This window comes from Chiroxiphia lanceolata, chromosome 13 (genome assembly GCF_009829145.1).
Source record: "Chiroxiphia lanceolata isolate bChiLan1 chromosome 13, bChiLan1.pri, whole genome shotgun sequence".
Lineage (NCBI taxonomy): Eukaryota > Metazoa > Chordata > Aves > Passeriformes > Pipridae > Chiroxiphia > Chiroxiphia lanceolata.
Window position 1 is genome coordinate 5,300,851 of NC_045649.1, and position 576,716 is coordinate 5,877,566.

The 576,716-nt window shown below is 39.9% G+C and overlaps 1 protein-coding gene and 1 long non-coding RNA gene across 3 annotated transcripts; one reads left to right on the plus strand and one right to left on the minus strand.

Moving 5' to 3' along the window:
• The first annotated feature begins 8,016 nt into the window (after window positions 1-8,016).
• On the plus strand, window positions 8,017-454,190 carry CDH13 (cadherin 13). 2 transcript variants are annotated; one of them, XM_032701055.1, is made up of 14 exons: window positions 8,020-8,218; window positions 95,230-95,341; window positions 162,099-162,307; window positions 193,451-193,567; window positions 219,204-219,356; window positions 260,359-260,503; window positions 311,971-312,149; window positions 365,732-365,872; window positions 396,709-396,891; window positions 397,867-398,120; window positions 421,957-422,099; window positions 432,756-432,989; window positions 434,253-434,468; window positions 448,643-454,190. In XM_032701055.1, exons 1-14 carry the CDS (start codon window positions 8,174-8,176, stop codon window positions 448,648-448,650), a joined length of 2,139 nt encoding a protein of 712 aa, XP_032556946.1. In that variant the 5' UTR covers window positions 8,020-8,173; the 3' UTR covers window positions 448,651-454,190. The 2 variants fall into 2 exon arrangements, with proteins under 2 accessions (XP_032556945.1, XP_032556946.1); XM_032701054.1 differs by lacking the exon at window positions 448,643-454,190 and having other exon boundaries at window positions 8,017-8,218; window positions 434,253-434,491.
• A 7,704-nt stretch (window positions 454,191-461,894) lies between these two features.
• LOC116793312 lies at window positions 461,895-466,553 on the minus strand. The gene is made up of 3 exons (XR_004359448.1): window positions 465,557-466,553; window positions 464,642-464,735; window positions 461,895-461,993 (listed from the first exon to the last, which is right to left on the minus strand). It is a non-coding gene; the product is annotated as an uncharacterized LOC116793312 (long non-coding RNA).
• Between the last annotated feature and the right edge of the window lie 110,163 nt (window positions 466,554-576,716).

Consider the following 576,716-nt stretch of genomic DNA (forward strand, 5'->3'; position numbering starts at 1 on the left):
GAGGATCATTTCAATGTGCTCACTTGTAATTATCTGTAGAAGTACTTGAATACGCTGTTACAACAGCACGCTCAGCTAATTTAAAGAGAACTAATGACCTATTAAACCTGAACCCAGCTGGTTTTAGCTGCTCTTTGAGATGTTACTGTCTTAGGTCTCAAGTAATTGCATAGTTGTATAGTGCTACTTTTTATCCAACCTGATCACAGGCCTATTTAGGTTGATTAAAGTACCAGGTTATTTTCAGAGGTAAAAAACTCAAAAACCCCAGCTTTCTGGTTATTTAAAGAACATTCAATTTTCAAATGTTATTTTTTCATCCCCTGCATCACAAGGCCTTTTTTTTTACTCTTAAGACATTTCTAGATCTGCAGAGACAAATTTTCTCTAAGGCTACATAATATCAGACAGCTTTGTCATAAATGGTTTGATAGGTATAGAAAATTCCATGAGAAAGGGAAACCCAGAAAATTTGCCAATGCGATTCCTACTTTTCAAGACTGAGAAAACTTGTCATTTAAGAGAATATCATTCTTTTGAGTCAGCAAATCTGCCAGTGATAAGGAGATGTGCCCCAAAATCAATTTTTGAAGCCAAACATGTAAGACTAATCACTTTATTTCCATGGTTAACAGGTGCTGATACCAGAGGGAAAATACTAAATATGACACCCTTGAGAAGCATGTAAGATGTTTATCTGCGTAAAAACCGTGACAGTTGCATAGAGAAAAGGTTGTGAACGTAAATGGGGAAGGAAGAGTCTAGGGATGGAGGGTGAAATCTTGCTGCAGCTGAAATCTCTGGCAATTTGAGTTCAGTGGGACAAGGATATCCCTGAGCTCACCCTTAGCCTGGCCCCATTACAGAGCTCAGGCTGCCCAATCTTACAGGTCAGGTTGTAAATCACAGAATCCCAGAATGGTTTGGGTTGGTAGGAACCTGAAGGATTATCTTGTTCCAACCCCTTTCCATGTGCAGGGACACCTTCCACTAGACCAGGTTGCTCAGATGTGTCTTTTCGTTTTATGAAGGAGGTTTTGCTCAGGTCCCTTTTCCTACAACTGTGTCTTCCTGCAGGAGCAGCCCCCTGGTATCTGAGCCAGTTTTTAACCCAAGATGCTGCAGTTGCTGCCTTGCCCAGGTCAAAAACCATCACAATTCTGATGGAGGGCCTTGGAAACCACATTTTTATGATGATGGCATGTGAAATACAGAGCTGCACTGGCCAGGGCAGACACAGTAGCCGAAAATACCACAAAAGAGAGCAGTGCCCCACTCTCTTAACACATCCAGTGCAAGCAGCTGTGCCCAAAGTCAGGGTTTAACAGCTCTGGGCCAACGTGTCAGCTCAAGTCCTGTGCACAGAGATATTCAGAGACTGACACATTCTCCCTTTCTCTCTCTCTCCACTATTTTATTTCCCCTAAAATATACTTATGCTGTTCCTCTGTGAAAAGATGAAAGATTAAGCTGGCTTGTGGCTGGGTAAGAATGGTGAGATGTTCTACCCATCAGTAAGCTGTGTATTCACGGTAGAATATATTAAATGACCCTTATATCATAAGAAGGGATTTTTTAAAAAAATCCGTAACTGTGAGATTTAAGAGCATATCTCTCGCATTTGAATTTCCCTAGCTGATATTTGGTTGGGCTTTAGAAACTGTCACACAATAAAACCATTAAAATTCTGTGGTTAATTTATTCCTGCAGTATTAACTTTCCCATTACTCATGATGAATATCTTGAGTTTGGATATGTCTTAGAAGAACCACTGACAGTGATAACTTGCTTTTTCTCCCATTTCCTATGGAAATGTTATTTTTTTTTATACGTATAAAAGAGTAACTTTTCTAATAAACTTGCACAGTGAATTTTAAAGAATGACTTGGAGTTAGTATAGTTGCTACCAAAATAGGGAATGATAAGCTCTTTTGTGCATTTGTTTGGTTAATTATTTTGATTTGTATTTCTGGGCAGAATTCAATATAACCGAGCCTTGGAAAATACAGATCCCATTGCCAAAACAAATTTTCTCACTCCTATATCCATTCATTTCCTAGACAATAGGTGAGGTCAGAAGGGAAACAAGGAGTCATTCCCATAACACAGGCAAACCACTAATGAGCTGCCATGCATCATACTCTCCTCCAAGGAAGCTGTAATTGCTTCCAGGACACCTGTATTTAGGCCAGATACAATCATATGTAGGGGGGAGGGCAAAGGAGTAATGGTGTTAAAACAAGGAGGGGAATGGAAACAGATAGTTCAGCCAATGAAGAGTTGTTAAATTAAACTGGGCTTCAGCTTTGGGGTTGCACAATAGCAGAGGAAGCTCCCAGGTCCCCCAGGAAGACCAGAGATTCTTTCAATAGACGGAAAGGCCAGTGCCTGAGGCATTTGGCAATCAGGCCAATTTTCAGCTCTGTGTTTGACCACCTCTGTGATGTTAATCAGGTCCCTCTGCATCCTGAGCCTCAGTTTTCCTGCTTCTGTAAGATTGCAGGAAGGTTTTGCTATATCCCTGTGCACAAATATACCAGTGGGTGTGAGACACCTCTGTATTACTGAAAAGTTGGTAAATGGAAGACCAGAATTCAACTACCCGCCCATGGGGATGGGTGTGGGTTTGCAGGTGACTGAATTACTGGGAGTTTTGCAGTAGGGGCAAGCTCAGAGGACAAGCTCAATTGCTGTGATTCAGCTGAAAGGCACATGTTCATAACCGATACCAGAAATTACCTGCACTATTCCAGAAAACAATTAGATGCTGGAGGTCAGCTGAGGAGCAGGAGCTCCTTCCACAAAGGGGGCCAGTGGGAGAAAGGGAAGAAAAACAAACTCATTTCCATGAAGCACTTGCTGTGGAACATTCATCCCACTAGGCTCATTTCATTCCTTCCCCAGCTTAGTGCAGATGAAGGTAGAATTAAGGAACAGTTTGCTTCTGGTCCAAGTAAGGATTAGAAAAGTAGCTGTACAGCACTGCAAATTGTTACTCTGGAATGCTTTGAGGTACCTCAGTTTTAGAAGTTGAACATACATTTTGTTTATGCTTAAAGGTCTCAGCGATGCAAAAACATGCAAAAATAGGGTTTATCCCTTAAAGAACTGAAAAAAAATGGGTCTTGTGGTCATTATAACAGGGATTTTTATGCTTATTATTATTGTTATTAGTTAGAGGGAAAAGGGTGTGATGGCCTCTTAAGGATTTTTCCAAAATGTAACATTCCTGTTTGACTCACCAACTGTTTTTTAATCCTCTTCTGACAATGAAGCACACCCTGTTTCTTTTCACTGAAGTATCAGTTCTAGTTGCCTGTGACTTGCCTGTTAGCAAGTATGAAAACAAAACTCTTTTACCATCCTAGAGCTTGGGCTGGGACATAGGGGAACAGCAGACAAAGCATTCATCAGTCCTACAGGTTTTAGAAAAGGCTGAACTAATGCCAAACTTTCTGTTGCCAGTAAGTCCTTTGTGTAAGAAATACTGGTAGGAGTTTGAGGTTATTATGGAGGCCCTGGCTTAGGTACATAATGAAAAGCTGTGGGCTCAATTTCAAACTGCAAACCCCTTTTTTTGGTGTTTTTGTGAATCTTTCTTAAAGAAACTTCAGCTGTACCAACACTGAGAATCCCGACTCAAACCTGTTTTGGCTGAACTGCCAAGCAGAAAACCAGAGTGCCTGGAAACACACTTCCTAACTCCTCACTAAATCAGCTCTATTGCAGTCTTCTGAATATCTGTCCTCCACAATAAAACATTCTTGCAGCCAGTTGCTTCAGTTATTCCTGCTGGAGAACCTCAGGCAGGGAGAGGGGATTTCAGTCCTACTATGGATTCCACCTCTAGCCAGGTACATTTACTACAACTTCTTATCCTTGGAAAGTGGTGGTGGCTCTGCAGGGACAGCAAGAGGGTGATGTGCCAGACCTGATGGACACACCGGGTCAGGATTGATTTCTTCTGTTCTCTGGCCTTTCTTGGAGAGAACCCAGAAGGATTTCACAAAGCCCTAACCAGCATGGATTTTGCTAATCACAGAATATTCTGAGCTGGAAGGGACCCACAAGGATTATTGAGTCCAACTCCTAAGTGAATGCCCTGTGCAGGGATTGAATCCACAGCCTCGGTGTTATTAGCACCGTGTTCTAACAACAAGGATGATGTCAAATCACAGAATCGTTAAAGTTGGAAGAGACCTTCAAGACCACCTAGCCCAGTCATAAACCCAGCACCACCATAATCACCCTTAAAGCAATAAGTCAAGTGCAACACCTCCTGAACAGAAATATATTGCACCTAAACTTACTCTTTGCATTATTGTGCTTGACTGAATTTCTGTCTCACTACATACTTGGCCCATCTGCCCTCAAAGAAATTCAGCTCTACCTGTTCTTTAGGGACAGATGCTGATCTGATGAGGATTGAGTTGTTTCAGACTGCATTATTCTCCCACATCAGGGTGTGCTCTTTTTATGCCTTCTGTCCTAGAAATGCTCCACTCAAGCTTACATGACCCCAGTTGCTGCCCAGGGCTAAAACCTTTTTCCAGGCTTAAAGAAACTACAGCCTGGTGAAGCAGCCAGGACTGTACAGATTGCCAGTACTATGGCAAGGGAAATTAGTCCTTCTCTCTTGCATCCAGGTTTCTTATGTGACCCACTTTAATGGGAAATTAAACTTCTCTTGTTCTGATAGATTCATAGCAGCTGATCCTCAGCTTTTGCAAAATAGTCAGGGCAAATCTTCTGAAGGTCAAAAGGCATTTCTGGCAGCATACAGTTACTCCCTCATCTGCTAATAGGTCTATCTGTGACAACACCTTATGTGCTGTAGGTCATTAATACTGTTCACATTAGCTTCAGCTCAGCGTTGGCCTCTGTGGCCACAGAATGTCACGGAGAGGGAGTAGGCTGAGGTGTCAAGTTGTTCCAGATTTTATAAGTGAAAATGATGGCATCCTGCATCTAAAGACTGCAGAGCATGTTACACCCATCGGTTAATATGGGATTGGATCCAGAAAAGGTCTTGGCAGAAGTTTTCTTTGCTCACAGACCGAGACCCTCAGTCACTGCCTAAACTTACTACACACTTTGCATCAGCAAGGAAGAGAAGCACAGCTTGCCCTAAAAGGGAAGGTCTGGACCCCCTCCTCTAACCGTGCCCTAAATCCGAGACTGTTATTTCTGTTGCTGTTGCTCCATGACCCCACAACTTCACGTTTCATTTGTGTAGCAAAACTGCTTCAAGAGGGGGATTAGAGAGAGATCGCCCTCCGTCACCTGCTTCCTGTCTGGCTCCTCAGTGAGGTTGTGCAGAGTTTGAAACTCTTCCAGTCACCTGAGGCTGAGACAGACTGAGCAACCAACTATTAACTTCTAATTAATAACCTAACAGCTCTTCGTTAATAAGCTAATTAGCAGAGAAGACTCTGCTGCTCACTCCAGAAGACACAGCTGGGCTGGGAGCCCACCTGCAAGGGGCCAAACCCTTCTCCTGGGCCCCAGGAGCTGATTGTGGCAGCTGCCCACCTGTGCCCAGTTAACCCCAGTAACCCCCAGAGCACCCAGGGCTGTGATGGGCTGGAATTCGCCTCAGGTGAGCAAAGCCAAAGGGGCCATTTCCCAGCGTGGCCGGACCCTGTGGGTGAGGGCTGGAGGGGACGCAGCTGCCCTCACGCTGGTGCGCCATGTTGTGCCAGGGCTCGGCAGCAGCCTGGCAAGGGTTAACCTCTGGAAACTGCTAATTACCCCTCCAGGATTGGTTAATCACCCCTCCAGGGATCATTAATTATTCCTCTGGGGGACAAATAAGAGCAGTTGTGAGTAGAGACCACGGCAGGAGAGAGAGGCAGAGAGTTTGCGGAAGTGGAGAAAAAAGGTTAGTAAATCAGTTTTTTTTCAAAAATGCTATTTTTTTGTTGTTGTTGTTTTGTTTTGTAAGAAGGCTGTGATATGTGGCTTCTTTTGGCTGGGAGGACCGCTCACTGAGGCAGGTCCTGCCCTGTGCCTGGTTGTGCTGCCTGGTCCCTCAGTGGTGAGGAGGGATGCCATGGTGATAGGGATGGCTCTGTTCCTTGTGCCTGTGGGAGCATTAGGAACACCCCAAACTCCTTGTTTCCCCGTCTGCCCCCGAGGTGGGGTGGCCCCAATGGCCAGGCTGTGTCTTGTAGAGAAATTATTTGCTCTTGTTGGCTCAAACCTCATGTTGCTGCATGCATTATCTTGGAGTGAATCATCTGCCCCATGACTTGGCTTTTACTTTTTTAAAATGAGTCCCTTTCCTGTGGAACAGGATGCAGATATGCCTTTGTTTCTTTCAGCCACCACCTATTTCTGGTTGGTCTGGTAACTCACTCAGCTGTTTGGCCCCTGTTTGTGGGGTTAAGAGAGTGTCCAAATTCCAGTGCTCCCATATAAATGCTGTGCACATCGTGGTACAGCTGGTGTTGTTTTCTGTGGGGTGTGACCTATAATCCCCCCACAGCCTGGTTTATAAACTTCCTAGGTGATCCTCTTGAGACTGGGATTTACACTTGGTGAGGAGCTGGCTCCCTGAAGCAGCAGTGGGAGGTGGTCACTCACTTATTTTTAATCATAAAGAGCTCTAAATTTTTTCTTTTTTATCCTGCTAAGCTGGCTTTCTGCCTTAAAAAATGATGAAAAAGAAAGCAACCTACCTGCTTTATGTTTTTTGTCTAAGTGGTGAACCTTTTGTGGTTATATGGAACATTATTATTGCTACTGGTTGTTCCTGCTGGGTTTTGTTCGGCTTCTAATCCATCTTGAGAATTTATAGTCGTGTGTAATGGAGGCATTGGAACAGAGTTACTGCTGCATGTGAGGGCTTAAACTTGGAATGACAGTGTTTTCCCTCAGTTTTGGTCCAGTGGGTAGGTAAAGGAGGATGTAAGCTGTGAGCAGTAGACTAGCAGTGGTGTATCAAACAACATTATTCACAGCTGGAAGCTCCTGCTGACGCTGAGGAGCTCAAAGTGGTTGGCAGCTCCTTTGAATGCTTCTCCTGTAGTATCTGTCTACCTGCCTTTCCCTCCCCAGCTTTCTTCTCATCTCCACCAGCACAGCAGCCACCTGTGGTGGGGCAGAGCAGAGAGTGATGGCAGCTGGTTCTGCTGGATGAGCAAGCAAGGGAAAAAACATCAGTCATGAGAGCTGAGGAGACTTCTGATCCTTCTAAAAATGGGAGAAGGGTACTGCCAAGTAACTCTGGTGACTGCCAGAAGACAACTCAAAAAAAGGCTGGTGTGTTGTGATAATGGGGAGTGGCAAGAGAGGTGGAGTTGGAAATGCAGGCAGGAGAATCCATTCCTAATCTTTGGTCCATCTGCCTGAGTTGCTTGCTGGGTTGCAACATAGCCAATCCAGGGAAAGCAGGTCCTTGAGCCATCAGGTCCCTTGTTTCAAACTGGAGAAGTTTTTAGTAATTGAAGGGCGTGCACCCTCAAAACTTTGTCCCAGATTCAAGTTCACTGAATGAAAAAAGCCAGTTCTGCCATTACCTGGGCAGTTAATAAAATCTATTGCCTTATGATGGATTTTTTTCTGCAGGCTAGAATGGATCTGTCTTCATTATGGTTTGGGAGATTGAGGGGAAAACACAAAATATAATCTGTATTTCTACTGCACTGAAAAATTTCACTGTGTTCTCCTTCTAAGGCTTGGAAGTAGCCAAAACTGCAGCAGTCATTTTTTTGATTTATTGAAAACAAAGCATACCTTATTAACATTTTAATAAAGAGAATCTCTTTGCAGTGGTGCTCAGAGTTGCTCTTATTACTCTCAGTGCAATTCCATTTTCTGAAAGGGAAAATACCATCAAGATCTGTAAGGCATGATGTGTTAGACTGAAACTAAACACACAAATACACCAAAGCAAAATGCTTTCTAAAGGTGCTGTGTTTGTGAGAGGTGCTTGCCCAATATGTGTGATGCAAAATGGGGATGCTTTGTGAAGAAATCATCCTTGTAAAGCCATTGGTTCTGGTCATCAGACTCTATCCAATGCTTTAGTGATGATGCTGCTGATCTATTTGGGAAGTTGGCTGGCTCTCAAGGCAGAGTCTCTTCTCAAAGGCTGTTTCACAGTGAAAATATGCTCAGTGCAGCCGAGTGCATGAATGAAAAAGCCTCTGGTACCTTCTAGTCTGGCAAAATGCAGCACAAAACTCAACTTACTCTGTCTTTTCTGCTGTCCCAGGTAAGAAATGTGTGTTTTTTCCTTGCTTTCTTTCATCTTTCTGCTTTTGTGCATTTGGATTTGAAAGTATTTGTAATTCAGGTCTGATTTCTGAGTAATTATACATTGCTTGAATTACTGTTTAAAGATGCAGGATCTCTGCTCTAAGCCAGTTGCTAGGAATGTAGAATCTCGTAGTTCCTTGATTTACAATTACAACCAATTTGCCGTGTGATATATAGCATTTTTCCGTTTCCCTTCAGGAAAGGTGGTGGGGGGAATCTTTCAAGTGTCTCGGTTGCAGCTGCAGCAGCAATATTTTCTGTCATATCAAATGCTGCAACTTTGATTTGCCTCTTCCCTCTGTGGCTTTTGCCGGGTAGAAGGCTGTTACAGGCAGCTCACGTTATTTATTACCTTCTTTTTTTTTTTTTTTTTTTAAATAAAAGAAGAGGAGGGGGGAATATGGAGGAAAAATAAAATCAGACCTTGCAAGACGTTCCCTTCCCCGTACTCTCCTGATAGATGTGTAATACTCCGTTAGTGACTTGCTGTGTAGCCTCTCTCTTATTAAATGTAACAGATCCCCCTCTGCCAGAAAGCAGAGGAAAAAACACCCAGCCTTGAAAACACGGAGCTGCTGAAGCCCCGCTGCCGCTGCCCGTCAAAGCACGGGGACTCGCTGGGCTTTGACTTCCCAACACCTCCTGGCTGCTCTTTTCCTCTTGCCGCCGTTACAGGGCTCACTCTTTTGGAAGCTCAGAGGAGGTTTGGAAATCCTTTGTTGTCCAGCTTAAATGCATCCTTCCTTCTTTTGTCTCAGGAGCTCTGTAAACTCTTGCGTTTGGTGGTGGTGGTGCTGATATCCTGAGTAGGGATAAAAGTTAATTCCGTTTTGACTTGGAATCGAGTGGTTTTGTGTTAACCCTTAGGGGGTTGGGGGGTTTTCAGGTGTCAAACTAGGGCTTGGGACGCTGAGCCTGAGCCCTCGTGCCTGTGTAACTGCAATCTCCAGCAGGCATTTGGTCTGCTTCTCCAAAATAGGATGATAAGGCGAAAAATGGTGAGGGATCATCACTGGGAGAGCTTTATTGCCGAGAGGAGCCACACAGTGTGTAAGTAGGAGGCAGTGGGGTGAACTGAATGTGTGCATGCTGTGGATCAAGGCTGGGATATTTAGGTCCTGGTTTAACCTGATAAGGAGTAAACACGTGAACGTGGGTGGCTGCAGTTATGGGACAGCGGGAGACTCGGTGACTGGGGATTTGCTGTGAGCAAGCACAAAGGCATTTGGGTTGGGTTCGGGATAACAGCCCTGCTCCAGGGAGTGGAACAAATGAAAGCAGCTGCTTTGGGCCATGGATATGGTGCAGAGCAGCGTGTGCTGGTGACATACACTGGGTTCCTTGCAGGGCCACTCTGCCTGCCTGGGTTGGGGCTCTGTGGCTCTGGCTCAGGGCTGGCCCATGGGCAGCTCGCCAGCTCTGCTGGGACTGGCTGAGCTGCTGCTCCTGGGAGGGCTGGGGAGACCCAGAGGGCTCCTGGGAAGGAGAAGTTGTCCCAAGTGGGCAGGGATCCAGCCTGGGCAGGCAGCTGGGCTGGCAAAGCTGCCAGTGAGAAGCAACGTTCGGGGAGCAGAGGGGCTGGGGGAGAGGGCACACACAGTGCAAAGGTAACCTGTGGATATGCTGAACTGGTGCTCTCTCCTCTTGGCCTGGAGACCTCCCATCTGGTCTCCTTGGCTTTCTCTGGTTTTAGTGTTGGTGTGTTTTTTTTTTGTTTTTTTTTTTTGTGCAGCTTCTCTAGCACACCGCTGAATTAATCAGCTGGAGTTTGGATTTTCTTTAGCGGCCCCTTGTAGGGAAAGCAATGTGTATGTGACAGAACAGGACAGATTTTTAAGGCCTGTTAAACATAGCTGCATTTTTTTAACACTAATATCTACTTAAAATTTGACAAGGTGCAGACACCTGGTTCTGAGAACAGCTGTGCAGTATATTGATAACTTTCAGCCATGCTTCAGAGTTTCTTCCCTTGCTGGGCTGTGTTCTAATGTAACTCAGGGCTGAGCTTGTGGTGCTTTAGCTCTGCTTTAAGTGCTTCAACTGCACTCCACCTTCTTTATTAGCATATACAGCTCTATCTGGCAGCGTCTCTACCTTGTGACTTCATGCATCTCCAAGTTTACTTTATAGATCATGTCTAAGAGTTAATGAATTGGGGAATGAATCAGGCTATAATATGGAAGTATATGTAATTCTGCCTTCAGGTATAGGTTGAGTACTGGCAGGTTAAAGCATGAGTTGAGGTTGATGGCATGTGAGGGAGAGAAATGAGAATTACTGAGAGGCTGCTTGGCTCCTCTCGTTGACAAGCCACATGCACAACTTTCATGTGACAGGAAAAGTAAACAGAAGAATGTGAGAAACAACATATTAAACAAATGCAGCCATCTGGCTGTGTAGTGGTTGTAACACATTGGGGGTTCTTTTTCTGCAGGATTTCTTTTTTTCTCTCTTAGGAGTAGCAAGACTGTCTCATATAATACAGTGCCAGTGGAAACCAGAAAAGCTCAATTTTGATAACATTCTTTCTGAGCAGCAGCAGTCTAGTAATGCAATACTCTCTGTGGAGGAAGGAGATAGGAATAACTTAATGATAGCAAAATTTCCAATGTAGAAAAAAGTTTGAGGAAATTCTCACGTTGGTAAGAATATGATCTATAAAAGGCTTATTTTTTATCAGTAGATCATGTCTAAAATTAGTAGCTTTGGTTTTGTGTCTTCTTGGTCTGTATCTAATTCAACTGCATTTTTAAGTATAAAATTTGCCTTTTGAGGCATTAAAAGGATGAGGATGAGAAATTACTTTTTCATGTCAACAAAGTAGCCCATCAGTTATGTTTGTAAAAACTGTGGTAGAGATGGACAATAAATTATTCTTTCCTCTTGCAAAGATTTAGTCTACACTACTGCTACCAACTGTTTGTCCTTATTTCACCAAAAGGAAAACTGAGCAGTAGCTGGAGTAACTGAGGAAGATGTTTCAAGTAATCCTTTAGTTCAGACTCACCTTTAAAACTCCAAAGCATAACTATAATATACAGCTTTATTGATCTGAAGCTGACAATAAAAACGAAATGTACTCTGGTAGCTTATGCAGTTCCCTGTGCAGGGTACAGTAAGCAGTGAATACATACTCTGATGTGAGAGATTTAAAAATCTGTGTGTTTTACATTTTTCCCAAAGGATATTTTCTAAAGCCTATGTGCAAAATATTTGTTTTTAAAAAAGTGTTTCACAGCCTTTCTTTTGTATGTTACACATTTTGTGCAGGCACGAATCAAAGTAAAATTTGTAAATGAAGCTTACAAGAGGAAGAAACTCCACATTTTTGATAGTTGCAACCCATTGAAACGTGACAATTGGAAAACTGTATGGATTTTTCAAGCTTGTCGTTAAAATGAATAGAGAAAATTAGTCCTCGAACTCTCCCCTAATGCAGAGCCCACACTGCTGCATTCCTAAGCCTTTATTTTTTCGGATTTCTCCAGAAGAGGGCTCCATGCACAGCTTAAAAGGCAGCGCCCAGGTATTGAGAGCAAGAGAAATCTGTCAGCTTCAGGAAAAACAGAAACATCTTGTTCACACAGAGTCTGCTGGCATAACGTTAAAGACTATGCTCAGATTTTGATCAAGTATTTCCCTGTTCTATCAAGTTGCTGTAGGTCTTGTTTTTTTTAAGAGTTCTTATTATTTGGGAGTTCTAGAGAAGTCCTATGCTTCTTGTGCTACATAACGGTTCTAAAATTGCTTTAAAAATGTTAGAAAAACTCAATTCCCAATTACTATGTGTTATTATTTGTACTGAAAAGCATTTTGTGAGCAGGCTGACACTTGGTCCTCACAGTTCCAGGCCATCACTTTTGGTTCTGTTGCCAAAAATGATCTTCCATTTGCATGTCTCATTCAAAAGATGGTGTTTCCCAAAACACAGAACCATTCCAGCAGCTGGACTGTGCTATTTATCAAATATTACCTTGGAGGAAAGGTTGGCACCTACTGAGTTAGTGTGACTTTTTTGGCAGCAGCTCTACCTTGTAAAAATACCCTTCTGTAGAACCTGACTACAGTCCTTACTGTTAAGCAAGGAGGTTTGTTACAGTAGAAAAGTGGAAACTGGTCATGAAAATGCTCCTGGAGTTATGGTCTTACAGTTAAAACCTGCTCTGGGCACCCCCTGAGACTCAGCCTTTCAGCTTAAGATGTAACTCAGGCATTGTGTTGGGACCTGCTTTCTGTTTCTGATGATCAAAAAAGGTTGTTCTAGTACATGTGATATTTGTGCTGTGGTCCACTGGGATTTATTGATTTGAGTTTTAGTGACTTGAGAGCTAGGAAATCAGTATTCCTGAAAGCCATCTCCATGGAGCAGTGCAACAGGAACAGAGGTGGCAACAGTGGTGCCTCTTCAAGGAGACATCAAGTTCTGCCTGTCCTTTTCTTCCTGTTTGTTACTGGATAAGTAGGCTCTTCCCATTCCATTAACAGGTAAGAACAAGGTAGATAAGAGCTCTTAGTGTTCCACTCTTCCTGCGCTGCTGCTGGAGTCACATCTCGACCTTCAGCTGCTGGGTTGTACCAATGTGCTGCATTTTAGGATTTTGGCCTCAGATTTCAGAGTTCCTCCTTTTGGGAGGAGGGGGGGGGCTTCATTTGGGACTTGAAGCAGAAAGGTCAGGTTAGTGAGTTTAATTGTTTCATGGAAATAATTTCTTCATTCCATCTTCGATAGCTACAAGCACAAAATTCACTGGTGTTCTAACTAAAGCTTCATCTGTGCAGGCAACAAGACAAATCTCCCATGTCCACTGGGCAGGAGAGACAGAATGAGAGGGATTTATCATCCTTAGGAGACTAAGTGGGCTATAGCACTTCCCAGTTAACTCTGGATGATATCAGTGGGTTCTTGATTGTGGCCATATGGTTGCACTGTGCCCTGCCCTAATCAGCAGATGGATGGGACCAGCCCAGATGGGAGGCTGGATTTCCTGTCACTTCATGTGTCCTGCAGCAAGTAAAATGGCAGTGTACACAAATCAGTAGGATGTTAAATGCCAAAGAAGAGAGAAAAATAAGACTTGCTTTATTAACCACTGTTTTGTTATTCAGAGGTCTTGGAAATTTGCCCACTGCTTTTTATTTTTGTGTGTGTGATGTGGACTGTATTCTCTGTCAAATGGAAGGATCTAATTCTTTGAAAGCCTGACTGTTTTGTATGAGGGGAACTCATTCCACTGCTATCTTATCCAATATTCTACTGTTTTGCACCAATGGTTTTCTTGGCTAGAGAAAAAAGAAGGATTTTGAGATCTGGGTTGAGGGAGCTGGTTAAAGCAGTTCTATGAACAGACTACAATAAATATGAGCTCTTAAGAGTGGGGTGAATCTTTTCAGCACACAGTTGTTATCAGTATCTCTAACCACTTGGAAAAGCTGATTAATGTGTTTAAATAACTTCTGATATCTATGACTATCCTTGTATGGGTGTCTAATTTGGTGTTGCAATGAGCTTTGTTTTTAGAAAGCTGGACATCCCTTCAAGCTTTTGAAATATCTCAAAATCAGACACCCAACTGTCAGAAATGAATAAGTTATTATTGCCTAAGGTTCCTTAGACTCTGTTTGATAAAGGTTCTACTCCCCAAACTATCATTTAAAAAAGCCCAACAAACACTAATAATAGCTATCTATTTCAGTCTAAAGTCTTTTGTTCACTTGCTGTGAACAACTAATGCTTAATTCCTTATTAGTAATGGCAGTGTATATATTTCTAAAAGCTAATATTTAATTCCCGAGGACTTTGTAGGTGTATGTAATGAAGAGCAAATATTTCTTGTGTGTATGAAGGCTGTGTTAACAGTACAGAGAGGAAGTGGGTTTCTAAAAGTTTGAAGATGTTTTTGGCTTATGAGAAATCATGACAGATGGACCTTGTGGAACTTGTGTGTAAACCAGGTCTCCAAATGCTGAAAACCACAGGTTCTAGGCCATTAAGATGTCACAGCACTGTTTTGTGGCTGTACACAAAAATATATGTATACATATATCTTGAATTTAGGATAAGAGGTGCTCATTTACAAATATCTGTGCCTGTAAGCTGAGGTGACCTCAGCTGTTACTGAAGGTTCTTGGTGGTTACCCCCTGTTCCTCCCCTGAGCTGCGAAAAGTGTGAGAGCTCCTTACCTGCTCCAAGGCAGGGCTGACAAACTTGGCTGGAAACAGCCAAGGGAGTGCTGATTCCATACTTTAGTGGCTGTCTGCCACAGGGACAGCGAGACATCTGTGGCAGAGGCTGAAAGAGGATGAACAACTCAGGTTGCTTCAAATCAATCCTCAAAACTGTTGACACGCTGAGATTTGTTCAAATTGTTGTGGAGCAAAACAATCCAAACACTTTACAATGTACTTATCATGCTGATAATTGCCTCATCAACTTTATAAAATCTTAATCTATTTCTTTTCATTTGCTTGGCGTGACTTGGAATTTCTAGAAGGGTTGCTGTGCACGTTTTCTTTAGTCCTGGAGTCACAGGTAGGGGTTTTTGAACCCATAAGTGTAAAATATAAGCTGTCAGCTGTCCATGGGGTCACTGTATAAAGACAGAAGGTCTAAGCTGCTGTAAGTTCATCTGGACCCACTAGGGAGCTATCTCAGCACAAATTAGGAGTATGATCCATACTTGTATAGACAACATATAGCAAGGAAATGGGGATATCATGTAAAGTTGCCCCTTCCTTACCCTACTATAGTTTTCTTGATGTAAGATGGTCTTTGAAATGCCTAATTATGTTTTAAACATGAACCAGCTCTTGGTAACTGATTGGGAACGGAGAAAACTCTGGCAAAAGTGTTCCCAAGACCTCGCAAGGACTTTCCCATAGACCAACTTGTTTGCTTTGTGTTCCTCTGCTACCAAATAAGGTGTATTTATACATTTCCCCAGAGACAGCCCTGCGTTTTCCCTGAGGACCCACGTTTTATCAGGCAACAAACAGCTCTATCAAAATGTGGGAGCTGAGCATAACACTGCTCTGTAGCTGACAGAGGAGGAAATCCGGAGCATCTGGTGCTTTGCTCTCCAAGTGTAAGGAGATGGAATTAGCCATTAGAATTGGATGGGCATATCCTTCCCCATTAAACACATTGTTTCAGAGCTCTGTCAGAGGAAGCTGAGCAACTCCAACTATGTTATGCAGCAGGAATGGATATCTCAGCTGCAGGTTGGAGCTGTTCACTATGGTGAGATAACTGGCCAAATTAAAAGGCATTCAGCTTGACCTTCTGCCAACATAAGGAAATGGTCTTCCAAGTGCCAGGAAGTCCTGGGCATTATCTACCATCCTTATTCAGGTGAAATGTGAAATGAAAGTCTTGTGGGTAAAGATAAATGAGAATGAAATTACTATAGAGCAACACATAAATATCAAGTCTGATTTCTGGGCATCTGTATTAGCCTGCTACCTGAAGACTGTATTGTGCATGAGGCAAAGTGGTTTTATTGTTTTCCAAAATGTTTGTGTTCATAATTCATGGTCTGATTGAACTAACTGGACTCTGAACTCTATAAATCTTGATTTATGAATATCGATATTCCTGTCGATTTACTGATTGAGTCACAGCTCTGACCTGAACACTAGAGCAGTTAGGTGCATATTTGATCATCTGTCTTTGATACAGAATCATAAAATGGTTTGGGTTGGAGGGGACCTTAAAGATCATCCAGTTCCAACCTCCCTGCCATGTACAGGGACACTTCCCACTAGACCAGATTGCTCCAAGCCCCATTCAACCTGTCCTTGAACGCTCTCAATCCATTCTCCTCCCAGCCTGTATTTGTGCTTTGGGTTGCCCCAACCCACATGCAGGACCTTGCCCTTGCCCTTGTTGAATTGTGTGTGGTATGTGGTAATATCACTGCAGGAGTCATTCTGTGGGAGAAAGCTGTAGGGATGGTCAGTAAAGCCTGTCAGCAATGGGAAGCACACCTTCCTACACCCACATTCACTGCTTTTCAAGGCTGTGACATCTGCTTCTAGTTTTGGAATCACTCTCTTCTGATGCTTTTAACTGAAAGATCTCATTTAAAAACAATAAACAAGAATTCAACCTCCAGTTTTAAATGTCATCAATGCTTTTCCCTAATTGTTGATCCATGCAGTTTAGCTATAAATAGAGGAGTGTGGCATTCTGTGCAGTGAGGATATTACTTATTGTAATCTGATAAAAGAGCAGCTGATGAGTTTGGATACAAGCTGTTACCAGGAAGTAAGGTAAGGATGCTGGGAATAAATAGTTCTGCCTCTTGTGGAAATCACTTCTGGTGTTGCAGATCTCAACTTCAGTTTTCTGTGTTTGCAGCAGCAAAGCCCTGTTGCTCACACTAACATGGGAGCAGGTCTCCAGTGGATGTGGATTGATTGCATTGCCCTGCTCTGTGTTATCCAAGTGAAGGATGGGGAATGTCAATGCCAGGTGCATTCCTGCTGTGTACACACTGGAATGTTACAACTGCTTCTATTACTGTGGTATCTGAGCACCCTACACATGGTAATGAATTTATCCTTGCTTCCCTAAAATAACTGCTCAGTTGTGAGAGGAACATTATTCTGAAATGGGAGACAGCCTCCAACATCTGCCTGTTTCAATGACTCTGGGTCTGTTATCTTAGTTGAGTAATGGTGTCTGCTGCTGTCACTTTGGCTCCTGGTGTTGATTCAGTGGTGACACTTCACTGTACTCTGCAAAGATTAATTCTGATTGGAGGGAGCCCAGAATAAATCCAGTCTTCAGGCCAATCAGGAGCTGGTGTATTCTGTATTTTAATAATGCAGCTCAACTTTCAAAAGTATAATTAGTTATGATTTGCCAAAGAGCTGCTTATCTCTATACAACCAGTATGTGCAGAGAGGAAACTAAGAGAAAATATTTAGCTAATCATAACTGCATGGAGTTCTTTTAGGCAGAAGGAAGGGGAGTGTACTTGCTTATAACTGGTGTTTATATGATGGCTGCTGGCAGAATGATCAGCTGGAGCAGAGGAGGAGGATGAGGCTGGCAGAGCTGGTTACACTCATGGCCTTTGAGACCAAAACGACCTGGGGTAAAAGACAAGGCAATACACAACCAACCATGCCTCCAGTGCTTGGGTAGGGGAGAGCTGCTGGATATTTCCACTGCAATGGGAGGCATAATCTCAGTGGCAGAATATTTCCCCCACCATGTGTTCACTGGTAAAGGTTACAGCCTTCCTCCCTTCCCTCAGTTTGGAGGAGGCAGGGATACTAAAACTTGGGATCCCCTGGCAGGAGGTGAGCAGGTTCATGGCTGTCCCACTCTGATGCCCAGCTTCTGGTAATGTGATGTTGCTGACCTAAAGTGTCACTGTTAGTGAGATGCACCTAATGTTGGAATTCCTGGGAGGACTAGGGCACATGGATGGACCACTTGTTATGTGCCCAAAACATGAGAATCTGTAGACTTGTATGGACTACTGAAAACCAGTGTCTGACTTCATGGAACAGCTCCCTCTTCTTCCTGTGTGGATTTGTCCCTCTGAAACGAGGATTCAGTTTTCTTCTGCTTCCCAAGAAAACAATTCTCAAAGCTTTTGCTCCTTCAGGAATCAAAGGCACACAAGCACAGAACTTGTTTCCTGCCGTGCACGGGAGCTAAACATTGATTATGGGTAGCTGAAGGAGTTTGGGTAAAACAAACTGACTTGGTTGTCTGCAATAGCTCATGTTGAACCTGAAAAAAATTGTTTCTCCAACTTGTTCTTGACTTCTGATTTCTGCATGCTGTGTGTTTGTGGAGTCTAGCTGGGATACGTAGGAATAAAAAGCCATCATGCACAGCGTGAATGGTTCTCCCTGCCTTACCTCCAGGCTGCCTGGAAGCATCAGCATTCCTGTAATTTCCTTGTTCAAATTGCTTTTTCTCTTTTCTCTTCCATCTGCTTAAAATAATTCAGATAGTCTGAGTGCTTTTAGTTTTTATCTTCCAACTTTCTTCCAGAACTCCTGGTGTTGGGGAAAGGGTGAATAGTTTTTACTGCTGTGGTTTAACTTCTCTTAGATTGGCTTCAACAGGCACTATTGTAAAGTCCTTTGCTGTTCTTCTTCTTGGTACTTAGAGATATTTTGGTGATAGATGAAAGGATGATGGGGATTTTTTTCTGCACCATGAAGAGAACCAGACACACCGAAGGAGTTTCTTTCCTTAAACATGTTACATGGATACTGTTATTTTCACTGAGTAATGTGCAGATTCCCTACAGTTAGTACAGTGCTAAGCTCTAACTTTGAGCTAAGGTTGTAGGCAAATGCAACTATTAATACTCATGTACTGGCCCAAATCTTGTGCATTTCTTGGTATATTCATATTATCCTATTCCTTTCTCCCTCAGTCCCATATGCAGTCTAGTTCTAGCTGTGCATGTGGAAAAGAGAATTTAATTTATCTTCCCCACTAATGGTGTTAAGTTGGTGATCTTTGGAGCCAGAAGTGCTGGGACAGTTATTTGGTAATAAACCTGCTGACACAGCTGCTGAATTTCTTGTTCCTTTCCTTGGCTGACTGAAGAATACAAGAAAGAAGAGCAAACCTTAAAGCACAAAAATGGAAGGGAAAGCAAAACCAAAGGAAAAGGAAACCCAAAATGGTATTCAATGTGCTGTAACTTTTTGCAGCTGCCAAGATTTGGAAAGCAGCCTTTTATATTTGCGATACAGTTAACAGATGGAGCAGCATCCAGCCTATTTTTACCTGACTTCCACATCTTCTTTTACACACAATCTTGCTTGATAGCTCAGGCTGACACCCATACCCAGAGCTCTTGCTCATATCTGCATCCGAAGTTGTTGGCATCAGGAAATGCTAATACTGTTTCATACACATTTGTTGGTATCAACATCTGGTTTCTGAGAAGCAGGAAATTTAATCCTTTGTAGAACTCCAGGTCTGTTTCCAGCATTCATTAACTGTCCAACCACAGAGCTCTCCTCTCTCCTACATTTTGTGTTTTGCTGGGACTTTACTATCACTTGTTCTGTGTGTTGATGGACAACATTTATCTCTACTGTTTGACGTTTTTGTGTTTGTGATCATTAGATCCATTCTACTGATGCTTTGCGAAACTTGTTATCATACAAATGAAACAAAATTTAGGACGTGCCTTTCTCTAATTGCCTAGTTGGAATGGGAATGGAGAGAACAGAGGACAAACTGGGTGTAAGGAGTGAGGCCAAACCAGCCTTCATGGCAGGAGATCACACTGCAGTTTCTTTTGAACCTGTTTACACGTCACTTCTTTAACTCTGAGTCTATTTTGTGTGTGTCAGAAAGGTGACTTGCCACATGTCCCTCAGGCAACACAAGCAGGATTTTTAATGGCTTACTGAGTGTGTCCCAGAGGAAATGGGAAGGCAGGAAAGGGCCAGAGAACCTCAGAGTGGGAGGTACAACTCTGTTATGGCTTTCTAGCAATGAATATGAAGTAAGCCAGATACCAGAAAAAGCTGAGCAATGTCTGGCTGAAATGGGACAACTGTTATGAGGGATAAATGTTCCAAAGTTTTGTCAGGTACCATGTGACTTCCCCTCTCCTACTGTTTTTCCTAATAAATAATTTCAGACTTATGTCCTTTCTCTTATTTTCTGACAGCTCTCAGAGGCCAGCTGAAGAGCAGAGATCAAAGGGAAGAGAACCTGGTTTCAGGCACATTTGCAAACTGGCTGTTAGTTTTCTGCAGGGCCTTCCATGCTTAAAAAGGAAACAATCCTCCCCTGACAACTGAGCACACAACTCATGTACAATGGATCTGCTTCTGACACTGTATTTCTGGGGTGTTTGTATGACTCGTGATTCATCTGGCAGTGCTGGAGTTCAAGCACTGATAAAGGCAACACAGCAGAGAGCAAATACATTTGACCTTTCAAAACATTGAATAGAAAACAAAAATAGAAAAATAGTTACTTTGTAGCTTTTCTTTGTATATGTGTAATGACTAAGAGCAAACTAGCATTCTCATTTCTGCCTTGGGAGCCCTAGTAGCACAGACTTCTCATCCTGAGATCCACTGTGTTATACCTGCTGTTTGCAGGACAGTGTGTGAGTTGGCTTGACACTGGAGTAGAGGTACAAGCCAACTTTGATTTTTCCCAGTTCAGGGATTGGCCTGTAGTTCATGCCTGCTGCATCCCAAAATCTTTACTGTTTGGTGGGCTATGCTTGTATAATTGGCTGGTCTTGGCTTAGCTGCCTGATAGGCAGGAGTCCGTATTTCAAGTGTAAATTTTCACTGCAAGTGTCACTTTGAATCAACAGCACTGATACAGAAGGCTCAGGGACCTGTGGAAAGTTTCTGCCAAAATTCTCAGTTAGCTTGGATGCAGCCACCTCATAATAGTGCTGGGAGGAACTTTAAAAAGGGAGTAACTCTGTGGGTGCTCTGGGCACCCCTGTTCAGTCTGTGCTGCAGAGCTCAGTGTTGCTCGAACCCCCCCTGGGGACTTAAATAACAGTGAGGCTGAGTCAGGGCATGGCAAGCCTTGACTCTGCCACTCCCCGTGGCATGACTGCTCCTGGGGAGTGTGTGTAGTTCTGAATAAGGCTCCAAATATGATGGGAACTGAAGGTCCTCCCTCCTTTTCCTCATAAAACTGTGGCTGATTTGTGAGTGCATTCCTTTGCTTTACAAGCAGAGGAAGCACATGCAGTACATCTCTCCCAGCCTACAAGCTGGAGATGCACAGGGTGTGCAGAATTTCATGCCAGGTTATAGGGGTAGGAAACAGGCTTTGAATGATGTGATCAGGCTCAACTTTCATCTTCAGCCCCTTTGAGGAAGGGAGGGAAGGCTATGCAGCACCTGGGTAGGGCTCTGGTCTAGTATTGCTACAGCTATTTTTGGTATCTCTCAAACTACTTTGTAGGAGTGAACTGTAATTTGGATTTTTTTTGGATCTGAAATTTGGATGTTTTTGGTTTCTTAGCTGCGAGTGATTTATTTGTACTACCCTTGTGCAGCAGAAAGAAACATTTTTCCCTTCTCATTGCACTTTGTTATTCCTTAGTTCACTGCGCAGTCACCTACTGTGGCTATATGAATTTCATTAACAACAAATATTGAGCAATCTGGTTAAATAATGATCAATTTGTCTTTTAATTTGCCCCTTCTCCATATATTTGTTGTGAAGGGATAAACTATCTGATCACCTTCCCTAGCACTTGTAAAGAAACCTGTCTGGTTTTGCTCAGCGCTGTTTGCAAGGCCTCTTGCTGAAACAGGGCTGCTGGACTGGGGGGTGTGTATAGTGGTGGACCTAAAAAGAGAGGGAGAAAGTGTGATTGCAGTTTAATGGGTAGAGAGCATCCTTCAAGGAAGTGATTCCTTGGTGTTTAGTAAGCCTTTGCTGCAAAATATGTAATTAATCCCTGGATAAACAGCACTAGTGTATCAAACTTGCTGTCTTTTCCAGTCAAGGTTTTAACTGTTCCCTTCAAAGTTATGCTCCTTTTTGCTTATTTTTTTGGACAACTCTTCTGGCCCGAGGCATCTTATTTGTGTAACAGCCCAGATTTGGCTGGTCAAAAGTAGGGTGGAGAACTTAAAAAATAGCTGTGGCTTTGAGTGTCCTTAAGTTGAGGAGGGTTTTGAGCTTTGGTCTTCCCCTTGCCCATCCAGCTCTGTGGGGACTTTGATACTGGTGTTTTGTTGTTTGTTGTTTTTTTTTTTTTTTTTAACTTCTGTCTTCAGGCTGTGCTGCTTTGCTAAGAATAAGAATTATAAAGCAGTGCCCTTTCCCACCAGCCACATGCATAGAACTGACCTTTGGCTTGAATGCAAAGTTAGGTGTCAACCTTGTCTCATTACTAAATATAAATCATATTGACAAGGCTTCCAGGGGGCTGTGGCTGGGGAGAGGTTGGCAGTGAATGTTTGAATGGCAGGAGTAATTTCTGATCTTTGTACTCGGGACTGAAGGACATGCACCAAAACAGGCCCAGGAGGAGAGGGGCCTGTTGCCCTATTTCCATGTGGACACCCTCCCTTGAGCTCTACCTTGCCTTGCTGTGCTTGGCTAACGTGCCTGGGTGTCAGAGCCCACCCTTGGCACCAGGAAGTGGCTGCTGGTCCTGGTAGGGATAATGCTCTCACAGCACTTGGAGCTCTGCTTCTCTCTTAACAGCCTCATCCTTCGTGAGCATCTTGATTTCGAGTGTCTGTTGAAGCACTGTAAACAGATTTCCTTCGGCTCTGCAGCACTACATGCTGTGTTGCAATACATTCTGTCTACTTTAAAGCTGTTAGTGATTCATTAGTTTGCTGTTCCAAAAACCAATTCCAAAGGGATCACTCATCTCCCTAGAGCAGCGAAGGTATTTTCAAGCTGGCTACACGGTGCCATGGCAGTTTTTTGCCTGGTTGCAATCATGTGGCAGTGATACTGCCAAAGGCTGCCAGTGCAGTGGAGAATTGCACACAGATTCCATGGGTGGGAACTTGCAATATTATTAGACACGGCTAATAATAGTTCCTCTTGACTTCTGAAATGTCAGAGTGGTCTTGTGAGTAACTGCACTTTGCAAAGCTTTAACTTTTTGTTTGCCACCAGGAATAGTCCTTGACATGTTCAATGCTGCATTGCACTTGTGATACAGAAAAGAAATATATTGGAAATGAGGAGTCTTAATATATTTGTCTGTGAATTGACTGGTGTCAAGGTCTGAGTTGCAGCATCAGCCTGGGGATCCAGGACTATGCCCTGTGTGTGTGTACAAGATCTGGAAAGAGGAGCTTCTCCCATCTGGAGATTCCTGAGATCCAATGAGCATGCCTCTGCTTCAACTCCCCTGTCTGCAAAGGCCTTTGGAACCTGAGAGTGAGAACTCCAGTGTGCTATTAAAAAAGAAAATATACTAACATAAAGAAGTAACTGTTTTCTTTGAGAGGGTTCAGTTACTGTCTGACAGACTGTCCTGGAGTCAGATCTCCAGGGTTTCTGGAGTTTCTGTCTCCCAGACCAATTGCTCTAGAGCTGGGTTTTCTGGCAGGGAAGTCTTCTGATGTGCAGAGAACTTCAGAAGTTTTCAATTGTTTTATGAACAAGTGACACCAAAATATAAAAAAAAAATCCCTAAATGCTCTATGGAACTAAGTTAATACTCTGTCTTACACCAACCATTTATTTCCTTTTGCTATCTGGTGGATCCAGCAAGGTACCAGCTGTATGTCTCCATCTGCAGGATTTGCTGTGAGATTTTTATGGATTGCTGGAGGCCAGGCAATAAGGAATTTTGACATGTTGTTGGCTCCAGAGTAGCAGAAACTGATAAATAAAAAACTACAAGAAGTCAAAAGATGCTCTTATTTAGAAGAGTGAAAAATTAAGCCATGAGACTTTGCTCCTTTTGAGGCTATAACTACAAGCACAGCTCTGAGCAGATGAGCTGAGTTTCAAGAGATACCAGACACTTGTCCCTTGTGATTTGACTGAAGCTGGGGCACTTACCTCTTGCAAGTACAGAGCTGCATGGGAATTGCATGAAGCCAAACAGTGGAGAGCAATGCAAATGCAGGGACAGATGACCTGTATTCAAAGTGACCCTTCTCACTTGGCTTTTACAGCTGTTCATTGTAGTTACAAACACCTGGGTGTACCTTGTAAGGCAGAGTGGCATCGCTGGGGACTGTGATTAATGCGACACACAGAGGGACCTCACTTTCTGTATGATACTATAGCCCTAACTTTTATTTTCCTGACTTCTATGAGATGTTAGATTATAATCTCACTTAGAAGCAGGGGGAACCAAAGTACAAAGCAAGAAAGTAGCTTGTGCAAAGCCCCATAAGAAGTCTTTAACAAGCAATCACAGCTCAGGAGCCCCAAATTCTTCATCAGTACCTGTTGACCTTGGTACTGAAAACCCAGAGAAACAAGCCTTGTTGGGGGGTCTTGGAAAGAGTCATGCACTAGTTCTGTTTATTTGAACTAAAACTTTAATTACAGTAACTATTTTGTATCTTAATGAGCAATGCATCCCTCTACTTCTGCAGTGCATCCAGCTGCTGGCGTTTAGTCCTTGTCCTAAATATATATTGCAGACTCCTTGTGACAATGAAGATGTATTTTTAGTGTGCTGGGGGAATTGTGGTTAACAGAATGACTTCAACCCAAGGGGAAGCTTGACTGTTGTCATTTTGTTCTTGTTCAATAATCTGAAATACATCATCAGCATCAATGAGTTACTAAAAGAAAAATAATTTTAGAATCAATGGGGTTTTAAGAATATTTTCCTTTTTCCCCTGTCTAAGCTTCCTTTACTTTTTTTTCTGGAGTTCTGTCATTTTCCCTGCTTGGTAACTTAAATTAAATCTGGCTGGCGAGCATTTAAAGCAAGTTCTGTGCTTACAAATCTGGGAATAAAAGCAGAAAAGATTTATCTTGTAATAAGCTTTTATTCCTCCTGTATTTATTGTACCTCATCCCCTCTACCCTCTAAATCATGATAATCAGGCACTGAAAAACATATTTTATATGATGATCCATAGGAGTCCTGGCAGATGGACAACAGAATACTCTCAGCTGCTCTTTGCCATTGCTGGGGAAACTGCATCTTGCACAGACTCACAGAAGTCATCAGATTGTTCTCTATTTCAAGTTCATCCTTTGTCATGCTGATAAACCTTAATGGGCAGATGCATTTGGGGAATTTGGAAATGAATCTTAGATTTGCAGTGTCAAAGGACTGAGTAGCACTTGTGACAGTTGCCAGATCCCTGGTTTTGTCAGGCTTTAAACTTGTTGAAAGAATCAGGTTCCTCTTCTCTGCTTGTGCTGTCTGCAGTCAGCAGTGATCAAAGGAGAGAGTGGAGGTGGCCTACTAGGAATGCTTCTCTCCTCCTGCCTGAAAGAACAAATGACTACAGTTTTCTCCTTCATTGGAATAATGTGCTCATCCACCCACTTCTGAGCACAGTCAACAACTCTCAGTGAAATATTAGAGCAGGCACTAAACGCTTCTCAGGTGGCTCAAACTGCCACAGGAATCACTCTTTCCCATTGTTTGTGGGTTTGATCTGAGCTGGTCCAAGAGGAGAAAGTAAGAGAGGGGTTATCTGCAAAAGCTTCCCCACAGCACCAAGTTGGTGATCTTTGTGTAGAACCCTGTGCAGCCCAGAAGTATCATAGGACAATCTTTAGTGTCCCCAGTGAAATACTTGCTGAAGTCTCACATCAAACAACCTGCAGCTGGCTACTGCAAATGGATTTCTTTTTTTCCTTTATAATACTATTCAAACTAGAGGTTAAACCTAATAGCTAACAATGAGCTACTTGAATAATAATTCATCAAGCTCCTGCATGTGAAACACTTGGTAAGAAACAAAGCAATAATGGCCAATATAAGTGCTAAAATTTAAATGAAAATTTGAATTTATGGCAGCCATATGGCAGCTGTATTATATTTCCTTATATTAGTTCAATACTAGCTCTTTTTTAACTTGTAATTAAAATGCTGTGTTCCACCTAAAACATACAAGACCTTGAAAAAAAAATGCTTGATTTTTTTTTTTTTTTAAATTCTCATTTTGGCATTATGTTTGAGAGCAATACTTGTGATGTCACTTCTGAAAATCCAAGATGTATATCTGTCAAGTATCAATAATAGATAAGCATTTTGTTTGTTTTCTGCTGTTAATACATTTTGCTATTAGCAGAAGATAAAAATCAGATTTTCTTTCTCTGAGTCCTCAAATTCAGTTAAGCCAGGATTTTGTAAACAACCCCATGCTTTGGAAGAGGGTAAACCTCCCTGAGCTTTTAGGGAACATGGATATGTCTGACTGTCCTTGCTATTATCATAACTCTAATCATTGTAAGCTGCAAGGCCATTCAAAATATTATCTAAGCCCTGACAACACCCTCAGTGTTAGCACAATGCATTAAAAAAAAAATCTTCTGTGCAATCTGTCTCAAGGACAAACCACCTAATTAACAAACCTGCCTGAAAAACACACTCTTCCTTTTGTCTTTATTAAGACATAATGAATTGTAGAATTCAAATTTTTTTTTTTTTTTTTGAGTCAGAATGATCTGGAGAGAAGCTTTTCTTGGTAGAGAGTGAAGAAATGTGACTGCATTAGGTGCTGTAGTCAAGAGGATGCTGAGTGTCTAAGATACATGTTGTATGTGTTATCCATACATATGTGAAGGTGTGGATGAACGTATATGAGGGATCATACACACCACGCAGGTCAGGCCAAAGCAGAGGTAAGTTCTGTGTGTTTTGTCATGCTACAAATGCCTTTTTTCTCCCAAATGTAACACTTTGTAACTCATTATTCTCTTAACTTATAGTCACGCCTCAAGCTTGAAGCTTCTGAACTTTTGAGACTCACCTCAAGTTCCTCTAATTGAGTCTGAGATGTTCATACAAAACCCAGTCAGAACACAGCCAGGACTCTTAGTTTTAGAACCTGTGTGTGTTTTTGAACATGTTACTGGTATGAAAGCAAGAGCTCGAATAAGCTGTTCTGAAAAGCAAGGGTTTGAGTGTCTTTACAGCTTCAAAGTAACCCAGTCCAACTGTGTATGAGACTCATGGGGTTATGCTTGCTAAATTCTTACAATGAAAGCAGTGATAAAGCAACAGCAGCTGCAGCCCACAAATGTGCATGGAGTAGTTTGCAGGACTGGTCTATTAGGAGTACAAAAACTCCCCAGGGTTTTTGGCTTTTCCAATGTTGGGTTGTTATCCTCAGGAGTGTCATTCAGGACCACATGGATCCTTTCCTTCCTGTGCTGTTTTGGAGGGCTGGATCTGATAATTTTTAACCACAAGTGCTCCCTGCCTAAATATGCAGCCTTACAGGAGGAATTTCTGCTCTGGACAAGCATAACCAGTGTGAATTGCAGCCAAAAGGATTAGAGGCTCTATAAGCCATTGCAATTCTCACTTTAAGAGTCCAGAAATATTCGTTCATGAGAGAATACTGATGTGATGTTTAAAAAGAACCTGAGAGTAAAGTGTCAAAATATGTGCAGACCTTGGAGATACATCAGGTATAACTATATGCAGGGCAACTTAGAGCAGACCACAGAATGGTGTTTTTATTTTCCCCTGTGGTGTGATGTTATAGCAGAGAATGGTGTGTAAAGGGGAAAATGGAATGTGTTCCCTTTCTTTCTCTTGCTTTTAAGCACAGTGACATGTCCTAATTTAGACCTAATTTTCATTCCTGTAACATTACTTGTAATAACGTCTAAAGTCCTCAGAATTAATTTGACTGGAAAAATTCCAGAAGGACTTTCAATTTTTCTCATTAAAAACATTATAGATGTCTTAATTAGGCAGTGTTATTAATGGTAATACTACTCAATTTAGAACTACACACTTAAGACGTGGTTACCTCTAGCGTGATTAGTCAGAGGAGCTCTGCCACGCAAGGATGCACACCAGAATTTTGAACAGTTAAATATTTAGAGCCAGATGCTCAGCTGTGTAAATTGTGTGGCTACTGCAGCCTCAGTGGAGCTAGACTAATATACATTAACTGGGGATTTGGTATCTAAAGTTATAAACAATCCTTTCTGGCTCATCTCCCTCACTGTTTCTCCTTTTCCTTTCTAGTCTTAGTTTGTCTTTTCTCTCCATGGGAGAGTAAGTTGATGAAGTAACACACATGTGTGTTCTTGTCTCCAGCAGAAGCTCTTTAACTGCTGTAACTAAGCTGGAGCTACTCTGCACTTTCTCTCTTTCCCCATGTTGGCCCAGGGGGGATTTCCCTGACTTAAGTGAACCTACTCCTGATTTAGAACACAGCTCAAGGACCTTTCCCCAGTGCCTTCGACTCTAATGGGCTCTGTTACAAGCTCCAAGTTGTGATAATGTGCTTTGCTTGGTGAGGACCTGCTGCTGCCACATGGGAGGGTAGAATTAGGGGGACTGTTTTATTTGCTTGCCTAGACACAAGTTTACACAAACTTCTGAAGTACTCTGTGGACCAGTTAATGCCTGTATTTTCCTGTTAAGATGATTGAAAGGAGCTATTTAGATTTACTGTATTTGTGCCTGGCTTTATCACATAAGAGTGTGTGACAGGTTTCTCTGGCTGTTGCTCCTGTTTGATGTTCCTTATGTTTATTGTGATTCTGGATGGGACAGGCTGGTAGCCACGTGGGCTATTAGATTCTGCTCTGTGACTTCATTCGGGGAACTTCTACACAATAACACCAGTACTTTGATTATCATCAGGTTATAGGACTTCATTAAAAAAGCCACCCTCCAAGCCCCCTAAAATCCCACAACAAATGTTTCCAGCTTTTTTAATTATTTGGAAAGTGAGGTATCTAAATTAAATAGAACATAACACAGGAAAGTTTGGTATGTTCTGTTGTTCAGGGTTTAGATTCCAAGTGTTTTCAATGTGTAAAATGTTGCCTTAGCTGGGTATGAGCTCGTTTGTGTGGCAGAAAAAGCTGATTCTTCCATGAGCTGTGTGAAACCCAGATTTGTGTCACCCTGCAGGTAGTTTAGCCATGAAAGGAGCAGTCATCATGCATTCAGGTTCAGATGGACAGATGTGCAGGAGGCTGTTAAAGCAAAAGGCATCTGGATATATAATTGGTCTGTGGGATAGTACTGAAAACTCAAAATGGTACAGACATTTACATCTGTTCACTGATGTGTATAATGACGAGTTATTTGGGGTAGTGGGGTGTGAAGCCTAAAAGGAGCTTAATGGCTTTTCCTTTAATAAATCATTTGACTACAGCAATGTCATCTTTTATTAGCTTGTAATTTTGTAAAAGTTAAAATTGAGCATAATATAGCATATAATTCCAGGACATCTGGTAGCAATATCTAGTAGCAGCTGTTTAGTACCTGAAATATAAACAAAACATGATTTTATCCATAGTTGTTACAGTTAATTTTCCTGGAAGTACTAGTTTTGGAGTAGATGCACGAGGAAATAGATCTGTTCAGAAGAAAGAGCGAGTGAAAATCAAGATATTGTTCAAAACTTGAGCAAATAGAACAGGACCGCATAAAATGTGGACTAGGAACACTGTGTTGATAAAAAGATTTTGTTTTCTACTGAAGTGAAAGAAAAAACTTCAAAAGAAATCCTAAAATGAATTATGGTCCTTAACTACACTGTGCTTTGGTACTGAAGTGCATTCTATTAAAAGTTTATGATCTGTTATAATTGAGTTCATATTGTTTCGGGTTTTTTTTCACAACCTATTCCTGTAAGGGAAGTTATAATGTGTTGATGTGCATATAACTGCATTGCTGGTGCTTGAGCACTAGAAGGGAGGGGAAAAAAAACCCAACCCCACAAAGAAAGCAAAGTAAAAATGAGGTGACAGCAGTGTTTTTGTTTTTTTTTTTCCCCTTCTGCTTTTACTGTCTCACTGTATCTCGGGATTCCAAGGAAATGTGCGGGGTGTGTTGTCACATGGAGCAGAGAGGGCGACTGTGCCTCTGGGCTGCTGCAGTTTGTGCTGCACCTGAGACACCAACCAGGTGCCTGCTCTGAAGTTTCATGTTTCAGACTTGGTTTCTGTCCAGGGCATCAGATGTTTTTGCTCAAGATGATGATGTAGCACCAGTTGCATCTGCTGAGGCTCCCCTTGACACGGGGAGTTTAACCTGTGCTTCTGCCGGGGGCATTGCTCCTGCAGCGTGTGTCAGACCTCCCTGGCAATGGCAATGTGCTCGATGGTCCAACTGAACGTGCACACTCCAGTAGTTTTTCATGTGGTGTGTCTCTATTAGCTTCTCCTTCTAAATCTTGCTCTGTAAGAAGCAGAGATGTTAGCCAAGAAATCGGATTTTAGTGCTGCTGTAGCAGATTCTGGTCATTCTGGAGTCAAAAGTGGGATTTATGCAGAGGCAGAGTAAGATCTCAGAATACTACAGAGCATCAAAAGCTGTACATGTGGCACTAGTATCTTTCTCTTCCCTTTTGATGCTCCTTTCCAGGTATCTCTGGGGTGAGAATTCTGTTTGGGGCACTAATATTCCAGCAATCTATTTATCTAGTCAGGTTTAAACTGCCTGTACAGAACAATATCACTTCAGGGAGAGAATAATGTTAATATTTGACACCTGAATGGATTTTCTCACTCCGTATTTCTGATAAGGACCCCTGGTGAGTGCAAATGGTTAACTGTGATGCTGGGTGTCTGTTTTGCCTTTTCACTTCCTAGTAAGGACACAAGAGGACTCTTTTAGAACATGAGCACAATGATGTTTATTTCTGTCTTGGGGCATTGGTTTTCTTTTGATGTTTGCTTATTTCCAGCAGTGATTAAAAGTCACCCATCCAGCATCTTGATCTGTGCCTACCAGGAGTCTGTATATCTGTTGCAGAACAAATAGACCTGTGCCTTTGTGGTCACAATTTTTGGTCCATTCGAAGCACATTTAACTAGAAAAATTCCTAATTTTCTGTTGCAGTCAAATGACACTTTTAATGGATGATTCAAGTTCTTTACCTATAACTTCATTTTAAAAACATTATTCAGTGTGGATGTTCAAGTGTAAATAATTTATAATCATAACCACATGCTAGAGGATGTTAAATATCAGTAATTTTGTATTATAACTCATTAGGGATGACATTTGGGCTCCCAGTGGGCTGACTGTAAAACTCCCCTGGCCTTGGTAATGTCAGGATTTCACCATAAGTATTAACTAAAAAATAACATGGTGACGTTTCACTTCTTACTAAATCTAATTAATCTCTGTTAATTGCCTAATAATTTTGAATGTAATCTTATTCTGAAGGCTTGGAAGTGCACCAAACTTGTGACCTAGACCCTGTGGTTTTTAACTCCTCTATGAAACAGAGGTTTGTGTCTGTGCATACTTGGGGTACTTGTATTTCTAAGTGCTTGATTCTTGGCTTGATTGTGTGTACAGAGTATTCCCTTGCAACTAAACCCAAGATGTTGCTGTCTGGAATATGCTGCTCTTTCAAACAGCAAATGCAACAAATCCTCAGCAGGTTACAGCTTGAACAGGAGAGTTTTCAGTCTGTATTAACAAATTAGAGTTTTTAGGTTGCAAAGTCCTTTTTAATATCAAGTCCAGCCATTAACCCAGCACTAGACCATGTGCTTAAGTGTTCACCCACCTTCTGCACAAGCTGCTGTGCCATGGCCTGGCCGCCTGACCTGGCAGTGGTGCTCCTGGTCCCTGGGACTCTCCAGGGGCTTCTTTTTATGTGGATGGGGGGCCTTGGCCACAGATGGTCCCAGCCCTGTGGTCTGCAGGCTCCTGAAATTTCTCTCAGCATCCCTGGAGGTTCCCCTGGTTTGGGACACCCCCCTGTGCACTTTGCTATAATGTTCTCCTGCAGATTGTGCTGCCACTGGGGCTGCTCACCTTGGCAAATGAGGCTCCTTTCTTGGCAAAGAGGAGAGTGTGGACTTGAGTCATCTTTGGAGGGAGAACAAAATGGGGCATGAGTGAATGCTCTTGGCATTGGACAAGAAAATAAAGAGGATACAAAGCCATTACCTTGAAGCCATTACCTTGTCATGACAGATTGCCTGAATGGGAAGGAGAAGGTCACAATGAAAGGAAAAGATTAGGTCTTCAAATATCTCAAATAGAGGGAGCTTTATCCTACAGCTCTTGAGGTGCCATAAGCTGTTGTCATACGTGCTCAGGATTGCTCTAGCACCAGCCAACTATCCTGCTGCTGTCTGTCTGCTACTAAATTCTCTTCCTCTGCATGTGGAGATGGTTTCTGCTCTGTGTTAATTCCCAAATGGGCCAGGGTACTGTTAATGGGAACTAGCAGGGGTAGCACGAGAGTTTTACACAGAGCCAGCTGCCTCTAAATGTTTGCATGCTGTACAGACTTTGTGTTTATGCTCTTTGTGGTGGGTGTTGCAGACTATACTTGTGTCCAATGCTCCTTGTGTAAGGAATAGAGACCACAGGCACCTCTGGCACTCCTGGGTTCTGGAGCTGTGGATCTGAAAAGTGTGACTGACCTTTCCAGTTCCTTGTAGCCATAAAGCCATAAAAGGTAATAGTTGCTTTACCTTAGGTTATTTTATCTCAAACTGGTTAAGATGGCAAAGATTAATTTTATGTAGAGCATACATGCCAAGTGTAACCACACCAAGAACTTTTTTACAGCTGTTTTTCTAATCTGTTTTATCCAAAGCAAGCAGAAGACTTTAATTCACTTCATTTGGGAGAGCTTTGGTAAAGTTATTGTGGTACCTCTCTGTCAGAGAGAGAGAGAGAGACAGATTTTTGAGGCTTCAAGACTCCACTGGAGGAAGCCCTGAACAGTGTGGTCTGACTTTGAGGCTTTGAGCAAGGAGGTTGGACTAATTGACCTCCAGAGTCCTCTTCCAGCCTCAAGTATTCTGTGACTCTGTGGTGATCTCGTTATTTGTAATGCTCTTCTTGCCAAACGCTCTCTTTTCTCCGTGTGGACCTATTTATCTTAGAAACTGCAATTGGCTTGTGGTGCAACCGTAGCTTTTAAAAATGGGAAGAATAAAACTTATATATTGCAAGGGAAATGACTCCCTGGAACAACCACAGACTGAAAGTAGGTTTTTAATATCTGATAAACAGACGGAAAAATTTCTTATACTTTGAGTATTTCTGCTCATGTCTTTCATTCCCTGTAATTCATGCTGGCTTTTTGATGGAAAAACATAACTGCAACCTGAATAATTTCCCTGGTGCTGTTGGTAGCTTGTCATGATGCAGCTTACAGTTGATGGGCTTTGAATTTGGCTTTCTGTTCCCAGCAAACTAATACAGGTTTTCTACTTGACTGCATCTGTGCCTTAGTAAGTGGGCTGCTATTGTGGAGGACATTCTACTGTGCTTATACTTATGATATTTATTTTTTGGAAAAAAAGTTCTTTTGGTGTAGAAGTAACTATGAAACCAGTTCTAAACTTTGTGTAGAAAGTGAGTTGGACTTGAATTGTGCCTCTCTGTGTTCTCAAGAGATTCAACAACTTTGTTAAATAAAAGTTTTAATACCACTAAGTCAGATGTGGAAATCCTTATAATTCCAGCACTTGGTTATCTTGTTTCCTTGCATTGCAGCAGAATCTAGAGATTCTGTATCAGAGACTCAGTATATTGCTTATCTTTTTAAAACAGTTCTTTTACTCCTTGTTGAGAGGAAAAGGCAAGATACCGATGGGGAGAGCACAAAGCAAGTACTGTTAAGAGTGTAACTCAGCCTTTTCAGCAGCTTAGCAGCCCTTGATAGTTGCCTTTTGCTGCAAGCAAAAGTGAATTTTGAGGATATTTTGGTTGAATAACGTAGTGACTTGGTACAATTTTATTTTCAGACTTTTTTGGGCAGGGGGAGAGGCAACATGAATCTTCATTGGATACGGACACTTCTATGGCCCTTTACAGTCTCTGCTCCTATTTATTGAAATGCCAGCTCTCTCCTCTACCTGTGATGTGAACAGTGATGCAAATACTTTCTCCCCTGATGCCCCTCTGACCTGGGAGGAGCTACCTGCAACCCTTTACAAGACCACTCAACTGTTCCTCATTTAACTGTTCTCTAAAATTCTCCTCTGCTGCAATGAATCTGTAACTGCTCTGTGGAGTCACTGGCAAGGAACACAACTCAGTACAATCTTCCCCTCTTCTCTGAATTATTTGTTGTGTCCTGGGCTGGGTGCCTGGGGCATGTGATTTTTATTTTTTTTTTCTTCTGAATCTGTGTGTGGACAGGCCCTGACCTGGGCAATCCTGCCACTGTGTGTGTAAATAACAAACGTGGATGCAGATCCCAGAGAACTTGTTGAGGCATTTGATCCATCCGAGCGAGCTTAGTATGAAACATTCCTGGTATTGACCCTGCACCTGAATCTCTTGAATGTGCTGGTGACACTTGCTGTATAAATTCACAGGCAGGTTTCCCAACAGGGTTTTCTGTTTTGCTCCCAGCTGACACTCACCAATTAGTGAATAAAAGGCAGCTTGGAGGGTGAGATGGGAGGAGGAAATGCATTCACACCAAGCAGATTTCAGAGCCTAAGCTGGATACCTGGGCATTCCAATGGTAATGCAGCCTTTAGTAGGCAAATGAAAGCATCTGAATTAGGAACCTGCTTCTTTCTTCTGGCCATATCCTGAAGCTGTGTGCCTGGTTTTGACAAGTTTTGTAATGTGGATAATCTAAGCTACTGCTCATTTATTTGTCAAGGTCCTATGAGCATCAAGTGGGAAGACTGGGCTGTAACAGACCTCTAAATTCCTTCTCTGGGGACTTTAGTGTCTCCATCTAAATGCAAGCTGTGAAAGAGGGGATTAGTCTGTAGAGCAAGGCCCAGGAGACTGGTTATGCTGGATGTGAATGTTAACAGAAGCTCTCCACACTCTTTGTTTTGTTTCCCTTTCTATGAGAACTGGGCAAACACCTGATGGAAGGATTCAGTTAATGAATAGAGAAGAAGTAAGAGTCTCTCTAATTGGTTTGCAGGCCTCTGAACTGCCTGAGGAGAGACCTAGTGAGTGTAATTAAACTTTCTTCTCCTTGTAATCATTACAAAAATGCCCTGTGCATTTTTGTGATTTCACTAGGTAAGCTTCTGCAGTGTGTTTTTGTTGGACCCTGTGCCATCTCTTAGGGTGCAGATAAATAGGTTTTGATATAACATTTTAGTTCTGGTGCACAACTGAGACGTGAGGGTTGGTTTTGCCATTTGCATGTTATCCCATGGCACCTAAAGGCATGACCCTTTATTCTGTTGTATGACATGGGATGCATCTCTGGCTGATATACTGGAGGTCAGACTGCTTTAGTGCTGTCAGCCTGCATCAGCTTGCAACTTAAATGAACACAGGTCAAGTGACATCATATGAATAACTCATGTGGCAAAATGATGCAAAATTCCACAGCTTCTCTCCTGCAAGCTGCAGTCATTTATTAACAATTCAATCCAGATACGTTATTCAGATGCAACAATATGTTTTGTGAGGCAGGAAAGTGGAGACAACTGTTAGTTCTTTGCTGCAGAGTTTTTCTTACAAACCACAAGTCTGTGTCTCTTCAAAGGATAATTCTCCAGGAACAACAATGAAATCCTTCAGAATGTTCAGGTAGTCCTTGCTGGGAAGGAAGTGCTGAAATCCACAAACTGTGGGTGAGCTTGTAGAGGTCTGAATTTGTAGTATTATCCAAATTCAGCTTGGATGATCAGTTTAAATGTTTTTGATCAGTGCCATGATCAAGCAGCTTCTTGTTCTGAGGAGTGTTATTGTATCTGTGCAAAAAGGTGTTAAGTGAAACATCATCACCACTGTTAATGCAGTTGTGCCTCCACCACCCTTTTCTGAGTGAAAGAAGGACCAGCAATACACTTTAGAATCTGGCTTATGAGAGTCTTGATTTTCAGAATATTCTTTATTTAGACTAATTAAATTTTGCTATTCAAACGTCTGTTTCTCACCATACAAAGTGCAAGATTTGACTATTAGTCCAAAAAGCCTCTTCCACCTTCAGTCTCCATTGGGCTGCGTTACTCTAGTGAGATGTCTGTTCTAGCAGCAGACAGAAAACCAATGCTAACACCTGGAAAATAATGGGCTGGACCAAAGCCCCAGAACCCTTGGGATGTGAGTGTTGGCAGGTGCTGCAGGGAGCTTTGGTATCAGATGAAAACCTGTATCAGAAGGTATTTGCAAACAGAGGGAAAACACAGCATTTAAGGAACAGTGTAATGTATCATAATACTCTGTTGTCATGACAGGGGCTGTATTGCTCTCCTGAGAGCACTAAGAAGGTCCTGAGTTGATTCAATGTACATGAATTAATGTGACCACTTAGCAGGGTTTGACAGGTGAGCTACTTGTCTTCTCTGTGTTAATGGAGGATTCTTTTTTTTTTTTTCCCTAAAAGACAAAGGTTAACTATGTGACTGTTTTGGTACAATGGGAATGCAACAGCTTTTGCCTGTTTAATGCAGCAGTTAAGAAAACATCCCAGTCTGCTGTGTGGTTTGTCATAGAGGATGATGATAGCAATGTATTCAGGTACACAATAATGGTGAGACATAGCCACAAGCAGCACTTTCTGCTAAATGAACAAGAAAATTGCCAAGTAAAAAGGTGGTTCCAGTTATTCCATGCTTTTCTAGTCATTCCATGCTTGCAGAAACAGCTACCTGGGCCATGTGTACATGAACTGGACTTCAGACTTCAGGAGTGGTGATGGTGGTGCTTCCTCTACTGCACAGCCAGTTGCTAGATGAAAAAAAAATTAGTGATTATACAATCTATATACTGATTTATAGAATCTCTAGTCTTCTGCAGTGCTGGGAGAGCTCCCTGTCAGCCCTGTTACCCACAGGATGTAGCTCCTCAAGTTCTCAGGGTGTTGCAATCTTTGGACAATCTTATCTTGATTATTTCATTAGAAGAGGTTCTTGGGGAAAGGTGCTTTTTTAGAACTTGTCCTGTTATAAAGTGCTTCCTCTTCCCCTTATAACTCTTAGTGCCAAGCCAGAGGGACATTTGGACAAAGGTTGTCTGGATACTCAGGAACTGGTGTGAAAGATTAGACCATAGGAAAGAGGAGTGAGGAGAGGAGGGCATATATGCAATAAGAATATAATTGATGCAATAAAAATATCATTGATACAACAAAAAGGGGCTAATGCTGGAGTGAATAAAGACTCAGAGGCAGCTCTCAGTCAAGGGTTTATTCCAATGCTTCCTTTGCAATGGAGAGATGGATACCATGCCTTCTCTGATCATCCATCTCCCCAGCAGACGTGGTGACTGCTTGTTGCCCTGGACCAGCTCTGGGCACCAGAGTTCCAGGGGAGTTCTTGTGCTGAGTGCAGGGAGTAACCCCACCCCAGCAGAGCTGGGAGTCTGTGTCCCTGTGTCCCTGGGTGTGGTTTGCCTGGCTCTGGAGGAAACAATGTGGCATCTATTAACAAATGTTGACAAACCATGTGCTCCGCAAATCTTTTAACAGGCTTGCTTCCGATGCTCACAGTAGGAACACTCAGCTCTGCTGTGCTCTCACCAACAAGAACTTTAACAGACTTTTCCCCCCTGTCTAACTACTCATTTGACAATTTATCTCAATGGTTTCCTGGCATCTTTGCTCAGTTCTCGTGCCAAATCAAACCTGCTCAAACCTGGCTTTTGACCCTGCTGCCCCAAATCCAACATCTTGGAATGCCTGAGTGCTGGGTACCAGGTGGGAATGTCAGTGCATGCTACGGTGGGTCTGTGGCAGCCAAGCTGGTATCATTTTGCTTGGCATGGATGGAGAAGTAGGGGGGCATGGCAGCCAGGGAGGGCAGCTTGCTGTTTTCTGTTCTGCTTGCTTGGCTGAGATGGAGCAAGATGTTGCTGATATAAGCATCAGCTGGTTTAAAAACTGAAGTCTGAACAAAAAGTAAAATAATTAAAAAAAATCCAGACACTGCTCCCTGTTGTTACAGTTTTGAAATGTTTTCTTTAAAAGGTTTAAAGAGAAATTAAATTCTTGTACTTGCTTTTAATTAGCAGTTTCATTAAGCTGTCTTTGGAAGTTGATATAACCTGGTATAGGGTTTGTCCTAGGAATTAGATATGACTGTCTCTGGCATTTGCTTGCAGGCTCTGTTACCTTATATTCCCACATATCAAGATGTGGAATGTGATACTGAGCTCTCTTATAAATCACATTAAGCTCTAGCAAAGCACTGTTGAAGCTCTCTATAAGAGCTGGCTGTTACTGTTTTATAACCTTAACTGTAAAAACAAAAGATCTGGGATGTTGCCGTTACTGGGTTGGGTGACAGGGTAATAGTTGCTCTCAAATTAGTTGCCTATTTACAGTGTTTCCTACAGAAAGGTTTCTACAAATGGAGTCTCCTGGAAACATCCAGCTCTGACAATTGTGAACAGGAAAACGACAAATCTATTAGCTTTGGGGCTTGGATATGATAGAGAAGCAGGAATTATTCCAACCTTCCACATGATTCCAAATGCTTCCTCTTTTAGGCTGGGAGTATCCACAGGAGAATTATTTCTGAAGGAATTTGAGTATCTGTTGCAGTTCCTGGGTTTTACATGAAGCGTTACACACAACTGATGAATTATGATACAGATTCTAACAGATGTGATCAGCTGGAATCAGCACAGTGTAAGATTAGTCCTTATTTTTGTAATTAAATTTTGTAGAACCTGTCACTATAACGAGCTTAGTTTCTGTTTCTTCACTGTGTCTGTGCATGACACTGACCACTTGCTGCCTGTTCTCTGTAGTTTTGTCCTCTGAGAAATGTTTCAATGCAGCCAAGAATTCTTTTAATGAGAGAAAGGGAGTTCTGAGGACAGAGGAAGATCAGTGCTCATTCCCAAACTAATGTGACTGTTGAAAGCATTGACAGAAACAGTCTTTGATCTAGTTGTCTGAGAAGTTTTTTTCTTTTTCGGTGTTGAACATGTTAGTCTGACTTGTCTGTTCCTGGTTTAAGCAGTTTGTAGTCCATCCCATTATCTAATATTACTCCTTTAATGGCTTAATGCTTTATAGAAACCATAATTGATTTCTTCTTAAAACTTCATGTAGCTATTACCAAACTTTTCAACAACTTGGAGATATGTCTGTCGGGTTTTTTATATTTTAGCCTTAAATCTGAAGGACACTGTTAGAGGATTACAGCGAGAATAAATCTAGTTTTTAAATTGCAAACCTTTCTCTAGGAATCCATAAATATAATGTGCCATGTTAAATCCAGAAATTTGGAGTCTGTAGGGAGAGATGTTGAGCTCCTCTGCCTTTGCAGTGAGCTCTAGGAGCCAACTCCCAGTGGTGGGATAGGGAAGCAGGGTGTGGGAGGATCTGAGACATTCTTTCACCTGCTGCCTGCTCCAGGAAGGTCAGGCCTTTCCTATTTGCTGGCTTCCCAAATCCTCAGAATGAAATGCTGGGCAAATTGCCCCTTTTCAGTCACAGACATACTTATACTACCAAGGGAAAGCTGGGAGTAAGAACTGGGAGACTGTTTGCCTTGCTGCTTGTAGTAACTGTGGTGCTGTCCCAGCAGCTCAGGGGAGTTTACATCAGCTGTCCAGGGAAGTTGACTGTTAGTTCTCCTAATGTGGAGTACAAATTTAGATGAGAAGATTGATCTGGACCTGATGTCTTATGTAGGAAGAGTGTATAAAGCCAGAGATGAGTGTACATGACTTTGTGTAAATCCTGATCATCTCACAAGGGCAGCTTCAGGTGATGATGTTCAAGGACTGGTGAAAATAGGGAAACACCCACATGTGCAGAATCATCCCTCTGGTCTTCAGGATGCTACAGTGACTGTAAAAAAAAAAAACCAAACCAAAAAACCCAAAACAACAACAACCAAAAAACCCCAACAAAAAACAAAACAAAACAAAAAAATCTCCCAAACCCCAAACCTCAAAACAAACAAAAAACCAAAACAAAACCTGAAAATACTGATGCAGAGAGTTGAGATATTGGAACTCTGCATGCCTAAAAGTTGCCTGACTGAGCACAGAGAGGTAACACCCCAGCCCCAAATTACATGATGTTATGAGACCCTGCCTGAGCAGGGATTTTGGCTGGATGATCTTCAGTGGTCCCTTTTGACCTTAACCATTCTGGGAGTTTTATGCCCTATTTTAATCCTTTGGTTTTTAAAGCCACTGGTTGGAAGCTCTGTGTATGCTCACAAAAGGTTTATCTTATCCCAGAATCCATAAATGTGTTACTAGTTGTAGGTTAATATTTTGCTGACCATAATGAAGGGAGATGGCCAGAATGTGCTTGGATAAACTAAGCAAGTAATGAAAATATATGGAACATGCACGAGGATTATTTGACAAATAATTAAGAAGCTAAACATGAACCAAGTAAAAGAACTCTGTAACAAAGAGAATTCCTTAGCAGCCAGTCCATTAGAGACTTTATAAATAGGAAAATCAAATTCCCTTCCTTTGTGCAAGCAGGTGGGAGGAGCAGCTTGGGAATTCTGAAATAGAAAATCAGGGAGAAGAATTCTAGGATTTTAGATCTGTCCTCATGAGATAAATGAAGTGTTTAGGAAATGTTGGACCATGTTCTTTCTTTGCATGACTCACTAGCTCCATCTATGCTGGTGGAACTATTTATGTGAGGTAATGAAAAATGATCAGTTCATGGTATTTGGAACATTTTTGATTAAGGTTGCACTAGAAATTCAGTAGGGACTCTGAGGTTGTAAGACCAACACAGTTCAGCCTTACTTTGTTATTAAAAAAATAATAAATTCGAGATGAAGAAATTTGGCAAACTTATATGCTCTTGTTGAAAGAGAGGTTGAAAGCTGTCTCTGCTGCTTTCTCTTTTTCTGTTTTAATCTTCTGTTTTCTGAGAGAATAAGCCTGAGTTTTGCCCTTTTGTCTTTCCTTTCTTACTCTTTTGATGCTGCTATTTTCAGCCTACCCTGCTATATGCAGGTCACCTGGTTGTAGAGTGAAAAAAAGGCTTCTTTAGCATGAAAATGAAATTTTAATTTCTACTGTACAATGCAAGTGTTGTTCCTACACTGCATCCAATCCCAACACAGCTGAAGTGAAAGCACCATTGCTGTGAAATGACAGGAACTTCTTCCATTTGCTCAGCTATTGAATATAATTAAAGCAAGCTTCCTCCTTACTCCCCCAAAATTACAGAATTGAGGTACCTGAGGTGGTCATGTAGCAATTTAAGATACTTTAACATCTTTTAAGAGCTCAGCAATGCCATGAAATGTGGTTTTTCAGAACCAGCAGCAAAACACTGAGCACCTTCCACAGCAGGTTCTGACAGACCATGTCAGACCTTGCCCTGTGACTGTTTCTGACTCTCAGCAATGAGATCACTCAGGACACACACAGTGGGAGTTAATTTGGTGTATAGTTCCTAAAAAGACAAACTGAATTGCTAACAGTCTCCCTGTTGTCCCCAGTGCAGTGTGAATAATATTCTGTGCACAATGGTCGTATTGGCACCGGGTAGTTGTGCAAGATTTGAGGTTACACTGAACCAAACCAACTGTGGAGTTTTTATTTAGCTGCAGTCTCATAAATCATCAACCACTGTAAACTAACTTCTATTTTTGTTATTTTAAAAAAGTTTCAAAAGGAAAACTTGTCGTGTATTAACTTCAAAATAATTGAAAATACTAGAGATTGCTTGGGAAGGCTTTTCAGCTCATTTAATTAAAGCTCACCTTTCCCATGGAAGAGGAATTTGTAAAAGCAAGCTTGATTTAGCTAAGAATAACTCCTTGGTTATACCACCTATGACTTTTGAAGTGGCACAGCTTGTACTTTTTAATGGTCTGGACAATAAATTTGTATATATATGCACAGAACTTCCCAGGATTAGGCTTTTTAATAATTGCTTACGACTGAAGTAGTTGCCTGGCTCCTCTGCTGCTGCATTGGGGTGATTTGAATTGAAATGTTTTGTCCAAGTGCTTGCAAAATGTGACAGATTTCACAGCTCACAGGTCAGGAGCAGCAATGTTCCAGCTACGGGTAAGTCCCAGGGATGCCAATTTGAAGCTCCACAAAAACGAAGCAGAGTTGGACTAAATGAATGCTGAGTGGCCTATAGGATGAAGGAAAATACAGGATATTTGAGGGGCTCGAGTCCAAATCATACAGCCACACGTTGTGCTTTACTGTAGCCCATGCAAAGACAAGTTTGAGAGATTTGTTGTGCAAATAAAATGTCATTAAGTGTTGGCACTTCAAAGGCCTGTGCAGGCATTTGCCATATAATTGCCTGAAGAAACAGGCTGGTTTGGATGTTGAGCCTTTATTTGTATTTGGAGGATTAACAGACTGTTTATTTTACTACCCTTAGCCTTTTTTAAGTGCACTTAGGCTGTTTTTCCAACAGAGCTGAATTTATTCAATTCTAACTTCTTGACTGACAGAGAGAGAGGAGCATATCAACAAAATGTGCAGGACCTTGCTGCAAACTGCTCATTTCATTTGTGACCTTGTAACATGTAATGGGAACCAGTGGATTTGAATTAAAAAAAAATAAAATAAAATACAGATTATTACTGACATTACAGATATCTCAAGGAAAAAATGTACACAGATGAAGATAAAGATTAGAGCTGACAGAATAACTTTTTTTTCCCGTTAACTTTTTCATATCTTCAAAATATTCAGTGCATATAATTTATTTTCATTTTTGTTATCTTTCCAGCTTAGGTGACATGCTCAGCTTCCAGAGAAGTTAATGGAAATCTCTGTGTTGACTTCAGAGGACCTTTAGATCAGGCTCTAAATGACAAAGAATGAGCCCCAAATATTATGCATATTTATGAATTGAATGAAAATTTGCTAATGAAATGTTCACACACGCTTCATTCCGGGCTGGCTGTTCATTCCTCTCAAGAAGCCCGTAAGGGCCTTTCTTTTAACTTTCTGTTAAATGCTGACCGAAAAGTCAATGAGATTTTGCTGGAATGAGGCATTTGGGATTTGGTCAGTATTCATGTACACAAGTCTTTAATATTTATTGCTAAGGATTGCTGCTTACACGATGAACAGGCACTTTATGCATGGAGGAAAGATGTATAACTTCCAGCTTGATCACAGCCATGCTCTCCATTTCTGATGCCATAAACCCTGACCAGCCGTGACTTTGTTCCTCAGCAGGAACTCCAGGCTGTCCTTATTGCTTCCAACCTGCCAATTTTCCCTCCTTGAGTGAAAAGGAGACACTTGACTCTGTCAGTTTAACAACAGATTGGCTTATTTACACTAATGCAAAGCTCTTGCATGTGAGGATGAAGCACGAGGCAGCTGGTAGGAAATGCTAAATCCTTGCTCTCTAGGAGGCCAGATCTTCCAGGCTGAGCAGCTGCTGTCAGGGGATATCAATCATTGTGCCAAAATACCTTGACAGTGCCCCCTTGACTGTCTTTTGCAGAAGCAAAAAATTGGATTAGATATGACAAATATCCTATGGAAAGACCAGTGTCCCTTACCCTGTGCAAGTACAGATCTTTTGTCTGTATGATACATAGTCTGACAATGGACTATGAATTTTCCCCCTTTGCCTAATGTAGAAACAAATGGGCTTTTCCCCCTCTTGTCCTTCTAGAGTTACTCCCTGAATATTTAATCAAACTACTTTATATTTGCATCTTTCCACTTCTCTGACTTTGAGACTGTTTTGAACTGTCCCTTGGCATCAGCACTCGATTCCACCCTTCTCTCTGGTTTTATAGCCAACACTGCAAAAATGAATGTATATGTATTTCAGATATAAGATGCCTTACACAGGTGAGAAAGCATTTTCACACACTGCCTAATTGGGGCTGACTGGGATGGAGAAGGTTGGGTCTCGACCTTGCTATTGCCTGAGGTAGATTATGTCTAAATTATCAGTACCTGGCTGTGGAATTCTCTATTGCATTGGCAAATTACTTTTAAAAATAGAGATAAGCAATTGCTCTCAGCCACTGAGCTTTAGTTCCCTCTGTGCACACTCTTCATCACATCTGGACCACATACTGATGCTCTGCTAATTTGGACCCTCTTTAAAAGACAGGAAACATGATCTGTGCAATTTTGCTGAGGATTTGACTGCTGTGGTGAGGTTAAGAGGTAGAGCCACTTTGGCTTCATAGCAAGGCATTCACCTGAGAGATGGTGGCTATTAATTCTTTACTCTTCAATATGAATTTTCATTATATTAACTTAGTTAATTGGTTGGACGTGGTTCTTTGTCCTAGAGACTTCTCTCTGCCAATCTTAAACTAAATGCTTTCTTGCTAAAATTTGCACTGTTCCTTACTACTGACCTGAAGGAAAAGCCTCTTGGATTAGGCTTGTGAGACAGAATGGTTCTGTTTGAACAGCTCTTATTGAAACATGGCCAAAATTGTTCCATTCATAACCTCTTCTGCTGTTCCTTGCATGTGAATACTGGTGGTATTATTAACTTGTAGTTTTGTGCTTTCATCATGTGGACTGGTAGGGCAGAGACTTCTCTGATTGCTATAATTTAACAGGTTCCAGATAGATGAAGCAGCTGCTTGTTTATACATAAATCTGTACTTTCCCCAGTCATTAAGTGTGCAATTAAGAACGTGCTTTTGGAGAGGCTGGTGATACATTGATGCTTGAGCCTTTGGTACCCTCTGAACACCTCAGACTAGATGTCTATTGCCTGACAGGAGTGGATGTTTTGTTTGAACATAAACTGAAGGTGTTGCAAGTGGAACAGATTTCAGAAATGCAAAAAGTAACCGTAGCTCTCAAACAAGCCTTTTATTATCCTGTGGTCAAGGAAAAAAAAGCTCATGAGAAGAGAGGTTTTATAGCCTGATATCTTCCCATGTGCTGTTGCACTGGGCAGGTTCCCCCAACACAGACAGCAAGTTGGGGTTTGGGCCCAGGCAGATGTGTACTGTAGGAATTGTGGTTTATGCATGCAGAATAGTGACCCCTTTAGTGGGTACAGTCTTGTGGAAATCCCACTGCAATCCTGCAAGAAAATGTCAGAGGGAATGTGCCAAAAAGGGTAAACCTTAAAGTCATTCCTGCTGTAGTTAGAGAACAGCCAATGCATTGAAGCTTTTCTTTCTAGCCTTTGAAATGAACTTTGGGTAGGTTTATCCTCCAACCATGAGCATCTCACCTGAACTGAACTTCCAGAGTCTAGGAACAGCAGCAACAGAGTCTAACTGGGATCCACCTCTCCCTGGAAGGTGATAGAGCATCCTGATTGCCCTTCCCAGGGACTGAATGTAGTTACTTTCATATTTCCAACAACCTAGGAATGACTCTTGATCTGGCCACTGTCACACCTCTGCTCTGGTTTGGGCTCGTTATTAGGGTGGATATTCAGCAGTTATCAAACCATGACCAGCAGAACACAGAGTGAAGTTACACTTTGGTGATCTGCTGAATCTCTTACAAACAGAGGCAGAGCCATCCTCAGAAGGTTATCCCTGCCACTTCAACAGGCAACGTGGGACACCAGGGCATAATTTGTGAAATGATTAGTGTGAACAGCACCATATGACTTATGGCAAAGTCTTCATTATCTTGCTCGAAAATTACCTTCCTCTGATGTAGAAGGACAATGTTTCCCCGTGTAGTTTATAGCTCTCATAAACAACTTCTACCAACATTGCTGTTGTGTCCTGTCTCTCACCTTCTCCTCGTGCCTGTTTGTAACAGGTGATGTGGAACTCTTCCTGTAAGGCTTCAGTGTGGACTAAGTTGCAAAATCCCAGGGCACTGCAGTGAAAGTATCAATCTTCTGAGTCATCAGTGATGACAGATCCTGGGATTTTACAGTCACACAGGGTCACTTTTACTGACTTATTAATTCTAATTTAGCTGAGTTTTATTTGTTCTGGTCACTGTTATTCCAGGTGCTAATATTTCTTGGATGTGAAGGGAAATAAGAGCAAGAGCAGCCCTCCAGGCTTAGACTTATTAAAAATAGCAAAGGAGAAATTCAGAGAAATGTCTTTTTGACTTGGCTGTGCCTGTACTCAGTTTAGAGCAGTCAGGATTCCACATGCTTGTGGTACTCAGTAATTTAAAATGTAATGCAGTGTGTGAATGCATTGTAGTGCTTTTGAAAATCAAAACATACACCAACAGTCCTTTCTTTTTGGAGTATGAATAGATTGGAAATGTTCAGATGCGTCTTGAAAATGGTAGTGTAGTGACATTTTTTCTCTTTGGCTACATCTTCATTGGTACTCGTGTTTGCAGTTCCCCAGCTTGTTTCAAAACTTGTCAGAGAGTTGAGTCTAAAAAAAGTAGCTGAGATGATCCGTGTTGACATGAAGTTTCTGTTTGCACCCCTTTTGTTGTCATTATCTGCTTTTGTTCAGCAGATGCATTTGGAGCTGAGACAGGCTTTGAGTTTTCTCACTGTTGTGTCTGTCTCAAGTTTTCCTTCTGCTCCTCAGTTTTTATGGTCTCTTTGCCTCCCAGAGCCAGGGGATGACTTGTGCTGGTGCTGTTGGAATGTGTAAATTCCATTAGTGCAAATGGCATTTAGTGCTGTGAATTGGAAACATGGGTACTGGGGACAACAAACCTCTTTTTTTCTATGAGAAGGCACGGTGGCACCATTGCATAATTACATGGCATAGTCCTAAAATGGTATTCTGCAGGGTTTTGCTCCATGTCTTTTTTTTTTTCCCTAGAAAATACTGTGTCTTTGCAGAGTACTAAAATAAAAGGACAATGCAAAGCCCACAAAAAAGCAAATCACTGTCACCAAATGGTGACTTGCTTCTCAGAAGATGAACAAAGGGCTGTCATACTTTTTTCCTGTTTCAAGATACATTCTGGGATAAGTAAATAAGCCTCTCTGCCTCTTCTGGCAATGAAAACAAATGTAGCAACACTTTTTTTTTTTTTCCCCCCTCCCTAAACTCTTCCATTACCTCCTGAATGCCCATCCTTCTCTGCTCCAGGGTTATCTTCATGCGTTTTTTGAAGACAACTGCAGAGTGGCATTGAAACTTGAGAGCAGTAGAAGACAGGTGAATGAGGGTTCACCAGGGCATATTGAAAACAGAAAATGTTCCTCAGATGGTTCGGACTGGTCATCTGGAATTAAAGGATCTGTATTGTAACAAATTAGAAGCAATAATTAGAATGGACAACTAAAAAAAAAAAGCTTGTTCTTGACTGATCACTAGAGATTCAAAGAAAGATTCCAGCTTTGGAAAGATCAGAGATAATTTGGCGACTAAAATATTTGTGTGGAGAATAGAATAGATTATTTTAAACTGCATTCTGACTGCAACTTCTGCTGTACTGCCTGAATTTGTCTTGTTAAATTTCTGTAGGTGTTCATCCTATACAATCTTATTGCATCATCCATGCTTGATATAGCAATAAACAGAGCTGGCAGCACAACATCTTTTGTAAAACCATAAATATTTTTATCTGCCTGGGAATGGGAACATAGTTACAACTAGGACAGCAATGAATATTTTATTTACTCAACAGAAGTGATGTCAGGCTTAAACGGAGTCCTAATCTTCAATTTCTGTGTTCATGACACGTTTAACCTAAAGTTTTAAATAAAACGAGCATATTTTAGGTTCTTCTCATAATTGCTGGCAGTGGGAAGTGTAACTTCTCCCAAGATTCAGCAAAGAGCACTCGAGCATAAATTGTAAAGCTCAGGTCGAAGTACTTGTAACACGGGTTTTCATGGGAAATAATTTTCTTACGTAAATGTTTGAGGATTTAATGGTTTTGCTTTGGTGCTTTTTAAAGTTTTTTTTATTTCTGTTTTTTTTTTTTTTTTTCTTAAGCAATCAATAGCCAGCAGGAAAAGAATACTCAGAGCTTTAACTGAGCTGCTCTAATCTTTGAGCTGCTGGCTGCCTGGGAGGTGCCTGTCTGTACCTACATAAGATGTAGAGCTAAGGAATGTTTTTCTGACAAAACCTTAATCATATCAGCACATTCCCACAAAAGAGTTGTGTTTTAACAGCTGTAGATCATTCAAAAGGAAATTAAAACCTACTAGCAATTCTAATTGCCTGTTACATGACAGAAGTGAATGGTTGCTTAGATGAATATGGCACAGATGGAGGATCCCCATGACCTTCCCTGTGGATTCATTCAAAACATGTAGTCCAAAACATGTCTTCCCTGAATTTAGATATCATAGAAAAAATGCTAATATTGCTTGGCCAGCTGAGGAATTGGACCAAACTTGAGCCAAACTTGCTCCATCATTTTTCATGTTGGGAGCCAATCATTCACTGTCAGTAGGAACACTACTATATTTTGTTCCAGAAGCCTTGCTAATTATGTCTTGTAGAAGGATTTAAATGTGAGAGAAGTTTGATGCTGGTACCCCAGTAGGTATTGGGGCTGCATGTTCTCTTCAGATTTTAGTGTTTTCCTAAATGGGAATGCATGAAAATATTATGCCAGCAATGGACACAGCAGAGCATTATAATGTCATGGGAATGGATTAAAACTGAACATAAAATGTATTCCTATTCTCAGTGTCCAGTTAATATCAGTGTGATGGCATCAGCACATAATACCTGCTGTTGATTCAACTTCAATTTTATCTTACTGCTCTTCCTTGAAGAGAGGAACAGAGTGACTGCCTGGAGAGAAAATCAAGTAGAGAACCTGTCTGAATAGTTCAGCTTTTGTCTTTTTTTGAACATCAGTTTCAAATGGAAACAATAGCTCCAGGAGTGGTTCAACCATTACAAAATCTTAGTCCTGATTCAAAGGACAGGGAAATTAATATTGTGTTAAAATTGGTTTTGCTGAAGCTTTCATGTTGTTTAATAAGAAACTGTTGAAGTGGAATTTGTGTCCAGGGGATCTATGACATTTCACTGTTGTGAAGCTTCAGGTCATGGCTGAGAGTGCACAAGAATTCTTCTATTTCTAGAAAAGGACTTGTTCAGGTTTTTTTTTGTTTTGTACTTTTGTCATATGGCTGCTTAATCTGGTTTGCTGCCATGGCCATGATGTGGGAGAGAAATTTGTGAATAGTTCTTTTTCCTGACTGCAGTGGAGTGTCCAGAAGAGTCAGGGAAAGCTCATTAAAAATTCAGGAGTCCCTCTTCATGTTTACCATTCTAAAGTTAAGGTTGTATTTTTGGCATAGATTGTATCTCACTTAAAATAACACAAACAATAAATAATGTAGCATCAGTGAGGAACAATCTTAAACGAGAAACTTAAGCATCTTTCTGTGTTTCCTGATTTATACTTCATGAAACTTTGATTAATGTGGCTTTGTAACATCTAAGCAAATTCTCTGCATTCTATAGAAGGGTGAGAGTGGCTGTGGAGACCTAAGCAATTAATTTTCTTCACCAGGAGTTACTCTGGTTGCCCTTCAAACCTGGTACATCGAAAGGCACAATGCCCCTCACAGATCCGAGGAGAATCTCCTTGCTTTGCAGCGAGGAAATCCTCGCAGTGAATGCTGGATGTGATTTGAATGAACCAGGGTGTGATGGTGTCCTCTGCATGGCTCCTGAAAGAGTGACCTTCAGCTGCTCCTTTCTGTGGATCCGTGGAGGAATCATAATCTTAACGCTTCCTTTGATCTCCGGAATGTTTGCCTGTGGGAATAGAGCGGCCGATCGCTGCCCTGTGATATAATCTGTTCCATGTACCAGCCCTTTCAAAGGCTTTTTTTGTCATCTCTCGTGTAATAAGATGGTTATGAACATCTCAGAACACGAGTGAGAGGCAGTGAAAGGGGAGAAAAAGGAATATTAGGCTCTATGCAGTTTATAATTAAAATCCTAGGGAGCGATAGCTGTGGAGTGGGTAAAGAAACAGATCATAAAAGCAAGCAAACAAAAAAACTCTGCTTGATCCTGGAAAGCACAAAGCCAGGCTGTGTCACCTGCAAGGCTTCCTATTTCAAGTCACCTTATCACAGAGACAGCTTTCAGTCTAAGATGACAAACAGAAAGCCCAAAGGAGTTCTTTCCCCGTTCTGAGGGAGAGACAAGCCTTCCATGCAGATGCTTGGCACGTTTGAGCTCTGTCCCACGCTGAGCAGTTCTACAGTTTTATACCTCGCTGCTGTTTTATGATACTTCCAGGGGATTAACTTGACAGGGTGAAAAACAGCAAGATGTATATTTGAATAGAGATTAAAAATACAACACAGAGCATTCTATTCTCCTGTCAACAATTTCAAGGTGAAAAGACCGACAACATATCAAGTAATAAAAACCATTTTGCGGAGGTTAGCATAATGTAAGGAAAAAAAAGGGGGGGAGAGAATGAGGAAAAGAGTGAAACATCTTTGGTATGCTTCAAGCATTAGAGCTCTTAGCTGTGGTCTGAAGATCAATAAGGCAGAACATTCCTTTCATTAGATATTAATACTGTGTGAGCAGAAAGCATAGTAACTACTGGGATCATGTGGCTGCTGCTTGTACGTGCTTTTCCACTTTGTCAAGATGAGTTGAGTTAAAGTTTCACTTTGCCAGGTGTGAATAGTTAAAACTTTCAAGCCAATGATGAGAATTAGAGGGCTTTTCTCATAGCACCTTAGAAAAGAATAGAGAGTCTTGTTGTGACTTTCTTTTGTCCAAGCCAGCAGCTGAAACACTTCCTAATGTGGACTTGTGGGAGACTGACAGGGAGGTGTCAGAGATGTGGATGTGAAGGAGTTTGCATGGAGACAAACTTCCAAAACTAAATGACCCTGAGAGTTCCAGATTTTCATCCTGATGTCAAGTTGCTCTCTTGTTTAGATTTTTGGCTTTTTTGTAGACACTGAACCTTCATTTAAAGAACTCAAGGTCTGAGGCAGAATCCCATCTGCCTGTACTCACCAGCTGACTGAGGATGCTTGGAAACTCACTGGGATCTGTTTTTCTTCAGAATTATGTTGTGCTGCAAGTTTGAAGTAGATTAGAGCACGGCATAAAATCTGTATGTTCCTCTCCTTTTTAGATGTGCCTTTTCTGTGAGGTGAAGCTTTACACTCCCTATTATCTATTACCAACAACAAAACCAATCAAGATCCATATTTTCAGTAGAAATGAGAAACCTGACTTTTAAAAGAGAATAAAAATTCATGCTTTAATGCAGATATTAAAAAGTAGCTCAGTAATAATACACCAAAAAGAATATTATCTGTGGGACTACTGAAATCTAATATTGTAAAGATGTTTTTCTTTAGTCTCTTAATGGCAGTTAACACTGTTGTGCTGATGAAGTGGGTCACATCTGTAACTTAAACGTTGCAGTTCCATACCACTAATGAGAGTTCTTTGAATTGCATACAAGACCTTGTCTACAGCGGTCTGCAGCACTGCTTCTGTTACAAAAACACTTAAAAGGAGAGTTAAATCATTGTAAGTTAAAAGTCTGGCGTTCTTTTCCAAATTTGTATTAAGATGATTCTGTGCACAAAAAAAATTCATGGGCTTGACAGGTGCATTAAAGCTAAAACTTGTTTTCTAAGGCTACACAGCAAAAAAAAAAAAATCACATTGTTCCTCATGTTAGAGCTGTGAAACTAAGAGTCCATCACATGGTTTAGTAGCTCGGTTGCTTTACTGAGGTTGGTTTGAAGCCACACTGTTGCATGGATATTTTAAAGTGATAATAAAACCTGTGACCAGAGAATGAGAATTTCTATAAAGCATTTAATGATAAACTTGAACAAAAGCCTGAGGGTGGCATTGCACTAAACATGTGTTACTGGTCTTCCTGTGCAACTGTGTAAGCCCATAACAAAGCTCCAAAATGTTTCTGTCGCAGCAGAGTTAGGCTGATAATAAATACAAGAGGTAGGTTAATGTGGAATGACCTCTTAAATGACATCCTTTAATATGCTGTTCCTTAATTTGTTGTAGGCTACCCCAAAGCCCTTCCATTCAAACCTGGCATAATGCAGTGTTGCATGAGCAGCTGATCACTTCTCCAGCACAGGCAGTTATAAATCTTTTATGTTGTTTCCCCGTCTCTGCTGAACCCATCTTCTCGTGTTGCGAGTCATTCAAGGACTGATTAATTCATGTTTGCAATGCACTTGAAAGATTATCAAAGGGAAAGTGTGACAGAAGAAACAATTTTATTTTTACTCTAGAATGCTGGCAGAGCTTCTAAGCCATCGCTGTGCTGAGGCTTTGGTGCTGTTTGTTTTAAGCACAACACTTCAGTTGTCATCCCGTGTGCGTGCACCGAGTGCCTGCCTACTGCTTTCACACAGCTCTTCCCCCTGCAAATGAGATTCATCTGTGCTCCCCTACAGGAACAGGGACAGCAACAAACACCTCACCACAATGCTGATTTGATTTCTCTTTTTTTTTTTTTTCTGCTACAAACAGCTAAGAAGTTCAATCGACATTTTTATTTTAGTCATGGCCTCGAGGAGTTTTTGGAGGAGAATGAACTGTTGCAGTTGGTGACTTTGTGGTGTGTCCATAGACTTGAAATGGTGATTTCTGCCTCAGTCTTGTGATTGAAACACAGCTTATCTCTAAATCAATATTCAATGTCTTACTAAAGACTGCACCGATGGTCTAGCCACTACGTATCTTGGAAAGCTGGAGAGCAACCCACTTAAGCTGTGATCCTATTTCCAGTCAGGCATTTCTGGCTTGAAATTCTAGCCTGTAGATCTTGTTAAGATTACAGATTAGGGGCTTGCACCTAAGCAGAGTAGAGTTCAGGGGAGTATTTCCATTGAGTTTGACAAGCATAAAATCAGACCTGCTCAGAACATGAGAAATCACACTTGTAAATCTTTTGTAGATCAGTATCAATCATTCCTTATTTCTTGTGAATGTCTCCTCATTATTTCCATTGTCAAAACTTGAAGATTTTCGTTTTCAGCCCTCTTCTCTTGGGTTGTATCTTGACAAAACACATGTAATTTCATTAAATCTCTGTCATCCTCCTATTTCAGATAGAATAAAACCAGAGGGAGCTGAACGTTTTGCTACATTCAGTATGTAGTGTTGGGATGAAAGATCCCTGTAAACTCTTGTTTTTTGAATGTTGTACTTCTGTTTGTAAGCACAGTAAAACACTTCAGACTTGGGGGATAAAAGATGAGTGTGTTCTGAAGAACGATTTATCTTAAAACCCAAAAGCTGTAGATGATCTGTAAGTGCCACTAATGCGTTTGAAAGCCACTATTGTACTGATTATATCTAAAGAAAATTCTCGTTCCTCTCCAGTGACATCTGTTACCTGTTTTGAAGCTGTCATGTGAAAGTGTGTAAGTACACCAGGCAGACTTGTGGCAGGTTCTGCTTTTTAGTTGCAAGTGAATGCAAGAAATTCATAAATGTTGCTGTATCAGCTAGGAAGTGACTGCTGTCAGATATGCTGAGCAGATACACATCTCCAGCCCTTGGGAGGCACAGTCTGAAGTGTTCCCACACATTTGTGATTACTCTGAGTGTGTTAAGCCAAAATTTGCATCTAGAAATAACAGGAATTGCCAGTGTTAAGGACGAATATCATCCTCTGTCATCCCTCTTCACCTCTTTCACATTCAGACCTGCTCTTTCATTACTGAATAATTTTCCACTCCCTCCCTATCTCTTGAAAGATCAACAGATCAAAACTGACAACAATGGAGCAGAAGCCTTGCCTTTGGGAGGGTTTCTTCTTGTTTTATCCCTCCTTGCTTTCTCTCAATTCCTGGGTGTTTCCTATCCAGCTTCGGCTACTTTTGTAATCTCCAAAGTTCTCTGTGTTATCAGATCATTAAATAAAACCGGTGGGTAAAATTGATTTAAATACATGATAGTGCCATGCTGGTGGTCATGTGACACACTGAGTTGTTATTTTAACCCTTGATAATTCAATTCCATGCATGGCTCTGTCCAGTCAAACTGCACGAGCCAGGGCAATGCTAAAATCTGAGTCAAAAATCATAAAATGCCTGTCTGTCACTTGGCAGCACGATGGAGCTCCTCTGATGTACAGGGTTGACTTTGAAATACTACTGCTGTCCTTAACATCTGTATTTAGTGCAATTTAGAAATAGAAAGTGCGTTATTCCCTGTAAGTGCCCAAAAGTCCTGCAGAGGCAGCTCATGGTGAAGGAAGGTGATTGCTTTGCTGGAGTGGCACTTACACGTTCAGTAGGACAACAATGACAAACTTCACACTGGCTTGGAGTGCTCGAATGAGAATACAGAATTATACATTAATTCCACAACGTTATTCAGCTATGTAAACCTTTCTGAGAGCAGAAGCAATCAGTCCCCTCATTTCCAGGATGGAATCTGGTTAAAATCTCAGTTTCTCTGTTGTATGAGTTGTTTTAGATGACTTTCAGCCTGGCTTGGAATGAACATACATATTAATAGATGGATTTATCTTAAAATACTTCTATGAAATTTTAAAGTTCTGTGAAATGTGTCTACTGGTGTTGTAGCAAACTTTTTAGTTCTATCTTTTCATTCATTGTTGAAAATTAATGCATTGAGGCATTGAAGTGATGAGACACTCATGAACTGATGCAGAAATGAATAAAAAAGTAAAAAGGAGGATTCCTTCCCAAATCTTTTTTGACAGAGTTCTTTAACAGTTTTTTGTGTAGGTTTTCTCACTGACACTTTCTTAAAACACCGAAAAATGTGTGTTTTCTCAAAATTGGGAAGTCATTTACAACAATGATGAAGCCAGTGACTTCAGTCACTGATTGGCTCACAGTAGAAGACACCCAAGACCTATAACTCAAATATTTTAACCTTTCATAGCTACCACATTTCCAGCTTTCTGATTCAATGAAGAGAAAAAGTGATTTTCTTCTTAAAAAATGACTTTCAAAAGACGAAACGCTGACAGGCCCTACTCACTGTGGCTCATAATTTGTGATGCTTTGGAGGGATAAGTAGGTTTTGTGTGGAGAGTGTGGCCTGGCAGACTCCAGGGTGACTCCAAAACTTAGGGAACCTGTGGTGAGAACATTGCCAAGGGTTTGGCTGTGGCTCTCCTGACCCACCGGAGTGAGGGAAAGATGGATTCATCCAACTGCTCTGCTGGGTCTGTGAGAGCTGCTCCAAGGGGGTTTTCTCTCTGGCACTTGGGTGCTGGTACTTGGGTTCTTGGGTGACGTTATGAGAAATAAAAATATGGGTTTTTATAGGCGTATTGGGAAGTTGTAAGGTATTCAAGTCCCAGACTGGGACTGGGTATCAGGGACTTTTTTGGTTGGATAAGGGAAATATAAAAGTTCCTAGAAACTAGAATTTTTCGGGGCCATGTGAGAGTTTTTGTACACAGGGGTTTCTTCTCTCTCTGGGCTCAGAACAAAGGAAGAGCCATCATTTTTGACAGAGGATGCCCAGCAGCCAATCGAAAGAAAGGGAAAGCCCCTTTTCAGAGAAAAGAAACCTTTTTAGGCAAAAATGAATACATTAAATTTACCTGAAAAGGGTGAGGATTTTGTGAAACTAATTTAAACTGAAAGTGTCTTTTTCCTCGGAAACTTGGTGCGAGAAAGACCCTATGTACTGAATAAATTCTTCCTTGTTTCTTTGTTCCCTGAGTTTATGCCATCTTTCTAAATTTAAAAAGAGGGATATTTCCCACACTGTTAATGGTGGATCAAGCTCTGGTTTAGTTTCTGGAGTTGCCATGGACTGAGTACTTCAGTGTGACAATTTAGGATGCACAGAAACTCCCCAAACCTGTAAAGTTGTTTCGTAGTTCGCTGCACTAATTCCTGCTGATCTCTTGCAGCGGGCTGAGCCAAACAGATTCTCTGAAATTTCCAATCTATATTTGTACTTTATACTCACCTTGTTAAAAACACGAGTTAGAACTGATTGTGCTCTCCTTCATTGCTTGTTAATAACCCCAGATACCTCTGTGCTTTAAGCTTAATTCTCTCACTTCAAATATGCAACCCTGTTTAACCTCAACTCCGCTCTCAGTTGTTCCGGGTTCACAGCTGGTAGAAGTTGCTGCAGCTCTCCGCTGATACTGGAGCTGTGTTTGTTCACAACAGCCTCTCACTCCACCTCATAATTTACAATATTGCAGAACAGGGTTGAAACCAAAGCAAAAAGAAAGCAACTTTTAACAGGTGTCCTTCTAGGGAGCTCTTTGAAAGTAAATTTTTAAGAACGTAAAACATCCGAGGGGAAGGTGTGGGAGGTTCTTGGGCTTAAGGATAGGAAGAGGAGGGTATGGAGAGGAAGTGGGGGTTGGAGGTTTATTTTTGTGGGGAAGGAAGGTAAATACTTGAGCTTTTGTTGCTCAACACATAAAAATGTCTAGCACATAGCCTCCACCTCTTCAGAAATTCAAAACTAATTACATCTTCATTTGCATATCAAAGCAAATTACAACCTAATGAAACATTTGCCTGCCAAACATTTCTTTATCTTAATGAACAGAAAAAGAATACCTATTATAGCCTGATTAAAATGTCTTTGTACTTGTCCAACAGGTTACACTCTGTATATATAAAAATATTGTTTCACCATCTTGCTGGCAATGGGAACAAAACAGATTCTAATTTACAGCATAAATTTCATTGTTTGTATCCATAGATATAATAACTGATGGAGGAGAATGCTTTGGATTTACACTGGAAGTAGAAGAGAGGGAAACAGTTGAATTCTGAACAGATATTAATTATGCTATTTGGAGTCTTATAATGCTTAGAATTTGAGAAATTGGTGCTCTTAATTCATATATTACTACAAGCACATACCATGATTTTTTCCCCCCCCAACAATATTTATCTTGTGAAACTGGAGAGAACTCAGACATAAAATGAACCAATGCTAAAAGCTAGCCCTGTAGGGAGAAATTTCTTTAACCTGTGTTACAATGAATTTATGTAATACACAAAGGTTACTGCAACTTTGGCTATAAATACAGTGCCATAAATCTGCTTTACTGTGAGTACATGTATTGGGTGGAATATGTTTTATTTACTTAATTTAAAAGTCTACACACTGCAGCTGTTTTGGATTATTCTCACTACTCTTTAGTAATTAACCAAAAGCTGAAATAAATTTGCTGAACAGAACTGTTCTTAATACAAATGTTAAATCATTTTTCCCCAAGTGTAATTGTACCTGAATAGATGCAACTGTAACATGAGCCATAAAAGGAGATAAAGCAGCAACATAATGTACAATTTCCTACTGCATAATGGTAACTGAATAACACATGCTCCAGGAAGAAAAGTAATTTAAACTGTATTACAACAAATGTCATATTTTAAAATGGAAACTATCCATCATGTGTTGAGAGAAAGCGTTGCTGAAATACAATAATTCTAAGGAATGTACTTAAAAATCCTTTCAGGAGTCCATTTCAAATAAATTGATGGACTTAATTCCAGGACATCATAATAAATGGTAAGGGACAGATACATGTATGTCCCCTCCTCACCGTGGGCAAGGCTAATGATTGCAAACTTGGTGGACAGCAACCGTGTGAAATAATCAAGAGTGATTCCTGTTCTATACAAGGTAAAGCCTTCGTTTTAGGAAATGATTAGTGCATTTATAAATCACTTTGGTAAAAAGTCCTAATATTAAATTCAGATTTTTATTCCAGTGGGTGTTAGATTGATGGCAGCACAGTAAGTTTTTAACACTGAAAGCCAAAACATAGAAAGTGATAGTGGAAAACATATATTTAGGCTTAGTAGTGTTTTTCCAAACCTAGGAAGTGTGCTTAAGATTGATTACATGACATGCTCATGCCAATGGAAAATGGTGATTCCTTACAGAATTTCCCTAAAACAAGTAAAAACTGTAATGCCAATTCAGTTGCTGTGATCAAGAATCTTCTCTTGTAGGATGGGAAGGCACAAAAATATGTCCAGCTAATAAAATGAAATGAGATCTGGAGCTCACTCTGGAGGAGAAAGACGTTAATGGAGGAGGGAAGAAGTAGTTTGCTATAATATGGCAAGTGCTGTTTTCAGCATCTTTCTTTGTTGTATGGAGTCCTTGCTCCCTTACTCCCTGTCTGGATGGATATCTAGAACACAGCCTGTAATTTGGAACTAAATGTATTTAAAAAGAAAGTCTACCCTCAATCTCTCAGCTGGCTCCCATCAACATTTTGCCCTTCGCTTCAGTGGCTTTGAGTTTTGCTGTTTTTCTGGAAGCTGTTTCCTATTTTGTTACACTGCTTGAGATATTTTTAATAGGGGCTTCTTAATACTGCTTAAGAAATATTTGATATAGCCAGTTTGAGTCCATTCAAGCACTCGGAAGAAAGTGCAGGGGAAAAGGTTCTGGAAACTGCCAGTATTTGGAAGATGAAGGAGGTGTGTGATTCCTGCTCTTGTGCTCTGATGAACTTTATGCTTTGGTCCAGAGAAGAATGTAAGGAGAAAGTATTTGACCTTTAAACTGTCAGCAGTGTTTTAGCAGACAGAATGCAGGCTGGAGTATTTCAATGGGGTGTGAAATATTTCTTTAATCTCTAAACCCTGAAAAGAGAGAAATTGAAGTCTACACTGTCCTGCACAGATTAAAAACAAGACTTCTATAAATGCAGATTATATTTTTTTGTTGTTGTTCTTGAAAGGTGCTGGAAGAGGGTTTTGTCTTTGGGCATTACCTGTGCCACAAGGAATTTAACAAGTTTCCTGACCTGCAGCTCACTTAATTATTTTTATTCAAAGAGCTGGAGAGTGCAGCTGTAGCCTTCAGAGATACACACCCAACCCCATTATGGGCTGAAATTTGCTGTATCCTTCCTGGGGTTTAGCTTTACCAAACAGCAGAGATTATTTGTTGAGGTGGTTGTTAGCAACACCAATGAAATGCATCAACGTGCCATGACTCAGTAGGAAAAAACTCGTGTTTAAAACAAGGCTGAACAAAACTTGAGAAATGCAAGGGATAGGAAGAAACCACAGTTTGGATGAGATGATTGCAAGAGTATGGAATCTTATTTTTCCTGTGTGAAGTTTTGAAGAAGAAAGAGTTTTTGATTAGAACTGAGTACTGTGTCTTTGGCTCACTATCCCATATTTTTTGGCAGATGACTGCCAGAGCCTGGAACTTTGTTCTTCAACTACCTGTGTGTAATACATAAGGACTAGAGATAGAATTACATCTCACATGAGAACCAGACTATATAGTTCTAAAATGATTATTTTAAAATTCATACGCCTTGTAATATCTTTATATATGTTTAAATCTGTCTATTGATTGCTATAGAGTGTAGAAAAAAGTGTAAAGTGTTGTTTATGCCCAACGGTATTGAGGAGATCAAAGTTTCATCCTTCTTTCCTTAGTGTGGAGATAGTAGGTGTGAATTAGCAATTACAGCCTTCACATACCTGACCTCCCAAGCTTAACAATTAGCATCTATTATCTGTCTCTGTTCTCCTGGAGGGTGTTTGCAGAAGGGAGGGCAGGTTTGCTGTTCTAATTACAGTGGTGAGCAGCCCTGATGTAATGGGAATGATTTAGGAGAGATGTAACCAAGTGAGAGGTGAGACCAGTTCTGTGGAGACAGTCCTGGAATCACTCGCCACAGACTGAAGAGCTTTTTTTGAAATGGTCCCTTTTGAGTTTATTGAGGTGACAGCCCGAGTTTATTTGGGCTGTTACTTGTGACAGCAATGAAATGTGTCTCGTCTGATCCAGACTTGCTCTGTCAGCCTCAGCAGGCCATCGAGATCTGTGTCCCTGTTTTCCTTCCTCCATTCTCTTTGAAACAAAGTGTCAAACTTTCTTCCCGGCTGCAATGAAGTATTATGAGAATAAATTCATAAATTGAGAAGACTCGTGGGTTCTGCAGTGATTTGGTTTATGTGGAAAAAGAAAGATCTGGATAGAAAACTAGATGATGCTGATCATTTGAGATTATTAATAATGTTTTATGGAGACAGATGCTCTGGTTGGAACTATAGAATGTGACCCTTTTTTTCCAGCGTTGTTTCTTGCCCTACCTGTGCTGATACTTGAAATGCATTTCTCTAAATAAATTTAATCCCATTTATTGTAAAGTAACTTACTTTTGCTAATAAGGTAAAAGCAAACAAAATTGATCTCAAATGTAAGAATGGAAGCTAAAAATACGTACAAAAATTCCCGAGCTTGAATTTTGGGAGTGAAGATAAATTTTCACCTTACAAAGGGGGATGAGATTATCTACGTGGAGCGCTGCATATCCAGGAAATTCATATTCACACTTCCACTGTGTCCCAAGTCAGCATTTAATGCTCCATCAGGCAGTATTTTTAAGAACAAAAGCCTTTTGCACACGGGGCTCCATGAATCTGATACCCAGTAGCACATGGAGGTAGATAAGAGCATCCACTCCCTGCTGTGATCTGGAGCTGCCTTTGCAGAAATTGGCTCTGCTGGTGTAATCTCTCTGCTGTGACAAGGTGGGGAAAAATCTTCCCTCTGTGCTCCCAAAGCTGAGGATCTCCTTATGCTGATGGCTTTTCTCTGTGTTTGTCTTTGAGTCCAAACAGGAAGGCTCACTTTTCTCCAAGCAGGAAAGATGATTATTTGATGAAAAAGAAACTGTGGCTTTATTGAGGATAGAATGATGTAATCTCCAGGGTGCCTCTGTCCAGTCAGACTTTTCTGTTTGAGAGAGCAGAGCTCCTCAGCCTCATCACAGCAGAAATGAATACCAGATTATCTGTGGGGAATGGAAATTTGGGGCAGGTTTACAGAACTGTTGAGATGCCTGACAGGCAGTGATTTGAAACGAGCCACACCAAATAAAGTGATTTGTCTCTCACGTGCAAATTTTTCAAACACGTGGAATGTGAGTGAGTACTTGGGTGTTTGTACAATTCATTTTGAGTACGTTAATGGAATGCAGGAGTGTTTTACAGCACATAATGGCAGAAGGCTGAAGATCATTATGACATGTGGTTGCTATTTCTAGTCTGTCTTTAGGTAATTATAGTCTTTTGGACTAACTCTTATGTGCAACATGCCAAACCCCGTATTTGTATATTCTATTTTTCAGGTATTTGTATGACTTAGTCACAGATGACTTGATAAATAGAAGTTGTAGTTACTTATTATTATGTGTAGTTCCTGGAGGAGAGAAGCACCTCTAAACCCAACTCCTTTAATCTTTCATGACTACACGGTGGCCTCTGGTTTTTTTACTTTAAGAAATAATAACTGGAGTATATTTGTAACTAGTTTGGAATACTAATCAACAGTTGTTTCCTTATTTTATTTCTTCACAATTGATAATTGAATAATTAGCAACTGCTTGATTTCTTGAGTTTTGAGTTACTTAACCAATGAAACAACATTTTTTTTCCACTGTAAAGACCGGGTCATAAGTTTGATTTTTATTCTTATTTTTAAATCCCTTCTGGCTACTTCTGTTAATCTATATGGGAAACCTTTATGAATTCCAATATTTCCTTTTCCAGGTGCAGTATATCTTAGAGCTAATTTTCCTAGATGAAGTGAAGCCTGATATTCCACCTTTCAACAGGTGCTCTTAAGGGTGCTTTAGCTCATTGTCTCTGTGTGTTATTGGCACGGCCTCCAAGTGCTAATCTTGAGAGTCTTCATATCTTCCTTTTGAGTAGCACATTTTGCTGAAGTGGGAGATCCAGCTCTGCTTGTTTAGTCTTCAGCATAACTGAGATCCCTCAAACCAGAGCAAAGCAGAATAACTTCCATGGAATTCCTGGACGCTACTTCATTGTTTGACCCGTAGCAGTTGCTTTACTTGGAGGCAGCGGATGAGATTTCACAGAACTACAAAGAAACCACCACACTTCTTTTCACTATCAGTAAATATTTGGCATCCATTTGGTCTGCAGGTGGTGTGTGGTGGAGGTCAACTGCTGTCTACCGTGGCAGGTGACTGTCTTTGCAGTTCCAGCCATGTTGCACTGCTCTGTTTTCCCTGCTTACACAAGGTTAGGGAAAACTTCTTCAGTGCCAAATTCAGGACACATCTAGTGTCAGCAAAATTGGCCTCAAGTACTCTGACTGATTAGGAAGGACTGAAAACCAGTGCAAAGTGCTTTGTTTATCAAATGAGTCTTTTTCTGCTCCTATTTGCATGCACATAGCTGTAAAATGTCATAATTCAAGTGGCAATTAAGGCAGCATGTGCAAACTGGGCGATTCTGCATGCAGCTGGCCAGTTGTGCTTGCACAATTACCCAAATTACAAATGCAATCACAAAGCCTAGAAATGCTCCTCAGCAGTGTGAAAATTGGCTCTATTTTGTGTCACAGGATGACTTCTGGAAAAAGCTGTAGGAAACTTGAGGTTGTGGATTTTTTGTCATGGTCAGGAGGTTATTTGGTAGCGAGGGTGTCATTTAAAATTGTGAGCTACTGGTGTCTTGTGTGTTTTTGAACAGACTGAGACAGAGTTATAGATCAAAACTCTCCTTTCATGGGGCAGCTTGTTTCTTCTTGTGTTATCATCCCATACAGTACTCCATCAACATTTTAATGAAATGAGTAAGGTGGGATATGTATTGAACAAGTGAATTAATCTTTAACCCACTCCCTACTGATTCTGAATAGTCATGCATGTAATTTTATTTATCTTCTGAAGTTGGGAAAGACCACACTCTAAATGGGAGCATCTTGTGTGTCTTGTAGAATTGCTACCTCAGAGTACCTGAGCTGGAGATTAGGACTGAAACTGAAGACTCTGGAACAGGGCTTTTACAACAACCACAATATGAAAAAACTGTATTTTCTACATCAACATAGCATTACATTTTTCCATGTCAGTCAAAAACAAGTGTATCCCTAAATGTTCCAAGCCCATAATAAGACACCAGAAGAATGGGAAAGGGCCTTTAGGAGGTCAGATACTCTGTAGAGCAGCATGCAAAGAAGTTCTGGGAAATTGGAGATTCTCCAAGGCAGAAAGGTGGCCAGAAGGAGCCTTATAGAGCTGGTGCTTGTGGCAAGAAGTGTAACTGAGAGCTCAAGAACACTGTCAGAAAGTATTTAGTATAGAAGCAGTTGCTCACCTTGCTCTTCCAACAAAAAATAATTGAGCTTTGTAGTATTAGAAAGGATGTTTTTTTCTGGTAATGAACTAGTCACAATTCAGCAATTTTCAGTTGTGAAGATACGAAATTTATAATTAAACTTTAGTGTTACAAATTACTCATCTCTATCCCTGGTTCCCTTACAGGAACAATGGAAAAATGCAGAGAACTGTAACACATAAAACCGAGTGAATAATCAGCTCCTTCTCTTCCATTAAAACTCAATTGAAATATTTTGCAGGGATAAGCAAACACAAAATAATGAGTTTTAAAATGATCCTGTCTAAACAGGCGGATCTTGAGATGAAAAGCAAATCCTTGTTGATGCAGAAGGGCTGCAGGCTGTTGGTAGGATGGGTAAGGAGATGAGAGCAGCTGCACTGCAGGGGACAAACCATGAGACAAGAACTGTGTGTGTAGGGCTGGGTGTCACAACCAGTGCAGGGGGAGGAAACAAACCACTGGAATTTTCTCTCTGGGGCAAAACCTCCTCAGAATCAATGAACATCTCCTGGGGGAAGCACATCCCGACTCAGAGACGCACAGCTTTAGGAATTATCAGCTTTGGGCATCTCGGCCAAAATTAATTGTCTGAAATGATCACTGGTGTGTGCACTAACAGAGCCCTCCCTGACTGACTGCAGAGGCTCCCACTGCTAATGAAGACAGAAGGCCTTGCAGTTTGCAGGCAGCAGTGCATGTCTTCCTGAGCTGCTCTGGAGTGCTAAATGTAATCTCTGAGATCTGGGACAGAGGCAAAATGTCCCTCAAGGATACAGCACTCGCTTTGCTGGACACATTTATATATATATATATAGGTCATCCTAACATTCAGGGAAAGGAAATCAAGCCAACTAAAGACTTATTTCTTTTCAAAGTTCTTAGAATTGATTCGCATTTAGAGAAATTCTCCTTCAGCTCTGCCTCAGATGTCGGTTTTAATAATTCTTCTGTGCTTGGACACACAGTTGCTACTTTAAAGCATTTGTAATCCAAATAGTCCTGACTGAGTAGTAGATCTGTGTTTCAATAATAAAAAAAAATTCTATGTGGGAAACTAAGGAATGGGAAGACGGGATATCTTGGCCTTGGGGGTTGTAAATAGCCATAAACTCTTCCCTTCCTGTCAATTTTCTCTTTTCTTAGCACTCCAGCTTCATACCTTGACCTTTTACAAACATTCAAATCTTACCCAAAGACTCCTTTATGTTTTATTCTATAACAAGAATATATTACTATATATTATATGTCATAATAGATATATATTACATTTTAAAATTATTTGGGCAAATCCAGGGGCTTAAGTGTAAAAAAAGACAGGGCAACAAATAGCTTTTTGGGAAAACGGCCTCATGATAAAGTCAGAAATATGAACCTTACATATTATAACTCCAAGGAGTGGAGAAAATTGGAATGAACATCAATAAAAAAACCCATGATATCTGAAGAGATTAGTTTATTCATCAAAAGGCTGATTTGAACCCATCAGCCTGATGTGCACAAGGACAATGTCTACCCCAACCACAGTTCCTCGAGCAAGAGTAGCTCAGTAGATTGATTGCCTCTAAGTGTTATCTACTGTTCATAGAAGGCAAATTGCTCTTTCTCATTCTTTTTTGGCACCAGATTTAACCTTGTTCCGCCTAAAATATGATTCCTTAATGCATGCAATTTTAAAGTATTTGGGCTAACTATGAAGGCTAAAAATGTATATTGGTGGTAAATGTGATTATAAAAGGTTCTTTAATAGACTCTAAATGGTACCTTGTTATGACCCCAAACAGACTCCAACTTGGGAATGTGGGGCTGGGACTCTGCAGCTCTTACTCCTGACTCTCCTGCCCTGATTTGTGAGCCCCTTCAGTAACTCTGCTGCCTCTGATGTCCCAGAACCTGCCCATGATTATTTCATCCAACCACTTAAGCAATTCCAGGCTTTTTGGAATGGTAGAACAGGCAGTGGGCTGGATCCTGGTCAATCCGTTCCCTGGACCCAACCCCTTCCACACCTGGAAACAGCTGATACAAGAGGAGACCTGGTGCTGCTCCTAAAGCCACAGTCTGACTCCCACGTGCTGGGGTGGCCACCACAGACCTTCTGCACTCATTTGTTGGGTCAAGCAACAAGAGAGAGAGGATTCTCTTAGTGATTTATCACTCTAAGACCAGCATCTGTTCTTTCTTCTTTAGTAGGTTATTCAGTTTACAGCAATTTAAACACAACCTAAAAAGTCATATGGCTTTATTCCTTAAGCTAGAACTTTTTTGGTCGTTTCAGTGACCTGAGCAGTTCCCTCAGCAGAACAGCTATTTTCAAAACACAATGGTTTGCCAAATTATCACATTTCTGGCAAGACCTTTGTCACTGACTAATAATACTGACACTGCTTCCTGCTCGCCATTTTGTCACCCTTCCACATGAAATATTATACTTTTATGTAGTTGAATCTCATTTTTTACTCCTGATAATTAATTGTTGAACTGCAAAATGTGTATATTCTGTACTGAATAGCAGGATCCTCTTGTATTTATGTATGTGTATATTGCTTTGATTTTCTGTTTTCCTCTGAAAAAACATGAACAACTTTCCCTCCCACCCAACTAAAACTTTCTTGTGTTCCCCAAAAGATAGAGTTGTGCTGCAGGCTCCCTGTGGCAGGGACCCTTTCACATGTCTTTATTTTAAATTTGAGTTGAAATTAATGCAAAAGTATAAATAACTGGATATTTTATGCGACAGCATAAGTAACTTTGGATCCCTATAGAAGATGGAACAAAAAATGACAAAGTAATGAGAATGTTTTGATGAAAATATTCTCTTCCCCTTTGGAACCAACCAGCAGTAACGAGGAACGGCTTCCACTATTAATGAGGAACGTTGGCTTTACCGTCTCCTATTGCAACTTCAGCACTACTTAAATTTGGAGGGGAAAGGTTTTCATTTACTGTTTCTGAGTGCCAATACACAAATCAAGTGGTTAGACAAGCCTGGAGAAAAGCACATCCAATTCTGGAGACAAAGAGGGCTGAGCGGGGCCGTGCAGGCACTTTGTTACGGTGTCGTCTGACACCGCTCCCGTGTTGCCTCTGAAATGCCAGGCTGTGTGTGAAGGCAGATAAAACAATTTGTTCCTGTGAAAGTAGCTTGGCTCAGTCCTTCAGCGATGCTGACAGTGAACTGTTCGCTTTCCAATTCGGTGGAATTCTGCCCAGTTAGAGAATTACTTTCAAAGTTGTTTTAATGAACTCTTTAGCAATCACCAGTGCAAGAGAAATGTCCCCTGTTCCTTATGCTCTGGAGAAGCAGAAAGATTAAATGGGCAGAGCCTCTTCTTCCCAGACATGCGTTAATTCTGTCTCCTACCTCTTTGCTTTGCCCATTCTCTCTTATGTCTCTTCCTTAGGCAGGTTGTTTGTGACAGAAGGAGGTTGTACCTAATGGGTAGCTGGGTGTCAATATTGTCCTGTCACCCCTAGGACTGAAGTTTGGGCCGTCCTTTGGACTTCTGTTTTGCCTTCTACCTCTTCAACACCCTAAAAACCTTTGGCCCTTTCTCACCCCAGTGGGGACAAACCATGAGGGTGATTAGTCTCTCCTACTGTGGCCTTCTTGCTTTCTGGTGTGACGGGAATGAACTGTTCCTTGTGCCTGCCCTGAATCTCCCTGTATCTGGAGCAGGCACCTTCACAGCAAAAAAACCCCAAAACAACCAAACCCACAACTCTAACTCTCCCCCTCTGCTCTGCTGCTTGCTTCTCTTTCTTCCAGTTCCTGTGTTCCCTTTTGATTGGTCAGGGATATCTTTTCCCCTGTTAAACGGGATGTTTCCAGATCAAAACCTCCCAGTGAGGTCTGAACCCTGAGCAGCAGCAGTTCATTCATACACATTATGAATGAATAAACAACCTCTGGGACCAACCTTTTACCAAGTCTGATCAATTCTTACGTCAAATGCCACTCAGCAAATGGGATTCTGATTCTGTTGTGGATGCATGATAATTATTTCCATACTTCCTGCTATTGTGTGGCATAAAGTTGATTCTCTTACGTAAAATTTCAACCAATGCAAATTTATCTGATATTTCAAGTAACAAAATTGTGCCTTTGCAGCCTGTGATTCCAGAGCAGTGATGTTTAAAGTCACAGGTCGTAGTGTAACTGGGTACAGATGCCCACCATAAGTGTTGCAGGAGGAATGGCGGCTTTTAGCCTTTGAGTAAACTGAAAGTATGAACTGTTTATTTTAAGCAAGGCTCCAGCCTTTTGAGATGAGCCACTGGCATTTCTGCCCAGCCCCAGCACACAGACAGAATTAGTTGTATTGTCTTGAACGGTAAGGAAAACATTTTCAGATTTAAAGGATAAATGGTTATGTGCCGCAGTAATCAGTTGTTGCAAACGTTTTCCTAAATCAACCTGATTAATGATTACATTCTGATGGGTTCTATTTGGACACAAATCTGGATGTTATGATTTTGGCAGCAAGCAAAGACCTCGTGTTTTGACTGCTTGGTTGGGTTCAGAAATCAATGTTCCCTTTTGATCAGTTCCCGTAAACAGCTGACTTTGCTTTCTAACTGCCTGAACTAAAGATGCAAAGCAACTTATTACTTTATCTGGTCCAGATATGAAAAAAGACTAGAGCTGAGAGTCACATCTGTAGGAGAGTAAGTCTCTCTAGGCCTACAGACAGTTTTTTAGGGGACTGCTAATCTTGGAGAGGTTTTTGCCGTTTTACCTGAATATTCTCCTGAATGAGCTTATCCAGACTCCAGTCAAAAATAGTTGGAAGAATAAATATTTATATGCATAGTGGACATTGCAGGCTGGCAAACTGCTTTTCCATACTCATGCAATTCAGGTGGAGTCCCCTGAGGGCTGGGGAGTTGATGAAGCAAAAACAAAATGTAAAACAACCTTCTGAATATCTTTACTACTAAGCAGGACAGTTTTCTGTTCTGGTTCATGAGTCAGAATGATGCATGTTTGTAAATCCAGCAGAATGAAGTGTAGGTGTTCTGGGTTTAATGGTTTGATTTTTTTTTTTTTAAATATTTTTTTTTTTAACCTCTTGATGTTTCTCTGCTCCAGAGCTGGTGTCACAGAAAAGGTTGGGTTTTACTTATTTTTGTGTATTATTTTCATTCATCTTTCTGTAATTTAATCTTTTCAATGGTTTCTTCTGCACTGCAGCTTAGTACCTTTAGCTACCCGATGTTCATCAAAATTTCATGTTACCTCCTTATCTTTTCCCTTTTATTGCCCAGATGAATCACAGCAGATGAGCATCCAAATTTGGTTAGAGATTGATTTCCTGTGAATCTCTTCAAGAATTTGGATTGATTCGGAGGAATATGGGCAACTAAATTACCGGTTTCTCAACCAAAAATAAATTGCATCTCCTATGTATTTACACTTCAGTTATTACTGAACGCTCCCATTCCACCAGTTTTCCAGCAGTGACTTTATCTTGACTATGTTGCAGTTGGAAGTAAAACATTTAAGAAACTAGTTGAATTTCATTATGACTGTTTTCAGTAAATAAGGAAAATATATACCTTTTAAAAGCAGCTGAAAACAGTTCTGTGGCTGCAATAAGAACTGAGGAATCGGATTTCCCTCAATAAAAGATGGTGGCTCTTATCAATGACAGGAGCAGTTGGGTCAGATTATAAGTATATTCATACCTATAGAAAGACAACCAGATTCTCATAAATGCCCCCTCTTTGAGTGCTTCATTACATACATCTTATTTTAGGCTTTGGCTGCCTGTGTACCTAACCTAGTTTTCCTGGTTATTTTAATAGTCAACGAAGAAAGTTAGGTATTTTTTGGACTTTACTTAATCTTTACCTTATATTTAATCATAAAATAGATCTGAATATTCAACTTAAAGAAACATCTCACTTTCCACAGATCAGAAGACTAACAATGTGTAAATCACATCTGGGGATGTGAGCTAGTGGACAAGTGCTGGATCATGGAATATCAAAGAGGTGCTTATGTTGGTTCAATACTGAGATCCAGCACACACTGGAAACCAGGAGTGCTTTCCAGGAAGACTCTGCATGGTTTCATCCTGAACCTCTGCTGAGTTTTACCACAGTGATTTATCTGTACAGTTGAATCACTTCCCCACTGTGCAAGACTGAGCTCTGTTTCAGGAACACAGCTTGGATATCAGCGTTACACCAAAGACCTTCTTGATAAAGTTCAGGCCATATTTCAATGGAAACGTTTGTTTTTGAAAATAGGAGATTATTATTTCTGTGGAGAACTAGCTCTTGGATGCTCCCACTTAAGTCTTTATCCATGAGGAATAGGATGTTTATAGATTAGAGATAATGAATTTTCACTAGCAGTTTTTTCTATGCTGATTCAAGAAACAAACCCTTCCTTCAGCCCTCCCTGAAGGAAAAATTAAATATTTCAACTAAAAGCCTGATTTGGTTTTCACAGGTGACTGCTGACTATTCTTATCTTGGTACAGTTCTTTTTCAGCATATTTTATTCTTCTTCAGACATATTGCAGTTAGGTTAAACTCTCTAATGAACTATTCAGCTGTGTATGAGAGCACAGCTGTTAATCCAGAATTTTTTAGTCATTAATCAGGAGTATTTCTGTTACATAAACGTGACTATAAGGTGTAGCCAGCTCCATGAATCAAAGTGACCTGTACAAATGTGCTCCTCAGCATTTGGAAGTATGGGCAAAACCACAAACATAACTTCCACTCACCTTGTACACGTGGAGAATTTCACCTTCAAAAGCAATCTCTGAATGGGCTTTTTAAACACTTTTTTTTTCTGAGAAAATTAGATGGTGCGTGTTTGAAACTATCTACCCCTCAGTGTAAGTCAAAGTTAAGCCTACCTGCATTAACAAATATATTTCTTTTTTATTCTCTCTATTTTCCCCTTTTTTTTTTCTTCTTTTTAACTTATACCATTATCTACTACACCAGGGAGTAAAAATAAGTTAAGTAAAAGGAAATCATGGTTAAAATCAAAACTCAAGAATTAACTCTCACTTCAGGGGGGAAATTATTGAGCACAATGCAAAACACATTTTAGCGAACAAAATAATGAGAGACTTACTTATGAAAAATACAATCATTTTACAAAACCTTGTATACAGTGAGTAATAATCAGTTCTCCATAATATTAACCAGAAGGAGCACTTAAATTTTTTGACATCCCTAATCACGGAGCCTGGGGAGAGCTAGAGAACATTTGCATTAAATTACTCCTCATTTTCCCAGCCACGTCTGCCCCTTCCATAGGTTTTGCTGCCAGTATTTGTGAAGTTGGCAGAAGCTTACAGATTTCATAGCTCAGATTGTTGTCCCCTGCCAGGAATATCGGGGTGAGGTGCGTTAGATGCTGCATGACAATGAAGGGTTGAGGGAAATCCCGCTGCTTTTCGTGTGTGGCGCCCGGGTGGCATCGTTCGTGTGGGATTCCTGAGCAGATCCTCGTGCGCATCGCTCCTGCTGGCCCGTGTTTCTGCCAGAGCTCAGCTGAGCTCTTGTAGGAAGGAGCTGAGCCTACAATTTCCACAGCAGCAGTGGCAGGAGGGCTGGAGTAGTTCTGTGCTGCCTTTCCTTGGGTTATCCTGCAGGGAAAGCTGCCTGACCTGTGCTGCCACTTGCTGTTGTGGCCTCGTATTCCCTTCCCTGGGTTGTGTTGTTTGGGCTCCTGCCTTAGGAGTGACAAGTGGGCTGTTTCAGAAGTGTTCATTCCTGGCCTGATTCTGCTTTCACGTAATGCTTTCCAGCACAACAGAAGTTGTGCCAGTTGAGCTGTATCAGCAGAACATCTCTCCCCCGGGGCAGATCAGCCCTGTAGGATTACACTACTTTTATGCAAGCACTGTCTATTGAAAGCAGGTTCATCTGAACCACATGGAGTAGAAACCAACGTAGCTAGTGTTGAAAACCCAGATAATTTGGGGGAATAAGCTATAGCTGTAGAAATGTGTTAACACAAGGGCAATTGTGATAGGACAAGGGGAAATAGCTTTTAGTTAGATTGGATATTCCAAAGAAATTCTTGAGGCCCTGGCACAGGTTTCCCAGAGAAGCTGTGGCTGCCCCATCCCTGGAAGTGTCCAAGGCCGGGTTGGATGGGGCTTGGAGCAACCTGGGCTAGTGGAAGGTGTCCCTGCCCATGGCAGGGGGTGGAATGAGATGAGCTTTAAGGTCCCTTCCAACCCAAACCAGTCTGAGATTCTATGAGGATTTATGAGCTTGACTCATTTAGAGTTGATTATAAAAAAAAAATCCCAGTGTCTTTAGGGAAATGAAGTGGCTGCTTTTGAAAATCAGAAGTAAATATGCCCAAGAACTGTGTAGCAAACACGAAAAGCAATTCAGCTACAGGTGTGTACATTTAAAAAAGTACCTGTGAGGCTGATAATCAAGGTTTGTTTTGTTGGCCTTGATGCTACAAGCTGGGGAACCTTTCCCTGCTTATTGCATTATCAGAAGTGATGTGTGTTTCTTCCCAGAAGTGATGACACCCTTAGGAAAAAGGCAGGTCTAGAGCATCTGAGCTGGGATTTCTGAGAGGGAGTGAAACAACATTTCAATTAAGTGGATTGGATTAACGCTGACTGGGAAGTGGAACTGATATTCTGAGGGAAAGGAAAATACTTCCAGAAAATGGTTGAATATTTCCCCAGTAAAAATTACTATAGAACTTAAATGCCAAAGCAAACAAACAAGCAGACCTCTGGAATTGTCTAAATGCTGTATTATCTCATTACTGAAACAGTGTATTTTGATATTAAATATTAAATACTTTGGCATTATGTAACTCAATATCATGCAGGTCAAAACATTAATTTCTTTTGGCATTGCTGAAATCAGGTTTAAGAGGAAATAAATGCCCTTGAACTGTTTTATTCTTGGTAGAACTGCCTTTTCTTACAAAAAGCTGCTGTGTTGAAAACTAACTGGTCAGCTCTGTGTTTCAGCAAGAATCAACTCATTTGGGTATTACTGGCTCTCTCCCAAGCAGCTTCTGCTACCAGACTTGGATTTCTATTTTCTGATCTGCAGAGTGGGTAAAAGTTAGTTTTTTGGCAAGGATATGTTCCTGAATTGAGCAAAAAGAAATAATGATAAATATCATCTGCTGTGGGCTCTATTTATTACTTCCTCTGTTGATATAACTTAATGTGCTATGGGTTAAAATTGTTAAAATTAAGATTATCCTTGTTAAAATGCACCAAATGGCTAAATTATCATATGGACTTCTTTTGAGTTATTGTGGGCCACCACCTTTAGCCCCACACCATGGAAAGTCTCTGTGGGCTGGGGGAGGGAAGTCACCTTTCCAGTCAGTGGGAAGAAGGTGTTAATATTTTAGCAGTTGCTGGAAGGTTCTTCCACTACTCTGTGGCACTGGCTCTGCTCCATATTTAGGGTTTCCATCTCATGAGGATTCTGACCTAATACTTTTACATCCCTTGCTGAAACTAAGTCCCTAAGTAGGCTATTTCCATGAGAAACACCATCATCTTGTCCTTGGTGCACACAACTAAAGTCATTGAACCAGAAGGAAGAATTACTCCAGGGAAAGCAGTTTGGACCTGGGTGATCGTTTTGTTTCTCTTTGCCTTTACATCTGTGTCACCTTAAGCACTGTAGAACTCTAAGAAGATTTATAATTGCTTCTTTGGAAACAGTCCCAGTGATTGTCTCACTATAACGTTACAGGGGTTCCAGAGCAGTCCTGGAAACCACGAGCTTTATACGCCACGGAGGACTTGAGTCTATTGAAGAGCCCCCTGTGTAGAGATTTTAGGGGAGGGAAATTAAAAATGCAGCCTGAAACCTGGGTTTCCAGCTGTAACACTGCAGTGATTTGCCACAGAGTTGGCAAAAGCAACAGGACTTCTGAGAACTCCTTCTCTTGCTGTATCCTTCTCATTTATCACAGCCCTTCAAGGAGTTCCTCTTTAGCAGAACCCCATTCCCACCTGGCTATTATGTCTTCTTATTGTGCTCATGAATCCAACGTGAAGAAGCGCTGCTGGATGGGATTCTCTTCTGAAAGGCTGGGAAAGCTGCCTCAGGAGTAAAATTACCGGGTCTGATAAATGTTTTTCATCCACTTTTCCTGTCTGCTCTCACTAAAGACACGGGTGGTGCAATGGGATCACTGCTGTGCCCCACGGGTGGGACTGAGATCTCTGCTGGCAAAGGCAGCCCTTCCCTTTCACCGGTGGCTTTTGTTTGCCACACAGGTAGAATTTGTATGGAAATGGGCTCGTGAAAGTGAGCTAGGAAAAGGGAACCCCTTTACTGGGAGAAATCCTGGATTAGTGAACAAGCCTGGCTAAAGCATCTTGGGAAGAAGCCTAGGAGCACAAAAGGAATGGATCTGTTTGCTGGTTGCTATTTAATGTATGTGCTCTCTCTGTGTCGTCTCTGGGAGTGGCTGTGTGGGTGGATGTGCTCTGAGTGGAGAAGAAAGCTTTGGATAACTCAGTATCTTCCTAATGTGATTGCTGTGCCTGTCCAGGGCATGTTTTTAAGGCAGTGAGGAAAGGAGTAAGGAAGTTATAATCAATTTATATTGATACAAAGCATTTTCATAACACAGTGTTGAAAAGACTTAGTTGGAAAGGTGGGTCAATTGAGAAGAAAATGTGCAGAACTGAAGTAAAGAAGGCTAAAGAAGCTTCTCAGTGTTTGGTTTTTCTTTTTCTTTTTTCTTTTTTTTTTTTTTTTTAATTAAACCCTCTAGATGAAAAACTTCTGTATTCTTTATAGATGTGAAAAATACTGCCTGTGGAGCTGCTGGTAGTTCATTATTCAATTTAATACAGTACCCTGTTTCAAAGACTGTTCTTGCAAATGATTATTCTCTGCTTCTGTCAGCCTGTCCTCACACTTGGAGGACCCTTACTGAGCCAAGTCATTTAAAAGCCAAAAACTCAGTAAGTGTGTTGGTTTTTCTTAACACTGACTATAGTAGCAAACACATCTGGTATCTTTGCTTTGTTCCTTAAGTGATCTGGTTTATTTTTGGATTGATTACTATCGTGGTGTTAGTGCATGGAAAAAAGTAGAGACTTTCTCTCAGACCCTGTTTCTAAGGCTTTGAATATGAACTGAGAGGACTGGGGCAGAAAAAAGCTTAGGAAACTTTTCAGAAGGAAATTGTTGGATGTAAATGTGCTGGCAACGGGAAGAATTCTTAGGGCTCTTAAGTGTGACCTGATCCAAGGAGAGATTTCCAGTAATGTTACTAGACATTGGATCAAGTTGGATATGGTCAGTGGGGCTTTGGCATAAGCAACCTGAAAAAGAAGATAATTTCAAGGACTAATATTACCTGGATCACTGGCGTAAACCTCCTAGATGTAAAACCATCAATTAGATCATCTAATTCTCCTACTTTGCATCCTCTCTGGCTCTTATAAAGTTGTACCAAAAATATTAAACCTGTTCCATAATGAAATAGGCATTTTGAAGCATCTACTGTTGATTTAGGGAGTAGATAAGTAAAAAGAAGAGCAAAGAGGAAAAGGAAGGACACAAAACAATGTCACTGAGTCAATGAAGTTTTCAAAGTCTCAGAGAAAGAACAGGGTAATACAATCTGTGCTGTAGGCTCTGTCTGGCTGAGGTGAAACATGAAGAAACATTTGCTATAGAAAAGGAATATTCATATGAGTATTAAAAATAATATATATTTGATAGTCTTTTCAGTGCATCTTCTATGACTCATTTTAAGATACTCTGCCTTTTTTTCTGCCTATATTATTTTTTCTATTGTCAGGTCCCACAATATTTTATCCTTTTCTATCCATTTATTCTTTTCTCTTTCTGTGTAGGAGGTACTGTAAAGCCTTTCTTTGATTGTGCATTGATGTAAAATTGAACAGTGTATGTTATGGATGTACTGCTGTCCCCTGGCAAACACTGACAGATGTTGGAATACTTATTACTCTCACTTCATGATCTTATAAATGTGATCTCTTTTTATTATGAGGACATGTTTCATTACTTATCTGATCCAAACCCCATTACAGCTTCTGGACAGATTCCTATTGATTTCCATAAGTTTTGGAACATTCCTTAAGATCTTTCAATTCAAAAGCAGCTTGTGGCAGTGTAGAAAAGGGAAGATCAGAGGGACCTTGGCAGCTTTCTCCCTGTATTCCCTCAGAGTGTCTCTCCCTTCCCAGAGTCAAGTCACAGCCTCCTTTGCTGCTCCTGCCATCCACAAGTGCTTTCCTGTAGCTCTCTGCCTCATTGATTCTCCATCTGTTTTAATCTGATCATCTTTCTGGTGACCTCTGTTCACATCTGGTGTAAATATGCTACTATTCAAAGTGTTTTTTCCTCTGTCAGTCACCATTTCAGGGAATGATTTATTGTAGCAGGAGCCGTGCTCTCCGTGCTGTGCAAAGGGATTCTGCCTCGAGGTTTTCTCGTGTCTTGCTTGACTGAGGCTGGGAAGCACGAGGCAATGTGCTGCCAGGAGGCTTGACTGATAACCTGTCCCCCCAAATTAGGGGGTAAATAAAGGAGATGGGGATCAGACAGGCAGGGAAGGCAGCTGTTAGACACATTTCCTCAAAGTTGTGAAGGACCCAAGCCAAACCTTAGGGATGTCAGTCAGGAGTCTGCCAACCACTCTGAAAGACATCTGAAAACAAATGCTGGAGGTTTAACCCATTTGTCTGAGTTAGAGGACAGTGCCTTAATTACAAGACACTTCTCCTTTTGCCCTTAAAAAACCAGTATACTTCATATAGATGGAGCCACCACATTACTACCTAATAGCAATTTATATTCTGAGGTTGTACAGATTTTTTTCTCTTTTTTCAACACTAGATTAAGAGGGGAAGGAATTGTGAGAGAATTGCTGTTTGAAAAGGAATTTGAATACAGACCAGGTGGTTAATTTGCCCACATTAGTTAGGATGTTTAACAAGGGAGGGTGCAGTCTGCAGTCAAGTCTCTGGAAGAACATCTCTATTGCTATTTAGCATCGCTGCACAGCTTTGCATTTTTGCCCACATTCCTTTATGCTGTAGCCTTTTTTTTTTTTCCCCCCAAAACACCAGGCAAAGAAAATAGCATATGGATGAGAAGTGGGATATCTGAACAGCTCCGTGTGTCTGTTCCATGAATTGGTACAGAAGAAAAGGATGCATCATCATGCTTTGATAACAAGCAAATCAGGAGCAATTACTTTCCCCTTTCAGAGAAAAGGGGATCACTTACAGTACTTCAAAATAAGATTTTTTTTTTTTCCCCTGGAGAATAATAATCATTCTCTCTGTAAGCTGAGACACTATCATTGCTTTCAGTCTCACTGAGCGTGGTGTGTGAATTCATCTCTGCACTCAGGAGAGAGATTGCTGCTGTTGAATTGGAGAAGCTGTGGTGATGTCACTTCTTAGATATCACTGACTCCTGATCCAGTTGGATCAGATTTTGATCTTTGTAACACATCCTCTATTCTGAAGGAGAACATGAGTAGAACAGATTGTTTTCCATAAGGTTTTGGCAACTACAAAACATTTGTGAAGTGATAATGCAATGATTGCTCATGTCTGAATGAAATTCTACAAGGAAAGCACTTTATTTCCTAGCAGAAACTCATGGTAAATAGATATATATCTTGTATCAGAAATCACAGGTGGGGGAAGAAACCATATTGCTATTGTGCAATAAATGTCATGTCAAATAATGCAGATTGAAATTAAGAAGCAAAGACAAATGTAAATATCAATCTGTTAAAACTATTCTTCTCCATGAGTGGCTTTATTTGCATTTATTTACTATTTTCCAATGGGATTTAAAAAACTTCAACAGTTTCGTGACAAGGCTTATTTCTTTAATACTTGAAGAGGCTGCATGAAGAAAGCACGTTATACTGATTATAAACACTAATACATTATTAATGAAACAAAACCAGCTAATTCATTAGCCAGTGTTAATACTTGCAACAGGAAAAGCTAATGCCTGGTTTCTTAGTAGCACTTCTGGGTGTGTTTTCTGTCACTTGGCTTTGCCGCAACACAGAAATATGCTGGAATAGCTTCTTAGGCTGAAGTTACCAGGGCCTCTTTCCATGGCTTTCCCTCAGTTAGGTGTGATATCCCTCCTGGCCCGGCTGCTCCAGCTCCTTGCCCTGCTGTCCCCTGCAGTGCTGTCCCTGCAGTTTGTCCTGGCCCCAGTCAGTGGAGGCACAGCCCAGCTGTGACACTGCAACTGGACATTTGTGTCCTGGAAGCACAAACACTCTACGATTTTCTTCAAGCCTCAATTTCCCCCAATCAATCTCTTTTAATCAATCTTTTAAGATGCTCCTGAGCTGCTGAAAGGCTGTCTGAGTTTACCACCTTGCTCAGTCCCATTGCCCTCTACCTGTTGCTATTATACCAGAGCCATAGAGGGATAGCATTACACTGCCTTCTACTATGCCTATCAGAATTACAGGAATCACCAAAGCAGCTGTAAACCCCGTGCTAAGAGGGAGCTAACGATGGAAAAAATGCTCATAATGCCTGTCTTTGGGTGTCAGTCCTATAGCAGTTGTTGTCTGTGAGGCACAATAGAACATCTGGAAGCCAGAGCCCTTCCATTCAGGTAGCTGGAATTGCATTAGCTGCTCTGGCATAAAGAACAGGATTAGAATGACAGACCTCCCCACTGAAATATTTGCTTCTGAATAAACTTGTCAAATGCAACAAGGAGTGTCATGGCAAAACTTTCCTGCCTCTGCTGTGAGAAGAGCCGCTGTTTATAGGCTGACAAGAGGGCTGTGTTTAATTGAGCTGCATTTTGCTGCCGTCTGCTGTAGGCAGATACAATGAGAGGGGACAAAGGGCGAGTTCAATTCATTGCTATCAAGCTTCCTTTCTTCTAGGAGCAGGTAACAGCAAAATAATTCCTGCAGGTTTAAAACGGGTGCGTGGCAGCAAGAATGGGGGAAACGAGAAACTGCTGCAATAGCTTCACATTAATTTATGCTCAAGTGATTCACCATTCTTAATGGCACAACAGGGGACCCTAAATATAAAGGGGAATACAAACTAAGGAAGATAATGGAGAAGGAAGGCAACCTCCAATACCTTTAGAGTTCCTGCATTATTCCTGTTTGCCAGAATCCACTCTGGTGAGCGTTCACTTCAGCATAATGAAAGGGTAGCTTACAGCATGGCTTTGTAGAAACTAGGTCAGGTAAATTGGAGTTGCTATTGTAGCTTTATGTGCTCTTCAACTGTAGTTCTAAAATTCAAATAAAACATTTTAAAAGGGTACCTTTCATTAGTATCCATCACAAAGCTATCATGTCATTCAGGACATTAAATCCAGACAACACAGGTCTGGTTTGCAGCACTTTAGGAAGTTATGCAGATAGTTTTGTTGATACTTGAACTACTTCAAAACTCATTTCTGATTTGGAAATGCCTGTCTTCTCCCAGTGTTTATTTCCTTGTTTGTTTTAGATTATGCTGGAAGAAAAAAGTAATACCAGTTTCACAACCTTAGTTGGGGGGTTGGAAAAGCATCTCCACAGCTGGGCAGTGCCTGGGGCTGCCTTGCTCAGAAAGCTGCAGTTTGGGCACCAAAAACAAACCTGTTGCATTTATCCAACTTTCTTTCTGGGCTCAAGTTTCATCCCCCTTCTCGAGTTGTTCAACCTGTGCTGAGAAGTCTCACTAATGTCTTGCCTTGTTGCTTTGTGCCACCTTGGTTTGTCTACAGAATGCTCTTCTCAACTAATGAAGGTGTTATTTGCCACTATAATGATTTTAAACACTGGCAAAATCAACCAGAAACTAGTGCTTCAGTGAGCCAGTGGAGTCATACAGGCAAGGAAATGTTTTATTTTAACTTCTTTTTAACACTTTCTGAAGAATTTTACTTTTCCTCCTCCCTGAGAAATGGGAATATGTTTTAGATTCTGTCCTCTCCAGTCGATGTAATTTAGTTTTGAAAGATTAAGCTCTCTTTTTTTGTGTCAGTTTAGAGTGATTTGGGTTCCTTGGTGAGGCCTGTGGCCATCAAGGCTGCAACTTGGGTGCCTCATTCATGGGCCCCGTTCTCCTGCACCACAGAAACCCATCCAGAGTGATCCTTGGGATGGAGACCCTGTCACACATCAAGAGAGACAAAATTCCTGCCTTCCAGGCCATTAAACAGCAGTTGAAGTATAATGTTGAGCTGATGGGAATGAATTCCTACAATATGGCTCGTAAACCAAAAATGAAACACTCTGTTTTGGGAGTCTTTTAACTGCTCATTTTGTTCAAAAATGCTAAAACAAAATGATTCAACACTTCCAGAATGTGGTTTTTTTCCTGTACACTTCTAAATTTAAAACATGTTTTGTTGGTTTTTACGGTTCCAATGTACTCCCATAAAGCAGTGATATTACCCAGGGGAGGGGGAAAAAAAATCACATTTCAATTTTTTTTGTAGAATATTTTATTTAAGTTATGCATAACAGATGACAACAAATGTCATTAATATTAACAGAATGGGATAGTTCTATTTAATTTCTGCTTTGTGAAGTCTTATTCTCCATGCTTGACTCTGGGGGAAAAAACAGCTTAATATAATTTCTGTTCCTAATTTACTGTTTGCTGGTCTCAGATGGTCTTCTGCTCTCCCATTGCAGTGCTTTAATAGTGACCTGCCTTAAAGATATGGACTTTTATTGTTTGTTCCCAAGGCTTTTCACAGGTAGAAAGGTAGATATCAATTATTCAGTAGGAATTTTCTCCCAAGACTTTCCCTTGGATCTTACCCAAAGACAAACCTCCTCACACACTGATTTTCTTACATCATTTACCCTTAAGCCTAGAAAAGGGTGTCTACCAATGAGTTAACTAAGCTAATAATTCCTAGCTCTTCAAACTTAATATATCAGTGTGCTGGACTCCAGCATGAGTTAGGATTGTTATGGAGGCAAACGTTATAAATTATGTTGGTCTGGTCATAATCTGGCAGCTCCAGGGCCATTTCCAGTGGAACCTTGAGCTAAATATTGTTGTGTCTTTGTATGAAAACCTCTCTGAAGACACTGCCTACAAGCACACAAACCACCTGTGTTTTTTACAGCTGACACCTGAACACTCCTTGGAGTGAAATGGATGCTCTTCATCGTAGCTCCGAAGGGAATCCAGGCACATGTGCCCCTCTCAAGTGTCTGATAATCCTGGCAGCCTCTGGGATGGAGGATAAGGAAGCAGGAGAACCCAAACCTAGGACATAGAAGCCAGCTAATGACAAATTGCTAAATGGAAAGGCCTAGAGATTAAATAAAAATAAACAGGATGGGATTCTGGCTCTGGCACAGATGAGACTTTCCTGAGGGGTTAGGCTGGATTTTGCCCTTGTTGGTTGATGGAATTCTCCATCCTCTAAGCTGACTAGAGCAAGATATGTAGAAAGAGCAATTAGTTCTTCTCCCTCACCCGCTTTTAACAGTTTTTGGTAAGCATGGAAACAATATGAACTATGTTAGTGAAACAAATTAGATGCCAAGAAACACTGATGTGCTTATGTTGGATAGAAAAGCACAGAGCCTGAGAGGTCTGTGAGCTGGTGGGGGGTGAATATGGAACCACCACACGCACAACACTTTGTGCAACATCATCTGTGAGCTTCCAGAGCACACAAGACAATTTTGCCAGGTCCTCCCCCTCATTTCTCCAAGTCCCTTCTCTGTTGTGTTGTGCTTCCCCCTGGGCCAATTGACTTTTGCTGATTTTTTTCCTCTAGTTTTTTACCAGTTGATTAGAAAAAACCAGAACCAATCTGCAAGTGCCTTCTTATCTCACTATGTGAGAATAAACTATAGCAGCAGGTCCTTGCTTTTTAGGAACTTTTCTACCAGTAGATATCTACTACCCTGTCTACTGGGCCTATTTTTCTGGATTTCACTTGGGTTTTTTAAATAAAGTTGAAAAAAATGGGTGATTTCCCTCACATCTGATCAAACAATTTCTCACTCTCCATCTGCTACGTATAATATTGTTCCTCTTGCTATTTGACACTTATTTCTGTGGCCAATGGGTACAATGAGGGCTTGCAATTTTCTTGTTGGCAGAAGCAGAGATGACCCTCTCATTTGCATTATGGCTTTGTTTTTCCAAGTTTCTTTTGTCTCTTACAATGCAGATCACTCGTTCAAATTAGAATTTTAAAATTATCCCCTGGGTGGATTTGAAATCTACCATCACAGACAAGCACCTTTCCAGAGCTTTATTCTTCAATCTTGTGTATTAATCCTGATATGTGAACTTACTGGAATGACTTCTGACTGACTGGTTGCAGGTCACCATGTATAAAAATAATTCTTCTGGAACCTGTGGATGGTTTGCTTGTTGCTTCTTCAGTAACTGAAAATTGGGCTTCATTATCATTTTTAAAGGTCATAATGCCTGGATGCTGGCCATAAATACCCACCTACAAATACATCTATTTAGCCTAATTAGAAAAAGAAAGAATTTGGAGTATCAACGTTTCAAATTTTACATTTTGTAGATATTTCTTCCTTCTGTCCTCTGAAGAAAGTCACTCTTCCTTTAGGGTTGAGAAACACATGTAAGAGCAATATGTAAGGAAGTTATCAGTGGATTATAGATACAGGAAATTAAAATTGAGAATTCATCTAAGTTATATCTGTATGGTAACAGCTCAGGTAACAATCTGTGCTTTAACATACCATTTGAAAACTTAGTTCTTCTGGCCAGCAGTGGAAAAACTCTACTAGTAGTCTATTGCTTCATTAAAATCTATGTAAAATAGCTCAGAAGTAGAAAAAACCAGATATTTGACAGATATTTCTTCTCTCATAAATCATTGCATTAGAGACTCTTCCACCAGATAAATCTGTGGCCTTGAACTCTATTGTTGGGTTGTCTGTATTTAACAGGGTAACTTAAAAACATTTTTTTACTAAAAAAATTGCAATATCTCTTGCATTAAACCCCTGACACTTCTCCTTGGCACATTCCACTCTGTAGACTCGTGGTGTTTTCCTACTGCAGAGAAGCAGAATTAAAGGAGGAAAGCTCTGGATGTCAGCACAGAAGATTTGTTAGGAGACTACCATCAGTATTTTTTCAATGATATGCAGGAAGAGAGTGATACAAGAAAATAAGAATACAAAGCAGGTCCAGCACCTGAGAAGCTTTGATGCTTTTGGCATCATCCTATTTCTTGTACTCCGAAAATGGTCACTGCTGGTGCCTCAAACAGGCAATATTTGTCAGCATTTATAACGTGATTCTTACTCAGGATTTCAAATCTCCAGAACACTGAGGTAAATCCCAGAGCCTCCCTGCTCTGTGTGTTAATTGTCTTGTTTTCATTTGCAGATGGGGGAACGTGGGGAGGTTAAATGCTTTGCCTGAGTTGATCCCTTGGTATGGATTAGAAAGGAGGAAGGGAAATCCTCATCACAGCAGTTGAGAACATTGGGACTAACCTACAGGTCTAGGACTGAAACCTGGAGCCTACTTTTACCTTTGACACTAAAATGGCAGCACAGAACAAGTGAAATATAGGTGAAAGCATTCACAAATTAAAATGAGGCTCCAAATGACCCAATTTGCTCTGCCTTCTGGTTTGATTTTGGCTCAGTTCCTAATCTAGTTTCTCACAAGAGAAACTCCTCCTGTGAATAGCTTCTTCTTAATAATAGAATATTACTTTACTGATTAATATTTGTTGGACACTTAGTCTAATTACGGTTTCTCACAGCTACTTTAATTACTATAATACCAGCTTTAACTTAAGCAAAATATTCCAGAGGAGTTTTAGCGACACTTTGCAACTGAACATGGCAGCTGACTATTGGGAGACAGGGAACCACACTCCTTCCTGAAGCCAGGACACGTGTTTTTGAACGATAAGATACGTCAGTATTTTTGTTTCTGAATCAAAAGATGTAAATACCAAGGATTTCCAGGAGCTGGGAACTCTGAAAGCTCAGCCTGGGGAATTGCTGCAGTGAACACGATTAACTGGATAAAGGGGAGCTCCGTGTAGTACAATCGAGGATGTCAGTGTTTACTCACTAATTGAAATTGGAGAGGCACAATTAAAAGCCTGTGATTAGTAAGGCATGCCAATATCTTTAAGGACCAGCTCTCATCTTTTCAAACGTGCAGAGGAGCACTGGGTTGTTTTTTCGTGGTGAGAAATTATCCCATTTCTCCTGCGTCGCTTGTGCTGAAAAGCGAAAAAAGTGAAATAGGAAGACAAGTCTTTGGAAGAAATTGGTCACTCATTTTTTCTTCCCAGGTTATTTTAAACTCCGGGTTAGGTCACATTCATATTTACTGAATACCTCAGTGGGAAGTACAAATTTGCTTGGTAGTAAATATGAACATATTGGCAGAGTACTAATGAAGGAGATCAGGCAAGAAAAAAGTGGAGGATTCACTAATAACGTGACCCGTCACCTCTAGTTCTCAGTTCCCCATTTAACAACTCCAGTGCCATTTTCAAATGTCACACCTTAATTTCCTCCCTTTTATAGAAAAATGCTTAAAAGCAAAGGATGTTCTTTACCACTGAGAACAACAACTCCATTAATCAGTTTTAAAAAAACCAACAAAAACCAGGTTTCTGCTTAACAATCAGGAATGATGTCCCCGAAGTCCAACCTGAATTTCCTACTTCATGTACTTAATATTTACCAGGAACTTGAACCAGAAGCTGTTGAGTTCTGTATATACACAGCAGAGAACTTGAGTGCTTGTTTGATAAGATGTCTGATAAGACAAATGTTGTGGGAATAAATCCTTCTCATTTTTTCGTGGACTTGAGCTTCATTAAGATTTTGTTCTCCTCCTTTGGAATTGTTTATTTCACTTCAGGGAAGTGGGTAGTTTCTGAAATGCTCTTGCTTTGTAGGATGTAGGAAGACATGGGAATTTGATTATGGAAAAAGGCTCTCTTACAATATTTAAAACAGAAAAATTAGGTTTCTGCTTTTGCATAATGCCGATTTAGTTTGGAGTGTAATGCTTTCTGCTTTCACCCTTGCAAGCTGATTCTTATTTAGGAGATGAAAGATTGTGCAAAATATAATATTCTTGTATAATTTAAACTGCCTGATAATGTGCTATAGCCTCCCAGAATTCAGTCCCAAGCATGAGGCATTGATTTAAAAAAGGCATTTAAATAATTTAAAATTGTTCAGTGTTGGGCATGATCAGCACCCCAATCATTTTCAAATAAAAGTACCTCTAAAAAATTGAAGCAGTTGAATAATTTTAAATTGCTTTATACTGTGCAAGCACAGAACCCCAATCACTTCTAGGATGAAGCACTTGAAAAAAAAAATTGAAGTGCTCCAGTAAATTTAAATTGCCCTATACAAAGAAAAGGGCCTTTAAATTATTGGATACTTGATTTTTTTTCTTAAAATTTTCTAATTTTTATGTACTACTCAAACAGCTTTACTTTATCAAAATGAACAAAAAAAATCTGATTGTATAAACTTGCAAAATATTAACCTCTGTTACATATAGTAATGGTAGGATATTTCACAGTCAAACATCATATATCCTGGTGTAGGAATTCTCAGTACTTTCATTATTATATTTAGCTCAGACAAAATAAAAATAAAATATAACCCTGTAGAGAAAATATTTTAAGCACTAGAATTCTTTAACCTGTCTCTCTGACAAAAAACATACCTCTTAAGACCTCCCAAATCTGAGTTATATTTGTGTTTTTTACCTGGCCAGTCTAGACAAAAGCAAACCCATGTCCTTAAGTGCTTTCTGTCCATAAATTTTCAACAACAGTGTGATAATATTGATATTTAGATGTAGATATAGGTTGCCAAAGCAAGATCCAAGGCAGAGATTCACATTTTTTTCACGACCTCTCATGTGTTTTATGTTTATTGTTTGTGTCTGTTGCCTGTGGAACGTTGCATGTAAGAGATGATAGGTCTGGTAAATACAGATAATTATGGAACTAATGAATGTACTGGAAGTGCTGTCTGCAATGTTAAAGGGGGAGGCTACAGAGGTTTCCTGACCACTGCAGGAACTTGACTTGTTTTAAACTACGGATTTCAAAAGCAAATTATAGTTTATTGTAGAGGTTCCATGATGGAGTTTGTGGGATACAACTGTACCTCTGTCCTCATACCTCAGAACTGACAGCTCTTCCTTCACCTAAGGGAAAAAAATCAGTATGTTCTCGTGGGTACAGATAATTTTCTCTGATGGTTGTTTCTACAACAAACAAAAAAAATCCCCTGGAATATTTAGTAATTAACACCCAATATTTCCCAGAAACACCATTCCTTGATGGTTGAAAGGAAGTTTTCCTGTAAGGAAGGAAGGAATAGTTATTCAACAGGGTGTTACTAAACATTCTTCAGTACTCCTGAGATCTCATTCCCAACAGGGCAGGATTTTCTTTGACTCCCAAAGACACGTGGGGTCAATAACTGTGTCTTCTGCACAAAAGGTTTCATTCAGCTCTTAAATGGCAAGCAATTAGAAGAGAAAGGGTTAGAGACCAGGCTCTTGGTTTCATATTATTTATGTTCAATTAACTTACCAGACTGGTTGTTTTGTTTTTTTCCTTCCTGCTTTGGCTACTAAGTGTTGATCTTTAATAGTTATCATGTTCCTAACATTAATGGGTTTTATTTCTTTGGAAAGGTCATGCTTGATGTAATGTCACTGTTAACATGAGGGAGCCTGTAAGCTTTAGACGTTTTGCTTTATTGTGATGTGCTCAAAAATGTTGAACTACTCGCTGCCTTTCCCTTGGGCTTTTATTCCACTAAAATCAGAAGAGTCAGTACAAGTTCTTTTAAATTTTTGACTGTGTTTTTGCAGTTCGTTGAAAGCACTCCTCAACTAGCAGCTGGCACTGCTAAAAAGACCTGGGTCTTTCTTTTAATGCTTTTCTATTTGTTTCTAGATGACTCTAAGAGCTTGAAAATTGCTACCCCTTTAAACAGATGCACGAGCCCTTGGCCAGTAAAATGAGCAGTGATGCAACAACTTGGGTCATATCAGCTAAATGAATTAAAGTTATATCTGATTACCAGCCTACTACTAATAAGGTACAGTTACTGCTCTTTAGGAAAAGAAAGTAAAATCACTTAAAATCAACATTGAACAAGATTTCTAAGCTCAGTTCCCTCTCTTATAGGTGTATATAATGTGCAAAACATAACAATATTTTAACCTCTTAGTTAGCTAAAAAGGTATGTATTGTATTTATTTTACATCCTGAAGTTACTTATGTCCCTGAATTTTACTAGCTGGAATGAAAACCGGCATATCCATCTTTATTTCCTGAAGTTAGTCAGCAGGACAAAAAGAATCAGCACTGCAGGTGTGTCACAGGGGTTTTGGCCTGGTTTTCTGAGCTGGTATGAGCTTTATTCTCTTATTGCTTAACCTTATTTTCCACAATTCCCTCTCATAACGCTTGAAAACCACTGGACAGTTTCAGAGTTGGGAGATTGAGCTGAAAGCATCAAGTTCACAGGATTTTCATGAGCACGAGAAACAGATGAGAAGATGTACAGGCCTTGTCCTTCCCAAAAGAGAGCTCACCTCTGAGCTTAGTTGTTTTAAACAGAAATCAATAGGAAGCCAGCCTTCCCAACTATTTATGTAAATACTGTCATTCTGCTATTGCTCTGTTGTAAAGGAAAATAACCACGTGACGTGTGATAACTTTGTGCAACATATTTTTTCATGGCTTGTTCTACAGAGCAGATTGTCCTCTTCCTGTTAAAGTCAAATAAAAGCATGTCAAAACTGGGAGACAGCTTTGCACTGGGCTTTTTGCCTTGCCTCACTTTCTCAGTTTTTATAATGAGTCTTTGGCTGTTATGATTTTTTTTTTTCCTCCAATAACCTCGCTGGAATCAAAGAGATTTTACTTGAAAGTATTAATTTTTAAAAAATCTTACATTTGTGAGTTTTTAAGAGGAGGTCAGAAAATGTTCAACAAATGGGTTTTTGAAGTTGAAAATCAGATATTTTCTCTTTTCCTTCTACTTTTATGAGTTCTGAGGGTTGATTCTTGATTTTTCCAGTGTTTCAAGGTGATAACACTGCTATGTGTTTAATCCTCAAACTCGTGCTATTCTTGGAAAGATTGTTTTCAGCAGGCTCATTTTCGCTTTTAGCCAAAGACAGATGTTCAGTGTTACACCAGGTTCAGTTTTGTGGAGCAGTAATAATTGCTTTATGCTCCAACTTTGTGGAACATAAAGAAAACAATAGGTGGAAGGTTGCATTTTTTTTTTATAACGATCACACTGTTGGGAAATTAAACATGTATCATGTTCCTTATAGTTTCCAGCCATCCTATCCAAAACCCCGCTATCTGCTGTAAGAAATATGATTTTAATTTTTTTCTCTAACAGCTTTTGCCACATCAGTGTTTCCCTGTGTGGAATAATGACTTTGCCCCATGCAACTGCACGTGAAAGGGTTATAAATATCTAGGAGGAATTTTTAATTTATTTCCTTGTCTGATAACCAGAGATCCATATTTTCATTCATCTAAGTGCTTCGTGAAATCATTACTGCCGGAAAATAGGATGAACCTGTTTATTTCATTAGGCAATATATAACTAAAATGTTTGTTATAAGCAGATCTTCGAGCAGGTTATTGCTGTGAGGCAGTTTAGGCTTCAGTAATTCCCCACCTTGCAGTAAAACCAGTTCAGAACTCTGACTTTCAATGTTTCTTCTTTATGCCTCTTTCACTGGTACAGGAGTGCTGCTGAATGGCTCATTTGCATTATTCTGTGCCCTGTAAAATGAATTTATTATGCAGCTTCTCTAAATAGGCTAACCAGTTGTAATCTCATTCCAGTGGTGTATGGGTTTCAGCAAAACATGATTACTTCTTTCATAATGTCTAAAAATCAACAAAAACTAACCTTGGAGCCCAACCCGTCCTTTTACTCCAGTGTGGTGTGTTAGATGGTGCCATTAATCACCATGGGGAGCTATTTACTTGCTAAATAGTTGAGTAATTTAAAATATTACTTACTTTGAGCGCAGGTAACACGCTTTGGCCTCTGTTATTAATCATTAAAATACTTAATGGACCAGGATGATATTTATTCCCTGGATTACAAAAATCTGAACAACGTTCATCATCACCTACATTGATGGAACAGCAGGTTGATCCTGCACTCTGAGCCATGTGAGTACAACTTCTCTTGAGCTGGAAGCTCAGATTTAGGGGCAGATCCTTTGTCTCACCTCATGATCTGTAAGGAGAGGGAAGGTTAAGCTTGGGTTTTGTGCTGTGAGATCTCTGCCTGTTGTGAGCAGAGCTGGTTCCCAGCTGGTCAAAGGGCACAGATTTAGCAATGCATGAATATTTATTATTTAGCAATGCATTTATATTTCATAAAGATTAATCCTGACTCTGTTTGCAGAAGCTGCTTAACGTTGTTATAGGTAAATGGTGGCAGTACCTCTGTCCATGTCAAATTTTTCAACTCTTTGTGTGCTGGTTAATTTTAGAATGATTTTGAGCATCAGCACGATGAGACTTAAAAAGAAAAACAGAATTTCAGGAAGCATTAGACAACATATTTTGGGCTTAAGGAAACATAAGAATCGCTTACCAGACCCTGGAGAATATTTATCTGGAATTCTTTGTGTATTTTGCACAGGTGTGAACTTAAGCAGGCACACTGAAAGGCTATTGAGATGATCACAGAGATGGATCCATATAGGAGAAACTGGAAAGAGCTTGGTTTGTCTGGCCTGACAAATGGAAGATTTAGAGAGGACAGAGGTTAATTAAGTTATGAAATGAGACTTGTGAGAGAATAAATGGCTATAAATTGACCATGAACAAATTTATTCTGGAAGTTATGAAATGACCATCAGAATAAAGGTCGGGAATTAGGGAATGTAGGAAGAATTATTTAAGATCGGGATCAAGAGATCCAGACAGGAGTCTGTGAGTTGTGCCTGCTTGTGACACCAGAGGTGGTTCATTCCAGGCCTGTGTAAGGGCTTCACAGAACCTTTAGGGCTGGAAGGGATCTCTGGGGACCATCCAGTCCAACCCCTCTGCCCAGGCAGGGTCATCCAGAGCAGGTGACCCAGGAACGTGCCCAGGTGGCTTTGGAACGTCTTCAGGGTTTCCTTGGAGTTCCCAAGTTTTTCCTGGGGTTGTGAGTCAAGTGAGCTCCAAGCCAGCTCAGGTTCTGAAGCGTGGAAAATGTGATGGTAAGAGTTTATTAAAAAGCTGAATTTTTGGGTGCAGTCCCAGGGCAGGTTGTGGTGCAGACTGGGGGGTCTCACACCCAGCCGTGTTTCTCCAGCTCCACTGTCCCGTGGGTACCGGGTGTCACACCTGGGACTGTGACTGGGCTCAGGGAGCAGATGTAAGTGGAGAAGAGCAGAAAAAGGGACTGGTTTCCAGTCATGTGGGTGCTGGGGAGAGAGGACTCATCCCAGCTGTGGCTTCAAACAGGGATGTTGTCAAAGTGCTCCTGTGCTTTCTGGCGCATTTCTCATTTTCTCCGCCCTGAGCAGAGTGGACTCTGAGGCACTTTGGGCTCTAAACAGACCCTGGAGTCATATCTTAACACACTGATAGTGCCTCTTCCAGAGATCTGGAATTTCAGAGGACAAGTGGCTGTTCAGACATCACCACTGGCAAATTGCTTCTTGAATAACTTAACGAGATTCCCGGTGTCGTGGAAGAGGCACATTTTTTCCTGACTGTGTGATAAAATCCTTATAATAAACATAGATTCCCCAGGAAAGTGCTCATAAAGAGGAAGTTCCTGTGGTAGGTAGTCTCACAAAAGAGTTTGTCACATTTTGTTTGCAGTTAATGGATGCCTGGTGCAGTCACCCAGCTTAGTGACAGGAGAACTGAATTCATGTGAGACAATAAAGTCATTCTAATTTGCATTTTCATAGCCCACTCTTCAGTACTCCAAGTGTGACTCTGCCTTTTAGGACAGAGCTGTGCAGGAAATGGATAGGTAGGCCCTTTAAAAGAATATTTATCATCCTTGAAGAATCTTAGTGCCAAATCTTAATAGCATTTCTTACAAAAATGACTGGAATTCACTATCAGATATAGAGGTAGAGCTGTAGAGATTGTAAATAGGGTTTTTTTTTTTTAACTTCTCTCCTGATAAAGAGAGGTTAAAGCCTGAAACAGTGAAAACTTCCCTCCAAAATGAAAATATTGAATAAAAAAAAATACCCCAGATTGTAACACTCTAGAAATCAAATTAATTCAAAAGAGCTGTGTGTTTTAATTCATTTAGTCACTTTCAGAGATAAATAATTCAACATACCTTTATGTAAAGTTAAAATACCTTTGTTATTTATGCCAATCAGAGGATAAGTTGTTCAGGTTTTTGAGTTGTTTTTTTTTTTACTGTTTTAGTTGATGTTAAAAAATACAGAAGACAAGGAGAACTTCATGTCCAACCTGTGTGTGATCTGATGAAACACTTGCCTTAGGACCTGCTGACACTCTAATTGAAGTCTACATAATGCAGAATTAGAACCTTCCTTAGAGCAGTGCTCTCTTTATTCTGCTTAAATCTCCCTCTGTTAACTTCATTTAAATGACTCCCTCACTTAAATCTAGAGTAAAAACCAAAAATCAATTAATAGTTCTTACTGACTTCATCATATCTGTGCCTGTGATGCTCATCACTTGTTTTTCTTTGATGGCTTCCTCCCTATCCATTTTTGGGAGGGTCTAATGTTGCAGCACCTGAAGATGGAGATGATTTTAAAATTAAAAGATCTTGATCTGCATGATAAAAATGTTTTGCCACATGCAATTCAATTCAGTGTTGGCAGTTCTCATTATTCTGATTGCTTTTCTCTCTCTCTGCTGTTCTCAGCTTCAAGGATCACCGTATTTTATATGAAAATCTGAAGTTTTCATATGCAAAACCCCAAATTTCGAGTTCTCGTCTTTCCAGAGAAAAACTCGGAAGCATAAATTTTCAATACCCACTTCCAAGTAAATGAGTCACATGAATAAAAAAGAACCCCCAAAAATCACACTTCAAAAAATCCCACCCCACCTACAACTCCAAACAAAAAAAAATCACAACTAAAAAACTTCCTAATTTCTTAGGAAGTGATTCAAAATTTTTGAATTTTGAGGTTATTACTCTTATTAAAAATGAGTGTGATTTCTGTTTTAGCTCTTCCTTTGTGCTGGTTTCTGTTGGTTTGTTTTCATTTCAGATTACTCTTCTGAAGCCAAAGGCAGACTGTGATCCTACAGAATATTGCCCTACGAAATGAGATTTGTTTGCATTTATTGTGTGTAAAATTCCAGTCTGGGCAGATGGCTTTCCCAGGTGTCTGCACCATTTACATCTCTAATTAAATAAAGCCTTGCACAAGGATGAATTTCACACCCTAAGAATGTGTGTGAAATGCAAATTAATATTCTGAAGCCTGTGTTTTTGTGATAGGTGATCTCCTGCAGGTAGGGCTGATGAAGATATGAGAGTGTTTACAGTAAAAGGTGAGAAAATTCATTTTCAGGGCGAGGACGTGGCCAGTCAAACCTGAAACTGTGCAACTCGAAAAGGACATAAACATTCTGAAATTCTTTGAAAGGTTGTTTCAGAGACTGACTTTGTCACCAGCAGAGGAGGCAGAAGAACCCTGGGTTTTGACACGTCGTGATACCCAGAGGTACTTTAACATCAGGGACTTTATTAATTTCCTCTGCAGTGTGGTAGAAAATTGCTGTCCTTTTTTTGCTTTCCAGCCATATTCTGTGTGAGCAGCTTTCAGTGCAAATGGTGAGGTCACTAAAGGTCCACCAGCAGGCGTGTGCTGTTTTATTAAGTAAAAAAAAAAAAGGTGTTTCTTAGCTTGGTACCTCATCAGAAGTACAGTTCTCTCTCCGTGGCCAGACTAGGACAGGAGTTATCTGAACTAGTGACATTTCCTTAGGGTTGACTGGCAATAAATTCAGAAAGACAAATTGTCACGATATTAAAACTGAGTCCTTGCTCCGTAGGTTTCTGCAAAGCAGCAGGTTATGAAAAACTTTGATTTTCCTTGTCAGTGAACAGAGCATCTCTAGGTCTGAGTGGTCACAACTGTCTGGTTTGCTTTTCAGACTTCTAGCCCTTTAGATTTCCATGAGCAATTTGTTTGCTGCATAATTGGCATATTTGTTCAAGAATTTGGCTTTTTTCTTTGTAGCAGGTACTAATTGCCCAACGCTTACTCAACTCGATGTGTGAACAGTATTTATATATTCTGAGATCTACATGTGACATTTAAATATTATTTTCAGTGAATTTAGCTGAAGTTTTTCTTTAGACAGCTATCAGCCCATAAACCCTTTTATGATATCCAAAAATACAAAAACTACGTGGTGCTTAAATTCCAATGTATTCTACTTTGGACAAGTCTCTTTGCCTTCAACATATATCTGCTTGGCTTACTTTTTTCAAGATATTTTTAAAGACTTTTTTTCCCCAGCGTGAAGAACTTTAGCAGGAATTATTTTAATGAGATAGACATTTAGTTCAACAGAAGTTACTTCATGGGAAAAATAAATTAAAAGAATAATTGTCGTTTTCAACAGTAATTAATTAAAAACTCTCCATGTGATGACAAATTTAACATTTTGTCTGACATGTTGAGAAGAAGAAAGTGCCTGGAATTGCACAAGTGGAATAAAATGTTCTGTTTCACAGCAAGGCCAAGCCTGAGTCTTGTAATTATTTCAGAGGGAGTAAAGGTCATTTTCTATTTGCTGCATCTGTATTATGTGAAGCTTCTGTGCCAGGCTTACAGAAGTTAACTCGTGACCCATTTAGATTGCCCAGATTTCAAAGTCAACTTATCCCGTCACAAATCTGATAAAGTACACATATTCCCTTCTCTAAGTACTGACATAGATGATGTCCAAAGAGGCTTTTTATTTATAGCTCTGTAAGACAAGAGTTTCAGCTTTAAGAGTCCAGTAGCTGGGAGATCAGAACACGATTTCTCCTCTTGCTCGCTGTGTTAATCCTTTAGGGGAAGAGCTGTTTGGAGAGAAATTTCATATGGCTTGGACTATTTTTCAGGTGTGGACTCATTATGAAACTTTGCTTCAGTTGTTGCTTTGCATCTCGAGATTGGAAGAGTTTTCCTTCTGCTGTGATTGCACTTTGATGCACATTCATTCAGGAACACTGAGTCAGAAGGACAGGTACTTTAAAACTGCACCTGTGCACACTGAAGATATGTGCAGAAAGTGCATGTGTGCCTTTCTTCCCGTGCATGTGCCCATTTAAATGCATATAAGGCTGGGGGTTTTTGACAATCAGTAATCAAGTTTTACGAACAATTTTCTGGGCAGGCTCGAAATATGTCAGTTCACGTTTGCAGACATCTCATATGGGAAGACCGAAGGGGACATGTTCAATTCTCTATCCCTACAGAGTCCAAAATCTCCAATAAAATCACTATGTCAATGTCAATAAGTGGCTGAGGGATCAGGTGCTGTGTTTTTAAACCTTTTTAGAAGGGCAGCAGCAGTGGGAGCACACAGAAGGGAATAGCAGTCAAGTGTGTTGTACCTTGCTTGGTGTGCTTAAGTCTCTCTCCTTTCTTGGTTGATTCTTCCACGGGACAAACACAGAGCAGGCCAGGATGGAAGGCAAAGGTGTCCATCTGCTGCATTTGTCTTCTACCAGCTTAATTGCCATGAAATATTCTGCCTTTTTTCTTGCAGTCTGCTGGCACTTCTAGCCAAGCTTTTATAGCCAATGTCAGTGACATGAAACAAATGCTCCAGCAGTTGGTTTCCATAAGAACAACTAATGCAGAGCAGGTGGGATGTTGCTGCCTTTGGTTTTTATAAATGGGATCCCCCAGAACTTACAGAGAGTGTGAAGTGCATGAGAGGAGGGAGCAGATAATGTATCACTGAGTTTGCAAATGGACTGTGAGTGGTGGTGAAGAGGGAAACGTGCAGATATTAAAATTTCGCAGGACATCACTCTGGGATCAGGATCAAGATCAGCAGACGTAGATGACAATGGAGTAGAAGTAGGACTGAGTGATGCTGCTGGTGTGTTGGGAGAAGGGAGAGTGCAGTTTGTCACTTGAAGCAGAAAGGAGCCTTCAGCATTCACCAGTGTGGGATAGGGGAGAAATTGTCTTCACAGTTTTATTTGCAAAACTTTATTGTGTGTTGACGGTGTCTTGAGTAAATGGACCCATTTGTGCAGGGCCACCTGAATAAGAGCGAGTGTCACTCAGAACCCCCGTGTTCAACTGTTTCCTTCTTGGTTTCTACGTGCACCCTCTCTACTTGATTTGGCTTTGGCTGCCCAGCAAGCAGGAGATTGGCCATAATGGCTTGAGATCAGAGTACTCAGTACCCCACCTGAAAGTCAGGTTTCAAAAAACACCTTTGGAGGTTCTGAAGCAGAAAGTGCCTCTGAAAATGTAGTTACACATATTGAGGTTGGAAAATATGATTTGGCTTTTCCTGCTCTTAAACTCACCTCCTTTTGCCTCTCTCTTTAACCTTTTAAACTTTGCAGTAATTTTTTTTCTTGCTTCTTCTTCCTGGAGCGCTCTTACCTCCATGTTCTCGTGTAACCAGCTGCCAAGAAAAAATAATCCTTCAGGTTGTTTTCTCTCCTCAGAAGTAAAATGCTTCAGAGACTGAGATTAATATTGTACCTATTTCCAAGCAATTTTATTTTGCTTTTAAGCTTCCTCCTTTGTCAAGGTGTTCCTGTGGTGACAGAGAACTTTGGTGACCACATGCTAACAGTTTCACAAACTGTATTCAACTTTAACCTTCAGATCCACTGTGATGCACACATTTCTTTTTCAGTCTTCCCTTGGTGTAAACCAGCTTCTGATTATAGGGAAAATGGACAAATTGTGGTTTGGAGGGAAAGAAGAGAAAAGCAACAGTTTATATTTATTAGCAAAGAAGTTCTTTTATAAATGAAACTTCTGTAGGTGAAACTTTACCCTTGAATAAAGAATTTATTCTGTAACTTAGTGATCAAGTTCCTGAAACAGGTTTGGAGATCCTAATTTATCTCTTATTCAAATCAACTTGCATGTGCTTAATTTAAGCATATATTTAAGTCCAGCTGTATTCAGCTAAGCTCAGTACATGTGATTTTTAGGAGCAACATTAAATAGTTCAGGAAGATCAATAATATTCTTTATTGATATTCTGAACTGAACTTCACCTTGATAGCTCCTATTTTGTAATTTCCATGCCAGCTCACATATATAAAAGCAAAAACCTTACGTAAAAAATTGTTTAGCAAGATTTGAAAGGGAAGTGTGATGTGATGGATATTTTGTTTTATGAGTATGAAGCCCAATGTTTTGTTTTATGAGCACTGAGCCCAGACCCGGTATCGTTCCCAGAAGCCAACATGATGGATGAAGGAACGGATGCTCAAAGTCTATTTCTGTTTTTTTTCTCCCCCTCAGATTCTGCTGCTTGCATGGGCAGAAGATTTAGAATGTGTCCCTGGATTCCAGCAGAAGGTTTTTCATATTGAGAAGCCATTTGAATTCACAGAGGACCGGCTGGTTCTGAACCGTAAGTTATTTTCATATATTACTATTGTGCAAAAATCAGAATTGTTTATGTATGCATTTGATTCCTGCCATTTATCAGAGAGCTTTTTTTTTTATACTTAGGATTTTGAATGTTGCCATGATTCTGTCTGAGTTCCCCTGCATTAATCCTACAGACTTTACTCTGTTCCATGTATCAGAGATGACAAAATACGATATATAATAATTTAGGACTATATGAATATTATGAAAACTTAGAATACATAACTTTTTAAAAAACAAATTTACTTGAAAATCAGGACTTTCCTATCGACATTTCACTATTAAATAATCTCTGCAACTCAGGTTTAGAACTTTATATCTTAAAAGTTTCATTCATATCTGGAGCAAGTCCAAGTCTTTACATGAAATTCAGAGGAGGCTTGATGGAGCTTGGGATCATCAGTGACTGCAGAATGTTACTGTGTGTGTCACACAGCTGGGATATTCAGCAATATTTCCCCTGACCAAGTGCCACATCATAAAATCCAAGCTGGCACAAGGCACTCAAAGCATTAAACTGAGGAGCTTTAACTGCCTTTCAGTCCCGGTGTTGGTTCGTTCCAACACTTCAGTGTCACAACCTGTTCATTCCATCCTGGAGCTTTGGGACTTCAGCACTGTCAAACCAAGGCAGTGCCTTATCCAGTGGTGCATCCAGATGCCTTTAAAGACTTAAAGGCTGCCATTATCACTTCTCTCCACATATTGCTACTACATATTGATGTATTTTCACTGTTAGGCTCTAACAGGTGCTAAAATAAACCTTTAGGATGGCATTTTTTAGTCTCAGCATTTCAATGTTGCTCAGTCTGAGTTGCTTTTTCACGGGAGATTTAGATCATGAATAGCAATACTACTCAGAGATGTGAGATGCTTCTTCAGTTTAGAAAAGAGATTTCAAACTTCTAATTTCTTTGGGCAATTTTGTTGTCTTTGGAATTCTAATTTTTGAGGAGTTGCCAAACACATTCCTGCATGATTAAAAGTCAAAATCTTACAATATAAGAAGCACAGTAGATTTAATAAGCATGCAGGGTTAAAGACCTATGTAAAAAAAAAAAAAAAGGAATATTGATAAACTAGTTTTAAATTGAATAAAAATGGCCTTTGTTGTATACTTTATCTGCTTCAGGCTGTAGTGTGTCTGTCCAGATCTCCTGCTGACTGGGAGAGGATCACCTAAAGGATGAGTTGGTTCAGCCAAATTGACTGGACTGTTCTGTGGCGACCCAGCAATTTGCACTGGTATAACATGAGCACAATAATTAAGATGCCATCGGTAATGTGAGGAGGAGGGAAGAGCAGGAGGAGATTCACAAATGCCTGGAAACAATCTTTGGAATTAAATTATTTTAATAAGCAGACACTAAATTGGCCTAATGTGTGATGTTTGACAAAGGCAGCCCGTCAGCGCGTGATCCCCGTTAATTCAATCACTCGCAAGCCGTGTGTCCTTCATGCAACAGCATTAAACCTCAGCACAGTTTCTTCATTTTAGCTGTCAACAGAACTGATAATTTTAATTGTCTGTCTGAATACACTTTGCATGCTCTTGCATCTTTTTCTCCCCATTACCCGAGAGCGGGGTAATTCAGCGGTTGCATTGCGACGCGAGGCTTACCCGGGCTGTGTAAATTAATAGAGCAAATATGCAAAGCAGGCCCAGAGCACTGATTGTTTTTGTAGTCCTCAATAAGCCAAGGAGCTCTTAATTCTTTTCTGAAGTGCAATAAAACAGTCTTTTTCTTTTTTTTTTTTTTCTTTTTCAATTTAAACAAGGACCTACTGTACATTTCATTGCTGGCATCTCCCTCATAATTAAATATAGGTTATGGATGCTTCTTATGTATTTATTACTTCTACATATGGCAATGTTAATTATATTTTACATTTACTGGTGAGAAGAAGGAAGAGATGCCCAGACTGAGGATACAGAATTTTCTCTTATTTCTTGTTCTGATTTGTAGCAATTCTTATCAAAGCCTGTAAGCTGGCCATAAAAAGTCCAGTTGTGTGTGCATATCCCCCTTCCAATTAGTTTCACTGGAATTTAGTTGCTATTAGTTTTTCTCTCATTGTAGTCAGGCTGAACTGGCTTTTTAATTCTTATTTATTTATGTACCCTTGCATCTCATTTAACAGCAACCTCCAGACTTGGTTCATTTCATGCACCCATTCTTTTTCATTTATTTTTTTCTAATTTTGACCTTAATCTTTTCCTCCTCAGACCCCTTTATCTCCTTATAACTTGTGCTTTCTATGATCACAAACAAAATCAGGCATTAGTCATCTACTTTTGGCCTGCTAAATTTTTTTCTCTGAGTGCAGTTTTCTTAAACCAGATGTTCCTTTGATGTAGTGGGAGAGGACCCATAGACTTGTTTTCTGGAAGTAGGAGAGGGTCTGTCCACATAATTATTGTTTTAGCAAGCAATTGTGTGACTGTTTTTGTCTCCCCTAGAGCTTTTTTTTGTTTACACCTAGGACCATGTCTGCCATCAAACAGAGAAGATCATCAAGATGGCTACATTCTTGATGAAGTGCTAATTGACAGCATTTAATTACAGGTTTTACAGCTGTCAGAAACACTTGTGGCCACGAAATGCTTCTCCATCAGGAAGCTTGTCTGTGGCGAGGCTGGCAGGTCACTGGTAGTGACAGGGCTCTGTCGTGCTGGGCTGATAGAAAGTTCCTAATCAGACTCATCAAATGTGGAAATGTAATTGTGCTACATTAATCACGTTTATACTTAACATGCATCGCTCTTGGCTTTTGGGGGTATTTTTAATTGACAATGAATCAAATAGTACACTTGAAAAATGGAGGCAATTAACATAAAGCACGAGGTGATGTGTTGTGCATATTGAACGGGGGAGTACATTGCCAGTGCTTTAAATGTCAAAACAAAGGAAGTTTTGACCCTTACTTGAGAAGCTTTAATTTGGATGTTAATTAATGCCTGACCTCTTCTGTCTCTTACGTGAGGGATTGCGTGTTCAGAGCTTGGGCTGCTTCAGGATCTGTCTGCACTTGTGTACTGTTTTTTGTTCTGTGGATTTTAACAGAGACTTTTCTATTCAAGTTGTTGTTTACCCATATGATGTGAAATGTGTTAGACTGCTCATTAGTGCTCAGAAGCAATTCTTCTGTTGTCTAGCAAAGCTGTGGCCTCCAAGATTTCCTTTGTCCCAAGTGACAAAATGCTGTGGAAAGATCAGAGAAGACCGTTCCTACAACCACAGTGCCGTGTGTACGTGGATCACAGCCCTGATCACACATCAAAACATTCCTTGTTGATTCTGAGACGATGCCATGTGAGATCCAGGATTTATCACATCCACTCTTCCCACTGATTCCATGCCATTTGACTGCACAGATGGCCTCTTCCCATGGCTCTTCCATGCTCCCAACAGCTCTGCAGTTGCTCCCTTGCTCGTTCTGCTCCGTGCAGAGCGTGTCATCACACGCACTTCACTCATCTCCCCCGCTTCCCTTTTCCCTCGGCTCGCAGAGAGCCAAGGTGGAGGCCCAACCCAGCCCTCTGCAACACCCCAAACCCTCTGTGGAGCTTTGACACGAGCCTTAGATGCCAGTGTTAACTCCTCGTGCTGAATATTGCAGGCTTTGGGTAATTGGAACTGCAGGTTGTAGTTTTTAGCTTGTATAAAAAGACATGTTCAAGCGAGGTAAGATTTTAAGCTTAGTAATTTCTTGCAGGGAAAACTGTCTAGACTTCTGGGTAACAGCTAGATAACTGGATTTTTCACCTATCCAGGTGTACTTGTCTGCAGCGTGTCCTTGTTGAAACAAGCTGGCTGTTCCAAATAAAGAAGGCTTTAAAGCATTTTGAATTTTACGAACATCTTAAAATTACTTTCCATTCACATAAATCACTCGCTGTGTTAAGAATGTACTTCAGAAAATGCTGAAAAATGACTTGGTTCCTGTTCCTTGGCATGTGGTAACAGATTCTGTAGAAAGGCATCTCAACCTTCCTACCCAGATAGAGCTTGTTATACTCTAAAATATATCTTAATAGGCTCACATACATATATAGAATTTGAATACCAGAGCTTCAGTTCTGACACATGGGTACATGATTAAGGCCAGGCATCTGGGACTCTGTTATTCTACGTGGACAGAAATATTGCTCAGGATTTGAAGCCACATATCCTAATCACGCTATTCCCATGTTATTAAAATTCCAGGAAATATCTGGGGATATGCAAAATGGTTGAAAAATGGTAAGTTTTAAAGTGGGAGATTGAGAACTCTACAACATGTTCCTGGAGGCAGAGTGAGGAAGATCCTTTTGCACTGAAATACCTAAGGCATCACCCTTCAGTTGAAGTTTGATGCAGAACTCTTACATGGAGGGAGAAAATTGTCTGCATGTGCATTGCAAATACACATTGTGACTAAATAATATAGAATGTCTCAGATGTGTCTCTGAATAGATGTAAGCAGATTGCTGGTGCAACATAACCATGTCATATCATCTGTTAAACTGCTCTCACACATGATTAAAGCAAAAAAAAAATAGGAGAAATGATTGTTGGGTTCCAGGTGGTCAGACAGTTCCCTTCCAAACGGTGCATGTCAGCTTATTAACAGGACCCAGGGGGGAATGAGTCAAAAATAGACTGTTTGATTTTTATGCATATATATATTTAATTAAGCTAGTTTTTTTAAAGATAGAACTTTAGACTGAGCAGAGTGAAAGAATTATTTAGTCTCTGAAGAGTATCTTCAGGACTAGGTCAGAATCTCTCAGGGATGCAGTCACTCTTGGAGAGTAACAGAGGGAAAGGGATATGTTTTGGTGAAACCTCCTCTTGACATTATAATTCCAAGGTGGAGGAAATGAAAATCTAAACTTAAAGTGTCTTGTCAGTTTTGCTGAGAAAAGCCACACAACCCTGTTTAAAAACCAAACCAAACAAATCCACAAATGAAAAGTGAGCGAGAATCCCTGCAGCGACAGCGAATGCTCTTGTAACGGGCTGGTCTGGATTCAGGAAGATAAAAAGTAGCAGATTACTTGGTTTGAGATTTAATTTGTTTCTGGAGCCCTTCCAAGAGCCATAATGTTTCACAGCTAATACTTTTTGAAATACTTGTGGGCTTTGGGTGGCTGAGACAGGCCAGCTGTTCTCCTGATAACCCAAATCGATGGCCAACTGCTCAGGATTAGCAGGTTGGGGCTCTCACTCAGCACGGTGCAAACCTCGTATTAATAATGTCCCCAGGTGCTTCAGGGGACACTTCTCTGTTCATTTCCAGTTGGCAATTTCAGAACAACAAAAAATCAGATTAACTGAGCTGTTCCTTCTGAGCTGATCACCAGCACAGACCATGATGCAGTTCCTTTTCTGCAGGTGTAGAAACACGTTGGAAGGTCAAATCTGTCTTTCAGGAAAAGGTAGGTGGCTTCACTTGGGGCAAACCCCACAAGAAAATATTCTGACGTCGCTTATGGTTGACAAAAATTTAACAGGGTTGTCTTTCTGTGGCAATATGACTTGTGGTTACAGTTCAGAGCTGGGTCAGCCTGAAGGGGCTGCAGAACCAGCCCAACTTTGTCAGGGAAAAAACGTCCATATCTGACAAACAGATGCAGCACAAATTACCACGTGCCGGGACCTTAATGCATTTCTGTAACACATTGCTTGGGATTTTCACAGACTGCATTTCTGACAGAACTCTTAATTTGAGGATCTTAGGAAAGCACCATTCAAAAGAATCATGGCCAGCTAACCTTTTCCATTACATTTCAAAGTGCAGGGTGGACATTTAGCGAGAATTAATGGGAGTATGGGAGGTTAAATCTTCCTTTAAACATAGAATCTCATTTAACTTAATGATATCTTAAAGGATGCAAGTGTTCTTGAAAATAATCGTAGATGTAGTTCACAATTAATTCTGAGCTTTTAGGATTTCTCTCTGCTAATCCAAATCAAATTACAACTTTTTAAATGTAATTATGATCATGCTTCAATTTGCAGTTTTTCTTTCCCTTTGCTTATTTAAATCAGTCTTTTTTCAGACAGAGCACTCTGTCTGCTTTAATGGTCACATCTCCTTTTTCATAGCTTTCTTGTGGCATGGGATTTCTCAGCCTTGCCTTGAGAATAAGTAACACTAGCTATAAATTCATGCAGTCTTTCAGAAATTTCTCAGATTGAGTGATTTTTCTAGCTGGAAGTTAATGCCTCTGATTTTGCCTTATACCTCTGTTCAGCTTATCCACCTGAACTTTTTCCTCTAGAGAAGGGGAAAAAATAACTTTTAATGACTTGATTCTGAAAACCCTGGTCAGTTTGGAATGACTTGGTGCATATTTGTGCCTTGGACCTGCTGCTTCTTGGGCAGACAAGTGAATCTGTAGATAGTGGAGTAAGTGCATGTCATGTTCTGGAATATGTGAATATCAACTAAAACGTTTGTGCTGCGTTCTTTTAGTCCCTGCAACAAATATCAACCCAGACAAAAGGTAGGATTTGCTAAAATAAGAATCCCTTCCTGAAAAGGATTATCTTCAACAAAATTTGAAATTCCTTTATCAAAGAATTCTCTTTAAACAAGGTACAACTAAAACTTGGAGCCCTGGGAAGGCCTAAAATATTCCTGTAGTGATGTGGGATGTTGCTTTTTAGAGAGGAGCTCCACTTACAATACTCACTTTGATGTGTTTACTTTCTTTGGAAAAAAAATTAATAAATAACCTGGTGCAACCTTCTTCTCTCAGCTGTGGAGAGAACTGGAGCAGAACTGAGGGGCCTTTAATGAGGCAGCAAAAGAGAGGCAATGCTGGAACAGCTCACAGGCAGTCGACAGCAAAAGAGAAATTCCTCCCTGAAGTTTGTAGCCAGCATTGGTAAATCTTTGACACTTTCGAACCACTTGCTGGCAGTACCAGAGCTCAAATACAGGTTAGACTGCAGTAACTGATAATCTGTTCTGCTGCCAGGGAGTCAGCCTTGTTTTACTGAAGGTAAAACTTATCAACAGTGATGTGGAACTTGGGTTTATGTGTAAAGTGAGTTGTCCTGTCTTGCAGTCTTTGCCAAAATACTGTAAAGCAGGTTGTAAAAAATGGGTGCATTTTTTACTTTGCTTATATTACATTCTATAATGACAATATATCTGTATTCTCTACTAACTATCCCGATAAGAAATGTTGGTGGTGTGAATTCATTCAGGCACATGGGGTTTGTTTACCTTCCTGTGTGTGGCAGTGAACCAGCAGCAACACAAAATGTGCTCTGGTCTGCTAAAAACCCAAATTGCCTGGTTGCAAGTAGGACCCCTGCCTGCTTTATTTAGCTGGAATTTAAATTACAGTGCCAGCTCTCAACATTTACAATAAAACAGTAGGGAGGCAACTATAATTTGACCTTTATAAAACATTAACACCAACCTATATAAAAACATAACTTCAACTTTAATGAATAAATACAGTGGGAGGCAGAATTCCAGAAATTACAAAAACGGTGTACTTATAATATTTTTACTTTTGGAAAAAGCATAAAAATATGCTGGTGTGAACACCAAAATGATGTTGGTGTGTTTGGTTCCCTGCATCCCTCTTCTGGTGGGGAATTGACCCTGGGCCAAGTGCTCCTTTCTCCTGTTGAGAGCCAGGGAAGGAGGAGGTGAGACTGAAAGCAGGAAAGGAGCAGGACAGTCTGTGCCGGTGTTGGGTGGCAACGTTGGTGCCACAGCACTGGTGACAGTGCTGGCTCCCAGCTGTACAAGAGCCATAAATGGCCACAAATCCAAACGTGTTTTGGGTTAATTCTGGCTAAAGTAGTCCCTGAGAAGTGGTGTGGCAGCCTACAGCCTTTTGTAGTTCTGTCATCATGGAAAGATGATTAATAGTGTGCTCCAGGTCTTCTGTTGTAGGTAATATAATATATAATAGGCATAGCTAATAAATTTTACCCTTTTTTTGTGAAACTGCATTGAAGTTGTAAACATAAGGATACTTTAAATGAGTTGGTTTTTATGTCCCATAATAAAAAGAAAATTTGGAGATGTCTGAATGCCAAGGTTATAAGTGGCTTTTATGTGACCTGAAATACTTATCCCAACTCTATAATTCCTTAACTTTACAGCTGATGGGATGTTTCAAAACACATTATATTACTGATATTTACACAGCAGCTGTTAGTAAGGTGCACCTATTTCTGTGATGCATAATAGTCCTGGAGACCAGGCAGGTGTGACAGAAGCATAAGGGGGTTTCTTTAATTTCTCTGAGTGTGTTTGGGTTCCAAGGTGACGCTGGAGGCAAACAAATGATCTGGAGGGCAGGAAGGTAGCTGTTAAGTGCTGTGGTCAGGAGCTTCCCAGGGATTCACTGTGGCTGAAAGAAAGGCCACGAGCTTAGTTGCCTAAGATTTGGTGTTTGGTTGTCCAGTTATGATTTTTCTGGTTTTGGTTTGTAACTTTTTTTTTTTTTTTTTTTTTTTTTTTTTGTTTGGTCTGGGTATTTTGTTTGTTGGTTGCTTGGTGGTTTCTTTGTATCTATTTTTAATCAAGGCTCTTCTAGTTAGAATTGGTATTCAGCCTGGCTTGTGTTTATGGAGGAGCCACTCAAGTGTGTCATAGAAAAAAGCAGGAAATAGTGATTTTATAATATTTTTCTAGAGCAATGAAAGCTTTATTGTGGGAGTTATACAGTGTAATTTGCAACCAAAGAACTCATTTCATTTAAATTTTTAAAAGTTATGTTTGTGGCACAGGAAATCGTCTAAAATTATCTTTAATAACAGAGTGGATGAGTTCACTCTTCCGATTAATAAGAAAATGCAACTCTCAAAATGTTCTGTAAGATTTGGTATTTCTTCTGAGAAATCAGTCAGATCTCATCTGCAGGTAGGCAGAAGTTTTTTGGCATAAGAGAATAGCAGCTCCTGCCAATTGTAAATCAAAATAAGAAACTGTATTTAAAATGAGATTATTACTTCTGGCACTTTACTTTTATTCTTTGAGCCACTGTCTTTAATAGCTTCTCCAATAAAGTTAGGAGAAATTGAAATATAGAAGCTTTAACACTCACATAATAAATCTATTAATCCTAATGCTTCTGAAAACATTAGGCATTGACTACTTACTGCTGGTTTTATAAGTCAGCATCATTTCCCAGAACTGTGTGATGGTAACTACAGTTAGCACTGGTAATTAATTGAAATGAAATTACCTGTGTGATGAACGAGGGCTGAACACATTTGACTTAACTCTTTCTGGCACCGTAGCTTTGCTTTAGATCCTGATTTAGCAAAGTATTTAAGTTCCTTCCACACTCCACAGAACTCTGAGTTTACTTCAGTGCACCACAGGCCTAAACTCCATTAACTTCAGCACCACTATTTGCTTAGGCAGAATGTGCTTTGGGAAAGGCTGAGCTGTGAGGGGGCTGTTCCCTATGCAGCCATGCAAAAGCAAAGCTATAGGAGCTTCCCAGCACATGAGTTTTCTGTGCTGAACCAGATGATTTGGAGTGATTATGCTCAGAACCATAAATACAGCAAGAAGTTCATTTTTCACGGGTGAGCGCTGTTCCTGCTCAAATTGGGTTTTTCTGCATAAATCTGTGCCAGAACTCTCATTCTTCCCATCTGCAAGTGCTGCTGGGTTTTAAGTAACTGAGCAAACAAATCTAGATTAGTTTTTTTTCATGTTCTCTCGATAACTTCTCAAATATAATGATCTCTGGGTGGGGATGAGCACTGAAAATAAGGGCAGGGGGCTGGTGCTGCACCCTCCCTGCCTGTGGTTAAGTAGGAGAGAGCCTCAGGAAACTGGGCTCCTGCTGAGGATGGCTGGGAGGGGCCAGCCCTTGCTAGAACAGCTGGCACTGCCCCCATGACAACTGACAGATGTAATAGTTTAATAAAGATACCGATATTTGTTGAGTAAGATTAAAGACCAAACTTAATGTAGCCAGATTGGAAATGTTGGGTTATGGGTAAAGGTCATGAAAGGGCTCTCTGTGTAGCTTTAGTGGTCTCTAAAGCCAGGGCTAGAACACAGGCTTGCTGCTAGAGCTGGGGGTTTAGAAAACCCACAGTCAGCCTTAGTTTGCCCTCTGTGAAAGTGTCTATGAATTTAACAAAGCCAGTTTAATTAAGTAGAGTTTAATTGCCATTCTCCTGTGTGTAAAATATACATTAATTTTCCTTGAAGAAAAAGAGAGAAATATGATTGACTATTTTGCTCTGAAGGTTCCAAGGGTTTGGTAGAAAACTCTTGTGGTGTACTCATGAGATCTTACAGGAGTGATGAGAAGTGCTGAAAGCTGATCTGTGAATGCCATTTGTAGCTGACTTCATGCTCTTCTGTTTTACCTTTGGAAAGTAAAATCCATTTCAGATTAACTTTGACAGGGAGGTGTTGAGGTGTGTGAGTCAGCACTTCCTCAGGTGTTGTTGCCAGCATGTTGGGAAGACAAGGAATTGTGATGGATATTATCAATAACAGTGTTAACCTGAAAGGAGAATTGGCAAACTGAGTTAAGAAACACTTTCCTGCCTTGTCCTGGCACACTTCAGAAAAAACTAAATTATAAGTTGTTATCAGTGTACAAAAGTGAAATTTATCTTGAGATTTAGGAACTTTTTTCCCCCTCTACTCCCCTTTTGCAAAATAACCCTGCTGCTCTTGCTTTTCCTGTGTTAGAGTTTCCATTTTAAAATCTGGAAAAGTTGTGGGGTTTTTTTTGTCTGAAAAGCCTGTTTGGTAGGAGTCAGTACAGCATGAGTGAAGCAATGAGGGATTTTAATTCTTTTTATTCAAAATCGTGGAGCTATATTTAACAAGCCTTTCTAATAATCATCCCACTATACTGAATTATGTATTGATTCTTTTCCTACAGTAGCTTCATTACAGAATTCCAGAAGGAAAATGGGCTTTTAGATGTTAACCTGAAACTCTTCACAATTTTGAGTATTGTATCACAGATAATTCTGTGAGGACCTAATCATACATTGTTTGATTTCAATGAAACAACTCTCACTGACTTCACTGAGAGCTGGCTGAGACTTGGGCTGAACTATTGCCTTTCTGTTGGAAGTAAAATAAGCATTTGGATTTAATTTTCAACTCTTTCATGATACATTTGGCTCTGCTGTGCACGTGCTCCTGCTACATCATGGGATTGTTTAGGTTAGAGAAACTCTCTGAGATCATCGAGTCCAACCATTTTCCCAGCGCTAAATCATGTCTCCAAGTGCCACATCTACACAGCTTTTAAATCCCACCAGGGATGGTGACTCCACCACTGCCCTGAGAATCCAGTTTCAGTGAAGCAATTTCCCTTATAGCCAACACAAACCACCCCTGCTGCAACTTGAGGCCGTTTCCTCTTGTCCTGTTAATTGTTGCTTTGGAGGAGAGATCGATCCCCACCTGTCTACAACCTCCTTGCAGGTATTTGTAGAGAGCAATAAGGTCTCCCCTGAGCTTCCTTTTCTCCAGGAAAAACATCCTTGGCTGCTCCTCACCAGGCTTGAGCTCCAGACCCTTCCCAGCTCCGTTGCCCTTTGGCCACGCTCCAGCACCTCAATGTCTTGTAGTTCCCACGATGTGGAGGGGGCTGTGAACCCCCACTGGAGCTTTCAGGGAGACACCTGTAGAAGAGACTTAGAAATTAAAACTTAGTTACGCTTTTTAAATCATCAGTTTAGTTGAGGGGGCTCTCGCAGGTGCCGTGTGTTCCAGATGAGGAGTGTGGGAGCTGGGTTTGTGGCTCTGGTTGCACGGGCTCCTTTGGCTCAAGTTCCAGGGGTTAACAGCCCTGGGGCGTGCAGGGGTCTCACCTCATTGATTTTTAGTGGTTGCTGCTACAGAAAGTTAAGGGTGCCATTTAAGAGAGACAAACCACCGTATTAAAATTAATGCCTTTGATTTGCTTCGAATCATCCGTAATCCACGTGGACCTGTCATAATTTATACCTTGCTTGGCTACAGCGATAAGTCTAAAACTGTCACATAATCTGCATCAACACTTGTGCACGAGAGAAATGGCACATCCTGCCTGCTGCAGTAGGTGTCAGGGTATTTATCTCTCACTGCCTTGAAGGTTGGCCTCAGCTTAATTGGTGTTTCTCGTTATTTATATTGCTAGGAAAAATAGGATTAAATACCAGGAGAGAAAGATAACAGAGGTTTTGCTTCATAAGATAAATAAAAATCAATTTCTGTTTGTTTCCAAACATGATAAATGTGGTTGGGTTTTTTCAGTCTCCCCTGCTGCCCCCAAAGTCTTGAGGGTCTCCTGAGGATATTCTTAATAGGATGAAGTGGCCTTTGAAAGGCAATTAGCAAGATTCCCATGAACTGGGCTGTGTGTGGGCCACGTTCAAACCCCTCCTGATTAATGCTCATCCTAATTCCATTTCTTGGGATTTATTTACTCATTTCACATACAATGTATTTAGTTCCTTCAACTCTGCTCTGTGGTTTGAAAGCATCCTGCTGCCTTTTGAGTTCATGTACAGCTGCACTTCTGCCTGTTGCTCTAGTGTGAGCAGAAAACAGCTCCATAAGGGATATACAGCAGTGGAAAGGGAGCTTAGATAACAATCAATAAGTCTGATAATACCAATAATTAATACTGTAATGATGCTTAGGAGAAAGGGGATCAGCGAGGAAGACACTGGGCTTTTTAGGATGAAATTCAGCACCTTGTGTCAACTCTCCTGATTTTGTTTGGAGGGATCATGTTTCCTGGGAGCTGTGGAACTTGCACTGGAACAAAGCTCAGGGGACAGCTCTGTTCTCCTAACACAGGCCTTGTGTGCTACACCCACTAAAATGATTTTTATTTCTTTATTTTTAAACATCCTTCCGATGAAAGAAATTCCACAATTTGTCCCTTCTTGCCAAATCTCCTTCCATGGCCGCATTTTAAGAATTCCGGGAAAAGCCAGGATCCTCTTAAGTGTCTCCCAGCAGATACTATTCCAGTATGCCTAATTAATATTGTGCCTTTAGTACTGTAACTCCTCTGCTCAGGAAGACTCTACCTCCAGGAGGCTTTTGAGCTCATTTGATGTGCTTCAACACCTTTTGTGAGCTGCACTTTTATTTCTTTTATGTTTATTTCAGTCTTTGGGAATTAGTGCAGCTGGGAAAGCGAGGTCTCTGCCACCCACTTGCTTCCTTGTGCTCAAACACTCCAGCACCAGCCCACCTACAGCCCAGAAATAACAAACAAACGGCTCTGACCAGAAGGTCTCAGCAATCAGCATGTCCCTCTTGTTCTAAAATTAAATGAGATGCAGAACCTGCCTCGAAACAGTCTGTTTGAAGGGAGGTCCATTATTGAAACTGCATCCAATTTACACCACACACAGCAGCATCCTGTAGCTGGTAAATAGTTCTAACTGCCAAAAGTAATATGACTTCTGAGGCAGGGAATGTCTTCCTCCATCTATTTTCAGTGAGTGAGAATCTTAGTGGACCACTGTTGGAAATAAATGGAGATTAGTAAGTTTTCCTGGCTTTACAGTACTTCATAAAATGTTGAAAATATTAAAATAATTCAATATGTTCTTGAAAGCTAAACATGAATACGGCACTGGAGGCTTGGGACTCTCGAGTTGGGATGTCTCTCAGGGTTGTTTGGGGTGCTTTGTCCTGTGCACAGGCTGCTGCTACCAGGCTGACAACCTAATGCTGAAGGGACCTTTACACCCAGATGGTCATTTTAAACCCATTGTGCTAAACTAGTGATGGGTCACATCTGAACTGGAGGGAGTTGCTGTCAGCACCTGCTGACTTATTCCTTCATGGGCTCCCTCGGGACCTTTGCAGTGTTTTCTACCTGGAATTGTTTTTATTTAGCTGGTTTCACTGCATATTGATCTTTAGCTGTCAGCTACTTTACAGGCAGCACAGTGTGTTTATTGTGAGGATGGGAAACAGGAATTTACAAAGTCCTGTCCCTGTTGCTCCTTAATGAGCTACAGCTGCATTTCTGGTGGTAAAGGGAACGTGCCTGGGACTGCTGGATGGCACTGACACCAGTGGGCACTGATCTGCCTGTATCCATATATTAAATTCTCTGCAGGTGGCTGCAAACAAACTGTTTGCTGTGTGTGATCCCTGACCCGTGCATGCTCTAAAAGCAGGGCTGAGAGTTTGCAGTTAGGCTGCCACAGGGTAGCACAAAGAGAAAATAGAAGGAGTTGGACCAAATGGCAATATGGGGTTGGGCGTAGCTCTTGACAGCATTTGCCAGATGCAGTAGCTTTCCATGGAGGGAAAATTTAAGAGCAGCAAGAGCTGGGAAAAAAAATGCTTAAGACTGTCAGAAATGCACATGGTTATGAAGTTAAGACCCTAGAAAAATCAGTGCTTTTCCTTGGCCTTGCTTATTGCACTACGTACATAAGTACTTCCAGTGAAATCACTGAGACTGCTGGCAAACTTATGCAAGCACTTATGAGGAAAACATATGCTTCTGTGGAATGCTGACTGGGAGTTTAGCTAATGATCTATTCAGCTCTGGGTGCCATCCACAGATCACGAAACATTTACTTCCAATAATTAACTGTTTTGTAGTTTGGGGGTTTTTATTTCTTGTTTCTTTTTGTTCTTTTTTAATCCTACTCAGGCTTATTGACAAACATGGCTTTCTACTCTGCTCTTGGAGAAAGTTGCAGCTGCAAAGGTCCCTTGAGTTATGCCAATCATTTGCAGATGTTCTTCTGAAAGCGAAAATTAAATAGATTTTCTTGATGCCAATAAATTAAAGAGAAATGTTAAATAGGCTCTTATCTCTAAAAACTGCGTGCTTTGGTCACAATGCATCAAATACTGCTAATATAATGATGACCTTTTAAAAGAAAACACATTATGCTGTAGCTGTCTTTGTATTATAACTGTGGAATGCTGGTATGCAAAAGTCAAGTTATTAAACAGTGGGAGAAATGGAGTGAAAATAATCTATTTTGCTTTCATCTGATATTGCAGTTCTGATAGGAACAACCTTCTCTTTTTGCCCCTGTATTAAGTCATACTCTTCTTGAAATTATAAAACAGAGAGATCAAATACACAGCAACATTTTGCAACATCAGATCCTACTGAGTTTTGAGGAGTTGGATCAAAATCCCAGTTGTTCAATAGCAAAAGTGAGCAGAACTGCAGAGGAAGATAAGCAGGGTCCACACTCATCATGGTCAGAGCATTAAGAAATGAGGAAAAAATATCAGTCTAGAGACCAGGCACTTGCTCAGAACCAAGACTTCCATTTCCCTCCCAGCAGCCTCAGGTTTCATGTGGGCAGTCATTTGAGCAAAGATCCTCCAAAGGTATTAAAGTACTTTTGCTGATTCGTGCCCAGATATTCACAACAGAAATGTGGAATCCGAACCTTTTTTGCAATTGTGTTCTCTGATTGATTAAACTCATATTTGCAAGTTAATAAATACCTGCAGGTGCTGAATCCGTTCTAGTTGCATTCCAGATATTTGCTGGAGAAGTGGGACTTAATTCCTAGGGCTGTTGTTCTGATGCCTTTTCTACCACTTAATTCACTTGGAAAATATTTTTTTTTTTAGCTTTTCTCATCTGTGCAGAATAAAAGAGGAAACTTCCTTTTATTTGGCTGGCTCCCAGTGGGGTGGGCTCAGACAAACAGAACTAGTCTAAAACATCTGTGAGCTTTAAGAAGCTGTTTTTAAGAGAAGAAGACTTGGCTTCTTGGCACGGTGATGACATAACTGAGCTACTTTGATGGGAGGGATATAAGATTTCACGTTTGATATGGCTGCTTCCCCAAACACTAATTTTGAGGTTTGATCCCAGGGAAGCTCAGTGCTGGGTTAGACTGGCTGATGATTTAATTCGGCACATTTGGAAAGTGGTGGTGACTTCCCAAGCTTTGATTTGTGTCTGGTGGAATGCCCTGTGCAGAGCCAGCAAGGAGGAGGCCTTGCTCTCCCTGAGGGCACCAGGGCTTTCACTGCCAAGTTGTTGGCAAGTGGCTGGGAGGCAGCGCAGGGACCGTGAGACTGTGCTGTGTTTGCACAGGGAGTTAAATAAACATCTCACGCTGTTATAATTTTCTGGTTTTCCCACTGTATAAACAGCTGCTGGTTGCTTGTCAATCAGCTTCTACTTTGGTGCTGCTAATTACAGAGAGAATCGTTAAAAACTGACTGAAAAAAGTTGCAAGGCTGATAGCAGAGAAGTCAAAAGGTTCTCAAATGTTGTGTTTATCTCCTCTCAAGATAAAGGTTTTTCAGAAGGCCTTTCAACCTGCAGGATCAAAGGGAGCATTTTGTTTGTAATGTGTACCCATCACTGCATACTTTAATTACCATTCTTGTTGCCTGTCTATTAACAAACCCCACCAGACTCTGCACAGGAAAACATTAATTTGGGAGTAACGGACAATGTTGTGTGAAACATATTGCTGGATATAACTTATTCAGTGCTTGAAGACTTAGACCAAAGTCATGCTTAGAATATTATGTGTTCTCCACTCCAACTGACAGTAATTAACAGCAGTGCTTTGCCACTGTAATCAGCAGGAGATGTTGAATTGCCTTCTTTGAAAGTTGGGCTCCTTTCTTGGGCTGCTCCCTCACAAAGGCTCCCAGTTTCTTTTCCACCTCATTGAGTCTGGAGGAGACTTCGTTTGAAACAAACCTACTCTGTTCTGCAGAGCCCTTTCATATTAACAGCCCTCAAACCTCCCAAGACTCCTGAGAGAACTCTTGCTTTTAACATTCAAATTAACCATCTCAGCACCATTTCGATCACCTTGGCCTGGCAGTTCTATGGATTCCATGGTAGGCTGTAGGGAGACCAAATTTACTACTTTTATTAGCAACATTTTAGGTCAAGGCTGTTGTTTGTGTGCCTGGTAGTTGATTTGAGCACATACCAGGCACGTCTGGCAGATTTGTAACGTGAGGATCAACAACATTGATGCTCTGAACAGTCAGAGCTGCTGTAGAGGAGCCTGGTAAGGAGGTTTAGCATGTGAGAGGCCTTACTGAAGAACAGGCCAACCTACCTTCCCTGGGCTGCAGTGTGTGCACAGCAGGTCCTGACCCGTGTAATGAATAAGTTTAAATGCTTGTAGTAATTTTTTCGAGCTGAACTCTATTTGTAAGGTTAAGGCTGCTCAGTTTGAATTAGCTACAGCACAGAACCAATGCAATGGACACAGTTAAACACTGTAATTCTTGGTCAATCAATAAGCTGAATATGCTGACAAAACTTGCTTGTTTAGTCATTGCAAATGGGCAAAGTTTAAGTTCCTCTTTCATGGGTTCTGCAGTTCTCAAGAGTCAATTTTTTTCCTGGAGAATTCTCTATCAATACACTGTATAAATTTGACACTATCAGTCTCTAAGCTGGTGTTTATTTTGGAGGGCTTGTAAACCACATCAACCGGGTTGGAAAAGACCTCTGGGATCATCAAGTCCAACCCTTGCTCCAACCCCGCCGTGGTTCCCAGCCCACGGCACTGATGCCACATCCAGTCTCATCTTAAACACCTCCAGGGATGGTGAATCCACCCCCTCCCTGGGCAGCTCATTCCGATGTCTGATTATTCTCTCTGTAAAAAATTTCTCCCTAATATCCAACCTAAACCCCCCCTGGCAGAGCTGAAGACCGTCTGCTGTGGCTGACTGCATTGTCTGCATCTGTGAGTTCTTTGTTAATTCAGGGCATACAGCTGTCTTCTGATCACGTGCTCTTAGAAACCTTAGCACAAGGTAAATTGCTATTTCTGTTTTCACACTTATTTTTATCAAAACCCACTATTTGGTGCACGTTTGCAAATCGATGAGTGAAAGGTTCGGGTTTGGGTTTTTTCTTTCCTTCCGAGACTCAGAAAAGCTCAATCAAGTTTCAAAATGTCCCTTTGCTTTACGGCTTCTGCGAGGTGTTTGCCATCTGTGGTAGCTCTGGGTGTCTGCAGGAGGGGAGACTCAAGGTCAGCAAAACTGAAGGCAAAGATTTTGTGAGGCTCTCCTGTCTAAATTGGCACTTTTATTTCCAAGCACAGAGGGAAGAACTGCTGACATTGTTGGAAGTCATGGAACACGTTACAACATTTCAAAGCCTCTGAGAATGTTTTCATCCATTTTTCTTTTATTTTGAGGAAATAGTAGCACTTATCTGTCAGGCTAAAACTGAGTTCTCTTCTAAAGGCTAATGTTGAGACTGCTGGCCATTTTGAGGGAGAAAAATTAGATTAAGTAGAGGCTCATAGATGTGTTTTTAGTCCACAGGGTTTTTTTCCTGTCAATACAGTCTCTCTTGTGCACCTGCTAAATTATTTCCTCATTTATCCTCATTCAAAGGGCTCAGTGAGTTACAGAAATTATTACTGTATATTAGGAAATTTAATTTTTATGTATACTGAGAATCGTTCAAGAATTACTTTCCTCTAACTATTAGAAGAATAAATTACTTTCCTCTGTTTTCCTCATGTATTGGGATCTTGATTGCCCTTATGAGGATCCTAAATTGTACATTTTTGAATTTCAGATCACAATACCTGTCCCTGCTTCTCCAGAGTTTGTGAACAGTATTGGCCTTAAAAAAACCAAAGCAACAAACTAACCCCCCCCCAAAACCAAACCAAACATCAACATTGAAGTTTTGTTGTAAAAAAAAAAATTCTGTAAATGATTCCTAAACTGTTTATTATTAGAGTCTGCAATTATTGAAGTTAATGTACCTTAATGGACTTAATATAGGCAGAAACATAAGGGGAGGTACAGTTAAAGTTGCCTGAGTGTTTTCATTCAACTTATTAGCTTTCTTAATTTCTCATATCTGAGGCATTTTTCCTAAGTTGTTGTCTGTATTTTTATTGAGTTTGCATTTTATTTTGCCTTGAAAAACAAACCTCAGCCAAAAAGAGCGAAACAGTTTTCAGCTCAAAAAAGGAAAACAGGTATTTTTATGTGCAGGAGAGAAAAAAAAAATGTCCATTTTCTTTCTGTAAAAACAAATCCTGTGCAGCTCACAGTTCAGCATGTGTAGGAGGACAGATGAAATTCGGGAATGCAGTATTACTCATTGTGAAGAAATGTTTTTATTTGGGTGAAAGCTGGTTTTGATTTGGCAGGGGTAGAGGACTTTGTTTAAATAAATAAAATAGCAGAATATGTGTGTTTATGGCTTGCTCTCTTGGGCTGTGTGAATGGAGCCTTTGGTACTTTTATAAGATGCAGGCTCAGGTAAAAGCAGCTTATTTTCTCTATATGTGGTATCATGTCATGTCTGCCCCAAAAGTGTGGGTTAAGTTCTTCTATTTCAATAAATGATGATTCCAAAGTCCTAAAAAAGTGCTGTATTAAATGAAGAGTAAATTCTTCCTTTAAATAAAAGTGCAAAAATGCCAAAGGTAAGTTTACATGAAAACTCAGCTTTTTTTTTCCCTGGCAAGAATGTTCTGTAATTGCAGAGTTGCATCCTATTTGTGAGTGGAACCTTCTTACTTATATTTTCTTTTGAAACCTCAGCAAAATTAGTCCATGAAATTAATTTATACCTTAGAAGCATTTTAGAAGGCTGTAGAAAGTGTTACCTTCTTGTTGCTGTGAAATCATTCTAAATAATTGTGCTAAATTGTATTAAAAACCTCTAGGATAGAGAAAACAGAGCATAAGGATAAAGGTCATATATATATATATATATAATTTCTCCTTTGTAGTTCAAGTGAGGCAATCTGACATTGCACAGTCCACTGAAAGGCATCTTTTGCAACAAAATAGTTGGAAGGTGTATAACATATTTTTTGGCTGTTTATTCCAAGTCATACTTGGAGTGTTAGTTTGTCTGCAGAGACTGTACCTCCTCCTGCTGATTCACCTGGGGAGGGGAGTGTGAGGTAATGAAAGGGAACTCTGCAAAATGTGCTAATTGAGGGACATTGTGGATCTATGGAATTGCTTTTGGAAAAGGTGCTGAATGTTCTGCTTCTGACTGGACCAGCGAGGGATCCACTGCTCTCACACACTGGCTTTCTTGGCATGCCTTTTTTCTGTTTGCTGAAATTTTTAATGATGGATCTTTTAGACTTTTACCTGGGTTACTGAGAAAGAAGGTGGATACACATCCGTGGGGTGACCTGCTTGGAATTCCAGCAGGAGAACAGATAGAGCAAGACCATGGAAGCACTGAGAAGCCAGGCTGGAATGTGATTCCTCTTTGAGGACTTTTCTTGATTAAAAAATTCTGTGTTAGAAACAGGGATCCTTCTGCCTATGTAGCATGTCAGCCACAGTGGTCAGGAATCAGAGCACAATCAAGATTAAGTAGAGGCTCATAGATGTGTTTTTAGTCTAGAGAGTTTTTTCCTGTCAATACAGTCTCTCTTATGCACCTGCAAAATTATTTCCTCATTTATCCTCCTTCAAAGGGCTCAGTGAGTTACAGAAATTATTACTGTATATTAGGAAATTTAATTTTTATGTATACTCAGAATCTTTCAAGATTTTCAGCCAAGAAGGACTGAGTTGAATGTACAAGTAAAACAAGGTGTAGAAGCAAAGCAACTAAGCTATGAGCTGGCTTATGGATCTTTGAGGAGTTTGGATTGCAACACAACTACCAAAGCAGAGGAACTCCTGCTGCATCATGCTCTGAACCAGATCTAGAAAGGAAGGTGATGCCAATGGTGTGCTCTTTGTTTCTGAAGGGAAAGCAGGAGTCAAAGGAACAATGTTGCCTGGAACACCCCACATCACTAGAGCAGTTATCAGGTTCTGGGGTGCTATCTCAGCAATTTTGGAACAGTTAAAAATAGTGATGGCTAAGTATTACAGAGTGAGCCCAAGCTAAAGAGAGATAGACGTGGCAGAGACGTGGGAATCTGGCCTTCATGGCACAGCAGGAATTGAAATGCCCCACTCTGGGAGAACTTCCCAGGGTCAGAATCCTCTTTTGCCATAGAAGGAAGAAAAGCAGCTGCAATGTGCAGTAACTGAACAGGGATTCTGGAGGAGGATGAAGACAAATGTTCTGTCACATCCCAAGCATTCAAATGACCATCCATCACAAACTTCCATCTGTCCTGTCTTCAGCTGGTCCATGAGATCAAACACTGACCTGTGTGGCAGAGAGAGCCCAGCAGCTCTGGAGTGCAGAATTATCAGGCTTGAGAAAGATGATCTCTTAAGAATGCCTGGCAAAATCATTCCAAGGCCAGTGCATGGATAAAGTGCAGTTATTAAAAGGCTGGAGTGATTCTCCAGGGTAAGCAAAGTTGTGAAACTTCTGTGGCAGAGATGGGAAGTATCCTATATTTCAGAGTAACAAAGGGCAGTAGTCAGCTTTCTGGAAGAAAGAGTTCAGCCTCAGCAAAGAGACATAAAGAATATGAAGGTTATTAAACAATGTGTGATGTGTGCAGCCCTTTGCAGATATGTCTTTGTAAAACATTGGAGGGAGGGGGAAGAGCAGCAGAACTAATCTGGAGAAACTGTAAAACTCAGAACCAAGCTCCTAAGTTTCAGATTGTTGTATCTTTGTTTTAACAGCAATTCTTACCTTATTTTTTCTCTTTAATTGCTGTTTCCAGTGTACACTTAAGGCAATTACATTCACAGATTTACTTTTTTATTTACAAAAAGAGTTTGAATATACACTGTGCATATTAAACAGTCACCACAGCACATTTTTGTCAAAACAGATGATTATGAACATTGTACAACATGTTTTTCAGCTCACTTGTGTTGGATTAGAGCTCAATATCTTTTCTCTTTATGTTTATTTTAAGATTCCTTCTTTAATCCCATTTCCATGGAATTAAAGATTTCCTTTCTTGCAGCTTTTTCCGGCTTCTCTGCCTGTCACCTTTGCAGCAGATCTGAACCACACTTTTAGTGTTTCTGCTTAGACTGACTCTTATTAGTTCAAAGCAGAGCTACATATTTTAAATTGATCAAGGGTTCTAAAGCAATTATAACAACTGCTTTTGGAGGACACAGTTGCAGTTTTCATTTTGGCATTATATGAAAGTGTAGGTTTCTTCAAAGCTGCAAATGTAAGCGAGTAAGAGGCAGCCGGTAATTATTTTCTAATAAACATAGGAAGTACATGAAAAACCTTCGGGGACATACACATTGCCTGCAGAGCAATTAATAAAAATCTCAGGAGGCTTAAAGGAAAATTCAGCCTGAGAATACATGTCCATTTGGCTGTGCATTTGAGTCCATTCCAAATTAACAGGTCTGTTGTGATCAAATTTGCTGTTTGTTTACAAACACCCCTTCGCTCGTTGTCGTTCAACAGACTTTAGAGAAAAAATTTTATGCTTTATCAGCTCCTAATTTCATTTATAAAATGCTTTCAACCTCAAATATCTGCTTCTTCTAGAGCCCAAATAATTAAAGGTTTTATTTCTTAATTCTCTCTCTTTTAACTTGTTTTGCTTGCAAACATTTGAGCACAGAAAAAACTTAATGAATCTCTGTTTAATACCAACTGGCAGAATTCATGTCCTCATGAACGATTTGTATTATGTATATTATTCCCTTTTCTCCTGTATTTTGCTAAATCAAAGGTGTTTATTGCCAACTGCAAGCAAAAGAGACACTCATGACCACTGGAGACCTTGAGAAAAGAGCAGAGAAACTATTTACTGTAAAAAAGCCACGCTCGTGGTTGCACTCAGGCTACAAGTGGTTTGTGTTTGCAAGGCTCAAAAGAGAGGGTGAAGCCAAAACTGGACCTGAGGGGGAGGGAGGCACAGGGAGTTTGTGTGAGCCGAGTAGTTTTGTCCAGGGCTGGTGAAAACCTGACAAGCTGCAAGGTTGGGACGTCAAAGTAGCACGTGCAGTGTGGTTTGCTGTTCTGTAAGGCAGAGATGGAGGTAATTGGATCAGGAGAAATGCATTCCAAGTGCAGGAAAAGACTAAGTGAAAGGAGCAAAAACATAAGCTCAAACTTCTGGAAAATTTAGCTTTCTCTTTGGGTGGAAGAGTAACAAGTTTGCGTGGAAGAATTTATTCCTGTGACATCCACAAATGCAGGCTCTCTACACTTTCTGAATGGAGAATTGCTATGAAGGCTCAAATCAGTTGGGCTTGTTGTTCCTGCCCAAGTACCAGACTCTGAGGGACTTGATAAAAGGAGTGAAAGATGCTAAAAATGCAGTGCATGTTCAGCCCCTGCTGCACCTAAAAGTTGTGGGTTTGGTATCATTGTGGTTTTGTCATTTAAATCCAACTCCTCCATGTTGCAGCTTGTCATATCTTCATATTAATGCTCTTTTGTCATCAGCCCCATTGTTTGTGGTAGGTGGTCTTCCCAGAGACTATACTGTATCCTTTATAAGATATTACATCTCAGACACTAAAGCTGTGATAAATCAGGAGAAGTTATAGTTTTTGGAGAGCTGCTGAATGTCTAGTGGTTCAGACACAAACTTCTCAGGTGCTCCTGGTTCTCTGCCTAATTTCTGCACCTGCCAACGTGGTGAGACTTTAGCCATTGGTACTGGGGAAATAAAGTGAATAAAAGAAGTGTACAAATGCTTACACTCACCCCACCTTTCACTAGAACTTATTTAGGATACCTAAGTGAGATGGGTCAGGACTCTAGGAAATGATTCTGTTATCAATGGAGAAAAATGGGAACCATCAGGGAGTGGTTTTAGCCTTCCTGACACAGACACAGTCACCTCTGGAGGTGACCCATCCATCCACTGACTGTGGAGACACCTTAAGTTCACTGAGCCCCTGTTGAGGTGTTTTATAAGCCTGAATTAAGTGGAAAAACGCTGCATTTCTGGGCGTTTTCCTTGTTTTTTTCAAGTCTCATGAGAAAAGTGGGTTCTCCCAGTGTTCCAAGCTGGATTGCACCAGTTTCTTAGAGGTATGAGCACAGCAACCAACTGCACCACTGGCTTGCGGCTGCTTTCTACTTGGCAGAAGGGACAGTGAAGGTTATTAAACACAGCTGCTGGAGCCTGATATAAACCCGTGTCTGCTGGAACACCATAAATCATGCTGCTCCAAGACAGTAAGAACTGCTGCTGTGGCCTACAACCAGCAAGCCTCCCTCATTTTCCCTTTTTAATGCAAACCATCCCATTAGGAAATACCTCCTAGTTTATCATGTTCTGAAGCTCTTGCGCCACGCCAAGCGTGCTGGTATGGAAATCATTGCAAGGGGCACACCAGCTCCTTTAATACTCCGCTTTCTGTCGTTGCTCTGGGATAACAGATAACAAGTTGAGGATTGCTGCACACTTTCTTTAGTTCTTGTGATGTTATTTTACTTTTACAAATAACTAGCCTTTTAAAATAAACTGATAAAAAGCCTGCTCTCTGCTGATACGGTGGTGGCAACTGCTGTTGCGCCGGGTGTTAGGTAGGGGAGAGCATTCTGTTACTAATGGTTTAAGTCATGACTGATGCTATGTGCCAACAACAGAGATACAGATTCAAATTTAAATAAACTACCCAGGCAGTGTTTTACAGGATGTGTTTCTTGTTGGCAATTTGTTGTTCCTGACAACCTCGGCTCCTCGGGCCGTTGTTCCGCCAGCCGCTGGGATTAGAACACACACAGCCTGAGCTTATAAATGTTTCAAAGCCACCACGATGGAACAGCAGAATTTTAAAATGCAATCAGATATTCTTTTGGAAGTGGTTAATGTGAAAGAAGCCAGATTTGGGGGGGTTTGATTTTATTTTTGATGCAGCATCAGTTTTAATACTTTAGTATGTTTTTCTTATGCTGCTCCTTGCAATCCAGCTGCTTCCCTTGGCTTCTAGAAATGAAAAAGCCAAGGCAAAGCCTGGAAAGCTACAGGAAGAAAAGCTTTTGGTGCTAGAAGTCTCTTCTGCTTCAGGTCCATAACAGAGTGCATTTTTGTGGAATTGATCTTTTTGAGACAGACACGCTCACAAAGCTTCTTCACAGCATCATTTCATTATTGGAGGTTTTCCTCTTGTCTGTGCTACAGAAGCATTTGGTATTTCTCACTGGACTTTATCTAATGACAAAGAAGCATGTTTTGAACTTTACAATGCTGGGGTTTGTCAGTCTGGTTTTTTATTTATTCTTTTTAATTAGAGCAATTCTTTATAACAAGATTAGCACACGGAACGTGGCTCTTTGAGATCTGCTCTTCTGGGGCCTTCACCTTTATCACACCTGAGCCTCAGAAGTTCCCCTGACAGCTGCTCACAAACTCCTTTGTAAAGTACAGCCTATTTCCTTATCTTCCCATGGTAAGGTTTCCCGTCTGTCCAGAGGCATTCAATTCCAGATCTCCAAATTAAAATCTGTTCTAAAGAAATAGATGACAGACTGGTGCTCTTTTGTCTCCTCTATCAGTTCGTGACATGAGATTAGGTAAAAGGTGTTTTTTATACAAAATGGGGTCTGCATTTCTTATCTTTGTTCATCCAAAATGTCAAAGTTAAATGTATCAGGCACGAATGTTTTGTGGTAGGAGAACAAACAGTTTATCAATCTGGTTATGATTTCATTAAATCCTTTGATCTTCCTGATGTTGCTGCTTACTTGAGTACCAAATATCATTGATGCAAAGTTTTTTGGTTTAGGAGTCAAATGTTCAGACTTGGTGTTTTGGAATAATAATGTGGCCTGTAGTTGTTTCATGATTATAGCTTTTGTTTACCCACATATTTGAAGCCATATAATTATAGAATTAGTAGTCCAAAGCATCATGGAACTAACACATTGTTAATGTGATTACTGCAAAATATCACAAATATGTGATATTTACCACCTTATTCAGTCCTTTTACTGTGGAGAAACTGCACATTCCAGTTGGCAGAAAAAACCCCCAAACCCTGCTCTTGTTAAGATAGTTTATGTGAAACATATGGCCCTGGGATGCAAACTCTAACGTTACTTATAAAGTCAGACTCTTATGTTAATTTGCTCTAATAGATTATTCAGAATCATGGTTTTTAAATATAATTATTAAGAATCTATTTCTTTTTATTTTGTCATTGAAATACTGTTTTGAAGCTCTCTCTCTCTCTCCCAAAAGAATCAGAATCAGAATGTCTCCTTTGAATATTTTTTGCTTTTTATTCAGCATTTTTAGTTCTGCCCATACAAAGGTTTAGGACAGAATTAGTCACTGCTTTAATTATTGTTTCCTTTCTATAGTCATGAACTCGTTTCACACACATCCTCCCCCACAAAACCACACCAAAACATGTTCTTTGTATGGCATATCTCTGGCTGCCATAAAGAGGTGGCATTTCACTGACTTACAACAACTGAAGCACTTGTCCTCTCATTTCAGAGGTCTTGGATAATTCTTACACAGGTTTTCATTAGTAATTGTGTTTCTAGGACTCTAATCCTGTTCCCCTGGAAAACATGGCAAAAGTCCAGTTAAATGCTTTGAAGTCCAGAATAAGGGGACTGCTCAAAATTGGGTAATAGGAACCTGCTGGTTGTGTTGTGGTTCTCTCAACGTGCTGTCTTGCACACAGTCATCTCTGACAAAGTGCAGTCAAAAAATGCAAGTTATTGTTTTCATAGTTATCACCTCAGATTCGATCTGTTCCAAGTCTCGTCGGGAAGATCCTTACACGGAATGAGGTTTCCTGTGCCTGTCGGTGCCAGGCTTTGGTAAAAACTCTGCGCTGTGACTTGGCAGCAGGTCCAACCTCGCTGCCCACGGGCTGTATCCCGTGTGGCTTGGGGTTGGAGCAGCCCCATGAAGCTGAGGAACAGCTGGACTTTTGGAGAGAGCACCGTGATATGCGCTGGGTTCAGAATTAACCTCCACTAAACCCAACCTGGGAGGGATCTATTCTTAGCCTTGCGTGAGCGCGGAATGTTTGGCGCTTCCTAAGCCAGAATTAACCGCTAAAACCCTCTATGAAGGGCTGGAGCAGGTGTTTGGAGATGAACAAAGAGCAAATTCCACAGCGTGAAACGAGCACCCCAGCCATGTTTAATTCTGCACCTTGAGGCTGCTGAACACTGGGAGCTTGGATGTAAATATCTACGGCACCGGAATTGCAATGAAATATGATTTATCCCTTGGACTTAAAAGGGAGGAATCTGTTACCTAACCGTGCTTTAATTCATTGCTGTCATTAGAGCAGAGCATAATATGCTTATTAGAGCTCAGGGAATCAATGACAGCGTTCAGCTTTTTTCCCCAGTACAGTAAGAGTTGTGAGCCTGTTCCATGCTCTTTATCTTTATGTACAGTATCTGACTCCTGCTTCTGCCTGAGATATCTTCTGTGTGGCTTTTGGTGATGAATGGAGGATTCCTGTACGACCTGCAGACCGGTGCTCTTTCTCACACACGTTTTGAAAGCCCTCTTGCTCTCACGGATTTTGTTTTATCTGGAAACACGGCGTCGGTCGCGCAATTCCGTGGCCTAACAACAGTAACATGAGATAAAGCCAAAGTTAGCTCAGCTTCCACATGGAGCTTCCTGAAGGGCTCCTTGCTTTTGTGTCTCAGTGCAGGGTTATGTTTCTGTGTGTGCTGAGCCCTGGCTGGAATAGTCACACTAATTAATTGCTCATAACAGAGAAGTATATTAGTCAATAAACACCTTTTGTGTGTAATTAAATGGTAAACTGAGGTGGAGGGATTTAGTAATCCTTAGGAATACCTGTGAATATACTGCAAATCAGTGTGTTTATTTCCTATTGGAGAGTGGAAAAAACAAAAGGACATTCTGTGTTCCACAAAGTAAAAATAATGAGGAAAAAGCTCGTTTTCTGTTGCCCTGGAGCACTTCTTGCTCAGTTGTTCCACTACTAAGAATTGGCTTGGTGTCCAAAGGCTTTTATACTTTAAAACCCAAGGGTTTTCCTCTCCCCACAAATGAACCAAAACACACACTCGTGTCTAGAAAGGGAAATGGGAAAGTTTCTGAATTTCTTGAACATTTCTTGATCATATTCTCTTAATGCACTGGGATCTTTCCTGGCAGATACAACTTGACCCTTAAAACTGTACAACAAAGTATCATTACCTACTTGTAGACTTCAGAGTTATCAAAAATGAATTTATTTGAGGCATTTAAACAAATCCAACACGCAGGAGTCTGAGAAAAGTCTTTTACCAAAGCTGTTTTCCACAGGTTTCAAACCACTTGTGTTAAAATCTCTGCCATAATTCCTACATTTAATGCAATATTCTGGAGGAAGAAGAAATAGTCTGTAACAGATTACAAAAAAAAGAAGGAAATAAAAAAAAAAGCCACCCAAACCCAACACAACAGGTTTATGGTAATTTATTTTCCTGCAGGTGGTACCTTACTGTTTAGATGTGATTCTGAGAAAATTTACGAATTCATGTAAGGCAAAAAAAAAATGTATTTTCTCCCCATCATTAGGCTCTCCTGTAAGAATGCCTTATTATAACTTTGGCAGCGCAGCGGGATTTATAATATTGAATACATTGTGTCAGCTCTCTTGTTTGCAGGAGGATAAAGTTCCATTATTCAGGGCTTTGCTTCAAATCCTTCCATTGTCGTGCAATTAAACACAGTCCTTTTTTTAGGACTAAACCTCATACTTCAAGAAAATGAGCTTTCAAGAGGAAGCACGTAGGGTTTCTGGCTCACAGGTAACACTGAGCTCCTGCTGGGAAACACATGAAGCTGGGGAGAACAGCACATGGCTGAGGAGCCAAGGTTAGACACAATCTCTGTTCCTTTGGGCTCTTTGTTCTCTGCCTTGGCCAAGGGCCACGTTCAGGTTGCAAAATGTCTGGATTGGAGGGATTTTTTTGTCTTCTTTCTGTATTTAATGATGGCACTAAGAACATGAGCGGGATTTTACGATGTAAATAACTGTCAGGGAGGTGAATCGTGCCAGGGAACCCAAGTTATTTATTTGGGCCTGGTGGAGATGTAAGGGGTAATTTTGAAGGGATACAGAGGAGTTGTAGGTCATGGTGTATTCTCTTTCTCTCTTCCTTACTGAGGGCACAAATAAATGTGGTGTGTGACTGTAGGGCTTCTGAGTACAGTCCCATGCCCCAGGAGGCCTGCAAGGATTGGGCAGTGTATAAAGAAGATATGGGGTAATTATTTGTATTATTCTAAAATGAAATTAGTCACCTCAAAGGCAAAATCTGTACGTTCACTGAAGTTTCTGGTTTGGTCTGATTTTTTTTTTTTTTACATCATCAGATTAAGTCAGAGGATAAATCTCAAACAGGACTGGTTCCTGTCTCAGAGCTGGAAAGTTTGGGGTTTTTTGTGTTCTTAGTCACTCAAACTGAAAACTGACAGTTCCATTTTTGATCTATTTGAATATTACTCTCCTTAGACAATGTGTGGTCTACAGGGATGTTGTTTCCTTGTTGATGTGGAATTTGCAATCTTAATTTTGTGGTTTTGTTAAGCAGACCTATGACTTGGTCCTCTGACATCCAGAGCATTGAATTTCTGTCAAATTCGAGGAATTTGAATTTTTGTAATACGTTTTTTAAATACTTACCCCTTCCTCGAGCTCCAAGAGCTCTTCTCTCCCACTTCCTTCCTTCTTGTAGGTTGAAAATAAGTTCAGAAATATTTCAGAACCCGGAAAAAGTTAAAATGTTCCATCTGACAAGTTCTTTGCCTAATGTAAGTCCCAGAACTCAGGCCTAAAGCCCATCTGTCACCACACAGAGCTAAAAACAAGCTTGGAAATAAGTGAATATCACAAACTTCATCATAATGAAGTTTTGGAGTGAAATGGGAAAAGAGCTGCTTCCTGTGTTGTGATTCTGATGTTATTTATTGTAATAGTGTTGTTCAATTTCAATTCACAGAAACTTTTTCTTTTATAGTATTTTAAAAGTATACCTTAGATATTGTATCAAGTGATATGACTGAATGCTGGAAAATTTAGTTCCTGCTATATAATATTGCCTTGATTTCATAACCTAAATTCCACTCATAGTTCAAAAATACGAAGGAACATATTGGTTTTCTTGAAGCAGGCAATTTGGTGAACTCTTTTTGTTGATTTTCTTCCACTAATGTTCTTGCTGCAAGGGAATTTTCCCAATTGGAGGGTTTACAGATTGCTAGGACAGTAATAAAACAGATGTTCTTATAGATTTCAAAAGCTCTCCAAATTAGACTTTCTCCTTACTCCATCCCTAATGTTTCAGCTCTGCTATGCTGGAGTTTGCAGTTATTTACAGCCCAAACTCCACTGCAGTTACAGGCTTCAGCCTAAAGCTTTCTAACCAGTAAAGTCTGTTGTTAACCAGCTTAGTGTATTATTTATAACCTGAACATCAGTTAAGATAAAGACTCCACTGTACTGTGCCCTCCTGCCTAGGAGGGTTTTCTGCCTAATTACGGAGTCAAGTGGATTTTGCAAACATGGAATGAGCCATAGGGCAGCTCTGTGTGTGCCCAGATGGTTCTGGGTCACTTATTTGTGAGCTACCACTGAGTTTGTCCCTGAATTCTGTGTTCAAACTTCTGCTAACCAAAGAGGAATAGATTTGGTTTCAAAAGGAACGAGATGGGAGTGTCACCACCCCTTTTTTCCTATTGCTGCTGCTGATTCTTCAGACCTAGAATAATAAAAAAAGTCACTAAATAATTCCTTTCTCTTTCTGAAAGCTGCCCTTTCCCCTGTGCTTGTTCAGAGTTATCAGAGCCCACCTTTTGTTTTCTCTTAGCCCAGCTTGATGTGTCTGGTTCTCTCAATCATTCCCTCAATCGATGTCTCTCTCCCCTTGATTATTTGGATTCCACTTCAGTGACTCGTCAGTGGTTTTGTGCAGGGCAGGGCAATACTCTGGAGGCCGTGGCAGCAGGGCTATAAAAGGCACCACTGCTGCTTTCCTGGGTCAGGAGAGAGATTCCATGGCCAAAACCACCTCTCTCTGTTTTGGTTGAACTCAGGGCACTGTTCCTTGCACCCCCAAACCACACTGAGCAGCTGTACCACGAGAGCATTTTATTTGCATTTATCCATCACCACACATGATGAATAAACGGAATTCTCCAAAAAATAAAGGCCTCCAGAAAACAAAGACCTCACCTAAATTCTACTTGGAATTTATGTAAGAAATCCCCTTTGACTTCAGAGGTTTTTCAGTCAAGCCCTTGCTGGAACATTTCAGATACTGTTGTCGAGTAATTGTTCTGTAAATTGTTGTCTTTCTCTTGAGTAATTGCTCTTTCATCCTGAATTATGATGCATATTTTGTGTCTTACATGTGAAAATATAAAAAATGACATGTACAGAAGTTACATCTATTTTTGACTTTTGTTTATGTTATTGAATATAATATAGTCAGAAAAATAAATTTACACTTTATCCTTGGGGAAGAAGTATTTCCAGGCAAATGATTATTTCAGGCCTCTTCAAAGATCAAAGACAAGGAAAGCGTTGAGAAAGAGTGAAGGCAATATTTTTTCCTCAAAATGTAGGTTTTGTTTTGAAAGGGAGGAGAAAGAAAAAGAATTTCTAAACTGTGATCCTAAAAGATATCATTAAGAGCAAGTTCATTAGTGACCTGCAGACATAGGGTTGATATTACTTTGATTTCTGTCAGATGTTTATTTGATACAACATCCACCCTTTTCTGCCAAAGCCTGTCTTGCAACAATTTGGTGGCCAACCTGATCCTAAAGAAAGCAGGATTTTGAATGATGTGATGGTGACCTAGTTAATACTGTTTATTGTCATGAATAGCTGATGAAATCCAACAGAAAATTGCAATGTATGTAGAGTTTGAAACAGAATAAGTAAAACAGAGCAATATCTCTGATGTGGAACTACCACATACTTTCTAAATACAGGGAAGCATAATATGGTTTGGAAAGTCAAGCTGTGGTTGCAGTATGCACAACAAACCAAACTAAGCATAGATTCACCTCTGTTTTCATAAATTAGTGGCTGTAAAAGAATGGGACAATAAAACTTGAAGGCCAGTTGGCTTGGAATGAGCTCTTAATCCATAATTTAATTTACCCAAACCCCCAAGCTGAGAAGTCCCTTTTTAGATTCTATTTAATGTTAAATGTGTGCTCAAGTGCCTCACTCGGTGTTAAATATTCAACTTTGACTCCAGAAGGATTATTAGTGTGCTTGTAAAATACAAGGGTTTGAGTGTTCTGTTAAATTGGGCAAATAACTCTTGGTCAGCTCGTAGAGGATCAGGTCCAAATTTGGCACTTCACTTGTTAAATATTATTTTTGCCAGTATTTCAGTGGGTACAAGACACCTCTCTCATTGCCTTCGGGACAGGTTTATGTTCCAACAAGTTTTCAGTTACTACTTCACTTTATGCAGGAAGATTATTCGGGTACAATGATTTGTTATCATTTTTCCCTGTTCCATTTATGAAGAAGTTTCTCGTGAAAAGTTGTTTTGCTTCATAGTTTATTTAAATGATCATTCTCTAGTTACATTTGTTACCTGTACAGAAATAAGGGGAAATAATTTAGCTTATAATTGCAGGATTCTCACACCCTGTGAAAACCCTAAACAAATTGTCTATTCTGAAGTGACCATGCTCTGATAGAGGAAATCCTCTTTTTACTTTAGGGTGAGATGTTCCTTTTCTTGTTTTCCTTGTGTGGCTTATTCAACTATGCAAATTTGATGGCAGGTTTAAAATTGCATGGCCTTTTCCAAAGAGAAGGGTTTGTGGTTTTTTTCCATGTGTCCTCACCAACACGACTTCCAAACCGGGTGGTTTTTGGTCCTTTTGCTTGACTCTGAAAACTGGGTTTTTTTAGACACTGAATTAACAAGAGGGGGTTTCCAGCCACCAGCATCCTTTCTCCATCACCCCAGTGGAAAGAACACTTCTCAGATATAATTCGTTTTGGTGCCATAATTGTTGTTCTCAATAAATAAAGTAATTTCAGAGTGACTAAGGAGGCATGTCATGCATCAAATACACCATGAATGCGCAGGGGATAATTATCTTAATTGTGTTATCCTTTATTTAGCTGGATGAATGGCAAGGGAGTGTGGGTTTAGTGGATGGGTTGGAGAACAACAGTATCATTTTCACTTAACTGGGTGTGCCTTTGTGTTTCTGGGGCCTCTGCTCTGACAATCAATACTCGTTATTTGCATGACAATAACGCAGAGATACCAGAGCACAGACCACACTTCCTTTGTGTTCCATGTAGAAGATCCCTTCCCAGATTAATTTAGAGCCCAAGTCTCCACTCATCAATTTCTGGGACTTTTTGTCATCCTGTTTTCAATTATCCATGAGGGCAAATACCCCCTTACAGCAGTGTAGATACTGGATACAGAAAAGTCATGGTAATAGACTGACAAAACCCAAATAAAATAGCAAACCCATGAATCTTGTTAATTGTGTTTTTCCTTTTGATTTTTATCTCTCTCTGATCCAGAAGCTCAGAAAATCTGTTATCTCAAAAGTATCATCTTTTTGAATCAGAATATAAAAGAAGCAGGGATATGCTGCTGTTGAATAACTTTAATATAACATTATATTGACTGGCTATTTTTAGCTAAAATATATTTTGGTGTCTGAGATACGAGATATGTAGTGCAGATAGCCTTGTTCAAGGGTGAAATTTAGCATTAAAATAAGAATCAGAGATGTGAAATCTTCCAATGGAGAATCAATAATCAATCAGTAACACTCCCTAATTAAGTGCCAAACAGTTCTCATCATTGGATAATGTGCTGTAAAACCATTCAGCCTGAGAACACTCTGCTCTCTCTTTCAAACTGTGACTGGTGGTATCAGAGCATTTTAAAAATGTATTAAAAAGCTGTTGGGGCAGTTGTTAGATTTTTCTGGAGAAGTAGAAAATTAACCTTAATATTTTCTAATATAATTAATTCCCTATTTGTATTTTCTCTATATCTTGCCTTTAATATAGAGAATTCTCTCTTTTAAAGTGATTTATGACACAAGCTTTTACTGAGTATGTTGGTATGAATTTGGAAAGCCTGATTAATGTCTTCCATTACATTGTGATGTCAACAAATGTTTCTGGTTTAGTAATTCACCTGCTCTGGAGGAAACTCAAAAATTATATATCCAGTGAGGACCCCTATGATCACTTATTTCTACATTCTATTTTTGTGGGTCAGGTGACTTCCCTGAACTGGTTTTTATTTGAACATAATGGGAAAATATCCAGCCCAGGATTTATCTGCAGCCTGTGACACACACACGGTGTGTTCATCTCCCTGATTGTTTGTCAGCTCCATTATTTTCCTTCAGTGCACACATTCTCTCACATTGAGACTAAACAAAGCACTTTAACACGCATATATTCTGATAATAAATGTTTTCTTATTAAAGCAGATATAAATTAAGCCTCCTGGTTTGTTCTGCTTCGGTTACGTTCTGTTAAAGGTGCTCAAGTCATAATTTTTTCATCACCAAATCAGCAGCAGACAAAGTTGAAAAATAGGAAGTGGGACATGTGTTCCTCTGCTGTTTGATCCCAGACAGACTTGTAAAATCATGTCAGATAAAATCAACATGTAAGCAAATAACCACAGTGACAGCTTTATGTCTGGCTTTTTGGAAAGGCAACTTTCACTTCCTGTTAATTTGGTTTAGAAGCAAATTCTCTCCTACAGCAGTGTCTCACCAGCTGACATCTGAATTAATGTCATTGTTTCCGTTCTACATCATCCTTCTGCAGGACACACAAATGCTTTCCATTGGCTTTTAAAAGCCAAATTTTCAGCCAAAATAAATGAGGATATGTCTATAGAAGTAGTAATAGACAGTGTTGTCCTGATTTACCTCAGCTGGCCCCAAATACAGCAGGCATGCTGCAGCCTTTTGTTTTCAAGCACAACTTCCCTGTTGAATTAAATGGAGACTTCTGCTAAAAAAAAAAATAAATAATCAATATCACAGAATACCCCACTGACATTATTTTAAGACACAAATGATTTTTAGTTGCAAATCTATATACCAAAATAGATTTCCTTTGCATTTTTTCCACTTACTCATAGCATTAGTGATGTTGGATTTGCATAAATGTGTCGGGGTCTGTCTCCAGCTCCAATTGCAAGAGTTAAAGCTGCAGTTTTGTAGCATCTTTGTTTTGTTTCTTGGTTGCTTAATAGAAAGATGTGGTAAAAACACAGTAATGATCGAATAATTTTAAAGGTTTTTCGGGTGTACTGTAAATTATTGGTTATTTTCAAAAACAATTTTAGGCCAGTTTCTTCTAAGCTACACTTAGCAAAGGGTGGAATAGTTCTGTGTCTACCTACACTGCACTTATTTTGAAAATCCAAAATTCATACAGATTTCATGTAGTTTGTATAGGACAAAACTGTTTTATACGTAATAGGTTAATGTGAAATAAACAGGATCAACTAATATTATATGCCATTTATTAGGGAAAAAAGAGGTTCTGAAATCCTGTGTAAACTTCCCTCCAGGAAGGGGAGTGAAGTTACACTCACACTGATTTATTCCAGCTGTAAATAGTCCAAAGGTTCTTCCAGAGTTCTCACTGGGAGTTCCTTGTACATAATACCAAGCAGAAACACACAGATTTCAAGAATCTGTTGGAAAGAAACCCTTGATCCTCAGTGTTGCATGTTTGGCTGGTGGGTCCAGTTAGACTGAGTTTCCCCTTGAATGTATTGCATCCAAATTCCAAGGACTCCTGAGGAAACACTCAGGAACGCGGGAACAACAAAAACACGAACAATTTTATTTTCCTTGAAGATATCTCTTTCTGTAGACAGATACCTCATCTGTTTGTTCCATCTGCTGCAAATCTGAGGTGATTTTGACTCTGATTCTTTGAGCTTCTCCTGTCGTGCATATTTTGCCAAGCAGGAACTCCCACCCCCAGGGACTGCCAGGCAGAGCTCACACAGAGCCCGAAAACCTCCTTTTCCTTTTCAGCTGAGTGACACTTACATGAAATATAATCTGTGACACCTTAATGACATAGATTCCCTTGCATTCTGATCATTCATTTCTTTTGAATAGAGGAAATTATATTTAAGAGCAGAAAAAGAGCCAGGGCTTTTTGTCAATCGTGGACCATTAGGAAACTTTGAAACAGCCAATTCGGTCTATGAAACTGTCTTTTTCAACATTTAAAATGAACCCAAAAATAATTTAAAGCACAAAACTGGCATTTGGAAAAAAAACAACCAACCAAACAACCCACCATGTTTATTTTTTCTGGGATTATAGGAACAGAGAAAAATACTTAAGATAGCCACTACTTGTACATGACATTAAGGATAATTTAATTTCCTCCCCCGTCAAATGGTGTTCTTTCAATGTCAAGTTTTCCAAACCTTTTCAAGTTTCTAAAATACCTAAAATAACTTTTATATTGTGATATTTTGTTGGCTTATGTATGTTAAAAAATCCTGTTAGTATGCTTCTTGTTGGTATTGTATTAGTTGAAGAAGACAATACTGTAATAGCCATTAATTCTGTCTCACATACTCATTTTCAATGCAAACACTAAATTCTAAACTTTATATTTACCATTTGCTGTTCCCAGTTCCACTTAATGCATTGTCTGTATCCCAGAACACATTCTGGAATTAAGTGGGACAAGGGAAACACAGCACAATAGAAATTGCAGGTTATTGCAATTTAAAGATATTCAGCGGTGAATGAATTTTAAAATCTGTCATTTGGCTACTAACAGCGGGAGAGAAAACTTGAAAAGGAATTGAGAAAAGGAAACTTCTAGCAAAGGTCTGGGGTGGGGGAAAGAGTTCCTAGTGCCAGAGAGAGGAAAAGTGGTGCAGGATGAGAGCAGCTCCAACTGCGGGGAAATGAGGCTTTGGAACAAACATTTTTGGAGGAGGTCAGAGAGATCTACCAGGAGACTGTCAGGAAAAGGCTAGAAAAGAGCAAAGGCTGTGTCCATGGGGTGAGATCACATCCATTACAGTGTGCAGAGGCACCAGAAAAATCTGCATGAATCCCGAATTTGATGAGGCAAAAATATCATCACATTATATGTGAAGACACTTATGGAGCTTAAAGACTCCTGTGTTTTTCACCTCCCTCTGGCTGTTCTGTCATCTGGATGGGCTTTGCTGGAGCTAAGGAATCAATTAGGAAAATGGGATCAACCAGAAGAAATCATTTACTAAGAGGGGATTTCTCTTTTTTTTTTTTTTCTTTTTTTTTTTCTTTTTCTCCCCACTGCAAAGTGAACCAGAACAATCCATGGTGCTAAATAATGCTGAGGTCAGAGTCTCCCTCTGGACAGAATGTTGTACTATTATGTTTATGTTCATAGTTAAGGGAGAATGAGTAAAAAACTGGTGACATGGAATTGGAGCTACACAAGGCAATGGTTTTGTGAGGTTTTTAGTACTGGAGATACACTTTAACATCTGCCAAGTAGGAGACAGGGACTGAAAACTCCTCATGAGCTGATGTTTGCTGTGCTATTTAATTCTCCAAGTCAAAAATACAGAGTTCCTAGATGAGGGACCCCTTTAGGGAACTTTGGCTGGGATGACTGGATGAAGAAGGAACAAGTGCTGGTTAAAACTCCATTTACAAAGGGTGAGCACCAGAAAACATGGCTTTACTTACAGATGATGTTTGCTACACTGTCAGAACAGGCCTGGGTTTGGGTGTAATGGCAGGAAATCAGTTTGAAAATGGCCTTGTTACAACACATAAGGTCTCTACAGTTTCCTTTAAGCCTCGTGTGAAATATTTTGAAGGCTCCAAAGCCTTATGTTTGGCTCAGACAACTGCCCAGCAGCTCAATAACTGGCTGTTATGGCTGCTGCAAAATACAGTGTTAACAGTGCTGACACCTACGTTGTGTTCAGTACCCTCTGGTGTGTCTTTGGCTGTATATGTATTTTCATTGTGCTTTAATCGTGGAGCCTCAGAGAGGAGTTGTTAGTCTAATCAGCTCTCCATACTTGTACAGCCTGATTAATGCCTGCCAGGGCAGCTTGTTTGTGTTATAGGACAGATCTTCCTGCTCTGATCTCAGTTGTGGTGTTTTTAGTGTTCCCTGGCTGGTGATAAAAAGGCCAACTGCTGAACAGCTGCCTTAACTGCTGTTCCTCACTGATGCTGCTTCAACAGGCTGTGACAGAGCTGCACAAGCTGCCATGGGGTCTGGGCTTCCTTCAGGGATGCAGGAAGGTCTGGAAGTCCTGATGGGTCCTCAGCCAAGGAGAGGCCATGTTAGACACAGGCTGTGGATGCTGGAGATACAACATTGCCATAGGCAACAATTTTCCTAATTTGCTCTTGATTCACTCGCAGTGGTGGGTTCCTCTTGTGTATCTTCTGATGTTGCAGCCAATTCCAAGAGAAATTTGTAATAGCAGATTGTATGGGGTTTTTTTTTCTGCATTTATGCAGGTTGGGGAATGTCCAGTCTGGTTGCACAAAGCTTTAAGGAAATTCAAGTTCTTCATGAAATCTATAACTCAGTCAACTCTACTGCACTGGCACTGGCTCATGCAGGCTGTGAGAAGGGGTTTGTCTGATGGAATCCGTGGCCATTCCACCTGTCCCTCCAGCAGCTGTCCTCTTGCCCAGCTCCTGTTATCCCTGTGGAGTTCCAAAGAGCAGATCCCACTATTCCACTCTCAGCTTGTAGGTTGTCCTGTGCCCTGCTACCTCTTCCCAAGGAACTTTCTGGATTTGGATAACGTGAGTCCCCAGGGAACATCAGAGAGAGTAAAGTAAGAGCTGCTCCTTGGATATTCCATGGTTCCCTTGGGAGCTATTCCTGATGTACAGCTCTTTTTGCAGGAGTACAGGTAAAGGCCGTGGTAACATCAAAGGGTTTTGAACATATGACCAGAAAACAAGCAAAGCCTTTGAAGCTTTTGTGCTGCTTTTGCTGTCTTTGTTTCAAATCTGTATGTTTTAATGGTACAGCTGCTGTTTAAAATTAATGGGAAAAGTATAACATCAGGCATCATCGAATCCATATTTATAGACTGTTTTTTATGGAAAACACTGCCAACTGCAGCATTGCATCACTGTGTCATCAGGTCTTAGTCAGGCTTGGAGCAAGGGGAAAGAATGTCTCCTGATATATAACAAATCTTTTGTCATTTGATTCCTGTGGATATAAAATCATTTCTTCATTGAAAAAGCCTTTAAACCAGGCTGGTTTGTGTTATGTCCATTATTTAGGACCTTACAGGATGAGCAGGGCAGAGAAAGTGCTCAGTGGACCTTTGAGAATAATTTTGTCATCGCCTCGGAGGGTGGGTCTGTACAGAATTTCTTGTGCCTATATTCTGCCTTCTGTTTTAAAAAGATCCTCAAGAGTCTGGCAGATATATCAGCAATTACCAGGATTTCAAAGATTAACTGCCCCAACACTCTGCCTTTCAGAAGAAATACTTTGCCTCAGCAAGTGTTGTCATTCGGGCGTGCCTTGGTTTAAATTTCAATAGCTCTAAAACACTGAGCTGCCCCTATTTTGTCTGATACAAATGTAGAAGGCTTTAAAGACTGGCCACTGGAGCAATCTCAGTTTAATAGAATACCTTCAATCCTCTTTCTGCTGAGCAGCGTGTGTTTTAGGATTGCAGCCCTGGGAGCCCTGCTTAGCAAACAGCGACTGGGGGAATGGCTTCGTTCGAGTCCTGACACGGCAACCTCAGCAACTTTGGTTTGGGGTTTTTTGAGCTGCAGGGTGGGATTCATTAGTGGTCCTCAAGCATTTCAAGTCCTTTCTGTGTTAATTTTTACAGATTTGTGGCCTAGGTTGCAGATCTCCTGCAGTACCATCAGAATGTTGCAGGACCTCAGCGTGGCTGTGCTGGATCTGTAATTAAAGGTCCACAGTAACCAAGATTTTCTTTAGAAGCCCACACATGCTACAGCTCTGCCTAACTTCACCTGAAGCTGTGGGACTTCTCTATGAAAGATGAAGAGTTAAATCAGTCTTTTCCCTCTAAGTTACTTGCATAGTTTTCTTTTAACTTGGTTCTACTCTGGAGGTTTTATAGGCCTGAGTGGAATGTGCTTGTGTTTTCTGAGCCAGAATCTAAGGGGGTTTAATGAGTTTGTTTGGAACAGTTGTTTTGGAATCCATTATGAAAGATAGTTTAAGTCTGAGGAAAACCTCAAAACATTGTCCCTGGCACTATTTAGTAGCCAAGAGTAGAAGACTAATACTAATACTAATATACGATACTACATGCAGATCCTTAAAACACTAGTTGTTCTACTCCTTAACATCAAGACATACTGTAAATGGTGGCTTTTTTCCCTTCTGGATGCTCATATGTTTATAAATCTGCTTTCTCAGTTATTTATATTTAAAGTTGTTATTGAAATGGGAAAAAAAAAAACGAGCAAAAAACAAAACCCCAAAGTATTTCCAGAGGAAATTTGCATTGAAATGAAAAAATTTGTTTGCAGTAACTTATAGATTTCTCCAATAAGGAATAAAACTGGAAAAGATACACCTTTATGAACAGACATACACTTGTATCTGCTCTTTAGACTAAGCTGGAGAAATTACATTTTACATTATTGTAAGCCTTGTGATTGACCATAGCAGAATGTCCTTTTAATTGTTACAGAATTTTTTGCATTAAGAAAATTACCTTTGTTTTTTCTTCATACTGAGATGCAAAATAATTTCAAGGCTTAATGAAAAAGGAAAGTCTGGGTGGATAGGGCCACTTTTGTTTGATAAAACAAAGCTTTCATGGAGTGAAACTTTAAACTTAAATATCTGTAGCAAGAATAATAATGTTAATACTTAGCATTATAATCTATTAGTAGTTATGTTCTTATTTACAGGCTTTTGTACTACTTTTTGGAGAACTTTGACACTTTATGCTATTCTCTACCAATATATTTTATGGAATAATTGCTTGAGGCAGAATGAAGTTAACTGTTCAAATATTTGATTCTGATTCCTTGCTTTGCTTTCTAACACACAGCCTTGCACTTGTTTCTCTTTAAAAGTTCCTAAAAGACAGAATTATTCTTCCTCCAAGGTTCTGAAAGTCAGACAGAGGGATTTACTTTTCCTAGCTGTACATTTTTGTAGGCAGAAGGAAGGCAGGAGCTGAAAATCCTTAACCTTCGTGTTCTTGGCGTTCAGAGAAGGATTTGCCTTGCAAAGGACGGGAGGGTTTGACCCCGAGGTTATTTCCTTGCCACACTTGGCAAAGCAGATGTTTGAATTTCTCTTTCCCTGCCTTTACCACGTGTCTGAGTTGCTCTCTCTGTGACTGTGCTGCAGTGCTGTGGGTGTATTTGCTGGGATTTCTGTCTTTGCGGGAGCTGTCCAGGCCTGAGGTCAGGCAGGGAGCAGCCAACAGTCCCCCCAGGTGACCTCTCTGCAGCTAAAGTGGAGAAACAGGAGTGCCAAGTCTGAATATGCACTGACACTTGAGGGAATTAAACCTTGAGAGGCCATGAAAAACCCTGTTTAGGGCCCATAGCTGGTTCTTGGAACTCTGTAGGGTCTGTGAGTGCTCAAGCCTGATAATATGATTCATTATGAGCTTCTGGTCTTATTCTTGTAAAGTACAAAACTCAGACTCAGTTTTCCTAATCCTGAAGTTTCTCTATTTTGTCTAAATTGACTCCCAGAGGTCTTTTCTTCTGGTGTCTTTAAACCATTATTCAGTGTATAAGGAACAGAAGGAAAGTTGCAGTGTCTTTTTAGACACTTTTAAAAACTGCTCTGAATAATTTATTGTTCAGTTGGGATAATACTTCAAGGAGAAAGCAGCCTTGGTGCTGCTGAAGAATTTCATGTGTGTGTGACCTCGATCGTAGCAGAATCAGTGGAACGATGCTATAACATGTAAAATGTGTTATTAACACATAAAATATCTTGTACTTTGTTCATAGTTTGTGATCAACTCAGGACATATCACGCAGTGCTGCGCAAAAGTGTGTGTTCCCTCTGCCTCACTGGGAAAGAATTAGACCTCAAAACTCTCCTTTGTTTTCCATTCCTTGGTATTTGCCAAGCTATCCCTCCTCTTCACACAAAATATTCCCTCAATAAAAGCAAGTGTGGCAGGCAGCAGTTCCCAAGGCAGCCTGCAGTGACCTTGCATGTCTCAGGGGGCTGGAGGCTGGAAGAGCCCATGAATTCACTTTCCACCATTCCTGGGAGGATAATCAGTGGGAAAGCCCACGGAGGAGGCTGATCCATTTTTGAAAGTATTGAAGTGCTGCTGTCTCAGTCCCTTTGGAGATGTCTGATGAGAGCTTTCCTTTCCCTTCCTTTTTTGTTGCAAAGATTGCCTTTTTCTGGGAGAACAGTGCTGTGGGTGGCTGACTTGCTGCTGGAACAGCAGGAATGTTGTGTCGAATGCTCCATGCCAAATAATCCTCTTACACTTTTCACAGTTATCATGATACTTGTTTCTGGTCCACGTGTGGTGAGCTGGTTTTGAATCCTGCTGTGTTAACACACACTTGTGCTGATGAGCCCAAGACCACGGTGCTTTGTGGGAATGTCTTCTCCAGCCACCACCATTTTTTGGTCACCTCAGCAGGTTTCAGGTATTACTGACAAAGCCTGAACTATCCACACAGAACAGTCAGCAAGGAAAGAAAGGTGCTAAACAAAAATAGACTATAATGTGCTGCTCACAATAATATAGAAAGAGGCTCTATTGAATGCAGGTTCAAGTTAACAACACTGTGTTGAAAGCAGCTGTCAAGTGTATAGAAAATATAGTCAGGCAGCCATCCTCTACAATTCCTTAGTGCATAACACACTGGAAAGCTCACAGTGCAAGAGCACAATAAATAACTGGAGCACAATAAATAACTAATTGAAGCTCAGAGGTTGGTTTGTTGTTATTGTTGTTGTTTTTTTTTTGTGTTTTGCTGCAGTTTTGTAGAATCTGTGCTAAAATTCCAAAGTGTTCACTTCTGGAAATTAACACAAGGGATTTTGTTTTATCGTGGTCCTTAACATCTGAATCGGGTCTGTTTCTTGGGTTTTATTGATCAACTTGATCAACTGTTCAAAGAGTTATGACATGGTGTGTTTTTAACTCCCTAAATTGACACAACAGCGTTCTTGGAGCATAAATATCTTTCAGCCTTATCTGAAGTCCCAGTTGCTTGCGTGCAACACTAATATTCAACTAGGACGGAGAAAAGAAGATCTCTGTGCTAAAAACAAACAGACAGAGGTTTTCAGAACTTCACGTGCTCTGAAGTTTGGCAGTTCTCAAAGGTACACAAGTAATTATGGTGAGTAAATACACAATGAGCCACTGGGTGTGCAGATATACCCCTGTACCTGTGACCGAGGGGAGCACGTGCACAGCTGCTTCAGCATTAATTACATATATTAGGACTTTACAGCAGATCTTATCAGTTGGCTCCAGTTTTTCCAGGGTGCCAGAGGAACTCTGGGAGAATCTGTGTTTTGTAAAAGTGTTCAGACTTTGCAATTTGGAATCAGAGCACACAACATGACTCGTATTTATGCATTCAGTGGTGGCTGGGTTAGAGTCATTGAAACCAGAGAGGCCAGATGTGACTGCCAGTCTTCCTGACCACAGATTCCTGGGAACATCACAAACTCTTCACTCAGAATTCATTAAATATTTGAGAAGCATTAGGGAAAAGTTTCAAGCGGATCCCACACTGTTAATATTTATTATAAAGGAGATATTTGCAGACACGCTCCACTGTTTGGCAGCATCTCTACTGAATAATTTTTGGGGGGCAAAATTATAGGAAACCACATAACTAATGGCAGAACAGAGAATAAGTAGTGTGAGCTTTAAAGATTGTACTTCTGAATGTTTTTGTAGAAGAGATTTCAAACCCAGCAAGATGGAAAAATGTTTCAGAAACTTATTGTGATTATTGATATTCTTAATGAAGTGGTTTATATATTATTCTAGAAGTGTGCTCAGTGCTCCACCAATGGGAATTCCACCTGCAATTCCCAACAAACTTAAAAAAACCCGTAGTTTAAAATCACACTCATCTAATATTGACAAGGTCTTTTTCAAAAAGGCTACTCAGCTAAATAAAGTGAGCAGAATCTGACTTGAAAAGCACTTATTGATAACGTATTCCTTCAGTGTTCTCTGCAAGAGCAGATGCTGATGTTGTGCAGCACCTTCCTGCAATCAAATGTGCACTGTGGGTGGGAGGTATTGTCAGGCTGGGGTGGCTGCTGACAACTGAGGGTTCATATCAACGTTTTGTCTTTAAATCACAAAGTATTTTTAAGCAAACATCGAATGAAATGGTTGCTTTTTCAGTGCTTATTCTTCCCATTTTACCCTGTTTTAGCCTTGCAGTGCTCTAAGAGGCCATAACAGAAAGAGAACCTGGTGGCAAAAATCTTTGTCCAACAGAAATTTCCAAATTTTGTAAAAAAAATAATTAAAAATCCCAAACAGAAGATTATTTTCTTTTAGATCTGGACAAGAATTCAAAGCTGTGAAACAACAATAGAAAGAAGTAGAAACATAGAAACATTACTGTTTCTACAGCAAAACAACCAACAGTTATAATGACAAAACATTTGCTTTGCATATTTACCAGATTGTAAATCTGGTATCCAATCTGATACCAGCATCAGTATTGGATATATTTATGAAAGCTCTATGTAGGACCCCAAAGAGCTTGTTGACATGAATTGAAGAGGAGAGTGAGATGAATCTGTACAATCAAAAAAGAGGGAAACAAAGCATTCTTTTATTCTGAATTTTCAAAGTAACCTAACATGCTTCTGTGAAATGTTTGTGCTTTGATATTAAAAGAAAATATGATTCTTGAGGTTGGTTTTTTTTTTCCCCAATTGTATTACAGAGGTTTAGGTAAGGCAAGTAAAGATATGTCACTTTAATAGTGTTATAGTAAAATGAAGATTTCCTTTACTGTGTTAAACCCAAACGTAAGATCTAAAAGTATTGATGCAGAAAAATCAATTCATTTAGTAAAAAAAAAAAGCATTATTTACTACTACCTTGCTAGGTTCTTTGTTTCTGATGGAAACAATTTGTTTTCCCCAATAACTGTCAGGAGTCGTCAGTTTATTTGGAAGGGAGTTTATTCAAGGACTCAAACCAACGGTGCTCTCAAATGAGAGGGAGTTGAGAGGTGGGAGAAAAACAAATCATTTTAATGCCATTCACAACAGGGCCTGACTAATCAGATTGTTGTTCATGGCTCCTTGCTGCTTGTAGGACAGAATAGTATAATTTAGTGAAATATTTGCACTACAATGCTTGCAAATTTGGGGAAATGGAATTTGGATTAAGCTGGGATTATTTTTGATCTTATCCCTCTCGGCTCTGTTTTTTTTTTTTTTTTGGTGAATGTGAGCAGTGCTGATGTATGTGCATAAAGAAAGTGGCTTATTTTCTTTGAAGTGTCAATAACATTGTCAAGCATTTATCTAAGTAAACACACAGCAGAATGATTAAGTCAGGGTGAAGCTGAATGCATGAGCTACAAATTAATTTTAGCATTGTTTATAATCTGTACACTGCACAAAAAATTCCGGAATGCCGAGCACAGGGGAAAAGTACCGAGCTGTGTAAAAAATGTCCAAATCTGAGGTGAGAAACCAGCTGCTATGTAGGGAGCTTTGGAAAGGAACCCTGTTTTGGGGGGGTGAAATCATTACCAAGGACATTTCCTTGCCCAGGGTTGTTGTGGCATTTTCATAGGACCCATATCCCAGTGGGGCCAGGGGAGAATGTCATCTGCTCCCGGGGTGTCTTGCACTGGCACTGAAATCTCTCTATGTATTGGGCATTACCAATGTTGAGTTGTGAAATGAAGAAAAGTGAGAAAGAAAAATGCTTTTGTGAAGGCTGGCATGTCACAGAATCCTGGAATCACAGGCTGGTTGGGGTTGGAAGGGACCTTAAAGCTCATCACATCCAACCCCCCGCCCTGGGCAGGGCTGCCGCTCGCTAGGTCGGGTTGCTCAGAGCAAACAGCCTGGCCTTGAACTATTCCAGGGATGGGGCATCCACAGCCCCTCTGGGCAACCTGTACCAGGGCCTCCCCACCCTCTGAGTAAAGAATGTCAGCACAGTTACATCTCAACAACAATATTTTCCAATTCCGGCCTAATCTAAACCTTCTGAGAGCAGTGAGAAACCCCTTTGCCTTTAGGGGTCCGAGCTCAGGTCCAGGAATCAGTTCTGCCAGAGGGCACAAATGAACTTGCAGCAGGCAAGGATGAGCATCCTCTTGAAATATTCCAGTGTACAGATAAAGGCAGACAAAAACTCTGTGTCCCAAATCTCTCTGAAGCAAGAAAGCAAACAAAAAAGCCAAAAAAGGGTTTGTGGCAGCAAAGAAGGTTTCCTAGAAGGGACATGGAGAAGCCACTAAACTACAGACTGTACTTAGAAAACCTTTTATAATGTCAACTCATTAATTACACAATAATTTTCTCTTTTAATCAAATAACTTATTAAGTTTGTATTAAACTTCCCCACGAGTTGTGTGTTAAAGATCCGAGTTGTGTTTGTGCACAGGGTGGGTGTTGCTATTTTGATACTGCTTGTTATTAAAAAAGAAAATGTCTCTAAAATATAAAGCATTTTAGTTTTATGTTTACACCATTTATTTAAAAACACACAGCAAAAGCAATTTACAAAAATAGAGGAAAAAAGTTAAATCACTTCTTCAAGGAGGCATCATCCTATATTTATAGTTTGGTAAACATAACATTAATCAGCTGGAAAATGTTCAGCAGAATATAAAACCATTCTGGGCTCTAGCTCAGAGAAATATATGTAGCAAAATATATCTAGCTGCTGTACTTCAAAAGGGAGTGCAAAGCTGCAGAACCTGTGGGAAAATCAATTTTCTGCGGCGTAAGTGGCTTGCACAAAATTTTGCAATGCACCATCTAGATTTTTTTTTATTTCTTTTTATTTTTTTAATTTAACTGATTGACTTCTGCTCCTCTAATAAGTATCTGGGCTCCAAAAGCGTTCAGGTGGATCCCGCAGGTACTGTTGAAATATTATTGAAATACTTGTTGGAAAATAAAAAATAAAAAGCTCGATGCTGCTGAAAGAAATCACCCAAAGTGCACCTTTCTTCCAGGTGGTCCCAGTGAGGTGGCTCAGTGGATAATGCCCTGGGTGACATCCCATGTTCCTGTGTCTGGTGTAGCAGAGAGATGACTTATTCCCAGCTCTGCAGCACCAGTGCTGCTCTTTGTACCGAAATATTATCAAATAGCTGTGATTTGATCAAATCTTCATTGAAGGCAACACACAGAACCTGCCTCTGTGTGTTCTGCTGAGAGCACTGACAAAATGTGTCCCCAGTACAGTTTTTCTGATTTTTTAAGAGCCATCCCTAGAGAATAAGCATGCTATATTCCCTCTTTGATGTGCTGCCCGGGGACTTCAAAGAAAAACTTCTACAAAATACATCCTCTTAAAAAAATGCTTTGTTTCTAAATCCCAGCTGCAATTCCTTCTGTAATTTCAGGTTGACTTTTTAGATTACATTAGATTTAATTTTAGATTACACTGCTCTTTCTTTGACTGCATTTTGTCTGTACCATTACAAAGGTGCATTTCTGGGGTAAACTTCCCTCCTGAAAGGAGCAGTGTGAGTGTAGTACATAATCTATCCTCATTTCACATGATGAGACTTTCATATTTGGATCTTTTTTTCAAGTGAGTGCCCCCTCCATCACTCTGGGGGAGAGAGGGATGTATTACAGTAAGTGCTGTGGCTTTACTGGCTTGCAAACACTGTTCAATCTTGTGAAGGCAGATCAGGCTCTCTAATGTAAAATGCATTACTTGCTAACATGGGGAGATTCTGTTATAATCGTTCTCTTCTGAAAAGTGATGGGGAAAAGTAAACTGTTAAAAGTTTGGCAGAATGGTGATTTGCCATTTTGAAACTTGCAGTGTTTTCTGTCCCTCTGTTTGCTCTGCCTGTCCCTCCTGATCTCTGTTTAACCTCAGGTCGTTGGCCCATCGATGTGAGGGTCACCGGGCACAAAGCAATGTTTTAATAATAAAGGTGCCAACATTGATTCACAGCACGGGTGGCTTCAGAGGTTTTGAGATGAAAATGTTGTGTGGCCTTCAGTAATGCTGATATTGACTGAATCACTCCTCACGTTCCCCCTTCCACTTGTGTTTGAAGTGGGTGCAGTGAAACCCGGAAACAAAACCCAAGGAGAGCGAAGAATGAGAACCCCTCAGCCTCATCTTGCATCAGGGGAATTCTAGTTTTGATCTGGTAGTGAACTGTCTCGGTGTCCCTAAGTTTCCCCACCTCTTTCTTTTGGTAAAAATTGACAGGGTCAGTGGTGAGGGCTTCCCCCTGTGCACACCCGTGAGCTCCGGATGCTGGAGGAGATTTGGGACTTGTGTCCAGGGCTGGCCTGCCGGGATGCCAAGATGCTTTAGCTAAAGTGATTAACAGCTCCTTAGGGCAGAGTTCTCCCTCCTGGGTGGAGGGAATGGCCTCATGAGCCAAGGTCTGCACCTACTGCTTGGAAGGACATTTCTTTGCCACCTGTTGGGCTCCAGTGCTGTGATCTGTTGTTTTCCTCCCTGAAGGGCTGGGTACAAATTTAAGGATGGCTTGAACAGCAACCAGCTGGGATTGTTAACAAAGCCCTACTGACTCAGACACCTTCATAAATAGCAGAAAACACAGAGGCAGTTAATGTCTAAACCCTCTCCTGCCTGTCTTATGTGTTTTGGTAATGGCTTTGGCACTGAGAATGACTGAAATAATGCCCCTGAAATGCCCATTGAAGCAAGATATGGCTGTGTCTACACTCGAGCTTTTGTCAGTATGGAAATGTCAGAAAACATTATATTCAGAGCACAAATTGCAAGTATAGAACTGACAAAGTAAATTTTGAACTGTGTACTCAAGTGTAATGTTTGAAACCAATTCCAAACTGGCAAGTTGCGACCAATCATGGAACAGAACCAGTGCTCCAAAAACCTGAGAGAGCCAATGTTGAAATCTGAATAATTGCAACTACATTTTCATAGTAATTTAAATGGGAGAAGCATTGGCAGAAATTCATGAATAATTTACATATAAGAATTTAGCAATCTGTGGTGAATAGAAAAATAAATGGCAAATCCCATAAATAAAGGATTGCTGTGAATTATTTGCTCTGCTCTGATGTTTGCTAAGAAGTTTCTTTTTTTTGAGGGGGGGCTTTCTTAAAATGCTGGATTTGGACTCCTGCTTCTCAGGTAAATGCTGTCTTAAAGCAACAGCAGAAATGTTCATATCTGCCAGGGAAAAAAAAACAAACAACAAACCACAGGAAAAAAATGGGAATCTGCAACATAGGCTGTTTTATGAAGGATACATATAAAGAGACCTTATTTTCCATGCAGCAGCTGCAATTGCAAAATCTGTAGCCTTAATGAGAAATGTTAGCTGATATATGTAATGATGAGTTATACACTGCAACAGTTTTTAATTAATTATGTATAAACCTTTAAGATTTATGGAGGAGGTAACATCTGAAAAGAGAAATCCCTAATTCCCTTCTGTGCCTGTGGGAACGTGATATTATTTTAATAAACAAGAAGTTAATTTACACATCACCAGCATTTGTTTCCACATAGAATGGATATTGGGTCTGTTTAAAAAAAAGTAATAGAGAAATAGTTTACCTGGTTTGCCTCACGCAGTACTTGAAACAAGATAAAGAGCACTAAATATTTTCACTGGCTGGAAGGTGGTGGTTTTTTAATGGGGTCCTGGTGATTTTGTATTTTTTGTAAATGCATAAATCTCTTTTTTTCAATACTGAAATTCTGTTTCTGATGTGACTCTCAAGCAGTATCACATGTTGGAGTAATGCCTCATAATTAACATTATGCATGTGTGAGAACAAGTGCTTTTTGGCCCAGAAATTTGTTTAAATTTGAAAATCTGAGGGATTTTTTGGGTATTTTTTTCCCCCCCTTGCTTAAATTAAAAAATGTTCTTAACATTAAATATTTTTTTTTTGTTTGACCTAGAATGAAAACTCATGTTTGAAATAATTGGTAGAGGCAGAATTAAAAAGCCCCCACGTGATCCTTTCACTAAAGTAGCTCTGGCAGCTCAGCACCAGGAGGACTCATTTTGGGTGCAGTTTTTCTGTCATGCAGAAACAACTCTCACCATTAATGAAATCTCCATCTGTCCCATGGCCTAAGAATTAAAGAACTTGCTCAAACGACCGGTAGCACTTTCCTTTGGAATATGTGCATTTCTTTTCCATTTGTCTCTCAAGCAGAATGTTGTAACACATTGCAGAATCTAATTGCTGCTTTTTGATTTTCCCTGCTGATGTCACTCCATGTTGTGCCATTTGGAGAACTGGTGTCTGCCCATTAAGAGCCTGGTCCATGATGTATAAATACTACCTAGCTGGGAATGGGAACGGAGCTGTGGTATTTGAAGCTTCTTTGGTGCATTTTATTCCACTCCTAATAACCATTAAATGCACCAGTTTGACTTTTAAAATATTAGTGTCTAGTTATTGTCCATATTCAGCACTTGGATGCTCATGTTGGTACTACTGAATTTCAAATATCCTTTTTTAATCCCAAATATCAATTTGAACATCCCTGTCTAACGTTTTCAACATTCTTTATATGTGCTTGCCCTTGAGATGAACTTTCTCAGGCAGCTTCTGTGGCTGTGCCTGATTCCTGTAGGTCATATTATGCATTTTGAACAGAAGAATTTTCAATATTTGTAGCCAAAACCTATTTCAGTGCAAATAAAAAAAATGATGGCTTCTGTACAGAGACAATGAAGTAAATTTAACATGATTCTGCACACCAAAAGCTGAGAGTGACAGTCTTTGTGACACCATCTACTGTCAGACGGTGCTTTTAGGTGGTAGTTAATTTTCTGAGCCTAGTTTGCAGGTGCTGATCAATGATCCTGGGAGTTCCAGGTTTTTTCCTAAGCAAGAGTTGATGCTTGTGTCAAAATGCTGCTCTTCTGGGGTGTGGGCATCTTCCCCCGGTGTACTGATGAGACTTCTGTACAGAGTAGTGCCCTGCAGACCTATGGGCAGTTGGCAGGTCCTGCACTGGCTCTGGAAAAACTTCTTCACAGAAAGGGTTGTAAAGCATGAACAACCTGCTCAGGGAAGTATTGGAGTCACCATCCCTGTTCAAAAAACTGTGTGGATATGGGACCTGAGGACATGGTTTGATGGTGAACAAAGTGGTGGTGCTGGGTTAAAAGTTGGAGTTGATGATCTTAAAGGTCGTTTCAAGCCTTACTGATTCCATGGTTTTATGGAACTGACTGGCTGTGTGAGCTCAAATGAGCAATTCACAGTTACAGAACCTGGAATCCCTGATATGTTAATACAGGTAAAAATTGGTTTATTTTCCATGGCTACCAAGTTTTCTAGATACATCTAAAGAAAAAGGAAGAGAAATGTACAGTCTCCTACTGGAACAGCAAGTGAACGTGATACTAAAATAATGTTTACTCCTCTGATGGCTTGGAAAGCTGGAGGAGGAATGTAGAATTGGGAAACAACTTTGGAAAGGTAACTGAGTTGAGCAGTACAATTCATTCTCAGTTGCTGTGTAGGAGTCTCTGTGGAAAGGAGAGTTGGTGGGACAGAGGTGAGCTGGAAATCATGGCAAGAGAAACCCTTCCTTGAAGGACTGAGCTCGTTCATCCTTGGTGCTGAGTGTACAAACAGCAGAAAGTCTTGTTCTTCAAAGACAGGCACAGTTGTGGGGAAGGTAAAGAGTCTGTATTTTGTTTCTTGGTTGCTTCTCAAGGCCAGGTAATCTACTTTCTTCTGCAAGGAAAGGTTCTCCTGGGTTGGGATGGGATACATCTGGGATAACTGTTCCATGTGTAGGAAAAGGCTGGCAGGGCTGTGCTGTTTGTGCCAGTTCAGCATCCAGCTCTCTGTCTGTAATTTACTCTTCTGTGAAAGCTTCCCTGGTAAAGAACATTCTCATTCCAGGCTTGTCTCTGGCAGAACTTCAAAACATTAATGGATATCTATCAGGGTTGTAACGAAATCTGGTTCTGTTCAGCTTTGAAAGGAAATTTTAATGAAGAGATTTGCAAAATAAAAGGTCTTGGAGGTGATGATTAAGAATCGCTTTCCAAAAATTACACAAGATGAAAAACTTTAAAGTATAATGGTAGCACTGCACCTATATCACTCTACATTTCAGTACAATAGCAGCCATTGCCTCTGCAATAATAAGTATCACCAGTTTCCAGACAGCAGGACTTTGTAATAACGGAGTATTTATGCAAAACACTGAGGGGAAAGAGAAGGGGAGGGAGGGAATGAAAGTTGTCTATCAGACTGAATACACAAAGCCTTTGGTACTTGAAAACTAATTTTTTTTTTAGTTAATATTCATTGATGCAAGTTCTAGCCTATTGTTAAACGATTCTAGTGAATAATTACATCCATCACTTTGAAATGTTTAAGACAAGTGTGGAGTTGTAAAACCAATCTTTCATATTGGAATCATCACCAAAGTTGGGTGGAGGGAACTGTGTTGACACTACAGTCTGATCATGTCCTCAGAGTCTGCAGGGCTCCCACAGCTGCCTCTGTGCATTGGATTTCTGTGAGTTATCTAATCACTCTCCATTCCTTGGGAACCACAAGAAAGTGTGTGGCATTTCTGTACTCTCATTTCCCTGGAATCTGTCAGCTTTCGAATGTGTGGATGAGTGAATGGCAACTGTTTATTCCAGAATAAAGCGTGGGCTAAAATGCAAACATACACCTCCAGAAGCACTGAGCTGAGTTTAATTAGCTGCAGAGTTCATTTAAACTTCAAACTCCCAAGTTATAAACTCACTTGTCAGCAGAGTTTATAACATATTTCTTGCTGGATGCGTGCTAGACAGGGGAGCTGAGGATATTATATTTGTTCCTAGATGATGAATTCTGATAACCTTTCTATTCCTAAATCTATAAATGTCTCACTTTCACTCTCTGGTATGGCATAATTATTTATTTACGCCTCGGTGCCTGGCTGGAACTACTACAAAGTCACTAAGCAGCCACGTGCAGAAATATATAACGTCGTGTCACTTGAAAACTTTTGGCAAATCAGGTTTACCAAATGAATTCTCTGTGTGTCACCATTGTAGCCATTAGCAAAGTGGAACAGGAATGAGGAATATCAGTGTTCAGAAGGATGGGGCTCTATTTGTCACAAGAGACTAATGCTTTGGAAGGGCACACGAGCTGGAAAAATGCACAGATTCAGTGGTTTCGGGGGTTTTGTGGTTTTTTTCCTCTTTTTAATGGCTTTATAACCAGAAGCAAAGTAAAGACTGACTGATTATTATCTCACCTCTTTAAGCTTCATAAGCATTATAATCGTTGCAGTTATTCTAATGTGAAAGGCAAGAGACATTTATTCAAACAGATGTGCTGAGGTTTGTGCATTCTAATGCTGCACAGTCAGGTGAGAGCGTAGGGAATCTGTATGACTAATCCTCAGTGCACTCAGCAGAGCATTTGCAATTAGTGGCACCTATACCCAGCCTAAGGAGAGAAAAAGGAAGATGAGAAATCATGTTTTTTAATTCTACTTGACTCGGAAAAATGAAAGTAGTAATTCAAAGAAAGAAATTGGGTGGATGTAGAGCTGCCACTGAACAACTGGCAAATTTTGTTGTGTTGGCAACTATGATGGTGGATGGAATTCACTTAGTTTTAGGGTTATTTATTAAATCTAAGAGATTATCTGGTAATAAAATTTTAGCTACATTACTGACCTGGTAATTAATCTACAGTTACTCTGTGGTAAGGCAGCATCTTGTCTGATCTGTGTCCAGTGCCATATGAAAATGAATATGACACACATCAGAAATAATATAAAAGTATATTACTGAAAAGAAATCTTATTCACCAGGGGTATTCTGGTGCCCTTAATCTCCACACTAAAGTTGTCCTGTTTTCGTTTTTCAGGTAATGCTTTTTCCTACCCAGTCCTTGTTGTGGGTGTTCATATCTGGGAAGTTGGCTCAGATGGCTTTTCACTGCACTCTTTTGTTGACTGTGGAGTTGAATATAAGAAAAAAAATTACTATTCATTGGTCACAGATTTTGTGTAAACCGTCAGTCATGGCCTGATCCGTGTTCCCGAGGCTGACAAAAAGTCTTGGAATCAAACACTGCACTGATCCCAATCTTAGCTTGTGGTTCCAGTGATGCAAAGTGCAGGTTGGTTGACAGCCAGACAACAGCAAATGGCACTCTGAAGTAGAGTGTATATTTGAAATACAGATCATATCAAGTGATTGGCACAACTTTGCATTGTCACTTGTTTCCTATACAATGCTGCTTGTTTAAACATGAGCACGTGTGGCAGTGCCACCCATTTAAATAGCAAACATGAATACCAGTGTCACCTGGATCATCAAATAATTACTATTGTGCTCTACGTGTTTTCTGTTGATTTTTTATTTGGTTGGGGTTTTTTTTTCACTGTTCCTTAGTTACTAAAAGAGGCAGAAACTTCAGTAGCCTGATAGTCTTTCCTTGGTTTATCTATGCAAACAAATTTCAGGTTGCTTATAAATGATCCTGACTGACAGAATATACTTTCCCTCAGGTCAATTCTTTTGTGGAAGATGCCAAAGCCTGCCTTTCTTTAAAGTATAAAAGCCTGTGTTTGATGTGAATAGAAACTGTTCTGGGAATGACTGTGCAGAGCAAGATTACATGGTGCAATTTTAATTACATTGTTCTCAGCAGTGCGACTTGTCTGATCTTAGTGTGAGAGTCAAAATTCAAACCAAGGTTATTTGGTTCTGCAACTGTTACTCAAGCACTGGTATTGTTGGAAATAGATGAGAATAAGTTTAGCAAGTTTAAAATCCAGCAGAGTTTTGAGAGGTGGCTTTCCTTGTTATTCTCAGGAGTTTTGTACTTTAGCAGGCTGCAATTAAGCATTTGATTTTTTTACATGGTTTATAGAATGATCTGTGTGTTGGAATTGGCTTGTTACTTGAGTGAAACAAAAGCTTAATTACCAGCTCATTTTATGAGAATTATGAGAAATTAAATGCAATTTAGATTTTGAAGGCATTCTGAAAAGCTGTTCATAAACTGTGTCTGATTTTTAGACTGAGGGCTGAAAAGGATTATAGGTCTGTTATTTAGGCTTTTATCAGATCTGTCTGGAGAAATCAGCTTTATACTGCTTCCTTGAATAAAAGGTTGAGGCAACTCGCTTGAGAGAACTTGGTAAAGCCACTAAGAGAAACTGTTATTTTTCTGTCAGATTTATTGATGGAGAAGACAAGAAACCAAAGATTTCCCCTGAAAATGGGAGGAACCTTGTTTAGGTTTTTCACAGGGAAAGTTGAACAATCCACAGAATAAATGGTTTGAGCAGATCTTCAGGCATGGCATTACTCATTCAGCAGCTGGCAAAATAGGCCAGCAACCTACAGGATCCATTTTGAAAGGAAAATATTGCACAGTGGATTTATTACTCACTCTCATTTCCTTTGCTGTATCGTAAATGATGCGTCACTCTCTATTTCTGAAACAAACTCCTACCACCAAGGGCTCTTTGGAGATCAGCTGCACACGGGAAAGCTTCATTCCTGGGGATGCCTTTTCAGAAAATATTGCTGTACATTGGGGGACGCTTCTATAATAATAATTATTATCGTTCCAGAAGAAGGGCAGCTGTGTGTAGATGCCCATGGTTTTGGGTTTTTTAACGTTTCCTGGCCAATAGTTTTGCTTCTTATTGGGGTGGTGAGGCAGCAGCGTGCTGAATCCCAGATTAGTTGTGACCTCCCACACGAGGTGAAAGCAGGACCCCAGGCTGAGGAGGTGGAGGCAATATTGCCTCGCACAGGATCTGTGGGGAACGTGCAAAAAGCACTTGGTAGTGATAGCTCATGTAATGAAAAGCTCCTGCACTTTGACTTCTTGTCTCCATGCACTGCTGGAGCAAGGCAGATATCTCAAGCAATATTTTTTCTCCCATCTCTGATAAAAGCAAGGGTATAAGGGTGGGAGCAGCTGCCATGGATTTGGTGTAGAACAAAAGATATTTTTTACAATGGTAATTTCTACTTCCAGCCTCAAATCACTGAGTTATTTGAACTTCCCACTGAAGGAGCAGACAAAGCATCTATTTCTCCAGTGAGGCCCCATATTTCATTTTTATCACTTATTTGCTTTTTCTACTAATGGCCAAACTTCAAGCTAATGTAAATTTTTGCATAACAGTAAACCTTCTGTTCGTCTAAGAATATATCATAATTTCTATTAGATTAACTTAAAACTCATGTAAAAATGACGTTAATTAAGTGTTGACAGAAGCTTGTGCCATTGAAAAAGGAAAACAATTTAAAAAAGGAAAAAAAGGAGTTATGACAGATCACATTAAGAAGTGACAGATCACTGTAATTATAACAAACTCATCTTGAAGACAAACAGTTTTAATTGTGAACTTGAGGAAAAATATCCCCATGACCTTTGACTAATTGTCTAGTTAATGGAAAACCCTTACTAAATAAATTTGTGGCTTTGGAGGCATTTGAAACACATCCTGGTGTAAATAAGGTACTTTCTGTGCTGGTTGCACTGCAGCTGTTTCCTGTGAGTGATTGCTTGTTGTTACTTTTTGACATCTGCTGATAGCATTTTATTTATATGGTTAAATCTCCCGGGACACTGTTTTTTCTCCTGGATGGAACCTCAGCTGATTAGTTTTCAATAAATTACACACATCGAGACGTTGGATTTCGTTCGCACTTAAGGCGACTGCTCGAAGTTCAGATGTGTGCTTGTGCAGAAGACAAGAAAACCCATGGTCAGTAGGGTACTGCTTCTTCCAGCTTTATTCAGCCAGCATTCAAAGGAAATTATCCATTATATCCCTCTGGGAATTCTTGGACAAACTGAGATTTTTGTCTAACCTCTCTCCACTATAGGGTACAAATAACTTCATATTGACAAACTTCTCACAGCAATCTGCAGAGCCACAGACATATTGAATGCATTTGAACGTCTTTGATTCTGTCTGCTTGTGTCTCAGACTCTCCCAGTGAAGATGTTGTAAGAATCTAAACTTAATTTCATCTCGTGCTCTCCTGGGGTTCTCGGCACAATGTTAGGGAAATCTGCTAAAATGGAATATTATCGATCATTTGCATTGCAGTGGGAAACCCTTTCTCTGTAACTAACAAAGTCAAAAAGAGTCTTTTCTAGATATTGCTGCTGGGTTTGGGGTCATTTGGGCTGCTCAGAATCGATGCAGCATTAACAGTGAAATGTCATATTCCTCCACAGGTGTGACAGCAGGTCCACAAATGTAGGATCAGTCTGTGTCCTCTGCATTTACAAAGAGGCTCCAGCTCCAGTTCAACTGAACTGTGTGTTGTGCTCAGAAGATCAATGGCTGTGATACAACATCTAAAGTTCTGATTTTTATATTTGTTCAGATGCACCCACTGACATCATATTTTTGTTGAAACCATAATTTTTCTCTAGGGTTTAGACCAGAAGCTGTAGCACTGCCGTGCCTTATAACACAGCCACTGACCCAGGAGATCAGTCAATAACACGCCTGTGTTGTAATGAATAAGTCAAGGAAACTTCCAACTGAGAGCAGCTCATTACAACTCCTTCCACCTGATTAGATTTTTGCCCTAAATAAGACAATAGGCAGCAAAATGATGTGTGAAGGTATCATGTAATGTGAGCTGGTGAAGTCTGCTGGGGGGAGGAGGGAACGCCTTCACTTTTGATTGAAGTGTTTGTATTTTCCTGTAATTTCAAGCAGCCAGAGACTGTGCTTTCAAGCAGCTGATGGAGCCCTGTTGGTAGAATAAATCTGCTGAAAAGCATGAGAAGCCATTGAGGGATCTTCCTTTCTAGGAGTAAGGAAGGAGGGAGTATGGTAGGGAAAGGCAAGAAGAAGCAGTGACATGTGAGGAAAAAGACAGGAATCCTCGAGTTTGGTGCTGATGGACCATCTTGCTCACATCATACTCTGTGCAAATACTCACTGGAATCCCAAACAGGAACCTCAAAGCTGCAGGGCAAAGACATTTGGCTTCAGAGTTGGGCTGATACAAGTTGTGCTGCTTCTGGTTTTGAGGTAGGGTTGTCCAGCTCCAGCTCAGGGTCCCTGCTGTGATACTGATTCCTGACAAGTGGTGCTGTGATGTGCCAGGAGAGGAGAGGCAGAGCTTGGTGAGATCTTAAAAGATGTTGAAGTGCAGTGTTGGATATAGAAGGTGAGGAGAGAGGCAGAGCAGAGAACTGGTGATGTAGTTTTTCAGAGGGCAGGGAGTCACTGGTTCTGGAGTCACATAACCACGACACAGAGGCAGAGGGAGCCTTCAGTCAGCCACCACTTATTGCTCAGCTGATCTGTGCTACACAATTTCAAGTTATTAACAATCTTCCAGCTCTTCAAGGGCTGTTGGTGGTAGAGAGGAGGTGCAGGAGACAGACCGATGTGATTCTTATGGTAAAAACATCACACTTTTTCACTGCAGTGGTTTCTGGGTGAAATCCTTTGTCTTTCTTCATCTCCAGGAAGCTTATCTCCTGTCTGTGCTATATCCTTGGGATGAATTTTGACAGCACAGAGAAGACTGTGACTATTAATAGGTACCATTTCTCCCGTGGAAAGGCTGTTCTCCAAAGGGCAGATATCCACACCCCAGTGCCCACAGGATGAACTGCTGGCCTAATTTCTGCATTGCAAGAGGACTCTGCACAAATCTGATCACCACACATAAATCACATGTGAATGTTTGCTAGTTTAGGTAATCAGTTTATTTTTGTAGATTTTATAGTGCAAGGGTGAAGTCTGTTGTTTAGTACTTATTCTTCCAAAGAAGTTGAATATAAATGTGTTTTTGTCTTAATTCTTTTTATGTTCTGATGAACATGTTGCTCATGTTTCCTCAGTTTTTGACTATCTGGATGCTAAATAAGGCATCATTGTAATTTACTTCAGGGGCACATAAAGAAATTATATAAACACAAGAAAATCATAAAAGTGCAGTGGGAGATAATAACCTACTGTTGCTCATTGGATTTCTCTAGCAATTCTACTGCAGAGCTAGAATTTAGCATTAAACTGTTTAAAAGCCTTCAAAAAAGGTTTTCATAAAATTCATTTCACTCATTTTATGAAGTGTTCAATAACATTTTTGTGCAAAGAAATATTTTAGTCAAGCTGGTACTTTTTCTAAGCCATAAATCCATTATTTATAGCGCACTTTTAGACATGAAATAATGACAACCTCATATCTTTAGGAGCAACCTGTCTGACTTAACTGTTGACAGCGTCTTGTCTCCCATTAGTCTGCCCCCAAAAGCATCACAGGGCAGCACTTTTCTCTTTCTATTCTTTTTCCTTCTGCTGTTCAGGTATTCTTGCAGGAAAACAGCAGAAACACAGTGGCTGTGGGCTCCCTGCCAAAACTTGTGTTCCAGAGGTGATTTGGAAGGCATCACAAAGGCAGGGAAAGAAGCTGTTTCTCCTGGTGGACAGTGTTGTTGGCTTGAAAGGCAGGGTTTCTTTTGTTGCTCAGCCCCTGTGCCGTTCACTGCTGTCACAGCAGCTCTCTTGTTCCTTGATGGGTTTAGGTTGTCCAGATGTGTTGGTTCCAGGCAGGTTTCATCCCCTCCACAGGATAATTCAGCTCTTGAAGGCTCACAGCACTTTGCATTTCTGCACTTTGTGTGGAGCTGCTGGGAGTCCCCGTGCCAGTCAGACAAGGAACACCCCATGGGGCCTGTTCCATCTCCCCCTCCCCTCCTGCTGCCTGCAGTCAGCAGCAGTGTTTGCTGCTAACAAGAGCTTCCTTAGGTCATGGTGCTTTATGAATTTTTATGCACAACAACAGCACTCAGAATCATTTCCGTTTGCTTCCACCATCACTTTTGTCTCTTTGTAGTTAATGAAGCTCAGCTTCGCCACTTTCTGTCCAGCTTCTCTTATTTTGCTAATGTCGTTGAGCAGGGAGGACTTTTGAGCAGAGCTGACAAATCCCTGCTGGGCTGGGAAGCTGAGTTGCCTTTGTGCAGCTGGAATGTACTTTTCTTGCATCTCTAGACCTCTCACAGATACAGCTTCTGACTTGTGGTTCCAATATGATCCAAAGTTATTCACAAAAAAGGATGAGAACAAATACACAGGATAATATTTGTCTGATGCTGTAATTCCCACTGATTTGAGCAAGGCTAGGTTATATTAACAGAAAGGTTCCTAATCTTCATTGATAGAGTAATTAAGTCTGTATTTTCAATGTGAAATTTCCTCACTGAGGAGCCATTTTGTTGCTAGTTATGATCAGCTAACAGAAAAATATGAATACCTGTACATAGAGACATACTGAGTAAGTTTTGGTGTGCTTATACATAAATATATATCTTTATTTATTCAGAATACTTTTGTAGCGGTTTCATCAGAGACAAGGTTACAGAGTCTGTATTTCTGTTCAAAACAAATTACACTTTTGAGAATTAAACTCAGGAAAAAAAAATTACTTTGGAAGAGGAATATACCAGGCTAATACACGCTTTTGAATACAAATCTATTTCAGCTTGTTTTCATTTTATAGTTTACAAGAAATGCAACTGCTAACCTTTGAATGTTTTAAAATGGTATTCTTTAAACATCTGTGGTTCTTTATCATAAATATCACAGTTGTGTACAAACCTCACATAGCTGGTTTATCATAACAGAGAGAATGGGATGCACTGAAATAGTGAATCCCAGGACCCTGAGTTTTCTTACTGAGATCTATAAAGGTTAATATTTCCAGCTTCTGTTTCCCATCATTACATTAATGGACTTGGGATCTTGCACAAGAAACCATTTTCCAGTAGGATTTTTTATGATAATAAGCTCAAAGTCAGTATTAAAGCCTTGGGATGTATGCAGGTATTACTAATAATGAATACTGATTGGTGGGCAGAAATATTCTGTACAATTCACATGTGAATGGGTATTTTTACCAGAAAGGAGTAAAAGTCTGACATAGGAGGTTGAGAAATGAACAGAGGGCGATGAGTGACACTCGTGCTGTTTTTCATTGGGAGCTGCTTGGCAGTATTTTCATTCTGCTTGCGTGGAGTTTTGGAGCCTGTCTCGTACCATGTGGCACATTAGGCACAATAAAGATGTTCATTTGGCAGCTGGAGCACGACTAGGAACATCCAAAGAGTCATATACGTGTCAACAACCGGAGAACTCCACCTCCACATAAATAGATATTAGATCACTCTTTTAATTGCCCATCGAATTCTTGTCGACGAGACACAATCACCAGTCATGTCTGGTGTAGCATCACTAATGTTTTAGTTTGGGACTAGAGCTGAACTGTTACTATTATTCATTTTTTGCACTTTTGTAGCTCCTTGAGTATCAAATATGACTCATTTTGTTGCAAGTTCTGTACAGACAGAGAGCAAACAAGTGGCCTTTGCTCTGAAGATTTTACAATCCCATTAAACTCCTTGAGCTCAAGCACAAAGTGAGTGTGCAGGAGCTCTCCATGAACCTTGGTAGAGTCCCTAGAGCGTGTGCTCTCCATCCAACTGACAGAGATTTTGGTAACTATTCTGGTTTTGGTGTCTGGGGATTGTTTAAACATAAATCTGAAAAGACCTTATTAGAAGAACTCTTTGTAACAGGATGTTTTATTTCTGAAAACAGCTATTCTATACCTTCTTGAAACCTGGCACTTTCTGTCATTTAGATCATTTTTCAGTGGAAGAACAGTGAGTTTCCCTGTGTGCTTGTTCGTCTTGTTTTCAGAAGTTCTCAGTCCCATGCCCAAATTTCCCTCAGTCTTGGGAGAGGGGGCAGTGCCCAGGACTCAGCTGGATGAATAAGCTGTGTAGTAAAATAGAGTGGATAGTTCACTGCATTTTTGTAGTTTTTCTTTTCTTGAATGAACCCCATAATTATAGGCCTAATGTAGACCTGAAAAGAGAGGGATATTAATTAAGGTCTAGAACTTTTATGTGTGGAAAAGACTTTAAGGTGTCACCTAGTTCATTCTCTTGGTTTGAAGCAGGATCAGGTGCTGCAAGTGGTGTTGAATGATTTTGGATTAAGCTGCTATTTGATTAAACTCATGTTAAAACCCTGTAATGGCAAATATTCAGCATATCCCCAGCACCTTCTTTTAATGGTTAGCTGGAAATCTTTCTTCAATATCCACCTGAAGCTTCCCACAACTGATATCCACACACTTCTGTCTAGTTTTGTGTTACACTGGTTAATACTAGGAGGAAATAAGGAGTAATTAATTAATGACACTTTATAGTGTGCATAGAGATTTGTACACAGGCTTTATGTACAAAGCAAGACTTTTTTCACCAGAGAATAAGAACTAAAAAGCCTATTTGCCCCATATTTAACAGGCTATGCTTTTTTTAGGGCATCAGTGATGTACAGGTTTGTTTAAGAGATAGATGTAGTGCTGCAGATGGAAATCTGAGTAAGCTGAGGAAGCTGGAACTCCTCAGATCTCTCCTGAGTGCCTGGCAGGGCAGGTAAGTGTGCTCAGTGCCAGGGTCAGCTCCTTTGGCTGTGCAGCTGCTACTGGAACCTGCTGTGGGCAGCTCAAGTACTGCAAATTTTGGTTATTTGCATCGGCTCCTCCCCAGAAGCCACATGAGTTTAAGGAAGCAAACATTCCCAGTGAGGGGCACTGTAAGAATGGCTGGGAATGCAATGCAATCTCATTCAGTATTCCCTAGTCAGCCCAGTCCAGGAGACAGCATCATTCTGATAAAGTTCCTAACTTCTGATTAGGGATTTTATCTAAGGCTACAGTTCTCTTTGACTCTCAAAACAATTGGCTTCCATTTCATCCCTGTTGGTCCTGAGGCCAAATAATCTCCAGTGTTCTCTGTCCTTGTGATCACTTCATCTTCCACCCACTCCTAATGTCACTCCTGCATATCAGTACTTCTCAGAGCCTTTTCATTTTCTTTCCTTCTCTTTGCTATTAACCTCATCAAATAGTCTTGTTTTTGTGGTAGGACTGGGAATTGAAAGCATCAATGGTTTTGGATGAGGTGCAGTAAGAGAACGGTTTTCCACTTTCAAGCAACTTTGCTTCTGCCCTTGTCGGAAGAAGTTGCAGGGTTTCATAAAACAAGATCAACAGATGAGCAAAATATAAAAGGTCTAAACCTGCTCAATTCCTAGTTCCAAGGGAATATAGATTCAAGTACTTCTGATTCCATGTGTCAGATCTGCATGTGGTCTTTGAACCTCTCCGGTGCACGCAGATGGCAGCGAGGCAGGAATCTCCAGGTTTGTGAACGTTGAGCAGCAAGGTGGGAGAAGTGAACTCCCAGCCAGGGTCCCCCTCCTTTTGAAGTACAACACAATGTGTCCTTTTCTTGAGAGGGACCTGTAGTGTTTGGCTGGGTGATGCTACAGCTCTGAACTGTGAGGTTTGGTTTTAAGGGATGACTTTATTATAGTTTTTTTCAGGTTTTTAAATTTTTTTTTCCAATTTTTACTCCTGACATAATTTCCCAGAGAGCGATGCCAAATGTTTCCAGTTGTAAGCTATTAATGTATTATTAATAGATTATTATTAGATACTAGCAGTTTTTGACTATGAGAAGTACATATTTATTCATAGACTCATAGAATGGTTTGGGTTGGAAGTGACCTTTAAGATCATGCAGTTCCAACCCCCTGCAGTGGGCAGGGATGCCACCAGTTCAACAAGTTGCTTTTCAAAAACCCTGCTTCATTTTATTTATTTATTTATTTAAATTATTATTATTATACGGTTTGGGGTTTTTTTCAAGAGAATAAAAGAATAAGTGAAAAGACTTGTAATTCATAAAGGCTGCGATCTATGGAGTGCATAGAGATATACAGTGTATGTATCTATCCAGTGATTACTATAGAGAATTTCAACTTCCCACATTTGTGGTGACAGGAAAATTTTGCTTTTTTGTTGGTTGATAGCTTTAGGAGATTGCAGTGAGTTTGTTAAAACACCTGTCATGTCACCAACATAAACTGAAACGGGTGGTTTTTCACCAGGGAGGCCTTGCTCACAGAGAGCCTTCCATCAAAATCCTGCTGCGAGCACGAGACATTTTCTGAGAGGAGTTCCCAGCCTTGGAGAGCAGTGTGGGCACCAGCACAGTCTGAGCACTCTAAAATTGTTTTAAACTGCTGCTGCTCCCAAATTCAGTGGCTTTTCCTCCCTGGTTCCGCTGCAGTGCGAGACTTTGCAAGCAGGAGTCTGCCACATGACAGCCCGAGATAGGTTTGTCTGGAGGGATTGGAGTATCTGAGGGGAAAGAGCTTTTTGTCTCTTTTTTATTTATAATCCCCCTTTGCTTTCAGCAAAATTCAATGAAATGGCAAATGAGCTGATGAAATTCTGGTTTGTGGTCCCACTGTGAATCCAAGGATAGCTCTCTTGCCCTCAAGTAAAGCAGAGGAAATGGGAGCAGTTTTTAGTTAAAAACACGTAATCGAGCTTAAACCTTGTGCAGCAGCAGATCCTTCAGGTGCTGGGGGAATTTTTATGCAAAGCCTGTGGTGACTATCACGGAGTTTGGACTGTCATTGGGAAGAGGACAGTCCAGTGTGAATTCACAGGGTCACAACTTTGTTCTTTCAAAATCCCTGCTCAGCTCCTGCTGCCCTGGTGGGTGTGTGGGGGCTGTGGGGTCTCTGTGAGGGAGGTCAGGGCTGTCCCCAGACGGCCCCGCAGCCGCCCCAGCGCCGGGCAGAGCTGAGCCCTCAGAGACACCGGAGCTGCTGTTGTGCTAGCAGTGGGAAACGGGAAAAATGGTACCTGGGAATAAGGAATGAGGGGGAAAGTGTGAGGTGTGAGCCCCAGGGAGAGGAGGATGAGGAGGAGGAAAAGGAGGAAGGGCTCCCGGTGTGGAGCAGGGATTCCAGGTAGCCCTGGAGGACCCCAGGCAGGAGCAGGTGGGTCTGTCCTGAGGGGACTCGGGCTGGAGCAGGGGAAGTGTGAGGAGGAGGGAGCCACAGAGAGGAGCCCTGAGGTACAAACTGTGACCCCCTGCTCCCCCTGTGTCTCCACTGCTCAGGGAGAGGAGGCTGAAGAGCCGGGAATGACGGAGTGACACTGAGCCTGGGGAAACCAGCCAGATGGGATGACAGGGTGGTTTTAGTTTTTTCTTGTTCTCACCACCCACATCTATTTTAATTGGCAATTAAATGAATTTTCTCCAAGTCAATTCTGGTTGGCCATTGATGCCCAAATAAGTGGCCTCCCTGTCTTTATCTTGACTCAGGGCCTTTTCCATCTCGTTTTCTCCCCAGTTCCGCTGAGCCTGGGCAGTGAGGGAGGGCTGGGTGATGGTCTGGGTGCAGCCAAGGCCAACCCTCCACTTTTGCTTCGGCAAATAGTGTCCCATGTCTCATTCTGTGCCTTGTCCTGAAGTTTGGATGTTTATTTGCATTGTTTAACTTTTTATTTAACCTTTCTCATCAATATTTGTCATAAAAACGAAGTTGTATTCAAATTCCAGGGCTAGCAATGGTTCTTTTTTCCTGTGGTGTTCTACACTGGGATTCAATCCCAGCGAATGCCCAGAAAGGAAGGATCTCCTCGAGGTCCTCTGGCAGCCCTGTCTTCAAGTTGGTATGTGCTTTAAGACCACTTAGGGAGATTTCATAGTCAGAAAGTGCTTAGGTATTGGCCAGGTTGTGAGAGACTCTGGGATTATTTTTCTTCCTTTAAAAATAATGACCCAATACAAGAAGTCTATACAGTGACTTTAAACAATTATACAAAGTGCTTTATATTCACTTAAAGTCCATTGTCATTGGTTTTTTGTAGTCTGTATCCCTGTCTGTAATCTTTTCTGAAAGTGTAATGTAGTTTTTAAAGAGGCAACAGAAATGAAAGGTAAAATCAAAATAGTGAGAGCACACAGGTGAGTGAAAAGTCTGCAGCAGCAGTAACTTGAGGAGCAGGTAGGGAACACAGAACAGATTGTCTGCAGAAAAACCTTTCACTTGCAAATATATTGTTCAGAGATGTCAAAATCTGAAAAGTTTACTTAGCAATTGCAAGTTTTTGGTGAAGATCTCTTAATCATGTATTTTATCCTGTGATTTGTGCAAAGTGAATCTACTGGACTCAGAGAAGGAATTTGAAGCAAAGTCTCAAACCTTTGTGCTTTGGGACATTTTTCTCTTTATGCCAGCTTTCCTAAATATTTTAAACCCTTCATGTAAAGTGAGACAGCATTATTGACAGCTACTGTTCAATTAAAATTATCCTTAGTTATACTGTTAGTGCAGCTCATATACTGTATGACAGTCCTGGCAGTTAGTAAGAAATGTTACAGTTTGGTTTTTCTACACTTTTACAGTAGACTGAGGTTGAATATTCTGCAAGTATTCAGTGCTAAGCATAAAGATGTACTCAATACCTGAAACCACTTTGCCAGGAGAGCCTTTAGAGATCCTGGGCTATGATGAGGAGGATAACAAGGTCTCTATTGCTGCTGTTCAAATTGTGAAGCTGGGTGTGCATTTGATTGATCACAAAAGGTTCATGTCCAGAGTGTTTTGTTTATCTCCTACATCCCCAGTTAGCCCGGTCAAAACCTCTCCATCCTCCTGAAAATGCATATTCATAAGATTTGTTTATGAATTAGAGTCACACAAATATAAAACTTGATAAGTTTTTCCCCTTAGATTGAGAGACATTTCTTCCCAAAATCTGAGAACAAGCCAATAACATCAAAACATTTGAGGGCTCTGTTCCGAAGTAGACGCTCATAATGTGCTTTTTATTATTTTCTTTTTTTCCCCCCAGTGAAATTTGATGACTGCAAGGGGAATAACCAGTTGAACTTCGAGGTTTCTAACCCAGACTTTAGGGTGGAAGGCGACGGGTCTTTGGTTGCACTAAAGAACCTCTCAGGAGCCGGCACAGCCTTGTTCGTCCGCGCTCGCTCCGAGCACGCCGAGGATACGGCGGAAATTTTCATCGCTGGAGCAAACGAAAAGCACGGTGCACTAAAGGTAAGAGAAACATAAAAGACAAAAAACAAGGACCAAGGAGATGCTGCTAAATATATACGTGTGCCACCTAGGATTGTAAGCAGTTTTAATCTGTTAGCAGAGATCAAAATCACTTTTCGATCCAGCTGTTGCTGTAAGAGTTCAGCGCTCGGTTTAATTCAAGATGCGAATTTTCCAGGTTTTCAAAGATGTGTTCCATCTTCAGGTGTAGATGCTAAATATTCCTACAGAATTGATTCAAATGACAGAGCCCAGGTACAAAATTGACTGGTTCTTCTGGTGCATGTTGTGCCAGGTAGCTACAATTTGGCCAAAGCTGAAAATGTAAAATCATAGTTTAAATGTATAATTTAGAATTTACAGAACCTTCACGTTCACTCCAAGTCTAGGTGTGTGGGAATGAATTCTATGCTGTGAAATTTAAATTTTCATATAGGTCTGCTTATCTGACATTGTTATGTGTTAAACTGTATAAACATCTACACAGATAACAACACATATTTACACTCTGTTTCTTTGTACTGCTGTTTTTTGTTCTGCTCTGTCCACTGTGTCTTTTCATTTCCTCTTCTGAATGTCAGTGTAAAACAAACCTCATGCTATGGGGCAAAAAGTGCTTCACAAATTGATTGAATTGTTTTCTTCACACCCAGGAAAGTAACAAAAGGAAAAGTGAGATAGCCTTCGCTTCTGTGTCTTGGCATTTAGGAGAGAGGTAGGAAGGGCAGTGGCTTACTAGAAAATTAAGCCTGGTACCTTTACAGACCTATAATTTCACAGAAGCATAAAGAAGCCACGATAAAAATGATTGATCTGTTGTGTTGATTTGGTATTTAGATGTTCTGTTGCCAGCATTCTCGTTATTTTTCCAACAATATGTTAGTATAACTGAAGTCTTCCACTAAAAAAAAAAAACAAATTAGCTTTAGGAGAAAGGTTGAAATAACTTCTGAAAGTCTGTGGCTGAGGAAAGGTTTTGCTCTGCACTTTAAGCAGCATGTGATGTGAATATAGATTGCAAGCAGGAGAGAAAGTACCAGAACATGGAACTGCAGAAGGCTGATCAGAACACTGAAATGGGATTTAATTTCATTTAAATATGCTGTTTCTTCACAAAATTAAATTTTAACACAGTCATGCTTGAGAGAGGCTCTTAGGTGGAAGAGCTGTGAGTTTAGGACCACAGACTGCCAAATTCTGAGTAGGAAAGCTATACTTGTAGGAACAAGCTGGGCACTTGGCTGTCCTGTGCCTCAGACTAGCAAGGTATGATCCTTCTGGTGTATTCACAAGAACATTTAAACGATTCTGTTTCCACCCTACGTTTTGAAATCTTAGGAGCAGTTTCGAAATCGGGATTCTCATTCTCCAGTTAGAAGTTACAGAAACCACAGAGAGGTTTGAGACATCTCTGACAGGAGATCTGGAGTTAAACTTCAAGGGATTGGTTTATGTGTGAAGATCTGACTCTCTGAGAATCATATTCTGAAGTTTAAATCTGATTTTCTCAGAGAAGCAGCCCTTCAATGTCTCTGAGGGGAGATATTCTATGGAAGTTATAAACTAGGGGAAATCGTGTCTCATGAGTAGGAGTTAAAAAATGTATATTTGCACAGACCATGACATAGCTTTGCCAGTGACCTTTATGTCCTGTTTGGGTTCTGGGTAGTCTCCCCTCAAAATGTTCCAGCAATATTAATTAATGCCTAGTGTTGAGATCTATCTGCAGACTGCATTTGAAAGCCAAGTCTGATTTGGCCCCACTCCTGGATTCTGTTCCAACCACTTTCTGTTGCTTCAGAGAGAGAAAACCAGCCTAAATCTGGCACATTCTGCCACTTGCCAGTCTTCCCTCACAGGTGACTCCTCAAAGTAGTATCACATCCTCTCTACCTGCATTTGTCACATTTTTAAGGATTTGATATTCAGCTCAGAAACAGTTGATTACCCTTTTAGGATGGTGATCCTTGGTGTCTGAAGTGTGACTGGGAGTTACATGATGCATTAACATGCCCTGGGAAACCCATCTAGTGAGGATCATCCCCTTCTTCAGGGGGGATTTTTGAGGCTGGTTGTCCTGCTCTGGCCTCAGCCAGCACTCTGTAGCTGTCAAACCAGTATTTTTTCCCCAACCTTTTCAGCTATTTGCCTGTTTTAAACACAACACAGACAGTGTTGTCTTTCTGTTTGTCATACTCAAGAAGGATATAAAGACTACAGCCTCCTATCTAAAGTGATTTTATGATAAATTTGAACTTAATCCTGTACTTTTACAGTCTAAATGTGTCAGCATGGAAACAGCAGAACTGCTCCATCTGTTTATGCAAGGAGCCTTGGCTAAGAAATGCTCAGATGGAGCCTTGGTAATTCAGCATATTTCTGTAGGGTTAAGATGAGCACATGCTAGAGCACTGCTTAGCATTCAGTACTTAGAGTACAGTACCTTGTCTAATTAGGGGATAAGTAGTTCTTAAGTATTTCCCCTCTGCCAGCAACTGCCATTTCTTTTCTGAAAGCATGTAACCTACATCTGTGAAATCCCATTGTTAATGTTTCTAATTGCAGATTCCCAACGTGTTTGGAAATGGCTCTCAACAATGATCTCCGATGTGCTGACTGGCAGTCTGAGCCTCGGAACAGAGCATAGTTCCTAAAACTTTCTGATTGCTACCAGCCATACTTTAGAGGAATATGGCAGTTATTTAGAGGTGCAATCTGGAGTGTGCAGAAAAGCTTTTGGTATTCTAAGGGTGAAGAGGTGTGGTTCTTTCCTACTAAAGATGGGGGAAGATTCCAGCTGGCCTCACTGATCAGTCCTATGTGATTAACTTACATTAACTTCGAGGCCATAGTATAATGAGTGGCTGTTAGAATAGCACTTACTGTTTAACTCCATTATTTGCATCTAAAGGACACATTTCCTTACTCTTCTGCATAAGCACAATAGATGTGCAGAGCCTGCAGCTTTCTAGCAAAGGGTGGCCATGACTGCAATATGGCAAGAGAGGTGGTTCCTCAGCATCATCAGCCAACTTGGCTGTTGCTCTCTGATCACACAGTGTTTTGCAGGGTCTGGTCACAGAACAACAAACACAACACTGCTGCTCTTCCTGATGTCTGGATGTTACTGCAAAATAACCTAAACCCCATGAATCTCTGTACCTACAGATATGCAGATATGCTACAGAGCAAAAATCTGTCCATCACATTCCAGTTAGATTGATTTCTGCAACCTGCTGGTTTACCCCTTCCTCCTATGATTTTGGCCAGATATACTTGTCTCTGTTGGTCTTGGCAGAAGAGAATATTCCCAAAAATCTACAGCCATATCTGAGGGGCATGCAGAGTGTGAGTGTAGAGAAGAGTAGCCCTGAGCCTGTGGAAGGTGTAACATTACTCTGTAATAGTTATGTGTGTTCACACTTGGACCCTCAGGCAATCAGAGTGCTCAGTGAAAGATGGGAAGTTCCCTTGCATTCCCCATGGAGTGGAGCTGGAGAGCTGGGAACATCTGTGCTCCTGCTCTGCTCTGCCCAGTGCTCACTGGATCCAGCCCCACACAGCCAGGACTGCAGTGCTTGGTGATATTAAAGAAATGTTTTGATTCACCCAGGATTCCCAAAATGAACTTTGGGTTCATTCTGAATAATTCATAGAATCGTTAAGCCTCAAATCCTGAATGGAAAAATAAATCACTCACAACCCTAGCTGGGAACAAACAGGCTGAGCCAATGACTGGCAGCAATATTTATTTATATTTTTGACTTCTGTCTTGTCCAGTCCTTGATCCCCACTTTATTTTATGGAAATAGGAGGACAACTGAAAGCTGGAAATTTCATCACATTTGGACATTTTTCCAGACATTGGTAGATTTATGTATTTATTAAAGGAGCCAGTTTTTGTGGAAGACAGAAAGTATAGCCAGCCTTTTGTAGAGCCTCATAATAAATGGGGAGTTCCAAAAGGTAGCAAGCTGGGAGTTGAACCGTGTCCTCTAAGGCTAAATAAAATGCTTGTCTGCTGGTCCTTCTCCCCCTCTGAAGTCTAATGCAGGTTTTAATGAACATACCCTTACTATACCAGGAGCTGAAAGAAAGCCTTGGGAAACAATCTGTCTCTGCCTTTTTCTGTGTGTTGGCAGGTTTTTTTTTTCCTTCTTTTTGCTTCCCCACAGCAGAGGGAGTTATTTAGGACCTTTATTTGTTACACCATTACAGACACAGGGTGAGGGTGGAGAGAAATGAGATATCAAGAGTCTGGCACCAAAGCAGATAAGAGGGCAGGCAGATATTTGGAAATTCCAGGCTGGTAGTAACTTCACTGTATGGTGCTCAGCAGTCTGCCATACAGAAGGATGAAATGATTAAATAGAAGCTGTCAAACCCTCAGGACAGTTTTTCAGGCACCAGATAGAAAAGGACTAGGAGAAAGAAAAGCAGAGATAAGAGTGAGGAGCACACCCCGAGACAGCATGTTGTAGACAGAGTTTAAAACCACCTCCAGCAGCAGCTCGGATTGAAGGAAATGGAGTTGCCCTCGTCCTGCTACTCTGTCCAGTGCACTTTGTACCAGCCAGGGGCTGGGCAGACAGGCTGCTGCTGCTTTTTCCCTTTGTCAAACCGTTGCTTTTCCCAACTGTGTTTATTGGAGCAGGGACAGGAGCATCAGCAGCCTGGCCAAAAACTTCCTGAGCCGCCTTGCAGCCCCACATTCTGATTCCTCCCGAGTTGCAGCCTGGATGGAGATGTTTGTGCGAGTCGCTCTCTGCCTGTGCCTCTGTTTCCTAAACTATCAAACAGAAATAATGAAACTAAGCTCCTTGGATTTAAATGTTAGCATTTCTTATTTGTGCCTTGCTCTCTGCTTTATCCCCAAAGGATGGAGATTGCAAATATTATGGATACGAGATAAAAAGCTCCCGGAGCCATAAATCCTACATGTGTGGCTTTCTGCCTTAGAACCGCTGATAACGGATCAATAATCTTATTATGAATCAGGATTCTCTCACGGAAAAAAAAAATATTCAGGCGTGGAAGTGTGAATAGTTGAGTTTAGTCATCTGGCAATCCAATAAGTTATTTGGAAAATAAGATCAAGAATCGGCCTCTCTGATATAGCAGGCAATCGTTCCCATTAACGTAGATTAGCATTTTTTCAGCTTAGAACAGAATTCCAAATAGGCTGAAAATGACTGTGCAAAGTCTGAAGATGGACTCCAATATGAGATATTGACAAACAGGCTCCAAGAGTTCCGTGTTATTAGATTTTGCATATAGCAGTTGCTGCAGAAAGCGCCGCGCCGCATAAATAAAATGCCATGTTTTGCATTTAATTTTGAGGCACAAAATAGAGTAAGTCACAGGGGTGCATCAATATCTACAACACAGTTATGAGTTATTATACTGATCAAAGCAGTGTACAGAATACCAGCTTCATAAAAGCCACAGAGAACTTTTGCCTTTGGATATGAAGGTGTCCTTCAGGCATATAAAGAAGGATTTTCTTACAGAACAAACAAAAGAAAAGTAATTTTATCACTTTTGTGTTCAGTTTGACAGGGAGTTTAACATCCTAACATTCTCCTAGACATTAAGTTATTAAGTTGTTATCACTCGTGTTACTTTTGTTATCTCACCGCAAACACATATTGACTTGGAATTTATGCATTAAAAGCTGAGGTACAAGTGATTTTAGAATTTAATACCTTTGTGTTGATGGTATTTTGGTAAATGACTTTTCCCTGCTTTAGCCATCCTTGAACAGATGCTATTTTTTTTAACTTTAAAATCTGCAATGCTACATTTCAGGTTTCACAGAACACATTTTAATTAATGTCAATGAAAGCAAGAACTTATTCTCATCAATTGACTATATTTTTATAAAAATCCTCCCTGCAGACCGCTTGCTGACAGGGAAACAACAAAGAGCTCCTTTTATATAAGAAATCTCCTTAACCACTCTTTTCCATAGAAATTCCAGTCACCTACTATCCCTTTTTATCCTCCAGCCGGATCCTGAACCTGCTGAAATGATGAGATTCCTGGAAGCAGGAGTTGTGTCTGGCAGTGCTATGTGGACAGGGCTCCCACACCCCTTTGCTGGGCAGTTTCTGGGTGACCCTGTGAGTCCCATGGCACGGCAATTCTGTTTTTCCATGTATTTCCATATATTTCCTCTTTTTGCTGAGCTCCACAGCCTCCCCTCTGTTGACAGGCTTGTGCTTCCTCAGGCCTGGGCTGAATTTATCCTTCCAGCTTAACACTGCAGATTCCCAGCACCAAAGAAACACAGGTTTCATATACAGTGGCTTTGGAGTTTGCTCTGACAAAGATCCATTTATCTGGGAATTATTATGGTGCCAAGAGATGTGGCAGTTGCCATAGCAACAATTACATATTGTGTTGAATGCCAGAGTAAATGCTATAAAGAACAGGGGCTACTGGTGGCTTTCATTAATTTAATGTTCCTTTTTTCGGACCAAGTGTGACTCGTGGGTTTATTCACTGGCTGTAAAAGTGCTTGGATCAAATGTGTGGGCTCACTTTGCTTCTCTTTCCCTCAGTGAGCAACTGCAGCATGTAAATGAGGAGTATTTGGTTATTTAAGGAGAGAAAAATGGTCTTATAGACTGGAAACGTGAATAATTGACTGTGAAACAAGGTGTTAACTTCTGTGAGCGTTCAGTGCTTTGCTCTCTGAGTAATCTACATTCACATTTTATGTGAACCAGGGATGTATTTATCCAGGAAAAGGGAATTCGTGCCCTTCAGCAGCAAGCAGAGCTTAGGCAAGTATCAGATATGTTTAGCAGTGATTCAGAGGTGAAATTAGATTAGTTTTGAAACAAACCTTGTTAATTATTTCAAATTATTTACAGAGTAATGTAAAGTGACAGGCAAAATTCTTTGTAATGAAAGCATTTTATTAAAAACAGCTAAAATCATAATTCCTTCCAGCCTTGAGCAGCATTTAGGCTGCTCCCTTAGTTCTCCCTCCTGCAACAGGTACTGTGCATAGAACATTTTCACTATTGCTTGGTGTGCCTCTGCTGTAAACTTAAGGTTTTCATAAAATCTCAGACCCAGATGCAGTTCTGGAATGCAACCAATTTTACTCAGTTTTCTTTGAAAACACACTCAGGTCTTATCCTCCATCCATAAGACCTAATGGCAAAGCTTCCATGAATCTCAATGAGAGCAATTATTTAAGGATTGCTGAAGAACTAAAATTCATCCTGGCACAGAAAGTCAAGAAAATACCTATTTACCTCTTTTCGAATTTCAATGGTAGATAAGTTGTGGAAAGACATTTTGAATTGAATGAACTTCTCTTTATGATCTATGACACTAACTGTCCTTTTATCCATTAAAAAAAAAAAATCCACGAAATTTTGTGGATTAGTGATAAACCATCGTGAACTTACACATCTTTTTTTTCAAGTTTTTATTGTTCTGAGTCCAGCCTGAAAATATTCTGGGAGAGACAAAACTATGCCAGTCCTATGCATTAATCTTCAGAGACTGATGGACTTGTGTGGCAATTTGTGCCACTGATGTGAGGAACATGTAAAGAAACCCTTGGTGAAAGGTTTAGATTTTTAATTTATTGTAGTAAATGAGGATATAAGTAGGAAAGCAACAGGCTAAGCATGATTTAGTAGGACATTAAGCAAGATCATAAAGAATAAGTAGATGTCTCTTAGGATATGTAATGTCTTTCATTTATAAAGCAGCTTTCATCCTGTAAGATCCCTAAAATGAAACTATTAAGTACACAGAGAGAGAATGTGTGTGTGCAGGTCTATATACATCTGTCAAAGAGAGGTATTTGTATAGATATCTTTATTTTTGATACTTATTTCATAATACTTTTACACCTCGGGATAGGAACAGAATCTTTTGGAATGAGGAATTTGGGAAAAGGACCTGGTGATTTTGATGTGATGCTAAAATTGCCATGACAGCCTTCATGTCCTCAAATCCATAAGGAAAAGGAGATGTTACAGACACCAGAAGTACATGTGAGATTTATGGTACAGAAGAAAAATTGTCCCTTTCCTCCAAGGTAGTTCTCTCCTCTGGAATGCAGGAATGATGCAGTCGGTGTATGACAACTACCCCAGTTCCACCTGTGAGGCCTCACATTTATTAGGGAACAGAGACAATTCCAAGAGGAAATCACACCAAGCAGTGTTCAAAACTAAGCTCAAGGTTCTTTTTTTGGTGTCAGAGACACAAAATATTGCTGTTTTTTCCCCACTATAAGCTTTTCCATCAGCTCACAGAAGCAGCGTGGAGTTGAGAAAGAGCCATGATAGGGGAAATTATTCACATAAAAAGATGATTCCCTGAGTAAGAGTTTAGTCATTTCTCTCCATCAGAGACCTCAATAATAATCCCTAATGATTGCCCCAATAGTTCCATGCTGATTTTCACAAACCTGAAGGAACATTTATTATGGTTATTATAGTAACACCTATCTGAGCACACATCTTAAGCATTTAATGGAGCATCACAGGATAAAAACCTACATTTGTCCTCCCCCAAGAATTGATTCTGCCACTGCAAGGACAGACGGCTCCTTTTGGACCTAAAATTCCTTATTTGTTGAGCATTACAATTTTGTTTCTTTTACCATTATTCCTTTGCATCTTATTTTGCAGCCAGTTTTTTTCGAGTACCTGGAATAATGTGGCAAGTTGAAGAATGACAGAGTTAAAGCTTAATATAATTTGGTGTCTCCATAATAAGCAACTCTACTAATGCTTACAGTCACCTAGGAGTTATTAATCATCCAGCTCCTCACTTATATCACACCAAATAAAACTGAATAACCTTTGCATTAAGCAGTTGATCCATATTAGAAAAGAATAGTTTTACTAGTTAGTTTATACAGTTTCTCCTTCTTACTGAGAAGGCCCCTGGGGTGGGGATTGCACAGGAGGAGAGTGGAGGGGCAGCAGGTTGATTTGAACTGGTCCTGCTATTCCAGGAACTGGTTGCTGCTGATAATTTTGGCACCAATAACATTCTTGAGTGCCCTTCATTACTGTTGAACTGGCAGGCTCTCAGTTGGCAAATGGTTTTGCTGTAGGCAAAGAGACACTGGGTTTGGCCCCCAGTTTCTTCCCAACCTCACCGTGGCTGTGGTTTGGTGCACAGCAGGAAACAAGAAGTTTCCTGGTGAGCAGGAATAGATATGCTGAAATATTTTTAGCATTTTCTCTGGTGACTGGCTTGAGTCGAGTTCTAACAACACAGAGTCATTCAGGCAGCAGCTGGGAGCAGACACACTTCAATTTACCTGCAGGTCAGCAAACATCCTGCTGGTTGGTGGTGTCCAATCCTTGTTGGACCGTTTGGCTGAAGTCCCAACTCAGCAGGAAAGTATCTCGAAATCATTTTGTCTTCTTTTTCTTTTCCATCTCTAGAATTACCTTGTGGTTCTGAGATAAATGAACCACAGAACTATTATGTGCAGGTTTTCAAGATAAGGAATGGACTATAATGCTTTTAAAATGAGAGCTAGATCTAGCTTTTGGTGAACCAGCCTTCCTGTGGACTAAGTTGTGTGATCTTAGGACAATACTGTAAATACTTCACTTGATTTAAAGACTCTCCAGTGGTACCAATCCCACTGGAGATCTACTGAATATTTTATGTGACCAAGCACCTTGTTCTACAGTTAATGTCAAGGCACTACGGATGAACTGGTTTGTTTTGTTTTGTTTCTTAGAAGTGATCAGTCATGTTCTAACATAACCTGTGTGTTCACAGGTGGAAGTTTAGAATCTGATTTGTGTGTGTGAACTCTGTCTTCAGATTACTCATTTCTCCTATCAGTATACATTTATAAATTACAGGATTTTATGGTGCTTTAAGGACTTTGCTAATAAGGAACATCACAGAGTTAAGCATTTGCATTCCAATTATCTTTTTTTAATTCGTCTAGAACCTATTTGGTGCTGTATGTTAACATGTTAAATAGTGATTTTTCTTTTTTTACAATACTGAGCACAGTTTTGCTTTATAAAGATTTATCCCTTAATCACCTGGAAGACAGGGGATAATACAAGTTTTTTTAAAATCAGGAAGACTGTAACAAACTTCTCAGATACTGACCTAGAGAAATTCTTTGTATATGGATTTCAAGGGTGTGATCCCATGAAGTACTGGGCTGTGCTAGGAGATGATTTTACATTTGCACTGATATCAATGTGCATTAGTATCACCTGACTTTTTTGACCAATCCCAAAAAGAAATTCTACTAAGAAATGTGTTCATGTTTGCACTGCTAATAGTTTAAAAGGCTGTGTCAGGATGCAGAGGGTTTCCTTGCAGCACAGTGGTGGGGGTGAAGCAGCACATCACCCCTATGGAATAGGGCACTTGAGTGCTCTCCCGAGTTGTATCATTTTATTTTGGATATTGTTGAACTCTCACTGACAAAAAACATCCACTGAATTCAAAATTCCTGATTGGCTGACAGATCCTGGGCATCGAAGTTTTCTCTCTGCACAGGAAGAATATTCTCATATCTGTGACTTTTTTCTTTTCCCTGGAGATGAAATAAAAATTCAGCTATTTCTGTTTGATGAGAGACTAATGACTGCTGAAAAACTGTGTTGGTGACACAACCCCTGGTGGCACCAGGTCACCCAGTGAATGTGCTCCAGTGTGACAGCATCTGGCAACAAGAATATTCAGACTAGATCTGTTCTTACTGGATCATCTTCTTGCTGCAAGCTAGAAACTCTTGCTGTAGATTAAGGTGATTATTAAACTAATATTCTGTGTTTGCTTTGGTAGATGTTAATCCTGCCAGCCCTTTGCAGCAGCATCACCTGCTAGAAATTAAACCAGACTGAATTCTTGATTTAGGAGTTGGGGATTTCTTTATTTGTTTTGGTGCTGTCTCAGTCAACAGTCCTGGACTCATTCATTTACTGTCATTGATTGCATCAAAACCTGAACCTTCGTGTTGAGAGGTTCATTGCAACTGTGCACATGTATTTCATCTCCAGCCATGTCTGTGAACATTAATTATATATTAGTGTGGAATATCTTACAAGAGAGACTTTAACACATGTTCTGCTCAGTGTTTACATTGTAGTTTTGTTTTGAGAAACATAATAAAGATATAGGTATAGGTTGGGGTTTTTTCAATAAAAAAGAGGAACAATATCTGACAATTTTTCAACAAAGTCATGTTCCTGCAACTTAATTAAAATAATAACCTTAAAATTGATACAGTTGGCTGTTCCATCCACTCTGTTTCAATAATGGCTGCAACTTGATACTGAGAAATTTTTATTTGTCCCTCTTTTGGTTTTCAGTGGATGTGAACTGTATCAGTAGCAGGTCAAGGGAAAAGCTGTCAGCTCTTCTGTGGATAGTTCAGGCTCTGTGTCCTTATCCCTCAGGGAGCTCAGCAGGGCAGCTTAAAGAACTTTCTGACTTTATCTGCAGATGACTTCATTTTCTCTGTGCTGCTGTACTGTGTCGTGTTACATGGTTTTCTCTCTTCTCCTCACTCCCAACAACCATCTTTTTGAAGCTGATATGGTCATGAAAGTCAGAAAAGTCTGTTCCCCTTCATATTGACCCTCAAATCAAGAATCCAGGAAGAGGGAGAGAATGTTAAAACTTCAGTTTAAAGGTTAAAGCTCAAAGGTAGGGAAGATTTGGCTCTGAATTTGCCTCACATCTATAAATCTCAAGTTCACTGCTGCCAAAGCTACATGGATGTGTGAGCTAAGACTTGGAGCTTTGAGTTACAAGGTTGATTTTAGGCAAGATTATTCACAAAACCATGTAATTAATCTGTCATAGGAAAACACAGAAAGCAGAGCACCAAATGCAATCCCCATTAAGGCAACAGGAGTCATTCCACCGACTTTAATGAGCTTTGAATCTACTCATAAATCTGCTGTGAGGAGTGTCCAAATCAAAATTTATTTGAGGGTGACCTTGATGTTAATTGTTAGTGCTCCCAAGTTGTTTAATCGCTGGGAAAACCAAATGCATTAGTGGGACCATCATATGGAATAGTCCCTTCTATTGGACACTATTAGCATCAAGTTGATATATGTAATATTAATTGTGCATAATGTTAGTGGGTAGTCACAGTCTGCCAGTTATATTTTGTGTCTATGAAACAGGGGGAAAAAAAATCTGTTCAGTTATTTTTAATGTCGCTTCTGCCTTCAGCTGAATCCCTGCAAAATTAATGCTTTTTTGATCAGGCAGCTCTTCAGAGGATCTCAGAAGTCTCACATTTATTCAGTGGCTTTTAATCCCAGATTTTGTGTACTGACTGTAATTACTTTAAAATTATATCTGAAATTTGTAAATAACGTAAAGCAGATTCTGTTCAGTCCTATGATGTTGATTAAATTTAACATCTGCCAGAAAAGTTCAATCATCTGTGTCCCAAATGGAAATGTTTCCATCTTTAACATGTCATATTTAATTCAATTAGAGGAAAAATATGGGAAGTATATTAGAAGTATAAAAGGGAAAGGGTTCCTTCAATTTTTGTCTACTAAACAGAAAAGTAGCTGGTTTACTTGAGGGAAATAATTACTGTAACTTCTAGAGGTATGAAAATATGGGATAGTTAGAGGGTTGAGAGGGGGAGAAATGATTGGGTTTGTTTAATGGCTTTCTGAATTCCTTGTCAGTGCTGGTAATTATTGTGTCTTTTCTTTTTGTTGGCACTCAGAGCATTAGGCTGCACTTAGGACCATTTCATTAATGGAAAATGTGTTTCTGAACAATTGTGAATTAGATAAGTGACTTGATTAAGACTCAGTCTTTAAAACTATAAAATGAGAAAATAGCCTGAATTAATCTTGACTTTAGACAACAGGAAGATAAGATTCTGGTTTCCAGTGCAAGAGTCTGTGTTTAGGGGAATGGAGAGAGCAAAACCATTCTGCATTTACATGATTTCTCCTTCATTTTGCTGTAGTATTATAGAAGCACTGAGAAAGATTGTGGCTTTAGAGCTTGTTCATACACGCGGTAAATCCAGTGTCTGCCCAAAGAGCTCCCAGAAAAGAACACAAGTTGGACAAAAGAAAAAGTGTTAATTCTGACAGTCTTCACTTTGATACCTCTCTGTCTCCAATTTCTGTGTGTGAAGTGGAGATACTCAATAAGTACATTAAAGGAGAGATATTCAGATGCAGGGTAACAGGGACCTTTCACCTTTTGCTGGCTGAGCCCTGGTGATTTTGAAATGAAGGCTGTTCCACTGGCTGGGTTGGTTGAACTCCATTCCAGGCCACCTGCTTGGTGAGTGTCAGCTCAGCTCAGCTCCAGGGGACACAGGCAGTGGCTTCCTGGGGCTCTTGCCATGGCCTGAGGTTTCCAGGTTGAGCTGATGGGCTTTGTTCCTCTCTGGAGAGCAAGAAGCAATCCAGCAGATCTGGGGATATCCCAGCAGATCTTTGCCTTCACTTTGTGCTCATCTCCAACAAATTTCCTCTGGCCTTTGGCACCCCATTATTATAATTATTATCTAGTCCAGGAAGACTGATTTGTAATCCCTTCTGATAACAGTGTGATTTACAAGCTGAGTTCTGTGGAAGTCATTTAGCAGATGTCTGTCTCTCTCTAGACACACATGGATGTGCTACAGAGATTTTGTGCCAACTAATGAGTATGAATGATATATTCTAAAATGCTTCTTCCATTTATTAAGCTTAATGTAATTTCTTAAAATATCTGAAAACAAACAAACGAAAAAGGGGGTTGGTTAAAAAGGTTTAACTTTTAACATGCTGTAACTTTTATCATGGGATGGCAACTAGCTTAATTCACTGTAATAATTCTCCTATAAAAAAATGGCATTACTAAGCATGTTTTTCCAGCAGAAATTTTCATTTTGATTCCCCATATTTCATATCTGACACTGTTCTAAATGAGAACAAGGCTTTCCAGTTGGTATTGATTTGCACGTCATTTTTTTCATTTCACTTTCCTATTCAAAAGAAATCAGTGCTGACAAGTCAATGAACTCCAGCTACAAATACAGAGATAAGCCACAGGATAGGTTTAGTACCTGCCTTGTTCTAATTATGGAAGGTTTTCCTTAGGTGACTGTTTCATGTTCACTACAGGGAAACTGGAATGCTCTGTTTTATAGTAACTGTCAACAAAGCAGACATCTGGAAAAGTGATATAAAGAAGGCTATTTATAGGAACCTTTAAGCAAGTCTAAATCAGTTTCCTCCAGTATATTTAAGTTTTTAATATTTACACATGGAATACAATTATTTCAAATGAAAGTACGCTGAGCCCTAAGGTTCTACACCTAGTGAAGATCCATAAACCCATGCTGCATTATATCTTCTATTTTTAAATTAACTTCTTGTATAAATTAATAGCTTTGGACAGAGTAGTAGAGATCAGAAATGCAGAACCAGCTCTCACAATTTTTTCACTGAGCTTGTTTGCAAATCTTTTGCCCCTGATACACTCTCAATGAATATATCTGGTATCTAAGAAGTTATTCCAGTTTCTGTTTTGCTGTTGTTTTACACACATAAATTGTTGAATCTCATCCAGTTGATCTTTTGGTTGATATCTCCTGCTGCTGGGAGTTATGAGCTGGTCAAATATGGTTCAGTGTTAGAAAAAAACCCCTTAAAATCCTGGGATCTATCTGGTATCCTCATGGGTAGATCTTTTTGCCTGTATGACTCGAAGCTGCTTCCAGAAAGGAAGAACTGTAAAACAGGGTAAAATGGAGCTCTACATTGCCTGATGCCAGTCTCTGTTGTACCTGAAGTACCTTTGGTGCTGGCAGAGGAGGAACAGGCTGTGGGACTCCTCTGTGGTGCAGATTTACTAGAAGGGAATTCTCCTCCAGGGAATTCTCCACCACCTGGGAATTTCCTGCCAGACCCTTTCTGCTCTACCAGCAGCGATACAGACAGTTAACCTAACCAGGAAATTTGGCCACTAAGGTCACTTGTGGACTTTTGGAATTAAAAACCTTGCTCTCTGAATGTTTTACAGGGGTAACAAGCCCATGAAGAAGTGGAGCGATGGTAGAGAGAGGAGCCTTGAATATCAGGGAGCTCGAGAAGCAAATTTCTGTGGTGACCTTAAAAGGCAGGGAACGGGCTGTTTCATACTTTCCACCATAGTTTCTCTGCTCAGGACAGGGTGGGGATGGTCCTGGCTTGCTGCCCAGGATTCCATGTGCACGCCCTGCCAGGCGTCGCTCTGGCAATGGCAATAAACTGCTGCCTCCGAGGAACACACGGCGGGTGTTTGGCCAACCACACAAGCGGCATAAACACAAGCTCCAAACTCCGCTTTCAAAGCTGTGCCTGCACAGTATGAGATGCCAGTCCTGCTTCCCTGTCACAGAATCACAGAGTGTTCTGAGTAGGAAGGGGCCCACAAGGATCAAAGTCCAACTCCCCTTCCTGCACAGGACACCCCAACAATCCCAACAGTCCCAACAATCCCACCGTGTCCCTGAAGCGTCGTCCAAACGCTCCTTGAGCTCTGAACACGATGTTGTTGGGCAAAGGCAAGGAGCAGTGGGTTCCTTGACTTCAGAGGGCTCGGGTTTTTCAGGAGGGTGCAGCAAATAAAGTCCCTTTTTCTCCCTCCTCCCCCCAGACAAACAGAACTCAAAACACAGCTAAGGAGAACCAGCAGCAATAATGTAATTCATTAAGGGTGCCAGGCTGAGAGGTTGAAGTGGGTATTTTTGAAATCTTTTCCCCAAATTATTATTCAGGTCTTGCAACTGGGTATGCATGGGGATAAATCTGATGAAGGATTCAGTTCTGTGTCATTTTGGTATCATTCATGTTTCCCTAACGGGAGAAAAATGTGAAATAACCAAAAGATTGTTCTTTATTTCAAGATTAAAGTTTCAAAAGCTTAAGATTTGAACTTTACTTAAATCTTTAGAAGAGGCATGAAAAGCTATTATGTAATCATACCTTTCATTTCAGCTACAGTTGGAAACAATACTATCAACATAGTATAAAAATATTGTTTTCATGTTGTTTCTATTTGTATTGCAAGGGCAAGTATCTCACAGGACTCCTAAATGTGCAGGCTCAAGAAGTTTGTGATTATTTAAGATAAGCTTCAGACAAGCCTGTGAAAACCCTGCTATTTGTTTTGTGGAAATGCTGATCTCCTCATGTTTTTGAAGTGTAGCCATGACAGACATGAGCAGAGTGTTCACTTAAAGTCTTTATTGTTTTTAAAGGTAATGATAGTTTCAGAGTATTTCTTGTATTTCCTTAAGAACTTTAAATGTCACCTCAAGGAACTGGAAATAGGTGGGAATTAAAATGAATTAAAAATTAATAACAGGAAGGAAACTTGTTTGTACAAATTTTCTAGGAGAGGAACTGAGAAGAGAGGTAAAGGCCACAGAAGTGGAGATGTGGAGGATAATAATGAGGCAAAAGTTGTGGCAGACAGAAAGGGTCATGAAGAGCCCTAAAATTAAAAATAAAAGAGAGGGGCTGAAGTAGCTAGATGGGAAATCAGAGCTCAAGGAAAAAAAAATAAAAAGAATGTAAAAAAATATCTATTCTTACAGGTTTCCTCAAATTGTTCATGCCCCATCCCTCTGCTTTATTTTCTCTTTGCAGCCTGTAGCAGGAGTCTCATAAAACTTCACTAAGATTATAATGCAATACCTTGGCACCAATCTCTCTTGTTTATGTGTCCATTAGTTCAAAGCCACAGACAGGCAATTTATTGGGTATGAAAAATGTCACCTATGGCACCTTCATTTGCATCTGAAAATTGATTTTTGTCACACTGGGATTTTAGGACAACCTTTTTTGGCAGCCAACATCGCCACAAAGCGTAATAAAAATAATTATGTGCCCACAGAAGCAGGTGAGATTCACAGTAAGTTTTTAAGTCTCCCCAGAATTGCAGTTGGCAAGGCATTATTGATGAGATTGGGATCCTTCCTGAGCATTAAATAGTGACACCTAAACTTAAAACATAACTTGGGATTGCCAGTAAAGTGTACAACAACATAATGGGGCTTGATTATGGTTAGTCAAAGCTTTCAGCACGATGGCAGAATATCACTCAGGGCAGTCGAACGATTGATGAACTAGATATTAAGATTTTTTTAAAAATTGATAATCACTGAGTTATGCAAGGTTTTCTTAAGAGAGTACTTCTAAACACCTTTTGAGGATCTTTTGAAACACGTCACCAGCTTAGCATTTTTGCTAAGTGTTAAGTTAATTCATTAATTTTCTGCTTTCTGATGTGTTTGGCTCTTGGAGTCTGCCAAGTTTTTGTCTCTCTACTGGTGAGATGGTTAACAGACACGGGAAGATGTCATTTCCATTGTGATACTGAAAAAAATCCTATTAATTATCAGTGTTAAGTTGTTCAAACACTTTCATTAGTTATTTTGGCAAAACAATTCCCCAGGGTGAGATATATTTATACAGCAAATTCCTCTAAAGCTGAACCAACCATAAATGGATTATGCAAACTTGTTTCCTTTCTTGTAGATAAATTGTTTTACAGCAGTGTTCATTATGAGAAAGTTCTTTGCCCACTGTAGTACTTTATCAGCACAAAATAATCTACAGCTTCACTTTCCATGGTAAAAAGGCACCATTCTTTAATATGAATCCAGCTTTTAATCTTAGCCCTGGATGTTGGTTCTTTTATTTATTTTTTTTCTGCCTTATTTAGAGCACAGGCAAAGGGTGGCAATTTATAAACTGATATTCCTTAAAGCAAGTGTCTGTATGCAGTTATGAAGGGAGCAATGTACTCTTGGAAATGGATGAGAATGGTCTGACTGAGATGTGTGTTAGAGATGGAGGCAGGCAGAAAAAGAAGGAATTTTTGGTGTTTAGGAAACGTGTACATTTTTATACAAACATGGAAAACATGCAGTGGAGAGATTTGGGATTCCTGAAGAGTTTGGTTTTGCTAAAATAAAGATTTATACCTTTGTTTTCTAATCAAATTCATATTTAGTGTTTGAATAGCTCATTAATAACCCCTTGGCACTGGAGTGGGTTCTGAGGGAAGTGCCCGGAGTGTGACACAGCTCCTGGCTGCTCTCATGGAGTGCCTTTGCTGGGATTTATGAGACACAGCATTCAACAGTAACCAAGAACTGCAGGGACATATTTCACACTCACTCAGGGCTGCCTCGACGAGCAGAAGGATTTGATCTTAATCATGGCTTAGTCATAGTCCACTCCAAACTAAGCCTGTTTTAAATCATGGGTGGCACAAATATTTTGCTCTGATGTCAGCCTTCAGCTGTCCTTTGGGACCCACTGGCATTTGTTCCTAGCAAAGATGCTGCTCCAAAAGGGAGCACCAGGAAAGTCAGTCACAGCCTCTCCTCAGCAGTGGAAGGAGATGTGTTTCTGTAAGCTATCACAAGTCTTGCTAAAAATCAGACCCAATCCTTTTATATTCCCTTGTAGAATGCAGAGAAAACTCAGATAATATTTTCTTCTTTGCCGATGGTTTTACTGTCCTTGCAGCCTGAGTCTAAATATTTATTGGGGGGAAAAAAAACCCCAAACCCATGGTTTTCTAACTTTCTCTTCATTGTTTTAGCAGTATTTCCTCCTCCAGGGTTTGTTTGGTTCAGTCTTCAGGACTTTGGCTGTATTTCGAATGTAGGCTTTATAGTTTGTAGAAGTGGCCTGGATCTCAGTCTGAGTATGCTCAGTAACATTGTTTTACCATATTTGGTTCTCTTCAACTGAAAGAGTCAGTCTCTGCCTCTAGAATCCTATATTTAGTTTCAAACCAATGATTTTGATTTTATAAGTTGTTGCATCCGATAGAGAGGAAGAAACATTGCTATCAGTGTAGAGACACTTAGGCAAACATGAGTGGTTCTTTTGCAAAGTTAAAAGAAGTAAAAATGTGTGAGTTTCCAAGTCCTTCATACTGATAAAATCAGCAGAAAAATGATTCTATTGTGTTTGCACATAATCTATGTTAAAATACCAGTGAATACTTTTTTCAGCCTTATTGAATGACACCAGGCTGTTACTATCAATATGAACACAAATACTTGCTTCTCTTTCTTTACTTGTTCAAAACTCTAAAAAAGAAAAGTAATAATCTAATTGGGTCCCCGTGACTTTTTTCTGACCTACCTATGTTTTAATCTGGAAAAATATTATTCCTTGGACAGTGCTAATCAACAGAAGAGGTTCCATTGCATGGAATCATTTCAATCAATGGAATTGTTTCAGTCCATAGCATGACTATTCCAAACCTCATTTCATCTTTTTAAAATTTCTTTTGTTTTTGTAATTTACGCCACTGCTTCTCCAATTGACACAGGCATTGCTTCCCCTGTCAAGTCATTCAGATCACAGAGATAACCTTTTTGTTTTCATCTTGTGCTGTAAATGTAATAAATCAAATCCTTGCCAAAAGCAAGGTCTGAATTTTATATCATGAAATTTGCATTTCATGCTCTGTTGCTTATTCACAGAAGCCCTCCAATCTGAGAAGACAAATATTACCACATGACTTGTGTAACTAATACAGACAAATGTTTCCAAGCAACTGCCTGAGCAATCTGAAGATCAAAAATTACTCATCTGAGAAACTTGCGTATAATGGGAGATAATGTATTTGTTCACAGATTTCAGGGTCTGTTAATGGACAGTTTGTAAACTGAGACAGGACCAAAAATGTATCAAATTATGAATGCTGCAATTTATTAACTTGCATTAGATGAGTTAAACAAAACAAAGCTATTTTAAGCAAAGAAACTGGTACAGCAATTTTACTCCACTGTGTGATGGTCAGGCAAAGAGCAACCAGAGCCTCGAGCACTGAGCTGAAGGGTTGGTTTTGGAGCAGAGCTCCCTTCAGACACCACAGGGAATGGTGTGAAGAAAGTTGAATAGCACAGAGTAGAATGAATTTTCTTCCATTCCTTGGAAGTTGTGAACTTTATTGTAGCAACACGCTGTGCATGATCTGACAGACACAATGGGCCTTTGGTCACATTTTGAGGCAGAACGTTTGTACCCGGCATGTGCAATGAGAACCGAAGTATTCATCTTACAGATTCATAAAGCCATTTAAATACCATCCAGTGGAGATTCTTCTGGGGCTGGCTGCATGATGGATAATTATGAGGAGTAGAGACATTTTGCTGATTTAGCTCAAGCTGTGAGAACTCAGGTTTTTGATTCTGGAATTGTCTTGTTTAAATTCCAATATGCCAGTAAAGGCAGCAGACATCACAGGCCTGGCTTTAATGACTTCAGTTACTTTGGGAGCAAGAAAATGTGTATAGATAAAAATAGAGCTCTTCTGACAGAACTGAACAGATATGAAATATGAACAAAGAGATAAAGTGGAAATAAAGGGTGGATAATATTCTGTTTTGGTCAGAGCCCAGGTTTTTGAATGCATTTGAATGTATCACTGCTTTCTCAGAAACACACTGGATTAGAAATCAAGAGGCCTGTGAAGTGTAAGTGTTAAAATAACACGATCCACTGAAGGTCTCTGGAAGCAATTATTAGAACAATACTGAACCTGTGTCTCCTCTGTCCCCTGTGGAGGCTTTGGCTGCTGGGCTGTCTGTCCCTGCTCAGTCACTCTACTGTAGTCAACAGGGAGCTATGGAGTGTTCCAACCCTGCTCTGACAGTTCTGAGACTATTATTTCTTTTTAATAATCTTGGATGCTGCTTCCCACTGTTCAGAAACACAGAGTAGGTAACACGTGGCCAGTGCTACAAAAACAAGTAGCAATGGAGTTGCCAAACTAATGCAGGGGAGTAAGTTTGGATCTGTCTTCTCTTGGCCATCAAACTCTAATAAAACCTATTTATTTGGTGCTTGTGTAGGTGGGGACTGTTCTCATCCCACAGAGATGCTCAGTTAAAGGTCAGCAGGTGTGAAGTAAGGAATATAAATATTTCCATGCTCCTATGGCTGCAGGTTGTTAGGGCAAAATGCTCCCATCCAAACATATGAATTTTAATGATATACAGTGGAGAACTATGGGTGTCACATTTCATGTATTGTAAAGCTGTGCTCGACTTGAGTTTCAGCAGAGAAAACAACTTCAAACCATTGTAAACTATACTCCTGCCATTTTAGGCTCTTTTCCCTGAAGTATGTGGCAATTAATATTGTTAGCAGCTTGATGCTACAGCTCATGAATCATTGATCTGTTCCAGTACAACAATTAATTTGCCTCTGATTCCTGACAGGTACAATCTTTGAATTTCCTGAAGTAGACTTAATTGCCAGCATGTGATTAAGGAGAAATGTGAGAATCCACCAAGATCTCTAAGCCTGTGTCTGGGTCCCATCCTGCATGTTTCACTTTTCTTTCAGAAATGTTCTGTGAAAAAAAAGCTGAGCTTTGATTTCCCACCCCAAAACAGATACAGCAAAACCAAACTAATGTTGCTGTTTCTAACTGTTGTATTTTACAGGATCTGTAGAATTTGATTCTAGAAGTCAAATTTGAGTTAATGACTGTGATTTCTTTACATATCTTGGTAGAAATACTTTTTAAAAAGTTGCTTTGTTGCAGGTGAATTTTTTGGTTAGAACCTCACCTGTGTTCTCTGTTCTTCAGCAGTACCACGTGGGTCTGAGACTGTCCAGACTAACGAAAGGTTTGGAAATAAGAGGCATTGTCCTGTGAATTTAATTAGGTAACTGTGGTGGGAACAAATAACACAGGGCATGTTCAGGTGTTGTATTTTCATCTCTGACAAATGCAGCTTAAGTTCAGTACAAACCCCAGTGGGTGGTGATGAGAAGCTGCCCACGAGAACCTCCAGCACTGTCTCTTTATTGTAGCACAGCACAGAGCTGAGCTGCTGCTGTCAGCCACGTACTGGCTGTTAATTTGTTTGTATTGAAGAGTAACACTACAGCCCAAATTGTGAAGTGGATTAATACACTGCAATTTCAGCTTTTTGGACTCAGTTAATGCCTGTTAATTAATTTGTTCCGAGGAGCCGGGCCGAGTGCTGAAGTGGATTAATGCACTACCATGGCAGCGCTTTCCACCAAATTCCAAACCCAGCTTGGTGATGAGGAGCTTTGCTGTAGCCTGGATCTAAGTGGGCATTTTGTCTTCATCACAGGCTAGTGCTTCATTTATCAGTCTGGCAGCTCCTGTGCAGGCCAGCACAGGCAATGCAGCTCTGCAGAGCACCCTGCATGCACAGTCAGGTCTGACAGAACATATCCCACCTGGTTTATTGTGCAGGTCTGTGGTCTAAACCAAGTGCATTCCTGCTTGGCAGTCTTAGGGAACATTATTTTTGCTGGGGGGTCAGTACAGCCCTGCTCTAATGGAAAGGAGGAGGGAAGTGGTGCAGGTGTGTGACTGCAGCACTACATTACATTTGAGTGCACCAGTTCTAATGGAAGTTACTGAAAGTCCCTCCCAGTTAAACTGTCCTTGAAAATAGAAACAGACTTCTCAGACTATTAATAAAAGGGGTCTTGTTTTGTTTTTCAGCATGAGGTAATGGGCAATTTGCCCCTAAGTGGGTCTCCTGTATGTAATTAGTGCTGTGCAAAAAGCAGAATTCAACTGGATGTGCCCAGCTAATGGACACTCACAGTTCAGGTTGTCCAAATGTACAGGGGAGGGTTGTAGGACATACAGTCAGTGTCTGCATTGTGATTTTTTAGGTGCGTTTTGTGAAATCTCAGGCCAAAAGCTGAATTTCTCATTCCCTCCTGAGGATTTGATAGCATGGGAAAATAAGATGTTTTTCTGGACAGTCAGGATTAGTGATAGATGGTGAGAGAAGGAAGAGATAATGTTTAATATGTGTATCTGTCCAACATGTCATGAATTCTCATTTTAAATAGAGACCTGCTTTTATTTAAAGTGACAAATAATGATGTGGAAGGTTTGGAAACCCTGTGTCTGCTGGGAGCTTAACTGGGCTTCTCTGTCTGCTGTCCCACTTCAGGAATTGCTGCTTCCAACATGCACACTGAATTTAAAAAGCCACTGTTGCCATTTAACAGAATTTATGCATTCCTTGGATTGGCTTGGGTGGCTGTGCATTGGTAAAATGGCAGGGGAGGGGAGGACAAGGTCCTGGAAATGTTACGGTGGGATTTCACAAGCTCCAGAGTGATCTCTGGCATATACAAATCTATTTGCTGTAGTAATTTAATGTATGTCATGTCAGCTCCCAGTGAGAAAGTCAGGGATTAAAATATGGCATTATGAGGAATTACTTACCTTGTCTTAAAGAGTTATTTAAAAAAAAAAGAAAGAAAGAAAGAAAGAAATGTAAATTTAAGATGGCTTCATTTTGGGTGAAGTTGTATCACCAATGTTCATGAGAAACAAATTCAAAATGAATGTTAAGGAATGAATATTTTTGAAAGAAAAATGGGACTTGTGGAATTACACTGAGCTGGAGCAAGAGAAAGTGAGTTGTTATTTGGGAATGTAGGAGGTGACAGGAAGAACAGAAGGATTGTGCAGAGTTTAGAAAAGAATTGCAAGGTAAATAATCAGTGTTTAGAATTAGAATTTACAAAGGCATGTAGTGATAGGACAAGAAATAATGACTTTAAGTTGAAAGAAAGTAGATTTCGAAGGGATATTAGGAAGAAATTCTTCCCTGTGAGGGTGGCCTGGCACAGGCTGCCCAGAGAAGCTGTGGCTGCCCCATCCCTGGAAGTGTCCAAGGCCAGGTTGGATGGGGCTTGGAGCAACCTGGGCTAGTGGAAGGTGTCCCTGCCCATGGCAGGGGGTGGAACTGGATGGGCTTTGAGGTCCCTTCCAACCCAAACCATTGTACGGTTCTATGGGATGAGGGGTTGTTTAGTTGAGGGAATGAAAAAGATGAAGGAATTGAGGGATAACAAGGAATACATGACAACAGAGCTTTTAGAGAATAGTTGGGGAGCAGGACTGAGAAGGCTTTAGTTGTACAAGCTTGGAGCTCATAGGAGGTAGGAAGCAGAGGGTTTATGCATCCATACAGACACAGCACTGGCACTGCAGCTGCCAGATCTATTAAACAGCATACATGACTTTATCATACTTATTTTGCTTTAGGGTATCATGGAATTGCCTTTGTGCAGCACTGTTAGAATTCAGTGAATTCCACAGCACTTGAATCCAGAACATGGCTATAAAATGTGTTGGTTTTCTGCTGTATACTTACAGCTGCCTGCCCTGCAGCAAGACACACAAAGCTGGCTTTCCAAGGTAAAACAACTTCTTCTATGAATAGCATTTCTTTTACATAAGAAATAAATTTTCTTTATTAGAAATTGTCTCTATATCCCAGAAGCGAAACAATGAACAGCTTGTTCCTTTCTCCTTGTGTTATTCCACATTTGGAGTTGTCAGTTGTGTGCTACTGACCTGCAGATTTTGTGGCTCTTTTAGAGGTTATTGCCCCAGCAAAAGGGTTCATCTTTGATTCATTTAACATGCCCTAGAACTGAGAGGTGTGTTCTGTGAGTAATGGTTCCTGCTGCTGGAGAGCGACTGGGCCATTCATTCAGATGTTTTCCCTCCTTGCTGGGGGTGAAGGGAAGCTCTTGACTTTTGAATTCCTCCAATATAAGTGGAGAAAGGAGTCCACTCAGTGGACTCAGCAGGAATATTGAGAGTAAAAAGTTAAGGCCTTGTGTCCATACTGTGAGATGTATTTTCCACGTGGCCTTGGTTAAAGCTCGAAAGGATCAGATTATTTTTGAAATATTTGAATTGCTTCAGAACTCCACTGTGCGTCCAGTGCTATTTTCAGGAGCAGGTTGGTATGGAACCCAATGGCAGATGCTGTCATTAAATGAGAAAAAAGCCCAAACCCACAAAGTCAAAACCTCCTGTTTTCCATGTAAATTTTTATTACAGGACAGTTTTCATAAGGCTTGTATGTGTTGGCAATTGCATCATCAAGTGCTTTCCTTATTTAAATTACGTTTTCTTAAGGATCTGAAGGTTTTGGGACATCTTGAAGAATTTTGCATTTCTCCTGGCATGCTGTATAAGCAGCCTGATTTTCTTTGCTTTGCAACAAATATAAGCACAGGAGAGATGGAGAAAAGGGTATTTTTACCAGTGATAAGTGATGTGCTGTTAGTGTATCCTGGTGAAGACAGAGGCATAAGGTCAGCAATTGTCTTTCTCCTTAAGCCTGTATTTCACTGAGTTTGACAGATGAGGCAGTCAGAGCATATTTGGTTGTTTGTGTATAAGGGACACCTCATTATATTTAATGAGCAGTGTGGAACCAATACGAGATTTCCTGTAAGAGGGGGTGACTCACATATGATTCAAAATGAAAATAACACTCTAAAGGACGACAAGAATAGTCTGAAATGTTAATTTAAAAAAGGGAATGGCTCTTGGTCATGTATTATTCTCAGTACAGGTAACTCCCATGGTTAATGTGTACAAAAGCAAAGTTAATGGCACTTTGTTATCATCTTAGAAAAACTTTTCCCTGACACAGAATAAGGCAGATGGGAAGATAAGTGAAACTTAAATAGAAAGAGGACTTTTCCATCACAAAAAGATACTGCTGAAGTTCAGGGCAATAATTGAATGAATCATTTCACAAAGCAAGGGTTCAGATGTGTCTCCACGACAGTTTCTGTCACCTATGTATAAAAAATACCCTAGAATATATTAGCATTAAAATAGTTCTGATTTACACATGACCAAGTGATTTGAACAGGAATAAATTTTTTTCCTAACATGTTCTTGACTCTAAAGATAACAGGAACCTCCATCCTAGAAAAATGCATCTGGCAGAGGGAGATGAAGGGCACCTGAGCAAAGCTGTGCTCTGAGATTCCCAAGGGGCTGTGCAGTTAATGGATGGATCAGCTGGGTACTGTAAGGTTGGGCCTCTCTGTTTATGCACCAATTATAATTGTAGAAACACCCAGTGTAATTAAATCAAGTTCCACCAGCAATTTCCATTACCCAGATGTTGTATCTGATTGTGCTTCATAAGCTTGGAAACTTATGTTCTCTGAAACACCCAATCCCTCTCAGCAAGCTGGATTTTCACTGGGTTTGTTCCTCCCAAGTATACAAAGTGATTCTTAAGGTGACATTTGCAGGCTTTGAGGACAGTATACTTTTGAGCAGATGTTTGTGTGAATGCCATTGACCTTTAAATTCCTTCAATTTATTCACTGAGTTAATTATTTGTTAGACAGTTGTTCATTAACTCATGAATAAAGTTCCAGCATCTTCCTTAGATTTTTGTATTACTACCAACACGAGAAAATACTTTCCTGTTTTGGCACATGTTTTAGAAATAATTTACTATTAATACTGCTGATAATAACAACATTCTGCTGATAGAAATAACAAACATAAAAGAACTAATTATTACAGTACATTTTGAAATTTCAGCTGAGAATTGTGTAAAATGACTTCTTAAGTTGATCTGTGTGCAGCTTTAATTGATCCAATATTATGTGGAGATGCTATTTTCTAGGAAGACTGACACACCTCTCATTACGACATCCTATTTCAACGAGCATCCAATTACTTTTACTTTTTGTATTTAGGACTGACCCTATTTTATACCATCAACTTTAGTCTATAAAACCAACTGAATGGCAAGAAACTCCAGGATTTTTCTGGTGCCCATGGTGGATTACTGATTGCCACTCCAGTGGTGCTTCCAACCCTTACTGTGACAAATCGATACGAGTATTCAGCCACCTCATTCCCATGACAGGTTCTAATGAAATTTTCTTTGTCAAGAATAATGGTTCCTGCTGCTGGAGAGTGACTGGGCCATTTATTCAAATATTCAAGCATTTGGACACTCCCAAGAACCCCTGGTGAAAAGAAAGAAAAACAAAAGAAAGAGGAGAGTTCTGAAGGGGTGCAGGGAAATTGCAACTTGCTTAGCACTGTAGCTGGGGCAGATTGGCATCTCTCAATAAAAATCTAAACTAAATACTGGAAAAATGAGGAGGCTATTTGTAATAAAGAGAGAATCAGGTTTTACTGCCAGTGAATCAGCACACTGGGTGCTGAACTTTTGTTGTGCCGGTTCCATGCCTAGAAAGGGAAATGAATGAAGTAAAAAATAGGGTGTAAAAGCTGATTCTGAAATGGTGGACAGTGAAATGTTAGTTCTGATCAGATGACCCACTGACCATGAAAAGGGCTCTGGAAATATAGTGATCACAGATGTGATATTGTAGTTAAATAGCACAAGTAAAGAAGCTGATAGGATTTCTCTCCTACCATTTTGGCTTAAAATACCCCAAAACAGTCAGAAAGATTTTTTTTTGGTACATTTTCTTATGTTGGTGTGTATTTATTATAATAATTTTAAATTTTGCTTGTGGATGGGTGTTTCTGGACACACACCTCATGTTTCTGTCCCTGGTACAAAGCAGAAGGTGTGGAAGAAGCAGATGGTGACTGTGGCCATCCTCTCTCTGGTTGCTGGTTGGACACCACCAACCAGGGAGGTTGCCTTTCCAAGCTCTCCAGATCCCTGGCACAAAAACACTTGTTTGGAATTGTGGTAACCACTGCAGGCTTTGATCAGCTGGTTCCTGCAAAGAGGATGGAAAGAAAACTCCTTTGTGGGTTTCTCTTGTGGCAAGGGCTAAAAGATGACTCCTGTAATAACACCAGCCTGGTACTGTAAGAAAATTTGAAGCAAAATCACCAACTCTATCTGGAGTAATTTCATATCCCTTGTGAGTTGCTTCTTCAAGAAATTCAATAGGTGAATTCAGTGAAAATTATTACATATACAATATATCCACCCATGAAGGAGAGTCTTGTCAGTGCTTTTACTGTTGAACCAGGTGCTAAGCTGACATAATTCCATGGGTTCTGTTTTATATACTGAACTGAGGATCAAACCATCAGTTGCAGCTGCTTGGCATTAAGCAAAATACTTTTTCTTCTCCCCTGTTCTTTACAAACAGGGAAATCATTATGATACCACAAACAACAGTGAATTATTGAAAGTGTTGGTGAAGTGCTCTTGACCTTTTCTTTTCCTCTGTTTACCTGCTTTCCACAGTGATGCTTTTGGCTACTCATTTAATCACTCATTGCTGTTAGACACCAGGGGATGATAAGACAGAGAGAAATCATCATGAAAAATCACTATTTAAAAGAAACACAGTGAGATTTGAAGAATAAACACACTCAGAGAAGAAGCACTCATGTTTCTCTGCCCAGTCTGTATAAGCTTTTTTCTCCATGCAACAGACTAATTGTGCTTAGAAACAAAAATAAACAAACAGATAATTCTATTTACTTTTTTTTTTTCCTGTTCCAAAGTTCTGCTGGGAAATCTGGACTTTAAGGCCTTAAGTCCACCCTGCTGCTTTCCTTTAGAACTTCACTTCTTTGTATTAATGACTTCAGTGTTGACTCATTGAATATAATTAGGACTTTTCTTACATTTGTAGACCTTTGGAGAAGTGTAAGGATAACCTGTCATAGGAAAGGGATGAACTAATTGCTTAGGGGTCTGTGACTACCAAAATTGGGAAATCTAGGTATTGAACCATCTGAAAACTCCCTTTTCCTCCTCAAACCAGCACAGGAAGAAACATGAAACAAAGTCATGGTGAATGGGGCTCAGAGCAGAGTGATCTGGTTGAATATGTCTTCAGCTCTGCCAGGAGAGGTTTAGGTTGGGTATCAGGAAGAAATTCTTTACAGAGAAGATAATCAGGCATTGGAATAGGCTGCCCAGGGAAGTGGTGGATTCTCTGTCCCTGGAGGTGTTTAAGATGAGACTGGATGTGGCATCACTGCCATGGTCTGGGAACCACGGTGGGGTTGGATCAAGGGTTGGACTTGATGATCTTGGAGGTCCTTTCCAACCTGGTTGATTCTGTGGTTCTGTGATTGCATGTCCCTGGTTATTGCAGGGAGCTTAGGCTAGGTGGTCTTCAAAGGCCTCTTCCAGCCCAAACCACTTCATGATACAAAGCTATGTAAATGTGAATGTCTGCCTCATTTGCCAGGAGCACATGCCTGGGAGTTCTCCCTGACACCTTCAGGAGCTGAAGGACAACCATGAAGGTGGGAGTGAGAGCTGTGAGCAGCTAAGCCTTGCTGCTGAGCTGCAGAACTGGTGTCTCCTTGTGGATGTGCTGATAGTCCCCCTTCCTGTCCTCAGAAGTGTCCCAGGCATGTGCCAGCCAATCTAGCTGCTGTGTTTACAGTGTAAGTGATTTTGAAAGCTCACTGCTCTGGGCATTTGCCTTTGGAACAGAATTCAGCTCTTTCCTTTTTAGTTGACACTTCAAATGTTTTTATCTTGAACTTTCTCATGAATTTTTATTAAGGAAAATTCTTTTGGGAGAGGAGTTGAAAGACAAAAATAGGGACCCGAGTGGCCTTCAGACTGAAAGATTAGAGAGAAGTGGCAAAGCCTTTGGGAGAGACGGGAACTCTGTCAGGGGGAGCCTCAAAAAGTTATGAAAATTGGCAATCTTGTGAGAAGGGATTCTCTGTGTGGTTCCCACTGCTCTTTGACTTTATCGTGACTAAAGCAAATGGGTGAAAACTTGAGTTTCCCTTGCTGCTGTTTGTTGTCAAATTTGAGAAGTGATGCTACAGCTGGTGGAGGTAGAGCAGAGTTTTGATGATGGGAGACTTGTTAGGGGGGAGGCACCGACACAGACGGCAGCAGGAGCAGCCTGTGCAGATCTTGGCTGATGGATCCACTTTGTGCCACCAAGAAAACTCATCCAGCTTTGGAGTTTTATAAAAATACAGCCTAGGGATGGTGCTTTTGTTATGTAATGAACTATCAGCTATTAAAACAAAAACGTGGATTCCAGAACTGACTGAGAAACTTCAATTTTGGGATTTTGTTCATTAAAAGATCAAAGTGTTATCTGTAGGATGTAACTGCCTTATTGGAATTAGACATTTAATTCAACCTGTGATTTTTTGGGGGTAAAATTGTCAAAACAACCTGAATGAATAGTAGTGATCGAAATCTTTTTCAGTTCCACAGTTCCCAATGCACTACAAATCTGTACTTCTGTTGCTTTTGTTGGGGTTTTGTTTGGTTGGTTTGGTTAGTTTGGGGCTTTTTGTTGGTTTATTTGTTTTGTGGGGGTTTCTTTGTGTTCTTTTTCTTTTTTTTTTTCCTTCCTAAAAAGGGGCCTAGATCAAGGGAAGAGCTCTGGGAGATGGGGAGAGGCTGTTTTTGACCTTGGTAGTGACTGTGCTTGGAGAAGAGAGTTGCAGAGACTGTAGGAGGAAGCAAAAAGAAAAAGAGGGTGGAGCTGGGAAGTTGCAGCTCCTGCAGAGAGAGCACTGAGAGGATCAGAAAGCAGAAGGGCAGAGGAAGCAAAGGTGTGCTGGACAAAGTTTTCCAGGGGCCAGAGGCCGCTGTGAAGGGTTCACTGTGGCTCATAAAAGCTGCCTGAAGCTCAGCTAGAAATAAATACTCCAGAAAATGCAGCAGGGAAAGCAAAGCCTGTGTTTAAACCACTTCCACTTTTGTTCTTTCTGATGATATTTTCTCTAAGGAGAAATTTTCTCTAAGGAGAAGAAAACCCCAACACAAAGCACCCCAACACCAATTAACCTGCTGGCTGATATTTTAAGTTACACCTGGGTTTTTAAAGTCTATTTTGAAGTTACAAGCTTTTGGTGTTTATTTAGAGTTCATTACCTGCTGACAGTGTCTGCAAATTCAGTGTCAGTTCTGTTAGATTGAAAGGCTGGACTGAGGAGCAAGTGAGTAGAGATCCAATTTAGGATGTGAAAATTATGTAAAGATATTTGAAGTGTGGCTTTTTACTGGTCTTGTTACAAGTATTTGAGGTAAGCCAGACCTTGCTTAAGATTTATGATTTCAGCAGTCATCAGGTTAGGATGGTAACACACTTTCTTAGCTTTGTAATTTGTCTACATGAAAAGAAAATGAATATGGGCTGTCTGCTGTCACTGTAATAAGTACAGTAACCTGACAGATTTAAATACCTGGTTTGATATGTTATCACTAATTGCTGGGGAAACATGTAACACAAAACTTAGAATGTGGTGGTTCACGTTGATTTTGCCTAAAGATGCAGTGGATGGGAATAACAACTGAATAGTGGATTGGAAGTTTTTGTAATTGCTCTTTTTCTTTTCTTTTAGGAAATCCTAAAACTAGAAGGCAACGCTGGAATTCCAAGACAAAAAAGGGCTATTTTGGCAACTCCAATATTAATTCCTGAAAATCAAAGACCACCATTCCCCAGACTAGTTGGGAAGGTAAGTCAACCTAGATCTGGATAGAATTCTGTTATTAAGTAATTGAGCTCCTTCTCTTAAGGCTTTGCAGTGCCTGTCACATTGATGGTAATATTCCAACAGCATTTGGAAATATCAAACTGAATCAGGAAGATTGTTTTTCTGTCTGTGTTGTGTAGACAAATGACAATGGCTTGTGCAGGCAGCTGGCAATAGTTTGTGCTCATGGCAGGCTTTCACAGGAAAGGGCTTTAATCAGAGGTGTGGTTTTAATGCAGCTGCTCTCTTCAGGAGGGTTTGCTGCCCACCTCTGTGTCTGGGTGCTGGGCTGGGGCTGAGATCTTGGCCAGGAGTGTTATGAAGAATATCCCACTGCATGGTATGGGATATCTTGTTTCCATCTCAACTCCTGGAAGGAGATCATAAGGTATTCATGTAAAAGCGTTTTTTTTTGTTTGTTCTTTACATTAGTTCATTGAGTTAATTTCTCATGGCCAAAGGCAAAATATATATCAGTAGATGTTTCAATATATATTAGTAGATGTTTCCATTTTTATTTTTAGTTGCTTGTAAATGTCTGACAAACAAGTAGAAAGTTTTTTTCTCATGTCTGCAGGTGATTAGACAGATGAGGGTCCTAACAGCCACCTTTCCAGAACTTCAGATATACAAAATAATAAAAAATAAACCACCAGTAATTGTTGAAATGGCCATGAAGGCATGAGAGGTTATAATTACATGAATATAGTTTTCATGTTGGCAGTTTTGACACAGGGACTGCTCTGCCTCCCTCAGACTTTAGTTGGTGTGTTAATGCCGTGGTGGCACACACAGAGGTGGAGTTTGTTCCTAACTCCCATTGTGTGATTGCTGGAGCCAAATACACAGCTCAAGGGCACGATTTTACTCTGCAATTGATGCCATTTAGTGATGCAATCATGTAATTAAGCCAACAGGCACCTAATCAGTTACTTAAATGATTAGGAAAATTTGTTTCCTTATCAGTAAAAAGAAAAAAATAATCTATGAGGATTTCATTTTTCTCCCCTCTCTCCATCAATAATTTATACTGGTTTCATAAATTTCCATAAGTTTTCCATTTTTTTAACATTTTTCTATACTTTCCAAAGCTATTTCTGAGTAGTGAAGGCCTCCCTCCACGTTTCAGTCTTTGGGAATCGACAATCAATAACTATCGTTGTGATAAATAGTTAATTTTTAAGACTTGTTCAATTTTAAAGTTGTCAGAGAATGGAAAAGGTTACTTATACCCAGCCCTCTTCCATCTCTTCTGCTCGTGAACACTGAATATTTGGATCTCAGGTAGCCTGAGTTGCTTTGTAGAAATGCCTTCCTTGTTTTTATTGGAAGTTTGGGATGATGGCTGTGGTGACTGAGGCTCCTGAAGCCCAATGAGCCCAGTCAGGTCCTGTTTGTGCTGAAATGTTCTCCTCACATCCTGTCAGCCTGATTTGTTGCCATTCCTGAAGTGCTACTGGGGGATCACAACAGGATGTGCAAAAAAAAGGAGTGGAAAAGCATCTGTCGGGCTGTTTTTCAAAGACCCTGAGAAAACCTGTCCTCCACTGATGTTTAAATTATAGGAGCTGCAAATGATCAGCACCTTGAAACGCTCTGAGCTGTCATAATTTTTACGATTCTTTACGGGATTCTTTTTTTTTTTTCCAGCATAGTTCTAATTTAGATATCAAGCTGAGTATTTTGGCTGCGGTTACTGCGAGTAGAAAAATAGATTGTAAACGTGTCGTGCGAGACAAAAAGTTTAGAGGTGTTTGAAAGAATGGAATTTTAGCTTGGACTGCAGTAATTTGCAACTGAATTCTGAACAAAGCATAAATAAAGAGCTTTGGAGCCTCAGAAACACCGATGGGAGGGAAGAGAGTTTGTTGTTCCCCAACTAAGAAATGCAGTTGGAGTCAATGCAAAAATGACATTAAAATAAAATAAAAGCAATTCTTTTATTCTTTTTTTTTTTTTGACTTGTCACGGATCTTCATAAGATGGGCTGTGAACTCTTCCTGAGTAGAATGAATGCCTGTATTAACCCAGATCACTTATTTCATGGACTTGTTTCATGGATCCTGCACAAAGTGTAGAAAAAGTTGATCATCTGTCTCACCTAAATTTAGGTGTTTTTGTTAAGTTTATGTAGCTTCATGAATTTGAAAAAAAACCCAAAACATTTATTTGTCCACTTCTGTAAGGCATGAGGAACACATTTCCTCTTCCAAAATATTTTGAGGCCTCCTCAGGGCACCCCTGATGCAACACAGGCTGATGAGCTGCAGCTTCTGCTGGGGATGGGTTTCTCTTGAGCTTCAGCTTTGCCACCTCTGGTCTGTTGTGATCCCTGCAGAGGGACATTGCAGATGGATTCAGGAGCTGTGCTTTCTGTGGTGTTTTGGGGAAGAGATAAAACATTCAGAGAATGGATAATTTGTGCATTGTAATAGAATTTCAAAAATGAGAAGGAACGTGAAGCTTTCCTGACTGAATGAACTATATTTCAGACAGGACTCGTTCTGTTTGGATGTTCACATGTCAGTTAAGTTTCCACTATGTTATTTTCCCTTTCTTTTGCCTGTTTTAGGGAATTACCAGTGCATTTTAGGCATCTGTCCTGACTGTCTCCTGCTTTCCACCCCATGCTATGTTGGCTGGAAATGCACAAGGTTGTTTGGAAGAGATTGCAGCAGCCAATAATTGGAATTCTTTTTAGCACTTAGTTGGGAGCAAGGCAGATGTGCAGAAATAGGAGAGAAGGGAGAGGACAATTAATTTTTATTTCACAATTCGGAAAAAAATACCACACACACTCAAAAAAAAGGGATTTTAGAGCACTTCATTCATTTGGTTATATGTATCAGGAAGGAGATACTGCACTGGACAAGTGGAAACATTGCTTTGTTTAAATCAATTACAAAAATTTGAATTAGCATTTAGCTTAACAAGGAAATACATGTGTAGAGGCTGTTCTCTGTGCTGTTCCTGCCTTTCCAGCAAACCCACCCAGGAATTGGATTATTGCCTTGCTATTTGCACACCCTTCATTAGGGGATCTCTTAATTAAATAACTACCATAGGCATGCTGTGTTTGGAGGTGGAAAAAAAATCTCACCTTTTAGCAGAATTCAAGATTTTGCACATCATCCTTCGTGCCTGAGGGAAAACAGTGAGATTAAAATATTTTAATACAATCCTGGTAATATGGGCCTTTGTGACCAGATGGCCCAGGCTACAACTCTTGGCTGTTATGGATGTGTTTTGTTGAGCTCTTGCTGATATAGCACAGGGATCTGATATTCAATTTTCAGTCTCTCTCCATATGTTACTTTTCTGGTTATGTGTCCACATCAAGCCAAATGAAATACAAACCAGTGGGATGCAGGATTAGCTTGGAATTGCAGTGACAGGTTCTTCACCACCAGGCCGTGGGAATGTTTTCTTTGACTTAAGAGTAGTGATTCTGTCCATCCACTTGAGGACAATCTCATCACCTTTAACTGTGGTGATGAACTGGATGATGGTACTTTGGAAGTTTAATCCTCACACTAAAGCAGAGATCAAGGAGCAGGAAGGTGACTGTGAAGGTGGCCAAAAAGTTGCAGCCCTTTTTCCACACATTAGGAAAGAAGGACACCTGCAAAGTGAGACTGTCCCTCTACAGGCTCAAAGGATTTGCTCTCATGCTGCTGATGGACATGTGATGACTCAAGGATTCTATTCTTTAATTTAAAGGAATTGTCCTTCATAAGAATGAGTGTTGTAATTCTTGGCATGCAAATTCTGGAAGCCATGAGCGGCCTGGTAAAAATTGGCAGGAATTTTTATGCTCAGTGAAGGTCAGAACACAGAAAGAGAGAAACACATGAGACTTTGAGGGAAACTGTTGAATAAAGAAAAAACAAAACTTTTTTTTTTGACAGTAAGTGAAAATGTTTTCTTAGTTATTTGTCTGTTTTGTCCTTCTGGAAGGAAGGGGTGTTCCTTCAGGTATTTTGGATCAGAATTGTATATGTCCTTCCTACCTCTGATCTGCACTCTCAACTGCAGTGAGGTGACAGGACTGACCCCAACAAAAGTTCAAGAGTAGACATGGTGCAGCCTAACAACAAGGATAGAAGTCTTTAAGATCTGTGAGGAAGTGGGTTTTTTGGATTTTTTTTTTTCCTCCTCTGAGCTGTGAATTTAAGGCAAAGAGAAAACACATCTTGTCTGTTAATGCAGCAGTCGAAAAAAAACCTGAAGAGGGGAGGAAGCTAAAGATAACTGGATGGAAAAGCTGCTGGAAGCTGACTATTTTCTGAGTGGCTATCTTAGTGAGACTATTTATATAGGATAAATTATATGCTTCCCAGAAGAGAATTGTTCTGGACTGAAGATGCAGCTGTAAAAAATGTCAAACTTCAGGCAAAAAATTGAAAGGAAGTGTCGAGAGAGATGATCGTGATCCATCAACCTGTGAAGAGAACTTGGAGAGAAGGTTTATAGATTAGAGGAGGACATGTGAAAGACCAGAGAGGAATGAGAACAGCAGTGAAATAAAAGCTGAATTAAGAAGTGCTTTGGTTCTACTGGAAAATTAGGCAGGAAGTGAGAGGATAAGGGAGAGAGAGTGTAAAGAGAAGTGGAGGAGGAAAGGAATTAGTAGCTAGGATGGGGGTCTAACCTGGAAGCTAATGGTGTGTGCTGGCACAGAAGGGAATGATGTGCAGAACATATTTGTACCCAAAATCCTTTCCAACCCCGAGAGAGAGATCTGTGGGACTGCTCACCAACTGCTCCCTTGGTAAAGTCTGAGTCCCAGTTCTTGGTCTAAATCTTTGTGTCTGTTACTAAAAATGATGTGGAAGCAGGAGAATGTGTTTCTCACAACAGAGCCAGACGTGGGGCTGAGGTCTGGGGGAAAAATCTGCTGGGTTTTGGAAAATTATTTTTTATGATCCATTTGTGTTTTTTTGAATCGTCGCCACATCAAATGGAATGATGGTGCTGTTCCAAAGAGGATGCTCAGAAAATAGGAGGTGGTATCAGCAGGACTTCTGACTTGTCCAAAAGGGAAGAATATTTCAGTGAGAGCTGAAGTGGTGCCATCAGGGAGGTGGGGAAACCATTGTCTCCTAGGAAGCATTGCAAGGTGAGGGACTTTTCCCAAAAGTAGATGGAATTACTCAGGAACAAGGAATTCAGGTTTCTTAAATCAGTCTGATGATGCATAAGGAGAGCACTCTGCTAAAGTGTGTCTGTTATTCCAGGCAGGAAAAGACACATCCACAGCTGAGGATGTCTAAACAAGTAGCAAACAAGGTAGAAAAGGTGGGAGGAGGGGGAAAAGGTGTTACACTTAGGGAATAAAGAGAGTATTAATAAAAGACAGCATTATAAATAAAGCTCTTACAAATCCAGCAAGAAAAAAAGGATTGGGATTAGAGAAAAATCAAGTTCTGGTACTAGTACAGTAAGATTGGGCAAAAATATATATGAGCTCAATTTGTTTGGCCCAGAACAGGCATTTTCTGTGAATCCAGAGTGAGTGTAAAAATCATTTGAACAGAAGGAATACACGGGTGTAATAACTAATGGATATAAATTTTGGCATAAGATTAAAAGAAAAGTTTTTGGTACCCAGAGAAGAGGAAATAATTTCCAACAGAAGTACTGAGGAGGGAACACAAAGTTTGAGAAATATATGATCACAGTTGCATGATAGAGCAGCTTCTGATCCCGACACAAGAGACACGTGGAGTTCTCCTGCAGCTCTGGTGCTCTGGAAAATGTGCAATATCCTGCTGAGCTGGGCCTGAGCTGGTGTTTGGAGGTGTCAGAGTTGAACACCTGATTAAATTCCTGGCTTGCATGGAGGAATGGCACACTTCTGACCTTCATGGAAAAACACCAACCTCCCCGAGCAACGAGTGTAATGAAAGGAGCAGCACTCCATTAAATTAAAGGGCTTTCAATGCAGGTACATGAATTATTAAGCTACAGCATATTAATTTTCATTAAAGGGTATGTATTTGATGTCCTAACAAAGCATTAAGTGAAAGCAGCGCTTCAGATTTTCTCTGAGAGGTCTCTCTTCAAACTTCCCTTTTTGAAAAATACTTATAATCTCATAAGCAGTTCCAAAAGAATACATTTGTTCTCTTTCAGTTGATACAATTTTAAGGGAAAACCTTGTTAAAATACACCCCTTTACTTAAGACCTTCAGAAGGATCTTGAGTAGCAGATGCCTTGGAAAACTGGAAAGCAATAAGAATTATAAGAATAATAATTGTTGTTAATAAGAATAAAAGAATTTTTAAACACTTCAGGAATACTTTCTAATCCAGTTACTATGGTTACAAGTTTGTTGGAGATAAAGCAGTTATATGGCAATGATGGAATTGAATTTTCTGACCAATATTGATATATCCAGTACCTAGTTTCCTGCTCCATAATAAATCATGCTAATGACCTTAAGGAGAGCAGCAAACAAGAGATTTTTATGCTCTAAAGCTGTTCAGTAAAGTACAAACAGTTTAACTTGTCACATTGTTTGTGTAAACTTTGATCTCAAAAGTTGATGTTCACAAACTTTGCTGCAGATGAAGGCTGAGGTGAAAAAAAGAGTCTGTCCCTGTCAATAAATTTCCTATTTACATTAACTAAGATGAAAAACTCAGACAAATAATTTTTCATTGGCACCTTAATGTAATTGTAGAGTCAAGTTTAAAATATTTGGGTTATTTTTAGACATAACAGCTATTTCATCTAATGATACCCAGTGTTAGATACCTTTGCATGGTGTTTTTCTTAAATGGTTGATTATGGTCATCTTGCAAAAGCAAAACTGAGACATCTCCCCAAAATTCCAGGTCTGTGTCAGCTTCCTCACCCTAAATAAACCCTGGGCCCATGGGCTGTGACTCTGTCCCTGCTGTTCCTATAAATGGAGAGTGCCTTTGACAGCAGCAGCCAAAAGCCCCTTCCAGGGCTGCAGAATAACAGAGGTACAAAACACAGAGGGGGAAAAAAAGATGCTATTAAAAAGACAGGAAGAGAAACACTGTAAGAGTGATTGAGAACACGTTATATTCCAATACTCAAACTGCAAAAGCTCACAAGGTTATTTTTTCTTCTTCCTAGAATACTAGGAAGCCAAATGGCAAAGACAAATGTTTTCTATTTAGCAAGGGCAAAAATTCCACAAGTAGCCACACATTATGTGATAAATCATTAACCTGACTAGACAAGCTACATAGGATTATGTTTAAAACACTTTAGTTGAGTACTGTAGAAAATACTACATTTTATTCTCTCTGTACTGTTCAAAGTAAGTTTGCCTTCAGTTCTGCCATTCTCCAACTCTGTGCTTTTCATGAAACTACACTGATTTTCTGGTTAACTTTCATCTCTACCATCTTCCAAGATGATTCCATATCCTGAGTCGACCAGTGGGAGGTTGTTTTTATCCACTTGACTTTTTTTTCTGTCCTGTTTTAATTCAGTTGTTTGGAATGCCCACTCAAGCTGTCCGGTTTCTAAAAGTTATTTTCTTGTTGAATGGATACTTTTGAGCAAAGACTTGGTCTCTGCATTCTTAGCAGAGCCAAGTTTGAACCTAATTCTGTAATCCTGGATTGGGAAAATGGGATGGTTGGTTCCAGCATTTCTGTTTGGTACCTTTAATTTGTGAATTTTTTTTTTCCTACAAATCTACTTATGGGGACACTTTATTTTAAAGTAGGATGAGAAATTCAACAGACTTACACAGTGTTACTTTGCAGAGTGCTGAGTTAATAGTAAGAAGATGACAGCTGCAGAATGTTGAACTCAGGGGAGAGAACATGAACACAGAGGTTCCTTTAAATCAATTAAGATATTTATTTGATAGCTCTGAACTGGTTCAGACTCCTTCAGATGTGACCTGTTTGTTATCTGAATACTAAACCTTCTCCACCCAATCGTTTTCCTGTCTCATTCCAAGTAATTCCTTTGGTTTCTTATTATACAGTCAGTTCTTAGCAAGTTTATGGTGTAATATAAAGCAATATCCAAATGAATGACATTTTAGGGACAAAATTAACTTATCTCTGCCAATTTGCAAACTAAATACTGTCATACTGTCAACCTTGGTGCCTCCATTAATGAAAGACTTTAATAAAGGCATTTTGCAGAGTGGTCTGGCAACAAATTTGATATTACCAGCTGTGGCTTGTTAAAGTGGTATCAAGAAAAGATGGTTGGCAGAGTATTTCCAGAAGGAAAAATTATATGTATGGTAATGGGTCATTTATAAGGTGGAGTAAATAGCTGTCACTTGGGAAACAATAGCAATTTTCTTCCTTCTGACTAACTGCTGGTTCTCTTCAATGATTAGTAACTAATTTTAACCTTTTTTCCTGTGTTTTGTTCTTGGTTTTATCATACACAGATGATTCTTGATTTTTTTTTTTCTCTTGCATGGCTCTGGAGAATCATCACAGCTTAAGTGGATAATGAGGACATCTTTTTTTTGCCTTACCTTCTTTAAAGACAAGCCAAAGTCTTTTATCACAGTTAATAATATGTCATTTGGAAGTAAATGTTGCTCTACTCTATTGACCTGTTTTTCTATCAGGGTCAAATATATAAAAATGTGAATTATTTCATTGTAATCAAATGATCCACTGTTGACCTAAAATTTCCAGCTAGAGAAAACCCTTTAATAAGCAATTTCCTTTGGCTTATCTTTTGAAAAGGAGACTCTAATTTGACCATTAACTTTCTTTAAATTCACTCACAAAGAGAAAAATCACTTTCTACCACTGAAACATCGCTTAGGAAAAGGCAAATGAAAAACTCAGACAATTGTACTTTTGGATCAACCTCCTTTTTTATCTTCTCTCATTAAATTATCAAGAGCGTTGATTTTTGGTTTGGTCATCGTGTTCTTTATGTTTTTGGAGGCTGTTGTGGAGTTGTGCTAATTATTGGAATTTCTATATTTGGAATAGAAATCCAGGAATTATGCCCTCTAAACTGGATTTATATATACAGGTGCATAAAAATGAGGACAGACTGATACACACCCATCCAGACTTTCAGGAACTCCCTCCTTGGTTGATGCTTGGACGAAGCTTCTCGTATATACATCAAGTTATATTTTATTCACTATGTTTTTAGGGAAAATTTTTTAAAGCACACTTGGAAAATAGGATTTTCATCAAGGTTCCAACTGCTTCAGAAGTTTCTCTTTTCATTCCTACAAAGCACGGGCGAAGCTATTAAGCTTTACATTTTCAATTGAGCCTCTGAATGGGTTTTGATAATAGAAATCTGTTCAACAATGAAGGCCAGAAATTGAAAGTAGTAGTGATCCCTATAATCCAATAACATGTGTTTTAATATATTAAAAAAAAAAAAAAAAAAGCAAGTGTGGGTGTAGCTGAGTGTGGCTACAACTTGAATTCAGGGGCTATATTAATTTAACAGAAATTCATGTTCCAGCCTGATTTACAATATGTTATAAGTATTTTCATGATAATTGAAGTGGTGAAAGCTCATTTCTACAAATAATAGTTTCCTGCAGCAGACCCAGGTCCTCTTGTCTGTGATAACACCTCGAGCACAATGACCCTAGATAATCCCACAGTGCCCTCAGCACCACTGGTGTTATTTTCTACTTCCTGACATTTCAAACTGGGATAAGAGGGAGCACATCCCGGAGCTCCAGCTGACCTGGCTGGAAAATAAATATCCATGAATATCCATGTGCAAAATGGAAACTCTTCCTCCCTTTCTCCACAGGTGTCAGTGGGTCTTTTCGCTTGCATTGCATTGGAGGAACTTCGTGTCTTGGGTTGGTTTTGGACAAATTTGGGTAAAACTGAGCAAAAGGCTGAAAATGGATCAGGGAGCATCATCACTTGAATGCTGGTTTTTTTTGGGAGATCAGACTAAGGAAGCAGGTGTTTGGCACAGCAGCTTTTCCTCAACAGATCCTTTTCTGCCTGACAAGGAAGCTCTCAAACGTTACTGGAGAAGCTGTTCCTGGTAGGGTTGGGATTTTGGTTAAATCAGTCATAAGCAGTGGGGAAATCATTAATTACGTAAAGGAAAAACTGTAAGGATCTGGATGAATGTCATACAATGAATTGAACAGTACAGAGCATGATGAAATGGTGTAAATAGGAAAACATAATGAATCAACTCTGTTACTAATGTGCTGTTTGGTGAAGCTGAATTTGCTAAGGGTCACTGGAACATGAAAATCAATTTCAATGAATAGAATTTATTATACATATTATTTCTTTAAAAAAGGTCATGTACTGAATTTTATTAATTTATTTTCTTTTGAGAATCCTAATTATTAGTTAATAAATTATATACTTTTTTTTAAAAAATAAACCTAATAGAAACAGTTTTGTTTCCACTGGAGGTTCAAAAAGAAGGTTCTTCAAAATCCCCAACCTCCCCTAATAAAGTGAAAGTCCTGTTGAAATGGAAGAGTAAACTCTAAACTACCACCAGTAAAAATTTTTTTCTCAAGTATTTTGGAAACCAACATGCCCTTCCAAGGGAGGCTGTGCCACTCTGCAGATGTTGTCAAAGAAGGAAGGGGACAGGAGTCTGAAGGAGCATCTCAAAATGAAGTGTCAAGGGGAATGGATTCAGAGCAAACCAGAAAAAATGAATATTATAAAACAGCGAAGACCAAGTTTGAAGAGAGCTCAAAGCAGGAATTTCTCAGCTCCTGACTGTGCCATGGAACTGCTTGTGGGCCTTGGCTTCACTTGCACTGGAATGTGGGTGTCACATACCTCTCATTCTTTTTAAAAAGCACCCTAGGAAGCCTTGGAAAACGTCAGGAACTACAACAGCCCACTAAATCCCATTCCTGCACCAGGAGATCAGGCAAAGCCAAGATGTAGCAGCCACTGGAATGGATAAACCTTTGAATGATCATGAAGTGAACGTCAATGTGGAGCTTTTGAAGGCAAATCATATCTCATAAATGTATAAAGATCCGTGGAGGACTCACAGGTGTGGATAAATCTGATCAATAAACCAAGAAACTTGGATTTCTCCACTGAGAGGAAATGACTCCTTCGGCTAAAAGAGATTGAAACATCAGCGTGGAAATAGATTTTCATAGGGAAGGTTTTACCAGGAGATGTTTTCAAGGGTCTTTACAGTGATTTGTGCTGTTTAACACAACAAAAATTATCTGGCAAAGGAGACAGTGAGGTGACAAGAGTTTGCAGATCATCCCAAACGAGTCTGACAAGGAATGAAAAGATTATGGTGTTGCAGAACGATTTAACAGCACCGAAGGATTGAGGCTGCTGATAATTTTTGTCAAGCATTGTGATATTCTTATAAATTGTCACAAGATGTAGAGGCCAAAGGGAAAGGGTGTCCTTCTTGCTGTTATGCCTGATGGTTTGGGCTCTGGTGTCGGTGCAGGATGGGACTGGTCACCATTAAAGGCAGAATACAGACGTGTCCTGGGTCTGACCCACGGCCACTCCCGTGTCATTTGCTGTGCATGGTTCACCCTTGAGTTGCTTGTTATTTTTACTGCTCTTTGTAAAGGAAACAAATTGAATAAATTTCAGGGGGGCTGCACAAATAGTTGCCTTGCAGATCTGTGTTCCCACAAAGCACCTCAAGTTTAAGTTCTCGTTCTTCTCAGTACAATTTATATCACCCAAATGTATCTGGAAAGCAGAGAGAAGGGGGGCAGGAATGTCTGATTCATTATTTGTCTTCAAATATTGCTTTATTATTTATACAGTCATTCTGCATTTCAAAAGCATATTGGCAATAGTAGAACTAAAAAGCTGTTTCTGAAAGCAGTGAGATTTAAGTTGCCAAGACCCAGGTTTTCACGGGAATTGAGGTGCCTCATTTCGTTCAGCCTGACAGTGTGTGTAGTCCACAGTTAGAACTAGGAGTTAAACATTTACTTCTTCTGGTATTTGTGATAATTTGGGCTCCTGTAGTGTAAAAGGAGGTACTATAATATCTGATTATTGAGCCACTCAGTCTTGCACTGATACAATCTCTGGAACAGACCCCCAAAAGCCTCTGGGGAAGCTCTGGGTGCTCCTGAATATTGTGGAATTACTAGAGCTGCTCAGAAAGAGGTCCCTTGTCTTTGGGTGACTTCTTTTGGAGACAAGTGCTGTCTTGTATCGTAAAGGGCTCCTGGCCTTTAATTTGGTTCCTTTCTGCTGTTCACACCTGTAATCAGGGCTGACAGACACACTGTTTACAGGTCAAATTGTCCTAATTTGTTAACTGTGCAGTTGCGTCTGGAGGCTGCGGGTCATTTGAACGTGGGCTTTTTAACAGGGTGATTTAAAGCTTCAGTTCTACCTCTTCCTTTCCTGGAGATGGGCTAAATTTTCTGATATAATTTCTCCTAATATTTCTTTTCTATAGATTTAGTTTACGACTGATATACCGTGTTGCCAATTGGAAATTCCTCAGACAGGCCAAAGTGACAGACCTGGAGAAAATCAGTCCTTACTGATGAGAGATCTCTTTTCTTGCCTATTGATTTCCCTGGCTGGAATTGAAATGAATGATTCATAGTTGAACTGACTTGACTGTTCTTTCTAAACATCAATTTCAAAATGATCTCTGCTCTTCAGATGAGCTGCTAATCCTGGGAATGTTTTACGAGCTTTCTGTATTCTAAACACAGTAAGTGTAGCCATAGAAACACACATATTAAGGGGATTTTAATTATTAATAACCTTAGTAGACTTTGTTAAATTATTTTGGTACCTCCACAATGTGGTGTTGACTAATTTTTTTTTTTTTAAAAATTCGTAATACCATTAAATACTTTTTTTTCTTCTGTTTGAGAATTGTGATCACATGCCTTTGGCCTTAATTTTTGGTGAGAGTTAAACAACAAAACGTGATTCTGGGGAAACTCACCTCCTTCATTAATCTAGGGGTTTCTTTTGCCTCATTAATTATTGCTACAGTTTTACCTGCATTTCCCTTAAATTAGAGGAGAGAATATATATTTTAGGTTTATTGCTGAATTCTTTCTGGGGATGGGTGTAGTCTTGTGCTTTCATCTTTATAGGTGTCAGCATATTATTGGAAGGATCCCCAAATATTTCAACTCTATTTTCATAGGAGACTCACTAATATTTTAGATAAATTCAATCCTTTTGCCTGAAAGTGCAATATGAAAGTTACTACATCGATATATAGTAAGTTTAAAACAGGTGCAGTGTTATAAGTAACATACTTAATATTTGCTGTAATTAGATGCTTTAGACTTACTATAACTGCAGTTTAATAGAGGGAGAGAGCAATTGGGTACCTCAGAAATATCTGGTAACTCTTTAATTTGTTCAAAATAATGGAACTAGGCTAATAATCTGTATAAACAGGTGAGTATGGATTGGACTATTTGTTGACACTGAGTTAAAGAAATGTCTATGACAACCAGGTACGTTTTGGATTCCCCCCTAAGTGATTATAGATTATCACTTAATAATGTCACTATCAGTAAGAAGTGGTTGTATGAAGTGGAAGCAGCCGGGAAATTAAATTATGTTTTCGGTTTTAGGTGTGTGTTCTCTTTACTCTTTATTAGCTGTAAGCCAGTGCCTTGTTATGGCTGTAAACCCAAGGCCTGGTTTTGAGCAAGGTGTAAAACCAAGGCCCAGAATAGCTGTGGCTGTTATTTGTGGCTAACAGTAGTTGCACAACAAAGCTGAGTCCACCACAGGTAGAGCAGTTACTGGCTGGATATTTATATTTTTGCCAGCTTAAAATGCCACTGGAGACCTGTGTTTCTGTTTGCCTTCTGTTTTAATCCCATCATTAGAGGATAGATTGTGTGTTTGTTGGGCAGAACAGCACAAAGCCCTGATGTGAATCCACCTCCAAGGCCCTGTTGTGCCGGACATCACCAGAGCACGGATTAATGTGGCTTTTTCTCCCAGAGTCTGATGTGTCTCAGAGTGGCAGGACCAGACTATGTCACATTCATTCCTACTAAACCCCTTTGAGCAGCTCTTTTTAAGACAGGTTTAAAATTGCTAAGGCTTGTCCTGGTAGATGGAACAGATCCTCCTCACCCCGAGCTCGTCTAGAAGCAAGACCCTGTTGCTGCAAGAGAGGGAATTTCTTTCTAATATTTAAAATAATTTATACAAATATCCCACTTTTTTTTTTTTGCTCTGGTTTATTCAGTGTGAAGACTTTTGCTTCTTGAATATCTTTATTCTTTTTTTCCTTCAGTTTCAACTAAAGTGTTAAAATGATTTTTTTTTCCACACTATTAGCTCCATTTACATTCTGCAAGACAAAGAACACACAGCCATTATCCACCAAACCTATGTACCTAACAGTTTAATAATTTAAAAGCTTAAACTTTCACAAAATCTTATTATTAGCTTTAAATAGTATTTTTTTCACATTGAGCAGTGTTATGGCAAGCAATTCTATGTGACTGGAAAGCATTTAATTTTGTCAGAGTTAGAAAAGGTAAAGCTGCTGCAGCCTGGGTGGTGTATTAATGGGTTCAATCTGGAGCTTCCTGTAAAGATCTTCTTGATCTTTGGGAATATTTCATATTTAAAAAGAGCATCTACATTTTCAACCCTCCAATAAATATTGGTTAAAACATCCAAAGATTGCCATGTGTAATCTTTAAGGCAGCCATTACTAGAGCTTTGATGAAATTATGAGGTTTTAGGTTTAATTTTTTTTATTGTTGGAGCCTTTTGCACAAGTGGGCATTGCTGATTGTGACAATCATTGCTTCATGTTGTTACATAGTAGATTTATTTGTTCACTAGTGAAACTTGAGGAAAAGATCTGTATTTATCGATGCACTTTGAAAACTGGGAAAATGAAGAATCTGCCTCACCTGGTATTTTTTGCTTGTGATGGTCAAGAAGACATTGGTTTGGCTGATTTCTTGCATAAGGCTTCTGAATCAAAGGGATTATTGAAAACTTTAAATACAGTGTAATTGGTCACTCATTCTGTGGATTATTTGTTATTTGTTCTCAAAGGGATATCAGTAAATCTTATTTATACTATTTATAATCTGTCAGAGCTAAAACCAAGCAGTTGTTCAGTTCTTGCTGATATTCTTGATATCATTTCAATCCCACATCAAACTGTATCTGTAGATAGACACCAGTCTTTGTCCACACACGCATATGTTAGTGCAGACAAATCTATACAAATATCTGTCTCAATAGGAGAAGAGACTAAAACAAAGACACCCTCAGCTTGGAACAAAGACAACTTTTGGCTTGCTGAGTCAGAGAATGTGGATGTTCTGCGTGGTTGAATTTTAAGGCTCAGCTTCTACTCTTTTGAGGAAGGAAATTCTAAAATCTACATGAATTATCACACTGAACCAGAGCGACTGTTTTCTGCATAAATTAAGTTTGGGTAATTGGTGTTGTTGCAAAATTGAATTAAATAGTTGTGCAAGTTCAGAATTAGGTTTACTGAGCCATCTTGACGTGAGGAAATATGAATAATATCTTATTGTCTGTGATTTTGTGGCAGAGAGCCCTCGTAAAGGCACAAACAGGGCAAGACCTGTTTACAGTCTACACACAGAACGAGTTCTTGGTGCTCACCAGTAGGAAGAACCTTCTGATTTCATGATACCCACCAGAAATTTGTGATTACACTCGATCCACTTGTGGGCTTTTAAAGCTTTATCAATAGTTTTAAATGCACACTCCAAAACCCCTCTGTATTTTTGTCAAGTACCTTGGAAAGAACAAATATTCCATGTTCTGGGTCTCTACGAACCCTTCAAGGTATTGTGTATTTATTGTGTTTTGTATCTTTAGATACAGCATCCTTACATTGAAAATTAGTTAGAAATAAAACTGCTATGAAATACATGGTAAAACCTCCAGTGAAATTATCAGGGATTATTAGAGATTCACCCTTCTTTTTTCTATATATTTAAGCAATGATTCTTCTTTATGAACTGGCTACTGGCTTTACACAAACCAGGCAGGAAGCAGACTGGTAGGTGCTGCATTTGTGGGTTTTTAAATCTCTTTTCAATGGTAGTATGAAAAGGTTTCTTACTAGTACAATAGCTTAATATAATATTTTTCAAATTGCCTATTTTTAGATTAAAGAAAGGCATTAATGCTGTAATTTAATCACTATAGACTGCTTTTGTTTCAAGTTAGAAGCAGTCAAATTTCTCAAGGTGTACTTAAAACTTTCTTTTGAGTATATAACCTTATCACTAGTTCCTACCAAGTAGTTTTTGTGTTAGATCTCCAAACAGAGCCAAGGCAAAGGGGACCTGATTAAACAGAACTTACAGGAGACTTTTCTATTGACTCACAGACTTGGAGTTGAGGATGGTCACAGTGTGTCCTGTGTTGTTGAATTGAAACTCTTTGCTAAAATGAACTTCAACATGTCCTACAGTAACACCAGGTAGTAAATGAAGGAGGAGAGAGGGGTGGGAAGTCAACCTGAAAGTGCATTCATGGAGATTTGGGTTTTAAACCTTGATATTCCTGTTGCAGGTTTAAGACTTGCTGTTTTCTTGTAGGTCTGTAAATTTAACAGAACAAAGTAGGGAGCCAAAAACATCCCCCAGAGGTATTTTTACAGCCATTTGTGTGACCATCCAGTGATCCAGGGAGGAAAATGGTCCAGGTTTGTGGTGTTAGTGGTGAGCTTGGATCTGGATGGTGCCTTTCCATGAGGATAAGTGGAATAAGACTTGGAGTCAGAACCTGGGAGTCAGTTGTCATGAGTCACTGCGTGTTTTCTGAGACGTGCTGACAATACAGGCTCCCTTCTCATTTCCCTCTCTGACTTAGCTTAAAACCTTTATTTGATCTGAAGTCAGGCTGAATATTATCCTTAGTGTAGGCAGGATTGTCCCCTCATTTTATACCTTTAAAGCCATCATTGTAGGTGGGTCAGGATAGAGCTGAACAGTGGTTTTGTGTTACAAATGAGGAGGAAAAATCTGACAAAGCTTCCCTCTGCCACCCTTGAATTCATTCTAATTCACCCCTGTTCAAGTTCTGTATTCACATATATCTGAGTTTCCAATGAATTCTATTTTGTCTATTTTTACAGCAGTGAATTAGAACTAAATAATAAGTAGAGTAACATTAATTATTCTTTTTTTTTCCCCTAAGGCTACTGCAGTTACAGGCGTGTAGGTAACATTGTTGAGCTGGTTTGTGATCATATTGTTAATTAAGGGGCCAATATGAGAAAACACAAATTATATTTACCATTCATGACTTTGTTACATTTCTGCCTATCATTTTTAATAAGTTGTAGCTACTTACAGCTGTTTTGAACTGACATCTGATAGTTAATCATCTTAGATGAAAAGTGAGGTGGACTCGTTAAAACCTCAAATGAGTTTAGAGAACCAAAGTTAAAATCCTTTATTTACAGCATGAAGTATCATAGGGCGCTGTTACTCATAAAAGTATTAAGTGCTTCATCAGATTAAAATGTTTAAAGTTTTAAATGTCCCAGATAAATGTCAGATGTTGTTGCCATCTGTCCTTGACAGAAGCACCAACATCTGCTGAGACGCAGACCTGTGACCTCTAGATAAGTTTCTATACACAGAAAAATATTTATCTTCCTCCTATGACCTTCCATGCACAAGACATGAGCCATGGATTTGTTTCCTAGGGAACTAGTGACTGAGGAAAATCTATAATTAGATCTGTGGGTTGCTTGCTACAAATGGGAATTGGGTGCTAAGCAGGTTCTTAAAGTGTCCAGAAGTATTAGATAGACTTCATGTAATGGAACCAAAGTTAGCAAAAGATACCCTTCGTCGTGATATTTCTTTTTTAATATCTTCAATTGAAAAATTAAATACTTTTGATAGAGTACTTATTCCTCTGTGTTAATTTTAATTGCAAAATATTTTCAAAAGTCAAGACTCGGCGGGTTACTAGTTAAAGCCAAAATAAAATTAGGCACAGTCTTCCAAAAAATTTCTTCAAATTAAACTGAGCCTTAATTTTCAAGAGGGGTTTTAGGTGAATCATTCTCATCAGCTCCATTTCTCTCACTTTACTACTCCTGTTCACCTCCTCAGGTTGGCTCTGCGACTTCAGTGTCTTATTCTGCAATTCCAATTACTCTGCCCAGCTGGAGGTTCCCACTTAATCCAGACCTTGATTTCTTTCTTTGCTGCTTGCACGGAGGATCTAAAGATAACTTTTGTAGCCAAATCCCGTGGGCAGTAAATGTGGCTGCAGGGAGAGGGGAGCAGCCAGGTTTTTGGTATTCCTTGGACAACGCAGGGCAGAGTTGTGCAGCCCTTCTCAGAGGGTTGGCTCAGCTGAAACGCTCCCCTGCTGCTGCCAGAGCTGGAGCTGAGTGCCCTGTGCTTGCTTGGATGCTGCAAGAGTGGCCTTGAGTAATGAATTAAGATTTTGATCTTATTCAGAAGAAACAGTACAGTGGAATACCTGGGGAAAGGTGCTGTAAATTGGGTCTGTTCTCTTTTCTCCCACTCCCTGTGCTTTCAGCTCCATGAGTGGTAAGAGCACATTGTGTATTCTGTCCCATGTCCTGATTTCTGCAATTACAGACCAATCCAAATAATCCATTTGTCTGTTTGTTTTTTAAGGGGATCTTTTGAGGTCTTCTTCATTTAATATTGTCAATCACAGTCAGATTTTTCCCAACTAAGCACAGCTTTTGAGCTGCTCCATCTGGCTGTCACTCAGAAGACAGTGGTCCTTGAATTCCTTCAATTAATAGGGTTTGCTAGTTAGTAGCTTAAGTGGTAATTAAAATATGGTGATTAAATGACTACTAAAAAGCCAAGTCAGCCAGTGAACTAACAAGACCTTCTGTGACAAGTAACGCTTCTAGGTCCTTTTCCTTTGAGATCACAAAAAACTGTAAACTCTGTGCTGTCAGTAGGAAGATGTTATTGTGTCCAGAATCCTGAGTTTGGAGAAATATGTTTGGAATAGACAATTAAGAACAAGGGAAGTGAAAATTATTGATAATGAATCTCCTTGCTCTTTATAAATCAAGAACACAGGGGAGCTGATAAACTACCTGCAACAAAAGATAATGCACATCTCAATGTGTTTATTGAATTCCTTTGCTCCCATCTATGAGCAGATGCTCACTGTTAGCTATTTATATGGGTTAAATCCTCACATTTAAACCCCTGCAACTGGTTCTTGGGGGGGAATTGTTGCATCTGTGTTCAGCTGCAATAATGAACCTCGGACTGAAGGGCCCCACCAGTGCACAGGGTGTACAAATTCAGTTAGTTTCCCTTGAACACCTGCACATCCTACTGCAAAGTTGAGCTGAATTTTGTAAACATTTATGCATAATTAGGATGAAAAGCCATTATGTTGAGGAGGTAGTTTTCTGGTTGAATATCAAATATCCCATTTGTGTTGATTATCCTAAAAAGACCTCAAAAATGGTGGAACAACTTCACCAGGTTTTAATGTGTTGTGTCATTTTCATACATTAAGATATGTTGTTGAAATATGGAATTTATTAACCTCGGCGAATTTCAGCCTTAAAGTTGGTTTTAGTTGGTAAAATGTTATATTTGCTCTGGTGCAATGAAATCATAGTTGGTATAGTACCTTTTATAGGATGTAGAGCCCAAGTCCAACAAAAATACTTCAATAAAGCCCCTGCTTTTCAAGCAGTGCAAGTTCTATTTCTTTTGTGTGTGTAAAGTTCTGAATGTGGTACCTGATAAGAATTCCTGCAGTTTTGTCTCCATTGCTTCAGGAGAGGAACATTTATACTGTTGCAGCCCCCAGTCAGTCTCGGAAACGTGCAGCAAAAATATGCTAAAGCTCTGTGCTTTGGTTCTCACAACATTGTTCCAAAATTTGCCACTTCCTGAAATGTTTTGCATGACAAAGCTCGTAGTTAAGATGCTAAAAAGTGTCCAGTGCTGGTACACCCAGCACTCAACACTTCAGATATTTTATACAGTTATTAAAAAAACTTCAATTTAGGGATGCACTGTTGCAATAAGACACGTGCTCCTGTTTTTTTTTTTTAATTCATAAGAATCTTAAGAGAACCAGTGCAAAAGAATGTAGTAGAAAGTAATTGTTAATCTTGCAATATGTTTTAACATATGTAATATGTTTTAAAATGTATGAGTGTATAAGAATAAATAACAAATAATCCACAGGAGCAAACACAGAATGTAAACTTAGTTAAGGGATTAATGACATTGTGTTTAAAGTTTTAAGTGATCTCATTGATTGAAAACATCATGCAGTAATTCAGCTGAATCAGTATCTTAAAGTGCAACATTCAGACATTTTCCAGTCATGTGTTTCTTAAAGTGCAACATTCAGACATTTTCCAGTCATGTGTTTCACTCAGTTAAAATTAAGTCTTGGGGATCTGAAATAGAAAATAGACCTTGAAAATTGAAAATAACCAAATTATGGCTTTCTTTACTGAGTTAAGTCTGTTGTCTATATACGTTTTTGTTTCTCTGAGAGATCTGTATATGTGCATTCTTATTGGGACTGGCAACAGCATCAAGCAAAATACTTGGAGTTGATGGCACAGAAACAATCTCTGCTCTAATAAATATAATTTCCCCCAGCTTTGGTTCCCCCAGAAACCAAACTCTTCACCTTAACTTTGTGTTCTGTTACCCTGGGAGGTTGGGCCACTGTTGTATGTTCAGATTGCTGGTTGACTTTCATTTTCCATTCTGTGTCCAAGGTTTCTGGAGTGCACAAATATTAGGATTTGAGTGAGTGACTGGCTGATTTCAGCTTTGCAGTGGAAGCACGTGGAGATGTTCACAGCTCTGAAAATCTTGCCTCATCCATAGACTGGAGATTGAAAACTGATCTGGAAATGTTTTGAAATTTAAGACTGACATTGCCTGAGTTGTTGTATTGCACAAACACCTTTAATTGCTGAAGTTTTGTTCTGCTGTTTACTTGAACTTTGGAAATATTGTTCATTCTTGTCTCCATCAGCTCAGCTGTTGTTTGAGATGACATCCTGAATGGGCACTTGTCCAGATGTGTTTTGGTTGATAATATAATGTAGCTGAGAGCCAGGCTGTTTATGTTTGTGAACATGAAAAAGTGTTACCTGAAAGGTATCCTGTCATATACAGAGTGTTGGGTTTATCCATAGTTATCATGAACAAAGGACAGAGTTGCTCAGAGAAGCTTTATAATTTCTGCTACCATGATGAGAATAAATCACCTGGATTTTCTTGGCTATCACCTGTATATGGAGTGAATCTGGAGAAAATCCTAATCAGAGAGAAAGCAAAGGTCAGGTTTAATTAATGGAGATAGAAGTAATCATTTTTCTTGATAAATTAATAAATTCAGCAGATCATATGAATTCCTTTCTAGCCCCAGGTCTGGCATGTTCAGCTTGCAGCACCCAAGCAGGTTCTGTTGGTTAATGCTTTTGAATAACGACGGGAGTATTTTGCATTTGTTTTGGTTGAAAGAGTATTTGAGTCAGTGTGGAGCAGATGGAGCCTCTGACTGTAAAGAGTGATTTTCAGTATGGCAGGACAGGAAGTGCCTGTTTAAATATTTATACAGTATCTAAACAATTGGTCTAAACCATTGTTTTGCTCTTGTGGAACTCAGTGATTAAAGGGAAAAAAATAGTTCGTCTTTAAATATTCCATGAATAAATTTGCCTCCTTGGAGGCATGGGGAAGTGGGAAACACCAAAACCAAACAACCCTACATAAAATAATAATAAAAATAAAAAAAACCCACCAGTGAGACACTCTAACACTCTGGAATGAAAAGAACCGGAGTGTGAACCAAATATTCCTGTCTGAGGGTGGGATTTGTTTTCTAATTAAAAAGTGAAACTAATATGATGCATCTTGAATTCACCTGGTGTCAAGAACTAAGAAATCATGGCAGTGGTTGAGGCAAAGACATTTTAAAGAATGAAACTGGTAAAGGAGGATGGTGCTGCTTAGGACGGATTTGCTGGGGTTGCAGAACTGTGAAGTTTCTCTCTGGGGGCACTGTGGGTTTTTTGTACTTCCATTTCTCTTCCTCTCTTGAGAACACTGATTTACTTTTGTGATAAACCCGTAACAACAGGGGGATCACATTGCAGAAATGAGTTTAGCTGCAAGGGATACATAATGTCAGCTGAAAAATAGCACTTGGGAAATATGTTTTGGCCATGGTTCAGCAAAAAGCAGCTCCTGTCACCTACGTAATGCTCTGTTTTCTTGAAAGTGTCTTTTAGCTGAGCAGAATCATAGAGTCTCTGCCTTTTTGGAAAATAAAAATGCTGCTCTGTCATGGTGTTATATCTGTGGCCCTGACAAGGCTGGTGTGGATCACTTCACTTCCCAGTACATTTATTCTCTGACATAACCTCGAGATGGGAAAAATGTGGGGAAGGGAGTGGCATCTAAGTCTACATCTGGGACTGTCCCCTGGGTCCTGGGTGAGGAAATAGCCTTCAGTAATCTGTATTATTGTGGGATGCTCAGCTGGCATCTCTTCTGTCTGTGCCATCTGCCCATGCAAAGTCAAGGCTGTTCTGAACTGTGAGATCAAAACAAGGGAAAATGAAACAGGTAGAAAGTGGGAACCTAAAGAGGGTATGACTGCCTTCTCCATATTCTCTGTGGGTGGGGGATAGGGTCTTGTGAAGCCTTAATGATCATCCCTAAGAATGAAGAGTCTTTCTATGCAACACTGTTGTGTGGTGCAGACATTTCCAGTTTTAGAGCCTGCACTGAAGTTCCTGAAGCTGTGAAAAAAAACCCCCGATGAAAATAACTGTTTCTTGTCGGGCCTTCAGGTAGCTGGAACTGTGGGATTTCATTTGTGCATTTCAGAAATGTAAAAAATGAAACCCCGAAGTGAACATTCCAGCAGTAATAATCTGGCCTTGTTTTATCTCAGCCAGGAAATGGGGAGAGCATTGTTCTGCAAAGGCATTGTGAACGAGGACATTTTCATGTGTTTATGCCAGTGTTCAGAATATCAGTCTTGCCAGAGGAGATGTCAGACGATCCTCCTGTTTTCTTCTTTGCTCTTGTTGAAGCACCAAACCATATGGCAAATTAAGCCTGATTTTTATTAAACTTTTCATTGTACTGAGCTTAGTGCGAACTGGGAAATGCACTTTCTTTGAACTACGCAGCCATTATATAAGCATCTTAATTAGGAGATGTTAATGGTCTCCCTTGTATTCCTGGGAGTTTGCAGCTCCCTCTTGTGGCTAATTAAGCGGTTTTAAGAATCTGAAAATTCCTTTTCGTGAGATGACAGCCATGCCGTGGCACACGGAGCAGCTCCTGGGCTGTGATAAAACATCGAGCACAAGGTGCTGTGCAATAGCTGGATGCACAGACATGTATATAACACAGATAAAAGAGAAAGGTCTGCACAGAGAATGTGACAGATCCCCGAAGCTTTAAAAAAGCTGAGTGGGCACATCCAGAACAATTCTGCTGGCTGGGAACTCTGTTGTTCCTGTACATTAGATGCTGCTCGCGTGGGGTTGAGGTATGGGATGTGTCAGAGCTCCAAGGAGTACAAATCTTTCAGGCACCACGTTGGGATGTCATGCAATCAAATTCAAGGTTAAGATCTTTGCTAGATTTGAAGTTGAGAAGAAATTTTCCTTCCAGTCAGGTTTTCAGGGCCCATTCTTATTCTTTCTTCTTATTATTTTTTCCTTATTCTACTTCTGCCTTTCTGTCTGGCAGATTTTTGATAAATTCCCTTGCAGTGCTCAACATTTGTTCTGCTTTATCTCTGTGGCTTCTTAGAACTGGGACATTGTGCCTATACTGCATCTTAAATTTGTCATAAACAGGTAATATTTGATGGCTCTGGTGGAAATGGCTGCAGTGGAAACATCTCTGAGTTAGATTTTTGTGCTGGCCTGGGGCTGATTTCAGACCTTTCAAACCACTGCTCCTGGGAAGGTGCACTTGGCTTGGAATAAGTCTCAGACATCAGGGCAGAAAACGATCAATTCATCTTTTTCCTAAAAAAGTGGGTAATGATCATGGCACTGCAAAATCTCGAGCACAGCTTTGTGTTGAGAAAAACAGATGGTTTTAGGCTTTATGTAAAAAAAATACCAGACTGACCAGCAGGTGACTTTTCAGTAGGAGACATTAGGTTTCAATCTCATCACAAAACCAGAAATCGCAAAGTGACTCTGCCCTTTTGTCACCTGCAGTGTTGGTTTGGCATCCCAGACTCACAAATGCACAAGGAAATTTCTTCCATTAGCGTTTCTGAGTGTTGGAAGGAGGAATTAAAAAAAAAAAAAAGTGAAACAGGTTTTTACTTTGAAATTTCTCCCATCCCCAAAGGGTTTGCGAATGGAAACTTTATCTCTGAAAATGCTGATTTCCTATTTCATAACTTGTGGCAATTTTTTTTCTCAATTAAAATAAAGGAATAATGATTATGGAGTTAAGTCAAAATCTCACTGCCCAGTAATCTGCAAACCAGTGTTGCTGAACCCACAGCAATAGGGCAGCAAACATTTATTTCCTCGGGGACATTATTAAACAACCTGCATATTTATCATCTCCAAATTGGAGCAGGTCCAGACTTCTAAGGCGACTTTCTCCCTTCCTTTTCCTGAGCTGTGATTCAGACCAGCATATAAATTTTTGATTTAACATTTCTGCAGAAATATTAGTGATCTGAAATTGCTGGAAAACAAAAGAACATGAAACAGCAGCGGGAAGGAACGAGTTGGCAAAATAGTCAGCCTTGAAGGGCAAGATTAATTGCTAATCCTTCAGATTCTGATGTACAAATACAAACTTGCAAAGCATGTAGCTTATAACCAACGTTGTGTGGCTGTGGAAGTTTGTAAATGCTGCTGTCACTAATGTGAGACTGACTTGAAATCGGATTTTTAGGGATTTTTTTTCCTATGGGAAATAAGGTGATGGTAACAAGGAGTTGTGTGTACATCTGTATGTACAAATTTGGGAAGTGGACTGATTCCAGCTGTGTGACTAAGCAGAGTTCTGGGCAGGATGCTCAGATATTTTCATGTGAAGTTTTTTTCCCTTAATTTAAAATCCTGGGATCCTGGGAGAGGAAGAGTATAAAAAGGAATAAAGGGGGAAAAAAACCGACCTGAAAATAGTGGTTTGTAGTGACTTCACAATGGCTAATAAAAAGGATGGACCAATTGGAAAATCTTTTTGATGGCTCTCTAATATGGTAAAGGTTGTTGTGAAATGTGTCCCATGGCAATCAGTACAATATATCTCCTTTCTTTTCTTTTTCTTTTTTTTTTTGTAAGTTTGTGCTGTTTTTATCAATTTAACTGAAAAATAACATTAAATAAAACAGTAAATTCTAGACACAGAGTGACCACAGTAGTGATGGAATAGTAGAAACTTTAAGTGGTTAAATAGAAGACACTCAATATAACATAGTAACTGGCTAAGAATATGAGTAGCTTTTACAGGATTTAGCACAAAACTGCACAGTGTTTTCTGCATGATTGAAATCCTATTTTATAGTTCCATTTTATTGGCAGGGAATACACCTCAGCATTAGGTAAAAGACTGAAATGACTGCAGTGCTTTTAGAATGATTTTCAAAGATGTTATATTATGGCTGTCACCTGTTTTCTGCCACGCAGGTCATCAGAAGTGAAGGGACAGAGGGAGCAAAATTTCGACTCTCTGGGAAGGGAGTGGATCAAGACCCAAAAGGGATTTTTAGGATCAATGAGATCACCGGGGATGTGTCTGTGACCCGAACCCTCGACAGAGAAGCCATTGCCAATTATGAGGTGAGTGCTCACAGCAATAACATCTCTGTCTCCGTGTCAGTGGTGTGTATTTTTTGTGTGTTTGCTCTTGAAAGATGTGCAGTTAAATTGAGGACTGAATTGCAGCTACTGTCCTAGAAAATTTCCAGAAGAAGCATTTGTCCTTTTGGAAGTGGTAAATGTGTTTATTTTCACATGCAGCTGAAAGCCTCCTCTGCTTTCTGAACGGAACTTCTGCCGTTTATCTTTAGCAGAAATGCTGCCTGAACATTGTGTGTGCGTTTGATTGGTGAATATGAAATTTTATATGGACAAAAGGACATCTTTTGGGAAAGCTGCCACTATGGTACTACAGGGTTATACTTCATTATTGTCAAACAGTCAATGGAATGTACTATGGAACTCCACTTTTAGTAATGGATATCTTTAATAGAGGTAAAGGAGATTCTGATAGTATGAAAACGTTAGCAGATACATTTCTGTCAGATGTACATCACCTACAAAGATTCCTTTCCTTGTCAATAAATGCTGTGTTTCTCTCCATTGAACCTCTAACAAATGAGCTCTGAGATCTGCAAAATTACTGCTCAAAAATGTCCTGAAATACTGTGAACAGAGGGTCTGCCAATTCATGTTCTCTATCTTACCCTGGAAATGTGCAGTCAGATAAACTGTGTCTGGCCACCTGGATACAGAGGAGCAGCAGAATTCCACATGGAATTGTGTCACAGCCTGGGGGACTGATCTCCAGTGCCTCTGGCAGCAGGAAGCACCTGGTGGGGCACTGGCTCTGGGGACAGCCCTGGCTGCTGTCCCTGACCTCTGCTGTTCTGCTGAGCTGTGATCAATACTTGTGCTCTCAGTGCTGTCCCTCCTCCTCTGGGAGAGTTTGCCAGTCAGATGACTAGTCATCCTTCCTCAAACAGCACTGCTAAAATTTACCATATGTTGGTTTTCAACACTTAAACATCCACTTCTTCTGTGGGTCTGCAGTGAAATGTATGTTAACCGCTCACACGGGGTTTATGGGAGATGCTGACGTCCTTCTTGCAGGGAAAACACTGCAGTTTCTCTTTTTAACACTGTGCCTTGTCTTCATTTACCAGCTGTTTCTTATTTTATCAGTAGCTTCCCACCTTAGTGTGTTTGGTAGAAAGTTTGAATATTTTTGTGCTGGAAAACCAGAGTAGACTTTTCAACTCAACGCATCAAAACACAAATGGCCCTGCTATCTGATCTGGCAAAAGACACACCTAAATTAAGACAAAACCTTTTCCCTGCAGGACCCTTTATGAAGCCACGTGAGTTATACACAAATAGTGTGTTGTAGCAGATTATCCAGAGCAATGTGGATGTGCAGCCTAACAGGCTGAAGTGCTTCCTAAGCTGTTCCCCAGCCTCTGCTCAGCAGGCTCCCGGCACCCTGCGGAGCAAAACCTAGTTGAAAAGTTGTGCAGGAGAACCCTCAGCTTGATGACTCTGTCTTTGAGTCCAGCCCATCGTTTTCCAATAAAGATGTGTTATGGCATCAGGGAGACAGCAGAATTTTCTCCCTGATTTCCTTGGTACTCTGGAAGATGAATAACCTGAGAAGTCCTTAACTTTCTCTCAGAAAGTGTTTTCTGGTTTTGTTTGAGCCCAGTATTGATGCTCTGAGAGAAAATTCAAAGCAAAAGGCAAACAAGGAAAGAATAGATCACTGTGAAAAAATGCAAGTTCTTTACAAGTCATCATGCTATCAAGGGTATAATCAGTGATGATTATAATATAAAATAACATATAAAAAGTATTTTATAAATACTATAAAAGGATGAAATCTGTTTGAGTCCTTCAGCTACACAAAGGGATGCTGTGCCTGAGCACTGATTTACTCCCTGTGCTTAATGCATATGTACTCAAGGGGTGAGAGTTTAAAAATGTTAACAAGGCATGAAATAGAGCTTTGGTGATCACAGAATTTCATAAAACTTTGCAGATTTTACCACCTCAAAATGTTTTACATTAGCTACAAATATTTAATCGATTATAAAAATTTGGGGTTTTATTCTTTGAATGTTTGAAATTCTGTTTTTTTGCTGCCTTCTTTCTCCTGAAGGAATGTTGGAAAACTTGTAGGAGTTTTTTGTGTATTCATTACTGGAGAAAAACTATTAAATTAGAGGAGTACTGGATTCCACAGAGATGATTGTCTGAGTTAATCCCTTCTTTCTGCAAGTGTTTTATTTCTAGTAAAAGCTGGAAAATATTTTGAAATAGAATGAAAAATTCTGTCTGAGGGTGAGGGCCTGCCATCTCTTTGGTGCTGCCCATTTGCACGACAGCTGTGTTTTCAGAGGAGTTTAAAATTTGTTTTTTAGCAAAAGAAACTCAAGCTGGCAAGAGGAATATGAGGCAGCTTGTATTAATGACACCCCCTTGAAATAGACTTATTTATGCAATTGGTTTATAAGTTTATTTTTTAGGAATTCAGTTAAATTGATCAAAAACGGACAAGGAAGTGAGATTTCACCAAAATATTAATGTTGGGGGGATTAGTTGCCAAAGCAGTTCTAACTTAATCACCTGCAAATTTGAAAATGTGATGGTCTCTACTGAGAAAATAAACCTGTGCCTGGGTGAGATAGCAAAGCTCCAAATGCCACCAGGGTGAGATGTAACGATTAGTAATCTTTGCTCTCGTGTGTGTGGAACTATGCTAATGCAATCCTGTTTACCAGCAGAAAAAGGGAGATGCTCCTGGTGTGTTCTTCCCTGTAATTTTGTGGTTTGTCTTCTTAAAGGTCAGAGAATGTCAGTCAGCCTCAGTTTTAAGTGAGAGCTGTTTCTGAAGAAGAGCAGGAGGATGCAGGGCCGATGTTGTGCCAGCCTGTTTTAGGAAAGTGTGTAGTAACTCATTTTCTTACTAAAGAGTTTTGATAAAGAGCATCCTGATAGGAATTCTCTGGGTCAGAGTACACCAGGGGATTTACATTGAATGGTTTTGCTTTGGGGCTTGCTACAGCCTGTTGGCAAAACCACCAAATGATGCTCTGAAGAAGGGGCTTAAGCAGGCTGTGGGCACGTTATTGAATTGCTTCTGGGTTGGGGAGATAAGAGGTAGCCTAGAGCCCCTGTTTAGTGGGAGCAAAAGGTGTTCAGTTGTACAAATGTGTTCTCAAGCATATTCGGTTTTCTCTCAAAATTTGAATAAATAAGGCTACTCAGAAATTTCAGACAATGGCAAATAATTTATTTATTTCCTATTGAAAACTGCAGATGTGTAAAAGTAGATGAAGGAACTTGGTGGGGAGACTTAAGATGGATTTTCTAGTCCAAATCAAGGAGGCACACACCACCCAAAAACTACCAATAATCTGTGCAATTCAGAGTTCACTTCAGACCCACAGTCCTTCCTGATTCCAGCAGGGAAGAAATATTGGTGACTTTTCAGTTCTGTCTTTGAGCAAAATAAATCAAGTGCTTGTATAAAGAGCTGTGATAACAGGGCTAAAGGATTCCAGTGAAGCTGGAAGGCTACTTGTGTTCAGTGTTGATAAAACACCAGTGAATTGGGAAACAAAGGGTCAAATAGAGGGCCAGTGAAAGTAGAGGTCTGAAAACCAGTGATTATGGGGTAGTCTGTTAATTAAAACCCATGAGCTCATTTTCAAGCCCTCACATTTGCCTAGATAATGTATTTGTAGGCAGAATGCTTTCATGCAGGTAAAAGCAGGAAGAGTTGCATAGATGGATTACCATGACCAAGGTGACAAAGTTGCTGAGTTAAACTACGTGTTCTTTACTCAGAGTTTGTTAGGTACAGAAGAATTGGGAACAATATTTCATTGAGTTTTTTCTGAGGTGCATGAGATTTTGGGTTAGGCATTCCTTGAGTACAGGACAAACCCAGTTCTGTAACCTCTTAAGCATCAGTGGCAAAGTGCCACTGGGAGGTTCCAATCTGAAGATTTTAAAGGGTGTTGCCATTGTTGATTGGCTTTTTCATAACTACTTGCCAAGTGTAAATATGTGTGGAAGAGAAATAATCCCAAAGTGATCCTCTGCAAGCATGAAAGGAAGCAGCTTGATAAAACTGTTCAGTGACAGTGTGCAAATTAGAGCTGTGACCAAATTTACCTAGGCAATTTGAACTGCTAATGAAGAGTTAGTTTTAATTATTTTTTAAGTAAAGAGCTTTATTTGCTTTAGAAAATACTTAACAAGCAGAGGTGTGAAATCGGCTCTCAGCTTTTTTTATAACGACGATCACACTTCTGTTAAAGGATGCCTTGCAACTGGTGGTGACAGACTGAGATATTTAGAAAACTTATGTTAACAGGGCTGAAAAAGCAAATTGGGAGTATGTAGTTCTGGGTGGTATTGTTTCTGTAAATTGGATGACAAGTAGGTTGAGAAGGGACCAGAGATTTCAGAGCCATCAACAGCCACCAGCTCTCAGTGTGAGCTGCCTCCCTTCAGGGTACACGTGACTGAGGGGGATGCTGCAGTCCTAATGGACTCTATTTCTGTGTTGAATTTGCAACAAATAATGGAAATGCTTCACAGTGAGGAGGAAAACTAGCTTGGTCAGGTGCTGAGGAGTGTTTTGTGAACAAGATTTGTAAGTGCTTTAATGCATTTTTGCAGATCCAGAAAGCGTTGCTGCAGCGAAGCCCCCGAAGGGAACAGCTGTAATTTATTGTGTGCAGAAGAACGAATTTGTCTTGTGTGTGAGCCTGGTTTAGTGCAGCCACATCCTTTCCACAATGATTTATCATACCCTGATACCGAATCCCTGCAATGTGCAGGGTGGAGATCTATGGACAGCACACAAACATGCTGCTCTTTCACAAGGAAAACTGTGGCCTTGCCTCTGACTTCAAGGCTGGTCTGAAATGTAATTTAGTCTTGGTTTTCTGCCCTGGCAGGTTGGTCTGAAGTGTCAGGGATCTGCTCTGTCCTGAGCTGAAACCTGATGGGGAATGTCAGACCTCAGTCATCTCCCACTGATATCCCCAAAAATGAAGGCACTCGTTCATGGGAGGAGGGATTAGGTCTTGTAGGGATGTAAATTTTAGTAAAATATGATTGGTTTAATTGCATCATTAATACACAGAGCAAACCTGTTAAAACACTGGTGCTCTCAAATTGCATCTGTTCCATCAAAAAAGTTTGCAGTAATGGCAGAGTGCAAAGTTTCAGGGAGGAATCCTGACTACTTAACGAGGGGAAAAGTAAGGAAGTATCACCAAAAAATAAAAAAAAGAGTTCTCTTGGAGCTATAAAATCTAATTATTAATGAGATAGAAAATTATTTATGTACATGAGATGCAGTGAAGAAGATCTCTGCATTTTGTGTTCCACATGTATGTGCAGAGAGGGCATGAGATGTATGTTTTTTCTTTATACTGCTGTGTTTACATATAAGTTCTTTAATGTGTTCACATGGTAGGGTACCAGGTAAATTCAGAGAGGGCTGTTTTGAATTAATTCTATATTTTGACTACAGAGAGAGAGAAATGAACACTGACTCAAAGAGCCATTAGTATTTTCTGGCAGCATTACTTGCACTTTAGTTCCCTCTACATGAACTTTTCAGTGAGAAGCTGACAAGATTTAGACACAGGGGGTGTTTTTTTAGGATGCCACAAACTGGAGTACACCAGGTATTGTTTCTTGAACATAATTAGTATTTCTTATTTTTTTTTTTCCCATTATACAAGATTGAGTATTAACAGATCAAACACCATCAAACCTGGAAGCAGAAACAAACCCAGCAGAAGGAAAGGTCCAGATCCTTCACTGAGATCTGTGTGGGCAGATTCCTGAATTCATGGGGAACTTTCTGCCATTGATTGTTTCCCAAGGTCAAAACCAAGGTGATCACTGTAACTGAGTGCATAAGTCTAACTTGGGAGCATATCAATTTTAAGTGGAGTCCCATTTCTTAGAACTACAATTTAAATAATTGCTTGCACAGCCAGGATATAAATGGGATTTCCAACTACTGGAAATATCTGTCTTTCTCCTGAGGTTGGTTTCTGGGATAAAAAGAAAACCTGACAGGAAATGAAGTTGAAATTCATGTTATTCTTATGTATATTCTCCCATTTTGTCTTGAGGGAATAAAATATTGTATATAAACTCTCCAATTTGCCATTTTAACTGGAAATAGTCCATTCAATTCATACTGTGTGTTATTCAATACATCTTAAGGTTATGAGATATCAGCAGGGTACTGTGATTCCTTTCAGAAGCCAGTAGCATCCTCATACCATTTATGTGGAAAACATGCAAAAGTCAACAGTTAGTTTTGTTGGCGGGCATTTGCTTTGCTCTTAGTTCCGACTGCCTGCGTGGCTTTGACGTTCCCGCTGTTCAGCAGCACTGTCATGTCATTTGTAGGAGGAGGAGAGCGAGGTTTTGTTCAAGGGAAAAATCAGAAAGGTTTGTTTAGAACCCATAACTGTCAAGACAAGGCAGTGGGCTCGGATTTCCATCCTGACAATAACGCAGACTCCAAACACCAGGCGAAATTAGTATGGTCTTAGGGAAGAGTGGGGAGTGGGAATACACAGCAGTAAGAATGAAAAAAAAAATTGAGTTTACTGACACGGTAGCAAATGACATGTTGCATCATGGGTGAACTCTGTAGTGTTAAAAAGAAAAAATGTAAGGAAATGCATGTTTTGTCACTACACTTCTGACTCGTATATCAAGCCAACACTAAGATTGGTTTAATTTTTGTAACAATCCATTAAAAAAACTACAGCTGCACATCATCCGACTGTTACATATGTGTAAATGTTCAGGTTGCTTTTCTGCTGTACTTTGATTAAATACCCAGAGATATGTCTAAAATACATGTCAGTGCATAAACACAAATGTGTGATCTCATAAACATTACCACATCCTCACAGATTTATATACAACTATCTCGTCTATTCCCCTCAAATCTCACTTGGAAACCTTCTTTCTGTGCTTGACAGCATGAAATCACTACCAAACTCTCATTATTTCTTAATTGCAGCGTTTCTGGGTTATTTATGGAGACTTGGATCTTAAGGATCCCACTCCCAGCATCTGGAATGTTGCCTGTCCCAAGAGTTTAAAACATGGCAGAGCCCTAAAACTTGCACGAGAGTTTTGAGTGATGTGTCGAGTTCCTCCTAACCTGGCTTCGGGGTGGGTTTCTTTGATCCACGCCACCTGAACTCTGGAATTCTTTTCGGCAGTTGTATATTTAATTCTTTAAAGTGAAAACACGACAGGACTCGGCAGGTGGAACTTTAGCAAAAAAACCCAATAACTAAGGAAACTCAAAAAAGGGAGAGTTGGCAACACTGCACGTTGTGAGCAGAGAATCTCCCTTTTTCTCTTTATTAGTCACTTGTGATAGAAACATTGCTGGAAACAGGTGATTCCTCTGTGTTTACATGTTTTCTTTCTTAAGATCCATTCATAAGAACAAGTGAGTGAGAGAGGTTTAGAGGATTGAAGTTATAAATATTTAGAGAGCACTGTGTGAAGAGATTTCCAATATGGAAATTTTACTTGGCATCATTTTATTAGCATGTAAATAATAAAAGTCTTGCTGTATTTGTCCTGGTTTATTCAGGTCATTACTAATTATTTCTTAATTAGATAAATTCCTTAAAATTAAGCTGTTTTTATGTGAGTGTGTTGATTCATTTTTTTTAGTAGCTCATTAATGAGAGATGTGACTTTAGTTTAGGAATTTTCATCAGATAATTTGCTCATCTCAGTTCATGTTAAACACCATATGTTTAGACTCACATGATGGATCCTCTTCTTTTGAGGTTTTTTTCCAGCTCTTCTGCAGAGCACAGAACAGGTCTCAGTAGGTAGAGACAAAGCTTATTTTGTGCAGGTGTGTGACTGCAAGTTTGCAAGGACAGTCACATTAATGGAATCCTGTTCCTTTGAGGTTTCCCCATAGGGACATTTCTTCTCTGAGAGCATTTCTATCATCTTCAAAACATTTTGTCTGAATTTGTTAGTCTGCTGGCAGCAGAAGCCAGGACTGGTAAATGTTCTGCTTCAAACTCTCCTGAAGTGCAGCTCTAAAACATAGAACTTCAAACATTCCAGTTGGGACTGAAGGCTTCTGAGTGGGAAAGAAGGGTAAAATATTGGAGAAGGTGCTATGGAGCCAGAAACCTTTCCTTGAACAGGTTATATGCATGGAGAAATATAAGCTTGGAGAAATATAAGCCTGGAGAAATACAAGATATTTCTACTAGTTTTTGTTGTTAACAAGTGTGATATGGTGTACCCTGCTCTGCAGTTGTGTTTGCAGCTTAAATTTGCAAACCAGAGCTGGTTCATCTTTGCAGAATTCTCCACAGCCTCTGCTCTTGACATTATTCTTTATATTTGTTTTACACGCTGGTAATTCAGATATCTGAATGCAATGCATTGAAAACACCTATTATCTATTTAAGGCTCTGCCATTGTAGATATCTCTTAAATATATTATGTATCCATAATACCCAGGTGATCTGTATTCATATACAGATTTTATTTGTGGATGGGAACAAATAAAGCAATGTATTGCTGTTATATTTCCGTCAGATTTAGAGGATTTAATAGAATTAAATAACAAGATTATGGTTTACTATTTAGGAATTACCAAGAGGGAGGAAAACTATGACAGTTTTAAACCACCAATTTTTCTTGTTGTCTAAAACAACCTGTAAAAAACTTCCATTTTTCCCTTGCTGCTAAGAAAACCTAGTGGAGAGGCCGGAAAACAGCTAAAGAAATTGTTCTAAAAATAACATATATTTTCTAAATGCTGTGAAACTTCATTGTATCTCATGTCTACCCCTCTAAAGAGGAAAGAAAACATTTGATATGGCAGAATACCCTCCTCTTGCCATTTTATATGAGCTTCTGGTTTCCCTGGGATCAGTTATCTCCCATGGGTACAGAGAGGATGAGTTTCACTCAACAACATTGGGATTCTTGGGTCTGAAGGCCTGAACCCAGCAACTGGAGTTCTTCCTCAGAGAGGGTTGCAATCCTTTACCTTGGTGAGAAAAATCAGGGTTTCCAGCAGAGACCTGGAGAAAAACCAGCAATTTTGGTACTTGCTGGGCCTGAGGCGTTCCTGAGTTCAAATCTTGGGATGTGCACGTCTGCTCTGTGCTCTTCAGGATACTCCCAGTGCCTCTGATCTTTGGGAATCGTGGATCTGCTGTACCCAAAACAACAATTAAAGCACAGTCTGATGTTTAGGGGCTGTAAGACCCAGCAAACCGGTTCTCCAAAGGTGTCACTTGTCAGTCAGCTCTGCAGAACACAGCCATGGCACCACAGGAGTGGGAGGCTGCAGCTGTATTTGTACCCTTTGCTACATTAATTGTGTGTTAATTTGAAAGGCACACTGCACTTTGTCAGGTTTTCAGTTGCAAAATTAACAGTCCCTATTAATTTTAAGGTGCTGAGCCATCTGATGATGCAGATCTTCAGTTCCTGTTTTAGGCCTGTTTGCAATTGATTTGTGCAATGCATTTGTTAAAGGGATGCTTGAAAGGGATGGAGGTGTTTGAGGACATGCATTTCATTTCCCTCCACTGCTTTCCCGGGAGCTTTGATCAATGCTGTGCTTTGCTGCCTCTGCCACCTGCTTTGAACTCGGAGGGGCAAGAGTATAAATAATTTCCCAGGTCGATTCCTGGCTGATCTACCAGGGCTGATATACCAAAAGCAAGTTGTCTCCTAAATTCTAGCAGTGGGATTAGTGAATTGATTAGTTGAATTCTGAACGAAAATTGCAATTAAAGGCAAAATTGTATCTCTTAGAAAAGTCATTTGACCAAAGTGTAGCAGTCAGATTACAGGCTTTTGACAAAGGTTTGCGTTAAGAATAAAAACTGTTTTCAATAACCCGTGGCTTTTTTTTTCTGTTTGTAAATCAAACTCTTAGATTAGTAGCAATTACCAAACCAAAAAGATGTGATATGTTTTTTGCAGTTTTTCAGCTTAAAGAGGAAATTCCATTGATTTTTGAAAATACTGAAGATGTGATTCAGAGAACATAATTACAAACAAATGCCATCAGTAGCATATAATGATTTTTTCCCAATAGATTCTGCTCAAAGTATTTATAATGACAATATGGGCAGTGTATATTCAATTGTAATTAGTATTTACAGTGTATTGATATGTACTTTGCTATAACAGACTCGGGACATACTTCAGGCCTGCACATTTGCATTTGTGAGTTAACCAGAAGCTTCCCTGATGACAGATAAAATGTCAAGAATTTTATGAGCATATTTATCCCTTAGACTGGCAATATTTTGCTGCCCTGTTATGAGGTTTGCCCCTTTCTTCCTTCCTTCCTTCTGTTTTGTCCTGGCTTTATTAGAATATTCATAAATGTCATAGAACCACATAATAAGCTGAGCTGGGAGGGACTCACAAGGATCACCCAGTCCAATCCTGCTCTTTCACAGGACACCCCAACAATCCCACCCTGTCTCTCAGAGAGTTGTCCAAGCACTTCTTGAGCTCTGGCAGCCTTGGGACCGTGACCACTGCCCTGGGGAGCCTGTTCAGTGCCCAACCACCCTCTGGGTGAAAAAACCCATGTCTTTCTGAACAAATTTCCATCTCCCTCATCCAACCTTCTCTGTGCATGTGATTGTCCGACGCTATTGGAAATGGCCACACAACACAACTTTTTGATCTCAGCAGGTCTTGAAAAATACACACATTTTCATCACCCCCTGAGCACCCAGAGCACACTCTAATCCCCACAGAAGTAGTTTTAGTGATTTAGGAAATGTTGCCCCTCATACAGCATCAGCAGTGACTCGACCTGCAGCGATGCTGAAGGATCCTTTGCTCCTGCTGATCCGGTCATTTTGGTCAAGCGAGAAGCAAACGTGCTGGGATGAGCTACTCGGGTTTAATTTTTGCTATTCAGCACCATAAATTATAGTATTTTGTGTTGAATGTAAAAGGTATGATTTGACCCAATTATGCATTCAGCTCCCAATCCCAAAACTTTTCAGAAGCATATAATTATGGCAAGTCATTTCCACCAGGGCAATTTTCCTTTATCTGTTCACAGGGAACACCAGGACATGTGTATGAAACTTATAAGCATCATTTTTAAACTGGACTTATTAAAGCTGCTTATTAATGAGAATGTTTTCCTTTTCATAGCACAAAACTTGTCCTATATGAGCAGCATAGAGAATTCACCAGCTTCTGTACAGGCTCTTTGCTTTACTCTAAACAGGAATGAAATGGAGGAGTCAGGATGGTAGGAAAGGAAGCCACAGGTTTGATACAATTTGGAGATGAAATGTATCACTTAAAAAATCCCCAAACCAGCAACCAAATCTCTCGGCATTTATATAACTCTACAGGCCACTGATTTTATTTAGTGTTAGATTGTTAGATGTAAGAACCTCTCAAAACAAGATTTAGCTCTTTAAAAGGTGTGGTGGATAATCTTCCAATTTTCTGTATTTTATAGGACTTTTTGTGTCATTTTTTTGCTGCAGATTTTTTAGGGTTAAATAAGGCAGGAAGTAAATGCTCATTTTACATCTGTGAAGCCACTGTTTCAGTCTCACTTGTCTGTTGTGTTAGACTTGGGTATAAGTTTTTTTCCTAACAGTTGTTAGGGAATTCAGAGGAGTTAAATAACCATTTTCCTCAAGGTGTCAGGATCAGTTTTCTTTCCTTATTTGTGCTGTCACCTTAATCTCACAGATTGGCTGCTGAAAGCTGAGTACCAGTGCACTTAGTAGTAGTAAATGTTGATTTAGCCTCTGACTGATGCCAAGTGGTGTAAGTCACACACACATTGCTCAGCACTGGTGAGGTTGGCAGTGAAGTGATGGGAGTTTTTGTCTTGATATCTCTCTTTGGGGCAGCATAATTGTGTCAGCAATCCAAAACAGAACTAAGACTAGTTGTTGTTTAACTGTTTCCCATTGAGACTATAATGCAATAATTTCAATAGGACTGTTCATGAGAAAGAGTTGGACTTCAAACACGTAAAAGGACAGAAAAAATAGAGTATTTGAATGAAAATCTACCAAAAAGAAACAATTCATTGCATTAAACGTGGTGCTTGCTAATAGATGTGATTTCTTTTTCTACACCTGTTATGGTGTTTTTTACAGTATAATCATTTTCATTGTTGACGAGAAATTGAGAAGAAAAACGAATGTAAAATTTGGGATTTAAAAAAACCAGGATGTACAAAATTTTTTAGAGCTTTTCTATATGGGAATGATTACAGAATGTACAGTGCAGTAAAGAATTTGGCTGGGTGCATTTGAAATCTGTGTGGCTCTGACAAGCACAGTTGTTCAGGACACTAAGTTCTGGTGTTATGTCTCAGATACACACAACACATGAGGTGCCAGGTCCAATTAACAGTCTGATGGTGGTAAATCCATTATCCTTGGAAAGAGAGTCCACCACCAGGAGACATTAATTCAATGTGACACCAACTGGGGTGTTTATATACAGCTAATTGCAATGTCAGACATTCAGCCTTAATTGAGTTTAATTGTGGCAAAATTGGAGTTAATTAAAACTTAATGGTATAGAGCACATCACGTTATTATAAACTCCTGGTACATCTTTCATATCCATATTATTGTTGTTGAAATGGTGCTTTTAATTACTGTGCCTTGTATTGGCACTTTGGAAATGGGCTGTCATTGTTTTCACATGGCTGAGAGTTGTTGTTCTGAGTAGGCATGGAGAGAAATGTGCTTATTTTTAAAAAGCTGGACAAACTTTAGGGTGGTTCATTATGTCCCACTGTAAATGTCACATGTGATGTTTCCCACCCCTTTACCAAGGGGGTTTGTGAAATAGGAGAAGAAAATTCTGGTTCACCTCAAGAGAAGGATACTATTTTGGGCATTGTCCATCATCCTTCTGTAAGGAAATCTCAGTTTCCTCATCTTTAGTGAATCCATATTTGTCTAATTGTTTTTTACCTCTGGGTGTTCTGTGAGCATCTCTGACGAATCCTCTGTCTGTCACTTCCTTCTGTCTCTGCACCCTTTGTTTGCTCCTGTTATATATTATATATATTCCAATTATACATTCAGTGACAGCTCCATCTCTACCCTGACCTCTCTCTTGATGAAGTTTTATATCAAAACCTTTCTCCTTGACATGTGCTCCTGGATGTCTTGCTGCCAATTCCGAATTAGTCCTTGCATCTTCCCTGTCAATAGAGACAACTCAACCCTCCTGCTGTCAATCAACCCAACACTGCGTTGATTTTCTTGCTTTCCTCCTGTACTTTTTCCTTCATGTGCTCGTTTAGAACTGTCCAAATATAACAACAGTCATGTGAAATGCTTGTTTCCAAGAAATATGGTTCCACGTACAAACCTGGTTAGTACAAGGCAGGTAAATGTTGTTCTAAATATACAGATGGACAAATAATGCTGCTGTGTTTGAACCAACTCTTTACATGGATAAAGTGATGCAGTAAAATTACTGATTTTCATCAGTTTTAAACAGGCTAATACTTGCTTCCATTATCTGTTGTGGGCCAGCAGTTTCCTCAGCCCTTGATTCTGTGAAGCTCAACAGCCTGGAAAAGGCAGAATGTTTCAGTAACAGACAGCACAGTCACTTCAGTCTATTCCAGTGAGAGGAAATCTGGCTCTGGAGCTGCCTAGCAGAATTTTTTTTTTTTCTTCTTAGATATTTTTCATTAATCTTTTTGCTAAAGTAAACTGTTGTCCCTGTGGAAATTAATTAACACGGTATCAGGAATTTTAACTTTCAGGAACTGCCAGTGAGATACATTACTGTTTCTTTAGACACTATCTCACAGCAGGGCAATAATCTAAAATAAGCAACAGGGAAAAAGAAAACCTGCAACAGATATATTTGCCAATTCTCCTAAAGCTGAGAATCCTTTCATTGCTTAACACTAAAAACTGACCCAAAGAAGTGAGCAAAGACTAAGGTAAAAAAAGTTTGTAAAAGTCCATTGCCATAGTTCAAAAAGTGCAGTGAGGTCCTTCCTGAGGCCTGAAGCAGGACAGGGTAGGTGGGGAGTAGATTTGTATCCAAATCTTTTTGTTTAATTTATCACAACCAGCAGATCTGGGTTTCTTTATTTAAAGGAATACGTTTTACTGAGTTGTAGGTGCATCTAATAAAAGACACCTTTTGTCCTTCTTGGGCTCCCAGTACCTTCTGTCTGTTCCATTGTAACAAAAGTAGGGCAGTTATACTTCCAATCTCCAGATGATGCTGGATCCAACATGTGGGGTAATGAAACAAATGACCTTCTTTGTAGAGTGAGTTGATGTCTACATGGTCATAGATATGTTTTTAAAAGCCTGTTACATTCATTACAACATTGGAGAACATTAATGTGACTTTGTACGCCAGGAATGGAAGTAGCTTTGAAAAGTAGGGCACAGTGGACCATCAAAAAATATAACATTGTGAACTAGCCCGGTCTGAAAAAGTGGAAATACCTGATAGTGCTTGCAGTGGAATTCTACTGTTCTAAACTAGCTGCATTAGCAGGTACTTATTTTTCTTCTTTCCCTTTGTTTTTTCCCCTTTCTCTTTGTTTTTTTCACCTCACCCTCAGAACAGCTCGATTACATACTTTTCATGGTTATGAAACAATTCTATAATTTTTTTGCAGAAAATTTTTTATGAGTGTAATTCCTTTGCAGTGCGATAGATATGAACATGCTCCTCATTTCTGTATTTTTCAGAATACTCATTTATTGCATTTCCTGGCTTTCACTTCTGCCCAAGTGTGATTGTTACCAGAATAGTTCCTTGCGAGGAGGAAACAAGAATGAAAGCAGATGGGATGTGAAACATTCTTAGCTGCTATGGGCTCAGAAAAAAAACCAAAAAAACCAAAAAAACCCAACTTAACAAAGTTTCATAAATTAAATCCCCAGCTCTTTGATGTTAAGATTAAACCAGGTGGTTGACAACAAGCTTGAAGTAATATCCAAACTGCCAATAAATCCCGTATGGGAAGTTCTTCAGTGAACTTCAAGAGAATGAGCCAATTTCTTGGCTCATGTCTGAGGAGCAGTGTGGTAGAAGAAGAGGTTGCTGAGAAGTTCCCATGTTTTCCCATCTGCTTCCTCCAAGCAGGGAAAGTTTCCCTTTTGCCACACTTTGGGTCTCCGTGAACTCCTGAAGCTTTTCAACTCCTCTGGCTCTTCCTTCCCTTCTCAGAAGATTTAACAGCAAAAGTTGGATGTGTTTAATGTGAACTTTGGTTTGACTTTGTTTCTCTCTCGTAGGAATTTGTTTTTTTAATTGGGTGGAAAGGCAATGGATTCTCTTACGGATCATTTCTGTCTCGAATTGTGAGAGGGACTAATAGTCTCGGTAACACGGAGCTTGGGGCTTGGGAAATAGTCTTTTTTTGCTCTTATTTGTCTGCTTTTTCAATTCTCATTTAGTTGTAGCCTCAGCCACAGCAAACCTCTCCTTGCAATCTTATGTATTATTATTATTATTCACTCAGAAGAAATGTACAGCAGCATGAAAACAAAATTGTCCTTTTGAAATGGATTGGGATTGCTTTTTTTTGTGTCCAACCCATTCCAAGCCCTTTATAAGATATTTAGTAATACAAATATTAATCCTCAAACTGAACTTAACTGCCTTTTTTCTTTTTTTTTTTTTTTTTTTTTATGTCCATGCTTCTCAAAGGAGAAGCAATTAAGGAGAGATGAAAGAATTTTCTGGAGTATACATTATGTTGTTCCTGCATAGTCATGTCAAGCCTGGCATTGGTTTTCTTTTGAATTCTACTGTCTTCTATGTGTCCAATTTTATTTTTAAAAAATGAAATACTTTCTGGGATCAAAGAGCCTTAGTTTTGATCCAAACAGCTTAAAAAAAGGTACTCAGGGAGTCATGAAGCAGGAACAGGCAGTAACTTACCTGAATGGTCTTTCCTCTTGTTGGTTAAATATTTACAGAAACCAAAAAAAGACCCAACTCTCTACCCTACCCAACAACCCCTCTCCCTCAAAAAAACCCCAAAACATGAAAAAAACCAAGCCAACCAAACAGCTTTTCTAATAGCCCATTTTTCCACCCTTGGGAAACTAAATTTTAATGTAGACGGATTTTAGATGATAGGTTGAAGTACATTTACCTCTTGAAAGTAGGAGGTTCTTTCTGCAGTTGTTTTCTGAGTGTCCTGACCTACAATCTCACCTCTGAATTAATACCATAATACCATTAATAGAAGGTGTCAAGGGAAACTGAACTGGGACATTTGTCCCACAGACAATTAATCTATTAATCTATTGCTGGCAATTGGTGTCAGAGAGGATGCAATGGTGCCTTCTTAAAGAAAAGTTTAAATGAAACCCCAGACTTTCCAAATTCACTGTCTGAAAAGTGATCCTGTTCAGGAAATTCATATAGGTTGTTGGTTTAATTAAGTTAATTCCAATTGATATATTGCAGCCAGGGATCAAAAGTCTGTGAAGATCCAGTTCAGCTCCTTCTTACAAACTTCAAAAAAATATTCTTCTTTATTGTGTCCTAAAGCAATCTGAGCAATTTCCTTAATAATTTATCGTAGTTATATTTCATAGAATTGAAACCCAATTTTGGCTTCAATTTCCGGCCAAAAAAATAAGTTTCAAAATTCCCGAATTTTCTCTAAAAGAGAGCTACTATCTGCACTGTTTTGCTTTTTATCCCCTACTATATGGGAACTGCAGATTTGTGTTTTATCTTTCCAGTGGAGCACTGCACTGGCAAGTCTCCTACTGAGGCCTCACATTTGTGTCTTGCCTGCAGCCCGTGAGGCAGTTGGGGACCGACGTCCCAACGTTTCAACCACGGCTGAAATCCCAGGTTATAACTTTGCAGCTTGTAAGAACACAGACTTTTGACAGTAATCAGCTTATTCTTTCAGCCTGGGGATTGCTTTTTTCGTTGTGTTCTTGGTTTGGAAGTCCTGGTGAGCTCTCTTTCTGTCTTAATCTATAATTTTATTTTTTTTTCGTCTTGAAAATAAACCGTACTGTGATATGAAATCACTTATTTAGTGTGTGTGTTAAGATCCATCTCAGCTAGTCTGAGCCTTTGCACCAAAGCTAACAGTTTTAAGCTCATTAAGTAACCTCATTAACACGCTGAGCCTTTGTTGAAGGCACACTGGATATCTTTTATTGGAAGGGAATTTGGTTCAAACCTAAATAAAGAGTGACTGAAGAAACTTCCACATGTTTGGGAAGGGGGGTTGTGCCTCAGGAAAAGAGAATCAGAGTTTAAAGTGTGGAAGAGTTTAATTTCAAATTTTACCTGACTTAAAATTATAAAATCTGTATTTACAGAATCTAGACTCAATTCTGCTGTTATGACTCTCTTAGCTGCCTAATATTTCTTTGTATTTTTGAGGGAAAACAACCTGGGAACATTCTGTGGGTTCTGCTTTTTCACTTTGTGCAGATGTACCAACCAGTTTGAAACCATTTGAACTCTCCCAGTTTGTCCAAGTGATTTTCTGCTTCATTTTCTTTTGAACAGTCATTTTATTGTTTTGGTGATGATCACTATTACATCCTTGCACTAAAAAGAATATACTAACCTATGTATGTATTTATATGAACATACACATATTTTAGAATGGAAATTAAATCTGAATTTGCAAAATAGTTGTATCGGTAAGGGTTTTAGTATACACCTCAACTTAAAACAAAACCCCTTTATTTGATGGGGTAAAACAAAATAAAGCCTTAATTATTTTCAAGATGGCTTCTATTCCACATCTTATCTCAAATTTAAGTCTGCTCTAAAGGTTCCTCAGTGCAGGACAGAATGAGAGAAGTCTGAGGAAGTTGGAATGACTCTGCACCAATCAAAAATGTGTTTATTTCTGTTCAAATTTGCTCACGTCAGCCAATTCTCACTCGATTTTCTGCTCCTATTATTGTTCTTCAGGCCATTAATTTGTTCAACCTCCCATCATTTCAAGTGAGAGGATCACAGAAGGTGATCATTCAGTGTTTCTGATTTTAACAAGTCAATGTATGCAGCTCTCCTACAGACCCTATTGACATTAGAGGATCTTGCAGGATCTGAGTGACCAAAGTCATCATTAGCTCATGAGGGTGATAATTCAGCCCTAATTAATTAGAGGTAAAATGCTGAATAACTTTCCATTGGAAAAGGCTTTTCTAAATGCCTTAGGAGCAACCGCAATGAGGTAAATCATGATTGTTGAACTCCTGAATTTTGTTATAACTAAGGGACAAGAGATTTAACAACCTGTAAGGAGATACATCCTCCTGCAAAAAAAAAAAAAAAAAAAAAAAAAAAAGAGGGATTCAATGGAACTGAAAAGGTGGTAGTCTTAGTTTTTTATTGTATTTCAATGAGTGGTAATTTAATGCTTTTTTAAAAAGAGATTCATCTTATGTTGTCTTTTCAAGATTAATTGACTCGTCCCAATTTGTGTGCTTTATGACTACAACTAATGTGCTGGCAAAAAATAACCTTATTAAAGCAGGAAATGCAAAATAGTCTTAAAATCTTGGGGTCAAGAGTAGCACTCTTCAGATGCTATGAATTTTTGTATTCAATTATTTGCTTATTCTTACCTAGGAGAAAATAATGTCTTTTAACAAACCGTGCTGTTACATTCTTCTTTAACAATCATCTGGAGTTACTTCACATACTTCACTTACTGATAAAGGTTAGAGGGGTCTGCCTGAGTGGAGAGGAAGGTGTGAAGCTTTAAGTTCTTTGTCTCTCGGAGCAACAGTGTGGTCCTGATGAAATAATGTCCTGCAGTGAGTGAAGCATCAGGGGGATGTGGCTGGTCCAGAACAGCAGTGGCACATCTTGTTGCTGTCACACCGACCTCTACACACTGTGGGAAATATCCCTACCTTTACATTTAGAAAGACAGCATAAACTTAACAAAGAAACAAGGAAGAATTTATTCAACATGTTGAGTCTTTCTCTCGCCGAGTTTCTGGGGAAAACGACCCTTTCGGTTTAAATTCCATACATTTTATAGTTTTCCAAAATCCCACCCTTTTCAGATAAGTTTTAATGCATTCATTTTTGCCTAAAAAGGTTTCTTTTCTCTGAAAAGGGGCCTTCCCCTTATCCCAATTGGCTACAAGCCATCCCCTGTCAAAGGTGATGGATCTTCCTTTGTTCTTAGCCCAAAGAGAAAAGGAACCTCGTGTACAAAATGGCCTTAAAAGATTTAATTTTTAAGAATTCTCTCATTTCCCCCATCCTGCCGAAAGAGACCCCCATACCCAAGTTCAGCTCCTGAAACCCAGACATCCCAGAACCTCAAGATACGCCCAAAAAAACCCACATTTTATCTCTCATAACAACCACAGTGACACAGAGATGAGAGATACACACAGGTGTATGTCATGCACATGTATGAGCTCCAAATTTCAGGTTCTAGCTTAATGGGAAGAAACACCTTTTATAATAAGGGCTGGATTTAACCGGCTCAACACCCTTTGTCGCTGGTTTAGCTCTCTGACAGCAGCTAAACAGGCATTTCACAGTTTAGAATGCTTTAATCAGGGAGCAGGGCTGGTGTATTGTGAACACTGAAGGAAACAATACATCCCTCAGCCTGTTTCCCTGCCTGTCAATCTGGCAACATATTTATTTCACAAAGGAAAGCAGCACCTTTTCATAATATATATTTCAAATATAACCGAGTACTGTCTCTTAGCAACAAGAACTCAGAACTGGTGATCCTGAGAGGAGCCATTGAATGGGGTGAGACACACATGGGCTGGAGAACCACAGGGCTTCAATTAGCAGGGAGCTCACAGAGGAAACAAAGGGTTCCTGATGGCTGATTTCTCTCAGTAATTGTTGGTACTTTTACTCTGGAGAGTAAAGGACCACTCGTTGCAAAATCCCAGTCTTCACTGGGAAAAGAAACCCACTCTTTTCCCTCTTACTGAATAGACTAAATCAACTTGAATTGCACACAAAAACATGTGGGATAAATGTGACCTGACTATAAAACAGATGCATTTTATGAATAGAACCTCAAGAAGTAATTACTCACAGCTTGTTTTAGAGACCTACTTTCTTCCACTCTGAAAAGAAAATGTGTGCATGTGTCATATTGTAACAATAGCTTTGAGTGCTACTGATAGGAAAGAACTTTAAAGATAGTTGAGCACTTTCTGACAAGTGGCATTTTCATAGACTCCTATTTTTACTCTGTGGCTAGTAAAGCAAAAGCAGTCTGGGGAAAAATAAGCCCTGAAAAAGATAATCTGGCCCAGCCTTACAGCTCTCACCACATAGAAATTTCCATCCTGGATCCAGATTTTACTCCTTTTGCTCTTTCTGAAGTGTTCCTTACTGTTTAAATATACACTTTTGACATCAGTGGTGTTCATCACAGCTCAGAATATACCAACCCTCTGCAAAGGGCTTCAGGAAATTAAATATTTGTCATATAAAATATCCTTCCCCGTGGGTTTTCTACAGAGCAGAAGGATGCACGAAATTATGTGAAATGGCTGTTTAGGTTAATTGACTTTTGCATGTCAAAAATGCCATGGGAGAGATGAGAAAAATCTCCAGTTCTCACCTTGAGAACCCTACCAGGTTCTCGTGGCTGCCTGTTCCTGTGGCAAGACAATAGAACTGATAACCTCATTAGACATATTGCCATGTTTTCAGTGGAGTTTAGTTTAGCAAATAGTGTAGCAAAATAATACCAAAGGAATAAGGGAGACTTCCCTTGGCTTTTATGGTCCTTGGATTATACTCTAAACATGTAATTCATAGGTGAGAGATGAATCCACGGAGAATTAATGTTAAGAAATGTGAATGTGGTTGTTCATCTTGAGTGTCATTTCCTTAATTCATGTCCAAAATCGTTAAAATACACAAAAATAGTTTTTGACTGAAAAATTGTTTAATGTCTTTCAAGTCAGTTTAAAGGGAGAAGTTCCCAGAATCAGTGAGTTACTGGTTTACTGTCAAATTTCTTGGGACTGTTGGGACAGACTTTTAGTTTTCTTGAGCTTATTTTGCTGAACATATGTATGTGCCTTTAATATTCATCCAGTTCATTGTAAATACCATCTATTACTATTTTGTAAATAATTGCTCTTCACTAATGGGATAATAATACTTGATGTGTTGGTTAATACGAGATAACAGAACCCATTTGTAATTAAATAACCCTGGTGAAGTGACAGCATTAAACAAGCAAAGGGGTCAACCACTAAGTATTAACAAGTAGAGCATTACACATTATAGTTATTATGGCAGTAATTATTGTTCAGTGATACATTCATAACATTAGAAGTGTATTCACAAAGGCATTCCTTATTGAAAAGTCACAGAATTAGTGCAGGCAATGAATGTCTGTTGTATAATGTTTTTTTAAAAAAAATAACAGTCCTTATTTTCTGCTCTTCTGTTCCATGTACTAAACTTGTGCTAAATGTTGCCACTGATTTAGTTTGTTGCAAGACACAAAGTGCTGCGTAACGTGTGCTTTGTTTATTTGTGCAAACCCTGCAATTACAGGGGGCAGCACCACGAAATATTAAGAGACTTGCCATCTGTTTGTGCAAAGATGTTAGGTGTGGCTGTAGTCAAGGCTGAGTGCTCTGGAGTAGGAGGGAAGTTTTTATATTTACATTCCATATGGTGCAAACAAAACATGGAAAACAGAGTACTTTCAGACTGCCCCTCCAAGGTGAAATCCTGACTGTCCTGCAGCCCAAGCCAGATTCCTCTCCTGCTCTCAGCGAGTGCAATTGTCAGTTTGTTGTCTCAGGTCTTAATTCTTCTTAATTTGAAAAGGAAAATATTTGCATTTTAGCTGCCATTAGCACCTTGGAAAAAATCTCTACATTTGCAGAATCCAGCAATTCCCATCAAAAAATTAGAAACTCACAACAACTGGCAATTTTGGTAAAAAAGACCAGAGGTGACTGGAGCAAAGACTCTGGAAGAGTCATAGGACACAGTGGCCAGAATGTGTTGAAAAATTGTCTGGTTTTTTTCTTCAAATGCAACATGAATTCTTCAAACATAACATGAATAAATAGGGTTCTTATTGATGACATGGAGAACAATATCACTTGGTGCTTTGCTGTTTCAACATCTCTCTGCCAAAGGGAAGAGAAAGGGCAGGAAGAGAGAACTTCACCAGCCTGGTTGTAAATCTTTGGGAAGGAACTGAAAGGAGTCTTTCTGTTATTGTGCTGCTATCATCCAATGCCTTTAATTGTTGTTTTGCTTTCATCATGTCTGGCCACATCACAGACATTTTTCTGGGTGAGTCAATCCCTAGATTTTGAGTGCTGTGCCAGCTTTGACTTCCCAAAGCCGGGGGTAATTCTTGGCTCTTTCAGCAACTGCTCATCTGTAAGACTGTTCCTCTTCCTTTGTAGATGGTTCCCTTTAGGCTGACCTGCCTTCAGTGCTTCCTGCAGGGATAAGGAAACACCTAAGTGAGGATCTATCAAGATCTAGGAAAACCTATCTATGGATTTTTCAAAGGGCTCGGTTGACAGAATCAAGGCTAACATTCCCTCTTCCCAGCTCAGACCGTGGCACAGTGTCCAGCCAGTACAGCATAAGTTGTTTCTGAAAGATTACTCCAAAATCAGGCTCAGAGATTGTATTTTAGTTTGACATAATAGCACTGTGATGCCTTTCTTGTAGTCACAAGGGTATTTTTAAATTCAGATTTCGAGCTTACTGGAGCAGGGCCTGTCTCTAACCCCATGGTTTAGTTTCCATGCTGCTCATCCCAGTAAGGATCCCGATTTATTCCTGCTATTACCATAATAGAAATAATAAGCAGCAATAAGGTGAAGTAATGTGAAAATAGAGAGCAGAGATTTTGGTCAGCAGTCTTTAAGAATGTTGTCTTTCACATTCTTAAATTCTGTGCTCACAGTTTACTGAAGGAATGAGGGCAATTTACATTTTAAAGCTTAGTTTACAAAATTGGCTTGGCTTATTAGAAAGTTATGGATGGGATTTTACAAATCTATCCCCTCTTATCTTACCCTGTGCACTGTTCATGTTTAATCTCTGCATACATAAACAGCATTCCCATTCCAATAATAGAGAAAACTGCCCTTAAACTCTTCACCACATAGGTACCCTCCAACAGTCTTATCCTGCAACTTGTGGAAGAGATATCACTGATTTTAGACTTATCTGTCAATGTCCATTACCAAGCAACCTACAAGATTGCAGCTGCAGACAAATCAGATTCATACCCACTTCATTTTTAAGCTGGGTAATTGAGAATTCCATTTAATCTGGGTGTTTACCACACCGACTTTTACATCTTCCTGAAGCTTCCATTCCCACCCAAGATTTACATGATGTGTTACCTGCTTTTCCTCTCACTCTTTTTTGTCAGCTAATGGCTATTCAGAATGCACATTTTGTGTGAAAAATTGTTCAATTATTATCTTTTTCTCCTGGACAGCTTGAAAAAGAGGAAGGCAAAATGAACATTAAAAGCTTGAATTCTGACTTGTTCACAGATAAAGCTCAATATTTAGATTTTTCTGTGGGCTGCTTTCATTCCAGCTTGTACAGGGAGGCATAAATTAAGCCCTCTCTACATAACAGCATATTTTCCATTCGAGTTTCATCTTCATGAAGGACAAACAACTTTATGTATGAGGGTTTTTTTTGCATACCTGCTGTTCAGACAGGATGCAAACATTTCACACCACGGGCTCGTCTTGTGAGGAAGCGAGGTCAGCAGTGGGCACCATCCAGACTGAATTGATTTGGAAGGTGCATCTGGTGATGAGTTGCACGAGGCTTTGCAGGGCACAGGTTGTGGTGCCAAGTAGGTGAAAGAGTGGAGTTGACCTGGGGGTGCCTCTTCGTTAGCTTTTGGTTTAGACTGGGAAGCAGCTTTGGAAATGAAGCCTCCGGTTCCCTCCTCTGCCTCTGGTTTGGTTCAGATTGTGCAGCAAGCTCAGGGATCATGATCTGGCCTCTGTTAGAATGAAAGCAAACTGAAAGACGTGCTTGGGAGCACACTTTTCACACTCCAGCTCATCAGCAGGGAACAGAGAGATGTGCAGAGGGCAGGTCTCGGGTCCTCATCCCTCACTTGGGCTCTGTGCATCTCCTGTTGGCCCATTCTGCTCCCGGAGCTCCTGCTGCCTGAACACAACCCCCTGTATCACACCACTGGGAATAATTGTTTGTTCTCTTATTAAAGACACACACTAGCTTGCAAGCATGGATTCCTTTCACATTATTAAGGGGTTCCATAAAATGCAATGAAATTCCCTTAGGTCTGCAAAACCCTGTGTGAAGTTTTTCTACAATTATGTGAGAACTGCAAAGGTGATGACAATCTGTGCAGTAATTCAGCTTTTTTTAAAAGTAATAAATAGGGCATTCATCTCTTCTGAGTTTCAGAAACAGCCTGTTTTCCAGAGAGAGATTTTGCTTCTGGTATTAAAAGGGTCATACTTTATCCAAAGCAGAAACTAAACATTTAATGTATTGCTGTTTATGTTCTTTTTATGTTTGTGAGTGTGAATATTTGTGTTGCTCTCCCTAATAGGAAGTCAAGAAAGTTGTTTGGGCATATGGGTTTCCTGTCAAATATACAAGACAAGTGATCATCAGAAAATAGGCTACAACAGAGTATAAAAATGAACAAAGAGTATGGATATGGATTTTTGTTATTCAGAAACCTTGCAATGTATGAAAATGATTTCACTGAAAGTCCAAGAGTCCTCCTTTCCTTCCCCTTGTCCGTTTTTCATTTCTTTGTTACATTGAGCTGGAGTAACTTGGGTGAATGTACTGGATTGAAGTTGGGGACTGAGAAGTTAAAAAGCTTGAAGAAATGTATTCTGTTTAATAATGGGATTAATTTCTCCACTTGCTGTTGACAACAGTGAGTAACAGGAGGCATTCTCCAGCTGTCATGAACTGTTTCAGCAACAGCATTTTTGCTGATTACAATGTAGTTCTCTAATTTTGGAATAATGGTGACAGAGGATATACGTGGTCTGAGTCACCTTTGATCTCTGCTGCTGTTACTGGTAGGAGTGTGAACTGCAACAGATAAAAAGCTTGTTCTGTCTGTACAAAGTTCTTTGACACTGGAGAGTCTTCAGAGTCATTTTAAATTCACATCCTCAAATGAAGTGCAAATGTTCAGCTGGTAAAAATCAATGCATGATGCCGTTGAATCCTAGGAATCAAAAGATAATATTATTACTGATTTTACAGTCTGGTGTGACTTCCCTGACTTATAACGCCAACATACAGGGTCCATGTCCTTTCTTGAACTGTCATCCCTTGTGTGCACTGACATCTCTGATCTTCATAAAAAATCACAGCTTCTCAAAACTTAGAAGGTTAAAAATTAAGGAACTGAGTGAAGAAGTAGGCATTGTTTCTTACAGTTGGTTCTTACTTTATTGTTAAAAATAAAGATGATGTTTTAGAGCCGAGTTTCCAACACGGGGTTTGCTCATGGGCTCTATGAAGCTTTAAGTGGTTCCATATGATGATCAATTGTTTAAGTAGCTTGCATTTCAACAGCACTTAAAACTTGTACTTGCATGATTGACACTAATGATTCTGAAAGAGACACTATAGTCTGTCAAGTGAGTAATTTGTTTTTTTAAAGAATTGCTTGAATACCTGTTTACTTGGTAGACTGTAACAGTGGGGGTGACACTGTGAAGATACAGCCAATAAATAAGATGGTTTCCTTTTTTTTCTAAAGTATTTGAAATACATGCCAACAAAATCTGTCATGATGACTGTGAGGGAATGGATATTCGTATTCCTGCAAAATTCTGTAAAGTCAAAGTCGTGTTTTTGGTCTAGATGCCTCCAGTTTTTAATAATCAAAATTATTAGCACCTTAAATACTGAAGTGAGATAAGCTTCAGTAAACCAGGGGATCATAGTATTATTGCTTATATCTTCTCTAATGCATTTATAGATAATATTTGTTTCGTTTCATGAACAGTTACTTCTTAACAAATTGTTGGCCAGATCTGAGAGCATGTGGAACTTGGAGTAGTTTAAGCAAGGGAGCATTTGTTAGTGTGGTTGATAACATCTTCCTTTATATTTGTTGCTCCACTTGGAACCAGATTAATCTAAATAACTCACAGTGGTCATCAGTGGGGAAACAGTCACATGTGGAGTAATCTGAGGAATTAGCAGAGACTCCTCTAGATTTACTTCCCATTCCTCATCTGCAGTGCTTTCCATGGAAGAAAACAAGCCCTATGAGATGGATTCCCATGACATTTGGTCCCCCACCCCTGTCCAGAGGGCTGAATGCAGTCCCCCAGGGCAGGGACCCACTCTCAGCATTCTCCAGACTTTTCCTTGCCCCTGGAGTCCCTCTGTGAGTGTGGTGTGGACCCGGTGTCTGCAAGCACTGGGTCTGTTCCACAGGGTTACTCTTGCAAGGTGTCTGCACAACAGAGTCTCTGCTGCTGGTAAAGGACCCTGTAGAACTGATAGGATTTCGTGTTGCTGCTCGATGTCAAGAGCAGAAGTGTGCTGGCAGCGTGAAGGACAGGATGGCTGAGGCTGGGAGAGGCTGGAGGGTGATGCAGAAGCATTGGCCTCACCTGCTCTCTCAGCACAACCTCCCTGGGTTTGCAGCCAAGGGTCTGCTCTTTGTAAAGTCATGTCTTAGATGATCTTTTCATTCTTTGGACACAAAAGGAGAAATAGACTGGGGGGCAGAGGATCACCTCAGCTTTTACCTTGTATTTTCATGACTTCTCTGCTTTAAATACAGCCCACAGGATTTTTATTCCTCCTCAAGCCTGTGCTGACCTTAACGGGAACTGTGCACACTCCTCAGTAACACCTTAAGACCCTTTGGAGTTTTTAGGTGAGGAGCTGCCTCTCATCCATGTGTTAAAATGTGCAGATGATCACACACTAAGGGCACAATTTACACTGTTCCCATAATTTACCTCTTGAATGGGATAAAGGAGAAGTTACATAAGGCCCTTACTAATACTTGGGATTAAGAATGTTGGATGCCTCTTAGACACAAACTGCAGGCTCTGCTCAACCTATGATGCATCAGGAAACCAGATTTTATGAGATTATAACAACTTCAAGCATCTGATGCTGGTTGAAGTTTTCAATTTCTGAATAGTAATCTTTTGGTTAATGTTCTTAGTGTATTAAATCTCCTTAATTCCAGAAACCTTTGATCTGTATATTTAATAAGACAGTGCTGTTGAAGTGCCAAATGCTTTTTTTGCACATTTTGAGGTTTCAGGGATCTGTTGAGAACACCAGAATGTCCTTTGTAGAAGATTATTTAGATCATAGTCTTTATTGACTGGTGAAAGTGTTTATCTTCACAACAAGAATACGCAGGAGCTTTAAAGTAGAATGAAGAAAAACACTGAAGTCTCCTTCCACTCCAAAGTCTCATTTGTTGAAAGAAAATGCATATTAATTAAAAATTTAGACACTTCATTTCTGTTGCAAGGCTCCTTGCAAAAGACAAATTATTTTATACATCTAGTATGTGTTAGAACTGACAGATGAGATTAATATGCTTCTTAAATTACCATTACCAAGGGTCAATTAATAAGTGAACTAACCTTGTGAAAGTCATTCTGAAAGACTAGTTACAGATCTGTAATAGTCCCTGTCAAATTGCATAGAATTGAGAAAATGAGAAAGCTGTCAGATAAATAGGATACCTGCTAATTGCATTCTGCATAAGGTAAATGAGCCTTTGTGGTTGTTGTTGGAAGGAATGAGAGATAAGTCTAAGAAATATTACCAATAATAATATAGAAATTTGGACTCAAATTTACTTGAGGGAACATGTATGTATATCTTGGTAACAGAAAAGTCAAAGAATAGGGGTGTGAAGGTTGAATGACCATTAGAGAATTATTTTTTAGTCCCTTGTATAGATAACCACCTTGGTAAATGCAAAATTCTCCTATTTTTTTTTTTTTTATTCTTTGATTATGATACACATTTTAGTTGGCCTCTCCATCTTTAGAGGTTAAGTTACTTGTACAAATTAAGATTTCATTATACTTGAAAGAAAAAACCTCTATATGCTGTGGGACTTGACAAAAAGGACCCCTGAAACAGGTTTCTCTCTGTGGGAAGGACTTTAAAAAATCCTAAGCTTCAAACCTTCAGGCTGCCCAAGTGTTGTATTAGTCACCAACCTTATTTCTTGTCATCAGTTTGGAAAACAGATATAAAGGCGAGATCACAGTAAAAAAGTTTGCATTCTTCCAGAAAATATGGAAGATTGAAGACACTTCCATCAACAAAACCACCCATAAACCATTTTTGGGTTACAGTTGGGTGTTCACAGCTGTGGGCAACTGCAAATAGGATTTTGCACTGCAGGTTCCAACCCAAGTCCATTTGTAGGTTACTGGGTTGTGTCTGTTAAATTATCCAGCTACTGAATAAATATTTTATACCAGTGTTAAATACCATGAAAAAGCCCAAAGTAGCTGTATGATGTGAACCTTGAACAAGCAGCAAGTCAAACACTTCTTGGTCCAGCAAACCCCAGGTTTACTGTGATGGCAGCAGTGGCTGATTCTGCACCTCTTTTCTAACAGTGTGAGTTTAAGAAATTTGGTGTTGATATGAGTGTTTATAAATTAATACTCATGTTGTTGGACAGGGTAACCACACCAATATACGCTGCCATGAAGCTTTGAGCTGGAAGTTGGATATTCCAGCCCTCTAAATGTTTATAAGGGAGGTTAAGTCAGGGTGTACCAGCCATGCCATGGATTGAAGGGATCAGTCAGCACAGCTGTTCAGCTCTGGACTAAGGCTGAAATATGTTCAATTACAGCATTTGATGGGTAATTTTAAAAGATAGATGTGGTTCTGAAAAGGAACCTGTTCAGAGAAAAGGTTAAAAAAAAAAAAGCTATTTCCATACATTTATTCATTCTGCTCTCTGTGATCTGCTGGGTAAAGCAGAATAAGAAGCAGAAAAATAAACTTAATGTCACTTTTCTTGTCTGTTGTCTCATTAGTAATAGGACAGTTTTCTAACATTAAAAATCCTGTATAGATCAAGATATTTTTGGTGAACAACTTCATTTTAGTTAAACTCTTACACAATATAATTTACCTGCTGTCAAACCCAGTTGGAGCGACATAGTTTGGTGTTATCTATTCCAGAACGTGTCAGGATTTGATGAGCTATGAATATTGTGTTTAGTAGTCTGCATTTTGATAAGATTTTTTCCAGCCTTCCACTGAACAGTCAGAGAATCCTTCTCCAAATATCTTTTTTCTGCAGGAATATGTCCCTGTTATACAATTTTGTTTCCTTGCTGAAGAGACAATCCACATACCTGCTTATTTTTTGACCTTTTAGTGAGAGATGAAGGTCTGATCACTTAAAATATGTTTCTTATATTTTCTGTGTTTCTGTGTTTCAAACTTCCCCTTTTTTTGAATTGTTCAGTATGAAGCTCATTTATCTTCTGATAAAAAGTAATTCTTTTTAAGTGGTGTCTGTAGTAAAATTAGGGCAGGTGAGTAAACTCAGTCCCCCTCACTGTCTCTCAGCTGCTCCATTTAATGGTGTTTGTAGGAGAACACAGAGTGCCATCTATTGAACATTTGTGTGAGCCAGCAGCCCTGGTGAGACACAATCATATGTATAAAATATTTAAATACAGAAAAACTATCAGCCTACAACAGATTTTAGTGTGTTTTCCTTCATTTCCTTCTTTGACATAAAATGAAACAATAATTCTTCTTTGCCTCCTTTAGGTTTGGGAAAATATTTGGAAATCTTTCTGCTTTCTTAAGTAGACTCAGTAATTTTAAGTTGGGGTTTTTTTTGCAGCTGATTTTACTTTCCTTATAGAATCATAGGATCATTGGGGTCACCGTGCCCACTAAACCATAGAACAAACTGCCATGTCCACTCATTTTTTGAACACTCTCAGGGATGGTGATTCCACCACTTCCCTGGGGAGCCTGTTCCAATGCCTGACCACCCTTTCTGTGTGGAAATTTTTCCTGATGTCCAACCCTGACCCTCTCCTGGTGCGAATTGAGGCCCTTTCCCCTTGTCGTATTGCCACTGCCTGGGAGAAGAGGCCCCTACCTCACTGCCCCCTCCTGTCAGGCAGCTGCAGAGAGCAATGAGGTCCCTCCTGAGCCTCCTTTTCCCCAGGCTGAACAACCCTGAAGGGATTTATCCCACATGAGAAACTTTATTATACCGGTTCATGCAACATATTTATTTCATTTGTGTCTTCAGTGAATTCACTGAATAATTTTTATATCAGTGATCATACTACAGTGATCTCTTTGTCCCTTCATATTCCTTCAGATCCTGCACTGCCTGCAAACGTGCCCTTTAGGGTTTAGCTCCACGGTTTTAGGTGCCTTTTGTAATTCCAGCTCCAGAGGATTTACTTGGTGTCACAACAACAAACCTTTGGTTCTACAAGACACCTCAGTTACAAACAGACCTGTTTTACTGATTTTGAGAGGCTCCATATGGTTGATGGATTGCTGCTGATTTCAGCTCAAAAATCAAAGTCTTGGGATCGATGGGGCCGAGTTTCTCTGTGTGTTTTGCATTGAGCTGGCGAGTCACTTAATGGTGATGGATTTATAAATAGGTTACTCCAAATAAAAGAAATTATCTTATGTTTGAACCAGCAATATATCGATGAAAAGTGACCTTGCCAAGTTGAAGGAGAAAACCATGTTTTGGTGATGTAGCAGGATGGAGTGAAGAAGAACTTTTATGCAATTTGCAACTAATTGTTGTTTTATTGAATGGTAAAGTCCAGTCATTGTGTGTCCCATGTCTGTCAACTTGAAATCAAGAAGGTGACAGGAACAATGGAATGGAGACCTAGTCACAGCCCACACCAGAATTTGGGGATTAAATACGAGGTGCTATTTTGTTTTCCTCTTTTTAGACAGAAATTTGTGCATTAAGACACTCTTTGTACTCACTGGGGCTACTGGCAATTATATTGGTAACAATGGTGACACTTCAAGCTATAATTAAATATATTTGATGTAAATCATACTATACTGTTAAAATACCTCCCTATTGCTTTAAAAAAGTTCAGATTTTAGTACACACAGGCCCATTATTTTTAGAAAAGATGTGTACTGTGATGTTAAGGCCCTTCATTGCCATAGTAAGCCTCAGGAGAGTGTAATGGAGTAAAACACCATGGCATTTTCCATTCCTCTGTGAGAGCAATGCCAGTTTGGAACTAAATACAAAGAGGTTGAAGAGTCTGTGCAAAAAGTCACCGTGATGTTTGGAGCATAAGCCTCAGAAGGTCTCTTCAAGGACTTCTTGTTCCAGGTCCTTTCAGGTTTAAAAGAATTGCTGCACTCACGTAGATTTTAACAGGTTAAAATGATGCAAGATTTCTCTTCCTTTGCATGTTTATTTCTGCAGTATGTTTAATTTTCCAGTCTTATTACAGTAAACCTGCTTGTTCAAAATTAGTTGCCTTTATTTAATTGCTCTTACTTTGTAACAGGGCATACCTTTATTTCTGTTCTGCCATTAATTCACTCCTGTATTCTGTTAGTGATTATCTCTGTGGGTTACAAAGATACTTTTCCTGTTTTTTTGAGTTACAGCTTTGCAATAGGAAAAGTAAAATGTTAATGCAACAGCTCTGGAAGTTATTCCTTTTATGATCATTTGGTTTGTGGACACATGAAAAGGGTCTTGCTGATTATTGTAATTCAAAAGGGTTTTTTTATTTGCAATTTTTGGTGCAAAGAGCATCTAATGAATTTTGTGACTGACTATTCAGGCTTTGTTTTTTACTGCAATAACTATGACTTTCCAATTCTCCCTTTGCTGCCAATCAGGTAATATAGGCTTTTTTTTTTTTTCCAGTTAATGCAGCTTGATGCAAGCAGTGAAAAAAATAGATGTTTCCAAAGTGTTTGCAAAATTTCTTTTGGTTGTATTTTTGGACTCAAAATAATTTCTGTTGTCATTGGTGAATAATAAAAGGGCTTGAAAAAGTTAAAAAACCACAACAAAACAAAAATGACAATTACGTTGTGAGTCTTGGAATCCAGAGAAATTGCTCCAATAAGGTTGTCATAGTTTGGAGTTTAGGAGAAGCATGAGGGAGAGAAAAGAGCAGTCTACTTTATCTCCAGAAACAAAATAGGTGTGGAAATGCACTATGGATAAAGTCCTGAAAGGTAGTGAGAAATCAGTAAATCAGATCTGTGTGGATTTGATCTGAGATCTGATTTTATGAAGATTCAGCACAGGAGTTGCTACTGGTTTATGCTGTAAAACATCAAGTGAGATCTCAGAATTAAGGGAAAGTGCTGGTGAGCTTATAGTTTACTGAGGAGGTGCCCTTCTAGCATGTTCAATGCAGTAAATTATGGTTGACTGAGGTATTTATAAATAAATCAGTCCAGTGAGGCGTCCTAGAACTGCTAATTATACCTTAAGATTAATAGTTTTAACAGGTAATGTTGCCACGAGAGCTGAAGACCACTGAAGCATTTCAGAAAGTTCCTGGGTGAAATGTAACCAATGGAAATAAAAGAACATGGAATAAATTCTGTCCTTTGCTGTGTCACTACATAACAGAGGCTTGTTGATCCTCAGAAGAGACTATTACTGTGTTAATTTACCTAATTTGAGACTCATTGACTAAATCTTTCTTTATTCACAATTAATGTAGAGAGATGGTCCAACATGTTAAGAGTGAGAAAGGTTCATTTTAGAGAGAGAAAAGGGGTAATTAGAAGCAACATATTTTTTTGGATCAGGCTGCCTTTGGCATATCTTTCCGCTATATTCATGTCTGCAAACTATTTTTCTACTATAATAGTGTGGAAAGCATTCAGATATTTCCTTTTATACATATATATATATGAAATATATATACTAAACTCTTGCACTGAAATGGAGAAACTGCTAAATGTGTGTGATCTGGGGGGTGCTAATCCTTTTAGCTGTTCTTAGCAGGAAGATCAGCTGTCTGAATTGTAGAAATATCTGCCACAGACATCCTTTTGGGAAAAAAAAAACCAACTGGGCATAATGTGAAATTCAGTAAAACTGATTGTAGACAAAATCAGCAAAACCTCATTTAGTTCAGAATAATGGGGCAAGACAAACAGGGCTTGGTTACCTTCAGTGCTTACGCATCATGACATGGAATGTGGGGTGGAATGAGAGCAAAGTGCTAACTCTGAATACTTCTGTGATGTATTTAACCCCTCAGATGTCAAAATTCAACCTTCATCATAGAACAGTTTACAGTCTCTCATGATGATGATGTTGAGGGTGGTCGATGATCTGAGGTGTGTAACCAAACACACAGCACGTAGCCAGTCGTGAAGGTGATGTTCCACAAACCTTTTATCCTCAGCATTGAAATGTGTCATTTTGGGCTTAGCAAACAGTCAGCAAAGTACAAAATGTTCAGTGGAGAGGAATATGTTGTGTTCCATGGCAGGTAGTTCAGGTCTGTGGTCGGACAGGCAGGTTCTGGTTGGTGATGAAGAGGCACCGGTTATGTGAGAGGCTGCCAGAGCTTGGGAAAGGAGTTGGGACAAGACTTAGCAGCAGAATAAAAATAAATCAATAAATGAGAAAGGGACTGTATGGGTACAGAAACAGGACACCTAAGAGTTTATCATCATGACATGTTACGTCTAGAAAAGGGGAATGACAGACACTTTGTGCCATAACCCAGCACTTCACAGCAGAGACTCTTGGTCATGGGAGTCTTGCAGCTCTGAAATTTGGGTGGGTTTCATTATACAAACCTTAGGATTTTCGGTATTTTTTTTTAGTAGGATCATCAAGATCCTATAAAGCAGAGAGAGACAAATAAATCTCGTTGACTTCTCTTTATCTGACTTCCAGAGTCTAACCTTTAAAAAAGTGAAGCTTAGAAAGGCTACAGAATTGTATCTTACAAGGGTGTGACTATATATAATACGGTGATATAATTTCAAATATGGAAGGGCAATTTATTTGCAGGATAAGCAAATCTTTCCAGGAACTCCAGTAGGAAAACCTTGCTTCCAAACTTTTCATTGACACTTCCATCCCAAGCACTCTTATTCTCTCCTTGGATGAGGCGCTCTGGCTGCAGCTCCACCACTCGAGCACTGACAGGATGGAGAGGATGAGCTGTCATCCCAGGAATGCTGACACAGCCAGGGACTTGGGCAGCAAGGCAGCAGGATGCTGTAAAGTCCAGCCTGCAAAGGCTTCTGTACAAGTGCTCTTGTAATTGCCTGTTTTGTTGCTTAAAAATAGGGAGACCTGGTTGGTTACATCTGTACTAGCCTGGTATAAGCTTGAGTGATCCTTGACTTCTGAGACCTTTCTCTACTCATTTGAAGGAACAGATATTTTAAGCAATAATAACAAAGCAAAATATATGTATGTGTGATATATACCTGACATTTACACTGACCTTTATTTCTTATGCCTAAATAAGTCAGCTTTCTTGTCACTGATGCATTTTAGATCTTGCATTTTTGTTCTTGGTCTGATTAGCTACGGGCTCTCTCTGACCCTGTTACTTCTGGAATCCTTCTGTGAGATGAAACTTGTTAAACTCTTGCCACTTCCTCCCCGTTTGGAGTTATTTTTGAGCAGTGAGAAGGGTGAGCAGTGTTGAACACTGCCAGGAGCTATTTAAAAGTGCAAAGCCATTTTTCAATTTTTCTTCTGTGAGTGTCTTTGTTGGTTTGGTGGTGCAGCACAGAGTCTAAAAATTGTGACACAGCTTATGTCTTAATCCTTTATTTCAGTCCTACTTTGTCTCTTTTTGATTTCTTTAATATTTTTCTAGTGATTAGACTTGATTGCTTTGGTGAGTCCTGATATCTTCTCTCTCTCCCCCACCCACCCCGCTCTCTTTTGAGGGGATCAACATGTGTTCTCTTGTGATATGGGAAGATTTTAATTAGTATTTGTATGATCATCCTTAATACTTTTGGTCTGTGTGAAGTACACATGCCTTCTTGAAGAGCTGTATTGCTCCACAGATTTGAGGGCTGTTCTTCTCATTTGTTCACTGAGGTTATTTTTGGAGTGGACATTCTCATTTCAGCTCACAGATAATATTTAACAGGAATATCCTTCAGAAGTATTTTAATTCAGTTTTTTTGTGGCTATCTGAGAGGCTCTTTGTGGCTTTCTGTTGTGAGGGTGCATAACATTATTTTCAGTTGTGGTTTTGTGTCCCTACAGCTGTAGAATAGTGTGTAATGGAGGGAAAAAAATGATACACTGAGAGGACAACCAGGTTTTCAAAGCTCTTTCAGAGGTGTTTTGCTTTTAATAGAATATATTATCCAGTCTCATAAGGCACTTTGAAAAATCATACTGTGCCCATGTTGGTAGCTTAATAACCTTTGTAAATCTAATTTTACATCACTTGCTCAGCAAGAGATAGAAATCAGTCTTGTATCCAGAGATCAAAAGCCCAGATTCAAGCTTGATTGAAATTTTGTCTGGTCTCCAGCTTTGGTGAAGTTATTTCATCTCTGTTTCTCCTCCCAGCCTTTGCCTGTCTTATTTATGTGGCTGATTCTCTTTGGGAACGCTCTGCTGTGTCGCATCAGCTGCTTCCACCAGTTCTGCCATCATCAACCACTTCTGATCAGTTTGAGCACCTCACACCTCCTTTATGCCCACCCCTAAAATGGGATTTGGTGCGTTTTGGAGGGTGCAGGAGGGTTTCACACTCACCCAGAGCCTGAGGGGAAGCTCTGCCAGGATGGCAGGACCTTGGGGCAGCCTCTGCCCACCCCCCCCTACCCTGTCCTGCTGCCCCAGCAGGGTTGGGTTTCCTGCACAGCTGTACAACACCAGGGCCTCCCTTTCTCTGCTCCAAATTCCTTTGTTCCCTGTGACTTTCCCATAACTAACCAGTTAAGCCCAGTTGCTAGATAAGAAAACAGTAAAATTAGAGTAATAAGTTGTGTATTTTTAGAGGAAACAGAACCTAATTTTTGAGAGGGATGCATTAACAAGGTAAAGCCTCTGGAAGATACTCATAGGAGTACTTAGAGTGGCTAATTAACACCTTCCCACCTCGGCTCTGACTCTGAAGGTGAGGTTAAATTCTCCCATTGTAGGTAATGGTGCCATTTTTGCTATCACCTCTGCATCATGCTGTGGTAATCAATACCCTGCCATCAAGTAGTCTGAGATGGAATCATTCTTACCTATGAGAGACAGTGGATTTTTGGTTTGTATCCTCTCCCTCTGTCTATTCTTGAGCCACATGAAAATTAGCTAATGTTTTATTCATATTCATAAATCAGGAAAATTTAATTGTAATTAGTTTCTGCTTGTCTGAATTGTTGTCTTCTCCGAGCTTTGTTAGGTAATTGCATAACATTTTTACTACAACCTTTCATTATAAAGAGATTTTCTTCACTGTTTTTTTACGAACAGGTGGCTTTATTTCTTTTTTCCTTACCACAAATTGCCTACATGAATGATCCTTAAGTCTGTCACCTTTCCTTACTGTCAATCCACACTTAAAAATTGGTGATACATAAACCTAACAAGTATCCTCAGTCATAATTCTGATCAAACTAGGAATAAATAAAGCCAGCACTGGTCTGTACCTATGGACAACAGTGCTCCTGTGAAGCTGGGGCTGAGGAACCTGTAGAAAAACCATCTGTTGAAACAACTGGAAGAATTCTGGGAGAAACATTCTTATCAGCAACAAATTGGAAATTAAAATAAGGAGGCAGGTAATGACTAAATAGCCTGCCTTAGACTTTGAAGATAATTAAGCATTAAAAGATATTCCAGATTTACTTATGAAAAACTTCAAATTTATGAGGTAATTTTATGTGGGCCATTGGCTGGCTGGCTGCAAAGTAAAAATAGACATTTATATGCAGAGAAGGAAGGTGGCTATCCAGAATCATTTCACCCAAAGCAATAAATGAATGAAAACAACTGTTCTGTGAAGAGAAACTTTTGAAATTACCTTAAGTAATGGTAAGAATGAGGCTGGTTATCTCTCCTGTAAATGTTATTGGTGACTGCAGAGTGGAAAGGACTCAAGACTGTGAAATAAAGCAGAGTGTTTAAAACAGGTTTGTGTAACTTGGAATAAGCTTTCTAAACTTCTGGTGATGTCATTATATTTGGGCTGATGGAAGATTCTGCTTTGGATGTGGTGAGAGAAATTGGATGGGGAGTCAAAAAAACCATTTTGAGAAGGGAGAGTATTAATTAAGAGTTAGTCAGACAGGCTAAAGTCTGTTCCTGCCTGCAGTTTTGGGGTTTATTCTGCTTTTCCCTGTTCCATTGGTGTGCTTAATTTTATCAGTGTTTCTCAGATATATAAGGGGCAATAGCCAAAGTCTGCTTTGTATCCTGTCATGGAGACTTGTGTTGTGAGGTTCAACCATTCTCCTAAAGCCTTGATTATCCTCTGTAGTTTGCAGGTACACTTGTGTCAAAAATGAAATTGGGATTTAGGCTCAAGAGTTCCTGAAAATATGATCGGTTTGGGTTATGATCAACAAAACTTCATCATTATCATAGGATGGTTTGGGTTGGAAGGCACCTTAAAGATCACTTAGTTTCAACCCCCTATGAACATAATTCCATAACTTTCAAGTTGAAACAGTGAAAACATAGCAGGGTTTCACTAAATAAAAAAGCTACAGAGCTCTGCAGGTCGTTTTTTTATTAATTTGTCCAAATCTCTCTTTATACTTAGCACTTGTCCTTGGAGCTCTGTTGTTATAGTCAGGTAGGAACTTACACTCTCTGAACATGTCATCACAATCTGTTGTTATCAGAAGAATTAATTGAGTCTCTTCCATACATCAGTCAAGTTTTGCATTAAAACCAGATAGGCTTTCCTGCCTTCTCTGTTGAAAGACTGAAATCTCCCTCTTCTGATAGTGAGGCCCCATCTAATTTTCCACTCGCTGCCTGCTCCAAGTGCCAATACTGTCTCTTACTTGAATGCTTTTCTCACTTGCATGTGTTGGGTGTTTGTAAATAACAATATATTTCTGTTATTTTGTGAGCAGTGGGACTTTATGGATTTTTTTTTTTTTAATATGTTTGTTTGTTTTGTGAGGAAGCAAGATAAAAGACAGCTTCTTTCACTAACTAGTCATATAAAGATAAATGGTCATAAGTTCAGTGCTGCAGGCTTTTATTTTGGAGACACTGCAGGAGAATGGGTTTAAAAAGAGCTGCTGAGTTAACCCATAATGCTAAGGGCAGGCCTGAAAGTTATTGTACAAAGATTAATAAAATAAAGTCCTCTGTCAGCTTAATAAAATGAGGCAGAGATCATGTAACTGTTCCTATGGACCTGTCAGGCCAAATTTTTTGGACAGTTGTTCTCAGATGCAGTGGACTTGGCAATGATAAAGTAAATCCCTTTCAGTCATTAATCAGAATCTCCTATTCTTTTCCTTAATCTCTTCTACTCTAGGAAAAATGTCTAAAACCTACTGTTAGATCAGCCTTTGCTTTAAACGACTTACAATTTTGATAAAGCAGCTGAAATAGATTTTTTTTTTTAAATTTAGCAAAGCCTTTGTTCTTTCCAGTGAACAGAATAGTCACTTGATATTGAGAGAGAGATTAAGAGCAAATTATCTTGAATTTGAAAATTAATTTGCTGAAATTTCACAGAGAAATATTGCTATTCTTTCACTTCCCAAAGCAATTAACAAAGTTTTGGTGAGTCAACATTTACCAAGAGAAAAGTGTCCAGCTGCAGAGTCCTCAGCATGGGAAAGACAGGGAGTTGTTGGTCCAGAGGAGGCCACAAAAATGATCAGAGGGCTGGAGCACCTCACAGGCTCAGAGAGTTGGGTGGTTCAGCCTGGAGGAGAGAAGGCAAAGGCACCAGGAAGACCTCAGAGTCCCTTCCAGAACCTAAAGGGGGGTTCCAAGAAAGCTGGGGACAAGCATTTTAGCAGGGCCTGTTGGGTAGGATGAGGGGGAACGGTTTTAAACTCAAAGAGGAGAGATTTACACTGGATGTAAGGAAAAGAAAATTACAATAAGGGTGGTAAAACACTGACATGGGTTGCCCCAAGAGGTGGTGGGTGTTCCATCCCTGGAAACATTCCAGGCCAGGTTGGAAGGGATTTGGAGCAACTTGTCCTAGTGGGAGGTGTCCTTGTCCTTGGTGGGAGGGTTGGACTGGATGATCCTTAAATGTCCCTTTCAACCCAAACTATTTTATGATTCATTTTGTCAACAGTTTCCAACTGTAGCTAAAACTTTATCTGACATTAATGTAGTTCAGAAATAAGACTATTTTTCTTCCTAGTCCCCATCAGATCATGTGCCATCAAAGATTCCTGCGATGACTTTGGAATACAGGGTTAAACAAGCCTGGAAGATAAAGGGGGGTGTGCCCTCATAAAAATTCAGCAGTGCCAATGCCATGGGAATTATTTATCTTCAAATCAGAGTATTTGTTAGCTTATATATATATATATATATATATATATATATGGAAATATATAAATATATATATAGGGAAATATATAAATATATATGTAAAGGATAAATAAGGCTTGTGAAAGGCTTGCAAGAACAATTTCCAGAGAAGTGAAAATAAGCAGGGAGTAGATGTTAAAATGGACTGTGACACTATTTACAACAGTGTATTTGAGTAGGTAGTTGACTTGTAACAAATACTCCTACTCACACCCAACACATTGAATTAAAAAAGTGGAAAGTATCTATAAGCAGAACAAAATACGGAGAGAGGTGATAATAAGCCATCCATTTTAATAAGGAATTAAAATTCTGACCTAATTCTTTCCCACTAGGATTTATCACTAAGTTATAAATAACTTACAGGTATAAGACATGGCAATGAAGAATAAATTAACAGTATAAACAAAATGCTCAGAGACTTCCAGCCCCTGCTGTTACCACTTTCTCAGGAAAGACTGGAAGAGAGTGATATTAACATTGGAGCTCAGGTTCATTTTCTGGCTGGCTTAACTCCATTAAAGAGCTGAGTCTGGGGATGGGGAGGGCAGGTGAGAATGATAGTGGTGCCTCTGACATGTTTATTGCTGTATTTTATTGATTTCTTGGTGAGGGCAGAGAACTGCAGGTACAGCACACAGCTGTAATCTCTTCTGTTGAAAAATCAAAATTGATCTTTTCTAATATTTAACAAGTTTTGGCTTGGTTTGCCCTAATAACAGACAAAGCTTTGGTGACCCATTGTGGTTTTCCCTTGCACCTGGTTTGGAGGGTGGAGATATACAGCAGGATCTTTCTCTCCAGCTTTTGGAAGCAGAGGAAGTCCAAACAAATCCTCAGCTGCAGATGTCAGCTTTCTGTTCAACAGGTGCTCTCTCACATTGGGATTGTGGGTGTTTGCAGTTTGCATGTCTTCTGCTTATAGGAGACTGCATGTGTTTTATCCTTCCATACCTTCCTAGAAATGCTGGAGAAGTGTCAAAATTGCCTGACTTAGTGCTCCATGCCACCATCACTGAGAAAATACATGTAATGTCTAATGAATTCTTGCAGGTTCGTGGTTTTGTTTTGTTTCCTGTTTGCTCGTTTGTTGTTAAAAAGCCTTTAAAATGAGCATTAGGAGATATGTCAGTTATTCCAGATAGTTCTACACGTGCGCACTGGAAATGGGATTGAAAATAAAGCAAAGAAACAAACTCTAACCAAATTTTCACACGATTAGTATCAAATTTGCAGAGGGTCTTTGTTTTCTTACACTCTGGTCTTTTCATTCTTTGGGTAATATGCCATTTTCAAGATATCATCTTAATTCAAATGTCCATCTGTCTTTGTTTCTTAGATTAGAAATCTGCTCTGAGCCCGCTCCAGCAGATTGAGCTGCAAGTGTCGCCCTGGGCAAGATCTGGTTCCAACAGCACTGATCTGAGCTGGTTTCTTCTTACTCTCAGCTCCCTGTGATGGTGAACTAATGAATTTACTCCTCTCTTTTCATTCCTACAGCTTGAAGTTGAGGTCACAGATCTGGGTGGGAAAACCATCGACGGCCCAGTGCGCTTGGATATTTCTGTCATTGACCAGAACGACAACAGGCCAATGTTCAAAGAGGGGCCTTATGTGGGGCATGTCATGGAGGGATCTCCCACAGGTGAGTCCATGGCAATCATAGCTCTATAAATAGTGCACAAATTGGCTTTTGAGAAATGTATTATTATCATATTGCACAATTTTTCTTGCTGATTTTGTGGCTCGGCGAATCCTTCCCCTGGACAAAGAAGTGGGACCAGCAAACCTTTAGAACAGCAAGTCCAAAAAACAAAGTCTCTGCTCTAAAAGTAAAAAAAAGAGGTTGGAAATAAAAGCTTTGATTTGGGTTCATTTTTTTTTTTTTTTTATGCATCTTTTGAATAAGCTAAGAAAACCCTTAGGATATGATTAAGGTTCAGACCAAATAGATGTAAAATTTCTGTTCAGAGTGGGAATTTCACCTTTTTTTCTGTAAGTTTAGCTACTGGAAGGATAATTTTTATTTGTTTATATAGCAGGAGTATAGTAAATACTAGAAATAAATTGAAAGCTTATTATGAATAAACTAATATTGTAGGGCAGATTGAAATACTGAACAATGTTGATAAACAGATGCTGTAAATGCAGATACAACGGTTGCAACAAAATAAAAAATGTACTTTGAGAATTAAAGTTAGCAATGAATTGTTCTGATTAAATTTACTGTTGATTTTATCTGATGATGAAATTCTATAAGAATAAGATATTGTTCCAAATTTCAATTTGGGTACAACCATCCTATTTAAAAACTCTTCCCACAGGCTGAATTAGTTTGGTTCGACTGTTGTTCTCAACTGTTGTGGGGTTTTGTTGAATTATTAACCAGCTTTTCACTTCCACTTGAGAGGAATCTCCAGTGCATTCTTAAGCAGTAATTGTATGATCAGATTATCTGCTGGTGTTAACCTGGCTCTTGGTGATAGAAATCTAAGCCAGAAGAAGGTCCTGTTAATGCCAGTGGAATGGCAGTGATTTCACTGAGATCAGAGTTGTGGGTTATATATTTGGATGTCTGTCTCTACACCACTGAACACAGGGCCTTATCCTCCTTATATACTTGAAGGTATGAGCATGAGCTTAAGGTTTTGGCCGATGGACTTATATTTTCAAATGAAAGCTGGAAACAAGTGTATTATATTTTCATGAATATTTAATATTCATTGAAGCTTAATGTGGTGACATCTGCTTTGCTTACTCTGAACAAGGATAGACAGTGCCTTTACTCCCATGTATTACATACCCATAGGACTAGAAGTTATTTGTCCTTATTTTATTATTTATGCAGTTTCTAGAAATCACATAACCTTCTGGTGAGTTTTGCTTTCCCCGTGTTTGAAAAGCTGCAGGTATTAAATGCATTGTGAGCTGCTCCTTCACCAGGTTAAAATTTTAAGGTGAATGTTTATTTACCTCACTTGTGACAAGTGTGCAATGAACACAGGAGAGGCTCAGGGAGCTGGGGTTGTTCAGCCTGGAGAAGAGGAGGCTCCGGGGAGACCTCCTCATTCTCTACAACTCCCTGACAGGAGGGGGGAGCCAGATGGGGGTTGGGCTCTTCTCCCAGTAGGACAAGAGGGCTGGGTCTTCAGCTGTGCCAGGGGAGGTTTAGGTTGGATATTAGGAAGAAATTTTTTACAGAGAGGGTAATCAGCCATTGGAATGGGCTGCCCAGGGAAGTGGTGGGTTCTCCATCCCTGGAGGTGTTTAAGATGAGACTGGATGTGCCACAGTCTGATAACCATGGCAGGGTTGGATCAAGAGTTGGACTTGATGATCTTGGCGGTTTTTTCCAACCAGGTTGATTCTATGATGTTATATTGATGATATTTTCACTCAAACAGGGAATGTGTTTCATATTTGAGAGTACAGCTGCAAGTGGAACACTAACTCTTTTCTATTGTAGGACTCCGGTACACATTCTTAATTTATTTCAGGTATTGATTGCTTCTTTGGAATTCAGAGGAAACTTCCCTAGACTGTCCCACTTCCACTTCCCTCCAGGTTTCATGATTAGCTCAAACACATTGCTCACAAATGCCACAGATTCCTTTGCACAGCCAGTCAATAGTTGTAGCACAGCGTGAGTGACTAATCAGATCGAGGGACCAACTTTATTACATTTTCACCCAAACAGCAACATCTTCTTGTCATGCCCACTTAGATACACATTCCTAGACCACTGAGCAGGGTGATGTAGTTCAGGAGATTCACATTCATTCCATATTCATATTTCAGGAAAAGAAAGTGGTGCCAAAGAGCTCAAACTCTGCAGCGGTTCAGCTTTAATCCTGCTGGTGGTACCTGAGCTCTGGCTGGGAGCTGGGAGCTCCTGAGAGTCTTTCAGTGGCCTCATCTCCCTCCATCAAAGCAGAAGTTTACAGCTCTTATGTACCACATGCACCCAAACAATAGTTAGTCTAATGTTTAGATTTGACTGCTAATTCCAGGCTATGGGGCAACATTGAACTGTCCCCTGCTGTATGTTCTTTCTTTTCTCAAATTCTATACCAAAATTCTCTTCTTTCCCATGGATTTTTTTTTTTATTTTAAACTGACAGTTCCCTGGTTTTGCTCATTTACAAACTATCCTTGATTTCCCACGTTGAAGTTTGTGGTTCTGATTCACTAGACACGTTTCTCAGTCCAAATTCCAGTGAATTCTTCTGTAGTTGCTTCCATCCATTTTCTTTCATTGCCCTTCCCTAGTGATCCATGTATCATTTAGCGTCTTGATTGTCTTCCCTGTTAGTCAAAGTTGAAAAATTTTTCTCAACTTTCTTTCTCTCATCTTATCCCCCTTCCCTCCAGGTGTTCATCACACTAAACTTCATAATCTCATTTTCCTGGTGTCAGGAACACCAGCGCTTGCAAAATTGCTTTGTTCACAAGTGAACCTGTAGAATCAGAATTGGCTGGAATCAGTCACAGCTCTCTGTGCAGATGGCATCCAGTCAGCCAAGATTTCACATTGTTTACATCTATTTTCCATAGTTCTTCACATTTTATGGCGTATTTCTCAAATTATTCACCAGGTTCTGCTGTCTGGCTGCTCCCAATCAATGGTTGCACTGCAGAGCTGGATAGAAATCTTTGTGTGCCTGTGTTTGTGTGTAAGATTCCTGATTCCTTCCTTTTGGATTACAATTGCATTGTTGTATTTTTTTTTTTTGAAGCTGGAAAAAGAAAAGGTTTTGCATTGTATGCATAACCTTGTTTCCATCACAGCCACCTTCATCTTCATTCAAGCTCTGAATCAAACCCTTTCACTAAAATAGTTCTGCTGAAAATGAAGGATGCTCAAAAAGGATTTGTCTCTTGATGTTCACCGGATCAAAGTGTAAATGTCCACTAAATGCAAATAGTTTTCATTTATTTTTATTTATTACATCTCTAATTGCTCTATGAGACTGAAGTCAGCTGTATATTCAGGAAAATAATAGCTGAGCCTGAACCAGTGACTATTTTTTAACTGACTGTAATGGGTTTTGTGTTAGCTCTACTGCTGATTTCTCATGGTTTTGTCTTGTAAGGTGTGACACAGTTTATCCCTATAGATCCCTGATCTATCCAGCTCAAGGTTTTAAGATCTGTGTCCTGTGTCTGACTCACCTCAGCACATTAATGAGAGAGACTGTAATCTTATGTATTCCATAGGCACAAACCCTTGGATGTCTCACTCTCTAGAGGTTGGGAAGTGAAGGCTGGTTAAATGAACTTGGCAGCCACCTCATTTAACTTGCTGCAGGCATTCAGCAGAAATTATTTTAAACACATTTGACATTATGTGACTTACAACAATATGCTGCAAACCCAGTGGGGTAAAACCTTAACTGCAGTGCTTAGGAAAATTGCTGGAGAAATTCATTTTAAAAAAGTAGCTTGTTTTCTGTGCTGCACAATAGCCTTGATACATTGAGTTCCAGCCATGGAGCCTGGACTGACACGTCTATAAATAATTGCTAGAAATAAAGGGACACTTGAAGGCATTTAGAGAGGAAGCAGAAGGAATTAAGAAGAATAGCCAAGAGTGTTCTTCAGTATCATAAAATAATTATTTGTAAAGATGGATAAAGCATGAGAATACAGAAAAGTCTTATACTTGGAAAAACAAGCCTGTTTAACATATCTTTTCCCTGGTCCTTCCCTACTGAAGATGGGGTGCCCAGTTTGGATACAACTCAACAAAGCAGTTTTCAAGTTCCTTTGCTTACAAATGTGTGCAGTTCTGGGCATACTTTAAAACTTGCTGATGGCAAACTTTCAGCAATCTTTTCCTGGGATTAATCATCTCCATTTCAGCAAAAATATACTCAGTGCCTTTTGTAATCTGGTCTGGAAATGTAACAGATCTGAACTAGGTAGAAACATCTGTAATGTCAATATTTAAATTGCCAAGCAGAAGCCAGGCTAATTATGCACAGCTGCTTGTATATCCCAGTAGGAATTTTTACTCATATCTGTGTGGAATAAAATACAGCTGCATATGAATATGTGTATTTTGTGGATGTAGAGATGTATATTTATATGTACATATAGCATATATATGATAGGCACATATTGCAGAGAGATGAGCATATGTAGGCACAATTACTTATCTGGTCCCTTAATAGGGTCCTGGTATGTTTTAGTTGCTGTGTATGTACATGATGGAAAGAAAAGCTATGGATTTACTAATAATGTATTGTATTATGGCAGATAAAGGTACACATGCACTCTAATCTGCCTGTGGGTTTTTTGAGGAATAACCCATTAAAGTATTATCCAGTAATTAACAGGTGTCCAGTACATTTTGAGAAAATTAAAATAATCTCATTTGTAGTAATTAGCAGTTCACTTCGAGTCTGTGATGGGAGTGTTGGAAACAGGACTCTACAGCCCACTCCAGGGTTCAATTAGTCTTGATTTTTGGCATAAAGAGGTTAAACTCAGAAAAGGCTCCAGATCAGCTCAGGTGCACAGGTCAGAATTACTGGTCTGTCTGTGAGGACTGGAAATGGTGAGTCACCCTCTTCAGTCCCAGACAGAAAATTCCCTTTGACTTCCTTCTAACTGCACAATGATTTGTGTGCTCTCTGTCCCTCCTGCTAAAATGAGCTTTATCTGCTTTTCTGTAGTTATACACTTGACATAGCAAAAATCAGTCTAATGGTCAGATCAGAGTTAATGCCTGATGTTAAAGGTTGTAAAAACACTATGGTCTCTCTCCCTTGGACAATTGATGTAATAAAGTGCTCATACTTCCATGCACAGAACAGTGGAAGCACTGGTGGTTTGTGCTTTTGGCTCTTTTTGCATTATAACCCAGGTTCATTAAATAAAAATAAGCATGTTTCTTAATTACAGTACAAATGAATTTTTTAAAAAACGCTGGAGTCCTTGGTGGGTACTGAAAACCAAGGGCTCAAATGAGTTTGTGTAATTCACTGTGTAATTGTTTGCAAAGGGAAATTTATGCACTAAAATAAATTTACCAGTGGCTTTTGCACCTGGGCTTTTGCACCTGTTTTACACATCTCCTTATGTCCTCTCAGAAAAGAGAAGGATGAGCTTTAAAACCCCAAGCAGTCTGGACACACGAGACAACCTCATCCATGTCATCTGTTAATTGAAAGATTCCACAGTGTTATATGGAAAAATGCCTGGCCCTGTGGCTGTGCAGAGGAGGAGGAGGAAGAGGAGGATGCCCTCTTGATAGGTTTTATTAGTGGTATAAAACCTCAGTTTATGTTTATACTCTTCTAAATCACCATTTCTGGCCGCTGCCTTCCCATCAGCTCCTTGCAGGCCCAGCAGCCCGTCAGGCTGAGTGGCCCTGCTCTGTCAGTGCACTGTCACCACAGAACACTGCATGGGGTTCATTCAGACCCTTTAAAGGGCATGAAAAGGGGGATAAACGCCCACAACTTGCAATCACGTGCCATACATTTATGGTGTGATCTGGGGACTGATGGCAGGAGAGGCAATAGCTGAAGCCCTTTCCCGCCCACCGTGTCCTCCCCCTCAGCTGGATGTAAATCCTGGGGTTGTGTTCCCAGGGCTTGGAACAGTGGGATATCGTTTCCTCTGGCAGCAATTCCGTGGTGTGGCTGCTGCTCCAAGTGCCAAATGAAAAAATCCTATAAAATGTCAGTGCAGGCAGGATTTGCCTTGGTGTGCAGTGCCAGGATCAGTCAACAGACACATCCATCCATCCTTTGTTATGGAAGAGATCCATGGCTGAGTGGAGAACTGACCGGTGCAGAGTGGCAGGATTATTTATTCTCTGGCAGGATAATTTGATTAATTTTCCCAATGTTATTTGATAGCTGTTATCAGGTAGATAGTGTATTTAAAAAGAAAAAGAGATAGAAAAGAGATGCTCTTTTTCAACTGTGGGTTCATATTTCCTTGGCTTTTTTCCCTCTTATTTCCCCCTTTATTTCAGGCACTCACAGTATCCCTTTTCCCACTATTAAATATAGTGCTTGAGGTTTAAATTGCAGTCTGTAATCCCGTGAAGTCAAAGGGTAGTTGCACATTACATTTGGAAGAGTGAAAGCAATTGCAATAGGAAAAGAAACCTTAGTGAGAATGACCCACTAGGAAAAAGCAAACAGAAGAAATAATGACAGGTAATCTAGTTTTACAGTATGAGAAGTTTGTGGGGTTTTATGGGAATATTCAAAATAGTTCACATGGCTTTCACACATTGAGCCCAACTTCTAGAAAATGAAACTCTAATTTCTTCGTTCAGATTATATCTTTTAAATACAGAAAATGTCACCTTTGCACACCACCATTCATTTCCACCCATAGTTGCGCTATTTCCATGTAATAGTTTTCTGTGGCTGTCCACTGAAAATAGATGGGAAATTACACTTATTTTTAGAAATCAAGCCCTCCTAGTGAGCACCACTAACATGCTCAGAAGTAAGGGATTTTTTTTTTTTTAAATGGCACATTTGTAGACAAAGAATATTCTAGTAAGGATGAAAAGCTTATTTTTGGGTTTCTCGCAGGAGGGGAAAATTTGCTGTCAGCTGGTGTGTGTGATGTGCAGAGAATGCATGAGTGAGTTAGAATCACACTTAGGGAATGTGACAGACAGGTCCAAGGTGAAAGCTCACAGTGGTGCCCAGTTCTTACTTCCCATCCATCTTCTGCTGATTGGAAACTCCCAGTAGAAACGTCTTTTAAATATGGATCTAAGAAAATATTAACAGATCCAGATTCAGGACAGTGATTTCTTTGGAATGCAGTTGTAGCTCATCTGATTTAAACATCCAGCAGTAAAATGTGTGGGACATCCTTTGGATGGAAACTATGGGACCTCAGTCTCATGTTTTCAGTTTTGTACAAGTGAACACTATGAAGACCAAAACAAACCTTGATTCCAAAGTGCAAGTAGAAAATAACTTAGATAAAACATTTTAACTGATTATTCCACAGTCCCCATTTATTATACTTACAAGCCAGTTTACAAATGGATAGTACCATGTGCTAAGAATTATGCTGGTGAGGATAGTGCATATTTTCTTGGATTGTTCTGTCCCAGTTCCACATCTGTTCATTAACAGTGTGCTTATACTGCTGTTCTGTTCTAAAAGGTAGTGTGGGTAAAACATCTTCTTAAGAGTAGCACAGTATTTGATAATTGTTCTAAGAAATAGAAATGTTATAAAAAATATGATTTTGTACAAAATAGCAATATTTGCCATGAAAACATTATGGCAGCACATCCAGCACCTCAGAGAAAAGAGGTGGGACATTCCTGGGAGAAATAGATCAGTTTCCTCTGTGGAATCTTGGAGAGGAAAGCAGAATATCATGTTTACTATAAAAGTAAAGAGCACAGTCTATTTTTAATATGATTTCATTTTCATCATCAAAAGCATTGTCAGGAAACTTGGCAGGGAAATTTATTTTTGACATGGTTTAGAAATTGAGAGACATCTCAAGACAAAGCTACCTTAATTAATGAAATAATTTATGACACACTGCAGGGCTTGTCTAAGGGGTCATATGATTACTCATTCAATTAATACATATTATAAATGTTCTTCCAGTCCACTCGAGGGTGTAATTTTATTAAGCACACAGGGAAACAGGATGTCTTGGCCTCATTGCTTTAGGCTTTGAAAGGGCCGAATATGCTTGATCTCACAGGGCAAGGTAAAAGATATGTTTTTTCACAGTTAGGTTTGGGGGGAAAAAAAACCCCCAAACCAAAACCAATCAAACAAAAAAAGCAACCAAAAACCCCCAACACTGCACATTCAGTTGGTCAAACCTCTTTTACTTTTCTCCACTGAAGATGTGTTATTTATTTCTCCAAGCTGTAATCTCTCATTTACAGTGACAACCAGCTCCTTTGGGCTTTGAAAATATTGCCAGACTCTCAGTGTGATTTTACAATCTGAATTTCATGATGTTTGATTAAAAAAAAAAATGTCTCTTGAACAGTCATTTTCTTTTACCATTGGCAGTTATAAATATAGCGTGTTTCTTTAAAGCAGTTTTAAATTTTTTAAGAGGTGTTATTTAAAAGTTTTTTTATCTGTCATTTCTTGCCATCAGCCCTGTGCTCCCGAGTATCTGAGAAGTTTGGAAGGCATCTGAAACACTGAAGTTAAAAGGAGTGTTAATGAAAGATCTCTTTGTGTTTTCCTGTTAAATGACAGTTCTTTGTGTTAGCTGAGATTGGCATGTTGTGAAATCAATGGATGTAGGAATGTCAACGAAATTCATGCAGGCTTGTTGTTGCTAAAAGCCCGTGTACTACAAATCCGAGTCTTTGGAGAGGAAACGTGCAACGATCCCTTTTTAGCACAGAAAAAAAAATCCTTCCTGTTACATCACCACCTCTTCCATTCAGAATGTGGAGATAATTTAGGCCCGGGTTTGTTGGTAAAATCCACACAGATTACAGAAGGGCATCAGCTGGATTCTGTACAGGACTTTTCTTTTAAAATTTAATTCACTCCCTTAATTTTCTTTTCTATTTTATTGCCTGAACCATTAATTAATGTCATTGATCTAGAGGTTTGAATACTTTAGCACCTGCAGCACCTTTGCTGGGAAGCTTCGTAGCTTAGGACTGCTTCCCAAAGCACTCTGTAAATTCTCTGATTCAGCACCTAAGGTAGCATTTTTTACTCTTCAAAAAGTTCTCCTCTGGGGCAGAGCACCAATTATAAAAATGCCATCACAGCAGTTGCATGATATTAAAATAAAACTTACACAGTAGCATATAATAGCAAATCAAACTATTAAACAATAGAGAGTTTTTTCCTGCATGCAAGAGTAGGTTCTTACTCCCCCAGGCTGTCCAAGTGCTACAGTCGAGGAATTGGGAACATTTACAGGATTGGGCTGGGATTGAGCAAGCCCTGGGATTGTAAAATCACAGGCTGGTTTGGGTTGGAAGGGACCTCAAAGCCCATCTCATTCCACTCCCTGCCATGGGCAGGGACAACTTCCACTAGCCCAGGATGCTCCAAGCCCCATCCAACCTGGCCTTGGACACTTCCAGGGATGGGGCAGCCACAGCTTCTCTGTGCCAGGACCTCTCCACCCTCACAGGGAGGAATTTCTTCCTGATATCCAATCTAAACCTCTCCTCCTTCAGTTTTAAACCATTGTCCCTCGTCCTGTTGCTTATACAAAAGGTCTTTATCCCTCCTTTTTATAAAGACTAAACCAGGATGAAGGTAAGAGGAGTGAGCATCCTACTGATGTGTTTCACCTGAACTTGCTTTGTATTCTTCCACTAAGAGACAACAATTCATTGTTTTAAGGCAGAAAAATGGTATTTAGGTACTTGGTATCTGGGATCAACATTCCACTCAGATACACTAACTCCAGTACCAGTAAATAAAACCGGTTTGGGGTTTTCATCTGACAAATTGTGCAATAATTTTATGAACAATTTGGAGGAATACTCAGACAAATCCTATTTGAGAGAAAGCTCATATCCTAAAGCCACTCCGAGAATTTCTGTTAATTAAAGAGTGGCCAGACACTGAATAAGAAATAACACTAAAATAATGTAGTTAAGTTAATGAAGGGAACTGAGATACTGAAATGCCTGTGGTGTGGCTGTGTGTAAATGGATTTTGCAGTGCCTGCCATCACTGCTGTACAATGACAGAAAAACAAATGTAGGTTTAGCAAGCAAAGTTTATAACAGATTTAACCAATATGCAGTGGGCAGGACTGTGACTGTTATGTCAGCTTTGTGTGCAGATGGGATGAGTCCCCAGATCTACTTGGCCAAAACTTGACACAGGAGCTCAGTTTCCAGCTGCAGCAGAGAAGGGCCAGAGCTCTGGAAAACAAAACCTATGGAGACACCTCAGCATTCTTTAACAGACAGTGTAATGGCTCATGAAATTGCATACATTACTGTTTGGACACACTTGCAAGCATTGTTTTGCAAACTTCTCTTTTTTTTTTTTTTTTTAATTTAAACAGTTTTGCCTTCTTGATTTTGAGCTGAACTCCGTCATAGTTTCCGTTCGCAAAAACCCACAGTACTCAAAATAATTATAAGACAAAAAGATAGACATGCCCCTTGGGCTTGTTGTAATCTTGCTTACTTGGCAGTTTCATTTGGGGAGGTTACACTCGGAGCAGCTGGGTGGATGCTGCAGGCTCAGTGGAAAAGAACTGGAGAATTGAAAATTTGATCGTATTTTTTTTAGACAGGGAAAAAAGTTAATAGTGTAGCTTTTCCAATTTCATATGTTGAAGGTTTGCCCTTGCTAGTTAAGATAATATAGTTTATCCATCCTTTGGGCTCTTATTTTCTCATTGCTACAGCTGTATCCAAGAAAGTCGAAATTATCAGCTTCAGGCTTCATTGCTATTGAATAAAGTTTTAACTCATTTTTCTTTTCTTTCCTTTTTTTTTTTAATATTTTTTTCTTCAAACCAAAGAATCCTTTTGGAAGCAAGCAAGCCTTTTGTTTTTTCCCCCTCTTGCTGGTTTCCAGATCACAATTTGTCTGTCAGTTCTTTAACAGGTACCTACTCAAACTGGAAAGTGTAACGGGAAGAGCATCAAGATTCTGGATGTTCTCCTTGATCATTATGTGGATTAAACCAGCAGTTCCAACACTACACTTTGGAAACCATTTCTCCAAGAACCCTCACTCAGAGTGGTTTGAATGTAGATGTCTCTACATTCAATAAATCAAATTTTCTGATAAAGGCAAGGGTTGTTTTCTCAGGCCTCACCCAGGCAGGGATGTTCCCCCACACAGGCTGGAGAGGGGAGATTGTTCATTCTCACCATGGCTCTATATTAGATATATTGTTCCATAAAAAGTGGTGTGATATTTACTCAGGGCTGGTATTACTTGGTGTGTCCTGAGGGTTTTAAACAGTGTGTGTTGGAGGAGAGGAAAAATATCTTCCTTAATGGATTTTAGCATTTTCATAAGCATGTCTGTGAGGATGGGCTGTGGTGATGCTGCTTAAACACTTCTAAATTTGCTTGGACTGCAGCTGCCAAAGAAATGAAAACATTAAAAAAGCATTAATTAAGAGAAACCGAATGAAGTAAAGATTTCTTTGTTATTGTAGCTTTTCTCTTGCAAATCTGCTGTACCTTAGCTGGGGGCTAGTCCCTCATAGGTCCAGGAATTACAACCTGTTGAATGCTAAGTAGGTGGTGTGGACCAATTTTAATGAGGATCTGTGGAGCAGACTCCTTATTACTGCAGCCAAAAGGAAAAAAAAGCAGGATATTTCATGGTTTGGTGCTCTGCCTAGGGACACCGAATTTACATATGGCCTAAAACTGCTGATCAGAGCTAATCTCCCTGATCATCATAGCTTGAAGAAAGGTTTAATATTCAGGATGTTCTGAAATATTTCTTTTTCCTAAACAAAAATAGACTGCATGAAAGTGGGCCACTGGCAAGCCGGGCCTGTGTGCTGCTGCCAAGAATTTTAATGGCCCGATGCTAAACAGGAGGACTTGTGCTCCAGCAAAAGTTTTTTTCTCAGACACTTGCTCAGTTTATTTTGTTTTCTTAAGTCTGCACTAAATCACATTTTTTCCCCAGACTGATCTGATGAGTCTTCTGAGTAAAACAGACAGTGGGACATGGCTGCTGGATGAGTCTTGACAGCAGACTTGTGATGGCCATGGGATGTCCTTAAATTCTCCTCTCCTTGACCCCTTTCCTGGTGGGCTGTGCCAATTTGCAGCTGAGAATGTCATCTCCCTTTCTATTGGTGCACGGAAACAAGGGGCACAAAGATTTTTGGGGTAGGGCATCCTCATTCTCCTCCTTTATTTTAAAGGTGTGCAAATTAATTTTACCAGCTTTTATCTTCCTTTCTTTACAATCCTGGGCCAAGGACGAGGTAATGTGCCAGCTGGGAATTGTGCTTGCTTTCCAGCTCTCCCTGCTGTATTCCCAAAATTCTTATCTGTGTCACATTCCCAAGAAAACCGGAACCAGTCCCTTTACTTCTAAATGACTTCCTGTAATTGGCAGGATTTAATCTGTGGATCCATTTAGATTCCATCTATAGATGCATTTACAGATCTCCTGCAGTCTTGGTACAACTTCTATCAATATGTGGCATTTGCTTTTATCCACTAGCTAAAAAACTAACATCTTTGATCTTTGCTTTATAGTACAAAGCGGGTGATAGTTTTAAGAAATAAAAATCCTGGACAAAAATTGCAACTGCAAAATTTTGCCCACTGAAAATAACTGCTCAAGGAAAGTAGACTGAAAAAAAAAAGTGTTATTTTTACTGATTTTTTTTCCTGGGGGCAATAAAAAGCAAAAAACTAAACAAATAAACGCTCCACTCTATGTCCACCCACCACTCTGTGCAGAGCCCATCACTGAAATGTTTGCAGTGACTGATAACGTGAGGAGAATTTGGGGGGGGGGTGTGTTTGCCCCATTCCAACCAGACTTGGATTTGTGGCTTCTTTCTGATCTCTCTGTGGTATCTTTTCTTCCCGTGGCTGTAGCAAATGTGGGATGCCTCATCCCTACCAGAGCAGCAGGTTTCCTCCCCTCCCTGCCCCTGCACTGCTTCTGTCGTGGTTCTGGTTGAGGAATAGTCACAAAGTGCTCCTGAGCTGGGAGGGCCCAGCTTGAACGTGGAGAAGTCAGGAATTGAAATAATTTTGCCTTACAGCACCATTGGCCTCTTCTGCATCACATATGCTGGGGATTCTCTCATGTGTTAAACTGTTTTTAACTGTGCTTCTGTTTAATTTATTTCTTAAAGGGTAGAAATTTGTTTTGGTTTTTTTTGGTTTTTTTTAAAAGACGTGTAAGGATTTTTTTCCAGGGGAGCATCTTGGATATATGAACTGGCTTTGATAGTCTCAGCTTGGATGTGATTTGTGACCTTGTTGGTAATATCTGTGACAGAGTTAGAATTTTATTGCCCATAAGCTTCCCAGCAATGAATATTTCTATGTGTTGGTAGGTGGCACTTTTTGAAATAGGTTCTTGCTCATGTAAACACATGTGCAATGTTTTTTGTTGCAAATCACCATTGGGAATTGTCCCATGAAAACTCCTCTGAGATGCTGGTTCCTAATTTTTCCTGAAGTTTGCTGAGCACTTTTGTGTCTTTACTTTTAAGCACATCACTTGAGCTTTTTAGGCCAGTCTGGGAGAACACTGACATATAGAAGTTGTTACTCCTACTTTTGACTTTTCCAGTTAATTTTCAAGAACATAAATTCTTGCTTACTAATTAATTTTTTTGCTTGGTTGGAAATGACTGCCACAGTTGGGAACTGCAAGTTGCTATGGAGATATTTTCTGCAGGTTTTAAAAGGTGAATGAGGATGTTGAGATATACTCATCACATACCTGAAGTGTGGATAGATATATTCACACCTTAATTCATAAATTCCCACTGTTTGGTTGAGATTTAATATTTATTATAGTTAAATAAAATGGCTCACATTTCCCATTTGGAATGTTCCTTTCAGAGCTGGACAAATAACTCTGCATTACCCACAGCTGGTTTTAAAATTATTATGAAACATGAAAGTTACCTCCTTATAGGTCAAACAAATTCATTTATTATTTGGGATGTTAGCAGAGATGGTTGGCAAAAAGTGCATCAGCTGTGTGTAGGTCTAATAAAAAGCAGGCAGGGAAATTTGGCCACACTGGAGCTTAGAGTAAATTTTCTGTTACTGAGAAAATATTGACTACTTTATACATAGATTTTATAGTGAAAATCTACATATTTGAGAACAAGCACTTGCTGGTGTTAACTGGAAAAATCACTCAGGGAGGAGTTTGCAAGTGAGGTCAGCCTGTGATGAGCTATTTAGAATAAATAACTGTAAAGGATGTGGAGACCCAGAATAATGGAGAAAGAAAGACCTGTGGAGGTTGGTTGATCCAGCCCCTCTCTCAAAGCATGGCCAACTTTATAGTCAAAATATTGCAAAAACTGTCATGGAAAGCCCCTTTGGGACATAGAAACAACTTAAACCAGATTTCTGCATAGTTTCTAAAGGGCAAACTTGGTTTCAGAGAGAATACAGCTTATTTAGGTGGAATAAAGGCCACACAAATCCAGACAAATCCACACAAATTCAAATTCTGAACAAATGTTTGGTTTGACCATATTCATGGGCTCCTTTTCTCGTAAAAGTTCATATTAAGAGTTTGCTCCAGTCAATAGAGGTGGGAGGCAGATGCTTTTTATTGATGAAATCTGTCCTTCTGCCACAGGTCACCGAAGGACTTGTACAATATCTAAACTAGAGCAGTTTCCTTTAAGGAGATTAAATGAGTTCCTACTCTGCAGCCATAACCTCCTCCCTTATGTTTTCAGACAAGTGCTGTTCAGTTGTTATTCATTGTTTCCAATTTTGTCATCTCGGAAATTCAGTGCACTGTCAGAAAACTCAAATATTGCCAAAATTTATAAGAGATAGCTGCACGTTAATTCATATTTTTTCTTATAAGTTTAGTTCTGCAAGCAAGAGAATACACCAGAATAAAAACTCACCACGTTCCAAAGTCACGGGGAAAAGCTTAAAAATACTGCCCTAATTAGCCCAAGAGACTGAAGAATTAAATTGATTTTCAGACTCCTGTTTATTAATTCATTTTAATCTCCTGGTTTTGAGGTCAGACCCTGGATACACAAAGCTGGGTGTTACTAAGATAAGGAACAGTACCTGGTGATCTCACTCCAAGCAAAGCTGAAAGCTGACGCTGTGTAAGGCTCAGTCAGGGAATTCCTGGGGTATATTCCTTATGTTCCTGAGGGAAATGCAAACAATCCAGGGGAAGCCTTTGAGATGCTGCAGTTTCTCTCTCGGTGCCTGAGAGTTCACCCATCAGGTTCAGCTGGCAGGGTGGGCAGCGGTGTTTGAAACAAGGGGTCACAGGGGGACCGAAAAGCTGCCTCAGGGCCTTCCCAGGAATGGAAAATGCCAGTGAGATGATGGAAGTTAATGGGATTGACACTGAAACCTCATTCTCTTCTTTGACACCCCCGCACATATACTGATTTTTTTTTTTTTGAAAATTGTGTATTTCAAAGCTGAAAGGAGTCAGTGTGTCGTATTGGCTTCAAATACGGTTTGCTGTTATGGATAACTTTGTGAACCCAGCAGTGAAAAGAAATATTTAACACTGTAGTCTTCGAGAGACTACTTTGAGATTAAACCCCTGCTTTACCCTTCCTATTTGTGTCTGAAAAGCACTGCTCAGTACAGAGGGGAAAAGAAAAAAAAAAAAAGCATTGTTTCTCTGTTATCAGTCGCGTTGCCCTGTGACCAGAATCCTAAACCTTTGAGATTTATTAACCAAAACACTTTGGAGAGAGCTCCAATGAAGAGCAGTCCCAAATCATTCAATAGTGGCAATAAAGGTGCATAGAAAAGGGATCATTCAGGGATGTTTAAGTAGTTCTAGTAGAATGTTCTGAGTTTTAAAAAGTTCATGTTATATTTTATTATATTAATATGTATTCATGAATCTCCCTCATGTCATGCAGTAACTTGTTGCAATATTGGAAGTCATGAAAGGCACAGTGTTCAGAATTCCTTAGTCCTACAATGATCAAGGCTACATTAATATTTACATTATGTAAATTATTTGTTAAATGCTGAATCATGTTGAACCTAGTGTTATCTTTATAATATTTATTACATAGAGCAGAATTTTACAGAAAGATACAAGGAATTCACAATTCTAATTATTGGAGAAAGATGTAATACTTTATCTGTGATATTATATGAGTTATTAGTGTTTTTTTTTAAATGGTTGTCAAAACCCAAATGGTCATGTTGGCACATATTGTCATAATAGAAACAATACTGAGATATAAAGGCTGCTTAGAGAAGTTTAGGGTTTATTTTTCTTTTAAAATGCTGTTCACTCCAAGGTGAAATACTGCTGCTGGTGAATTCACTGGGAGCTTTGCCACCAAACTCAAGACTCTTAAAGTTCATTCTTAAAAATATTTAAGGTATTGTGTCAAACTTCCTACCACAGTCAATATCCAAAGGAAAAAAAAAAGAGGCAAGAATTTAAACTGTGGAGGATGCTGGGACACACCTCTGCAACCATCTTCAAAGTATGGCAGGAAAACACACAGGGCTGGAAAGCCCGAGCATTGATGTGGTGCAGGAGGTGTGTGTTGTAGCTCGGTCCTCTACTTCCCTCTAGAGTCGGTGGGGAGAAATAGGTACCTTCAAAGGGTGATTAATCCTCCAGTGAACCGGTGTGACCATTGCAAACGGTGAAATGTCCAGTCCCAGGAAATAAATGTCACCCTGGGTAACCGAGTGTTTTAAGCTGGGTGTCAGCAGGCTGAAAACAGGCAACTGCTGAAGCCAAAGCAACGTTTGTCATGAAATTGGTGTTGACGTCTGTCATATGTTTATTTAGGAAGGGTAAACAATTGGGTGGTTACTCAGACTTTTAAATCACGTGTGACTGAATCACAGATACCCAATTCTCGTAATGATCACATTGTGCTACAGAGAAACAAAAAAACGGGAAGGAAAAGTTCAAATCCTCTCTATTTGCTCTCGATTCATCTTTGGTTTGCTCGTTTATTTACTTGTTTTGCTGTTGCTGGGAGCTGTGATCAGTCAGGACTGATGTGCTCCTGTGAGCACAACAGGAGGGTCTCAAATGGGCACCTTTGACGTGCTGAAACTTTGCACAATTTTTTATTCAATTTGAGGACAACGGCAGGTTTGTGAAGTTATAACATCCTTTTAAAATTTAACAGGGAAAATCGTCAGCGTTAGTTCAAATATGAGAAGCATTTCTACACACCTATGTATTTCTTTTAATTCTTATATTTCATTAAGATAAGTGATCTTGTGGTTGTCAATACTCCTTTCTTGGTTCACCAATGACAAAGCATTCTGTAGTTGTATTCACTAAGACTAAGTCTTACTTTAAGAAGATTAGATTTGGTTTTGACTTCATCATATTTCGCTTACTGTAAGCTTGTGTATGCTTTCAGTTTAAGTTTGGTTTTAGCAAATATCCTTTTACTTTAAATACAAAACTATGATAAAAGACATGATTGTTCATACCGTAAAAATCACCCAATCCTGTAGTGAAAAGATAGAAGTCAAAAGGAAGTTCTTCTTTCTATAAAAATACCCATATGTAAGTATCCCAAATGCAGTACAAATTGCTGAGCTTACTCCATTTTTTTAATTTTTATTTTTTTTTGCATTATACCTACATGATATATAGGGTAAAGGAATGTGAAATAAAATTAAGGGAAATGGTAAAGAGTAAGAAAGTAAGTGAAATATATAACCCAGCAATGAGATTCAGTTCCCAGATGATCACGTAGCTCCTATTTTTCTGGTCTGGGTGATGTGACATTCACTATATCTGTCCCTAGTAGAAATATTGCAGGATTACCAACCTTTTTTGTAGGACAGGTCTTGAGTTCTTTCCTGTGAGATAACTCTCTGTGTTCCTTCTGTTTTATACACCATGAAATTAGAAAGTTTAGAGCCTGTTCAGGTTTTTTGGCTTCTAATAATTAATCTCACAAAGTCTTTCTGCATGTTTTTTATTATCACAGCTTGAAAGAAAAGCTAGAATAAGGACACAATGAGGGTTGGTTGTTCAGTGTTGACTCTCTTCGTTCCGTGTGCCTGTGGCTTCATTTCCTTTGCTGCTCACATGGTTGCACATTGTGTTTTGTAAAACTCACCTTATTTACTGCAAAAGGCAGGGGATGTGAAGGGAAAGAGGGTGTACAGTGAATAAACCAGGCACTGAGAGCAGAATTAAAAGCACCCAACAAACCCACTTTTATTTTACTGCTAAACATTAGTTATTTTTACTGCTTAACGTTAACAACTATCACCTTAATAACACCAGTGGCACATTACTCATTTGTTTTAGGTTCAGCACAGAGTTCTTGGTTTTTACATACCTTTTTCTAAGATATTCACCACAGATGAGTTAATGACAGACTGGAAATGTAATTTAAGCTTAGCTAAGGCTATCTTCTCTATCTCCAATATCTTTTTATAAATAACAACTCTTTAGCAGTGCCACAATAAAAGCCCTCAGTAAGAACCAAGCTGATAGTACAATTAATTTATATTGAGTAAGATGCTTCCCCTTGTATGCTTGGTTATTTGGGAGTTCTACAAACTATTCTATAAAATTAGCTCTCCCCGTGTCTTCCAACAAGAAATCTCAAATAACCTTTAATGTGATACCTGTTGATTAATTCATTTTCATCCAGGCCTGTAACCCAGTGAAATATTGAAAGCAATGCTCCTTTTAACTCCCAGTGTCATTTGTAGGGCCATGATTCCCCAAGCAGCTTCCATTTTTTATAACACTGAAGAGACAAGAGAAGATCTAAAGAGATAAACATTTTGTATAACTCCAGAGAGATAAGCAAAGATCTAATGCTGGGGAATTGGAGAGGGATGAAGAAAGAGCCAGACTATGTCTTTGTTGGATGCTGGGTATTTGGGAATGATTCAGTAAAAATGGAAAAGCAGACAGATATAAAGTGGTATGGCTCTGCATGTGCTGCGTGCTGGGCTACTGCCTTAGAATAAAGATCATTTTGTTCAGGATGTTGGTGGTTATCAGGCTTAAATTCGGAAGTTCTTTGATAACTTTGCACTATCATTGCCAGAGTGTAAAAAATTTTAATTGGTAATCTGAGGGTAGATTGGCACTATTTCTGGGTATTTTCTTCTTTAAAAATTATGTTGCTAATGCTGTCCTTTATCCTCACAAGATTCTTAAAGTTCTCTGACTTAACAGTTGCCACTTAATCAGCTCTGCATGTCCTCTTAAATCTGCTTTGCAAAGGCTCTTCTTCAGATTCTACCAAGTCTAGGTCTGGAATAGAGGAGGATAGCTGTGGTATTAAACTTTCCAAAAAAACCCCAGGCCCCAAAGAAGTTATAGGGGATGGAAGAAATATCTGATCCTGTGGACAGGAGACACGAGATCACCCTGGCAAAGCCTTGTTCTGTCTGCAGCTCCAGCAGAGTCCTCTGCTGACATTTGGCCAGGGAAGTTCATTTTCAGCAAGGTGAGATGAAAGTGTTCTCCAGAAGGATGTTCTCGTCTGGGTTCTCCAGACAGAAAGACTTTCAGGTCCAAGGCACTTTAAGATCCAGGTTTTCTTTCTTAAAACTTTCCATGGCTATTAGTTTTGAAGGAAGTCTTGATAGTCTTTGGTGCTACTCCAGCACTGAATAACAGGAAAAGGACTGTTCTGTGTGAGGTTCCAGTTTCTGTCCCAAAATGGAATTTTAAACACAGTTTTGCAATGCTTGAGACTCTAATTTGAGGCTTTAATTCTGATTATTATTATCAGTGCCTTTGTTACTGTGCCAGGAAAAGTTTGTAGGTGAAAACTGCGTAGTCTAACATAGATTTGATTTTATGTTTTTCCCCTTCACTACTCAAGAGAAAGTGAACTTGTAGGCGTTGTCCTTGTTGTGTTTTGTGTTGTCTCAGGTGTTGTCATGACTGTTGTTGTTCCTGTTCTACCCAGGAAGCAGCAGTGTCACCCTCCCAGCCTTGTTACACACTGGGCTGTGACAACTGGTACACTTGGAAAAGTGCTTTTTTTGGAGTTGCCTTTGATGAGATTGCTCAGCTTTGAATGTGAATTTAATAGCAGACAACAAATCTTCCTACAAGTGCATTTTATGATGATATTATTATTATTTTGTCGATACTACTGTAATTTTTTATCCCTCAGTCACAAGGAAGAGCCAAAGAATAAAGGCAAATCCCAACACACACATTTCCTCCACTCACATATACATCAGACTTACCAGCAATGCTGACTCCTGAACAGACACCAGCCATCAAACACACGTTCCTTCTCATGAGAGGGGGAAAAATGATGGTTTATTGATTGTGGTTTTGTTTCAAAAGGGTGTGTGTAAGAGAACAGGAGTTTGCCAGCCCTGCTGGTCCCAGTTCACTCAGAAAATACGATTAGTGACAGAGTTACCACAGACTGATTTGAATGTCAAGTGAAAGGAAAAGCACTGCTATATATCTCCATCCAGCAGCCTGCCATATAAATCACATCTTATGAGTGCTCAGCTTTCTCTTAGAAGTAATTGCAGATGCATTTACATTTTGCATAGAAACAAATGGCCAATCTAATCTTGAGATCCACAAGAACTGGGACGAATCTGCTTCCCAGCCTGTGTCCCTTGTTAATCTTCCCTGCAGACAGGCAGCTTGGCAAAACAAGCCAGCAAATGTATCCCTCTGCTTGATTCGACCTAAAGCTGAAAGGCTTAATAGGATGAATATTTGAATTTAATTATACGTTATACCATGGAAATAATATTGCAGACATCTATTAAAAAAAAAAAAACCTGGTCCTTCATTTGGCTTATAAACTCTATCTATTAGGAATGCTGGAACATCAGTGTAAGCCAATATATTTCCTCAGCTGCCTCCCTAAACATTAAAGTGACATAAAATGCCCAATGATCTGGAACTCCTTTGCCTTGAGACCTCTGTTAACAAGACTTTCAGCTGTGGCATCGGATAAGAGAAGTTATTGGGAGCTCTCTTTTATGGAGTGGAATTATCAAATGACTGATTATAACTGACTGCTTCTTATTTCTTGCTTTTAATATGGTAACCCATCCTGGAATTATTTGTAAAATCAAAATACCAGGTTCTTTCACTGTGATGTGGACAAAGCTCCCATCAGAGACTGAATTCAAATCTGCTGCTACTAAATATCAGCAGGGGTTGATTTGACCATTTAAGGTAAATAAGAGTGCCATGTACCGAGAAAAATAAATTCAGGCTGCCTTTTAGGACTTCATAAGTAAGAATTATATATATATATAAATGCTTTTCTTTTTTAGCTTAACCATTGACTTGAACAGGAGCTGGATTAAGCCAACAAACCAGTTTGATGGTGGTTTTTAATAAGTATGTGCTCTGGAAAGCTACATTACAGCAGCCAGTCTGTAAAACATTGGGAGTTTTGAAGGCATCTTTCATTTAATTGAACTTTTAGGGGCTAAGAAAAAAATTACGTTATCAGTCTCTCTGTGTCCTCTTTTTACAACACTTTTACAGAAACGGTACCTTTTATAATCACAGAGCTCAATATGTGAACTCCAGGACTTCTACAAAGGGAATTTTTTCTCATTGGTTTCTCATGGCTTTGATGTGCTAATTTCTGTTAAGAATAGTTTAGGAATAATTAAGACATCTTCTGAAATAGAACCTCTTGAGAGGCTGGGAGACACCTATTAATGATATTCAAGAACTACTGAAGGTGACATCATTCCACTGTATTAAATATACTGAAAAACCAGAGTATTAAAAACTCGATCTGTTGTTTAATGCCTCACTTAAGCTATGAGAGAGAAATGAAAAGTAGTGAGAAACAAGAGGGACATCTATACATTTATGGTTATGGGATTGCCCTATACAAGTGTAGCCTTTTCTTTATTTCTGTGTCTCATGAACCCTTTTTTTCTTGATGGCAGCTGGTGAATTGTAGACAACTCACACCTCCTATAAGCTTTTAAGCTGTGGCATTTTTTGTGGATTTTTTTTTTTCATTAGTTTCTTGACTTTTTGGCATTACACTCCAGCAGCAAAAATGACAAGGGAAATCTCTTGCTAAATGTATCCAACAGATCCCCTGCTTCACTTGCAAATGACCATCCTTTGTAGAAAAAAAAAATATGTTGCACAGCTTGTAGCTAATAGAAGGCCCAAAAAGATAATGAGTTCTCTATTGCAGAACAGATGTATACTGCTCCTTTTATCATAAGGAATAGATTTACAAGAGAAAAAAAATTACAGTAACCCTTGAAGATTCACAGCTTTGCTGGCAGTCCTTGCTGTCTGTTGTTACATGAAAAAGGGCACTGTGGTAGCTGAGAGTCAAAAAGCAATTAAATAAAAGCTAAAAAGATACATACCAATGTCTAACAAAGACTACGAGTTGCTGGAGAGTAGGGGAAAAAATGGAAAAGGACTGAGAGGAGGAACTATTAAATGACAGAAAATATTGGCTGGTAGTTCCCTGCAAACTCATTAATTGGGGAGTAATTCAAACCATAGGCAATTGCCAAATGCTACAGTGGAGAACTTACAGAAAATATTATGATCATAACGAGCTTTTTTATCCAAGCAATACCACTCACTCCACAGCTACAGTGCCACAAGTGCCTGGAAACCACAGGATCACATTCCCTTCGGGAACAGTGCTCCAGGTCCTTGCTTGGAGCCCCTGTGGTCTCCACCAGCAGCCGGATCCATTGCTTTCCCATTTCTGATAGAAATGAGGTAGAAGAGTGGTCCATTCCGTGTTTGGAATGTTCTCCCAGCTCAGCCCAGCACAGAAGGGATTCCAAACCCTCTTTCCCCAAATGCCACCAGCAGCCCAACCACGGAGCAACTTTCGTTTGTATTCCTAAACACAGGAATTGCCAAAGTACAGCAGGAGCTGCCACTCATGACTGGGAGAGTGCACAGGTGTGGTTTGAAGGAAACACAACTAAAATATTTTGTCCTTATTTCCTATCCTATAGAAATGTTCCTGGTTCAATATCAGCAGCGAGTGAAAACAGTGAATAATTTTGCAGCTCTGCCACAGCATCGCTCTGTGCTTCCCTTCCAGGGCTCTGTAAATCAAGATGCAACCACAGCCATTAGGTCCAGCTCTCTAATGTGCCATTTTGGTGCTAAATTAGCAGTTATCTGAAGGACAGAAAAATTCAGAAGCAGTAGGGTGTAATCATTTCTTAATTACTTAGCATTTTGGCATGAAATTGTAGGTTGGACTTGGAACTACAGTTGGAAAATAAAGATAAATCACAAAATCATCTAGACTCATGAAAAACACCTTTAATAACAAGTAATGTCAGAGCTTTTTCCAGCTTTTCAGATTTAAGGAGATTGTTTCTGGATGTATGTTTATTTTGAAAGCTGTATTTCATCCACAGAGCTTAAATCAGTTTGGAGCACGTTTTATTTTTAATAGTACAATGACAATTTTCCACGGTTTGCATGATTTTGGATGTGAAATTACTTCTAAACTATTTCAGTTTAACATCATTCCTCCTGAGTCATGAGCTTAACATTCCTTAAATCAGTGTGGTCAAATAATAAAAAAAATTTAATGGATCTTTTTTGTATTGGTTTAGCAAGAGACAAAAACACCTCCTTTATGAGAGCGATGTTTCAGTTGTCATTTGAAGTCGTGTTCCAGCCTGTCCCTGTGGATTTCAGTGGCCCTTTGTGTGCTCTAAGCCACGTTTTTCCCCAGCTGCCTGTTGAACACAAGATATCTGTGACTCACTCAGCCAACTTTTGGACAATATTAATGTCTCTTGAATCAGCAACCTTGTCTAAACAACTTGTGTGTTCTTTGGGGAATTGCTTGTACAGGATAATCATTAGAAAGACCTGAAAGAGGTGGCAAACCTGGGCTGCACATATATTTTATTCAAGCTCAGAACTCCTGGCTGTGTTCAAAATAGTTAAAACTCTGCTGCCGTGTTTGCAGCAGCTGTGAGGGTGGAACTGGGTGGACTTCATTCCATGTGCTTGTGGGCTCTGGCTTTCTGAGCATGAAATACTTTCAGATTTCTTCTCTCTGAACCACCTTGAATTAAATATTCAGAACTTGATTCTGAGGATGTCCCAACAAACAAGTAGAACAGTATGAATTGAGCACAGTAATAAAATATGAACAGTGCACAAATGGCTGTGCTGTTTTCTGGGATTCATCTCCTATTGATTTTTTCTTATGCCTTTATCTTGTTTGGGCAGGATTAGGCAGGGATATGAACCCCTCATGTACAATAAGAGCTATTTTACTGTGTGAGCTTTGTGCTAAACCTTCATGCAGCATCCTTCCAGCTGAGGTACAGCTCACCTGCTGAAGCAGAACTTTGAAGAACAAATCCATGTTTAAGTCAAGTTATAAGAAGTAGCAGCAGACATCAGTCAGAGACAGTGGCCCTCTCCAGTTCTGGAGAATGGGAATTAAAAACTGTCAGCTGTCACAGTGGATAAAGGCGGAAATATCAAGTATTTTTGGAGTTGAAGATGCATATGTACCTTTATAGAATACATAATATAGGCAAAGATAAATTTTAAGTGCAGAATGACTGTTTATATAAAAAAGGGTAATTGTTTTTTTTGTCTCCCTTGTATTAACCTTGTTGAACTCTGGAGCATTTTTTCCTCCAGAATACCAGAATATGCCAAATGCTCTGAATCTCACCTTCATGGGTGGAATAGAATCCAGGTGTAGTTTCATTTCTTTACTCAGTATTCCTGCAGAAGCCAGCACTGGCTGGTTTTTGTAGACGTTTTGCCATCTGGAGGTTTGTGTGATTTCTGGCAGATGACTTTCCTGACTAACTGTACAGATGATATTTTGGTTTTGGCACAGCCTCTGCTGCCTTTCTATGTGATTGTGATATACCAAAAAAAAAATCAGACAGACTCAGCTGAAGGACCCTGCAGGGGCAGGAAGAGAGCTTTTATTCTGTTTAGGAGATCTATCTATGCAGCACACCTTCGTTAAGGCACAGGTTCCTTAATAAATCCCTCCTCTGGAGCTGTATGTGCAGATCTCCTTAAGGAACAGTCTAATCTTGCTCACAGTTTCAGGGGTTTGGTCCTTAAGTTTGGGGAGTATCCCTTTTTTTTTTTTTTTTTTTTTTTTTAATGTTTGGTTGGTTTTTTTTTCCTCAAATCAAACTCTCCAGCTGCTGGATTGCAAATGCAATTTCGTGGCTGCTTCTCTCGGGATCTGTAAACAGACAAAGTTCACTGATATCTAAATTATCAGCAAAATCTAAAACCTTGTCCTGCTGTTGAGTGACATCTTTTCATTACTTTTGAGAGGCTTTATAGCCTCAAATCCCGACAATTTGTTTTCCTGCAATTTTCTCATTTTCCCCGGAAGGCTCAGACCCTCCAGGGGGCTGAAGTGCATCCATTTGACTCTGTGGGAGGAAAGGAGCTCAGCTTTTCACCGAGGTTGCCTTTGCACCTCACAAGATTGACTTCCTTGTTGAGTGGGACAGAAATAGAGGGGATCCAGGAGGTGATTAGAGGGGATCAGGATGGTTGGTCTGGACACAGGAATCAAATTCAGTGAGGGTGGTGGTGTGAAGGTCAGGCTTTTTTAGGGTTTGGGTGAGGTACACCTGGCTCAGAGCAGAATTATTACAACACTAATTCCCCTGAATTCCAACTGAATAAAAAATTAGGTGTTATTTACTCTTGGGGACCACTCATTTCCTCCTCAAAGAGGTTTTAGGGCAGCAGATTAACTCCACTACCAAAGGGATTCTTGCTCTCCTTGACTTTAACAGCAATTTGGGTTATGGCATTAGATTGTGTGTTTAACTTTCCCATGGCTACAATTTGATTAAATTAATTCAGTTATTACTGAGCTGGGATGTAGCCAGTGTGCAAAACTAGACACGTGTCTCTCAGTCAAAGGGTTCCAGATCGTCCTCTGGCATTTCGAGATGACTGTCAGGGTTTTGCTGAGTTTGGGTTAGATGCTGTGCCAAGAGACATTCCTTCTTGGTGTTTTCCTGTGCTCTCTAATGATTTTCACAGTATTTATCAAATGAGTTGAGAGCTCTGCTTCTACAGCACTCAAACAGCAGAACTTTGTGGATGTGCATTAGGGGGCTGATACCATGTTCTTTAGGTCCCTCTCTGATTCAGCAGCTGTTATCCAGTGCAACACAGAATAACAACTGATATACTGAGTTCACTGGAAAAAAATATTGTCTTGACACTGATGTTTCCCTTCCTGTTTTTCTAGAGCTCTCTTAGTGACACTTCAACAACAATTTTAAGGCTGGATAAATGATTTAGGACTAAATGTGGTTGCTGCCTCCAGTCCTTAGGAGGGGAAAAAAAAAAGTAATTCTCAGTTATTGGATATATATTTTTTTATTATTTTTAACAATATAATTTTAGGTTGATATTTTGACAGCTGATTTACAGAAAGAATGAATAAATTACAGCCATTCCCACCTGCCATTCAGGAAATTTCTTTTTTAATGACATATATCCAGTTGATATGACAATAACACAAACGAATACATGCATGCAGTGCATTCAGGAATAAATTCTTCATCACATTTAGCCAGCTGCCAATCACATGGTTAGACAGAGAGTAAGAAGGGACAGTCATTTTGAGACTAATGTGCTAATTGTGATGGCAAAAGGCCGTGGATGGGGATGATGGCGAGGTGGAAATTTTGTCCATGTGTTGACCAGTGATAAATGTTTTAAAGAAGACACAGAGAGCCTGGGAAGGGCTGCAAAAACACCACGGGAAGTGTGATTTGAACTCTTGGAACAGGCTGCCCAGGGCAGTGGGGGGGTCACCGTCCCTGGAAGTGTCCCAAAGTGTCCCTCCAAGTGTCCCTGGATGTGGCACCTGAGGGTGTGATTTGGTGGTGACCCGATGGTGGTGCTGGGCTGATGGCTTGAGGTGATGATCCTGAAGGTCTTTTCCAACCATGGTGATTCTGTGTTTTGAGCTACTCGACTATTTGCTTCTTAATTAACAGCCTTGAACTCTGGGGTGGGTTTCACAACAAATTCTTGCAGCCTTTGAGAGGAAAACACAGATAGCACATATTTGGAAGAAAAAGGTTTTTTCCCCATTTCTAGGATAAAGGAAGCAACACTTCCTGATGTTGTGATCTTCTGCAACAACCCATAAAGCAAAAGAATTAAGGAAGTTCCATTCCCTAACGAAGATTTTGTCCAGCAGTGCAAGTTCTGCAATCAAATCAAAATTCAACAATACCTCAAATAAACTTGCAGTTGTATGAAATGCTGAAAAAGCTGCCAAAAATGCTTATTACTGCCAAAAAAATCCCACAAAACTGTGTTTTCAGATATTAGTCAGTGTGTGAACTGTTCAGAGCAAAGCATGAAACCAACACTTTCCCATTACTAACCTTTCTGTACAAATTTCCAGCTGGAATCTTGTAGCAGCAAAGAGATTTTCTACACCTCTCCCAAGGCTTGCTTTCAGTGCATTTGCATGAAGTTTGAGCAGTTAGGAAGTTTTAATAGGTGAATTTTTTTGTTATACAGTCATAACCTGTTTGCTGAAGATTTTATTATGAGAAAATTATTTTTCTCATTACTTTATATTTTAAAATGCTTTTTTCAGCATCTCTATAGTTCTCTGGTAAATATGCAAGGCAGGAAGATACTCACTTCGATTCTAAATAATTGGGATTTTATATTGTAATTCCATTTGTTTCTGCAAATATTTTAAAATTATGATTCACTGGGGATGAATTTCTACTAACCTGTTTTTTATTATCTCATTTCATACTACACCTTTTTAATATATTTTTAATGTGCTATTAGTCATTCCAATAACTCTTTCTCATTTTTCCCCATTGGCTTCCCGAGCTGCTTTAATACAAAACTATTTTCCTTCCTGTGGGTTCTTTTTTTTTGGGGGGGGGGGATAATTTTGAGGGGTTTGTGACCAGAACACCAGAAAAAAAAGTTAAAACCACAGAGGTTTAAAGGTAAAAAATCAACCTGAGTGAAGGTTTTCCAGTAGTGGCCCCTAATTAAAACTGAAAAAGGATATGGACTTTCCATCAGTGTTGTGTTCACTCTGCTGCTCTTGGATCAGGTGAGAGACACAAAGAGTGAGAGATGAACACGAACAAACCAAGGGTTTGGAAAAAAGGTCTTGAAACTCTCCTTAGGTGCTTAATTACACTTGACTGATACATAATTGTTCATGAGTTCTCTGCTCAGAGACAGGTATTCTATATATTTAGCAAACTTGCTAAAATCACTTAGGAAAAAGTAGCTGGAATCCCTGAAACATTCGAATTTTAGCTTTGATTTTGGAAGCTGTGGTGAGCACGGGCCTCATCTTCCACCACGTTATCTGACTGCTCTTCCAGTCAAACTAGACCTGCCAAAAGAAGGGGTTTCCCACACTTGGAGGCTTCTAATTTAGAAAAAGTAATGTACCATGAGCACTAGAGCAGTGATTGCATCATTAAATGCCCATGGCAAGGGGTTGCAACCAGATGATCTTTAAGGTCCCTTCCAACCCAAACCACCCTATGATTCTATGATTGTTTAGGTACTTAGTGTTATTTCAAACCACCAGTTAGTGACACCTAAGATGTTATCCTGAGCATCTCATTATTTTATTAAGAATGCAGTGCCTAGTGGGATTTTTTTTTTAATAAGAAAACATATTCTTAAAAAAAATATTTATATTGAAGTGCAAATGAGAAAATGGACTTCAAATCCACCTATGTTGTTTTCACTTAAAATTTGTCATTACCTTGATGTCTCAAGTCTCCAGCTGATCAGGAAATCTTTATAAAACCTTCATGGTTTCTTTCAGCTTGATGATAAGTTATGATACCCTTAATGTGTACTTGGTCACAGCTGGTATTTCTCCTGCTTAAGCCAAAGAAGTGGAGATAAGAAATACTCTGTGATCTTTAAAATGTGTGTACATTTACTTCATTTTGGTCTTGGGTTCTTCTGGTAAAGTAGGTGTTGGACTTGTGTCATACTTATGTATAAATTACTTATGCTTTCAGTGTGTTTATTTAACTTTTGAGTTGACTGTTGAAAGTACTCTAAAAAAATAACTTATTTGGTCTAAATGTTTTCCAGCCCATCATCTGTATGGTCCTTATATGGGTTGAGCATATTTTACAAATGGGGGATCATAACAAAAAAAAGAGGAAGATTATAACGTGTTTTGGGGTTTTTTTCAGGTGACATTGGATGTTTATCAGAGTTGCAAAGATCCTTCTGTTCCCATTTCAATGCTATATTTAGTTCAAACCTGTCCTTTTTGTTTCTGTTCTGTCTTGATTTGTCAGATAAGAGCTGCTCTGATCACAGAACTTTCCGGATTTCTACCTTTGTGGAGAAAAAAAAATTTGGCCAAACATCTTTAAATGTTGTGTTGTCTGTTTTTTAAGATTGAAATCCTTATTTTCTTTAGCTCCTTCCCTTAGGCAGGAGCTACATTGCTGTGATAAATTTTGTATGGCTTTTAACGCTAATCATTGTTGATTCATGGCAGAGACGAGCAAGTTGTAAAAGGATATCCATGAGGGTAATAAACAAAAGGTATTAAAAAGCATCATAAACAAATAAATACTTAAGCAGCTGCTTTTCAGCGCTCCATTAAATCTATTATAAATTAAAAATGTACTTGTATGCTTTGCCAAGTTCACACAAAGAAACCAGCTTCTTTTAAAAGATGGATGAACCCAGTCAGTCCATCTCTCGTGCTGTATCCGTCTGATTTCTGTGATGGATAAAAAGCAGAATTTCGGGTAGTTCAGGACATTGATAATTTATTTAGCATTTCACTTTTGCAATGAAATTTCTTTTGTTGTTATCATGTGTTTTAGGCAGTACCTTGTAAAGGTACTTGTCCTTTTTTAGGGTTCTGTTCCCAGTGGAGGACCCTGCTCTGACATGAATATCAAAGCTCTTGGTTCCATCACCCCATTCTTTGGCTCTTAGTTTGTACTGGTCAAAAGTTATACCAAAAACATAGACTGCTCTAAGTGAGTATGAGCTTCCCACAAGAAATATTAACTCTTTGCATATTTTGTGTTTGGATTTTATCTTTCTAATGAAAAAAAAAAAAAAGGGGACCATCCATGTGCTCTCAATGTGAAATGACTTCCCATGCAGAGTTACAAATGGAGGAAGAGTTCCAATTAACATCCTTTAATTTTTACACTTACTGCTCTCGGCCTTGATTCCTAGTCTTCCCTGTTACTGTAATTCCTTTGAAAACAGTGGTCCAAGGGTTAGAGAATATGTGTCTACACTTTGCCTGCTGATGTTTGTATTCAGTGTTTTCCACGGTCCCTCTTTTTTTCCCAAATTTAGAAGAATTTAAATGATACCATTGTAACATTTTTAATCGCAGACAGTCCTCGTGATGGAACTCTTGTTATGTTTATTTCAGTCTGTTTTCAAAGAATTGCTGTTGATTGACAATCTGTAGTCTTTTTGACAGAATGATTTCACCTTGTTTCAAGCACAATTTATTATATGCCGTTGAAATTATAGCTCTTAAGTTTATTTTAGAAGCCGACTTCTCGCCGTATGCTTTCAAGTTTGTGTAGTTTCTTTCTCCCATATGGCACTGAGGGTAAAATATTAGCTTTTTACATGAGAGGCAAACTGAAGTGCCCTCTGGCTGTGCTAATAAATCCTGGAGAGAACCCAGGACGAAGTATGTGACATTTAAATTGAGGCAAAACTTCCATTTACCATTTATATACCACCGAGTCACCTCTGGTGATTGCTGGACTAGTTGCATTAGGGACCTCAGTATAGGTGGATATACCTCCCTCCCCAGGAATTTGTGAATATTAGTTACCAGTGGCGTTTATATCAGTGTTGTATCATGCACAGGGTTACTGTTGGCACATTTTCTAGGCTGTTTTAGTGCACTGCTCCATAATAAGCTGCTGAATGTCTACCAATGGAAATGTGCTTGGCCCTGAGAGAGAAACCAATGTCAGGCACTCAGACGTGAGGATAGGAATTAAAAATGCACTTTTTACTGGTTTAGAGTGAAGCCAGGAGTGAGACTGTCTGCTCCTGGGAATAACTGGTGTTTGTGAGGGGATGTAGGCAGTGCCTCTGACAAGTAATACCTTCCTATTCCTCTCTATTTCCTTGCTCACTTTGCTTTTTCTTCCTTACTTTATTGATCTGATGTGCTTTTGTCTAAATTGATCCCTGAGGTTATAGATCAGCCCTTTAAAAAAATCTCCTTGATAAATGTGGAAACTGGGAATACCCTTTACAGCAAGCATTTGGTGAATTTGTCTACTTACAATGTGTTCAAAAGTCGTGGAGGCAGAGTATGGTTCTGATCTTCAAAATATCTCATTAAACCACGAGTGTGAACTGGTTTTGTAAAACCAGTACAAGACCTGCTCACCTGATGCTGGGCAACTCAGACAGCAAGGCAGAACTGTTGTCTTTATACCCGAAATTTAACATTTCAAGGCTTCATGGAGTAAATATTGATTATAGAACAGTGTATTAATTAGAGAAAGCTCAGTACTAGGAGATTCTGAAAGACTTTTTTTTTCAAAGACGGGATTAAATTTGACATTTCCAAAAAATATTTAGCAAGAATGATCATTTAAAAAAACAATCTTCGCTGCTCAAGCTCTATTAGCACATTAATATGGAATTTCTCTTCTGTTTTCCCTTAAATTATGGCTATTTTATGTACGTTTTAGATGAAGCCATTGCACCTACCAGAGATCCATTCCTATTACCAAGGCACTTGGCTTTACACTGACTGAAATATCTTTTTGTCTTCAACCAGCCTTTTAATAAACTTATGGATTCGTTCACAAACAAGGAGTTTTATGATTAATCAGCTTATCTCGCTAATGAACGTTTATTGCATTTAACTTGGTGCCACAGAGGCTGCCCAGGTTGGAGTGGTTTGGAGCCCAGACTTTCATCCTGTTGGCAAAGGATTTTTCCAGTGAGCTGTGGTTTTGCCACAGGCAATTTCTTCCTTCAAAAACTGTCCATAAATAAAATATTTGTTCACGCTTCTCTCCGAGTGAAGCGCAGAGGAAAATCTTTACTCACTTATGCAGAAAAGCGATATCTGCTGCGAAGAGTAAATCCTCATTTTCATATTTAATGAAGCCATAATCAATGGTAATGGCTGAAGATTGCATTAAAGAAAAATCTTAATGTTCCTCTCAGGGGAAAGCAATTTTACTGGAAACAAGCTAGTTAATCAGCCTCAGAAAAACTCTGGGTGTTTTATTATACAGGCAGGTTTTCCAAGGGTGGAAACATAACAAACACAGGAGTCGATTTTCATCTTCAGGAATTTCTCACGTGTGGCATTATGTAGATTTGCTCCCTCAAACAACCTGTACTAGTCCTCTTGTTTAAGTTTACAAACAAAAAAGGCTGACATTTGTAAAATATTTATTTCTGCCCTATAGTTTATATGATTTTCATGCAGGTGCAGTCAAATTTCCCCATGAAACGAGTCTTGCCAAAACAGCTGAGCAGAGCACAAAGAGCAGCAGCCAGCCATATATATATGTGTTATATATTTACATCAAAATTTAACTTCAGTGGTGATCTCATCAGAAAAGCCAGAGAGTTCTGTGCAGTGGGATCTCCTGTGCATCCCCAAATGTTCGCTGCAAAGGGGAGATGAAGCCCAACCTTTTGCAGGACTCTTAGGGAGAGAGAACTGCCTGGATCACAAGCCAGGCAGGAAGAGTCTTGCAGTCAAACACCCTCCTGCCTGGATTTGAGCTGCCAGTCCCACCTTCCCTGTGGCTCAAACACAGAATTATCTGATGTGAACCAGAAGAATCCAGGAATGATTTTACTGCTGAGATTCCACTGTAGGACTGAATGACCATGGAGGATATTTTGTGTGTCTTACAGCTGAAGGGCAGGATGTGTTTGGCTAAAGATTTCAGTATAAACCTCTTTTGTGCACAAGTAGCTGTGATTGTGATGGTCTAAGAGTGTGAGTAGCTTATGTTTGTAAGGGAAAATAATATTATTTATTTGTCCATCTACCTTTAGGGCACCAAGCCCTGTTGAAAGGTACCCTTGAAGTAAGAGATAAGTGCTCATATCTGTTTTCTTCAACTTTTTTTTTTAGTCAGTTAAAAAAAAAATAAATACTAGTTTTCTGGGGAGAAAATTGTTTTGTTTGCTTTGGAATTCAATGGGACTTTCAGTTCCTACAGATATTATAGAGGACTCTTAAGGTACAGGAGTTCTCTTGTCTAGGGTTCAGAGTTGTTTAGTGAACTTAACAGCCAAAAACTCCTCTCTAGAATAGTTAGCACTGTTACCACGAGGACAAGGAAGGTTTCAGTGGTATAAACCTTGAATGTTCATCTCCTTGCTCGTTGCTGGAAGACCTTCAGTATTACTTTGATGTGGCTGAAAATCGAGTCCATTTCTTCTGCTTTTGGAAGAAACACTGAATCAGCCTTTTCAGCTGATATGTTCAGAGTGAGCCTCATTTCTTATACATGTTTCTTGGAGCACTTTGCATTATGTATACATAAGGAGAATAGATTGTGTTACAGTTTGGTAATTAAAATGCAGCTGAAAGTCATTGATCTGAAAAAAAAAATCAGTACAGAGAAAAAGAAACATTGCTTATGGTTTCAAGGAGAAGCTGACAATAAAGCACAATCTGTAGGATGCTGTGGGACTGCCATGTTTCTAGCAAGGCTCAGACTATTTATAAATGCATTTGTAAATACATCAGTGGTCACTGCTGAGTGTTGTGGAGAAGTAAAAGAAAAGGAAAATCTGGATTTAATGTCAGCAAAAAGAGTTTATTGGAATTGCCTTTAAAAGGAAGTGTTAAGGTTTCCACATATGTAACCTGAAGAGAACAAGAAAGGAACCGAATAATGATATAGACTTGATGATCTAATTGGTTTTCTGTTGCTCTCATGTCTGTGATTCATTTTAAGAAGTCTTTTCAAGCTTCTGTAGTTGTGAAATAAATGGAACAAATTGGAAATGTGGAACATAAATAAATAATGATCTGCCCATCATGTTACTACTACTGCTGTCAGTAGTAGTAACATTTATTTAACAATTCTTCTCTATTAATAGGAATGTATGTGCAATAAAATTTTTCAGAGAAGTTGATCTTATGTCTGCACATCTGCTGAGCCAAACTCCATTCAGAGAAGGACTTACCCATTGCAGGAGAAGTGTCATTACCCTGGAAATATTCATGTGGACAGTACTTGGGAACCAGTTTGCTGGCTAATGTGGATTTAAATTTAGGACCTTAAAATTCTGTGGTTACTTAATATTTGAAGGAGGTTGAAACCTACCAAATAACAGCCTATATTTAAGGGCAGCAAAGATGATGATACTTTCATTTTATGTTGTTCTTGTGCTGATTTATTTTGATATCTGTATTTCCTTCTAAAACCTCTTGCCTACTCTCTCTGCGTAGGTTGTAAATAGCAAAATAAATATTATTCTTTTTAAGTAACTCTCCAACAGCCAAGTAAGAGACCACTAATGAGTTGTGCAGTATATCAAAGCTCAGTGGGCCATAAAGCAGCGTGACCCTGCACAGCCCTTGGACCGATCACCATCAAAATTATGCAAGGATAAATAATTTTGTCTTTCAGAATTGCCAGTAGTAGTTTTCCTAGACTGGTTTTTTAAGTTTCCCTGCTCATGTTTCCATTTATTTTTCTCTGTCTTGAGCATATTTCTGTCGACCCCTCTGGCTGCAGAGGAGGGCTCGGGCAGGAGAAGCGAAGCTCTCCCCCTGCCTGGTGCCAACCCTGCCCACTTCACCCACAGCCTTCCCGTGAGGGCGATGCTGCAGCTGCCAGAGGAGTGAATCTGAACAGCAGCTCTGTGTCAGCATCTTTTCCTGGGATGCTGCCATCCCGAGGATTCCTGAGGGACTCAGAGGTCACTCAGTTCACCTCAGCTCCAGGGCTCTTCAAACAGCCCTTTTGCTCACGATTCCCCCGGTGTCAGCGAGTAAATGATGTCTGGTGGGGATGAGGGAAGGACAAGAGCATGCCCTAAGTTATCTACTGGCAGGGGGTGTGATCCTTTAGGAATAGCCCAAACTGAACATCACAGCCCTGGGCAGGAGTCTGTCACTGGAGCCAGGTGGGTCAGAGCTTGGGAAAGCAGCACAAGTTGGAGAAGGAGCTTCCAGGGTTGTGCTTTACACACACTCAGGGTGGAACTAGTTGACCACCTTCCCTTTTCCTTAATTCCTGCTCCAAGTCCTTCCTTCTGTTCCATTAAGGACAGGAGGAAGCACAGAGATTGCCAAGGAGTCACAACTCCAGCCGGTCTGAAGAACATTTTGAGGTGGTTTGTTGTAAGCACGAGTATCCCCCTCTCGTGGAAGCTCTCACTCGCTGTATTCCAGAGGCATAAATCTGTTCCTGATTATGTGGATTCTGTTTAAAGGAAGGAATTAAGTAGTTTTGTCTTACGGCAGGATGCCAGGGATGTTTGTACTGCAAATCCTCATTTTGTGGGTTTAAAAAAAAAGTGTTTCATTACTGAGTGTAGAAGTTTTTATAGCGCCGTAGGGAATTCACTGATCAGGAAAACATTCCAAAATATCATAAAGGAAAATTAGACTTGTAGAAGATTATGCAAATGAAGCTGTTTTCTTACAGAGAGAGAGGAATCTTTAGATTTTCTTTTGTTCAGGTTTCGTATGTTTCCCTACATGGAACAAATTGGGGAAATCAGAATTTTTTTTCCTCTCTTTAAATTCCAGAGCTGCTTATTAGTGCAGTAATTCTGTAATTACTTCTCTGTTACTATGTTTGAGAATCGAAACGTTAAATGAAAAATTTGCTTATGATACTTTCTAAAGTGCCTCTGAACATAGACGTCAATAGCTTACATTTTGTAAATATTTATGGTTTTTTGCTTTAGACATTTGTATATTTTTCAAATATTCTAACTGAATAAACCTGGAAAACAATTAACATAACCAGTTTTGTACATTAGATTTGCCTCTTTTATTAACAGATATATTTATTGTAGTGTCACATTTCAGCTTCCAGGGATTTTAGTGAAATCAGGAGCAGAAATGATGTTTTGTGTCTCCTCTGTAATAATTGCGGTGTAGTTGTTAATTTTTCATTAATACTAATTACTTTTGATGCAGCAAAATGTGAACAACAGGAATGCTATATCCCCATAAATGTATGCTTCTAAAAAGCATATATTTTTAAATTCCCATAACTGACTGATCAGGTAAGAGTTAAGATTTTGACCAGCGCGTTTGGGTAAAGATAATATTGCTACTTCAGAAAACAAAAGCACAAGGACTTGAATTTCTCAGGAATTTGATGATTTGTGTAACTTCCCCTCTCTAAACTCGGGTCAGTGTGTCAATAGTGAACAGCTTGGATGCCTTCCTGGTAACCTGTGTGAAATTCCTGGCGTTCCCGGTGTTTTTCCCAAAGCCTGAGGGTCGTGCAGGCCATGGGGGCAATGACAGAGCACGAGAGGAGAGTTTGCAGCGTTCCCTTCCAACCCTTTGTCCATCACTGGCCAGTTCTGTTTTCTGTTATTGGCAGAACACTCGATAAATGAGTGCCTGGAATATGAAAAGCAGAGGAGGGAGCAGCTCCTCCGTAGGGCTGTGGGAGTTTATGGGATCAATTGGCTGTTGAGCATCTTGGAGGTGCACAGGGCACGTGGGAAGGACATTGGAAGCAGCCAAGAGGCCAAGCTTCCTATTTCATAAAGGTTTCTTCTGGAATTATTTGAGTCAAGCCAGTGGATAACTCAGCAGATGAAAATGTCAAGGAAAAGACCCCAATTCATTTGCACTGATATAAATCAAAAATAACTTCATTAAAATCTATTTATTAATATTTTTCCACATCTCTATTATCTCATATTACACCAAGTACGTGTGTATACAATACAGAAATTAACTCCCTTACATATTTAAATAGTACTATTCAAAATGAAATTGTATCAAAGAAAAATACACAGGCACTCATAATTATACATATATTAAAATATCTCTATCTCTCTTTGCTTCAGAGCAGCACATTTAAATAGATTTCAGCTTTAAGAATGTATGTACTGTCAGCTCTTAAAGCATTCATTTGCTTTTATGAGCCTGTAATGCTCCTGCACTATTATTCAAAGTGTCATCCCAGAATCATGAAGTCAAAACTTGCCAGAAATTACCACATATCCAGTATTGCAGTGTCTCCACACGCAGTAACTAGGACAGAAGATGAAATGAAAGTGCTTTATAAAGTTTGCCCAGAAAATTGAAAGTCATCATTTATACTCTGTTTCCATACAAGTGCCTTATAAATGGTTAACTAGTTTTCAATAAATCTTTCATAAATGTTTAATTGAGGGTCACTGGGTTGATTCTAATTATGGCTTATAAACATCTGTAGCGTGGTTAATTTATAATGCAATTTGTAGCCTCGCACATAGATCTCCCTGCTTTAGGAACAGGCACACAATCAGAGGATGAAAAATTCCCTTCACTGCTTTTTGCTAATTGCTTTCCAACTCCTGGACTTTGTAGCATTTCCTTTCAAATCCTGATGGAAAAACACCTTCGTGGCCTACACAGAACAGCTCAGAGGGGTTTTTTACCCACTGCCCAGACGTTGGAATATCAGGGAACAAAGCATTAGTTTAAAAAGAAGATTTTTGGGAATGAATTATAACAGCACACGCACATTGTGTTATTCATGATAGAACTTTTCTTCCTGTACACAGGAATGTTTTTTGTTTTGGAGCAGCAGGAAGTGTCTGTGTGTGGAGCTCCGGTGCTATACACAGTGGATTCCATAACTGTTCTGCCACAGAACATTTATCAATTTATTTCCTCCATGTAAATGTGATAAAACCCCTCTGAAATTAGCATAACTAGGTCATTCTGCAAGTGGGATGCAGCTGAGCGATATTATGAACCACTGTTAAGATTGTTAAATTGGAATAAAAACTTCAGTGGTGCTTTTCTACAGCTTCTACAACCTCTTAATTTTAGAAAACAAACAACTGATTTATGGACAAATCTAAGCAGAGAATGGCAGCACTTTTCATTTTATTTAGTGCAGAACCCAGGTGTGAATGGTGCTTCTAGCAAAACTCTCTCATTTCCCAGCCGAAGGAGGGAATTTTGGCTCACACTGGGTTTCAGGCAGCAGAGGGAACCTATTCCAGTTGGATGTAGGCACTTTAGTTATTCAGCCAGGCTTTGTGTTATATTTGTATGCAAACCATCAGAATAACCAGTCTGAAATTGTCATTTTTGCAGAGCAAATAAAACACTGGTCGGTAGGGCCACGGTATTTCATGGTACAGGAAACTGAAGTTTCAGGATTTCAAGTCAAACTTGGTCTCAAACCATGATTGTTCTGAGGACAGAAAATATCCCTGATATCTGAAATAGAGAAATTAATGTGTATTATTAAGTATATTCTAATTGAGCCAGGTATTTATGTATCTTTTAGTACAGGTGGAATTTAATTAAACAAGGAAAGTCTGAAAAATTCAGGAAATATATACAGAAGAAGTCACGTCTGACATCTTTGAGAACATCCTCCCCTTACCCCCAATTTTTTTCAGAGTGCTATTGGCACCTGCATTTCTGTGCTTTCGACAGCATAACTTATTTGTCACCAGTCGTGTAGTTCTAAAAGTCAACACTTGCATGAGTATACATGATTATTTTCTTTCAATTTTTAACCAATATTAGTATTCTGCCTCATTGCAGTGTAACTGAGAAACTTGTAAAATGTGCCATCTTTTATTTGCTTTAGCAAATTGCCCATTTGGTTTAATTTGTAGTTGCACTGTGTCAACAGATCTATTCAGTGTAAGGAAGATCATTATCAGATCTGGTTGTTATGGGCTTAGAAAGCACAATATGTTTAAGAGAATGCTGCTGGGATTGGTATCAATGAGTGAGTTCAGAAGTGGTGTGGAAGTGCCTGAAATGACAAACTATTCTCTCTTTAAAGTAGTATATTTGAATAAAATAGTGCATTTGAATAAAATAGTACATTTGAATAAAGTAGCACATTTGAATAAAAAGCACAGTGAACTCCTGGAGAAAAAGAGTTTGCAGCTCTTTAATATGTGTTTCTGGTAGTGTAATAAAATACAGAAAAACTTCATTTGACATTGGTACATGTCATTGGAACGCCTCTCTCCTCTCAGGCTTCCCAGATCTGTCATGAATCTATGATTTAAGCTACAATTTTTCAAATTTGACATGTAATCCATAGATACAAATCATTGTGGCTCATTTGTAACTGTCACAGGGGTTTTGCTGCAGATAAACAGACATGAAATAATTACAAAGATATCAAAGTTGATAAGTTTGGGGGATTTTTGTTTGTTTGCTTGGTTTTGTTTTTTTTTTTTCTTTAGTGGGGGTTAAGTTTGAGGGGGTTTTTGGAAGTTACTGGTCTTGCCAAAAGTCAAGGAATTTACAATATAGCTGTAGTAGGGGTCTTGTGGTCCTCAACTGTTGAGTTTATATAAATATCATATGTAATAAATATATTGATGATCTCATCCAGCCGAGAAGGGTATGGCAGTGTCAGGGAAGGACATCAGCAGAAATCTTGGAGACCAAAACTGTGACTCAGTGCTGACCTTGACTTGGCTGCCATGGAGATTTACAGCTCACATCCATAGAAAGTAGGGTTTCATATAAGTTAGTGGAAAAAACAAACAAATAAATCACAGGAACACAAGGGTCAGGAAGTAAAATATTTCTTGATTTTTCTAACAAGTTTTACATGGAAGAAATCCCCTCAGGCTCTCTGAGATTGCATCCTGGAGGTTGATTTCATTTGGAATTGTCATTCTTCCCCACACCTTGAACCAGGGCTCCACTCGAAATTATGAAAGAGCTGAGGCTTAGGGGAAGATTTATGGATGTATTTGACAAATGGTGTTTACAGGTTGCCTTTGAACTCTGTGGTACATTGCTATTGACATTTTTAACACTGGAAATTGTGAGGGCAAATGTCAACAGGGAACCCAAGGCAGGGCTCTCTCTGTCTGCTCCCAAGTCCTGTTTGCCTTTCAATTTATTTCTGACAGGGAAAGGTGAGGGGTGGAATGGACATTCACCTGTTATGGCTCCATCCAGTGCATCCTTTACACGGTCAGACCCACCTTGTCCCCAGAAAACATTATTTCGTTGAAGTTCTGAATTGAAAACTTGAATTTAAAGTGTGCTCAGATTGAGGGCTGTGGAATTTTACTTGGTGGAAAAGTAGAAGGGTGTCACCACTTGAAATCTATTCTTGGGTCTTTCTTCTTGAGATGATACAGCACTGAGTCATGTTTTCTGATGGTTTTGCACCTGAGAAAGAATATCTGCATATGTATAAATGTACTTGAGTCAGCCTGTGGCTTAATGACATTATATTTGCACAAAGCTCCACAAATCTTTGTGATCTCTAAGTATCCAATTGCTGACAGTGATATATCAGGAGCTGTTCTGTGCTTAATTATTAATTTTACATCGAGGAGTTCCATAGTCAATATTTAGATGCTTTATGACATACAGAACCTTTTCCATACTCATATTTTCTCTGCGGGGACATAATGTAGCCCTTTCAATACTAAATCAATTACACACAAAGTTAAAATAACTTGATTTATTGCTTAAGGTCCTTTCCCAACATGATGCATCAATTCTAAGGGAGTAAGAACAGTGATATCATGGTCTGCTGTTAATCCTTGGAGATCTGCAAGGGTCAAGGGTCAGTGCAGACTGGGAAGATGTGCAACCCAGAGCTCCCTGCAGCCCTAAGTAGTCATGAAGTGGAAAAGGGAAAGTGTTTTGGAGTGTGTGGTACTAGAACAGAAGTTCAGGAGAATCATTTTATTCTAACCCAGTTTTCCACATCTGTCATGATGGGCAGAATTAACAGGAGTGGCATCACATATTTTAAGTGCCCTGGAGTTTGACGTCTTCTCTGAGTTAGATCTCATCCAGTTAATCACTTCTAATGATGCTTCATCTCACTTGTCCTAAATTTTTAGATTAGAATGGGATGAACTTCATCCAAAATTGTCACTCCCTCTGCAGTGACTATTAAGAAACTTGAAAGACTTGACTATGAAATAATCTGAGCCTAAGGTGATTGTAACTGAGTGAAATCAATCACAGGATCACACTGTCTAACCCCAAATTTACTGATCTAAGTGACTTAATCAATTACTTAATCCAGGAAAGAATATCAAGACCCATTTGAAAACATACATCATACACTCCAAACTGTATTATTGTTAAATGTATGAATAGAGTTTTGAAACCTGTGATTTATATAAGATAGTTTCCAGGACCTGCTTTAAAATCACAGAGCATATTCTTTCAGCATCTGAATCCTTTATTAAATCAGCTGTAGTGGCTTTAAAATATAATTTAACCAAAAAGATCATTTGGAGTATGGCTGCAAGGATTTCTGTATGCAGATATTCAATCTCGAGATGGGGAAAGTGGCTGAAAAGCATTCCAACTTCTATTATTCTGGAATGCTATTAGGGAATGAGTTGTATGCCTTGATTTAAAGGCTGACCAATTCGAAGTGGAGGTTTCCAGAATGACTGACTGTGTTTATCCTCCCTCCCTGTGGACTCCTTAACAGTGGGAAGCTGTTGAACTTGGTTCAGAAGAATGTATGGGGGGAAAATGAACCCTTTTTCAGGGAAAGAATATCTTTTCAAGACATGCCTTATGATCCTCTATGAGAATTTGTTCAATACTAACTTGGAGACTTTAAAATATTCAAATATTCTACTTCTGTTTGTAGTTTTACCAGGCATTACTGCATCTTTGATATGAAAAGTGCAATTCTCTGGATGCAGAACAGGGAGAGTAGTTGCCAAATTTATTTATTGAGTGCAGCAGTGAATTCTTTATGAAATATTGCTTGGGCAGGATGAATTTTATTAACTTCAACAGGGCAGAGAGTGAGAGACCAACCAAATAATTTACCCAGTAGTTCATAGGCAGGAGGGGGGAGCAAGAAAAACAAAACTCACCTAAAAAGAACCTGTATTAAGATGGAAACACTTATCCCTCAGATAAAAACTCTCAGATGTTTAATAGATCAAATGGCTGGGACTTGACTACAAAATCAATACAAAGATGAAATAATACATTCGAATTAAGTGTGTGCTCTGGTTCCTCCAGATGAGGCTGGAAGGTATGTAAGACAATTTACCTCCTCATTAGGATGTCTGATTCTCCTTTCATCAGCACTACTTTTATAATATTGAAGCCCCCTTGGCTTCTGTGGGTTAATTTGGGATTGGTGCAGACGAGGAGAGTCACAGTGACAGAATCACGGATAACAGGGATGGGGGTTTCAATTCCATCCCCACTTTGTAGCATGAGATTAAAGCCCAACCAGCTCATATTAGTTAACAAGGCAAAGAATAAAGATGAGAACTTCCAAGGTGCAGTAACTGATGCAGTGTATGGAGGTGTATGATCATTATCCTGTGTCCATATGGAGAAAAACTGATACTTGTACAAGCTGCTGGCAGCAAGAAGGAAAAAGGCTCTAATGCAGGAGAGGCACAAAATAAAGGCACAGATCATCCTTTTGCTTTTCTCTTTCATTTCACATAAACTGAAGTGAGAAATTAGAGGTAAAAAGGGAATAAAAGCAATGTAATGCTGTGTATACCTCATACAGACCTTCAAGGTCATTTCTGTATTCCATAGCCTCACCCAATATAAATCTTTGCTTTAGAAGTGCTGGGCTGAATTAGATCAACAGAAATTCTGGCCCACTGTCTCAAAAAGCATTTCCAATCAGGGCAGATTGACCTAGCACTCAGAGATCTTATTAAAATGTAATATTACTACCTTTTAATCAGGAAGGATGCCAGGGTACCTTACTTGGACATAGAAGAATAGTGGAAAGTGATTTCTGTGAAATGATGACGTGGTTTTGATTAAAGCCCACTGAGGCAGGGGAGTGTAATTGCTGCCTTTCTTGTGAGATGTTTTTAAGCCAGTCAATTCCTTTACAAAAATAGATAATTTGAGGAATGAGATCTTCCATCTATGAGTGTGGCCCTGATCAAAGGATTACTGAAATCTGCAAAAACTTCACCTTCTTGGAAAAATCTCTCCTTTTTGCTGTTGTTCTGGAACAAGTTCTAATGCAGAGTATAGACACAGAGTAGTGTTTCTTATTAACCAGTTCTCACAGATTGTATTTTTAGTGTTTAAAAAAATTAGGCACTTGGTGTCAATACAGTCATCGTTTTTCTATTTTTTTTCATTTTGAAATAATTCGTTGCCGGAATGAAAGGAAAAATATTCTTTTCATTTTCATTCTCAAAGTCTTATTAGATTTGAATACACCACTGATTTAAAACTTATGTTTGGAGCTGACCTCTTTCATTCCCATGAGTTTTATTCAGATGGTTTCGCACTTACCTTAGAGACAGTTCTAGATAAAAAAGAAAATACTGGCAAACATCTCTGTGTTGGAGCTGCTGTTGGCATGGGATTTCTCCATTAAAAAAAAAAATATGATAGCAGTCCAGTGTTGCCTTGATTGTGTCTCAGCTCCAAGAGCTTCAAGTGCTGGTAGATCCCCAAATTCATGGCTTGGTGGGTTGCTGGGTGTGAACTGGGCTCCCAGTGATTGGCTGTGCTTTATTTAATAAGGGCTGAGAGAAGAGTCTGTGCTTGTTTTCCTTGCTATCCCTGTAAATACTCAAAATACTGACTCTGCTCAACAAGGTGAAAATGGCTTGGAAGAGAAAGATGACCAGTTCTCTCCCAGAAGTTCAGAATGCAAATAATTGACAATCCTTTTTTACTAACCTAAGTGAAGTCTCTGAAACCTCTATTTTCTTTTCTTCATTTGTCTTGATTAAGAATGCCTCCCCTGCTTAGAGGCTGGGAGAAACTGCATATTAACTTCTTTTTTGGAGGGAAAGTTAAATGATTAATCTAATTTTGTCGGGTTTATTTTCTGTCAGGAAGTTTAGGGGAAGCTTTCTACCACGTTCAAAAGGTAATTTCCCATGGGTGTTTCTAGATATGAAAATTACATCTGGCTTTATTTATTTGTATTACATTAAAAATTGCTGTCTATTGGCAATTTGCATTTCTCTGGCCAGAACTATACCACCCAGGTAAACAGGGAAGAGCAGAAGAGCGGGAAACTATTAAAGAAAATGTAAAGAAAAGCTCAAAAGAAAACATTTGGATTATAAAACAGAGATAAGTGAGGGATATACATTTTTAGTAAGCTCTCTGCTTGGCCCTTCTTGACTATAAAATTTGATCTGCATTTAAACAGCTTGTGCACGCCTGAGATCAAATTGGAATGATTGCAGGCAATTCCAATTTTCCATGGGAAGTGGGAGAACAGCACAGTGGACCACGTGAGGTGCAACGTCCCTGCCCAAGTGTTTCCCTGTCGAGCAGTTCAGACCAAAGGGCTCAGGGAAGGAGCAGGAATCATTCCGGGCAGGAAACGTCAACTCTCGGGCTTTTCACCTCTGGTGGTTGTAGAAAAGAGGAGGAAAGAGCCTCCCACTCCCCATGTCCCCAGTGCAGGGGTGTCCTGGAGTTTAGCTGGCAATGACCAACCTCCTCTTGGGATTTGGGCTGGTTTTCTGCGCTTGTCATACTCACAAGTCGTGTAGGGATTGTGGGAATTTCTCCACTGGAGGCTTTCAGAGAAGAAGCCAATATTCTGGTGTATTTTTTCGAGGATGGTCCTGCCTTGTTTTTACGGTGTTTTAATGTCTCATCTAGTCTTCATTTGCTGATTTTTCTGATTGATTTCTAGTGCTAGGCAAACTCCAGAGAGAGCACGGGTCCTTTGTGCTTCCTGAGTGTGCCTAGGGCTGAATCTTGCTCTTTGTATGTCGAATAGATATTCTTTCACACATAAATCACTGTTCTGTCATGTTCGCCTGCTGTGAGATGTTCAGTGCGTATCATCCTTTACATTAAAGCATTTACTTCAAGAGAATGGGTTATATTGCTTTATGAATTATGTTATCTGACATAGAAGATTATGTTATGAATTGGCACTTAGCATATTAGAACAGTGGGACTTTTTATAGCTTACGGTCATGATCCAAGAAGTAATTCATGCCTCTTCTTAATAAACTTCCCTGGTCAAAAGGGAAGCAGACATGAGAGTGGGACGTTTTTATGAGGGATTCAGAACTTAGGAAGAATCCTAGTGAAGAAAAAAAAAAATGTTTGGTGATTTGCTTAAATCTGCAGCCTGTTCATATCTGGAGGAAGGATATAATTCTTTTTCAGCTGCATCTCAATTGTCCTGAGTCCTCTTTCCCTAAACTTGCAATTCCCAGTCCATCTGGAGGGGCTAGAAGTGAACAAGTGGGATGAATTCCACAGGTCTGAGCAAGGCAGGCTGGTTTGCAGAAGGGGTAACAGTATACTGAATAGAACTGTGGGAACTGTTGAGGGGAAGGCAGAGTTGTAGTAGGACTATTTTTGCGAGGAGTTTCTTACACCAGCAGAGCTGTCTCTGCTCCTCTCCTCTTATATTTCCCTTATTTCTGTTTTCTGGATGTTTAGATTCACTAAACTTGGTTCAGGAACATATCACAGCACTTTCCTGGTGTTAAAAATTTTGTGTGTTAAAATACTAAACCCCTTTACTTTTTAAATGTGAAAAGTTAACATTTTTTACAAGTGTAGAAAATTTCCACCAATCAGCCCTGTTCCTCTCACAGAACAGCATTTAATAACTCTGTCACCCCAATTCAAGGTTGCTGTTGTTGCTCCGATATCTGTGTATGTTCAGATGAGGGGGAGTATTAATAAACAATACATTTGACACAGATTAAAAACAGCCTATTGCTTCCCCTGGATGGACTGACTATTTGGGAATAGTTTTTATTTTTGAGTTTGACTTTAGATACATGTTGAAAAGAAACTGGCACACTACAATAAGAAAGCCATCAGAGCAAGGTGACTTTTAGCATGTGTTTTTAGCTGCGTCTCTGTCAGTCAGTCCCTCAAGACTTTTAAACTCAGCACTGAGTTTCCACTAATTTTCTTATAGGGATAAAGTTCTCAGAAGGATTTCCTTGAATTCATACAAGTGCCACGAAAGTAAAAGAGGAGAAAAAGATCCTAATGGTGATTTTGTAAGGGAATGACTTACAAGAGATCATCTTGTCCGTGCAGGGGATGAGCTTTTGGACAGCAGATAGGAAATTAGAATTCATTGATTTTACTCCTCATGGAACTGCTTATTTCATGCTATCTGTAGTCTATCAGTCAAATACAAAGACTTCATGCTTTTGTTTGTTTGTTTGTGTTTTTATTGTTTGGGGTTTTGTTTTTGTTTTGTTTTTTTTTTGTAAAGAAAGACTGCACAGGGTCTAAAATGTAGGTCATCTCAATTGGGGGTCACAAGTCTTGTACAACACAAAATCTGTGACGGGGATTTTAGTGTTATGAAAGGATAAATAACATTTTTCATAATTCCTTGCATCTGCAAAAAGTAGAGCATAATTTCAGCATATATACGCTCCCACAAAATATCATAACCTGTTATGGGCTGATAATAATTTGTGTTTCCCACACAGTTTGGGAAACTTTGGTGGGGCTATGAATTTTCCATGTTTTCACCAAACAATTTTACCCCAAAGAAAGAAACCTTCATAACACTGGAGACAAAGCACAATATACCAAAGTAACATCCGTGTCACACAACTTCAACTAATGCAAGTTCATTTACTGACGTTTCCCACATCAGTGTCTGGCCTGGAGCAGCAGGTACCTGAAAGCTCTTGACAACATTTCCAGCAGTGACAGTGGCTGCAGGAGGGCTGGGGACAGTCCTGTATATAACTCATGTTCTGAGGAGTGAGTAATTCATTCTGCCAAAACAGCTGGGCTACTCATGAGAAAAAAGGTTAAATACCTGTATTGCCAAAGGTTGCCCTGCCCATACATCTTCACTGGCCTGTCAGAACCTTCAGCTGGGAATGTCCCATTATTCCTTACTCAATTTATGTGCTTCTGCCTGCATTAACTCTCTGCAGGTAGTAACAATTCTTGACAGTTCTTCATTTCTACTTAACATTACTGAAGCTTCTTTTGTGTACCAAGAGAAGTTTGTTTATTATTCATTCCCCAGTTGATAGTTCACCAGTGCATCCCTCCAGACCTGCTGGCTGCAGTACCTTGGCATTCCCAGGGTGCTGCTCAGTGAGGCCAGCTAAACTAGAGTTTAAAAAGAATTGGCCATACATGTAAATAGACACTGTGAAGAAGTCCCACAGGGTAGAATTATTGCTCCATACAAATATAAATATGCCAAAAGCCTGAACTCAATAACTCTTACTAAATATTTTCTCTGTTGAGCAAGGCCTTCAAGTTTTTAAGAACACACATAAGTTTAATAACCATAGTAGCAATTCAAATGTCCTTGACAGGAACCATAATAGACCTTCCTTCTTATATTTGTTTTGCTTCCCTGGAGCTTGTCTTAAAGTACAAAATGACAGTCAAACATCTAAGTTATGATGAGAACATAATCAGGAGGGTCCTCCTTTGCTCCGTTTTCTGAAGGTCGGGCTCTAGAGATACAGGTAATCCTCTTGATTTCTTCCTTCTTCATCTCATTTTTCATTCTTTGTTCTCCTTCTTGGGTTAAAATGTCTTTACTTTTGGAAACTATACCATTGTGCAAATGATTATTATCCATTTAGAGCTGTGAAAAAGGAGGAAATAAACCTCAGCAATGAAGTCATGTCAGTTTGGAAAATAGAACCTTCCCTTTCTGTGACACGTGTAGAAAACATTTAATGTACTGAACACAGAGTAGGGACACACAGAAAGAGTCAAAATAACATGAGAAAACTCCAGTGTGAAGTTTTTGAGCATTGCAGCTCTGATAAAGTTACAACTTATCAGTCCTTAAAATGGATAATATTTTAATATGAGTATTCAAATTCAGAGTCTTAAGGCTGTAGACTCAAGACATTCGTTCACATTTCATCAAGCTAGAAATAGGCCTCACTTCCACTGTGTTCCAGTTTTATTTGTAAATCTAGCAGCTGAGTATAGTAAATAAATAAAGGTTAGAAGTAATGTACTCTTGGCATATTGACAAAGAAAAAAAAAAGAAGAAAAAGTGAAAGAAAATAAAAAAGAACGAAAAAGAAAGGTTATTAAGAGGTTATTAACAAAATGCCAATGAGTTTTTCCCAAGAAACCATCTGCTCCAATCCCCACAAAACTGTGCATGTGCTGTGTTTGACTTCTTAATGCCTAAGGGGAGCTTTTTACCAATATTTCCAAGCCTATTTACGGGCCAAATGAGCGACCAACAGACTGATGGCTGAGCCTCTGGAGCAGTGGCCTGGCTGCTGGGGTCTGTGTCTGGTCAACGAGGAGCTCTGGGAGGGGCAAGTGGAGGTTCTGAGGGATTCTGGGAATAGTGAAACCGCTCAGGAAGCGTGACAAATAAACCCTGAATATTGAGATACACCAGGACGTGCCCACACCTGTAGTGAGGGAGTTGCCTCCCCGGTGTCCCTGCGTCATCGGCACCGCTGGGGAGCTGCTGATTTTGCAGGCATTCCTTCCTCAGCTTGATAAGTTGATATATATTGTTTAACATGATAATGCAGCAAGCTGTTGTTTTGTGGTTTGAAAGCCAGCTGCATTTGATTGATGCCAGGAATGGAGGGATTTGTAAAATGACATCGAATTAGATGTAGTCGGTTTATGGGTCTGGGGAAATGAATATTTTATGAAGAACAAAACTTTGTGATGAAGGAAGAATACTGAGGAAGTGTGCATCTTGAATGAAACTCTTTTGGACTGGTGCATGCTGTAGAGCTTTTCAAAATACACATTTGTGTCACTATATTTCTAGGAAGGACATCTCTATATAAACACTCTTTTGTGATGGTCCAACCCCAATTGTGTGGTCATTGTGTGTTCTCTCTGTAAATACCTCAACTAGAATAAGAAACTTCTTTCCTGAAAATATAGCTACTGGACTTCTCCCTGGTGTATATTTTAGCTGCTGGTTTAAATCTGATGTGATTTTTGAGGCATCAGCCACAAATATGGAAGCACATGGGTGATGTTTAAAGAGGTGTAGGTTCTGTATGTTCCCAAACAGACAGACTGTTAATATATTATGACATTCAAAGACAACCCCACGTTTTATGTGCATTCTTCCATCCATTGTGAGCACTTGTGAGAAAAGAATAACTTCTGCTTAAATGTAAATGACACTTTGATGGCAGCCAGAAACCAGTAGCTCAAAATTTTTGACAGAAGCAGCATCAAAAAAAAAAAAAAAAGTGGATCTAATTCTCTCCAGCCTTGTTCCTGGAGCTGGCATCTCTATGCAAAATGAATGTAAAACTCTTGAGTTGCTGGGATTTCTTATCTGTATGCACCAAAAGAATGATTGCATGGAACAAGATAATGTCTAGTGAGTTCAAAGGTTAAAGAACTGCAGCTGGCAAATCAGAATCAGATTCAGCCATTGTGTTGAGCCAGTTCTATGCCAGAGTAACCAGAGATTTGGGGATTTACATCCGATCTTAAAAGTTACATGTGCCTTCCACAGTCTTATCATCAGAAATATTTCAGTAGAACTATCTGGGACAAGGGTATAAAGAGGATTTCTACCTGAGCATACACTGTAATAAGTTTCTAAATCTCTCCTGAGCATCAGCTCATCTAATAGATGAATAATAATAGCAACCGGTACATTCATTTAAAATGTTGTCTGATGTACTTGAGTATGGCATCTTATTAAACTGCATTTTTCAGGAAAGCATTGTGTACTGAAACCTATTAAAATTTCACTTGACCTTGGGCACCCTCTAAGATCTCTTGAAGATTTGCCTTTATCCTTATTTATTTCACTGAAGTTCTGTGTTTAGAAGACCTTCATGAAGCACATTATCTGATATTACCACAAACAATCTTCTAAAAAACACGATAAAGGTCTAAAAAAATAACACGTGGTGTTGTACTTGTGAAAAGAGGGTGAATCTTCATTCCTCAAAATAGAAAGCTGCTCTTTTTTCTGTTTTCTTCTGAAACAGTCTCAAACAAAATAGGTGAAAATATCAGGGCTGGGATCATCTTGTAATACTGGAAAACATGGCATGGTATCCAGCAGTAAGCTTCTTTTGGAGCTGTCTGACCTTTAATCACTGGTGAATAAAACCAACATGCTGTCAGATCTCTGTTATTTTTCTCAAGGGGGTAACTCTGCCTGAAGTAGCAACGAAGCAAAACCTTTGAGAGTTTATAGTCAAGGTCACCCCAAGAAGAGACAACACTTTGTACTCTGGGAAGCACAACAAAAGAAAAAAAAAAGGCAGAAATGTATCTAAACAAGCCAGTTGTGTGTGTTTAACAGTGAACCAGGCATTTTTATATCAACCTGTAAATAAATCTGGGTTTGTTTTTATTTTTACCACGATATTTTGGTTTTTTTTTGATTTTTAACTTCAAGACCTTTGGAGAGAATACAAATTCACTGGTTTTCATTGTACATGAATGATACACATTCCAGTTACTGAGGCACTTCCAATCTGATGTCTTAGGCCTTGTCTGTATCAGAAGGCTTTAATCACTAGTAGTTATTTCTTCGGTTATTATCTCTGTGCAAAGCAGATAAAATGCTTATGACAGAATTTTACAGGCCGTGTCAGCCTCCAGTGTGCCTGTGTGAGGGAGAGGAAAGGACTTGACCCTGGGATGCAGGAGTACGTGTTCCACCAGCTAAGCACAGAATCAGCAGCAGCTCAGTCCTCTGTTAACTGTCATGTGGAAGCAGAAGGAGGTTTTTCCTCTGTCCAGCATTTAAGAACCTGTTCCCTTGTTGCGCTCCCCAGCAGAACTGTGTGCTGTAGGAATTCCATGTGAAAAAACCTTTCATCCCTGGAAGGACAGTGGGGTTACAGAGATGGGTGTTTCATTGAGACTGACACAATAAACCCATACATCAGTGCAAATTGAACTTAGAATAATGCAGACTTTAATAATTACAAAATCTCTTATTGACAGAAATGATGCCCAACAAATTTTGAAACTGCGAGACTTTACAGTGAAAATGGAGACTTTTCTCTTATTTCAGAATTTTCTTCATCATACCCATCCATAGACTTTCTGCCTGCAGAATTCAAAGGGAAAAGGTGCACCTGTAGTTCGTTTAGCAAATTGCAATTAACAAGGATGGTTTCCAAGCAGACATGGGGAGTTTATGTCAGAGTCACATGTCCTGCTGCAAACCAGAAGCACTGGGTCTGTTGGCTGAGCAGCAAGGAAGAATAATGAGAACACAAGTACAACCTAAATATCAGGTGGAACTACTTAGTGGTCTTGATGAGATAATTTAGGTATTGAACCCACCTGGCTCTCACAGGTGAAAGCAGCATCATTTCACCTGGTTTTTGTCCCCCTTTCCCTCAGGAACCACAGTGATGAGAATGACGGCGTTTGATGCTGACGATGCCAGCACGGACAATGCTCTGCTGAGGTACAACATCCTCAAACAGACCCCCACCAAACCCTCCCCAAACATGTTCTACATCGACCCAGAGAAGGGGGATATTGTTACAGTGGTGTCTCCTGTGCTGCTGGACCGGGAGGTGAGTGAAGGCTTTGCTATCACTGGGATCTTCTGGGATGTGAAAAGAGGGTCTCAGCCCTGTTGGAGTGGGGATTCAGATGCTTGACTTTGAGGAGTCTTTTAAGAGTGTTGTTGATTTCTTATTTGGGTGTAGGAAGTTGTATGTTTGCTGTTTGTAAATTTAATACTTGATGATTTCTTGATGTGCTGAATGGTGAGGGCAAAAATCTCAGGAATAAGCAGAATTCCACTCAAGAGTTGCCAACTGATTCTTTGGAAGTAAAAATCCTCCATACCTAATTGTGCATACAGCTTGCTCCGAGATTGCTGTGGTTTGGTGCTCTAAATCCTTTTCTAGAATTTTCTTTTTATGGGTGAATTTAATGGACTAATTAACTTGGTACCCCATGGTCAAAGAAAGAAAATACAAAGAGGAGTAGTAAAGAGACAGGTTGTCTGCATGTATTTTAAGGTGAATAATGCCAAAATCTATGTTTATTACAGATCATTAACATTAGGAGAGCAAAAATTGATAGCACAGAAAGCTTAGGTATGACCATTCAAAACTCAGAATATAATAAAATACACCTAATCTGCTAAGTGAAAGGTTTAGTTATCAGAATGTATGAGATCTGGGCACCAATACAGTGATGACCCTAAACAGCTACTCTATAAATCACCATTTTCTACAATTAAGTAGCCCTGGGTGCTCTTAGACTCCTGGAGACAACCAAATTCTTTTCTTATAGGCTGTATGTGCTGTCACTGAACTTGTCCTCTGGGTTGGTTAGATTCATGACTGTCCAATGTTCTCAATATTCAACCTGTTATTTCTCATTTTAAGCAGAGAAAATGTTGCCTGTACCACTTCCCTTTATCAGTGGGTAGTTTTTTCTACAGGCTTTTCCAACAGCAAATATTTATTTATAAATCAGGCATAGATTCCAGACACTCAGTGCAGTAAAACTAAGGTCTGGGCCTGTAGATCTGTGTTTTTAGCTTTAAAGGGATTCCAGTTTTTTTCATATTTGGGTGTCTGGCCACAGAATCATGCCTAAGTTAAGGTTTATACAATCAGTACCTTTTTTGCCTGGTGTTTCCCTTCTAAATTTATTGTTTCAGTTCCAAAGCTTCATACTGTTTTCTCTAGTCAGTTTTAGGTATTTTTATTCCTAATAGATAACTGTTGCCCAGATTAAACCATTTTACTCAAAATAAGAAAATCAATGGAAGGGAATGAACATGTCTGCTTCTCCCAGTATCTTCCAAAGGTCACTGTGATTCATGGAATAATGATTCTGTCTCTGTGCAAGAAACCTGCGCTCAAGTCGAAGGGGTGCTGTGGCTGGGCAGTATATCCTGAAAGCAGGATCTGAATTCCTCATGATTTTTACTAATAGTCAGTTCTATACCTTTACTTTGGAGGTGACATGAAGAGCTGCAGTCTTGTTGAGGCTGCAAAGGAATTTTTGTTGTTGCTGCAAACGGTGTGTGTTTTATGAGCCAAAATGTAGGGCTGTGGATGACTTTAACACTAAACCCCAAACACTATCTGCAGGTAAAATCCAGCCTCATATTGTCTTGTCAGGGGAATGGTTTGGGAAAAAGGATGTTTTCCATTTTTTCACAAGATGCTCTGTGCTCTCTGCCATATTTGTGGGTTCAGCCTCTTCTCCCCCTTCCTGCTCACTTGTATCTTGTGAGGGAGTTGGTAGTCATGCCTTAGAACTGTGGAACTGGACAACTGTGGTCAAAGATGTATAGCTTCTATTTTTAACCACAATATCAGCTTTTAGGGACAAGTCTAATGGTCCTGATCTGAAAAAAATCCGGGTACCAACAAAACTTTGATGCTCTATAAGTAACTCTTCTGTATTTCTGTGTAACTCATGAACCTGAATTATTGTAAAAAATTGTCTGAGCTGGAGAGAGTCAGGAGTAACACCTGGAGGAGGAAATGTCTGACTATTTTCCTGATTAGAGAATCAGGTGTGTGCATATCACCAGGCTTGGATAAATGGCTTTTTGGGAGGTGTTGGGCCAGAGGGTTGGGCCATGTGCCACTCTTCTGCAGGATGGCAGATGATATTGGGGCATTATTGTTGTGAACCTTTGTAAATCTTAAATGATTTAGCTTTTTTCCACAATCTTCCATGAAATGTGTTGTAGAAACGTGGGAGAAAGAAGTGTTCTTTGCCCTGAAAGCCTTGCAAGTAGGTGTGTAACATCAGAGGATAAAAAGATGTAGATAGAGGACAAGAATCTCTTGAAAGAGTATTTATGAGCAGGAGACAGGAATGGTTTTACCTCCGCAGTTTTTACCCTGCTTTTCTTGGCCTCTCAGTGGACAATGTGTCACAGTGGAACACCCAGGGAACAGCAAGGTTTTTCCTCATGTTTTCCACTGCTTGGAAAAGAGACAGGATCAGCTGGGTTGTTCCACATCCATTTTGACTGGGATCTGAGTCAGCAGCATTTGCAGGTGACTGAGTGTAGCTCATGAAGGAGAACACGATATTTAGATGAGGTTGGGGGAAGGGGAGATTCTGCTGGGGAGTTTTGGAGTCCAGAACCTGCAAACATCAGTTCTGGGCAATCCAATTATTCCAGTTCAAAGCAGCAGCTTCTCCCAGGTTTTACTTAAACTTTTAATTGGGTCAATCACCTGTGATTGTAGGTGTGCTCCTCAAAACTCTATTAGCCCCAGACACCAATTAAGGAGCTGAATTAAAGTAAAAATTTCTCTAGGATGGACATGGGAAAAAAGCAAAAACTGTTTCTTATTATTAATTTGTATGTGCTCCAGAGGATTATATGAAGTCTTTTAAAGCATGCTAAAACACTGATTAAAATCATTCCCCTTTTCCATCTCTGTGTAAGTTTTACCACTGCTTGGATCTTGATGCTTTTGGGAAACTCTTCATTAAATTTAAGACAAATTAGCAGAATATAAATTGTTTGGGGTTTTTTTAGGTCTTTTTTTTTTGTTTTATGTATCATTTGGTTCATGTTTGTGCATCAGAGGGAGCAGGAGACCGGGGGTTTTGCCCAGTGGGAGATGCTGAGATGTGGAGATAGAAAACATCTGGCAGGTTTTGCACATACTGGATAGTTCATATTGTTTCTCCATGCTTCAACATTTTCAGAAAAAGCTGCTGTGGCATAGCCTAGAAATCCTTGTTTCAGAGCAAAAAAATGGAAATACAGATAATTTACTCTAAAGTAAAATCAAGTTTGGCCATCTAGAGAGCTCAATTTTTATATACAACTGAATATGAGTGGGAGAATCTTAGCATGCATAAGTAAACATCAATGTTAATAATTTTAAGAGATGAAAATAAAAGAAAACTTTTTTTTCTGATAATACTTTTGAAACAAAAGTAAATTCTAAGTAGAGACTTTTAGAATAAAACAAAACTTAAAAGGGAAAAGGAAAGAATCAACTTGTTTCTGGTCAACTTCAGCTGTGCAGTTTTTTTTTATTTAGCAACAAAGGATCAGCTCAAAGGAAAGACAGTATTTGAAATTCCTACAGACCTTTAAAATTTCATTCTCTGCCAGTGTCATTTATTAGGTGTGTTGGTAAATGGGGGGTTTGGAGCTGGGAATGCTCCCTGGCAGGAGCTGGCTGGGCGTTTGATGTGGCACAGATGGGTACCAGTGTGTGCTTTGGAGCTATTTCTGTAAGGTAGGAACTCCTACAGAAACATTAAGCAAAAAAAAAAAAAGCCCTTCTTTCCAATATGCAGGAAAAGGGTGTGTGGGAATCCCCCAGATCACACCCAGCAGGCTGCTGAGGGAATGCTTCGTGCCTCTAAAGAAACACTCACAACTCCCTGGGATTTGTGTTTATGTACCAGAGTATTTTTATTTATAAGTCTTTTTAGATTCAAAATTGTTTCCAAAAGTACAGGATCCTGGGGGGTTTAAGGCAAAACTCAGATAATTTCTCAAAGAACATCCATTTTCATTTTCAGAAGGCAGGTAAGGACATGTTTTTGAAGATTGATGTGTTGGGTTTTTTTCTTGTGGGAGTTAGGCATCCTTGAATGTGTCAGTAATAAAGATTGAAGAGTGTTAGGGGGCAAATTATACCTCCAGGTATCCGTTGGAGAATACATTTTGATTCATAAATTCAGAGGAGAAGGATGCCCTCCATCAAAGTGTGTGGTCTAAATGACCCGAAATAGAGCACAACAGGAAAACAGCAAAAGGGAAAGGAAAAAAAAGGGGGAGGGAAAGGACTTGAGGAGGGAAAAAAGAGGAAAGAAACCTTGAGGAAATGTCCTAAATCTGTATTTCAGAGATGGAGATTTCGCTTCAAAGTGACACTTTCCTGCAGTGAAAGAAGAATAATGCTCCTCATGTGCATAGGTGAAGAAAACACTTGTAGTTTTGTAGAAGCAACACTTAAATTTCCTTTATGGATCAGTAATCAGGTTTTCTACTTACCCACAATGCTGTTTTACCAGTGTTACAAACCCCCTCTGCTCTCCAGGAAAGTAACTGTGTGATTTGTATAAATTTTATGACTAAGACACCCTAAGAAAGCTGTCACCACAGTTGCTTAAGTGAAATATTTACTTCTCACAGTTTGAGGAATAACCTGCTCTTGCTTTTGATAGGAACTGCTGTGCTTGAGTTAAAGTTAGCAAATAGTTTCAGATATCTGCTGCGTGCTGATCTATGTGCTGCCACATATGTTTTTAAACACCTCAGGGAAACCAAGTTCAAGTGTTCTGTGATTCTGAGAGAGCCTGGGACAGAGTCAGGTACATGTAATGAGTGCTCCTGCCTGTGTCACCAGCTCAGTCAGCAAGTGCCGTGCTCTGTAACCACTTGAACCAAACTTGGTGCCTCAATCTGCCATTGCTTGAATCACATAAACCTTTTCTTCTCTTTGTGACTTGGAAAAATGGAGCTGAAAGCCTTATGCCATAACCTGTGAGAAAGCTGGAGTTACATCAGCCCATCCTGCTCGTGTTTATGTGAACAGCTTGTGATAAAAAAGGTGATGAGAAGCCTGGAGCTTCTGATCTCCTCTGATGAGGAGAGACTGCGGGAGCTGGGCCTGGTTAGTCTGGAGAACAGAAGGCTGGGAGGGGATTTCATCAACACTTATAAATATCTCCAAGGCAGGTGTCAGAGGATGGTTCCAGACTCTTTTCAGTGGTGCCCAGTGACAGGAGGAGGAGCAATGACTGTGAAGTAAAACAGAAGCTCCACCTCAAGATGAGGAAGAACTTCTTTCCACAGAGGGTGTCAGAGCACGGGAACAGCTGCCCAGGGAGGGTGTGGAGTCTCCCTCTCTGGAGATATTCCAAACCCACCTGAACGTGTTCCTGTGTCACCTGCTCTGGGTGTCCCTGCCTTGGCAGGGGCTTGGACTGGGTGATCTCCAGAGGTCCCTTCCAACCCTAAAGTTTCTGTGTTTCTGCACTAACTGGCTGAACCTGCCGCTCAACCACCAGCTGTAAGATTTAAACAACAGCTGCAACAAAAAGGAGTGTATAACAACCACCCAATGCCCATTCCTGCCTGTCCAGTGATGAATGACTGTAGGGTGGGGAGCAATTTTTCACCTCAGCAGCCCACTGATACATATTCACCAACACGCTGCTCCCGAGCAGCAATGGATGCTTGGCATGAATGTTCTTTACAGTCTGAGCCCAGCTCTGCTGTGATAAGTAAATCACACTGTTCATGCTGATAGTGCTTGAGTTCTCTGAAGGGGTAGCAGTAGGAAATAGAAAAAGCTTGTCCATCCACTTCTGCACATGGACACTACCCTCCTTATCCTTATTTCCCATTTTGGAGATAGGTGTCTTAAGCAGTCAATATACTTATTACTTACTCGATCTAAATGCAAATGCTGAACCAACAGTGCACTCTCATTTTTAATGAAAAGATATTAATCTTCCCAGCAAATGCATTCCACATTTGATCTTCATATTAACCTCTAAAATATTCATATTTACAGCAATTGTGGGAAAACATATACCTTGGAGCGTAGCAGCTCCGAGTTGGAATAATTGTATCATTTTGTCTTGTCTTCTCTGACAGAATTCCCACTTGCACACCTTTAACTTGTTTTGCAAGATGGTAAATTTTGTAGCTGAACCTCAATTTCTATGGTTTAGGGGTTTTTAGTGACAGATATAGCAATATCTCATATTTTCTTGCTGCTTAAAATACAAGATAAACAAGGCATTCATCCTTTTCCCTTGATTAATGCATTTCTTATATTATGGTTTCTGATGCTTGTAGAGGAGCAGAGGGTCTTGCATGAGAGGAAAAGTTGTGGGTCTTTGACCTCTTTTCAGAGATTATTCTGTAGCTCATTTTTATCTTAAATATTAGAAAAGTAGAAAAATGGGCTGAAGAAATCTTTCAATTATAATGCTACTTATGGACGAATGGACAGAGAGATGGAAAGTGCCTCTTAATAAGACATCAACTCAAATTTAAATTTAATTTCATGATGAACTTTTCCTTTAAGGTTTTGGGTTTAAATGCCTGCAATGAGAAAGGATCTTATTTTACTAGATGCACCAGTAATTCTTAGTTTGATTCCTATTCCGTTTTTGATGAGAGAGCTCATTAACCTGTTCTTAAATCTTGAAAGCAACTGTGAAAAAGAGAAATAAAAGTAAAAATGATACATCAAAATATGAGTAGTATCATTTAGGTTAGATATAGTAAAGGTTCCTATTGAGAGAAGAGAAAATGTTCATTTAAAAAAAAAAAGTCTGATCTATTTGAAGTTTTGTGACAGAATTTCTGCAAATCTTTCATTATATTGTTAGATAATTGATGATTTAATTTAATTCATCACATAGATTGATAGTCAGATTTTGTTTAAAAAAAAAAAACGAGGAAAAAAAAGACAATTATCTGACAATAAAAGGACCAGAGTTTCTTTTCTATAAAAATCCACGAGGGATGAACACATCACTTCAGGAGCCTCTCAGGCAGCCATTGCAGCACAATGTTCCTGTCTCCTCCTGGGCAGGGAATACAATGCTGAGATCCCCAGGCAGATAAATCACTGAATGGCTTTTCTTCCAAACACGAGGCACAACATGCAAGAATCCCACCTCTGGGAAAAAAAAAAAAAATAACCCCTGGGTGAACAAACAGGTTTGTTTTGTTTGTAAATGAAAGGCTCCCTGAATACTCTCCTGCTTCCCCTCTGTGTGTGCCGCGTTCCCTTCTCCCACTGGGACTGGCTGCCAGACCCTGGAGACCTCTGGAGCTCCCTTGTTGTCCCTGCATCAGCCCCTCTGTGTCCTTTGCAGCGCTGAATCTGAAAAATCGACCCAAAAGACTGCTCAGAGACATTTTTTTAATCTTTAGCAGCAAGGTATTTGTTTATTCAACATTGGGAGCAAGCCAGCTCACGCTGGGCAAACTTGCTCAACTTGCAAGTGCAAAACTAAGCCATTTTATACACTTTAGACACATGGTTACATCATTTATTATCCATATTAATATGTGGGCTGGTCTCTGGGCAGAGTCTTTCCAGACATGCACAGTCTTCTGCTGAGGGGTCTTCTCGAGCCTTCATCCCTCTGGTGGTTGCCATGGACGTCTTCCTCAATTTGACCTCTTCAATTAGGTGACCTGAATTCTTCAAGCTTGAAAATCCTGGCTCTGGGCCTTCTAGATCTTATTCAAATGTCTAGTTTACTAATTTATTACTGTGTGTGAACTACTTCTATTCTTTCTATAATGAGACCTTTGGCACAGTGAGCAGAACAAAACATGATATCAATCAGTGCTCCTAAAATGTTCTTCCAGCAAAACAGGTGTTGGGTTTCTTAGCAGGCCAAGATGTCTCAGTTAACTCTTTTAGGCCTGGTTCCTGTTTCAGTGCTCAACTCTGGTTTGCTGGAAACAACTTTGCAGGTAGGAAGCCTTTGACCCCCCCCAGACCCCTGTGGGTCATCCTACCAGCTCTGCTGCCCACTGTCCCTGTGCAGGTGCTTCTTTACAATCTCATCCAACAGAATCTGGGATAATCACTGTATATACTTAAACTTTTTAAACTGGAGTTTGCAAATGTGATAAATAATCACTTAACAGGCAGAGCTTCTGCAAGGACATTGCTGTGTGTAGGTGATCCACATGACATTCCAAGCCTTCTCACAAAGGAATCTTTTTCTATTTGTTGTTGCTGTGCTTGTCTGTGAGGGAAGAAATCATTCCTGGCTCTTCATTAGGATCTCTGGTTTATGTCTTAGATAGGCTCCTGGCTCTTCACTCTTCCAGTATGTTAACCACCAGGGTGACAAAACCAGGGGATTCTCAGCTCTCAATGATTTTAAGCATCATTGTAAAATATACACTCCTATCATAGCTTGTTGGCTGGAAAAGCTCCATGTTTTCCACAAGAAAATGTGAATATGGTTTTTCAAACCATCAGTTCTCTGTAGCTGCACTAAGAAACATTTCTATTCTCCCTCTCATGGTTTAGGATAGGAGTTTTGGTATCACTGCCTCCTGGGGCAGAGAGTTTGCTGAGCCTCCAGACATGTCACTCATCTAAACATCCTGAGTTTCTCTGACACTGATGCACTGCAGAGAGATTTAAAATATATCATCTTGAAGACACTTACAAAGAGTGACACAAAACATATCAGCTGCTTTGAATAGAGGCTGATAACTGGAACGTTATTTTTTTTTTTTTTTTTTGGGCTAGAGTTTCTTTGTTCAAAGAATTGAAAAGAATATTAGCTCCAGGGATGTTTAGATGTTAAAGTTCCACCGTGACAAATGGCTGTCTAAGAGGGGAAGAGAAGAGGTACACTTAAACCTGCTGCTTGAGGACTTTTTGGTTTTGCAGAAGAGCTGTTTAATTGCCAAATGCTGGCTCACATTCTGTCAGTACAAAGAGCACAATGGTCTCCAAAGCTCATCTGTGATGGGAGATTTTAAAACTTAGAAATTCCAGGTTGAAGACATACGATGTGTTGTGTAGGTGTCTGGGGCAATAGTTTCAGTTCAGGGAGAGAGGTTGGAAGGGCCAAAAGGTGAGAAAAATCTGAATTATTCTCACTGCCAATGTTTTTCAGCCCTTTCCTAGGTCCAAGGAATATGATTCCAAAAAGAAGTTAGTCACTATTGATTAATCCCAATAAATCCTCTTTTTCTTGCAAGTATCCCATTTCCAAAGAGGTTTTGCTGTTTGGATGAGATGACCTTCCTGTTATAGCAGTAGTAAGGATGTATCAAAGTCAACGCTTGAAAAAAAGGCCCTTTTGAATTTTCTATCTTAAAACTTTGATTTACTTTCAGAGCGCTCAGGGAAAACATTTGGAAGTGGTCAGTTTACAGCCAACATGACTCATGTTTTTTTAGCAGAAAAAGGGTTTTGTCAAATCCAACGAGGTTATTTTCGGTTCCATTAGCACAATTCCAATTTCCCGGTGTGTTATTGGGGGATAATTCCTCCAGCATCAATGGTATGTTGCTTTTGATTCCCCAAATCCCACCAGAAAACAGGCTCATCTTTCTTGGTTTTTTTATGGCTTTCTATTTTTAGAGCTCACATAGAAAAAAATTATTTAAAATATTCTGCTTTATTGGAGGTCGTGTCTTAATAGCATCAACTGGAAAGTTTTCTCTCCAAATTCTGCTTAATTTTAACTATCTTTTGTGCTGGAGTATCTAATTACAACAATATTAATTAAATGGGGGGGGGGGTGTTCAGCTTTTACTCTCAGTGTAATTGTGTTCTTTTGGCTTCTGTGATGCATTAGGTAACATTTCTCTATGTGGTTGTGTCAACATCCCTTAATCCTCATTTTGTACTATAGAGTGTTATAAAAATAAAATTCTATTCAAGCTTAAAGTAACTCCCTCTTAGTTTGCATGAATAACATTAGTTTTTAGTTTCTTGTTTATATACTCACTACATCAATTAAAAGGTAATTTAAGTAGGCAGAATGTGAATAAATATGTTAAAGTCATGTTAATCAAATTTGCCCCTGCTTCTCTTTTGAACTGGAGAACCCACCAGTATTTCACTTGTAACACATTCATGTAACTTTTTGCCTATTTGTTTTTAAGTTTTACATATTAAGCAAATTACAAAAATTGAAATCTTAAATAAAATATAGCTGCAACATCCTAGAGAGACCAGTGACAGCCTTTAAGTCTGTTTTTAGCTGTAAATGCCCATTACATCCATATTATGTACATTTAAACGTCTCAGAAGCTCCAAATCTAAAGCATAAATGAAGACATTCAGCTTTGTCACGGATTACTGGAGAAATAAAGTTCCATTTACCACAGAGGGCCTGGCCTTTTCCTTTACATATATTTTATACTTTTTTTTTTTTTTTGATAGAGCTATGAAAGTTCCCTTGGTGATTGATTTTTTTTATTTTTTTTTCCCTTGCTGGAAGATCACTGCACTTCCTGACTCCCTGTCAGTGATCACAGTGCTGCTGTTTGTGCATGGAACCCAGTTTTGCTGATTCCTTTTTACAGTTTGTTTTGGGCATCTTTAACTTGGTCTGTCTTTCGCCATGATTCTTATTTTATTTTTAATTTTTTTCAAATTTTTTTTAAGGGAAACTCTGCTTCCTTGAGAGGAAATCCATAAAGCATCATTCTGCCTGCAGAACAAGTATAAGCTGGCTCCCTGGAGACCACATATAAATCACTTTTAAGGGAAGATATTGCTCACTCAGAAAAGTGATTTGTAAACACTTGAAGTTTGTACCATATTATGCCATCATCCTCAAATAGGTACCTGCATGGAAAATGCTAAAATATGAATTCTGCCTTGGAGGCTGATGGTACCAGGGAGCAGAATTTATGAATGGTGACTTTTCTTTTTTGGCAAACAACACCTGATGTCTTCAGAATATGTGGCCTGATGCTGTTTATTTAATGATTTTTAGAATGCTGGGCCACAACCTGCCCTAGATGAGATGGTTTCAGCACAGGAATTGAATATCTTTGCCACTTTAATTTTCTTTATAGTATTTATCCTGAGATGTTGCCTTGCATAAAGTTTGGAAGTAGACTTGGGCTGGGCAACACTCACTCTGCAGGTGAAATGCCAGTAGTAGCAAGGAGACTTAGTCTTTGAAATGAGGGATAATTCCATTAACAGTCATGGAAATATTCCAGCTTTAAGGGACTGCAGCACAAAAGAGGCCCTAGACTCTGCTTTTTGCTTCTGCAGTGAAGAGAAGTAGTAAATTTTATTCTAAATGTATTTCAATTTAATAAACATCTGTCATGTATATTTAAAACTGCCATTTCAGGATGGTAATTATATCATCTGAAAATAAGTCCTCCTCAAAAGAGAACTGAAGTGACAGGCTGAAGAAAATGAAACGTGACGTTGCTCGTTCTCCTTTCATCCTAAAGCTGAAATTTAAATTAATTTTCTTTTTCTTGTCAGAAATTTTTAATTGGAAATTACTTTTGATTGCAGTTTTCAGAGAGGAATGGGGTCCTTCCCATTGTGTACAGAAGTTGTTCAGTGTCTTCATAATATTTTACTTAAATTAATCATTTGCAGATATTTTAGACAGTTGATAGCAGTGCAGGCAATTCTGAAAAAAAAAAAAAAAATCCAACCCCCAACCTGAGATAAATGTAAAGATTGTCACTTTTTTTGTTACTTGGCACCTTTTCATACAGCCATGGTGTGTTTGTTACCATAGTTACCTGCTTGTTGAGAGAAATGAATATTTGATAGTAGCAGTAACGAGACTGTAAAAATTAGATATGCTGCTTTGGTTCAATTTAGGTTTAGCACAGTTTTTTTTACAGCTGAATTTCTTTTATAAGTGTTGAAGGAAACTTGTGGAATCATATCCCTGTGGGAGCTACGAGTCTCTGTAGTCCTGCAAGTTCATTCACACTCATTCCACAGTCCTCTGATGAGCTGAAAGATCCTAATTAAATTTTCTTCCAATATACTTTAATTTTCAGCTTTCAGACCTCCCATAGTAGGAGTTTCTTCTATTAGTATCTTAATTTAAATATCACAGAGGACAACAGTAGTGACACCGTGGCTGTCACAGGTGGTGGCTTTCTGTGCTGAAACAGTGACCCAGTTTATGAGGGATAAAATATAGGTGTTTGGCCTAATATCCCACTTCTGAATAATTTCTTTTTTTGGCATGATGCTTTTTGACAAAATCACCAGCCAGTGAAGCTCCAGAAGGTACAGGAATGCAGCTCTAAATAGCTATCCAGGTAACAATTCAGTGGAAGTTGCACGTTAGAGAGGAAAAGGGTCTTCACAGTAATAAAAAATAATATGTGGTTTTATAAGAAAAATTCCAGGAGCGAAGCAGTTGCTACTCTGGAATTTACCTTGGCATTGGCACTTTGCTGCATGCAGTAAAATCTTCAGCAGAAAGAGTGACTTGAGGAGAAATGATGCTCTGAGTCATGTTTCCGTGCTGTGTTGTCTCAGACATGAGAAGTGACAGAAATCCTATTGGCTCCATTATCCTTCCTTACCCTGATTTCTGTTGTGTCAGAAATTTCTGAATTGTCTCTCTGTACTCTCTTTGATGTATCCTTGATAAAATACACAACTTGCAGAAGAGACAAACTGAAGGGAGATCACTGTTTCCCTGGAGGATTTGTGCCTTCTGGATGAACTGTGAGTGACAGGTGGCAAGAAATGAAATGAGAGAGAGTTTTTCAGGGGAATTTGTCAAAAACACACCTCTAATATTTGGAAGTTCAGAGATTTCCACTAATGTGATTAAATAGTTGAGAATACAAGAGAAAGGCAGTCTAATCTGTGCTGATGGTAACAGTGGTCTGATTTAGACTTTCTTGAGGTAACTGGAGAGTTGTCACCTTTGGTTTTTTGCTGAGGACTTTGCAGCAGGTCCAAGGCAGCTGCTGAGGGGCTTTTTGTTGGGCTCTTGACTTCTCACCATGGCCTAATTATTACATTAAGGCTTCATGTTCCTGCCTTGAAAGAAAAATAATCACCAGGCTCTGCAGAATGTCAGACTCAAAGGCAGCACTTCTGCGTGGCAATAGATAAAATCATTGCTTTTAGCAGTGTGGCTGAAGAGGTGCTTCTGAGAGGTTTAGAGAAACAAAGCTGTGGGGTTCAGTCAGAAAATCCCAGCTCTTTAAAACATTGGGGTTTTTTTCAAGTCTGTGTTTTCTCTGAGAAGTAATAAGGTCTAAGTTTGATCAGAAAGTTTTAGGCACTGTTCTGTGTGGGTTTGAGTTTGCAAGGGTTTGAGGAGCTGTCAGGGTCACGGCACACAGGACAACGTGACTGATGTCTGATGCACTCTGATGCTCCAAGAGGGATGCTCTGCTACCCCCATCTTTCATGTTAGGTCTCTCCACACATCTGTCTGGTTCCTGCCCTAGCAAGAGGTGACCAGCTGGAGAAGCTTCCTGGGTGGCTGAGTTGAATTGACTCAGACCTTCCTGATCCCTCCTGACACACTCGTGGGATGGAGCTGTGTGGCTGAGCACAGGACAGGATGGGAAGTCTTTTTTTCTCAGCAGCAGTGAGTCCTTCCTTAGCTCAGCAGCTTTGGGTGATCCCCTTGTCTGGCTCCTGACTTCCTTTCACTTATGTAGTTTTATCAGTGTAAAATGTTCCTTCTTTCAAGCATGTGTAGTGCCTGGAGCTTATTTGTTAACTTTATATTAAGTTCGCATTAAACAAAATTTTTAATGACACCCTTCACCCCCCAAAAAATACAACCAAAAAAACAAGCTGCCAACGAACCAAACTCAACAAAGCTCCAAGAGTTACACTGCACTTCCTCCAGCAGCAGCCAAGGCTGGCACAACACTTTCTCCTTTGTAATGTATTTCAGATTTTGCTGCCACTCTGCATTCCCTGTCCATGGCTCTGGTTCTGTAAGGGGCATTGATTTCCTCCTGAGTGGAGAATGACACAGCTGAAGGCACTTTCACCTTGTAAAAAAAATGCCCTCAGCACTGTGTCATTACTGACAACATGGCCCTTCTTCCCCAGCAGATAAGGAAAGGAATTTGTTTCTTACACAGTAGACATTTCCACTAACAACAGCCTCAAGCCTGCAGTGGATTTTCCACCTTGCCTAATTTGTTAAGGGCTGGGTAAGATTTTCAGAAGTGTCTTCTGGTAAGAAAAATTCTTTAAAATCCAATTCTTTGGTTCACTGGATGTAGGGAGGATTCAAAATTTGTTGTCTAACAGGAATCCTTGAACTAGTAATTGTGAACATATAGATTTTTATATATGTAAATCCATATATCTTTATGTATGGATTTTTAATTTATTTTGCATTGAGAGTTCTTTGGAAGATATTTTATAACAGCCTTGCCTTTTAATTGGAAAGTGGGACATGGAATTTCAAATGGTTGTGTTGTGAATGCCACACCTCAGCATGAAAAGTCAGTCCCATCTCGTGGAAAGGTGTAGACAGAATAAAATCAAACTTTTTCTAAAGCAGCTGCAAATGGAGTCTCACAGCTTGGTTTGAGGGAGGAAGCAATCTTTGAAAAACAAAGCCATCATTTAAGACTGTGTAAATAAGCAGAATTTCAGTTGTAAAGCAGGTCTGGTCTCTCTTTGGGTGGAAGGAGCAGAATAAGGAACACCCGAGTCCAAAATGTTTTAACAGAAACTCCTGCCTTGTTAAGTACTTTCCACTTGCATCAATGTATCAGCTTCTTATTTATGCCTCGTAGTTTGTATATCATATTTGGTTTATCAACCTCCATGTGAGGCAAACAGGATTTGATTATGTGATCTGACATGTCAATGTTATTTTTGGGAGGCAAAGGGGAGTTTGATATGATCTCAGTGACTTGGTAAGTTACTCCTACTTGAAGAAATGGGATTTAAATTAAACTGCGGAGATTCGTTTCCAACAGATAAAGCAAGATTTCTTTTTTCAGCCCCGAAATGATAGAAAGAAGTGTGTAATTTTTGTTTTATGAAGATGGAAGACCAAAAACTGACATAGATTTTTGGAATATAAATTAAGAATTTAGATGATATTTTGAGGAAATGGATAAGCAGAAGATGCCTTTTGCTTTAGTTGGAGCAAAGCCTGTCTTTTTCAATCCTATGCAGCAAAGATAAATCATGTGGTATAATTCAGACTATTACTGATAAGTGTAATGGATCAAACAGAATATTCTCAGTTTCAATAAACAGTAGCAAGAAAGGTACCTTTCTGAACATTTCCTATTTTCTGTGCAACCCATCTCAGAAAATGCTAGACAGTATCTTTAAAACAAATCATAAAATGAAGTGCAAAGAAACCATACTAGAATATTTTATATAATTTAAAACACATTTTTCACTCAGTTATAATATTGAAGAAAACTGGAAAAGTGTTATAGCATTTTGCATAGAAATATATTTTCTATTCATACCTGGGCATGTCGGGAACCACTCAAAGGTGCAACAGCTGATTTAAGACTTGTAGTCAAAAAGGAATCTCCTGCAAATAGGCAGTAAAGGTTAAGAAATTAATAGTTGTTCTTTTTAGAATTCTGGGAGAAAGTAATGGGTAGACAAGAAAATGAGTAGCAAATTCAAAGTGCTCAAGAATTTGTGAGGGGATTTAAGCTGATTTAGGCTTTTGAGCAAGGTGTTCACTGATATACTCTACAAGAAAGGGGATGTTTGGCTCTTAGGTGTGTTACAAAGTCTGTTAAAATGCCTGTTTCTCTCCACTGATAAATGACAAGCCAAAGTGTGCTTACAAACACCCCCTGGTGTGAGCCCTCTGCTCGCAGATAAAGGGGTGACTGTGCCATCCACTGCCCCCAAAAAAGCAGCGTGGAAAGGGTTGCAATGAAAAAGACCCCAGGCCAAATTCAGTTTTGCATGGTCATTTCCTCTCTGTGCCATCCTTCTGGGTAGCTTTTTACTGCTGTGCAAACATCTGGAGAGGTACAATGGTGTGGGCTCAAAATCTCGGTCTCTTGAACACAGTCGGAACTAATTCTGGGAACTCCTGCATTCTGGCTTTTAGCTCTGTGTGCATCTGGAAATCTCAAGAAGGCAAATTTCTTTCTGTAGTATATGGATTATATTGTCTAATAACAATCTCTGTCACAGCAGAAAAGAGTAGCAACATCCTTAGCAGATAAAAACAAGGCTTGTTGTGCACGGAGCCTCAGCCGGTAACACAACTCAGGGCTGTGGGTTTTGGCTGCTTGTGGAAGGTCCAGGAACACTTCTGCTGCTACTGTTGGCATCCATCTGGGTCTTCAACAACATGCATTGAAAAGAGCACATCCATTTGCTGCTCCTATTCCACGTTTTCTTGTTGCTGTTGAATACTCAGTTGCTTGGCTGGGACCCAGCTAACGCAGAACAATCCGTTTCTGCTTTTCCAAAATCCTGGAGGAAGTCTCGTGCTGGTGTTGGTAGGGACCGACCAAGGAAAGCACCACTAGGATTTATCTCTTTGTTCAGTCCTTCCCTGCAGTGAGGAAAACCTCAAGTGGCCTTTCTACCCACCTTTTCCTGGGTAATCCATCTCTGGAAGAAATCTTTCCTGTCTATGATTGTCTCCTTGGGAGGACCAGAGACTCCTGTGCTGGTGCCATCCTGATTTACTCCTCTGCTAATCCTTGGGTGGTTGGCAACAGAACACTGGAATGTTAGGAATTTATGTCTGCAAGAAATAACTGGATGGATGATGGCAGAATAAAAAAAGATTGGTTTTGAACTATTTATCTTAAAACTATTTTCTCATCTGTTTCTATTTGTTTTCCTTTTTCTTCTAAAGTTCCAGTCTGATAAATAATACCTTTTCAGTGGCTCTCACCTTCTGATGAATTTCTCTTTTCCAAGAAAAAACACATATTTAAGTAAATAACATGTTTTTTAAAAATTCAACGTAAGTGAGGTTAAAGAAAAAAAAGTAAAGAAATAATGAGGAGTTACAGGTGTATTACTGCAATAATAAAACATACATCAGCTTTCTACTCTGGCATACATTGGAGCAGAACTAGGGAAAACAGAGAAGAGGAACGGGGATAGGGAAATTTGCAGAAGAGACTGAAGCACAAAAATAATCTGATAAGTTTAGAATTTTGGTTAGCTCACTTGTGTAAATTGTATTTGTGAGTAATGGAACGGAACTGGATAAAGGAAAATGTCCAGGAACCTTTTCTAGCAAAGATTACACTACAAAATTCCCTTCTAATGTTCACATGTATCCTTTGAAGGAGAACTGAAAAAAACCCACAACTTCCAAAGGAGTGCTTAAAGAAAAAAAACATTGATGAACAGAGTACCAGCCAGAAAAAAGTAGTTTTCGGGGTTCAAAATCTTTTGTTTCCTACATTTGGAGGTGTTTTTTTATATATATTTTGAAATCGATAGACAGTTTTTACTGTGGAATTAAAAGTACTTAGTTTTGAATCTTCATGTGCAACTTTGTGTTTAGGTTTCAAAAAGATAGAACAAATAATCAGTAGATGAGATATTGGGAAGAAATTCTTGCCTGTGAGGATGGGGATGCCCCATCCCTGGAAGTGTCCAAGGCCAGGTTGGACAGGACTTGGAGCAACCTGGGCTAGTGGAAGGTGTCCCTGCCCATGACAGAGTGTGAAATAAGATAATCTTTAAGGTCCCTTCCAACCCAAACCATTCTATAATTTTAAAATACTTATTAAAATATTTCCTTGAAGGACTATTGCACAGTATAAATCAGTCAGCAGGCAGCAGCATCCTCAGATGTGTGAGGCCTATCAGGGCTTTTAATGGAAAGGTAAACAGGTGAAAAACATCTGTGGTAGTTCTGAAGAGCCCTGATGACTCTTGGGAAGAACAAGTTCATTTCTGAATCATCCAGATGTTCAGATAATAAGGTGCTATTTAAAGGTAGCACAAACTTCCCTGTGTCTCTCTAGATAGCATCAAACTTCTGAAGTCTTTTAAAAGATATAAATTGAGTGCTTCAGAAAAAAAGAATGCAAATCAACACATATAGCATGGCAGAAGAATAGAAACAAGAAAGGGTTTGAAAATGTTGTTTTATCCACATTGTTTTAGGGTTTGTGAGTCATCCAGGCTTCTTCTCTGCTGTGGAAAATTGCTGCAGAAATTGCTCCAGGCAGTTACTCAGAAATCATGTTTCCAGATTTGTTCACAGACTTGCAACACTTGCTCACATCTGTTCACTCAAAATGGACACCTAACAAATGGGCTTCATCCCACACTTTGAACTTAATTAAGGTGCAAGGTTTGCTGAAATCTAAGCATAATTTTAATGTAAATATTTATGAGGCTTGTATTAAGGAGTTCTTTCTGTCCCTCCTTTTGTAACCAGCAAACCAGCTGCCATATGGTGAAAAAAGCGATGGTGATATTGCTGAAAGTAAAAAATCTGGTAGAGTTAGTGCCTGGAATCACTATTTGCCAGAGTCACATAAGGAAAACCAGCAGATAAATAAAATTTCAAGCCTCTAAAAGTGTCTGGTACACAATGAGTCAATGGACACAGAACCTTTGGGCACGTGCTTTGCTGCACCCCACCCCATTCAGTGTTGGAGCGAATATTGATGACTGTTGAGAGGAATTTCTTTCTCCTCAAAGAAGTTTGGGTTCCAGGTTACCCTGCAAAGACTTGCTTTGACATTCACAGTTTAAGCTTTAGGAGAAGATTGGCCTGGTGGAAAGTCACTGAGGTTTTTATAGAAAGATATATTTAATTCTTTTTTTTTTTTGGTGTGTGTAGAACGTGCTGAATTTATTTATTAGCATTGAATATTCCTTTGGATATTTTAAGTGTGGTTTGATCACCCCTGGAAGCGTGTCCAAGCCTGACAGTAAAGCCAAAGACACCTTCCTTCAGCAGCTACACAAATCTCTGGCCCGTGTAAAGTCCTTGAGAGGGGTCATTTTTCCCACATTTTTCCCCTGAAATGAAGCCAAGCAAGGGGAAGGTTGGTGGATACAGTGAATATGTAACTTACCTGAGCAAGACCACAGGGCAATATGAGCATTGAGAGAGCTGAGCATTACAGACTGGAGGCAAAATTTCCAAGGTAGGCGGGTAAAAATAGGTATTTTTCTCCATATTTAATCACTTAAACAAACAGAGATTCAGAAGTATTGACTTTGCCAACAGGTGGGACTGCTCAACACCTTTGAAATTAAACTGTTTTCCACATGGTTGGCAAAAGGAAGATGTAAGAACCTCATTTCAGACAACCAGGATGTCAGATTCAATTGCATTTGCTTAATCTCCGCTATCTCCTGAAGGGGAAATGGCAATGGAATGATCATATCAATATTCCTGGTATCAGCAGAGGGGAAGTAATATTTTTAAAATATAATTTATATGAAAATGCTCCTCCAAGACACGTATTACAAATACAAAGGAGATGAAGGATATCAAATGAGCTCCTAGAAGGAGGAAGACAGCAATACCTTTTATTACATCCCCTTTAATCACAGGAAAATCTATTTTCAGCTAATCAGCTATTGATATGCAGAATGATAGGTTCTCACGAGTTCAGATAAGTGTTTCATCAGGAGATGCCCCACTCTGTGGCCTGCAGTTCACTTGATCTGTTCCTTTCACCCACTTTAGCAGATAAGAAAATAATAGAAAAGATCTGAAAAATGTTTACCTAGAAAAAAACCCAAACAAACATGCTGAACTCTTATAAGAGATCACAGGCTTAGAGACAGCTTTTGTGAGGAAAAGTGTGGTAATTGTACCACCAGCTGAAGTCTTTTGAATCTTTACTTCACCAACAAAATGGAAGTTTGTTAAGCAGACATTAGTATTGGGGTAAATGGCATCTCAGAACTTTCTTTCAGTGACTGTTTCTTTCTACACAATTTCTTTGTAAACAACATATATGAAGGTCAAGACTACATTGTGTTTCAGCTTTAAACACACAGATAAGAGTCCTCTCAGCACTCTGTTCCCTTGCAGAGGTCCCACCACTCCAGAGCTCTCTGTGAGACCCTTATTATACATTAATAAGCAGTTCTGTGTCCTCAGTTATCGTGGAGAGGTTTGAGTGGATGGGGAGTTGTTCTTAGATGGATGATAGAAGTGATTTTCTTTGGAACATATACAAAAGGACTGTTATGCACAGGGAAATCTTATTTTGGTCCACAGTCTTGAACTGTGAGTCTTACACTGAGATGAAATTTGACTGTCAAAATGGGTGTATTTTTTTCAGGCTTTCTATTTTTCCCAAACTTGAGCCATTGTGGTTGTGTGGCATTTAAAGTAAAACACTGTGTGCCCAAAGGTGGTGATTCCTTTTGTTTGATAACATGATCAGATTCTAGATCATATTTTACATAATTATACATTATTATTATGTTTATTTATGCTATATATATATTCTGCTTACTGTAGTTGCTGCATAAGTTCAAAAAGCCCCATTATTTACAAAAAGAATAGTTTTGACTGTTGTAAATGTTTTTGAATGTTGCAAATACTGGAGACCAGGTGTGTTTGTTTAGTAGTTACTGCATTTAGTTCACATTTACTGAATCTGTAAGATTAAGTTAATATGTAAAGCACATCAGAGTGGTTTAAGGTAAAACAAGAAAATGTATTCAAGACAACTAATCCTTAAACCAATTACAGAGAAATCCCAGATCCAGATGTATTTATCTGCCTGTACAGGCCCTCACCCGAGGCAAACAAGTGCACAGGGTGAGGTTAATATTTTACAGTATAAAGGGCACAAATGTGCACCTCAAATTTCAGTCATAGTCCAGATTTGTGAAACAAGACTGGAGTGAAAGGGTAAAATATTGGACAGTGTAGCCTGAATAATTCCTAGACTGAACAAAAAACTCCTTATCTAAAGAACACACGTAGTTTTATGGGACACTGGTGGAGGAAAAGCTGGTGTGTTGTTATCCTGAGGCAGGTAATAAAAGAGAAGAGCTTTAAGTTTTGCCAAAGTTCAAGTGTTGAGCATTTCCAAAGGTGGTGGCAGAGCCTGTCCATGTAAATATTCCACCCCAGGAAAATTGCTGCTTTTCTTATTCTGTTAATTAGGGTGTCAGAAATACTCATTCCTTTAACTCAAATACTCAGATCTTAATTTTAAACCTTGCCTTTTGCCATCTGAGGCTGTGTGCCGTGTTTATAGTGTTTTTTGGAAAAAAAAAATGAATTAAAAAAAGAGCCAAGTTGTGGAGAAACGGTTTACAAGCTCGTAAATTCTCATAAGGCTTTTCATGCAAACCCTCTCCTCCTTAGAGAGTGTTAGATGGGCGTGCTTGTGGAAGTGGTTTTATTGAACTGCAGTAAATAGAGAATTCTTTACCTGTCCCAGATACTCCTTTACCCTCCAAAAACTTTTCTGATTTTAAGTGGGTCATTTGATTTCTTGTTAGCTCTGGTCTGTACAACAAACAAAACGCAGGAGACAAAATCATTTTTAGCAGACATTTTAAGCGTGGGTAATTTAGTTAAAGGGTGAAGCACCATTAATTTTTATCAGGCCATATAAATGGAAGGGAAAAATAAGTCTAAATAATAGAAAGGTCAAAATCATGGTTATCTACACTTATTAGCAGAGCTTTATGGGGCATTAAGAATTGATATTCCCAAGTGACTCCTAAACCTCATTTTATAATTGACAAATAAATATAATTGCTTGCCTTACAGCCATGATTATTTTTTTTTCCCTGTAGACCTAAGCTCTAAATTATATTCTGCCCTCACAATTTTGAAATGTTACAACTGAAAATGATACCTGGGTCTCTGTTTGAGCCTTCATTCATCTCGGAGCTTTGATGTGGTAAAAGAGCCTTTGGGAGGGCTAAAATCACACTCTCTGGTAACTCTGTTTGGCTCTACAGGGCTAAGAAAAGTTGAAAAAAAACCCGATGTGGAGCTTATTTTAGGCAAAGATTGTAGACATACTGACTGAGAAGAATCAACAGGCCATTTTCAGCACAGAAACCTACTGAGGGTTTTCCTGGCTGACCAACACTGAATGTGTGAGCACTCACGTGCCCCAGAACTGCAAAATGAGTGTCCTGCACTAAAATTTGGTTCTGGAATGTTGGTTTGTGAAGCTGAGTGTGGAGCACACCTGCTGCCTGTGCCTGCATATGCATGGCCCTTGCTAACCTGCTCCATCTAGGGGATGCTTTACATAATTCCTGTTTTCACATACGCTTTAAGCCTTTTAAGTCTTTTAACACCATTTAAATTGGATTTACAGTAGTGTAATGAAATAAAAATCTAGGCTGTGAACAGCAGAAATCTACTTTATTCATTCAACAATATGATCACAGCACTTGTTTTACTTCCTGGTACTTGTTTCACCTCCTGGTTTTTAGTAAATGTACAAAACTAGATTATTGTTTGAGGGTCTGACTTCCAGTATTGCTTCAACAGAACCTCCATCTAAACTGCCCAGTAAAATATTTACAAAATGTATGTTTGGCCCATGTAGGGGTTTCACAGACCATGCCATCTGTCTTGTTAAATGAATCTGGTTTTGTAAAATGTTTAATCCAAGAATGGAATTTGAAAAGTTTCAAGGCACACGAAAATAAGTTAAAGACAGATCTTATGCTGAACACACAGTTTTCCAAAGGGTGTTTTTACTGTCTTGTGCAGTAGTCTAGGAATAGGTTTAATGTATTTGGAACAATTTGCATGACCTAGAAGCACAAAGGCTGATAATAAGATGCTTTTTTTTGCCTTCCTTACCTGGCCCTTCTCTGTGCTGACCCTGCATTATAGAGATATTTCAAGTGAAAGGCAGTCAGTGATTAGGTGTAAGAAGCACACATCTCATCACATTAGACACTGCTAATTTGCTTTAAACTGATGCCTGTGTCTGAATCAGAACACCTGACTTTCATCTAGGAATGTTATTTCTTACTCATTGATACTGATTTTAATGTATGAACAATATAAAATTATTTTAATTGAGGTAAACTTGTGCACGTTCTTTTCAGCAGAAATACTTTAGCCATTAGCTGTATATTTTTAAGGTATTTAGTTGCAACAGGCAAAATTTTATGCAAAATTAGAATAACATCACTAGTTACAACCACACCAAAAAAATCTGGGTTGTGAAGTAGCTCATTCCTAGATGTGAACTCAACACAAAGCACAACTTCTCTCTGCTGCTGGTTTTAAAAATCCAAGGATCAAGGGTAATGATAGGAGAGTGAATAACACCAGAATTGAGTTCGAGCTGCTGTTCTTGAGCTGAAATGTGAGAAATAACACACTTGCAGGGACTTGGCCACTAATAAGGGTAGAAAGGGGAGAGGAAAAAAAAACCAACCAACGTCTAAACAGGGAAGCCACAGCAATATAATCTCTGGATGGTGGAGGAGATGATGCTAAAAAAATGCTGCATTCAGACATGGTTTTTGGTCTGCAATCTGTTACATTCCCAATCCAGCTGATTCTTCCCCCCAGAAGCCCCTGCTGGTGTCAGCTGTCCCACGTTGGCATTCACAGCAGGGTCCATCCTGTGCTGTCCTGGGGGTTTGTGCTCTCTGAGGGTCACTGGGTCACCCAGTGACACTGGTCAGGCAGTTTGTCCCCAGTGGTGACTGAACCGGTGGGGCTGTGGCAGCTGGTGGGCAGCCTGAGTTCACCAGCTTAAAAATGCCTGTTGAAACCATGGGATCTGATTGAGGAAAAAAATCTTGCATTTTGAATTATTGTGAGGACAGTGACACTTCCATCACCTTCCAGCACTCTGCACCAGCCCTTAGCTCAGAACTGTCCCTGGTTAGACCCTCTCTGTGGACTTACCCAATTTTGTGAGGCTTGTATGGAGAAACATTCTCCCCCCTGCTCCAGCCATGACCTCCTCGATGCCCCTGCCCTGGAATTGCACAGCCTGCAGTCACGTTTTCCCCTGCCCTCACCCGTACAAGGCTTTGAACTTTGCTGCCTGTCTGTGTTTGACTAAGAGAGTTCCTTGCAGGCCTGGCATTTCCCTTTAACCTTCCCTCGGATTCACTGCTGACTGTGCCCTCCCTGCAATGCTCTCTGTCAGGCACCGAAAATATAACTTGTATTGTCTTGCAAGGGAAACAGCAAATTACTCTTATTACTCATTTCTAGTCCTTTGCTGTAGCAATCTGTTAGGAAAGAAATAACCACTAAAACTAACAGCAAAGGACAAAAGAGCAGCTGAGCTGAAATCACAACTGCCTTTCCACGGTGGTGGCTGCTTCCAAATTATTCTGCTGTTTGTGGCCCCTCTCATTCAGGATTTCCCAGGTGATTGCCCCCTGCCCACCTTCCAGCATCTCTGAGAGGAAAAATAATCCATATTACTCCAGTTTCATAAGTGATGGATAAGAAGGATGAAGTGTGGAAATATTGAATATCTAGGCCAAAATTAGCTAGGAAATTTAAATTAATAAAATTTACTTGAATCACTATTAAAATAGAAGGAAAATACACAAGTAAACCTGAACACAACCACACTTACACAGTTTTCTAAATTACATCCTGTGAGTGTTCATTTTCTCTTGTGATTAATATGAAAAGAAATTAGTGACTTCTCACACTATTTTATAGTTTCACAGCTTGGTACTTAGGCAATGCAGTAAGTCAACTGCAATGAAGAGCTCAGTACTTTGGAGTCTATTTTCCATTTGTCTGACAGGGAAACCTGCACAAGTGAGGCCACCATTTTGAAAGTCAGTTTTCATAAATAGAAAATTGGGCTTGAAAACCCACAAGAGAAAGCTTTTTGTGCCATTTTAGGCAGCTTCTGCTTTGACTGGGTTTGGAATCCCACACAAATAATCCCTTGTGCAGCAAGCATCAACAGTTATAGTTGCCTTAGATGTGGGTCAGGAGGGGTGATAAATATTAAACCTAATCTTCTTTATCACTGATACGATCCTAGGTGAAGTTGTCTGCTTAAATGGATGATAGTATTGCAGTAAAAGGCAGGTAATAAGTTTCAGTGTGTGTGGTACAAGGTATTTGATTCCAGGCATTGCTACATATTTTATAGACTTTATTTAGAAATCAAAAGTGAGAAGTCTGAGTACATGTCTGTGCGTCTCAAATATTTATTTGTCATCCCAGCTACGGCTTAGTTGAAACATTTGGGGCTTCTCTATCTGATCCCAGGAGATGTCCCATAAAAGAGTTTTGCCTGTGGGTATCAATATCTATATGCAACACAGCTGTTAGACTCGGCAGCGTGGTGGATTCAGCTTTTATGAACATAATGAAATGGAATTTTTAAATGCAGTAAAACCAGACATAAGACAGCACATCAAACGGAATAGAGTCCGTCTGTGTTCTCCCTTTCAGGAGCGTTGCACACTTCTGTTGCTTTCAGAACTAAGGACAGCTCCGGAGATTCTGCATCCCGCTTTCGGCGCTGGAGCAGGGGCTGCTCTGCTCCGCACAAATCAAATCAGGCTGAACTGCATATTAATCAGAGCCCCTTCAGCAGTGCCTGCCACTCAGAGAGGCTGTAACACTTTCATCCTTGCACAGAATGTGCTGTCATAATTGGTTTGTGTTAGGTGTTAGAAACATCTTGTGACTGAATGACCTGTAACTAATAAGAAGCAATGCTCAAATGAGATGAAGGTCCTTGTCTTCCAAGCACTGTACAAATGGGTTCCATCTGGCAGCATAGTGACTTAATGTGTGATTTATGTTGGACTCCTATGTGTGAGAGTTAAAGAAGCTCATAAGAATGCAGGGGTTCCTATTACAATTTTTAAGCTTTTTGAACCCTATTTGGAAACCTTAAAGGCAGAAGTTTAATGGGAGAAAAGAGAATTTTTAGCTTAGAGATTTTAAGAAGAGTTTCATTAGTGTAGGACAGAGCCCACCTCTCCTATCCTGTTTAGTTTAGTTTTCCACCATTATCTGAATCAGCACAAGGATGAAGTACAGACTGTTAAAAAATGAAAGGCAACAGTGACATGGTGAAAATATTCACCTGGAAATCTCGCTCTGTGCTTTCCATACAAAGACTTGAACCTCAGTCTATTTTTTAATGAGAGTTTGTTTTTAATGAGACCACATTGGTGTTGAAATTTTTTTCTTGATGTGTATTTCACTGAAACTGGTCCTTTCCAATTAGAAATGGTGGTCCTCAAAGATCCATGTTTTCTGATTATTAAAAGTTTAATACTCATACAATCGTTAATGTTGGAAAAGACCTCGAAGCTCATTGAGTCCAACCACTGACCCAGCACTGCCGAGCCCATGAACTAAACCATCTCCTCAAGTACCACATCTACACATTTTTTAAACGCTTCCAGGAACTATGAACACTTCCAGGACACTTCCCTTGGCAGTAGAGGGAAGTTCCAATGCTTCATGACCTTTTCAGTGAAGAAATTCTTCCGAATATCCAAACTAACCTCCCCTGACACAACTTGAGGCCATTTCTAACTGGTTATCATGAGAGCCAACATTGTGTCTTATACTGGAGGCTGAGTAAAAATGGGAAAACATTTCATAAAATGAATGGAATACTTATTTCTTTCCATTACATGTTCAATAATTAACGTGATTGGCAGATTGGATTGTATTTAAAAAGAATTCAGAGAGGTCACTGGTGGCTTCACAGCTGCTGATTGGCTGTAAAACGCTTTGCTTTTCACCCTGACAGTGAGTGTTTTCCCTCTTCTCTCATTCTTAGTTCCTTGTTCCAGTATCTTAAGGTTCTTCATAGCAACCCCCTGGGACAGGAGGTATTTCTGCTGTATTTGCTTCTTCTTGGGTGGGAACAGCGTGGTTTTTTCAACACAGTAGGTCGGCAGCTGAAAGGGTTTGCCTTGTCTTGTTCCCTGCATGTTGTGATCCAGGGGAGAACAGTGACAGGAGGGTTTTTCTTCCTCTGGGGAGAGCAACAAAGTGTGTTAATTTGGGAACAGAGCTATCAGAAGTGCAGGCATGAGAGGAAGACAGCAAGCTGAGAGCCTCTCATGCAGGGAGCAACAGGACACACACAAAAAGAGCAGGGAGCAGATCTCCAGCCAAGCCTGAATCATTATGGAGAAAGAGAGAACTCCTAGGAGGTCTGTGTGAGTTTGTTACAGACTGAGAAGGCAGTGAAAGCTGCTGGAGGGAGAGCAAAATTGATCCCCACCAAGAGTGCACAGTGCTCTGGGAGTGAACCTTTTTTCCCCCCAAAGCTTTTTATAAATCTGTTTCACCCACCAAAGCTGAATTTTCCCTTTAAGAAAAGGGAAAGTCTTTAATTACCCCCCACCACACACCCCAAACCTCACTCCGGCTGCTACAGTTTGTATTCTGAGGTGACACAGCTCAGAGACTGATGATTTTGTCTCTGCCTTGATGCCTGGCTGACCTGGGAGTTGTCACACCCTTGGCTAAAGACAGTGTGCAAAGAGCACCTGATTTTCTGACCTTAACCATCCCCTATCCAAATTTGTTTTGATGGATTCAGTTTGCTTTCCAGATTAGATTCCTGTATGTTGTTTGATGATTTTTCTCCTTTAGGTCCAGTGGAATCTCCCTTTGAAATGGCACACTTTTTTTTTTTTTGACTTCCCACCCAGAAGGTTTTGGTATTTTAATCCTATCCTTAAAAGAGAGTGGAGGAACTGGAACTAGGATTTTCAAAGAAATATTGAAATAGCCTTAGTTCCTTATCATCTCACCATCCCTGACCCATAAAAAGTAGAATGCCATATTTTTTCATTTTTTTTCCCCTGCTCACTATTTGCCTCCTTCTTCTTTTAATGTGAAAGTTTTATTTTAAAAAGCCTGGTTTCATAACTGTCTGGTGAAGATACAGCATCCTTCTGACCTGCACTGTTGCTGTTATCATGTCTACAACTGAGACAGTTCTTTCCACATCCTCCTATGTCTTTATTGAGAAATGGGTGTCTTACCCTTTTCGGTGGTGTGGGGGAATAGCTTTGATTACATGAAAGATCCATTCAGCTTTTCTTTATTGCACTGCTATAGCATTTCAGGCAACAAAAAAAGCAGGCTAGTGCTTCTGTGATGAGGCTTTTATGCAAAAAAATAATAAATTAAATAAGAGCAGTGTAAGATTTAATCCATCTCTGTTCTGTGGGCTGTTCACTGTAATTGAACTAAGAAAGCTTTGCAGGCACGTTGCTGCAGGGAGCTTGGCTTGGACTCCAACACATCACAGACTTGTATGAACATGAGATAAAAACTTCTTAATCCTCCAAGAAATTGTGATAAATACATAGGAAAAGCAAATGGGAAATGCAGATACAGGTGAAACCCAGGACTTTCTCAGCATGGTAGACAATACTTGTAGCATTCTGAAAGACCAGGTTGTAGGGGAGGCTGAAGAAGGTGCTGAAAGACCTTCCCTTACTGAGTTTTGCCTCAGGGGCAGTAGAGTGGAAAGAGCTTCGTGTCTGTACTAAATGAGAGTGAATAAATTGGATTATAATGGACAGTATTATACCCTGATACAGAAGGACTTTGTGCTTGTTTCTTAACTACAATTACCTCCTATTTCCTGATGTGTTCAGTCTTGTGCCAAACACTGAATTCTGGTCTGTCCTTAAGATACCCAGATCCTCATTTCAGACTCAGAAGGTGCTATGTGAGCCATTATACTCTCAATATCTTTCCAGGATTAATTTATAGATATACAACTATGTTGTCCTGGAGACATTTTATCATGTATGTCATCCTGTAGTAATTGGTCTTTTTTCTACTTTTTTATTACTTTGAAACACATACTTTCTTCTTTCTGTGCTGTAGCCACCACCTCTTGCTGGTTGGTTGTTCCTCATGTCATAGGGATGCCCCTAAAGCTTTTAAGTTGTTCTTAAAAGAGGGGCTGTAACTAACAGCACTACTTTTTGCAAAACCAAGAAAAATAGCTGAGTGTAATTCTCATTCCCTGGAGGCCTGTTTTTATAATAGATTTCCACTCACCCACCTGCCTTCTGTGCATGGCAGGGGATGTGCTTTGTATGATTTGAAGCGATAATTAGAAATGATGGTGGGTGGCCACAGGAGGGACTGCAGATCCAAAGCAATAAAAGTGTCTCCACAGAGGGACACATCACCTTCTCACAAGATGGTGTAATGCTACAGTTCCCTGGAATTAAACCTGGGAGTTCCAATTAAAGACCTTAGAAGTAAAATTGTACTTTATAAATTACTGATAGCACATGGCAGCATCAGAAGTGCCCACAGAAGTCTTCCAAAACAGCATTAATGCTACTGTAGAATAGAAATTATTTTTAAAAAAGGGTTGGGCTTTTGGGGGGTTTTTTGTTTGTTTGTTTTGGTTCTTCTCTTCTTCATTTTGTTTCATATTTTATGCCTTAAAAAAGTATTTTAGGAAGAAGTCACTGTTGTTACTCTATACATATATTTGAAGAGATCCACTTTAAGTAGAGGATCTAGTTTCCCCAATATGCAGCTTTTTATTTGGTGACACAGCTATTCCTTGATGTCCCGTGGAGAAAATTCCTTTACGGTGTAATTTGCAAAGCCTGCTGAGGTGTAATGCAGGCAGTCTGAGACCTGCACCCAGGTTTTTGCAGCACCAGTCCTGTGCAGAGCTAACTTAAATCTCTTTGGAGGAACCTGTGATACCTTTCTGCCTTTTAATGTTAGAGAATATTAGTCCAAGGTGTAACAAATGTAATTCGGATGGTACCCGTTTGAACACTGCCTTGGCTGGAATTTAATTTTGCTTCCCAAATTAGCATGTTTCATTACTGCCCTTTTCCCAGTGATAAACAAGATAATTCATTTTGGGTATCTCTGCACCGTGGAAACATAAAAATTTGTCAACTGTAAATTGCTGTAGGTGTCATTAAAATTCTCCCTAAACAACCTTATACATTCCACGTATTTTTTTCAAGACTCTTGCAGCTATTTTTAAACCACCTGCTGTGTCTATACATATTCAGACTGTAATGGGGAGGCACTGCTGAGCAATTCAATAAAAAATCATTTAAATAGAGAGGGACATAAGAGGAAGTGATAGGAAGTTCAGTAAGTTAATGCACTAGTTTTAAGTCTTCTTCCCCCCTGTGATCTCTCACACAGACAGTTTTCTGCATGGCAAGCTTTGGATTTGGCTTGTTTTGCCCTAAAATAATTTATCTGTGATTGCCTTCGGTCTTACAGAACTCTCTAAGTTTCCCTTGTAGCACTGGGAAAGTTTATCCTTTGTCCTTAAAGAGATGTTGGTACTGATGTGCAGAACAGCTGCTTGTGAGCACAGAAATAGAGCAGCTCAACTGCACAGTTTGTCCAGTGCTTTTGGCAATAGTGAGATCTCTTGGGTCTATTTGCCCAAGTGCTCAAACTCCTTTGTAATATCTGCTTTATCTTTTATTCTTGTCTTCATCACACATTTTTAGGAGACGCCCTTTTTGCACTTAGTCATGACCCTTGTTCTTAAAAGAGAACTCTTAGAAAACAAAGGATTAGGTTTTATTCTTATTAACTTCTTCTAACTAGTAGGAGGAGAAACCAGAAAGGGAGAAAAGGCACTTCTTACTTTGACCACTCTTCTCTTTCTGGAGGTGTTATAATTTCTCACAAGTTCTGCATGCCCTGGGTACCTATGAGCATTCAGTCAGCCTTATCCTTATAGCAACACATTTTTCCATCCATACTTTATATTCAAGGGATTTACACACACACACACACACACACACACACAAAACCCATTTAAGTAGCAAAGGCATAGTAAACATATAGTCAAGAATGAAAGCTAATCTGACCATGGTAAATGCTGGTAGAGTGGATAAATATCAGCTGGCTCCCCATTTTTCCACCCATTTTCGTGTTTCTGGGTTGGAGTACAGTTTAATTTTTTGAAGGATATTGCAGTGGATGACTTTTACCAATATGAAATTCTGAATCCTTAAGGCAGCAAGGTAGTGACTGACAGTCCCTGACACCAACACTGCTCAGTGCAGCTGATGCTGAGAGCCACTGAGCCCCCAGTAATGGTAAATGGCACCTCCTAATTGAGCCCCAGGTACGGAGCAGGAGCAGCGGTGGAGTGGGAATTGTGTTGGATAAATGATCTGAAGGAGTAACCTGAAGTTGACTTCTGCTGGCAAGTTTAGTAAGTCAGGACAGCCTGAGATAAGATTGCATTATCCAATGGACTCAGGAGATGAACTCCCAGCCTGTGGTTTTACGTGGCAGTCAAGAAGCTTTTAGCACTGCTTTTATTTTTCTTGAGTACTTTTTTGTCCATTTAAAATGAACTCGTTCACTTACCTTTTGTAAAGCCTCATGACTCAAATATATTTAGAAGGGCAAGACAGAGAAAAAAAAAATAGAGTTGAATTTCTGTGAGCTGACAATTATATTCTAGACAAAAAGCCAGCTGAGGAGGAGCACAGAGCAGTGGAGATCCAGCTGGAGTATTAGGCAGCTTTGAGCTAGACTAGCAAGTTAATGCTGGGACTGGAATCAGTGCAGCTCCCTCAGCACATTGGTGAGCTGCCACTAATTAGCTGTGCTGCCAGGCAGGGCTGATGAGGTCCAGCAGGGCTGTGTGAGCAGCTCTAGTCCTTCCAGGACACCAACCAACATGATTTCCTCTGCTGCCCTTTGCTACATAATAGCACACTCTGGGATCACTTGTTGTGCTGGGCTCCTTGCTGTTAGATGTGCCCCGGGGTGCTTTGGTGGATCAGACTCCTTGGCAGGTCTTAGAGCAGAAAAGCAGCCCTTTCCAAAAATAGCAAAGGCACAGACAGGAGCAATATTCAGCCCAGGATCAACAATCAGTGTCAGGTTCTGCCTTGAAGGCTGTGTAAACCAAAGCAGTTCAGTTTTGATGTCCAGTTCTTCTGCAAACTGTTTGTAACTGAGGTGGCACAGAAATTCATCTTTCTGGTTGGCTGTACTGTAGAGTCAGATGTTACTGACATTGAATTTATCCCTTTGACCCTTAAAGTTAATGATAAATATGGACTAATCTGTTGAGTGCAGGTGTAGGCTTAAGACAAGTGTCTGCAGAGTGAGGAGGGCATGGTTATATATAACATTAAGGCATTGCTGTCTGCACAGACCATAAAATATTTAATTAATTTCTCACATAAATGAAATGATAGACCAAATGACCGAAATGAGGCAGCCTTTATATTTATTTAGTCTTAACTTTAACTCCTAACAAGAGCTTTATCATATTTAAACAGTCTTGCACCATTAGGTCAGTAATAGACTGCAGTTTGTACCGCTGGTGACTGGAGTTCCATTATCCTTGGGTTTGGTCTTTCAGTGGTCATTATTGTTATTATGTCTTTTTAACAAGTAAGGAAAAATAAAGTAAAAGAAAGCAAATCAGAGGAATTTGTTATAAGAGGAGTCAGTGACTCCTGAGTTCAGGTAAAAGGCAATAGAATAGGGGAAGGAGGTTGATGAGATGAGGAAGCAGTGTTTTGAAATTCAGACGCATATGAAAGCAAATACTATTTTTAAAACATGAAGGACTTAAGTTTGATATTTTCAGTTATATTTCAGTATATTTCGTGAACACATTTAACTCTTAATTCCTGACTGTTGTACAAATGTGGGATGTTGTTTCTTCTCAAAAGGAAGGGAAGAAAAACTTCTCTGCTGCCCAGAGAAGTTGTGGGAAGGTTCAAGACTGGGTTGGATGGGCCTTGGAACAACCTGGTCTAGTGGAATGTGTCCCTGCCCATGGCAGGGGGTTGGAATAAGATGATCTTTAAGATCCCTTCCAACCCAAACCGTTCTATGGATTCTATGAAAACAGGGTACCTGTTACTTATTATTTAGTGATGGTTGACAGAATCAAAGTGTAAAAATTTTAAAACCAGATGCAATCCAAAGCACTGAGCTTTGCATGAACTGGGGGCATCATCTGGGCTGTCACAGGACTCAGAGTAGACAGACTTTTCGATTAGTTCCAGCCCCAGAAATTGTTCATGTATCAGGAACTGCTTGTTCATTTATTGCCAGTGCCAAGGTATGGGATCACTTGTCAAAAAGACTTACTAATCTAAGCCAGATAGTCCCTCATCACTCAGGGGCTCCTGAAGGAGGAATGAAAAGGAAATCTTAAACAAGTCTTTACTACACTTTGATGGCAGTGGTAGCATCTGCCCAGGTATGTGCAGGTGAGCACAGAACAGCCCATGAGTGAGGCAATCCTGTTCAGTCCTGTTTGATTTAGTTACTTTCCTGTGTCAATACTGTGAAGTTTCAGACATGTAGCAGAAGATTTTCAACCTTGACATCTGTGCCTCTTGCCAGCCTTTCTTGCTGAACCCTGCCTGTGTTACCTATTTCTATATCTCAAAGCACAACGTTCAGCAGCAGTTCAAGAGGTGCCCATTGCTGAAACAGAAGTTTCTTCCTTTTTATTTGAGGTTTCAAGTTAGTATTTGAGCTGTTTGTTCACTGGAGTAAATATATGTCAATTCCTTAAAAACTCTTTTCCTCCTCATCCTCCTGCTCCCAAATATAAACTGAGCTGCCCATGTCTGTGCCTCAGTTTATTCTCTGTGGAGAGCAGGGTAAAGGACTGAATGTCTTTGCTAAATAAAAAGCTGCCTTTTATTAGGAATCAGAAGCTGCTCCAAAATGCACAGATTTGCAATTACAGCTTTGTCCTGGGAGTGAGGATTCTAGAACCATTTGCTGACACAAATTTGCTCTGTGACCCAGGGAAATATTTAAATACTTTTTGCTTCATTTTTCTCCTGCTGCTACATAAATTTTTCAGTGTTGCATCTTACACCAGCTGATTTGTGCGTTCTGTTTAATCAGGCAATATAAAATTTTAGCCTTTTAGCTGTATGATGTGACTGAATGACTTTGCAAAGGATACATCAGATACTGGCCAGAAATTTTTTCAATTCTTTAGGTAATTTCTATCTTGCCATGACTTGCCTGTTGTTTTAGAATAGATTGAAACAGTTGGAAAATACTGTTCCAATACTAATTTGTATTCTGAGTGTTACTTAATATTGGAATTACTGACATACAGTTGTCTTGATGCAGGTGAATCAAAGTTTGCAGTGTCAAGTCCAATTCTGCTTCTATTTAAGATGATAATAAATCACCCACTGAGCTCTGCTGTGCACGTTGTGGTCTGTACTCTGAGCTGTTACAGCTTGTTTAAATTTCTAATGAAGACACAGAATAATATATGCTCACATTATGGCTTCATTACACAATGTAAAATGTCTGCAGGAAAACACATCCCGAGTCAATCATCAGTTGGAGAAGTTTTCTCTTCCACTGACTAGTACTCCATCACTTTGATACCTTCCAGGTAGGTTTTACATTCACCTCATGTCCTCAGTGTCTACAAAACAGCACAGAAAAATAAGCTGGTGCCCAATACCATTACAGTGGATGCTGTGAGAGCCCATATGGTGTTAGCTTCTGAAAAACAAATCACACCGAGAACCGCCGGAGACAAACAGGGACCTTTTCCAGTCCCTCTTGGAGGAAATGCTACACGAAAATATTGTAGGAGAGCAGCAATGCATGCTTTGTAAGAATGATAGCCAACAAATGAGCCTGGGATGGATTAATATTCGCAGCATTAATAAAAATTAAATTTTAATTACTGTTTAGTAAACCACATGTTTGATAGCTAATTCAAAATCAAAATTACGGTACTTAGAGCAAGTTTTTAGACCAAGAAATTATATCTTCTGCACAGTCAGCACACTCATGCTAATGTTTTAATATATGTATTAGGTAAACCTGACTGACACCTCCATTGCTCTTTTGCATGCATTAGATAGACAACTTTCTTATAAACAAATTTTTCATCTTTTGAGAAGCAGAACCTTTACCTGCAGGTCTAGAAAAACAAGTGGAAGTTCAATACCTCAGCAGGGTTGTGTTTTCATCAATTCTTAGAGCTTCATCAATTCTTAGAGCTTCATCAATTCTTAGAGCTTCCCCATGGCACACAAGGGGCACCCAGGCAGTTGGGAGGCAAAACTGTTTTTAAAACTGCATGTTCTTTCACGAAATGAAATCAAGGTATCTTTTTTGGTGACATATAAAGCAATATTCTCCTCAAATTATCAAAGGAATTATCTAGGCAGTGTTTTCCAGCTTGTCTGGCCTGATGTACATAAGGACACTTGTCACCTGTGAGGTGATACCCACCTAAAATTCATGAGTGCCCTGTCTTATATCACGGGTTCATCTATTGGAATCTGTATTTATCTATTGTAATTACTTAAAGTTCAGTGTTTGGTGCTTCCTTTTAGCACAGCAAAACCCTCAAAAACAATTACCAAGTAGAAAAAACGAAAGCAGCTCGTTGTCATGTCACCCTTCAACTTCAGTTCTAAGAATTTTCACTATTATAAATCTGATCAGGATTTTTCAAGATCCTTTGTTGTCAAGCCTCTTGCTAGGACAGATTAAAAAGAAACTGCTGGAAAGGAAGAAAACAAGAACAAAAAGCAGCTTCCCCAAGATGAGAAGGTGATATCCCAGCTGGACAGGAACAGCTTTGTTTTGTGATCTTGTGGTTTTTTACAGGGTCATTTGAAAAGTCAGTGCTTTGTTCTATGGCACTAGAACAAAAGACAACTAAACTAAAACAAGAGAAACATTCTATATGATATAAAATCTATCTGCATTTCAGAAGCTGTCAAAGTGAAAAATGAAACCACAAGCTTGGCCTTTAAAAATATTAATTCACTTTAGAGATGAAATGTAAAAGTGCTGGGAAAGAAGTAACCTTATCTTCAGGAAGAAGCAAGCAGGACTAAATCCCTATCGCTCTCCCTGGATCTCAGATGGCACTTTCATGCCACCCTTAAATCTAAAAAAGAATATAATCATCAGTTCTGGCCCCCATAAATCCCTGAAGCGTTTTTGCTGTATTATTAATGAGACAGTCATCAGATGTACTAACCTGGGCTTGAGGTATTCTGGTTTAAATGGAGTTATTTATCAGTTTTACTGAGTGATGTGGATTCAGCTCAGTGTTGACCTACAGCAGCATTTGGAATTACAGCCACATCCTATTGACAGCAGAAAGCACTGGCCATTAGGATGTCAAAAAAGTAATTGGTGATTATTCAGCTAATAAATTGTCAATATCCAGCTGTATCTAATGGACAGTTATCACATGCATTCACTAAAAGCCTATGTTTAACTATTCAGCAAAGCATAGTTTAAGGGGTTTAGGGATCATTCTGCCAATTTGACACTATTGATTCCATACAGCAAACTGACAAATCTGTGATCTTTGATCACAGCGAAACAATATCATAAATGAATATTTCTGTACTATTTCAAATGGTATCTTGATATTGATTTTGTCAAAATATATTGCAGATGTTTCTCAAAAATGAAGTGTCTTAATTTCCTATATTGGGCATCTAGGCTTGGCTTTATTTCGTAATCTACCTCATACCGGTGAAAAAAACCCCTCCACTAACACAGAAAGACTGAAGGAGGTAATAAAGCAGCTGTGCAAGTTTGCTGCTACAGTGGACTAGTTTTTAAACAGTTCATCTTCCATGGTTGTCACAAATAATTTCAAGTTCTTGAAATGGGTATAAACAACTTGCTGCCAGGTGCCTTCTCTTGTCCTCACGGAGTGCTCTGATTATTGGGTCTGTTGGTGTTGCTGGAGCTGCTGTTCCTGCTTCCCGAAGGAGCAGCAGCTCCTGGGATGGGGACAGGAGGGTTGGATCCTCTTCAGCTCTACTGCAAGTTTTTGCTTTCCCTCAGGCTGTGCAAGATTCAGTCTCTCTGGCTGGGGTTGGTATCTGCAGCTGAGCCTGGAGCTGTCCCTGTGTGGGATCCTGTGAATCCCACAGGGAGAAATCCATCAGAGACACTGTTTCAAGCCTCTCCAAATCAAGACTTGCCGTTAATTTTGCCCTTATGTTGCCTTAATCTATGCTAACTGATGAAGAAATTTAAATTTTCAACATAATAGGCCCAAGGCAAAACTTTTGTTCCATTAATATCTTTTTCTGAGATGACTGTTTAGTCAATGTAATTTGGATTTTCTAATTACTAATACCTTCAAATTTGAGAGGACAAATGATTCTTCTTGAAATACTTGCTAGGAGTTTTATTTTATTATTTTTCCAGTCATTTGGTGGGGGGTTTTTTGTTGTTGTTTTTTGCCATCTCACCTCCCATATGCCCCCAGTTTCTGCTCTTAGGCTGCCACCTGGTAGTGGAAGTGAACAGAAACCTGTTGGATAGATAGAGTAAGCCCATAGTGAAGAGTGCTTACAGCACAACCACTGCCAACCAAGAGGAATAGAGTCTTTAGTTTGTCTTTCACATCCATAAATAAACCTGCCATTTTTTTCCAAGGTTTAATTTTCCTTGCAGCTTGTTTTAATACTTCAGCCAAGTGGAAGTTCAATACAAGAGCATTATAATGAATATTTCCCATTGTTTTATTTCCCAGCACCATAACCAATGAGGCAAATAATCCATGGTCATTAAGCTTTCTATATAAAGAATTGGAAGGTACACAGAGCTTACAAAAGCATGAATAACAGAGATCTTTCCTCAGGCCCTCAGAGGTTGACACACACACACAGAGTATTTTTCAAGTGTGATGATCTCTTTTATATTAGAATATTTTTATTATTTCTTCAGGGAATAGTTGTGTGTCACTTGGCCATTGAGAAATTTAGAGCAAGTGGCTTAAGGATTTTCTTTTTTTATTTTTTTTCTCAATTGCAGTGAAGCTCAGGTGTTATCCTCCAGGTAAAGACCAAATAAAATATTCCAGCCATCTGAACACTTACACATCAAGCTTTGCATGATCATCAGAGAGCTCTGTCGCATCAGATAAAAAATAGCAATTAAATGGTAGAAACAAACTACTTCCTAGAGGCTTAGAGGATTTAGAGTCAGTCTCAGGAAAATAAACATGGGAATGTTGTCTCCTTAGATCTAATAAGCAAGGATCTACCTAAACCAAACTAGCCATGCAAATATCCCCAAAGCTTGTTGCTTTTAAAATTCTGAGGCAAATGTTCCAATTAGAGTCACTCAGTAACAAGCAGTCAGCAGCTGACCTGTGTGAAACCCTGACATCCCTGCTGCCTCCTAAGGTAATTAAACTTTTGATTTTACTGGAACACTCAGTAAAGATTAAAATATTCAAACAAGAAAACCACTGAAACTCAGAAACCCCAACCAGCAGAAACAAGGGGGACACCTGCTGTTTTCTTTCGCCATAAATGTTATATTTGTGGGGAACACGAATTTCCAAACTGTGGATTTTCAACCAGACAGGCCAACTGGCAAGGGAGGAAGTTGAGGGACACGTACATCAGCCATCAAGGAAATTATGCAAGTCATTATAAAAATAGGAAGGCAGTCTTAATCTTTTGATTTATGAGTGAAAGAGAGGAAGTGGTTAGAGTTTCAGGCTGGCAACTGGAACCCTCCCAATCTGCTTCGAAGTCTCCGAGTGATTTTCAGCATGACCTCAAGCCGTGCCATTTATCATTGTATCAATTAACCTGCCTGTGGGGGGTTGCTGCATCCAGTTAATGGGTGTTTGTGGTAGACATCAGGTTCGTCATGTAAAGGCCCGTTTCATTACTGTTGTCACTCTGCACACAAATAGATGACTTGCATGGTAGCACATTGCTCTGTCAGATTTTAAGAGTATGTCCTTTAATAGCTGAATCCTTACTGCAGTGCAAGGCTTGGGGGAAGAAGTCCTGCTAAAAAAGGCACTTATAAGGATGAAACCTTACTCTTTTTAAAGTTACTTGATGCATACTGTTATTTCCTAAAGGTGTTCATTGACATGAACCCATACAACGGCTTTCACGGGAGTTATTGAGGTAGGAGTAGTGAGTAGTTCACTGTGAGGGTGGATTTCTTTGTAGTCTTTCTCCTGCTCCCTTTTAGCCTGTAATCAAGAGATCTCATTTTATAATCATGAGCAAATTACATTTCCTGAAAACTTGTCTGCGTGGGGAAATGAGTGACTGGGAGAGCAGCACGTGAACTTCCGAGGCACTGGATCCCTCACACGAGCAGCCCGTGTGCAGTTCCAACAGAAAGGCAGGATTTGGAACATGCTGGATGTTGCTTCCCAAGGGGAACCAAAGCCATCCATTGCAGCAGGTCCCTTTGAAGGCAGGATTATATTTGGAGGTGCCTTTATTATTAGCCAATTGTTTCTGTGATTGGTGGCAGAAACACCACCAGTTACATTCACATCAAAGATTCCAAAGTATTTCTTTTCGTCCCTGGAGGGAGAGATTCTTTACCTTTGGTAAACAGGGCATCTCTAAATAAACTTTAAGGGCAGAATTCTCTGCTCTCTTAGTGTAGGGCTGGTTTTGGAGAGGTCGTGTTCCATCTAACAGAACGATCAGCTGCCTAGTTTCAATATGGATGGAGGAATGTCTCAGTTGTATAAAATTCTGGTTAAGACGTTTAGATTGTGTGGAACCATACCTCAAAAATATTGATTAAACTCAACATAAGCCTTCATTCTTCTAGGGCTCACCAAAAAATTCTTTGTAATTTACTGTTATTTGGAAGTGCTTTAAAAACTGTATATTTTCCTTTCCTAAGTGTATCATGAGGGAAAATTTCTCTTGTGAATTGTGCAGTATGGCCCAAATGATGAGGTGTTAGTTATCTCTGTGTGGGGACTGTTCAGTGCTCTATGAATTATCTGAATGCCTACTAAAATGGGTGCTGTTTGGCACTGCTTTTCACCACCTGGAATCAGAAACACTGAAAAAAAAGAATGTGTTTGATAAATTCTGTGGATATTATAAATCCATTTTACCTACTCTGTCCTATAAAACAAGACTAAACCTTAGGTCCGGGGGAAATCAGTGGAGTTCAAACTCATTATCCCTTGACATTCTTTTGTAGGTCCTGCTTCACACAAAACTCCCACATTTTTAGACAAATAAACAACTTTTCCCAGGCAAAGCTCCACTTACACCATATCCAGACTCAGCTGGAACAGTCTTCAGGCAGCCGAGTTCCTGTGGCACCGTTCTCATGGTCCCCATCCTGAGGCTCTGCCAACTCAACTGTTTATTAAGGAAAGATTTTCTGTTTCTTGGTCTTAATAGCTGAGTTCATTGCATTTCTGAGTCCCAGGGAAGTGCAGCACATCCATCCTGGGACACACTCTGCTCCAGGGCACGTTCAGACCTCACAGGCAGTTTTTAACACGTTGCATAAATCATCATTAGCTGAGAATTGTGCATTTGGTTCAGCATTTCCTTGTGGAACCTGGAAAGCTGCAGACAGTCTCACTCCCAGGGAGAGGTAACCTTGCTCAGTTTAGTCTCCCATCGTGATATCCCTCCTGACAGGAAGCACAGCTGAATGTCTGAGTTTCTTATTCAGTGCCTTTGAAATATTTTTGAAACAAGGATAGATACAGAGCAGGTGAAGCTCGGGGAGAGGGGGAATACTGGAAGATAACTGAATTCTTTCTTGATTATCTGTTGCCAGCCTTTGAATTCCCAGGGAGAGAAACCTAGCTGCTGATTTTTTTTATTCTGCTTTACTTTCATTTGTGTTCCACAGTTCTGCTTTCTAATGTTAACACATAACTAATACAAACTTTATTTAACATTTTCACCAGTAATTGCATTCCTGCTTTGATAAGCAGAATCTTACCAGGCTTAAGATGCTGAACATTTGACAAAGGCAGTAATTTTAGAAGTGTTTTCTCCATCTGTTTATTAAGCTAACTGTTTCACTTGTAGCTTCCCTTCCAGTTGGTTCTGTTTGTTGTAATGTTAACTCAGCATTTTCTACCTCTACAAATCTGTTTAACTAAAAGTGACCTAGATAGGCCTCTCAAAAAATTTCAATTTTACAGTTTTCTTGTGAAATTGACATTTCTTTGCTCCTTTTCTTCCTCTCTCAATAAAGTTTATGCAAATAACACTAAAATTTATAATAAGACTAATAGTTGTTAATCTCAGTTCAAATAGTGGATTTGTATTAAAACATAGTTTCAAATACTTCCATTGAGAGTGAGAAAGTGTATTGCTTTTAATACTTTCATTTCTGTGCTGGGTGTGTTAAGCTTGAATTGTCATTATGATTATACACCATAATTTTTAGTATTTGGTGTTAATTATATTTAAATCCCATTAGATCTACAGTTGCTGTGCCCACTTCAATTTCTATTTTACAAGAATGTTTTGAAGTAGTTCCAGCACATGGACCTGATCCTGCAGCTCTGGCTCATTTGTTGGTTTCAGTAGATTTATGCGGATAAATCAATTATGGGAATAAGATTTTCTTGGACTCAGTAGAGGTTGCAGGACATTCCAGAATGACAGATAGTCTCTGACCTGCAGAAAATTCAGGAATTAGATCTGGATCTGGTTGAGGTCACTACCAAATATCCTGTTGGTCCAAGGGGTGTTGAAGGACACCCTGAAATAAGAGGTGCAGGTTTCCCACGCTGCCCTGGTCCATATTCCAGACACACAGAAAATGCCAGTCTGTAGAGATTTGAAAAGGTGCCTCAGTCATTTATTTGGCATAATTGCAAACCTTTCTGAGATGTCAGACAGCAATAGGAAGTTACATTTCTCCACACATGTCTAAGATGTGCTGTGCTGAAGAGATTTTGACCCAGTTTTTTCCATGCTGTTAAAAGCTCTTGCCTCTCTCGTGGGCAAACTTGCTTATCAAAACATTTTGACTCTGGATAGGATTTGTCTGTATTGTAGTTCTGTGTGTGTCTTCTGCCATATGAGCTGTGCAAAAATGCCATGCTGGGGAATGCAGGGATGTGTGGATCCCCTCAGACACCCCTGCTCCTTGGATCAGGCCTCCAGGCAGATAGGAGGGAGCTGGCACCGCACTCTCTCTCCAGAGCAGATGGGTGTGGGTTTGGCAGGGCTGAGACAACCCAAATGCACAGTCTGAGAGCACACCATACCCACATGGAGCACAATGTGGAAGGGCTGCTCAGATCCACAGGCACAGCTCAGTACTTTGAAAAGTTCTTTTAATAACGTTATGGATGTCTCTTCCCAGTTCTTCAAAGGGCTCAGGTATTCTTTCCTCCCACTCCTTTTCTACTACCAGTGCCTCCCAGACCATTCTCCCCTTTGTTGGTTTTATTGCTTTTAGTCTACAAGAACTGCCTGGAAACAGGACTTCAAGTTTGCAAAACTCTTTCTTCATGGACTCTCTCCATTGTAGTTCCCTGACCTCTGCTCACCCCCACGTCCTCTCCTATCCCACCTCAGATATTCACCTCCCCTCTGTCTCTCTGTGATAGAGCTGTTTTTCACTTAATTGCAGTTTGTCCTTCTTTATTACAAAATAGTGGATATCTCTCGGTCATTAACTCTCATCTTTTTTTCCTTCTTAATTTTACAGATTAGCAATAATTTCTTTTGCTTTATGGTGTGTCTTGGGAATTCTCCTCAAGGAAAGTTGTATAAAAACCACTTTGTAGAGCAACAGGACTCCAGAAATTTCTGACGTTGAGTAGCATGAGCACAGCAGGGAAGTCAAGTTTATACTGTGGTATTATTTCTCCATTTTTGAGAGGAGAAATATGTATCCTATGTTTTCTGTCAAATATCTTATTGTTGCCCAAAAGCAACTATACTGCAGTACAAAATCTGCACAAGGCAGTGACAGACTAAGCCTGAAAGGGAGAATAACCTGTAAATCTTGGTTTGGTTGCAAGAAGACAAAGCCTGACTTAGGGATGATGGAGGAGCTGTTTGGTTGGTGTCTGTTCTTAGAAAATAAGCAGGATTGGGAAAGTTTAGCAGAAAGAGAACTTATTAACCAAAGCAGAAAGTATAGGACTTCCAAATAAGGCATTTAATTATTTTTTTTTGTGATGAAAGGGGGCTGATAAAAAGAGATATGTAAGAGTAAGAAAGAAAAGAATGTAATTGACTGGAGAAATTTTAAATGTAAAATTCCATTGTTCCGTCTTTCATCGGAACACAAACCCTATGGAGGGCTTGATTTTTCACCCCATAGTGTGATAAGCTTTTTGGTAAAACAGCAATAGTGTAATCGAAATCCATTTTGCATCATTTTCCCTTGGATGATTTAGAATTAGACCAATTTATATTCTGAGGGTATAACCCAATGAGAGTATAAATGCAACCACTAGAATTGTTTTTGTCCAGGAGCAAAGCTGGTATCATTTACTGATTCATTACACTCTCAGCAGGGTCCTCTGTTTCAAAAGCTACCTGGAATTATTACTGCCAACAGAACACTAAACCCTAAAATAAGATTTGCATAAAAAATTAAAGGAAAAATGATAATAGTGATTAAAAGTAACAGTTGAAGACTCTTTTGATTAGAATACCATGTTTAAAAGTGGTAAGTGCTTCAAATGGACATGGAGGCTTTCTTTTCCCCTCCAGCTCCAACTTCTAATGCACCTATTTAACTAGAATATTATGTTCCTGATAATATGCCTGAAATAATAGGCAGTGCTTCCATTAATATTTAACAATATAAACATCAGGCAAAGGTTGTACATCTGGAATCATAGAATATGCTTTTTGCATTAGGGTACTAATTTTAGAAATAACCTCTGTCTGCCCAGGCCTGCTGATGTATGGTTGTCATAGCAAGTCAATAATTGAGTTTTCTGGGCATTTTGACCACTGGTACAAATTTGCAAAGCAGATTACACAGCAGAAATAACAATTTCCATCCTGACCTTTATAACGTTGCTTTCTGTTGTGGGAATTAGAATGTTTATGGAGGGAAATATAATCTAAGTGTGCCTAATTTGTGAGAATGCGATTTCTGACGTTAACCCAGTAAGCTTCATTTTGATTCATTTGATAACAGATTATGTAGATTTGGCATTAGGCAGGTATCATAAAACTTATTATCTTTTATTACCTAGGCAGAGAATATTGGTTTAGGTGATTAGAAGTTGAAACTCAAAGAAAACTTTCATTTTCGGCTGCTGCACAAAGATCCTCAGGAAACCTGTTTCCCAGTGACCAGTCACAGACCTCAGCAAACAAATGGCCTTGTTCACATTCTTTAGGGTAAACTGGAAAGAGGAATAATGCCAAGGCATTGTAGATACTGAAATGCTGTTTGGGGGTAAGAATGAAGAACCTACTTGAAAAGCCTCTGCAAAATGTCCTTTCAGGTGGTTCATCAGTGTCTTGTGACCACCACGCTCTTGTGGTGTCCCAGCCTTTGGGAAGAATCAGGTGATTCCCAGGGCGTGTTCTCCAGATGAATTTCAGCTGCAGGAAGTCCACTTACCACACTCCCAGTGTCAGTGTAAATGATGGGAAAGTTCATTTCCAAAGGTCTGTCCTGGTCGGCGCTGAAGCAACAACGTTCACAGATCCTGTGTGGGCAGGTGGGCCAACAGCGCTCCCCGGGGCTGCTGTTGTCAGCTGGATGCATTTAAATGAACTTTTCTTGGCTGAACATCCAAGGGGATCTGCTGTTTGATGAAAAGGTGAAGAAAAGCTCTGTGTGGGTCTGTGGTGTCTTGGAATGACGAGGTAGATTAGTGCAAGTGTTGCACTGGAATCCAGGCAGGTCTCGGTGGTATAAACTTGATTAATCTAAATTCAACTCTGGTGAGATGATAGAGTGTTTGATGGCAGAAGATCATAAAATAATGAGCATTAGGTTTCCTGCAATGCATTCCTTCAAAAATGTGTTAATAAGTGCAGTCTGGGAGTACAGTGGCCTGTAGTATCAGGGTTTAAGCTGTGACATTGGTTTGCTGCTTGATTCAGAACTGGTTTTGTGAGACAAGAGAAATACTGAAAATAAGATTAGGGTGAACTGCTTCAAATTATCATAGAATGCCAGAATGGTTTGTGTTGGAAGGGACCTTAAAGATCATCTCATTCCAACCCCCCTGCCATGGGCAGGGACATCTTCCACTATCCCAGGTCGCTCCAAGCCCCATCCAACCTGGCCTTGGACACTTCCAGGGATGGGGCAGCCACAGCTTCTCTGGGCAACCTGTGCCAGGGCCTCCCCACGCCCACAGGGAAGAATTTCTTCCTAATGTCTAATCTAAATCTACCCTCCTTCAACATGAAGCCATTATCTTGTTCAGACCCACTTCTTGGCACCTTAAGAAGACAAAACTCCAGCAGTGTTCAATATCCTCCTCAAAGCCTGCAGGAAACACTTCAAGGCTTCTTCAGCCTAAATCAGACTCCAGGAGGAGCAAACTCAAGCATGAGAAACACTCTTGATCCTGAGCCTTTTGTTTCTTTGCTCAGGGAAAGATTCCCCTGGCTCAGGGCTGCAAATACAATGTGTGTTTATCAATGAGATCATTGATAACTGGCATTGGCTCCTGTCCACACGATTTAGGAAAGCAATTTGTTTCCAGTAAACAGAGGGGAGTGCTGACCAGCTGCATGTTATTGCTTTGGTATGAAATATTTATAGCATGGATTGATCCCCCTCCCCAGTGGGTTACAAGCCTCGAACTTCTCATTAGTTTCCGGGGTCTGTGTTGCACAAACACAGGCACACACCCCCTCTTGTGATTACTGATGAGCAGGATTTCCCTGATTCTTATGTGATTACACCTGCAACAAGGCAGGAGGTATCACCTTCATCCTCCTGTTTTGAAGAATTTGGGGACTTTTTTTCCAAGTGTGTGTTTTGGGACCATTGATTCCCAGTCTTTTGGTGTCACAATGACTTGGAAGGGCAGCCTCTTGCACTGAGTTCTGTCTTGGTTTGAATGCAAACCTAAGGGAACCTGCCAGTTTTACAAGAGGGACAAGCATCTTATGGCATTAAAGCATATGTGCATGTTCCTTCATAAACTTGGGGGTTAAAGCTTAATAAATGTGTCAATAAACCTGGGAAGTCCATTTAAAGTCAGTGGAGCTGTGCTGATTTATGTTGGCCTGAGAATCCTTTCAAGCTTGAATACTTTTGGGGTTGCTCATGATTTTTTCTCTCTAAGTTACAGCAGAGCACCTCAGCTCATCACTGTACTGATCCATATTATCTGACCTTCACACCCTCCATATACTTAGGGAATTTTTGGCAGAGGGATTTTTATAGAGATATTTGAAAAGCTGTCTCTACTAAAAACCATTTTAGGTTACTGTGTAGGAGAAACTTGTCTCTCCTTTTATGTTTTTGGATTTAAATAGACTCATTTCTACCTATGGCAGGGACTAGGAATGATTTGATAATTTGCAACTAATAATTTATTAGAACAACTTTGCCCTCCTTTCTCCTCACAAATTGTCTGCAAACAGATTGTACAACTCTAATATGTTAATGGCTGAAAATTATTTGGCCATTTTTTCAGCAAATACCTTTTGGCCTGCAGATTATTTGAATTGCAAATCACGACGGTTAAAATGAAATATGTAATTAACACTGCAAATAAAGCTGATTGGGTGTTACAGGAGATCAGTTTTTATGGAAATATATTGTTTTGCCAAAGTGAGCGTTTGTTACAGAAACACAGTGATTTGAAAAAAAAAAAATCCCACAACTTTATTGGAATAAATATCTGTAATTTAGAAGGGAATTCTTGAGTACTCCTTTCAGGTTTTACTGGCCAAGACAACCAGGTTGAATGTCCTGTTGAGAAAATAGAACTGAATCTTACCTTCCCACATCCAGCCAGGTGTGCTGATGCAGACACTTATTTATTCCAAGACACAGTTCTTTTTATATTCTCTGTTCAAACTCTTACCTTTGTAAAAATAATTACGTATAAATTGGCAGAATTTAAGGTAGTTTTAATCTCTTTAGAAGTGTATTAATGAGGGCTGGGGAGAACAGTGGTTCTGTCAATGAGACTCTTAATGTCTCTAACCACGTATTCTAATTTTAATGAAAAAGCCCTTGAGATTTTTTTTGTTTACTGGCATTTTTACGGTGTTCAATATGCAGCCTTGGAAAATGTTAAGCAAGAGGGAAACTATTTGCCACTCAGCCCATCAGTGTGGTGAACAGTGACAGAACCTGAGGGAATGGCCTGAAGTTGTGTCAGAGGAGGTTTAGGTTGGATATTACAAAGAGGTTCTTCCCCCAGAGGGTGGTTGGGCACTGAACAGGCTCCCCAGGGCACACAGAGCTCAAGGAGCATTTGGATACTCTTAGGGTGTGACTCTTGAGGATGGTCCCATGCAGGGCTAAGGGTTGGACTTGATGGTCCTTGTGGGTCCTTTTCAACTCAGCATATTCTGTGATTCTGTGATAAATAGTTTTTATCTTAGTGCAATTAATTGATGGGAATAACATAAAGTGTTTTCTACCCAGCATCAAAAATTGGAGTATAAACACTGGTAGGTGTCCAGTCAGCAAGGAAGAGAAGTAATGCCAGGGTACCATGGTAAAATATCAGGCCAGGAGAACACTTGGGGCTTCGTGTACAGGTTCTCCTTGGTGCAAGCACTGGGAAAGGGGAATTCCACGAGGAACATGCAGCACACGGGACGCTGTGTGTGATTTCCGTGGTTGATGTCCCAGACTGTGGCTGCAGGAAGGGCAGGAAAACTGTAACATGCTCCTCCTTCTCCTGAGGGAAGTCAGGTCTAACAAGGGTGATTATGTGTGTTCTCTAAACTCAGCACAACCTCTGGAAGGGCCCAGCAGCAATGACAGAGTCAACATGTCAACACAAAGGGAATGTTTGCACATATCAGGGCCTATATTTGCATATAGACCATCATGTAGTTGTCTTTTCTTTAATCCAGCCCATTACTGGGGAGCAGAGACTCCCCACAGCTATTGTCTGCTGCTGACAGAGGGTTTGAGTGAGATGAGTGTGGTTGTTGTACTCCTGGCACCTCTGAGTGTGGAATAATAGCAGAGTGATTAAATGGTCTAAAATAAGCAAAAGAAGTTGCCTAATAATTGATGCTTTCACACTGGAGTGAAAGATTTCTGTGCTGCTGTTTAATTGTGAGGAACAACTGAGGGTTTTTTTCCCCCCCCCCAAAAAAAAAAGAAAAAGAAATTACATACCTTGGTGCAGAAGGAAAGCTGAAACATAGCTTGTGTTTTAAAAAGGAAAGTGTGATTTAAGAATGTTTGACAGCAAGTATTTTCTTTGGGACATTGTGATTCTTGTTCTTGCCTGCTATTAAAAATTATTATAGTACTTTATGCTTCTAGCAGAGCTGACATGGAAAATTATTCTTTTCCCAAACCACGAGCATCTAGTGAGTAGCTGCTGCAGATCAACATGCCTCTCTGTTTCAAAGGGATTATACTCAGGGAAATATATTTTGACTGGTAAAAGTCAGTGTAGGGGTACTAACTTGAGTGCTTTATATATTTTATGCGTTTTTTTCTTTAGAATACTGAATATTTGCTCTCTTCCCTCCACCTATTTTTGGCAGAAGCCTAACTAACAATAATAATTTAAGGGGAAATATCTCCAGCTAAACCCAAGCTTCAGTCACTGTTCTGTCCTAGGGATTGGTGATCTCTGCCCAAGGAGAAATTCTTATTCATAACCTTCTTATATAAGGAAGCTCCCTTGAGTGGTGTTATTATATATCCAAGAGCCAAGATGCACTTGTGTGTTCAGTGAGGGCGTGAGCAGTCAGCAAATAGTTTTTCTCTGCAGTTTTCTAATATTTCTCAAAGGAAAGCTTGTCACCACACCATGGCTGACAGCCTTCTCCAAGATGATATCAATTCAATGGCAACTCTAAATCCTAATTTGTGTGCCAGTCAAAACTGGTAATTTTACACAGACTATTGGAAACAGTTCCTGTATTTCCATGTAACATTAATAACCACATATACCAGTCCTACAGTTATGTCAGCATTAGGAAGAATGAAAGTCCTGATCCTGTACATCCTATGTATTAAATAGTTACAGATTTCCTCATGATGGAAAACAAATATCTCTGGCCAGGGAACCTATTTGTAAAAAGCACTTTAGAGTAATTTCTTTTTTTTTTGTTTAATGGCTGCTGCTGAAGGAGAAAATTTAGTCTTCCTTTTCCTTCCAAACGTACCTATGTCTCCCATGGGTAGTAAATAGATATTGATTTTCTTCATAAGAGAAGTACATTATTACAGTGATTAAACTGTAGACCTTCCTTTATGATATAAAAAAAAAAATTGGAAATTGGTGAGCTAAAGAGGATTTATGTTACAAAATTGTTTGGGGTTTTGTATTCATCAAACTGTAATTCAAGCTCTAAATGCAAAGCCTCTGTGCATATTGCCCTTTTTATGCAGCGGTAATTGGCATATAAAATAAATGCTGATATTATAATTATCAAAGCATTATATCTGTTAGAGCTGTTAGTAGTCACATTACTTCATTTTTTAATTTTACATTTGTCAAAATCCTGACAAGCATACTCTGGGATAATGTTAGATTCAATATTGAGATTGTTACTCAACAAGAACATTGATTATGTCTTAATAGGACACATTCAGTATGCATTTTATGCAATTATCATCTTAAATGAACACAAGCTTTTATTTAGCACGCACTGAAAATATTTAAATCCTAAGAATTTTTCTTTCTGGTTAGCATTATATTATAAAGTCATTAGTACAAATATGATATGGCAGCACACCACTGATACAGTATTATGCATGAATACATAATTTATAAACAGAATTATAAATAGAAGTGTTGAGGCATTTTTACATCACTACAGAAATACTAATATACACGAAATGGTAAGAAAACTCTTCATTGATAATTAATATTAAGATAGGCCTGAAAGGATACTTGAAATCCTTGTAAGGATTTTGAATGGTCTGTATGTTATTTGCTTCCCAAACACTGTTTTGATCTTAACAATCGAGCACTTTCTGTGAATTTGGGAATTTCTATTCTCCCCAAGTTTTTTTGGGGGTGAGGCCCGAGCACTAAATGAAGGTTTGGGTGCTGTGATACTGTGTGTGCCCCCTTTGGGACGTGCAATTCCTGGGTGTCCCACAGTGACAGGAGAGCACTGCAGGAAAACCTTGTTTTAAATGCTTCATGGGGGACACCCAGCCAGGAGGGAACTCTGGAGAGATGGATTCTGGAGTCCTGCTCTTGACAGACTTGTAATCATCCAAGTAGTTCCACTGGTTTCCATCTTGCATTTTGGGTCCCACTGTACTGACAATGATGTAAATTCCAATGGAATTTAAACGTGGATGTCCTACAGCCTTGAGGTGATAGCCAGAACCAAGACTTAGGCTTGGACTGTTGCTGCTGGTGGTGTGAAATACTAGCCAGGGCTTACTTCTTTTCAGTCACTGCTAGTTTTTTATTGTATCTGTAGGAAATATTAGAAGATTCAAACTCAGCAGAAAACCATCATCATCTGCTTTCATTCAGCATTACCTAAAAGAACTCCCTGGGTTTGTTCCACCTGTGTGTGTCTGCACTGAACTGTTTATTTCCCTCTGTTGGGATTAGATCCTGCTGGCTTTGGCAGGAAACTAAACCCTGGAAAAGTGCCTTTTCTGGCCTCTCCTTGTTTTCTGGTGCTGAACCAGTTATGTCAGGGCAGCAGGGGAGGGAAACCTGGTTGGAATGTTAACACTGGTGGGAATGGCAGTGGGTGGACCTTTGAAGCAAAGCACTCAGGACACAGCTCACCTCCTTGGCAAAGCACACAGTTTGGCAGTGTCACCCCTGCCATGGCTAAATGACAAGAGTGAAAATTTATGGGGAAAGGAATGGTTCTCCTGCTGTAATTATACAAACCCTCCCAGCAGCATTGCACTCCACGAAGTCACAGTTGATAAATAATAAGCCACACAAACAGTGACTTGATGTTCATTAATTAAAATAATCTATTCTCCTTTTTAGCTGTAGATCCCACTCGTTGAGGGTTGGGGTGTATTTCTATGGCCAATATCTCACTATCCAAATGGTACTGGATTGTTTTTACAGGAGTGTCCTTCAGGGTTTAGGTCACTTAGCAGCAGACCTGGGTTAAGTGATAGGCAGTGACAAGGTGGGACAAGAGTCTGAGCCACCGGGGGGGTCCCAAATGCTGCCAGTTGTGGGTGCTGCATTTATCCCTCCCCTGCAGGGAGAGGAGAGGATGGAGATGGCAGGGATGGAGAAAGCGAAGGAAGGCTCCACTGCTCCCATCCAGGAGCACTCATTCCTCAAAAGATGGGAGCAAAAACAGGGAAAAGATCGTGCTGGGGTCAAAGGTGTGAGCCTTGGGAAAAGGGAAAAGATGAGGAGGTGCCATGAGAGCTTTCAGTGCAGCCCCAGCCCCGGGGGAGGGCCCAGCACGGACCCTCCACTGAGGCATCAGCTGAGGGAGGGGGTTGGTGGGAGCACAGGGATCCAGGCTCTGTCCACAGATCCCAGGATTTGCCAGCACCCTGGGAAATCACACAGACCCAAATAATTGCTACGAGTGCCTGAATTAGCTGGGCTAAAAGTACAAGAATTGCCAAAAAGTCCTTTACATGGTACCTCCTGGTATGAAGAGGGCATCTGACGGGAACCTGCCTCTGCTCTGGGTTTTGGATCTTTGAGGAGCTTCTTTCTCTAACAAAGCAAATATTTGGGGATAGCACTAGATGTAGGAAGTGCTGCATAGCAGGGAAGTGTGAAGTATTTTTAATGATATGAAATACTACTCAAAATTCAATGTTTTCCACATTTCATTGCAAGCTTAAACATTGGACTCCTGTCACAGACATTTCTGCTGCAGTACATGCAATTTCTAGAATAAATAGGCTTGCTTTCAGTAGAAAATGGGACGGTTTTCAAAGGAAAAAAGGCCAATTTGTGAGTAAAAATGGGCCTCTTTCTGGGCAGAGGCTTATAAACATGAAGTGATAAATGGCTTTGCAAGTTTTCCATACAATAATAACAATTTCCTAATCAATGTAAAACTTGCAGGTAAGGGAGGGGAGAGGAGCTTCCTTGAGGTTTAAATACATTGAATGCATTTTAGAAAATAAATATATGAAAACAGTAAATTTTGTTCCACTCCATAATGTGAGTTTGTGTTGGAGACATGTCCGTAATATTTCTTTGCGTGCATTTTTATGATGTTATAAATCAAATTCCTGTTCTTGGTTTGCTGCCTTCTGAGATGAATTTCATGGAATAATGTTGCAAGACTTAAGGAAATACATTTTTTAGGATCCCATGTGTTGCAGTGGCATCTGATTTTCTAGTAGTCCATACGTCTTTAGAACAAAATACATCTTCTGGCTTGACTTATTGATTTTACATGTAAATATATTGCTTCATAATAGCTGATCTGATGAGCAACTCGTGGGGTTGCTTCTCTCATGGCCTAAAAATGCTTCAAAATCTAAGGAGTTGGGATCTCCTTCTTGCACATGCTCCAAAAAAAATATGGTGTGATGTGCCCAGGAAAACACGTAATGCAAAATGCACTATTGAGGGAATGCTTTCAAACCACTTGGCTACAGAGACTGTGTGACCTGAGAGGTCGCTTTGCTGAGCTGTCTCCCCGCTAATTCCCTGGAAAGGTGTTAGATAAAGGACACAGGATGAGTGATGTCAAAGATGTGCATCCTGGTTCTTGCAGGCACAGTTGGCTCAGGGATCTGGTCTGAGCATCGTTCTGTCACTTTGCCCCAAGGATCCAGAGGAGCTTTTATTGTTCAGGGGAGGTTTGAATAAACATTCCTGAGCACATGAGATGTTCCTACTGTGCAGTTTTGAAGGTGACTGCAGCACTTCCCAACTGTGCTCTCTGCTGATGGTGCAGCACACGTGGCCTTAGGGCAGATGGTCCCATGTGAGGCAGCCATACAAAATCCATTTTAATGAGGTGCCCAGCCTTGTCTCCAGTGCATCCATGTCAGCACTCCCTTTGAGTTCATGGGAGCAGGTTCTGATCCTGATAATTGCCCACTTTGATGGAGCTGTTACTGACACATCCATGGTCCAGCTTGCAAACAGATGTGCTTTGATCTCTGAGGTGAGGGGGGACAATTCCAAATGCTGTCACATTCCCATTGCAGAACTGTGACCACAGGTGTTTTTATTTTTTTCCAAGTTACAGCTGTTTTGGGGGGAGGAAATTAAGGATGGCTTTTGCTCTGGACCTGTGCTGTCTGGTTCCACAGCAGGGAGGCAGCCAGACAGGTACCCATGGCACCAAAATCAGAGATCTTCCATGTCAGTCATTGATGTTACTCTGTGCATTTGCTTTGGGCAACAACTGCCAGTCCCTACCCGTTTTAGAAACTGCTTTTTTGTTTCTTCCAGTGAAGCAAACTTGGATTACCAGTCTAAATGCTAATACACAGAATGAATGGGATTTAATAGAGCGAATTTATATGTAGATTGTGACATTAGTATTTAATTATGTACCCATCATAACACTGATGAAGCAAGCTGCTAAATATTGGTGCACTGAAGGTAGAGCTTACTCGTAAAGAGCAAGGATATTTTAATTTCTTGCCTCTTTCCTAATCTTCTTAAATAACAGGATAAATTAGGTACTGTTTACCAATATTCACCTTCATGCTGTATAGCAAATGAGGGCTGCAGAGTAGCAGCTGAAGCTCCTGCAAAGCTGTGCTGCTGTTTTGGTAAAACAGTGTGATAACAGATCTGTTTCTATGCTATGTTTTATCAGGCCAAATAAAGTTTGAGAATTTTTAAATATATTATTTTAATATGAATTAAAAGTAGTATGTTATCTGTGTGAGGTTTGTTTGGGTTTTTTTTAACCTTTCCCTTTCTGTTCTTTTTTTTCAGACTATGGAAAGCCCAAAATACGAGCTGGTTATAGAAGCCAAGGATATGGGGGGTCTTGACGTGGGACTGACTGGCACAGCAACCGCCACCATTCTTATTGACGACAAAAATGACCATCCCCCAGAATTTACCAAGAAGGAGGTAAGAGTTTGCCATCTGTGCTCTGCAAAACGGTGCAAGCAATTGTAATTAACTCGTTTCTAAATATAAAACTGTTCCTTAAGGAAAGGAAAGACTTCCAGACGTGTTTTTAGCTCAGTGTGACAGACTTTCCCGGAGCTGCTCTTTTCTGGTTTTTTACCTCAGTAAATCTGTTTGCGTCGTTTCCAAATCAAAGTGCAACCACGAGGTAACAATTTGTGTCAAGGGATGCCATTCAGAGGTTGGCTGGCAGGGTGAAAAACTGTAAAATAAATTTGCTGGTGGTAACTTTCTCCTTTTTCTCCTGTAGGGGAAAATAACAAGTTCTCTTTCCCTACATTCTAGCTCAGGGCTTCCATGGTCAGGACCGGGGATGAAAGCAGCACGTTTTTTCCCTATCTCCAGCACTTCCCCTGTGAGCCAGCAAGTGTTGGGAGCTCTGTAATTAAAACCCTAGTCCTGAAAGCTTTAAATTTAACCTACAGGTAGAATTTGCACTGAAAGTTGTTTCCCTGCAAATTGAATTCCACTGAAGAATGCTGGAAAGCCTGATAAAACCCAAAGCAAAGGTATTCCCTGACTACAGGGGATGTAATAATAGTGCCACAGTAACTCAGGCAAAACATCTGCCAAATTTCATGCCCTCCTCACCCTGTTCCCTTCCTTCCCCTACATTTATTATTAGTCTGACACTTATTTTTTTATTTTTTTTTTTTTTTTTTTACTTCTGGTACCTGGAGGGAATGGGAAAGTTTCAAAAGTTTTACCTCGTTTGGATTTTGCTATAAAAGTTTTCTAGGGCTCTGCAGATTTTTAAGGAATATTCCCAAAAGATGAGAAGTAAGCATGAGGGATGCTGATTTGAAGGTACTTGTGGAAAAAGAAAAGGAAAGCCTGTAGAATTCTTGTAGTAGGCTGTAGAAATCTTGCTTTTTTTTCCTTAAGGTTTTACCTTTTCAACATTTTTTTTTTTTGCTGGGCAAATATTAGCAATTTGACAACAGATTATTTTGAAAAAAATTACTGCTATTTTATTTGAATGATTATTATAAATGCAAAGTGAATACCACATTAAAGCATGGCAGAGAAGGGTTATTAAAAAAAAAAAGGAAGAAGAAATTAGAAACAATGACAATTTTACCAAGAGGAATATTAATTTTCACTAATCAGTGGCAATAGTTATAATTACTTTAGTCAAATGCTTTGGCAAGAGTGTTTCAGTCACCTAAAAAGCATTATGGAGAGCCTGATCCAAACCTTTTAAGTACAGAGGTGACAGTTAAGTGACTTTAATCAAGCAATTAATTGCCTTAAACTTTAGATCAGGTTTTTAATGCTCTGTTTCCTGACTACCAATACTTAAAATATATTTAAAATATTGTATTATTTGGCCTTCCGGGACATAACAATGTCCAAAATAACTCAGTGTATTTAGAAATAGGAATTTATTGGATTAATGAATATTGATAGCAATTCATGAGAGCCACAGTCCACCCACTTGAATTTCCAAAGTTGAAGATTTCTTCTCTTGGACAAATCTTTCTATATATCTCTCAATAGAATTCTTTTCAAGAAATCTTTCTATAATTTTATGTCCTATTTGATTTAGTAGTTTGGTAATTTGGGCAAGCATGTTAAAAACCTCGTGTGTCTGCTTAGGCACAAATGTACTGTTAGTATCTATTTCTGTGGAAATGAATGCTTATAAATGAAATGTTTATAAATTCAGTTCAGTCAGTGGCAGTAAAAGGGTCTCTGTACCCTTGAAATGTTGGGGGGCTTAGCATAGAAATAAAATAGGTGTGAGGAGGCAGCACTATCTAGTTTTCTTTCTGGTCTTAGACATTCTTCTTGCAGTTTATAGTTTCCATAGAGACATATATGTATATATATATTTTATGGTTTGGCATGGGTTTGAACCTTTCACTATTTAGAGATGTTAATGACCTCAGAAATCTTCCCTCTGCCTTGAGAGGTGATATTCTTATCCCATGAATAAGGCAGGAAAAATCTGTCTTTAGATGTATGATGCCAGGCCCTTTTGGAAACAGATGTTCTATATAAAAGAAATAGTGTAAGAGGTGTCTATTAATTGAGCCAGTGACACTTTGTTTGGTTTATTGCCTTAAGTGCTTAGTTATTGTATTTTAATACCAGTTGCATACCACAGGCTGCAATACTATTGATTTGGATTAGAGTTGAAAGGAGAAGGCACATTCTACAAGATAACTTTTGAAGTGGAAAGCTCAACTTCAGTAAACCTGAAGGTTTGATTTCAGAGTGCATTTTCTTCTCTTTGCTTTGAGATTGGCTGCTTTAGGCCTGGGTTCTTATGGTATTGACATGTTTTCCCAGTCAATTTCCTTCTCTCTAAAGATCCTTTTTCTCAACATGTTTTTCCCTTTTATTAAACACTTATTTAGTGCTCTGTGTTTCCGTCTGACAGCATAATTTCTACATACAATAGCTCTGCCTTTATTTATCATGTGCTGTTGATGTAGCTCATTTAAACCAAGTTTTCAGTGTGTTCTCTTACTCTGTGAGTACAGGGGCCAAATTCATTCCTGATTTGACAGTGAAAGGAATGAAATCAGGAGAGCTGGATTTGCTCAAAAGTCTGGACCCTGTGTAGGTCCAACACTGGGTACCCCAGAGAGTGCAGTAATAGGTGATTTGAATCTTATTAAAGATATATATGATTACAAAACAACAGAAGTTTAGTGATTTTACACATCCTTCTCCAACGTCGAAAATTTCTATATTTCTATATACTTCTATTTCCAAGAAGTCTCACATGTGCCAACAGATATCTGGTTCCTCAGTGCAAGGCAATCTCAACCATGGCTGAACATGTCTCTGTTTATTGAAGATGAGTTTTATCTTTTAACACTTGACCAATTTCTCCCACATTTTTCCTCAGAAACACTATTATGAATCTACCCCTAAGCAATGACACACTCTGTGTACTGCTTACTGTGTCTATTCTTTGGAGACTGGGTTCTTAAACACTTATTAAAAATGCTTTATTTGAGTTTTTTAGAAAGAATCATAGAATCCCAGAATGGTTTGGGTTGGAAGGGACCTTAAAGCTCATCTAGTTCTACCCCCTGCCCTGGGCAGGGACACCTTCCACTATCCCAGGTTGCTCCAAGCCCCATCCAACCTGGCCTTGGACACTTCCAGGGATGGGGCAGCCACAGTTTCCCTGGGCAACCTGTGCCAGGGCCTCCCCACCCTCACAGGGAAGAATTTCCTCCTAATATCCAATATAAACCTGCCCTACTTCAGCTGAAGGCCATTCCCCCTTGCTCCAGCACTACTTTCTCTTATAAAAGAGTCCCTCGGCAGCTTTCTCATAATCCCTTTTTAAACACTGGAAGGGGCTCTGAGTTTCCCAGAGCCTTCCCTTCCCCAGGCTGAACAGCCCCAGCTCTCTCAGACTGCCTTCATAGGAGAGGTGTTCCAGCCCTCTGATCAACTTGGTGGCCTCCTTTGGACTCACTCCAACATATCCAGATCTCTCTTGTGTTGGGAAAAGCCTAAACACTCCTTTGTTGCTGTGCCCCGTTCGGCAGCAGCTTCTCTTGGATTTCTGTAGATCGTGTTGGAAGAAGGGGGTGTTTCAGGTGGTTGTTGTTCCAGGTGGTTGTTGTTCCAGGTGGTTGTTGTTCCAGGTGGTTGTTGTTCCAGGTGGTTGTTGTTCCAGGACACAATCCCAGAAGAAGCTGAGCAGCCTGGCTGTGATCCAGCACAGCACTTCCATTAACTCCAGAGGAGCACTTTAAGCCCATGAGGCTGTCAGTGTGTGTCAGGCACTTGGATGGGTTAATATCTGAAACACTGCTCTGGGGGATTCAGCCCAGTTAATTATTTTGTTACTGCCCCATCACTCTACACACTCCCAAAATATCTGCCTTGTTCTATTTCACATATACCTTACAGCTAATAATGGGCTTGAGCAGTGTAAAAATCCATTCAGGTGTGCAAACAGTACCCTGTTCCCTCCAGGGGGTTAAATAATTTCATTCTTAATGCCTAAAAGAGCAATGTTTTAAGAGTTCCTCCAAAAATCCCAAGTGAAGTAAAAAGGTCTACCTTTTAAAAGGTCACGGTGGCTGGGATATTGTGCCAAATTTAAATTATAGAGACTGAAAATAGAGATGCTTGTAAAGTTAGTGTCCCCTTTTTAAAATTTACAACCCTATTTCTGTAATAGGAAAGAGTTTTTAAATTAATTTTGTGAATTATTACCGAATGCAGCATTTTGTATCACAAAGAGTAATTTGGCCTTTCCTTTCCAGCAGGTCAAATTTTGTTCAGCAGCAAAGGATTACTTAAGTGTAGGTAAGGAATGAAGCAGAGCAAGGAGCAGGAGTTGATCATTCTGGAAAATCTGGCCTGCATACTGCAGGATATCCCAGCTAGGTGGGAATGACAGACTGAGGAAACATTAATGGTGCTGAGTCTTGTTTTTATACCTAGAACATTAACAAAAATGAGAATTTTTTTCTTGTGTCCCTGTGACAATGGGTGACAAACCACTGTAGTGTTGTCTGCCTGCAAACCAGTCATTTTAGCCTATAGTTATATGTTATATATTACAGTGTCCCTGTGGTTGTAGAGGGATGAAAAATTAACACTGTGGCATCTGCTGAAAGCCACGAGCAGGCAAACACTCCTCTTCTGTCTGTTCCTGTAGGTTCTTCCAGATGTTCCCTAAGACCTAGGGGAGGGAGGAAAAAAACATTGTTTTAACATGAGAAAGATATGGACTTGACCCCCTCCTGTCTATTCTTCCTTCTCCAAAAAATAGTCCAATGAATCCTTCTTATGCCACTCAGACTGCAGAGCATATGCTCAAAAATGAGATTCTTCTGAATATATTTGCCTTTTTATTCTGTCCTGTATTTTTAAATCTTCCATTTTAGCTCTTTAATACGTTACTTTTTCCTTAATATCAGATATATTGTCTTTCCTTAGCAAATGCTATCAGGTACTGGAGAGAAGAATGCAGTAATGTGGCTTAAGGGGATGATTTTTCTACAGTCCCCCTTGTTCTTGCATCTCTCCTTTGCCACAGATTTGGGACAGCAGCCCATCCCTAGTCATGCATTGAAAAGTGGGACTTGTCAGAGTGTTCTCACTTGCATATAAGAAAGAGAGACCTTGTTTGTTCAGGGAATAGTCATTCTTGACACAATTCCTCTTTGTACCACTTCCATCCTCTCCTTCAATTTCCTCCATTTCTGGGACAAAGAAATGCAAAATACAAATAATTCTGTCACATCGGGGAGAATAAGAATGGGGAAAATATGTTTTCCTGGTATAGATTTTTTTGAATCTATGTTCTTAGAAATGACTTTTCCAGATAAATGAAGAAGCTTGCCTCCTGTGAACAGAATAAAATTCATGTAATTTGACAAAACATTACCACAGTGAGATTTGAGATATACTAGTGCTGAGTCTTAAGTGAAAAATATGATTTTCTCACATTTTGAATACCAACTGATAAATGGTTTATAAAGGGGTAATAAATGACTAATGTGTGCTTTAATAAATGATTCATCAGTTCCTACAGAGACCTGTAAGTGAATAGGTTGCTTGTCACCATGATTTATGATGACTTCCAGCACTGTCTTCTGACTCAGTTGTGTTACCCACTGGGGCAAACCAGCCCCTGGAGGACAATATGTATCTCCTTCTGCTCGTGGTTCAAAGAGGATATGAGACTTTCACAGCACCATCTGGAGAGATTTATTTTTCAGCTCAGGCTGTTGAGAAACAGGCTTGTAGCTCTGAAAGTCCCTGCCTTAATTCTTGGGATTGGCTAAACCATATTGAGGAGCAAAGACTGAGCTAAAAGCAATTGTAAGGTTACTCCAGGCTCTTTTTTCCATGCCTCTTTTACAAAAATGTCTCTCTCAGACATGATACTCTTTATTTTCTGTGGTAGACACACCTTACCAACGCAGGCCAGATTTGTCCATTCACTTGGCACGTTTAAAAACAGATCTCACCTCCCCTTCTTCTGTGCTCTGAAAGTCAACCCTGGTCCTTAGAGGGAAAGGTCTTACAAGGAAAATTGTGCCCTTTGGGATCCCTAATTAATCTTATTCCTTTCTCTGTGGGTTTTACCATTGAGCTGGAGCTGGATTCTTCCCATGTCACGTAGTGTTCTCTGCTGCTGGATGTTGGAAGGGCAGACAACTGAGCTGAGGTGCTTGAGCAGCAAAAGCAGATCTGAGCAGATGAGAAGAAGCCATTGCCAGCTGACAGTTAAGAAAAAGAGTTTTACTCTGGCCTAAATGTTATAGGAGCCTGAAATTCTGAAATTCTAGCAGCCTGTTCAAACTGGAGCAGACAGTCAGATTTGTCACGAGAAATAGTTTTGTGGAAGGGATAAAACCCTTTCAGCAAAATCACACAAACAAAATGCATATTGGAATTTTCATTTGGCTCCTGGTTCTGGGCTGTGAGACAGTTTGCATGCAGAGAAATCAGAATTCACACAGAAACCCAACAGAGGAGGGCAAAGCCTCTGCAGCTGTTGGTAAACTTTGGCATAAAGAGCAGCTTTGTGGTGGCTGGGGATCACCAGAGAGGAGCTCTTTGGCAGTTCCTTGTTTTTTCTAGAGCTGTAAATACAACTAAAAAGGCTCCTGGAGCGTGTCTTAACCTTCAGAAACCCCTTACACCAGAGAGATATTTGCACTGACCTTTTCACTCAGCTTTACTTCCATTTCATACTCCTGCAGCAGTTCACTACCACACTTGACAACCCTCCAAGTGCCCAAAAGTCTCCTGGAAAACAAATGAAAGATGTTCCCTGGTATGGTTTTCATATGTGAAAGGCAGAATTCGAGGGTGATTTCTCTGGTTATGGAAAATAGAGGAAATGGGATCAAGGCAGGATTGCTGTTTTTCTGTCACCTTTGTGAGATACTTGTCTCACCTGCTCTTGAAACATCCAGACATCAAAAATTGAAGGGTTTCTCAGGCTAATCCTGCACAAATATGAAGAGCGAAAGTTTCTGCATTCCTGCATAGCCTGAGCGTAATTTCATTTACTAGAACTTAAAATCATTTCATCTTATGTTACCCTCAAAGTTATGGAGGACAGATTATGCCCTTGATACCCCTTCTTAATTCTTGTATAATCAGGACAATGCATGAAGAAGAAACATGGATCTCAGGATATATTGTCTGTTTCTTTAAATTAATAACTCTTGTGTTAAAGCCATTACACTCATGGGGTTTTTTTCACCCAAAATATTAACCTAACCATTGTTTTGATGAAAACACAAGATCAAGTTTATCCAACCTGTGTTCTTCTATGTTTAAGATGAGGCAAAGATGTAGGTGTATATTTGTTTCTGCTAGAGTCCATTTGCCAAGTGTCTGGTAATTTAGTTTAGAGAATAACTATTAGTCAAATGAAAAGGTATTTATTAAATCTATTTGAAAGGAAACAAGGATCTAAATCGTGGCAAATATTTTATTTTCCAAATGAAGACTGTGAGCATTCTGTTGTCACTGCAAAAATGAGACAATATTTGAAATCTTCAGTAGAGTTTTTTGACTGCACCATTTCTTCCAGGTTAATAATTGGTCATTAGTCTCACTCATGTTGTAGACCAAGGCATTCAGAGTTTCCTTAGTTGTCATGACCTACAGAGCAGATTTCAACATCACATAAGCAGTTTAGGAATCTAAAAATCTAATTAACAGAATTTTAGAAACCCCCTTATTTTTTTTCCCTAAATAATTTTAGGTGTCAAAGATAAAAAAGAATAAGAGCTTACTGGACTTAAAAAAATAGCTGTAAAGACATCCAGTGTCCACTGGAGTTTAAAAAACTGGGCTTAGGAGCACAGATTGCTTTGACTCTCAGTGCAATTAGGATTCTGAATGTCTGTCTCCCTTCTAAACATTTTCAAATAATCTGGAAAAATACCCAAGATCAAGAAAATTGTTCACTAATATTTCTGATTTGTGTTGTGGTGGTACCAAACTAGGGACATCTGGAAGACTTATTTAAGCATTCTGGCTATCTGGGTAATGAAATTACCTTTTTGTTATTTTTTTTTTTTTTTTTAATTTTTCTTCTATACTGTGTGTCAGTTTTTATCAGAATTAGCTGGTTTGAGGGTTGTCATGCCATGGGAAGTGCTCAGCACCACTCGGGATTGAATTCCCAATGACCTTAAAAACAAACACTCTGCTGCAGCGCTACAAGAAGAGGATAATTTCAGAGAAAGAAAAACAAATAGGATTATTCTGTGCATTGGCTGAAACAGAGGGCTGTTCAGTAAAAAAAAAAACCAAACCAACAGCATTTGGAAGACCAGTGTCTCCTGTACTCACCCAGATTCATACTGTGCACATAATGATCTGTGTTCATGTGGCTGTCAGTGAGCAATCTGTGGAACCACTGCAAGCACTTTGTTCAAGAACTTTTGCAAAAAATAACGCTGAGTCCATCCACTTATCTCATAATTAGAGCTGGATCCTCTGCATAGCAGTTGGCAGCAGACTTTGACATTTATCTTTGCTTCTGAGGGGTGGGTTCGTTGCTTTGTTTCCCTCCACCAAGGTCATGAAATACATGAAGTTGTCTGCTTAATCTCCAGATAAACACATTTCAGTCGTACATAAAACAACAGAGTGCCTGCTTTATAAGCTGAGAGCAGCTGAGAAACACTTGTACAATACAGGAAGGGTTCTGTGAATAGAAATGATCATTCAAACAGTGTGAAATTGGGGAGGAACACAAAGGCACTGCACTGCTCCTCCAGATCTGATTTGCTTCCCAGCACTCTTGCTCCAAGCATGCTCACACAGTAAACTTGTATTTTTGCCAGCCCTTTTACTTTCTTTTTTTCATTTTTCCCTTTGTCACTGTTCCTTTCCTGCCCTTCATTTATTTCATTGATTTCTTATAATCAGCTGATCTGAGCCATCCTGATGCAAACTCCTGTGTGAGCCCCTGCCTTTTGTAAGCCTTTGGTTCTGCTTGGAAGGTCAGCAGCAACTCAGTGGTAATAACAGCAATTCTCACTGCAGCTGGTAAATTCTCACCACAAAACCGTTCCAATGCTGACTATCCTCTGAAGAATTCTTCCATCTGCTTCTGCTAACAGCAAATATCCAAACACTGTGAGCAACAGAAAAGCCATAAACCCACAATTTATTACTCTCTTCTACAAGAAGTGAAGGTTAATATGCTTCCTCAGTGTGGTCTATGAAGTGTGAACTTTACGATAGATATTAAGGTCAGAATTACAAAGTAAACAGGAGCAGGAAGAGTTTTGAGTACATGTAGCACAAATACGTTTGGGGAAGGAGCTGGAGAGTAGAAATTAAAAAGAAAGGAAGGCTCTTGAGAGAAGCACAAGCTAAACAAAGATAATGTAATGTCTCCAGACCTAGTCTTGGACCACTTATTCAGGGAAGCTGTATAAACATAATTATTAGCAGTCACTGCCAGGAGTGGCTATGTGATTTTCCAATTAGACAAAAAACCTGCCAGCTGGAATTTTGCAGTTGCCTTCAAATCAAATTAGGACTACTTTCTAGAGATTTCAATTTTAATGTAAATTTTAAAATTGGTGTCTTTTACCTGATTTTTTTTTCCTCTGAATGTGGTGCTGAAGCCCCCCATGGACATTTCCTTTGATTTCACTCTTCTCCAAGAGTGTTTTTAACATGTACCACAGTAACTGTCCAAGGAACTCAAGCTTCAACACTGAGTGCAGGCAGGTGACACACAGGCTTCCAAGAAACTTCACACAATTACTTTCAGATCAAAATATGAAAGAACCCATCAATCTCTTTTCTCAAATATAACTTTGGGGTTCTGTATTGGGAGACCTCATTGGACTTTGTGACATCCAGTTGTCCAAACCGTGTGGATACCCTGTGATTTCTGTATGAGGTATTCACTGCAGAGTGATTCCTAAATCATGATTGTCTCATTCAAAGCATCATAGAGTGGTTTGAGTTGGAAGGGACCTTAAAGAACATCTAGCTCCTTGTGCCATGGGCAGGGACACCTTTCACTATCCCAGGTTGCTCCAAGTCCCATCCAACCTGGCCTTGGACACTTCCAGGGATGGGGCAGCCACAGCTTCTCTGGGCAACCTGTGCCAGCACCTCCCCACCCTCACAGGGAAGAATTTCTTCCTAATATTTAGTATAATCTACCCTCCTTCATCTTAAAGCCATTCAGCCAGGACAATATCCAAATTGGTGGTCAGGTAGAGGGGAACAGATGCCGGGTATTCCTCTGGTGGTGCAGCCAGCAAAAATTCTCTGTGGCTTGAAGGACTTTCTGTTTCATGTACATAAAGGATTACAGTCCCTCATGTGGAATATTAACAGAAATACCAAAATCTCCTTGTCTGACACAGCACAGCTGATTTGAGGAGGAACAAATACAGGGATTTTTAGATGTGTTACAAAATATCGCTGTAATCCCACGAGTTAAGAAACCCACACTGTTAATGTGCCTCCAGCATCTGTGGGAGTTCTGTTTTAAAAGTAGGATTAAACAAGATAACACACTATAGATCTTAACATATTCAATTTGCAGCAGACAAAACCCTATTTAATACCAATTACACGATATGTGTGAACTGGTATTATAGTTGCAGTTTATATGAGCAGAGGGAATTTATAAAGCTGAAGTCTAATTCATTCAAAAATAATAGTTATAGAACTGCTTGGGTCATTCCACTAGAATGGAATGAGTTTTGTGATCAGTTTATCAATTCCTTCACTGACAAGTGAGATTTTAAGATTTTTCTCAGCAACACTAAAACTGATTTGGCTACTACAAAATTTTCTAACCATCTGTGCACACGAATCAAAATGTCAGGATTATTTAGACGAAATATCTTTTTTCCTTCTACTCTGAACCACTAAAATGGTGAACTGACAAAACTCACCAGCTGAAAGGAGCTGTAGGTTTGTTCAAGGAAAATTTTTTTAGCGAGTGCCTGTGAAAGATTCTCATTTGGAAAGCAATAAAATTGTGTAGGGCTGATTTCCTCCTGAACTTACTGGAATGAAAACGGTGTTGATACACGTAAGAAAAAGCAGATTAGGGGGTTCATACAGAACTCCCTGCAGTTATAGTCTCAGTTGAGGAAAATGGTTCAGGAGTGTAATTTATTCATATCCTTGTACTTTCTACTTTGGCTTGTTTCCAGGACTTGTTCGCCTTGGAGTTCCAGATGCTTATTTGCTTAAAGGGTAGCCCTTTCTCCAGCCGTCTGTCTAACAGTCACTTAATATTTATTTGTTTTTACAAATGTTTTCCCCTGTGTTCTCAGTCCATATGTCACAAAAAAAGTATAGTCCCAACTCTACACGGAGTATTGATATTATCCTTTCTTTCCCATTCTCAGCTTTGACCTGAGCATGAAAAACCCCTGAATCTCACTTGTTTTCCTGACTGTGTTTCCCTCTAACACAACTGCTCTACAGCCAGTCCTTTGCAGTTTATATTCTAACTCCTGTTCTCCTCTTGATGCAGCTTTTATAGAGGTGTTCTTGTTCACATCTCTGCATATTGTGGAAGATTTCTTCCAGCTAACTACTTGTGAGGTCTGCTTGATATTTAATTTGCCCAGTGCTGAAATTTATCCTTCAAAATCCCTTCTGCCTGCTTCACCATTGTCTTGTGTCAGAACAAAACAACCCACCCCAACCCCCCAACCAAACAGCACACTCTCATCTGTTGGGTTTTCTCCCTTTTGAGCCTATTTTTTAGTCAGCAGCCTGTAAGGAGCCTTCTCTGAATTTCAATAATCAACTTTAAATATCCTTCCTCTCCAAACTCCTCGAGTCTGTCCTCTGACTCTCAGACCCTGAATATCTCTTGTTCCTCCAACCCCTCTCTGCTCCTCTTTCCAGTTTCTGCTTCAGAACTACCAAGATAAACTTCAGTGACACATCCATTGACTCCTCTCTGCTCAGTGTGATGTCCCCTTTCTCTCTGCTCTTATTTCCATCACTTTCTCTGCTGTCTTTTTATACAGAAAACTTTCCTTCTAGTGTTTCATAAAAAGCTGTTTCTGACCTTCATCATCTCACGATCCTCTTTCTGTCCCCAAGATTTTGCCCCTTTAGGGTTATTTCTGGAAGACCTTCCTTTTTCCATTCCTTGATACTTTCCCTCAGGGAATTCTCCTTCATCCCTTCACTCCCTGCTTCCTTTGGGAAGCACCTTTTTGTTTTCATGACTTAAATTGACTGTTTGCTTATGACTCACAGAATTCCATGTACGGTCTTTGCCTGCCTTCTATAAATCGAGTGCCATCACTGTCTCCTTCCACACATCATCTCGTTTCTTTTATGCTTTATTTCCTCCTCCCCAGCTCGTTTTTTCTGACCATCTCCAGTCACTGAGCCTGGCAGTGCCCATACTTTATGTAGTACTGTCAGATGTTCTCAGATCAACGATTTTTCTTCATTTAGAAGACTGATGGAAAGGAGAGTGCTGCTGTCCTCAAGAAGTTTAAAGGGTTGAAAGCAAGCTTTTAGTTAAAAAAAAAAAAAAGTTTGGAAAATCTGAGGAGTTATGTGAGAAAATTTTAAAAGATACATAAGGAGAATTAATCCTGCTAAATAAGGTTGAATCTAAACCAACAGTTTTCTCTTGCTGAAATAATACCAAGGAAGAAGATTTATATACAGTATTGGTATTCTTAACTGTCTGTATCCAAGCTATGGCTCCCATCCAACTAGAGTGCTCCACCGAGATGGGAATGCAGGATTAGACTACAAAACAGATCTGGATTTTCATACATATGCATATCTGTGTAAATAGAAACACAGGCCCACAGATGTTTGCCTACCTAAACTGAGGACCAGATGTTCTATTGTCCTAAAGTTGCATTTTCTAACACGGGTTAAAACAAAAATGAAATTTGGTTTTGCTTGTCCGTCCCTTAGGTTGGAAAAGACCTAACATAATGTAACATAATATATTTTCATATTTGGAAATAACACAACTGGCATTTGAAAACAGAACGCTGTACCTGATTAATTGATTTGTGTTGTACTAAGCTAAGAAACAGTGTATGTTTGAAGACAAATGAAGGGCAGGCTTTCTCAGTTAGCAGCTCTGACCTTTTCAAGTTTTCCATCTTAAATAATAATTGAAGCCATAAGTAAATAAATTCAACTTTGCCTGCAGATGTTGAACTCTTTAATGTCCTTTCAGTCAGACATAGGCAGTGCCTTATATTCCTGGCACAAACAGTTTTATCATGCCCCGTGCTGGGGCTGACTGGCAGTCTCCAGGAACTGTTTTCTTTCCTCCAGCCATGATTAAAAAGCAGTTCCAATCAATAAATCTGGACGGTTTCTGTCAATGGGAAGCATTCCCTGGGGGTCTCCTGTGTCCCAGAGGGATTTCTTTTCTTCAGTTCTCCTGTACTCACAAGAGAACCAGATTACAATGAGTCTTGTTTACCTGGACTGCCTGTTAAGGTGGGTTTTGGGCTGCCTGCTGGAGCTGGAGGGAGCAGTGCAGAGCACAGGGACATGCTCACCTGCTGCTGGATACACAGAGAGATGTTCCTGCTGAGGTTCCTCTTTGCAGCATCACCTCACTGAAATCTCAGCTTTGGGAAGATCAAATATTTAAATAAATACAAACACACACTCCTAACTCGTTTGGCCTGTTAGTAGGAAACAGTGTGGGGAGCATTGTAAAAAGGCCTCGGGTTCTGACGTGTGATTTCAGCTGAACTTCACCACATCTCAAGGATGTCAGAGTTGCCTGTCCTCCCTTTTCTTGAACGAGGATCATCTCAGCTGATCAAAGAGCAATATGTGAGCAACCAATCAGTTTTAGATCCTCCTTACTCCAGTAGTAATTGCTTTAATGCAATCGATTAAAAGGGAATTTTAATGATCTTACTAATTGTGCTTTTAAAGGAAATACGACAGTTATTATTGAACTCTTAATTTATTATTTCCCATGGAGATCGGTTTGGAAAATCAAAACATAAGGTTTTAAAATGCAACATCCCCTGGAGTCTCACTTGTTTATATCTCAAATTTCCATGTCATCTTCGTAAATAATGGTAAAATAGAAAGAATGAAGCAATTGTATTTGGCTCATAACTTTTTTCCATTTCTAACTTCTGGGTTATGGGAGACTCAAGAGAAAGGTAATATTCCTGCCTGAATTCAGCAGAAGGCAGTACATGTTTCCATGCATCCATACAACCAAGGAAAGCATCCAGTTTGTATCTTTAATGGACTACTTTCAAGGGGAGCACTAGCCTGTAGCTGCCTGTAAACACAAACACTGGGTCCTAGTCAGCAGAAATAAATGCATTCAGCTCCATTCAGCACATCTGAATTATTTATTCAGAAATAATAAGCATGCTTTGTCAACACATACATAGAGGATTATCTGTGTTACACAGGAAAGCTATTGCAGCCTCTTTCCTCAAGAATTCCTGAGCTAATTTAAAGTATTCAGGAAGCACCTTATTCACTTTTAAATGCCCAGAGTCCAGACTATAGGTTGAGGCTCACTTACCCCATAAATTTATTTTTCTTAAATTCATAAAGTATGGGCAGCATTACAAATGTTAATGCTACTATTATAGGATCATAATTTAAAAATACCAGCATTCTCCAAAGGCTCCAGCAGTGTGTCATTTCCCTGCTTTATTAAAATGAATGAACAGATGTACAATTTATTTCTGCTGAACTATCATCTAAATTCATAAGCTATTTCTCATGTGCCTGAAATCCGTGTTGGTTTCCCATTTTCTTTGCCTTAGAAAAAAAGAAAAAAAAAAAAAATTACACTCTCCCATTTATCACTCTGGGGATAAAAACGAGAAGTATACTCTCCACTTCATTCACTTTAGACTAATACCCTCAATACAATTTAAATCCCATCTCTTCAAGGCTATTCAGCAAAAGCCAGGCACTGGGACACCCAGGATCTGATTGGAAAACTCCCTTGCCATCGATGCTGGAGATTGGCAGGTGGACTCCAAGGACATTATCCATTCTCCCTGACAGAGCAAGGGGGCACAGAGCAGCTGCATTTGATCTTTTGGGTTGGCATTTATGGCAGGAGTGGAGTCCATGCAATTTCCCAGCTAGAAGTTGGGGAAAACTAAGGAAGGGATGAATAATGACTGAAAAGTGGGTGAGGTGAGAAGGTTGGGTGTAGCTGTAGTGACATTTGCAGCCAGAGAACACTTGTCAGCCGGCCCCAGACACCCCAAATGGGTTTGATGTGTCCTGCAGCAGCCCAGGGGCACGGCAGGTGCTCCCTGGGAGTGACAAACAAAACGAGACAGGGCAGGGATTAGGTGGAATAAAACTATGGAGGCTTAAAAGCACGTGAAACAGGCATTTTTCCAGGGGAAAAAAATGAGTATAAAAATCCCAGACTCTGTGCTCTCAGCCTGTCACAATTCTTATTTGTTGGAAAGGCTTGTGGGCAATGTAAGGGTGGCATTTTGCATTAATTCCACATGAGGAATGAGTGGATGATGATATGTTCTAAGGGTTCTGGCAGCATTTCTTCTGTAAATCCTATTGCTGAGAGTTTATATTGTAAGAAAATCAAAAAAATCTCAGTGGTTTGAAGTTGAAAACTGAATTCTCAGCCTCAGATTCTGGGTTTTTTTAGTATTTTTATTTTCTTTTTTTTTCTGATAAAAATCACTTTGGCAAAGAGAGTAGTGGAACAGAATGCAAATCAGTCTACTTTCTCCATTTGATAGCCACTCCAGAATTTAAATGCAGGCCTTTAAATTCCTCTTTGCCAGACAATTCAGGAAAATGATGAAGTAATGGTTGAGATTTGTTAAAAAGCACGATTTTCTTCAGAAACCTTGGCTTGGCACGAGCAGTTTGTTCCTGTGGGAATGCAAGGGAAGAGTTTTTAATTCTCTAGTAAAAATGGAGGAGTTCTTGCTGGAGCAGGAATTTTGCTACAGTGGCTCTGTTGCAGACACCCTCAAAACAATTAAATTTGGATATCTGGCTTTGCCATTCTTGTTCCCTTAGAATCCTTCCCCAAGCTGAGATCATAATTATTTTCCCCTTCCTCTTTCCTTACATTTTGTTGCCAAGAGAGAACATGACCAGGCAGGCAAGCAAATGCTAGAGGCACAGTTTTCATCTTTTATCTGCAGCAGGGAGGGCAAATGTGATTTTGCAGTTCCACTGTGTGTCTCCAGCTGTCAGCACCAAATCCAGTGTAATGAAGAGTCTCGTACGATGGGGAGTTTGAGACTGGAATCTCAGCTAGGAAAGTCCTGCCTATCACTTGCTTTAAAAAAATCCTGGTAATCCAGGGAGCTTCCTGGAAGTTAATGAGGATCACGAACCTTGAAAATGTTCAAAAATTAAGCAGAAGTGCTTTGCTCTGTACAGATTATTGGATTTGGGCTTATCGTGACTTTTGCAGAGAAGGGTTCTTGAGATAACTTCAAGTCTCTCCCTCCCATTTGTATAATTTCCAATATTTGTTTATTTTTCCTTCAGGAGCTTTGAGGTTACAGCCTCTGTGATCTCCCAGCAACCCACCACAGTCCTTCACCTTCGCTGCTAGTAACAAGTTTTCCCGTGTCTCTGATGAGAATTTTCCTGGCCTCCACTAAGCCCATCCCTTCTTGGCCTCATCCACTGTGAAGGTGACACACAGACAATCCTTTTACCCCCAGCAGCCCAGGGGGCATTTGCTGTTCAGACTTATTCAAGGCCACGGGCTTTAGACATCTGGCTCTTTTTTACCTTCCATGCTGTGGGCAGGAATCAGGTGCTCTAATCCAGCTGGGGCTCCCCAGTGCTGAGCAGATGGAAGAATTCCTGCCTCTGCCTCGTGCAGGTGCTGCTTCTTGCACATCTCAACAGTGGTTTGCTGTTTTCACAATGTTAAATTGCCTTTATTGTCCACGATTCTTTTCCAGTACAAAGTGACAGAAGTAACATCTGCTGTGTGAGGTTTCTTCTGTCATCCCCAGCACAGGAGGGGAGGAGTGTGTGTATTTTGAGCATTTGGGTGTGATGGGGTTTTGCTGCTGTTTGGTTCCTTCCATACGTGTGGCTTTGTGTTTAATATGGAGAATTGATTATACCATTTGGGTCTTCTCTTTATTTGCTTCATGTTTTGTTATAGAACAGGCTGAGAATGTTTCACACACAGAAGAGAGTCTATAGGCCCTCTGCAGGGCTCTGTAGGCACTCTCTATAGGCTCCCTAGCTGTGTGTCCCATTTAGGCACACCATGATTTCTTCATATCTCTGCTAATACACCAAACTTCTGACCTGCAATTTTCATGCATCTCCTGTTTTGGGTTTTTCTTAAGGTTAGGGAACCTGACAGCCGTGTCAGGGTTTGTGCTGTGGGCAAATGGACACAGGGGCTTAGGAGGAGATTCATCAATTCCAGGGTTAGTTGAGAGTGAGTTTCATTAAGAGAATGTTTTATAACCATATAGCATTTTTCATTCCAAAGAACCCCTAAGGAACATGCAGAAAATGGATCTTCTCTGTGGGCAAGCAGAAGATTAAATTGCAACTTTCTGCTGCTTGCAGGGAAAATGGAGGTGTAAGACTTCATTTCCTTTATTAAAGAATCCTACTCAGGAAAGTTACTTTAATTTCTAAAGAATCATTGCAAATAATAGCTAAGCCTGGTGTTGTATTGTCACACTCAAAACCTTGTTGATGTGCAAAGGGAAAGCCCACCTTATATATAAAGCCAAGAATTTATTATTAATAAAATTGAACACTAATCCAAGTCCATCCTAATCCAAGAATCATTATTAATTCAGATTGAATTACTGAAAAAGAGAGAAATATTTTTCAATTTAGAAATATTTTCAACAGTGATAATACAACAAATACAAAATTGTTGTACACACCCTTCTTAGCTCCTACCCCTTTTCCTGCTGTTGCTCCCACTGATTTCTTGTTCCTCTGGGTCATAAATTTGGTGGTTTCATTCCAGTGTTTGTGGTCAGGGTGTTAAGGCAGGTTGTCAGCACCTGCAGTGCTTTGCCAGGACAAACATGATGCTCATAAATTCTTCTTCCTCTCTTTGGGGTCATCTGGACTCATGTTTATGTGTTTGCTGACAGGCTTTTGCATGTTGCTCTCTCTTCATCGGCCTGAAGCTCCATGTTATGCCCAAATTTCCTATGTATGATGTCTCTTACATTTGTTAGCTACTCTACTGCCCCTTTTGAAGTGCAGTGGAAGGTCTCCATCCTCATTAGTCCCCTGAAACTGTGATAATCAGAAAGCAGAGCTGTGGCTGTAGCAGCAGCCTCAGGACTCCCAGTAAGGAATGTCTGTGTACCAGCAGACTCAGGATCATTGCACGGGATGCAAAACTCACCAGCAGGAGTCAAACTGAGCTGCTGGGCATTTGTGTGGGAAGTACCTCGAGGCTTTCAGGGAGTAGTGAGAGGGCCTTTTTTGTGTTTCATCCCAGGCACAGCACTTGCTGCTTCAGGTGACTGAAGTCCAGAGCTGTGCCTTTAATGAGCTCCCCAAACTCCACCTGAGCACCCACGAGGGTACTGGGCTGTCTGAACTAGGGCTGTGCTGGATCACAGCTCATCAAAGGCTCTGCTTACAAGACAAATGAACTGGTGCACAGCCAAACAACATTAAAAGCCACCAAAAGTAAGAGCAGAGCTAAAATCTGCCAGTGGCAAAAGGGATAAATGGAGGGAACAAAGAGAGTTTTTTCTGAGCCATCAGTAAAGTGTCTAACCGGGAAAACCACAACTGAGCCATGAAAATGTATGTCTGTCAGCAAAGGTTATTGTACAGGTTAATGCAGGCATCTTTCCTTCCTCTGGTTTTCCTTTCTCCCTCCAAGCTCAATGCCTCTGACTTTATGGGTGAAAATATCACAAGTAATTGAAGTTGCAAACCCCAGTAGAATATTAAATTAGAAATTAAGCAAAAATGCCCATCAGTTGGAGCACGGAAATCCCGGGCAATTTTTCTAATGCAATGTTACAGCAGTTGGAATAATTTTTTTTTCCCCAACTGCTTCACTAACTGAATTGATTGAATTAAATGTGTTCTGTGGTGCCAGAGAACCTCTGACCCCAGTTACTCAGGATAATCAGGGGGTAATCAGCCTGCTGTGATCTGAGCTCCAAAGGAACAAGAATATCGTAAGGTTCAGGGAGCCTGTGCTGGCATTAATCAGATGTCGCCAGGGTTTGATTATAAATCCTAAAGACCACCAAATTGATACAACATGGTTTAATCCACTAAAAATTAGGTATCTACATATTAATCACCAAGCTGAATATCTGAAAGTGATTGCTTTTCTAGTAAGTGAAGTCAGGTGTCAATGCTTTGGAATGTCCCACAGTTTAGTAATAAATATAATGATCAGCATCAGCACAAAAGTAGCATTAGCCAGATTAAAAAAAGATTTTGTTCTAACCTCAAATAGATTTTTTTTCTTCCTGTTGGAGTTTTACAGCTCCACTGAAATTGTTCCTCATGTTTCTACTCTAATTACCAGCTTACTCAGAAGCAAGAAATAGGATATGTTTCTAGTTACCTGCAAGCACAGCATTTTTCTGCCTTCCAAGGGGAGGGAGGTTGACTGCTTACAGTATATCACACTGCTGTGTATAGAAATAAAGTGGTATTTATTGTCCCTTAAAATGATTTCCCCTAGAACTGGCAAGCTCAGTTGAAAAATCTGTATCTGGAAGTGTGTGTTAGGATCCAATTAATTTCCAGTGTACTTGTGTGCTCTCCTTGGGAAGAGTTCAGTGTGGCAAAATTGATGCAGATGTATGAGCAGGAGAAGGGAAAACAGTCTTAAGAGAGAGGAGTAGCACAGTCACTTAATAAACTAATATTCTTCATATATGTCCTGATTTAATAAGCACTCAACCCCCTGGAAGAGCTTTTTGCTATAAATCAAAGATAATACCAAATGCTTATTTATCTCCTTGGTGTCACCTGTGTTTCCTGGGAATTGCCTTTATTTGTGTGTTTGGTCTGATAGGAATTGCAGAACTTAAGCTGCTACTTTAGGGTTTCCAAGCACACCACAGCACTGGCTGTGACCAGGATGAGGGAATTGTATGAAATCTGGATATCCCAGCAAGTCTCAGCTCTGGTGACTCCTGGCTGGAAAGATGAATTGTCCTGCCTGCTCCCATCCAGACTGACCATGGAGTACATTTGTGCTCAGGGTGTGACAGTGATGGTCTGCACAGCCACAGTAACCACACTGTGCCACTGGGACAGGCCACTTTTGATGTTCAGAGAACTACACAACAGTTTGGGTTGGAAGGGAACTCAAAGATCATTTGTTTCCAACCCCCTGCCATGGGAAGGGACACCTTCCATTAAACCAAGTTGTTCCAAGCTTCATCCAGCCTTGAACACTCACAGGGATCCACAGCTTCTTGGGCAACCTGTGCAGGGCCTCACCACCCTCACAGGGAAGAATTTGTTCCTGATATCTAATCTAAGCTTAAAGCCATTCCCACTTGCCTTTCCCTGTATGCCCATGTAAAAATTCCCCCTCCAAAAATGCCCCCCCTTCTTCTGGGTCCCCTTTAGGTATTGGAAGGCTGCCCTGAAGGCACCATGTTCAGGTGACCTCTGAAGGCTGCCCAAGGTAGGTCTGGCAGGTTTGATTCACTCTGTGTGGGCTCCAAGGTGTGTACACACACTTTAGACCAGAGCACAAATGGAGTGCCTTGGCCTGCCTTGACCTCCCTGCTAATTCTTGGTGCTCAGACACATGAGCTGGGGAGCACTGCCATCAAACTGTGCTCATTGCCAATCTCTAAACAGCTTAGAGAGAATTCAGTATCAGCCACATATAAAAATCCTTCCTTCATTTTCATCCTCCTTATTGTTAAAAAAACCCAAATGTATACTTCACCATTTGCACAAAAAATGTCCAGCTGAGGCTGCAGAGGTGCTTGTGTTTGAGAAGGATGTGTGTACAGAGAATGTTTGCTTAGGAAAACATGAATTGCCAGGGAGAAAATGAAAGGGCCTTAATATATTCCCTTTGTGACATTCTAGACATGAAATAAGCACACAGCAGGCACTTACAAGGGGAATGTTTCATTCTCCTTTATTACAAATATTTTTCTTGCAAGGAAAGGTGAAATGAGCACTGGCAAAGGGAGCTGGGTGATGGGAGCTGGAGACCATCAGCATCCTTAGAGCAGAAAGCAATACATCCATTTAGCACACCTTGGGTTTTTCCTGCCCTTTTCTCAGCTGTGCAGCGCCAACCCATACATCTGTTGCTGCATCCTTCAGTCAGTGGGGAGGCTCAGATCACCCACAGCCATTAGTCAAATATGCTGCATTTATTTCTATTATTCTTCATTCTTGACCTTGGAACAAGACTTTTTCTGTGCTAATAGGGTTAGAGACCCCAGGTCCTTGCTGTTCCCTGTCAGAGTAAGTGAGAGCTCTGCACTTACTGCATGCTCAGGATATGATAAAGATTTTTCTGCTATGGGAGGAAAACAGAAGAGGAAGAGAGATCGTTAATCATAAAAGTTCACCTGTGTCTCTGATCTCTAAATTCTTCTTGTATCATAGCTTTTTGATAGAGCAGTAATGGTTTGCTCAATGAACGTTGAGCAAACTGGATGTAGACTAGATAATTTGAGAAAAAAAAAATCCTGTATATCCAGTGGAAGGAAGTACATGCAGTAGACTTCATTCATCACTTTGTCAGCAGACTTGGAAGACTTATTGTGTTCAGATGGATTGAAATATGGAGTGTTCAGCCCAAATTCTCCTTTCTCCGCTCAGATTTTCCCAGAAAACAAAATGCTGGCTAGATATTTCGTTTTTAAAATTCAGACAGATTCTGTATCACTGCAGATAATACTGCCTGTAAACTTCCATCTGCACCTCCTGCTTCCACTGGAACAGTGTGAAACCTCGCAGAGTTCTTATCTGCTTCCAAAATAGTTTTCTTACTGGGATAACTTCAGACAGCTCTCAGCTGGAGGGGCTTGTAAATCTAGGGCATCTCATCCCCATCAGTTGGCACAGCCTAAAATGCCAGAAGTTTGGGGAATTGATGAAATTTGTAGCTGAAATATTTTAGAGATACAAGTTGCTTTGAATGCTTTGGTGCTGCTCACCAAAGGCCCCGTGAAGAACTTTAACCACTGTCAAAACATCTGTTGTTGGCAGCTTTGGGTCATGATCAGCTGCAAACTGGCACAATGAATAACTCTCTGCTTTGGAATCCGTGTCCTCCCGGGGCAGAAAAGGCAGGATTTCTCATTTGGATGCATATGCTTCCCTTTCTCAATGAGGCCAAAGATTCTGCCACGGAGAAAATCTCATTTATATTGCAGTTTCCACTTCTCTGCAAAGACCAGTTTCTTAACCCTGTAAGAATATGGTTCAGTCTTGAAATATTAAGGTGTCAAAACAAGATGCCTCTAGATTTTTTATCCAGAAATGTTTTTGTTGTTTCATCTATTTAGAATGAAACAATTCCTTTCTTCTTGTTGTTTTGTTTGTTGGGTCTTTTTTACTTTAATTTGCTTTTGTACAGCACTAAAATATAGTTTTCATACATGTATGAGAAGTAGTCCTGGAAGTTACCTTTGTAAAGAAAAGTCATAAAATCCCATGTTTAATTCCTAAAGGTAAACATGATAATAATTTAAAAATCATGAGTAGTTTTCATCTGCTGAAGCTCTTGTCACTGCCCAGCTCCCTGTCCATCAGTACAGAGGCCACATTATATTTATTTATACCTGGGAGCAGAATAAAGCCATTAGAGGAATTTCTCCTTCACTCCTCTGAATCTCTCAGACTTTAGGAAATTAACTGGTGTCTGAATATGCATTTTATGGTTAATGATAATTTAAAAAATATTTATATTGCCACAAAATTATCCTTTTTTCTATCATTTCAATGTTCAAAGAGGAGTAAATTCACCTGTCCTGCTGTTAAGGGCCTAAATGATAAAGGTAAGAGCTTCAACAGTTAAAGAGGGTGTGGTTTTGGAACCCATTCCTTGTCCAGATCCCAAAAACGTGACAGTTTGGGAACTAATAGGAGGAAATTGTTGCTTATGGGTCTGATCCAGGGAGCAAATGCATCCCACCTGTAACTGGGGCTGTAGAGGCAGTGAATGGTATGAATTCCTCACAATATGAATAGTAGGTGGCTTCCATACATTTTTCTCTTAGTGAGGCAGTTATCAGTTATCTCAACCATATACATTCATATGATAATCTTCAGCAGCAGAAAAGTTGGTTTGGGTGTAAAAAAGTCTCTGATAAAGATGAAAAAGGAGCATTTGCCAGGACCTCCTTCCCTTCCCTCCTCACCATCATCAGGATAACTGAGAACTGCATGGGTTGAGGGAGGAAAATAACCTGCAAAACCTTTTTGTTCCTGGATGAGAGTGGATGCTGCAGTGGACGTAAAAGGAAGAAAAATCCAGCTAGGTCTATGCTATTTAAAGTTCATTCCATTTAAAGAAGACATCCAGCATCTTGGAAAGAAGATGGGCTGAACACTGCTCTTGATGGGAAGTGCACTGAGGAGGAAATAATACATGGCTGGGTTGGCTGAATGAAGCACAAGTGGTCTCATAAATGTGAAAGGCAGAGCTCTCCCTGGTCCCTTGGCAACACTGATGCTGGAACAAGTGAATAGGTGTAGTCAGGCTTGGTCAGATCATCATTTTCTATGATGCTGTTGTTTTAAACATAAGGTTTGTTCTACCTGGGGTGAAAGAATTTTTTATAGCTAAGAAAATAACATTGTTATTTGAGTTTTTCCTCAAAAGTATCTTAAATGTGATAAAAACAGTGACCTTGCACTGTCTTCTGTCCACCTGGAGAAGGAGTATTTGTTTTTCTGTGATATGACCATCATTCTAGAAGTGTCCCCTGTATTTGTGGGTACTTGATTTATTCTAGAAACAACTGAATGCACCTTGCATTTATAGGTGGAAAAGTGAAAAAGAATGAATCCTTCCTAAATTATTTATATATTCAGGGAAGAAAAAGAGAGTATGTTTGTCTTCCTTCTGAATCTTCAGACAACTGTGCTACATTTGATGTATACCTGGAGGTAAGAGGCTTTGAAGCAGGCATTCAACATATGATTAATACATGTTAGAATTATCTTTTTTGCCTTCACTCAGTGAGGCCATGAGCTGGGCTGAGACAGAGCCAAAGCCTGGTGTAAACAAAAGTCTGAGAAACAAGTCAAAAAAGTGGTTGTTTTCAAGTATCCTTCACCATCACTTATTTATAGTCCCTGAATGGCTTCTTAGTCTTCTGCAAGCACTTAAATGAGAGGATCGAATCCAACATCGGCTCCAAGTGGGCTTTCAGCAAAGCTGTGGGAAAGAGGCAGGAAGAAAGTTCCTTAAATCAATTTATGAATCTTTCAAGGATCTCATTCTGTAGATCTCCCAGAGTTTTCTAGGACTTATGATGTCTGCAAGAGGAATAGGACTCTTCACACTGACAACCTTACAGGCAACTCTTGCATCACCCCGCAGGTCATCCATCCCTCTATCCATCCCTCCATCCATCCCTCCATCCATCCATCCATCCATTTCACCCCATTACTTTTGCATTCTGATCCTGTCCTGCTCAATCATGAATTTTAACACCCAAAGAGTCCTTGAAGTGGTGTCACTGAATCCCAGAGATAGCTTGGCTTTAACCTGGTGGAAAACTGCTGGCAGAAGGACTTGCACCCGGAGCACGGTGATGATGAGGTCATGTCAAACTTCCCTTTTTCTGATCATTATTATCAGTGGCATTTTTGTGTCTTTCAATAAAAAGGCACAAATTCATAGAGCCTACAGAAGTTGTAGCCCTGTTACAGAGAGCAGAAGTGGATCTTTTGCCTTCCTTTAACTAATTAATCTTTTGGATTTGTTGCTCTTGTTGCAGACTGCAATGAAGTTTTTGCAGGCAAAAATATTCACTCAGCCCTTCATTATTGAGTTCTACTTTTGCTTTGTAAAGTAACTGGTGCGTGCCTTGAAAGATCACAAGGCATTTACAATGCAGAGCCTGTGAAAATCACTCCAAAGCAAAAAGTGAAAATGCACCCAAAATTATTATGATCAATTTCATATATTCAGAAAGGGGTTTTTTTCTAAGCTACAATTGAATTCTTTCTGTAATTTCACTAGGGAGAAGGGAGAATATTATGTACTTAGGAAAAAATATAGAATAAGCTGAAAGAAACACTTTAAGTTAAGAAATAATACAGTGCCTACCAGCCAGCATTATGGCAGTAAGACAATGCCAATAACTAAAGCCTGTTTAGGTGACTCACAGCTATAATTTCTGCTTTGCATCTAGTTTACACCATCAAATCCCTGTCATACTATGATAATGCTTTATATTTACAGAGTGTCTTTCATCTAAATGGCTTTCAAAGTACTCCGTGTGTTGCTTGATGTGCAGCTTCCAGAAATTGAATCCATTACACTAATACAGAGATTTTTGTAGCGAAACAGTTGCTATTTGTGTCCACATAATAAAGGCTATGCACAGTCTTAAGAGGGAAAATACCTTCCAACTCTATAGAAGAGATCAGGGAGAATGTAATACCGAGTTACAATTTGCCTTGGCCACAGAATTGTCTATTAAATTGCTTGTGGGGAGAGTTCAGCACAAACTGCAGTCGGTCAGGTGCTGTTTTCCAGCCCCTGGGGGCCCGTGGGAGCAGAACAGAACACTGGGTCCTTGTGCTGAGGTGAAAGGTGACTGAAGAATCAGCAGCATCACTTTGTTCAATGCACAAATATTATGCCAAGTGTTCCCTCCTGGAACTCCAAGCTCCAGGTGACTTGGTTTGTTGTTATCCAGCAAGCTGGGCTTTGTGTCCCACTGAACACCACAAGAAACATCCGTAAGTGACATTTATGAATTCTCATCCCAGATTGATTAAGAATGCAAACATTGTGGTCACTCTGAAAATTCATTTGTCCTTGGAGATATTCCAGGCACAGAGCTATGGAAAATACATTACTTCCTTAACAAACAAATATTGGAAACTCAGGGGCACATGTGCTGAATATCAGCGTGCAAAGGCAAAAAGCAAGCAGGTTGCAAGCACAGGCTTATCATCCTATTTTTAAGAAATTAGATAGACAAACAATGGTTGCAAAAGCAGTGGACTTCAGTGGAGGAGGAGAATTACAACAACACAATTTCCCCGTGGAATTTCTAACAGAGACATAATGAATTAATACATCCCATTATTTTTCATCTTTCTTGTTATATAGATGAGGAGACAAACACATGATAGCGGCACAGAACACCCTCCGCTGGAATATCACCCTGATAAATGCAAACTGACACAGAGTTTTAATTTGTTTGTTCTTGATTGGGAATCACAGTGTGCAGAATCCTAATGAGCCATGGGGTGGTGATCACCAACGCCAGACACGTTTGCCTTGCACTGTGTTTGCTGCTCGTGTCAGCTCTTTAATTTGGGGATGTCAGTGCCCCACTCTGAGCCAGTTTTTTAGTGGCTTCATAAAGGTGTTATTACTGCCTGCTCATGCCGTTGCTGGACAGCAGACACTGAGGTGATTCTGATTCAGTTAAGTTCATTCCTTCCTCTGTCAGTCAGTAAACAGAATCTCACTTGCTACAGAAGCTTTAAGTAAGGCTGTCAGATAAGAACCCAACTTTCATACAGTCTGGGCACCATTGCCAGCTATGCTTGAGACTGAGGTGGGGTCAATGCTTGGATTCTCAGGTGATAACATTTTACAAAGTGATTTTTCCATGGATCAGCCCCATGGTGGAAATGAGACAAAACTGGTTTTCTTGAGACCATCCAGAGCCATTTTGCTGCCAGTGAGAGCTGCCACTGCAGCGTCCCACCAGTTCATCACAGAGCTCAGTGTGGGGGAGGATTTGGCAGGGTGTGATATCCTGGCTCCACCAGGAAACAGCCACTAAAATTAAGCCTGCAAGATACAGGGAAGGGAGGAGTGGTTTGCCTGCTGAACTGAGGTTATCTCAGCTGCTCAGGGCTGTGCTGGCTGCTGGTACCTGGGCTGTGCTCTTACCACAGTTGTTTTGAACATTACTTGTCTCCTTCCCATCCCTTTAGTGACTCCTGTATTGTGAGATGTAGAAACTGCTTGTTCTCACTCTCAAGGACCTCCATGGCCAGTGGAACTGTACCTGTGATCTCTCTTGTGGTCCCTATTTACTGCCCATCAGTCAAACATTACTGACTTGTTACATTTCCAAGCCTATTTGTTCATCCTCACAAGCCACCCTCACACCCTTGGGGGAACCCTTCATCTACACCCATCACTGTATTTCCTCCACATCCTTCAGTTCCCTGTTAAATGCTCTTCACTCAGTGTTTCCTTCTGAGTTGCTCCCATTTGTCTGTTTTTGTGCATTTTGACATAAGATTTTGGGTACCAAAAAAAAGGGAATGGAGTCCTTTATTTCCCTATATTTATAAAATCCTAATTATGACAGAAATTTCTAGGCTCTGTGCATGATAGGCACAATAAATTACAGTATGGCACATCACTCCACAGAACAGGTTAACCTTACATATCCAAATACTCAGTAGTAGTAAATGCACACAGCTCCTTCCAGCCAAATCCACCCCAACCTAGGGTATTCTCCTCCTAAGTTATTATTTTTAATATGGGTCCAAATGACAGCAGTTTAAATAAAGTACTGAACTCATCTACTTTACTCTTAATTTATAGTGGTGCTTAGGGGATGTGCAGATATTTAAAACGAGTAAAATCAATTAACTTGTGATCCAATTATTTGTGTTAACCACTGTGGGGTTTTATTTTAGAGCAGTGGTTCAGACTCTCCCCGTCAAGCACCGTGCTTTGGGAGTGTAAACCTTTCACTGTGAGATACAGTGAACCTGTGGTTGTCATTTCTCTGTTTCTAATCTAATTCCTATATTTGTCCTTTCATAGCTTTTCAATTCCCTTCTTTACTTTTGTTTTTGAAAGGGACCCAGTAAATGCTAGGAAGTCTATTCTTTATATAAAGGTGACTGAACAGGCAAAATATACCTTCTAGGTATATTTTCCTGGGCCACACTATTTCACAGTAGATATGTGTCTTTTGCAATCACAAATCTGTGATTTATTACACTTTTCACATTATAAATTTAGAGCAGACCTATGTGACATTTTCTGTGATCTGATCATTCTGCTTTTTCATCCATCTTGAATAGATTTTAGTCTAATGTTCCAGACAGCTTCAAATGCCCTCTCTATTTATATGGTCATTTCTAAAATGGGAAGGATGCCAGGGGTGAGTTTACCACTATGCTTGGGATTATTTTTCTTGGCACAGCCTTTGACTGTAGACATTGGCATTTCCTTGACATGCAGGACTCAGAGCTGGGCAGTTTTGTACCCCCAGCAAGTCTCTGTGCCCTTTCTGCACCCCCAACTCTCTGCCATTGAAGCTACTGAGGGTTCTTCCTAAATAAGGAGAAAATAGGGATGCAGAAGAAAGCCAACCCCAGCTGAGATATCCTTCAATTAAATATCCTTAACCTGACATTCAATATTTTTTGAACTAGCTGGCACATCAGCCTTTTCCATCACAGTCTGGCACTGGTGGGGTAAAAAATAATAAATTTATCTCATGGCTTCACAGTTATATAGTTGAATAAAACAGCCAGATCTTTTAATATTTTACCCTAAAAGGTCTTACTATCCCCAAGGTGAGCCAGGGAGTATTGAACACTTAATTGAATCAGATGAGAGGATTAAGGAAAAGATTTTTCAGAAGGATCAATATGAATTAGAAGCAGATGCCCAGTCAAATCTACAGGTTAGATTCTTTAGTATCAGGCTCCTTGAAGTCTAGTCACCTTTTTAATTGTTTGGTACTGAACACTTGTAGGGAAAAGTTCTGACCCTTATGGTTCTGATGTCTCATGTTATACATGCTCAAGTTGAGACAATATGAAATAATATAAAAATATCAATCAGGTTAATTGCTTATTTTCAATTAGAGAAAGAGCTGTCCAAGTCTGCTTTCCAGTCACAGCATTTGGCTGAGCTGGAAGGAATATATTCTTGGTAATCATTCTTCTGTTATTTCCAAGATTCTTGAAAGCATTTTTCTTTTAATTTGTTTCAAAGCAAGTGAAAATATTGTTACATTATCATTTAGAGTTAATTAAACTGCAAATGAGCTTAATGAACTGTCTGAAACAAAGCTCAATCACAACCTGTTACATATTAACTATCAAAATCAAAAGAATCTTTTAATTCTTTGTTAGATATAACACAGAAGATAGAAATAGCCAATCATTAGTGCCATCCTTTTATAAAATCAAGTTTGAGGCTGGAAAGATTGAACTGAATGCATACATTCAAATTATACAGCAAAATTGAAAAAGGGTTTGGAAAGATAAGTCAAATCTATTGGAAAAAAAGGAAAACAAAGACAACTGAACACAGGGAAAGACATAGTTGTCCTCTCTGTGGTTTAGGATGAAGAAATCCATTTTACCTACTATTTGTCCAAATTGTGAGATCTCTATATTAATAAAACGCCATTTTCCAGAGTCAGTATTCTCACAAAATCTTCCATAGTGTTATGGCTTCATGTTTTCTGTGAGACAGAGCAAAAGACACTCAGTGTTTTACTCTTTTAGTCTTCAACATTTTAGTCTTCAAGGTCTGGAAGCCACCTGGGTGACATTTGCCCTCGGGCAATACATTGTCACCGACGGTGAAGCTTTTAAGCAGCGCAGGTACAGCAGAGCCCATTTGTGTCATTACAGTTTGTCATTTTAGACTTTTGAAGGCTTAATCCCCAGAAATGCTAAGATTTTTCTAATGATTTATAATGGCAGTGCTGGTGTTCAGCACTTCTCAGGATTAGGTGTGTTATCATTCTGGTTTATCCACCTATCAGGCCAGCATTATCACTCTCATATCCAGTGCTTTTAGCACGTCAGCCTCAAGTGCTTGAAAGGTGAGGAGTATTATTAAGTCTGACCCTTACATGCTTTTCCAATGGTCTGCTTAATGTTTTTCCCTACATAAATAAGAATGATGTCATACACTCTTTGTTTGGAGAGTAAATTAGAATTTTCTCGCAGGGCTTGGCTGGTCGAGTCATACAGCACTGAAACACATTTCACGAGGTCATAAAAAATTCTTCCACTCCAAAAAGGAAAGTGGCACTGACTTTTAGTTGTGCAGACAAAGTGGTAGCATGAGGTCCAATTATTTTTGAGTGTCTTAGAGCAAACCCTCCAAGAAATGCTGTGGGAATGCTTTCTGTGAAACGTGTTTTGTGTCTTGACAAAGGTGTAGTGAAAAATTAACATGGGTGGGATAATTTATGAAAGTAGGAGTCTGAAATGCAAACCTGGATTATTTGTAAATAATCTGAGGACAAGAGTGGTCTGCATCAGTCAGCTTCCTCTTCTCTTAGCTAGGAGTATAATTCCCTTTCTGGTAGTATATGCACCTATGCAGAACTGCAAATATTTTCGTGTTTCGCTTTCTGTTCGTATGAGATGAATTGTCTTCTTGGGATCAGAATCTCCCAAAGCTTGATTCCTATCACATCACTGCTTATCTGCCATCTATTAAGTGGAGAGCAGCTGTAATGTGCTCCCTCATATTTCATGAGTGAGAATGTATTATTTAGAACCTATAACATTCACTTTCGGTCAAGGATTCCATCTTTCTCCTGTTGGGGTAAATAATTAATGCTGCCTTGGATATTTCTTGTCTGTGTGTGGGGTCATTAATTGAAAATAGTAACAATTTCCTCCGTGTTTTTTTCTAGTTTCAAGCCACAGTGAAGGAGGGAGTCACAGGTGTCATAGTGAACTTAACTGTTGGTGACAGAGATGACCCGGTGACTGGAGCATGGAGGGCTGTCTACACCATCATCAATGGAAATCCAGGGCAGAGTTTTGAGATCCACACCAATCCCCAGACTAATGAGGGAATGCTCTCTGTCGTCAAAGTAAGAACAATTTCCTTTTTTACTGTATTGTTGCTGTAAGGTCCATCCACTGGGCTCACTGCATAAGAGGAGGCACTGCAGGGATAAGTTATTCAAAGATATATAGTTGGCTACCAACCCTTGTCCAAATATATGTATAACCCCTTCTTCTGTCACAGTAACCTTATTTTTTCAACCTGTTGCTGATTGTATTGCCACTGTGCTACATAACAGCCAGATTTGGAGTAAGCACCACAATTAATAGTGAGATTTTACAACAAGGTTTTATTTGTAGCTGAAAGGGTAATTAGAATCCAAGACCCCCATTTTGTTCTCAGAGAACACAGATGCAAATACCAGGGAATTGAGGGATACAGCTTCAGACTGAACTGGAGAGCTGTCTTTGGTCCCACATTTCTCAAGCCTCACGGAAATGTTTATTGTCTGTCTTTTTATGAAGATAATTCTATGTCTCACACTTTAAGAAAATGGTCCTGGTTGCTGCCTGTGCCACAATTCTCTCTGTTTGACTTCTGGAGAAGCATTTTCAATTCTTAAGACGAATGGAATGTATTTCCATGGCAGTGCTTCTGATTTCAAGACAGCAGTTGAGAAAGCAGCTGGTGTTATTGTCATAAGTAACTACTAAGTATGACTGATTTGCTTGTTAAATGCATAATACATCATAATTCACCATGTATATGTGAGAATTCAATTATTTGTATGAGGTATGGCAAAAAAAAATGTATATGCTCTTGGACAGAGGGATGTCTCCATCTTTTTTTAAGTCCATCATGTTCATTATGTTCAATGCACTTTATAACTGACATTTATATCCTAAACTAAGCAAAGTCTAATCCTAAACTCTGGCCAAGTGTCAGGTGCAGTGAACGCTGTTGTCCCTTTCTGGTGCCTTCTTGCAAGTTTGCAATGGGCAAAGGGAAAGAGTTAAGAGTTAAGTTGCACCTTGCCCTCTGACTTTATGATGTTTTACAGCCTTTAGACTACGAGATCTCGGCGTTTCATACGCTGCTCATCAAGGTGGAGAACGAAGACCCTCTGATCCCAGACATAGCCTACGGCCCCAGTTCCACAGCAACTGTCCAGATCACCGTGGAGGATGTGAATGAAGGGCCAGTTTTCCACCCAAACCCCATGATGGTGACAAAGCAGGAGAACATCCCCATTGGCAGCGTAGTGCTCACAGTGAACGCCACCGACCCCGACACCTTGCAGCACCAGACCATCAGGTGAGTGCAGTGCCCTCCAATTTTCAGCCATCAGAAGGTGAGGACGTCTTTTGTGCCCAAGAATTTGCCTGCCAGTTCAGAATTCTGTTAAAGTTGGTTTGGCTCTGCGTGGTAAAAAGTTACAATTTATAATTTTCCCCTGCGGGAAGAGATTCAGTTTTATCAAAACACAGAACTGTATTAGACAGGGAACAACAGTTTTCCAGGTTTGGATATTCCTACAGTAGCACAGCCAAGTGCCACAAGCAATGGACACAGCTTTGCAAAGAGTTTCAAAATTACTTTTAACCTGTTTGTTTATTCCTCTTCCTTCACGAGAGCCAAAGAAAATGTGTAAAAATTGAAAATGTGCATAGAAATGATTTCTCTGTTTCACATAGGGTTTCAATCAGTTTATGATCATTTATAATGTCCCTCAGTGAAATAATGATCATCCATCCGCATTCAGGAGCTGAGAAAATACTTCCCAGTGAAAGACTGAAGCTAAAGGAAGCTCAGACTTGGCCTTGTCCAGATAAATGAAATTAAATTATTATTATTTCTGTGCTATGATAATATAATCCCACATATGTGCCATGTCAGCAAGAGCAAACATAGGTATTAGATGGTGCCATCATCTTATATTTTGATCCACCTGGTTTGGTCTTTTGGTTTTAGGTTTGTAGAAAATGAAAAATCAACCACTTTGTTCTCTAATACTTAATTGACTTTCTAGATAGCTTTTCTCAGCTTTTGAGAGCTGCAGGTTAAGCACTACCATTAAACCTGCAACTGGGTTTAATGTTTCATCCTTACTAATTTCCCCTGGATACCAGTGCATAGAAAAGAGCATAAACACCTTTGTGAGAACGACTTCAAAGCTTTACCTGAGCACTGTGCACTGTCAATCTCTACCACAGACATGGATTTCTCTGCTGTCCCAAGTTTTTTTGGCAGTGATTGTGCAATTCTTAAAGCCAGTTTGACACGTGTAGTGTTCCACAAAAAGGAAGCTGCTGGTCTGGAGGATGTTGGTACTGTCATTACGAGTGTTGGTAGGCGTGTCCCTGCAAAGGACTTGGATTTCCATGATAAGAAGGTGAATTTAAGCAGGAGAGAGTGCTCGTGTCCAAGGAAGGAGGGAAAAGGCAGGGCAGACAATGAAAAGTTTCAATTCTCTGCATCACCCCAAAGATAACGTTGTTAATAGAAAATGAATATTTCAGTTTTTCTCTACCTTTGACTTCTACCCTTGAAATATCTGAAGGGTGATTCTTACCATATGTCATTCCCCTTGTTTTCTAAATGTATTTATTTACAGGATGAATTTTTGTTCTTAAGTTTAGCTTTTACTCCAAAGATTCCTTATTTCTTTCACTGTGGTCACACAAGTTCATGTCTATGGATGGAATTTCTGTTGCTTGCCAGATAGGGTAACATGACCCTCAGCAGTCTTATTCAGCACCTGGCTTGTGCAGGGAAGAGATATTTATTTCCTTTTGGCCTTGAACTGAGTTTAAGAAACATAATTATTGAAGTTCTCCATAACTTTATATGTTTTCATCGGAGATAAGAAGAGTCATATTAACTAATGTAACAGTTGATTTTGTGATACTAGAAGAGAAAAGCTGTGAAAATGTAAGGATTTGGTCATCAAAAAACAATCCAGAAATTATTACCTGACATTTTACCCTTGACCTACTGATTTTGCTGAATTTCTCCTAACTGCATTGACACTGAAATTATGGGGCATATCATTGAGTCATTTAACCCTCTTAAGTGAGCTTTAAGTATTGTGTGTAACCAGTTAAGTAACACAAACACGTTGTGTAGTCCACCACAGCTCACAACTGGCTGGGAAGGAACTCTCAAATCTTGACTTATTCTCCCAGAAATGTTACTATATCTGCATAGAGCAATGGTCATATGCAGAAACTGTGTGAATGGAAGTGACTGTATAAATTAGAAGAAAATCCTGCAAATGTAATGGAAATCTGGGAAATGGGGGAATGCATCAGGAAAGGCCAGTTTGACTACCTGTAAGTCCTTTTGCTGAAATGACAGGAAAGCATAAACCAGCATTTTTAAAAGATGCTTTTAGTACTGGCAGGTGTTATTGAGAAACCTGGCTACTAGCAGTGAAAAAAAAAGGACTAGAATATAAGAATAGCATCTGCAATTAAGGACAGGGTAAAATTTCATGTATAAAGACCAAAACTCTTCCCTAGTTGGAGTCTGACTGAAACGTTCTCTCCCAAGTTCCTGCAGGCAGGTGTGTGTTTAGAGTTTGGGCCAACGTCCAGGACTTTTGTACAGCACAGAAACACAAACTGCAGGGTTCTCAGCCTGTGCTGCTGTAATTGTATCAGAGTGCTTACTGTGATTATACTGCTAAGATAAAGGCCAAGCAGGGACAGCACAGATTTTAAATGAGACATTACATTAAATATTAATGACCATGAGCAAGCAGTGTTTTGTCTGCAAGAAGCAATGAATACCAGATTTGTGCTGTGTGTGCTCTGTGAATAGTGTACATCCCCCCCAACATGGTACAAATCTGTTTAAAATGGGCAGAACAACATAGAATTAGTAACATTGGTGTTTGTTTTTTTTTATTTTCAACCCATTGCAAGTCAGATATCTCTAACTTCAGGGATATTTTTAGTTAATTTTCTATATAAAACTTGCAGAAGGGGCTGATGATTATTTGCAATCAGGAATTTTAGTTAGTCTGCTAGATATAACATGATAAATGCATTTCAAGACCCATGAAAAGAGTAGAGAAACCATTTTTGCCATTGTCTGCAACTAGATTGAAGTTATTCTTTGAACAATGCACATCTGAATCAGATTCAAATTACTTATCTCTGAAAAACATGGCTTACTTTGTAAAATTTCCTAAAGACAGCTGTACTTTTGAAGCAATTTTCCTCCTTATTCTTCAGTTTGAAGTGTTTTTGCTGCCCGAGAAAGAATTTGATTTAAAGGCTCAAACAAGCCAGCAAAAATGTGTTGCACTGTAAAAAAAATTAGACTCCAGTATTCCCAAGATTCTGAAGCACATTCCTGGAGCTCTGGTTGTAGAGAGGAAGGAGCAGACAGGACCACAAGTTTTTCCACCTCAGTGTTCATTCCACTGTGATCACTCCCAGAAAAGAACCTCTTCAAGCTGGATCACATTTCTCAGATTCATTAACCTTTCTTTTTTTCTTTTCTTTTTTTTTTTTTTTAAGTATTTAATTCTCTCTATGGTTTCCATCTTTTTTAGAATTAAAAAAAAAAAAAAAAAGAAAGAAATCCAGGAGGCCCCATTTTAATTATAACCCAGCAATTTATTAATAGAACAGTAATGAAGTTTCTGAAATTTGATTTCTTAATCAGGGATCATTGTTATTTTTGTGCCAGATTCAAGAGTTTAATTTTGGGTACTTCTTCCCAACCTCTGAAATTTTAATCAGAAGTTTCAAGTGTACATGTCAATGAGAAGTTAAAGGCCAAATTTAATAACATTTTCTACCTTGGGAAATTAAAAGAAGAACCTCACTCAGAAATCCATTATTAACAGTAGATCTTAATTAAACACAGTTATGGTTCTCAATATTTGTCTGTGTGAAGAGATTGGTTTCAGTATTTTTCCCTTTTTTGGATTCAACAAGTCCAGGATATTCAATAGTTAGACTTTTAACATTGTGTAAACAAGTTGTTTACTGCAGTGTATTTGTAATTTTTAATTAAAGCAGTGTTGTTTTCTGGTTTCATGGCTTATCATGGCAATATATTTTTATTACCTACTGTGCTGTTGGATTTTAAATTATTTATGTAAATATATTGTTGCAATATTTATTCCCAGTAAGCCATGTGAGTCAATGCTTCAGAAATATCTTCACAAGAAAAGTTTATTAAAGCTCTAAAGCACATCTAATTCATTAAGTAGAATTAAAATGCAGTATTTGAAGCTGGAGAACTTAGAAACAGAACCCAAACTGCAGCGAGTTTCACGGGAACATGAAAGGCTGCAAAAAATATGTGTAAATGGAGTGATACGTGTAAATAAGGTGTGTGTTTGTTCATGTGAGTCTGTGTGTGTACAATATTTGTACCTGCCACTGAATCAAGCTGCCCAAAGAGTACAAGTGGCTTCTGGAAGCACAGGGCCATTGGTTTAGTGTTGAGGTCTCAGCTGTGGGGATTTAAAAGCCAATTTTTGGCTTGGAAGTCATCAACCTTTTATTTGATTCTGGTCTCCTTGTGTCACCGTGTCATTAATTTGGTGGAATTGCACAAATATGAAATCTGTAAATCCTCCTTTGTTTGAGAGTTATCATTTCAGGTTAGGGCAGCCTGTGATGGATCCAAATTCCCAACAGGAGGTGGGTTATCCTGGATCCTGGACTGCTGTGGCATTGCCATTGCACTGCCTGTGTGTTCCATAGCTCTGCTGCTCTGGAAATAGGAGCAAAGTCATTTATTATGGTCAGCCTTTCCAAATAACAGCTCCTGGTCTGTCTGGAAGGTTCAGAGACTCTGTTTCTCTTTATTTAAAGTACATTTTTCTATACTGCAAATTAAGTGTGTATTTTAATGAGGCTTCATCCTGCACCATCAGACTGAGGGGATGAGGCTGAACCCAAAGGAATGCAGAGGGATCAAGTTTGTTATTTGTCATTTCTCCAAGAGCCACTGAACAACGGACTGACTTTGGGAATGGAAATTTTTGCTACTGGGCCACATTTTGCTTTAGATTAGATGACCCTGACTTTGGGGTTGGGGCCTGTGGAGTTGTTGGAAGTCAGTGGTATTCCAAACTCTAATTGGAGGCAACCATGATCTGTATACTCTGTCAAAACCAAAAAAATGTCTGCCTAAAATTCTGTAAAATAGTGCTGAAACTCCACTGAAGTGGGATTTGTAGTTCAGTGAGTTTCTCCCAGATCTCAAATGGCTGAAAAAACTAAGGAGAATTCACTGGACAAAGCAAGTTTTGCTTTTATTGCTTTTCTTTGCTGCCAGTCACCACCCTTACAAGCAGTGAATATATAAGCCATGAATTGCAAAGACAATTCAAAAAACCCTTTTCATGTCTCTTGCCAGGATTTTTTCAGAGATCCTGAAGCCCCTCTGAACAAGGATGAGGCTTCACATCACATTGCTCACAATCACTTAAGGGATCAATTTTGCATACTTTCTTGCACATCAAGCCTTTTTAAAGCACTTTTGTTGCTGGTGGAGGTCAATAAACTTGCTTTTTGGGATACCTACAAACACTTAACAGAAATACTACATAATGAGAGAGGGATAGGAAGTCTTAAAGAGTAAATGCTTAGGAAGTAACACACTTAGTCATTGTTAAATATGTCTCCTAGAGTCTGAAGGACTTGTCTTTGATTCCTAACAACGGGAGATTTGTTTTCCTTGTGCAGACAGAAGAATAGTCCTATTGTTATAAATGAATGGCTGAGCCTGCTCTCAGCATGCAGCACCAGAGTTTTTCACTGTAACTTACACCCACGAGCATCTCAAGTTGGCTCTGCAGTTTTATTTATGGCCTGCCTGAACCAGCCACTGGGAATTTGTAGCATCTCTACATCTCAAGTTGCTGTGTATTGGACAGTGTATGTTGTTTTTCTCTTCCTTTCTCTTTTTTAAGTTAGATGGAAAGGCAGGGAGAGAGGGAATCTGCTTGAAGCAAAAGTTTTTTTCACTTCTTTCCTTGTAAAATCTGAAAGACAGAAACACTGACTCTAGGGAGCTGCAAGTATTGGGGTATCCAGCAAGCAGTGCCACAAAAGGAGAGATTTGATCAGTTCTGAAAGAAAGAACTTGGCCAATTCCTTCATGTTGCACAACTACCACCTGTAATTGCAGGTACTCACTGGTCAACCAGTGGCTCAACAGTATTCTACACAGCAGCCTTTTTACTGAAACTGTTCCTTGAAGGTGTTAATTACTATCTCAGTTGGTACTTAGTGTGATGTTTATATTTTATTATCATAATAGTAATATCTGAAGGGGAAAAACTAGTGAAAAACGTGCATTTTTTTTTTGTTGTTGTTGTTTGACCAAACTGACTTCCACTGTTTGTTTACTGAACAAAGTAAACAACCCCTCTTTCCCATACAGAAAATTCTTTAGGCTTATAACAGGATGGGAAAGAAGCAAAATTGTTTCTGGAGTGGTGCTGTACCTCCTTTATTCTCCTCTCATACTCAAAACCACACCATTGTAACCCTGGAAGGGTGGAAATGTCTCAAGAGCAAAACCAGGACCTGTTTTTCCTGTCCAGAAAATGATTTGCAGCTGGCCAGCACTGTGTGGATTCACAGAGGCCGAATTACTGGGAAGGAAGCAGCTGGTTAAAAAAAAAAAAAAATCCCAAAAAATCTCAGGTGGGAGCTACTGAGATGAGACTGAAGAGAATAAATGACTGGAATTAAATCCCACTGCTGAGAGAATTGAAAGGTCTGCCAAGCCTGGAATGCAGGTCCTCTAAAAGCTGTGGACAGCGTGTGATGTGACCGCTCAGGAAAGGCACTTTCATCTCTGTCAGCTCTGATACCTGAGCTGGAGAGTAACAGGACATGCTTTTCCTGAGAGCTGTGAACAGATGTTGATAGCCTGGCTCCCAGACTCTGTTATTCAGTCCCTTTGTTACTCACAGGCTTCCTTAATCTACAGCCAACCTGCCAGCACCTCCCTGTTCGCTCTGTGGAGGGTCCCTGGGAGTCCTTAATTGTTGCTCGTGGTGTCTCTCACAGTGTTGAACACCTCTAAGTCTCCCCCAATGTTTCTTTTTGCCCTCTTTTTGCTGATATTCTCTGTCTCTGTGTTGGGGCAGATGTTTGACCTCTTCTTTCCTTGTCTGCTTTTGTACATCTTAATTTTTAGTGCTTGAGGCCAATCCCAGCTCACCAGTGGGTGCTAAGCTTTGTTGTGCAGGCTTTTGCTTTGCAGGGACATGGGGGAGCTCCCACATTGGCCTTATCTATGATAACACCTTGTCTGACTTCCTTCCTTCCTTCCCCTTCCTAGCAGTTGTCAAGGTTTGGGGAAGAGATGAGTGTGAATAAAAAGGTTGGTATAGCACCTATTTGCTCACCTTCTCCTGGTAGAAAAGAAGGCAGAGCAGAGAGATTTTCACCCAGGCTCAATGAGGCAGTTCCTGGAGTGCAGTGTCCCTTCCCTGAAGAAAACAACCATTAATCCCTCTCTCTTTGACTGGTCTCTGAAATAGCAGAAGGGTCTGAATTAAATTATTAAAGACTACCTAAACAAGGGCCCCAGGAATTCTCAATCCATGATTCATAGTTTTACCCAAAACCCAGCTACCTGCAACTGCACTTCATCACTCCTGACAATGCTTGTCATGAGATCCTGTTCTTAAAATTTTCTGCTGCTCTATTCTGTTGGCATAAATCATATTTAATATGTTGATATTAAAGCTGTAATGACAGCATTGAAAATCTGTGGTTCCATGAAATCAAATAAGCCATAGTAACCTCTTTTAACTTCCCTTGCTATTGCCTTAAGAATCCTGAATTCTTGATTAATAAGGATGAATGCAACATTTAAGGGGAGTTTAATTAGACCCTCTGTCTTTATCCTGCATAACAATATTATGCCACATTATGATTTCAACCATGTCAGCACTCAGAATGGATGCCTGTGAACTGTGAAATTATAGGGCATATTTTTCATGTCACTGACTAAACAATATTGCAGATCTTCTTGAGAAATATGACAATAGGATCTATCAGTCACAAGTTATGCTTGCAGTGGAAGTCAGATCTTGACAATAACTCACTTTGTCATTACTGTTCTCTTCTAGTTTCAGAAAAGGCAGGATTTTGCCTCTGGAAGAAGTAAAGAGTGTCTTGATTACAATAAGTTAGCTTTCAAGTTTGAGGACACTGTGTGAGGAGTCGTGTTGACAGGGAAGGGGGCGGTAGGAATTTTTCTTAATATTTTAAAGTCATTGAATTCTGAGTCCCATTAAACCACGTTTGATCGTGTGGGAATGTCTGTGTGGAGTTACAGCTTTCAGTAGTGCTTTGACAGAAATTTATTTGGACTGTTAAAATGTATAATTAGAGCTCTGGTGACCAGTGGTATTTTATGCAAAGGCAAAAGATGGAAAAACTGAAACCAAAGTTTTCCAGGAAGATTGATGATGCATCTAGGCCTGAATCCTGTCATGGAGACCAAGTATCTAATTAAGTAATTCAACACTTCTGCCTCTGAAGCAGGTGTAGATCTTGGATGGCACCAGAGCAGATGTTGTCTGGGATGTTAGGGCTGTATTTCATTAATTTGCCATCTCCAGAATAAGGACAGAATAAACCATGTACACCCCCAATTCAGTGGCAAAATTCCCACTGAACCTGGGTGTAGGTTTTCACCTCAGAGCAGAAGCTTTCCCAAAGGCACAGAACTGCTGTTGGATGTTTACAGCCACTGCTCAACCGCAAGACATCCCTGGGCTGTGCATTTCAAGGCATAAAGACCCATCTTCTTTCAGGCTCACAGATGGTTATTCCTGGAGTGGAATTGGAGTTCAGTGAAGAAATTGTCAGAAGGTTTAAGTACTCATTTTTACTAAATGGAGCTCTGCAAAGTTACTGTAATAGGAAAAACGTCTTGTAGAGTTCAACGGGAATTTTTCTATTAACTGGGTAATAAGGATGCCAATTTCTGTAAAAGAGTTTCTGAGTAAGAGTGAAATTATGCACTTTATTAGGCAGCAGTAAGCCTGCAGATCCATTCTGGGCTCGAATGTGAATTGCTAGGGACTAGCTTTGTCCTAATTTTATGACCAGTGTACTCTAGGTAAATATGCCTATGGAGACATCTATGCCTACTCTGCATATAGCTGGATAATTATTATCCATGGGATCCCTTGGGCAGCTCCTCTGGGTAGTGGTTAACATCACATCACCTTGGAGATTCCAACCTGTCTCACCCAGATTTCATTGAATACTCCACGCCCTGAAGAACCTTTACACATTTACCTGTTTTAACAGACCTCTCAGAGTATTGTTTCCCCTTTTTCCCTTTCAAGTGGGAAATTTCCAATGGAATTGTGCCTGCCTAAGGCTCAACCTCTCTGGAGATTCGGCCCTGGCTCATTGGAAGCATTTTATACATGAAAAACAAATGCAGCCCCAGAGTTTATCTGATAATGCTTCAGGGCTAAACCAGGAAATTTTATTAGTAGTGAACAAGGTGTGCAGCTTCAAAATGGAGCACTCAAACATTGCTTCTGGCCCTGGAATTTTCTGAGTTATTAACTAGTGTTTAAGACACAGTTTAGCAGAGAAAGAAAACAAGTTTTCCATATCTCCATTGCAAGGTTGTTAAGTTAGTTTGACTCATGGAAATTGTTACAGAGTTTGGGTTTTCAGTGCAAGGAAAAAAAAAAAAAGGAGAAAAGGTTCCTAATAGCTTTAATTCTTGTATAACTGTAGCCCTTTGAATGAGTCCTTCTTTAAGCAGTTAGGTGAGTTTTTTCATTACAGCTTCTGACATTTCAGGAAAAAAATAGCAGATTTTTTTAGTTTTACAGTTCTTGAGGCTTCCGTTTTTTGTCCGTCAGATCAAAACATTAACATTCATCCCACAGTGATGCTCTGGACCTTCTCTGAAGGTGCCTGGGAAAACACTCAGATCCTGAATGACACAGGAAAAGTGTATGAGAAGTTTAACTCTCAGGCATCCAATCCAGGGTTAAACAGCATGGAGTAACTAAGACATAATAGTTAATAAAAGCATAGGAGAGGATTCAATACCTTCGATTCACAGAGCACTATATCTTGTGTGCACTGAATGCAACAGATATCAAGCAGAAAATAAAACTGTATATGACCAAATAGTGGAATACTTTTGGTAAAGTATTTACCTCATTGGTCCCACACTGCAGTCAGGCAAGGCCTGCAGAGAAAGTTTATCAGCAACTGTCAGTGTGGTAAATTACGGTTAAACAAACAACTGTAAATCTTCCATTTCCAGTCCTTTCAGTGCTTAATCCCATAACATCTAATGAAAGCTCTTTTTGTGTCATAAATGAGTACTTATGTGGAGCTTTCCCCTCTAACCTGTTCACATTTTCCATCATTGGCCAGCAGATTTCTTAAATGACACACATTTGTCATGTTGCTTAATGTGTGTCTGGAAGGGGCTTGGCTGTTACGATGATGAACACGAGATAAAAATTGTGCTGTGCAGAGAAGATTTGTTGTAGGCTGTACATCAGAGCCAGCATTCAGATGCACACAGGACATGCAGCAAGAAAGATGCTTCCTAACCTGAAGAGGGATATTACTGAGACTTCTTCAGTGTGAACTCACCTTTTAGCAAGCAAAGGAGAATTTTCCTGTCAACAATAAGCTTTAAAATTTTATTTCCTTGAAAAACACAGGGTTTTTAATATGTTAAAATATATATGAAGGGGCCATTTTCTCGACCCTGCCATATCTTCTGACGTGCCTTTCAGAATATCTGGCAGGATTTAATTTTGTTCAGCATTCTCTATTTCTATTTACACGGGCAAGGACAAATTTGTTTTGCAGTAACATCAGTTAGACAAGGGATGTTACAATGAATATCCCAAGTGAATATGACAGAGTGTAGACTGACTTCCAATGTTCTTGTTCAACAAATGAAAAGTAGTATTTTGTTCTCTGTCATCCCTCAGGCATTAGATGATTCCTACAGGCAGAAAGGGACAGAGGGGGGAAATTCAGCCCGGCAACCTGTAACAAATGTAACAGTCTGCACTTGATGGCATGACAAATAAAACAGCTAAGATATGGTTATACACAACCTTGAAAACATGAGAGTAAGAGGGACATCTTTGCATTTTAAAGTGCATTTGGACACCCTGAGTGCCTGAGAGTCTGATTCATTGAGGTTAGAAAAGGTAAATCACACTGCCTTGTTCATTTGTCATGGTCGTTACAGACAGTGAGTTAGGCAAACAAAAGACACTGCCCAAAATAAGGGAAAAGATGTGACATGATATCACACACTGCTCCAAATTTAGGATACAAAGGGGCTGCATGTTTTTTGTATAGTTCAATGTAATCAGTCAAATAAAACTCAGATAGGTGATTCCCAATTATTATAAAAAGAATGAAATAGAATTGAGTTGCTTCTGTAAGAACTGCACCCATGAAGAACAGAGTGTATTTAAAATCAGATGGGGAAAAAAACCCAAAACCTTAATTTGTGTTATTATTAGCCAGGAATTCATTCACCATTTTCTTCATATTATCAGGTGGTAGTGTAATTTTTTCTTGAATCTTATGTACTTACATTATCAAACATGCTACTAAATTTCTCACCTACCCTTTCCTTTTTTTTTGGTATTGAATGCTGCAAGGTTGGAAAGTATTTTCACTCGGTGGGTATTAATTCCTCTGAGCTACATAATGATACAAAAGCATCAGGACAGTCTATTTTCCTATTATGAATACAATTTTTTTTAAAACAAAGCTAAACAAGAGAACTAAAAGGAAAAACACCTTAATTTTTATAATATTAATAGCAGAATGACATATTTTATTTTAGAGAATTCAGCTTTCATAATAGATGCTTAGTGGATTAAATAGGGAACAAGGAGTTAAATAACTCCTAACTAACTCATTGGTAGGCATTCAACTGTGACCAAAATCATTCTGATTTAATTCTTTTTTCATTCTAAAACAGTTTGACTGGATTTGGAGCTCAACATATCTCCTCCCTAGAGGTGACATTCACCAAGAACACATGAAGGGCTTGAGCCTGGATAAGCCTTTCATTTTCCATCTCCTCTTTCCATTGTCTTGTCCAACATTGGAACAGGGCAGTGGTGGATTCACCATCCCTGGAAGTGTTCCATAGATGTGTAGATGTGGCACTTGGGGACAGGGGTTAGTGGTGGGCTTGGCAGTGCTGGGTTAATGGCTGGACTTGCTGATCCTAAACATCTTTTCCATCCTTGACAATTCTTTGACTCTCTATTCAAGGAGCAACTTGAATTTCCAGCACATTGCTCTGCTTCTGTCAAGCTGCCTCCCTCAGTGGGGGACAGGGGAGAGATGTAGTGGCATCCTGTTGGTTTAGAGCTGGTATGGATGTCCTGGTGGATACGGGAGATGTGTCAGTGAAACCTTCCTGCCCACAGGAGCAGAGTTAGTGGGAATGTGTGAGTGTGTGTGCTTGCTCTGTAACAGGGTCTAGGGGCAGCACGTGGCTCTGCAGGAGGCAGGAGAGGCTGAGGGTGATGCTGCTGAGGGGTCACACAGCTCTCCCCGCTGAACAAACCCTCTCTAAGAGATGTCAGTGATTAGTTCAGTTACTGTGAACATGGAATATCCTTCGGGGGCTCAGCTCCACACTCAGCAAAGACTCCAATAATGGCTCAGGCAGTGATATAATGTGAGAAAAACCCAAGATTTAAGCCAGGTTTTGCCTGGATCAGGTTCAGCTCAAGTCACAGGATCAATGTTTCCCCAGTACTTCAGTGAAGTCTGGATTCCAGCGGGAATCTTTGCCACTCAAGATTATGCCTGTCAACTACGTGAAAACACATTTATAATCAGAGGATTAGCAACCAGTATCTCACCAAAATGCGTGTCTGCAGGAAAATCTGCACCAGCAGCTATTTTATACTGGCTGTCCCATCCAAGTTTAAACAGAGCTGGGGGACAGTGTTGAGTGTTTGGCAGGGAAAGGGGAGGGAAGGAGCAGGACTGGGGCTGTTTTTCCTGCCAGGCCCTCACTACGGCATGCCAGGAAACTCGAAGGCTTTTCTAAGTCAGCAGAACATTATTGCTCTCCCATCATCTCTGTGTTACAGCCCTGCCTTGGAAATAGCTGAATCCCACAAATGAGCCCTGTGCGAGTTCAGCCAGCTCAGAATGGCCCAGCTCTGTCAGCACAGGAAACTACTTTGATTGCTTTTCTGGCAGAATCAGTTTCTTCACAGATTTTCTTTCTGAATTGCTACTTCTTGCACAGTCAATTTATCGTGTGTTAAATTTCATCCTTTCATATGCTACTCCATTTTTTCTTTGTCTTTTGTTGCTAAGCTAAGAAAAAGCAAAATACTTATGCTGGTTCACCACAAGAAATATCTTTTACACATTTTTTTTGAGCTGACATACCCAATATGATCAGGGGAGTCCTTTTTGTTTGTTTGTTTTCTTGAAAAAAAATCTCATGGAATAAGAACCCAGGCCTCATGTAACTTTGTTTGAAGTATGTGGCCTTTATAATTAAAGTTTTGTTACTGAGGAGTGATAAAAGTGTCACGTGGTGGATATCACTGGATCTGTCCTTTCCTGTGCTGACATGTATTGCTTGCTCCTCTGGCAACAGGGAGAATGGCCTGTGGTACTTCTAGACTTTAGTATTATTTTCAGTGATGAGGTGTTATTCCCCATTTGTGGGATAACCTAGTCCCAGCATCTTCCAGATTTATCCTGGGCTGTAATTCTTTGAAAAGTTCAGATGAGAAAAGGCAACAAAAGAGGCAAGGGAGTGTGCAAGAAGCAGCTGAAGCAGCGCCCAGGGGTGCCTGCAATGTAACCTCTGCTTTGAGGCATCAGTGTCACAGAGGCTTTAGACTGGACATAAACTGTGCTAAAATGATTAGTCAGCACATTCACCACCCCCTTCCCTCTTGGAAATCAATTTGCAGAAACATGGATCCCCTTCCTTCCTTCAGAGACAGGTCCCAGAGTTAATAATGTCCAGGGCTGGAACTTGGGAGTACGTTTGGATGCCACGGGCTCAGGATGCAAACCCATGCTGGAGCCTGCTCGCAGCTCCCCTGCCCTTTTGGGGGGTGCCTCTGGGCAAGGGGGTTTTCTTTATGACTTTAAAATTAGCCAGGGCAAAAGTGAGGTTTTATGGAAGCTGGCAGAAGTAACCCCGTGCTGAGCCTGGCCAGTTGCTGGCAGTGGGATCCAGTCCAAGGGGAGCTGTATCGATCCAGACAGACTAATGCCTCACGGTGGGGAGCCACTTCCCACCTCTTCCCTGCCCATCCCTGGGTAAAAAATAACTCCCGGAATCTGCAGAAATGTGCTGTTTCATGGCTGGGTTCAACGGTGACATTTCAGCAGTGAATGTGCTGGGCTCTTATGAAAACTTTCCTGCTTTTCAAGAGCTCCCAGGCCCCCTGATTGAACAGGGAAAGCAGCAAAGGGATGTGCAGTGGGAGCAGCTGCCTTTGCTGGAAGCACAGGCACAGAGAACCAGCATGTGCAGAAACTTTTGATGGAGTTTTAATGCCAAAAACCTTTTCTGGGTAGTTTATAAAAGAACCTCCAGCTCATCTAACGTTGATTAGCTTTTGAGGCACAATTGTTACAATGAGAAAACTTTTACTGATTTGCATGTGTTGACAATTATTCTAACAGTAACAACCTGATTATAGCAGCGTGTTAGTCCCAGATATGGTGTATTATTCCCTAGCTTTAGGAATAATTCAGATAGTTATAGCCTCTGGGTTCATTTAACCATAGCCCTAATCACTTCTGATTAAAACATACATAAATGAGTTTGTGGATTTTTTTGTTGTTGTTGTTACACCTCAACTTCTAGGATTTTTTTGCCCTGAAGGGAAGAAAACAAGAAAATTAGATTTCAGTATAGAGTAATGTTTGAAAGACTGTACAATAATAACAAAAAATATTTTCCTTTTCAGAACATTTTATTTAACTGCCTCATTGCTGCAATTTTATTATCTTCATTTGATTAATTGCTGTAGGTTTTGGGTCTAGGTTTATTTTATTATTCCAGTTGCAATGACTCTCTTGTTACTTTCTTCATGTTTATCAAGGGGCTTACTCCCATTACTTCTCCACACAAATGACTAATTAGTCAACCATTTTCTCATCTGACATGTCTCAGTGGCAGGGGACTAAAAACTGAATTTCCTCTAATTTTTCATTCTGTTTTGATCATATCACTGTAGGTAGAGCATTGCCATGAAAGCCAGCCTGCTAACTCCCTGATGTGACAAGCAAAACAAAGCTGAGCGAGGAATCTTTCAGCAAAACAATTCCTGTCAAGACTTGTTGCCCATAGAAAATATACTTTTAAGGGAAAGAGGGGTTTAATTTTATTCTTTCTCGATGGCTTTTTTTAAAAATTATAATTTTAAATAGAAATTTACTGTTGTAAACTGGAAATAAAATGTTAGAATCTTTCTATGTGACATGGCATATTGGTATAGACCAAGTAGTGTTGAGTTCCCATTTTATTGTTTTGTCTGCCTTTTTAAATATGTTCTATCAAAAGTGTACCCTTTCAGTTTAAAAAGCAGTTTTTAAAAAAAATCGACTAACAGCTGAAGTATTTCTGAAAAATCAGTATTACACTTTCAGCAGACTTTCTTGTGACTTATTGACCTGAGACAGATGCCAGTGGAAAGGCTATAAGAGCCAAGTTGTCTTCCAAAGCAAAGGGTAGACTCCTTTTCTTGCTATAAATATCTATTTCTTAGCTATAAACTGACAGGGCACCTGAAAGAAGGCAGCTCAAATGGAAGCTTTTTTTGGAGAATATTCTGTGTTTATACAGTTTTAGTAAAAGCTACTGATCTTCAGTGGTGTGCTCAGCCCTGATGTACCACAGCATTCCTGCTCTGGTTCCCCGAAAATACACATTTCTGTAGTGCAAGCTGAAATATTTTGGTGGGTTTTTTTTTTACTATTAAATACACCGATTGACTCAATGGAAAACTGATATTAGCAACAAATATCTGGCCAAAATCTGAATGTGTGTAAATCTCAAACCTTAAAAAACAACGTATCAGCCTCGTGCAGCCCCGCCGCGTTTCAGAGCAATTCAGTCCCTTGCACACCCTAAGGACGTGCCCGTGCTTTGGAGAGGATTATTGCACCATTCCACGGGCCAGGCTGGCACTGAGACAAGGAATTGTGATGCCTTCTCAGATAGGATCAGCATGAAGCATGTGCAGTCTCAAGTCAGTACATAAACTCCTGGAAACCTGGGAGGCGCTTTGGGGTCGCCCAGGGAGAAGCGGCTGCAGGGAGTTCCTACAGAGCCTGTCGTGCCCTGCCTGCAGAGCTGAGCCAGGCACTGGTGCAGAGCTGATGGATTCACCCTGGACTGTGTCCAGGTTATCAGAGGAACACGAATTTTCTGTGGCCAAAAATGCACAGAGCGACTTGTGGCACGACGTTGATGGGGATTTTAATTTATTTTTTTAAATTGTTACTCTTAAGTTGACATTTCCAGCCTGTGAAAATACAGACGGTCTGCAAGCCCATAAATCTGTTCCACAAAGCTGAAAAATGGCTCTTGCATAAATCCTCAATCTCCAGTAAGTTTAAAAATGCATCTGACCTAACACCTTTCTCAATAGTGTTGCCAGAAAATGTGATTTATTTCAAGTTTTAGATTTTGTTAATGATATATTTATTCTGATTATTAATAGTATATATTTCAGTTAAATCTGGGCTTTTTATATTTTTAGGGTTTTTTCTTTTAAATAATCTAGCTCAAGTAATTTTGGCATGTCTAAATCTCTGCAGGAGGGCACTGCAGGAGGTATTTCACAGCCTGTTGCACACATAGCATATAGTAACACTTTTAGTACCAGCATTTCAATCCAAATTCAAATCCATCCATTTTATATGTTCATATATTTAATGGTATAAGGGCTAACCAGCTTAGCTTGCCAGCTGTAGTATACAAGTTAAATATGGGGACTGGAAAGTGCAAACAGATGACAGTTTAGATTTTATTTTCCTTTCTGACTTTTTAACCACATCTTTTGAAGATTGTCTTAACTCTGTGTTCATATAGCATGTTTAATGTTTACCAGGATATGTTTATGTCAAGGTTTAGGCCAGACACAGTGAGATTTAAGATTCACAGCAGGTCTTGAAAACAGTCAGTGATGATCTCCAGTGGTTCCTTCCAATCCCAATCGCTCCATGATTCTGCAGAATCACAAAGTTAGACACACAGAAGGCAGTTTCTGAAAGCCTTGAGGATCAGGAATCCACATGTCCATGTAGACAACTGACAGGAAAAGACCTGGAAAAGCCCTTTAGTGGGCTGTCAGTACTGCTCCCTTTATCACTTCTCCTGTAACCTGTATAACCTGACCTGGGGGTTTCGAGATGACTGAATTCTTATGTTTTGTCTCAATAATACTCTGTGATGAGACACTTGTGCTTGTGTTCTCCCTGTGCTATGAAACCCTTTCAGTCCTCACCTGCAATGGAAATGCTTTCTTAGGCGGTGTCTGCAGCATGAGGGGCAGATGTCAGGGTTAGCTTTAACTTGGCAGCACCAGCAACAAGCTGCTGTTGATAGTACTGTGCTTAATGCAGGATTTGTTTCCCTGTGATTCATATTAGAGAGGTGATAAGAAAAATGGTGCAGCTAAAGAACCTCCTCATGCTGAGTAGGGCATGTGTTGCTGTATCATTTTATGGGTGTCCTACACACTGGATGACAAACCCCTTGCCATTATTCCACAGGGATCTGTATTTGTGTACATGTGAAACCCAACACCCATCAGGTTTTGCCCCTCTCTCCTAACACACACATATTTACCTGTTGACACACTTATTTCAGGCAGGGTTATTGAATTGCTAATAAATCACAAAAAAAGTCTTAGCTTTAAATTATTACTCAGTTATGCCTCCATAACACAGCACTCTGAGCAGCAACAGAGTTATGCTGATATTGTCATGATTTGTGCCCATCATAGAGATTTTCTAGTGCTGACAACGCACTAACTACAGGCACTCATTGCAAAGGAAATGCAAAAGAAGGCACAGATTAGGGCAGAGCAATGCCAGCATTGACACTTTGCTGAGCTACAGACCATTGCTGACTGCTGGGAGAGATGTGGGACAGCCTGGTGCTCACACCCAGCTCGGATCCAGTCATTTCCAAATGCAGTGGCGAGTTCCCCTCGCATGGAAAGGGGTGAAGACACCCTGTCATGTGGATCTCAGGAGAAATTGTAGAGTTCTTCAAGGGTCATAAAGAAATAAAAGTGTATTTGGGTGTCCAAACAGCAAAGCACGTGAGGAAGAAGCACTGAAAGGAGGTCTGAAAATAACTGCTTCCTGGGGGTGTAGTTTAAGCTGCTGTGATAAGGTAAATGTGAAGCCTACTGGCAACTTCTTTATTTCATGGCCAGAGTGTTTTGGTAACATGTTGAGTTCAGTTATTTCCAGCAATGCCTCCCTTCTGTGTTTAAGACATGTTTTGTCACACTAAACACAAGAATCATGGATGATATGTTGCTGACCTGTATAACATTGTGTTTAGGGGCTGCAGAAGGTTTTAGACAGTAGCTGAATATCTGGGTATAAAATGGAATGTGAATCTGTATATTCTCTTGCACCTCCAAATTAATACATTTTATTAATCCACATTGTTTTTCAACATCTAAAAAAAAAAAGTGAATCATAGAATGGTTTGGGTTGGAAGAGCCATTAAAGGCCACCTCATTCCAATCCCCTGCCATGGGTAGGGATGCCACCCACTAGACCAGGATGCTCAGGGACCTGTCCAACATGGCCTCCAACTGCTCCAGCATTCTTCCAGTGGTTTTAGTGCCACAAACATTTTAAAACTAAAAAAACAGTCTTGGAAGTTGCATAAAAACATCTTTACAAAATCAAATGTCAGTATAGTTACAGAACATTAGCTGTAATATACATTAGAGAATTGCTATTATTGTTTTCATTCCACATGGGATGGCAATCAGAGACCCAGCTGTGCAAGGCTGGGAATATACATATATGAAAGGCAAGCTCCTCTCCCCAGAGCAGCTTGGGAGCAGGAATACCTTTGTTATCACGCAGCCAAATAGCAGAAGAATTGCTGTGTGTCATCACAAATGAGTGTGGAGTGTGTTTCAGCTGGAGAATTGCTGTGCTGCAATAAGGTTCCCTCTCTGCTCCTCCCAGTGCCATATGCTGCCGTAATTAGTGCAGGCAAAAGGTAACGAGAGCGCAGCGGAGAAGAGGGAGCTCGATGGGAAGCAGGTTGATCTCTAAAGCTCTATGTTATGTCATCCCTACATAAAGCACAATGCAGTTTTAACCCAGATTTTTTAGTGTTGCACTTATATTTTGGGAAGTTTTCTTGCCTTGGAGAGCCACCATTACTTACCCAGTGTGTATATTTATGCTGTAAGTGCTGCACTGTTCTCTCCCAGATACCTGTGAAGCTTTTTCCAGAGGTAGTCATTCTTGGTTTTTCAGCTGCACTTGATATAATGAGATAAAACTCATATTATCTTGATTTAAAGATTACAGAATGTCTGTATTTAGAGATTTCTTCATTCAGAGACAAAAGGGTGTTCTCATGCTGAGATCACAGGCACAGACACACAAAGTTACCTTCTCCACTATCATTTTACCTGAATAACTCACGAAGAGCTCATAAAAAAATTTCATGTGCTACCATTATATGTTCCAGTGCCAGAAGGAGCAAGGATTCATAATGTGGATAATGTGAAGGTTTTTAATTCCAAATACAAACGTGGAGCTATACTTAGGTGAAATATTGGCTCTGGTCAACTGGTAGTTTAAATTTATGTCAATGGGACCAGGATCCCTGAAAGGAGCAAGTGTGAATTGGATATCTAGTGTGTGGAAAAGCTTTGTTATATTTCTGATACTGACTCTTGCCAGACTGAAATGCTATGAAAATGGTTACTATCAAAGTCTTATCATAGAATCACAGAATGGTTTGGGGTGGAAGGGACCTTAAAGATCACCTCGTTCCAACTCCCTGCCATGGTATGTTGACACTCTCAGCTTTGCCCAAGACCACAAAGTAAACACACACATATAAATGTTTGCATCACAGAGAACAGGAAATTTTTACTCATCTTGGTTCGACTCTATTTTAAACATAGTTTAAAAAGAATTAAAGAGATAGGCGATTTAGATAGAAAATGCCAGTAAATATCTTGCTGCATCTTTAGAAATCCATTCAAATATTCTTTTCTATTCTATCTCAGTACTTTTGATGTCCCTCATTGCTATGTGTTCTAGGCCTTTTGCAATGATTTACAGATTTTATCCTTTTAACAGCTTTTCAAGGCAGAAATCCATCCTCACTGTTTTAAAGATGAGTTGAGGATGTAGTATGGATTAAAGGCTTCCCTAATTCCATTGTGACAGAGCTAGGATTCAAAAGTCCAACATCTGAGTCCCAGCTCAGCCAGACCAGCCGTGCTCACTGGTCCACCACAGTGTCACCTTGCTGCCTACAGTCTGCCATGGTGACAAAACCTAACTAGAGAGTCAGACAGATATTTCATGGGACCAGTGCCACTGCAGGAGTTCTCTTCTGTTGTGGGTTCTGGTGGAAGAGTCCTTGCAGGCCATGGCTCGAGCGCTCTCCAGATGCACCAGGATGACCCCCCCCCCCCCAACGCTGACAAAGCCTGACAGACTCGCTGCCCTTACCTCTGGTCAGTGCTACCCACCAGACTGGCTCAGATGTGTCATTCAACACAGATTTGGCACTACTTCGTTTTGCCTTCCTTCTCATTCTGTCGAAGCATAAGAGCCAAGACCCCTTGACTCAGTGTGGGAAAAGTCTGGCAATTCCCAAGCTCTGGAAGGCCTTGCCAAGAGCAGCATCTGACTGTGCCTGGCTGCTGGCCTGGGACACCCTGAGCTATTGCACTGTTGGCTGGGAAGTCCTTTTTGTGGCTGCTGCAGGGCTGTGGCTCTGGTTTGGTTTCTGTGTCCATGTCTGTTGTGTGTAATGATCTTTTTGCTATTCAAGCCCTGCACGTCTGTGAGCAGCCCCAGGAGCTGTTCTCTGAATTATTTTCCTCTGTTACAGGAGGGGGGAGAGGCTATTTATAAATTTTAAATTATTTCCATGTATTTGCTGCTTCATTTTAGTCCTGCACCAAACAGACCAAGTGCATAGTTTGGTTTATGTTCTCTTGTTTTGCATCTACAACCCTCTCTGCATCTCTTTGTAGGTCTTTGTTTAAGGTGTATATTTAAACATTGCAGGAGATGAGTTCCAGTCTGAGGGAATTGTTTATGCTGTTTTCTTTGCAATATCTGGCTTAAACATATTGCAAGGACAATAACCTAGTGCAAGGAGGTCACAGTTAAAATATGTCACACCCTCTTGCCCCTACCCTGTTGTCATACAAGCCCTTGGGAACAGTAAGCTGTTGGCATGGTTTAAAATTTAAAAAAAAACAAAACAAACCACGATGAGATAAAGTCCACAAGCAGCCCTAAATTTCACTATTGCAATGTAGAATAAGACAAAAATAAACAGTAATTGGCACACCAGAGAACATAGTTTGCACACATCCCTACAGATGTATCAGAGTGCTTAGGATTGAGACAACCAAGCAGGTACACACAGGCAGGTAAGTTCATGTTTAACCACCAAAAAAAATGGTCTGATTTTCAAAAGTGCTGTGCAATCAGAAGATCCTACTAAAGTCAAAAGTGGGAAGTGAATCTTTGTATTCTATACTTCCATTTTTACAGTGTTTTTCTGTAATGGGTCTATTCTAAACCTTTCGCTGGCAGAGCCCTTAAAAAATGGAGGAACAATCATCTTAACTGTACTGCAATATGCTCCTACAATAAGTAAAAAATGTGGTGGGAAAGACAAAGTACTACTTTTACGATATCCTGTGCCAAATCACAGGTTATACAATTCAGTTTTTTATTTGCACAGCCAACAGTGCTTTGTAGAGCAATCAGGGAAGATAATACAATCCATTTTACATTCTCATTACTTTGGAAGTGTTGAATCTTCTGAAATTGTTTCAGGGTTAATTGAGAATTTGCTGGTTTACAATAGACTAGGAATTGTTTAGGCTGCCCTTGTTTCATATTTTTGTGCATACCTTTGTTGCAACGTTATAAAAACAACTATAAAAGAAGAAACAAAGAAGCGAAATGAAATAATGATCTGCATTGTTGCTATTCCAGGCACTCATTTTTACTGCAGATAAAGCTGGGGTATTGATTAATGTTTAAATGGCTATTAAGTGGAAGGACATGTTGGGTTGATGGAATATCTCACTATGCACTAGCGTTTTCCTTTGCTTCTTTTCCACATATTCCCTAAGGAATCATTTCCGCTCTTGGGGAAAGCAGTGGTGAAACTCTGAGTGACTTTTGTGGGAGCATAAGTCAACAGTTTTTCCTATATGTCTCTTTTTCTCATAAATTCCAAAAGGCCAAAAGGCTTCCAATTTTGTCCTTTAACTTATTTTAGCACAAAAACAGCTCATAAAAATGTGGAATTTTTTCATGGCTGTGTATATTGAAGCTTTGATCCTGGCTCTGGCTGCCCCTGTTTACCACGGCAAAGTCACTCAGGCTCAACAGCCCTGGGGAAGCTGCATTTTTGAAACCTGAAGCAAAGCCTTGGTAAAGAGCAGCAGAGCTGTGGGCAAGGCTGTCTGTCAGCACTTCCTTAGCTGTGATAATGGACATCCCAACACTCTGCTCCAGGGATCTAGCAACTTATTTTTCCGCTGCCCAGAGGGCACAACACCAAAACAAACCTCTGAAACACACATTCAGTGAGACCATGTCTGTCTTTGTTGGCTTGCAATTTTTTCTTTCTTCTTCTGGTAACTGCCATTTTATTTCACTTTACTTACCTTTTATTTTTTTTACCCCCTTACAATCTGTTATTTTTGTTTATTCCCCCATGGTTGCACTGATACATCTTTTTTTTTGGCAGGATTATCACACATTCACCTTTCAGGTGAATGCCACTATGAGGCACTGCCTGGGCACAGACTCATTAAATAATAACAGGTTCCATGTCAATTACTGGTAATTTAAAATGTCTATAGAAGGTTGTATGGCTGTTTATGACCTATAACAATTCACTACAAAAAAGATAAACAGGTTATTATCCTAAGTATTGATTATATGATTGGAGTTTCGGTTTAAAATAGTAACACATTTAATTGAAGAGGGAATTGGTACCAGTTAATTCAGCTCTGTGTTGTTATATTACTTAATATATTTAACTGAGTATAGAATTAAACCCTAATCATGAACATTCTTGCACTTATGGCTTCGCTCAAGTAGGGAAATTTTTAGTGTGGAAACTCCACAATGTCCCTAAACATTTTCAGATTCAGGGTCTGAATATTTGTGCTGATTAATGGAAAAAAGCACAACAGGGAATTTCTTACTGGGAGATCTTGGAGACAGCATTTCCAAATCCTGATTTAGGCCACATTAATGTGATTGAATTTAATCATCAGAAGGAAACTACAGATCCCAGACTGCAGAACAAATGTGTGAAAACAGGGTCTGGGTGTAACCACCTCCTGTTAGACCTGATGAATTCATTGTCCAATTCTCTTTTTGCTACCACACCCTACAATTCAGTACATGTCTAACCAGTTGTAAGAAAAAAAATGAAAAGCACTCAAAAAAGTAAATTAAAAATACAATTTCTAGTCGAACCAGAATTTTGAGTGAGGAAAAAGGATGACTGTGGTGGGATTCATGAAGTCTGTACATCCCAGTGTTGATGCAGAGGCCCATTGCAAGTGTTCAGGTACTCTGGCTGTATAGCACATGTCCAATATAGTATTTTAAATATTGATTTCTGTACTACTCTTTGGGACAAATATATTTCCAAAGGAATTGTCTACAACTTCTCCTTCTGTCAGCTGAGTTTAGCCATAAAGAACTATCCTTAAGGGAAAGCACAAGGTTTAGATTCTATTTCTGAATTATTAAGAGATCCACCCACGAAAGCCAGTGAGTGCAAAGACATATTCCCTTGTAGTAATGTGATTGTTTTATGGTCAGATCTATCATTTGTTAACAGCTGCTGTACTTTGATTTAGGTATTCAGTTTACAAGGACCCAGCAGGCTGGCTGGAAATCAACCCTACCAATGGCACCATCGGCACCACGGCTGTCCTGGATCGGGAGTCTCCCTATGTGCAGGACAACGTGTACACTGCCCTCTTCCTGGCAATAGACAGTGGTGAGTAATTATCATGGATAAGATCATGAATATATTGTTATCAATAATCATTTTCCCCCCTGCTTGAAACTTTCTGATCTGGAAGGTGCACATGTGAACTTAAGCGTTTGCTTCAGCGGCTTTAATTTAAGTTTACACCTCACACGTTTATTACTGCACTGAGATCATAATTCTAGGTATAGTCTGGGAACATTCTTGGAAAGTAATAAGTCATCTTTATCAGAGTTAATTTCTTCACAATATTTGAACAGTCAGTAAGCCTGAGGCACCTAAATACCAATAACAACTCATCCCTGATATACTGGGTTCTATTCTATTCAATACAATGATAGTGACAATAAAAACATAAGTAAAAACCCTTGTTAAAATGCAACAGTTTTTGCATATTGTGTGTATTAAAGTTCCTTCTGTCAAACAGAATCAAAATTAAGCTGTCTAGGAAAAATTCAGCAAGTGACTTTGGAGTAGAGAGAAAGAAAGAGAAAATCTTGAACATTTCAAATCTCCAGACCTAAAGGCACAAAATAAATAAAAGATTTGCCTGTAATATAACAGCTAATATGCTAAGGCTTTTTCACAGCTGCAGCTGGTTTAGCCCTGGTGATGAATTGTCAAATGTTCTTTTTAGGAGAGCAATTCTACATTTTTGTAACCACATGACTCAGGGAACACTTGCAGGGCCTGACAGGAGAAAGAAAATATCACCTTAAGTATAACAGAAAAAAAAATCTGCTGAGATGATGATTTACTTATATATTAATATACATATTTTCCTTAGGAAATTTCCATGGAAAAATGTAGCACTGAACATGTTTCTGTCATTTGTTTGCTATTGGATAGGAATTTTTTTTTTGAAATGCGTCTTAAAATCTGGTACACTGGGAAATGTCATCTCACAATGAAAGTAAAAATCTGGGATAATATTACTGAGGGGTTGCCAAAAGGACAAAGTCATGTTTTAAAGGTGGAGGGAGATATCATCAAAGAGAGTAGATGGAACAAGAGGCTGACTGGTTTTGTCTGTGGAAACCAGCCTGAATGAGGTGGATTTGGGGGAAGACCTTTCTGCTGTGCTCAGGACAGTAACACGTGTTGCTCATCTGTTCTGAGCCAGAACCTCACTGATAGGTGACCCCTCTGAATTCCCAGAATTTTTTCCGTTCTGGAAAAATGAGAGAAAGGGAAAGAGGTGTCTGTGAGCTGAACAGCAGAGCAAGAGAGAAAAGGAATCCTCTTCACTTGAGGTGTTGAGTCAATGCTCCATTCCAGCGGCTGTAACTGTGTTTATTGTGGTTGCACAGCTCCGTTAGTGCAGTTCATCCACTCCAACATTATTGACTTCCTTGAATGAAGTAATTAGAAACCACGTGTGTGCATTTAGTACTGTCATGCCAAGGTGTTAATAATGATCATTCCCAAGCATTGTACTCCTTCAGTGTGTGTAGCCCAGCCACACATGGAAGTTGGAATAAACAGCACAATTTAAATAGCTGATATTCACCTTGTGGTTTGCATCACCTCTGGATTAATTACCAAACATTAAGCTCAGAGACAGGCCCCCTGCCTTGTCCCCTGCAGGTACACCTGGGACTGACAATATCCCTAGAGAATGTTCCCCAACTTATTTCCAGGCAAAGCTATGAAACCCATTTCATTTCCTTACCCATCAGAGCTAATGTCCATCTTGAAAAGAAGTATTACCTTAGATGAGAAGCCAAATTGTGTAGAATGATATGAAATGAATACAGAACTCCTCTAGAACTTTAAAAGAAGATTACTTAAAAAGAAAAAAAATGAGATGGCTCTCTTTTAAGCATTGTCCACAGACTGCAAATCCCTCTCTTCAGATTAATAAGTGGAGCCTATCTAATGCCAGTGAATATGGTGAGGACTTTGAACTGAGAGGGCAGCCAAAGGCAGGATTAAGAATTGCCAAATGAAAGAGAGTAATAAAGGGAAAATTTAGAGGCATTTCCAAGAGAGCAGGTCATTTGCTTGGACTAAAAGGCTTGGGGTGAAAAGGGAGGAGAGGACAAAAACACCTAGTTAAGACATGCTTTCTTCAAAAGCATTCAGTGGAGGTTACTCTTTCCTTTGGCCTCTCATCTCATCTCTAAGTCAAATCTGAAGTCTGAGATGCCACAGGCTTTCCTTTTCTTCCCTGGGGAATACAGAGAGCTCAGGTGATGCCCGTGGCACAGTCCAGCAGTGGGAATTCGTACCCAGGCAGCTCCAAGCAGAGCAGACATTGTGAGTGTGTGCTAATATGTAACAGTATTTATAGGGAATAAATCTAAAATCAAATAAAGCCTCGAACCTTAGACATTGCTAAGTGACCTTCAACATATGCTAAACCAGTAAATAAACATATCATTATTATTTTGGGCTCATAGCATATAGAGTTTATACACAAACAGATATATACACACATATACAGAGAGAGACAGAGAGAGAGAGAGAGTTATACAAATGATACTGTTGTGCCATCCTATTCCATGATCACCTCTGTTTAAAATGACCTTCCATTCATGTGCTGTCTTGGGTGAAGAGTGGAGACAGCTGAAAACAAACCTCCCAATGACACTTTATTCATCCCCTTTTGCTGATGTCAATAGAGAATCTGTCATCAGTCCCAGCAGCACTGGCTCCTTGTTATTGCACTTCAGTGCAGGGAACAAATGTCGGGACATCTTTTTTATTTGTAAAACGTTAGAGATTTCTGTCAGGAGTAAAACCAGGAGCTTCATGCTTGGTAGTTCTTTATATAAATCCATCACATCTTTCTCTCTTTTTGGTAAATCACAAAACTATTCTTTACCAGCAGCACAGTCACCATGAATGGGTCATAGAAAATGGAGTCGTTCCACTGGAGGAAATAATTTGGTTCTTTATGAGATTCTTTTTGACCTTTATGATATTATTTCTCAGCGTTATCAAATTAACTGCAGGTAAAGGTAGTTAAGTATGAATTATATTATTTCTGATCTAAACAGTTCCTGCACCTTCCCAAACACACTTGAAAAAATGTGTAAGACCAAATTTGATGGAAACAGTGTTAATTTTATAGATAATAAATTTTGACCATTTATAGGGGTGAATTACACTTTTAAAAAGGACTTCTGCAATGAGTATCCTAATTTTCTCTGTACATTTGATTTCAGTAAAAGGTCAAGGTAGTGTCTTTAGAATTTAAAAACTTTTTATTAAAGACCTCTGTGGACACAGAGTCTCTGGTCTATTAAAGAAGAAATTAAACACTGGTAAGAAATATCATGAAGCAGAGTTAACACATTAAAGTGTCATGAACTGTGTTTAATCTGAGAATGAGCTGATAATGGGACAAAGTCAGGTTTATGCAAACTTGAGAAACAGCAGAGCTTTCATTCAATTAGCAAAAGTGATCATTTTATTCCCTGAATTTAGCACTAATCGCTGACCCCAATGCAGTGTCACAAGCACACAGGGCAATTATTGGGAGTATATCTCTAAAACACATCTATGTGAAATACAGACAAGAAAGCATTTAAATTGGAGAAATCTGCATGAGCAAACCTTCCAGATTTGCTGCATGACCATGTGGTGGTGTCATCCTACACATCCTGTTATACACTGCATGGTGTGACTATCATAAAGCAGAATATTTGTAGGTTTTCCTCATGAGGTCAGTCATGATAAAAAGCCTATGGGAAAGATCTTTATCCCTCTGTATTCTGAGAGTTTGAGTCACAAGTTAGAAGAAGGAAGGAAGGAATAGAACACATCTGGAGGTGAAGCTGAAAAATACCTGGGAAATATATGAAATCTTAAAAAGCTAAAATCGGTTTCTCCCTTTTCTTTAAGAGGCATGAATAATAAAATATCCCCAGATTCAGCTTATTTATGCAATAATCACTCCTTTTGTGGAAGGGCAGGATGCCCCAGTTAATATCCCCATTGTGCAGCTTTTTCTGTCTCTTTAGAAGAAAATCTCTGGTTACCTTTCTTTGCCTGGTACACAGAAAAAACACCTGTGCTGTTCAAGTCTGTCATCTGGTGACAAGTGATGACACACTAATCTTGCTGATTGGGTTAAATGCAGTTATCAGCTTCACTTTTCTCATGCCACCCTGGTGGGCTGCCACCCCTCCAAAGCCAGGGAGAAATATTCTCCCGCAGAGACAGATCCTCTCATCCAGAGTGAGGGTGGCACCTTCCTTCCTCCTGTTCTCATCATCAGGGAGCTCCTGAGACAAAAATTGGGAATGGAAGCACTTCTGCTATATGAAACATAGAGAATAAATGTCATTAAAAATGTGCCAGCTCTTCCAGATGCTAAAGGTGGTCAGAGATGGAGTTAAGGGTTTGAATTTTTGGGTGATGTAGCTTCAAACCCACGAAATCCCAGCAAGCCCTGTTTCTCACAGCGGTACTGCATGGGGAGAAACAACTCCTCTCTTCTCTGGAAGTGACTTTTTCCCTACGTGATGTCACCATCCTGGCATCACAGTCAGGGCAGGATGTCCCACAGGAGGGTTGAGCTGGAGGAAACAGCCCTGTTCGTGTTTGTGTGTGAGCAAGAGAAAGGTTAAAGAGAGCCCGAGGACTAGAAAGAGATGGGATTCCATAGGTGTGGTTTCAGTGTTTGCCTTGAGAGCTTCACTTGCCAGTTAAAAACAAAAAGCAGCTCAAATGTTGCTTCTATGACTGGCAGTTGCACGTGTGTGAATTGGCAAGATGAGGAGCATTATTTCAGTTTTCCTGAGCAAAATAAAGTACTGAATCAGGGTCTAGTGTTCACATTTTCTCTTGTTTCCAAAGCAATTCCAAATCTCATTTATTGTGCAAGTCTTGATGTTACTACTCATTAAAAAGAAAAAAAATTATCATTCTGTTCTCTGCCTGATGAACAGTAACACACAACATCTAGAAAAACATGGAATAACAAAGAGATGTGTAGCAATTTGCAATTAGAACTTTTCCTTACATGTATCTAACCTGTCTTCTCGCTTCATGATGTACATAATTAAATTACCATAGATTGATTCCACCTAAAACATGCTATTTTTGAAGAAATCAGGCAATTAGTTACCATGGCAACCCAATTAAGCCAGTTTTAGACCCCTTATCTTAATTGCTGTATTAATTGAGAAGAGAAAATAAATTGAAGACTCATCCTTTTCTTGCCGTTTTAAATTTCAGTAAAATATGAATTGCACACAAAATATTGTTTTAATTTGTCATCACGGACTCATGATTAGAAAAAGAAATTAGAATGTTGAAAACAGTATTTAAGACGGATGGCATATGTCAGTAGCAATTTGATATGCTGAAAGAGCTGTGCTCTTTGGAAATGTAATTACTCAAAAATAGGATCTGCATATATTATCTGAGGGAATGAATGAAGGATTGTAACTTTTAAAGGCTATTTATTTTATGCATTCCGTAAAAAAATATCTATATGCCAATACATAGAAGAAAATGCACAGGAAATTTCAGCTCCTGGGAAATTGGGGATGAAAATGTCAGCATATGGCATTGATGAGAGCAGTTTTCTGAGCAGCAAACCCAAATCTTGGTGTCTTCCCACTCTGCTGGTTCCATTTGCTTTGGCTGAACCATTAACAGAGTTCAGCTTGAACACGAAAAGTAATGGAATCTGCCTGTCTGAGTGGGATTGCTGCCTGCAGAGAGGGGACCTGCTGCCAAATCACCGAGCATGCACACGTTTTCTGAGTAGAAAAACAGCATATGGAGGGGGGGAAAAAACCAACATGAGGGACGAGACAGAAATTTGTGTTTAGGTTTTCGTTAGAAAGCATGAAGCCCTTTTTCTCACAGTCCAGGTTTGAAGTATGTAAGTCATAGAGAAGCAGCTGAGGGAGCTGGAAGGGCTCAGCCTGGAGAAAAGGAGGCTCAGGGGGGACCTTATTTACCTTTACGACTCCCTGATGGGGTGTTTTATCCAGGTGGGAGTTTGGCTTTTCTCCCAGGCAAGTAGTGACAGGACAAGAAGACGTGACCTCAAGCTGTTGGACATCAGGTTGGACATCAGGAGGAATTTCTTCATGGAAAGGGTGGTCAGACATTGGAAGGGGCTGCCCAGGGAGGTGGTGGGGTCCCCATTCCTGGAGGTGTCCAAGGAACCACCGGACCTGGCACTGAGTGCTCTGGCCTGGGTGACAAGGTGGGGATCGGTCACAGGTTGGACTCGATGGTCCCAGAGCTCTTTTCCACCCTCGGTGATGCTGGGATTCCATTTCAGAGAGAGAACAGAACATATTTCTTGGCCTAACCATGTCCAGCACAGCCTGGCTGCACAGCTCCCTCCAAGCCACTCAGGGACTTCTACAACGCTCTTTTCTTTCTTTAACCTCCTCCTTCAGGCAACTGTAAAGCTGAAAATAGAGAAACTGGTGACAAATCCACACCCAAGGAGATCTCCTAGGCAGTCCTACTTTTTACTGTAGGTTACATGGGAGTAAAATGAAGGAAATTCCAAGCTGACCTCCAGTGTGACTGTGACTCAGCTGCAGTTTACAGAATTCTTGAGAGATAAGGCTTCACGCACGATGGTTCAGGGAAAAGGTAACTGTGCCAGAAATTAGCCAACTCAAATTTTCAAAGGCTGTTTTTTCCTGCTTAAATATGAAGAAAAATGTTTTTTACTATAATTTCTCACTCATTTCGTATCTGTGTAACTTTGTTACTCAGCTAAAAAACCTGTAGGAGCAGTGAAAAAAACGTTGGAATTGAACTTTCTGGGTCACATAAGGGATAGTGCAAGTGGATAAACAACTGCTGCTGAATGGTAAACCATAAATATTCTGGTAAAATTTAGAATAGATGAATTTCCACTCTTTCAGCTTGAGAGGGAATCCATATGGAAATGGATACCCTACTGATGGCCCTGAGAATTAAATGGCCTTGTAATTTTTTCATCATAGCATGGAAGGGCATAGATAATATACATTAATTTGATGGTGTTGGAAGCTTAATTTAATAAGAAGAAATGAGTACAAAAGTCTTTTTGCTATCCATAATGAGCATGTGAAAGAGGATGGTTCATCCTCCATTCTTCCCAAAAACTGTTCTGGCTCCCAGGAGTGTTGTGGCTTAAATTCGTGTAGCAGCCGGATTCTCTAGAATGGTTGACTTTTCCCCTTTGGAAATTTGGTAACTATTGCCAGAATCCAACATTTCTGATGTTCTCAAATATAAATCAAACCAGAAAGTTTAATAGTTCAAATTAAATGCCTTTTTTTCATATTTGTCCTTAATTACATTTTGTTATGTAGAGGCATTTACATGAATATTCCTTTGCTTTGATGCCTGTGATGGAAACCTTTAGATCTGTAAATAGAAAAGGTTTTCTGTGTTTAGCTTTCAATATTGTTAGGTGAACTTCCTAAATAGAAGTGAAAACACACAGGTTCAGTGCCTCACAGCTTTAACACTTTTTGACTTGTGTGTCTGACATTTTTCTTGGTAGGTGATTATCAGTGCTTTGTTCCTTAGCTGTGCCACTAAATAATTTATGTTATTTACACTTAAACTGACTTTCATCTGATTCATTTAAAGTCCATTTTCACACAGCATGTGGAAATGTACTTTTTTGTGGTTGATAATCCTTATTGTCCCTTGGGCAAGTTGTTCCATTTTAGATCAAGTCAAGTTTGGTAGCAAAAGTTGAAAAAAATTCAAACTAGAAGGGAAAATGCTTCTTGAGGATTTCCTGTTGTTTTTCACAAATTAGATGAAATTTTGTTTACTGAGATGAATGTTCTTATTATACCCAATTTGTTTAGTTTATAATATCCATTAAATATTAAAATGAAAATATTTTAAAGACCCAATTTTAAAAGAAAAAATATGAAAAACCACACCTGGGTTATTCCAAAGAGGGCTTATAATTTAAGACTTTACAGTAATAATTCAAATAGGATTCTGCAGAGATTTCACTAAAATTCAACCATGAAGAAGTATGCAAAATATCTGATTCTATAATATTTCTTTTGAAAGTATTTTTTTTTCACTAAATGTAGCTACAAGTGACCTTCAGTGAGACTGAAATGCAAGTGAGATCTCCCAAGTTAGGGTTCCCAGTCTTGCCTTAGATTGTTAAAATCAGAATTCAGTGCCAGGGTTTCACTTTTTTTCTCAGGATGAAATTATTCATCCTTCAGCCTCTGTTTCAGCAGCTTTTATACCAGTAATACTGTTCCATTCCTGTGTTTACCATAGTATATTCCCAGATATGCCACTTGTGGGAGCCTCAGCAGGACTTTGGGATTCTCTCTATCCCAAATGGCTCTAAAGACACCTAAAGGTTTAAAGTGTTCGGCCTCAGGAGGGAAGGACAATTCTGTGCAGTGACAAAAGTGGGAGCAGAGCTCTTTGGAAAAGCTGCTCCCAAGGGTTGTTGGACAGAGCCCTTTATGTCTGGGTTTGCACATTAATTCTGCTTTCAGCTGCAAGGTTTTAAAATACAGATTAAAAGAAGTTTTACTTCGGAATTAAAATATGCTGTGGATATCTTTCATTTCAAAAGCAAAGCTGTCTGGAGATCATGGGATTTTTTAATTATTTCTACGGCATAATACTGTCAAATTTGTGAAAGTCCTACGTTCCCAATGGATATGTTGTGACCATTTTTCCTTCATTCACTTTTTGTTATATTTTTGTGACATGTGCGATAACAAGCTACAGTTTATGACCTTGACTTTTGCTTATTTTTCTTTTGGAGGTCTTCATAAATCACCGAAAGATTTTGTTCAAATCATCATGAATAAGCCAACCAAAGAATAAGTCATCCAAATGAACAAAAGCAATTTCCTTTCTCTCTGTTTGTGTGTAACACTTGCCTTGGCCCTTACAAAGAGTGAGACATTTCCACGGCAGGGGAAACGCAGCCGTATCTGCGTGTGACAAAATAACAGGACATCCATAATGCTGTTGGCTTCTTAATTTCAAAAGGCAGATTTTAATATTACTGACTTCAGAGAAAGATAAGAAGGGCAGTGCATAAGACATTATCAGTCCAGTGTGGAAATAATGCGTTCAAAATTAAAGACAGCAGTTTAATTAAGTGCATGAAAGGCTGGCTTTTATGATCATATTTCAAATACTCGACTGTCTTTTCATCCATTCTGCCGTGTGACTTTACTTAATAATATATCAAGAACAAAAAATGTGTTGGAGTCTTTCTGCAAATTCAATTAGTCCAATAAAAAGTGAAAAATAGTTTCTTTTTCATTAAAAAGAACTCACCCCTAACCCTTCTGATGACAAAGTGCGAGATGAGAAGGGAGGGCAAAGCTGGAGAACTATGAACATTCAGCCTTTGTGATGCATTTATGTGAGAATGAAACAGATGAAGTGTCACCATTAGTAACATTTGTTATTGAAAGGACTAATTGCATTCTGCTCAGTTAGCAGTTTATCAGATCCAGACCACAGGGTATTTACTTCTCCCTTAGGATGCACTCCCAGCACAGCAATAACTCCGGGGTTTATTGGGCTGCTCTGGGCAGGGTAATTATGCTAAAGTGAAACCTCTTCCAGGGCTCAACTAGCAACTGTGACACATTGCTCCAGTGCTTTACAGGTTAAGTGCAACCTCTTGAATCCATTCTACCTGTGAAGAGTTTGTAGCCAAGGGAAGTGCAGAGATCACAGTTCCTGGGTACCAAACCGGAAAAACGAGGATAACAAACCGTCCAGGAGTGCAGCGTTTCAAATGAGACACTGTGAAGTGCAGTGAAGGATGTAATGTGAATTGAGAAAACTTTGAGGTGATTAAAATGGGGTGGCAAAGGGATCTGAAAGTAGCTGTTGAGCTTAAGGCTGAAAGCAGTGGGTTACTGGCCCAGCCACGGCACATCTGTAGTGATTGAAATTCATTAGCTCCTGTTAGGTCATCTCTGTGATCCTGGGAGAGGAGGGGCTGTTCTCAGCCCAGCTCCCAGGGGCACACTCTGCCTCCCAAACACTCCTGGTGCCACAGCTGGTTTGTCAGTCACAGCCTTGGCACTGAGCCTTGTAGTGGTACCACGGTGAGCAAACAGCACCCTCACCCCCGGAGCTGGCAAATAATTGGAGAAAACTGGAAACTCTGCTGCTAACACAGGGTGGCTCTGGGTGAATAAACCATCCCTGGGTTGTTGTTGACAGGTTTCACTTCTGCTGACACAACTAAATGTGGCCCTAAGGGTTGTTGGGGAATGGTCTGCTCCTGTTCTGCTTCTGGGCACCCACCACACAACCTGATTCCTTTCTGCTGTCATTTTTCCTCTTACTTGTCTTATTCTTGGTTCCTCTAATACTGTGCTGTCTAGGGGATGTTTCCCTCTATGTTTCTCTCAGTATGTGCTGATGAACAGATTCTGTTCCAGATATCTATTCATGTCCTATTCTCATTTTAACTTCAAAATATTCCTCTCCCAGAGGTTTCCATAGAATAATTTTCCATAATGTAGAGAATCAGACAGGCTGCATTCTGAAAATACAGCAGTGAATTTTCAAGAGTGACTCATCAGGTTTTTTTAAACAATCATTTTCATATAAAAGAGGTAAGAACTATAAAAATTATTCCCCTTTGCAAGCACGCAGGTGCAAATAAGAGCAAGAGCTTATGAAAGAAGTATGTTTTAATAAATAAATGTTTGGTTTTTTAAATAGGTAACCCTCCTGCTACAGGGACAGGAACTTTACACATCACCTTGGAGGATGTCAATGACAACGTCCCGTCCCTTTATCCAACACTGGCAAAAGTTTGTGACGATGCAAAAGATCTCAGGGTAGTGGTACTTGGAGCATCAGACAAAGACCTTCATCCCAACACAGACCCTTTTAAATTTGAACTGAGCAAGCAGTCTGGCCCAGAAAAATTGTGGAGAATCAACAAGCTTAACAGTAAGTCTGTTACTTTTATTATTTTGCATTTAGTCCCCCCACCTCTACATCTCACTGTACTCATCCTGAGGCACTTTGTGAATTCTGGAGCAGTTTTGCAGGAAAGTCTCGCAGGATGGACCCATTGCTGCTGCTTTACACTGTGCTGGGTTTGCTGGGACCAGCTGCCTGTGCAACATAATAATTCTGAGAACTGAAAGTTTTTCCTCTTCTTGATATGTTGTCTGAAGTTGCCTCTTTTGGCTTTGCAGTAAAGAGAGGCTACTAATGACTTACAGTTTTGTAAAGATATTTCAGGACATGGAATTTGCCTGCATGAGGTGCACAAGGCCTTGCTATAGGACAGCATGGAAGTTTTGCATGGGCTTTAACAATATAATTGAAAAACTTCCTAATTTTGAGTATGGGACCTTACATGATTCACGAGAGGGTCACAGCACACACTGTGCAATTGCAGAAGGTTTGTACGTCAAGTTGTGGGCACAAAGTACAACATTTCTTTTTAATGTAGATCATTCCTATTTTTTTTTCTAGAATGTATTATTTATCTCTGCTACTCTCCAACATTTTAGTTCATTTCATGTCTTACAAAAAACTGGGTGTGATGTCTATCCCTGCCTGCAGGACAAAGTGAAGGAACCCTTTTTTTTATTTATTTATTTATTTTTCAGTTCTCCAAACATCAAACCACAACTCTGTTCCACCCCTATAAGAGTTAGCACACCCACCTGGGTGAGTCTGCACCCTCACCTGGGTACCAGGAGCTGTTATAACCCTCTGTTGCTCAGGTGGATCAGATCTGTGGATTTGAAGGGGTTTTACTTCCCTTCACTGACTGTTCAGGAAAACTGAGGGAGTGTTTCAGCAGCTTTCCCTGTATTTGCTTACAAGAAGGGGTTTTTTTTACCTTAGGCAAGTAAATGTATTCTTCCCTCTTCATGCTTTGAGGGTGATATCCCTCAGCATTTCATTAGTATATTGGCTTTCACAGGCAACTTTTGCCAATAATTTGCAGACCAAATAATGTATTTAAACAAAAGGGGCTCTTGGAAGTATTTTCTTTTGGTGGGGTTTGGATTAAAATTGCAATTAGCTATACTGCCTCTTCTTACCTCCAATTCAATTCTTTTACTTTTTTTTTAGAGTGTTGTCATTTTCTGCTTAATTTCCATGACTGACTTTGGTATGTCTGATATTGTTTGCAGATTCCTCTTCCCTTCCAAGCAACCCGCATTTGGTTAATTCTCACCTCATCCTTTGCAGATACTCACGCCCAGGTCATCCTGCTTCAAAACCTGAAAAAGGCCAATTACAACATCCCAATCTCAGTGACAGATTCTGGAAAACCCCCTCTGACTAACAACACAGAACTGAAATTACAAGTGTGTACCTGCAAGAAATCCAAAATGGACTGCAGTGCCACCGACGCCCTTCACATCAGCCTGACCCTCATCCTCCTGTCACTCCTCAGTTTACTTTGTAAGTCTTTTGCTGAACTGTAAGTAATGAAGTGTTGTTAATCTGCTCTTTTGTACTCTCCATAAGAAAACCTACCGAGGGAGAAGTTAAATTCCTCCACTGATATCACAGTGCAGTGAGTTTGGGTTCTTTTTCCCTGAAGCTGTGAGAAAGGTGGGGGGAGGGTTTTTTCCACAGTCAAAAAATAGCAATGAGTGCCTGATTGTCAAATTAAGAAATAGAAGCAATAATTTCAAGAAGAATCAAAGAGAATTAAAGCCAGCATATGATAAACTGAGAAGTACCAGCTGTAGTAGCAGATTTGTGAGACGCTTGCTTTCATCTCTCCCCACTTGAATTCAATTCAAACCCAGAAACAGGAGATTAAAGGTGTTCATGTAACAAAAGCTGTTCCTGGGTCACCAGGAAAATGAGGACTGTCTGCTCCAATTTATTCCTCTGCATAAAGTGTGCAAGTGACTGGAACATGAGGAACTTATTGGTGATTCTGGGCTCCGTACCACCCAGAACTGAAAATCAAATTGCCAGTCTGGGTTGGAGGGCAGAGAGAACTGACAGGCAAAAGAAGCTTCTGCTGCTTCTAAGAAAGAGTCACAAAAGAGATTTACAAAATTCCTAATTTGAATTGGAAGAAGTAAAAAAAATAATCCCAGAATGACTCAAGAGTAGGAATTCAAAGCCGTGGAATCCCATCTAACCTGGGGGTGTCCCTGGCTTGTCCTGTGACAGCTGCCAGCAAATTTTTGATGCAGGATTACTTTTTATAGCCTTACCTATTAAAAAAGTATAGCTGTTTCCTATAACTGTAATAACAAATCTGTTATTGGAGGACTATTATCCTCGTCTCATGTGACTGAAATACATTGTATGATGACTTAAAACCTGAGCCATGGGGAAAGGCCTTGCATTCTCCATGAGACAGAACCTACCACAAGGCAGAGAAGATTTACACATCTGAGCTTGGTGCATTCTTAATTGCACATTTTGTGCATTTTTTTCTTATTGTGTACTGCTTTTATCCCAAAAGGTTGGCATGAAGGTCGTTGTGAGGGAGCTGGTACTGTCTAATGTTTGTGCTGCTCTTTGAAGATGAAAAAGGACTGTATAAATGCTAAGTGCAAATTCATGTTCTTACTTTCAATCAGTGACATCTAAAGTATCTGCACTGCCTTTGGTTCAGCTGCTCTGGGTTTAGTCTGCTGGAACCAAAGGCAAACTTCAGCTTTTAGAAGTAATATGTTAAAAATGTTTGACAGGACGTGACAGTATTGCACCAGTGAGGGAAATGTGCAGCCCATTGATTCAAATACATTCCTGTTACCACTCCATAAATGTTACTGGTGCTCCACTGGGCGTGACTTTCACCACTGGAATTACTTTCTTATCCGAAGTGATTTGCACTTGAACTTTATTTGCATGAATGCATCTGAATATCAGAATATAATGAGGTAGAGAAAAGCTTTTTGCTTTGGAAAGTTGCTATTTTTGTGGGGGTTTTATAGGTGATCATTTTCCTTCTATTGAATTATAAAACCTGTTCTAGGTATTGGAAAGCACTTCTTGAGTTGCTCTTTTTGACTATAGATCTTCTCTGGCTCAACTATAGGCAGAATAGAGCCCCTGGCATCTGGCTGGTATTCCATCTCTGGAACTGCTACTTATGCAAAGCCAGCAAGCATTACAACTTTCCTAACCATTTTCCTCAGGTGTAAATGACTACCTGGAATAAAAGAATGAGGCTGGGAGCCACTTAAAATAATGTGGTTCTGTGCTTGAACTTCTCTAAAATGTGCTGCTATCATTGCATTCCCAATTCATTTCCACACACTTTTTGTTGTGTTTTTTTTTTTTTTTATAACTGTGATTAGTTCCATTGCAATGTTTTTGTATAGTTCAAATATTTATCAGAGTAATCAAAGATTACGATGCCATAAAAACAAAGAGAACTTTAGTGCTTATTGAACAGATGAAACGTCCCATTTCTAGTGGCAAGTTATGGGTTTCATTTTAGCAAAAGCCCTTACGTGGCTCACTTTGCTCCCAATGTTTATGTTTTATGAGGCTCTTGTTCCTGGGAGGTAAATCCTTCAGTCAAATGAACTTTGTTATTCATGCCAAAGTATTTCTTTTCGTATCTGACATCTGGTGTGAGGATAGATAGCCCTGTGAAAGAGCTGCTCATGGGAAAAGTGCCCTGCATGAATATCTTCCCTCTAGAAAACATCTTGGTATTATCATTTAAATGGTGCAATTATTATCTATACTTAGAATATGTGCCTCCTTCCTAAATCATGAAAGAAGTTCAGATGTGGCAGATTTCTGGAGTGTCTTAGCACAGAATTGAGGAGCCTGATTAAAACTGTAATACATGCAAAAACCAGCAGTTCCTCCTCTTCTGTGGATACCCTGCTGTGTTCAGTATGTTGAGGGATAATGGGATACAGCCTGCAGGGTTGCCCAGGAGCCCCTGGAAAGGTAGACATACTTGGAACAAGAAAAATTTAGGAGTCCTTGTCAGCCAGAAATAGAAAATATAAGATGCCAAAGTATCTGAGCAGATTGCTGGTTTTCCATATCAAAACAGTAAAGTGCTTGGTGGGATTGAAAGATGGTGAATATAGATTTGATTGAAAAAAGGAGCATTTTTGTATAGTTTGTACTTAACCTAACTAACCACTGCTGGGAATCAGTGGAAAGATGTATAGTGGACAGGTGGAGGACTTTCCAAAGTTACAGTAATTAAGGCTAACAAATATTGGGAAGAATATTCAGTGTCAGCTGTCATTAATGCAGACACCATGTTTAAGATGAGACCTGATGTAGCAGCATCTTGTGCTCTGTCAGCTTTTCCTCACCACTTTTAGTGACAAGACAGGACCAAAATGTTCAGATATAATTTAGACTTTATCAATTCAGATGGAAGAAAAACAACAGATAAAAAAAATAGGTCTGGGTTCCTCATCAGGGAGAAGGACTGTGGAAATGAGTTACTTTAGGACAAGAAAGAGTGGAGAAAAGAGAAAGTGTGTCATGCAGCATCTCTGGTGCTGGGTCTGAGGTCGTTCATGCTGTCCCTTAGTGCTGTATTGCCTCAGTCATCTCATGGTTTCAACTGACACAGCTCAAATAGCTCTGATCAGAATTGATGAAACCAAAGTGATGTGCTCAGCACCACCAGAATTATGAACAGGTTCCCTCTGGAAGGCTCCTAATCATTTTTAGTAAGAGAACAACTATGACATTCCAGAAGGATGAGGGATGGAGATAAGGGGAAAATAAAACAAGCTAAATAGTAAAAGATTAAGATAAAAACAGAGTTGTATATATTGTCATAACAAAGTCAGCAACAAAAACTGCCACTGGCCTTGTGAGAGACTGAGAAAGAACCACTCTAGTTGGCAGACTAAGCTTTAGATAAATTACAAATCATTTATATTGTAATTATTTAAAAGAGTATTTGAATTCTGGACCTTTGATTTTTATAATAACTATTTCACTTAATTGCACAGTCACTGAATGATAATTGCATTTCATATTTACTTTTCTATTCTGACAACATAAAAGACCAAGTGAGATTCCAATGTGTGGAATGAAGGGACTAAAAGAATGACCAAAGGCCCAATAGTCATGTCAGTAACATTTTACTTAAAATTCCTTGTTAGAAAAAGGTTGGACTTCAAACACTTCATGCTGAAAAAACCCAAAATTTTGTACCTTAGTTGACTGTCAACCATTGGTAAGACACTTCTTTCTGTTCACAGTGGAATACAGAGCTGTAAGTTGACTTGAACTTACTTAAGTAAAGTATTCCACTATTCTGAACAGAAAGTAATGTGTGAGACTGGGGGGGGGAAACTTCCATGAAGAAATTAAATAAGCTGGAGGTTTCTCCATTGGAATTAATTTGTTAAACTTAGGGTGAAAGGCCTCAGGGGTGTTGAAAAAGAGAGACTCACACAGATGTCAGGGCTGTGATTGCAAAGGAGCCTTAGAGATACCTTTGAATTTAATTTCCTATTAATTTTCACAAACTTTTCCTATTTAATGCCTGCTGTCCCTCACCGTAATGTTTTTCTAATTTGAGGAATGCAGCTACAGGGTCAATAGAGAAAAAAACCACCTTTTTTCTTTCTCCTTGGAAAATTGTGTATTTGTTATTAAACCATTATCAAAAAAAATTCAAATTATATTAACCTGTGGTTTTGAATTTACATGAGCCTGGACAGCCAGAGTTAGTTAATGCTGCAGTGTTATCCTTCACCTGGTTCATTTTTCAAAGCAACAGCAGCATTTGTTTCTCTTGTATATCCCATGTTATTTGTGCAGGAACATCAAATGTCTGATACTGAAACTATGAATTCCTGAATGGCACCAGACTAAGACAAATCATAGCAGGTTTCAAATGGAAAACACCTTTAAGGTCATTGCTCTTTCCATTACAGGTGCAGATTTGTTGCCTGCAGATCCACAATTTTCAGCCTTTAGTGGGAGTTACTTGCCTCACTTTTAGACAATCAGGTAGTATATTGTTTTCAGGGCTCAACTACTATTTAGTTTTTACAGTAGAATTTTGACTTTTGCCAAGAAAAAGTTCATTCCTATTCCATGCAGTTCCTTCACAGGGACCATTCCCACAGAAGAATTTGCTAAAAACAATACTCCCTGTTTGTTTCTTTTCTTGTTTTGGTTGTAACTTTCTACAGCAATTTTCTACTTTTCAGAGCAGTGGTATTTACTTAAAAAAAAAAATCAGTTTAATTAACAAGACTAGGGAAGCTTGCAAGATAAATTTTCCCATTTTTGAGAAGTAAAAGATGCCTTTAGTGGCTAGAATTTCAAAAACCACCAAGATGGGAAGAGTTTTGCTGTTCAAGGTGGTTTGTTGGGGTGGGGCTTATTTTGCACTACTGTAATTTGAGCTACATTCTGTGTTACAGCAGATACCATGTAGGTACTTAAGGCAGCAGTAAATTATGCTACCCAAGTATTTGTAGGTTACTGATATTTAGTGGGTTCCAGTGATATAAATCTCATCTCCCCAAACCAATATAACAGCAGCAATATCCACTATCACTCTTAATGCTTATCATCTCTGTTACAGAAGCTTTGCTCCATATTAACATTATTATTGTTACTGCTAAATATCAGTGATATAGAGGCTTTTTCAAATGCCTGTATGAGGAAAAATACCATTGTTATTGGTCTCCTTAATGAGTTTGGTTGATTAAACTCGAGTAAGGAAAAGATGGTTTGGGGGTTAAGGGATTTCATTCGATTTGAGCCAGCCTTGATTTGAATCTCCCTTTCAGCTCAGAGCTGTGTCCATTCTCCTGGTTTCTCTGCAGGTTTTTAGTCAGTCCTGCAATGTATTTGCACTTGCCTTTGGGATCCCACCTCAAGTTAATGGGGCTTGAAATGGCACAGAAGGTCCATATGGATGCCCATAATTGGAGACAGGACGTTTATACAGACATGACAAATAGAAATACCCCCCAGTTGTACACCAGCATATTTAAAATGTGCTTAATGACATTACATTTTATTGAGTCAATTAGGTGGGAAATGGCATTTTACACACATTTTAAACCGTCCAAACACGTTCCAGAAGTACAGACATGAAAAAAAAAATACAACAGTTTAGAAGATGTGTGTTTGGAGTGCAAAAGAGAACAATGTTTCCAGCAAATACAGCTCCTTCCTAAGAGCTGCAATATTGTTCCTGATGGTCATTCTGTAGGCATGAAATGGACATTTAAAGAGATTGGTTTGATAGACCATTTAGTGTTGTGAATTCAAATGAACACTTTTGTGTTTTCATTTTCTCAACAGTACTCCACAGTTACTGGTGAGATATGATATTTTTGTATTTCTTTGCTGAACAACCTCTTAAAGGCACATAAATATTGAATTGTTCTGGAGTAGCCTATGACTAAAAACCAGAACTGAATAAATGACCAAGTTAAGTATTTTTTTCTGTCATCAGTGGTCCCTGTACACCATGGGGTGTTTGTTTCTTTGCACTGTCCCTGTCCTTGGATATTTCCCCCCTCTATAACATCCAAACAACTCAATTGCTTGCTGTTAGTTTTAGATGTGATACTAAAGATAAATGGAGGGGGTTTTTTTGTGCCTAAAGGTTTGATGATGTTGGGTTTGCTGCTTCTTTACTTACAAAATCCTTTAAAGGGCCATTCATGTTTGGAGCATTTCAGACTGCATCTTAAAGCCTTGCTTCATCCATATGTTTAATTTGGATATGTCATTAGTTAGTGCTTATGTGAGTGCCATGCTTATGAATAGCTCTTCACAAACTTTGAAGCAGGCAGGTTGATCTCAACACAGCCAAACCTGGCAGTTTTCTCATTTGATTTTCCCTTTTCTGTGGCTTATGAGCATGATTCTTTCCTCACATTTTTTTTTTTCTATTTTATTCTTACTTAAAACGAATTTCTTCAGATGATTATTTTAGCATTTCAAGCTGGGATTAGCCTATACCTACAGAACTGACTGTGTCTGGACTACTTATGTTCATGTTCTACTTATTTAAAACTGATGGTGAACTAAGCTGTGCTGCTGTGGAAGATGAGCTCTGCCTGCCTGAGCAGTTACCCACTCCTTTAAAAGGTTGGCTCATGGGTACATTTTGATGCATTTCATTTTTCAGCATAAATATGAAAAATCAGGAGACTTGTTCAATGCTGCTATTTCAAACCTGTACTTATTCATTTCATTTGCTGAATATTTTCAAGCATTCAGATAAATCTATCAGATTAGGGCAGAAGAAAATACAGGTCCAGGCTGCAGGCAGCCACCTCTGCAATTGTTTAGTTTTGATGGAACTGGAAAATGAAGGAAGCATTTATTCCCTATTGGTTAAACGAACCAATGTCACGAACAGTGACATTGCTTTGGCAAAGTATCCAACTAAAATTCATATCAATTTTAAAAAAATAATCATCTAGTACATCTTAGTGACTCTACCCTAGAAAATGCCCCCACCCCCAGTAAGATACTTCATATCCCTGGTGAACAGGAATTTCATTAGAAGATGCTTTATTTGATAAATGTAGCAGTGCACTGGGCTGGGTGGAACATCCTTCTGAATTTCTAAGCAGAGTTAGAATTTTACTTCATCTGAACAGCTTTTTTCTTGGATAGTTCTTCTTTTCTGCATTCCTTAGGACCAGCTCATTCCATAGTGAGTGAATGTGGGCACACAACAAGGAGGAGGGGAAGCAGAAACCAGGAGCAGCAGTGAGCAGGGCCATTGCCAGGAGCCAGAAGAGCACTTGTGTTACATCAACCCTGCTTCAGATCTGCCACTGCAGTCTTCTAATAAATTAGTTAGGAGTGGGAGAGCCACTCTTGGAAATACCATCTGCTGGTGTCAAACAGGTACCCAGTGAAAATGGCTTCAGCCTGAGCAACTCGTTCCCCTGTGCAGGCTGATTAGTTTGGGTTGGCATGTGTTCTCCACTGTCTTGCCAATTCTGGCCACTTGCACAGCACGTGCCAGCATTTTAGTTCCTGGAGTTAAATATTGACATTGATATACGAGAGCCCACTGGAGCTGTGAGTGCAGTCATGAGACACTCGTTTCACACACAGCACTAATGCAGACAGTGTTTTTCCTGTCATTAAGAACTTTGAAATCATTTCTCACATAAATGGAAAACAAATTATATATTATGTCATTAGCTGCAAATTTTCGGGATGAACTCATTTACTGCTGTAAATGAGTTCCTCATAAAAGTTTAAAAGTTCCTTATAAACTTTTCCCCGGGGTGTTGCTGCCCAGTGAGATCACCAGTTCCTCCAGCCACAACCATCATACCTACTGCTCTGGCTGACAACTAACCCCAAAGTTCTTAATTGCAGGAATGAGGACACAGGGTATCCATCTGGGAATAGCTGTTTCAGTCATTCAAATTTGATGAGATTTGGGGTGAAATATAATTTAAAGGCATATGGTGCAAACACCGTGAAACTTCTGGTGTTGAAAACTGCAGGTGACTAATCAACCAGTGATGCACAGGAAAATCACTTATATTTCTCTAAGTTCTACCTGAAGACTAAACTAATAACTGTGTATCTAATTAATGACCTTTTATAGCTGGTAAATCCAGGAAAGAAGTACCTGGGTGTTGATTAGCTGCCTAATCAGAAACACAGTTCTGATCTCTTCTCTCATTTTTGCATTACCTCTTCAGTGTTACTGGGGTTTCGATGAAGTCCATGATGTAATGCAGGCTTCCAATTATGCAAAATTAATATAATATTTCTGATGAAAGGGTAATTGAAAGAAATGGAGCATGCATGAGCTGAACTCCAAACTCTAGCTGCATTAACTCTCATATTTTAATGGGAATTAAAGGATGAATGCGTCGTGGATAAAGCTCATTCCTGCACAGAGGGTCAGCATGAAACTTAAATGCCTTTAATTTTTATGAGGTTTTAACTGCAGTGTAGAAGCACAGTCTGTGTAATGGGGGGTGAGTTTGGTCTCAGGAGAAACACATCTTTCAGAGGCTTTTAATTACTCAATTTAGACCTGTTTCTTTAAAATAAGCAGAGAATTGAATCACTAATATACAAATATGTTCAGAGAAAGCTAAGGCTGCAGCAGGGAGGCCTGGAGTCCCTGGGACATTCCAGAGCATTTTCTGAGATCAGGAGTTGCTTGTTGGCTGATGGGAAGGGTTCTGCTGGAATATGAGCTCTTGGCAACCTGAACCAACAGTGATGAGGTTACAGGCTACCAGTTGCATTTTTCCTGGGATGGGACGTTATGAAATCTTGTCTTAAAGTGCTCTGTGTGGTTTTTTCCTCCATTTTCTTCTCTCATGGAGATCAACATAAGGAGTAAACCTTGAGTTAGCCCACTGTGAGACAGGCAGGTAGCTGTAGCCCTTAAAAAAATCAGTATTATAAACACTTGGCTTGCACCCTTTCCAAACCAATGACAGTTCAGGTCTGTCCTGTGCAGTTTGTGACCAACATCAACAACTCTTTTGACCTTCCAAGCACAGTCAACATCAATAGACTTCAGTGGGAATAAAAACAGGGGTTTATTCCATTTAAGTTTCTAAATTATGAGTCTCCCTTTCCTAAACCATCTACCTAGCCCTCTATTCCTATAGCATTATTATTAATATTAATTAACTATTAGTAACACTATTAGTACATCAGACCCAGATAAACATGCACAATATTTGTCAGTTTTCTTGACCAGCAAAATCAAACATCATCTTCCACTGCCAGAGCACGAGTGCCAACAGACACCAGCTGTTTGTAACGTGCTCTGCTTTCTTGTCTGAGACCATTAACCAGGCCAGTAATAATTCTGACAGCAAACACAGAGCAGTAACCCTGCCTTTTTCGCTGTTATCTTGCTGTTTGACTGTTATCTTAAGAGGAACGTGGTTGAATGTATCTGTCAGGTGTTGAAGAGGTAGAGCAGAGAATTGTGAGATAAAATTAGTGGAGATCACATTAAAGACTTCAGTGGGAGAGATTTCTGGAGAAATAAATCCCATATAGATTTGCTGGTTCAGTGCTGCTTCTGCATCCCCCAGGTCCCTTCAGGGAAAGGTGGGGGGTGGCCAAGTGAGAGCAAAGGTGCAGCCCCACCTTCGTGGCTTGCAGGTCTCCAGCTTTGGGTAAAAAAATTACCTGTTGTAGGCACAGAAATCACATCTGAAACAACAACACATGGTGTTGTAATAATTCTTGAGTGCTGAGACCAGTTATGGAGACAGAGCTAATAAAAAGAAAATAAAATAATTACTAGGTATAATTATCATTACTCTGCAGATCTGCCAGGCACAGGCTTACTAGGGCATTAAATTCTTAAAAGAAATTGTTCACACTGATCAGCAAATGTGTTTCTTGCACATATTATTTGCACATTTTATGCTCACAGTGTTCTTTAAGTACTAATATCTTCTATGTGTTGTTGCCATCTGCAAACTTTAAATCATATGTATTATAAAATACATAAGAATAGGTTAAAAAAATTAAAAACAAATACAACCCCACTGAATAGCGGATAAATACTAGGATTCTTTAGGATAGTTGTTTAGAAACAGAACTCAAATATGAAGTAGATGCTAATAATTTGGCTGAGTGTGTGCTTTTCTGGAACTTTCATTTGATCCTTCTTTATGGGGAGAATAAAGAAAAAGAAAAGGAAACGAGAACTGCAATTCCTACAGAGAAAATAGAGGACATTGGAAATCCATCTGGGAGAAGAGAGATTTTAAATATGGATCAGAGGCTTATCAGATTTTATAACAGAGCAGTTGTGTTGGTTTCAGCAGATTCAACATTGATTTTTTTTCTGTACAATCAGTGGTTGTTCTTGATTTCTGCAGATTTTGTGTTAAGGGAGTTACTGGCCAGAATGTTTGGCCAATAACACTTTATATGACTATATCGGACTATTGGTAGGAAAAAAAGTCAGTAACTGACACTCTCTTATTAAAACCACAGAAACTAAAATTTAAACTAACCTCTATAGGACAGAAACAAATTTTGATCACCTTTATGTGCAATAGAAAGAGCCAAGATAGATTTGAACTTGTGTATTCTTACTTCCCAAAGCTGGTTATCTACTGACGTTTTACAGCCCATAATTTTGAACATTGAATCTGATTTTTAGAGGCAAACCCCACTCCTTCAGCAACCCACCTTTACAAAAGGGTCAATCATCATTAATGAGCAGAGACCTACTGTTCTTCCAGGCAGTGTTTGGAATAAGGTGATTCTTTTAACACGACTTCAGCTGAGGCTGGTGAAAGGGCTGAGCTGAATTCACAGCAATCTTGGCCCCCTTTGCCAAGGCCAAGAGTTTTGTGGAGGTGTCAGCAAAAGCAGCTGTTAGGAGACAGCATTTTATGGAGGCTTGCAGGGAGCTCCTCCCATCTCACAGGTTTCTTTGAAAACATCTGAGTGAAAGCTGCCATCGTGGGCTATGAATGGGAGGAAAAACAGGTCATGTGGAGATAATCCAGGGACACGTGTGCAGTAGGGAAGAGGCCGTGAAGGAGTCGCAGCTGCAGAGGTTTTGTCAAAGTGGCAGACGAGGAAAATGCTCTGTACAGCAAAAACTGACAGGATATGAGCACACAGGAGCTTCAATTTGTCAAGGGCTCAAGAAAAGATGCTGCAAACCTGCTTGCTGAAGAGAGCCTGGGTAGGAGATTTAGCTGTTTGAATGGCTAGAGGAAGCTCTTTGGGACAATGTGTGAAAAAGAATCCTCTAGATTGACATAAGCTAAATATACAGACCTGGAGAGGAGATTCCATGACAAAAACCTCCTCCTCTTTGCTTCTGTTTCTAGGTTTGAACAAGAGACAGGATGATAATGTTGTCCTGAGCAATCAAAAAAAGAACTAGAAGGAAGTGCTTTAGGGGAAAGATTTAAAAGCTGAATTTTAGCTCTCTACAGAGAGAGCTGTCATCTAAACATGCAACAGGTATCAGGGCTAGAGGCTGACATTTTGGACTAAATGGAAAAGCAGGAAAAGAGAGTAAAATCTCTGGACTGTCAGTACTGATGTGGTTGCTGAGGGGTTAGGAATGATGTTAAAAGTTAAAGTGGGGGAGGAGAGAGTTTCCCCCCAAAAAATGGAAGGGAGAGATGAGACAGAAGGACATGATGGAAAAACGATTAGAGAAATCATAGTAAAATGACAGGAGGAGATAATCACAGGAGCCAAGGGAACAACAGCTTTCCAGGCACGTGATTAAATGGGTGGAAAGGGGATGACAGGTCAGGAAGGTGAAGTTGAGAAGTAATTTCAGTAGAAAGTCGGGCCAAGGACTGCAGAGCTCTGAAGTAAAAGGGTAAGGAATGAGGTTGTTCTTGAAGAGGCAGGTGGAGTAACAGGGAGGGTCAAAAAGTGCTTATATTGTGAGAGGGAGAAACTGGCCTTCAACACAAAGAACTGGCACAGGAAAGAACAGATTCATAATTAAGGCTGAACTAACTAGTTTTTGTACATCATTTACTCAGGAAAGGCAAGGTGTATGAGAAGAGAGTAACATTCATTATATCTGTCAATATGATGTAAAATATACAAGCTTTTCTTCAGGTCTGCACATAAATCACCAAACACTGCCCTTTATTTACAAGCTGTTGGTGAAGCAGTCACTGGCTGCTTGAATTTGTGTGATACTTATAAATTTTGTGCTGACAGATTCCTCTGGTGAAGTTTCTATGGATTGCACAGAAATTCAGTGCCTCAGCTGCTGTTCATTTATCATCTACAAGTGCCTGTCCTTACCAGGAAGACCTCCAGGGATCTCCTAAGGATTCAGAGTAGCTTTGCCAATCCAATAGTTCTTTTGAGCCAGGTTTAAACAAATGCCCTTTAATGACACTAAGCTCCGTTGAGATCTAGAAATGCTATTTTTCAGGTGGTCTGTGAGATCAGAGTCCCAAATTCTTGCTTTGCACCACCCCAGGAGATCAAGAATTTAGTCCTAGCTGGAATCCCTAATCCAAATATATCCACACTTTGGCAGCCATGGCCATAAATCTCCTATATGTAAGTCAGGATCCTGATTCTGTGGCCAGACCTTTTCTTTAAACAGCATGCTAAACACCTACATGCCAAGCAATTCCAGATTTCAGCTTGTTTGAAAATCTCAGTGAAACTTCTCGCTTCAGTGAGCCCCATCCATCAATCCCTCCATAGATTTCTTACACTTGCATAATTTGCTTTACTTAACCTTTGTTTTCCAGAGCTGAGGTGGTGCTGCAGGGAAAGGCCAGGCAGGTGAGGGCCATCCAGGTGCCTGCTTTGCTGCTCAGCTCATCTGGACAAGCCCCAGCTAGAAAAATTCAATATTGGGGTCAAATCAAATGATAACAAGAAAGAAACACATAAAATAAAACAATCAATAATTATATTAAACTTGATTTGCCCCAAAGGACAAACAGATAATTAAAACTTATCGAAGTGCACAAGCAGCACCCAACACTGACCATTACCTTCCTATTTGTGCTGCATGTGTCTGTGCTTGTGACAAAACTATTGATATTGAATCTTTTAAGCGTACAAATGCAATAGATATTAGAAAAACATTTCCTGGATGAGCCTGGATGTGTCTTTCCCTGGTTTTATAGGCTGAGTGTGACACCATATGGTGTGGGACAGGTGGAGTTGGCTGCCCTGGCTGTGTCCCCTCCCAGGTCCTTGTGCCCCCAGGCTGCTCCCTGGTGGAACAGTAAACACCTTGATATGTGTAAGCACTGCCCAGCAATAAATAAAATACTACTGTGTTATCAACACTGTTTTGGTCACAAATCCCAAACACAGCTGCTGTGAAGAAAATTAACTCCATCCCAGCCAAAACCACTACAACCAGTAAAACACTGTAGAGTCAGAAGTTTTGTTTGAGAAACAATCCAGTTTAATTATGTGTTTTGCCAACACTGTTCTTATTATTCTTATGTGGTTTTACTGCAAAGCCGAATATTTGCAATTTACTGGTGTCTGAGCAAAATTGCAGGAAAATGACACATTAGCTACAACTAATGTTACTTTTGCTCCTCAGCTCTCTTTCCTGAATTTCTTTACTGCCTTGGCATCATCAGAGTGCCCATCCAAAATAAGTAAAAGAATTCAAGTCGTGCCACTTTCACTTCATTTAAATAAAAAAAAAAAATCCACATAAGATTTATACTTCTATGGCAACGTTAATATGATATACAAAGTTTCTTATTCCCTGGTTTATTCATAAACTATAAGGCACTATAACTGTGTTATTTTTCAAAAGATATTGTCTGTTTGCTCCTTACTTGTCAGTGTATGTGCAAGTGAGGGAGGGACCCACTGGCATTTCCCTGTGCTCTTGCAGTGATCAAGTTGTCAAAGAGGGACAAACAGGTCCTGGCTTGGGATCTGTGCTCACACCTCCTCACTACATCTTCCAGAATTGTGCTACAATGTCTCTGAATTCCCCAGGTGACATTTGGGGTTTTCCTCTTGGAGATTTCTACCTTCACAAATAATTGCTTCTGAACCCAGATAATTTATATTTAATTACTGGCAACGTACGTGCGCTCAATCAGTGATTTAATTGGGGAAAAAAAAAACAACAACCAAACAGTTAAAAGCTCCTGTGATTTGCACAGCAATACTCACCCCCATCTCCCGTCCTTTAGGTCTGTAAGAATTCCTGCCATTCGAAGCTGTCCTACCGAGTTGCCACGGCAACGAGAAGAAGGAAACCGTCAGATCTGAAGATTGCAGTTTACAGTTACTGTTCTTCACTACTCGGCCTCAGTTGCTCCAGTTTAATTTGCAACCTCACTCAATCTGTCTGACTGTACCTTGGTGTTCGAGGGCTTCTGCCCCACTTCCCTTTCTCCATGGATTCCTCTTGCCAGACACAAGGTTTACGCCAATTTTCTCTGAATGTTAAAAGACCATACATCTACACCCGACCTTGGGGGAGCAGAAAACAGATTGACTCCATTTTTTTCTATCTGTTGACTTGTTGCTATTCAACTGTTCAGAAAATATTTTGTCTGTGGGTTAGTATTTGTATATGTATGAGTGTATGTATATATATATATTTATATAGAGAGTTCTACCACAGGTTTAGCTTTTATAAAATATTCATCTGGATCGAGGGAGAAAGCAGAATAATACAGCCACAGATGAATTGTACCTGTTCTACCATGGCTAAACCTACTGTATTTGCTGTTTATAGTGTGGCCAGGAGGAGAGACCCCATTGCCATCCCACCGCTGTGCTAACATGAACCAGGCAGGCCCAGGGCTCTGACGTGGCTCTTCTCGTACCTCAGGTTCAGCAAACAAGAAATGCAAGTCCCCTGGGCTTGTTCCTGATCTCAACTGCTTTCCTTCTGCCCCAAATGGAGTTTATGACCCAGGAGGAGCAGCCAGCTGGGAGGGTCACCGCCTACAGCGAGGGCAGAGCTGGGCCTGATTTTAGAGGGGCTAAAGGGGGTAAATCGTTTGCTGGGGCTGCTGACAACATTTCAGTCTTTGTCAGCTCTGCACACAGGGGGAGGTGGGCAGATCCTGCAGGTGAGCAGCTCATTCAAGCAGCAGAAGCTCAGTGTTTCCCAGAGCACTGGTCTCTCTCTCGGCCCCTGCGCCGCCCCGTCCCCCACGTGAGCACCAGGAGGTCACAGATGCCCCATTCTATAAATATCCTCACAAACACACATATATATACTTTTGAATATATATATACATACATACACATGTACACACAGTTTCCAGTTAAGAGTAACAAGAGCATTTCTTTGTGTGTGTAGACTTACCACACTTGTTTGCAGACATGGGAAAAAAAAAGGGTGTTCGTTCTATATGAATATGGATCCTTTTTTTATTCTGTGAGCATGTAAGGTCAGAAAAACCCTTCTAACTGTACGAAGATGATCATCTTGTTAATAAATTGTAAATGATCCATCAAAGCTCACACCAAATTTTTATAAAATTAACACAAAAAAGTATACTAGTGACAGACTGTGGCTTTTATTAGAGCTTGCCAGTAACTAGGGTAAGGTAAGTGTCTTAGAATATTTTAATAAACTTGCTTATTTAAAGTTTAAACAAGAAAGCTTCCTTATGCAATAGAACTTTGCAGCTGCATTCTTTAGTTAGCATTTTTACAGTACTTATGAGTCATACTGTATGTCATCTTTACTACAGTGAGATTATGAGCATATCTTCCACACCACGTCTATGTTTCAATAGTAAAGATTTTTGGAAACATTAAAAAGTCCAAACATACATTTGGTTTTCCATAATGCTACACTAGATATTAAATGTGCGTTGGTGGTTAAAATTTGCTGTACAATAGCTTTTCTCTGACTTCCTGTATTGTACCAAATATGAAACAGGTTTTTTTTCCTCTCTTTTTTTAATCAAAAGGAGTAATAACAACAGCGACAGAGGAAAAATGAGTTTGTGTTGTGAGCTTTCCTAACATTGTAGATCTCTTGATAAGATATGAGCTGCCTTCAGACAGGAACTTATTTTTCTCTCCCAGCTTAACTCCTGCAGTTCTGACCAAGTGAAACTTCCCCCTGACCCCATTTCTCTTGCAGGAGGCTCTTGGTGTCTCAGTTACCAAAGTGGTACTTGGGGCTGAGTGGGAGCTTCTCTTGGTCAAGGACATCAGGAGTGGGCTGTTGGCAGCTGCAGGCATTCCAGCAGGGAAGTGCCTGATCTCAAACACTAACATGGGCAAGCTTCTGGTTCTCTTTCTCTGCCCATGCCTTGTGATAACCATATGCTGCTGCTTTGTCATCAACAATCACACGTCTTTTTAAAAAAATATATATTATTTTCAAGCAAAATTTTTCAGAAGGAAAAAAAAAAACTCAGCCAATGTATAACACCACTGAATTTCCAACATGTATGTTGCACCCAAAGATTTTCTGCACCCTGTGCTTTGATCTACAAAACCTCTATCTTCAATAAAAGAAATTATAATATCCTCCCCCACAAATACTCTTTTTCTACTTGCTTTCTTCCTCTCCCTATCCAGCAAAACCCTGGAAAGACACCCTTTGACATTGGTGTCATTTCTATCAAGTACCAGAGAAAGCTGCCCTTCTCTCCTTTAAACCAAGGCTCACAGAGCAGGTTTTGGATCATCCAAAATGAGGAACAAAGGAAAAGCTCTTCTGCCTGGAACTACGCTGACAACGGGAAGAACTCTTTCTACCACTCTGTGCCCAAGGATAAGAGATCTTTCTTCTTGGATAACTCTGCAACCTTTGGACGTGCAGAGAGGTTGGAACCATGGCTGAAACTCTGAACCAAGATGCATCAAAGCCTTCAGTCACATTACCCCTTCATCTCTGCACCCACATTAAAGCTTCCTAGCCTTTATCTTGTGTCTCTGGGCTTCACACAGAGCTGATCACTGGACTTACCCGAGCATGCAAAGAGAAGATGAAGCTGCCATGTTAATGTTTCTCCCTCTCTGTGCCTGAGAACATTTAACACAAGGCCGTGGCACGTCCTGTAGGGTTACACAAGGAGGAACTGTGTCAGAAGCTGAGATTTCCTCCCTGAAGAAGGTTGTCATCTCTGGCTCAAAAAAATGATGCCCGTTTCCTGAAACAAAGGAGCAACAATAATTTATTTGTTTGGGTTTTTTTTCTAAAATATAATGAAAAAAACCAGAAAATTTACAAAATTGGTTGTATTTTTTTAATAGTTAATTATGTTTAACATCTGTTCAGCCAAGCTTGCTGTTTTTATAACATACCACTTATTCCTGTGTAGCTGTTTTAATCACTACAACATTTATTTCTGTCTGTGTTTGTAGATACACAATGCTGTCTAGAGTTGGAAAGGCAGGGAACTTGATTATCATTTTCTAACATGCACAAAACTTTCTGTTTAAAAATCATTTCACCTGAAAAGACTATCTGCCATTGAAACAAAAATTGGGAATAACCATCAGCGAGAGGAATTTCTTGGCAAGAGAAAGGTCTTGTATTTGGTGTACTTGCTAACTGAACCCTTTGTACACCTCATGTGTGTGTTTTTACAAGATATCTGTGTGCATTTATTAACGTACATTTTGTTCAGTAACTGTAGAGCTGAAGAGTAAAACAAAGAGAAAACGAGCTGAATTTCCTGCTGGGTATCAAGGAAAATTAGGTAAGAGTGGAACACTGGCTAATGCCCCCTCCGAGCCCTGTTCTCATCGTGTTTACACTGCTGTAAATCAAAGAGCAACTCCACTGCTGGAACTGAGACTCAATTAATCATAGTCAGATGAAATTTTTCATCTAAACCTCCCCACATATTGCTTTCACTGGTGGGCTCTGCACAGTAAAGCTGCAATATTTGTCACAGGATTGCCGAGTGCTTACACAGTATCAGAAATCTGTCTTTTGTGGCACACAGAGAACCTGCAGCTCAGATGCCTCATGTCCTTCACTGACCACTTCAATGTGTCTCTGAGGCACCCAGAATAATTGGGTTTAACCTTTATTTCGTGTGGCTGTGGCCAAATAATTTGTCCTGTTCCCTTATGTAGTCCCTTAAGTTCAAGATCACTGTAATACAAACCTCATCTATTAAGTTATGGATTTACAATCAGTTTTTAGGGTCCTTGATTAAATGTCTTATCGCTACAAAAAGACATGTATTATACTGACAACTTTTGTCTTTCCTTTTGTAAAGATCTCCTGTCTGGAATACTGAGAAAGCTGCCAATTTTCTTCTCAAATGTTACTAATGCACTCAGCCCCTTGAAGCAGCAGAAATCTGTACACAAATAACTTTACAACATTTTGTCTAAAGGCCAAGTTATTTTCAGAATGAATTCAATAATGTCTTATTTAATTTAAAAAAAACCCTCTCACAATATAAATTATATTAAAGTCACATCAGCTTGAGAACACCAAGTTGAAAGCAAAACTCTGATTCTATCTTGCCTTTATTGCATCTCTAGAAATTCAGTTGTCTGAGAGATACTGTCCAATGCTAGCAAAAAGATAAATAAAATAGCAATTATTTTCTTTCCATTAACTCTGTGATCTATAATCTTTAGAATTAACATGCAAGGTACTTTAGTAATTATCATTATAACTATTCTACTTAAAGCAGATATAGCAGATTATTTCCTGTGTAAAGCACATAACCCACTGACCACAATTCTCTTGCCTCCCCCCGTGATACACGAGCTGGTTTGTGTTTGTCCACATGGAATGGATGCACTCATGCACTCTCAGTGGAAAGTTACTAGTTGCACAACTGCTATGTGTGTATATATGTAGATATATAGAGATATACACATATAAATATATATATATAATATATGCAGGTGGAGGGAGACTGATACAGCATGGGCACTTGGAATAAGCAGTTTAATTCCTTCAGTTATGGATGAAAACATGAGTTAAGGGACAGCATATGTTACATATGCTGGACCAATCTGATTTAAAGCAAAGAAAAAAGGCAAAAGAATCCATACAGTAAAACCCAGACTTATCCCAACTCTCATGTTGTATTTATGCTGCCTTTAGCTGTCCCCTCTTAACATAATTATATCATTTGAAGATATGCATAATTGTTTGCTGACTCATTTTTAGTTGTCTGTGTATCAGCAGGTCACCAGTATTGGAAAGGGAAGGGGTTAGAGGCAGAATTCTGCATTCCTGTGCTTTCAGTGGGACAGCTGTTTGGGAAAGCTTTGTCCAGCCTTGAACATCACACTCCTCCTCTGCATCAGCAAATGACTGTATCTGATAACTTGGGGTTAAAATGAATGTAGCCAAAGGCCAGACTGTGTGTGTGTCCCATACACACCCTGCCTGGGGCTGGGATTGTAGAATAAGACCCTGTCTGGTGGACTATGATGGTGAACTCAGTACAAACAAGCTGTGTTTTTACTGCCATTTCAGACAGAACCCTCCTGTAAATCACATCTATCCCATAACAACGCCTGTCTTTTTAAGTTGCCATCAATATTTTTTCTTTTTTTATGATTTTCTTTCTTTATCTTAAAGTTCAAGCAAGGAGGAAAATATTTTGTTTGATTTTAAAGATACTTAATTCAGTTACTTTTCCAGTTAATCGTTCCTTTGGGCCCTAGTTGCTGAGTTGCTTGCTGTTTCTGAGGTGTAAATAAACGTTTTGGTTTATGACGTGGTTGCAAAGAAACTTGTAATTTATTTGTGAAATGCTCAAATAAAGGATGTATGGGCTTTTACCTTCTGTCTGGACGTAGACCTTGCTGATGCAGTACAGCAGGAGGGGAGGACTACTGACAAAGGACTAGAAGAGCCTGTGGAAAATAGAAATTCCTAGGTTGCTCTTAGTGAGAGAGAGAAATTGCAGCCTTCATCATCATCATCATCATGACATGGGTTTGGAAGGAGAATCTGGAGATTAAAGAGGTAAATAGAATCATAGACTCATAGAATGGTTTGGGTTGGAAGGGACTTTAAAGATCACTTCTTGAATGATCTAAAGATCATTCCAATTCCCTCTGCCATGGGCAGAGACACCTTCCACCAGAACAGGTTGCTCAGGGCTCCCTCAACCTGGCCTTTAACACTCCCAGTGATGGTTTGACCACACAAGATTAAGGTTTGACCACACAAGAAATCAGCAGCTGAATATTCAGGTAATAACTATAATTTGCCCTCTAAAGGCCCATTTCCATTACAAAGGCTGCCTTGACCCAAACTCGGGGCAGATGTTCCCAGGCTGGAATGTGGGCAAGAGCTTGAATGGATTTTTGTTGCACTTCCTTTTTGCTTCACCTGACCACCTTTTCCACCTAACACCATCTGTTGAGCTTGTAGAGAACAGCCAGACACAAAAAGTGCACAAACAATGCAGAATCAGGCTGAACAAACATCTCTTTACCAGGGAATTCTTCTTCCAGCGTAAAGTTAGAGACTGTTAGCTTTCAGAAATTCCTTTGAGTTGTTTTTTAGATCCTCTAGGAAGTTATCTAAAGTGACATAGCCACATGAAGATAGAATATCCCTGAAAATAGCCTTTTAATCCATCTGAGAATAGAGGAAGCTGGGGAGGGAGGGCAGCAGTTGAAGGAAACATTTGAGTACAAACCCCAGCAGCTTGTACTGCCACCGAGACCCTCCTCCAGCTTCTGCCTGTTGCTGATGCTTTATTGGACTTTGAACCTAAAGGGATTTTTTCATGTGGTCCATAATAAGTACAGGATGAAAGAGTGTACATGAAGCATGTGGTGTAATTGAGCAAAAGGTCATTACCTGAAAGCCACAGCCAAAGTGTGTCACCTCCTTTGGTCTCAGCTGAGATCATTGTCCTAAACTAATGCTGTGCCTCATGCCTTAGAAGAGGTGTTTAAAACAGCACAAAGTGAAATCATAAGCAATGAAACACTAACAGAGACAGAAAATGCTGAATGGTTTTTAGCTGGATAGAAGTTTTGAGCTGCCCTTTCAACCTTCCTGTGTCTCCCCCAACCCCACACGTTCTGGATTGCACTCTGCTGTGAGTCGGTAACTTTCGCTTCTCGACCGAGTTATGTTTTTTCACCAGTAATAGTAAATCAGATCAGTCCCTTCTGCCTTCAGTACAACCTCCTTACCTGCAGAAACAAAGTAAAGGTCATTGCTCCTGCTGGAAAGTCATTGGGATGCTCTTCCTTGACCTCCATGACTCTGGTTGGACTCCACTCATCCAGCTCCCGGTGCCCAGTGACCTTCACTGCCCCTGGGGCTGCAGCGGTGAGTTACTCCAGTCCAGTACAATTCCTCTGGATATAACAGCACATCTTACTATTTACTACTCATTTCACAGCTTACTGTTTCCACATGCCATTGTGGGCTATCACCATCAGTTCTGTGGCTGGATGTACCTTTTACGACAAACTGTTCAAAACAAGAAGAGAAAAAGTGTTTCGATTTCTTGATTACTTCAAGGCATGTTGAAAATTCAGAATGTAAAACAGAGCTGGACATTTATAATTAAGTGTGTAATGTAATTAACACCAGTGATTATAACCTGCCTTGGGGTTACAGCGTGCAGTGTTGGCTTGGCTAGCACCAAGGGAGTTAGCCTTTGGTGGGATTTAGACACCCAGCTCCCACAGGAATCACTAAAACCTCAGAAGCCTAACAGCTGAAACCCCTCCCTTCCCCAACTGATAAAATAATTATATAACTACAAAGCATTTCTTTTCTTTAAAGCCATCATGAGCTAATATACACTAAAATTTTCCCTATATCTCCAAGGTAACTTAATAGTCATCCTGTTTCATACTGAGCAAAACCTCCAGGGAGCAGGTGCCCCAATTAACAGATTCTCAGCCTTTCATATCAGTGATTGCCAAAACACAAAAGAACAACATGTAATTCATGTGGGCATCATAGAGAATGTGACAGAATAGATAAAGCACAGTAGAAACTATATATTGCAGTAATTAGAATAACCGTTGTTACAAGACAGTGTGTCTAAAGGAAAGATTAGATATTTTTTGTGCCATTAAATTCACATGTGCAAGCTGAGACCATTTAGCTATGTCATGTAAGAACCAGACAGTGTTGAAAAGCCCAGTCATGGTGCCTGGTAAGTTTTACCATTGTTGCTAGTACCAAAAACTACATTAATCCATGTGAAAACAGCTTGCTCTTGGATCCTGCATGGAGAAGTCAAAAGAGAGATGGCTCTAGCGAGAAATCCTTTGAGCTGGGCAGAACCCCTGTACCCTCAGCCCTGCCAAGGGCTCAGTGCAGCTGCTCACCTTCACCCTGGCAGAGCTGACTGCAGGGGTTTGACCTGTGTGTGCCCCCCAGGCTGTGTCCTCTTGTGCCTTCAGACCCATCAGACCACAGAGTGCCCTTTCTTGCTGTGCCAGGGACAGAGCTGCAATAGAGGTACAGAAACAGAGGGCACAGTTCCAAACCACCCTGGCAGTAGAAGATTGACCCTCTTGGGAAGCTCAGTCACCTCAGTGTGATGATTTAAGGGTCAGGGTGCAGAGGCACCTCGTGCAGGCAGGCACTGGTCAGAGATCTGAACCCTTCCCAGAGGAGGGATTGCCACCTCAGCCTCCAGACACAGGGCAGGAGTTTTGGAAGCCCTGTTGTCATGTGCCAGCTGAGCAGAGTCAGTCTCTGCCCCAGCCTCCTGCCAGATATCACTCCTTGGATCAGCCCTGGTGTGCCTGTCAGGCCCCACATCCTACTGTGCTGTTGGTCAGCAATGGTACAAGATGATCAGACACCCACCCCCAGCAAATGGAACAACACTGTTATGGGAAGGGTTTTCTCTTTGGTTGGGCGTTTTCCCCCCCTTTCTCACTCTCTTAAGACAGTTCTTATCCTGTTTTCCATGCACTGACATCCAGCCATCACTCTTGCAGTGGTGCTCCAGCTTGGTACCTTTTAAAGACCCATCAGGGCTTGATCTCTTCTCAGCTCTGTAATGAACCTACTTTTAATCGTGGTTGTCTGTCCTCACCCACACACCTGGTGAGCTGCAGCAGTGTCTCACACTCCTAATTTCTGTTCCTTGGCACTGGGTACTTTGTTCTTTAGCAAATGAGCACCGAGTACCTGAAGCCAATGCAAATGTGTGCTGTACTCAACTCTATCTTCTGGGCTTGAGTGGATGCAATCCAGGCTTATTTTCTTCAGGTCTTTCTTCAGTTCCAAAGCCCTCTTGTTAGAGCAGCTCTTCTTTGTCTCTTGTCCTGCTTAAGCTAAACAAGGGAGGGAGGCATTATGTGCATTTAAGTGCCATTATTTAGTGAAGGTATAACTCATAACAAAGAGAGATACATGAATGTAATAGATTTATTGTTCAAATCAGAGTAATAAAATCTGTATGTATATATATAAATATAAACAGTTAAGGTGATGAGCTTCATTATTACACATACACAAAATAATAAGTTATTATTTTAATTGGTTATTAAACAGTGGATACTCATTAAAAGCTCAGTTCATTGGGAAAAAGAAAAAAACCTACAATGCAATTAAACTGTACTGCAGACTAATTAATATGGGAATTGGGGCAATTCTGGTACCTTTAAAGAGATGGAGGTGGGGACAGTCAGCAGCACAGACTTGTACCACTCATCTTCATTAGGTGAGCTGATGGATTTTTCTCCTACTTCAGGGTTTTGATGAAGTTCTATTTTTTTGTTTTAGTTTCAAAGGGAACGGGGGTGGGGGAGGAAACTGGAGTCTTTTCTAATATGGATCTTCACACAGTCTGGAAAAACACTCCTAAAACCAAAAAAAAAAGTGAATAGATTCATACATAGCCCCCATAACAGTCATCCCTCACTTTGTTTCTCTACAGACCCATCATTAGCACTGTGCATCTTTCCTTTAAACAAATAAATTTAAAATGCTCCAAGACTTAACAATTTAAAGAATTGTTAAGACTTAAAGAATTCTCAGCCTGCTTAGCTCCTCAGCCATGCAGCACCTTTTCCCTCTGGAAGATCCCTGTTAGTTTGTTCTCACCAAAGGCTGCTGTGTCATGAACCATCCTTACAAACTGTCCAATGTCTTGTGACGCAGAAGACATTTACTGGTTACAAACCAGACTTTCATGGAAAGTATTTTGCTTTCTTTCTCCTAACTGACATGAAAGAAGGATGCCAAATCTCTAAGGAAACACCACTGAAGAAGCCTGCTAGACTCTTGCTTTCTGTTTGTATTTTTAAGCACTCAATCCAACAGATAACCTGCCTAGAAGTAGGATGTCTCAGGAGTCAAGATGGTGAAAACTTGCCCCTCATTTTTGATAGCACAAGCATCATGTAAACAGTTAAGTAGCAGAGGGCTCTCTTGCAGAGATTTGCTAAGAATAGTTGTTTACACCCAAACCCAGGATGAGCTTCAGGCTAAAAGCCAACCTAAAGTTTGAGGGTGTTGGTGGTGTTTCAAGCCTTTTCCCTGGAAGTCTGGGTCTTGTATCTTGGTGGGAACTCTACAAACCTGCCAACTCTGATTTCTGCCCTGTGGAGGTCAGTCTTTCATTACACTACACAACTTTACTACTGCAACCAAAACTAAAGCACAGGTCTGAGAGGTTTTTAGCATCTGATGCTTGACTGATCTAAGGTTTTGGAAGTTCAATTGGCTGTTTCTATTGCTTTACACCTGCACACGTTTACACAGCTGGTGCATTTACACCAAAGCACAGGACTGTGAATCAGCTCAGCTTCATTCACCAGTGTTTTCCCCCCACTTTGTAGAACTGGAGTTGGCTCTGCAGGATGACACACACTGATCTGACATTGGATTGCTGTGCTCTGTAGCTGTGGTGTGATGCAGAACCCTTTTCACAGGTACTAATTCAAGAGGCATGTCACTGGCCTTGCACAGTGGGCTTCTTTCAAGCCCTCCCTTGCATTTTATTGTTATTTCTTTGTTAATAAATAAATAAAATCCCTGTTGGTTTATGGCTGTAAGAGATGAAAGAATTCTTTTTTTCCATGTCAACGCTGTGCAGTGCTGACAGAGCCTGGCAAGAGCCAAACCCTGGCTCAGACTTCTGCTCTGTTTTCCTTATTAGCATTTTGCTTGGCTGTCCCTGCCAAAGTCTCCGGGACATCTCTGAACTCCGTGAATTGTTGCAAATATTGCAATGCCCAAGTGTGAAATGAACTGCATGGAAACTCCTGGGAACCTGTTACCAGTGTATTAACCATAACCTCAGGTTCACAGGAAACAACAGGCACCTGTTCAATGGGAAACATGTTCTTAAACTGACACTCAATTATCACTGCATATTTTAGCATAATTTTTGCACCTTATCTAGGACCTACCATGAGCCTGTTTATTAATTTTAAAGCAGTCTACACAAACCAAGACAAAACTGAGAATATGAAGGACTGGAGTACAGAAATACCCTCAGCATTTTAACAGAATCTCAGAAAACCTTCTGTTGAATGGTGCAATTATGGTTTAGTTGAATGTGAATGGAGATATCAATTTATATAAGCCAGGTGCTTGATCTTAATAATTACCTCTAAGGTATCAGAATCATCTAAGAAAGATTTGCTTAAAAAAAAAAAAAAAAAAACCAAACAAAACAAACACAAAAAACCCCCACAAAAAACAATACCTCAAAATAAGAAAATTAGGCTGAACAAAGAAAATGATAAATAGTGCACCAGAAACCTTTCTTTTAACCATGGAATACCTTAAATGTTTAATAATTATAATCAGTATTTTTAGACTGGGAAGTTAAACTTATTACCTAAAACAATTTAAAAAGTATTACATGTTTTCAACCATTACCTGTGTTTTAAATAAATCTGTATTATCAATAGCCTACTATAAAATTAAAAAACATCTATATTCATTTAGTGGCCCAGGAATGAGTGTAGCCCTAAAAACCAAAACAACCCAGCTCTTATCTACAATAAAGGGGCTCTGAAGGGACATCTTTTCAAACTGATATTTTCAGAGCTCATTTACACTTCCTGCAATTCCTCCAGCCTGATCCAAACTATCTCTGAATAATGGTTAATGATTAATGTGCTATTAACCACGGTCTCACTCCTGAATATTTAACTGCTTTGACAGTAGGATGTTGTATTTGCATTTTATGTTAATACCAGACAAATTTAACTTCTCAATTGAATGTGGAAGCCTCAGAGTGACAGGTCTTTCCAGCCACAAACAGCTGTGCTTAATCTAAAATCCTTCATCTTTCGGGACTGGAACACAGAATTATTGCCAGGAATAAGCATTCCTAAGGATGGGGACAGGATAGAGATAATTTGCCATGACTGAGTGAATAATATTGAATCCTTGATAGCTGAATTATTGTCTCTTATTTGCTACATAGAATAATTTGTGCCTAAAAATATTTTCTACTTTTAGAGCTCGCAGAGGTAGGCACCCACACACCATATATTAATGTATATACACCATATACGTGTGGCTTCTTTCCAATTAAGCTTCTAAGAAACAAGCAGAAAAGCCAGATAATGGATCCAGGTAATTTGCAGGATCCAGGTAATAGGCAGGTTAAAATATAAATATACATTATTCTTTATCATGTCCCAAAATAATATTGAAAATAACATCTGAGCTCTTACACAGGATGTTTTCTCCTACTCCAGTAGAAAATTCTACCATTGTATTAGCAATGCAAAAAAGGCTGGAACTGCACTTAAATAAAATCTTTCTTCCATCACAGCCAGGAACAGTTCCATCACAGGAACAGATTTTATCAGGGAGCTCTTATGGCTACCAAACTTTGGGATAGTCTGGAAGAGCTCCCTGCTGATGTCAGGCCTCAGGGATTGCATGGACAGACACACAGAAATAGTTTTAGGGACACGATTTTCATCTTTTAAGAGATGTAAGGGACTGTATTCTGGAATGTAATCAGTCTCACAGCAACGTGTAATTTGGAACCTACAGGCTAAAAATATGCAATTTTTGATTTCTAGAGTTACATTCATGAGGGACTTTTATTCTGTTGGGCACGGGAAAGACCTAGAAACACATATGAAGACTGCACAGTTCTCCTGATACATTCCTTTTTAATTTTTCTTCCCCTAATCTTCTTAGACTTCCCTTCTCCCTCTGAAAGAGATGCTCTGACAACTCTTCCCTGCTTTCTTGTTAGCATTTCAGATCCATGTTCACTCCTAACCTGCATTCAGGCAAGTCACACTGACACCAACATCAGATTTTTAAGGAGAAAAATGTGTCCATTTTACTGCTAATTACCATTAGTTGCCATTGTTTCCTGTGTTAAATAACTTGTATTATCATCCCTACATGCCTGATCTCTTACCTCCATTACTCATCCTCTGGTGACTCCTATCTCCACCTCATTTCTGGGTTATGTCTTTGATGGACCAAGTGATTATTTTTTCAGCTAATGATCCAATTTACGAATAAAGTAAAATATCCCTCAAATCACTCACGTTTGCCTCCATTTCAAGTAGCTTAATCTGTCACTTCTGAATGATGTTTTCCAATGGAGCATCTCATTTTCTCCTTTTCTCTCCCTTCTTTGCAGTCACACCAGTTGTAACCTAACGATGAACGAGATAAATTGATTAAATGGAAGAGTTCTGCATGAAACAGTTCCAACTGGAAAAACACTTAATGGTGGTTAAATATTCTACAATTGTATACACCACCTGAAAAATGAGCATGACTAATACAGCAGTCAGAGCCCTATGAAAATGCCTTTCTGGGCAGAATTGGGCAGGTTTACTGACATGTATTTTGTCATGCCAGCTCTAATTAAGCCTGTCTAATTACTTCTCTTACAAGGGTTTCAGGCTGAGCACATAAATTCTTGGGGACATTATCTGCTGTAGGTGTATAAATGTCCTGCAGAATAATAGGGAGGAGAGGTCTGGAGGAAAAGTTAACACTTTTCATTAGACTACGTGACATAATTGGGAGAACAGACAAGATTTTGGACACAGAGGATTTCTGCTAAACATCAAGAAAGAGTGATTTCACTGTATGTCCAAAAGAATGCCCATTTTTTTCCTTACCTCTCTCAGCTGGTCAGATAAAAGTATTAAAGACCTTTCCTGCCTCATACCCTTCTAACTCTGAAACCATTGACACATGTAAAACACATCTAGTGGAGAAAAGCAGCTCTCAGATGAACAGATTTCTCTTTGGTTGGGTCTGTTTGCAGCAAACCAAAAAGGAACTAAAGGAAATTAAATGGCTTCTGCTCACGTGTCATCTCGCCCTGGGAAACCTTTTCTGCAGAGTGGAACAGCTCCAGCCAGCAATGGTACCCCCAAAATTGCCATAAATTGGTGATAAGGGCACCCTACTGTGAGATGCCAGATATTGGGTGTTAGGTGCTTATATAGACCCGGGGAAAGAAAGACATGCAGTGTTTATTTTCTCACTTTGAAGGACTCTCTCCTGCATCCACTGGGTGTCTTATGCTCTTTGATCTATAGGTAGGTATGAGGACACCTGCAATTCAGCTCTTGCTCAGCCTTGCCATAAAAAAAGGCTTAAAAAACCCACAAAAACTGAGCTGAACAAACAAAAACAGCCCAAACCAAGAACTGAGAGTGCTTGAGGTGAAAGAGGTGGCGGCTACAGACCAGCAGTTGAGAAGCATCTGTCCTTATTGCCCTGAAAATACGGCATCACTTTCCATGAATCTGCACAAGATCATGGAGAATTATCCTCTCTGAACTTTACTCTTAAGTGCAAATGGTATTGAGTTTCAGCTAGGAATTATCCAGAAGCAGGTTATTATTTTTACTTGCTGTCGCTCAAGGAAATGGTGCCACCACAGTTCCCTGTGCATCTCACCAAGTCTAGAATTTTGATTTGCATTTATTTGATCAATTGAAGAGGCCAAGGAGGGTTAAAAGTGCAGTACTTAATGTAAGAAACATGGGGAGGAGGAAACAGGGCCCAGAAATTAATTCCACTTTGCAAATTCATGTGCTAATTTAAATTGGGGAAAAAAAAAGCCATAAACTTATTCTCCAGGGTTCAATTGGGAACAAGGTTGGGCTGCAGGTAGAATTTAATTACCACATGGCTTTAAATGGTTATTGCTTGAAAAGGCTGGTGCCAGAATCACAGTTAGTTCCTACTTTATACTAAAAAAAAACTAACCTGACATCATGTCCCAAAAAAATCTCAAGAGCACAAAACCCCCTCACTAAAAACCTCACACAAAGGCTTACACTGCTGTCTGTAAAGTGCACATATTTAGTAGCAAAAGGCTTTTATTGTACACAGTTACTATATTTTAGTCTGTGTCATTACTTGAATGTTGCCATTGTAGCTGTTTTACCGTGGCCTTGGCTCTTCTAATTTAAATACCTCTGTCAGAATTTAATTTGTCAGGGAAAAAAAAAAAAAACAAACGAGAATATTTGCAAAATACACAGTGTTCTGATCAAACTGATAAGAAAGCCAGAGCCTTCCAAGTTTAATCATATTCAGCATTTTTGTGCTTTTGTTTTAAGTGTAGAAACATAATGAAATAATTCCATAACATAAAGCTCGATGAAAGGGGTAATTAAAAAGGAATCGATCTGATACATCCTGTTCCTCACATTACCATGATCTGGAAAGTGTAAATCACTCTCTCTGTTGCTAAAGTTTTTGTTTCCCATCTTGATTAGGCAAATATTGAAAACAATAATCATTTTTCACCAAAGTGAGCCTTTAATATGGAGTAGAAAGGGAGCACTATGGATATTACATTTTCCACAGAAGACTGGCTTTCACATTAGTGTTTGCTATTAGCACATTTCATGTCACTCTATCATAGTGTCTTTCACTCAAATCCTACATTTGTTGGAGCAGATGGAAAGTTAGTTTAAATTAATTGAAAGCATGCTGTGCACAGCTTGTGGTACCAAGAACACACAAAGAAGAAAGGAAGATATATCAATTTCCTTTCTAACATACCTATAACTGGGAGAAGAGATCTCTTAAGAAATCATCAAGATATTATGCTGCTTTTTTCTCTCTCTCTCTCTCCTCTCTTTTTTTTTTTTTTAAGGAAGCTATGTTGCTTTGATTTTTAGAAGAGGAGGATGCAGTGGAATTGGGTGGATATTCATCATTTGAAAAATAAATTCTGCCTGGGATGGTTCCCAATACAATGATGCAGAGAAAGTTGGTTTGTTTCTGTAGCCTATTCTTAAAAATACTGACAAGTTTGAAGGTTAATTACCTCTTCACTTACTTTAGTTAACACCACCTTCCTGTATCTGGATCCTCAGCTTTTCTTCTGTCTTCACTGAAAATCCAGTGGCCTCCTCTGTTCTCTGAGCCAACAGGTAAAGATGTTATTAATTACAGAATCACCCAAATGCCTGAAAATCGGTTGGACAAACTCATCTGCTTCTTTACAGTGATCACTACTAGGCCATTCCTCAGTATCTTCACAATTAAAACCAGCTTCAAAACTGCCACAGAATAGATCATGTCATGAACAGAGGCTCTTTGACCAAGCAATAATGGAAAATTTTATCAAATGATTAATTTGATCCTTTAAAAAAAAAATATTCCAAGTATTTGTATATAGTGGTGTGGAACTGAGGTTGGGAGGGAGCAGGTGTTGGGAAGGGAGATGCTGGGTCTGGATCTGTTTGGTTGGTGAGCTCTGCTGTGCTGAAAGGCTGAGCAGGCAGGAGGAAGGTTTGTGTTCACATCCATGTGGCCCAGGCCAAGGTGAGACCCTCTGGCACGAACAGGAGTTGTTACATCTTGTAAAGCAACTGAAAGTGCAGAAATCAACGAGCAAAAGCAGGTCCTGGGTTACAAGGTGGGAAAAACAGGCAGAAAACAATCAGCCTGCAGCAGAAGCCTGGTGGGTTTGCTGGGGAGCAGAGGCAGAGTCAAGCTTTAGAGGTGAGGGAAAGGAAACAGTGCCCCAGAGGGACTGAGAGCTGGAACTTGCTGCAAACAAGGAACACACTGAAACTCGTTGGACTGAGAAAGACCTCAAGGGTCCTGCATGAAAATGGGGAGAGCTCTGTCATTTTGGTCTGTCTTGCTGAGTTTCCTCTGTTTCAAATGTTGTTCTGTTCCAGTTTGCATTCAGATAAAAGCTGACTTCTGGGTTTTAAAGATCCCTCTCGCTCACCTTTGTGTCTCTTTCTCACCCAGCTCATCTCTTTGGTGTCTCAACCCTAGACACGCTTTGCTTTTCTTCTCCAAAAAGGTCAAAAGGTAAGAAGAAGGTGGGAAAACATTTTTTTCAATTTGCTCTTTCAGTCTTTCGGTCTTGAACTGCTCCAAGGCTGACAGGGAACAAAACTAAACCAATACGTTTTGGTTCTAGAAAAGTAAAAAGTTTTGCTGTAAAAACTCAAAGAAACTGAATACAACCCACATTTTTTTCCCAAATGAATGAGGTTATTTTATACTGAGGCATTTATGCCCTCTCCATTCTCACTGTAAGTATTGAACCTCTACTGTTGGGGCCTTTTTTCTGCCAGTCACTGAACGCACTTTACCATCTCCACTCCTTGCAAATCAAACACAACCCCAGCAACTGCAAATGAAAAAGATAAAATAATGCAAACTTTTCCCAGTCCTACCTGTCTCCTTCAACTTCCATCTTTCTAGAGAGCCTTCAGACACTGTAGCTGAGCCTGTCTTCCTTTTTTCATGATCTGATGACATCACTTATCCCCTTAGTTTACTTCTTTTATTAGACAGCTCCAAAATTCAGTTATACTCTTCTAAGACTTTACAAAATTTTTGCAGCATTTATTTTTTCTTCCACAGCTATCTTAATATCTCCTTGCTTTTCCCAAAACTTTTTATTTAAATTCTTTCCTTATCATTTTTAGGTACTCTCAATTTTATCCTTTAAATCATGGTGCCTGCAGAATTTTCACTTGTTTTCTACATTGTACAGGTTCTTTATGGGCACCTGAGCCAGCATTTTCCTCTGTTCTTAAAAAACTTTATCCCAGCCTGTATCACAAGTCTTTCCTGCTCAATTCACAGCAAAATTATGCTCCTTCCTGCCAAACTCCTTGACTCATAAGCAAAATGCAGCAGCAGAATGCAAGGGAAAATTTGGCTCTGAGTTCATAACTTCTCTTGAGCATATGACAGGTGTGTTAGTTCATATTAACAGAGCTCTTTGGAAATTCAGAGGGTTGTACAGGTAATCACTGTTTGATTAATAATTTACACCACCAACAGGACAGAAATGAAAACTGGAGAATGACAACCTCAGAGCAGCTGTGTGCCTGTCAAATATGGTAATTTTTTACCCTTCTTCCTCTGTTTGGGCACTGCTTAACCCCATGCTGAGTTGCCTTTCTAGAACACAACCCCTACAACATTCATGAATAATTAGATAGTCAAAAAGAAACAGAGAATGGGTGAGAATTAACTTCTCACCTCCCAGGGTCACTTGAAGATTAATTTACCTAAAAACTAATTAGGGCATACCACAAGCACAGAACCCTGAAAGAAATGAAGAAGAAAGGGAAAAGAAAAAAAACCAGTTAAACCAGAACCTTCCATCTCTGAATCTACAGACAAGCAATCTTAGTTCTTCTGGGAAAAGCTACCAGATTAAATCCCCAAAGTCTATTTTTACTAAGGAGTAAATGAAACCATGATGCAGCTGGAACGAAATCCTTCAGCCCTTTCACTGACACCTGCAAGAAAAGTAAATGCTATTACATGAAACTCCTTTCTGAAGATAAAAGTCCAATCTAGTTTTAAGATTCCAGAGTTTAGATGGCTGTGGGCACGTGGAGCCTTTTCACTGAGTTTGCCACGTTGTGCCAGTTTAATAGCAGCCAAGCCATTAGTTAGTGGGGGTTGTTAAGGAGAATAAGTGAAGTCAGCAGCTATATCAGAGAGCCAATGACATAATTAACACCTTGGTTTGGAGGTGATTCTTTCCCCATCAGGAGGAGAAAATTAGGCAATAGGGAGATTCCTTGCATGGAAGGATTTATTCCTATGGCTGTGAACCTGTGCTGGGCACAAAGGCCAGATTTGCTGAAAGTTGAAAAGAGGATGAGTAGAATCCAAAATACTAATTAGGGCAGTAAGAGTTTTATGGCTGGCTGCGTTTTTAGTAGATATTGAAGGGTAAGCCAAGACTAACAATCTGAGATAGACTCTAGCTAAGTGAAGGTGAACGATTGTGACATTTCTCAGACCTCACCCAGGATGCTCAGTGGGGAGCAGAAGATTGAGGAACTGATTTCCACTGCAGGAGCCACTTCTAGAAAGAACCAAAAACACAGGGATATGTAAAAAGTCAACATTTCAGTGAACTCTTCCATATCAGCCTAATAAAGCTATACCAAACATTGTAAAGCGGGACAATAAACTGTGTAAAAATATTATGATGATGAGTATTAATTGAGAATTTTTTAATATTTTTTTTTAGACAGAAGAAAAGTAAAGTACATTTTCCTACTAAAGTTTTTGAATAAGTTCATCTTGTCAGTTTTTTATATAAGAAAATCCGTGTAATATCACTCCAGTATGGAGACAAATAATGAATTTCAACTATCACAAAAAGAGAAATGCAGTCTTTCCTTGAGAAGTTAAAAAAGACAGGGAATCTAGAGATTCCCTATGCACAGTGTTTCTCTTATGGCTTAAATTTTCTTTTTCCTAATTTCTCTGTGTTTAAACAGCAGTCAGTTCCTGTTCTCCCTTTCCTTAGCAAAAGTACCTTTTTTTACCTGCTGTGCTTTCCCCCCACTTAATTATTTCTACATGGCAACTGAATTTGTTGAGTGTCATCTTTACATGCTATTTACCACCTTTATTTCTCTTCAGTTCTTAAAAATCCTTCTAGGGCCTCTTTTTTTATCGTCTCTAAACTTACCATAAATCTAAAGAAACAATAAAGACACCAGAAATAAAACATGGTTTTTGATAATAATCTCAGCAGTGCCGAATTCCAGAGATAATCCAGTTCCATCCAAGGCAGAATTCCCCACTTTTAATTTTACAGCTAAAACATGCAGCTCTGGAAAGATGACTTTATGATGGTTGAGTGCAGCCAAGCCTCCAAATTCAACCAAATTGAGAGTGTGTGACCAGAGCAAAAGAGAGGATGGGGAAGAGAGAATGTGTGAGGACAAGTTCGGGATGAGCACTTTAGATGTTTGCCATCGATTTTATTTGCCTCTGGAGCTATTAGGGGAACATATAATGTGTTTAGTTGCCTTTTGGTGAGATATCAACAGCTGGAAACACAGGGAGTGAAAACCCATCTACAGCCAGTTGGCACTTGGCAGTTCCAGTGGTCCATGGAGGGAAATTTTGGAAGCTCTGTTCTATAACTCTCTATTGCTGTTATCTATTAACTCCACAGCCATCTGAGGGCTTTTCAGCAGAGAAGAAGCTACTGATGCAATTCAACATTAACTGTAGCAACTATAGTAAGGTGAATGAGCAAAATTTATAAATGTTGCTGCCTTATCCAGAGAGATCAGAGTTTCAAGTCCTGTCAAATTTTGTGGTTACCAGGGTAACAGGTTTGCAATTCTAATGGTCCCTGAGAGCCTGGGAGGTTGTACAATACACAATCATCTTCTACTACCTCCCTAAACCATGTAGTTCTGGACACACATAACTGGTTTCAATCAAATATGGAAAGAATTTTCATGTCAAATGTCCCTGAGTAAAGTTAAGAACAAATGTTCAATTAAACTGCGTGTTTAGTCCTTCTCTTTTGATACCAGCCCTGCACAAACGATTTGCCTTTCTGTTTTATTGAAAAAAATGCCAGAAGTTATAATATGAATCCCCTGCACATGTGGGGCTCAAGTTTTGCCTGCACATTATGGAACTGATTCTATCTCATCTCCATGAAATGCAGCACAAACACCTAAGGGTAGGTGCAATTAGCAATTTTAAATTGGCTTTCTTAGAAAAGAAGAGAGCAACATAAAAAAGGAAAGACATCTGTGAAACTGCCACAAGTGAAACGCAAGTGAGACTACAAAATCATGAAAAATATATTTACCTACTCCTTTGAGGGCAGTTACCTTCCTGTTTTTCCTCAGATAAAAATGACATCAATTTGCTATCCATGAGGTTGTTACAATTGAACAAGCTTGAAAAATTGTGAGCAGAGAGAAACTTCTCCCTTTTCACAGATAAAATTTTTTCCCCTCTCTCTTTCTCTTGTTCTCTTTTATTTTCTTATTATTTTTTTTTTCCGCCGAAAGAAATTCAAAGAATCAAAAACACTTTCCAGAAAATGGAATTCTGGAATGGGAATGTGCTACCTGGTCTCCAGTGGCAGCCAGATCAGCCTGTACCTGAGCATTAATGTCCAGTCACAGCTGTCACTTGCCAGGACACCACAGCTTCAGGTGACCACAGCATCACTGGTGGTAAAATGGCATCATGAAAAGATAAATAAAGGACTTACCATAACAAAATGAATGTTACAAACTGCTCCTATGTGTAATTGAATTTCTGGGAGCAGAAAACGCTTCTGAGGACTCGAACAAATATTCTCCAGATATTTTCTCTCTTTGAGCCTCTTATACTTCCTGTAAACACGTAGCGGAGGGTTACAAAATTCATCATAAACAAAGGGTCATATTTTGAAAAAAAAAAAAAGTCACCTCTTGCCCATTTGTGTTTTGTTTCTGTCATCTCTAAAAAGAACAAATAATAAACAGGGAATGGCTCTCAGAGCAATGGGCACTTCAGATTGTTGGTGTAAATTAAATTTCATCTTCAAGCAGAAAAGTAAAGGGTATAAAACATGAAAAGCTATGAATCACCTTTAGCCATTTGAGGTGAAAAAGTAACAACAGGTGATTGAGCAGCCACTCAAAATAGCCTGGAACTATAACAGCTCACTCACAAATGACCTGCAAAACAAAACTTACCAGTAAAGAATTGCAGCTAATATTTTGAGTATTTAAGTATATAACCAGGCTAAAATCTGTCTCCAGATCTGCCACCTGTAATTTATGTATTCAAGATCATTCTAGTTTCATTATTAAATAGTTCCTTCTTTCTTTAAAAAAAAAAAAAGTCTCAAGTCACATGCAGAGGGAGGGAGAGGGGAAGTAAAGTTATTTAATACATTATTCACTAGAAATTACTCTAACAGCTTTATATTCAGCCTCGTGGTATCATTGCCTGAGGCAGAGATAACCTTCACCAAGTGTTTCCAAATTAGGTGTCACATAATACCCTGGCTGATATTGTCAATCCAGCCCTGCACAGCACATGCAAATGGGAGCGGTGCCGTGCTCCACGAGGCACTGTGTAAAAATCCAACAGAAGGAAACAAGGCTGGAGCACTTATCTTGCAGGAACAGAGACGAATCTTTGGGGGAATTAGCTCAGGCCATTGCTGTCAGGCTGCTCTGCTGCCGAGTTACATCCGTAACAATAATTCATCTTTTAATGGCTGGAGACCTGCAGCTGTAATTCCGCACTAAAGTCTATCCTAAAATTTATTGAGGAAGTTTCAGTGTGTTGGGGCTATATTTCTAGATGGGATCTAATCTTCATTAACTCTCAGGAGGCAGAGCTGCAGGAGACCATTTGTGCCCAGCTCTGGGAGCACTGAGAACTCACCACACTCAACACCTACCTTGGCTGGGGTCCTGATCCTACCACGGGGGTTGGTGTGGGACCAGACAACTGAGGAGAGACCTCAGATGCTCAGTGGACATACTCAGGCCTTTCAGGGATAAAGTCTATCCCATTCCTATCAGAAGACAACTCATGGTTACAAATAAACCCTTGGGAAAAAAATAAAATACACACACACACACATATATATACACATATCACACACATATATATATACATATATATGCTCTCTTTACTGAGATCTTCAGAAAAGCCTCATAAACCTGAACTACTTATGGATGACACTGTGCAAGCTTATTAAAATGAGATGGCACATGTTTTTAGTAGCAGGAGACATTAAAGAAGGACTCGGGAAGGTCCTTGTTGATGTTGTATTCAAAAATTTGTCACAGGAAAAAAAAGGGAAATCACCTCATACCAGGATGTGAGAATGGAAGAATTTATTGCTGCTCCAATTAAAATCAAGCAAAAGATGTTACTCACCCAGTTAAAATGTCACCTGCACAGCAACACAAATTGTTTGATTAAAGGAGGTGGGGGAAAGAATTAGTAATGCAATTAGAACTGTAATATATGGGATATGCCACCTGTTATCTGTCCCTGTTATTTGGGGGTTGTCCCTGCTCAGGGGTCACCACCCATACCTTCCTGGTGCTGCCATGCCTCAGGAAGAATTTGGAGTCAAGAAAATTCCTGTCACAATGGTCTCTGACTGACAAAACCAAACTGCAGCTGCAAACAGCCTCACCCACCTAATTTAACATACAATCTCTTACTCTTGGTGTGCTGACCACAAAACAGTCCTTCCAGTTTTAATAATGGCATTTTGACATCCTTACCTGAGACAGGGGAAGCAGATGGAGTTAATGATGGAGATCAGGCTACAGGTTCAGGGTGAATAAAACCGGGTGATTCCTAGAAGTGATTAATGAGATAAAAGGCACCTTAATTTGGAAATGCAGAAAACAGGAGTGGCTAAAATTCTTGCCAGACTGCTGCAAGCAGTTGGGTCTCCACTTCCATAATTCTGTAAGGCCATGAAAAAAGGACAAACCAATTGTGTCTGGAGGGACCAAGATGACTATTTACTGATTTTTACATTTGGCTACATAACTTTCCACACGTGCCATCATCCCCTACAATTACACATTGTACACATGTTGATGTGTGCATTAGTCTGTTTTGCTTGATTGAAAGATGGGTGATTGCAGGCACTTCTTCATTTGAAACAAAACAAGCAAACAAACCCCACTAAATTTCAGTGCCCTGTAATCAAGAGTAGCTCAATGTCTCGTGTTTGGGAGGATTATCAGGCAGATAATGCTTTGCCAAAGGCTTGGGTTTTTCAGAATAGCACTCTGGGCTACACAAAAGCTCCTCCAAAGGGTTACCTCCTTCTTCTGCCAGGCTGACCCCAGAGTTCATCACACCTCACTGAATAACCTTGTTGGGTGCTGCATTAACAGCAATTTGGATAATCCACACCATGGATAAGTTCACACATGGAAAATTCTACCCCCCTCCTGTTTCTTTTTATTTCATCACTGTGCACAGTTCTGATGGGAAAACACCCTCTTTCCATTATTAAGCATTTATGCATATTTACAGATGTATGTTTTTTAAAAGATACCAGATATGGTCTGTGTTTATTTTCTAGAAAACTTCAAGGCAAAATTTTATATCTCCACCTCTCTGGCTTTGAAACCCACCTGCTTCAAAGACTTACTTGGTGCCTCAGTACCAATGGCAGCAGTAGCCACTGTGCTCCCATTTCTCCAGAACTTGCTGTCAGTGGGTTCCAAAGCTGGAGAACTGATGTCTTCATTTTATTCATCTACTGTTGTGAGACAGATACTGCTTTTGCTCCTCTTAATGCGTCAGGATGCAACTGTTAATTACATTTTAAAACCTAGCCATGTTTCTTTGAATCCTCTTGCAGAGGCAGTATTTTCTGTATGTTTATTCCAATTTCTTTATGGGATAGTGGTTATGCATGACTGATTAATAGGCCCCAAGCTATACTCAACCTGTTACCCGCAGTAAATTGTTCTTTCCGTTGTCTCTGTCATTTTCTTTAAAATATCAAGCTGTTTTATAATTAAAGAGTCCCTTGAAGGTCTTGTTTCAATAAACAATCATTCCTTCCACTGTGTGAAGTTCCTGTGCTAATAAACAATTTAACGGCGTATATTATTTTTCCTGCCTCCACAACCAACCCTTTATGGAAGACCCACTGAGGTAAAATCCAAAATGTGATGCCAACTACACGTACAGATTCAAAACTTCAGCATGTGTTGTGCAGCTCAGGCCTAGACCTGCTCTTAATCTGCATATTGTGTGAGTTATAGAAGATTAATTGCTCACAGTAGTGTTTGGATGCTTTCATATGTCACCCAGAATATGGCTGAAGAGTTACTTATCTCCAGCAGCTTTATCCTTAATTACCTTTCTCGCTGATAATTCCAAATTTGGGATTCAGTGCACAGCGAAAATCTCCTGTATTAATTAGAGATTGTAACTTTGTTATACAATGTGTTTTCTATGATAAACGACTTTTCCTCGAATACTGAATATTTTTGTGGAAATGGCAAAGTCTTTAAAAGTTTTGCAATGCTGCCAAAAACTTTCCCCAGATTTTTAACATTGCAAAATATAATACAGTGACACTGGGCCTTATGCATGAGTGTACATAATTTTTTTCAGTCCCTCATAGCATTGAATATAATTGCATTGTTCTGGGGGGGGGGAAAGGATAATTACTGTGGGCTTTTTAATTTTTAATGCAATTCAATAAAAGCGTTTCCCTAAAGTGATAAATCATTACAAAAATTTGTACAAAATCAGGAAATCAGATCAATTTGAGGTCCTACCAAAGCATCTATGAGTTAGGTTTTTAATCACTGTTTTAATGAGCTACACTTTGGCAGCAAGCTTGAATTTCTAAATATTTGATCATAACAGCTCTTTGATTTGGGTGGATTTGAATACCAGGATGTCTTGTTTTTCTTTTCAGACTCTACTTTCTGTACATTTTTAGACAGATTCTTTGGCTGATATAGGATGTCATCGTTCTTCTGAAACACTGAAGATACAGCAATTTGTGTTAGATATGAACTTGCCCTAAAGACATCAGGGTTTTTTCACATTTAAGAGCATTCTCTAAGAAAAATAGATTAGATACTACAATCCCCACATTGGTATTTTTTCAAATTACTTTGGGTACTTACCTGCCTTCACTTATAAATGTTACACAGTCCCTGTTTCCTATTGGTAAGTCTTCTCTGTTGATGTAATCCTGTATTATAAAATTTTGCACTTGCTCCATTTTCACTCTCCTCTATTACATTAAGTAACCTACAAATCTGTGGCTCACTTCAATATAAATATACATGTGACAAATTGCTGAGTTCCTCGGGTACACTTTCCAGATGCAGCAAAGAAAAACCACAGCACTGTGCTCACATTACTCACAGTTAAAAAATATCCTTCCAAGACAACACACGAACGCTCCATAACCTGCAAAATTATTTTGCTCATTTCATTCTCCTCTGCTTGCAGAACTCTGATTTTTTTTTTTTCAGTGGCTGCTGGCTTTTCATTTGTCCAGCAGCCTTCAGTTTGATGTAGTTAGACGGGAGTGTGCTGTTTTTAAACTGTTGATTCCACTTCAGAGCTGCCTTGTGGCAATCCCGGCGGAGCATCCTCATTCCTCATATCGAGATTCACCACTTCAGAGGATCCTGCCGCCCCCCGGTTCAAGCCCTAACAAAGTAAAAATGTTCTCACGAACAGCCTGAAGGCTTTTTGCAATGTCTTTGAGATGGGAATTAAGAGGGTGATGAGAATTACTTGCCCAAAGCCCCAGGATAACGTTGCCTGGTGACACAGGTACTGCACAGTGTAAGGGGACAGACCATCTCTTGTTACTGACAAATCCTCCCCCTGCTCCAGATTTTGGTTATTTTTTTTCTCCCTTCATTTCAACCTCATTACACAGACATGCCAATAAATTTGCACCTGATTTCCTTAAAAGCTTACCTGTTCTCTTTTCTGGCTTTTTTTGTTGTAGCTTCCTTTATGTTAATAACAGAGCAGCTTTTTCATAAATTCCCCAGTCTATAGGCAGCATCTGAAAGCATATGCAATACTTTAATATACCCATCTCTGATCATCTGGCATGTATTTTATCAGCTGCTGAACATATCCAATAGGATAATGGTTTTGTTTCTTCCCTCCCAGGAGCTACACAGTGATATTCTTCCTCTCAGTGCCTTCAATGACACCCAGGTTTCACTTTATTTCTGTGTAATGGGAAAGTTTCATCTTTTTTTTTTTTAACCAGATCACATTAGAATTTTTATCTATTTTTTGTCTCCACCCAGAAGACACTATAGTAATTCCCTCTAGGGTAAGAGTTGCTCCAGCTACATGAAAATCTTTGGCACTATCTCATTATTCAATACCGGACCTCAGTCCTACAGGTATTTTTGTCTTTATGATCATAATCTTATCATTCATATCTATGTCTATGATGTGAGATGGTGTCATTAGTCCTTTATGTTCTCATTTTTGTTTTTCAGGATGGTTCCCTGCCTTGTTTTTCACCAGAGGGACCTGGTAGAATTAGACATGCCCAAAGTGGGGCACTCAGGACAGGGCAGGGATCGTGTGCTGTGCTGGTAATGGTCAAGGGAGGCAGAGCTCTGCTGTTAAAGGAGGTGTGACACAAGTACAGAGATGCAGGTAGCTCAGGAAGTTTCAGTGGAAAACAACTGCTCTTTCTGGGACCCAAAAGCAGAAGGAACCCAAAGCAAACCTTGGCAGACAGTTCCCACCACTGGAGAAGGGGCACTCCTGCCTGGACTAGACATCCTCTGATTCAGCCCACAGCCTCTCCCTTCTGTCTGGCCAGGTGACACCCTTCCACCTTGGCTTTTTCTACTTTCCAATCCTGTTCTAACAAGACAGGAACAGCCCTTGTCACAAAGTGCAGCACAAATCCCCTGTGGGAGGCTCCTGTCTGAGGCTCCATTGCTGTGCTGGGTGACCTGCACTCAACTTGGCCTGGTGCCTTCCTCCATCCACCAAATAACTTGCTCCTAAACACAGGGGCTTTTGGCATGACATCTTTCCTTCCCATGTTCATCTCGGATTAACCAACTCTCCTAAAAATGCACCATAACTGCTCCTGATCTTTCAGAGGGGGTTCATCCCTGCCAGCCACAAAAGGGCACGTCCTCAGCATGAGAAAAACGTCTCTGCAAATAAGCCAGAAGCATCCTGCAAACCCAGGAGCAGAGTTCAGGCCAGGCAGGTCTCCAAAGCTGTTTGGGCATCTCTTGTTAGAAGATATTTGAGGTCTATTTAAAAAGAAAATCTGGGAGGATGCCCTTAGATGGTCCTTTATGGTGCTTACAGTAAAGTCATATGTGATGTCATTAAGTGGAAATACTTGGCATAACTAAATTAACCCCTTTGCATGCAAACAAAAATCAATAGAAGCCCATAGATGAGAGAATAAGTGGGTATTTTTAAACATTACTCTCTTCTTTCAAATTCCTTCTGAAGATTACCCCTTTCTATTTTAATAGGGATTTTTGAAGGTGTACAGCCTATTCCATGTAAACCATAGTGAACAAGTGCCCTTCCACTGATAAATGCAGTGTACTGTAAGTGAAAAAAAAGAGTGCAGCAAAGGTCTTAGAATTCTTACAACCACTAAAGGAAAAAAAGGCTGCCATGTTTTAGAAGAATGGATCCATCTGCTGCATCTGCATGAAACACCAACTATTTACTTCACCTTGTCTAGAAAATAGGTCACTAAAGAAAACAATAAAAATCAAAACAAAGTATAAAAACAAAGCAGAAAATCCCTAGGATATATTTGGGTTACAAATACAAGAGTTATAGAACAATTGTCTTCCTCTGAAGCACAGAGAGCCAAATGACTCATCACAGAGGGTTATATCCCATCAGAGATGAGGATTTAACCCCAGCTTTGGTCTGTGCTGAGTGCATTGGCACAGATCTTCCAACCACAGTGTCAGAGGAGATTTGGAATAACATTCTGCCAAAGAAGGGCTGGACCAGCTGTCTAGTGCTAAGCTCTAAAGAATTTTTGTTTCTGGGACCAAACGACAATTCAGGACCACAGGGACCCCCTGTGCAGCCACAGCCATGAGCTACAGCCAGGACCTCAAGTAAAACCTATTTCTCCCTAGCTTGGAGTTTTAGAACTGTCATAAGCAGCTATCAATTTTTCTGAGTGAGCATGCATATATACATATTTATTTGTTTATAAAATATACATATATACAGGCATATGCACCATACCTTGATGGGTTAGCAGAAGGAAATCCCAACAGCAGTATTTTTTAGTGACTTGGTGCAGTAAAACATCCTTTTTCTGTTTAAGACCAAAAAAAGGGGGAGAAATATCAAGACCTTAAGCTAAAAATGACCTAAAAACATATCAGTGATTTAAATCGAGAGATCCACTTCTTGTTACTCTTTGACACTTTAGGTTTTTTTTTTTTTTCCTTCTCACCCCTCCCTTTCATTTTTCACCTTTGTTCTCAGTTTCTTTGTTCTCTTTAATTATAATCCTTCTAAGCCTGGACATCTCTCTTTATTCTGCTCCAATCATTCCTTGAATACTAACTAGGAAAAGAGAGTGAGCAGTTTCTTCTCTATGCTCTCAAATGTTAATATCAGAGAAGTGCTGAATCAAACACCAGTCATACCACAGCAGTACCTCTGAGCCAAAATGGGATGATTAACTCAGCTCCCATAAGCAGGCTTGTTTTCAAAGCAGAGGGGAGGTCCTGGAAGAATGAAAAGGGCAAATATCATCCCTAATCTCACAAGGAGGTGGAAAGGAAGACACAGACAACTGGAGATGAGCTAATTTAACCTCAGTGCCCAGAAAAACGTTAGAACAAAATATTAGAGAATTAATTTGTCAGTGTCTGGGGAGTAAATAACTGACAAGAAATGGTGATAATTTTCAAGGATCTATCATGTCAAAATTGTCTGGTTTCCATCTCTGGCAAGGAACTTTGCCTAATGGATAGAGAAGGAGATGCCACACATTTTAAATTCACTAAGACTCCTAGTTAATAATTCCTACTCAGCAGCATAGATCCTTGAAACTGTTGTTGAAGGATTTATGCTGCAGGTGCTGCTGATGTGCACCTGGAGATGCCACTATCTGGTGAGCAGGTGCCATCTTCACCAGGCTGATCTTCATCAGGTGCCCACCAATAGAGCTCCTCAGGGAATCACAAAATGGTTTGGGTTGAAGGGACCTTAAAGCTCATCTCATTCCACCCCCTGCCATGGGCAGGGACACCTTCCACTAGACCAGCCTACTCCAAGTCCCATCCAGCCTGGCCTGGAACACTTCCAGGGATGGGGTAGCCACAGCTTCTCTGGGCAACCTGTGCCAGGGCCTCCCCACCCTCACAGGGCAGAATTTCTTCCCAATAGCCAATCTAAATCTACCCTTTTTCAGTGGGAAGCCATTCCCTTCTGTCCTGTCACTCCAGGCCCTTGTCCAAAGTCCCTCTCCAGTTCTCTTGGAGCCTCTTGAGGTGCTGGAAGGGGCTCTAAGTTCTCTTCAGACACTTCTCTAGAATGAATGATTCCAGCTCTCCCAGCCTGTCTTCTCCTCACTTTAGGGGAACACATAGAGCACAGAGCTCTTCTGTTGGGCCATGGACAGCCCATGTGCATTTTCCCATCCAGCACTCCCTTACTGGAAGGAGGGAGGACATCAGCTGAATAAACCTGCTCCAAGAACAGTCATGTGGTTAACAGGGCACAGAGGGCTTGTCTGGCCATAAACTGCTAAAACAATGCAAAGTCAGACTGGTAACTAATAAATACTTTTGGGGAAAAAGGGTTATCAACTGAGCTAATAAAATAGAGAAATATCCCATAGTTCATCAAATTTTTAAAAGGACAAATGCAAGTGGGTTCATTTTGGAGGGAGAATTCAAACAGACTAATACAACATTGAGTAAGCAGGAGAAATTCAGGAAAGGATGACAGAGTGGACCACAAACAACAAATTCATATTGTGCTGTAATTTTCACTTCTCAAGTCAAAGTTCTGAAGGATCTGGAACCCACATGCCCTTTCCCTACGTACTCCAGGTCCTCCAGCCCAGGATCACAGCCTTTACTTATGGGCCATTTGCTGATGAAAAAGTAATTGCTGGTTGCTAAGATGTGAGTTTTGAGAATCTGGAGTTTGGCACCTTAGCCCTCAGTAGCTCCTATTTAATGAAACATTCTCCTGTAATCACAGGAAAAAGGGGTTTATCTTTTGCAATAATTAAAATATCTATTATAGAGACTTTGAGGAAATTGATTCAAAATTAATAAACGATTAATTAGTTTGCTTAGTTAGGTACACCATGTTGAATATTCTGTCATCAATACCACCTCAGTCCTCTATCAAAAGGTTTCTACTGTTCCTTTACAGGAGATTATAAATCACTTGAGGGCTGACCCAGCCCATGATCCATTGTTGCTGGGTCTATCCCTGTGGAACACTGTCCACGAGGAGCACATTAAGTTGCTACTCCAACACAAACAATAACTATAATAATTTGTCTACCAAAATGCTCTCAGCCATTAGGGAGAAGAGCTGATACAACACAACACTGATGAAAGGAAACGAGGCATTTTTGTAATCACCTTGCTCCCATAACTCTTGCAGATTAAGCTCAGTGCTGCCGTATTTAATTCCCAACGCCGAAGGGAAAACTAAAATCCCAAATATTGCTGCCATTGTAACAAAACCAATTGCTCCATCAATCTCCTTAAAGTTCTTCAAACTACTCCCAAAGTTAAACTGAGTGTGGCTGTTGTGCTGAGAGAGGAATTTGACCCGTGGCAGGGTCTGGTGCCAACATATTTATACATCCATTTCCAGAGTGGAGTAGGTTTTGTGGTTTGTAAGCTTTTTATTCCCCATAAAGATGCAACCTAATGTGCCTCTGTAATGCTTTTCACTTAACTTGTATTGAGGTAGCTCAGAGTGTATCTAAAATGTTACATAATCATTTCCAAGTTCTGACTCTCTTCCCCCCCTCTTGGCATTTAGCAAATGCTATTTTTGCACATGTAAGTCACGTTCTTCCCAACTACAGAGCTTTTTCACAAAAATCAAATTAATCTTCCACAAAAATCAGATTCTCAGTATGAATGTCCAATTTCATTGAATTTTTTTATCGCTTCGTGCTCGTAGGGCAAGCCAGTGAAAATAGAACCGAAATGTCAAATGAAATGTATGGCAAAGCAATTAAGAAGAAACTTTTAGCATTTGTTACAGATTAATATGTTAATTATGGCACATATTGTGGAAAAAGATTAAGTATCACCAAAGCAAATTTATTTTTAACCAACTTTATTCCTCACACTTCATAAATTAACCAGCAGAATACGTAATGGAGAAGAATTCAGACACTGAGACTGCTCAAAATTATGCAAAACTCCAAAGCATACAAGGATGCAATAGAGATAATCTCTCTGCTTTAAAATAAGCACTTCATCAACAAGAATCCTCTGAAACACCTATTTTTATAAACTGCTTGGAGGTATCTCTAACCTTGCCTTTGCCACAATGACAGTGCTAAAATCGATATTTTAAACTCTATTTTTGTCGTGTAACATACGAAGACGGACTAAACGTCGATTCTAAGCGTAACAATGCAAACGCCCATCTGATGGTAAAAAGTGGCTGAGAGAAACAGCTGCACTTGTAAAACCAACAAAAGGCTGCAATGGAAGGCAACTCTGAATCTTTAAACACAGCAGCACGTGCTGGGAGACGTTGATGCTGCATCAACTTCTCATTCATTCCTGAATTTGTATCTATGTCCAAGCTGGAAAAAGTCTTCAAACCCAGCATCTCAAACAAAAGCCATAATGAAGACCTTGGGAGTTTTGCCATGGATTTCAGGAAAAGTAGGGGTTTGAGCTATTTTCAGAAAGTTATAGGGATCCAATGGCCACTAAGTCAGCAGAAGTTTCTCCTCTAATCTCAGCAGGTTTGGAGATGGGCTCATACAGAACGTGGGATAGGAACAACTTGCAGCCCTAAGTCTGATCCTCTCCAAAAGCACAGTTTTTGTCTGTCTCTGTACAGCTTCTCTACTGCATCACCAAATCACAGTCCTCATGCTGACATGCTCCTTGGGATAAACCAGTAGAGAAATGGGAAATACAACCCATATTGTGTAATTTATAGAGCAGCCAATGTAATTTACATTAAAACTGAAGTTGGATGGTGTTTGCTAAACTCCTGTTCTGGGCAACTTTCTGAATATTTTGACACATTGAGTATGACAAATAATTTCCTCCTGGTATAAAGTATTATTTTTATAACTAGAAAAAGAAAGTGATATGCTAAATTAGAGATCCATCTGTCAAGAACAATCCTACATTGAGTGATATGTGTAAGCATTTGAGGTTAACAAAATAACAGCAAATTTCAAACTCATTAATCCTGTGCTTGGTAATTAGTAAAGAATGATGTCCCCATCTTTTTGAGGGTTTAGAGGACTTTTTGTAACCTTTTTTAGAAAGTCCTTCATTTCCTGTAAAATATTAATTCTACTTTATTTTTGAGGACAAACCTGTAATCGAAACTCACAGGTTTGATATCTGGAAGAAAACCAAGGTGATGGGACCAGACAGGAATATAATTTTACTACTGTTTGGGGATCTGCCTCCTAGAAGAACACCAGAACAATCAAAATCAGTAACCTGAGTTCTAAGAAGCTCCTCAGTCATCCCTCTCTCTCTGGTATGTGCAGGTGATACAGTGTTCTAATTCTATTTGTTGTTTATTAGTTCTCCGGACTGAAACAGGATCCCTTTGTCCTCAGTGCTCTTTCAGCACATAAAACAACACATCACAAATTTTAAGAAAACTGATGAATCTTTAGCCATTTTAAAAAACAAGAACAGAAAGCCCAAGAAAAATTCTGCCTCTCTTGGCTGCTCCTGTGAACGATGCAGAAAGAGAGAGACGTGGGGGATAACATTACTGGAATTGCAATTCCAGAGGCGCAATTACAATTTGTTAGAATGTTGTTAGACCATCATGAAAGAGATTGGTTTAGTAGCCACTACATTAAGAGGAAAGAGTCTCAAAAACTTCAAAAATCTTGAGTTCAGGCCACAGAAGTCCTGCCAGTGGCACTCCCTTTGGTACATCTCCTCCCTATTGCTTTGCTTCCCTTCCAATAACCCATTTGTCACACGCTCCTCTCACAGATGATCTATATCCTCCTTGGGACACTGCAATGCTGACAATCAAATCTGTTCTTGGCCGCTTCAGCTGCAGCCTCTGGAGTTTCAAATTGCTGAATAACTCTAAACATATCTGGAAAGCCATTAAAGATCAATCCCCTCAGCTTACTGCAAGCATATAAGGGGTTATTCATTCTTAAAGTCCATAAACCTAATGGTTTCCTCAGACACTCAGCCAGTCTCTACTGTGCCTGTAGGAATTGAGACGTATGTTGGTCATTCTCCACAGTTGGCCTTTTCATAAAGTGTTATGAGAAAATCCAAGTTGCTCAGTTTGGAGTGTAGGTGAGGCCAGGCAGGTTGTTAAGAAGTAGGAGTGCCAAGTGCACTTGGAAGAGAAACTGTTATATCTTCATTAAAACATATTTTTAGCTTTCATTTTCAACTCAGTCATGTGTTTAAGGAGCCTCTGACTGATTCTCCTTCCCACGGAGAGCAGGCAAAACTAGCAAACAAGTTCCATAAGTTCCTTATATCCTTATAGATTTTTAATTGAAATGCAACTCCCACAGCACCTCATTAGTTCATTGAATGTTGTACTAGTTTAATTTACTGAAGGGGTTTTTTTGTACCTGCCTCACACATTTACCCCATTAAGCGTGTGCAGTTTTATCAGAGAACTGCTCAATTAAACTAAACGATTGTTCAAATTGAATATTTCATTATAGTAACAAGGTAAAAAGCTACTTGGCAGGTATTAGCAAACATGGCTTGCTGCACTGAAACATGTTTTCAGATTAAACTGTGGCACTTGGACACTTCAGCCTGCAATGTCAGTGGAAAAAACTCCAAGCAATTCCAATAGCCTTTGGATAAACTTTTAAATTAGGTGATGTTTCTTTAAGATTGCACCTCTAAGAGAAGCTAATTAAAGAATGGGCTCAAATAAATTTGGTACTTTTTGCCTGATTTCCTGTACCCAAAGCTCTATAGATGCACCCAAAATTCAAAATAGAACTCACGAAAACTGAAGAGTTTTGCTCTGTCTCATTGCTTGGGTTTTGTTTGAAACTCAGCACCATTTTGTGGACCTTAATGACAATTCTGGTTCAAAGGCAGGCTCAGGCTGACTCACACATTACACGCTTCAGCTGCAGTGTCTCAGAGCACACTGTTCCTGGGAACAGGGGACGGTCATTTTCCAGCAGAAAAGTGGGCAAGCTGTAGGTAGTACAATTTAAATTGTGGCAGATTTTTGTAATTCTCTGATGGTTCAGTTCTGTCATCCTCATTCACACTGAACAGTGGCTTAATTTGAATTTAGCCAAGTGATTCATTGGGGAAGCATTTGCAAGTGAAATATTATTCCGTACAATCAGCGCCTTGGAGCAAGGTCAGGAAGCTTCGCTATAAACAGCATTTTAAAAGGAAGACAAGAGCTGAACAAAGAGATCAGAGGGATGAATGTAACCACTGCACAGAACACAACCTCACTCTGCTCCTCTTCCATGCCAAAACAAGCTCACCCACCCTGCCCAGAGCTCAATCAGACACCACAGAGTTGTCTTACAGCTGAGTCAGAGCAAAGCAGAGTGTGCTGTTTGGTGTGATGGGAACATGTCTTGGCACAGCTGATGCCAACTTCCCATGGAGACTGGGAGGGAGTGTGTCCTGGTGGGTATTATTTCCTCAGAGCTGCCTCACTCCTAGCTGAGCTAGGAGGCTGGATTATGTTTAATCACCATTTTATAGTACATCCTAAACCTTGCACCCTCATTATGCACCCTCACTTCAGCTGACACAGTTTAATCAGGTGTCTTGTTGTAAAAGGTACTTCACTAAATCAGTGCAAAACTCCTGTGCAGCCCATTACAGCTTCATGAAGTGCCAAACAGCAATTATGGAACAGGAACATCTTCACTGATTATCCCACACAACTCAGCCCTTGCAGGGGATGGAAGGTACAAGGAAATAAAGGTACAGTAAACTGCCTCACTGGAGTTGTGTTTAATATCTCATCAAAGCAAACCTGTATCCCAGCCTTTTACTTTTCAGAAACTCTCATTTGATCCCAGCCTTTTACTTTTCAGAAACTCTCATTTGACCTGGCACAAACCATACAAGTTTGGAAGCAGAGATATGGAATCACAGAATGGTTTGGGTTGGAAGGGACCTTAAAGACCATCTCATTCCAACCCCCTAGCAATCAGACCAGGATGCCCAGAGCCCTGGTTAATATAATGTCTAATAAGCTTCATAATAAATAAATAAATAAATAAATAAAAGAAAAAGAAATTAAAAATCTGTTTTGACAAAGGAAACAACAACCAAAAAAAAAAATAATCTATATCTCAATTAAACATTTTATCAAATCTGAAAAGACATTATAAATATAGATATACCTTTCATGCAAAACCATGCACTAAATGTAACTGGTTCTCGGGGAAAACTGAAAATTCCTCAGTCTGTAGCAAGGCCCCTTGCTCAGCTGCCACAACTACTACTGCAGTGCTTTCCCTCCCACTGGTTGCTGGTGTTGCCAGGTGACTGGCATCACCAGCCAGCTTGCAGCAAGAGATTTAAGATTCTCTTGATTCAACAGCTTTGCTGGATTGCTGGAAATTAATTACTAGAATTACTACGGAAATTAAATATATCAAGCCAGGAGTTTGCCAATAAATTGAAAGAGAAACTGCAATGTACTGTACTACTGCAGTGAACTAAATGGAATAAGGGCTGGACAGCTGTGCCTATCTTTCTCTTGGTGAAACAAAACAACTTCCAGAGCATTATCAACCAAAACTGTCCCATTAAAGATAAGGAGGCTATTAGCACCGGCAAAATTAGCAGGCTTTGTCTCCCGAGTGACAGGTTGATTAAAGAGCTTTCCCTTGAGGGACAGCAGGGTGGGAGTTTATCTCCCTGTGGGCACACCATGGATGGGCACAACTAGTTAGTGATGGAGTTGAAGGTGGTGATGTGCTAGTGATGACAAAGCCCCTCTTTTGCCCTGAGAGAACAAAACCCACAAAGCACTTCCCCAGTCAAGCTTGACTGGAGTCTCCTCTGGGCTAAATCTTTATGCAGATTCCTGTCCATGGATCTGCAGCAGCTCCAGGGCCTCTGAGGTGACAGACACACGTGGCACCCCAAGGAATTGTCCCCAAGGCAGCTGCTTCACTAAACCTCTGTGCCTGAACACATTTAATGTGCTGCCAGCCCAAAATTATTACACAATCATTGCAGATTTCCTCAGCCTCTGATGATCCATGAGCATACCTGAAGGCAGGTAATTAAGAATCTAAATTAGAATTTTTATTTCCAGCAGTTAATCTCAGTCTGAGTTGACAGAGGATATGTTGCAGAGCTAAAAGTAAAAATTAAAATAAACAGGCCCTGTGAGTGACCCAGCAGAAAATCTCTAACTGGATTTTTTTTGTTCTAACTTCTACAGAAATCCCTGGTAAAACTGGTAAAAAAAAATAATAATAATAATAAAAAAGATTTAGCATCAGCAGTGCTAAAAATTCAATTATTAAGTATGTGTTTGTTCATGTCACCATTCTTCACCTTAGCCTTCCTCTTTATTAATCTAATTATTCTTATCACTTTTACACTGTAAAGTCTCCAAATCACTTATGTGTTTAACCAGAACATAAGAGGGAAGACCAGATCTGTGTCATCTTCCAGTAACACAATGCAGACAATAGAAAAAATACGGAATATAATTCCATCAGGAGTGACTGCAGTACACAATTAGAGATATAGCAACATATCCCTTTGCTCAAAAGTTCCTTTCAGTAATACAGATAACATGGAAACCACTGATGAATGTTATTGCTGGAGATAATTTTTTATATATAAAGAGAATAACCCTGAGGTTTTCCCTTGCTATTCAAATAAAGATGATGCTTTAACCCTGATAATATTAAGAATTAACTCAGCTACAGCTCTGAGGCAAGCATATAACTTTTTTATAAAGAAAGCTTATTTTTAGAAATGCAATATATTATTTCAGGTCACCGAAGAGAATAATATATTTAAAGTCATATACCCAAGCTACATTAAAACAGCTACAGAAAAGCATTAACATTGAATCCTTCTACTTGAGTCATTCCTTTTTTACCCAGAAAGGGCATTTTGTCTTTGAATCCTGGCTATTCCCACTGACTTTGAATCAGTGGGTCTTGTGGAAAACAAAAGATGAAGCTGTGGCCAAGGGCCCTTCAGATTGAGAAAGAATAAAAAAACAGACAGAATTAAACCCAAAGGCTCGTGCCAGTCTCACAGCCTTTTCTTTGCAAAAAAGAAACAGAAAATTTTAAACTGATGGTAACGAGCAGAGCTTGCAAACTTACAGCCTTTGCTGCACTTCAGGTGGCATCAGGTGAACAAGATACAGGGAATGGAAGCCAAATTTCTACAGCTTAAAGAAAGGAGAACCTTGACTTTGCTGCAGACAAACCCAGACATGAACGTGAAAGCAGTTTCTGGGCATTGATACGATGGAAATATGGAAGTAACAATACACAGTTTTGATGATAATTAGGAGTTTATCCACTGAGTGCTTCCTTCAGAATTCCCTCACGTACCTGCTGGATGCTTTTTGTGGTCTGACAACCATTATGTTTGCGGAATTTGGGTCTCAAAATGCATTTTTCAGCCTACAGTACAAAGGCTTCCTCTAGAATCAGCTCCCTGACAAATAAAGCCAGAGAAACTCTGAGATGGGAAGCAAACCCATCTCAGTCTCATACCCACATGTCCTTAAACTCTCTCTCACATCTAGGCTTGTTTGAAGTTTCACCACCATGGTCTGTTAACTGCTGGTTAATGTGACTTTGTTTTATAACAAAATGTCTGAGGAGATAAAGATATTTTTAAGTACTTTCTTAAAAGGATGTTCCTTTCTAACACTTAGACTTCTATAACCTTGTTAGTTCCTCTACATCTTTCCAGGGAAAAGGGGGTTGGAAAACAGCAAAAAGGCAGGATCAACACAAACCCAAGTCAGTTGCACAGGATGAGCAATCTCTCACACATATGACCAGAAATTCAAGGAAGGAAATGGAGAGCAATGAAACGAACATCACATGTTAATATTATTATATTTTGTAAGAATGACAGTCAGAACCTATGTTTTGCTGCACCTAAAATTACAGAATGACAGGAGGAGATCACACACTGTTCTGGTCTGCATGAGAAGTACAACTGGCCCAAAAATGAAAAGCCTGGCAGCCAGAAGGAAGAGTGGAAATTTTATTGTTGCTACTGAGATCTAAAAGGCAACAGCTGTTCCTCCTTTGCACACACTTTTCTATCATCTCTTCCCAGCTAGAATCAGAAAATGAAGGGCCACATTCCTTGGAGCTCGAACACTTCCATCCATTTTAGTTCTTTCTAGTGTGCCACACATCTTCACTACTGAGGCCTTTCCAGAAGTGCAGCCGGCTCAAAGAAGGTAGCAGCAAAAATCTCCTAAGAAAGCTGGGAGCTTCTGACAAGTTTTCCAGCCCAGTCTGGCAGATGCAAGAGTTTCCGATAATCATCAAAACAGTTGGATGCTTTCTGAAGCTTATCTGAGCCAAACAGAACCTCAGGCCCTTCTGAGGTTTGTCCTGCACTGGTTTGAATAGGCTTCAGACAGTCATTGTATCGTATTTTGAAAGAGATTTTCTTTGTTGGGCTCAGAGCAGCAGCCAAGGGAGTGAGGAGCCTGCACTCCTGTGCCATATCGCCCAGGCTCATATGTTTGCTTTTCCAGCCTCTGCTGTTTGATCCCCTGCAATGGATTTTGTGCAGATACAAAAAATTAGCAGTGACACCGGGGAACACACACAAACGAAACAGAGGCAACCAGAAAAATTATTAAAAAGAGTATCAGGGATGGGATTTCTCTGCTAAAGGCTAAATAATGATAATTTCCTAGACGCTGATCCAACCTTTCTACTCAGTGGCTCAGCACTGCAGGCAGCACAGCTGTTTGCTGCAGGAAGGTCCTGGCTTTGGGAAGGACTTGGCATCCTTCCCCCTGTGGTCAGCAGGGCGTCTAGAAGCTGATGCTTCACTTGATGCAGCAAACGGCAGGGTTCCAAGAGTAATGATGTCTGAAGCATTATCCAGAGAACAAACAAATATTTTTTTCCCTTCTTCCCCCTCACGATAAAGCCTAACTTGTGAAATTTAGGGTGGATCTTTTATCATTTATAGATTTTAGCCCGGTATTTTATCAGGGAGTAAGATACATGAATGGGTATACAACCTGCCTGTCTTTTACTAAACAGCTTTTAAGCTTGTCCAACAAGGTTCCAACAAATTTGATGGGGGGAAAGTTTAAAAGGTACAAAATACCTGCAAGCTGTCTAAAGAGGAAGCACAGAAAGAGAGAGGTTATGTAGGTTATCCACTGAGAAAAAGGCTGCACTGTGAGCCGGACCTTTCTTGGACACTAAGTCATCTACTCTTAAGGCTTCTCTCACCTCTAATGGATCATTTAAAGCATCCCAAGAATTTGCTCCATGGGGGCTCTGATGTCTGATCAGGGCTGTGGCCACAATGCAACACTTAAAAAATAGCCTTCTAGATCAATGAACCAGAGCCTCAAACACATGGAAAATCAGGATTCATTAAATTCTTTACCCATACAGGTACCTATTGGAGGTTTTTTTAATCAAACTTCAGCAAACAGCAATTTGAACAATACAGTGTGGAATGTTGGCTCTTGGCCTCTGCCAGCACATCACTTCCCTCCCAGAGCTTCTCTGTGTCTCCTCCTGTCTATTTACTGAAAGCAGCACTGAAAGGACTCACTTAAGAAGATGGTACAAAATCCAAGCCCTCACTCCAATCAAGGTCTATCGTCCTGCAGCTGAAAGATGGATTGTCACTGTAAAAGGGAGGGTCTGTGCCTCTCGAAAGAAAGTAAATTTCTATTAATGCAAGAGGCTGCAAAAGCTGAGAAGCACAAGGTCACGTGAAACTCAGACAGCACCCAACCTGTTCTCCACCAAGCCCTGTACCACAGTTACACTGGATCACAGGGAAAGATTGGAGATTGAAAGCTTGAGATGAGATGTGATGGGAGAGGGACTCAGTAGCAATTTCCTCTGACTGTATAAGTATAGATCACATATTAGATGTACACTGACACCCTGGCATCTTCTATGGATGAGTGGTTCCAAGGACAGTGATGATCACACCTGTAAAAGGCACAGGACCTGTCAGCTCTCCATGAAGCAAGTGCTATTATTCCTCCTCATACCAGGTATCCAGCAGCCAGCAGGAAACTATTTGATTGTGCTCACTACTTACCCGAGAAACATATGAAATGGAGGCTGGGGTGTAAGAGGTTTTTCAGTTCACTGTCCATTCCTAAAGCCCAGCCAATGAAAAGCAATTTTATTTTTATACTGCCCTGACATCCAGTTCCTCAGCATGGTACACACACTACTCTGGCAAGGAGCTGATAAGAAATTTGTACACCAGTGCATGAAATGAAAATGAAACAAGGCTGAAATTCATCCAGCAAAACAGGAGTCAACTCAAGGGCTTGTTGGATGTATGAGAAGATGCATTTGATACTTTGAGTCACAGAAAAGCACAGATCACGTGTAATTAAAATCTGCACAATGGAGTTTATGCCTCTCAGCCCCAAAGTATCACCATCACTAGGTTCTGCACCTCTTTGAACAGAATAAAAGGTTCCCTCTGACTATGACAGCAGCAGTTGTGTTAGAAGCTTGTGTGGCACTGGCTGCTTTCAAGCACGTGATTGGTCTTAAAGGTATTGAATATTTTTATGTGACAATCAAAACTGAACCAAAAATGTGTTCCTTTGGGGATAATTGTCATTGTCACTGAGAATACTGTGGTTAGAGATCACGAGGAGATGGAAAGCAAACTGTAAAGCTTTGGCAGAGGCTTTTGAAACCCTGCAAGGACTTGCTGGGTAATTGCTGCTGCTGTACAGGGGACAAAAATTGCTCTTCATAACTCAAAGGGGCCCTTCACAGAGAGGCACTGGAGGAGAGCCCAAGAACTACTTCTAGTAGCAATTGATATTAGCTGCTATACACAAATGGAGCTTGCAGAAGAGTTTGCTGGCATAAAAAACTTCATTTTAGACCGATATTCATTTATCTGTTGCACCTTTTTAATTCCATCACTTTGATTTTCATAATGTATTAGGTATGTTTTGACTTCCCGCTTCATTTGTTCTGTTTGTGGTCACCTGAACAGTCATATTCATCAAAAGTGGGTTTAGAAAAGGATCATGTTCAGCCATAAAATAATAAAAGTTTTGGAGAATGATAGGTTTTACCACCTCTGTGCCAACCCCCCCCAGCAATTTATCCATCTTCCTGTCTTAGCCTATCTCCTGAAATACATGAAGCACAGCCTAGAATTGCATTTTAGCAGCAGGTTGGAGTAATAGATGCTACAAGGAACAGTGACATTCCTGGTGCGTGGTGTTCTGTGCACCACAGGGAGCTGCAATCTCACTTTGTGTGCCTTATGGCAAGCCATAAATTCCTGGCTTTATGTGCTGATGTAAAAACCCGTTTAACAAATCCATTGGAGCAGACTGCCTGGATCAATGTTATGACAGGCAACAGACTCCCCATAGCATTCCTGTGAGAAAATATCCACACATCTTGATTCACAGGTATATATTAATTTAATATGTTCATGAGAGCGCGTGTTAGAAGGAATTCCTGTTTCCATCTGCAGTGAGTGAAAGCTGTTGCATCCATACAGCAGCTGAAGAAAAGGGCAAATGCTGTTTCCAGCACAGCTGCCCTGAGCACAGTTTGTGGGTAGCTAGTGACACATAAGAGCATTCTCCTCAAACTCAGAATGTTCTGTATAGTTAATGCTATTTTTTTTTGTCTTTGTTGCCAGAATCCAGCATATTTTTAAGGGTGGAATTCATCACTGCTCTTGGACACTCAGAGAGACAAGGGGGAAATACATTGATAGCTTTGAGAGACAACTAAGCAGGAATCATCCTGAATCATAACCAAGTAGTACATTAGAATTTCATCATTAAATGTACAAAGAAATACTAGGGAAATCATCTCACTGTGGTGAATTTAAATGTATGCATGCCTGCATGCACCAAAGAGGGCCTTTGATGTGAAGGCCCTTAAACAGATAAGGAAAATATGAGGAATGGACACACCCTAACAACTACACATATGAATATGTAGATTGTTGTATCACTTGGTAGAGGATATTATTAAAACATAGATAGCTACAGCTATTCAGGCCTCATGCCATAAATTTTACAATTGCTTTGTGTGCACAAACTTTGACTGACAGTTGTTAATCCAAAGCACCAAAGGATCTTGCAAAAATCATGAGCTTTGAGATATTCAGAGGAAATGTACACAAGTATTAATGATTAATCGCTCAACAACCAGCCCACAGAAACACAGAGCTGACACAAGAAGAACAAAAACTACTCAAAATTAGCTCAGTATAACAGTGGTTGTAGAAAAGTGCTGGGAGTTGAAGGACAATCCCAAATGTATGCAGAGTATCTGAGAATTAAATGAATATGCCTTTTGCACTTGCTGCAATGAGGAAAAAAAAAAAGTACGATCTTTGTCTGAGTGCTCAACATTTCTCTGCTTAGAAAAAAGTCTCAAAAGCCCTGGTTTTCTGGTGGATTTAGCTCTCAGGAATAAGGCTCGGAGAGAACTTTCCTCTTAGTCACAAACCCTGCAGAGGTGTGACCTTGCCATTTATAAAGCCACGGAGCACATTAGAAGGAGAACTACCATGGTTGTAGAAGAGGCTGTGAGGGTGCAGTGGAACAAGCCTTGTAAAGGTGAGAGTGCATGAGGTGAGAGCATTTCCTCAAAACAAATCATCTCGACCCAAAGCAACACAAAAGTTCAAAGCCAGGACTTTTCTCCACCACGTGAGAGTCAGGTGGGTTTTTCTGCCCGAGAGAGCACGCACGTTATTCAAACAGCTTTCAGAAATGTTGCATTCGCTGCCAGCAGATTATCCACCTAAGCAAGCAGTTCCTTGTTTCAGATGTCATTTGGTTCAGCACATAAAACATTCAGTGAGGCCAAGACTCAACACGGAAATTAATGCACAATCCAGGGATAATTGTGTGCTGATGGCTTGCAATGAAATCTTCTGCTAATAGAGAATACTGGTACTGTCCATGAAATGAAATGCCTTCCCCAACACCATTTAACCATTGTCCCCAGTGCCAGCCAGGCTTGTCCTTCGCCTGACAGGAATTAAAGTCTTAAATTAATTGTTGTAATGATAATCCAACCCTTTGCCCAATTACACTGTTGCTTGAATCATTAGGGTTCTGATGAACTGGAAAACTGCACTGTGGAAGCCCAAAATTTCCCAGCTGCAGGTTCTCAAACAGTCCAAGAGGAGAGGAAAAAGAGACATAAAACAATTATGTTATTGCAGTACTACAGGGCACTGCAGTCAGGAAGCTTTTAGCCAGCAGAGCCTTTCCAGAACCAAGGATAGATTGCTGCCTTACACCAATTTCTCTCCTACTTTCCTGTCTTCAGGTACAGGAGATGAATCCACGTGTACAACTTGCTCAACCATACCTACCAATCTAATAAAGTGAGCAGCCAACTTCCAGTGCTTTTGTTTTGTGCTAATGTATTCCCATTTCCTGTGCAAAGCAATTTATTCAGCATGAACAATTTGTAATAACCTACAGTACGTGTTCTGTGCTACATAAGTCTTTTCATATGTAATTAATAATTTATTAAATTTTTAACATTAAATTACTTTTCTTACCAAATAAAAGATTATATTTTCCAGTTCATGGATGCAAATCTACTGATAAATAATGTAAGAAATGTTAAAATATCAACAGATATCAGTTTACTACAAAATAAATTACTTACTTCCCTAGAGAATGTTTAATCTCAATTATTGCTCACAGAAGGCACACGCCACTAACAAGCAAGCCAAGAACAATCTCCTTTCTGAACAGCCAATCTACTGCAAACATGTTTGATACCTAAACTGCAATATATTCTTAATAACTTCACCCCGATCCTGCTCCTAGGAATAGGGAATTCACAAAGCTGTTCAGCTCCTTCATTTCAACTATTTCTGTTTGCCCAAGAGGAAAACAGGTACCATGGGGAACATCCAAGGGAATTCTGCAAATCCTGCCTTTATGGTCACTGTCAGAACTTGCACACATCACAGTTTGTTTGGCACTTGACTTCTCAACTCCACTGGAAGTGTTCAAGGCCAGTTTGCAGCAAAACATGGCAGGGGTTGAAATTAGACAATCTTTAAGGTCCCTTTCCCTTCCAACCCAAACCAATCTGTGCTTTCATAGGCTTCTGTAACATGATTGGAGGTGCTTCAAAATTCAAATATGGGCAGGATAAAGTCATGCTGAGCTGACAGCTATTGCATTCACTCTCCACAGAGTGTGGCAGAAGCAGCAGATAGGTTTTTGGAAAACTACCTTACAGGTAAATCACTCACCAACTCCCAAAAAAGGCCACAGGGTTCTAGGCCTTCCTTACCCAAGAGGGATTGACAATGTCAGACCAGAAGAGCCCTGTAACCACTAAGAGGCTGCTTACATTTATGTTTTTGATATGTCAGAAATGAAGGAAGGGATGTAAGATCTGAGGGGTAGGTGGGTGGAGTGCCTCACACACTCAAAGCTCCCTGCAGGGTGATGTCCTGCTGGCCAACCAAGTTTGAGGGCAACAGCAGACAAAGCACAGCCCAGGTCTCCTGGTAGAATAGGTGCTGTCATCAGCTTTGCCAGCGCTCTGCAGTTTATCACACAAGTGATAAGACAACTTAAGACTTCCAGGCTTCAGTGGAACTGGAGCAGCCTGACAGTATCTGACAGTATCAGTTGCTTTATTCTCCATGTTCAATGGGATAGAAAATGAGAGCATTGCTGTCACCAAAAGAGAAAATTAGTACCAACACAGAACAAGTGCCAGGTCTATAATGACTGTACACAGATGTTACCAGAGTAAACTTGAGGAAAATATGATAAAGGCTGAACAATCAGCCATCCCCCATTGGGTGAAAATATTCAGAGGAGCTGGGTGAGTGGGAACATGTGCAAAATGAGTGAATTGTGCATGGACCCCAGATGCACGAGAACATCTGTGATGATGGTGCTGGCATTGAGAACTACTTGCATATTCATACTGTCATTATCACCCCTGCTTCTGCGCAGCTCCTTATTGCACAGAAGAGCTACAACTCTCATATCTACAGACAACAGCTCCCAGATCATTGGGACATCCAGTGAACAGCAACATCCTCGGGTTCAGTCAGAGCAAAACAAGTTAGAACACAAGTAAGCAAACTACTTAGCAATTCCAGCATTGTAACTACACAAACCTGTTGGTGGCCATCTTGGCCACCATTTGTGATTGTCTTTCACTCACCACAGGTAGAAAACATCAGCCTTTAGAAGCTTCACAAGCTGTCCCAAATCACATTTCTCTGAGGGTCAGAGTTTGTGTGTTGGTGCAGTGTGTCGTACAAGGTCATTCACACTCATGGTCAAAGCTCCCCTCAGCTTCCAGAGTAGAAGCATGAAGGTGTTTATGCTTTAAACAAATCAAACTCTTTGTCTTTGCAGGTGCAGGAGGTGCAGGAGGTTCAGGAGGTTTGAGTGTAACTATACAAGACTGAGCACAGTCAGCACTGTACAAGGTCAGGCCCCTTGTCTCGGAGCTGCAGGGGATGGGCACCTTGTCCTAATGGCCACTTAGGCCTGCACCACAAATAAGTGCAATCAATTAGAAAAAGAATAATAAACCACTGTGTGATACAGAGAGATCATGAAAACAGTTGTAGAGCTTGCCTGGAAATAAACTCCTCATCTCTCATATTCTTACAGGTGTAAGTGTTCCTTCCCTTCTGCTGCCTATTAACCCTTGTGCAGGCTGTGTAGATCTGTGTTGTTTGTATGAGATGAATAATAGAATGAACTCCACTCCCACTGTTTGTGTCTCTGCTATCATCTGCCTTTTCTAATGTAAGTTGACATATGATGGCAAAGCTGGGGAAGGGTTTCCGTCTACACCAGGTCAAAACCATACTATACACACCAGCTGTTGTATGATACATATATGCCAGCCACTGCTATCCTGTGCTGCCTCTGACCAATTAGCTACTGTCACATTTCTGTGGTCTGAAAAATGATATTAGGAGTTTTGGACTTGTAAGCTCAGTGCTGCAACAGCTACTGCACCTCCTAAATTAACATTTATTTGCTCTGGCCATGACCTTTTGACACAGGTAACACACAGAGGCAGCCAAGGGGGCACGCTAATATACTGGAATGGAAATTAAGAACTAAACCTTTTAGTAAGTAAATAATCTATATAAAAGCTGAGTGATGACCCTGCCTGCCTGATGCAGAAGAGTGAGCTGCTAAACCAAGTCTATGATGGAATACAGAAAGCAGATTGACTATTTTTAATAAATAACTTCTTTCCCCCAAACTCGACAAATGACAACATGTATTATACAACTGTTTCTTTTTCCTTAAAGCTAACCTCTGAGAATATATAGTCAGTGCATATATAAAAATGGTTATATAAATTTGGATTTGTTACATAGGGGTATAAACTGGAGTATGAGGAGCAGCATATCAAGTGGTTAATACAGGCATTAGTGCAACTTTAAACTGATTTAGATAGTTCAGACTGTACTGTGATGTCTGTTTACTTCTAGATTTTTGCATGGAAATTTTTGGCTTCTTACACAAAGGTTGTTCTTTTGTTATTTACCACTTAGCTAATGAAAATGTTATGTATCTAAAACAGAAGACATCCAAGCTCAAAATAGCCAAACTGCAGCACACCAGGAGCACTGAGGGGCCCCATCCCACACGACTGCCAGCTTTATCAGCACCCACGTTGTATAGCTGAATTTTGCCAGGCACTATATCATAATTTACTGAATCTATTGCTATACAGAGAAAAGAAAAAATCATGTTATGTCAGCTGCAGGCAAACTTGATGAATTAGAGGCTCCAAAGCTTTTCTTGCCCCTCTTTTTCCATCCATTTGCTTTTGCAGCTTGATGCACAGAGAGCTCCAAGCTGCCCTTGCTGAGCAAACAATCCTGTCCAGGGGAGTGGTACTACTGGGCACGGTCTGTGCAGATCCCTGGGCCACACACTGTCCTCTGTTTGTTTTATGTCCCTCCATGTGTTGGGATTCAAGATAAACAGACCCTGTAAGTAACACTGACCCCTCTCTCCAAGTGGCTTTGGGCAAATCATTTGGCTTCTTAGCATTTCCCCTTGAGTACCAAGGGTGGGGGCAAACCTACTTCAGAGATCTACTGAGGGAAAAATGCTGGGAATTCATTGTTTTAGCACTGAATTCCAATGCTTGTATTCCTCTGGATTTATCTCACCTGTGCAGGGACTGCACAGCAGGGAGAAAGCAAAAAGCAGTGAGGTGACAACAGTCAATGCCTGATCAAACTAAGCTGCACCTAATTTGTTTCCATACATCTCTCAAGCTACAGCTTGTCAGAGTCACCTGAATAATCCTAGTATAATTCCAATCCATATTTCTACCCAAGAAATCGAAAATCTTTAGCATGCAATTAATACAGCTGGCAATGACACAGCACATCCTTCTGCCCTCTTGCACCAGACAAAGTTTAATAACCAATATACCCAATGGGCTCAAATAATTTAGAGCCCATATTTATCCTCAGGAGTGGCTCTTGCTGGCTAAAGGTTTCACCACTTCCTCATAAATTTAAGGATTGAATGTGCAGGGAGGGGAGGGGGTGCACAGGGGAAGAGATTTGTGGGAGAAATTCTGTGGACGTGAGTGACAGTTTATAACGACGCCTTCTCACAAGAAGTTGCTTTTGTGGGGCCGTTTTGAAGTATTAAATTTTGATAACTCTTTAATCACTGCAGTTTAATGAGATAGAGGCAGCAGGTGAAGGGGGAATCCATCATGTCACATCAAGTACCTGGCTCTCTTCCTGCTGGGAACATTTTGCGTGGCACAGTGGGCTGGAGCTCTCCTTTTGCAGCTGCAGTTCAGAGAAGGGATTTTTGTATTCCTCTAAGAATCTTTGATTTCCCTAAAGAAACCTCTTTATGTGATCTGTAGTCATCCCTCACTGCCCAAGATAAAAAAAAAAAGTGTTGTTCAAAAAAGTGCTTGGATTTAAATGTAAGTGCTTTTAGTTTTAATATTGGTCAAGATAGATTCTTTTATCCTGTCACAGTGTTTGTTGCAGGTGTCACTACCAAAAACACATTCCTGGAGTAACCACAGTGAAAGCTGCTTTCCTTTGCAGAAGGATATTGCTTGGTTATTTCTGTTCACACTGGTTTATTCCATGTGGAAAGCTTCCTGTCAAGGCAATATTGGAGCAGCTACACCTTGCACCTTTCTCCAATACCCATTTGCTTCTTGGGGAGTGTGAATCTGGACAATCTTTGGCACTGGGAGAGTGTGTTCTTTGAGATGACATCCACACAGCCAAAAATATTCAGCCAGTTCTCACCACCCACCCTTTCTGTCAGCACCTAAATTCTTTATTTATTAATTTGATGTTAAATTGTCTCAAGATACAGAAAAAGTATAATAAAATTTTTAGAGCAACTGCCTTCCTCTTTGTCCTGTCAGATAGGACATTAGCAGTCTGTCAAACAAAATCACAGCACGACCAGATCTTCCCACCACTTAAGGAAACAAAACTAAATTTAAGGTTTCACAGTTTTCACCATCTAATAATTCTTAACCTATTCTGTTATCAACAACCTTTGGAAAAAATGGTACATATTTATAAGAGAAGGGAGGCAAATATTATGACAACTGAACTACAACTTTAGGATCACTTCTACTGAAAACAGTTTGGCAATTCTTACCCTAAGTGACATCTGTGTAAATATTCCTCCTTCTCAAACACTGACTCATTTGTTGCCTTCTACTACATCTTCTGCACTAGGCCACTGTCGCTTCCTTCCTCCTTCCTAAACCTTGTTGCAGAATTTAAAAAATAAACCCCTTTAAGAATAATGTTCTGCAAAACAAAAACTGAAGATATCTTTCTCCAATTTCTTTTTAAAGCTTGAAAATACAAGACTCCTGCTGCAGGTTTTTCCTGCCTTCTTCCCCAGCACTCTCTTTTCTGCCACCTGCCTATAAACCCTCAGTATCCTGTGTGGCTGCCACTAGTTCAGTGGATTCACTTCAGCTTAAGGAGGCATTAGAAGTGTGATTTTAACATCTGACCATCAGCCTTAGCTCTCTTGGAACAAACCCTTTTGTTTATCAGAAGCAGAACCTTTCAATTGTTTTATTTCAACCATTCAAAAGAAAACATTCCTTCATTAAAAGTCAGATTTCCAAAGACACTCTGAGTGCAAAACTTATTACCATTTTCTTGTCTTTTACCTATATGTTTCTCGTTTTTTTCCTTTTTGACACAAGCAGGAAAAAAATCAGCTTCATTCCCTTTATATGCAACACTTGACAAACAGTTTTACTGAAGCCAATTAGAAGTCAGGCTTGTCATTTCCAATCCCCCAACAGAAAAAGAAAGAAACAAAGCAACACTACAGGGTAATGATGCCTATTTTAACACTGACGGCTTTTTTTGAAGAGAGGTTGAAGTGCAATTTAGGATACATATGCTCACTTGCCATTATTTTGCATGGAATTGGTTTTAAAATGAATAAAGCCTCTTGGGTTCTCAGGAAAGAATGATTCTTTTTCTTTCTCCCTTCTCACAAACAGCAGTTGGGTCTGTATTGTTTTTCTGAGAAGCAAGTTCTGCTCAACAACAATAATCCTTTCTATCTCACCTGTTCCTAAGGCCACCCTCCTCCTCCTTTTTATCTCTTTCTCAAAATTATTGGTCCCTCACACAATCTTTCACCTTTATACCCTTTCGAAAATTGATTCCAGGCTTTCTAAAAACCTCTCCAGCTCCCACTTCAAAGCTTCAGATCAACAGAAAGGTACTGAGAGAGGACATACTTTATTCAACTTTCCACCACAGTGAATTATGGCAGAAATAGAAGCACTTCTGATTCCCTTCTCCTCTACACAGCCCTTCCCAGGAGTCCCGTGGGCTGTAGAGACTGGAGGGTCTGGCAATGTTTAAAACACCTCCCTGAACAACGGGATGGCATTTCCTTCCAACTCCTACTTTCCCTCATTTTGTTTGCTTGCAGATATCAGGATTTAAAGTTCTTGGCTTCTGGTTCTTATCAGAAGGATACATTTGCTGTTGATAGCTTTTAGTGAAAGTTATTATTAGGTAACTTTTCACTTTTATCTCATCATTTTCTGCTCCAGAAAACCTTATCACTCCTTTCACTAAGTGTATGATAATTGGAGCTTTGCAATTACAGGTACAACACACACAGATTTAATGGATCAATTTGACAAGCTAAAAGAATTCTAGTTCCCTTATCTATTTAGCATTTAAATAGTGCTTTTTCCTAATTAGTCTGTAGTTATAGTTACCAAAGTAATTGTCAATGACTATAACCACAAATAAAGCAGATCTGTCAGAGCCAGCCTGATCTTACAGAGGATCAGGACCTTTTCTAGGAATGAGTAAACACACTACAAAGTTTCAGTCACAGCCAACCATCTCCTAAGGTTTTAGAAGAGTTGGATTAGTGAACAACTCTCAAGAGCCACCAGTGAGTAAAATCAGACACTTATTTTCAGTTCCTTTCAAGCAGCAGTGAGGGCAGAAAAGAAGCCAGTTTTTTCTATGCATCATTTTGAATGTCCATTTGCACCTGAAACCCTGTGCCCTGGTTTAAATCTTACACGTGAGCTCTCATGAGAGCCTAGAAAATGTCACGGTGTTTTGGGACACAAGTAAGTGTGTCCTCAAAAAAGACTTCCCAAAGATTAGAAAAGTAACATAAGAAACCACGGGAAAAGGAACACCAGGCATTTATTCTCCCATTTTATGTTTGACTTAATGGTAAAAAAATAAAAATATTTTCTTCGTGAGATATAAGAAACATTTCATCTGTCATCCCTAAAGATCTAAACCTAAAATCAATTAAAAAAAAAAAAACAAAACAAAAACACAACAGGAATTTTTTTTCCCTTCACGTGATACTTTTGTTCTCAGAAGGGATGAATCAGTAAAGTTAGGTTGTAAAATATTACTAAAAATGAAAACTCAGGACAGGTAAACAAACAAGCAGTTGCCTCTCTCTCTCTAGTTGGTGTATTAACCTTTTTTAATTTCTACTTTTTTAATGCCTGTGAAAGCATCTCTTTCAAGAAAGGGAAAACAATGCAACAAACAGAAGTTCACAACAAAGGGGGGAAAAGAAAACAGCAAATCATATATTTTACAGAATAGGTGCATGTGTACATCTCCTAATCAAACAATCTTCTGAAGCTCAATTTAATAAACCAGGGACTGACAGGCTGCTTCTGCTTCCATGGGGCAGAACAGCAATTAGCTCTACTTGGTTCAAGTCCAAGTCCCAGGAAAAACACCAGTGGTGGACTCAGTACTAAGTGAATTAACATGTTTTCTTGCAGCAGACAATGTCTCAGGTGAGGCAAGTGATGGGACATCTCATCACTCGTGGGAACAAGTGTTTTCACAATCCCAAGTGCTGTCACAAAAGCAGAATTCTCATATTTCTATCAATGCAAAATCCAGGGGGCAGGAATATACATTTATTTGATCAATTCTTGTTACTCAAGGGCAGAGGGATTTGTACTTTGCCTGACCAGAAGTTTTTCTTCCCTTGCCCCATCCTTAGGTCCACTTTCCTGAGGAAAATGGTATAAGAGGATGATGCTTCTCACACATAAACCATTATCCTTCTCCCTGTTCCCCATCCTTCCCAAATTACCCATTTCTAATCACAACCTTACCAAATACATTCAATTACACACAATTATTCAAACATTATTTATGTGAATAATTTCCCAAGTATTTCAATTGCTAATGCTGCAGGATGTGCAATTCATTCCCTAGCACAGGCAGTCAACTGTAACCAGACCACCATAATCTCCAATACCATTTGTAACTACTCTTGCTGTACTGAAAAATGGATTATTCCAATTGGAAACCAGAAACAGAAACACCTCTTTCAAACCCAACCCTGCTTCTCAAGTCCTGAATGCACACCCTGCCATCCCACAGAGTGAAAGCTCACCACTGCCATCCTAGAGCCACTCCCCAGGAGTGAAGGTTGGAAATCCAGTCTAAAAATTCAACTCCCTCACACAAGCAAAACTTTCCAATTTGTATATAGATTATCCAAAATAACCCTCTTTGTGCATAGTGAAGACAGTGAATTTTTATCATTTTTTCCTCAGCATTTTGAGAGAGTAAAGTTGTCTTTATATTGTGAGGGGAGGGTAAAATGAAGCTATGCTACAATACAGAAAATCTGGGAGTTTTAGCACACTAGCTCTGAAAAGATATTTTCCAAATGCTTTTTATGAAAGGATGCAAAGGAAAGCTTGTCAACCAGCTTCATGCAGATATTCATGGCAGGGAACTTGTGCTCATGGCTGGAAATCCCTTTGAGGATGAATATATAGCAAGATTTGCCTCTACTTTACAGTTCCTTTTTGAAGACCAGCAAGAACTTTCCAACAACACTCACACACACACTGCTCCAGCTCTGCAATCTGATTTAGCTTCCTATTAAAATTTTGTTGCTTTTATACCTACCCAGAGTCTTGCCCACTATTTTCCTGTAGCTGCTTTGCTGCCTCCTTCCATCGGAGGAATTTTCTGGAAAAATAGGAGGTCATGTACATCCCAGAACTTTTTTGTTTCTGAAGACACAAAGTTTGATGTTCAGCAGCAATGACCAGGTGTTATTTCTTTAAACCTCCCCTGCTATGCAAAGCACAGTTTTGTTCCTGTTCACCACAGAGAACTTGGGCAGATCTGAGTGTTTGAAACACGAAGCTTAAGAAAGTTAAGTATTGGGTATCTATCCAAACCACACAAAGCTAAACAAGCAAATCAACACATTCCAAAATTTGTAATTCTCAAGCAATAAAAACCTCTCCTCAGCTTTAATGAAAATTCGTTTGCATAAGGCTTGTGGGATCACGCATGGAAGGGTGTAATTAAGGCCTACTGAGAATCTATACAGTGATTGAATTCCTGACTAGATATTCAATCACCCATCGGTCCTGCTGCAGAAACTTTTCTCCTCTATGAAATCCTTTTCCATCTAAGATTGCAGAACTTCGACAAGTCCTTAGTTTTGCATGTTGAAATCAAATTTTTATCTTTTTTTTTTTTTTATTCTTCTCAGGAAAGCTTTAGATTCCAGTGAAGGCACAGAAATTTTCTGTGAACCTGAATATCATTTCAAGTGTGTTTATGTCTTCAGAGCAGGAAACAGAGAGTGAAATCTTATACAAGCTCAGAAGATGAAGGGAGAGCAGAACACACATCCACAGCAACTTCTGATGAGGATCAGAGGTCTCAAAAATACATCCCATCTTTCCTTAGAGGACAAGTGTGGCTGTGAAGATTGAAAAATAAATAAAAAAAACAGAAAAGGAAGCTATAGGAGAGAGAAGCCTGTTTATGACAAAGTGATAAGTTAAAACTGCAGCAAGAAAAATCACATTAGGTAAGAAGAAATACCTTCTCAGACTCAGTAAATATTGAAAGAGTGATTCTGGAAGCTGCAGAGTCTGAAGGATCTTGAAAGTATTGCTGACCCTGATGGGGAAAAAATATAGGCAGGAGGACATTTTGAGACCTAATCTAGGTCTTATTTTCCCTTTCATTTGCAGTAACCCAAGGTCTGAGAGACCCTGGGTTTATATCAGATTTGTACAATTCCTATAAGTGTTCACCATGATCAGAGGGAAGGTTCTCCTTACACCTCCTAATATAGGCCAAAGAACTCTTATAGTTAAGTTATCCCCCAAACTCACAGCCCTTAGTTCCAAACTCACATCATTCAATTTGAAATACGACTTGATTTTGTTTTTCAGTTATACTTGCATTTAAAAAAAAAAAATTCTATTGCAGGAGTTGTCATTGAAAAAATTAAAAATTTTAAAGAGTGTCAAAATATACCCTTTCTCAGTTTTTCAGAACAGACCTCAATCTTCTTCCTGTCAAAACTGAGACACTTTTACAGACTCAATATTAATTTATTACTTGTTTTGAGAGACCTACTTATGCAACCGAAAGAGAAAAAATTAAAAACCTCTACAACACAATTTCTCCCACAAAAAGGATACACTCCCTCTGTGCAAGCATTCTCTGCTTCCCACAAGGGCTGTTGGTAGTCTGTTTAAATGGTTTCTCATTTGAGATTAACCCAGTCCTGTTTGTATAATTTTTTTTTGGTTTTGGTACCAAAACTCATACTGTACTGAACACATTCTTTGGCTGTGACCTGTATGAACTCCTGAAATATGGCTCTTTCTCACCTAACCTTGCTCTGTCAAAGAGACAGAAGCGACAACCTAAAATGATCATTTCCAGGTAGTTTTCTTGGTGGGAGCACTGCAGTGGATATATATATAAAAAAATACATGTTATATATTTTTATATGTTATATAATATATATTTTATATATAAAGTAACGTTATATATTGTGTATTTATATACATAAAATATATATTATATAATATATATTATATATATTTATATACATAAAATATATATAAATCAGCTGACAACCCCACCAGTTTTGCTCGTTGAGTCTCTGCTGTTTCCATTTTCAGCATCCTGGTTTATGACTGCAATCCATGGAGCTGTAATCCAAGGACTGGCTGGTGCTGACAGAGCCAGTCCCGACCTCCAGGCTGATTCTTCCATCCCACCCCCGTGACTGCACCAGCCTCACACAAACAATCCCAGCAGGGAGCCCTCGTGGCCATTGATCATTTCAGTTGCTGTTTGTTGTTGTTGTTGTTGTGTTTGTGTTCACCAGATCATTTCTTTTATTTGTGTGTGACCACAGGGCCAGCGATGGCCCAAGGAGGGAAGTACCTTTTCTCACCCCTGTGTGTGTCTAACAGTTTGTTTGCCTCTACACACTCTGAAAACAAACATTGTGACAGCAAGAAAAAGCTGCTCCTATTTAATTTACCAGCACTGTGCGGGTGAATGGTTTGACACTGGTGCTTTCAAATGGAGCCAAACACAAGTTAAGTACTTGAAACAGTGAAAATCAGCATCTGTCTATAAGAAACCTGAGAAATTTCGTGCTGCAGACAGCATCCTTACCTTTAATGTTACAGATGTTTAAGGAACACGAGCTTGAGGATGACATGAAGGGGATAAATTTTTCTGTTTACTTATCACGCATTTAATATTTTCATTTCTGTATCACTGAGGGCCAGTTGGAATCTATACAGACACAGAAGAAAAAGATGTCCCATGGCAAGAGCTAACGTAAGAAAACAGATGAATTTAGACCAAAAAAAAAGGAGCAGAGAGAAACAGCAAGCCAGTGCTAAACCCACATCACCCATGCCAATGGGCTGTCTCAGGTGATCACACAGGAATTTTGAAGGCATTATAGCAGAATGGAGTTTTAGAAGAGATATTTATTTAAAAAGAGGAATTTCAAAGAGAACCAAGATGTGGCTTTGAGGTGAGCATGGGAATCTTTTCCCCAGCGATGAGGGAAAAGCAGAAAGTTGTTTGCTCGTCATATTAACAGCTGGGAGATAGGGGCTGGCATCAGATATGGGAGCTGACTTTGGATACCAGCTTTGAGATAAGGGTTAAGGCAAAGAGAGGCTGCAAATAGCTTTAAAAATAAACCTGAGAGATTTGATTTGATGTGATAAAGAAAGAGGCAAAGATGGAATGTAAAAAGAGAGCAGAGACATGGTCCATGGAGCAGATAAGGTAAAAAGATCTTTGCAAAAGAATGGATTCAAGTATGAGCACTGAGGGGAAACAAAGGGATGTTGATTCATCTTATATACAAACCTCCTTGAGCATGTTACCTGCAAGGATGGTTAGGAAGAGCTTTATGTTCCAGAGATCATAGGGAAAGAATCTGAGCATTCAAGTTAAGTTTGACTATAAGAATTTAGGAAGAAAATATGAAAAAATAAAATCTATAAAAACAACCAGTTTTGGAACAGGTACTGTAAGATTCTCTAACAACATACAGCCTCTTTCTATCCCTTTTTCAGTAAGTCACAGTTAAATCTGAATCTGCAACTGTTGCCTTGGGATGGAGCATTGTGTTCACAGGAAGAAAACGTCTTAAAGTCAGTTTTTCATTTCAGTTTGAAGTATAATTATGCAACAGCACTAGTGAGGAACAAGAAGCTCTGGGGAAAGGAGAACACGAGTGAATAAAGACAGCTCTGGCTGCCTGATGAAAATTTCTTTACTGCATCATCAAGGGGGAAAGGAGCTGGTAGCTGTGTTTCTGTTCATCTCCAAAGGAAATTCCTGTTGACTTTAAAGAGACAGTGACCAATGCTCCCTCACACAAAATGCTTATGCACCAGAGAAAAGGGAGAAGAAATTATTAACAATTCAGACAACCCACAGCCAAGGTACCTGCTGGGCACGGGCAAGGGCAGCCCTGTGTGTCCCCCTGGGATTTTGCTTCCCAACCACCCCATGCTCTCTCACAGGTGCAGGAGAAGCAGCAGCAAGGCATGTCCAGGGTTATTCTGACCCTGAAGTGCTGCATCACCCTTTGGCAGAACAAAGGGAGGCCAAGAAAGCAGCAGATATTCCTTGTGCAGCACTTGGGGCACCACCACGTCCCCTGCAGGCACCAATTCCGTCCCTGGTGAGGATGCAAACAGGGTTTCTGGGGTAGTATTGTCAGTTATGGGGTTTATCCATATGAAACCATGTACAGCAAACACACACGCTTAGAACAAAGCCAGACTTCCTCCAGTGACCTTCTCTGCAGGGGCAGAATTTCCATTGCCTGAACCCAAATCATCCTTGTGGTACACGAGGCAGTTTTTGTAAAACAAGCACCAACAAAACACAGACAAAGCACCCCAGGGCCTCTGCTGCAGTTGGCATCTCAATGAAGCCAAAACTAGAGCATAAACCAATGCAGAATAAATAAATAAAAAGCCAGAATTCTACTCAAAAAAACTATAGAAACAATTTTACTTCTCAAGTCCCCAGGGAAAAAAACCAGCCAACCAAACATATTTTCCATATCATCTGCTAAAATGCTGGTTATACTAATTCACACTTAAAGGAGCACTAAGTAATTTTTCACAGCTGTTTGCAGACATGGTAGAGTTTAAAAGGAGTTTTAAATGCCTGTTAACAACTCAAAAATTAATTTTTCCTCCATACCAGAATTTCCATTTGAAAATGGATTTACACTTTTTCTCCCCATGATCTAAAAATGATCTAAAAATTCTATCTTTGAAGTTTAAACAATTTTAGTTTCTTGAAAAGGAAAACTTAAATAGAACAGCAAATTGGAAATGAAAAAAAAGTAATTTAAAAGTAAAAATACTGCATTATGGAAACCTTGAAAGAGACATAGTTGAAATTTTTAATTTATATTTCTAAATGGGATGTTTCAAGTTAGTATATACTTACAGGAATCTCCAATGTAAAACCCAACTATTGACATTGTTAGGCTAACATTAACAGAGATTAATTTATATAATGTTCAAACTTGGACTTTAACATTGTCAGCACTGTTGCCTGGACAAGATTTTCTAAAAAGCTAAGCTGCAATTTATGTATCTGAGAACAAAATTTTAGAAGCCCCAGATGTTTTCACAGAACTCTGTGTCGAAGGTGTCCTTGCTGTGTTGATATATTCTGAAAAGTGGGAAACTTTGGTTCTCAAGCAGCACATGAGATCTTTTGACAACACAGCCTGAAGGAGATTTCTGCTGTAACATCTCAGAGGTGAAAAGACACACGAAAGAGGAATTTAACCTTGCTGTGTCTAAGAAATATTGCCATCAGCTCTACCACAAACAGACAAAACCATCACAGAGTGAGGCTGTTCATTGCATTTCCATAAGGAAGAAATTCACGTCTTCAGTTTGAAAATCGTGGCCAATCTAAATATCAGAGTTAACAGAAGTTTTTCAGGAAGACATGCTTTAGGCATTAAAAAAAAAAATCCCTCAGAATGACATCTAGCATAAAATTGAACTGTGTTTAAAAATAAAATGTAAAAGGCATCAAACAGTAGGTCTTCAGGCCAAAGCCTCAGTCTTTGTTTCAGTAGGAAAAGTAGAACTAAAGCCACCTGAAAGGCAAAACATCACCGAAGCAAGATACAGACAACAGGATCTATAGCTGGTAATGCCAGTATGGAATCAATTAATCTCCAGAGCAGAAGAAACAGTATGACCAGAAGCAGGTCTGGAAGAGCAGCTACTTGTGAACACCAGCAATTCTGCTACTGAAGACATGACAGTTGTCTCTGAAGTTTGTGGCAACTTGTGGGCACCAGAAGAAAACAAGGGAAAGCAAGGTCAGCACAAAGGCCTGTTTCTGCTTTCTTTCTCTTCATTTCTACATGAAGGAAACCAAAGGATGCAACTTGCAGCATTTTGACAGCAGACCAGAGCAAAGGCTTGTAGTGGTCCTTGCTGGAATCCATCAAACAGGGCCACGTTTGAGCACCGTGACATTCATCAAGCCAACTGATGGTCTGCTGAGGAATAGACATTCATTACTGAACAGCTCCTCGGTGTCAAAACTGCAAATCACTTTAATTTTTCCCTGCTGACCTTTTTAAATCATCAGGACGTTAAAAAAAAGCTAGATATGCAAAAAGGCATCACTGCAAAATGCAACTGTTGGTGATTAAAATACTTAATTGCATATTGCCTAAAGAAGCAACAGGAGGGGAAAGAATCTGGGGAGATGTCTCTTGCCTTTTACTGCACTATTTTTATTTCAGGGTTGCACAAATCCCAAGTAGTTTCATCAGAATAATTTGGCATAAAAGTGACATTATGACTGAGTGCACAAAGCACAGTGTAGGTAACCAGGCCAGAGCACTGTCTGCAGCAGCACTGGCAGCAGGCACACACTCAGCACCTCCTGAGCAGGCTCCAATGTTTTCTTCATGCTTAGGATGAGTTATTTTATCCAGGTCTGCTCCTGGTAACATCACCCACCCTTCCCAGTGGCCCTTCTGTGTTCCTTTGTTGACAAGGGTGACAGTGGCATTAACCTTTTATAAGAAGTAAAGAAATTGTCTTGCTAAGAAATGCCTTAGTTGGTTTTGCCTCCTTTGGCCCTTTCTTCATGATTTATGATTTAGGACACGGTTCATGCTGTGAGGGTTGAGAGCCCATGTACACACAATTTTGTACAGCTACACCATTCTACTTGCTCAGATCTGCCTTTAACATGAAGTGGAATTTGAAGATTTTATTTAAGTAAACTTGCAATATGCCCGACAGGACCCTGAAAAGGCTTTCAAAACACTATAGTTATCTCTGGAAGGGACTGATTTTTCCTTCGTACTCATCCTTTTTTATTTTCAGAGAGCCAAGGACTCAGAGGAAGCCTATACACATATTCAGCACTATCAAAATTAGGAGGAGAAAAAAAAACAACAAAAAAAATCAACCCAAACGCTTGTTACCTTGAAATAAAGCAGGAAATGTAATTAAAGACCTCAATTACAAATGGCATTCCTGATTCTGTTGCTAGAGGAGCCCATCTTGCCAAAACCGGCAAAGTAAGACTCCCTAGAGAGAGGCTCTGAACTACATTTCAGACTACTTTATTAATCATTTCAGCAGCATCATCAAAACAGTTCTAGTTAAACTCAGTATCTGGTGATTAAATGTTACACGTTAAGGGTTGAATACTCAAAGAGATCCGGTTCACACCATTTGTGTGTGTGCAGCTTTCCACACGCACACGTTGCCCTGAGTGCATGGACTGGCTCGTGTGCCTCCACATTTGGGTATTAGGGCTGAGATGAATCACTGCAGAAGATAAGATTCCAGTCCTATTTCTGCACATTGGTGCTTTATTTCCAAGAACCACAACTGGAATAAGGTGATGTGGAACCTGACACCTCCGTGCACAAAAATCACCACGCACATCTACTGCAAGCAGATTTTCAAACTTTGTTTTCAAGCTTCGTTGCAGGCTCTTACTGGCCAGCTTTTATGTTATTACTGAAAAGACTGAAACTTGATTTACATTTTCTTCCTTTGGGGGTATGACACTGACAGGGAATAAGTGACTTCTTTTTTCAGAGAGTACTAGAGTCAGAATGGATGAAAGCCTGAGGAAACTACTGTGCTACACAACCAGGCTTTGTATCTGAGTGAAGCTCAAATGTTCCTGTTACCAAGAATAAGTACCTGTGTCATGAGGTCTTGTGCCCATGTGTATCTATCTCTCGCTCTCAGGTACTTAAGCACCATCACAATAGACGCCCTGAAAGCACTTCCCAACCTTTCCCGTAGTTAACTTCACATCTCCCTCAACTCCCCATTATCCGGGCCAGGGAGGGAGGGAAGGGTTAGGACAAAGGGTTAGACGAAAGGGAAACACCGACAATGCAAGAATTTGAGTAGCAATACACCCAGGGAGGAAAAGGGAGGAGATAAAGATCGGCACCACTGCCAAGCCTGAGAAAGTGTGATTCCCACATCCCCACTGACTGAGCATCTAAGTTTACAAGGCAAATAACACACTCAACACAGAAGGCTCTGTTACTTCCTAAAGAAAACTGGCTCCTCGAGGGACAGGATTGGCATTCCTGTATCCAACCTCTGCAGTTCTTCCACAGCCTCCTATCCAAGAGATGATGCCATTCTCAGCTTGCAGAGAAAAGCCTGAAGTGCAGCATAAGGGGAGATCTGTCCAACATCACCAGAAGGTCTGTAGTGAAACTGGAAGTGAACCCAGAAGGCCAGAGCCTTGGGCTTCTCCCCTGCAGGCCCACAGCTATTGCTCCTTAAAACACTGAATTGATTTACTCCAAAACTTTCTTCACTGATCCTGACTATAGGAGGAACTTTCAGCCCTCTGCTTAGACATGGCTCAAGAACCTTCAGGCAACTTCTTCACCCTGCACTCCACTTCTGCTGGAGCTTTAACACACCCTTTAGAAAGTCATCCATTCTGAAATATGTCTGACTTTATCTACTTCATTTCTACCCTGAAGAAATACACTTTGTTACTCTTTAACACATCACACTGGTTTGCTGTGCAACCAATATTTCATTACCCCTGGAATATGGAATATGAACACGAAGAGCCCAAACATGATCAGCTGAATGCAAATTTCCATGACCTGAGTTCATGTCTATTAAGCTCCTGGACTGGAATTCATCATGATCATCTATCTAACATCCCCAGGTAGAACTTCTGAAGCGGGTTCTGGGATGCACATTAAGAACATTAGTTCTAAATTCATCTTTTCACCAAATCATCACCAAAAACAATAGTAGAAAGTCAAGCAAATCCTCAAAGCTTGCATAAAACAACCTTACACAAACATGATGGCAAAGCTGGTAACTGAATAGTCAGTGATGACAAGAAAATGTGTTATGCTGTATTTCACCTAAAGGATATTCTAATTTTCAGATAAAAATTAAGTCTGAAAAGTCCATTAGCAGTTGTTTGGAACTGATATAGTCTAAATTCTCTCCCTGGTACCCCTGGGTTCAGCAGCCCATGGAAACAGCAGCTCCTTAGATCTTAACTGACATCTGGTGGCAAACTGAACGTTTTCTGACAAATAAGGCTTTGCAAAGTTGAGAAGGTTCAAAAATCAAATACAGGATTTATTGTGAGGCTTTTCATGGATTTGGGTTTTTTTCGATATTGGAAGAGGAAGTATATATTTTCATGCATTTTCTGGTAATTCCACATCTAGACCTGCTCATCAGGCACAATTCCAGTTATGAAAGTCCACAAAGAGTGTCAAGTGTACATGAGCTATCATATATCAAAATATATAGAGGAACAATTTAATTTAAATGGTAAAATTGCTAATGCAACTAACCAAGTGAACTCTCTCAATCCATTTATTCCCCCAAATCAGTGATTCATATGTTTTATGTGACAGCAAATGATAACTACACATCCACAGCTGAAAGATGGGCCAAATTTTTTTTCCTTTTCTTTGATGACTGTAACAGTATTAAAGGCATGCAAATAATTTGAAGTGACTTTTTCAAGGCTAGCACAGTGCTTAAATACGCTTCAGCGTGTCAACCACCTGCCAAAACTTTAGCTGAATCAAGCAGTTCCAGATCATTGGAACTCTAATTATTATAAGCACAAGTGGTTTTGGAACAGCAGTGAGCTCTACACGACAGTGTTGGCAAGCACTCTCCAGGCAAATGAATTAAACCCCACTTGCTGTTTCTGATTGCAGGATCATTCACCATTTTCTGATCATTTGGTTTCACAGCAAATTAGTGCCAGTGCAGAATGTTTCCAGCAGGAGAGAAAGTGTGTTTAAAAAAAAAAAAAGAAGACGACAATATATTTAAATCAGGTAAAGGCACAAGGTTTTTCTCTGTGTGACAACAAGAAACTCAGTTGATGCCTGTGCCTGGAAGGAGCTGCATTAAGTTATAATGCAACAAGCAATTTTTGCTGCCTATTCCTTGCCTATTCCAAATGCAAAGTAGGACACATTAGCTGAAAATACCTTTGGTGGTTGTGGTCCCCTCTCTATTAACACCATCACACAGTGTGACAGGAAAGCAACTGTAACACAAACAGCTCATCTCTACCTCCCTGCTGTGATTAAATCTTTATTCTGCCGTCAGGTGTTTTCAGGCCACCACGGTTTGTTGGGTCATGACTTACCTTGCCCGCCAAACAAGAGGTAATTCCCAACACAGCAGCAAGATGGAAGGCAATTTTCAAAGGATACCAGGATAAGGATGATTTAGAATTATTATTCCTGAGACATGTTCAACAATATTTGCAATTTCATCCGAGAAAGCGCAAGAGACAATATATACATATTACGCGACACAACCAGAGATTTTTCAACTTGAGATGTTATTATAGCAAGAGATTTGTGTTCATTCAACAAGGATCACTACAAAATGACAAAAGTCTGTGTATATTGAAAAGTAAAGAGCAGATCAAGTTCAGGATAAAGTGCACAAAACAGTCTGTTGTCTTCCACTGCAATTAGCCAGTCAGCTCCTCAGAGTCCTGGCTGGAAGGGACCCATAAGGGTCATTGAGTCCAACTCCCTGCTCCTTGCAGGGCCAATTGATGTGGAAATTCGACTCCTGTGTTGTTTCTAGCAGGTAAAGAGCTCTACACTTACAGTGCTGTTAATGCTCTGTATTGACAGCAGTCACACAGCCACGGCGGGAATTGTAAATCTTACTGGAGTTTTATTTAGCTCCTAAATCAAAATGCTACACCAAGTATTGTGTTGTTCTGGGTTTATTCTTCAGAGAACTAGCAAGCAATATTTCCTTTCCCCTGGAATTCTGTGGCTGTCACAAACCTCTCAGTAACTTTCAGTTCTTGGACTCGTAAACATAGTGAATTACATTAAGTAGATGAAATCAAGTCTATTCTTAAAATAGTACTGCAAATTAAGTGTCAGAAATAACATCTTTTGTTGCCCAAGCAGCATTCCAGCACAGGATGAAAACTGCAAAGCAAAATTTAAACTAGTTTTTGATTTTGGTCACTCAATTTTAAAGCATGGAGATATTGCGGGGCAGGCAGTAAAATTACCAGATATTTTCCTTTATATCACAGTATGATTAAATCAGCATTCCCAGGGAGACTTAAATCCTATGTGCTGTGTACTAACGAGAGATGCAATTCTACCTTCAGGCATTCAGAAAAAGCAGTGCAGTGTTTTGTACACCAGACTCAAACAAAAAGGAAACGAGCAAAGCAGAATGAGGAAGCCATTCATTGCTCTTCCTGCTGATGTGAGGAACTGGCAGTCAGACCAACAAGCAGAGCATATATATAGGCTAACAGAGGATATGCCAATTCCTGAATTTCTCTTTCCTAAATTTTCATCTTCTTTTCCTTTCTCTTTTGTATGTTTTCCTTGCTTCTTAGTACATTATCTAGCACAATCCAAACTCCATGCTGAGGATCTAACCACAGGCAAACTACAATTACTGAAAATGCACCGACATCCCCTAATTTAAAGCATCACATGACAAGGCACTTGCCTACTTGTAGGAAAGCTCCAGTTTCTTGGTATGCATTGGAATATAGCTCATTTTTATTTGTAAATCACGAAGATCCACCAAAAAGCAGGACAGTCAGTGGAAAAGCACCAAGCTGCCTCTAAACAGCAGAAGTAAGAGACACATCTGGGATAGTACTTTGAGTACAGCTGAGGAAAGGCCAATTTTCCCAGTGGCTCGGGTACACTGGTCTGTAACTCACTGTGCCAGCAAAGGATGGTGGCAGGAAGTGGCCAGAGAAGCAGCAAATATTTCCCAAACTCTCCTTAATTTTACTTGCTCAGTGGAGAGTAACACAGGCACAACGAGCCAGGCTTCTGATTGAGATTGTTTCTTTGGGCTCCCCAGCCCAAAGCCACACTGCTGTGAAACACTGCAGCTTCTGCTGCCCAGCAGGCAGGTGACAGAGAGTTGTGCCTCCCATACAACCACTCCTGGGACTGCAACACAGACACCACTTGAGTTGTTCCCAAGCATTCCTCAAACCATCCTGAGCCAGGACGGCAGTGGGAAGGAAAAATCTCTCTCCAGTTTTGAGGCAGAGAGGATGGCACAGACCACATTTCATCTGCACAAACAGGTTTTGTTCCTGCATCTTTCATTCTGTGCTCTGTGTCTTCTGACATCCATCTGATGAGAGATAGCCCAGAACAGTCTCACTCCACTATAATAAAGTTCCACCGTGCTAATCCCCCAGGAATGCAGCAATTATCTCCTACCAGACAGGTGTTAAACGCTGCCTTCCAAGAGATTATCCCATCCTCTCTCATCCCCTTCTGCCCTAGCTGTTCAAGGGACAACAGTAAATAGAATTTACCACTATCTCAATAGGTAAAGAAGAGTCATTAGCTCCTGATATCATGACAGGGATTCTGAGTAAAGCAAGGATGAGACAACTTCACACTAGCTCAGTCCTTTCCTTACAGGAAGATGAAAAAGAAATATTTTTCCATGGAAAGCTTTTAAAGCATTTCATTTTTTTCAAGACTTCCATTATTTTCCTTGACCTTTATTTCTCCTCCCACATATCGAAGTGGAAAAGAGGAGGGATTGAAATCACACACACCCCAAAGAAATAAGGGAAAAGTTGCAGAGAAATAATTTGTTTCAAATTTACAATGCTAACAACACAGAAACATTCATATTAAAAGACCATGATCTATTAATTCACTGTTCAACAAAATACCTGTATCTCCCTTTACCACTCAGCTTCTTAAAGCAGATATGGAAGAATTGCTTATTCAACTGTCATTATAAATTTTCAAACCACAAGCCCTTTCCTTAACTAAAAGCTCTTAGGTATCTTTTCACAGCAGCAGTGATTCCAGTCCAATTCAAATGCTTTCTCTCACCTCCCTGGTTCTTTTTCCCAGAGCCCAAACTTTCCATCAAGTGAGAACTTCAAGAAACTTCAAGATTTTCTCTTGAAATGCCTTTTCTCCATTGTTATAGACAACGTTAAAAAAAAGTAACAAGTGAAGGTGAAAAATCAAAATCTCAATTAACAGACAGCCTCTGCTTTAGCTTGTGTTTGCCACCCTTCCAAAAAATTATGAGAGATATTCAGCCTCCTGAGCTCAGTTGAAATCCCCACCACTATGACTTTGTTAATGCCAGTCCCTTGTGGCCATGTCCCTTAACAGAGCTGCTGTTAGTCAATCCCTTGCACTCAAGAATGATGAAGGCAAGGATTAAGGCAGTAATCTGGAATCTGAGCCGGTGTCAGAGAAAGAATTCTTGATATTAAAAAAGGCTTCATGACAAAGGAGACATCAAACTGAATATCTGAGTGCTGCTGTGCAGCCACCCGTCACTAGAGAGAGAGGAAAGTCAGTGTCAGGGTAACAGTGTGTTCCAACAAATGTGCATTTGTAATGTTTTTATGACATTAATGTCGCCTTCCCTGCTCTATGCAGCAGCCTAAACTGGGGATTAAGAATGTTGATGCTGCCAATTTGCTGCTCTCTAGCTCAGACACGCTATCATCTCGCTATCAAACTGCTGCTTTAATGCTCAGGAAGCCTGCAGCAATCTAGCAGGAAAAACAAACATGCAGGGAGAGGAGAAACGGCACAAATAGATCTGATGGTTACTGAAAACATTAACAGCTCCTCTGGCCTGCTGGAAAACCCACCTTGCCAATAATGAGCACCCCTCTGAGAAGACCCTCAGAGTAAAGGAAGCCCCTCCCTCCAGAAAACCTGTGAGTGCCAACACTGCTTTCTGCAGTACAGCCCAAAACTGCTCCTCTGTCACAGGGCCTCCTGCACAGCTACAGAGGTCTCAGGATGCTCTTTGATCTTCACCCTGCCCTCTCCTCCCACAGAGCCAGGCAGCTCTCCACCCTCCACACTTGTTCTTCACTTCTACTGTTCAGAAGGCTCTGACATCAGTAAACCAACTCAGCCAGTTCCTTACCAACCCCAGCTGCTCCATGCCCTGGACTGAAAGCAGGGGACAAAGCAGAACATTTATCTCCCTTTGTCCTTTGCTGTCACATGAAGCCTCTGTGACCTTGACAGAGCAGGAAAAGCAACAAGGGGCAGACGCTGCAGTGGTTCCAGAGCACCCCTTTCCTGCTGGCCCCAGAGGGCTCTTACAGAGGACTTTGGAGCTCCTCTGCCCCCACCAAGATGAAATTGTCTTACCCACTACCTGGACCTGTCAAAACCAGCACAAGTTATGCAGTAGCAGTTGTTCCCAACATTAAAAATTAGCACCCAGGGGAAGTCAGGGAACAGCAGACAGACAGGAGTGCTTCTGGATCTGCTTCCTCCTCACCTGTGCATACTGAAATGAAATCATTGGGATTTACAGGGCAGCAAGAGGGAGTTTGAGTTCAGCCTCACCAAAGCTTAAAGAAAGAGTGCAGAGGAAAGATAGTTTGGATTTATGACTTCATGACTTTCTGTTCTTTCCCTCAGAGGAGGCAGTTTATGGGCCAGGTGCATGATCACAAGCTGCAATTCTTACTCCCTTTGCACAGTCCTTACCTGCAGACTGTAAAAGGACTGTTTGTGTAAGCAAGATGCAACATAAGACTGTCAAACACACAGCAGTTAACCCACTGTGTGTCATTTCCCCATGTGATGCCTATGAAATATGTAAAATAAGAACATCAGCACCATATTTGTACTCAGTTATGTTTGGTAATGTCTTCTTTCCTATTAGCTCAGCGTTATAACTTCCTTACCTCCCTTACATCCTTTTCTGGTATTTATCTGCAACCCATGTGCTTCCCTGGGGATGTACATTGAACCATAAGTATGTGTTTACTCCTTTTTGACCGGAATTTACTTTTGAATTAGTTGTGGTTACTTTTCTTGGCACTGCTTGCTACTACTGGAAGGACTCCCTGTGGAAATGTTCTGCTCATCTCTGCTTTGCTTCCTGGTGATAGGGAATGTAGTTTTATGTCCCTCACCTAGACAAACTTTCTCCTTCTTTTTATGAAATCAGTTCTTGCAAAGTTAAAATGTCTTTCCTACAAAAAAAAAGGAAGGATTGAATTATCACTGATTTCACTTCCCTGCCACCTTGGCCTTCTGCCACCATGAGCACAGCACTGAGGAGGATACTGGAATATTCTTTTTACCTGTAGCTTTCATCTTTTAGTGATCAGAAATAAAAAAATAACAGTTTTCGTTCAAAAATGATGACCTTGCTGTCAGACTGGGGGAAAAGGACTGAAGCAAGGGCACATAGTGAGGTCAGAACAAGATGATCTTTAAGGTCCTTTCCAACCCAAACCATTCTGTGATTCAAACCATTCCATAGCTGACCTTTAAGATGAAACCTGTGACCATGAAAGGCATTAACATGGAGGCATAATCACATTCAATTCTCAGATGTTTAACAAAAGAAGTTCTGTGATATGTAACCCCCCATGAACACCTGGACTTTTACATCAAGTGAGTGAGAATGGACAATGTCAGGAGACTTGGAAAGTCTCTTTCCTTGGAGAAACAGCAGACTAAAAAAGGACAGACATAGACCAAACTGAGGTCACAGTAAAACTGTGAAGTACTGTGATTCCTCATATTTTCTTAAAAATCAGGTAACTACAAAAATGACACAGTATATGGTTTTCTGTAAAGACTAAGAAAATTAAAACTGGATAAAAGTTACCTATTACCTGATTTTTCATCAATACACACTAAGCCTTTCCTACTATTAGACTTTCAGAAACAACTCAACTTGGGTGACAACATTTCTAAAATCTTACAACCATAACAGCAAGGAATCTTCTGTCACTTTTAAAAAACAAACTAAATCTTTAATAACTCCCAAGACACATCACTGTGCTTTTTTGAACTGAATTACTGGCCAAAGACTGGTTTAGGCCAAATTCCTTTTTTAAACAGCTATTCTTTCTCTTCTTCCCTCACTCACAAATCTCATGACTCATTTTAGGACACACCATAAAGGCACAGCTTTGGGTTTCCCCCTTCACCAACCTGGTGTGACATTGCCAAATCTGTCCTTGCAACTACTATGATAAGAAGTCTTGACATTTGTTTTCAGCCAGTGCAGGACATGTAATTAAATACACAGATTGTGTTTTTTACTTCATTAGTAAATGCTGGAGGGCACTGATCCTATAAGCAAGCGAGCCATTTCTGCAGGTAGGTGGAGGATCAATACAAACTGCTGGAGGGTGATCAGAGAAGAAAAGCTGCTATGCAGAATCACAAAGCCAGTGGACATCCTGCCATGTCCAGCTACAACCTTTTTCTTTAAATCCTCTGCTTCTTCCCCCTCATCTGCATCAACTCTTCTGCCACCTCCCCAGATTACCCAGTGCCTCCCATTTGCTCAGGAACAAGTGTCGACTATTTTGCTTTTTCAATACAATGACCAAAAATACTTCAGAGGTCTCATCATTATGCAAGTAACACAATAAAACCTTTCAGACTGCTTATTACTGTATGGATTTTCTCTCCAAATCAGCAACTGCCCCTGCAGCAAGGCAATATACTCTTTTCCTTGCCAGAGGCTTCTGTGGCCCAAGCCAGCACTGTGTGTGTGTTTTATTAATGCTCACACTGGCATTCACCAGACAACCCACTAGATCCAGATTTTGCTGTTCCCTTTCCCACTGAAGTAGGAAAACCCAGTGGTGAGGTACAAACATTTTAGGTTGGGCTGCTGGTGGGGAGACATGCACTGACTGGGACATAGGGACAGGAGTGAACGACAAAGACAGGGATAAATGATCCAGGAAAAGGTTCCATTGCTGCTCAGCCAGAGGAATTCAGGCACAGAGTACCTTGAACCCTGTCAGAGGTTCCTTATTTTTCCTTCACCACAGACAGCAGGGACAGAAGAACATTTACACTCATACACTTACAAGCTACCCTGAACATTAATTGGTATCAGCACATGTTTGTTCTTATTACATTTGGATTTAATGGACCATTTCTCTTGAGCTTGCCGTTACAATTTAGACAAGCATGCTGGAGAAAGTTAACCCCTGATCACCTCCCAAGAGGTACATGTTTGGTAGATTCACTGGAGCATAGGAAACATTATTCACAACTAAGGTTTCAGTAACAGAACTTAATTTTTAAGTATCACCACTAAAATAACATCCTACAAAACAATAGCAACTTCTCCTTTTGACAGGGGCACATGTAATTTTGCTATCCAAAGTAGCCTACAATCTGCTAAGGACAAAAAAGCTCACAGGCCTTTGATCATAGCTTTGCTCAATTTTTCCATAATTTCAGCATGATTATATTAGGAATGGGTGGTATTAAACCTTAAGAATGCTGCCTTGTGGCATATCCCTGACTCAGTATTATGTCAACTTCTGTGTCTTCTCTCTTAGGAGGACTGAATTCTATGAAAATCAGCTTCTTTAGTTCAACATAACCAGAAAAAACATTCACTAAAGGCTCAAAGCACAAGGACCTAGTTACAACTTCTTGTCAAATATCATATTAGAAATTTAATAACAATGTCTTTAGATTAGCCATTTCAGTTCACAAATATTTGGTGACACACTGTGTTATAAAAACTTGCCTAGAATCGATCTTTAGAAATTGTCATTCCCTCTGTCCAGCCCATGACAAAGTTACATCACATGAACTTTGAATATTTTCTAAATCATTACTGGAAACAAAAGGACAACTGGATACAACTTGTGTTCTGATTTGTATAGTATTTAAAGAGTCACTAATAAAACACTGAACCTAAAGAGGTGACCAGTTCAGGGCAGATCTTGATAAAGCACGTGCTGCAGCATCAAAGCTCTCAAGAAATGCAGGTAGGACAAAGCAGCTGCTTCAGACTGAGCAGAAGTATTTAACGATATTAATTTTCATAACAGAGCCTTGGTTTTAACTTTCTCCTTCCTAGGGTTTGAAATAAGGTTGATCTTCATTGTATTTCCATCCCAGACCACGGAAGGGAGTTGCAGTGATTTTGTGCAAGAAACAGTGCTGGCTAATCCAGATTGCTTGTCAAGCAGTGGAAGTGTGGAGAAAATTCTTCCAGATAATCCAGTAGACCCAGGCCACAATTCTAAGTGTCATACACCAGTCTTAAAACTAAGGAGAGGAGCTTTACAGCTTTCTGAATGAAAAAATACAGTTTTCTATTCTTAAGGATTAACCTTCTAAAACCTTGGTCCAAAGCAGAAGTCACTAACATCAATTCTTTCAGAGCCTGGCCTGTATTCTGTAAGCACAGGATCAAGGAGAAAGTGCAGAAATAAGGCATTAAGTTTAAGCAATGACTTATTCAATGGCCTGTGGAAGAAACATGATGCTCTGTGCGTGCCCTATGCACAGCATATTAAGGAGGATTTTCAACATTGGTATTCCCATTAAAGACTTCAAACATCTGTGAAGAGAACTTCGCAAAAATCCCACACTGAGGATGAAACCCTGACCTCAGCAGAAGGAAAGCTTTGCATTTGTCCTCAGCTGATCAAGGATTGCACGCTGTCTGCTCAGAATAGAGAAACCCCTCTTTATAAGTCACTTGGAATTCCTTTGTCAGACCTTTTGAGCTTTTAACAACCTGTCTTAGAATCCCTTTGAAGTGCAGCTGAAGAATTAATTCGACTGCAGCTGATTTGACTGGAGGAGTTGAATCAAAATCCTCCCTTTCAGTTTTGTCACCTGTGAAGCAGCATCGAGTGTCCACCATCTCCTTCCATGAGATTTGGGAACAAAGAGCTGTTCAGGATGGCCATGGGCCAGCTCCAGTCACTCTGGCTATGACAGATGTAAGGTAAAACATAGTGAAGTCCATTATATGACCTACAGAGAAATTACTGTGTCACTCAACAGACAGTAATATGTTTTAAATACAGGTAATAAGATCTTCCAAGAAAAAAAAATATATATGTGTATATACACACATATGTATGGAGGTGCTGTCCTCTCTCTTGAGTAATTCTTTAATATTAATACCTTTAACAGGAAATGCTGGTAGTAAAGAAGTCTGAGACAGGATAAGAAAAAAAAAATCTCCCTGTATTCCCAGATGTCATTTTAACAACAGCTGATATATTACAATTGTATGCACTTTTTAACTGCAAGTAAAATAGCCATTACACTTGTAACATTTTATGTGCAACGTTATTGGAGAGAAAATGGCTTTGACAATATATATTTGAAAAATTGTTGCTCTTATTCACAATTCATGAATGCAGCCTTCCTGCAATATATCAGATCTATAGCCAGGCTTCCATCACATTACCTTTTAGGCACCAGCTGAACTTTTAGTCTGTGGTTTATAGAAGAGAAAACCAAAATATAATCTACAGAGGTGGGGGTAGACTATTTGGGTAGTGGTAAAAAGAGGGATTGAATTCAAGTTTTCCATCTGTTTTTCTCAAAGCCCTGAGGTCCAGGGATCTCATGACTGGCCTGAACACAGAATGTGAATGTATTAACTGCAAAGGATGGAAGTTATAACTGTCAGATTTCCATTTTGTTCACTTGACATTACTCTCTGCCTGGTCCAAAAAGAAAGTAAAATTAAAATTCACAGGTATTTAGTAGAGATCAATGACCAGGGAATACAAACAAATATTGTCACATATAAGGACAATATTGTGATGCCACTAACTTAAAATACAAGAAATTCTTCTACAAAAGGGTTCATCAGATTGTTATTAATAACATAATTATTTTTAAAGCAAAATTAAGGTTGAGAAGTGGAAAACGGGGGTATTGTTAAGTAATTTTAGATCCTTCTAATCATTATTAAGTGAGAATAAAGGGGACTAACAATGGAATGATTTACAGGTTCATTTCTGTCTTAGTGCTTGAATCCAGCCCACACTGATTTTGTTTTGAGGTTGTTCAGCAGTAAACAAAAAATGAGTTTGGTTGTTGGGACTCCTGATCCTGAGCAAACAGACTCCCCTGATTTACTGGAAGACCAATCAAGTCTTATCAGCAAGAATTTATTACAGCAAATAATTAGAATTACCTAAAGTATGTGGTATGTACTTTAAGTTTCATCTTATATTAATAAAGCACCAGAGAAGGCAGAGAGACAGAAAAACAGGGTTTACTGTTAGTCTGTGACACCTGTTAAAGACAGACTACAAAGCACCATCTACCCACAAAAGTGGAAGAGTTTCCATAAAAACAAACCAGGAGATGATTCCAACTTGATCCCTACTCACCAACTTCAACACTGGGACTCTACTGAGAAAGTACAGTGAGGTAATGTAAGAAACAATGTAAAGTATCTTCCCTTCTTTATTCATTTTTTCTGCTTTTAAACTGTATAATTTACATCATATGGTTTCTCTGTTAAAATTCCTTGGTTCTCCCTCACATTAAAATAAAAAGCAGTATTATCTCATCCCCTTGCCCATTAGAGTCACTATACCATCTTTTTAATGTGATATTGCATCTGCAACTCAAAGAGACACCTCCAGGGTCTACCCAAAGCATATCTCTGCATATATATATATATATATATACACACATATACAATGTGCATGTAGAGAATTTGGAAATAGTAATTCCCATTTTAATGATCACTTAATGTACACTTGCTCAGTAAATATAACATCAAGCATAACCTGTAAGTGTCAGCACATCCCAGAAAGAGCCAAATCATTTGGATGGAGATGCTGCCCTCAGCTCCAGAGGGAAGGGATATTCAGAGCTGTGACCTTGGTTTAAACATACTCTATGCACTTAGCCACAGAAAGCTCACTGGAATTTTCCAGATATATCCAGAGCATAATTCTCACACATACTAAAGGCTTTATTCCGTTCTGCTGGTCATGATAACGTGTTCACGACAAAAGATCTGCCAGGGGAGGCTGAAGGAGAAATTAAGTTAAATGAGATTCAAATGGACAGATTTCATGTACTGTCACCTCCAGGTACATGCAAGGAAAGGTGCACAGATACCAAGCACTATCACTGGCAGCTGTTGCCCCACTTTCAAAAGAAAGCAAAATAAATTCTGGCTGGCCTGAATCAAAGTGTCAGTAACTCTTTAAAAACAACAGGGAAGAAAAGTTTCAAAATATGTGTTCCATAAATAAAATATACAAGTGGAAGCTGCAACTGCAGTATTGATCCCAGTTGTAAGCTGAGCTGTAGAGAACTGCAGAGCTGGCACTCACAGTCTTCTGAACTGACAATAAATCCCAGGTTTGCCAGTATCCAAATTACTATTCTGCACCTCTCCAGTTGGAGAGAAGTCATTAATTAGGTTGGCTTCCTTACTCAGGAGGTAAAGGTAGAATTATTCCACAATGCCCTATGGCCAACTCCTTATTTACAACTTGTGTGGGACCTTCTGCAAACTGATGGGTAAAAATCATCTCTCAGTAAAGGCAATGTGGTGATGTAAAGCAGAGCCAAAGAAAAAGAAAGGTAAAATGGTCTAATAAATTTGTGGTGCAACTGATTACTGATCTTGAAAAAATGAAAGCCGCAAAGATACATGGGGAGGGCTTTTGGAACAGACAATAAATCTGAGTTTGTTTGCCACTGTAGTCAAGAAGAGTCATTCAAATGTGGCACCAAGGGAACAGAGTTGCAGGTATTTTCCTGTGTGTTTTCTAGTGATTTCCTATAAGGGGATTGAGAGGAAGCCTGTGTGCCTTATGAATTCAGCTGAGAGAGAGGCAAATGTATCAATACATCCTCTAGATACTCTTGAAAACAACAACTCAGCTGATGCATGTGCGGTACAGCAACAGAGTGTCAACTTTTTTTTTGTCAGGAAAGCATTTTTCTTTATTTCTATGTTAAACACATATTTATTTCTCCTCTGTTACTTTAATACAGTCAAGGAACCACCTCAGGTAGCTCTTTTTACATTCTGCCATCTCTCTCTGAAAGCATCCTTGGACACACAAGGCGTTGCCTGGTAGGACATATTTTTCAAGTCTGTCATTTTGAAAGTAAAGAAATCAACGTTCAGAAGATGATTTTATAGTTTGACTCAGTATAACACAAAGTTTTACACCTTTTCATGGCGGATTTGTTTTGCTGTAACTTAGTTTTTGACACATTCCGGATGCACCAGCAAAACACCTACAGATCAGTGGGCAGATGAAGGAACCAAAGCTGGGAAAACACCAGACATGCAGGACACTGATTAGGCCCCTAGATTTACACTGTAAATTCTGGCATAGCCAACACCTCCCACAGTCACATTTATTTCCATTCTGTTAACATTTCCCCCGAGTCCCACTAAAATCTCACCTCTCTCTCATGGTGGAGAGGGAGCTTTTAAAAGTAGCCACCACCAAACCAAATTAGCTCTCTCTCTCTAATCAGATCTTAGAACCAGCTATGGTACAAGTCAATGTGACATGAAATTACAAGCCCAGGTATTTTCTGACATGATATAATGCTGCAGGGAAAGAAATATTCACTTTCTTGGAAGTAAATTAGCTACACATTGGTTCCAGACATTACCAGAACTATGAGAGGCACCAGAAAATACATCAGCCTGCCTTGATCTAACTGATGTTCTTGTACAGGAAGCCAAGAGGAACAAAACCTTTCCTCTGGACTAAGTCTCCACTTGCTTAAGAGAAAGTTTCAATCATTGCAGGGGTTTTAATTAGCATCACACAAAAAGATTTATCATCATGGAGAAGAAAGCCAACTAAGGCAGAAAATAATGATAAAACACAAAAGAAACAGGAACCACATGCAGGGGAACCACAGATCAAATGTCATATTTCATTATCATTCTGAAGTCCTGGAAAACCTGCCAGCTGCTTATTTTCTAAGGTGACAAGTTTCTTTGCTTTAGTGACAACGGGACAGATCAGGTCACTGCCTGGCTCACATTTCCTTGTGTGACAATCTTTAGGCATCAATTAGTGTTGCCAAGCTGAAATGGTCACACTTGATGAATTCAATATCTCCCCTCCTTGTACCAGATGCCTTAGTGCAATTTTTTTATTTTTTTTTTTCTGAATAGGTGTTATTTCACAGCTTAGGAAATATTTTCAACTGGATAACAGTGACTTCAATCCACACACCTATGACAGAAACTTTCTGATCTTGCCAAATTTTGGAGCAAGTCAGCAAAGTACTTGCTCAGGAAATCACAGGGGAAAATACTACACTGTTGCTAGACTAGGACTGACTGCAGGGCTTTCTTCAGCAATAAATGCAGAAACAATCCCCTGAAAGATGCTCCATTTTTTTGTAGCCTCAGTCAAACTTACTGATTTTATTCCACCTTTTCCTAATACAAATATTCTACAAACATAACAATAAGACAGCTCTTACTCCCACTAGCTTCTCAATCACTCAGTGATTGGAAATTAACAAAAATAAAGCTTACAGGAACAGAAAGCAAATAAAAATTGGAACCTAACATTGAAATATCCATTCTGAGAAAAAGTCTGTAAGAAGCCTCAGTTCTCCCACATGTCCAAGGAAAGACAAAAATTGACTTTCTATTACTTGTTCAGGCATACCAAAATGCATAATCACTGATGGCAAATAAATACAGATAATCCTGCTGCAGCCCATTAATAGAATAATGAGATGTCATTAACATGTTAAAAAAAAAAAAATTAAGGATCCAGCATAATTTGAGAATGATTGACATATGAAAGAAAAATACCTACATATTATTTGCTCATTTCATTAAATTGTTTAGAAAAAATCTTTAATATTTAATCCAAATTTTCAGTCTCTAGTTCATGAATTACCCATAAGCAACTTTATCTTCTGTACTCCCAAAGAAAAAAAGAGCTTCAGAAAAAGCTGAGGGAAATGAGACAAAAAAACCCCTGCAGACAGTTAAAGAGCTAATCAGTATTTTACCCCTCACTCCCAACTTCAGGTTTCTCATTTTGGTGATCAAATACAGACCTGGCATTATGGAAAGGTTATGAATTCACATCTTACCTCCAACAGAGAGCTGGGCAGGAAATCCATACCCCAAACAGCTGCCTTTTCACTATAGAGCTCCAGCAGCAGCAAACACAAGTGTTAAATCCAAGAACAGCAGAGATGCTTCTTAGAAAAAAAAGTGTTTTTACAAGAAAAACCCCTAGCAAAGAATTTCCCTTCAAGTTTGTGACACCTCCATCCTGCTACAACACCCCTAACCATCCTGTCATATGTGCAACCCATCAACTACACCCTCCAGAAAACATTAATAGAATTCAGGTGGCTAATCCAGGTGCTTTCCATTGGGAGAAAATACTTCTTAGGAGGCCTTGACTAAGATCTAGAAAGCCCTTTCAGCTGTGCTGAAAAACCCTTATCAGAGTATTGAAGCCATGAGTCAGCTGAGCTGTTGCATGTAGGTAGTAATCCATGTGGAAAAAAAAAATATTTTAAACAAAATAACGCTCTTATTTTCCTCAGGGAAAGCCTATGTTTGTTTTCTATAGACTAATGAAATAGCTAAATGTAAAACATTTGTGAACAAAACCATCCCGATGGACTTGGTAACTACCTACTTAAGCTCATTCTTTTTCTAATATCAATAGAAAAAACATGGAGGAAACTGGTTCTCTGAGACACCTGCCCTCATTAAATTAGCATTGCCTTTGCCATAAAAGCAGAACGGAGCAGTTTTGCACCATTAAGTTGTGCTTTCCTGAACTCACCCCTGAGATCTGCTGGGTTGACTCAACACACCAGAGACCTGAGGCTCTGGCTGTGCTTTAGGGACTGTGGCTGAGCTGCATTTCAGAACAGCTCCCTGCACTCACAGCCAGAAACCATCCCAGCCTGAATTCCTGGGAAAGGGATTTTTTTCTATTCCAGCTACTGTTTAAATTAAAGAGACCATTTCTACCACCTCACTGGATTCTCAGCTGGTGCAAGTCAGCACAGCTGCCTTCATTTCAGGGTAACAACCACAGTTTACCTCCACCTGAGCTTGAGCTCTGCAGCTGATGGACCCATTTAATCTGCTTGGGGGATGGTATTATTTCAAGAAATAAAGGCCCTGAAAAGAACTTTAAAAGCCTACATATCTGCAAAAACTCCTTTAAGAGACCTGTTCTTTAAACCTATTGGGACCTGAAATGCATAAACAGAAAAGGGAAGTCAGCTTCAATAAATACCTAATCCTAGAAACCTCCTTTACCACAGATGGTGCCCGTTAATGTCATAAAGCCAACAAAATTTGTTTACTGTTGGTTCAAAGCCCTTTGGGTTCTGTGTAACTGAGTGGCACAACTCAGGCTTCACAGCCAAAGCAAGGGAGAGAAAACACCTTCTCTGAGATAAATCTCCAGGAGCAGCCAGTAAGAGTAACCTCAGCTCCCCCTGGGCAGCCCCCAATGGGAGAGTTCTCTCCTCTGCTCCTGCAGCTCCCTGCTCTCCCTCTTTTGCTGGCACTCGCTCTCATAAAACCACCACCACAGCAGATCAGGGCTGCCTTTCAACCAATGAATAAATAAATAAGCGCCCAAGATCTAATGGGCAGAAGGGACACATGAGGAGCTCTCGACAGAACTACGTCCTTTGGTGGCTGCTGAGTTTTAGTCTGGTCTGTGCCTGGATATGTAGATTGGATAGACAGATAAAATAGATAATCTGCCTATTTCAAAACCTGTGCTACTGCAGCCCAGGAGCAGAACACCCCTTTTTCTTTGTTTTCCCCACTTGAGCCTTCCAAGGGTTTGTCTCCCTCAAGAATCACCTCAGTGCTCCAGTGAACAGATTCTCAGGAGGAGCTCAATGTATTCTCAAGACAGATTTCCTTTCGATTTTCATTCTTCTCCCACCTCTCTGGGAGGATGGTGCAGGAAGCATTTAAGTAAATAACTAAGCCATGATAGGGGGTGGAAGGAGTGACATTTCTGGCTTCTCTTCACAGTCACCTGTCAAGACTTGGGTTGCAGAGAATTACAAAGCTCAAAGTAATAGTGGTTCAGTGTCCCTGTAAGACAGAACTTCTCACTGTGACTGGCTCACTGTCAATTTATAACCCAGAGCATGAAGTCTTTTAAATCCTCTGTAATTTCTGAACTGCAAGGGATTTGGGGATCTTATCAGGGAAGAAATAATATTGTTAAGGTTTTCTCCTTGCAAGTGTTTCAGGCTTCATATTAAATCTGTGAGCTCCTCGTGTTAGTTGGATTTGTCTAATATTTTAACATTTCAAAAGTTGCAGACTAGAAGTTGTGCAGTTTGTGTGCTGCCAGCACGAGGCCCCTCCAAGTCACCTGGGCTACAGCTGGATGGACAGTCATGCACAAACACATCAGTTTTTGTGTTAATCAATTAATCAGCTTTTTTAAAGATTAACAACAGCGCTCAGCCAGAATTTCTAACAAAGGAAAACGTGCAAGAGTATAATCCAAGTGATGGCTTTGCTGCCCTGAGGTGCTGATAAAAGCCTGTCACATCTGATATCCCAGCTCCAAAAGTGGCCTCTGGTTCGTGGCTCCAAGGTGGGAAGTCTCTCCACCTTGACCCTGAGCTGAGACAACACTTGGTCACCTCTGGAATCCACTGTACTTGCAGATTTTCTACTAAAACTATGCACATGAAATGCTACCATTTCTGCTCTAAAGCCATTCTCATATAACAGCTCAGTCTTCTGTTTAAATCCATCCCATGGCAGGTGGATTCCTGTGCCACGGTTCTCTCAACCTGCCACACGTTGTCTGTAAAGTACATCCAGACCACGAGCTCTTCTCTCTAGGTTGCTTTAGTATAAAGCCATATTAAACTAAGCATTTCAACTGGAGAGCAAGCCCAGCTGAGCTGTGGTGCTGATACAAGGCCTGCAAGTGAGATTAGTTGCTATGAAATGCTACATATTATTTTTTCAGGGGGGTCTTTAATGTCTCCAAGCCAGACCTGCGTTTACAAAAAGGATTACTGCACTTTAACTTATAGTCATGTTTACCACATCAGCACCTGAGCACGTGAATAATCACCTGTGTTGCTGCTATAACCATCCTGGTACTGCTGCAAATACATTTTCCTCCAGTTCATCCACTAAAATAAATGTCCACATCTGTGTGGCTTGAGAAATGCGACATTCGAGACCTGACCTCAGAAATCAAAACCAGAAGCCCAAAACCAGATGAGAATAAAATGCTAAGCACGTCATCTCAGCCAGGAAAAAGGTTATTATTAAATGTTTTCGTATATATTTATATATATTTAATCTAGGAATGGGTTCAAAGTATTAATCAAAGCTATATTCTGGCTCCTCTCCCAGCATTGCTCACTGCAGTAATTTTATTCTGTGTACATGTGCAGAGAAAACACAAAGTCTTGGCATTTGAAAGGCTGATAAAATTTAATTTGTAAGTTTGCCTGATAAACACTTCAAACATATCAAAATGAAGGAAAAATATTAAGGTTGACAAACAATATGGTTAAGGCAGAGTAAATGAAGCTCTGCCATGCAAATCCAGCCTGTCTGCTCACCAGAGATGGCATATTCCAGAAAATTCAGGTCTGACCCAGAGCACACAATGGCATTGGGAAGACTCCAAATCCTTTTAATTTTCAGGCAGCAGACTAAGAAGCTGTTCAAATTATCTTCCTGTACTAGAATCCTTGGGGGTTTTTATGGTTGCTGCTTTATTCAAAGGAGGAGGTGGGGAAGACACAGAACTGTCTTTTAAAAAGCAGTTTCCAACAAGTGAGTAGAGGGTGTTGCTGCTGTGCTGGTGTTAAATGCTGTAATAAATTGGGGGTGATTTGATTTGACTTTCATGATATCTAAGGGAAATGAAAATAAAGTCTGCAGGAAACGTGTCAATTCCTCACACAAATCAAAATAGAGTGATTGTTTCTGTAACTATAATAGAGTTTGCCATAAACATTTCTATCGGGAAAGCACTATTGTACTATGATCACTGCAGCAAATGGCATTAGAAAATATTCATGGAGCAGCAGAAAATGATTTTATGAACTATGCAGTTAAGGATATAGAAATGGTGCCTGGGAGGAGGGGTGGGATTTGTGTCTGTGAACACAATACATGTAGCTGTGTACAGACATATATCTCAAGTTAAAACGTAAAAAGTAAACAAACAAAAGAAACCCCAATAAAATATTAACAAAAGAAACCAATGGGCACATTTCTCTGTGGGATGAGAAAGGAAACAAAAAAAAAAGTGAGAAAAGACATTAACAAGATTCAATCTTCAAGGTCTTCCTTCTTTGTCTGTCTTTTTACAGAACAAAAAGAACTACCATTTCTCTTCATTGATGATTTAAGCTTCCAGCCATTTCCCTGCTTGTTCTGGGTGTTTGTGAAACGTGAAATCTAATGACATTTATTAAAAAAGAAACAAAATAAACAAAATTGTTCAGACCCTATAGTTGTGGCCTAATTCCTTCAGCCTTCAGATTTTCCAGGAGCAAAACCTGGCAAATGTTGTTCTGTTGCACATTACACGCTGATTAGCAAAGCCTTCTGTTCTCTAATGTATTTTTTGCCTGGTTTAGAAATATGCAGGTATTTTCTGCAGAAAACCGATTATTTCCTGCTGAAATATGAATAGAAAAAGGGACACTGCACAGACAAAACAGCAGTTTTCTGAATGGAAAAATGGATCAGCTGGATGTCACCTGGTGCTTGCAATGCCCAGAAACCTGGAGTCGTTCCTACAGTCTGGAATACCCATGAAGCAGAGGATGGATTCTGTATGAATGACTGGAATCTGCTCCCAAAACAGACCATGAGGGTTTTCAGCATGACTCAGGTCTAATACAACAGTCATCTTCCGAAATAAGTATTTTCAAGAGAAGAAAAGGGAAATTTTGGCACACTCAGGCACACAACTGTCATTGCCATCAGTTTGCTGATTCTGTAACTAACCCCACAGCACCTGTGTTGCCTCATGTGGGATAGAACCAGCAGCTCTGGAGATCTGGGATATTTGGGTGTGACATGACTGGGAGATGTTCACTTGCTGCATCTCTAGACAAGATAAAATCCCATCCCTCTTTCAGCCTCCCAAAGGCTTCCCTTAAACCAGGATTTCATATTAGGATAGTAAGGAAAAACAGGATGATTTTATGATGGACTCAAATGACCAATTGAAAGTATGACAGGTCATTTTATCACAACGTCCTCAAAAAAAAAAAAACCCAAACAGTAGATTTTGCATCAAGAAAAAATATAAAAATAATAAGCAGCATCTGTTGGATGTCCTTTTGTTCCTCTGCTGTGTCATAAGATACAGGAAATTTCTTCATGAAAGTCAAGAATAACTTAACCAATCAAGTGCAAATCTCTGTCAATATGTGACTGAGACACACAGTCAAAAGTGCCGATACAGTTCTGACTGGATGGACATAAAATAGACCTTTAACATACTAGAAGTACTTTAGAAAGACAACTGCTTATTACTCAGCCTAGACTGCAAACTTCACAAAACACAAATTTAATGGTTTTTTTCTCTTTTCTTAACAAATATTTAGGGGTGTTCAGCCTTTCGTGTCCCAGTCCTGGGGACACACATAGTTTATTATCTAATTGTATTCGTATTTTTTGTATTTTTCCTATGACTGAAATGGATGATACTTATCAGATTAGACCATTTATTTCACACTGTACCCATGACTAAAAGAAAGCAACAAGCAATTTTTAAGTGCAACTTATTCTTCATCTGATTATCATCATGTTGTTGGCCAGCACATGAGGCTGCTCTACCAAAGCCTAGATGAGTAAACTCTACATTTCCTCTCTAAAGGGAAAGTGAAAATGTTGAAACACTGAGTTAAAACACATCCTAAAGTTCCTGGGTTTCAGAGCCTTGCCCTGCCAAATTCCTGGTTATGTACCTGCCTAAATGTACAGATCTCTCCTTTTCCCAAATTTACTTTTTAATTTAATATCTCATAACAATTCCATTCATCTCTCCCCCAAAGAATTTACTTTCACAGATATCAGTTTTACTTTTTAAGCAATTTCTATTACAGCTTTTCAAGCTGAAAACCTCATTTTTTGTTTTCAGAGATAAAAAAAGGCCATTATTATGCTGAGACAGAAAAGTCACCCCCCCAAAAAAGAAACAAACAAAAAAATGTGCCTGTTGCCTCACTTTAACTTCAAAACAATCAATCCCATTGTACCAATATTTCTTCAAAAATAAAAAGCTTTCCAAAATTATGACCTTCTGCTGCCTGACTCTCAGCTATTTCATGGCTGACTTATAGCCTTGAGAAAAAATAAAAAGGAGGTCATTACAGAAAAATTGGTAGAGCCTCAGTTCCAGCAGCACAATCGGTTGCTCCAGCTCTTATTGTGACTAATAATCACATTATTGTGAATGAAGAAGGGCAAAAGACAGGTGGTGAGAAATGCAAAGAAAACTGTGTTCAAAAATATCCATTACCAGCGGTGGATGCCAAAAATAAAATTAAGAAGGTATCTAATGGGAGACAGAGTCCTGTTTTAAAGGCCATTATTAATTCCTTTTTAGTTCAGATGGACAAATATTGATTAATACTCGTGGCTACCATAGTTACAGGAGGAACTTCAACAGCAGCTGCTCTCACAACACCCAGGGGAGAGGAATCCATTAGTGGGTTGGTCACTGGAGAATTCCCTCTCCTTTTCCTTTGAAACAGAAAATAGTGCAGGGCTGGGAAGGGTTCTCAGTGACAAATGTCACATTCAGAGCTGCCATGAGCTGATGGTTTCCAATATCACCCTCCAGGGTGTGGGAAATCTCCTGGAGGCCTCCTTTGTGTGCATCAGGGGCTGCAGGAACTTCACCCAGGATAGAAATATTCTGCCTTGAATTTTTCCTCCACTTCCAGACGTCGAGATCTATGGCCAGACTGGGTCAAAGAGTTGAGGCTATAAAGAAAAATCCTCATCTTTTTATCATCTTAGAGTGCCTAGGAAATGAATATGTCCACAAAATAGTTTAAAAGCTGACTGGTAACTTGCTGTGAAACTTCAATTTTTCTACTGGATGCCATGCAAACATGTTTATCACTTCAAACAACTTCCTACTTTCACAGTATACAAAGTAGTAGCTGGGTACAAACTGGCAAAAGGTCATCCAACAACAATTATTTTTTGCTAATTTTTCTTGATCAATCCTCAACCATTCTGAACCCTAAAAAATGTACATGTTTAGTTGCTACATTTTCCAGAAAATAGGCTTGATTTTTTCAATTCAGAAGGATTTTTCAGTTAGAAATGTTGGTTAGCTAATAATTTTATAATTAAAGGTAACTTAATTCATAGGAGGCAAACTACAATGACTTTAAATTACACATTTTCAGTTTGCCAAGGAAATATTAAATTTCCTTTGACAACAGGGCTCTTTGTCAGCCGAATTCCCTTTTTTTCTACTTTTACAACATCAAACTCTACATTCAGAAATCCGTTATTTGCCTGTTTTAATTCCTTCAGTTCTTTCTTTCAGAAAAACCCAATCCAAATCAACTAAAAAAAAAAAAAAAAAAACACAAACCAGTGGAAAGCCTGGGAATAAATATAGGTCTCTTCAGATCAAAAGGACTTGGGAACACAGGAACTGTATTTGAAAAATAAAGACATACAGGTTTTATACTTTATACTTATTCTGAAGTTCAGACCTGATCCAAAACCTGTTTAGTAAGTGGCTAATTCTAATGGTTAAAAAGGGCTATGAAATTTATTCTTTATTACAACTTTACTCTCCAACTGCCTGTGTCTCACACTGATAAAAATAGACTTTCTATGGCTTTTATTTCCTTGCAAATTCTGACAATTCCCACAACACTAGTTTAGGATTATCAGTGCATGAGCTCTGGTACTGCATGATTTGGTAAAAACAAAATCTAAATTGTATGGATAGGTTTATATCCTGTCCCTATTCCCTTGCTCTCACTGTCCTCTCCGTGGGATGTTGCTGTGATTTCATTTGAGTTTTGAAAACTGAAAAGTCCAGACTAAATAAAGGGAAAAGCACAAACTCTAAAGAGAAAACACCCGTGGTCTTTATTTGTGAGCTGTAACCATCCTGAGAGAGGTGGGGAAGCATTTCCCTGCAGTCCAGTCCCAAACAAGGCAGTTTTCCTCAGTTCTCAGGGATAATCTCACCTGATGCTCTCCATTCCTTCCATGTTTTTTCTTTTCTCTTACAGGTCTCTGCTTCACTATAATTTAGCAGCCTCATGTTCAGAAACATTACTCATAAGGAGAAAAATTCTGGCTTTAGCTCAGCCTTCTAAAACAGTGACCCTGCCTTTCCATCCTGCTGTTCACAGTGGTGGAAGGAAAATGCAAGCAGAGCTCCAGAGGATGGTGGCCTTTGGCATCCTGCACACTCCACTCAAGGCACAGCCAGGTCTGTGCATGTCTGTGTTCTCACCACGGAGATTTTCCAGCAATCAATCCAGTTCAGTTAAAAGCAGACAAAATCCTGCCTCGTTTTTTTTCCCCTACTGAAACCCCGCTCGTGTCGCCGCTCTCCCAAAACAATTGTCAGCGTCGGTCACGGCGCAGAGCCAGGAGGAAAAGCCTCAGAATCAATCACAACAGGATCCGTGTCGGCCACAAATTAAAAGCCCCTTACCTGAGAAAAATCAAGGACCTGTTCTCTCATTCTCCTTTCAACTCAGCCAAAGGGAATAATTCAAGGCCCAGGTGTGTGATGCTGGAAAGGAAATGGTTGTTATGTGAAGCAGGTGTTGAATGTTGTCACAACTGAGGCCAAGTTAATGACGTTCTAATGAGCAGTAATAAAGAGTCAAAAGCAATAAAAAAGGAGAAAATAATCTCCAGAGTAATCAAGCTGTACTGAATATACCCAGAGAGCTAAGGACTTTATTGAATGGGGGAGAAGAAGGGGTGCAGAGAGTATTGGTTCTCAGTATTTCCACCGGAAAACAGGGAAAACTGTGACTCCCAAGAGGACTGTAAACTCCAAATTTTGATAAAGTAGTGAATTTCCTAATACCAGCACACAGCATATTTGTGATCCCCAAAGCCCCTGGTGTTAGCTGGCATAAACAAAAATAATTCAATATCCACTGTTTGTCTCCTTCGGTGTTTTGTTTTTTTTTTTGCAACCAAACAACTTCCAGAACCCAAACAAGTGTGACTGTACATCATCACAGCTGTGTGTCTGAAATACCTCCTGAAAACAGGCAGTGAGGATGAAGAAGGTACATGTGCAAAGACTGCACATCATTACTGTCTGTGTACAAACAGAATCAGGGATCACTTGGGTAAAATATCTTTCACATTAATTAACTTTTATTCACCATAAAAGCAAGTCACTTCTGTCTGTTTGTAGGTATTAAGAGGGAAATTAGAATTATCTGCTCTTGTGGAGTAGCCAGTCATTTTCAAACACAGCTTCATCCAAATGTTATGGAAACATCACTGGTGGTATTTCATGGATTTGAGCTGGGTTTGGATCATAACCTATGAGAAAATATGTCTACCTAAAAGTGGAAGGAAGGGAGGAGCAGAGAGGCTGTTGTTTGCCTTTGCTCATTTTGTAACTCTCATATTTATACTGCTGTGAACAAATATTCGGAAGTCTTGAGCTGGGAGTGAAAAAGAACCATTTTCCCCTGTAAATATAAATTGGTTCTTCTTCCTTGCTGCAGGAAATTAGTTTGATTTGTATGTTTTCTGTACAGTTTGAACAGTGTTAAAAAAACTACAGCAGACTGTTTCATGGAACTTGGCATCCCTACACCACCTGTTATAAAAGTTACATACTTTCTGCAGTAATTAATGGACTTTCTATTTAGCATGTATATGTTTCAAACCTTCCTTTCAGCTCTGCTTTCTGCAGGAAGTCCTCAATGTATTGTTGGCAATAACAGCAAAGGCACTGATTTAATTCTCTGACTCCTGGCTACCATATAATATAAGATGCCATCTTTCCTTCTGTGCTATTTCTGTTTTTCCTATCAACTACCCGCAAAAATCTCTAAGCTTTCTCCAGTCAGAGTTTTGATGTCTTGAATATACATCTTTCTCAGAAACTTCAGGGAGAAATCAAGGTGCACAAAACTTCTGGAAATCAAGATATTGTATTTATCTTTGACTTTTCAACGTAATGCATTGGGTAAGCAACTAGAACCAGAGAGACCTACCTCTATCCCTGTCCCCACAGGGACAGCAGGACAATATGAGCCTGTTCTCACACTCCTTGACTTGTCTATGCACCAGCTCTGAATCCCTGGTTGCACATTTAATGTTGATTTCCCCATGGAAGTGCCCAAATCCCATATGTTATAAAAATTACAGGGGCCTTTTCAATTCTTTATTCCAAATCTTATTGCCTCATTACTTGAATTTAACTGGGAGGATCTGAAAAGAAACCTAAATAAGGATTCAGAGTTCAGACAGCAACGGTTTGGACAGAGGAGGCTGAAATAACATGGACAATTTTCTTGACACTTAGGTCTTTGCCTCTGCTTAGCAAACTTTACTCTTGTGATCCAAAGTGTCATTATATTGCCATTATCAGTAGAGCAGAATACTTGTTCATAATTGAAGAATGATTTAGGAACTAAGTAGCTTGACACAGTGGCATATTTTATCCTAACAACTCCTAAACATGCAAATGTACTCCATGTACTTCTTTTCCAGGAAACTAGACAAAAAAGTGGCAGTAAAAAATATTTGAAGAGAAACGAATTCACTGGGAAAAAAGTATTAAAATACACTGAAGGTAAATGTAATTGTTTTTAAACCCAATGTTTTTGTAAGATAAATTCAGCATCGGACAGGCTCTTTAAAAATCAATTTGCACTTGCTTCCTCTATAAAGATTTATCCCAGAGAAAAAAAAAAATCCATTAGTATTAAAGTGCTTAAAAACTTGGCAGACTATCTCCAAAGGCATCAATTTCTAGTGCTAATTAACACTAATTATTCACTCAGCAGTTGTAAGTTGCATTCGGTCCCCGAGGGGAGACGGGAGATTTGTCTCTCTCCATCGCAGCGCCTTTCGTGTGTTTGTTCCAGGAGATTTTTATGTTCAGACACCACAATTCTATGGACTTGGAGATCTGCAGGACTTTCCTGCCTGCTTCCAAGAGTGGATCAAGATTTTCATGTAGTATAAAGAGTGTCTGGGTTGTCCCTCAACATCCTGCACATGTCATGAGGGGTTTTATCTCTCCGGTTCCTCTGCCCCGTGGTACAGACTGCACCTCACATGTTCTTTCAGTGCTCAACAGGGTTTAATTTAGGATTTTTCTGATTGCTCAGGGTTGGTGTCTGGTGTCCAACCTGGCTGTTAAACCACTCTGCCTCACAGCTTGTTGTTCATGACCACAGTTACCAGAGAGACCAACACATCCCAGACCTCCAAGGCTTGGATTTGGACCCACTCCACACCCCCCAAATCCCTTGAAACTCACTCCTTCAGGCACCCTGAGCAGCTCAGAGGCTGGGACATCATCAAGGGATGATTCAACTCTTTCTCCCCAAAAAAGATGAAAACTGGAAAAGAAAAATGTTTCAGGGAATACATGTTTCCAGAAATGTTTATTTAGAAGCAACAAATCATTTCATTCTTATAATATTAAACCAGACTAATTAAATTAGTGCTATCTAATTTAAAAGTTTATCTTTCTGATGCAAAACTAAACTGAAGTGACCATTTTATTCTCTCCCCTCCTCCAAAAAAACAGTGATAGTAAAGAACCTCCTGTATTCTGGGGGAAAAAAGGGGTTTTTAAATGTCCAAATTTCCCAGGTTACCTTCTTAAATACCTCTCATATCTTTATATTTTGTTTCATAGCCAAGTAAGCTCTAACAAAAAGGATTCAAGTTTCTTGATGCAAGAGGGAAAGAAAATGGGGCTGGCTAGAAAAGCTGGTGAAGATGATATTAATGCAGCACGACACCCCCTGTGCCCAAGAACAAAAGATAGATGCATGTGAGAGAGAGAAGCAATAAAGGGTCAGTAATAAAAGAAATATATCACTTGTAGAATTGACTAGGCTTTACTTGAGATTTATAATCCATTCTAACTGTAGTAATTTGTGACTCCTGGAGACAGACTGCCTATTAGACATGATATTTTTGTAAGGCACCACCCAGGAATAAGATCCATTAAATGCCTGAGTTTCTTGCTCTTCCCTTCTGTTCTTGTAACTAATACTCCTTGAACCAGAATTTTTTATTTAATGCCATTAACTATCAGTCAATGGGTGACAAAAGCAGACAGAAGGGGTTAAGTGACTTGCCCCAAAATTACCCAGCGAGTCAGCAGGTGAATTTGCCTGATTCCTTGAGTCTCCTGAGCACGTCACAGCTTCCAGGCTTTTCCAAACTATCTATGGATCTCTCCTGTCCTACCTTGTCGGTCACAGAACACTCTACTCAGGTTTATTAGCTTTGACTCAGTGTTATGTTAACACAGTAACAACTTCTGGTGAGCTTAGACTGAGTTAGGACAAGTTTATGTCCTCCCAGAACTTCTAGCAGTCAAATTTGGGCTCTACAACACTATAGGGAAATGTCCTTTAAGTTTGTCAGGACGTCATTCCAAAGCTCACATTCATTGCTGCTTCACAGGTTTAAGCACTTGTACAGTCTGACTTTGATAAGAAAATGAACACATAAAATGGAGATGAAAGAGCAGGGAAATTTCATGATTTCCAGTAAATTCTAAAATTTAATTCCTCAATAAAACTCATCTCATCCTGCAGAAATACAAGTGATTGCATGAATCCATTGCCTTCATGTGGGCTTTACAAAGGAAGAATTTAAAAGATGTGATACCTTAATTTAATGCAGCTTGGGGTTTGTTTGGGTTTTTTGGTGTGGGTTTTGGTTTTTGTTGGGTTTTTGTTGTTTGTTTGTTTGTTTTGGGGCTTTTTGTTTGTTTTGGTTGGTTGGTTTTTATTTTGCTCTCTTTACCTCTCAGTTGTTTGACCAAATTTTGTAGAATAATCCTTGTTTTGCTCTTCCCCTTGGCTAAGAGGGAAGTGTGTCTTGCCTTTTTAGAGAGTAATTATGATGTTCTATTAATTGTTTCATTAATAGGAAAGGACCATAAGTGACTCTTGAGGGTTTTGAAAGTCCTTATTGAAAGAAGGAAAGTTGGAATAATAATCCCCCATGGACATCACTTTTTTCGTGCATTCTGAGGGACTATTATTTAATTAAAAGAACCCTATGCTTCTGTTTCTGGTCAGTGTGAATAAATTAAGGTGATTAAATTCAAAGCCTTGCATTAGTTGAACTGACAGTTCTACTCTTGCAAACTGAATGTAGAAATCTGCCAAAAATAGAAATCAGCCATAGGAAATTGCTCTCCTGTTGTGTTTACATCTTCCCTTTGCAACATTTTATTTTTCCATAGGACCTTAATACTTTTTTTTTTTTTTGAAAGGTAGACTTCTGCATGTCTACATGCAGAATGCACGCTTAAGTATTCTAAAATAACAATTAAGAAAAGTTTAAACAAGCTGTTTCTTAAACAATCTTACCTCCTGCTCTATTGAGCAATCTAAAGGATGCAGTAAAGGACCAGATTTATAAAAGCAGTGTTATTGCATAGAGCCTCTAAGGATAAAGACACAATTTCATTTGGTGTTTAGGGATAAGGAGGATTTCTCCCAAAAGACCAGAGCTGTAGAACTTCATTTGAAAGCACCACAACAAACCCAATTGAGCTGATTCTGACACGACTTGCAATTAAAAAAAGCTTCAGGAGGACCCAATTAAAATCCACCTTTAGTTCCTTAAGGGCACTGTATTTGGGATCTACAGATTCCTGGCTATGAGGATTAAGGATGAGCTCCCGAAAAGCCTCAAGAGGGAGCTGTGACCTGCAGCAGTTGGGGTTGGTGGCAGCCTGTCAGTGCGTGGTGAGTGCTGGTCCCTGTGCTGCATCACACAACAGGAGTGTCAGATGAGTCTGGACACGAAAATAGGCTCCAAATTGGCCTATTTGAAACAAATAATGTTGATAAACACGCACAGATGGATGTAATGATGATTTTCATGGCAGCTGAGAAAACAACCTTGTGTATTCTACTTGTATGTTAATTTTTTTCACCAGGAAAACTACTATTGTAAATGCCTAAATTCCCCCAAAATAAGCATTTTGGGGATTCTCACAAAACTTTCTCTAAATGGTGAAATACTTAATGAAGCATGCAAAGGTCCTTAAAAAAAAAAAAAAAAGAGACATTCGAGGCACTGAATCCAAAATATGTTTGCAGAAAGAACTTCATTGATCTGGATCTGTGTAAAAAAAAGAGCAATTCTCAAATGGAAACGGGTCCCACTGTCAGATTGTGGAAATATTGAAAGACATCATTTGACTTTACCAGGCTTTGACATTTGACCTTAAATCAAAAAATGATTCACAGGTGGTAAAAGAAGAATGGAACCCCCAAAACCTGTTCCCTGCTCCATTGTGCTTATCAGTGGACAGCATTGCTTCATATCCACACAGAGGGCTTTGGGGAGCATTTGGAATTGGAATTTGCACAAAGACACAGTTTTAGCTTTTCAGTGAGCACAATTCAGACTCAACACTCAGAAATGGTCACCAGAGTCACCCAAAACATCTCCTCAAGGTGTAACTAAAAGGAGCAACGTGCACCTTAAAACACAGGGTAGGTCTGCTTATGATCCCTGCAGTTCTCTCTTGGAAGCTCCTAATGACCAGTGATGGTGGATTAAAGATTTTTCATTTCCACTGCATTTGTGGGAGAAAATGAAACTGCAATTCCTCCAGAACACCTGTGTTTGTACTGAATCTCCGAAGAGCTGTCAAAACAACTGCTATCATGTCACTGTATGGAAATAAACTCCTCTCTGAGACTCTTAAAATGTTAGCAGTGGCCTGAATTTGGGAAAAAACCAAACCAAATAAAAATCAGAACAGAATTCATCAGAGGGGAAATACTAAACCATGAAAGAGGTGGGTATTTCAAGAGACAACCCAAATGCCAATATGAGCAGCATTTCATCTGGGATCACTGATGAACTTTAATATATGAGGAATATATGTTAATAAGGGCCAGCAAAAGGTAAAAACTGATTTTTAAAGTACCTTTTAGTAAAGCTGACTCCAAACCATTCTCCTCCCCTTTCCTTCTTCATTTTTATTATTTCTATTTATTAAAGTATATAGTTATATAATACATTATATAGTTATTATTTTATGAACAAATAGAAACAAATTTTAGCTCTGTGGCAACTGAACAAATCAACCATTTTTTCTCTTGGCTGCAAAATATTTCAGGGGGGTTTGTATGGACAGGAAAACAGCACATGCCCAGGGAGAAAAGCATTTTCATAAAGGCTGCAATGAAGAAGCTATCAAGACATGAATCCAAGGTAAAGATTTCTCTGTCATTGCAGGGTCTTGCTTGTGCCATCAGCCTCAAAGAGGACCCCACGTGCCATCGCCAACCCACTGCTCCTTAGGGACCAACAGCTGCTGGTGCTGGCAGCAAACATTGGCTATTTGGCTTCTCTGAGCTCATCCATATTAATACCTTGTTTCCACAGAGCAAAATTTAGGTGCTTCTTGAAAATGCCCTTGGTATCATCACCTCCTAAACCTTGCCAGGTACTTCACTCCAAACATTTATTACTTGCAGACAGAAAAGATGCTCCCCCGTGTCTTTATTTCAATTTAAATTCCATTTGTGCTCTTTTGTCAAATTTCCCACATTGAGTTATGAATAATGCTGGCATTAGCTCAACCATTACAAGGTTTGAGCTCTTTAATTAGATTCCCTTATTCAACTCTTTTTTTCTAAGGTTAAGGTTTTCAACTAGTCTTCATTCTTTTAAAGCTGAAGGTGACAATGTCGATGCTTTACTCTCACGTTCCTCTTTTTTTCAAGCACCATAATATTCCTTCCAGTGCATTGACTGGAATTGCCTACTTTGGGCTGCCCACCCACTGAGCAAAGACGGTCACGTCCATGGCAGAATTTCCCCTGTAATTCAGAATTCCTCTTTTATTTGTGCCACTTTGGATATGAATACTACAATACAGCCTCAGCTCTGCCTGCCTAAAAGCCAGCTCTGATTTCAGGGCATCCTCTTCTCTTGCTGTCCCAATCACAATGATGTTACATCATGCAGAATTTGAACTTTTGGATTTGCTTTGTTCCTTCTGCTTTTCCCCATCGCTTCTGTCTCTCCTGTTCATAAGCAGACACCTTAAAAATTCTGTGTTGCTAGGAGAGAGAAGTGCCAGGAAACATCACGGTGTTTCTGGGTCTTTTAAATTGGTCAGAACCAGCCGCAGTTTGAGAAGCACCAATAAAGATGTTTTCTATGTGAATATCACCAAGTCCTCTTTAGGAGCCTGGTGAAGGATCCAATTACAAGTTCACCTTTAAAATGTGCAAGTCCTGTTGCTCCTCTCTGGCAGAGAAACTGAGCCCTGGCGTTGAAGCACTCAGGGCTAATGAAGAGAGAGTAACAGCTGAAAGGCCAACTCTCCATCTCTGACTTCTTTACCTACTTGAAAACAGTGCACTCGTGAAAACACCAGTCCCATTTGATGTCCCTGCTGTCTCAACACCAGGTATGAATTCATTGGTGCCATTGCTTCTGTCTTTTTTTTTTTCCTCTGGAAGTGAATTTTTGAAGCTATTAGAACAAATGATTCTTGTCGTAGGCAAATTTCTCAAGGACACCTTAAGATGTAGACAGTAAGACATTTCATGTCTCAGTGTGCTGGGAGTAATGCATGAAAATCTCTTTTTATGAAGAACAGAACTGAGTCATTTAACCAGTCTGTCCAGAAGCTCTGGCAAGACATTCCTATAGACTATTAACCCCCCAGTGGTTTATATCTTGGGAAGTGATGCTAAGACAAGATAATGTCCAGCCTGCAAAAGATTTGATGATAATGATTCCAAATGGTGGGTATGAAGAACAAACTCCTTAGGCTATTTTCTAAGTTTTAAAAAGATTTGGGAGGGGGAGAAAGGGGAGGGTGGATAAACTATACTATCCATTCTTTTTTATAATAGCAAAATTACTGTAGAGATATGGATTCAATATATAGGAAAGATGTTATACCAAAAATCAAATTGCAGTATATTGTCTATTTGAAAGCAACTTCTGAAGCGGAAATTAATTTTCCACTTCTATTGAGAGGATCCCTGACAGTTTGAGAGAAGGGAAAAAAAAACCAGTGTAAAATGATGTGCTAAATCCCCTCAAACAGGCATGAACAGTAATGACAAGGGACAAGCCACAGTTCTCCAGTAGAACCAAGGCAGCTGAAAGTGTGGAATCATCCCTTCAGTGAGTGTTGCCTCCAGGATGGATGTTCCAAGTGGTGACACAAACCAGAGCATGTGCAGCCCCTTTGGCAGCTTGGAAAGCCAGGTGGAAAAGCAGAGTCTCTCTGTGTCCAGCAGCCTCAATATGTGAATCCATTTGTATTCATTACAACCTCATCCTGCTTCTTACCTGCCAGGACAGGAAATAAATCCATCAGGGAGGAACAAAAGCCAGGTTGTGATTTCTCTCTAAGGAAAGAGATGATGGGCCAAACTCTGCTTTTGTGACAGTGAATGGAATCGTAGCAACGTCACCAGAATTGTACCCACTTGGAAAACAGCTGAATTTGGCCCTTCACAATCAATCAGGTGTTACCTGTCTTCAATGCAAACCACGGGAGAGACTTATTTGGAGGAACATTGTGAGGAACAATTATGAAAGGAATGAACAGAGATGGCCTGAGCTGTAACAGTGGTGGTAAATAGGTAAATTATTGTGGAGGAGCTGATGTTTAACTCCCCACAGCATCCAAGAAACTCTGTCCCTGTGTGTTGATTAGTTTGGACAGGAGCACACGAGTCTGTTCCTTGCAGTGCATCCTTGGATACACAGAAGAGGAAGACACTTTTAATGTGAATATATATTCCAGTTTCACGTTCTCATCAAGCTTGAGAGGGATGTACCCTGAGATATTTAGCCAGGATTTCTACAACTTTTTAACAACAAAATATGAAGCATGACTGGCATTGAAACTGCTCCCACGAGAAAATAAATGTATGCAGTGATTACATGATGGAGAAAAGGAGAGCAGGGAAGGAGAGAGGCCTCAGAATGGGTGCAAGGTTGGACAGAAACTATCTCCACACAGACATTTTTTCCAGCTGCTCCTAAACAAGGCCACTTCTTAAGCTGTACTTTACTGTGTCACTTTTTCTGAAGCTTTACTAAAAAAAAAAAAAATCTTTTTCTCCTTTCTTCCTCTTCCCTTCTTGCTTCTCTTTCTGCCAAGCTGTATCTCAAAATATTGAGCACTCAGCTGAATTTCAATCACCGTGCTGGAGGTCTCTGAACCCCATCAATTCCTTCAGGGTGTGTAACATGCAGTGTGGGTGTGACACCCAACATTTCTTGCAGTAGCTGTGGAATGATTTAATGTATCTGCTCACAGCAACTCTTTATACCCGGTGTAATCTCCCTGTAAAGGTTTTGTGGTTGGACACAGAACAGAAGGCTTTGTTTTTCACTGTGTGATGGCCACTGCACCCAGCACAGGGAGACCATGGGACCTTCTTTGGGAAGAAACCATGGAAATAACATCCAGTAGTGCAGGGTGGTGTGGGCAGGGGAAAAGCGATGCAGGAGGCAGGGACCTGCAATTTCTGCAGAAGGAGATGTCTCAAAAAAGGGAGACAGGAGACTTAAAACAATTTTTAGATGCATTGGAAAGGGGGAAAAAAGAATTCAACGTATGAAAGAAAAGTTGAGGTTGTTGGGCTGAGAACAAACCTGAAAAGAAGGGCAGCTGCTGCAAAGCCACAAGGTGTATCTATGGGGGGATGAGTTTTCATATTGCTGTTCTGCCTCATTTAGATACTTTTTCTGTTTTTAAAGCTTATAATTCCGGGCTCTCTCCTAATCAGACCCAGTTCTAGAATTTTAAAGCCCTTCTGGAGTTCTTGGTACATTTGCAGGAAGGACAAGAGGCAAAGAGATCCAAGGCAGAGCCCATCCCCTCATGGTAAGTCATGAAATAAAATAAAATAAAAAATGTCTCAATATGTACAAGTCGTTTACTACCAGCAAAAACTCCCTTCTTGTCAAAAGCTCCTTACGACAAGCTGATAAAAATAAATCAGCCAGGACTGACTTGCCCTGAAGGCACAGAGCTGTACCCTCAGCCCTGGGCACGTGCCATGGGAACCTCAGCCTGGAGGTACATCCTGAGCCTCCTGCCTGTCTCAAATTAGCACAGCACAGGCAGCTCATCCTCAGCTTCTCCAATCAATCAGTTATGCACACAGTCCTTAAGGATCCAGGCACATCCTATTTGAAAGTATAATTGTCACAGCAAGACAACACAAACTAGAAACATGAACAAATCTCATTTTTTTCACATCCCCCTTCTAATCGAGAACCTGAATAATTTACTATGGGTTGGCAGCTCTTGATTACGTTTTTGCACCTTTTTAAACTGTCTGAATGAAATGTTAAGTCATTTAAGCAGCAAGTAAAAATGGCACATCTTTGTGTTCTGCTTGTGCAGGAAATAACACTGAAAGTGTCAGTTTTTAGCAGCCACAAGTCAGATTCTCCAGCATTTTCCTGCCAGGAGAGTGAAATTCCTGACTAGTCCTGGGTACAAGGCAGAAGATTATTGATGGGAGTGAGAATTGCAGGGGTCAGTCATCACAAAAAGAGAGTAATAATAGTTTTTAAATCATGACAAGCTGGCTGTGTATCAGTTTACTTGATTGCTGGGATGAATTTTATGGAAAGACAGGACTCAGTTTGCAGGCCCATCTACCTATCATGGGTTATTGAGGCCTGATCTATCCAGGGGATTGAGGAAAGTGTCATTCCCATAACTGGCACAGAAATAGTGCATGAAAAGTGTCATGCAATGGGAGAAGCTGCTGCTCCCTCTCATCAACAAGCTGCATCCAGTCCTGTCAGCTGCTTTATTTGGCCAGGAAGTTCATTAGGAAGGGGCCTCTCCTGTCTCTGCTAAATGATACGGGAGTAAATGGTATTATAAAAATGAAATCTTTGTAATTAATGTTTGTACAAGTCTGGACTGGAAATATCACACAAAAAAAAAAGATTTTGAAATTGTGGCTTTCTACCTTACCAGCAAGCAGCAGATTTCCTCGGGGTGTTTCTCACACACATCACCGGAAAGTTAATCTGACACATTTTTTTTTTTTTTACTTTTTTTTTCTCCTATATAGGAGAGCCATTAAATAGGATGAAAGAAGTGCTCCCTTTCAGTGTACAGCTGAATTTCACTTTTTAGCTTCAAACCCAAGGAACACAGAAAAGGTTGCAAGTGCTAGGCAGCCCCCAAAAATAGGCCCATTGCCCTTCACAGAAGGAAGAAATAGAGGATTGTAAGGGAGTGAATGCTTGCAAGATCTTGGAGAAGTTTTAAACCTGTTCTTCCAGATTCATCTCACATTCCAGGAAGAGTCTGATTCATATTTTATCTTCTTCAGCAGGTCACACATCTATAATACACAGTCTTGGGGATTTCTAAATTGTCCTTCTACTTAAAAGGGAAATGCATAATGTGATCGATCCTTTTCACCCTGTTAGAAATGGAACTGTGCAAGTCCAGATAAATCATTTGTGTGTGATGGGCCCAGAGCAAATGAGGAAAATATTCTCTTCTACCCATTATGTCTAAAATTTACAGGGTTTTAATGAACAAATGAAAATGGAGGGCAGAATCACTTAAGACTACTAAAGGAACTTGAGGAACACCTGGCGTGCTTTGTCCTTGCTATTACCTATTGATTAACAATGGGAGAATTTTGAGTACAGGCTAAAAAAAAACCCTCAAACCCCTCTTATGTAAATCACAGAGAATCAATTCCTCCTACAGCTGCACCATGAAACTAAATTGTGGATAGAATAAATCTGGGTAATTTCTAATAGCAAAAAAACGATCCTGACATGCATAAGATGCTATTGAAAAATAAATTCTAGAATCTGGTCATAACTTAAAAAGTACAAAGAAACTTATAAGGACTGGCTTTCATCTCCATTTTGCTGAGGCCCCAACTCTTCACAGAGTGAATTAATACCTGATGTCAGTATGGCCTTGCAAATTGCAGCTTCTTTATAATTTGCCCTCTTAGAGCACCTTTCATTGAATGGCTTCAAGGCCCATTATTGAAATGAGACTGCACAGCTATGGTTATGTTTTAAGGCAGTTCAGAATTTCTCCTTCAAAAAAAAAAGAGATTTTTTTATTTTTTCTCATTATTCTGACTAGGTTTGAGGCTCCTTTTAAAAAAAGGGGAATGTGTTTTATTAACAGGAAACTGAAAGTATTCAGCAAAAAAAAAATTAGTATCTTTTGCTAACATACTTTTTTTAAACAAGACAAAGTAATTGCCAAAGAAATCCCAACAGCAACCAAAGGAAACAATCATAAAAATTTCTGTGAGAGAACCTTTTCAAACTGCCCAAAGGATTAGTCCCATTTAGCACTATGTAAGGTCCTTCAAATTATAAATTACACACATGAGGCTAACCCTGGAAATCTGATTTAGTGATTACCTTTTTCTTACACAGAACAAACGAAAAGAAACACAGAAGCACAGAAAAAAATTAATCCATCAGAAACTGAAGCATGTCAGCACAAAGCACTGACATTTCAACTCAATTTTGCAAATAAAAAGGAATGTTTAGGGAAGGAAAGAATTGAGGAGCGAGTGCTGAAGGAAAGGAGGCGTTTATTACACAGCCCCTCGTGCAGAGCCAGAGCTGGTTAAGTGCCCAGTGCTGCTCTCTGTGCAGTTGGGTGTTTGTCAGGTTAAACTGAGCCATGACAGCCAAGAGTGGAATTTTATTTTTTTTTTTAATAGTGCCACAGAAATATAATCAGCTTCCAGAAAATTCTCACTCATCTCCCTACACAGCAGAACAGCAGAGTAATGCCTGGGGAGGCTGGGCAAGGCCAGGGTGGTCTAAAGGGCCACCTCACACATCCTGTTAGACCCCAACAGGATTTGGTGGGCAAAGGTGTTCACTGACCATGAATTTTAAAATTAACTTCCCCCCCCCACCCCCAGCACAATCATTCCAACCCAATGAACTATTTTCAGGATTCCCAGACCAATGAAAGTGGAAGATTTGCTGCCTGAGGGACCTGCAGGCTGAGATCTTGCCTTGCTCCCATTCCTGTTGGGCACACAGTGGTTGCTCTGGGTTTTGAAACCAGACCTTGCAGGTCAACTCTCAAAGCACTGACATATCAGAAAATGGGACAGAGATCACATCAGGCTGATGAATTTGGAATTGCAATGGCTGTACCCCTCTCCTCCTAAAGCCATAAATTGCAGAGAGTGGCTGTAGGCAGAATATGACCACTAAGGATAGAGGAACTTTGAGCTGCATGGATGGAAAAAAAAGCAGTGGCTGGTAGAAGTGATGGTGCTGTGTGTTTGCCTTGTGCCTGCAGTCCATTTCCTGAGCTGTATTGCAGGATGACATCCTTATGAGCACAGGTATTATTGCTGCTGAATTTCGGGTGATTCATTCCCACGAAACACTAAGCATCATTAAGCTAACTTTCAAAGTATTCCAAAACTCCTCACAGAGACCAGCACATCATATAGACCTCGCTCAAAGGACTCCCCCAGGCACCACTCAGGAGCCTCCCCTGTGACAGGAATTGCTGCAAACAGCAGCTGCTTTGCCTCCCTCTGTATTATCTCGGAGCGAGCACAAGCGAAGGCTGTGAATCAGGCTGCCATCACCAACCCAGGGATAATGAAACAAGGAATAATTAAGGCTCCAGAAGTACCATTTGGCACATATAAATTATAAGTAATTTTTTGAACATTGGTTTTCCCAGCTCCATATTCTTCCCCAGTGAAATGAGGCCGGTGTTTGCAGCACAGAAACTGTGGCACAAGTTCTCGAAACAATTATATTCACTTTGGACTTGGGAACAGAAAGGTTTCTGATGGAAGAATAAAGTTGCTTATAAGTGTTTACAGGCAGCTGTCTGAGTGACAGACTCGTGCTGGAACACTGTGAAGTGCTGTCACTTTGCTTTATGGAGCAGTTGCTTTGGAAAGATTTCATTTAAACGAGAGAAAATTTCAAATAAGTAGGGCAATTAGAAAGCAACCGTTGTTTTCCTTTCCATTCTAAACCAACACCAATGCTTGAAAAAATGGTTATGTAGGCTGAGGTGGAAAGAAGACTTTAAAAATGTTCATTTTTAGGAGTAAAAGTATGCTGTTATCTGAGGATCTGTGAGTATTTGCTTAACGATTTGCCCAAAGAGATGAATATTGCACCTGGCAAGTCCCTCTTCTGCCACATCTTGTCACCTGAAGGGTGACCACCCAATATGGGACATTTTTTGACCCAGTGGTGCAAGTCCTACAGGTGATGGAGGTAACATGAGGTATGAAATGAGTCTATGGCCAGAAATATGAAAAAATGATGAGCCAGGAAATACAGAAAATATGTAAAGATTTTTTTGGGGGGGAGAGCCAGGGGCTTTGATCCTCTGTCTTTTTGTCACTGAAAAGTGATTGACAAATGTCCTCAAATACAGTAAAAGATCTGTAACTTTTAATGTTTTGCAGAGGAGCAAAAGCAATTAGGTGCCACCACAAGAGTCTTTTTCCTCTCATTAAATGTATCCAGGGAAATCCAGAAAAAAACCTCTTTGCTTTGCAAAGGAGATTTTTTTTTTTAACTCCTTCACAGACTGTTTTGTTCCTGTGGCTTTTCTTTTAAATTCCCAGTGCCCAGCTGGCTTCAGCTCAAACGGCACATGTATACTGAATTTACTGAAATTAGAATACCCAAAAAGTCTTTCTAAAGAAGTACTGTGGAATTTGAAAAGCAGGAGGAAAGCCTGAGGGACAGAAAGGTTCTTTCAGCAAAACAAATTCTTACCTTTGTGGTTTAATTGATCAGGAAAAAGAAAGAAAACAAAACCCACAAGTGCGGGGAGAGTTCAGCAGCAAGTGACTGGCTTTCTATTTAAATCTTATTTTTATAAGTTTTTTATGCTCTAGTGAAAGAAAGAAGTGCTTTCTAGTCATAGGGATTAAATACTTTCCAAGAGCATGTTCAGTGGTGTCTATCAGAAAATCAAAGATCAGAAAGAAGGAATATCTTTCAAGAGTTCAATGAGAACAGGCTTAGGAAATACCTACACTATTCAAGCAAAGCACTGAAAAAATTTGGAAATGTGTAAGACTGGAATTGCTGAGCCAGTATTCAGGAAAACCAAGTGAAGTGACTCAGGTAAGGCTCGTTAGCTCATCGTCAGAGATCTGAAAAGGAGCTCATCTGAGAAAGAATTCAAAGGGACTGTGAGTCACCAGGATTCTATGACAGAAAGTTTTGCCAGACTGACCTGGTTTCATATCCTGGTAAAATTATAAGTGTGGTTTCTAGAGGTAAAACCTAAATGCCTCTAAATGTAATGTTAGAGTAGTGTGATTTACAATATTCTGTTTCAATTCAGTATTGTACCAGCTTAAGATAAACATTAAGTGCATCAATAACCAGCCATATGGCAGAGTTTACAAACCTTTTTTAAAGGAAAGTTGTCATGGAAAAATGGAATTTTAGTGCATCACTGCCTCCTAGAATTCAATCTTTTCATCAGTGATCCAGAATTAAATATAAAATCACTACTGAGAAAATTGGTGGCTGCTGTAGCTATTGCTTGAGAGAAAAATTGGTAAGAAACCCGAACAAAACTGCTTGGTAAATAGGGGGAATTCGAGCAAAGGACACTTACTCACAGTCAAATGCAACTGGATGTAGTGAAAGGAAGGAGAAAAGGAAGGAAACACAAGGAATACTGGCCATGCCTATCACACAAAGGATTTATAGCCTGGAAAGAAATTCCTCCCAAAAGATTTGCTGCTCAGAGTGGATATGGAGCTGACTGGATGAGTTTCCATGAGGATGCTGCAAAAAAAAGAACTAATGAAATCTTTGTATAAACAGAGGCAATGTGAGTAGAAATAGAAATGTGATTTTTATCTCCTCCTGAACACTCAAGTCTGATAGAGAAATTCTTGCATTCAAATAGATGCTTTACAATAAAGTGCTCAAAATCTCACTCCATTTAGCTTATCACAAAAAAAGAAAAAAGGTGTCTTGAGGACGAAGAAGATAAAAATGCCATGTCCTGTAGTATTTTTAATCTAGTGGAGTAAAAGACAGGAAGATAAGAGAATGGAATAGAGGCCTGGAACATTCAAATGCCTTTTTTCAGATCCGGTCTGGATGTGTTTTTACAGAGGGTGTTTTAGTAGAACACTCCTCAGCAAAAGCAGCATGGGAGAAATCCATGAGCTTTCATCTTCATGGAAAATTTAGATCATATAGACCAGGTGTAGTCATAGGTCAGATCTCAACTACAAGGTACTTCCATCCAGCCTAAAACCTTTTTCCCAAAGGTTGTAACAAAGATTTCTTTAGGTAGTGGACACTGTTCCAGCAGACAAAACCTCTTGGATTACACCTGAGTGTTTAAGAGGCCTCTTCTGCTTCCACAGATCAGTTAAGCAGAGGAACAAAGGTGGTTTGGCACTGAGATTGGCAACTGTGTCCTTGATACTCCACTGCATCTGCAAATGCCCTGCAAATAAGATCATTCAGTGCCATCATGACAAATAGTTCCAAAAAGAAACTTTTCAACCAAAGAAAACACCTATTTTCACAAAAATGTCAAATATAGTTTGGGGGTTTTTGCTTTCAGATCCTGCAAAAGGTCTTGTGCAACCTTCTCCTCTTCTAAGTGTCTTGCTTTCCTAATTAAAGATTTTCTGGTCTACTGCAATAGGGTGCCTTCCACTCCTGCTCTGTTAATGTTATCTGCTCTCAGGTGCTTTCTTTTTGGCTGAGTGCAGGGCTAAAGTTTGGAGAGACAAGAATCCTTTTCCCTGCAAAGGCTGTTCAAATCTTGCTCTTGGACACTCAAGCTCAAGAGGAGACTGTCGCAGATCACCTTCATTCCTCTTTTCATCTTACTCCCTTCAGAAGGGAGGCAGCACAAGAGCTTTCCTCCACTCACTGTTGATGTCCTTTTTGATTTGTGCTAGCTAATAGAGGAAGGAGAAATGGGATCAGGGCTGAGTGACATCTGTCTTTACACTGTGAGGGAAGAGTGGAGTATTTAAGAATTGATTTATGCATGCTTTTTACAGAAATTTAAGAAAATATGTAGGTTTGCTGGTACCCTGGTGTGCCTAATCCACTCATCTGCAACGAACCTTACCCTGCAGCTTGGCATAAAGCCACTGGATTCCATGTTGTGTTGGACACCAGGTTATTTCATGGTCCTTTCTGACACAGTTATTCTTTTAAAAGGCTTGAGAATTTAAGAGGAATACAATCTACTGACAAGGAGAGGGGCCTTTCTAAATTAGGAACATTGTATGAGGAGATGTGAACAGAGTGATCAGAGCTACTGCTGCACAGAGGGAAAAAAGAGAGGAAAGGTGTTCAGCGATTCTGCTGGCAAGGAATGCTCACTGGAAGGAGTACAGTCTATTTCTGTAAGGTTGGAAATTTAATTCTAGAGTGCTGCCATCCAGGTAATGAGGTCAGGGAAAAGGAGGCAGGAGCATGAGGACTGCAGTGTATAGAGTGCATTGTACTGCTTCCAGGATGAGGGAATGTGGTGGGAGACTGTTTTCTTATTGAATGGCATTGCAAGAAGGAAGTGCATTTTCTATCTACAACATTTTACTACATCTTGCAAAGGCATTTTTTCCTATTTGCATAACCATTGTATGAGCTTATCCCCAAAACATGTTGTGGCAGAGCATTTGGATTAGACCCACAGTGCCAGAGCAGAGGGATGGAGGGTGAGTGCTCTTGGTCTTGTGTGGGTGCTGCCAACCAAGCAGGAATGAAAGCTGTGTTTGAAATTCCCTGCACTTTGGCTGGTTTGGGGTCTGCCAGGACCACACTGGCTGCACATCACCCAGAGCCATCTGGGCAACAGGCCTAAAGGGCAGCTTTGACCAGATCCTGCTCCTCCAAACCACACTCCTGTTTCTCTGAGTCACAGCTGGTGTTGAAAATGAAATGGGAAACAGTCCCTGAGGTATCTCCCTGGAGAAATCAGCCCTCACTGATCTGGATCTCTTCTCCCATCATAAACTAACACAGCTCCAGAGGGAAGGGGTGAAAATGCACTCTTTTACACCGGACACACAACCCAAATCAGCTGCAACACCAAGGAATCAGATCTAAGGAGTCAGTTTGATTTCCTAATCATAGTGTCTCAGTACATTATCACACATATTCAGCACTGTGGCACTGGGAAAACCTCTTCAGAAAGAATTCATCCTTTTGCTACTGATGGAGAGTGTCAGAGAGAAAGAGAAAATGAGAGGGAGCCAGGGTGAATGTCTTGATACAGAAAATTCAAGGTACAGCTGTACATTATTTCACCTCTTTCTTTCTGTGAATTGTATGTGAACAGCTCATAAGTTTCTGATGTCATTTCAATTCCAATAAATTTCTTTGAGTAGTTATTGCCTGGGTGCTCATTTACAAATATTCAGGATGAAGAATATAAATTGTTTCAGCTGCATGCATAGAATTTATTGTATATTTGTGTTTCCCCAAAATTTAACATCTAGATCAAGGCTTCTGGAATAAACCTTGACAGTTACAAATGTGCTTTCTGTTAAAATTACTCTTAGGTTGGCTATTTTGATTAAAATTGCTCAGTGGAAGACTCAGAAGAAATGAAGTCTGGAGAAGGACTGAACTCAATTTTGATGAAAGTTCTTTTCAGAACTTCAATAAGTATTCAAGAGGGATGGTGGAAGTGGAGAATGGAAAATATTCTACCAGCCTTCAGTCCAGCTGCAGAATAGTGAGGCATCAAAATCATGCTATTTGTCCTCAATGTACTTGATCCAAACCCCAGAACACACACTGAGAGGAGAAATATTTTGCAGTGTAGGTGCACTGCACTAAGGAATCCTAATTAACATCCTGAAATGCATTTACCAGGAAGGGACAGTCATTCTGCACTTGTCACATCTCACAGATGGCTACAACTACTGGTGTGAGAGGATTGCTCTGGCAGGAAATGCTGACCTGGAATCTATGGGCAGTTCCACTTCCATTTTTTCCCCTAAGCATTACAAAAACCAGGATTCTCACTTGTGCTTCCAGGGAGAGCTGCCACGGGCTGCTCAGCACGGCTCCCAGCTCTTTCTGCTATTCATCTTTTTCTGCAGCAAGTCCTTCTAATGTTTCAAAGTCCTCCAGAATGTTGTGTTCAGACACAGGGCACTTAATTACCCAGTCATTCAACAGATGATTCACTTCAGCACCCTGAATTCCTCATCATCCTCACTGCAGTGGCTGCCCTTAGAAAGTCAGTGATACCATGGTTACTACAAAGCTCTGCCTTCTGCCAGGGCTGGGTCTGACTTACAACCTGTGGGGACTTTTATTAGAATAACCTGGGCCACTTGTGTGCTGAGAACTGTGTGAATATTTCATTCTTCCCCTGAATCAAAGCTTAAAAGTGGCACAGTTCTTCCCCCTTGCATTAAATAGTAAATCACTGTGTTTTATAATCCACCATAAATACAAGCTACTGACCCAAATCATTCCTCATTCCGATCAATCCCTCTCCCACAAGCCAACACTAAATCTGTGTCTCCATTGATGCAGTAATCAGCCCATTCTGTTTGATTTCTCTTCCTAAGTAGAACTATGAAAATATCTTTTCCAATTTTAGTCTCCATTCTAGTCCAATAAATAGGACTAAGTAATGTATCAGAAGAGTAGAAAAACCCTAAGCAGCACTGCAAGCCATTTAATATGTATTTTTGGTATCTTGGGCCATACCTGAGAGGTGATGAAGAAAAAGGAGAATTAATAGAACATGTATAATTTATTTGTATGTGGATAATGTATGCATGATCTCACATTAAGACTCTCATCTAAGAAGCCATAATGTAAAGTCCATATAAAATATATATAAAAATGAACATATATCTTTAGTGAAAGTACAGTGAAATATTGTATGGATTATAAATGAACTAGAACTAGAAAATAAGCTCCTGCTGAGGTTGATTGCTCCAGTCATTCGATTATGCAGGGAACTTGTCATCTCTTCAAAGGATCAAAGTGAAATATTTCTGGCTTCTAATAACCTGCTCATTGTGGCCTCACAGGTGAAAATTCTTTCACAAAACAAATGAGGGTTCATTGAGAACCATAACAAAGGGTTCACCTGGAAAGTAGGTAATGCATTTTTGGGGCACAACAATTAGCCCCAGTGCAGCCAAATATCCAGAAAGAACCAATTAAAATGTAGATGGGTGTGCCAACAGTGCATCTGACGTGGAGGGGGTTGCAAATTTAGATGGCACTGGATTGCATCCATAACAAGGATTGAGTAGCAGGAGAGAGAGATCCAAGATTCAGGTTGATGACAAAATAAGCTTCAAGTTTCCTATTTTCATTAATTTTTTGCCTTTCACTGAATAAAAATAATAGGAAAAAACCTGGAGATAGAGCTGGGTTCCAAGTAACCGTGTTCCTTAGCAATTCACAGAGAGGGGAAGTGCTGCTTCTCTAATTGTTTTATGGCTCCTCTTGATAACAGTTATTTGGTAAAGGGTGCTCACCTCAAAAAGCAAACTGACAAACTGTGTAAAGAGATGTAACAATATTTCTGGAATATCCTTGAGATGCCTATAAAAGTCAAAGAAAGAAAGAAAGAAAGAAAGAAAGAAGAGATGATTTAATGAAGCCAACCTCATACAAAGCCCTTGAGGGGACACCTCAGAGACCTGAACATCTCAGGCCCACAGGAAAGGGAGGCCACAATCCCATGCACCGTATCAAGAGCCATGATAAAAATAAAAAAAATAAAAGGCCTTGAATACTGGACATAGGGTGGATCCTCTCATCTCAGAAAGAACATATTAAAAGTAGAGAAAATTCAGAAAGTGGAAACTAGGCTGTGTAATAAGTCTGCATAAAAGAAATAATAGAGTAAATTGTGACTACTCAACCTAGGAAAAGAATGATTCGGTGAGACATGAGAGAAGTGTACAAAAATCTGGAAGGATGGAGAGACAGAAACTTTCAAATAACTGTTCACTATCTTGTTCATGCAAGAGCAGGGACATGAAATAAAAGGGCAGGGGGCACGTTCAAAACTCCTGACAGGATATAATTCCTAACACTGCACATAGCAGGTCTGGGAAACAGTTGCAAAAGGAAGCTACGGATGCCAGAAAATTACATGGACTCAAGGAGGAACTGAACATGTACTTGGAAGAGAAATTAATTGCATATGAAGGATTAACAACCAAATTCCTCTCTCATTATGCGTGACCACACTGTCAACACTGAGACTAAGTAGATAATGGATTATTTCTTTACTCTGCACAATGCAGCATCATGTACAGCTCCAGGCACTGGAGACAGAGCAAGTGCTGACACCAGGAAGCTGCTGGCAAGGTGTTCCACTGCAGCAGGGTGTGAACAGGCAGGATTAGGCATTAGCACAGGGATTGCCCCACGAGGATGTGTCAGCAGGGCTTTCTCAAGACTTAATCTACCCTATGGACTGTGTGCAATGCTCTGCTGAGCACTCAGGGCACCTCTCCCTGTGCTGCACCAGCACTATTAAATAGCATAATTACTAAGTCTCATTTTGTTCCTGGGCTCCTAACAAAGTGTCCACGACTGGGACTTGTGGGCAAATGTTTGACTTCACCTACAAAAGCTTTCAAAATCCTGTGCATGGGGTTAGTTTTGTCAGTTCATTTACAGCCAGACTGAGACCCCAGTGATGATCTTGATGTCCCACTGCCATCACAAGGATCTTGGGCAGCTTAACCTGAGCACCCTTCTTCAGGCTGAACTTGTAACAGCAGTGCAAGATTTGTTACTAAATCTATTAGGCAAAAGCACATGAACTTAAGAGTACTTTAAACAGTGTTTGCTTCTGCAAATGGGAATGTCATTTGGGGCCACAAACAATTTTGGGAGTTCCAAAGATCCTAATGCTTGAAATGGTGACCTGATACAAATGGTGACCCATTTGTTTATCAACCTAATTAGAAGTCTACTAATTAACTAGCTCCTTTGTAAAGTCAAAGTGAATGGATTATCATCTGATGTTTGGAGAAAAATTAAAATCAAGTTTATTTTCTAAATGTGATGTGAAAAGCAGAACAATGGGGATGGCAACTTGACATGTACAAGATGTGTCAATATTTGCTCTGCACAATTGTTTCTCTGAAGATTAGAAGGGCTGAATCTATGGACCTGGTAGATAATTTGAGCTGAATTCCACTCCAGAACATATTTTTTGTTAGGAGGAGCTGCAGTAATAGATTCTGATTAGCCATTCAATTAATAGCCAGTACATGAATTCCAATTACTGATCCCATATTCAAGGAGTATATTTTCATTGAAAATTTTTAGACCAAGAGTCAGTAAAGCCTTGCAATAGTTTAAGATTTCCTGAATCACTTCAATTAATTTGTGGGTCTGTAAAATTGGTGTAAGTCTGCAAAGCAGATTTTCACCCACACCCTTCAATTTAATTCCTTTTCTTCCTCCAGAGGCATCTCTACTTTCCCCCTCCTTCTTTACTCTCATTCACTTCTCACAGAAAGATCTTCTAGGAAAGGGAAGATTCTACTATTGAATTTCCCTTTAGCTTGTAAAAGCATTAAGATGTTACCAGAGGTGCTTCATGTACAATGCAACAATATTTGCACATGTTCATAAATACTGATTTTCATACTAAATATTTTCTCTACATGTAGTGTTCCCCTGTTATCCCTCAAGTCTCTCTTTAGTTGCTTATTTCATCCTATTTTTGTTCCACCTGATGCAAACAACATCAAAACTCCTTTTCAAGGGGTGGGTTTGAAGCCCTGTTGGACTCTAACAAGGCAGAAGCACATCCCAAACTGCTTTCTGGATTGGGACCAAGCAAAGGAAGGAACTTTCTCACGTCTCCATAAGGAGGTTGAGTTTGATCTTTATCACTGTAGGTTAAGGTTGGTTTTAGAACAGCTCAAGGTATCCTCAGTGGGAGGCTCTGCTTACTGAACTGCTGTCTTGAAGGCACTGAACAGCCACTAAAAATCCTTCTGAGTCATTTTCTTGATGACTTCAACTCCCTCTGCTCCCAAGGTCTGATACTTAGATCTGCAGCTAAGACTTAAGAAGCCAATTTTCTGTTATTAATTGTTGGATAACACTTTAACTGGTGCTTTGTGAGTTGGCTGAACAAGGAAAAGGTATTTCCAGCAATAGCCATCTGTGCCTACAATGCTTTATCTCCCAGATTTTGTACCAATAGAGTGAGAAGCTGCACCAGAACAGCCAAGGATGTGCCTGTGTTGTAACAAAGACCTGGGGACAGGCAGAGAAGCTGTAAACAGGACTGGAAGGAGAAGAGCTGTGGCAAGAGAGTGCTCACATCAGGTTAGTTCGTTCCAATCCTCACAAGCACAAACCAACAAGTTCTGTGATGCACACACAGGTATCTCATTAAAAGAGAATTCAAGATAAAAATAAAAGCGGTGGTGCTTGTGTAGTAAATTGAAGTGGTAGTACTTCTAATCACAGTAAAAGCACTATTAATGGTTAAGTCTGCTCAACTGGAATGCAAATCAGTGCTGCAACCCATGGAAATTTAAAGTAATATAAACCCAACCCATTTGAATTAATGTAATTTTGAGTGGCAGGAAAAGGAAGGGAGGAGAGAAAAAAACAAGTATGTATTTGGTGAAAACTGTTGCAATAACATGCTGGAATTGATTCCAGGTAAATTCCAGGGAGCCATAGACAATGAAAAAATATTCTTGGACTCCTCATTAAGTACTTACTATACTTTACCACTTAGAAAACTCCAGCAAAATACAGGAAGAGTCTTTTTATGGCCAAACTGTATCCAAATTGCTTCATGCAAATAAGCCCAGTAAAAGCAGATTCATTCAGTGCACACGAATCCAAACTGCTAGACCCAGAACTAGGCTCATGTGGTGTAAAATTAGGTCATTCTCTCCAATAGATGAAAGAATCTACAATGGCCAACACTTTTCAGAACAAATGACATCCCTCTCAAATTGGCCTCATTAGCCTTTCCTGCAGACTCGTAAAATGCAATTTAGTTTCTTAAAGGGACTTCTTTCAACTGTAAAACTTCCAGGGCTTGGCTTATGGAATAATATTTTTTTTTTTCTGAGTTCTGATTAAAAGATATAAAATTAATAATCCGTAAGGCCATGAACAACCTTTGTTTTCAGCACAGGAAGCTTTCCAGTTAGCTGGAACGAGCATTTGGGTTTAGAGACTTCCAGGCCATTAAACTAATTGAATAAGCGAGAATTCATTCTTCCAGAATAACCAGTTGCTCCAGGAAGTGATACTGGCAATTAAGTAAGTGACACTCTTCATTCTGAAGCATAAACAGCAAGAGCCCCAGCAAGGAGCTCTGTTGGATCACACATCTCTTCCCAGAACAAATCATGAAATGGAGGCAACTTCACAGAAGTCCCGTGTTTGCCCCAGTTCTTTAAGCCCTTCCCGAATTCCGGGGCCCCACGAACTTCTCCCTGACCAAAGTCTGGATATTTCAGCATTCCTGGGCAGGGATGACAGATGGGCTGCCATCCATCTCCCCACACAGCAGTGGCTGCTGCTGTTTATCTGTGAGTGTTTCTCATTTCAAGGGAGGCAGCTGAGGATATTTAAACTAGGGATATGGGAAAGCTAAAGTGATTTAGCTGGATGAGCTTGAATTTAACAGGATTACTCCTTATTTTTATTAGAAAGCTATAATGTGATTCTGTTCTCTTTTTTTTTTTTTTCCCCAGAAAAGTCATCATGGTAACAGCAGAACTATCTGCATTCTATAGAATTCCTGCAGCAATATTATTGCACAGGTTCACAGTGCTGTGGCATATTTAACTGGTTTCACCATCCGTCATAGGTAACTGTCTACTGCACACTCAAGCCTCTGGAAGATTCAAAATTACATTTTTCAGCTCTTTGAAAATTAAGAGCACGCAGAGTTCAAGGAAATCCTGAAGCCAGCTACCACATACAAAAGAAATTCAGATGAAGAAGATAAGAGTGATTAAAAATATAATAGAAATAAAACTGCTGCAATTTTCCCTTTTCCCCCCACAGAGGAGGAGATGGTTTCAAAGCACTGTGTTGCAATTATCATTAGCAGAGCTGAATTGCTGTAGCATTGCTTCCTTAGGAGAGGGTACCAGGCAGGGCTGTGCACCTACATCAAAAAAGTCGACTTGGTGACACAAATCCTGGATGACAGACAAGTGGGCAGTCACCAGCTGGGACATATTCAAGGCCCCCCAGTTGACACTGGGGAAGGAGACCATGCAATGACTCAAACTGAGAGTGGGATCAATGACTTTTACATAAAAATAGCCACCACCTTTCTGAGTAAAACAAGGAATTAGTGGGATTGTTCTGTGCAGGAGACAGAAAATGGAGATGTTTTGTTTTGAACAGAAGCTTTCATTTCTGAACGTCAGAGCAATTTTCACACAGCATGGGTGAGATGGAGGGGTTGGTTTGCTCTTACTCTCTGGGTAAGAGGCACCACTTTGGTTTTCCCTTCTCTAACACAGAAGGCTGTGCACCAACAGAGTTGGAAACACTGTCAGGTTAATGCCATTCAACCTCTTTAAATGCCTGTTTTGCATCCTACCTTTTGAATCAGGTTTCCTGAACTATTCTCAACAAGATGACTGTGGTTATACAACCAGACAGGAAAAAGGTAAAAAGCCCAGTCTTCTCATTGCTTAGTGACTTGGTTTTTAGGGGAGTTACCTTGGAGTACTTTAGAAACCTGTAGGATGGGGTGTGCTGAACAGATATCAATGCTTTTTGGACTAGAATCCTTCAAGTACCACAATAAATCCCACTGAAAGCTAGAGCACAGCTTTCCTCTTTGGTTCTGAGCAACCAAACAAGATGTTTGAACATGACTTTTGAAAGACTTGAGTCTCCCTGGAGAAAGTTCAGACACTTGTCAGCCCCTTCAAGGCCCATGAAAAGCAGCGACACTCGGTCTTTTACAGCCTGATTGGTGCAGGAGTAACTTAATTTGCCTGATTGTATAATTAAGAAGACACTTAGACTTGTCAGCATCAACACAGCCAGTTTGTTCTGAGTTTAAGCTCCATGACAAGGAAGATAACAATCTTCAGGCATATCACATTAATATAATTGTTAATGTCCTGGTGTCGTTTTTTTCTCAATTTTGTTTTTGTTTCCCCTCATTCTTCCTTCCCTTTCATTTTTTTTCCACTATCAAGGCAAAACTGCATTAAGAATAGCTCTTATCATTTTAATAGTCTTCAAATAGGGCTGGCAAAGCCTTAAATAAAGAGACATTTTTTGTGAGAGAAAAAAAGAAAATAGAGAAACTGTTTGTAAAACATAACTCTTGCACCCAAAGGGACATATCATTTTCATATTTTAAATCTGAATGCATTTTAGTTATTTCGTGTTTTTGCAGCAATCAGTTCACATTATGAGAATAGGGTAGTATAATTATGGAAATTAAGTACAGATTTCAGTTGAATGAACTCATCAGATGGAATTACAGCCTTTCTAGATTGGTCGTCTGGCTTTATGTCAGATGATTTGCATAAAACATTTAGCTTAATGAGAAGTAAACAACAAGACTGTGGAATGTATTAACCCAAGGGGGTCTGAGCTGACATGTAAGAAATATTAAGGTTGTAGCTTCTTTTTTTTTTTTTTATTTTAAAGACAAAAAGGAAGCCTTGAGAGCAGATTAGGGACATAAAGGTAATTCTGGCTTGGATCATAATTCTTCATAAGTGGTATTTTTCACCACCTACAGTCATATGCTGCAAAGTAATTTTTCAGGTTTATTTACTTTCACTTGCCTTTAAGCAAAATCTGACATAATCTAGTTACCCAGTCAGATAGTGTTCATGGCTGCAAACATGTCTTTGTGTTCAGGAGTTGAATTTTCTTCTGGTCACTGGTCTGGAACTTGCTCAAATTATGTTCTGGGATATGTAGTCATTTATCCATAATCTCTGCAGGGTCTAATTTTCATTGGGAAGTACAGAATCAAACCATATTCTTGCATCTTTAATCATTGAAGTCAGAAATGTTACCATCCTAAAAGCATATTGACAGCAAGTCTACTTTATGTACAGAATATTAAAGGACTCTTTCTTGCTGTTCCCATGGCAGCATCTACTCCTGGGAGGGTATTCTCCAGGAGGCCTAGGGAAAGTATAGAAGAGGATTTGAAATCCCTCTTCTCCCTGTTAAGATTTCCAGGTTGTGACTGTGGGCTGCCTCCCAGCCTGGTACAGCTGTGCTTTTCCACACCACCATTAATTCAATGCTTCATTCCATTGTAGATCCCCTTTAGATGTGTCTCCTTCTCATGCCAGAATTTTAATGTAGCCATTAATCCAGAGTTGCACTTGCACCAGGGCACCTTGTCCTCTATGGGCTTTGAAGAACAAAGACTATGGAAGGAAGTAGAATCCCTTCCTTAATATTTAAAGGACTTAATAAAGGTTTCAACACTGTGCCTCCAACAAGAGCAAGAACACGGACAGATAATCACAAGAGACCAAGGTGGAGCATCTGAAGACATAACACTCATGAGCTGACAATGCCCACCCTCAGCAGATGGGCAGCACTGCTGGTGGATGGGATTGCTTCTGATCACTGGCCAGACCTCTGCAAACTCCAGTCCCTCTGATGGCAAATGAGGCACTTGATTGCTTGAAAGAAATGTCCCCAGTTAAGGATGTAACATTCACCATCCTCACACGGGGAAGAATTGAAGTTTGCAAAGACAAATTATGCCCTGTGGCTCTGTCTTTCTGTGAACATTCACAGCTTGTTTGTGAGGGGAAGGGGAGAGGCAGGAACTGATCTCTTCTCTGTGGGGACTGATGACCAAGGGAATGGCCTGAAATTGTGTCAGGGAAGGTTTAAGTTGGATATTAGAAAAAGGTTCTTCCCCCAGAGGGTGGTTGGGCACTGGAACAGGCTCCTCAGGGCAGTGGGAAAGCCTGACAGAGCTCAAGAAACATTTGGATGATACTCTCAGGCACACGGTATGACTTTTGGGGAGGTTCCTGTGCAGGGCCAGGAGTTGGACTCAATGATCCTTGTGGATCCATTCCAACTTGGTACAGAATCCCAGTTCTGGGATTCTGTGATGTCGGGGAGAAACCTAGGTTAAGCAGTGGCAGTTAATTCCATGGAAAGTATTTTGATTAACACAGCTCTGATTTAAAGGCATGAAATAAACTGCAGGGCTTAGACAGGACCCTTACGGTGCAAATTTTAAACTTTTCTTGTATTCTCAAAAAAAACCCCAAAAAAATCTCCATATAAGACTGTCTGAGTAGGAGAGTATGAATAATCTTTCAACTAGAAGGCAAGGTTTCTATTACCTTTACCTAGGAAGGAACAATACTGGGAAAGATTGCTTTTCCCCAGTCCATGATTGCTAGTGACAACATACAGAGAAGTGAGTTACCAATTCAGTGGGCTGAAGAACAGCAGGTCTCGTGTTGTGTTTAGATTTCAAAACAAAAAAATCATATGGCAGTAGGAAATGGAAAAAACTACTCTGCCTCTGCTGCCTCATGTGTTCTTTCTACTGCTGAGCTCTCCTTAATGAAAAATTGGCCCAGGCTCGAAGAAGCAGAACAGGAGATGAGAAAGAAATGGTGGTGTGGAAAACTACTGACCCTTGTGTCTGGTTGAATACAGATGCAGCATAGGCAGGGGGTTCCTTAAAAGAGTATCTGTGAATCTATGAGCTTATGGCTGGCTGCATTTAGGGAAACAAAGTGAAATGAGAAAACTTCAGTGTGCTGGATGAATATGCAGATCTGACAGGGAAGGATGAGCTACAGCAAATTAAAGGCTGGCGGTTCAGTGGCCACACAGCCAGCACAGTGAGAGCAGGATCACTGCTCATTTCAAAACATGCTGTATGAAAAGCATTTGGGACCTGTTCCTGCAGAAATTCAAATCAGTGGGAATTTTTCTTGCTGTAAAGATGATTTGGTGCTCCATTTTGAAGTCAGACCATGTCCCCTCACCACAAACACCGACCTGGAGACTCTCTCACCCTTCTGGCTGGTCTTGTGAACATCACTCAGAAATAAATCAGTATCACACCTGCAGTGGTCTCTTTAGAGAAGACTAAAGGACTCTTTAACTGTCACTTTTGAAAAATGGGCCCAGTTTTGCCCTCAGGTAACTCTGAGCTTCTGGACCATCCACCTGCTTCAGGCACTCCAGAACAGTCCCGCTCACAATGAGCAATTGCCACCATCTGTCCTATGGGGAGTGATTCCCCTACAAAGTCTCAATACAGAAAACACTTTGGGATGGTTGGGATGAAGGAGGTTACAGGAGACTCTGAGGCTGGTGTATTTTAAAGATATGAAGAAATCAAGTGTCTCTGATACCAGAGAGAATGACAGTGATGTGCATTTCATGCAGCTCAAGTGACTCAGCAGCAAAGCTGTGCCTCTTTCTTTCTGTAATTGAACTGAATTATTGTTTCTTTCTCTTTGCCTTGGTTTATGCTCTGCTGTAAACCTGTACGAGGCCCTCAGCTCAATCAGCAACTAAACAAAGTGATACTTCGTGCTTAATAAACACGTTCCACCCATTGATCACAAAATCCTTTCCAGAGGCAAATGAACATTCAAGACATGGAGAAAAACTACATCCAATTATAGTCTATAAAATGAAGCTGAATCAGAACATAGGTACCTAAGTACAAAGTACACTCATGCTCCCTATTCTTGTTGTTTAGGCCCTTCCTTCACAGAACTAACAGAGCTTTCACTCAAAGTTTCACCAAATACCTAAAAATTCTATTTCAGAGCATACGGTGCAGAATCACCTTTTTTTTGGAGAGGAATGCATTTCTTGCTCCTAGTTCAGGCTGAACAACTTGTATATGATTACAAACACAATATTCAGCAAAATTTTTAACTCAGTGAAACCTGGCCCCGAGGTAGACTCTGCCTTGATGACACTGCTCATCGCTTGATTGGCACCAGCTTACCCCTATGAGATACATTATGTCCCATCTTCCCATAAATTTCTAACACTATCTTTACCTTTAGTTTGGAAAAAATAAAATTTCCAGCCCCTGCCCTAGGAATAGCTCCCATTTGCAACTGAGCACGATCAGCTGCAGAAATTAGATGTCCACCAACACTCCTGTTGATCGTATTGATGTGGTCTCACCAAGCCATTCCTCTCAGAGATGCAATCCAGTGAATTTTCCCAGAACAGCTATAGCCTAGGGACTGGGAAAGGCTCTGAAGAAATAGATTTCAGAGGAGGAAAGACTGTCCCAAAATGAATACTATCCTCCAACTGTCCTCTTAAAGCTGGCCCCTGTGCAGAGAGGAATTCAAGATTCATTAGGCCAGAAAGGGGAGCAGTAGAAAGCATAGCTTGATGACTACAGTATTCAGCTGGGATAGTTTGGGGATGTAATTTAAAGATTGTGAACAATACTCAAGTGGTTTACTGAATGTGGCCTCAAGTCACTTGTCCCATAAATCAGTGTTAGGGCTCCTGATGCCTCCACCAGTGCCTCATCCATCTGTGTTCCATAGACTCCCCTTCTATTAACTACAACTTTTTATCAATATTGCAGCAAATGAAGTAGGGGGCAGGAAAATTCCCTGCTCTTTTTGGAACCAAGAGAGTGATAATGAAGCTGCAAACTTTCAGAACTATGGGAAGGAAAACTGTAACAAAATGTAAATCCCTGCAGATCCTAAGCAGGCCATGAGGGAACAATCACTGAGACTTCTTACATCTCTTACCTTCTCATAATGAAAGATCTGAGACTTCTCCCTCTCCATGAAAGTTTTGCTCACAGTTCTGACAGACAGTGCTATGACATCCTGTTCTTAAGGCAGGAAAACAGAACAGCATTACAGGATACATGAGTGCTTTATATTTGGAACATTAAGTTATAACTGTGTTGATACTGTGAGGGGCATTTTCATACCATGTCCTCTGTTTGAAGTCTGTACAGTCAATTAATGTCATGCTTTGAGCTTGTTCGTGGAAATATCTGCTGCTCATTCCAGAACTTCCCCCATGTTTCAGGTTATATCTCTTGTGACACAAACTGCTGCACCACTCAGAAAAGCAAACAACATGTCTTGTAATCCCAATTTCGTGTTTGATGCTGTCTGAGAGAGCAGAAGGAAAACTGTGGCTGGAATCACAAGTGTTGGTTGTGTTTCAACAGCTGTTAAAACATATGAAAATAATAGTGAGGTTTGCACAGACGCTGCTGCTCTCACACATCAGGCAAACGTGACATTTCTGAGTGGCATCTTTAAACCCAAGAGGAGGAAGAAGAAGGAAATCTCCTTTCGCATGTCTCTTCTATGACATTCTCTTCCCCTGGGTGTTCTGGCTGCAGAGCAGCTCAGCCACAGGGACTGCTCTGACTTGCCACCTTTGCATCACAGAGTAACTCCATCCTCCCTAAACACTGCCCTGCAGTTCCCACAACCCAAAGGAAGTGATGGGCATGGAGAACTTAGGCCCAGCCTGTTTTAGAAGATGACATTTGGGTCATTTGCCTATAACTAAAATCATGATGGATTTTTAATTTTCTCCTACATAACCCCCTTCTGTCCACACATTTCTGGGTTTTTTTCTATTTATTTAGGGCTGTAAGGTGTGCTAAGAGCACACATTTGAGCAGAGGGGGTGGTGTGGGTGTGCTGCTGTTTGAGGTGGCTTAACTGCTTACCATGGGCTTTGTAAAAATGTTGAAAAAGACCTGTTGATTGCATCTGTATGTAATTGCTGGTTGTGGAATCTGAATATGCACTATGCATTTATTGAATTATGAGTTGGAATAGTATACTGGTGCTTCTTAACTGCCTGCTCTGATAGGGTCTGACAATGGGGTTTTTCATCTCATCCCTCTTCTGCAGGAAAATAATAAATAGATTTCCTCTCTTTTTTCTTTTTTTTTCTTTGACAATATGCTGACATTTTGTCATATTTTAGGAAATATTACTTCAATACCAGTGTTGCTTAGTAAATTTTAAGGGGGCTGGGGAAAGAACCAACAATAACAGAGACAAAAGCACTCAATGCAGATATGATGAATAATTTTAGTGCTTCCTGAAGTGCCCAAGGAGGTCACTGAGACTTACTGAGACCATAAAGGAATTTTGCATCATGTTCTTATGTGTTTTGCTCTGTTGTTTGTTCTTCTTTTTCCAAAACAAGGTCAAATTTTCTGCCAATATTGAGAGTCTGAAATCTCTGGATATGCACCAGCTTATGCCAGAAGCATGTATTGTCTATAGCATTTCTACATAAAGACCAAATTCAAACAAAATGGTTCTATATAAAATATCCCCATCCATTTCACTAAAGAAATTTTATAGTGATCATACTCATTTATCCATCTCTGCACACAAACAGTGCTCAAAAGTCTTAAAGTGGCAAAATTATTCTTCGTCTCACAGCATACCCTCAGTTCCATTCCACAATAAATATCATAAATACAGATAGAGATGTATTTATTATACCTGCAGCCATTCACACTAATTTAAAAGAAGCTTCAGCAAAGGGCACCTTAGGACATGGTTTAGAGGTATTGACAAATCTCCTGATTTAATGCATTACCACATCCCACATGTGACGGGAGCAGTTTTATATCTTTGACAATAAAGGAGACATGCAGCTTAATTGAGTTCAATTTAGAAGGGCTGTAGAACAAGCCAGATACAGTGGAAATTCTGTATTTTATAGTAGTACTGTAGCAATTTTTCAACAGTAACTGAAACTCATTTCCACACTTCTGACTTAACAAAAGAAAACACAGCCAGGGCTCCCAAGTATAATTAAATTGGTATTCATCAGTCAGCCATAAAGAGCACCATAGCACTGTGAAACAAAATCTCTGGCAGGGGGTCTTAGCCCTTCTGTTTCAATTTCCTGAAGGCCAAGACAGTTGAAAGAAGATAAGCAAACATCCCTCCAGAAACGGGAAATCAAAATGTATTTCTGTGAAAGACTGGACAAGCAGCTGCATAGCAATGAAAATGCTGAAGTGTTTACAAATACATCCGAGGGGTGCTGCACATTCTGGGAGGTGGGGACTCTGCACACAGATGGTTAAACTTCTTTTCTTTTAGGGAGCTAATCCAAATCCTGCTGAAATATGTGCATGAACTGTAGTTCTGGACACATGGATTTGAAAATGTCCCAGTAGTTTGTGTCACACAAACTACAGGACCACGAGGCCACGATAACCACTGCAAGATTTCCATTTCATACATGGGAAAGTTTAAGGTACAGATATCACTGTGGACCAGGAGCACAACAGTCATTTCCCTCACACATTTAAATCACTAAAATAACCATGGAATTGATCTCCCAAAAAAAGCTGCTAAAAGTAACTAAACTCCAGAAGTCTCAAGCCCAGAAACTGCTACAGTTGACCAGGGGGTTGACTTGTTTTCACTGTGACTGTCAGAAAAAAAAACAAAACCAACAAAAAACCATTACTTTGAGTAGAACTCTCTCATTTCAGGCAAGAGTTCTTACTTAGTGGCTCTACTGCTGCAGTTTCTTGAGCCCTGTCTTTTAACCTTAGTAATGTTGAAGCCAGTGCTAACAAATGCTGTGTGTGCAGCATTGTTATCTGCACTGCTCCAAGTCCAAGTAGAAGTTTTAATCATTTATTTAAATGTATGATATAGTGCTTTATGGCATACTCGTGAAATATTGATTGCTGCTTGAGACTTGTGTTTATGTATTCTGTGCTAATGAAGTTTGTACCAAAGACCAAACTGGACAGTGATGTCAATACCCATACATATAAACAAGGCTTATTCTGCAATGGTTCACTCTCCACAATTATATTAAGTACTTTTATGGGAATAAAAGCAGTAAGTTAGTTAAACTGCCCTCTAATGACCAACGAAAACAAACCCAGATATGCTGTTTTAATTGCTCACTTCCCAACATAAGCAAGCAGCCTTTCCCAAATCTTTTGCATTGTCAAAGCCTTTTGGCTCAAAACGAATGCACCAAGGGTGGCTCCTGAGACACAGGCAATTCATCTGTTATGCAGCATGTTGCATCCCAAAGCCACCTCTGTGTTGGGAGATAATGCAAAGCATTCACGTGACAGAGTGGATCCTTTGTTGGGATTTTCAGAAGTTATATCTAAATAAATTTCTTCTGCCAGGTACATTTGATGGGGTTTCCAGCCAAATGATAACACGATTTTTCTGAGTCTCTATTAACTCCACGGCCTCAGTGTGTGTTTTTCACCTGCCTCTCTGCTTTGACTTACATCACTGTTCTTTTTTCCCCTCTTGCCTCAGCCAGGCTCTCTTATTTTGCTGACCCCCTTGCTGTTGCACAGCCTGTGCTTTCCAGTTCTCTCACACTCGCTTCTGAACCAGACCAGAATTGAGGTAAAGGGGATTCTCAGCTGCTTTCGGTCTGCGTTCGTTTCGAGGATAAGACTTCTAAAATCTTGCTTTCAGAGCTGAATTCAGTAACCACCATTAGGTTTCCGGAAGAAATAATAACAGGAGCAAAAAAGTCCAAGACTTTCAGTGTGGAGTACGAAGACAGGAATGACAAACTAATTTGAAAATGTTTAGATTCTTGGAGACAACAAAACAGAGGGAAGGCAGCTTATTTTGGTCCATGAATATGTTTATCCATTAAGCACATATGAATAAAACTTTGTGTCCTCTCAACATGGAAGCCTCCTGTCCTCACAGTCAGAGGAACCCTGACTGACAGACAAAGCAGGCAAAGGAGTGCCCTGATCACTGCCTTGTTTCCTCCTGTGTGCAGGCAAACACACCAATGAAATTCTACCCGAGATTTGAAACATCCTTCCTGTCAAAACTAGAAAATATATTCCCATGAAAAGGTTTTATTTCAACAGAACTGTATTTTTTTCCACAGTAAAATTCAAACAGGTTGTGCTGACTATATATAAGGAAGACATTTCATCTGTTGAGGGTGGTGAGACACTGGCACAGGTTGCTCAGGAGTGGTGGATGCTCTGCCTCTGGAAACATTCAAGGTCAAGTTGAATGAGCAGCCTGCTCTAGTGCACGATTTCCTGGCTGGTTGCGGAGGGGGTGGACTGGATGACCTTTAAAGGTCCCTTCCAACCCAAACCATTCTATGACTCTAAGAAAATGCGGGTAACCATGCAATCAGAAGCCAGTGGGTGAGGATAGAGAAGCCTGGGGAACCTTGCAATTCAAACTCTGCATTCTTTCTGAAAAGGACTTCAAGACCTTGTTTAAGGGTCTTTGCATTCAATAAACAGACCACAGTGATTAAATGAACTTTGAATCATTGTCACTGATGAACTATGAACACTCCTTGTTAACGAGGCACAGCCTGGTGACCAAGCTCACCCACCCTGCCAGCACAGCCCAGTGCAGGGGAAAGGGCAATCTCCAAACAGAGCCATTTGGGTTTCTGGGCTGACACTATTAACAGTGATGCCAATGGCAATAACAATTTTCATACAGTGGACACCTGTATGCTTGGAATGGGATAGAGAACATCAGCTCATTTTGTTTTGGCTTGCAAATAGCTGCAGGTGGCAAAGCTATTTGCTTGCTTGCAGCACAGAAAGGACTTCAAGTACAAAAAAAACCCTCTATTATTCCACATCCCCCTCCTGTCCCTTCCATATATACTCATTTAGGATTTAGCAAGACTCAGATGTAAAATGGAATAGGTTCCTCAGGAAAAAAAAAAATGAATTTACTTTAAACAATTCCGTAAATATTCTGTAAATACAGTCAGAGCCCTGCATTGTGTGGCACAACTACAGCTTGTCACAGCACAGTTATCAAATTTAACAGCACTAAATTTAACAGAGCTGTTTTACAGAGGCAGGGATGTCCCACAGTGAAATCAAATGCTAAAAGCACAGGTAAGACCTGAGTTCTGGTTCAGACTTGTGAGTCCACAAAGATCAGTTAAACCCCTCTCTGTGCTGGCTGTGTTTGGTTATCAGGTTCTGTTATATTTCCATTAAAAACAACTCAGGTGTAGCGTGGGAGTGGGAGGGAATGGACACAGCTGGATTCTACTGGGAGCTGAGAATGCTTTGGGGGTTTTAAAGATAGTAGGCAGGAGATTTGCAGCACAGGTGAGAGTCTGTGGCTCATGAGAATGTGAAGAATAGATAATCAGGCCACTGACAAAAATGAAAAACATTTCTGGAGCTATAGAGAATTGGGTTTGCTGCAGCTCAAACTCATTGAATGGACCAAAACCAAGCTTGGAGGCAAGAATCTATCTACTTGGACACAGTGGACAAAGGAAGCAATCTGTTTCCCCTCCATTTTTAAAAAGGAGACAAACTACATTAAAATACATATGAGTTTGAGAAAATAGTAATTTGTGAAACACATTCAGATTTTTAGAGGAGGGAGGAAGAAAAAAAACACAAATGAAATTGAGTGGTAGGAATATAAAGAATGACACATCTCTATACAATTATTTTCTACAAACAGTCTCAGACAGTATACAAAACATGGTTAGAGAAAACCAAAATGCTTTTCTCAGCCCGGGTCTTTTCCCTGTGTTTCATCTCAACCAACATATTTGCAGCCACAACCAGCTCTGTCTTCTAGATTATGATGCACAGAGCAGAACAAGACAAGTAGAATAAGTGTAACAGAAACACATTTTTGTCAATAAAGGAAGCAACTGCAAACTGCAAGACTTCCACTAGCACAGACCCAGCTCTACCTGCCAGCAACTACCACACCTTGCCTCTGAAGCCTCAAAGAACATTCACTCCCCACTGCACTGTGCAGGCAGCCACAAATGGAAGGAAAAGGCTTTGGAATGGTCTCTGCAGTAAGGCCTGGGAAGGGGAAAGAAAGCCTAAGGAAGAGACAGAGAAAACTCAGCATGTTCCATCATTGCTCTGGTGGGCACAATGGCAGCTGCAAAGAAAGGCTCAAGGATGCCAAGTGACAGTGGTGGATGCAGAAATGAAGCACATGCAGAGGGAATCCTCACAATGCTGCCACTCAGCACACAGGGGTGTCTGCTCTGGGAGGGCACTGCAGCAGGACTGTAGGGTCAGAGAGTGTCCTCAGTTGGGAGGGAACCACAAGGATCATCCAGTCCAACTCCTGGCCCTGCTCAGGACACTCCAACAATCCCACCCTGTCCCCCAGAGTGTTGTCCAAACACTCCTGGAGCTCTGTCAGCCTTGGTGCTGTGCCCACTGCCCTGGGGAGCCTGGTCAGTGCCCAGCCACCCTCTGAGGGAAGAACCTTTTCCTGAGATCCAACCTGACCCTGCCCTGGCACAGCTCCAGCTGTTCCCTTGGGTCCTGTCACTGTTCACAGAGAGCAGAGATTGGTGCTGCCCCTCCACTGCCTCTTGTGAAGATGTGCAGACCCTGCCAGCCCTAAACCAACAACTTCACAGTGTCCTTGCAAAGCCCATGACTCCAATCCCCCTCTGGAGTGGGATTTGGAAGTGCGGATGCTGCTCTGCACTCGGGTAATGCACCTGCACTGAGCTGCTGCCAATTTCTCAGAATAAGAGTTCTTCCTTCTCGATTTGCATATGCCAAAAAATATGCTCTTTTTTAACTGCAAAGCTGCATGTCTTTAAAGTACCCTAATTTTTAAATTGGAAGCATGATTTTTCTTTTTCAATTCTGTCATATAATTTAGCCAAATTTCCCTACAAATTTGCCCTTACACAGTAGAAAAATAATTTTCTATAAAAGCTGCAATGAAATATGGGGGGGAAAAATCCCTATTATTATACAATCTTAATTAATTATATTTTTTAAATTACTTTTCTCCTGCATTCCCTATAAAATGCAGAACCCCACTGTTCACCTTGTTATATCTAAATTAGCTGCCTCCCCAAGCAGGTGTTACATTTGGAAGACAACATGTTGTAAGCAATTAGAGAATTGTATGTAAATACGTAATTTGTCTGAGGAAAAGAAAGCTCTTTGGTGTGATTAAGTATCATTTAAAAATTTTGTGTTAAAAGAAAGCAAACAACTTCCCAAGTGGATGATGCAGGGTTGGAAAACGTGCTTCCCTGGAGGATGAGGCCAAGGAGCACACGGTGTGTCTCTCTGTGATCAGGTGGTGGAAGGTCTGAGTGTGCTGGCTCATTTTGCAATCTTTGCTCCCAAGAGACTTTGCTGTTGGAGGAACTGATGAATTAGAGTGTGATTACTTCCCCACTAGCTGCTCCTTAATAAAAGTACATATTTGTGGCACACACACACTCTTGGATACTCACTGGCGTGGGAGAGGAAGCATGAGCAGACAGGGAATGCACAAGCAAAAGTGGACAAGAATGTTCTGATTTTTAACATCTAGAGATGTTAAACCTGAGCCCTCGTAGAGAAACCTTTTCCAGTAGATTTTACCTGGAGTTTTATCCTCAACTTCATAATACTTCAAAGGGAAGAAGAGTCATGGCCTTTCAGACAGCTGCAAACACATAACATCCACCCATGGATTCATATCTTGGCTTACAGACCCATGGAAAACTCTGCAGGAGATCTGTGAAGGACCTTGGAAAACTTCTGCACTCCACAGAACGTCTGTGAGAAATGTGGGTGGAATTACCCTTATTTTACTACTGGATAAACCATTATGAAAGATGAAAAATGAGTGAGTGTTCTCTCTGCCTAATTTTGGGAGTCCACTGCTTTCCAAATGAAGGAAAATGCCCACCCTGATGCATCTCTCCTGTCAAATGAATACATTTTACCATGAAGACAATGAAAAAGGAGTGATTCCTGTTCCTATTTCTGCCACTAAGTATTGTAACTTTCACAGGCTCTGTGGATATTTACCACTTTAATTAGACCCTTGGGGCCCTGAATGGTTGAAATCACTTCTCAATAATGCTACACCAATAAGTAGTAAAATCAGAATTCTTTTTTTTTTCCATCCCAGTGTTTATTGGCATTGTCTATTAAGCACACTGGGGAACTTGTAGAAATCTTTTTAATAGCAGAACAAAAGACTTCTGTAACAGCTGAAGTTTCCCTCTCTCTCAAGTCAGAAATCTGCAGTCCCAGTGATTGCCAGAGCCAGCAATGATGACCAGAGCACAACCCTAATAAAGTGTGACTACAGCATGACCACAACTATAGCAGCAGAATGTAGCTGTGCATTAAAATACCACTTATCTAACCAACATTCAGCCTGGGAAAAAATTCTCCAAATCAATTTTATTTACTTTCAGGGTGTATGAAATGCATCACTTTTCCCTTCTGTTTACCTGTCTAACATACAGATTGCCTCTCTCACAAGACAAGGAAGAGCTGAAGTCCAAGAAGTGAAATTTTTCTAGTGGAAAGGCATGATTTATAATCTCAGATCCATTTCAAACATGACATTTCAGGATTCAATGTTAAATACTTGGGGCTTTTTTATACAGTCTACGAGATAGAGTAAATTAGGGTTGTTGTATAGGATTGGAGCTGAAGTACCTTTAATATCTGACCTCACTCATTTGAATTAAGCTGGGGTGTCTCTAATATATTGTACTTTGCAATACAAATATACCCTGATTTGATCATAGAGAAGTTGTTCTGCAAAGATATTCCCAATCCCCACTAACAACAGGAACAGCACTTCTTTGCTGAGGGCAAAAACAAAGCCATGAGCATTTCTTTGGTCACCTCGCAGGGAAGCCAAAATAATGCTGCAGTAATTTAGGAGCAAATTGGTAAACGTGTAAAAGTCTCAGACATTCACACCTTCTCCTACCAACCAGCACATCCAGCTGGTTCCTGAAACTCAGCCTGGAAGAGGATGTAGTGCTGTCACCTCAGGATTTCACTGGCCATGCACTGGAAGTTGTGTCATGTGAATGTGTGACAAGAAGTGGGAGAGATGCAAGTCTGAAGAACTGGCAACTCTGCACCTTGCCTGAAAAAACCCTACTCTCTCCTTTTGCTTGGAGCCTTGGTTTTGCCTTACCTTCACAGATTAGAGTGCTGCTCATGATAAATAGCATATAGCAAATTAATATTTAAGAATTCATCACTGAGAGGTAATTACTCATCTACTGCAGGCTCATGTTATTGATGCTTGGCTCCTTAAGAGGTGGTGGTGGGGGTTTTTCTGGAGTGCCTATAAACTAAATTAAGACACTTAAAACATTGTAGTATTATACATCATTAGTTTTCCTGATCTGCATATTTTAGCAACTGTTTATGTTATGTAGCATGAAGAGGTATTTCTTGCAAGTCATCTCCGAGAAAAGCTTGGATTGGATTATCTGTTTGTAATGTCTGATAAGAGAGAAAGTGTGCCCAAAGTGTGCAGTGGGTTGTGTAAAAAAATAGCTCCTTCATGGCCCCTAAATGTGAAGAATAAGTCTTCAAGGCTCTGGCTTTCTTGTGACTACAGTGGCCAATTCCACCTCTCTCCAGTTCTTCAGAAAATACCAGAGAAACTCCATGGGAGCTGTTACACACAGCCAAGTACAAGTTCCTCAGTCAGTTAGTCTTAGCTTTAGTCAAAGACTGATTTGTCAAATTACACTGTCTGAGGGGTCCTGAGTTAATCTTGCCAGGATAGGAATGGAAGGAACTCATTTCTCACACTTCAGTTGACACAGAAAGCTGTACCCCTCAGCTGCTGGTGTGCAATCAGGAGTTTAAAATCAGAATGGCATGAGAGCTCCAAAAATATCAGGGGCCAAAATGGAGAAATAGTGTCACAAGGAGACACTCAGGAATGTAGAAGTGAAAAGTGTATCAAATACATAGGAGAAATCCACAAAGAGCTTGCATGGTACAAGAGATTTGACTGATTTTTGGAGCAGACCACCGACAGTAGAAAAATGGTTGGATTTCCCTGCATGTACCATTGTATGTTGGACCAAAACCACACAGACACTGGTCATAGTCAGTTGAATGAGAGAATTAGGATCCTGAGGGCCTGATGTGGAGTGGTCTTGGGTTAGAGCCAGGTAGAGCTGGAATCACTCTTGGACCGATGCCACAGGGCGAGAGGACTATACAAAAATAATTATACCAACAATATTTTGCACTGTTAAGCAACAAATGCATGATTTTGAGGGTATAATGTCTATTCACTTGTAATTGATCCAAATGGGATCTCATTCTTCATGGAAAGGGCTTGGAAAAGGGCCTGACAAATTGTCAGCTTTGTGGTGTACCTACATATGTTCCACAGCATACAGGGGTATAATCTTAAATTAATGCATTTTATAACTGGAGCAAAACTCATCTAGTTCTGTGGTGTAGAACTGAATGGCTGCACTTGGCAGGCATTTTTAGGCATTTAAGACCTCTCTTTATAGGCAAAATAACAAGACTCATCAATCCCATATTGTGCTCTTTGAGAAAAAAACAAACCGACAACAATTCTGACATTGGGAATACCACTTATGAAGTATTATTGCATTAAACTAAAGGCTTTAATTGGCTCTGTTAAATTTTATCTGATAGACGTGCAGCCAATAATTCAGTAGAAGCGAATGAGGTATTGGTGCTCTCAGCCCACCAGCTCACCCAGTGCTGGTTTATTCTGTGTCCTGGGGTTCAACTGTGAAAATTCCTGTCGTTGTGGCAGTTTCCTAGTTACACGTTACGATCAGAGGGGAAATAATAATAATAAAAAAAAGACACCTATGCGTGACACTGGAGCCCAGAGGAGAAGGCAGAGATCCGTGCGTCTGTTCCGCGCTCAAAGGTTGGATGGAGGCAGAAGGAGGGCTCGGCGGGGAGAGGAGCGGGAGCCGCAGGACGGTCTGATGTACCACGGAGCCA

Coding starts and splice junctions, on each gene's coding strand:
- CDH13 (XM_032701054.1), top strand. CDS start 8,174: ATGCAGCACAAAACTCAACTTACTCTGTCTTTTCTGCTGTCCCAG. Junction 260,504..311,970: donor CATGGAGGGATCTCCCACAG/GTGAGTCCATGG, acceptor CCTTTCCCTCAG/GAACCACAGTGATGAGAATG. Junction 396,892..397,866: donor GAATGCTCTCTGTCGTCAAA/GTAAGAACAATT, acceptor GATGTTTTACAG/CCTTTAGACTACGAGATCTC.